The 562,013-nt window shown below is 39.1% G+C and overlaps 6 protein-coding genes and 2 long non-coding RNA genes across 18 annotated transcripts; 2 read left to right on the top strand and 6 right to left on the bottom strand.

The window, feature by feature from the left end:
• Positions 1-11,218: 11,218 nt before the first annotated feature.
• Positions 11,219-33,367, bottom strand: MSANTD3 (Myb/SANT DNA binding domain containing 3). 3 transcript variants are annotated; one of them, XM_058523662.1, is made up of 3 exons: positions 33,349-33,367; positions 20,983-21,433; positions 11,219-13,875 (listed from the first exon to the last, which is right to left on the bottom strand). In XM_058523662.1, exons 2-3 carry the CDS (start codon positions 21,398-21,400, stop codon positions 13,466-13,468), a joined length of 828 nt encoding a protein of 275 aa, XP_058379645.1. In that variant the 5' UTR covers positions 21,401-21,433; positions 33,349-33,367; the 3' UTR covers positions 11,219-13,465. The 3 variants fall into 3 exon arrangements, with proteins under 3 accessions (XP_058379645.1, XP_058379643.1, XP_058379644.1); XM_058523660.1 differs by lacking the exon at positions 33,349-33,367 and adding an exon at positions 32,959-33,074; XM_058523661.1 differs by lacking the exon at positions 33,349-33,367 and adding an exon at positions 32,792-32,864.
• Positions 33,368-35,505: 2,138 nt separating this feature from the next.
• LOC131393659 (uncharacterized) lies at positions 35,506-43,758 on the bottom strand. Its single transcript, XR_009215951.1, has 3 exons — positions 43,496-43,758; positions 43,132-43,323; positions 35,506-35,806 (listed from the first exon to the last, which is right to left on the bottom strand). It is a non-coding gene; the product is annotated as an uncharacterized LOC131393659 (long non-coding RNA).
• A 63,492-nt stretch (positions 43,759-107,250) lies between these two features.
• TEX10 (testis expressed 10) lies at positions 107,251-173,276 on the top strand. Of its 2 annotated transcripts, XM_058523654.1 has the most exons (15): positions 107,251-107,392; positions 111,114-111,302; positions 113,019-113,731; positions 114,123-114,366; positions 118,630-118,742; positions 127,694-127,932; positions 128,698-128,833; positions 130,241-130,416; positions 131,745-131,922; positions 136,288-136,376; positions 138,214-138,347; positions 163,091-163,171; positions 164,823-165,004; positions 170,178-170,388; positions 171,611-173,276. In XM_058523654.1, exons 2-15 carry the CDS (start codon positions 111,123-111,125, stop codon positions 171,722-171,724), a joined length of 2,790 nt encoding a protein of 929 aa, XP_058379637.1. In that variant the 5' UTR covers positions 107,251-107,392; positions 111,114-111,122; the 3' UTR covers positions 171,725-173,276. The 2 variants fall into 2 exon arrangements, with proteins under 2 accessions (XP_058379637.1, XP_058379636.1); XM_058523653.1 differs by lacking the exon at positions 163,091-163,171 and having other exon boundaries at positions 107,311-107,392.
• Positions 173,277-173,395: 119 nt separating this feature from the next.
• INVS (inversin) lies at positions 173,396-314,621 on the bottom strand. 3 transcript variants are annotated; one of them, XM_058523652.1, is made up of 19 exons: positions 314,297-314,621; positions 310,798-310,927; positions 296,407-296,573; positions 244,905-245,078; positions 241,008-241,175; positions 237,066-237,246; positions 234,377-234,486; positions 231,281-231,452; positions 226,214-226,369; positions 225,560-225,789; positions 221,585-221,691; positions 213,003-213,215; positions 201,900-202,186; positions 190,585-190,878; positions 190,161-190,257; positions 177,792-178,021; positions 176,981-177,055; positions 175,143-175,309; positions 173,534-173,609 (listed from the first exon to the last, which is right to left on the bottom strand). In XM_058523652.1, the coding sequence occupies exons 2-19, from the start codon at positions 310,901-310,903 to the stop codon at positions 173,607-173,609; spliced, it is 2,937 nt and encodes a 978-aa protein (XP_058379635.1). In that variant the 5' UTR covers positions 310,904-310,927; positions 314,297-314,621; the 3' UTR covers positions 173,534-173,606. The 3 variants fall into 3 exon arrangements, with proteins under 3 accessions (XP_058379634.1, XP_058379635.1, XP_058379632.1); XM_058523649.1 differs by having other exon boundaries at positions 190,161-190,878; XM_058523651.1 differs by lacking the exon at positions 175,143-175,309 and having other exon boundaries at positions 173,396-173,609; positions 190,161-190,878.
• Positions 314,622-314,762: 141 nt separating this feature from the next.
• ERP44 (endoplasmic reticulum protein 44) lies at positions 314,763-400,068 on the top strand. Its single transcript, XM_058523655.1, has 12 exons — positions 314,763-314,925; positions 343,730-343,802; positions 345,516-345,555; positions 349,673-349,788; positions 373,375-373,559; positions 374,830-374,945; positions 377,615-377,672; positions 379,211-379,327; positions 383,058-383,169; positions 384,134-384,275; positions 397,743-397,845; positions 399,844-400,068. The coding sequence occupies exons 1-12, from the start codon at positions 314,869-314,871 to the stop codon at positions 399,943-399,945; spliced, it is 1,221 nt and encodes a 406-aa protein (XP_058379638.1). The 5' UTR covers positions 314,763-314,868; the 3' UTR covers positions 399,946-400,068.
• A 4-nt stretch (positions 400,069-400,072) lies between these two features.
• LOC131393160 (uncharacterized) lies at positions 400,073-410,930 on the bottom strand. The gene is made up of 2 exons (XR_009215879.1): positions 406,749-410,930; positions 400,073-406,650 (listed from the first exon to the last, which is right to left on the bottom strand). It is a non-coding gene; the product is annotated as an uncharacterized LOC131393160 (long non-coding RNA).
• Positions 410,931-413,075: 2,145 nt separating this feature from the next.
• On the bottom strand, positions 413,076-466,917 carry STX17 (syntaxin 17). 4 transcript variants are annotated; one of them, XM_058523647.1, is made up of 8 exons: positions 466,899-466,917; positions 459,253-459,437; positions 448,702-448,767; positions 429,660-429,885; positions 422,315-422,430; positions 422,186-422,236; positions 415,004-415,090; positions 413,076-414,261 (listed from the first exon to the last, which is right to left on the bottom strand). In XM_058523647.1, exons 2-8 carry the CDS (start codon positions 459,373-459,375, stop codon positions 414,022-414,024), a joined length of 909 nt encoding a protein of 302 aa, XP_058379630.1. In that variant the 5' UTR covers positions 459,376-459,437; positions 466,899-466,917; the 3' UTR covers positions 413,076-414,021. The 4 variants fall into 4 exon arrangements, with proteins under 4 accessions (XP_058379630.1, XP_058379629.1, XP_058379628.1 ...); XM_058523646.1 differs by lacking the exon at positions 466,899-466,917 and adding an exon at positions 466,788-466,835; XM_058523645.1 differs by lacking the exon at positions 466,899-466,917 and adding an exon at positions 466,525-466,833.
• Positions 466,918-500,497: 33,580 nt separating this feature from the next.
• NR4A3 (nuclear receptor subfamily 4 group A member 3) lies at positions 500,498-539,752 on the bottom strand. Of its 3 annotated transcripts, XM_058523642.1 has the most exons (8): positions 539,283-539,752; positions 535,946-536,119; positions 532,738-533,699; positions 528,985-529,114; positions 528,349-528,521; positions 518,631-518,830; positions 515,978-516,156; positions 500,498-503,775 (listed from the first exon to the last, which is right to left on the bottom strand). In XM_058523642.1, the coding sequence occupies exons 3-8, from the start codon at positions 533,695-533,697 to the stop codon at positions 503,528-503,530; spliced, it is 1,890 nt and encodes a 629-aa protein (XP_058379625.1). In that variant the 5' UTR covers positions 533,698-533,699; positions 535,946-536,119; positions 539,283-539,752; the 3' UTR covers positions 500,498-503,527. The 3 variants fall into 3 exon arrangements, with proteins under 3 accessions (XP_058379625.1, XP_058379626.1, XP_058379627.1); XM_058523643.1 differs by lacking the exons at positions 535,946-536,119; positions 539,283-539,752 and having other exon boundaries at positions 532,738-534,179; XM_058523644.1 differs by lacking the exons at positions 500,498-503,775; positions 515,978-516,156; positions 518,631-518,830 and having other exon boundaries at positions 528,322-528,521.
• Positions 539,753-562,013: the final 22,261 nt, after the last annotated feature.

Raw genomic sequence — 562,013 nt, 5'->3', positions numbered from 1 at the left:
GAGACCTGCAGGAGCAGCCAAGCTACTGGGAGGAAAAGTTGTGATAATTAGCCAGATGGGTCAAAGGGAAGGACACAAGGTTACAGCCAAGAGCCTGGGAACTTGAGAATGGCATACGTTAAGCTAAGAATCATGAAAGAGAGATAAAGCAAGGAGTTGACGACATGGAAGAATTAGAGTGAGTCAAATGGAGCTAAATAATTCTACTTTAGCACTGTGTGTGATTAAGTATGTCAGCTTGCTTCTGTATGCATACATATGTACTGAGCATATGTCATTTGCCTGTGTGTGTGCATATGTGAAGAGTGTATCAGCTTGCCTCTGCACATATGCGTAAGTGCCAAGCATATGTCACTTTACTCTCTGTGTACATATGTAGGGAATGAGTATATATCAAGTTGCCTCTGTGAGTGTGTATGTATGCATATTTGAGTGTGACAGCTGGGCCCTCTGTTTGGTACATGCACATTTATATGTGTGTATCCATGCACACATTACTGTATATAGCAATTCATCTGCACATGTACATGTGAGCTTGAATTGACTCAGCAGTTTTCTAATTCTTCTCCCTTGGCTCCGAGTTGAAAATTATTCCCTATAGTCTGATGGTCTCGGAGTCAGCAGCAGGGTCAATACTGTTAGACTTGGCACTTAGTCTGGGTTCCTGATTAAGAAGTTGTAAAGGTGAAACGGAAAAAACATGTTCTGAAGCTGTTTCTCTCAACGCGGAACAGTAGTGGTAAGACTTAGGGCAGCTCTGGTAGTGGTGGCTTCAACAACAATGGGAGCAGGGGTCAGGGCAGGGCATGCGAGAGGTGACGGCAGCGCCATCATCCCACATTCATCCAACAGTATTTAGAGACTGCCTGTTATGTGCCAGGCAGCCATGACAGGCAGCGAGGATACAGAAGTGAACAAGATATACACAGTCCCTGTCCTATAGACTAACAGGGAGTCAGGCTTTAAACAGTTACAATTATGAAGGGTTTTGCAAAGGATATATGAAAGCATCAGACAGAGACTCCTAACACAGCAGGGGCTAGGGGTATCAATGAAAGCTTCCCCAAAGAATTGATATTTAAGCTAAGGCTGGAAGGCTGATGAAGAGTTAGAAGGGGGTGGACAGGGAACAGTAGTCTGTGAAGAAAGTTCAACACGTAAAAATGAAATAAAGAATATGGCAAGTTTAAGAAACAGAGAACAGGCAGCTGTGGCTGAAGCCTGAAGAGTGAGGAGGTGAATAACACAAAGAATGAAGTTGGAGACTTCAGGAAGCAAGGGCGAGATCATACAGGGCCTTTTAAGCCAGACTAAGGATTCAGACTTGATCCTAAGATTATAAACAGGGAATAATTTTTGTGTTTGTGTTTTTAAAAGATCACTTGGTTAAATATGTGAACTGTAAGGTATACTAATTATATCTCAATGAAACTGTTAAAAAAAATCACTTGGGCTGGGGTTCAGAATGGATTGAAAAGGCAAAATGTACCCAAGAAAACCAGCGAGAGATATTGCAGTGGTCTAGGTGAGTGATGATGGTGGCTTGGACTAGGGAAGACGAGGATAAGTAAATGAATTCAATTAAGGAGGTAAGATCAACAGAATTTGGTGACTGACTAGATGTGGGAGGTGAGGGAGAGAAAGTGTCAAGCAAAAGTTATCCCCAGGTTCAGTGGCATTTACTAAAATACCATCTCTGGAGAAAAAGCAGGTCTGGAAAGAGGATGATGAGTTCGGTTGTAGGAACGTGGAGTTTGAGGCGCCAGTAGGATCTGTACCGAGCTATCTGGTAGCAGTTGGATTTATAAGTCTGGTGCTCATAAGAGATTTATGCTGGACGTATAAGTGAGGGAGTCATCAGAGGACAAATTAATTGAAGTCATGGAAGTGGGTGTGATGATTTAATGAGATACTATAAAATTAGAAAAGGGCCTAGGCTGAAGCCCTGACAACCTACAATGGAGGGAACTGTGAAAGAACTGCCAGAAAATAGGAGCAAAGCCAGGAAAGAACAGAGTCACAGTGACCAAAGAACGAAAGTGTTTCAACTGGTCAAATGCTGCTGAGAGGCCAAGCAAGATGAGTACTGAATAGTGTCCAATGGATATAGTCACTTGGAGTCATCAGTGATCTTAGCAAGGGCCATTTAGTAAAGTGGTAGGGGCAGAATCCAGGTTAGAGCTTAGTGAGACATGAGTAGGAAGTAGCAAGTGGAGACAGAATGTTTAGACAGCTTGGCTGTGAAGAGAAGAAGAGAAACAAAGCTAGAGGTGACTGTGTGTGGAGGAGGGACTTTTTAAGATGAGACTGTAAAATATTTAAACAATGATGATAAAGATCCAGTGGGGTGGGGAGAGTTGAATACACAACACAGGAAAAAGGATAATGAGTAGTATAAGATTCTTGAGAAGACAGGAAGGGGTGGAATTCAAGCACAGATTGACTTTTGAGAGAAGACACTTTCTTCTTTGTAACAAGAGGGAAGGGAGAGAGAATGGAGGCTGATGCAGGTAGTTTGTAGATATGGTATTGAGATACTGAGGAAACTCCCAGAGCCTGGCTTCTGTGTTCTCTGAAGAGAGAGAGAGGTGGGGTGGAGTGGGGACAATAGATAGGGGGAGTGGCTGCATCAACAGGTACCTTAACGCAGCTTTGGCCCCACTATAATCTCCATCAGCTCCCTCTTAGCCTTTCCACCCAGTCTTCAGCACATCTTCCTCTATGATGTGGGCAATTGCATTCTCTCAGTCTTATATAAAAAGTTACTTTTTTTTGGACTGATCTATAACACGCAATGTATGTAACAGATACCACTTCAAATCAAGTACCCTGGCCCCTCCCTGTCAACCAGATTACTGCCCCAGGTGCCTACTATGCAGAAATTTGGGGTCAGATTTGAGACTGGTGGAAAAAATTTGGTCATTGATGATAAGGGGAGAGAAAGCATGTGATTTTCCCCAGCAGAGCTTAGGAGAGATGGATAGCACTAGGGGCAGACACCAGAGAGGACAGCTGGAGCAGGAGTGCTTAAGAGAAGGAAGTTAGAAGCCTTTTCTCCCAGGTGGGCATTCATTAGCATTGGGGAAAAAAAAACTAACCTTCCTGCTACTCACCTCCTGCAAAGGAGTCCTAAGAGAGATGGCCGCTTAAGAAAGTTGGGGAAAGTGGAGCCTTTGCTTTCTGAGTAGTCAGTGTGACTTGCAGTGACCTTCTTTCCATATGAATGCTGGCAAATGGTTAAGACTGATTTAATCACCATTTTGCAATCCCCATGAAATAACTGATTCAAGTAATGATCATCAATGAATGCTAAAACCACTGGGTGAAAGGTTGGTGGGGACAGGATATTCAGAGTCTTAGTGTCACCCCACAGATAACATTAACTATGAGTGAAATAAAATAACTTTATGATGGAGAGATCTAACAGATACTGCCTTCACCAGGTGATCAAATTTAGCCTCACCATTGGTAGGGCAGCTTTTGACCACGTGGCTCCTGAAAGGATGTAATGAGTGGTACTCGATGTTATCTATATGATAGTCTTGCCAAAGAAGTTTGACCTGAATCTAATCACGAGGAAGTAATCAAATCCAGAATGTGGGGCACATTGACGAGGCCTGGACTTGACAAGAAATTTAATGTCATGAAAAACAAAAAAGGAGAGAGGTTTGATCTAGATTACATTAGACTAAAGAGACAAAACAACCAAATGCAATAAACCTTGATTGGATCCAAGAAAATAAAAAGCAATAAAAGACATTCTTAAGACAACTGGAGAAATTTGAATGTAGACTACATATAGATGATATTATTGAGTTAATATTAATTTTCTTAGGTGTGATAATGGGATTGTGGTAATGTAGGAGAATGTTCTTATTCTCAGTACTTGCGTGCTGAAGAATTTAGGGATGAAGTGTTATAATGTCTGCAATTTTCTTTTAAGTGGTTGAAAGAGAGAGAAAAGCAAGCCGTTAACAATTGGTAAATCTAGGTGAAGGGTGAAAAAAAAGATTTAAGAAAACCTCAGTGCAGTCTATTTCTTCATTACTTCACCAAACTTTTTTTTGCCATGACCCTGGATAGCTTTATACTTATAAGCATAAACTGTGCTTCTTAATGTGCTAAACTAGATTGAAATCTTTAAAAGCATCATAGCAAGAAAATTGCTCTGCAAAGCTTTTTAGACATAAAAGAACTTCTAATTTGTGTAGGAGTATAGGTGAAGATAATGGTCAAGTGAGAGAGAGAGCCACGAAATTGTAAAAAGAACACTTGCCTGGGAGTCAGAAGACCTTTGGGCCCAGCACCTAACCACAGGAGATGTCAGTTTCCTCCAGTCAAGTGGGGCTAATGGTATCGCCTTCATCATCCTACTATACAGGTACAGGAGAAACAGGATGTGAAAAGTCTTTACAAACTGGAAACAGACATGCAAGTGAAGGGATGCCATAACGATGTCCTATGAGCAGTAAGTTCTTGAACTTTATTTTACCTAACAAGCAACCGGGAAGCTTGTTAAAAGTGTAGATTCCCAGTCCTGCCCTCAGAGATTCTGATTCAGTGGGTCTGGGTTGGGGCCCAGAATTTGCTTTGTGAAAGCAACCCAGATTCTCTGGTGCAAGGGATTGCAAAACTACACTTAGAGAACTGCCTTTGGAGGTACTGTGATCTAAAATCCTTGCTACTCAATGTTTGGTCGCTGGACCAGCAACATCACTAGTACCCGGGAAGTTGTTAGGAATGCAAAATCTGGTCCCACTCCAGACTTACTAAATTAGAATCTGCATTTGTAACAAGATGCCCAGGTGATTCCTCTGCACATTAATGTTTGAGAAACACTAATCTAAATGGCAAGACTGAGTGGTGACCTCTCTTTTTTGCCCTGGTCACTGATTCTCAGCTTGCTATGGGACAGAATTGGGGTGCCACCTTTGTGTTGTTGACACCTTTAACCTCACTTAGCTCTTCTCTCTGCTTCTCTTTGTTTCTGGCTCCTCAGTCCTAGCAGATCTTGATAAACACAACCAGCCAATCAAAGTGCTTCTTTTCTCCCATGCCGTAAACAGACTAACCAAAGCATACTGACTTGGGATCCAAATCTAGTTAATCTAGGTATGTGATTTTTTTTTCTTTTTATTATGGTGAAATAACATAAAATTTACCATTTTAACCATTTTAAAGTGGATGGTTCAGTGACGTTAAGTACATTCATATGGTTGTAAACCATCTCCAGAACTTTTGGTATGTGCATTTTGAATGTCACTTAATGTCTCCAAGCTTCATTTCAGTATCTTTAAAATATGGATAATATTCCCTACTCTTGCAGAGTATTTTAAGAATTAAATGGAATAATATATGAAATGTGCCTAGGACCCATAGAAGATATTCAATAAATGCTAATTCCTTCCTTCCTTCCATTTGAAGTAGGTTTTTAGACAGCCCTGAATGTCTACAACAGATATCATCTACTGAAATCAACTGATAATTTAAAAAGCATATACAAAAAATCTACATATTCTGGGCACATTATTGCCTTAGAACAGGGCAACAGAAGTATTCTGTAATCTATAGAATTGGACAATTTGAAACAGCTAAAGTAAACAGCAGCCAATTACATTTTGTTGGGAAAATTACATATTGGGAAGCAACAACCCTTTTGTGCCCATTATATAGAAAGTCTTGTATTGACTATATTTAGATTGTTTCATAAGCAGCTTAAGTACAATCGTTATGCTAATATCAATAACTTTAACAAATGCTGCTTTCAACCTTGGGGCTGATCCACTTGATGCAGCACTTGAATTCCATTTATGTACACACCATCTTTAGGAGAATGCTAAATTGAAAACTTGGGTTATATGCAGTGAATTGAAAAGATTAGTTTAACTTCAGAATTAGACTAATTAGAACAGGGAAAAGGAATTTAGAGATCCTCTCCTCCAGCACCCTTACTTTATAAAAAAAGGAAATTAAATTAATATCCAGAGAGACCTAGTAACCTACACTCAATCATATGATGAGTTACTAACGAAGCTGGGACCAGAGCCCAGGTTCCAGGAGCGCATCCTGGTGTCACTTCACCTTGAAGAATGTGTGACACTTCAGCAGTGTAGGTGACGGGAAGGGGCTGTAGACAAGCCTCCAGGTAGAGGGATCAATGGAAGTAATTTCACAGAGCCTAGCTCTGAAACCGAGAGACTGATACGTGTCTTCAGGGAGTGTTCTGGAGTGGAGAAGCTGGAAGGAGAGATTAAGATGAAGTTTTGTGATGGGAGAAGAGAGTCCAAGACATAATATCGAAAGAAAGGCTTAAGGATTTTTGGGGGTTTTGATTTTATAGTCTATATGGCTCTTCCATATTTGTATTCTCATGTAGTCATTATAGCAAACTCAGGAAGCAGGTATTTTACAGACGATAGTCTAATAGTCAGGAGGTCATGTTCTTTGCAAAGCAAAGATTTGAACTCAGGCTCTGAATAAAAAGGCTGTGTATTCTGATTCTTAAAAGCATGAGCTCTGGAGCCAGGCCCCTTGGGTTCAAATCTGTCTGGCCCCATTTAGAAGCCATATAAGGGAAAAAAATAATGGCTGAAACTTACAGGGTTTATGTGCCAGGCTCTGTTCTAAATACGTTGAACTAAATATATATTACTCATTTAATCCAATATCCATTGATTTTTTTTTTTCTGGTGAGGAAGATCAGCTCTGAGCCAACATCTGTTGCGAATCCTCCTCTTTTTGCTGACGAAGATTGGCTGTGAGCTAACATCTGTGCCCATCTTCCTCTATTTTATGTGGGACGCCTGCCACAGCATGGCTTGATGAGCAGTGTGTAGGTCCATGCTCAGGATCCAAACCTGCAAACCCTGGGCCACCGAAGCAGAGCTCGGAACTTAACCACTATGCCACCTGGCCAGCCCCCATATATTGACATTTATTCTATTATTATCACTATTTTGAAGCCTCCCTCCCCCCCTCAAAAAAAGAGAGAGAGAAAGGAAAGAAGAAAGGGGTGCCTCAGTTGAAGATGAGGAACAGGGATGCATTTCCCCAGATTCCCTGTTCCTTGATTTATAATATAATCTCAACTCCTTGGTAGCACACTATTAGTTCTCTTTCCACTTGTGATACCCTGGTAGATTAGATTATTGTGCAAAAATATTCACCTCCTCCCCTCACCTTCTTAGTAGGCATCTACTTTCTTACCCTTGACTTTGGGCTCAGCCATGTGACTTGCCTTGGTCAAGAAGATATTAGCAGATATAACCTTGAAACTTGAAATGTGCTTCTTCAGTTTGGCTTGCCCTCTTGTACATCTGCCATCACAGTGAGAAGAGCTTCCCCTGGGTAGGTCCTGCCCCTTCAGCCTGGGGATCAGAGTGACCACATAAGAGCAGATAGGCCCCAGCTACCCCCGAGATTTCCCAATGGCTGAGTGACTGCCCTCTAGTCCTGCAGAAAGGTGAATATCAGCCCATCCAAAGGCACTCTTCGAGACTCAAGGATAAGGATCTAGATCCAATGCACCTCACCAGCAGAGCACCAGCCTCTGAGTTTCCTTTTTGGTTACTCTGGAAGCTGAACCAGATGATGGGGCAGAAAAGGAACTGGTATCTTACCTTCTATTGCTACTTAAGTATTTCCACTATAACAAGTATCTTTTTGATTAAAAATAACCAATTTCTTATAAACAATGTTTGGAATTTTTTCCCCAACACACCCATGAAAGAGAAATCTCAGATCAGACTTAATTAAATCTCTTGGAAGTTTGCAGGAGTTAAGAAAGGGAGCCCATATTGATGATAGAGACCCCTCCACTCTGAGCCCTTTAATGAACATACATGGTTAGTCTTTTCCCCCCACACTGGCAGTGCTGTAAGGACATTTTCCAAGTGGAACTAGAGCTTCTGATCCTCTCAGAAGTAGCGGGTCACCATTTTGTCCATTCCAATCTGTGGCAACAGTGAGAGAACCTTCACGCCCAATCTGGGCATCTGGATAATGTAGAAACAGTTTTCCACCTAATGATGATAAATGCACTGTTAGGTTAATACTTGGCTTGCAAATCCAACAATTATATTGGGTAATAGAGGTTCAATAGATGTGTTCTTTAAAAATCTTATGTAAATCATCCTTCTATAAATTGAATCTCATTCTAAATGCACCAAAGGGCTGTTTAAGGAAATGCCAAGTTGAAATTTTTCACAAGGAAAATAATCACACTCTTGTATTTGTTATGGAATTTTTCTATACTGGGTGTTCCTAAACCATGATATACCTGGGGTACTTTCCCTACAGGGTAACATCTCTGCAGAAGGACATCCATATCATAATGACAACAGTCATGTTAAAATGCTTTACATCACTCTTTATTTCAAAAGTGCTTTACTAACAGAGACTAATCTTCACAACATTCAAGGGAGGTAGATAAGTATTACACCACTTTCACAGATGGAGAAACTGAGGAAGAGATTAGTAAATTGTGTTGAAGGGCATAATATATGGCACAATTAGGAAAAGAATTTGTTGCAGTCATGGATCACTGGCGACCTTTCCTGTGACTTCTGAGTCCCACCAACACAAGTCACAGGTGCAGCATGGAAGCAAGTCTAAGGCTACACTTCACCTGTTGAGACCAGATGTTGAATATGCCGCCCTTTGGCAAGTATTTCCCTCACACACATTCTCACATGACTCCACCTCTAAAGCAGAGGAGAGTGGGAGCTGTTGTGGGTGCAGAAGGAAAGGCTGGAGAAACAGGGCTGGGAAGGAGGAAGACAGAAGAGAAAATACCAACTGATATCAAAGCAAGGGCGAGGGAGAAGAGGAGGACGAGCTGGGAAGCAGCCCAACAGAAAGGAAAACCACAGCAGAAAAGAAGTGTCATTCCATTTGAAAAGCTCAGACATCCAGAAATGTTATTAGAAAGGTAATTCTTAGCAATGACATTACAGAGCCACTCTTCATGGCTTTGCCAAATATAATTATCAGGTCCTTCCGACATTCCCAGGAGGCAGAACCATTCCTTTCCCCTGGTCCAGACCAAGTGCTGATATAATTGACCTGACACTGCAGAGGCTGTTGACAACTCAAATGTACTCTTCCACCATGCCATCTCTCTTTCTCTGTTCTCTTTCTTCTTTAAAAGAAAAAAAAAAAAAGCCAATGCATTTTCAGATTCTCCCTGAAAAATTCCTAAAATATTTCCTACATATTTGATGCATAATAACATAGGATTCCATGTTTGCGTTTTGTAAAGAGGCTGTAATAGGCATACATGGGGATTAACAGCCCCTGTCAGCCAATGCTCCTTTATATAACGAGACATTTAAAAAAAAACTGAAATTTGTGGATGCCAACTGTCTAGAAAAGGATTGAAGCTCGAGGTAAATAAATAATCTTTTCTGATCTTTCTAGTGTGAAGTCATTATAAGAGATGACGACTGACGCACCACCAGCTGCGATGGAGATACGTATGGCAGAGGCAGCACCAAATGAGTGGGTGACAAGGACCCAGCAGGGAGGGGTTAAAGTGTCAGATGAAAAGGTGGAGGAGGCAGCACAGGCAGCTGACGAGGCAGAAGTCAGAGCAAAGAGGTGACAGCCAAAGAGATGGGGGAGATGCTGGAGTTTGAGGCTGAGTGGGAGGCAATGGCACTAGTTTGTGTGTAGGCCTCTCCGAGGACAGGTCAGAGACAGAAATGCATCCTTCATTTCATTCGGCAGCATCATTCTTTCAGGCAAATTTACAAATTTACCCCTCCTCTCCAACAAAAGCAATCAGCTGCCATGCCTCCCTGATTCCACTTCTGCAATGCCCTTCACATTGGTCTCCCCCGTTTTCACTACAGCCTCCTCTAGGTCCTCCTCTCATCTCATCCTAACCAGGGCCAACCCTTCTACCTCATCTCCTGGATTCCAGTCTTCTCTAAACTCAGTTCCATCTTCCAATCTTCCTCCTGGAGCACAGTTTTGATCACATTACTGTCCAATTTGGAAATTCCTGTGTTCTCACTACCTCCCAATTATGTGTCTCAGCATCTGGAATCTTCAACAGGACTTTGCACCTAGCGAAGTTCCTCTCCTTTCCAAATCTCCACCTGCCAAAATGCCAACTCTAAAGACTCAGTTCAAATGCCACCTCCTCAGGGAGGCCTTCCTTCAAGCTTCTTAGTTCTCTGTTCTGAGCTATAAATGCACTTGAAGACATGCACTGAGCAAGTACGTGACAGCTGTGTACAAGCCTTACCTCCCCTACTGGGCTGTGTCCATGATTTGGCAGGGTGGGGGATGGTGAACTGTGTCTTAATATTTATCTGTCAATTCTCTACAGCACCTACCAAGAAACAGTTATTGCATTTCCACCTCAGGTAAGGAACTGCTCAAAAGTGAAATGAATTGGGATGTACCTGTTCATGAATGGACACACTACAAGTCCCTGTAGATGTGAGCTGGCTCTCAGGGTAAAACAAACCCATGATATAGCTTTGAGGGATGGGGCAGGGCAGGCAGGTGGGGCTATCCATTTTTGAGTCAAGAAACCTGAGACTCAGCCATAAAAAAAGACAAAATCGTCCCATTTGCAACAACATGGATGGGCCTGGAGCGTATTATGTTAAGTGAAATAAGCCAGAAAGAGAAAGACAAACACTGTATGATCTCACTCATATGTGGAATATAAACCAACACATGGACAGAGAAAACTGGACTGTGGTTACCAGGGCAGTGGGGGTGGGGGGTGGGCACAAGGGGTGAAGGGAGTCATATATGGGGTGGTGGACAAACAAAAATGTACAACCCAAAATTTCACAATGTTAGAAACCATTAAAACATCAATAAAAAAAAAAAAAAAAAAGAAACCTGAGACTGAGGTTCTGCTTTGCCATTCACTAGCTATGGGCCTGGTGCCACGTGGTTCTTCTCTGAGCATCATTTCCTCACTTCTGCATGACCTCACAGGATTCAAGATCAAATGAGACACATTTGTGAACTCTACACCAGTGGTTCTCAACCTTAGTTATGTATCAATCCCCTATAAAGCTTCGTAAAATGTAGAGGACCAGGCCTCAACCTAGGTCAACTGAATCAGAATCCTCTGGGAATGGGACCCAGTGGGACTACTTATTTATAAAGCAGTCTTTCTAATGCATAGCCATGATTGAAAACTACTGTTATAAACTCATAAATACCATTAACAATAGAACAAGATGCTTTAGGCTGCTGGTTTAATTATCCTTTATTTGTTCAGTTAGGAATTAGTTTGATGCTTTTATAGTTCCATTATGTGTATGAGCATTTTTTGTGTTGTTCTACATTGTTGTTTGTGTGCTTAAGTGGTAAATTCTGAGAGAGAGAATAATATCCGGCTCACTGCCGTACACAAAAATGTACCTAACCCAATTTTCTCTTTTTTTTTTTTTTTTTTTTGAGAATAAGTAAAAACTTCAGAGGGTCCTCTAAAGCCTTGCTACACAGAAGCATGGTGACCAAACAGCACTGGCAAAACCTGGGAACTTGTAAGAAATGCAAAATCTCAGGCCGCACTCCAGAATCTGCATATTAACAAGATTTGCAGATGGATCAATAGGGGAAGCAAAGACTAACTTTTCTCAGTTCACATCGGTGTTGAGGGCCTGCTGGTCCCCAGACTAATCCCTAGCGTGTTGGAGGGCATGGAGAGTCAAGTTTTGTCTCCCAGAAACCATTTAAGCTTGGGACTTTATCCAGAAGCTGCTTCTCTAAAGGGTCCATTTGGTAAAAACTAAGTTAAGAATACAAATCCTTACAAAAGGATCCTTCCTTTCAAAGAAGACTAGTCTTCACAGGGTTCCTTTAAATAACCAGTTCCTCTAAGACATTTAAAATATCAGTGTATAAAATAAATTGAGATCCATTTAAGTTTTATGCAGTGCACAAATAATGAGTATACATGTACTTCACTGAACTTACAGTCCCCAGGACCCAAATTCCAAAATTATGAAGGAGAGAAGCTTAGCCAATGCAGTAAACAATTGCTCCCTGTTGACCCATGCCCTGTGGGCAATTATGATGTTAGCAGTACCCATCCAAGACTCTGCAGACCACACCATAGTCAAGGACTTGTAGCAGATTCTGAACATTATCTAGACCATCTCCCTTGTTTTATGGACAGGAAACACCACGGCCAAGGACTAAAAGGAATTACCCAAAGTCACACAGCACTTGAGGCAGAACCAAGCTCAGTATTCAGGCCCTGACTCCTAGTCCTACACTCCGTATGTTGCCTCTGCCACACGCACTCCTCCTTCCCCCAATGCGGCCTTGAAATCTCATTCTCAGAATTGCTGGCCTGCTTTGGCACTGAAATGTCACTTTGCTGCTTCTAGCTACTGCTGGGCCCAACTCCCAGGGCTGTTTCTAACACCAAGCTACAGGAGAAGCCATCTCACAGCTCAATCAGAATACCCACTTAAAGTCAACGCATGTTTCCAAATATATTGGTAATGGATTCTTAAAAAGATCAATGCTAACTGTGTAATGCAAACTACACAGCATTACTCTGAGCCAGCACCACGAGCATGGTGAGGGAAGGACCTTCGGTGGCTAAAGATGAAAAACAAGGGCAAATGATGAACTCAGTAGTACGAAGTTGGGAGGAAACTACAGAGGGAAAAGGCAAAAACCGGAACGCAGTGGGGGAGGCAGCACCTTTGAAAAACATACACAGTGTGACTATAAAATTGCAAGTCTTTTCTTTTAATAAAACAAGCACAACAGGACAGGACACAGAAATCTAAATGAACATTTCTCCCTCAAAGTAGTTACATCCTTAGTTCCAACAAAGCCACCACTGTTGGAGACATTATTTGGAACTCCTCTTTGGGGAAAGGAAGGCCTTACAACGCAGTTTTGAGCCGCATTAGAAAATATCCTTCCATACACTGGGCTGTTTAAAAACAGAAAATCCACACTCAAAGGACACTGAAAAAATGAAAAAGGTGCTGCAGCTCTCATGGAGGTTCCCTAAAGACCTCTAGCAAGTTCTGAGCAACAGCATCCCCACCGGAGACATGGGTGGCCTCCCAGGACGGCCACTTTCAATGGGAGGGCATTCACTTGGATAGAAAAGTTCTAATGTCTATTAAAAAAAAAAAATCAGCCACACTCCTTTATAGTCACACTTGCATTTGGTTAAAAAAATACAACAACAACACTCACACATGGTTCTTGTAGGAATTCTAAGTAAGAGACATTACATTCAGAATTATAGCACGCGTCGTGATCATTTTCAGAAGACTCTAACAGCTTGTTTGCCACTTAAGGGGTACATAGGGTGCAGCTGTTTACCTGAATGTTTTCTTAAATAAGTGACTACTACCACTCTAATTTTCCTAGTTGTAGCTGTTACAGGTTACTGACGGCAAGTTCGTGTTCCAGACTTTCTTTGCCAACACAGATTAATTACAAGGGAGCTGCCCCCACAGTCTTAGGGTGAATTGGGAAAGGGCCGGTTAAATGAGGAAACAGGCCACTCCTTGGTAAAAGTTTGTAGTTTTCTTTCCCAATACATCTTCTTTTTATTCAGAACTTCCATTTTTATCCTGTGTTCCTCCTCTGCCATCTCACACTCTCGCTCTATCTGCTGGATTTTGGCCACATGCACCTCATTCATTTGTATCAGCTGCAGCTGTAAGATGGACATTTGTTGATGGTGTTCTTCCTCATGCATCTTTTTTAAAGCACCTTCCTGAGAGGTTTTGCTCCTGTAGTTTTTATTGGCTGTTATTCTGACAGCTGAACACGAGGGTTCAGGTTGAGAGGTCCCCTCACATACTGGAAAATGTATGAACTCTTTCTCATCATCGCACAGTTCTCTATTTGAAACAGCAAATGATTCTGAAAAACAGTAGCAGAAAACATATGTTCAAAGATTTTACAGGCAGAGAGTAAATCAATCCTATTTCAAACGACAGGGTCCCCCGTTACAGGATGTATCTGAAATAGCATCTGCTCTGGTCTGCATGCCTACAGGTACCCTTGCCACACCTGACTTTTTAAAAACCCATAAATCAAAGCAATTTTCCCTTAAGAAGTCATGGTAAAGGGTTTCGTCATGTATTCTCTAGAACTGTGAACTACGGGAAGAGTAGTCAGAGACTGCGCTTATCAAGAATCGGAAACCTTGTTATGTTGATGTAAGTTCCAAAATGAAGTGTGCACAACTCCAAATGAGCAGACCACAGTACGAGGCCAACAGTAGGTTTTCACATTAAGTTCTCCCTTGGTCTCATCACCCTTTCTCAGTTTCTCACTCAGCCATGAACACTTGTTCAATCTCCACAAGAGCGCCATTGTTGTTTCCTGCTCCAGGTCTTAGCCCTAACCCTGGAAAGCCATCTTACAAATGTCCTCCCTTGAAAGACGAGTCTCCCTGGCTTAACTTCCTCGGCACACCATTTCTCTTCAGTCTCCTACATCTGGCTGTTATCTCCAGCACTGCCATCTGGGGGTCAACATTCAGATCTCAAAGACACTTTTCAATGTCCCTCTTATGTAACCTCTCCCTTGTTAATAAACAACAATTTATTAACAATGTCCCTCTCCTTATGTAACTTGACAATCCTTCTTGAAATTTCTTTCCTCTATTAGCTTCTGAACCATCGCTCTCTCCTAAGTTTTCCACAGCCTCCTCTCTGACTGCTCCTTCTCAAGTCTCCTTAAAGGACTCAGACTCATGCTCCACCCACCTCTCACCTTTTAATATTCCCCTCGGGTTCCTGTCTTTGGCTCTGTTTTCAGTCCACCCTAAGTAACCCTCATAATCTGGTTCCAAACTTCCTTTATCTTTCTTCCCTTACTCTTCAAAATACTCTGTGTGCCCATCGATCCTACCACAAACTACTCACATTCTTAAAGGCCATGCTTTTCTTCATAATTCTTCAGCCTGAAGTTGGGCTCACTAATCGTCCTCCTCCCACTCACCCAAACACACACTCCTCCTCCCATCTCCCTTTTTCAACCTCTCCCCTTCATTCAGCACCAATGCCACTTGCTCTGCGAAACCTCAGCTCTCTCCTTTCTCTATACTGACTCTTCTGTTACAGCACTTAACACACACTAGTATTATTTTGGGACCACGTCTTATTCATTTCTTTTATCTGTGAGACCATTACTTTGCTTGGTACACAGTGGATACCTACTAAATATTTATTGGCTGAAGCTTTGAACACAAGGGGAAAAGAGCTTATGGATACAAAAGGATGCCACTTTTGGTAGTGCCACGTTTGCACTCGTTATTTTTCTAGGGCAATAACATTAGTATCAATTCAAGATTTTCAACAAGGAAACCACTAACTTCACTAACCTACCGAGTCTTCTAGCTGTGACTCCAAGGCTTTCTTGGGAAGCTTTACATTTCCAATAATGAGAATCGTCTCCTTGGAGAAAAATAATATCAATTTATTAACAGAGTTGATTACATTATTAGGTTCACTCCGTTATTCCAGAAGATGGGATGCTGGGAATGTTAATGGCTACTGGGGGAAACTTAGCTCGTAATACTGTTAATAAAAGGAAAAGGGCTACTGTTTAGCTTATTTCACTCCAAGGGGTTAGGTAACAACCATAACTAGTCCCTAATTAAGATTAAAGAAAGGTAAAAATCTTACTTTTGAAAGAGAAGGTTAAAAGTACTTCTGTGTCATCCAGAGATAATGAAAATGTCTCCCTAGGAAACTTCCCCAACTCCAACGGCTCTGGCCTTGATTAAATGTCCTTCCTTCATGCTCCCACTGCCTCCTGAGCCCACTCTGGCAGAGCACTTGATAAAACTGGTGGTTTAACTACCTCCCCTGCAAGTGTCTGAATACTTTGCAGACAGAGACTGCCTCTTGTTCATCCTCATGGAGAACCCAGCAGAGGGCCTGGTAGACTGCCGGGCAGGTGAGAAACGTGTGTGGGATGAACTGGCTGCAGTGGGTCACATCCCTCCCAACAGAGCACAACTATGTGGAAAGAACAGTGTTCTGAGCGGAGAGCCGAGGCACAGGACAAAGAAATGGGACAGGCTTAACATTGAGAATAGAGTCCCTCAGATGTGACCAACTGCAAAGAGGATTACCTCATCTGTTTCCTTTCTAGTCTTAGATCTGAAAGTGTCTTCTTTGAAGACTGAACACAGCAGACATTTTTTGGTACTTTTAGCCTCTTTTCTCTTTGATTTCATTTCAAAAGATAGTTCTGTACTCCTCTGAGTCTTTAAAGTTCATGCCCTCACAATGCCACTTATGTCTCCCAATTTCTAAATGCTCATTTTTATCTCAACAATTCTAGGCTTTAGGGGTCCAATGATGATAACGATGATGATGATGATGATGATGATGATGATGGTGGTGGTGATGATGATAGTGGTGATGACAGCAGCTACCATTTTCTGAGTAGCTAACCAGGCACTAGGCTGGTGCTTTACTACATTACCTCATTTAATTCTCACAATAACCCTCTGAGGGAGGTATTATTCTAGAAAACCAAATAATATCCAAAGTCATTTGGCTAGCTTAAAGAATCAGGACTCTAGTCCAGGTCTGCATGACTCCCAACTCCAAGCTCAATGACTACAACACCCAGCCTCTCACTACTTCACTTGCTCAGCTGATCACTTATGTATCTTAAAATGCAGCCTCCAAGTTGTATCCACTACAAAACCATCTATTATTAAGAATATGGGTGTATATTCCAAATTTTGATCTCCAAATTTCTCTCTAGAGCTATGAACATGAAGACAGTATGTTCATGCCCGGGAGCGGAGAAATTACTCTACTTTAAAACTATTTTTTTTAGTTTAAACATATGCCAACACATACATTTTAAAGAAAGCAAGCCAGGCCTCTTAAGAAGACTCTGGTAGAAGCTGGGGCTTAAAACTAGAGAAGCCCAACGGAGTAGCTAATTAACTTTCATACAAATATTAGCTCTGATGAATGGAAGCCAGTGTTCAGATGGGGAGAGTCTTCTCTAATTGGAAAAAGACTATCCTGGGAACGTAACCTGCTGCACACAAACGCTACATAATCTCTCCCCCAGGTAAAACAAAGCCACCCGAAGTAGAAAACAACTCAATCTTGTGCAAAATGGATAGGAAGGCCCAAGGGCCTTCCTGGGAATGGAGAACACAGTCAAGGGGGTATTTTTCCACTTGGACAATTTGAGTAAGTTTAATATCAGCAGGAAAAACCTACCATGGCAATAAAAGATGGGAAAGAAACTGTGTACAAGCCAAACCCCAGCTCTTCTCAACAGAAGAAATAGGGGTGACTGGGAAAATGGTTAAATAAGATGTGGTGCATGCATACTACGGAATATTATTCATCAAGTAAAAGAAACAAATTAGATTTGGGAATAGATCTTAAAAACATTCTAAGTGAAAAAAGGCCAAAAGGAAAAAAAAAGGAATGGTATGTATAGCACAATTTTTAATTTATGTAAATTTAAAATACATGCACATAAAACACCAATGCATGCTTTCAGGAACATTGAGAGACTACACAGCACATTGGAATTATTAGGGTGCAGGAGAAAAGAATGAAAGTGGTGAATGGGGATAAACAGGGAATAAATATGTAAGTTAACACAAAAGGGGGCTTTTCACGACCAATGGTGCTAGTGTGCCACGACTGGAAATATAACTCAGTCCCCTGTACTGGAGTCCCCACCCCAAAACAACAGGATGGAATTAAATAGTGATAATAATGGAATTTATTAAGAAATGTTTGTGTTAGTTAATTACAGCTTTGTGTATCCGGGTTTACATTATTCAAGTATAGCTTTATAGTAAATAATAGCATATGAAATTAAATATAAGTTCTCTTAAGATTTTGGAGTACTACTTGAAAGCTTAGTTTTCGTAAATATATTTGACATTAAGTCATCCTACACTTCCGACCACTCCTAGAAAATTTTGTTGGTTCCCCTAGTTTGTTCTGCAAATCTGTTCCCCAAAGATAATGGAAGATAAGTATCAAAGGCAAATTATCATGTATCATAAGTCTGCAGGGTATAAATTGTTTTAATATATTTAAGGGGAAAATACTGGTTTTTTGCAAATACTTTCCTAACTGTTAAACACAAATTTTAAGACTACTGTGCTCAAATACAGATTTACATTTCAAGAAAGTCATTGACAAAGCTAACAATATCTAGGGGACAATAATCAAGATGACGAAGTTGAAATCATCTCTCACAAAAAATAGTTGGAGGGAGGCCTCTAGTGGAATGCTCCTAGGCTCCATCCTGGTTAACAAATTCCAACAAATCTCTGAGCACCTAATTCTGTAACAGGCACTCTGTAAGGTGTTTAGAACAGTGCTGTCCAATAGAAATATAATACAAGCTACATATATAATTTTAAATTTTCTCATAGCCACATCAAAGAAGTAAAGAGAAGTGAAATTAATTTTAGTAATATATTTTTTAATCCAATATATCTAAAGTTGTGTCATTTCAATGTGTAATCAATATAAAAATTATTAGTAAGATATTTTACATTCTTTTTTGGTACTAAGTCTTCAAGATATGGTGTGTGTACTTATAGCACATCTCAATTCGGTCTACACACATTTCAAGTGCTTACTAGCCTCACGTGGCTTGTGGCTACTGTATTGGACAGCACAGAGTTAGAGATGCTAACTGAAGCAAAACACACACACACAGTCCCTGTGTCAAAATACACACAATGGAATAAGAGCCATAACCCTACAGCAAGTTTTCAACCTTTTTCCCACCAAGACCCAGAAGGGATGACTGACACTTTCACCTGTCGTCTTCTTTCTTGAAGGTAAACTGAAATACACAACGAGGGCAGTAACCTCAAAGCTGTCTTAATGTGTAGAAAGAGTTCCAGTACCTTAACTACTAGTGTTAACAGATTATTTTGGACACACCTCCCAACTGATAAAGCAGCAAGGTTCTCCACGACCCTCCAGATTTGACCTGGAAACAGGAACAGGCAGCATCTGGCTGTGCTTACTAATCACCAGCAAAAAGAGGAGTCTCATGTGTCGTATACGTACAAACATTCAATTTAGAATAAAACTCTTTTACAAGTGGGTCTCTAGCAAATGTCACTACAGGAAGGACACTGAGAATCCATATGTATTCCCTTCTTGCTGGAAATTTATAAATTGTGTTTATGCATAAATGAAGTACATCATTTCCTCGAAAAAAAAAGAGAAAAAAATTTGTGGAATGAACTTTCCAGATCCTACCCTAGAATTCCAAAATGGGGAAATAAGACTGTCTCCTTAGAATAACCCTACGAAATCAATACACAATAACCCAGATCAAAGATTTGCAAAGCTAACTGGAAGCAGTCTACACCAGCATCTTCCTTGGCAACATCTCCCAGGGAGCATAAGCAATTTGAAAAGCATCCCTGCTGATTCACCTCCCTCCCGCCCCCGGCACCACTCCCTTTGCTGCCTCACAGAGTATGAATGACTCCAAGGCCAGCAAGATGGAGAGGAACCGGCTGACGCTGTAAACATCTCCAAAGCAAGGACACTGTCAATTAGCAATGGGCCCCATCCGCCACAGAAGCAGCAACGGGGAGGAGGGGTAAGAGAGTTGGCAGTGTCCATAGAAACACTGGGTCTGCTGGGAAGTACCCTGGCTTGGGAACTCAAGAAACAAAATTCAGACACAGAGTTCCTACACTGGAAAATGGTGCGCGAGGTTCATGACATTAATGACTATGGTTGCCCCACTGGTTCCCTGGACTTAACCTTAGTCAAAAGATCAGCAGGCAAACAAAGTTCTGATCATAATTTAGGTTCCCAGGATGATCTGCCCTAGGGAAAAAAAAACGTGCTAATCAAAAACGTGTATTCAGTTCACTTGGTTCTTATCTTTTTCACTCTACATGGGTAACATTCTTGGTTTTAGACAGTTTCTTGAGACTTTTAATTAACCAGTCCCTCAGAGCTCAATCTACTCTGGGGACACTAATGAGTGAATTTCTCATCCTGCAAGCTAAGAATCAGATTTTCCTAGGCAAGTGCTTGCTGGGTCCTTGGAGCACCTTATGAGCAGCCCGCTGGCCTCCCCAGGAATCTTGTTCCTCTGCTTTAAGGCGTGTCTTCTGCAAACTGCAACGCATCTATATCAACTGGCCATTCCCATCTTAAAAGAGGCAGGAATTATTGGCAATTTATCTATATGCATTCCCACCCTCGTCTTGCCTGGAGGCATTTCAATAGCCCCTTCATTCCAACCTTTTAAAGCTATGATACACTGTCAATACATCCTTGATTACATGACAGTCTTTCCTTCCCTAAAAATTATGTATGGCATATTTTTCTTTTCTCAGTGGAAGTATATAAAAACTAAAATGAATTTTTTCCCAGAATGTCTCGAGTTCGCCAGAGTGCCACAAACCAAAAGTGTGGATCACAATATTACAACGGGTGGAAATGCTAGTTTTTAATCTCAGTGAATGCTGAATAGGTGTTTGCTATATTAGTCTCTGTACTAAATTCTTAAGTTTGAAATAATTCGCTATTTTAATGGGGCCTTTTGAGTGACTTAAGCAGTGTTTTGCACATAATAGGTCCTCAAAAATATCTTTTTGAAAAACTAAGATTGAGTGAATGAATATAACTCCTTAAACAATTCTCTAATTTAATATATTTGAGATAAGTTGAGATAAGCAACTGATGAACTTCATTAATAACAACTGTATTAATGTAGCGCCTTATTTTTCCTTATTCTTAATAAGAGATAAGAGAGATCTCTTTAAGAGAGATAACACGAGGATATAAGCAAGAACTTTTGTTTTTATGGACCATGTGACTTGAATGTCCTGTATAATCTGGAGATTTTGAACTGGGAAAGTCAAGTTTGATATCAAAGTTTCTTCTTTATAAAGTCCCTCAAAATTAAGGATTTTAAAATTAGAAGATCAAACAGGTACCCAGTGAGAACAGGCAAGCTGGCCTCAGGGACCGATACCTTGGGCGGCGGCATCAGCGGGGTATTCAGGCTCCTCGTCCGGGGGGCTCTGCAGGAAGTAGAGCTGCTCCGGCAGCATGGTGGCGATCTTCTCCTTCCCCAGGACGTGGGTGCTCAGCAGAGGACTGACACTGCGTTTCACTTTCTCTCTCCTCTCGTGGGCCATAATTTTTTTGGTCCGAGCCTTGATGTTCTCCCAGCACTTCTTCAGCTGTTTGAAGTCCCGCAGAGACACGCTGGGCTGCGAGTTGTACTCGTGGGCCAGCGCCTGCCAGGTACGCTGCTTGAGGGCGATCGTCCGGGCATCACTTTTCTTACATTCCAGGACATACTTGTACTTTTCTACTAAAGCAAGCAGGATGCTCTTTTCCAATTCCGAGAAGTATTTCGCAGGTTTTATAATTTCGTTGTTTTGCATTTTCCACTATATTTCTCCTGGCCGTTAGCTATCCTGGAAAAGGAAGTTTGAAACAATAATCACTAACTCCAGCAATAAAAATGTCAGCAAATTACTTAAGCTTAATCCCTGCCTTGATTCCCTTTGTCTGAAATACAGCACTTTCTTCTCCATTAATGTTGAATTATGATATTCTCAGGAAAACATTCAGAAGTGTACTAGGAATGGGGTTTTACTTCAAAGTAGATTTTCAAGTAGGTCCTTTGTTGGAGGTCTTGGCCATTCCGTGAATACCCGGTATGTAACAGCAAAAAAACAAAAGTGGAACATCCACGTGGAACTCTAATTTGTTAATTTATTTCTGCTTAATGTTAGGGAACTGATTATTCTCCAAATTCATAACGTAAGGCAGCTCTTAAACTAAACAGCTTTCTCAAAGTTCTGTCACAGCTGAACACAGAGAAGTACTGTGTAACCAAATATAACAGATAATGTAAACACTATCAAGATTTCAGAATCATCAAGAAATCACCCCAAAAGATCTGACATTTCCATCACTATGTCTGTGACCTTGTATAGGTCCATGTTCCTAGAGGAACCTCAGTTTCTTCATCTTTAAAATGAAGGCTTGGAGTCTGTGATCGCTAAGGTACAAGGACCACTTTTAAAAGTGTACAGTCCTATGTAAATAATTTATACAATTTCTGGTAAAAAGGCCTGGGTGCTTAAAGATGGAGTCCAATGCCCCTCTTTTCAACTGAGGGAACTAAGGGCCAGTAAGATGAAGTGGACTGCCCAAGATCACAAAGGTGGTGACTTAGAAAGTCAAGAACCTAGACTGTCCTAATAGTCTGGTATTCTTTTTTTTTTAACACATCAAATAATAGCCATTTTTATTATGCATATTCCTTTCAAGTCTTTGTTCACATTTTATGTTATCAATTTTATATTATTTACAATTTTTGAAATAACCTTTTCTCCATTTGTATCATTATTTTAGTCTATATAATACCTTTTTATATTTTTAAATAAAAATTATATTTAATATACATAAATTTGATTTCATACACATATACATGGTGAAATCATTACTACATTCAAGCTAATTAACGTATCATGTCTTCACGTAGTTACTCTTTTTTATGATGAAAGCACTTGAAATCTCCTCTCAGCCTAATTCCAGTGTTCAGACAGTAGTATGAACTACGGTCACTGTGCGTGTCCATTAGCTCTCTAGACTTATTCATCTCTAGACTTATTCATCACATAACTGCAACTTTGTACCTTTGACCAACATCTCCTCATCTCCCCCACCCCTACGCCCAGTCCCTGGTAACCACTGTTACACTCTCTGCTTCTATGAGTTCGAACAGTCTGGTATTCTTAGCATCATTTCACAACCATCTCTTGGGCTCTCACCTTGGGTGACTCCAAATTACTCAACCATGACTCCCTTAGGTCATCTTGCCATCCTCCCCACTGCTGAGCCAGCATCTTTCACACAATAGGTGTTAGTAAATGTCTCATTCCATTGAACTTACGGGCGTTTTGTGACCCTATACTTTTCCCACATCTTTCAATCACAGGAAGCTATCAACAAAATTAGTCTCTCAAATATGTTGTGGCAAGAATATCACTAAGCAACACTGAATTCAGCAATAAAGTGAGCATTGCACGGTTCCCTTTGTGGAAGGGACCAACACGCCCCAGTACTTCTTATGTTCTCCAAGCCTCTGATTTTTCAGAATAACAGGCAAGCATCAAGATACTGATGACGTAGTCCGTTTAAACTGACCAACCCGTATCAAAAGAATTAGAAACTAACTTGAAAGGAGTCCCACTGGCCCAAAACGGGACATATGAACATAGACAAGGGTGAGAGGTACACAGATTCATTAAATTATTCTCTCGATCTTCATGCATGTTTGAAATGTTCCATAATAAAAAGTTAGGGAAAAAAGGCTATGGCTTTTCAATTTACAGTATACTGATATAAAATCACACTATTACAAGCCAGCTATTCGTATATTATGCCTGGGGAGGCGTTACTGTAGTTATGAATAGCTGACATTTGTTACACCTGAGGCTGGAGGGGACTGAGCCAGATCAGAGAGCCTTAAAATTGAGGCCAAGGAGTGTGGGCTTTACAGAACCTGATCAGGGTCTCCCACTATGCACCACCTCCTCCCAAAAGTTAAAGTTAATGAAACACTAGTGTGATCAGTGTCTCCACACACCAGGTACCTTGTCTCATACTCATCGTGGGCACAGAGTATCAGAGATGGAGAGATTTAGACACAGGTCAAAGGTGGTTTGATTCTCAGATCTTGGGCAAAGCTAAATGAGGGGAAATTTATGTTTGGGGATATGTTCCTGCATCCCTAAATTCCCAGGCCTGTACTTCAATCATGTTGCTCTAATGTCCCTACAAGGACACCCAATCCAGGCCCTTTCTTCCCCAAAGATCTAAAATTAATTTTTCCCCTTCAACACTCTCCTATTCCCTACAAAATCGATGTTCCCCAAACTGAAATTTATTAACACACGCTCCTACCATATCTATATCTGCCAAGATGTCTGTGTCCAACTTTACTTTCTGTAGTTTTTATTATAAAATCAATAGGTGTACTGAATGTTCTTAAACTACACAGCTCCCAGAGCAGATTCTGATCCAATATTCCACCCCAACCCCCCTGCCCCAGGAGATGTCAATACGCCTACCTTCCCTCAGGCCCCCACTATACTTAAGAATCACTGCTATAACGATTGAGAAATCTGATTCACAAATGAAAAAGGGATTGTTCCTTATTTTATTCTATTATAGGTAATGCTGTTTTATTTAAATATATACATAAATTAATATATATTATATATTTTTTCTTTCTAAATAAATCTTTTTTATCTTTATTTCTTTCACGGTAATTGCCGCCACAAAAGATAAAAACACTTAAGACTTTTGTGACATCGCCATCTGTCCTCCAGAAATGGTGTACCAATTTACATTCCTACTAACAGCACAAGAGAATGACTGTTTCCCCACGCATTTACTCTTGCTGCTAACTTTTTTTTAAATCTATGCCAACTATGGAGGTGAAAAAGGTCATTTCATTGTTTAATTATATATGAACTCCAGCTCTCAAGCAAATAAGCCACACTCTGACTGAACAAAGTCCCTGTGATACTTGGAATTAAAATTACATGGAATTAATTCCAATCAATTTAATAATTCTTTGTCACAACGTGTGCAGTACCGCTAGCTGCCATCAGGTGGCGGTGGGCTCGTGGGGAGTCTCCATTCACAAAGGATATTGCCCTAAGTATGGCCAGTTGAGTCTAATAATAGCAGTAATAACAATAGCAGATAACTTTTATTGAGCCTTTACTGTGGGTTAGATGCTATACTAAGTGCTTAATATGCACTATATCATTTAACCCTCCAAAAAAAACAGCCCCTGAGAACATCATTTGTTACACTACAATATTTTCTGTTTAAAAAAAAAAAGCTTTATTAAAGCACCAGAAAAAATTACACAACTGCTCTCAAAAGCAAATACTCAGAATTACCAACACCTGGGGACCATTAATAGCCTATTAACTCAACTGTTATTTAATCACTCCCTAAGTAAATCCAGAGCTACCAATTTACTTTGCTTAATTTTGTAGAACAGCAGGCCTCCCTGGGCCATGTGGTTGCCTCCTGCAGGGAGTCTGGTATGAGACAGTGTACCCCAAAGGTGCCCTGCGGATTCCCAACAGCCTCATGAAGTAGGCTGTTATCCCCACTAACCAATTATTATTCCTGTTTCCCAGATAGGAAGAGTGAGGCTCAGTAACTTGCCTGTGGCCACACAAATGGTAAATGGCAGAACCAGGATTCAAACCCAGGCCTGACACCAATGCCCATGCTGCTCTCTCCTCTGCTCAGCGCTCTTCTTTCATACCTGGTGACAGCCTTTAGCATCCCTGCTCATATTACATGTCAATTAGCCATCTAACTGTCAGCAGGGCAAGGTCCTAGGGCAGAGCAGCTTCCGGGGAGCTGTGCCTGCTCTGTCCTCTCCATTTGGCGGCTCTTGTCCTGCCCTCCCCTCCCCGCCTCGATCACCCCTGCCCTCTATGTCTCAAACCTATGGCCCAGGACTCCCACTTCCCCCATCCCCTCCCAGGTGTACCTCTCTCAGTCTAACCAGAGCTCTGAAATAATTTCCGCTGTTGACCTGATAAGAATGTATGTTTGAAAAGTAACTGTAGCGATAACATGGAGCTTTAAAATGGCCCACGCTCAGGGGAACCTGACATTCTGCTTGAGCACCTGACTGACAGTCCTAAGTAAACAAATACCTCCCAAGGTAAGAGAGCTCCCGGTGAAGCTCATTAATAGAAACTTCGAGGCTAGAAAGCACATTCTAGCTTAAAACTACTCAGCAATGTCCGTAATCGGTTAGAGATGACAACATAACAAGCCTTCCATGCTGCATTAGCTGTTAGACTTAGGCTGGTCTTCCCTGCCCCCAACTCTGCTCATCCATAGATCATCTTTTTTGTCTGCCGTTCTGCTAGACACAGTGCCAACTGTTCTTATGCATCGTGGTGGTGCAAGAAGCAGCCCAGTGACCCTCACATAGCGGACCCTTGGCAAACATTTATGAATGAATACATTTTGCTATAGGCGTAAAACTGCCTACCACGTACAGAATGAGTATCATGCATGATAAAACAGTACACTAAAAGCTGCATACAAGTAAAAACAGTCAAATAAAATAGCAAAATCCAAATGCAATGGAAGTTATCCTTGGGCTAGGCAAAGACTCACAGACAGCACTACATAAAAGATCGCAATTCCAACACCATAAAAGAACAAAGAAGAAACAATCAGCACAATTCCCAAAACCCTACGATTGACTACATCACCAGAAGATTGTAGTAAGTATACTTACTATCCACCTTAAAAGAAAAATCCATCTGTTATGAACTGAATGTTTATATCCCCCCAAATTCATATGTTGAAGCCCTAAATCCCAGGGTGGCTGTATTTGGAGATGGGGCCTCTAGGGAAGTAAGTAAGGTGAAATGAGGCCATAAGAGTGGGGCCCTGGTTCAATCTCTCTCATTCTCTGTCTCTCTCCCTCTCCCTAAGGCCTCACCAAGAGGCCATGTGAGGCCACAGAGTTGGCCACCTACAAGCCAAAAGAAGAGGCCTCAGAATGAAACCTACCTTGCTGGCACCTTGATCTTGCACTTCTAGCCTCCAGAACTGTGAGAAACAATTTCTGTTGTTTAAGCCACCCAGTCTGTCGTATTATGTTATGACAGCCCAAGCCAACTAACACTAATTTAATACCATTTAATAATATTGTAAGTCCACCAAGGGTCAAACTAAGTCCTAAAATTTGAGCAAAGACTAGAGAATCTTGGCCAGATTTTACTTCTACTGCCCTTTGTGGAAAAGAGAGTTCTTTGAAGCCAAAATTCAGAATAGGAACCATGACTGAAAATCTGTGGCACTGAGAGCTCAGTCAGATGTCCGGATATTAATGAACTACTGCTCTTAAAGTGAAGTGAAATAAACCAAGACACGGAATGCAGAAAACCTGGGCTCAAATCCTGACTTCAGCACTCACGTAGCCGCGTGACTCTGGGCAAGGCAATTAACCTCCAATGCTTCATCTGGAAAATGAGGTTTATACCTGCTACTCTGCCTTACTCCTGTCCTGCAGTGGGAGTAAAGCAGCAGCACAGACTAGAGCTTCAATAAATCTGAGTTCTTTCCACCCCTCCCACCATATTAAACTGCTTCCAAACACAGAACAGTGGTCTGTATACAATAGATACTCAAATACTTATTTGCTCTTTAATTTCATAGACACACAATTCAACAAATATGTAATGAACCCCTGCCAGAGGCTCAGTACTGTCCCAGAATATGTGGGAGATACAAAGAGAAGCTGAACCCTAGAGCCTGAAAGGAGCACTGGCGTGCAGACACAGATAACTAAAACAAGAAGCACACCGACACGGACGCTGTAATAGAGGACAAAGGGCCGTGGGCGTTCAGAGCAGGGAAGAGGTTAATTTGCACTCTTCATGAACACGAGGACATCTGAGCTAGATCTTTAAGAATGTAGAGGATATGAACAGAGAGAGCTGAAGGAGATCATTCAGATAAATAATTGATGAGAAAGGGCCTGGGCTCTGAGTGGTGATGATGTTAACAGAAAGGAGGATGTGCACACCAGAGAGTGTTTCAAAGCGAGAAATGACCAGGACATGTGTGTGTCCACACTAGGGCGGGGGATGAAGGGAAGGCAGAGGCCAGGAGGGGACACGAGGATTAACCGAGCAGCCACTCTGTGCAGGCACCAGAGAGAGGGGGACTCCTTAAGATTGGGGAAATCATAGTCCAATGAAGACATAACACAACATAGCATATTATGGGACGGGCTGGTGACGAGCCATTGTGATAAGCACCGAGACAGAGATGTGCCCAGGGACACTACTCCAGGATTGGAGGGATCTAGAATAAGAACGTAATTCCTACTAGCATTGATTGGAATTAGAATTAGGATTAGAACAATACAGGGCCATGACTGGGGAAAAAACTGAAGGAAGGAACGTGTACAGAAAGGCTGGGTGAGCTGAAGGAAATGTAGCACCCATCCCTGAAGGAGGCCTGGCAACAAGTCATGGGTGAGGAGTGCTCTAGAGAGATGAACGGCTATTTCCTATCCTGGCCCGCTGACTCCCTCTCCTGACTCAGCATCCCCAAACAACCTTTTTTGGAAGCAACATAGATCCTAACATGTTAAAACTAAAAGGGGACCTCAGGCTAATCCTCTCACTTGACAGATGAGGCAACTGAGGCCCAGCACAAAACAGGGGGCTTCCTGGGGCCCTAGTAAGAGAGGGGGGACTAAAGCAAAGTGTCATCCTTCGTTTTCAACCCCTCCTCCCACATCTCCTCTTGGGACCCTCTCACCATCAAGATGCATTTTGCTAATACCTTAAGCCTTCCCCTGATATCCCATCTGAAAACTTGTTTTGTAACATTAGGCAAGTCCCCTTTCCTCCCCGACTGTCGATTTTTCATCTCTAAATCATAAGCTAAAGCGGGTTTTCTCTTAAGTCCCACCCAGTGCTGGCAGCCTATGTTAGCATCGCCACTACAACGGTTTTCCTGCAACCTAATTTCCACAGTTCTCTGCCAGATATGCCTAGATGGTATTTTCTGATTATTTATGAGGCTAGCAGAGCTACCAGCCAATGAAAGAGAACATGGCAACAGAATAGAGACCTCAGCACTTGAGATGATTTAAAGCCCATACCTAGGTTTAACTCTGTAGGTTAAGCAGTTCCAGCTGAAATATCTAAAGCAGGTGAGCCATCTGTTCGCTACTGTAGCCCCCGCTCCCTGAAAAGTGCCTGGTACACAGTAGGCACTCGACAAATATTAGTGGAATATATGTTGAAACTAACCTGCTCGCCATTTGCGTTTTTTACTAATTATATCTATATGTTCTACTATGTAAAATTTTTCCTCTTTTAAAGGATTTATCATAACAAAAATCATTTCCTGGCTTCTTCTTGTAAATACTATTGTATTGTGTGCCAAATTTTTAAAAGCCTCACTATGACTATGATGTCTTCATGATTTCGTTTTATCCAGAGGCAAGAGTCATCGGATATTCTTCTTCCCGTGCCCACCTTCTCGCATGCTCAGATCTGTCTACCCAGGATAGCCACTCACCTGTGCCCTCTCCGTCTTCTTTCCTTCCTTCAGAGGGCTTTCCAGTCTTAAACCTAGCACTGAACTTGCTTCCTCTAATGCTCTCCCTCCTCCTCCCCTTCACTACCCACTCCAGGCAGCCACGAAACTTGAAAGTGTTTATTTTCACCATCTGTGCCTGAGTGTGACTGCGAGCAGAACCAGTCTTGTGTTTAAGGCAAGAGCTCCCACCTCCTGTCCTTCCACCCCTCACAGTCCCCTCTATAAACCACATGAAGGTTCCTAAGAGTCCCACCCTTCCTTCCCCTCCCCCACGGCTCCACCGTAAACCATGTTCCCACCCTAGTCTTCCTGAAATTCCCTTGGAACCATTATTAAAGTATCCTCCACAGAAAGTGCTTTCACAATACACCAAGTCCCCTGCTGCAGGTGTTCCCACTCAGCCTGCTTCTCGCCTGTGAGCACTCTCCTCGACTCCCACCACTTCAGCAACCATCGCTCTCAAGTCTTGGGGCCAAGGGTCCCAGTGTTTACCTCTTACTGCAGCACTCAGAATTACTTTGCAATCTATGCACATCCTCAGGGGTCTCCCCTATCCGAGGGTGAGCTCCTGGGGCTTGGAACTACCTTTTGTTCGTATCTTTAGCACACAGTAGATTCTCTGTGCTTGTTCAAAAGAAAGTAGGGGTGTCAGGGGAACCCTTCTCTCCAGCTCTATCCTCTCTTCTCAGCACCACACAGAGTTACAGTGTCTACCAGCTGCCTCTATCTAGCTGTCCATTATGGGCATCTCAGAAATCTCCAATTCTACATAGCCAAAAGCAAACTAATTATTCCCCTACCCCTAAACTCCTGATTTCTAATGATTTCCAGCACATTAACTTGGCCCAAAGCAGAAACCACAGCATGGTCTTCCATCACAGGTAATCAAGACCTACTGTATGCCTTACCACATTATCTACTCTCTCCTCTCCCATCCTCATCGTCTATGTCTGAGGTCAGGCCCTAGTCTCCCAAACAACCTCCCAGACTTCCAGCCCCTCTCTCACACAGCAACCAGAGGGATCTTCCTAAAACACAGTGATCATGTCACAGTGTAAACCTCTGACATCTCCCCCACCACCTAACTGATCAAGTCCAAGCTCCTCACGTGGCATTCAAGGCCTGTCCAGATCTTGCCCCCATTACAGTGCCCCTCCCCACTCCACCCCACACTCTCCATGTATTCTTCAACCCAGCCAGACCAAACTCACCTTCATGCTCTTGAACCTGCTGTGTTCTCCTGCCTCTGTACAGGCGGCTTCCTCTGGCTGGAATCCTTTACCCCAAGGTCCACTAAGGGCTCATTTCCATCCCTCAAGGTCCAACTCCGGTGACATTTTTGTGACGCTTTCCTCAACTAACCCCCAGGCTATGTCTATTTTATTGTAACAGCTTCCTTCAAAAATGAGTTTGAGGCAGCTTACAAACTATGCACACACTGCAATTAGATTTTTTTTTAAGAAAGAGACTATCAGGGCAAAGACAAGACAAGGGTAAACAGAGAAGCTAGGAGGTGAGGTAGCATTCAACATCTCTCTCATACGGTCTCATCCTCATCTCACTGGAGGTAGACTGGCCCTGAGTGAGAATGCCTGAGATAGTCATTCTCCATCCAGAATGAGTTAGTTACTCCTCTGTGAGCTCACGGCCAGTTGTACATGACTGTACTGTAGCACTTCCCATATTTTGTGTAATTTGCTCTTCGTGTCCGTCTCCCCCACTGGACTGGGAAATTCCCAAGGGAAGACATAATTTCTGACTCATCTCTATCCCCGAATGAAGCATGACTCAGCACACAATTGGTGCTCAGCAGACAGTTGCTGAGTGAATGTCACCATGGACAGGGAAAAGGGCACTGGTGCTGCTCGAGCTCCCTAGCAGGCATTTGAAAAAACATTCTTTTATCGTCACAAAAAATTATATGGCTGAGAAATGGCAGAGCTAGGATTTGAACTCCAAACTATCTATGTCCCCAAAGCAACTAGTCTTTCCACGATGCACACTGCTCCCAACCTTCACCATCTCTATGTGCCCAAATACCCCCTCCTTCAAGGCCTGGTTTTAAAATAACCCTTCTCCAGGAAGCCTTTCCTGCTCACTCAAGAGAAAAGTAAGCCTGAGTCCAGCCCTGACCTTCCACAACATTCAAGGAAGAAATGGTCACAAGTGGGGAGAGGAGAGGGTGCCTCCGGGGCAGCTGAGAACTGAGCCGTCTGTTCACGTGCACTGCAGACTGTGGTGTGCCCCGTCCTCAGCTCCTGCTCCCACTCCCTTTCCCCATGGTGCAGTCCCCAGGCCTTCCAGCCTTTCTCTTCCTTCCTCAGGGTCCAAAGCCTTCCAGTTTTCCCCATTCCAAACTGAACCCCAAAATAATCTCCTCATGCCTACCACTTCTCTAACCAGGCGAACTGTGCTCAAAACACACTCCTTCATGACATCAGTCAGGCCTTTGTATTTTAAGTGCCTTATCAACCTTCAGGGTTGGTGAGTATCCCAGTCTTCTCAAACACATTAAAAGAATTTCAGGAATCACAAGAAAGGACAATGACATTTTAGGAGGCCCAATCACCAGGTTCTCAACCCATCTGAATACTTTTGGGCTGGCGTGGGAGTAAGAAGAGACAACCTGTGATCTCCTCCCAGCATCCCTCCCCCTCCCCCAGACAGGATGCCTGGTCTCTAAGGGCAGGATGGAATCCTGGTCCAGAATGCTGCTGAGGTGGTGGACCCTGGTCCCTTCCTCAACCATCTTCTTCCAGAACTCCAAAATCCTTGCCTCTCCCCTCAATCCACCCTTGTCTCCCTCTGGCCCCAAACTCCCATAGCAATCTTCAGTCCTAACTCAGGAACTGTGTTTTAGAATTAATGTTCAACACTTTCCTTGATAACACAACCGTCTTACTTGGCAGTGCTGAAATGGAAGCCCCTGGCCCCGATATTATCCGTATATCCCGGCATCCTATATCCACTCTCCTGATACGGCAGGAACATCTGTAATCTTAAATGTTACCACACCTAGAAACGCCCAATCTTCTGAATCGGAACAGGGAGACTAAATTCTTCACTGTTTCCTACTCCTAAATAAAGATTATTCGTGCAATTTACAGTAGCTTCCTCATAGCGCCAGTGTGACGATTTAATTAGATAACTCATGCCAACTGTTTAGTACCTCGGGCCTGGTACATAGAAAGTGCTCAAAATTTAGCTATGATCATTTATGTACGCTGGCTCTCACAACTGTTCCTGGGGGTAGCGATTACACCACGCACTCTCGCACCCCACCCCCCACCTCAACCCATTTACACAAGCAGCAGCCCAGGCTCCCGGAAAGGAGCCTTCCCAAGGTCAGGCGGGCACGGACGTGATGCTCTGCCCTCGGCTTCCCCGCGTGAGGGACCCCTCCCATTACCCCCTGGAACCGGGCACAAGGGGTCTTAAAGGAGCCAAGCATGGAAAAGCGCCGAGCACAGTGCCCGGCATCCAGTGGGGACCCTGGGATGGGGACCGCGCCACTGCGGGTCACCTGGCTTCCTCTCAAGCGGCTCCCGCGGCCCGGGGTCCAGAGTCCCCAGACCCCGGGGGCGCCGCTGAGTCTCCCCCAGGTCCGCGCCCCGCGGCTTTGTACGCCGCAGGCCGGCCCCACTCACCGAGTCCCTCTGCGGCGCGCGGGGGCGGCAGCCCGGCCTGCAGGGCAGGGGGCGCGGAGGCTCGGCCGGGAAGCCCGCCATGCCGGCCCGCGGCTCCCGCACGCCCGGCCCGCGCCCCCCACCGCGCCCCCGCCCCGCTGCGGCCCGCCCGCCCGGGAGCCTCCTACCTGCAGCGGCGGCGCGGCAGCCGCGGCGACCGGGGGAGGGGCCGGCGAGGCGCGAGCGCGGGCGGCCTCGGCTCCTCTCGCAGGCTGGGCGGCCGGCAGGGCCGCGGGCTCCGGAGCGCCGGGCGGCGGCGGCGCGCGCCCGGCCGGCCAGGCCCCGCCGCGCGCGCCGCGGCCACAAAGCCCGGGAGCCGCCGCCCCCCCGCGGGCCGCCCGCCGCCTGCGGGGCCGTCGGCGCCGAGGAGGGCGGGAGCGCGGCCCCGCGCAGTCCCCACCTCTCGAGCGTGGCGGCCGGCCTCCCGGGGGCTCGGGGCGGGGCGCGGGGTGCCCTCACCCACCCAACCCGCTGCCTCCAGGCTGACATCCTTGTGCTGCCTGAGGTCCTTTTCCCACCTTTGCGGAGGAGCTCCTGAAGGGCCCGAAAAACTGTTTCCCGTCCATGAACAACAACAAAAGGACGCATCCGTCGCACGGGATTTGGCGGCCAGGGACACGAGTTAGCTCGGTCCAAACCCCCTGTCTGAAAGAGGGGACTCTCTGCCACTTGGACCAGCCAGCTCCCCTATGCTGGGTTCATCACAGAGTTTTGTTCTGCTTTTTAATTGCGGGATGTGTCTCCCCCTAGGCTGTGCGCTCCCAGGGCAGGGGCTGTGCCCTCTGGACCCCAGGATCTGGCTCGGACGCTGTGTGCTGAGTAAATGGGAATTAAGGCTCGGATGAGTGAATGCACAACAGATCAAACTGCAGGACAAGGCACCTTTTAGTGCGCCTCTTGCCCTGTATCCAGTGCGAAGAGGCCAAGCTCAGAGGGCGGAGAGGGCTGTTGAGCTTTTTGTTTTAATTAAGGTGAAATTCACACAACGTAAAATTAACCACTTTAAAGTGAACAATCCAGTGGCATTTATTACATTTACAATGTTGAGCAACTACCATCTCTCTCTCTATCTGTTAGCCCACACCCGTTAAGCAGTCATTCCCCATTCCCTCGTCCTCCCAACTCCTGGCAAACGCTAGTCTATTTTCTGTCTCTCTGGATTTGAGTCTTCTGGACATTTCATATAAACGGAATCATACAATATGTGGCCTTTATGTCTGGCTTCTTTCACTTAGCATGATGTTTTCAAGTTTCATCCATGATGTAGCCTGTGTCAGTACTTGACTCCTTTTTATGGCTGAATAATATTCCATTGTAGGAATACCACAATTTGTTTATACATTCATCCACTGTTGGACATGTCCATCATGCGTTGCTGCATTATTTCCACTCTTCTGCTATTGTGAATAGTGCTGCTCTGAACATGCCTGTACGTGTATTTGTCTGAGGAACTGTTTTCAATTCTTTGGAGTACATACCTAGGAGAGGGATCGCTGGGTCATATGGTGATTGTTTAACTTTGTGAGAAACTACCAAAAAGTCTTTCCATGGTGGCTAAATGAATGATTTTACATTCCCACCAGCAACGTATGAGGGTCCCATATTCTCCACAACCTCACCAACACTCGCGCTTTTTCATTTGTTTGATTCCCTGTATATACTTGAGGCTATTGCCGCCCTCCCAGCTCCCATCACCCACAGCCCTAGAACAGACTGGGCTGGGTCTTCTGACCACAAAGAAACAACCAAACACTCTCGGGAGTCAGAAGCACCAATAAAAATGAAGACCCTTACTATAACTAAGTTATACTGCTCCTTGTTTGTTATTTTAACAATAATTAGTCTAGTGTCCAGGTGGTTTTGAAATTGTCCGGAGAACCTGGAAACTAAGACCATCCGGAAGGAGTTGCTATTGGCAAACAAACTTTATGACCCTCAACTCACTAGAACCCAAGGCAGTACACCATTTCCACTTACAGTTTTCCTCCCTAGTGCCACATTAGACGTCCATGAAGGTTTCCTTCTTAAATGAGGATACAGTCAAGGGAAAACTACTGGGGTGTGAAAATAGAAAGTCAATTCAGATTGGAAATTTGATTGACAGGTGGTACAGTGTGGGAAAAGCACTGGATTTAACATACAGACCTGGGTCTGAACCTTGACTCTACTGCTTATATCTTCGTGAACTAAGTTAACCTCCTCGAATCTCAGTTTTCTCATTTCTAAGGTGGGAATAATGATACCTACCTCACAGGGTAGATGAAAGCTTCTAGTCTTGACTTTCATAAATGATCAGTATCATTATTATTGTTGTGATTATTTAAAATAATGATTAACAGGAGCCGCATGCAGAAATGCTAAGTAAACATAGAAAACATATTTAATCGTGTATGTTCTCCTCAAATCAAGAGCTAGCTCCAAAACTAACGTGACCAGGATATCTACCTAGACGTGTGATGTGGTTGCTGCCCTCCCAGCTCTCTCCTTGTTCCCTAACTTAGCTCTCTCCTTGTCCCTCGTCCTTGGACAAGCTTCTTAACCTGTCTGAGTCGTATCTGTAAAGTGGAATAACAATACCTGCAGAATAAGGTTGTTTGAGGATTCAGTAAGATATTGTATTTGTAAAGGGCTTAGCACAGCGCAAGTTACATAGAAAATACTCAATAAACGTTAGCTATTATTTTATTATTAATAATAAAGGTATTGTAACTTCTCTGTAGCAAGGGTTTAGAGAAAGGCGGAGTCTACACAGAGTCTAGTAAAAGGAAGCCACAGAGAAAGAACCCATCCATGTGACTTGTCCCTTCCCCCGGAGCATGAGGGTCTCCCCAGGAGGTCCATCCCCACGGTAGAGATGAGTGATGAATTGCACTCCAACAGCTTGTCGAGAATAACTCTGAAAATGGTCTCTCCTTTGCTCGCATCCAGTCTCACCAAGCAGTCTTGACATAGGACTTGGTTTCTACAGAAGTTTTCCTAAGGGAGGGGAAATGCACTGATCATCCAACCTGAATACTCCAGAATTCTGAGAAAGTACAGTTCTCTTTGTAAGTTAATACATTGGTGTTTAGTTTACCCATCTGTCTGTTATGATTTTGACTGGTCAGATCCAGTCTCCCTAAAATCTAATGAACTATGGACATTAGAGATTACTTTCATCAGGCTCTTTTGGTGGCAAGGAACAGAGACCCATTCAAACCTGCTAAGGGAAAAGATGGTTATTGAATTTTAGGTGAATTGAAAGAACCCAAGTTGAGCAGGGCCTTGCAGGAACCTAAAAGCCACTAGGAACCAATCTTTATCTCTCTCAGTTGAGGTCAGTGTGTCTTTCTATGTCTCTGCTCTCTCACTTTGTTTCTCAGGCTCCTTGTCTGGTTACACGGTTCTCTCTCTCTGTATACGTGCTCCTCTCCCCGACCTCCCAGCCTGCTCCCTCCGCTTACTCACCTGCACTTGGACATCATGGACACCCCGGCCTATGGTACAAACCTCCTCCTTGTCACTTGTTTCATACTCACCCACACAAAAAATGTGATTGGCCCAACTCATCATTTTAACCCAGACACAAGCTGGCAGCCTATGAATTGACTGCTTTTAACCAGAAGTCCTCTTCTGACTCAATCAGCTGTTATGGGATGGAAGGGAGGTATCATCTGGTACAAAAATAATCCCCAGCACAGCAGGGACTGGGAGTGAAAGTATTCACCAGAAGCGGGCACGGTGGGGAGATGCATGGAAATCATCTTTATCATTAAAATCACTATTTATATATATAAATCACTTTAGTAGTTCCTCTGTAAGTATTAACTATTATTATCACATAGTGGAAGACTGGATAGTCCTTGATCTGTGGTGACCCCACTAGGATACAGCTGTCCTATTAGGCAATCTCTGACTGCTGATCAATCTGTCTCTTTGCACATTTCTCTTTAAGTGCAATATCAAACACCAGACAAGCAGGAGGATGGTTTTTAAGAAGCTTCAGGGAATGGCGGTGATGCCTCCCAGGATCTTACCACTGAGTGCAGAGTTGATTTTCTATCTGAACATCTCCTTCTCAGAGCTGGAGAAGGGTGGGCTATTCTTCAGATGGCCAGATATATTCAAATATCTTTTCTAAGACATGGGCATTGAGAAACACTAAAATGCCTCAACCTACAGGATCCAGCTGTCCAGGGACAGAATGAGGGGCAAGAAGGTTGGAGTGCTGAACCAGAGGCTCCTTTCCCTGAGACCCACCTCATATATTTCAAGGTGGCTGGATTTGCAAGCTACTGGCCACTGGAATTGCTGGTGCCACAGCAATGTGACACTGAGGTGGTTTTGATGAACATATTATTGATACCTAGCTGTATTAGTTACTCATTGCTGTGTGATAAATTCCTCCAAAATTTAGAGGCTTAAACCCACAAACATTTATTATCTCACAGTTGCTGTGGGTCAGAAAGCAGCTTACCTAAACAGTTCTGCCTTGGGGTCTCTTATAAGGTTGCAGTCACGGTGTCAGCTGGGGCAAGAGGCAGGTTCCAGTTTGTCCTCCTGGGTTCCAGTGTTCTTTGTGGGCCCAAGTCTGTCCTCACAGGTTCTAGCTTGTCCTGGATTTCATCCACATCCAGCTTTCCTTCTCAACTGCCAACCTGGCTGACCTACAGCGACTTCAGGCTCAGCAGCCTGCACAGGCTGTTCCACCAGCTGCCGCAACTGCATGAGATCTAACCTCTTTAAAATGTCTACAGACACTGCTGCAAGCCTGGGTTACTTTTCATAAAACTGCTTGAACCTGTTCTGTATTTCTAGACCTGCTCTGCCACCAATAGGCTGTGACACCTTGGGGAAAAGGTTTGGTGTCTGAAAAATGAAGAGTTTGGTTTAGATCCCTAATGGCTATTTCAATGTTAGTTGCTACTACTCTCTTCCTTTCACTATCAAATTTCTAACTCAGTAATCCCACTTGTAGGTGTCTCTCCCAGAAAACTATTTGCTTGTGATTACAAACAGACATGTTCATTGCAGCTTTGATAATGGAAAGTAAAGGCAGGCAGGAGGGAGGGAGGGAAGGAGAAGAAGAGGAAGAAGATGGAGAAGGAGGAGGAGGGGGATGAGGAGGAGAGGAGGAAGAAGAGGAAGAAGGAAGAGAAGAAGGAGGAAGAGGAAAAAGATGGAAGGAGAGGAACACTGGAAACAACCTAAAGGTCCCTCAGTAGGGGAATCATTCCATAAACTACTGTTTTTCATAGGGCTGACAAAGCATTCTATCGACATAGTTTTTTGTTTGCTTATTGTTGGTTTAGTTTTGTTTTGCCCGGCCATTTTGACTCTGTAACAACTCCACAATTTTAAACCAGGTGAACATTTTAGTCTTGGGCATGTTCTCCCCACCCCTCTACCCCCGAACATTTTGATCCATTTTGATCCAACTAAGAGTTAGCTTGCTCTTAACTCTACAGCAAATATGAGTAGTTAGTACTATAGGCAAAGCTAAAAAAGCAACAGACCAACAGAAGATGACAAGGAAATGTTATTCCTCTGGAGCATCTGGAAGGATTTGCTTACAATGGTCTCATAAATTAACTAAGAATTAAGTATAAATTATCAGTATTTCATCCTGATATTCATAATAAATATTTCTGGTAGAAATAATTAATACAAAATAAAACTGCAGGGCTGGCCTGGTGGCATGGTGGTTGGGTTCACACACTCCGCTTTGGCGGCTTGGAGTTCACGGGCTCAGATCCCGGGCGTGGACCTGCGCACCACTTATCAAGCCGTGCTGTGGCGGTGTCCCATATAAAGTAGAGGAAGATGGGCATGGATGTTAGCCCAGGGCCAATCTTGCTCAGCAAAAAGAGGAGGATTGGCAACGGATGTTAGCTTGGGGCTAATCTTCCTCACAAAAATAAAATAAAATAAAATAAAAAACTGACAGTGGCTAAAACTGCACATGGCAAATGTCAGATCTGCTAACTTTAACTTGGGAAAACAGGACTTGTTAGAAATACCAATCACAGACTAGAACTCAAAATGCTAGAAAAGCTATCAATTAAATTTAAAATAGAAAAGCATTGATCTTATTAATTCTATTAATTATAATTTCAGTAAAACAAAAATGTAAAAATTTGGAAATTGATTAACTGTGTTAACTGCCCAAGGAATTAAATGAGTGTAAAAGAGTGGACTCCGGAAAATATACTCTCACCAAAAATTCGTGAATGATGGTGTAATCCTGATTGATATTCTTATGTTTGTAAACCTAGATTCTACATGTCATTGAGTCAAAAGAATAGGGTAAAAATAGCAGGGTCGAAATCCTAGTGTTAAAAATTCTTAGAGTTAATTCTTACAGCCAGTGGTTTGAGAACCACTTCTGTAGAGAGATAAGAAAGGAGGGTCCAGTGTATACCAATGAAAATCCCCAAAGTATTTGTCATGGAATTTGACATGTTGATTCTAAAATTCATCTGCAAGAGAAAACGTTCAAGAATAGTGAAGAAATTTTTGCAAAAGATCAGAGATAGGACTTGCCCTATCAGATAACAAAATATTCTATAAACTTACAGAAATTAAATCTGCATGTTTCTATACAGGAATAGACAAATCCAAGCAATAAAATAGAGCCCAAACAGACATGCGAGAATATCATATGTTTAAACCATAAGGAAAGGACTGATTAGTGCACAAATGGGGTTGAGATAATTAGCTCTCCATTTAAAAAGAAATAACATTTCTACTCTACATCCTATGAAAAAATTCCAGATGGATTTTAAAACTACATGTACAAGAAAATTATACAAGTATTAAAATATTATACAGAACATGTTTATATTATCAGAAAAGGAAATACTTTCTCCTGTGAGATACAAAAAGCAAAGTGATACAGGACAAGATGGATAAATTTAACTATGTAAAAACTGACTTCTACAGATATAGTCCCAAATCTTGGATTCTAATACCCTTTTCCAATAAAAGGAACTAGGGTTCCTTGGAAAAATGGTTGGTTCGAGAATTGGGGTAGGAAATATACCAGATAAGCCTGGAGCATTCTGTAGTGCCAGAAAGTAAGGAAGAGCTAAATACACACATACACACACACACAATTATGGGGATGTGTCAAAGGGACATAGGAGCCAATTGAAGAGCTCCCAATGGCTAAAGCTGGAACAATTTGAGCAATAAAATAAAGTAGTATTGAATTATAACCCAAAGTATAAAATAAATAACCATGAGTAGATACTGATATAAAGAAATGATTGAACAAATAAATAAGTGGGGGAGAACAGACAAATTTGCCATGCAGAACAATTCCAAATAATTTATGAAGATACTCCACCCTCAAGGAGGTGGAGCTTAACTCTCCACTCCTTAAGGGTGGGCTCTGCATAGCGACTTCCTTCCAAAGAGAACATTATGGAAAGGGGGGAAAGGAAGAGTAACTTCATAGTGAAAAAACTGGACAAACATGACCTCAGCCAAGTGATCAAGGTTAACATCAAAGGTTAGGTAGGTCATGTTGATGGCCTGTACCCTCGAAGTGATGTGATGACAACGACACTTTACCTATGTGGTTTTCCTCCCCAAAACCCAAAACTCCAGTCTAATCACAAGAAAAACATCAGACAAATCCCAACCGAGGGACAAAATACCTAACTAGTATTCCTCAAAACAACAAGGTCATCAAAAACAAGGAAGTCTGAGAAACTTTCACAGCCAAGAGGAGCATAAAGGGACATGATGACTAAATATAATGTGCTATTGTGGGTAGGACCCTGGAACAGAAAAAGGACATTAGGCAAAAACTAAGGAAATCTGAATACACTATGAGCTTTATTTAATAGTTATGTATCAGTGTTCCTCTTCCCAACCCCACGCTGGACATAAAAAAAAAAAAAAGAAAGATATGCTGACTACAGGATGGAGAACAGATTGAGTAAAACAATAATATTACTGTGTCAATATTGGTTCATTAATTGTGACAGGGGTTCCATACTAATATAAGAGGTTAAAAATAGGAGAAACTGGGTGTGGGGGTATAGGCCAACACTGTACTATCTTTAGTTCAGTGTGACCTTGACAGTTTTGAGAAGTATTAGGTATTTTATAGGATGTCCCTCAACTTTTCTCAATATTGGACTGGGGTTATGGATTTTGGGGAGGGCAGTAATTATTAGAATTTTTAAATGTGCAATTCTAGGTATTGAATTCTAGAGAAATACTACTTACACATACGGAAAAAAAGGCATGAACAAGAGTTTATGAAGCATTATTTGAAAAAAAAAAGTAAAAATTTAACATCTATCTATTGGGAAATGATTAAATAAACTATAGAATAGCCAGAGTGTAGACACCATATTCCATTGACTTCAGGATGTCATCTATTCTAGATATCATTATTTTATGTATCGTTAAGAAAGAAAAATGCTCCTAATTAAGCTATAACACAGAGCCTTCTTATCACTTATAATTTTTGTTTTATACTATTCAAAAAACCAGTTGAGACAAGACATGGATTTTTAATTCCATATTATCCTTGTACATACATTAAAATGAAATTCATGAAATAAATTGGTTCAGGCATATCTAAATCTTATGAGAGTCTGAAGCTTCTGAATCGTGTTTAGACTCAGAATCATCAATATTTCAGGCTGTTCACATCCACTCTGCAAGTTTTGAAGCATATCCAGCAGGCAGTGACAACTACATCACGACTGCTGCCTAGCTGACAGCAACTGTAAGATGCATACCAATTTTAGAGATCATAAAATGTAAATGAAAAAATGTGCCTTAGAACAATGAAACAAGGGTATCATGCAGCAGCTAAAGGAACCAAGGAAGTTTCATACATGCCACCATCGAAAATTCTAACTCATATTGCTAAGGAAAAATAGCAAGTTGCAAAAAATGTATACAGTATGAGTTCATTTATGGAATAAAACTAACCTCTATATTTCTGTGGCAGACACTGAAAATCTGGTTACCCAAAAGATATTCACAACTCGCTTTTGCTATGCCATTCCACACTTCAGACACTTGAAAGGTAAATTACTTTCCCAGACTCCCTTGTTGATAGAGGGGTCATGTGATACTGTTCTGGCCAATGAGTTGTAGGCAGATGTAGCGGCAGGCTTCCTTCCCTGAATAAAAATATAAAACTTCACAAGAAGATGACTTTTGTCCTTTCCTGTCTAGTATGTGGACACATTCTTAGAGGAGCAGCAATCAACTTGTGACCGTGAGGACAAAAGCCAAATGCTGTGGATGGTGAAACCGAAAGACAGAAAGAGCCTGGTCTCCTGATGACCTCACAGAGGCCCGCACTGCTGGCTACACACTGCTGCCCCTGCGCTGCCTTTGGACTGAGACTAAGAAACTGCTTTCTTTTTTTTTTTTTTTAAAGATTTTATTTATTTTTTCCCCACAAAGCCCCAGTAGACAGTTGTATGTCACAGCTGCACATCCTTCTAGTTGCTGTATGTGGGACTTGGCCTCAGGATGGACGGAGAAGTGGTGCCTCGGTGCACGCCCGGGATCCGAACCCCGGCCACCAGCATCGGAGCGCACGCACTTAACCACCAAGCCACGGGGCCGGCCCAAAACTGCTTTCTTTTCTTGGGTATCCAGTTGCCTGAATAAAGTCCTAACTGCCACAAGTCATACATGTGTAGAGATAGATTAAAAAATATCTGAAGGGGCCGGCCCCGTGGCGTAGCATTAAGTGCACACTCTCCACTGCTGGCGGCCGGGGTTTGGATCCCTGACACGAACCGATGCCCGACTTGTCAGGCCACACTGTGGCAGTGTCCCATATAAAGTAGAGGAAGATGGGCACAGGTCTTAGCCCAGGGCCAGTCTTCCCCAGCAAAAAGAGAAGGATTGGCATGGATGTTAGCTCAGTGCTGATCTTCCTCACACACACAAAAAAATCTGAACAAAATGCACACTAACCTGATGAGAGAGGATAACTGGAGGCGAGAGGAGGAGAGGATGTTGGGGGACTTCAGCTTTATTTTTACTTTTTGAATTCTTTACAACATAAATGTATTCACATATTACCTATGTAACTAAAAACATAACTGTTTTTATAAGATTGATGTCAGAAATGGAAACAGACTTGCTGATAAGAACAGAGCTGACAATGGAGCAGCATCTCAGGCTAAGATATTTCTTCAAATGACTTAAGTCCAGAAAAGACAAAATTTTTCCACTTTCCATTCAGAAAGGTTAATCTGGCTTGATTTACTTGTCTTGGAGAGTGCAGACTGCCTCATAGTGGACACCAGTTCCTTTTCTAAAAGCTCACAAATGACCTTTGGTATGATCCATCCTGGGTTTGGCTTGGTGCTCAGTAAAAGTCCAGATTATCAGACTGCATTTTTCAACATCTACTTTTTTCTCCTTTTTAAAATCAGAACATGTTCCAGTCTTGAATTTCCTGTTACTTCTCACGTACTTTGATATTTTCCAAGTATTACCAGCACAACAGTTGCATACAAAAGATCCTGGCACAAAAAAACACATTATGACGATGATTATGCTATTAATAATGACAATGACAATAATAGCACCTACCACTTATCGGGCATTTTCTGTGGCCAGGCACTGTGCTAAGCCGTTTACACACACTGTCTCATTTAAACTTCACAAAAGCCCAGTGAGGTCCATAACTATTACCAGCTCCATTTTGTAGAGTTAGACACTGAAGCTTGAGCAGGTAGCTTGCTCAGGGCCACAGAGAGTCACAGTCATAACAGGTTGGAACCTGCAAAGCCCAGCTCTTGATCTCTAAGCTTAACTGAAAAAAAAAGCAAAATCAATAGACTTGTCACGTAAGCAGTAAAAGGCTCATCGTGTGTCAACTCAGGTCAGTCCCCAACAGGTTGTCTTTGGGTACCTTCCATACACCCACTAAGCGGCCCCACCCGCGCTAAGCCGGCAGAGCCAGAGCCGACTCCCTTTCTGATCCTTTGCGTATTTTCCTTATCACCGTGGTCCACGTTTCGCAGGCTCCTCCCCTACTGTAGCCGCAAGCGCCTCCTGCGCAAGCGCACTGCGGCCCGATCCTGACCCAGGTTCCGCGAAGCCCCGAGCGCAGGGGCGCCGGTGCCGAGGGAGCGCGCCAAGCGGGGCCGCGCCGGAGGTGGGCGGGGCCTCGGTGTTGGAGGCGGAGCGGCCCGGGCTTTGGGCTTTCGGAATGAATGGCGCGGATTAACCGTCTCGCGGGGGAGGAGCCGCAAGAAGTTTCCATTGCCCAAGTGTTTCGTCACTCATCCATTTATTCCAGAAATATGTATTGGTGACTACTGTGTCCGGGCACCCACCTGGCATGGAGACTGCCCTCCCTGGGCTCCCGCGCTTGATAGATACAACAGATAATGTGAGAGCCACGGACCGGGAGATGTGAGAGGTGTTTCTTGAAACCCGTGTATCTCCCAACATCCCATACAGGAGAAGACGTAATACGGTAGGCGGGAAAACGGCCTAAGTCAGGGTTCGTGTCTGTTCCCACTAGGGAAATGGCACCCAGATTGTCTCTAGGCTTGCCCTTCCTTTCTCTTCTGTTCTCCAGGGCACTTGTGCTGACCCCACCCGCACTTGTGTCAGGGTCGTGTCCATCCTGCTTTCTAGAAGCTTACACTCTAGTGGGGTTAGAACACTCCCACCATAATGTAAGATGAGGAAAGGGGGCACTTAGAGGGGCAGATGGCTAGGGACGGGTCTGTGGAAGGCAGACAGTCTTCACGCTGGTCTCCTGGATTATCACTGTGGTTCAAAGTAAGTAGGTAGTGACAGACCCAACATATGCAGAGTACTTGACAAAGTGAAGGTCCCCGCTCAGGAAGCTCACAATCAAAAAATAAATAAATAAATAAAATTAAATTAAAGAGTGGAAACAGTAGGCTGTGCTGTTAACTAGGGGAAAGCAAAATAAATGAAGAATAAATAGAAAAGTAATAATTTTGTTTTGCTTGCTTATTTGTATTTTTGTGACAAACTATTTTTATTGCAATTCTGTTTTCTCCAAAGTCGAATCGTTTCTCGAATCTGCAGCAACCTGGTCCATTTTGGCATAAATTCCTCTTCCCGCAATGTCTACTTAATGTCCCCCTCCACTCTCCCTCACAGTTCTTCCTCCCCATACCTACCACCTTCCCCTAATAATTGTTGAACAAATCCTAAATTGTAGAAATGGTTTGTGCTCCCGTTCTGCCCATCTTCCTTTATTTCTGGAATAGTCTTTAACTCATTGAAAAACAGCCAAACCTTCTTTTTTTACTTTATTGACTGTTTTATAATTTCCCAGTTCCAAAAAGCTTTCCATTCATCCAGTCTTACAAGTAGTCTAGTAGATTCCTTGACACTGTCCCCACCCCCACACCACCATATCCAACATATTACTAAGTCTTGTCAATTTTATGTCCCCAAAATTTCTCAAACCTTTCTTTTTCTCCTCATCCCCATCCACCAACTTAGTCCAAGCTCTCACCTGGATTACTGCTATACCTACTTCCATTTCATTTTTGCCTCCCTGCCAATCCATTCTCCCCAGGGTAGAGTGATTTCCTTAATACACAAATCTAATCCGTCATTGGATGCCTAATACGTATCAATGGTTTGCTTTTGTCTTAAGGATAAAAACCAAAATCCTTAATAGGATTAGGATAGGATTACAATGTGGCCCTGCCAAAATCTTCACTCTCTGACTCTGTTCTCCCTTTTTGTCATTCTGGTTCACCCACTGTCCTTTCAGTTCCTTGAACATGGCTTCCCACCTCAGGGACTTTGCACATGCTATTCCTTCTGCTTAGTGTGTTCTTTTCCTTGTTCATTACATTCTTTTTAAAATTTTTCCAACTTTATTGTGGAATAACTGACAAATACAGTTGTATCTATTTAAATGTATGACGTGATGATTTGATATACACATACATTGTGGAATGATTACTAAGATCAAGATAATCAACACATCCATCACCTCCCATAGTTAACTCTTTTTTTGTGTGTGGTAAGAATGCTTCAGACTACTCTCAGCAACTTTCAGGTATAAAATACCGTGTTATTAACTATAGTCACCATGCTGTACATTAGATCCTCAGAACTTATTCTTCTTATCGCTGCAAATTTGTACCCTTTGACCTACATTTCCCCATTTCACCCTCCCCCAAGCCATTGGCAACCACCATTCTATTCTCTGAGTCTATGAAATTGGCTTTTTATTTTTTAGATTCCACATATGAGTGATACCATACAGCATTTGTTCTTCTTTGTCTAGCTTATTTTACTTAGCATAATGCCCTCCAGATTCATCCACGTTGTTGCAAATGAAAGGATTTCCTTCTTTTTTACGGCTGAATACTATTTCATTGTATACCACGTTTTGTTTATCCATTCATCCATCAACAGACATTTAGGTTGTTTCTGTTTCTTGGCTACAGTGGATAATGCTGCAATGAACATGGATATGCATATATCTCTTTGAGATACAGATTTTATTTCCTTCGGATGCATATCCAGAAGGGGGATCATGGGGTAGTTCTATTTTTAAGTTTTTGAGGAACCTCCATACTGTTTTCCGTAATGGCTGTACCAATTTACATTCCCACCAACAGTGTACCCAGGTTCCCGTTCTCCACATCCTGGCCAACATTTGTTATCGCTTGTCTTTTTGATAATAGCCATGCTAACAGGTGTGAGGTGATATCTCATCGTGGTTTTGCTTTGCATTTCCCTGATGATTAGTGATGTTGAGCATCTTTTCATGTGCCTATTGGACATCTGTATGTCTTCTTTGGACTCATCACATTCTTAACACCTACACGTCCTTTAGATCTCAGATTCGACATCACTTCTTTAACAGAGACTTCTCTGACTCGAAGACCAGGTCAGTACAAAGATAAATTCTGGCCAATAAGCATGATTAAAGCCAGAAAGTGCCTGTGGTTGGAATCCGATTTGCTCCTCCGGGTACATTCTTCACTTTTCTCTACCATGCTTTGTGCTCAAGGAGGCCAACCTGTGTGAACTACACCAAAGCCTCCCTAGCCCTCTGGCTTCCGATTAGGGAGAACAACCTGAGTGGGGAGCATAGCAAGAATTCAGAGCCAGGTGGGATGTCTTGGCGTTTATCCCCCTGCTCCCTCCTGCGATGTTGCTGCAGGCTGGCTGCTCCCACAACCAAGTGCTTACTACAGCTTCTATCAGTTAGGGGTCTCCACGGAGCTTTGTTTGTTTCCAGGTTCCAGTAACTGCCCTCCCTGCCCTCCTCGTGCCCCTTTTGGCTAAGGGGTGCCATCAACAGTCGAGTCACATACTGCTTTATCACTTGTGGTTTCCTAATTCCTGCCCACTCCTTTTTGAAAAGATCTTGTGTTAAACACTCCTCAAATTACCCTCTTGAAGTGTGCCATCTGTTTCCCCCAGGGACCTTGATTGAGACAGTGCCCCAGAGAATCTTTCATGTAACTAAAATTTACATTACTGGTGTCAAAACTTTTCTTTATGGCCGACAATACTGGATTTTCTAATCCTTTTCATTTACAAAATTGAATGCTACCTGGTAATTGAAAGATCATATTTTTAAAAAATAGAGACAGGATACAAAAAATATGTTGAATTTGATCTCAATTTTATAAAACAAAACAAATTAAAACAGGGGCCGGCCAGGTGGCGCGGCGGGTAAGTTCGCGTGCTCCACATCGGCGGCCCAGGGTTCGCAGGTTCAGATCCTGGGCACGGACAGATGCACCACTTATCAAGACATGCTGTGGCAGGTGTCCCACATATAAAGTAGAGGAAGATGGGCACAGATGTTAGCCCAGGGCCAATCTTCCTCAGCAGAAAGAGGAGGATTAGCAACAGATGTTAGCTCAGGGCTAATCTTCCTCACCAAACCAAACAAAACAAAACAACAAAACAAATGTGTGTATAAAAGATTCAACAGATAATGTTTGAGATGGTAATAGTCAATTTCAGAGTGACAGCATTATTTTTTTTGTTATGATTTTCTATGTTTTCCTAGTTTTCTGCAATAATGCTACATTATTATAATGAAAATGTATATATATCTGTGTTATTTTAAAATATTTTTGATGTTGGTCCAATTATACAAATTATAAAAATCATTAATTAATTAAAGTATAAGTTAAATAAGACAATGGAAGTATATTGCCTAGGACATTACTTGGCACAGAGTAGGCATTGAATATGTAAATAATAATTTATTGTTACAAATCAATGTTTTACATACTTCTCTACCTTACAAAACAAAATACAGAGAAAAGAAATAAGCCCTTTCTGGATGATGTGGGAATATTTGTTATTATATTGTATTTTAATAGCTTGATAGCTCATGAGCTCAGTTAGTTCAAGCCTACCATTTAACATACAAGAAAATCTGTAAAATGAATCATCCCCAGAGAGATTAAGTGACTTCCCTGAGGTCATAAGCAGCTAATTAGTGCTCTCAGCTCACCTTTTCTCTCTAAAGACTTCTTCCGAGATATACTTCTTTCCCACTGGAGAAATACATCTTTTCCTGTATTTGTTACTACCTACAACGTAGTTAATTCTATTACAGGCTTTGTCATTAAGTAATTAAGTCTATGTCTATTTTTATCATAGTACATCGTGTACAACTTTTCTTCTCTCTCCTTGTCGCAGTTCTATTTTGATTCTGAAAATGGAACTTTTCAGGTAAAATGAGTGTTGCTGATAGACGCAGTGAAAGGAAATCAAAAAGTTTCAATTAAAATTAAATTTAACAAAGAATAAATGTTAACTTTTAAAGCCCACTAACATGTCTTGTGCTCCCCTTCAGAAATCACACAGATGTCCATTGTCACCTTTCTCCAACTCTTTATCCTAACAGTACTTTAGTGAGGTATAATTTATGTAGTTAAATATGAGCAAGTTTAAGTGTAAAGCTTAATGAATTTTGGCAAACATACACGCTTGTGCAACCATCATGTAGATCAAGATAAAGAAATGTCCTTCACCTCAGCAAATCCCCTCATGTCTCCTTCCTGTCACCCCGTGCCCTGTACTCCCAACCGCCTGCCCATGGCACAACACAACCACTTTCTGATTTCATAGCTTGGTTTTGTCTGTTCCTAAACTTCTTGTAAATGGAATCATACAGTGTGTACTATTATTGTGTATATCGATTGTTCGTTCCTTTATACTGCTGTATAGTATTCCACTGTATGAATACACCACAATTTCCTTTTCTGTTCTTCTGTTCTTCACCACCATGCTATCCTGCACTGGAGCCCTATCTGTTCTTCTGTTGACAGACAATTGGGTTGTTTCCAGTTTGGACTATTATGAATAAAGCTGCTATGAACATTCCAGTACAAGTCTTTTTTTGGACTTCTTTGGACACTCACTTCTTTTGAGTATACGTGTGGGAGTGGAATTCCTCTATCATGGGAATTTCTCTATCACAGTGCACATTTCACTTTATAAGAAACTACCAAACAGTTGTCCAAAGTTGTTCTATATTATACTCTCTCCCATTATCCCACACCCTCACCAACACTTAGATTTACCAGTCTTTTAAATTTTAGCCATTTTGGTAAGTATGTGGTGGTATCTCATTATGATTTTAATTTGTTGAGCACCTTTTCATAAGTTTAGTAGTCATTCAGATATCTTCTTTTGTGAAGCCTCTATTCAAATATTTTGCCTATTTAAAAGATTAGGTTGTCTCAGGGGGAGGAAGTCAAGATGGCGGCGCAGGCAGACTCTGAACTCACCTCCTCCCACCGACACAGCCAATTTACAACTACTCGTGGAAAAATTACCCCTGAGACAGAACTGAAAACTGGATAAGAGGAACTCCTGCAACAACGGACAATCCTAACTGAGGTGGAAGAGGTAGAGACTCCCTTCTGGAGAGGAAAAATGCCGCCTTCACAAGCCGCCAGCTTCACGGCTGCAGGGAGCAGCCCACAGGTACGCAGCCTCCCTGGAGACGCGGGGCCCTGAGCCGGGGAGCGCCCCCGCTGGGGGCATTTTGTGGACCCAGCACAATCGAGGCGAGTGGCAGAATATCTGACTTTGCCTGCTACTAAAACATTGGGGAGCACCCCCAGAAAAGCTGGTTCACAAAGACATTAAAACCGGCTCTTAAAGGGCCCACGCGCAAACTCACCCGTTTCAGAAAGCAACCTAAAATCACCAGAAAGAAAGGTGCACAGTGCTTTGGTGAAGAGACTCACCTAATAGGCCCTGTGTGCATCTCGGTGAGAGTTGAGACCTCTCCAGGGACTGGGACATTGGCGGCGGCCATTGTTGTGGCCTGGTGTGGGCGTGCTGACGCAGACGCCATTGGAGTTCTCCCTGGGGCCTGCTAGTGCAGGGTCTGCCCCACCCGCTAGAGCACCGATTTAATCCAGCTCAGCCAGGGCAGGCAGCCCACCCTAGAGTCTGGCCCCACCCAACAACAAGCCCTCAGGCAACTTGTGGGCCTGCATAGATTGGTGACTGGATTCTCTGCAGCCTGGCAACTGAGCCGACTTCAGTGGGGCAGGGCGTGCACAAGGAATGGGTGGAGAGTGTGGGGTGGTGGTGGAGTGTGTGAGGCTCCCGCCATGGAGAGACTGGGTCCGCTTTGGGAGGTCGGGGCACGCACAGGGGGCAGGACTGTGTTGACTGTGTGTGTGGACCTGTGGGCGGCAGGGCTTGTCAGCTGCAGAAGACTTGTGCTTCTTAAAGACCCACACAGGGGGTTTGCCCCACCTTCCAAAGCCTGAAACAATCGGGTGTTCCCATGCCTGAGGCCAGCCCCACCCAGCTGCAATCCTCAGAGAGCTGACAAGAGACCTAAAGGCTGGAGGCTCATAGCAATTGTAAGGCCCTGAGCCTAACAACCTGCCACGCTGGGGGCCTACTCACTTAAAAGAAATATTGCAACACAAATGTGGTATTAGAACTTGCAGCCAACTGTGCTGGGGCTCCCCACACCTGATAAAGAGACTGAAGGGCCTACAACAACTACAAGCAGCTGAGCATTACAACAGCTGGCTAGGAGCATAACTCGGCCTCCCTGGGCGCCTACAGGGAGAGCAAACAGGCCACAACAGAAGGACACACGTAGCCCACATAGGGGTCACCCCTGGAACATTGAGAACTGAGGGAAGCACACAGCAGGCCTCCTAAGCCATCACTTACATAAGGTCACCTATCCAAGAGCAGGAGACGTAGCTGACCTACCTAATACGTAGTCACAAGCACAGGCAAAGAGGCAAAATGAGGAGGCAAAAGAATACATTCCAAGTAAGGGAACAGGGCAAAACCCCAGAAAAGGAACTAAGTGAAACAGAAATGAGCAACCTACCCGACAGAGAGTTCAAACTAAGGGGGTTAAGGATGCTCACTGATGTGAGGAGAAGAATAGATGAACTCAGCGAGAATGTCAACAAAGAAATGGAAGATATAAAAAAGAACCAATCAGAAAAGAAGAATACAATACTGGAAATGAAAAATTCACTAGAGGAACTCAAAAGCAGAGTAGAGGATACAGAAGAACAGATCTGTGAGCTGGACGAAAGACTAGAAGAAATTACCCAAGCTGAACAGGTAAAAGAGAAAACAATTAAAAAGAGTGAGGACAATCTAAAGGACCTCTGGGACAACATCAAGCGCACTAACATCCTTGTTATAGGTGTCCTGGAAGGAGAAGAGTGAGACAAAGGGGCAGAGAATATATTTCAAGAAATAATAGATGAAAACTTCCCTAACCTAAGGAAGGAAACAGTCATCCAGGTGCAGGAAGCACAGAGAGCCCCAAACAAGATAAAACCCAAAGAGGCCCACACCAAGACACATCGTAATCAAAATGTCCAGAATTAAAGAGAGAATCCTAAAAGCCACAAGAGAAAGTGAAGTTACATACAAAGGAAACCCCATAAGGCTATCAGCTGACTTCTCAGCAGAAACCTTACAGGCTAGAAGAGAATGGCATGATATATTTAAAGTGCTAAAAGGAAAAAACTTACAGCCAAGAATACTCTACCCAGCAAGGTTATCATTCAAAATGGAAGGCGAGATCAAAAATTTCCCAGACAAGCAAAAATTAAAGGAGTTTGTCACCAAGAAACCAGTGCTACAAGAAATGTTAAAGGGACTGATTTAAGGGGAAAAGAGAAGACCACAAATAGGAAAAATTATCTATTTCCATGATAAGAGGGTAATGGATACAAATGCACAAAAAAGACGTTAGATATGATATCAAAAACATAAAAGGGAGGAGGGGTGTTAAAGAGTAGAGCTTTCAGACAGAGGTCAAACTAAAGAGAACATCAATTCTATATAGAAGAAGGAAGGAACAGAGAAGGACTACTAAAACACCGAGGAAAAAAACGTTAAAAAATGGCAGTAAGTACATACTTATCAATAGCTACTTTAAACGTCAATGGACTAAATGCTCCAATTAAAAGGCATAGGGTGGCTGATTGGATAAAAAAACAAGACCCATATATATGCTGCATACAAGAGACACTTCAGACCTAAAGACGCTCACAAACTGAAAGTGAAGGGATGGAAAAAGATACTCCACGCAAATGGCAATGAAAAGAAAGCTGGGGTAGCAGTACTCATATCAGACAAAATAGACTTTAAAACAAAAACTGTAAAAAGAGACAAAGAAGGGCATTACATAATGATGAAGGGAACAATCCAACAAGAGGATATAACACTTGTAAATGTCTACGCACCCAATGTAGGTGCACCTAAATATATAAAGCAATTATTAACAGACATAAAAAGAGAAATAGACAGTAACACAATAATAGTAGGGAACTTTAACACTCCACTTACACCAACGGATAGATCATCCAAACAGAAGATCAATAAGGAAACATTGGCCTTAAATGATGCACTAGTAACAGATGGACCTAGTAGATATATACAGAACATTCCATCCAAAAACCGAAGAAGACACGTTCTTTTCAAATGCACATGGAACATTCTCCAGGATTGATCACATATTAGGCCACAAAACAAGTCTCCATAAATTTAAGAAGATTGAAATAATACCAAGCATCTTTTCTGACCACAACGGTATGAAACTAGAAATCAACTATAGGAAGAAAATCAGAAAAGCCATAAATACGTGGAGATTAAACAAAATGCTACTGAACAACGACTGGATCAATAAAGAAATCAAAGAAAAAGTAAAAAAATACCTGGAGACAAATGAAAATGAAAATATGATATGCTGGAATTTATGGGATACAGCAAAAGCAGTTCTAAGAGGGAAGTTTATAGCAATACAGGCCTATCTCAACAAACAAGAAAAATCTCAAATAAACAATCTAACAATGCACCTAGAGGAACTGGAAAAAGAAAAACAAACAAAGCCCAAAATCAGTAGAGGAAGGGAAATAATAAAAATCAGAGCAGAAATAAATAAAATAGAGACCCAAAAAAAAAGAAAAAATTAATAAAACCAAGAGCTGGTACTTTGAAAAGATCAACAAAATTGACAAACCTTTAGCTAGACTCACCAAGAAAAAAAGAGAGAAGGCACTACTAAGTAAAATCAGAATTGAAAGAGGAGAAATTACAACAGACACCTCAGAAATACAAAAGATTATAAGAGAATACTATGAAAAGCTATATGCCAACCAATTCGACAATCTGGAAGAAATGGATAAATTCTTAGAATCATACAACCTTCCAAAACTGGATCAAGAAGAAGTAGGGAACTTGAATAGACCAATCACCAGTAAGGAGATCGAAACAGTAATCACAAACCTCCCCCAAAATAAAAGTCCAGGACCAGACGGCTTCCCTGGGGAATTCTACCAAACATTCAAAGAAGACTTAATACCTATCCTTCTCAAACTCTTCCAAAAAATTGAGGAGGGGGGAAGCTCCCTAACTCATTCTATGAATCCGACATTACCCTGATACCAAAACCAGACAAGGACAACACAAAAAAAGAAAACTAGAAGCCAATATCACTGATGAACATCGATGCAAAAATCCTCAACAAAATACTAGCAAATCGCATACAACAATACGTTAAAAAGATTATACACCATGATCAAGTGGGATTTATTCCAGGTATGCAGGAATGGTTTAACGTTTGCAAATCAATCAACGTGATACACCACATTAATAAAATGAAGAATAAAAATCACATGATCATCTCAATAGATGCAGAGAAAGCATTTGACAAGATACAGCATCGATTTATGATAAAAACTCTGAATAAAATGGGTATAGAAGGAAAGTACCTCAACATAATAAAGACCATATATGAGAAACCCATAGCTAATATGATCCTCAATGGTGAAAAACTGAAAGCTATCCCTCTAAGAACAGGAACCAGACAAGGATGCCCACTGTCACCACTCCTATTTAATATAGTACTGGAAGTCCTAGCCAGAGCAATCAAGAAAGAGAAAGAAATAAAAGGGATCCAAATTTTAAAGGAAGAAGTGAAACTGTCACTATTTGCAGATGACAGATTATATATATAAGAAACCCTAAAGAATCCACCAGAAAATTTTTAGAAGTAATAAACGAATATGGTAAAGTTGCAGGATACAAAATCAACATACAAAAATCAGTTGCATTTCTATACACGAACAACGAAGTAGCAGAAAGAGAAATTAAGAATACCATCCCATTTACAATTGCAACAAAAAGAATAAAATACCTAGGAATAAACTTAACCAAAGAGGTGAAAGAGCTGTACACGGAAAACTATAAAACATTGCTGAAAGAAACTGAAGAATACACAAAGAAATGGAAAGATATTCCATGCTCGTGGATTGGAAGAATTAACATAGTTAAGATGTCCCTACTTCCTAAAGCCATCTATAGATTTAATGCAATCTGTATCAAAGTTCCAACAACACTTTTCAAAGAAATAGAACAAAGAATCCTAAAATTTATTTGGAACAACAAAAGACCCCAAATAGCTAAAGGAATCCTGAGAAAAAAGAACAAAGCTGGAGGTATCACACTCCCTGATTTCAAAATATACTGCAAAGCTATAGTAACCAAAACATCATGGTACTGGCACAAAAACAGACACACAGATCAATGGAATAGAATCGAAAGCCCAGAAATAAACCCACACATCTATGGACAGCTAATCTTTGACAAAGGAGCCAAGAACATACAATGGAGAAAAGAAAGTCTCTTCACCAAATGGTGTTGGGAAAACTGGACAGCCACATGCAAAAAAATGAAAGTAGACCCTTACCTTACACCATACACAAAAATTAACTCCAAATGGATTAAAGACTTGAATGTAAGACCTGAAACTATGAAACTTCTAGAAGAAAACATAGGCAGTATGCTCTTCGACATCAGTCTTAGCAACATATTTTCAAGCACGATGTCTGACCGGGCAAGAGAAACAATAGAAAAAATAAACAAATGGGACTACATCAAACTAAAAAGCTTCTGCACAGCAAAGGAAACCATCAACAAAACGAAAAGACAACCTAACAATTGGGAGAAGATATTTGCAAACCATACATCTGACAATGGCTTAATCTCCAAAATATACAAAGAACTGATGCATCTCAACAATAAAAAAACTAACAACCTAATTAAAAAATGGGCAAAAGACCTGAACAGACATTTCTCCAAAGAAGATATACAGATGGCCAACAGACACATGAAAAGATGTTCAAAATCATTAACTATCAGGGAAATGCAAATGAAAACTACAATGAGATATCACCTCACGCCCGTCAGAATGGCTATAATTAACAAGACAGGAAACAACATGTGTTGGAGAGGATGTGGAGAGAAGGGAACTCTCATACACTGCTGGCGGGAGTGCAAACTGGTGCAGCCACTATGGAAAACAGTGGGGAGATTCCTCAAAAAATCAAGGATAGAACTACCATATGATCCAGCTATTCCACTGCTGGGTATTTATCCAAAGAACTTGAAAACACCACTGCGTAAAGATACATGCACCCCTGTGTTCATTGCAGCGTTATTCACAATAGCCAAGACTTGGAAGCAACCTAAGTGCCCATCAAGGGACGAATGGATAAAGAAGATGTGGTGTATATACACAATGGAATACTACTCAGCCACAAGAAACGATGAAATCCAGCCATTTGTGACAACGTGGATGGACATTGAGGGCATTATGCAAAGTGAAATAAGTCAGAGGGAGAAGGTCAAATACCGTATGATTTCCTTCATTAAGTAGTAGATAATAACAACAATAAACAAACACATAGAGACAGAGATTGGATTGGTGGTTACCAGAGGGGAAGGGGGGATGGAGGAGGTCGAAAGGGATAATTTGGCGCATGTGTGTGGTGATGGGTTGTAATTAGTATTTGGGTGGTGAACATGATGTAATCTATGCAGAAATAGAAGTATAATGATGTACACCTGAAATTTATACAATGTTATAAACCAATGTTACTGCAATGAACAAAAAATTTAAAATAAATAAATAAATAAATAAAAAATAAAAAATTAAGTTGTCTCAAGGAACTAAGAACATACAATGGAGAAAGGAAAGTCTCTTCAATAAATGGTGCTGGGAAAACTGGACAGCCACTTGCAAACGATTGAATGTAGACCGTCTTCTTTCACCATACAAAAAATTAACTCAAAATGGATCAAAGACCTGAAGGTGAGACCTGAAACTATAAAACTCCTGGAGGTTGGGGCCAGCCCAATGGCGCAGTGGTTAAGTGCGTGCGCTCTGCTTCCCCGGCCAGGGGTTCGCAAGTTCGCATCCTGGGCGTGGTGGGACTCACCGCTTGTCAAGCCATGCTGTGGCAGCGTCCCGTATTAAGTAGAGGAAGATGGGCACGGATGTTAGCCCGAGGCCAATCTTCCTCAGCAAAAAGAGGAGCATTGGCAACAGATGTTAGCTTAGGGATAATCTTCCTCACACACACACACACACACACAAAACAAACTCCTGGACGAAAATATAGGCAGTACACTATTCGTCATCGGCCAAAAAGGGATCTTTTTGAATTTCATGTCTACTCAGACAAGGGAAACAAAAGAAAAAATAAACAAGTGGGACTTCAGATTAAAAAGCTTCTACAAGGCAAAGGAAACCAGGATCAAAATGAATAGGCAACCCACCAGCTGGGATAAAATGTTTGCAAACCATATATCCAACAAGGGATTAATCTTCATAATATATAAAGAACTCATGCAACTGAACAACAAAAAAACAAACAAGCTGATCAAAAAATGGGCAGAGGAAATGAACAGACACTTCTCCAAAGAAGATATACAGATGGCCAAGAGGCACATGAAAAGATGCTCAACATCACTAATCATCAGGGAAATGCAAATCAAAACAACACTAAGGTATCATCTTTCACCTGTTAGAATGGCTATAATCACCAAGACAAAAAACAACAAATGCTGGAGACACTGTGGAGAAATGGGAACCCTAATCCACTGCTGGTGGGAACACAAACTGGTGCAGCCTCTATGGAAAACAGTGTGGAGATTCCTCAAAAAATTGAAAATAGAAATACCTTATGATCCAGCTACCCCACTTCTGGGTATCTACCCAATGAACTTGAAATCAATAATCTAAAGAGGCTTATGCACCCCTATGTTCATTGCAGCATTATTCACTATAGCCAAAACATGGAAGCAACCCAAGTGTCCCTCGACTGATGATTGGATAAAGAAGATGTGGTATATATATACAATGGAATACGACTCAGCCATAAAAAAAGTCAACATCGTCCCATTTACAACAACATGGATGGACCTGCAGGGTATTATGTTAAGTGAAATAAGCCAGAAAGAGACAGACAAACACTGCATGATTTCACTCATATGTGGATGATAAACCAAAACACAGACAGACAGAACTGTCTGTTGGTTACCAGGGGAAAGGGTGGTAGAAGGTGGGCACAAGGGGTGAAGGGATGCATTTATATGGTGGCTGACAACCAATAATGTACAACAAAAACTTCACAATAAAAAGTAGCTGTTGAGGGCCAGACCTGTGGCTTAGCAGTTAAGTGTGCGCGCTCCGCTACTGGCGGCCCGGGTTCGGATCCCGGGCGCGCACCCACGCACTGCTTCTCCGGCCATGCTGAGGCCTCGTCCCACATACAGCAACTAGAAGGATGTGCAACTATGACACACAGCTATCTACTGGGGCTTTGGGGGGAAAAAAAAAGGAGGATTGGCAATAGATGTTAGCTCAGGGCCAGTCTTCCTCAGCAAAATAAAAGAGGAGGATTAGCATGGATGTTAGCTCAGGGCCAGTCTTCCTCAGCAAAATAAAAGAGGAGGATTAGCATGGATGTTAGCTCAGGGCTGATCTTCCTCACACACACACACACACAAAAGTAGCTATTGAAATGAAAAAAAACCATTAGGTTGTCTTTTTGTTATTGATTTATAGGAGTTCTTTGGATGTTCTACTTACCTGTCCTTTGTCAGGTTTATTTATTGCGAACATTTTCTCCCAGTCTGTAGCTTGCTGTTTCACTTCTTTAAAGCATTATTTATTTGTTTATTTATTTATTTTTTATTATTTACTTGTTTTTTCCCCCAAAGCCCCAGTAGATAGTTGTATGTCATAGTTGCACATCCTTCTAGTTGCTGTATGTGGGACGAGGCCTCAGCATGGCCGGAGAAGTGGTGCGTAGGTGCTCGCCCGGGATCTGAACCCGGGCTGCCAGCAGCGGAGCGCGAGCACTTAACCGCTAAGCCACGGGGCCGGCCCATAAAGCATTATTTAACAAGCAGATGTTTTTAATCTTTATGAAGTCCAATTCATCAATTGTTTTTTGTCCAGTTAGTGCATTGGGTTATAAGAAATATTTGCCTACACCGAGGTCATGAGGAAGCATTCTCCTGTTTCTTCTAGAAACTTTATAAGTTTACCTTTCACATTTATGCCCCTACTAAACTTTTTCCCTAGAATTCTGGTACACATAATAATAATCTTCAGATAGTATTTAAAGCCATGGGAAAGGATGAGATCACCCAGAGAGTGTAGAGAGATAGGAGAGGAGGGACCAATATGTGCCAGTCAAATTTCCAATAGCATTTTCCATAGAATTTGACTAGCTGATTCTAATATTTGTCTGAAAGAATTGCTCGAGTCGTCCAGAGACTTTTGCAAAGAATCAATTTATGGGGTTTGCTATGTCAGATATTAAAACATTCTTCAAAGATATGCAGTGTAAAATGTACATTACTATGGAGAAATAGACAATTTTAACAAAATAGAGTTCAAGTATAAATAGAAATATTAGGCACAGGAGAAAGGATATACAAGTCCATAAACGGTATTGAAACAGCTATCTATCCATATGGAAAGGAAATAAAATCCTTACCATACACTAAGACAAAAAAAATTTCCAGATGGATTATGGAGCTTAACAATAAAGAATTTTACAAGTATTAAAAGCAAATATAAGAAATTTGTTTGTAATATTAATACCTTAGGCAAATACAAAAGAATGACAATTAACTATGTAAAAATTGTCTTCTGCATGAGCTCATAAGCAAAATTAAAAGACAAGCTAACTAAAACAATGAGATACCATTTTTTAGGATCAAATTAGCAAAAATGTATTAATAAAAAAACACCCATTGTGTGACAAAATGGATACCCTGATACATTGTTATTGCACATTTAAATAACTTTTTTGGAGGACAGTATCTATCGGTTAGAATTTTAAATGTGCAACCCTTTAAATCTAGAAATTTCACTCCTGTGTATCTATTCTAGAGAAATATTTACACATATGCACAAAACGGCAAGTATGAGGGGGTTCACTAGAGCATTAATATTGACAAATGGTGTTTAAAAAGCTATAAAGTAACCATACTGTGTAATAATGTATTACACTGAGTCTAAAATGACATCAATTGTAAGACTCATCATTATTTTGCATATCAAAAGAAAAACAAATGATGCTGCCAATCAAACCATGACACAATGCTTTCCTACTCTTATAAATAAGTATAATTTGTATCTTATATTTGGCGAAAGATCTCTTTTACTTCTATTTGATTCTTGATTTGTAAATCATATATCACTTTTTTGCACTCATAAAAAGGAAAATATAAAGGAAATAAATAGATTAAGGAATTCTTAAAACAACTGCACATCGAGAGTCTGACTCTTCTGCATCACTTTTGATTCAGAGCCACCAGTGATGAGCTTTTCATCATCAAGTTGTCCTGGGTGCCGTCCAAAACATGAGTGATACAGTATTTCTTTAAAAAGTTTCTCTATTATAGTTCCTAGGATTTTCTACCAAGCGACTGACACCCATCCTCAGGTTTTGATGCACACGTAAAGTCAGTTGTAAGAGGTGTTCACTTTAAAGTGTGAAAAAATGTATGTTTCAAATTGATGAAATATGTGTTATGCAGCAAGATTTTCTCTAGTACATATTAAATGAAAATGGCAATTTGCAAAAATATGTAAAATATCATTCCATTTATGGAAAAAAATGTGTTTCTGTGGCAGACACTATAGATTGGCTCCCAGAGCTATTCATAATCCTCTCCTCTTTTTAAATTCTAACAGCTTAATTGAGATGTAATTTACATACCATGCAATCCATCCATTGTAAGTGTAGAGTGCGATGAATTTTGGTAACTTTATACTGCTGTGCAACCATCACCACAATCTAGTTTAAAAACACTAGTGTCCATGCCCACTGGTGTTCAAGGGAGCACCCTGGGAGGCATGGGGGGACCATGGATGGTGGGGAGCAGTTTCTGTGTTGAAGGAACGGCATAAAGCTTCAGTTCCAAACATTTCCTTTCCTTTCATCATTCAGGAAACGTGCATCAGCATCTATGAGATGCAGGCTCCCACCAGGCAAGAAGGCTGCATTCCTTGTGCCTCCCCATTTGTAGGTGTAGAAGACACAAGCATCATAGCGCAGTTCAAGGAGTATAACAACAGAGCAAAAACTTGGGTGGGGTCAGGGTGAGGGTGGGAGGTGGGGAAGGGGCTTTACAGAGTACGCTGGTGTAGATCCAAACATGCACATGCTGGGGAAATGGCACTCAGGGCAGCCTCTAAGTAATGTCCTTTGAGTCCACAAATCTTTCTTTTTTTTCAGAGATCTTTATGATTCTTCTTTTCTTCTAAGATATTTTCTCTTTTATTGATTGCTTTAATCAATTTTCTTTGTCCCAATATATGTGATAAAAATTGTTTGACTGATTCCTGTGTGGTGACATTACTTTCTTTTTGCTTTTTATTATGTTTTTCTGCTTCGATATTCAATTATTCATGTACTATAAAAGGATATAACTCAGGAACAGCCAGATGGAAGAGATGCATAGGGCAAGGTACTAGGAAAGGGCATGGAGTTTCCATGCTTTCTGGGCAAGCCACTCTCCCCAAATTGCCACGTGTTCACCAACCTGGAAGATCCCACAAATCTTTATTGGATCCCCTCCACTGTGTTCTGTACTAAACCCATCAGCTCTTATAACGTTTTGTAACTACCAGTTTGGTTGTCAGTAATCTCCATTAGGCTGCAGCAGTTTGAGGACAGAAATTGGTCTTGCCGATAATTAAATCCCAGCTCTAACACAATTCCTGGCAAAGAGTGAGGCCCACCTCCTTAAAAATAGGATGAATGGTCATATCCTCTGAGCAAAGGGTTGTGTAATGTGTAGTGTATAAAGATGAATGAGACTTCAGTCCTATCTTCTTGGAGTTTACATTTTAGTGAGAGTGGAACACAGACTTCCCACAATAATATAAGTTGAGGAAAGGAGCACTAAATGAGGGGCAAACAACCAGGGATATGTCTGTAAAAGATAAGACCATTAAGGGGCTGCCCAGTAGTGTAGTGGTTAAGTTTGGCATGCTCAGCTTTGGTGGCCCGGGTTCCTGGGTTCAGATCCTAGGCACGGACTTACACCACTCCTCAGCCATGCTGTGGAAGTGACTCACATACAAAGTGGAGGAAAATTGGCACAGATGTTAGCTCAGGGCTAATCTTCCTCAAGCAAAAAAATAGGAAGATTGGCAACAGATGTTAGCTCAGGGCCAGTCTTCCTCACCAAAAAAAATAAAATAAAATAAAAAACAAAAATAAATTAAAAAAAAAAAAGACCATTAGTTCTCCTATTAGTCCTGAGGATTATCACTGTGATCCCGAACTATCTTGGGCCTAATGGCCCAAGATATACAGGACATGTAAAAAAGTGGAGGGCTCTGCCTAGGAAGCCCATCATCTAAAAAAAACCAAGACTGTGCTACAGAAGGCTGTGCTATGTTGTTATAGCCTAATTAACTAAAGACTATGCAGATTATTGATCTTTGCAGCAAAGCAGGGCAAGGCTGGGGGGTGGGGGGAAGGCGGAGGGCAGACACACCCTAGAGGAACCTGAAGGCATTCAACAAGAAGGAGGAGGGCAACGTTTTTGTAAGGTTGTAGTTCCCACTGAAGGTTCCAAGGACAGTCAAAGGGAAGTGGGGATCAGTTCTGAACTGGCTGCTATTTCTGAAGCAGGATCCGAAGTGGAATAAACTAAGGACGGGGTGCCGTCTGTTGACAGGGTATCCTGGTCAGTTGTGGAGAGGACACTGCAAATGACCAACCATGGAGGGGTGAGACCAAACAATGGAAAACAGCAACAAGAAACACCCCACAAGATGAGCCTGCACACTAAAGTTCAAAGTACAAAGGGAAGATGCACTCCTGAGAAAACGGAAGATAGGGTAAAAAATGTTTAAGATTCTAGATTAGATCTACAGGTGTTCCAGAACAGTAGAGAAGGAAGGCTGGTGAAGCGTTCCTGCGAAGACAGCAGCTGATCATTTCCTAGTGTTGAGTAAAGTCTTAAGTTCTCAGAGAGGAAGCCCCAGATACCCTCTAGTGAGTCTGTAAAACCATAAAGAATAAGAAAAACTTAAAAACTACAATACAGAAGTATAAAGTGTATGCAGTCAAAGTCCTCCTTCATCCATCCCCTCAATATTATTTCCCTCTCCACAAATCATCCCTATTAACAGATTGGTGCATGGGTGTACATCTATACCTATATCTATCTATTTATTTATACAATATAAATGTAATTGATTTATACAATAATTTAATAAAATTGATTAATTAAAATACTAAGTTAATATAATTTATAAAATATGAATAATTAATGCAATTTATTGATAATAAAATAACTTGATATAATTATACAATATAAATATATTGTTTATATTATGTAGTTCAGTGTGTGTGCATTTTTGTTTTGTTTTTAATTAATAAAGGGGTCTTACAATACATTTGCTGTACAACTTTCTCTTTTCATGTAACAGTGAATCATAGGGATCTTTACATGTAACTGTCAGATTCAGTTTTGTTTTTTATTATAAAGTTCTCTTTCTTTTAAAAGTTATTTTAAAACAACATTATTGTTAATTTTTTTCAAGTTCAGAGAAAAATAAAGAGGATCCCAGAATCCCACTGCCCATCTATTGATATTTTTTAAATAATAAAAGTAATAAACATTCATGGCTAGAAAACAAAAACAGTTCAGAAAAGAACAAAATCAAGTGTGATAGCATGTGATTCTTCAAGAAAAAAATTATATTTGTTAACATATATTATCTATATCGATTTTTCTTTTGTTTTAAAAGTTAACACAGAACAAATCATTATAGCATTGTTCCACACATTGATTTTTCATTTAATAATATACCTTGCAGATCTTTCCATATTAGTATAGATAAAGCCATAGTGTTCTTTGCTTTTTAATGGATTCATAAAATTCCATAAAATGTAATATATTGTACATAAGTACAACCATTTACTATATATGGAGTACATTGTAGATAACCACAATCATTTACATCCTCTAATATTCCTTTAACATTCTTCTAATGACAATCATTTAGGTAGGTTTTTCAAATGTTTGCTTCCACAAGCATTGCCCACACTAAACATCCTTGTTCAGCTATAAACATGTAAATATCCTATACAGCTGTGCATATATGTGAGTATATTTGTTGGACAGATTTCTACATTTGGAATTCTGAGTTAAGGCATATGGGCACTTAAAATTTTGATGACCACTGTCCAATTTCCCTCCCAAAAACTGTACCAGTTTACACTTCCTTTAACAAAACATCTGAGTGCTTTTTTCTCCACTTCTCATCAATACTGAGTGTTATTAATTTTAAAAATGTTTGTCTGGGTGCCAGCCTGGTGGCGTAGTAATTAAGTGTGCACACTCCACTTTGGCGGCCCAGGGTTAGCAGGTTCGGATTCCGGGCGCACACTGATGCACCGCTTGGCAAGCCATGCTGTGGCGGCGTCCCATATAAAGTAGAGGAAGATGGGCACGGATGTTAGCCCAGGGCCAATCTTCCTCAGCAAAAAGAGGAAGATTGGCAATGGATGTTAGCTTAGGGCTAATCTTCCTCACACATACACAAAAACTGTTTGCACTGATAACTAAAAATGATATCTCATTATTTTAAATTGCATTTTCCTAATTACTAGTAAAAGGACAACATTTCACAGGCTTTGTGATCATTTGCATTTTTTTTCACGCCCATTTTTTGGTTAGTTTTAGGGGCTGTGTGTATGTCTGTGTCTGTGTGTGTTTAAATAATCTAGCGCTTGTCTTTTATCTATGTATCTTTTTGCCATATCAAAGCTTGAAATATTTATAAAATCTAATGTTCAATCTTTTCCTTATGGATTTCAGGGTTAGCGATTCGCTTATAAAAGCCTTCTACATGTCCAAGAAAATATTGTTTTATATTTTCTTTTTAAGCTGTTTCTTTTTTTTTAACATTTAGATGTTAGATTGGGATATAAATAAAATTTTGATTTCCAAATTCATAGCCAATCATCTCAACATCATTTATTGAATCATCTTTTCCTTCAGTGCCTTGAAATGTCACATTCATCATGTACTCAATTCTGATGTGTGTGTGTGTGTGTGTTTGCACGCATGCCATATGCAGAGATCTCAGATCCCTACTGCAGTGCAGGAGAGTAATTACCAGAGGCTCCAGCTCTTACACTCTGCAATCCATCATCATTTTTGCTCTGAGGCCTTGCTTCTCATGGGTGGCTTCCAGTTAGTGACTGAGTGCAGCAAGAATGCTAAAGCAGGTCCGCTTCTGGGGAGACAAGGGATTCCTCTCATAAGTGACTTTGACTCGAAGGCTCCCTGTCGGCCTTGTCGAAACTTTCTTTTTTTTCCCAGGCTTCTTGTGATTTAATTGGAAAATGAAATTGTAATATATTTAAAGTGTACAACGTGATGGTTTGATATACGTACGCATTGTGAAAGGATTCCCACCATTGAGTTAATTAATGCATCCATCACCTCACATCTTTACCTTTTCTTATTTTTTGGGTGAGAACACTTAAGTTCTACTCTCTTAGCAAAATTCAGTGATACAGTATAGTATTATTAACTATAGATACCACGTTATATATTAGATCCTCAGACCTTACTCATCTTATAACTGAAAGTTTGTATCCTTTGACCAACATGTCTCTATTTTCGCCACCCCCAGCCCTTGTCAATCATCATTTTACTCTCCGAAAAGTTCTTAGAACTGCACTGCAGCCTGAGACCTTCCTGCTTTCCTTCTCTCATTCCCAGGGAGACCTGCCTTGGTGTCTGACTGAATTCCCAACCCCCTCCACTGGTTCCCCATTTTTCCTCACAGATATTTCCCTCAACAGATGAGAGGCATCTTGTTCCATCTTAGTTCTCAGAGGATCCGGACTAACACAATACACATGTGTCTCTTTTGTTTCATTGATCTATTTGTCTATTCTAGGTCTGATACCACCAAGTTTTAATTACTATAGCTTTATGGTATGTTTTGAAATTTAAAGTCCCCCACATTGTCTTTGTCAACTTAAAAAGCAAATTAGCTTTTTTTTTTATCATTATTTGTTATTTTATCCTCAAAATGAGTTTATTCAGGAATTGCCAAAAGAATTGCAATTCAGGCTGTACATGCTATGGCGAATCATAGGAAAATCTGGCAAACAAAGGAGGGGAGCTTGGTTTTACAGAGAAAAAGGGGAAGTAGGGAGGGGCTGTTCCAAATGAAAGTCCATTGCTGGAAAGTAACAGTTCAGGGGGCAACGGCTGCTTCACGTTGGGTGAGGTGCTGCATTCATTGGCTGGACTGTTGCCAGGTGGAGAGAAGCCTTCCTTCAGTGGTAAAGTGGTTCACTTCCTGTGGAAGATGCAAGCATACTTCTTTTCCTGTTTGGTGTAAATGACGATGTGTGATAGAGCATGAGCACTCCCCCTACAGGCCTTCCCGACTCCACGTTAGCTAAGGTTTCTTTTATTAATTTCCACATCCTCATTGTCAGAATATTTTTGGCTATTCTTGTGCATATACTTCCAGCTGAACTTTTTTCATAAAAAGTTTTTTTTTAATTAATGCATGCACATGATGACAAAAGGATACGTGAAAAATAAGTTTCCCTCCCACCTCTGACCCTCAGTTCCAGTGGTTCCCTTCTCAGGGGAAACCATCTTTACTAGATTCTTATGTATCATTCCAGAAACATTCTAGATATATACAAGGGTGTGTGTGTGTGTGTGTGTGTGTATGTGTGTGTATGTGTGTGTGTGTGTGTGTATGTGTGTGTATCTACACCTATTTATAGAGATACACATATCCCTTCCTTCTTGGCCCAGATTGCAGCATGTTGTGCACCCTGTTCTGTACTTTGCTTTTTTCACTTAACAATAGATCTTGGAGAGCTTTCAATGTCAATATTTATAGTTCCGCCTCATTCTTTTTAATAGCTACCTAGCGTTGTATTGTTCCCTCCCAATGCACATTTAAGTGGTTCCCAGTTCTTTGCTATAACAAACAATGCTATACTGAATCAAAGGAAGTTTAGAATCATCTTGTCAAGTTGCATTTTTTTAAAATCCCATTGAGATTTTAGATGAAGTTCCCTTGAAATTTATAGATTTAATTTAGGCAAAAGAAACATCACTATATTTGAATCTTCCCAACCAGGCCACACAGAATGTCTTTCTTTCCATTTAGTTAGAAGGACAAACATTTACATCCTTTGGCCAAGTTTTATACTTTTTTAAATCACAGGTTTTGCACTTTGTTTAGATTTATTCCTAAGAGATATTTTGTTCTTGGTTTTGTTTGTTTGTTTTGCTTTTTGTTGATATTATAAATGGGAACCTTTTTTTATATTACTATTCTTATCAGTTTTTACTGATTTTCATGAAACTCTTGATTTTCATATGCAATTCCTGTATCCAGTCTCCTTACTAATCTCGCTTAGTTCTCTTAGTTTTTCAGTTGATCATCTTAGGTTAATAGCATTCTAGATAGAGAGAACAGCATATGTGAGGACCAGGAGGAGAAAGAGAGCATCATTTGATTGCAAAATTGAAAAAAGTTCAGGAAGACTGAACTAGGAAGACTGGGACCAGCAGGAGCAAAGCAGTGATGGAACACGGTGGTATGATAATGACATTTTGTTGACGTTGGTGCTAGAGGCAGGAGCAAGTAAGACGTTGGTAGTGGTTTTGCTTTTTGGGTGATGGGAGGAGGTGGTGAGCCAGAAAAGAAGAGAAAATTATTGAAGATAGGGAAGTTATATGGGATGGAGAGTGAAAAAGGTTATAATGGAAGAGCAGATTGCTGCCCTAGGTCTTTAAAGAGGAAATGAAGAACAGTGGAAGCAGACTGGAAGCCAAGAGACCTGGTTCTAGCTCATGTTTTGTCACCAACCTGTCCTGTAACTCTAGGCATGACATTTGCCCTTTCTGACAATCTGTAGGATGATGGTAGTAGACTAGAAGTTTCCTCAGTTCCTTTTGAATTCTGACAACGTAGAATTCCATAGCTCTATATTCAATTGGGTTCAGTAGCCTCCAGGATAAATGAGTACTCTTGTATCCACGGTCTATCTGGACCTTAGAATGTAGACAATCTCTCCAGGTTCTACCTAGGGATAGTCCTCTAGCTTTTACTTAAATGAGCTGCAACTCTCTGGCTCCCCAGTGGAGGGCGCTTAGCCTGGAAGATTAGAGTAAATGAGGCTAAAAAGTTTGGGATAGGAGAGGACAGGGATTTTGGCAAGAGGCTGGCCTGGTCACCTGGCATGGTGGCTCTTGAGAATGCTGCTGCTCGAGACTGTACCAGATGTAGGTCCTACCTTTTGGTCTGATTTTCGCCTTGCTTCTCAGATGTTGAGGCATTCACCCAAAATGTTTTATCAGCCCTTGTCTGCATAAGAAGTTTACATCTGGGTGGGAGTCATTGGGGTAGGGCCTAGGAAGGTCTCCTTCTCTATCCCTCTACTTTCAGTGCCTTCCCCTGAGACGGATTGGGCATGGAGGAAACACTTGGCAAATAGTTGTTATAGGAAGAATTATGTTATCGCAATGCCTAAAGAAAGGGGATGAATAGGATGAAAGAATGTATAAAACTGTGAAGATCCTGAATGTTATATTCTCAACTGCTTAGTGCTTTGTAAAAGAAATAAAAATAATTGCCCTCTTTAGACAAGAATCTCTCAGGTTCAAGAATAAAGCTTGTGAACACACCTTTAGGCTGAAGCCATCTTCTACTTGTTTATTTGTATTTTTGTTTATTTGTTTAACTTTTTATTTGGATATAATTGTAGATCCACATGCAATTATAAGAAATAGTACAGAGATTCCGTATACCCTTCATCCAGTTTCCCACAATGGTTAACATCTGATGGAACCATAGTTCAATATCACAACCAGGAAATTGACATTGATAATCCACCTATCTCATTCACATTTCACCAATTTAATATGCACTCATGTGTATATATTTAGTTCTATGTAATTTTATTACGTGTCAATTTGTGTGACTACTATAACAGTCAAGATACGAAGAATTCTATCACAAGGATCTCTCTTGCTACACTCTGTAGCCGCAGTCCCCTCCCTTCTATCCCCCTCCTTGCAAACACTAATCTGTTGTGCATCTTTATAATTTTGTAAATATTGAGAATGTTGTATGAATGGATCATATAATATCTATCCTTTGAGGTTTTTTTTTTTTGCTCCTCATAATTCCCTTGAGGTCCGTTCAAGTTGTTGCGTGTAGCAATAGTCCATTTCTTTTTATTGTTAAGTAGTATTCCATGGTATGGATGTACCACACTTTGTTTGACCATTTACCCATTGAAAGACATTTGCGTTTCTAATTTGGGGCTATTTCAAATAAAGCTGCTATGAACATCCTTATATGGGTTTTTGTCTGAACTTAAATTTTAATTTCTCTGGGAACTTTTACTTGTTTTGAACTATTTGATAACCAGAGCCAGAGTAACAGGAGGGCCAGGACAGTTGCCTAGGGCAGAAATCTATAAAGGGTGTGAGTTTTGAGGGAAAAACAATTGTATTTATCAAAACTCCTCTGGAGAAGAATACTATAGTATAGATGGTTGGAACAGATATTTAATAAGGTCTTGAGCTCCTTTCTGAGGAGAATGCTCTAGTTTACTGAAGGCATTTTGTTTTGCTGAGTAGAATCTTTTATGATAAAATGAGAGCAAAGGATACAAGGCCTAGAAAAACAATAGTCACTCAGGAAGATAGACAAAATCAGAGATTACTGGACAGGGTAATCGGGAGATTTGAAGGAGTTAGAAGAAGGGGGTGGAGGGACATTCCAGGAAAACAGTTTTGAAAGGTCACAGAAAACTGAGAAAATATTTTGCTTTGAGAAACTGCAGGTCGCTTTGCATGGTGAGGAGAGATGGGGAGAGCTGGCAGGATAGGAAACTAGGAAATATGTAGAGCCTTGTTTATGAAGGGCTAACTCAAGAGGGTGACAAGCTTTTTTAAGAAAAGGCCAGAAAGTAGATATTTTAGATTTTGTGGGCAGTAGAGTCACTGTCACAACTACTCAACTCTGCCATTGTAGGGTGAAAGCAACCATAAACAATATAACAAATGAGTGTGGCTGTGTTCCAATAAAACTTTATTTACCAAAACAGGCAGAAGTGGGCTGGATTTGGCACAGCCATAGTTTGTGGACCCCAGGCTAAGACATACTAAGTTACAGCTATGACACTCTATCCTGAAAGCCATGGGAAATTCATTGTAAGGGATTGACTTTACATTTGCATGCAAAACACTTACTCTGGCAGCTCTATTAAGGAGGGTTGAAGGCAGATCAGAACAGAGGCAGGATGCGAATTCAGTGAGCCAGGCAAGAAGTATAGAAGGCCCGAACTAAAGAAATGGTAGCAATAATGGAAAGTGGTGGAATAGACATGAGAGAGATTAAGAATCTACTTGTAGTTCCTGACTGGATGTGAAGAAGGAGTGAAAGTTAGAAATCACTTTGGATTTCTGGCCTGGGTCACAGGTGAGGGGTAGTGCCACTTGACACTATTGGAGGAGATTCAGCTTTGTTCATGACAAAGAAAATGCAGGAAAAAATCATGAGATGTGTTGGAGAAGTGGCAACGGAAAGTGCTAGAAAGGTAGGCTGGAGCAAGGCCTTGATGCTATGCTATGTAGGTTGGACCTTATTCTCTGGTTAGCGGAGAGCCATTAAAGAACAGAGTGAGCTTCGCTTCCACTGTCACCATGCGTCACAGACATCTATGGACAAATCTTCACGATCATAACCACTAGCAAACACTTATTAGGCATCTGTTATGTGCATAAGATTCAGATCCAAGTTTCAGAATATTTGCATTCTTTTTTGGGGTGACAGGACAAGTTAGAGGTAAATATGATGTAAAGGGAAAATTAGAAGAAAATAAATGCTACAAAGTTCAAAGGAGAAAGAGAACACTATGAGCTGAGGTAGCTGAGGGAGGTGTTCTTGAAGAATAAAAGTTTGAACCCAATCTTGAAGGATGGGTAGGTCTTGAGTGAGGAACAGAGGGTGAGAGGCATTCTAGGCAAGGGAGTTAGCAAAGTGGGAAATCACATTATGACACCAAAGAAAGAATTAGTAAGAGATAAGTTAGTTGAATAGGTGGATTGAAACCAATTTATATTATTTTGTAGACAGCTGAGAGCAATTAAAGATTAAAAAACATTTTTTAAGAAAACACTGGCTTCTACAAAGTGGTGCTTAATATGAACTTAATTCAGTGTTGCTTTGAGAGGCTGCAAATTGTACATCACAGGTAATGGCTGGAAAGATTGCAAAATCAGAAAGAAATCTCACCCTTTTATATATACATGTTAATTGTCCTTATCCAAGAAGAAAATGAACCTTCTCATTTTTTCAACAAGCGGGAAGTCATGTCTTGGAGCCAAGGGCTGAGGCTAGAACAGGTAGACAGGAAGTTTTGCTCCTTGAGGTTCACATTTCAAAAAGGTGGCTCTAAGAAGGAGGTTCCTGAGATGCCAGACTGGCAAGAGGCTCCTTTAGCTTTAAAGAAGATTCACGTACATCTGCAGGAGAAAGAGAAAGCATTTACAGTGTCAAGTTTTCTAAAGGAAATGCTAAAGAGAAGGGAGATGGGAAAAATTCTTTTTCCCTTTTGGCATCAGGGAAATTTTTAAATAAAAAAATTCTTTTTCCCTCAGATTTGTATTTACCCTTACATGAGCAGAAGTGATGTGCATCTCCTCCGGGCCCAGCCTGTAAAAATGTCCCATGAGTGATTCTCTATATGTTTTCTCCTTCTAACATCTTGATACAGAGGAGCTCAGATGCCATATTTTGTATGGCTTTTCCAGTTATTTGTTGCTAGTGTATAGAATACTTGCTGTTTCAAATAGATTATATATGCACGTGGACAAAATTTCAAAGAATGCTAAGAGACATTGTAGTCAATACTGTTGGTGCCGTTGGGGAAGAGGGAGAATCCCCCTCCACCCTTTCCCTTAAGATTCTTATGGCTGGCCAAATAATTAAAAGACAGGTTAGCAGGAGAAAATAGTACCAAGTTTAATAACATTTATACATGGGAGAAACCAGGGAAACCGAGCTTCTCAACAAAATGGCAGAGATTCTCATCTTAAATACCATCTTCAGCTAAAGACAAAGGAGGATGTTGGGGGTGGGAGAGAGAGAGAAGGGAGACAGAAATTACAGTAATCAAGGCTATGCAGATTTAAGTCCTCTTCTTCCACGTTGACAAGTTTCTAGAGATGAGGTCATCCCCCCTATTCCCAGCATAGAGAGGCAGATACCTTTACAAATGGAGATTTCCCTTATAAATGTAAATATTTGTCTGGCAACTCTTTTCAGGGCCACTTAGAGAATGTGGCTGGGGAGAGAGAGAATTTTTGATAAGATGGGCTTGTTGGTGCCTTTCCTATTGTAACATCTATTTTACATTATATTACAGCAATAATATGACAGTGAGTCCTTCCTGAAACAGGCCTTCTATGTTAAATTATTTAGGCAGTTAGTGGGAGGTCAAATGTCCATCAGAGAAAATAATCAAGGTAAAGACATATATTTCAGGGTGGCCAATTTTGATCTCCCACAGTGCCCACCCAGGTCCTCTCTGCTGGGCCAGCACACCCGTTCCCAGCTGCTGAGAGTTGGCTGCTAAGTCTCACAGCTGGACCCTGTTCCAGAGGATTGCTTCTGGCCAAATGGGAGCTGCTTCACCTGGGGGATTAGCTCCCACCCCAAGGGGCAACCTGCAGCCAATGATTGACACAATGCAGGGGTAAAAAAAAGCCAGCTCCTTTGTCTCAAGGTGAAATCAATTCTTTGTAGCAACTTGTGTTCCTGCTTAGGTAGAGACAACATCCTTGCTTGGCTACTTCTGCTTTATCCTGCTTTCCTCACTTCCTTTCTCCTGCAAGCACTCCTTCAATAAGCCACAGGCACGCCATTTCCTGTTTCAGGTTCTGCTTCCAGAAAATTTGACCCCAAACAGTCATCCAATGAAATGGGGTTGTCAGAAATGGAAGCAGTGACCTCTCAACTTGCTTTGGCCTAGTAAATTTTCTCTTACAAAGACACATTGTGAAAAGAAATGAAAAAAGACTGCACATATGCTATATGAAACTGCGTAAATTAGTGTATTGCTAGACATGGTGTACAGGTTTCCTCCTGTATGCCAACTGTCAAGTGTGTTGTGTTGAGAAGGATTCTGAGGCCTAAGCTGGGCTTAGTGTGAAAGAGGGCTGATTGATATGTGATTTTGCTTTAGGCAAGAGATAGAGGTGTACAGAGGGAGATGGTGAAGGATAATTATGGTGTAGTTTTGCTGTTAAAACAAATTCTTCTCTTTTCTTAACATTATTACATTTTCAGTCATATTTTTGGTGCAAAACACAATGTGGTAAATTCCTCAGTAATTCAATTTCAAAACAAGAGTGTATGTGATCGTTGAAATGTGCATACTGTAGTGGTTAAGAACACAGGCTCAAAGACAAATGGCCTGGGATGGAATTCTGTCTTCCTCACTTATAAACTACATAACTTTGAACAAGTTATTTAAACCTCTGTTTCTGAGTCTGTGAAACTACAATAATAGTAGCTTTCTCATAGAATTTTTATGAGAATTAAATAAATTCAGGTAAAGTTCTTAGAACCGTGCCTGGTATGTTAAGTACTTGACAACTGTAAGCTTTTATTATTTTCATTTAATGACTTCAGTGCAGTAAAGTTGTCATTAGTGAGTGATTAGTCTTTACTTAAAATCTGTTTTTTTTTAAATTGCATTGCTGGTTATTCATGCTAATTTAAGAAAAAATCTTTTGTACTCTAGAATTATAATTTCTAGGCAATGAAATACAACTACTTAAACTTTTAAATGAATAAACTGTTGAATAAGGCAGGTGATTGACATTATTACCTATGATTGGTCAGGTTAAGGTTGGGGAAGTTGACTCTTTCTGCCAGTGACAAATGCTAATTGCCTTAGGGAAGGCAGTGAAGGAGCAAGTCAAACCGAAACAGATTTAATCTTCAGAACCTGAAGCTCTTAGGAATATTGATTAGAAGAAAGAACTTGTTAAAGAAGATTCTTTTTCCACCTTTGGAATTATTTCAAATGTTGATTTATTTAATTCACTATTTTTGGCTGCCATTTGAGCAATATCTATTCATCAAAAAATATTTTCTAAATGCCTTAGTATCAGGTATTGATAAATATACTCAGATATGATTGCTTTGTGAAGATCAAAAGCATATGGTTTAAGATAGATTTACTCTGTTCGTTTTGTGAACATGTTTGTACAATGTGCACGGGACTTGAAATAATGGTGATGGTGTAAAAATACTATAATATAGTTGGGTTAATGGGATTTCTAAGTGAAAAATGAAACTGTGTAATTCCCAAGAGAAACCAGAAAGAATTCCCGGATGCTGCTGGCTATTATCAGTCTGAGGAGGGAGATACTGGAAAATTTTTGCGTGAATAGTTTACGTTTAACAGTGTTTTTTTTTTTTTTCAAGCTACATTTTAAATTCCATTATGGTGAATATTTAATTGTAACAAAAAATAGGCTACATTTGCCTTAGCTTACCCCAAATAACACCTCATTGGCACATAAATTTCGTTGAAAGGCAATACTCCTACTTCATTAATACACCTGCTACAAGAATTCTGTCATGAAATGAACAAGTTTCAGATAAGAGTTAATAGTTAAGTTTATTGTGCTGGGGAGGATTGTGGGTTCAGGAAACAGTCATTAAAAAGTCTAAGTCTGTAATGTTTTTAAAAAATATTTCTGTTATAACCACCATTTATTTTTATGTGTACCTTAACTGATCCAAAAAGGAATATAAGTGCCTTTTTCTTAACTGGAGATAGTCTAAATAGTCTTTTATTTTGATTGAGTTAATTATAACAAGATCTGTAAAGTCATAGTAGTTAGTTAAATATTTCAAGATTGATGAGTGAAGTTAAGTTTAATTTCTCTTAATACATATACAATGAATAGACAAAATTTCCTACACCAAACAAAGAAACAAGCATTTTAGTTTTAATGTGAAGAGTTACATGACAAATAACTTGATATTAAAGTAGACTCTCATATGGAGTTTGACACAAAGTACACTCCCGGCAAATGTCAATTTCCTTCCTTCCTTCTCCTCTCCTCTATATTATACTGATTTTTTCTGATTAAATATGGTGTATTTTTGGTTTACCTAAAGGAGTAAAATTTTAGCAAGCACTGACACACATATGATTATACCAAGTCTTCCAACCCTCCTGGAGGACCTGGGCTGAAGGGAACACAGTTTAATGCCTGGGAAAGGAGGGAAAGTGAACTATAGAGTAAGAGGTGCAGGCAGTTTCCATCAAACCTCCGGCAAATGGCAGGCAAAAGACAAGAAATTTAAACCATTTCTCCAGCTCTATTTTAATGTAATTTTATTATTCACATTCGTTAATTGTTCAAGGAAGAGAGAGCTAAGATTTCCTTTTTTTATTTCACTTTATCATTTTTTTTTTTGAGGAAAAGTGGCCCTGAGCTAAGGTCTGTTGCCAATCTTCCTTCTTTTTACCTTTTTTTCTCCCCAAAGCCCCAGTTGATAGTTATATGTCATAGTTATACATCCTTCTAGTTGCTCTATGGGGGATGCTGCCTCAGCATGGCTTGTCAAGCGGTGCATAGGTTCACTCCCAGGATCCAAACCAGCAACCCTGGGCCACTGAAGCAGAGCGTGCGAACTTAACCACTATGCCAGCAGGCTGGCCCAGAAGATTTTCTTTTTGAATTATATCTTTTGTGTTGTTTACTGTGATCCTGAATAACAACTGAGCAAACTTTAAAAGAATGCCTTAAAAATGAAACCAGGATCAAAATGAATAGAGAACCCACCAGCTGGGAAAAAATATTTGCAAACCGTATATCTGACAAGGGATTAATCTCCATAATATATAAAGAACTCACACAACTGAATAACAAAAAAACAAACAACCCAATCAAAAAATCGGTAGAGGAAATGAACAGACACTTCTCCAAAGAAGATATACAGATGGCCAAGAGGCACATGAAAAGATGCTCAACATCACTAGTCATCAGGGAAATGCAAATCAAAACCACACTAAGATATCGCCTTACACCCATTAGAATGGCTATAATCACCAAGACAAAAAGCAACAAATGCTGGAGAGGCTGTGGAGAAATGGGAACCCTAATCCACTGCTGGTGGGAATGCAAACTGGTGCAGCCTCTATGGAAAACAGTATGGAGATTCCTCAAAAAAGTGAAAATAGAAATACCTTATGATCCAGCTATCCCACTACTGAGTATCTACCCAATGAACCTGAAATCAACAATCCAAAGAGGCTTATGCACCCCTACGTTCATCGCAGCATTATTCATTCATTATTCTTGGCTATAGGCCAAGACATGAAGCAACCCAAGTATCCCTCCACTGATGAATGGATAAAGAAGATGTGGCATATATATACCACGGACTACTAGTCAGTCATAAAGAAGGACAAAATCGTCCCATTTGCAACAACATGGATGGACCTGGAGGGTATTATGTTAAGTGAAATAAACCAGAAAGAGAAAGACAAACAGGGAATGATTTCACTCATATGTGGAAGATAAACCAACACACGGACAGATAGAACAGTTTGGTGGTTACTAGGGGCTAGGGGGGTGGGGGGTAGGCATAAAGGGTGGAGGGTTGCACTTATATGGTGACTGATAAACAATAATGTACAACAAAAATTTCACAATAAAAAGATAAAATTAAAAAAAAAAAAAGAATACCTTAGACTGGAGAATGTAAAAATCCAGAACTTGCAGTTGGTGTACCCATTGGTTTTTCTTTTTAATCATTTTTATTAGTAATTCACAATGAAAGCTTTGAGTTTCCACAATTTGCTTAGTTCCAAAGTGTAATTAAACAGTTACTATTTACAGAGAAGAAACTAGAAAAGAATTCCTAGTCAGAAGGGGTTTATATCTAAATTCATGCAAAAAAACATGAAAAAATCTATTATTTATCCAAAAGATCGAAGTGATTAAATATAAAATAAATAAGGCACATGATATAGTGATCACAGCAGAGCTGGCTTGGTTAGTGAAGGTTTCCTGAAATGGTAATTGTGAACCATTTTCTCGTACACTCACTCTCCTTTATTTATTTATTTATTTTTTTTGTGAGGAAGATCAGCCCTGAGCTAACATCCATGCTAATCCTCCTCTTTTTGCTGAGGAAGACCAGCTCTGAGCTAACATCTATTGCCAATCCTCCTCCTTTTTTTTTTTTCTCCCCCAAAGCCCCAGTAGATAGTTGTATGTCATAGTTGCACATCCTTCTAGTTGCTGTATGTGGGACACGGCCTCAGCATGGCCGGAGAAGCAGTGCGTCAGTGCACACCCGGGATCCAAACCTGGGCCACCAGTGGCGGAGTGCGTGCACTTAATTGCTAAGCCACAGGGCCGGCCCTCATTCTCCTTTAAAGAACTCCTCCATGTGTGTTTCTTTTCAGTTAAGTTTTTTTAATTTAGTAAAATATACAAAACATAAATTTTTCCATCTTAACCATTTTTAAGTGTACAGTTCATTAGTGTTAAGTACATTCACATTGTTATACAACCATCTCCAGAATGATTTTCATCTTGGAAAAGTGAAACTCTATACCCATTAAACAACTCCTCATTCCCCCTACCCCCCACCTCTGGCAACCACCATTCCACTTTTGTCTCTATGAATTTGACTACCGTAGGTACCTCATATAAGTGGAATTGTTACTGCACAAAGTTGGGGTTCTCTGCCCCATGCACATAAATAAGACAATTAATTATGGCATTGCCTTTGGGGGAGGAATCAGCTTTTATTCTGTGAGATTGATCTCCAGGGAAACAGTGGATGTGTGTCCTCAGATCTGTCTCCCCAATTCAAGATTTGGGGTGAAATTTAGGGAGTTAGGGAGAACAGGCTGGGATGCAGAAACACTGGCTGGACAGGTTTTGACTGGTGGGATTTAAGCACTTATGGTAAGGTTTTAAACATTTATGACAGCATTCTAAACATTTATGATGAGGTTCTAAACATTTTTGATGAGGTGGGGAAGGAATTTTAACACCAGATCTTCCTGAGTGAGGGACCACTCACTTCTAAGAGTTCAGCTTTCAAGTGCTAGTCGGATTCCGGTCCTTCGGTTCCATGCGGAGGAGGATCTTTGGTTCCGAGGTCATTTCAGGTCACGATTTCTACTTTTGAGTATGCCCTGGCTATGTGACTTTGCAGATTTTCTGAAAGGCAATTCTTAATCACTCTGTTGACAAGGACAGGGTCAGTTGAACTGGTTCTGGAGGGTCCGTGGTTGTAGAATCATACAATATTTGTCTTATTGTGACTGTCTTATTTCAATTAACAATGTCCCCAAGATTTATCCATGTTGCAGCATGTGTCAGAATTTCCTTCCTTTCTAAGGGTGAATAAAATTTAATTCTATGTATATACCTCATTTTGTTTATTCATTCGTCCATGGATGAAGGCTTGGGTTGCTTCTACCTTTTGGCTATCGTGAATAGTGCTGTTATGGACACGGGTGTGCAAATACCTCTTCGAGACCCTGCTTTCAGTTCTTTTGGGTATAGACCTAAAAATGGAATTGCTGGATCATATGGTAGTTCTGTATTTAGTTTTTTGAGGAACTGCCATACTGTTTTTTCATACTGGCTGCACAATTTTACATTCCCATGTACAGTGCACAAGGGTTCCAATTTCTCCAGAACCTCACCAACACTTGTTATTGTCTGTGTTTTTTTTTTAATAGTAGCCATTCTAGTGGGTATGAGGTGGTGTCTCATTGTGGTTTTGATTTGCATTTCCCTAATGATTAGTGATATTGAGTATCTTTTTATTTTCAATTTTAACTAATCTATTAATATCTATTAATTTAGAAAAAATAAAAAATTTTTATCTAAATAAAAATGGAGAAAAGAAAACCACCTTTAATTACACAAGCATAGATAACTACCTCTAACATTTCGGTGAGGTTTCATCAAGACTATTTCCTACATACTCATAAAAATGCAAATGAATGGGAACATACTATACTTACTGTGTTTTAACCTTTTTTTTTTTAATAAATATCAATCTTAACATTTTCATTTTAGTAAGTATTTATGCACAGTACAATTTGAAATGACTGCAGAGTACTTTTTATATGAATTTACTGTACTCCATTTAACCAAATCCCTATTGCTGAGCATTTAGGTTGTTTTAAAATTGGGGGCATTATTAATAGCCCATAATTCTTTTCTATTTCGGGGGGGCAGGAAATAATCTTTAAAAATATTAACAAATGTCCACTGTCTCCCCCTCAAAAAAATTAAGAGCCTTCCACACCTTTCTCCATTTTAAATCATTACATAGGATTTGTGTTATTTTGTCTTTTATTATTGTTGTTTCAACAATTGGGTCTATTCCTTGTAGCTAATATCTATGGTTTGTTTTAGTCTCATATTTCCCAGATGCCTCTAGATTTGGATTCCTTCTCTTTTTTTCCTCACCTAGAAGTTGAATGTGTGTGGTTAGGTCTCTAATAATTTTTGAAAGAAAAGTTTTAGTCGACTGGTGGGAATGAAAGTCTCCTTGCAGGAAGACCAGCAGTAGACTAAAGAAGCGTTAGCATTTTATGAAATTTGAAGGTGATGCAATCATGTTGGGTGTACTTTATAAATATCTCCATATCTTTTCTTCACCTACCCCACAATCCCATCACAGGGATTCATCATTTTTTACATGGGTTATTAAAATAGCCCTGCTTCTAGTGCCACTCTCTAACTCCCACCCTGCCTTAATAAGATTGGCTATGTTGATAGAAAAGAAAAACAGACCTTCAAAGTTCAGTGACTTAAAGAAAAATAAGTTCATTTCTCATCTCATTCCAGAGTAGGTTTGTTACCGAACCAAAGTGGGTTTTCTTCCTGGCGAGTTAAAATCAGACTCTCCCCCAGACGTAGTTGCCACACAAAGTAGAGCTTATTTGCAGCAAATAGGAGACCATGCGGAATCATTTCCAAGTGGTGGCTGTCCTCTACAGCAGGGGACAGCAGGAGCCTTTTATTTCAGATGGGGAATGGATATTCAAAAGGGAGAGATGGGTATTCGCTAGCGCAGGCTCAGTTGTCTCATCTGTGCAGGCGCTGCTCTTGTGGAGCTCAGTCTGGTTCAGGGTGGTTGTCGATTGCATCTCTTAACATAACAAAAAAAAGAAAAAGGGGCCGGCCCGGTGGCGCAAGCGGTTAAGTGCGCGCGCTCCGCTGCGGCGGCCCGGGGTTCGCTGGTTCGGATCCCGGGCGTGCACTGACGCACTGCTTGGTAAGCCATGCTGTGGCGGCGTCCCATATAAAGTGGAGGAAGATGGGCACCTATGTTAGCCCAGGGCCGTCTTCCTCAGCAAAAAAAAAAAAAAAAAAAAAGAGAGGAGGATTGGTGGATGTTAGCTCAGGGCTGATCTCCTCACAAAAAAAAAAAAAAAAAGAAAAAAAAAAAGAAAAAAACAATTTAGAGAAACAGTTAAATGCTCTGAAACCTCCTCGGGACAATTAGTCCGTGACAAGTTTCCAAGCCAGCAGGTGACTCTCCTCCATATACCGATTCAGGGATCCAAACTCCTTACATCTTGTGTCTCTGCCATCTGCTAGGACATTTTTCCTCATTTGTGCAATTGAGGCAGGGTCACCATGTCCATATTTCAGCTGATGAAAAGAGAAAGTAGAAAAAGGTTCAGCCTGGTCTGAAGGTGCTGGTGTGGGAGCGGCGCACATCACGTCCATCTCACATTCCTTTGGAGAGAACATACTGACACGGCCACACCTAACTTCATAGAGGCTGGAAATGTAGTCTAGCTGTAAGCTCAGAGAGAAAAAGAGACTGGATCTTGACAGATAGCTCTCAGTCTCTGCCACACCCTCTCAGCCGTGCTGGTGTCCACACTGCTGTCATTGCTAGCTATCTGAACCCCAATTCTGATCAAGTCATTCCCCTGCTAAAAAAATATGCAGTGGTTTTCTATTATTGAACAACAAATATCTTTATTGAGTGCCTACTATGTGCTGAATACTGTTGATACGATGATAAGGAAAATAAAGATTCTGTATTTGTCCTCCGGGAGCCTATAGAGGAGCTAAAATCCTAGGAATCATATATAGTTCTTCCTTCTTTCTCCCTCCTACACCCAATCCATCATGAAGACCTGTGAATTCCACTTGCATCCAAAGTACTGTTCTGCCCTCCTCCTCCCCTGCTTCCCACTAGTGTCGTTGCTCTAGATGTTTTTAAAAATCCTAAATTACATAGCTCCCGGGTTTATAGAGGGCTTTATCAAATGAGCCATGAGTGTGCAGTGTGGAAGGAAATGAAGCTAATTCATTTCCTAACTAATTTGTTGACATTATCTATTTTTATGTTTATGCTCACTCTACTCTTGCTTGAAAGTGTGAGGGGAAGCCTTTTCCAGTAATGCTATCGGATCCCTTCTCCTTTGTGGAATGACTAGGTTCATTATCTGTGCTGGTGGTCCATGAGATTTCCTCGCATGTTCTTACAATAAACTTCCTTTAATTTGAGTTGCTTGAATGGCTTTCTGCTCCCAGCTACCAAAAGATTCTCCAGTTAAAATTTTCTTATTTTTGAAAAGCATATTTAACATTTAATGTGGATATTGCAGGGTACTAGGTGTTTGGGGTTTACCATATCATCTTGCATGGAAAGTGCTTTGGCAGAGGCTGCTGCCCAGTCTGAAGAAGAGCAAGACATCCGTATTATTTTTCTATTGCTGCTGTGACAAATTACCACCAACGTAGTGGCTTAAAACAATACCCATTTATATCTCACAGTGCTGTAGGTCAGAAGTCTGAAATTGTCAAAATCTTTAAAAATAATTTTTAAAAGTACATGTAACCGTGAATTACAATTAACATGATTTGTTCTAGTTGTGCAACTGAATCATAAACTCAGTGTGAAGTAAGGAAGATAGGATGACACGTAAGTAGGTAAGCTTACAGAAAAAGTAAGTGATAAGACCTCTGACCCCAGCAATATCTCTTACTAGTTGTGTGAGCTTGGTTAAGTTGCTTAACCTCTCCTAGCAATATGTAATATATTTCCATATAATAATAGTAATACCTAGGTCATAGACTCTTTATGAGATTACATGAGAGTGCTTGTAACAAAGTGTATGGAAAACTGCTTCACATAAAGTAAATGATCAATAAATGTTAAATAAATAAATAAATATATTTTTTAAATAAAAGAGATGAAGTAGCTGCTTGTTCCATAAAGATATAACTCTTTTTAACTTTTAAAACAGTGAAATGTACAGGTCTTAAGAATACGGTTTGATGAACTTTGACAAATATATGTCCCTGTGTAACTCACATCCCAATCAAGTTATAGACCTTTTCTGTCACCCTAGAAGTGAAACCAGTGGACAGTTAGCCATTAATGTTTAGGTAGCTAGTAACTACAGTTTTTTTAGGCAGTTATCCTAGGCAGTTATAGCTTTTAGTTGTTCACCCACCCATTGTTAGCTGTGCTGCTTAGGCAATATATTATCTGACTCCCACTAGCTTCCTCATAGATAACATCCCTGACACTTGGGTCACCATGGTAACAGATGCTTGTGTTGTCTTTCAGGAATTGAAAGTTGACCCCTCTTGTGTTCAGACCAGTTGAGACCACCAATCCACCCACTGGGCCTGTGCAGCTGTCCGATAGGTGAACTCCTGACACCAGGGAGCCAAAAACTCCACCCTCAGATCATGTTAATGCCACCCTTTAGTGAACATGTGTCCCATGAAGAGCCATGAAGCTTGACTACACTTGCACAGATCATCAATTACCTCGCTTCTCTGAACCGCCAGTCATCTATCCCCACATTTCAGACTACCCTGACCCTCTGCCCCATAAATATCCCTAGTCTGCATTTTTGTAGAGGTGGATTTGAAATTTGTTTTCCCATCTCCTCGCTTGGATACCTTGTGAATAAACTCTTTCTCTGCTGCAAACTCATCCTCTCGGCGATTGGCTTTTTGTGTGATGTGCAAAATGAGCCTGGTTTGGTAACAGAAGTTTCTTTGTGCCCCTTTCAAATCGCCCCTTCCTTCCTACCCTACAAGAGGAAGTCACTGTTCAGTCTCTAGAAAGTAGTTTTGCCTATTCTTGAAATTCATATATGTGGAACCATACAGTATGTATCTTTAGTATCTGGCTTCTTTTGATCAAAATAATGTTTGTGAGATTCACCTGTGTTTTTCTGTGTTTCAGTTGTTCATTTGTTTATCTTGCCAAGTAGTACGAACATGTCACAATATGTTTATTCATTCTCCTGTAGATGGACATCTGGGTTATTTCCAGTTATGACTAAGCTGCTATGAGCATTCTTGAACAAAGTTGTCATGAATATAAGTTTTCATTTCTCCTGTGTAAATACCTAGGGGTGGAATTTCTGGGTCACATGGTAAATATATGTTAAACTTGATAAGAAACTGAAGAACAGTTTTCAAAAGTGGGCATACCGTTTTATAGCCCTACCAGCAAAATATAAGAATTCCTGTTACATCATTTCTTTGCCACTATTTAATGCTGTCATAATATACAACAGTGAAGGAAACCAGAATATGTCACTCTAAATATGCCACTCTGGCATATTGATTATTTTGAATTAAAGGCACTTAAGAAACAGCAAGTGCAAGAAGGACAGTCTGACCCTCCTTTTTCTTCCTGAAAACAGGAGATAAAACTCCACGTGAAAGCTACCCTTCCTGTACCAGGATGAAAGAAGACATTCTTATCAGCTCAGAGAGGGCACCCAAGGAATCTGCAAACAAACCTTACTCCTTTGGTTTCCTTCCACATAGTTCCCTTCCCACAGCTTGCTGACCTCGGAAGCCTGAAACTGCTTTACTTTGTCCTTTCGTTTCTTTACAAATTTGTTGCTCTTTGTTGAAGATACTATACAAGCTGGAATGCTAAGCCGCCATTTTTAGTTACTTTTTGTTTAGGTTTCTCTCCTGTGATGGGCACCCCACATGTTAATAAACTGGTTTTCTCTTGTTCATCTGTCTTTTGGTTGTAGAGTCCCAGCTGAAACCCCAACGTGGGTAGAGGTAAAGTTTTGCCTCCTTTACAACAGAGACTGTGTCCAGTTCTCAACTCTCTCTCTCTCTCCATTTTATCCTCACAATGACCCAATAAAATAGGTACTAATACCACCCAAATTTTATAGACCAGGAAGCTAAAGTACAGAAATATAAACTAATTTGCCCAAGGTCACACAATTTTCAAATCGTGGTGCAGGGAATTTGGTCTGGTAGCCTGCCTCCAGCATTGCTCTCACTCATCATTTACTGCCTTTCCAGGTATAGCTGATATATAGAGAGGGCTATAATATATATTGTTATGATATTTTATATATAATATATTTTACACAATCCAGTTACTTCATTCTTATGTACAAATGAAAAGAGTTGGCCTAAATAGATGATTTTATGAATTTGGCACTTGTGCCCTTTGTTCCTCCTAAACTTCCTGGTTATTTTTCAAAGCCTTGAACACTTAGGTGTATTTTTCCATCCTGGGTCATGGAGCTGATCCCAAAGGAGGAAGGAGGACTGAAGAACAGCTGTTGCATTACGGCAAGGTGACAATACTCTTAGGTCCTCTCTCAACTCCAAACATCTGACTTACTGCTTTACAAAGAAAGTAGCTTCTGTATAAATAGGAAGTATCTGTGAACCATTTGCTACAGACAAGTTAGCTTTCTTATTTTGTAATTAGTCCCTGCAATCATATTTCATACAAAAAGAATAAGTGGTGTGGAAGAGGAAAAACATGAATTTGAAATTTTTCTAGTTTAGGTTGCAACTGATATAAATGTGCATATATTTGTGAGTATATGAATGTGTGTGTATGTATTTCTTTACTTAAATATATTTTGTTCAAAGATTTTCTCTATCCTTTCCTATACTCTGTGAAGACAAATGAGCGCATTTGTGTTTTCTATTATCTGAGGTCCACACTGAAAACAAAATCAAAATTTGAAATTTATATTTAGTGACAGTAACATTAAAAAATCCATTAAGATTCATAAATTATAAAGACAATATTCTTACAAGGCCTCAGCAGTTCTGAGAAAATTTTGTATTTCACAATAAAGTCAATTTGTTGGGCCAGCCCCGTGGCTTAGCGGTTAAGTGCACGCGCTCCGCTACTGGCGGCCCGGGTTCGGATCCCGGGGTGCACCGACGCACCGCTTCTCCGGCCATGCTGAGGCCTCGTCCCACATACAACAACTAGAAGGATGTGCAACTGTGACATACAACTATCTACTGGGGCTTTGGGGGAAAAAAAGGAGTAGGATTGGCAATAGATGTTAGCTCAGAGCCGGTCTTCCTCAGCAAAAAAGAGAGGAGGATTAGCATGGATGTTAGCTCAGGGCTGATCTTCCTCACAAAAATAAACAAACAAATAAATAAAGTCAATTTGTTTTGCCTGGGTATTCAAAAGGAAACTTTTTAATTCCTGATTCTGGTTTTGTACAATGCTGTAATTAATAGTGATGATCATATTACAGGGTTAAATTTTTGTGTTTGTAGGAGGTAGTGGTCATGGGGAGGCCTGAATAGAAACTACAAAAAAGAGAAATGAAATTCCATTTTTTAGAGTTTAAGTACAAAAACAACATATACTGATTTCAAGTAGGGATATGTCATTCAAAAAGAAAGACGGGCTTCTAGGATTGCAAGACTGAAACTAACCTGAATTTATTTTTATAGCTAAAGAAAGAATGTATTGAACAGAAGAGGAATTGATTGGCCTTTTCAACAAAGGAAAAGGGAAATCCCTGAAGAAAATCTTGGCTGTGCTCATTCAACACTGCTCAGGGGAAGAAACTTCCTTGGAAAACTTCAGAAATCACTTTCCCAGTGGCAAATCTAACCCAGTTTTGAAAGTGGGTGCATCAGGTCTGTCACCAGTAATCATTCAGGTTGTTTAACTTATTCTCTTTGCTCCATTTCCATGTCCACTCTTCAACTTTGGGGTCATAATTTTTCTTTCTTCCCATGGAGGTGTGCCCATAGGGAGAGAATGTGCTAGGCTTATTAACTTGAGTATTCTGGTCTTTGTAGCAGGTGTATTTTTATCATAAATCCAAACACTGACACTCAGCCTTTATGCACTGGCCTTTATGCATTTGAACTTGTTACTGTGAGCTTACAGAGAGCCTGCCCAAGCTAACCTTTAAGCCTTCAGGGGGTACGAGTCAGACCCTGCAGGCACTTTGGTAAAGTTATCAAGCTAGTAATGGCACAAATTACTAGGATTTTTCCCCAAAAGACCTCTGCATCATTGAGCAGTTTTCTTTCAAAACGTCAACAACACAGTTGCTACTTATTTCAAGAATCCATTGAGGTAATGTGAAATAATATTTATAGAGAGCTTGTCTCTCCTAGAAAAGAAAAAAGATTGACATTTGTTAATTTACAGAATCAAATGAATAGGAATACAAATAATTTTGTTCTTGTATCTTTCTACCTTGCAGGTGGAATGACCTCTCGTGATGAAAAGGAAAATCATATCTCTAAAATGGTTTTAAAAATTAGATAAAGATAAAATTGATGAAACATTCAAACTCCTAAACTACTTTTTTAAAAAACCACAATGAGGGGCTTGCCTGGTGGCATAGCGGTTAAGTGTGCCGAGCTCTGCTGCGGCAGCCTGGGGTTTGGATGCCCGGCGTGCACCGACGCACCACTTGTCAAGCCATGCTGTGGTGGCGTCCCATATAAAGCAGAGCAAGATGGGCAGGATGTTAGCCCAGTGCCAGTCTTTCTCAGCAAAAAGAGGGGGATTGGCATGGGATGTTAGCTCAGGGCTGATCTTCCTCACACACACACACAAAAAACTATAATGAAATCAATTATTTGGGAGGCAAGTTTTTGAAAACCATTTAAATGTTTTGAAATGAACAGACGAGGAATATCAAAATCAAACTATTTTGCAATTTCTATGTATAAATTTTATTTAAAAATATAGATTATAAATATTCCTAAGGATAATATAAAAAACTGAGTCTTGTATAATAAATCATACTCTGAGTGAGAACCTACAATACGTTTGTTCATTGGAGAAAAACTGAATTTGTCAGAAGCTACTTGAAGTGCAATGGTAATTTTAGGTAAAATAGAAGAAGTGATGATAATGTTAACTAACATTTAAAATTTAATGCTCCCCTCGTGTCTCAAAAATTTGATCTTTCCAATAGCCCTTCTTTGTAGATGAGAAGCCTAGGGCCTAGAGAAGTTAAGTAAGGTTCCCAGAGTCACAATGCCAAAAAGTAGCGAAACAGGATTCCCACCCAGACAGCGTAACTCCAGAGCTTCCTCTCTCAGTCGCTACTGTATGTCCCTGAAGAATTGATGTTTACTTTAAAATGCAGCCATTTGAACCTGTTTCATTAGTATTATATAAGAGGAGAATCCTAGGTAAGGAATTGTTGACTGAGCTGTCAAATGCAGCTAAAATTTCAACAGAACTTGAATATTCTCTGACAAATGTTGATGACTGTTGGTAAATCACTTCCATTCTTTACTTTGAATAGTACAAATATTTCTAAAGTAAGTCTGAAGTCAGAAATCCCAAACACATTTGCCTACCTGTCCTTATTTTCCCCTTCACAGCTTCACCAGGGCGTTGGGAAATTCTATTCTAAATATGTGTTCCACAAGATATTAATTCCATGGAGTGCTAAAATCTTTAATCAAATAAGTTTTGGAAATGTTGGGCCAAATGATAATAAAATGTATTTCTTTATTCAAAATTTCTCAGAGCCTTTAAATTGGTAATACACCCTTTCCAAGAGAAGAATGAACTATGCAGCATTTCCTAAGTTTATTTAACCATATAACTGTACATGCTTCAAATGAGCATCTTGGGGTTTAGTGTTCCCCCAAACACCGTGTTGAGAGCTACCCTAAGCCAATTTTTCAGGCACAGCTATAAGGTTCTTTTTGGTAGATTAGTGTAGCCTCTAGTAGTTAGACTGGCTGAGAACTAATTCTTTCTCCTCAACCTTGCTACTGGGTTATAAGGAAAGCAAGTATGGGACACAATTATGAGACATTTGCTAAACAGAAATTTATTTATTTATTTTTGTATTGAGGTAACATTGGTTTATAACATTATATAAATTTCAGGTGTACATCATTATATCTTGATTTCTGTGTAGACTACATCATGTTCACCACCCAAAGACTGATTACCACCCATCACCATACACATGTGCCCTATTACATTATCCCTTCTCCCTCCTCCCTCCCCCCTTCCCCTCTGGTAACCACAGATCTATTCTCCATATCTATGTGGTTGTTGTTGTTGTTTTTATCTTCTACTTATGAGTGAAATTATACAGTATTTGAGTTTCTCTGTCTGATTTATTTTACTTAGCACAATACCCTCAAGGTCCATCCATGTTGTCGCAAATGGCAAGATTTCATCTTTTTTACGGCTGAGTAGTATTCCATTGTGTATGTATACCACATCTGCTTTATCCATTCATCCATTCATGGGCACTTAGATTGTTTCCAAGTCTTGGCTATTGTGAATAATGCTGCAATGAATGTAGGGGTGCAAATATCTTTACACATTTGTGTTTTTGTGTTCTTTGAATAAATACCCAGATGTGGAATAGTTGGATCATATGGTATTTCTATTCTTTTTTTTTTAATTTTTTGTTTATTGCAGTAACCTTGGTTTATAACATTGTATAAATTTCAGGTGTACATCATTATATTTCTATTTCTGCATAGATTACATCATGTTCACCACCCAAATGCTAATTACAACCCATCACCACACACATGTGCCCAATTATCCCTTTCGCCCTCCTCCCTCCCCCCTTTCCCTCTGGTAATCACCAATCCAATCTGTGTCTCTATGTGTTTGTTTATTGTTGTTATTATCTACTACTTAATGAAGGAAATCACACAGTATTTGACCTTCTCCCTCTGACTTATTTCACTTAGCATAATACCCTCGATGTCCATCCACGTTGTCACAAATGGCTGGATTTAATCATTTCTTATGGCTGAGTAGTATTCCATCATGTATATATACCACATCTTCTTTATCCATTCGTCCCTTGATGGGCACTTAGGTTGCTTCCAAGTCTTGGTTATTGTGAATAACGCCGCAATGAACACAGGGGTGCATGTATCTTTACACGTTGGTGTTTTCAAGTTCTTTGGATAAATACCCAGCAGTGGAATAGCTGGATCATATGGTATTTCTATTCTTAATTTTTTGAGGGCTATCCATACTGTTTTACATAGTGTCTGCATCAGTTTACACTCCCACCAGCAGCACACGAGGGTTCCCTTTTCTCCGCATCCTCTCCAACACTTGTTATTTCCTGTCTTGTTAATTATAGCCATTCTGATGGGCATGAAGCGAGATTTCATTGTAGTTTTGATTTGCATTTACCTAATAATTAGTGATGTTGAACATCTTTTCGTGTGCTTGAGAAATTTATTATTAATAAAGTATAAAACAATTAATACGATCTCAATAAAATCCAGATCTCTGCCCTTTTAAGTGCTTTGGTCACAGCCTGGAAGAAAGATTCACTCAAGACAGAACTAACAATCCAGGTAGATTTAGTTAAACTTGTGGTCAGCATCAGGCAATCAGAGATTGCCTGGTCTCAAGATCTTTTAGAGACCAAGTCTCAAGTACCATCATTGAGCTTACTGGCTACAGGGCTTGCTAGATATTTATTCCTTGTTTAAAGAATAGTAGGGATTGTCTTAAAATATTTCCTCCAAACCAAAAAGCTTGAATAATACTAATTTCACCAATGAGAGTAAAATCAACTAGCATGCATTTATATCAACTTGTCTATACTGAATTATCTTAAAGACATTTTAGCCATCATTATACACACATTGGGAAATGTTGGAGGAACAGATAACATTAGTTACCCTAATTTGTGTCTTAGAGCAATGTGGTAAGTGGTGTGAAATTATGGAAGGGGGAGGGGAAATATCTACATCATAAAATAATGTTGCCAAAATGTGGTCCATGAACCATTCATCAGAATCACCTGAAGTTCTTGTTCAACATGAAGATTCTTGGGCCTTACCTCAGACGTGTTGAATTGGAGTTTGCTTTTTTTTTTTTTTTTTGTGAGGAAGATTAGTCCAGAGCTAACATCCATGCCAATCCTCCTCTTTTTGCTGAGGAAGATTGGCCCTGGGCTAACATCCATGCCCATCTTCCTCTACTTTATATGGGACGCCACCACAGCATGGCTTGACAAGCAGTACATCAGTCTGCACCCGGGGTCGAACCTTCAAACCCTGGGCCACCGAATTGGAGCATGGGAACTTAACCTCTGCTTAACCTTAACCTCCAGGGCCAGCCGCTGGAGTTTGCATTTTTAACAGTACTTCAAATGATTTTCATGCACACTGAAATCTGAGAGTCATTGGCATTGAGAACACAGTATAAATACTCTGGAAATGGCTTCAGAATTTTTTTTTCCTGCTTTGCTTTTGAAAGTGTTTTGTCTCTGAAAATCTCCCTGTGCTAAAACAATGAGAATATAATTAAAGTGAAGATCTTAAAAAATTTTAAAGGATACCTATTGGTAGCTAAACTAGTGTGATTGAAGAAGGCACCACAGTTGTCCCTTCCTCATCGCTGGCGCCAGAGGTGATATCCACAAGATTTAATAACTGATACGCCAATGGGCACCAGCGAACCAGAACTGATACCTCCAGCTTGCAGCACCAGTGAACTGGCACTTTCTTGGGCCTGTACACATCAGCCCACAAATGACAATCTCCGTGGCTGGTATACAGATTTTTGCATAATAAACAGACGTAGGATGTGGTGTTTTTTCCTCTTCTTTTTACTTTCATGCTCTGTTGTCTTTATTAGACTTGCAGTGTACTGACGGTTGGTTGGTTGGATAGCGACAATTGCGTGCTTGAGCCAGCTCTTATTGGCTCTGGAAAGCTTGTTGTTAGCATCTCTTCCTAACTCTACATTCGGTGATATTACATTGTTGCTTGAAATCAATCATTGTGGGAATGTTTATATGATGGTAAATACTACAAATTAGGCTCCTTCCCAGAGCTGGTTGTTAAACATTTAACAGCACACTATTGGAGAGAGATTATGATTTTTTTCACCACCACCACATAATATATATATACTTATACATAGATTTAAATATATATTTTGTGGGGATGGTGAAAAAAATACATATATATAACTAGATATAACATAAGATTTATCATTTTAACCATTTTTAAGTGTACTGTTTAGCGGCATTAAGAACATTCACATTGTTGTACAACCATCATCCCTTTTCATCTCCAGAACTTTTTCATCATCCCAAACTGAAACTCTGTACTCTTTAAACAATAATTCCCCAGCCCGTGGTAACCACTATTCTACTTTCTGTCTCTATGAATTCGCCTATTCTAGGTACCTCTACAAGTGGAATCATACAATATTTGTGCTCTTGTGTCTGACTTCTTTCACTTAGCATAACGTTTTCAAGGTTCATCCATGTTGTAGCACGTTTCAGGGCCAAATAATATTCCATTTATATATATACCACATTTTGTTTATCTGTTCATACATTGATGGGCATTTGGGTTGTTTCTACTTGTACAACTTTATTAAGACACAATTTACATTCAACAAAATTATCCATTTTTAGGTGTACAGTTTGATACTCTTTGAAAAATGTATATACCTGTGCAACCACCACCACAACCAAGATATGGAATAGCCCCATCACTCTGGAAAATTTCCTCCTTCACCTTTACAGTCAACATGCCTCAAATCCCCCGTCTCAGTCAACTACTGATCTGATGTCTATCAATACAGCTTAGTTTCGCCTAATCTAGAACTTCATATAAATAGAATCATACTGTACTGTATTTGTTTTTGGCCTGGCTTTTTAATTCAGAATATTGTTTTTGAGATTGCTCTAGGTTGTTGTTTGCATCAGTGAGTCATTCCTTTTTATTGCTGAGCAGCATTCCATTGTTAAGAACTGTGAAAAATCCGAGATTTTATCCTACATGCAAGCTAACAAGTTAGCCTGCTGTAGGTTCATGCAGAGGACAGAGACTTCTGGGTCAGAAACAGGTCTTTATTGCCCATGGCACAGCAGGCAGCATGGTCTTTATGCCTCGCCAGGTCCCCAATGCCCCCAAGTCCCACGGAGGTGATTCAGATAGGTCTAGATGGATGCTACACACACAGTAAATTTGAGCCAGAGCTGAGGAACCCCAAGCTTAGGAAACCCCAATCTTTCATAAGAGGCTGCGAAGAACTCTGCCCAACCTTTGTCCGGGAGGGAGACATTACCTTTATGATACTGGACAGAAAACAAACTTGCCCTCTGCTCCAGATGGAGAAACTCTCTCTATCTTCCAAGGGTCTCTGCTAAACAAGCATTCTTGAAAGGATTGTCTGGAGCAAAGCTGTCAGTGCCTCTGTTTACAAGACATGCAGAAATGCAAGGGACCCATGGAGAATCATTTTCTAATATCTGTTGTACAAAGACATTTGTTTACCTCTCCTATTGACGGACATGTGGGCTTTTTGCACTTTTAGCTATTACAAATAAAGCAGATATGAATATTCATGTACAAATCTTTTTATATGCTTTCACTTCTCTTGAGCAAATACCTAGGGGTGTAATTGCTAGGTCATATGGTAAGTATATTTTTAACATTATTAAAAAATTGCCTACTTTCAGGGCCAGCCCGGTGGCGCAGTGGTTAAGTGTGCGTGCTCAGCTTCGGCAGCCCAGGGTTCCCAGGTTCAGATCCTGGGTGCGCACCGACGCCATGCGGTGCGTTGTCCCATATAAAGTAGAGGAAGATGGGCACAGATGTTAGCCCAGGGCCAATCTTCCTCAGCAAAAAAAGAGGAGGATTGGCATCGGATGTTAGCTCTGGGCTGATCTTCCTCACACATACACAAAATTGCCTATTTTCAAAAATAGTCATAACATTTTTATTCCTACCACTAATGGGTGTGAGTTCCAAGTGCTCCTCCTCCTTCCAGCAAATGTTAACATTTTACCATGCTTTACTATTATTATCATTATGATTTATTTCTCTTTCTGTTTCTTTCTATATCCACCCCAAACTCTTATAGTAAGTTGCAGACATGAGACCCCTTTACCCCTAAATATTTCAGTGTGTGTTTCTTTTTTCTTTTTCTTCTTCTTTTTTTTTTTGTGAGGAAGATTGGCCCTGAGCTAACATCCGTGCCCATCTTCCTCTACTTTATATGGGACACCACCACAGCGTGGCTAAACAAGTGGTGTGTCAGTGTGTGTCCGGAATCTGAACCCGTGAACCCCAGGCCGCCACAGTGGAGCACGCACTTAACCACTTGCGCCACCGGGCTGGCCCCAGTGTGTGTTTCTTAAAAACAGACTTTTCTCAAATATAACCACAGTGCAATTTTTTATTTATTTAATTTTGTGTGTGTGTGTGTGTGTGAGGAAGATCGGCTCTGAGCTAACATCTGCCAATCCTCCTCTTTTTGCTGAGGAAGACTGGCCCTGGGCTAACATCCATGCCCATCTTCCTCCACTTTATATGGGACGTCGCCACAGCTTGGCTTGACAAGTGGTGCCTCGGTGCGCGCCCGGGATCCAAACTGATGAACCCCGGGCCGCTGCAGCGGAGCGCGTGCACTTAACCGCTTGCGCCACCAGGCCGGCCTCCACAGTGCAATTTTTTAAATCGAAATTAACGTCGATACAATACTATTATCTAACCTATGGCTCTCATTCAGAATTCACCAACTTTGCCCATAACATCCCTTATAGCAAAAGAAAATCTGGGATCATGTTACAGTCAGTTATAACGGCCCTTTAGATTCTTAACACAGCGATTTGCCTTAGTTTTTATTTTGTATTAGAGGCAAAAGGCCTTGTGATGCTAATCTCTTCACCCCTTTTTAGACATTATGATCCCCATTTTAGTCTTTATTTTTAATAAATTAACTAATTAATTATACAAGGTAACACATTCATGTGGTTCAAAATGTAAAAGGCCCAAAGCATTCATAGGGAAAAATTTTCTTTCCACCCACCTCCCAGCCTCCCATTCCCCTGCTCTGAAAGCAATATTTCTAGCTTCGTGTGTATCTCTCCAGAGATATTTTATGCACATAGAAGCAAAAGTATAAAACATTATCTTCCCTACCCCCGCACACCCCTAATACAAATGGTTAAACTTCCTTATGAAACATAGTAAGATCTTCATAACAAGAAAAAGTGTTCCACAGTGCTCTTGACTTCTGGGTATTTTCTGAATCTATTGACACCTAGGCCAATAGTAAGAAAATCTAATCTCCATTATTCGAGTTAATTTTATGCCTCAAAAATCTTCCTTCTAAACTTAGTTGGTTTCAGGATTGACATCCACTTCCAGGCTAACTGCTCCTCACCGCCAGCTCCCATTCTGTCTACTATTCACTGTAGGGATTTTTCTACTGAAAAAAAAATCTGGTCACTCCCAAAGTAGGAATTTATAAGGATTTCCCTAACTGGCTGTGAATGTATACTTTTTTTCACAAATCTGCTCACTATTGTTTGCTGAACACTTGAGGAGGAAGAGTTAATTGTCTTTTAAAGCAATTAGGCAATCTGGCAATGCCTGGAAAAGGGATTACTGTAAACCAGTTTTCTCTTTCAAATTTAATTGACCTGATCCAGATTAAGAAGTTATTCACTACTTCCCTCTACTTTTCTACCTCCCCCAGCAGATAATTAGTGGGCAGGAACTGTGTCACCAAGACCTAACACAGACACCTGTCACATATTAGGGGCTTTGTAAATGTGCACTGAACAAAAGAATAAACAAGTGTATCTACCCAGGCAATTCTAAACTAATCCAGAAAGTCTCTGCATTTTTCCTCTTGGATTTATGTTACTTGGGAGAAAGACTCTAGAGGGCTGAACTAAATGAGGATCGTTATCTAATTTCTGGAGGAAGACCTTGTTTAAGAGTCTGTACTAGGAGCATCCGGGGTCAGTGCTAGTGATTTAGGGAAGATTTGTCCCATATTCCGAGAATGGCAAAGGTTCACAGGCCTTGGCAAGGAGGACCCAGATGAGTCTCTTCACTTGTCCGTGGGCATGATTGCTACATTTTCCAAATCCAGATTTAGGATGTATAATCTGAAAAGAGAGGTTATTCATATTAAAATTGACCATGGCCTGATAACTATATAGAGCTATTTATAGGTTTATTCCTTATAAGGTATAAAAAATATGGTCCAGGAAATCTCCTTACTCTCTTGTGAGTCTACTAACTTTTTTTTAACTAGTGAATCTACTAGGTTTTTTTTTTTAGACTATTATATTTTAGAAAACTTCACATATTTCAGTATACGTCTCTAAAAGATAGGAACTCTTTTTAAAAATAATTACAATTCCTTTATCATTATCCACGGCTCCTTAATTTATCAAATATTTAGTGTTCATATTTCCCTAATTACCATATATATATAATTTACAGATTCTTTGTTTGAATCAGGATCCTTGGAAAGTCCATACATTAGAATTGGTTGGTACATGGTTTAAGATTCTCTTTATCTATAACTTCCTACTCAGTCTCTTTTTACTTCTTCAAAACAATTTTTTTTAAAGAAATCAAGTTGTCTTGTTGAGTTTCCTAATCTGGATTGTACTGATTGCACTGCCACGGTGTAGTTAATATGCTCCTCTGCCCTTAATTTCCATAAATCGGTAGTTAGATCTAGGCTTGATCAGATTCAGTTTTGAATTTTTTGGCAAGACTTTTTATTTTTATTATTGCTTTTTTTGTGTGAGGAAGATCAGCCCTGAGCTAACATCCATGCCAATCCTCCTCTTCTTGCTGAGGAAGACTGGCCCTGAGCTAACATCCGTGCTGATCTTCCTCCACTTTATGTGGGAAGCCGCCACAGCATGGCCTGACAAACCGTGCCTCAGTGCGCACCTGGGATCCAAACCTGGGCCGCCAGCCGCAGAGCCCGTGCACTTAACCACTACGCCATGGGGCCAGCCCCTGGCAAGACTTTTTAAAGAGTAGTGTTGTGTACTTTAATAATAAGGTACGTAATTTCTGTTTCACTCTCTGTTTGTGATTTAAGCAGCTGTCGATGATCATTGCCTAGATCCATTTGTTTACTAAGGGTTGCAAAATGGTGTTCTCTTCATTCTATCATTCCTTCTTCATTATTAGCTGGAATATGCCTACAAAAAGAAAATTTTTCTGATCAACTTTTTGGTCCAATTTTTCCCCTGAGGATTTCCCCATATTCTTAAATATTCTTAAAAAATACTGTTTTTAAAGGTTTTGGTGTATTTTTTCTTAAGGAGTTGCCATACTTGATATACCCATTCCCTAACTGTTGGACATTTAGACTGTGTCTGATTTTTCGCTCTGTAAATATTGATGGGATCGACATTCTTGTACATTTTTTTTACATAAATCTTTATTTACATATTTGGTTACTCCTTTAGAATAGATTTCTAGCAGTGGAAGTCCAAGGCATAAATAGCTTCTTACTGCATATTGAAATGTGTCTTCCTGAAAAGCACTAGTTTATTCTCTCCACCAATGAGACTGCCTGTTTCCCTATATATTCTTACCATTCACACATATTTAACGTGTTTGTATTCCATGTTTTATATTAAATGTAAATAGTAACAACTGAATTAGGAATGCATCTACTATAAATACAGTAAGAAATTTCAAGCCTTGTTATTTTATTTTATAGGATGTATAGAAGTAAGAAAAAGCAATTTCTCATAGAACATAAAAAATTAATCTTAGAATTTCAAAACTGTGGAGAACTATTGAACTACTTGGTGGGCCTCATGTTTATTCACCTATTGTTTTCAGGAGCTAATGATAATTATGGAGTAGCTTTGTGTGTGTGTGGTAATTTATTGTTCTAAGTTTTTTTTTTAAAAGCAGTTTATTTATTTATTTATTTTTTGGTGAGGAAGATCAGCCCTGACCTAACATCCATGCCAATCCTTCTCCTTTTGCTGAGGAAGACTGGCTCTGAGTTAACATCTGTGCCCATCTTCCTCTACTTTATATGGGATGCCACCACAGCATGGCCTGACAAGTGGTGTGCATCGGTGCGCGCCGGGGATCCAAACCCAGGCCGCCAGCAGCAGAGCGTGTGCACTTAACCGCTTTGCCATGGGGCCGGCCCCTCTAAATTTTTTGAAGTAATATTTTAAAAAGTAAATTTCTGGTTATAAATGTTATACGCTAATTGCAAAATGCTGCTCTAAGGGATAGTGTTTTAGAAATAATCCCCCAGGCTCTGCAACTGCCGTTTTGTAATTCTAAAGTTTTCTTTAGTTGACTATAATAAGGAAGGTTCTCTTTTTGCTTTCCCTATAAATTCAGGGGATTTGAGATCTGGATTCAGAGTTCAACTTTGCAGTTTACTAGATATGGACATCCTTGTGCCTTAGTTTCTTCAAGGCTGATATTCAACTGGGAGGCGCTAGGATGGCTATTTTGGTAGTTTAAAGCTGGCCTCTGTGCTAATAGTTTGGTGCTGAGCTGTATCGTTTGTTAAACCTTTTGAGCATCATCCTTGGGGATACGAATATCAACTTGCTAGTTGCACCTTCTGACTTTCACTGTGGGTTCAAGGATGCCTATCTGCATCCCAACAGAGCCCTTTATTCACTCTCTAGCTGTGGAACTTGTCAAGCTTTTCCGGCTTAGCAGAATTGGTGAGAGAGGCAAAGTGACACCCAGGTGTGGGAAAATATTTGCAGAGACTATGAATATGTGTAGGATCTGCAAGGTAGCGATTTAACCTGTGCAATGATAATGTGACTTCCACAAAAAAATTTGTCCAGGGATGTACTTCCTTATGTAAGTGGTCTGTTTGCTTTTTCAGCTTCTTAGGAAAAAAATTGGCAAGTTTACTGCTTAAGACAAGTCTTCTTCAGAACTTTGTAATGGAACTTCTAAGTGTGCTAGTACAGGGTGTGTTAATGTCTCAAGTTTTGGGAAACGGTCAAGTATGCATTTAAAAATCAATGCTTGGACAAATAACGCATGATTCCACTTATTTGAAGTATCTGAAATAGTCAAACTTATAGAAGCAGAAAACATAATGGTGGTTGCTAGGGGATTCTAGAATAGGGATATGGGGAGTTGATGTTCAACGGATATAAAATTATAGTTACACAAGATGAGTGAGTTCTAGAGATCTGCTGTACAACATAGTAGTGCCTATCGTTAGAATGTGGTGTTGTGCACTTAAAAACTTGTTAAGAGGGTAGATCTTATGTTAAGTGTTCTTACCACAAAAGAAAAAAAATTTTAAAAAGCAAAGGGACACAAGGAAACTTTGGGAGGTGATGGATATGTTTATTACTTTTATTGTGTGTAAAAGTAATATTGTATTACTTTTATTGTGGTGCTGGCATCGTGGGTGCATGCATATGTTCAAACTCATCAAGTTGTATGCATTAAATATGTGAAGTTTTTTGTATATCAACTATACCTTAATAAAGGTGTAAAAAAAAAATCAATGCTTGTGAAAACTGGTGAAATCCAAATACGATCTGTGCTTGAGTTAATAGTATTGTACCAACTTCAATTTCCTGGTTTTGACAATGTACTGTGTTAAAATAAAAAACCAATGCTTAACATTACGGTGTTAAATATTATTTTATTTTACTTTTTGATAACCATTCTTTCAATCATCTCTTTATGCTATTTACACATCCCTCTTTCCTTCTGGTCCTCCCAGGTAACTAATAACTTTCCAACATGTTATTTTTCACACCTTTCTCCATGTTTACATGACCACATACAAATATACACATATATCGATGTTTACATTTTTGGTTTATTTCTTAACAATGTGATTTGATTATATATACTTCCATGCACGTTGTTTTTCTTACTTGAAAATACAATAGGACAAATCTTTTTAAACTAACTGGTATAGTTGGAGCTCAGTCCTATTAATGGTTCCATAATAGTCAATATATCACAATTTAGTCCACTGTTCCCCTACTAATTGATATCCATTTTCTTCCCAATGTTTTGCTACTCAAATATTGTTGTGATAAATATCTTGTAAATATATACTTTGGACTGATGCTTTTATATCCATGGGATAAATTCTCAGGGGATGGGATTACTAGATTGAAAGAATATAAATTTAAAAAAATTTTTTATGTATATCCAGACTTCTTTCCAAAATGGCTGCGATACTTTATATTTCAACCTCAAAGTATGAGAATACACTTTTCCCTGCATCCCTACCAGCAATAGGCGTTATATTGTTTTATAACTGTTGTGAATTTTGTAAGTGAGAAGTTACATCCCACTGTTATGTTAATTTACGTTTCCCTGACAATCAGTGAGATTGAACAGACTTGCCAAGTTTATTGATCATTTGGATTTTTTTGTGAATTGCTATTCATAGCTTTTGCCTTTTTTTCTGTTGGATTGTTTTCGTCCTTTTCTTGACAATTTGTCACAGTTCCTTGAATATTGCAGATATTAATCATTTATCTTTCATTTGTGTTGCAAATCTTTCCCTTAAGCTATTTTTTGCCTTTTGTCTGTTTATGGTATCATTTGCCGTTACACATTTAATTTTTTTCTTTGTTTTTTGTGAGGAAGATCAGCCCTGAGCTAACATCCATGCCGATCCTCCTCTTTTTTTTGCTGAAGAAGACTGGCCCTGGGCTAACATCTGTGCCCATCTTCCTCCACTTTATATGGGATGCCGCCACAGCGTGGCCTGACAAGCAGTGCATCGGTGCGCTCCCGGGATCCGAACCCCGGCCGCCAGCAGCAGAGCAGGCACGCTTAACCTCTGCACCACAGGGCCGGCCCCAACACATTTAATTTTTTAAATGTGAAATATGTCTGTGTTTTTATTCGATGGCTTCTAGGTTTCCTATCTTTTCTTTTTTTTAAATGCTTGTTGGTTTTTTTTTTTAATTGATGTTTTAATGGTTTTTAACATTGTGAAATTTTGGGTTGTGCATTTTTGTTTGTCCATCACCATATATAGGACTCCCTTCGCCCCTTGTGCCCACCCCCCACCCCCACTGCCCCTGGTAACCACAGTACAGTTTTCTCTGTCCACGTGTTGGTTTAGATTCCACATATGAGTGAGATCATACAGTGTTTGTCTTTCTCTTTCTGGCTTATTTCACTTAACATAATACGCTCCAGGCCCATCCATGTTGTTGCAAATGGGACGATTTTGTCTTTTTTTATGGCTGAGTAGTATTCCATTGTATATATATACCACATTTTCTTAATCCAATCGTCAGTCGAGGGACACTTAGGTTGCTTCCACTTCTTGGCTATGGTGAATAATGCTGCAATGAACATAGGGGTGCATAAGCCTCTTTGGATTGTTGATTTCAGGTTTGTTGGGTAGATTCCCAGTAGTGGGATGGCTGGGTCATAGGGCATCTCTATTTTTAATTCTTTGAGGAATCTCCATACCGTTTTCCATAGAGGCTGCACCAGTTTGCATTCCCACCAGCTGTGTATGAGGGTTCCTGTTTCTCCACATCCTCTCCAACACTTGTTGTTTTTTGTCTTGGTGATTATAGCCATTCTAACGGGCGTGAGGTGGTATCTTAGTGTTGTTTTGATTTGCATTTCCCTGATGATTAGTGATGTTGAACATCTTTTCATGTGCCTATTGGCCATCTGTATATCTTCTTTGGGAAAGTGTCTGTTCATTTCCTCTGCCCATTTTTTGATCGGGTTGTTTGTTTTTTTGTTGTTCAGTTGTGTGAGTTCTTTATATATTATGGAGATCAACCCCTTGTCAGATGTATGTTTTGCAAATATTCTCTCCCAGCTGGTTGGTTGTCTGTTCATCTTGATTCTGGTTTCATTTGTCTTATAGAAGCTCTTTAATCTGATAAAGTCCCACTTGTTTATTTTTTCTTTAGTTTCCCTAGTCTGGGTAGGCATGTCATCCGAAAAGATTCCTTTAAAACCAATGTCAAATAGTGTGTTGCCTATATTTTCTTCTATGAGTTTTATAGTTTCAGGTCTCACCTTCAGGTCTTTGATCCATTTTGAGTTAATTTTTGTGAATGGCGATAGCAGATGGTCCACTTTCATTCTTTTGCATGTGGCTGTCCAGTTTTTTTGTTTGTTTATTTTTTTTTCCTGAGGACAATCATCCCTGAGCTAACATCCATGCTAATCCTCCTCTTTTTGCTGAGGAAGACCGGCTCTGAGCTAACATCTATTGCCAATCCTCCTCCTTTTTTTCTCCAAAGCCCCAGTAGATAGTTGTATGTCATGGTTGCACATCCTTCTAGTTGCTGTATGTGGGATGTGGCCTCAACATGGCCAGAGAAGCGGTGTGTTGGTGTGCGCCCGAGATCTGAACCTGGGCCGCCAGTAGCGGAGCGCCTGCACTCAACCGCTAAGCCACGAGGCCGTCCCCTCCAACCTTCTAAATTTTAACAATCCCCACTCCTTCCCTTTGTTCTCCAAGCCCTTGGGGTGGTAGCTGCTTCCAGCAGTTATTCCACTGTGAGATCTCAGATCTTCTTTCTGCCTTTTTATTTCTTGAGCACTTGGTTAGCAATTCTTTACATTATATTCTCTCTGCTAAAATAGCTGACATGGTTTCTGTTTCCTGACTGGACCCTGAATGTTACTGCTGAATTTTTCAATTACTTCTTTTAGATCGTTTGCATGTTATGACATGGTTTTTTTATATATATATATAATTTTATTTATTTATTTTTTTCCCCCAAAGCCCCAGTAGATACTTGTATGTCATAGCTGCACATCCTTCTAGTTGGTGTATGTGGGATGCGGCCTCAGCATGGCCGGAGAAGCGGTGTGTCAGTGCGCGCCTGGGATCCGAACCCGGGCCGCCAGTAGCAGAGCATGCACACTTAACTGCTAAGCCACAGGGCCGGCCCAATGACATGGTTTTGATGTTAGGAATTTCACAGAGGCCAGTTTTCTCTCTTTAAATGGCTCATCAATTGTCCTAACAGCATTTATTATCGAATCCATCTTTCCCTACTGATTTTGTTTAAAATACTTTTTGATGTGTAGAACTTTAAAATTTTTATATAGTCAAACTCATCAATAATTTTTTTCCTCATGATTTTTTCCTTTGCTCTTATACTTTGAGAAGCCCTTTCCACCTGGAAGTCCGAGAACAATTGTGTATATTTTCCTTCTTTGTTCTTGTACTACACTATATTGCCTCACTTAGGACAGTTTTCAAACTTATAAAAAATTGAGATCCACTGTAAGAATGTATTTTCCTTTGTCAATGAGTATACATATACACGTTTATATAAAATCCAAACAAAATTCACAAAGCCAGATTTGTGGCAGAGATTTCTGCTACTTACAGAAAATTCCTTGCATTTCTCAGCTCCATATAGTTAGATACAATCTGAGTTCGGGCCAGAGGAATGTAAACAGAAGTGTTGTTTGCAACTTCCAAGAAGTGTCCTCAAATGGAGGGACCATGTCCTTCTCTTTCCCTTCCTTTTACTTGCTGAGTGAAATGTGGGCCTGATGGCTGGAGCTAGAGCAGCCATCTTGAACCATGAGGTGACCCTGGACCAGAGCAACAATAGAGAAAAACCAGCCCATGTTTGCTGACTTCTTGGGGCACAGCCACCTGATGCCTCGACTGCCTACATCTTGACTTTAATGGGAGGAATTAACATCTTGACATTAACGTGAGAAAGTAAATTGTTATTTTGTGTTTTACTGTTACTCCCAGCCAAACTTAATTCTTACAAATCCATCTTCTGTAGAGCTTATGCCAATTTATAGTTCCACCAACAGAGTAGGAGAGCGCTGCTTCTCTACAGTGTTACCAACAGGTATGTTGTCAACCTTTTGGACTTTGATAATCTTAAAAGTGGGAAAAATGATCTTACTTTTATGTAAGGGTGATTTATACTTCTTTTTCCGTAAACTATCTGGAAATAAATATTTTTCTATCAAGTATTGGGATCTTTTTTTGTTTATTTCTAGGAGTTCTTTGTATCTTAGGAAAGTTAATCCTTTACCTGTGATATAAGTTGCAAATACTTTTTCAAAATTTATCTTGGGCCAGCCCTGGTGGCCTAGTGGTTAAGTTCAGCGAGCTCCACTTTGGCGCACCGGGCTCAGTTCCTGGGCGTGGACCTACACCACTCGTCTGTCAGTGGCCATGCTGTGGTGGTGGCTCACATACAAAAAGAGGAAGATTGGCGGCAGATGTTAGCTCAGGGCGAATCTTTGTCAGCAAAAAAATAAAAATAAAAAAAACACAAGAATTTGTCTTGTCTTTTGACTTTTTTTTTCTCTTTTTTTTTTTTAGTCATGCAGAAGATTTCTAAAAGTTTTGGGAAAAGCTTGTAATCAAATTTTCAAAACTTTTTTTCAGGCATTTAAATTTTAAGTCCTACTAGAAGTCCAAAGTCATGAAATAATTCACCCATTTTGTTTTTGGGGACTTTTATGGATTTGTTTTTTAAATGTATATCTTTGAATGTAATATATGAAGTATGAAACCAATTTTATCTTTTTCCAAACAGCTATTTGTGCAAACCACTTATCTTTATACCGTTGATATGAGATGTTTTCTCTATAATGTACTAAATTCTTACATTTATTTGGTTCTATTTCTAGACTTTGTATTTTGTTCCATCGGTTTGTCTATTCATATGCCAAAAGCATATTTTGAATTATTGAGGTTTTATAATATGTTTCCATATCTAATAGGGCTGGTTTCCCTCATTGCTTTTCTTTTTCAAAATTTTCTTGGCTATTCTTGCTTGCTTAATTTTTCATATACAAATTTCAATCAGCTTGTGTAGGTCTAGAAAAAAACCCTGTTGACATATTTATTGGCATCTCATTCAGTTTACCAATTAATTTAGGGAGAATTGACATCTTTAGGGTGTTGAGTATTCTAACCCAATTTCTTATTCAGTCCTAGGAATTTGATCTGTTTTGACTGCTACTGTAAATGGGACCTCCTTTTCCATCCTGTCATCGGACTATTATTTGTGTATGTGAAGTCTATTGATTTCTGGATGTTAGTTTTATATTGCCTCCCCCTTTCTGAAGTCTCTTATTGTTTGTAGTAGCTTTTCAGTTGGTATGTTTTCAGGTATGCAATCATATCTGCAAATGGTGATCATTTTACTTCCTCAACTCCAATTCTTATGTCTTGGACTGATTTTTGGTGTAATGCTGGTTGTGCTCCTGGCTCCTGGCTGGTTTCCCTTCTTCTTGTCTTTTTTCCAAGACTGGATCAGCAGCTTTCCTGGTCATCCTGTGTTACTCAATATTCTCCCAATAAATTCCTTTTAATTTAAAGTCAGTACTGGTTTCCTTTACTTTATTTAAGAAACAAGACTAAGAGTTTCATTTTGCACAAATAGGGCTCAATAATATACCATCAATAGTGATATCTGTCGCCACTTATTGAGGGCTTACAGTGTGCCAGGCAGTGTGCCAAGTAATTTGCATATATCCTATCAATCAATTCCTAGAGAACGAGCTTTGAATTTTTGTCCTTGGCTATAGTACCAAATTTGAACTCATGCTTTTCAGCTTTTTCCAGAGAGTCTCTGCTTTTTGTGTTTGTAGTAGCAGCTCTAAAATGTAAGAGCCAGTTTAATATGTTAATACTTTTATTATTTGCCTTGACATTGTAAAATCCAGTTTATTAGATTAATAGGATTTCAAGTTTTTGTAGCAGTGGTACCCCATTTCCAAAGCAAACGTTAACTGGAAGTGCAGTATAAAAAACAGAGAAGCTGCAAAAGTTAGATAGACAGTGAGGTAGTAAGTTACTTAAGAATTTTGTGATGCTTGTGAGCATAAAGCAAAAAAGAGAAGATGTTCAGGTGGTGAAATATAGACATTTCTGGACAGATCTTGGTGGCTGTTATGGGTTGAATTGTGTCCCTCTGAAAAGTTATGTTGAAGTCCTAACCTCTAGTACCTCAGAAGGTGATTTTACTTGGAAACAAGGTCTTTACAGAGGTAATCAAGTTAGAATGAGGTAACGAGGGTAGGCTCTAACATGACTGGTGGCCTTATACAAAGAGGACGTTTGGACACAGGTCCAGGCACACACAGCAGGAAGACCACGTGAAGACACAGGGAGAATGCCATCTACAAGCCAAGTAATGTCCAAGGCTACCAGAAGTCAGGAGAGGGGCATGGAGCAAAATCTTCCTCAGAGCTCTCAGGAGGAAACAGCCCCGCCAACACCTTGATTTCAGACTTCAGTCTCCAGAACTGAGAGCCAATAAGTTTCTGTTGTTGAAGCCACCTAGTTTGTGGCACGTTGTTACAGCAGCCCCAGGAAACTAATACAGTGGTTTCTGTGGCCAATTGAACAGAGTTTTGGAGGTGGAATATCCTATAGATTCTAGAACGCACGTTCACTGTACATGTTTTTCTGGCATGGGTCAAGGACCTTGATTAACTATATGCTTGTTATTTATCAAAAGTCTATTCTGGCTCAGCTAAGCAGACAGGCCTTGTAATTATGGAGTCCATCACTTTAAGTTGGAAAAAGCCTATCTTTATGTACATACTTTTCATCTCTCAAACCAGAGGTTGTAAACCGGCAATCTGCTTGTAAGTTTTTTTTTTTTTGTGGCTCACACAGTGTTTTAACATAGGAAAAAAATGTACTTGCTAACCAATATTTAAAGATCAGTTATCTTATAAACATTTCTGGATTCCTGTTTTTCTCTTGAAAATGAGATTTGCATTCCCTTGTGGCAACAGTTGGCTGTTGCTAAAGACCCCGCTGCTTCCTTTAGCCAGGCCTCCAGCACTCCTGTCAGCTACACCACCACCAGGCCCCCTCTGCCACAGGCAAAGACGCCAGCGTGGCTGGAGCAAGAGTGGAGAAGGAGAAAGTGCTGGGAAAAGTGTCCAGACGTTAAGCGATGTGTCAGAATATGGCAGACCTTGAGGCCGTCATAAGGACTCTGGCTTTTACTCCAAATGAAATGGGGAGCTCTTGAGAGGTTTTGAGCAAAAGAGTGACTTGATTTGACTTAGATTTTGAAAGAATCACACAGCTGCTCTGCTGGTTATTAGACTGTAAGGGGAAGACACTACACTGCAGTGGTGGAAGCAGGAAGACCCGTTCAGAGGCTTTTTACAGTGATCCTGAGATGGCCTGGACCATGATGGTAGCAAAAGAGGTGGTGTTAAGTGGTGAAAGCCAGGATGTGTTTGAGGGTCGAGTCAGCAGAATCTCCTGATGGAGTAGATGTGAGATGTGAAAGAAAGAAGCCAGGCCAAAATCCCAAAGGTTTCGACTTGAGTGAATGGAAGGATGGAATTGCTATTTGAGATGAAGAGGCTGTGGGAACAGTAGGTTTCAGGGGGAAATCAGGAGTTCCATTTTGGACATGCTGACCTTGAGACATAGAACGGATGTCCAAAGGAAATGGTGAATACGCTGTTAGATACGAGTCTAAAGTTCAGGAGATATGTCTGGCTGGCAATAAATCTTTCCTTTTCTGATCCAGTGTCCTAAGTTTTAAGACCATATAACCCTGTCCCAAATGTTTACGTTTATGGCGGATTGAAGGCAGATTGTGGCAGCACGGCTGTGTTGCCAGGGAAGGGAGAGGCGGGTATTTGGGTCTGTCTCTGTATTTCTGATCATAGACTAGGCATGGTCTTAGTCTCAGCGCTTGGTTCTCCCCTGACCTCAGACGTCATTTCTCTGAATCCCTACCCTGTAACCTGAGGCTCACACTGTTGTCAGCTTTAGTCTTACATCTGGTAAGCCGTAGAGACAAATCTGAATCAAGGTCTAAAATCCATTTCTGGGGCTCTTTTCTCCACGCCCCCTGCCAGTCTTTGGCAAGTCTATCTTTCAAAGACCCATTCTCCTCGCCTTCTCATCCCCTCTCCAGGCATTTTAATTTCTCCCTTAATTTCCCCGGGGCCCACTTAATTTCAGTAGCAGTGCTGAGAAACTGAAATATTAGGGAAAATCTTCGACTACGACTTTCAAGCTCCGGCTACTAGGTGTATTTTGCCCTCTGTCAAGTAACTCAACTGCTCCATCCAGGTAAACGTCCCCAGGAATTCTACGGTCCTTGCAGTCCCAAACTTTTCTCTTTCTCAACTCAGTTCAACTCATACTCTTCTTCGAATGCGGCTCCAGGTCTGAAGAACCGCGGTGTAGCGTGGGGAGAGAAAGCATGCTCCCAGCTAGCTGTAACCAGGGCGACACCCCCAGAACTGCAGACCCGAGAAGCTGGGGGCTGGACGTCGGGCCGAGCTTTGTCCTTGGCTCCTGCGCTCTCCTCCCTCCGCCTCCCGGAGCGCGGGGGGCTTCCGGCCGGCCCCCTCCTCCCGGGGGCGGGGCCCACCGCTCCCGCCTCCCCGGCTGCGCGCGGCTGCGGGCCGCGGTCACGTGAGCGCGGCGCGGCGGGGGAGGGGCCCTGATTTCCGGGCGGCGGAAGGAGACGCGGCCGCGTGAGGACCAGGCGATTTGAAAACACGCTCCGGGAGCGGGAGGCTGAGGCCGCAGGCGCACGCTGTCGCCCCGTGGGCTTCTGCTCGGACGCTCTTCCCCTCCGCCCCGCGCCCCGGCCTCGGCCGGGCCCTCAGGTGAGCGGCCGCCGCCCGTTGGGCCCGGCCCTCTCGGGGCGCGGGACGGCGCGCGGGGCCGTCGCCCCCTGTGCGCGGCCCAGGCGGGCAGGGCCGGCTGGGGCGGGTCGGCGCCCCTCGGAGCGGGCCCGGGTGCGGAGCGGGGCGGGGCGCCCGCGGGCGTCCGAGCGCCTCAAGTGACTGGGCGCGTTCGCGCGGTTTCGGGGCTGAGGGGTCCAGGCCAGTGTGCGTTGAGCGGGCCCACGTCCCGGCTGTGGTCCTGACCGCCGTCCGCGGGAGCAGAGAAGCGATGGTTTCGTAAAACGCACGGGGTCGGGCAGGACCGAGGCCCGGGGGTGGGGGCAGCCGCATCCTAGTCGGCCCTCTCGCCGTCCAGGTGTGAGGGCTCAGCGCTCTGTCCGGGGCGGAACGGGCCCGTCCGCTCCCGCGAGTCGCCCCTGCCCGCGGCATTTGCTTTCTGGGGAGGCTGGTGTCTCCGACTGGCCCCTTCAGGACTGTGTTTGGAGGAACTCAGCCTAAGGGACTGGAGAGGAAATTACCAAAGGCTGAGTGCAGTGTGCTCTCTCCTTGACTTTTCTGGGGCAAAGAACTTGGAAATTAGGATAATGAGGTGGCAAACTATCTTGAATTCGGTTCACTCGAAATCCTGATAGGCTAGGATCTCCCTTTGGTTGAAATTAGAAGACCTGCAGTTGGAATGTATGAAATTCAGTTTTAAAACTTTTGGGGCTCGCCTGTGTAGGAAGTCCAGGGCTGTGAGCGTTCAGCCCCGTAGGCTGGAGTTCCTACCTCCTCTTCAGTTCTGGCTACTGTAAAAGTGGCTTAGTCGGACTGTTTGATTTGCTGCGCTGTGAAAACCTTTATTTTAGATTTTTAGGAATTGCTAATAGAACGTGGAGTTCCTAGTATAAAAATGTTCTCTGTGTATCATTAAATAATTTTACCAGCTTTAAAAGTCAAAGAAGGGCCATCAGCCCTCTTAATTTTCCCAACGGAAGGAAAACGTTACAAAGTGATGGATAGTATGGCGTAAGCTTGTCGGTGGACTGTATGCTGGACAAGTTAGTGGCTACAGGTAGCACAGAGGATTGGGAGTGGAGGGTTAATTCATTCGATTTTTCTGAACGTCTTGTACTATTTAGTTTCATCTCTGGTACCAGCTAGTAGTAAAATTATAGGAAAAGCTCACAAAGTGTGCTTGCTTAAGTGATGAAAACAATTTTTGTATTAAAAGAGGCCAGGTGAGTTCTTTTTAGGTTTTAACCATTTTTTTAGACTAGAATAACTAGAGGTGTGGGATGAAAATTTGGAATTGGAATAATAAAGCAAGCTGTTTTGCGACTCAGTTTTCCAGTCCTCACCTTAATTCCAGCATGCAGAGCTCAGTCTTGTGTATGAATTGCTCTTCAACTCCTTGATAAAGGACTGACAAACCTGTCTGAGCCACATCTTTTTTAACAATTTATTTATTTATTTATTATTTATTTTTTTTGTGAGGAAGATTAGCCCTGAGCTAACATCCGTGCTGATCCTCCTCTTTTTGCTAAGAAAGACCGGCGCTGAGCTAACATCTATTGCCCATCCTTCTCCTCTTTTTTTTTCCCCAAAGCCCCAGTAGATAGTTGTATGTCATAGTTGCACATCCTTCTAGGTGCTGTATGTGGGACGTGGCCTCAGCATGGCCGGACAAGCGGTGTGTCAGTGCGTGCCCGGGATCCGAACCCAGGCTGCCAGTAGCGGAGCGCATGCGCTTAACCGCTAAGCCACGGGGCGGGCCCACGAGCCACATCTTTAAAATGGGTTTAGTACCACCTTCCTCACGTGGTTTTGTGAGAATTGAATGCTAATGGACATAATGCATTTAATATTGTGCTTGGTCTGTACTGGTTCTGACACTTTAGGAAGATGTACTTGTTTGTGCTTATAGCATGTATGTTTAACTGTGCTAGGCAAGTTGTGAGTGTTTTACGAATATGAACTCATTTGCTCCTCATTTATCTTACTTCATAACAACTGTATGGAGTATTATTATCCTGTTTTATAGATAAAAACTGAGGCACAGTGGTTAACTACAGCTAGAAAGTGGCCAAGTCTGGATAAGAACCTAATCAGTCTGGATCTAGAATCTGTTCTTAACCTGTGTAGCGAAATCTTAGCTGATGGGGCTCTAAAGTAGTAATATCTTGCAGTGGTGAATTTGGATATAATGTCTTAGGTGATTGTCTTCTGGATTCTTGGAACTTGAGCTGTCTGGTCTTACAGCATCCATTTTATTAATCTCACAATAAAGCAAACCTTCATTTTACTCAAATTTTTGAACTCCTATATGTAGGCATTGTGAATTTTTTTTTAAATAGCTGGGCATAGGATAATTATGATAGACCAGGAGAAGTTTTATTTATTCTGGAGGTACTTATCTACTCCAGTGGGTGTACAGTGGAAGGCAGAATTCATTATTTTTGCAGCATGTGGAAAAGGCTTCAAGAAGAGCTGAGCTGGTTCCAGGTATAGGAGGCTAGTTTTTAGATAGAAGTTAGCCTGTGGGAAGATAAAGCTGGAGAGGAAGTTAGGAAGGACCTGATATGTCAACCTAAGGAGATTTTACTGTAAGGGAGGAAAGGGGCAGCTGAAAGCTCCTGAGCCTTGTTCAGACCTGTGTTTAGAAAGAGCTCTTTGCTGACTCTCTAGCAAATGGGCTGTGGAGTAGACAGTAGAGACAAGGCAAGAATACCAGTGCGGAAACAATTGAACAGCCTAGGGTAGAAATAAAGGACTTAAGAAGTGGCCTGGGAATGGGTAGGAGGAACAGATCAAAGATTTTGTGTGTAAGTGGGAAGATTTGGATGTAAGTTGCAAGAATGTGAAGAGGGGGAAATGCAAGATGACATGATTATGCCTGAGTTATTTATTATAACAGTGGCCTGGCTAGTTTTTGTGCCTTATCCCTCTGTCACACTATATTTCCTTTTATATTCCTTTTTATCCTGTTTTTTGGATACTATTTCCTGTTTATGTCTAGTCTGAACTTTTACTGGTGTTCAAGATGCTGGTATCTTCGTTTTTGCCTATTCCAGGCTTATTGCCTGCTCCTGATCTCTACTGTTTTCCTTGCTCATGAAATGCTCATTAACTCTCCTTGCTGCATATCTAGATCTTACCTAACTTTCAAGCACCCAGCTTAGGTTCATGAAACCTTTCCTAACTATTACAGGCTGCATTAAATAATAACATTGGTTTTCAGACTTGGCTTTGTTATGCTAGAGGTTTCTCAGAGCTTCTAGTGGCCAGGACCTTCCCAGCAGATACAAAGTATATCTCTAGCAACTGTGCTGCCTTCCTTCTCACCGCCCCCACCCCCGGCCCCCCAGACAGACAGAGAGACAGACACACACACACAGGAAAAGAATTTCAAGAGGTTTCCATTTAGCACATTGCTTGACAAGGTTCCATGGCTTAAAAACCTTGACAGACCAATGGTAAGACTTATTGTTAACAACTCTGCTTTACAGTATCTCTTGACTAAACTGATTTTTTTTTTGTACTTCGTAAAGGTATTTTCCTTTTAATATTTTGATCCTTTGGCATAGTCGCTGTTGGCCTTGATTCTTGATTATCTTTGAAATAAATGTTAGAGTAATGTAAATGTTGGAAAATACCTTCTTTATTCTTTTATAATTTATCTTTATCTTTATCTGTCGTTTTTAAATTGTTTTCATTATAGCACTCAAGAATGACCAAAAAGAGAAAACGCCAAGATGATTTTCAAAAAGTAAAACTAAAAGTTGGTAAAAAGAAGCCCAAGTTAGAAAATGCTACTGTTACAAACTTTAAAACGAAGACTATACATCTGCCTGAGCAGCTCAAAGAGGATGGAACACTTCCAACAAACAATAGAAAACTTAACATAAAGGTAAATAATAAGTATTGTTTTGATAAAATAAGATTTTTTTGAAATCATCTAGGATTTTATGTTTTTGTGAAAAGTTGTTTTAACTCTTAGGGTTAATTAATGGCTGAAGTGTAGAGTTCATCTGTTATCCGTGTCTGATGTTGCCACTGCAGCTTTCCCGCCTCCTCCAGAAAGATTTGCTCTACTAAACCCACAGTGATTTCTCCCCTCTGTACTTATTTGATGATTTAATATATTATCTGGAAATAATTCTTGTGTTTAACTTTTTGATGTCAGAGTTTTTTTTTTTGTTTTTTTTTGTGAGGAAGATCAGCCCTGAGCTAACATCCATGCCAATACTCCTCTTTTTGCTAAGAAAGACTGGCTCTGAGCTAACATCCGTACCGATCTTCTTCCACTTTATGTGGGACGCCGCCACAGCATGGCCTGACAAGCGGTGCGTCAGTGCTCACCCGGGATCCGAACCCAGGCTGCCAGTAGCGGAGCTTGTGCACTTAACCGTTACGCTATGGGGCAGTTCCCTGATATGTCACGTTTTTGATGTGATAGTTTTCCAGCTGTTTTTATAGCTCATTAAGATAAGCTCTTGTTTTGCTCATTTTTGAACCCTTATAGCACATAGCTTATTACAGGTTCATAGTAAATGTGTGAAGTTAATTGAAGTTTGAGCAATAGTTTTGTTTAGAAATTTAACAGCTTTATTGAAATGTAGTTTACACATAATAAAATTCACCCATTTAAAGTGTACAATTCAGTGGGTTTTAATATATTTACAGTTATGCTGCTATCATCATAATCTAATTTTAGAACATTTTTATCACTTCAGAAGGAAACCCTATAACTATGAGAAATGACTCACCATTTCTTCCTCCCAGCCCTAGGCAGCCACTAATCTACTTTCTATCTGTATAGATTTGTGTATTCTGGACATTTCATATAAATGGAATCATACGATATGTGGTCTTTTGTTACTGGTCTCGCGCTTAGCATGTTTTTGAGGTTCATCCATGTCATAGCATGTGTCAGAACAGTACTTCATTCCTTGGTACTGTCGAATAGTATTCCAGTACATGCTTATGTCATATTTTATCACTCGTCAGTTGGTGGACATCGGGTTGTTCCCACTTTTTGACTTCTATGAATAGTGCTGTTATGAACATTTGTGGACAAGTCTCTGTGAGAATATGTGTTTTCTAGTTTTGCTTTTTAAGCTCCAAAGGTTAAATAATATCAAAAAAGTATTTGAAGTTATGGTTTTTTCACAGATTATGTAAATTATTCCATAAATATAATTGTCAGATGTTATACTGTGAATAAAATATACACACACACCCTGAAAGACCATTTAAAATAGGCTGAAAGGACCTGTTAAATTAAAAGTATGTAAATGTACCTACCATATGTTTGGTACATAGCAGGTCTTTAAATAGTGGTGGTGATTGCTGTCACTTTAAATGATAGCATGCCTAAGCTTGCATGCAGGTTAATTTCAAAAAGAAAAAATTCTAACTGAAAATTATGTAATGTTTTTATTAAGCTAAAACTATGTTTCTGATCTTAATAAAACCTAAGTAACATTTAGAATATACTTGTTGAAGCAGTTTCCCCAAGAAGTGTCCATTTATTAACATAGTTTTAGTTAGCATGTTGATTGGAGAATATCATGTGTATATATAGGTATATACCTAAAACCTGTATCTTTATTTTTATCTCTAGGATTTGCTGTCACAGATGCATCACTACAATGCTGGGGTTAAACAAAGTGCTCTTCTTGGACTTAAAGACCTTTTGTCTCAATACCCATTTATAATTGATGCACACCTTTCAAACATATTAAGTGAAGTGACTGCTGTGTTTACAGATAAAGATGCTAATGTACGATTAGCAGCAGTTCAACTTCTTCAATTCCTGGCCCCCAAAATACGAGCTGAACAAATTTCTCCATTTTTTCCTTTGGTAAGTGCCCATCTCTCTAGTGCCATGACTCACATTACTGAAGGAATTCAGGAGGACTCCTTAAAAGTTTTGGACATTCTGCTGGAACACTACCCAGCTCTAATTACTGGCCGTAGCAGTATATTGCTTAAGAATTTTGTAGAACTTATTTCTCATCAGCAGCTGTCCAAAGGACTGGTAAATAGAGACAGATCCCAGTCCTGGATACTTTCTGTAAATCCTAATCGGAGACTCACTTCTCAGCAGTGGAGGCTGAAAGTCTTAGTGAGACTCAGTAAATTCCTTCAGGCCTTGGCAGATGGATCCAGTAGGTTGAGAGAAAGTGAAGGACTTCAGGAACAAAAAGAAAATCCCCATGCCACTAGCAACTCCATTTTTATCAACTGGAAGGAACATGCCAACGACCAGCAACACATCCAGGTTTATGAAAATGGGGGTTCACAGCCAAATGTCAGTTCACAGTTCAGGCTACGGTAAGAAGGATTTCAGTTATGTCCACACTCAGTTTTCCTGTATTGAATTATAACTGCTGACCATTGATGGCTAATGATGGGAAGACATGCTGTTGTCTTTCATAGTTTTCGTATAGTTATTCATGATTTGATTTTGTTTACTGATGGGAGGAGTCTTTTGAAAGTATATTAATTTATTCATTTCTAGCAAAGCCTAATGAGAAGTAAAACTTTAAATAGTCTCTTGGCTTTGTCATCTTAGAATTTTATTTTACTTACCTGTCTTGATCAGTGTAATTATCAATTCACGGTGCTTCATTTTATTGGTACTTTATATTTAAAATTTAAATTAAGCAAGGAATAATATTTTTTAATTATTAAATATTTTTTCCTTCTTACCCTTCCTTATTAGGTACCTGGTTGGAGGACTAGGCAGTGTGGATGAAGGCCTGTCATCTACTGAAAACTTGAAAGGATTTATTGAGATAATAATTCCGTTGCTAATTGAGTGCTGGATTGAAGCTATGCCTCCACAACTAGCTTCTTCTGTTGGAAATGGTATAGAACGAGAACCTCTGCAGGTTATGCAGCAAGTTCTTAATATTATTTCCCTTCTGTGGAAACTCTCTAAACAACATGATGAAACCCATAAATTGGTGAGAACTAATGGGTTTTTTTATTTTCTCAGTAAGTGGGCAGATTAGAAATCAGCATATTACTACTAATTGGTTATGTATTTTCAAAAAATTCCTGGGGTTTAACTGTAAACTTGTTTCTTACTTTTGCCCAAAACAAATTAAATAGTTTTGTGAGATTATTATCTGAATATTTTTTATTTTTTAAGTGAAAAGCATAGCTTAAGGTGCTTGATTTCATTTGTTTTGCTTAGATGTAATTCATAGTAGTGTTACAATGCATTGTTTATGGCAGATTTATTATGTAGGAACATTCTAGTTTCTGGAGGCCTCTTATAGGATTAAAAAAGTTGCTTATTAAGTATTCCCTTCCAGTTTGTGCCACGTCACCAAGTTTAGCAGAAATGGACCAAACAGAAGATCTCATAACCAGCCCCGAGTTGTTTTGAAACTACTGTGTTTTAGAGAGGAAGCTATACACAAACTTGCTTAATGTACACTTCTTGTTTTGATAAGGGATATAAGGTCAGAAAACATTGCTAAAAGTTACCTTTACTGTAGGTAAGCTGTAATTGTAGGTACAGTGTGAGTGAAGTTAACTTAAATGAATTCCAAGTAATATAGCAGTTTCTTGGTAGAAAGCTGATAGTAAAGGCATGTTTCTTGAATAAATTTACCTACTATTTGGGGAGAATGGCGTTTTGGCAGCTTTTTTTTTTTTTAAGTGTTAGAGAGAATATGATATATAGCGCATGGTGCAAGTAGGGAAGAACAAGCTCTAGGATTAATTGGTGCTAAGTTAATGTGGTAGCACACTTAAAAAGGGCTGCAGGAACAGTACTTGAAAGCTTGAAGCATCTGGTTTATAGAAAAATTCTTGCAAGGACTTTTGACTAGGGAGGTATGAATCCTTGAAGTTGCTTAAGTAAGTACAAAACTGACAAGGCAGTGTTTTGGTGTTATTTAATTCTTTTTATTTCAAGCTGAAGTTTAGAATGAGTTAGTATGCCAGATAAATAAGACTAGGGATAAATTAAAAATAGTATTTGATAATCTTGAAAAGCATTATGGAATTATACTGAGGTGTGTGTTTCTTTTAAGAGCTTGCTCTTTCACTATTAACCCATTACCCATTATGTCTGAGGGATGGTTTATGAATCGCTTTTTCAAATAAGATAGCATTTTATTGATTACAATTTTGAGCATGTCTTGTGATTCATTGCATACATTGGCAAGAAATTGATCATGGTTAGGGGTATAGTGTATGATTTTAGACTAGTGACAGTAATAATGCATACAGCTTAGATAAGTATATATTATTTGCAGTCTTGAATGGATCTGTTTTCATCTGAAGGGCTAAGACCGAAAGTCAAAGTAATAATATTCAACATGGACCTTGAGTACTAGTCTTTCCTTCATTTTTAGAAAGCTGAGAAATAAAAATTCCAAGCATTTTGGTGTTAGGTTACGTATGGGCGCTGATTAATTTTTGTTGTTGTTTTAGTAATGGTATTTGTAATTAGATAGAATGGTAGGGTCAAATGCAAATGTATTAATTATGCTAGTTTTGGATTATCTACTGTCACTCAGATAACACTGACAAAGAATCTAAGTACTACCTTAATTTTATGAATAAGGTGGTATACTTTAGAACTATTCTGTGCTGTTATAACATGACTATATTTATTAGCAGTTCATTTACATAGGATATTAAGTTCAGAAGACTGTATTTTGCATAGACTGTTAATGGTTATATGGAATGCTAAATTGGGATACTGTATAAAATTGAAATAAACTGAGAATTGGGATACTGTATAAAATTGAAATAAACTGAGAAGGGTTTAATTCAAATAGGAATAGTATTTAAAAGCACCCTCTGGTAGAATTCTCTAATTTACTTTGGCAGATTTGTTGTGTTGAACTGTAATAACTGGATAATGTAAGATCCATTATCTCAGAGACAGAGTATAAATGTGTATGTTACCTGTACAAGGTGACATTAAAATGCATTTTAGTTTATTTTTTGTTACCATTCCCACTATTAGTTCCCCTCATTCACCTTCATTTATAGCTTAGTAGTTAAGGTATTGAGTAACCTGCAACAGCTGAAACTTTTGGAGGAATGAAATGGCATTCCTTGGCCTTAAACTCATATCACGCACCACAGGCTGAAGTGTAGCTCTTTTCTCTCATAAAATGTGAAGGTTTTCTGTTGATAAATTGGCATCCAGGTTAGGCACAATCTTAGGATCACTGCTTACTTTTAGGTTTTGCTAAATGCACTTAGTTTGTTAGTATTTTGCTGCACAGTTGAGAAATTTCATTTTTATCCAAGTAGTATTTTTTTAAAAACTTTTTAGAAATTTGAAATCTTTGATCTTTGCTTTGAAAAGAAATCTTAAGGTACGTTGAATCTTACTTGCAGTGATTGAGTAATCAGATCCTTACTGAGGTTGCTTATTTCTGATAATACTGTGTATATCCTTAATAGATAGCTAGTTTTAAAAATTAAATACAATTTGGGGCCGGCCCAGTGGCGCAAGCAGTTAAGTGTACTTACACAAACCTAGATGGTAGAGCCTATTACACACCTAGGCTATGTGGTACTAATCTTATGGGACCACTGTCATGTATGTATATATGCGGTCCATTGTTGACTGATACGTCGTTTTGTGGCACATGATTGTACTAGGAGGAAAGATGAAAGTAAAGCAGGGTAAAAAGAGACCGTGTGCTGGAACAGAGTGAGGAGGAGCTATAATAGGTGGTTGGGAAATGCTTTCATGACATTTGAACGTCACCGAATGAAGTGAAGGAGCCAGTCTTGTGAAGACCTGTGGAAAGAACCTTCTAGGCATAGCGTAAAAGTGCACAGGCCCTCAAGTGAGAACAAGTTTGACATATTTGAGGAATGGCAGGCAGGCCTGTGCAGGTGAGGTACTGGAGGGAAGGTAGGAGATGAGGGAGAAAAAGTGACAGTGACCAGAAGATGTGGGATCCTGTGGTCCGTGGTAAGGAGTTTGGATTTTAACCTGAGTATGGTGAAAAGACATCGGAGGATTTTGAGCAGAGGAGTGGTGTGATCTAAATTATGTTTATTTAACTTTAATATATCAAATTTACAAATAGAACACTAATGAACTCCCTTGTGCTCTCCATCCAGCTCTAGCAAAACTGTGGAGCCCAAGCTCAGACCATCCATCCCATGGATGACCAGTCTTGCCCTACATACACACCTATTCCCTTTCTCTCTTCTTGTATTGTTTTAAAGTGTGATTTATGTTTTAAAAGATCATCTTGGCTGCTCTGTAGAGAATTGACTTTTAAGGGGGCAAGAGGAAAAGCAGGGAGACCCGTTAGGAGGCTATTGCAGTAATCTAGGTGAGAGATAATGGTGGCTTGGAGTAGAATGGTAGCTGGTGTCGAAGTGATGAGAAGCAGCTGGATTCTGGTAAAGCTAGCAGGACTGCTGGTGTGCATAGTGAAGGAAGGAGGAGCAAGGATGATACCTGTGTTAGGCTCCAAATGACAGTGTGACTGCTGGTGGGGAGAGTTCGGTCTGTTCATGTTAAATTGAAGTTGGCTGCTAGAAGTCCAAGAGGAGATGTCGAGTATACATTTATAGGTCAGGAAGAAGAGAAGAATCCAGTAAAGGATACTAAGGAGCTGTAGGGTGACCAGCTATTTTAGCACCTCGAGCCCCACATGCCAAGAAATCCCTCAGTCCCTGGCAAAATGGAATCGTTGGTCTTTTGGATAGGAGGAAATGAGTGTTGTAATTTGGAATTAGATAGTGTTTCAAGTGAGAGAGAATGATAGATTCACGAATACTGCTGAAGACATTTAGGGAAGTGCACTGCTTTGTGAAAATGTTAAATACTTTTAATGGGAACTAATGGAATTGCTGGGGAATAGAGTTATGGTGTAAGTAGAACACTAGGTAGAAGACTTTCTTGTATATTTTATAAATATTGCGTTAGTGGTTCAAATTCAGAATTTTCTTAAATCTTACTCTCTCCCTTTTTCTCCTCTTAAACAGTAGATAAAAAGGCAAGTAAAAGTAATTATTAAGCACCAAAAAGATCTCTTGGTAAAAATTGGATGATATAACAGTTTATTCTGATTTTAAAATTTATTTACATATTATATCATGAGCAGAAGGTATATTATAATGGTAAATTTATAGTTGAATATTGGCAAGTTAACAAATTTCTCTTAAAGTTTTATTAGCTATTTTAAATTATTGATTATTATAGATTTTCTGATCTTTGCTTATTTTAATAGGAGTCGTGGCTTCGAAAGAATTATCTTATTGATTTCAAACACCATTTTATGAGTCATTTTCCATATGCCTTAAAAGAAATAACCAAGAACAGAAAGAAAGAGACAAATAAAAGGTATTGTGATTCTTTTCCACTGTATAGTCTTGAAAAGCTGTTTTACCTGAAATTATCAGAAAATAATGAGCCTTAAACTAGAACTTTTTACACTGTGAGGTATTTATATCTAGGTATTGTGAAATAAAAATAAAAGTAGCAGTAGTATGGCTGATCTTGAACAAGTCACTTTAAGTCCTGGGACTTCCAGTTTTTTGAAATTTTTTTTAAATCCGTAAAGTGAGTGTTTTGTGCTAAATGAGTGTGAAATGTAAAATTACATAAATATGAATTTAATAAAATTTGCTGAAGTGGGAGACGCACTATGTAATTGTTGAATCTCTAAGTGAGAGTATCTTAAAGGTCATCTAGTTCTCTCATTTATACATGTGGAGATGGTAATGAAACTAATATCAGTATCCTGAAGGAAGAGGGATAATTGGAGAAAAATAGTTTTCTAAAATAAACAGAAAGGGTTATGGATTAGGAGATGGAGTTTTAAAAAAATGTAAACGTTGAAACTATTTAAAATGTTCACCTCAGGTGAGAGCAGATAATTGCAAAAATAAATTCTCTAATAAAATTTGACAAGCAGGTACAAGCTAGAACACTAAAAGTGCAGTTCCCCCAAATGAGCAAACCCTTGAAAGGATCTTAAAGTCTATCAGAAGGTACTTAAATTTATCAAAGGGAAGAAACTGCCTGGAGGATCTTTGAACAGGGTTCAAAGGATATGCTCAGCAGTGCTAAGGCAATTGAGGCAGATGAGCTTTTCATTCATTCACTAAATATTTATCTTGGTTGCTTATTATAAACAAAGTATCATGATAGAGATAACCAGGTGTCTTAAGGTATACTCCTTGTTCTCCTAAGTGATATCATAAAATTGCTAAAATCGGTAAAAAATGAAAAAATTGGTAAAAGTGTGTGTCAGGGTCCGACTTCAGGAGACAGAACTAAAAGACAAAAGGGAATAGTAAGGTATTATGGAGGTAGCAGGTGCAGGAAGTGGCCACTGTCTCTAGGACTGGGAGGACAAAGAGAAGAGGGGAAGAAGCTTGGAGGAAAGGTTATGTGGAGCCAAAACTCAGACCTCTGGGAAGGGGTTGGTGCTCAGTTGATGGCGAATGTCTTTGAGATCAGAAGAGGGGCCCTATGGAGTTGGGGCCCAGAACTCTGCAAAGGGGGTTCTGGCTGGCTGGTGCCAATGTTTCTTAGGGGTATAATGATGCTGGTTCTGTGTCAGAAAAACTGCGAACTGGAATCAACTGTGGTTACTGGACTGAATTGCTGCTGGCCTGAAGAAGAGTTGTTGGGTTGCACTGGCAGCAAAAGGAAGCCAAAACAGGAGTAGGAAGCAAACAGAAAGGAGAGTGTCTCATCTTCCTTTTACAGCTTTGCAGTCTCTTTCTAGTACCCCTTGATTGGCAGAGCCTAACAGGAAGCCAGCTGCAAAAGAAAAAATGTGGCTCACAGAGTCCCAGCCCCAGGATCACAAAGCAGAGTGTAGAAGGGTGGGTTTGAAGCTGAGAAACAATCACTCAATAACTGGCAGGAGGAAAAGTGAATTTACATATGTAACACAAGGCAGTATAAAAGTGTCATTTGAACTGTACAATTAAGAAGTGCTATAGGAATTCATAGGAAGAGAAAGATCATTGTTAGGCTAAACAGACAAAGCTATATTGAAGAGTGATATTTAAGCATGGATATGACTTTTGCAGGCAGAAATGAAGCAAGGGATGAGAGGTTATACTAACTGGAGGAGATAGCATACAGGAAAGCTATAGGATTAGGTAATGGAGAGATGGAGAGCATGAGGCAGATCTGAGTCCAGTCTGGTTTCTGCTATTCACTAGCCTTGATGCTGAAAATCGTTTCTTGTCTCTAGAGTTCATTTATCTTTCAGTTTTGATCTTTTTGGCATTGAAGTCTTTTGGTTGGATCAAAACTATGTTTTAGAATATTAATTTAAGGAGTTTCTGGAGTTGGAGGGAACAGAGAGTCAAATAGGGAGATAGTTTCTTGAGTAAGCTTAGGTACCCCCCTATACAGTTTTCTTACTAGAGCAAAAGTTTTTAATTAGGTCCATGGGTAAGGTTTAGAAAGTCCTTGAACTCTTGAATAGAATTGTGTGTGTGTGTATTTTTTCTGGTAAGAGGTTCCGTATATAATTTCATCATAATGAAATTAAATAATGGTTAGGATTTTGGAATTCAGCAGACCGTTAAATGTAAGTACAGTATCCAAGAGTGTATGGGTGTACCGTCGTTAGTTGACAGATTTATCGGACACTTAATAACATGCAAGGCACTTAGTATACTAGGTGCTGAGCCTTTAGTGGTAAAGTAGATAGCGGGTACCGGTTCTTGTGGAGTGCAGTCTAATGAGGGAGACATATTTATATTTAGTTCTGTGATTCTTTAATCAGTGACCAAGTGTGATAAAGTTAATGAAGGAAGAGTTTAGGGTAATACAAAAGTATTACAGGTAGCCTGTAGAGGGCAACAAAATTAAACTTAGGGAGCCAACAATAGTCTAGGCCAGTGGTCTTTACACTTTTACTTATTCATGTAACCCCAGTTAATTTTTGACCTGTTGTCTAAATTTTTTCATCTTAGGTTGAAATACAGTTGCAAAGGATATTATTTATTTTTATTCTGGTAAAATATACATAATATAAAATTTACCATTTTACCATACAGTTCAGTGACATTAAGTACAGTCACATTGTTAGATAGGGACCGTCTCTACCATCCATCTGCAGAACTTTTTGATCTTCCCAAACTGAAACTCTGTACACATTAAACAGTAATTCCCCATGCTTTCTTTCCCCCAGCTAGCTCCTGGGAACCACTGTTCTACTTTCTGTCTCTATTAATTTGACTGTTCTAGGTACTTCATATAAGTAGGATCATACAGTATTTGTTCTTTTGTGTCTGGCTTAATTTCACTTAGCATAATGTCTTCAAGGTTCATCCACGTTATAGCATGTACCAGCATTTTATTCTTTTTTTTTTTTTTAATAGACTACCTTTTAGAGCAGTTTTAGGTTCATAGTAAAATTGGGCAGAAAGTACGGAGTTCCCATAAACTGCCCCCATAGCCTCCCTCACTCTCAGCATCCCACGCCAGACTTAGACATTTGTTACAACCTATTGTTGTAGGTTGTAGGTTGTAGGAACCTCCACTGACACATTATTATCACACAAAGTCCATAGTTTACATTAGGGTTCACTCTTGGTGTTATGTGCTCTATGAGTTTTGACAAATGTATAATGACATCCACCTTTATAGTATCGTACAGGATAGTTTCACTGTCCTAAAAATTCTCTGTGCTTTGCCTATTCATCCTTCCCTCCCTGATGTTTTTTTCATGGCATGATAGCTCGTTTCTTTTTAGTATTAAATAATATTCCATTGTATGGGTATGTCACAGTTTATTTATCTTTTCACCTACTGAACCAGCTCTTGGTTGCTTCCACATTTCCATTTCTTTTTAAGGCTAAATAATATTCCATTGTATGTAAATACTGTATTTTGTTTATCCATTCATCTGTCAATGGACATTTGGGTGGTTTCCACCCTTTGGCTATTGTGAATAATGCTGTAATGAACATTGGTCTCCAAATAGCTGTTCAAGTCCCCACTTTTCAATTCTTTGGTGTCTATCAAAGGATATAATTTTGGCTTTATTGAAAATATTCACATTTTAAAGATTCAGTGTAGTTGTTTCTAAGAAAACTTGCTTTTTGCACTCGTAATTTACTAGTTTGTGATTATTCTAACGAAGTAATTCTAGTATGTAGTAGGAACAGATACAGTTAAGTCTTGCCTTTGGTCTGCAAATCAACTTGTGAGAGCAGAAGTTCACTGCTGGCTAGAGTAGTCTACTAGTTCAAAAGATTTTCCAGTATACTGGGAAAATTAGTTTATTTTTTCAGAGGGAATGGAGAACTTTGATTTAGCAAGTTGAGATTGATTAAGCGGTGGTTGGGAATTTATTGCAAAGTATATTAGGAAGGGCTGGTTTTCCATTTATGGTAGTGATAGAAAGTTTCTTTTAGAAATACTTGTTTTTTGAAAGTGAGCTATATTAAAGAAACAGTGGGTAAATAATAGTTCAGACAGCATGTGAATGATTACATTTTAGAAAAATGTACTAACAAATAGATTTCTTTGTGGGAACCTGAGGATGGAATAAACCCCAGAGACAGTGCAATAGGAATTGAATATTTAAGGAAGCAGAAAGAAATTGACTTGCAGCTTCACCTATAGGAGAAATCTGGGCTTCCTATAGTTAAATTGAACAGAAATGTTTGTTAAGGCTAAAAGAAAATATCACCTGGAACAGTACAAAAGGTTACTTGGTAAAAAGAGATTTGTTGAATGTATATAGAAAGTTTTCCTAACTAGTTTAAAAAACTCCATTGAAGATCCAGAATCTGAAATTCTTAAGGACAGGTATTAACTTTGGGAGAACTGTATGATAAAGGAACAGAACAAATTAGGTTAGGGGTGGGAGGAAAGCTTATGGGGATTTCCTGTAAGCGGTAGATCATTTTTGCTATTGTAAGACAGTTGATTACAGTTAACTAGCTTACTCTTACGCCATTTATCTAAGACTGTTTCTCAAAGTGTGAGCTGTGACCCCTGGGATCCACAAGGTCACAACTATTTTCACAATTATATTAAGACATTATTTACCTTTTTCATTGTTCTGACATTTGCACTGGTGGTACAAAAGCAATAGTGGGTAAAGCTGTTGGTATCTTAGCATGGATTAAGGCAGTGGCACTAAACTGTACTTGTAGACATTGTATTCTTCACCATCATGTGTTCACAGTTTAAAAGAACAAGCCAGTTTCACTTAAAAATGTCCTTAATGAAGCAGTAAAAATTACTAATTTTATTAAGTCACAATCCTTGGGAAGACAGATTTCTAATTTTCTGTCTGATGAAATGGGAAGTTTGCATAAAGTATTTTAGCTGCATACCACAGAATGATGGTTATCTCAAGGAAATACACTTCTATGATTATCCTGCTTGTGAGTATTTTCCTCTGATGGATACGATTTTACCTTGAAAGAATGATTAACAGACAAACCATCCAGGCTTAGGTATTTGGCAGATATTTTCTCAAAAATGAACAAAGTGAGCCTATCAATTCCAGGAAAACAATTGATAATATTTGTGCCACTGATAAAATTTGAGCTTTCAAGCAAAAATTAATATTTTAGAGAACTTGTATCCATCTAAGTTCTATCCATGTATTTCCTGCTTTTTCTCTCTTCATTTTTTTCATATATTTCTGTCCATCCATCTGGGACCATTAGAATCTACTGGAGGTTTTTTTCTGTATAAAAATACTGTTTGTCCTTCATTTCTAAAGAATGTTTTAGCAGAGCATAGTGCTCTAGGTTGACAGTTTTCTTCTTTGAGCACACTGACAGCAACACTGGACTCTCTCCCGGTTTCCATTGCCGTGTTAAGAACAGCTATGAGTTTAGCTGTTGCTACTTTGAAAGTTACCTGTTTTTTTTCCCCCTGAGATTTTTCTCCTTGTCTTTTGTTTTCACAGTTTCACAATGATGTATCCGGGTGTGGTTTTCTTTTTTATTTATTCTCCTTGGGATTCAGTGGACTTCTTAAATCTGAGATCTTCAGTCTTGAGTGAAGTGTCTTTAAATAGATCTGAAAAATTCTCCTCTTTTAAAAAATTGCTGCAGTCCATTTCTCTCCTTTCCTTTAAAGACTAATTAAATGTATGTTTGACCTACTCACTGAATCTTCTACCCATTTCTCTTGTCTTTTCTTTATCTCATATCTTCCAGGTTTTAATTCTTTAGTTTTGTTCAATCGTGGTCAAACACAAATCCTCTGAATATTTTTTCTATTTTTGTTTTTTGGTGCTAGAATTTCTGTCCAATTATTCCAGCACCATTTGTGGAAAAGACCGTCCTTTCTCCACTGAATTGCTTCTGCTCCTTTGTCAAAGATCATCAGTTGACTGTATTTTTGGTGGTCTATTTTGGAGCTCTTTGTTCCATTAACTTATGTGTGTGTATTCTTTCACCAATACCATGCTGTCTTGATTACTATAGTTGAACAGTAAGTCTTGAAATCAAATAGTATGAGTCCTCCAACTTTCTTCCACTTCAGTCTTGTGTTGGGTATTCTAGGTCTTTCCCCTTTCCGTGTAAACTTGAGAATCAGTTTGTCGATAACCAGAAAATAGCTTGTTGGGATTTTGATCGGAATTGTGTTGAATCTATAGATCTAGCTGGGAAGAATTGTTATTTAAACTGCTGGGAAGATGCAAAACTGGGATTAAGCTTTATCTAAGAGCTGTTTTTACTTCTAGTTCACCTTTATCCTGGAAGAGAAACCTTTAAGGGTCCAGCTTTGAAGTAGGGTAATATGAAGTCCCCACGTTTGCCAGGCCCTGGGCTTTGACTTTTCCAACTGTGAGGCCACTAAAAGGTTACTTCAGTTTTGCAGCTTTTTCTTTGAAATTGGCATTTGTCCTCAGGACTAAGACTTGAGTGCTGAGATCTTGCTTTTTCCTAGATTTTGGGCCCCAATAAATGTTTAAATTGGAGTTTCCCCCGCAGTGTGTCTCCCTCATAGACTCGATGGTTGGTATATTTAGTCTTTAAAATTTTGTATAAATTATTAGAGGAGCAGAATGAATTCTCTGAGGTTTGCAGTGTCCATTGAGATCTTCCAGACAGTAATAGATTATGCTGCTTGAGATAAACTTAGAGTAGATCTTGGAAAGCTCTACCTGTGGTAAAGAAATGTTGCAATTAAGTTTTTTTGTGGTCTAGTTAGTGTAAAATGTGCCTTGGTTTTGGGCACTGAGCAGTTTGGCAAAGAACCTTGTAGTAATTTTGGGCTTGTGGTATAGACTGTTAGTCATCTGTCGCAGTTTTCATTCTTTCCTTCCTTCCTTCTTTTTGTTTTTTTTTTTTTTTTGTGAGGAAGATTAGCCCTGAGTTAACATCCGATGCCAATCCTCCTCCTTGTGCTGAGGAAGATTGGCCCTGGACTAACATCCGTGCCCATCTTCCTCTACTTTATATGGGATGCTGCCACAGCATGGCCTGACACGCGGTACGTCGGTGCACGCCCAGGATCCAAACCTGCGAACCCTGGGCCACCGAAGCAGAGGGCACGAACTTAACTGCTACGCCATGGGGCCAGCCCCCATTCTTTCCTTTCTTAATGATAGAATTCCCAGTTTTTAGCTGGGTGTAGGACTGCATGAAATAAAAACTAGATTTCCCAGCTTCTTTTGCAGCTAGGAGTTGTCATGAGGGTAATTTCTATTAAATAGCTCAGACTTCCTCTCTCCAGTGTCACACTTGCACATTGAGCTGTCTATTGGCCATGTCTTCTTGGATTTATACCAGACACTTCAAGATCAACATATCTAAAGTGGAATATATTTTCTGGATCTCTGCTCCTCTTGTGTCTGCTACATCATCTCCATTTACCCAGTCACCAGTGCTAGAACACTTGATTCCTTCAGTCTCTGCCATCCCAAAACTCACGTACATGTGGACAAGTAAGCAAACTTCAAATCTAGCTAATTTTTATTCTTCCTAGGAAAATGTCCCTTCTTCTCCCAGTCCGTACCAACACTGATCCTGGTTCTTGTGCTTGTCATCTTTTGCCTAGATTGCTGTCATAGCCATACAACTGCTTTTTTGTTTATAGTTTTGTAACTCTCATTTTTCTTTTTCCATCCACAGAATCATCCATCTGAAAAACATTTTCAACCATGTTACTCCTTTTCCTCCAACTGTTTGTAATTGGGTCCCATTTTACCTTTCTAGGTTCATTTGTCATTCCTAGCACTACATTTGATGCTCTGATGGCACCAAATTTCTTTTATTTCCTTTCCCATGTATTTGTGGTTCCTCACTACTATGTCCTTACTATGTCCTTGCTCATGGCCTAATCCAGGATTAACCTTTTCCTTTAAAATTGGTTAGTTAGAGATATTTTTTATTTTAATCAACTTTACATTTTCCTAAGCATGAAATAAGTAAGCTCTGCTGTTGACTATACATACCATAGTCTGAAATGAGTATTTATATTCTAAGTTGCAAGTTTTGTTTTTATTAAGGTATTGTATTTGAGGTTTATTGAAATTTCTTTCAAGCTTTGAAAGAAATGTGTTTTATTTGGCTGGAAAACAACTGATTTTAATATGTGAGTCATAAAATTAAGTCATTTCAGAACAGTGCTTATCTAGACCAGTCTCTTTATTTCACTTGGAAGGGAAATTGTGGCCAGGAGAAATTAGTGAGCCTCTTAAGTTGTGATTAGTTAGAAGAAGAGTCAAGATATACTGTGACCTCCATCCGAGTATAAGTATCTGCTTTAAAAAAAACTTCAAGGGCCGGCCCCGTGGCTTAGTGGTTAAGTGCACGCGCTCCTCTGCTGGCGGCCCGGGTTCGGATCCCGGGTGCGCACCGACGCACCGCTGCTCTGGCCATGCTGAGGCCGCGTCCCACATACAGCAACTAGAAGGATGTGCAGCTATGACCTACAACTATCCACTGGGGCTTTGGGGGAAAAGTAAATAAATAAATAAAATTATTAAAAAAATAATAAAATAAAATCTTCAAGTGTGTTGAGGTTTTTACTTCTTAGATTACTTCTAGGTAGTTACTTAAATTACTTCTAAGATTACCAAGCAGTGCTACAAGGGCCTTTACTTTTTGTGTGAATAGCAACTGGGGTAGTGAATTGAGCAGTATATACTCTTAATTCATGTCTTAACAACCTTGATTCCATAATGAATGTTTTATTTACAAAACAATGGCCTACGTACCTTTCTTCTTTGGCACTTTATTCCAGAAGGAAATATTTTTTGACCCATTGATTATTTTAAGTATTCTGAGTGAAGCAGGCATGGTAGATATAACACTTTATTGACGTCTGTTTTTATTTGTTTTTAGCAACAAGCATTGCATGATTCTCTCCAATAATGTAGATCATCTCTTACTGAATTTAACACTGTCTGATATCATGGTCTCCTTGGCAAATGCCTCAACTTTGCAAAAGGATTCCAATTGGATAGAAATGATAAGGAAATTTGTGACAGAGACCCTTGAAGATGGCTCTAGGCTAAATAGTAAGCAGCTGAACAGATTGCTTGGGGTATCGTGGAGGTTAATGCAGATACAACCACACAGAGGTAGGTGATGCTGCTTTGTCCTTATTTAAGAGAGGAGCTCTTATGCATGCCATTTAGGGTCTACCTTTGAATTGATGACTTTCAAACATTCCATGTAGTCAGGTTAGTTACATTCAAGCCATAAAAGCTAGCATAATTATGAAGGACTATCTTTCTTGAACACTGAAATCGTTTATGGCTCAGAGCATCCATTTCTCAGTGGGTAGGTCCACTCTGAAGCAAAAATTGATCAAATTAATAGCAGATTACAGAATTGGAGTAAAAGGAGGTAGGTATTATTAAGAAGAAATGCTATCAAGCCTACTGATGAAGAAATACCTTCTTCTGATCTAGTTTGACTAGAAATTGAGAGCTTTTTCCTTTGATCCATATAGAATGAATCCTGCCTATTTTCTTTGCGTTTCTTCTAGCTTGAAGTTATGTCACATTAAGTCAGATTTTAGCGTTCTTACTAATTCTTTTCATTCACAAACAAAGCTTTCCTGTTTGGTTCCCATCTTATTCGCCTTTCTGCTATCCTAGTTTTTGTCATCCCTACTTAGGTTTGTTGGCCCTTAGGAAAATCTATACTGTAATCTCTGGTTGGTTTGACTTTTATTTTAGTCAGGCCATTGCTATAGGACTTTGATGGTCGTCATCAGTTTGTGGCTAAGATGTAATTTGTCATAGGAACAAAGTAAAATACTTCTGTGCTTTTAGAGGAATTTGGGGGCTGGTGAAGAAACATTTTTGATTCATATGCAGTTGTTTTCTCTCTCTTTTTAGAAGCTACTGAGTCTCTCATAAAGGCAGTTTATACATTGTATCAGCAAAGGGGCCTTCTCCTTCCAGTTCGGACTTTGTTACTGAAGTTTTTCAGTAAAATCTATCAAAAAGAAGAACTGCGATCTTACAGAGTCAGGTAAAGTTTCATTTATTATTTTGCCTTTTTCTTGCCAAGTTTTTTTGTAGTCTGTTTATTAGGGTGAGGTGATTAAATCTTGGGAGAAGTTTACTCTTTTTATCCAGTTTGGTTGCATTTAAGAAAAGATATAAAATTTTATGAAGAAGCATACAGAATAGTGCCAGTAATCTTTATACAGTCACATGCCGCATAACAACATTTCAGTCAGCGTTTCAGTCATATGTATGCGATAGTGGTCCCATAAGATTAGTACCGTATAGCCTAGGTGTGTAGTAGGCTATCCCACCTAGGTTTGGATAAGTACACTCTATAATGTTTGCACCATGACGAAATCACCTAATGATGCATTTCTCATAATATCCCCATCGTTAAGCAATGTGTGACTATACGCATAACTGAAGAGATTAAAGTCTCTTTGCGCATGTATTTCCACTTGGCCTCTTACAGCTAAAGGACAGTTGGAACAACCTATAGCAGCCTCAGTCTTTTCTTTTGCTTCCTATAAAAATTATGGAGGTTGAACCCCTGTGCCCTTAGTTACACACTGAGGCATATGGTCTAAGAAGGAGGGCAATAGAAGATGAGAAAGCTTCTGGTTCGGTGCTATCGGGTGAGATGGACAACAAAAAGAATAACTTTTTGATATGATGAGTTGGAGGTTTATTTGAGTCAGGAAGAGATGTTTGAGCGGAAGATAGAGATTTGGGATACCTCAGCATACATAGGTAGTTGCAACATTTTTGAGTCTTCAGTGTAAGCCAGGTGCTTTTCATAATTTGTCTCAATTCTCATACTACTACTAGGAGGTACTATTACTTCCATTTTACAGAAGAAAACTAAAGTTTAGGTTAAATAAGTTGGTGAGTGTCATGCAATTAATGGATAATGGAGTTGAGACTTCAGTTCTGTCTAACAACAAAGGTCATGCCTAAATCACTAAGCTCTGAGGGGACAGCAAAAATGATTGCTGTTACCTGAGTAAGGAGACTAAAGCAAGTATACTAAGGAGCTAAAATAACACAAGTTTGAAGCCATTTAGTGTGGCGGCACCTTACAGTAAATGCATCAATGCATTAATATAGTATAATAATTAACACTAATTAAGATAAGTAGTACACAAAGAGTTAAGTAGTGTCTGTGTCCTTTAAGATAAAAATACAGTTTAGGTAGTGCCCCAGATTACATGAACTTTTTAATTTAGTAGGTAAAAACTTGGAAAATGCTATAGCTGAATAAGTGATGCTGGCAATCTTGTAGGCTCTCAAATGTTTAAATGAGTAAATGTGGTGTTATTGTTAGATGATTTGTCACTTTTTGGTGTACTTAAGTTAAAAAAATTGTTTTGTTTATTTCTCTTGTCTTTGAAAATTATACTTTATTTTATTCTTCCTTGGCCATTCTTAGATACCGTAGTAAAGTGATATCCCGTTGGCTGGCTGGTTTACCATTGCAACTCGCTCATCTGGGCTCCCGAAACCCTGAGCTCTCAACACAGCTTATTGATATCATCCATACTGCTGCAGCACGAGCAAATAAAGAATTACTAAAAAGTTTACAAGTGACTGCTCTCCGAATCTATGGTAAGAGTTTGTTTAACTGTGTACATATACATTGGTCTACCTCAATTTAGGAAAGAAGTTTCTAAGGGAAGCTCTAGGTTTGCCTTTCCTTTCAATTATTATAAATTAGTTATACCACAGTTAAAATTCCAAAACAAAATAAAACATCAAACAGTAAATTTACTTTCAATAATAGGTATTATTTATTTGAATAGTTGCAGAAAGTTAATAGATGCTTTTTGCATTCTTAAATTTTCTTTTAAACTACCTGGTATCCCCAAATTCAAAACTGATCAGGTATTTTTTAAAAATTCCTTTGAAGCTTTGTCGGCAAATTACTTATTTAATCATAATGGATATTTAGTAGACTTCCATATATTAATACTTCTTCATCCCTTGAACTATTTCATATTTTAAGCAAAAATATCAATAAAAGCATACTGGGATATATACATATATATAATTTATATTTATTATTAAGATATAATTCACATACCATAAAATTTGCCATTTTACAGTGTACAATTCAGTGATTTTTAACATATTCCCAAGGTTTTGCAGTTGTCACCACTAATACCAGAATATTTTTATCACCCCAAAAAGAAACTACCCATTTTTAGTCCTTCCCGACTCCTTCCTTCCCCAGCTTCTGGCAACCACTAATCTACTTGTCTGTCTCTATATATGTGCCTTCTGGACATTTCTTATAAATGGGATTATTATAATACAGGGCCTTTTGAGTCTGGCTTCTGTCACTTAGCATACTACTTTTAGGATTCATCCGTTTTGTAGCATATATCAGTACTTTACTTTTTATTGCTGAGTAGTATTCCATTATATGGACATACCATTTATATTTATCCATTCATTGGGTGATGGACATATGATTTGTTTCTACCTTTTGTGGGTTATATTTTTAAATCTGTATTTTTCTGTATTGCTTATATGTAGGGATGTGTGTGTGTATGTGTACAGACAGGTCTTTTGCTTTAAATTAGGTTGATATTGTAATTGTCACTGTTTAGCAAAAGTGCTTGTTTTTTAATGTTTTGCTTTGTGTCCAATCCCTTTACCCCCATCCAAGTTCTTATTTCAAACAAGACACTTGGATATTATGAAATTATTACAGTGTTAAATAAATATATCTTTAAATAATGATTATGGTCACTGATTTACTTTAGAAAATAACTTAAGCCACACATATGCTTTATGATGAAAATTTTTTCATGTAATTGATATATTGGAATTCACAACACAGTGAAAATAATCACTCAGTCTGCTTTATTGATTTAATCTCTGGTTTGTATATCTTTTATAGTTGAATTTACTATGTCTGCCCACCCCACTAGATCCACAAGAAGGCACTGTGGTGGTTCTCCCAGCAGAGTCTCAGCAGCGTTTGGTCCAGCTTGTATATTTTCTACCCAGTCTGCCTGCTGAATTGCTTTCTCGGTTAAGTCGTTGCTGTATTATGGGAAGACTCAGTTCAAGTTTGGCTGCCACGCTTATCGGGATACTGCACATGAGGTAGCATGCTCAAGTGAGCTGTATTTTAAGTGTATAATCTTTCCCCCACCTGTCTTACTAGCAGTTTGTCAAGTACAGAAGGCTTTCAAGTCGTGTACTGCTGCTGCCTTCATTTGCTCTTAGTGCAACAATGAAAACTGATGATGCTATTGCTAGATAGCGTAAGCTCACTAGAGTAAGACTGTTTCACGTTACTTGTTTAGTGATTTGTATAGATTGGAATAAGGGTTGAAATTATCAAAAGCATATAGTAAGGGTTCAGTGGTAGGTGAAAATAGAAACAGCAAAGGTTAACTGGCTGTAGCTATTAACCTTTTTAACACAAAGGTTTGTGCTTAAAACCTTTAATGTTACGGAGTTGCGATTCAGATTTTCAGGGAGCTCAGAATTTACTGTAGCTGGTGAAATAAATAAGTTTGTGGACTCAGACAAGGAATCACTTGAAATCTTTTTTGTGTGTGTGGTAAAATATGCATACGTAACATAAAACTTACCATTTCACCCAGTTTTAAGTGTACTGTTAAAACTGCACAGTGGCGTTAAGTACATTCACATTGTTGTGCAACCAGTACCACTATCTCCAGAACTGTTCATCATCCCAAACTGAAACTCTGTAATCATTAAACAATAACTCGTCATTCCCCTTCCCCCAGTCCCTGCTAACCATTATTCTATCTTCATGATTTTGACTATTCTAGGTACCTCATATAAGTGGAATCATGTATTTGTCCTTTTGTGTCTTGCTTATTTCACTCAGCATAACTCTTCAAGGATGTTCAAGGTTCATCCATGTTGTAGCATGTGTCAGAATTTCCTTCCTTTTTAAGGTGGAATAATATTCCATTGTATGTATATACTGCATTTTGTTTATCTATTCATCTGTTGATGGACACTTGGTTGTTCCCACCTCTTGGCTATTGTGAATAATGCTGCTATGAACATTGACGTGGTGTACAAATATCTGTTTGAGTCCTTGCTTTTAATTCTTTTGGCTGTATGCCCAGAAGTGGAATTGCTGGATCATAGGTAATTATCTGTTTAATTTTTTGAGGAACTGCCCTACAGTGGCTACACCATTTTACTCTGAAAGGTTTTATAACTAATAGTGTTTCAGTATTGCGAGTGTTCAGAGTATCCTTAAACATCTTATGTCTGTTATCATCAGGCATAGTATTTTAGTATTCAGCAATATTTATTACTGATTGTGGCTCATGGACAGGGTCTGATGGTTTTAGGCAGAAATGGAAATCTGGACTGTAGCTGAAAATTTAAACACTAGCTTCTTTGTGGCTTCTTGTACAGATCCCCTATCCCAGTTAAATAGGAGTAGTTCACTCTATTAGTAGACTTTCTTTAGCTTTGTTTGCCAGTCTCTTCATACCAGTATAGGATGTATGTTTGAGTTTAGTCACCTAAAGTATGCTTCGTAACTGATGATAACCTTTCCTTTCAGCAGAAGAGAGCTATGTCAGCGTGTTGTTTATATGTGAAAATTCAAAGTTTATTTCTTCTGTGTGCATGTACGTTAGAGAGAGACTTGGTCTTATTAAGTATTTTAAACATTTATTAGTTTCCCGTGTTTTTCTTTCTTAGAAATTAAAAAAAAAACCTTCTCTTTGTCTAGTGTAATCAATTATTTAATGCTAGGCCTTTAATAAAATTAAATGTTATTTCTTTTTCTATAACTTAAGTGGTTTTGTGTTTATTAACTTCCAGTAGAGGGCACTCTGTTCCTTTGATACAATTCTAGTAGAGGATCTGTTTTAACATTCAGTTAAAATCACCTTTTGAACACCTGAAATTGATTCTCTTTGGAAGCTATATTTAATATCTTTATCAACATCAGTTATAATTCGCTTATGCTTAGTAACTTTGTCAAGGATGTTTTCAAAAGTCTGCGTTTTTTCTTTTTGTGGAGATTTGTGGTGAGCATTGAGAAAGTATATTAATTTACAAATAATGATAATAGGGGTTCCTAATAATTAAAGTAAAAGCAGGTTTTCGTTGTGGTTAAAAGTTCACCAAGTTAAATTTTGCCTTTTAGTATTTGCAGAGTCTATTAGTAGACTTCTCTGGAGACGTATTGTTCCCATTCAAACTAATCTCTCTTAAAAAATACAAAATTAGGACTTCTCAACTTTCTCAGGCCAATGGCATCATTGTACCACTTTTCCTAGATTCAGAATTTAAGGATCACATTTGATTCCTTCAGACGTATGCTGAATTATTTCATATCTTTTGTTTTCTCTTCAAAATATCCTTCTCTCCTTGACATGAATATAAACTAGCCAATTTTTTCTTTATCTCCCACCTGTACTATTATAGTAGTCTTGCTTCTTAGTCTCATCTGTCTTGTGCACTGTTGCACAAGATTAATTTTCCTGAAATATTCATTTAATCATCTCTGATTTTTGTCTGTTACACTAATTGGTCTCTGATATCAAGTTCAGTTCAGATTTTTTGGTTTTGATGCCCTGCTGTCTCTATCGGAGAGAGTTTATATCTAAGAGCAGGATACTACCAAAAGATATCAGTTTGTTCTGTGTGTGAAAAACCCATCAGCTAAAAACTGTTGGTATTCATTTTATCCTTTAAAAAGTGTACTTAATGGGGCTGGCCCGGTGATGCAAGGAGTTAAGTGCGCGCGCTCCGCTGCGGTGGCCCAGGGTTTGCCAGTTCGGATCCCGGGTGTGCACCGACACACTGCTTGTTAAGCCATGCTGTGGCAGCATCCCATATAAAGTAGAGGAAGATGGTCACGGATGTTGGCCCAGGGCCAGTCTTCTTCAGCAAAAAAGAGGAGGATTGGCATCGGATGTTAGCTCAGGGCTGGTCTTCCTCACAAAAATTTTAAAAAAAAGTGTACTTAGAATTGCTGCCCCTACCTTTTTTACCACTCACTGAGAGGTTTTTAGAGTTGGACTTTTTCCCTATACCATTCTACTTATGTTGTTCCACTGGCCTTTGCTCAGACCTTATCCTCTCTGCCCCTATTTACAGCTGGTTTGGGGAACATAGGATATAAATGTGGAAAGGTAATCTGTTAGATAAAAATCTCTGAGAAGGGAAAAATTCTTGAACTAAGGAATTTGCTGTGGGTTTTCAGTAGGATGAATTATGACCTGGTCTGTCAGGGACAGTTCCAGTTTACTTTTGTCCCAGCATTATTAGTAATAGCATCCCCTTTTCCTCTCAGAAGTGTTCTGGCTTGGACAGCATATATGGTCATCATAGTTTTAAGGACAGTGTGATATATTGCTTGTCATTTGTCCAAAATAGATTTGCTACCCCTTGTAGCCACTGGATGGCATAGTTGATTCCTGTTTTCACTGGGTTCAGGAGGATATTCATTTGTTTTCTAACCACCATTTTATACTCCTTTCCATTGAGCTCCTCTAGCTTTTTATAACCTCTTAGCTTGTGATATTCCTTTGATAGCCCTTTGCTTATTGTGGGAATGATACTCAGAAGGTTGTTTCCATTATTTTAACTCCTCAAATTTTAAGAATATTAATGAATAGAAATACAATTATTTTAATGGTAAAAAAGTATATTTAAGTGCTTCTAGTTGAATTAGAAACTCCTAATTTTGTCTGACATTTATTCAGATCTCTGTGATAAGATTGCAGTCTCAGCTTGTTGGATCTGATGATTCTCAGCCTTTTTTTGCTGTATCCATGGTTGATATTTGCTCTCTTCTTAGCTGTACCTTGAAGACAGTTTTTAAAGGACTCACTGGAAGCTGATCTCATGGCAGGAACCAGATAATCCTCATTTAATGAGAAGCTGCTTTACATTTAGCTATTCCCTTGAGTCCTCTACGAGTACTTTAGCTGCACTATTGTGAAGTAGACCTAGTTACAGCTTTGCAAAGTACAGAAACACATAGTTATCTTAGAGTGGCTTTAAATGGAAGTATTCTTTGCCTAATTAAGATACTTTTGCTTAGTTAGGAAGCTGGAGCTTATTTAAACTTAACTCATTTAAGTAAGCAAGGTAAGACTTTATAAAAATCAAGCAGTAAATACATAGCAGCTGAACCTACTACTGAAAAGCAAAACTTCATCCTGGCTCCTTGGAGACTGATTTTCAAATGGCATGGAAATTTTCTAAGTCATACCATATATGTGGACCAATTACACTTTTTAATGAAACTTTACATAAATAAAAATATGTTAGAAGTTCAATTTTCCATATTATGGTACTTGGGCCCTTATATATAAAGTTAGTACATACTATGGGTTTTGTTTAAGCTATTAAATCAGACTTGTTTTCAATAAAGAAAAATGGTTATATTCTGTGCTGTTATTCTTGAGTCTTCAAGTTGGTCACTTCTGGTAATAGTTCTCCCGTTGTTTATTATAGATCATCATTTTCTGGATGGAAGTATTCAGTTAAAGACTGGTTGATGAGTGATGTGGACTATTTCAGCTTCTTATTTTCAACACTTACAGGTAACCACATTCACCTGCCAAGTTGAAGAAAGTTTCCTTTCTTCAAACCTAGTATGAAGAGTCTCCTAAGATTTACTGTCTTGTCTGCTTGGCTCCAATTTTGAAGATGATAAATAATCTGTCTACCTTGGAATGATTTTTATTTGAGTAATAAGTGGAAATCTTTGAAGGAATATTTGTACCCTACATTGTCAGGGTCTTGAGGCAGGGAGATGCAAGATTCATCTTTAAATCTCTCATGGTACAAGTATCAGAAACTTGGGGATTATTTGAATGTCACATGATTATTTTCATTCCTTTCTTACTGTTATTTCTCAGCTTTATTCTTATCTTTGTTTGCAGTGAACTGGACATACTTGACTCTTTTTCAAATAGAGAAATATTTTAAAAAACTGCATACTTAAAAAAACTGATGAGGGGCCGGCCTGGTGGCGCAACCGGTTAAGTGCGCATGCTCCCCTGTGGCGGCCCGGGGTTCACCGGTTCCGATCCTGGGTGCGCACCAACCCACCGTTTGGCAAGCCATGCTGTGGCGGTGTCCCATATAAAGTGGAGGAAGATGGGCACGGATGTTAGCCCAAGGCCAGTCTTCCTCAGCAAAAAGAGGAAGATTGGCAGATGTTAGCTCAGGGCTGATCTTCCTCACGAAAAACAAACAAAACTGACGAACGGAATATTCATTTTAAACATTCAAAATGTTTAACTTGATAAGAAGAACATCAGATTTTGATTAGCCATTTTCTACATTCCATTTGCCCTCAAAGCACAGTTAATAAAATGAGTCTAAAAGTGCTGAAAGTTAGATGTATAAGTATTGTTACTATTGTTTTAAATGTTTGTACTATTTCAACATTTCTGTTTTATACCTGGATGATGAAGATGAGATTCTTAGAAATTTTCTGAAGACCTGAAATTAGGAGACTTAGTTAAGTTAGAATCCAAAAAGAACTTGACGGGTTCTCATAATGAGCTGAATATAGCAAGATAAATATTATATAAAAGATAAATGTAGACTTCTACATGTGTACTTGATAGTTTTGGGTGTACACATTTGAGATGAAGGCAGGAGCTTCGTGTTTGAATAGTAGTACCTGTCAGAAGGTTTAGTGGTTTTAGAAAGCTCATTAGGAGTCAGTGTGTTGTGGTCAAACTAGACCATGACTCTTCAGGCTGTGTTCATGGAAATACAGTGATCTGAACATCAAAGCCGTTAGCTCAAGTCTGACCACATTGCTGGTATTCTGATCATTTTGAGAGCTATCTTTTAGGAGGGAATTTGGCAAGTTGTCTATGTAATTCATGTCCTCTGTAATCAGGGTGGTAAGAGAATCAGAAATTTTACTGTATAAGGTGTAGTGGAAAGAACTACACATGTATTATCAAAAAAAAAAGACTTACGAGAGATAGAGTAGTTTTAAAATATTTGAAGGGCTATTATGTAAGAGAATAAAGAGTTTGGTATATGTATGAAGGAGTATATTTGTTCATTTGCTTTTTTAAATCTACCATTAATTGGAAAGATATGTCTTTCATATTTTTTTGAGTAAAAATGGTAGTGCCCCCAATATAAGGGGTAAAACATATTTATTGCTGTATTATAGATGGGATCACATCACATCCTTTGTGTACATAATTATATGAATTTTACTGCCTCCATTGCTAGCAATTCATTTTTTTTTAACACTACGTGAAATGCAGACATTCAGAGAAAACAAAGTAGCTTAAAGAAGAATTAAACTTGAAGGTATATGTCATTTCTTTTAAAAAAATTATGAAGAATGTCACTTACTTTGTGATTTATTTGTTTTTAAATTGGCTTTCTTTGTACCCAAATTAGGGTTTTCAAAAGAGGAGTTGACTTGGCTTCAGAGCCTTCGAGGAGTTCCTCACGTCATCCAGACACAGCTTTCCCCTGTGCTTCTTTATCTTACGGACTTGGATCAATTTTTACACCATTGGGATGTAACAGAGGTAATAGTGCATTTAAAAAGAAACTCACGATTATTAAAATTCAGCTCATCAACCACCAATAGTTACTATATATTGGGATTGCCTTGTATGAGATATTCTTAGTGATACCAAGTAGTATAAGACAGGATCCATGTTCTGAAAGTACTTAGGGTCTTGGATTGGAGATGTTTTTTTTCTTAAAGAGGAGTGTTTTTCATTCTAAGTTATGCTACTATATAGAATAAATTAGCAATTTGAATGGTAGAAACAAATTTCTTTTATCTAGCATAGGATAGATAATTATGGGGTAGATTTATCTGTGGAAAAGAGGAAAGGCTTTGTGGAAAAGGAAGAATTTGACTTGGTTGTTGAAAGATGAATAAGACTTAAGTAGGATTTGGTATCCTTGAAGGTGGCTTTTTCCTTTTAAACAGAAAAGATTATTTATCAGTTCTTTGATTTTAAGGATTAATACATACTTTATTAAAGTTAAACTTAAAACCCAAATTCTTCCTTAAGTTTTAAAGTTCAATTTAAAATCTTATTTTTTAGATAAATATAGTAAATTTAAGCAGTTATTTTAAAAGGGGACTTTGTATTTTATTCCTTTTACACCTTAATTAAAATTTTAAACTGTTTATAGCTTTTAATATATTCACTATTTGTCAGGTAGTTCCCTTTTCTGACAAACCTTTATAAATGTTAAAGTAAATCTTAAATATCTAATAAATTAAACTTATAATTATGATAAATCTTAATATCTGAAGCTTTGGTACTGTTTATACTGAAAGTCTAAAATCACAAGTCTAAATTAATTACTGACAAGTTTTAAATTGGAATTATAAGGCTTATCTTTTGCCCTAAATTGGAATTATAAGGTGATCTGTTGCCCTAATAGGAAAAATTGTCTTATATGTTACAAATATGTAAACTAAATAAGCAAAAACATCATACACATTAATACTAAGGATTTGACTCTCTAAAACATTTCTATATTAATTTCTTTATTTTTTATTTTTTTTTGAGGTAACATTGGTTTATAACATTTCAAGTGTACATCATTATAGTTCGATTTATAGTAGACAGAAATCATGTTCACCACCCAGAGACTAATTATCATCCATTTCCATACACATGTGCCCTTTTATGCCTTTTGCCCTCACCCCTTCCCCTCTAGTAACCACCAATCTAATCTATATATGTGTGTATGTTTGTTTGTTGTTGTAGTTTTTATCTTCCTCATATGAGTGAAATCATATGGTATTTGGCTTTCTCTGTCTGGCTTATTTCATGTAGCATAATACCTTCAACGTCCATCCATGTTGTCGCACATGGCAAGATTTCATCTTTTTTTTTTATGGTTGAGTAGTATTCCACTGTATATATATGTACCACATCTTCTTTATTCATTCATCCATTAATGGACACTTAGATTGATTACAAGTCTTGGCTATTGTGAATAATGCTGCAGTGAACATTGGGGTGCAACTATCTTTACCCATTCATGTTTTCGTGTTCTTTGGATAAATACCCAGCAGTGGAATAGCTGGATCATAAGGTAGTTCTAATCTTAATTTTGTGAGGAATCTCCATCCTGTTTTCTATGGTGGCTGTACCAGTTTGTACTCCCACCAGCAGGGTATGAGAGTTCCCTTCTCTCCACATCCTCTCCAACACTTGTTATTTCTTGTCTTGTTAATTATAGCCATTCTGATTGGCGTGAGGTGATACCTCATCGTAGTTTTGATTTGCATTTCCCTAATAATTAGTGATGTTGAACATCTTTTCATGTGCCTATTGGACATCTGTATATCTTCTTTGGAAAAATGTCTGTTCAGATCCTTTGCCCATTGTGTGTGTGTGTGTGTGTGTGTGTGTGTGTGTGTAAGATCAGCCCTGAGCTAACATCTGCCAATCCTCCTCTTTTTTTGCTGAGGAAGACTGGCCCTGGACTAACATCCACGCCTGTCTTCCTCTACTTTATATGGGATGCCGTCACAGCATTGCTTGACAAGCAGTGCGCTGGTGTGCGCCCGGGACCCGAACCCGGGCCACCAGCAGCGGAGCGCATGCACTTAACTGCTACGCCACCGGGCTGGCCCCTCCTTTGCCCATTTTTTAATTAAGGTTGTCTGATTTTTTGTTGTTGAGATGTATGAGGTCTTTATATATTTTGTATATTAACCCCTTATCAGATATATGGTTTCCAGATATCTTCTCCCAATTGTTAGGTTGTCTTTTCATTTTGTTGATGGTTTCCTTTGCCATTGAGAAGCTTTTTAATTTCATGTAGTCCCATTTATTTTTTCTTTTGTTTCCCTTGCCTGGGGAGCCATGGTTTCAAAAAGATACTGCTAAGATCGATGTTGAAGAGTGTACTGCCTATGTTTTCTTGTAAGAGTTTTATGGTTTCAGGTCTTACATTTAAGTCTTTAATTCAGTCTGAGTTATTTTTTGTGTATGGCGAAAGATAATGGTCTACTCTCATTCTTTTGCATGTGACTGTCCAGTTTTCCCAGCACCATTTATTGAAGAGACTTTCCTTTCTCCGTTGTACGTTCTTGCCTCATTTGTCAAAAATTAGCTGACCAAAGATGTGTGGGTTTATTTCTGGGGTCTCAGTTCTGTTTCATTGATCTGTGTGTCTGTTTTTGTGCCAGTACCACGCTGTTTTGATTACTGTAGCTTTGTAGTATATTTTGAGATCAGAGAGTGTGATACCTCCAGCTTTGTTTTTTTTTCTTAGGATTCCTTTGGCTGTTTGGGGTGTTTTGTTGTTCCATATAAATTTTAGGATTCTTTGTTCTATTTCTGTGAAAGATGTTGTTGGGACTTTGATAGGGATTGCATTGAATCTGTAGATTGCTTCAGGAAGTGTGGACATTTTAACTATGTTTATTCTTCCAAACTATGAGCATGGAATATCTTTCCATTTCTTTGTATCTTCTTTGATTTCTTTCAACAATATTTTATAGTCTTCAATGTACAGATCTTTCACCTCTTTGATTACATTTATTCCTAGGTATTTTATTCTTTTTGTTGCGATGGTAAATAGGATTCTATTCTTAGTTTCTCTTTTTGCTATTTTGTTATTAGTATCTAGAAACACAACTGATATTTGTTTGTTGATTTTGTACCCTAAACTTTACTCTGTTTATTATTTCAGTTAGTTTTTTGGTGGATTCTTTATGGTTTTCTATGTATAAAATCATGTCATTTGCAAATAGTGACAGTTTTACTTCCTCCTTTCAATTTGGATCCCTTTTCTTTTTTATTTTTGAGGAAGATTGGCTGTGAGCTAATATCTGTTGCCATTCTTCCTCCTCTTTTTTTTTTTTTTTCCTTTTTCCTACCCAGAGCCCCAGTAGATAGTTGTTGTATGTCATAGTTTTACATCCTTCTCGTTGCTCTATGTGGTACACCGCCTCAGCATGGCTTGATGAGCGGTGCATAGGTCCGTGCCCAGGATCCGAACCAGCGAACCCCAGGCTGCCAAAGCAGAGCCTGTGAACTTAACTGCTACCCCACCAGGCCGGCCTTCAATTTGGATCCCTTTTATTTCTTTTTCTTGCCTGATTGCTTTGGCTAGGACTTGCAATACTATGTTAAGTAAGAGTGGCAAAAGTAGGCATCCTTGTCTTGTTCCTCTTCTTAGAGGAATAGCTTTCAGTTTTTCACCATTGAGTATGATGTTAGCTATGGGCTTATCATACATGGCCTTTATTATGTTGAAGTACTTTTCCTTCCATACTCATTTTATTCAGAGTTTTTAACATAAAAGGATGCTGTATCTTGTCAAATGCTTTCTCTACATCTATTGAGATGATCCTGTCATTTTTTTGTGTGTGAGGAAGATCAGCCCTGAGCTAACATCCATGCTAATCCTCCTCTTTTTTTTTGCTGAGGAAGACCGGCTCTGAGCTAACATCTATTGCAAATCATCCTCCTTTTTTTTTTTTCCCCCAAAGCCCCAGTAGATAGTTGTATGTCACAGTTGCACATCCTTCTAGTTGCTGTATGTGGGACATGGCCTCAGCATGGCTGGAGAAGCGGTGCGTCGGTGCACACCCGGGATCTGAACCCGGGCCGCCAGTAGCGCAGTGCGCACACTTAACCGCTAAGCCATGGGGCCAGCCCCGATCATGTCATTTTTATTCTTCATTTTGTTAATGTAGAGTATCACATTGATTTGCGGATGTTGAACCATCCCTGGAATAAATCCCACTTAATCATGGTGTATGATCTTTTTAATGTATTGTTGTATTTGATTTGCTAGTATTTTGTTGAGGAGTTTTGCATCTACATTTATCAGTGATAATGGCCTGAAATTTTCTTTTTTTGTGTTGTCCTTGTCTCATTTTGTTATCAGGATAATGTTGGCCTTGTAGAGTGAGTTAGGAACCTTCCCCTCCTCTTCAATTTTTTTGGAAGAGTTTGAGGATAGGTATTAAGTCTTCTTTGAATGTTTGGTAGAATTCACTGGGGAGGCTGTCTGGTCCTGGTCTTTTGTTTTTTGGGAGGTTTTTGATTACTGTTTTGACCTGTCTAGTGATCAGTCTGTTCAGATTCTCTGTTTCTTTTTGATTGAGTTCTGGAAGGTTGTATGATTCTAAGAATTTATCCATTTCTTCTAGATTATCCAGTTTTTTGGCATATAGCTTTTCATAGTTTCTCTTATAATCCTTTGTATTTCTGTGATGTCTGTTGTAATTTCTCCTCTTTTGTTTCTGATTTTATTTGAACTTTCTCTCTTTTTTCTTGGTGAGTCTAGCTAAAAGTTTGTCAATTTTGTTATCTTTTCAAAGAACCAGGTTTTGATTTCTTTGTGTGTTTTTTTTCTGTTTTTTTTTTTGTCTCTTTCATTTATTTCTGCTCTGATTTTTATTATTTCCTTCCTTCTGCTGATTTTGAGCTGTTTGTTCTTCTTTTCCTAGTTCCTTTATGTATATTGTTGGATTGTTTGAGATTTTTGTTGTTTTTTGAGGTAGGCCTGTATTGGTATAAACTTTCCTCTTAGTACCACTTTTGCTGCATCCCGTAAATTTTGGTATGTCATATTTTCATTTATCTCCAGGTATTTTTTGATTTCTCCTTTGACCCAGTAGTTGTTCAGTAGCATTTTGTTTAATCTCCACATATTTGTGGCTTTTCCATTTTTCTTCTTGTAGTTGATTTCTAGTTTCATACTGTTGTGGTCAGAAAAGATGCTTGGTATTATTTCAGTTTTCTTAAATTTATTGAGACTTGTTTTGTGGCCCAATATGTGATCTGTCCTGGACAATGTTCCATGTGCATTCGAAAAGAGTGTGTATTCTGCGGTTTTGGGTGGAATGTTCTGTATATATCTACTAAGTCCATCTAGTCTAATGTGTCATTTAAGGCCAGTGTTTCTTGTTGATTTCTGTTTGGATGATGTATCCATCAATGTAAGTGGAGTGTTCGAGTCCCCTGCTGCTATTGTGTTACCGTCAGTTTCTCCTTTTATGTCTGTTAATAATTGCTTTATATATTTAGGTGCTCCTATGTTGAGTGCATAGTTATTTACAAGTGTTATATTTTCTTGTTGAATTGTTCTCTTTATCATTATGTAACACCCTTCTTTGTCTCTTGGTACAGTTTTTGTTTTAAAGTCTTTTTTGTCTGATATAAATATTGCTACCCCAGCTTTCTTTTTGTTTCCATTTGCGTAGAGTGCTTTTTCCATCCCTTCACTTGCAGTTTATGAGTGTCTTTAGGTCTGAAGTGTGTCTCCTGTATGCAGCATATATATGGGTCTTGTTTTTTTATCCATTCAGTTACCCTGTGTTTTTGATTGGAGCATTTAGTCCATTGACATTTCAAGTAGCTGGTGATAAATACGTGCTTTTCACCATTTTGTTAGTTTTTTTTCTGGATGTTTTTGTAGTTCTCCTTGGTTCCTTTCTCTTCTCTTGCTTTCTTCCCTTGTGATTTGATGGCTTTCTTTAGTGTTATGTTTGGGTTCCTTTTTCTTTATTTTTTGAGTATTTGTTATAGGTTTTTGGTTTGTGATTACCATGAGGTTCATATATAATAACCTATGTAAATAGCAGTCTGTATTAAGTTGATGGTTTCTTAAATTTGACCTCTTACTAAAAGCCCCACCCTTTTACTTCCCCAACCACATTTTATGTTTTTGATATCATATTTTACCTCTTTTATTTTTGTGTATCCCTTAACCTCTTGTCATGGAACTAGATAATTTTAGTACTTTTGTTTTTTGACCTTCATACTAGCTAGCTTTATAGGCAGTTGATCCACTACCTTTACTGTACATCTGCCTTTACCAGTGATATTTTTACTTTGATAACATTATTATTCCTATTTGTGGTCTTTTCCACTTAAAGAACTCTGTTTAACATTTCTTTTAAGGCTAGTTTAGTGGTGATGAACTTCTTTAGTTTTTGCTTGTCTGGAAAACTCTATCTCTCCTTCCATTCTGAATGATAGCCTTGCTGGGTAGAGTATTCTTGGCTGTAGGTTTTTTTCCTTTCAGCACTTTTGAATATATGTGCCACTCCCTTCCAGCCTGTAAGGTTTCTGCTGAGAAGTCAGCTGATAGCCTTATGGGGTTCCTTTATATGTAACTTGTTGATTTTCTCTTGAAGCTTTTAGCATTCTTTCCTGACATTTTAATTTAATGTGTCTTGGTGTGGGCCTCTTTGGATTCATCTTGTTTGGTTCTCTCTGTGCTTCCTGTACCTGGATGTCTCTTTCCTTTCCTAGGTTAGGGAAGCTTTCAGCTATTATGTCTTCAAATAAGTTCTCTGCCCCTTTCTCTCTCTCTTCTCCTTCTGGGACATGTATAACGTAGATGTTAGTGCACTTGCTATTGTCCCAGAGGTTCTTAGGCTGTCCTCGTTCTTTGTAATTCTTTTTTTCTGTCCAGCTTGAGTGATATCTTCCACTCTTTCATCCAGATTGCTGATCTGTTCTGTGTCATGTATTCTACTGTTGATTCCATCTTTAATTTTTAATTTCTATTATTGTATTCTTCAGTTCTGATTGGTTTTTTTATATTTTCCACTTCTTTGTTGAAGTTCTCACTGTGTTCATCTGTTCTCCCAGGATCATTGAGCATCCTTATGAGTAGTAGTTTTTACTGTTTATCATTTAGCTCTTTTTCTGAGGATTTTTCCTGTTCCTTTATTTGGAAGATGCTCCTTCGTCTCCTCACTTGCCTCCTTCTCTGTGCCTATATCTATGTATTAGGTAGATCAGCTACATCTCCTGATCTTGGAAATGTGGCCTTATGTAAGAGACTCCTTATAAGGCCCAGCAGCGTGCTCCCCTCTCATCAGCCATGTCGAATGCTCCAGAAATGTCCCATGGGGGCTGCATGTGCCTTTCTGTTGTGATGTAGTTGCTGTTGCTGCAGGCAGATGGCTAGGTTGGCCCCTGGACCTGCTGGTTGTAAGGCGCAGCTGCTGCTGTGGTCACTTTAGTTACTTTATTGGGCAGGGCAAGCCCTGGCCCGGCTGGCTGCAAGGTCTGGATTGCACACAACTGCTGCTGTTTTGCTCTTAAGTGAGTCAGGTCTGCAGTGTGGCTAGTTGCCATGCTCAGAGGCACACAGTTGCTGCGCCATGCAGCTGTTGTAGCTTTCTTTTGGGCAGAGCAGGCCTCTGGCCAGGTCTGGCTGTGCTGCCCTGTGGTATACAGCTGCTTCAGGAGCGCAGATGGGTGGAGCTGGCCCCAGGTAGCAGGGCACAATTGTTTCAGGCATTAGAAGGTGGAGCAGATCCCCTGTGTGGGTGTTTGCGATGGCCAGTGGCACAAGTCTGCTATGGGCCCACATGCCCTGCCACCCTTGGGCCCACACACCTGGCCTGTGTAGACCCACTTGCCTTGCTGTGGAGGTCCCATGTGCCCCCTGCCTACAGAGGCTGACACGTTGGCTTGCTGGTGGGCGGGGCCAGTCCTTGGGGTAGGTTGCCTGCCCTGACTATCCTTGCTAGATTGCCTCAGGCGCTCTAGTGGGCAGGGGAGACCCCTGTGCTAACAGGCTAGAGGAATGAATCCAATGGTGGGATGGCTGCCAGTGTCTGTGTCACCACCACTTAACTAGGTCACAATAATGGCTTCCGCCAGTGTCTCAGTCCCTGGGGTAGTGGGCCCAGCTGCCTCCTGCCCCTCTAAGATGTGCTCCGAGCTTAGTAAGTGAGTCTTTTTTACCAACGGACAATGCCCTTCTCTGTCTGGTGTTTTTGTGCTGGTTTCTGAATCAGGTGAATCTGTGCATGGGCCCTGTAAGAGCAGGTTTTCTTTCTCTGAAGTTATGTAGCTTTCCTGGGCATATTCCCCGTTGGTTTGCAATGCCTGGTTTTATGGAGTCTCACCTCGGTTATGCTGAATCCAAGGGCTGAGATGCCCGCTGTGGAGCTCAGATCTCCTGTTCTTATGGGAAAAGCTCCTTTCCTTTGAGATCACCCTGGCCGTGAAGCGCTGTTGCTAGGGTGTTTTTTCCCTCAGCGGAGCTGTATTTCTGCCTCTTCCACGCCTGTCAATGTTGTTCCTTGTTGTGGCGGTTCTTTTTATCCGGTTTCCAGATCTCTGTCAGAGGAAATTGTTCCATAAGTAGTTGTAGATTTGTTGTGTTCTTGGGAGGAGGTGAGTTCAGAGTCTTCTTACGCCACCACCTTTCAAGCTCTGTCCCTCAGGAATGAGAATTAAGTTTCCATGTGCTGGGGGGGTTGGTGGCAAACAGCACTCATCCATCAAGCTCCTTCCCAGGGGCAGCCCTCATCCAAGAACTGGTTGATTTGGCTATAAAGGTTTGGCCCCTGTACCACAATTCAGGAGAATGCTGATGAGGTAACTCAGCTCTTGTGAATGTATCACAGCCTAACTTACTCTGCCCAGTTCTGCTGTATATTAACTTATTTCTTCAGTTTCTTTCCTTGCATTGAAAGGTACTTGCCCAGTAAGAATGCATTTGTGTCATCCTAAATAATTTTACTTTGAACCTTTCTTGCAAATTCTGAGGTTATATTCTCTGCTGGCTGATTTTCTTTTAATGATTCAGAAGGCCTCTGGCCAGGACACTGACTGTATTCTTTAATCATAACTCCTATTTTCAAGGCCAAAGTCTCTTTTTTGTTTTTTTAATCTCTTTGTCAGTGTTCTCAACAGGGTAGTTTCTAGACTCGTTACAACTTCTGTTTTGTTGCCATATCAATTAATTTTATCCAATTGATCTATCTACTTCTTTCCTTCTATTCTGAATACTCTTCATGTTCTTCATATCTCTTAAGGGGACTGTGCCCTTTGTAGATATTCAACACATTTCTCTCATGGCTTTGAGAGAAACACTCTGATCCCAATACTTAGGTCATACCAATGACATTTATCTTTTCTTTATTACCTTTGTGCCTGGTACTGTGTTTATATGTAGGTTCTCCAGAAATATTGGATTTTAAAAAGTGAAAAGAAATAATGGGTTGGGTAACCAACCTAATTATTTAATATCTAAAATTTTATCTTATTCCATAGTAAATGAAGAGAGTTAAGAAAGGTAGACTGAGGTTAAGGCCTTGAGTACTAGACTGAGAGGTTTGGGTTTGCCAGCAGTAGTAAGAGTAGCTGTTTTAAAAGACAGACTGTTTCTAATGTATTTAAACTATCATGATATATTGGAGAAAGCATTGTATGGGGATTAGTGGGCCCTGGCTTCCAGGCATAGATTTGGCAGTGTTTAGTTTGGTAATTTGGACAACTCATATAACCTTTATCTGATAATTTGAATTTTTCATAAGCACATCATTTGTGTAAAGCCAAAATACAATTGTCATGAAAATGTGATCAGCTATATTTCTGAAGTGAATATTTGGCAAGGACATGTGTTAAACTTCAAGGCTGCTGTCTTTGAAATGTTGACATAAATTAGGAAAAATCTGAAAATCTATTTTTAAAAAGTTTTTGAAGTTCTTAAGCAAAGATTTCAGTTTTCTTTTGGATAAACTCTGCTATATTTAAGTTGGCCTTTTCACGTGAAAGTATTTGAAATATACATAGTTTTTGACATCTTTAAGTGTAAAAATTTATTTTTCTTATTTCCTTTGAACAAATTATTAGTAGAGTAGGATTGTTTAGTTGTTTTGTTATGGTTTTATCTTCCTAGGCTGAGTGATTTTTTTAAAAATCAGACTTGTTGTTGAGTAGAAATTATTCACAAAGTACAATTCAGAAGAACAGAATAATAGTAAAAAGTCTTTTTCCAGTCCCTGTCTCTCAGCCATGTATTTTCCCTCCCCAGTTTCTAAATGTATTCTTTCAGATATCTTCTGTGGCTTCACAAACAACTACACATATTCTTTTGTTTTGCTCCTTTTGTGGAAATAACATACTCTATACACTGATCTGGACCTTGCCGTTTTCCCTTATTATCTCTGTGATCATTCCTTCTGGGCACTGAAGGAAGAATTGTATGACCAATGGCAACAGTAGTTAACAGGGAAAGATCACAAAGGGAAAAGGAATCTCTGGACACATACCTTTCCCAAGTGGAGATTTCTGTGCCAGAGCCAATGAAAAGTCTTAAGGTTAATGTTAATTGTCATTTAAAATTTGAACGGTTGTAAAAGAATATTTTTTAATATGGATAAGCTCTGAAGAATAATAATAAAACATCCAGTTTACGAAAGAGACCATTTTTCATTAGTTTTGAAACCTCTATGTGTCTTTCCTCTCTCCCTTTAGAGTAACACTTATCTTAAATTTTATCGTATTCTTGCTTCTTTATAGTTTTACCATATTGGCATGTAACCCCAAAGTATATTGTGTAGTTTTACATGTTATTGAGCTTTTTAAAAATAAACTAATATTTTTCAATAATTTGCTTTTTATTCATTCAGTGTACTCTAAGACATCTACATTAATGTGCAAGATGTAAGATGTTCTTTTTCATAGCTTTGTACTATTCCGTTGTAGTAAGATACCATGATTGATTCATTTTTTTAATAGTTTGTGTATTTTTAGCTTTCCATTTTATCCCCACTCTTGGCATACTAGCTTTGCCTCTTTATTTTATGTTTTTAAGGGTTTGCTCTTTAACATAGCCTGCCCTCAAATTATACTGTACCACTTCATACCATAATGTAATGTGTAATGATAATGTGAGGTTATTCTTTTTTTTTTTAATAATTTTATTTTTTTTCCCCCAAAGCTCCAGTAGATAGTTGTATGTCATAGTTGCACATTCTTCTAGTTGCTGTATGTGGGACGCAGTCTCAGCATGGCCGGAGAAGCGGTGCGTCATGCGCACCCGGGATCCGAACTCGGGCCGCCAGCAGCGGAGCTCGAGCACTTAACCGCTAAGCCACGGGGCCGGCCCTGTGAGGTTATTCTTATTTTTGTTTTTCTGTATGTGCTTTTTTTTTTTCCTCTACATGCTTTTTTTCTACATGTTTTTAAGATTTTCCTTTTATCACTTTTTTTCAGCAGTTTATGTGTATGGCTTGGTGTTATTTTCTCTGCGTTTTTCTTAGCTTGATATTTGCTAAGTGTTTTATTAGGTTTATAGTTTATTGTGTTGGGAAAAATGTCAGCCATTATTCCTTCAAAAAATATTTTGGTCCTGTTCTTTGAGACTCCAATCACATGTGTGTTAAACCACTTCATATTGTCCCACAGGCCTGTGAGGCTGTTTTTTTTTTTTTTTTTTTACCTTTTTTTTCCTGCTTCAGAAAGTTTGCTGTATCTTCAAGTTCACTGATCTTTTCTGCAGTGTACTATATAATCCCTCCCTCCACACATGCATAGCCTGCTCCATTATCAACATCCCCCACCAGAGTGGTACATTTGTTATAATTAATGAATCTACATTGATATAATTACCCAAAGTCCATAGTTTACATTGTGGTTCACTCTTGGTGTTGTGCATTTTATGGGGTTTGAACAAATGTATAATGACATGTATCCAGAGTATCCAGAGTATTTTCACTGCCCTAAAATCCTCTGTGCTTTGCCTATTCACCCCTCCCCTCCGCCCCCCCTCTGCCCCTCAATAAAACCTCTGGCAACCAGTGATCTTAGTCTACTGTCTCTATAGTTTTGCTTTTTCCAATGTATCTTATATTTGGAACTGTACAGTATATAGCCTTTTCAGATTAGCTTCTTTCACTTAGTAATTATTTAAGATTCCTCTATATATATGCATGGCTTTGTAGGTCATTTCTTCTTAGCACTGAATAATATTCCATTGTCTGGATGTACCAGTTTATTTATCCGTTCACCTACTGAAAGACATCTTTGTTGCTTCCACGTTTTGGCAATTATGAATAAAGCTACCATAAACATCCATGTGTAGGTTTTTGTGTGGAACTAAGTTTTCAACTCCTTTGGGTAATACCAGGGAGAGTGATTGCTGGATCGTATGGTAAGAGTGTGTTTAATTTTGTAAGAAACCAAACTGTCTTCAAAGTGGCTGTACCATTTCGCATTCCCACCAGCAGTGAATGAGAGTTTCTGTTGCTCCACATCCTTGCCAGCATTTGGTGTTGTCAGTGTTCTAGATTTTGGCCATTCTAGTAGGTGTGTAGTGGTATCTCATTATTGTTTTATTTTGCATTTCCCTGGTAACATATGATGTGGAGCATCTTTTTATATGCTTATTTGCTATATGTCTTCTTTGATAAGGTGTCTTTTACGGTCTTTGGCTCATTTTTTTAGTTGGGTTGTTTTCTTATTGTTTAGTTTTAACAGTCCTTTATCAAATATGCCTTTTGCAAAGGTTTTCTCCCAGTCTGTGGCTTGTCTTCTCATACTCTTGCCATTATCTTTTGCAGAGCAGAAATTTTTAATTTTAATGAACTCTGTCTTATCAATTATTTCCTTCATGCATTATGTCATCATCATACTCAGGGTCATCTAGGTTTTTCCTCCTATATTATCTTCTAATAGTTTTATAGTTTTACATTTAGGTCTGTTGTGATCCATTTTGAGTTAATTTTTGTAAAGGATGTAATTTTTGTGTCTAGATTTCATTTTTTTTGCACATGAATGTCCAGTTGTTAAAGCACCATTTGTTGAAAAGGTGATCTTTGCTCCATTGTCTAAGTTGTTATTTCTGGGCTGTCTGTTCTGTCCCATTGATCTGTTTGTCTCTTCTTTCACCAATACCACATTGTCTTGATTACTGTAGCTTTATAGTAAGTCTTGAAGTCAGGTAGTGTCATTCCTCCAACTTTGTTCTTCTTCAATATTGTGTTAGTTATTCTGAGTCTTTTCCGTTTCTATATTAGAATCAATTTGTCGATATCCACAAAATGACTTGCTTGGATTTTGATTGGTTTCGCATTGAATCTATAGATCAAGTTGGGAAGAACTGACATCTTGACAACATTGTCTTCCTATCCATAAACATGGAATATCCTCCATTTATTTAGTTCTTTGATTTCATTCATCAGTTTTGTAGTTTTCATCATACAGATCTTGTACATATTTTATTATATTTGTACCCACGTATTTCTTTTTTGAGGGTGCTAGTGTAAATGGTATCTCAAATTTCATTTGTTCATTGCTGGTATATAGGAAAGTGATTGACTTTTGTATATTAACATTGTATCCTGCAACCTTGCTATAAATGCTTAGTAGTTCCAGGTGGGTTTTTTGTCAATTGTTTCAGATTTTTTACATAGGTGATCATGTCATCTGTGAACAAAGACCAACCAATGAATTTTAAATTTTAGATAATGTATTTTTTATCTCAGGAACTTTTTTTTTGTATATCTTCTATGTCTCTGCTTGTATTCACTTGTCTTTAACTACTTGAACATATTTATAGCAGTTGTTTTAGAGTTCTTGTCTGCCAATTCTGTCTTCTCTGTAAGATATGTTGATTGATTTTTCTCCTGGTCATGTGGCACATTTTCATGCTTCTTGCCATGTCGAGTAGTTTTTGAGTGGATATTAGACAATGGAAATTTTAGGTGGTAGATTTTGTCGTCTTCCTTTAAAGAGTGTTTTGCTTTGTTCTGGCAGGCAGTCAGGTTCTTCAGTCAAGTTACTTGAGTATCAGCTTTATCCTTTTGAGTCTTGTTTTTAAGTTTTGTTGGGGTGGGTTATTAGAGCAAGTAGCGTTTGCTAAGTCAAGGGTCAGCAAATGACAGCCTGTAGGCCAAATCCAGGTTGGCCCTGTTTTTGTACCACTCTTGAGCTAAGAGTAGTGTTTACATTTTTTTTTAACAGTTGTTAAACCAAAACAAAACAAACAAGAATATGTAACAGAATCTGCATGTGGCCTGCAAAGTCCAAAATATTTACTGTTTGGTCCTTCGCAGAAAAAGTTAGCCGACTCCTGCCCCAGTGCTAATTTATCCTTGCTATTAATATGTACTCTTTCTGAGTATCATCTGGATGACCTGGGTGTTCTGTGAAGACTCTCCATTCTAGCTGGTTAGAACTCGGACATCTCTCTGCCCTGTTTGAGCTTTGGAAATTGTTTTGCTCACAGCTCCTGCTTGTTCTTTGGCCTCATGGACTTTCACCTTGTGCATGCACAGCCTTGTATTCAGCAACATACCAACATACCTGAGGAGACTGGAGCTGTCTCTCAGGCAAGAGGTTAAGCATTTGTCAAATGGCTTCTATCAGAGCACAGAGAATCCTGCCAACCTTTTGACTATCTTATAGGGCTGAACTGAGAAAATTGGAGACTCAAGGGCCTCAGAAAGATTTGATTCCCCTCCCCACCCAGCATTTTCCAGATTCTTAAGCTGCAGAGCAGAGAGGCTTAAAAGCTAAGCCAATAACTTCTGTGACTCATGGTGCTAAAGAAACAATATTAGGTAAAATTCCTGACCTGGAAGTGGGTTGGGGCTTCAGTGGACACACAGCTCTCATTGCAGATCTTTGAGGGCTATATATGAGAGTAATAGGGACACACACACGCAAACCATGAATATAAATTAAAGGAGAATTTCACCAGAGAATTGTTGAGGACCTCTGAAGACACTGAAAACTATGAAACATTACTGAGAGATATTAAAGATGACCTAAATACATGCAGAGATATATAATATTCATGGATTGGGAGACTCCAATATTGCAAAAATGATAGCTCTCCTTCAGTTAAACTATAGCATAGATTCAGTGTAATCAAAATCAGAGTAGATGTTTTTGTGGAAACTGAAAAGGTGATTCTAAAATTTATATTGAAATGTAGAGGACCAAGAGTAACAAGACAGTGTTGACTAAAAATGAAGCTAGAAGATTTACACTACCAGGTATCTATTATAAAGCTGTGGTAATCATGCAGTTGGGATGATAGGAAGAAGCAAGTGGGGCACAAAAGGACCCTGAAGAAACGTGCTTTCTAGGACTAGGGGACCCTTGGGTGGATTGTGAAGGCAGCTTTGGTCAAGTGGATTTGTGTCACGTCACCACCCTGCCCCGCAATGTACTCAAAGGACTAGTAGGGTAAGGAAAGAGTCCTAAAAGAGAAGCAGGCTGTCTGTCTGTGTCTTTCTTACCTTTTTTATTATTGCTTGATAATAGTTGAGAGAGTGCCAACAGGGGAAGGGTAAAATGTAATCTGCCAAAGGTACATTTGCTGACATTTTCTTAGAACATTTAGCTCTGTTTTGTAGTGTGAGTATATGGAAATTTTCATTCTGTAAATACATTGTTTGATGTAATTTTATTGGTAAATGAAAGCATCTCTAAATCTGAATTTTAGTGTTTTTTTATTTTTATTTTTTTTTTATTTTTTTTTATTTTTTTTTTATTTTTATTGATATTTTAATGGTTTCTAACATTGTGAGATTTTGGGTTGTACATTTTTGTTTGTCCTTCACCCCATATATGACTCCCTTCACCCCTTGTGCCCACCCCCCACCCCCACTTCCCGGGTAACCACAGTCCAGTTTTCTCTGTCCATGTGTTGGTTTATATTCCACATATGAGTGAGATCATACAGTGTTTGTCTTTCTCTTTCTGGCTTATTTCACTTAACATAATACGCTCCAGGCCCATCCATGTTGTTGCAAATGGGACGATTTTGTCTTTTTTTATGGCTGAGTAGTAGTCCATTGTATATATATACCACATTTTCTTAATCCAATCGTCAGTCGAGGGACACTTAGGTTGCTTCCACTTCTTGGCTATGGTCAATAATGCTGCAATGAACATAGGGGTGCATAAGCCTCTTTGGATTGTTGATTTCAGGTGCGTTGGATAGATTCCCAGTAGTGGGATGGCTGGATCATAGGGCATCTCTATTTTTAATTCTTTGAGGAATCTCCATACCGTTTTCCATAGAGGCTGCACCAATTTGCATTCCCATCAGCTGTGTATGAGGGTTCCTGTTTCTCCACATCCTCTCCAACATTTGTTGTTTTTTGTCTTGGTGATTATAGCCATTCTAACGGGCGTGAGGTGGTATCTTAGTGTTGTTTTGATTTGCATTTCCCTGATGATTAGTGATGTTGAGCATCTTTTCATGTGCCTATTGGCCATCTGTATATCTTCCTTGGAGAAGTGTCTGTTCATTTCCTCTGCCCATTTTTTGATCGGGTTGTTTGTTTTTTTGTTGTTCAATTGTGTGAGTTCTTTATATATTATGGAGATCAACCCCTTGTCAGATGTATGTTTTGCAAATATTCTCTCCCAGCTGGTTGGTTGTTTGTTCATCTTGATTCTGATTTCATTTGTCTTATAAAAGCTCTTTAGTCTGAAAAAGTCCCACTTGTTTATTTTTTCTTTAGTTTCCCTAGTCTGGGTAGGCATGTCATCCGAAAAGATTCCTTTAAACCCAATGTCAAATAGTGTGTTGCCTATGTTTTCTTCTATGAGTTTTATAGTTTCAGGTCTCACCTTCAGGTCTTTGATCCATTTTGAGTTAATTTTTGTGTATGGCGATAGCACATGGTCCACTTTCATTCTTTTGCATGTGGATGTCCAGTTTTCCCAACACCATTTATTGAAGAGACTTTCCTTTCTCCATTGCATGTCCTTAGCACCTTTGTCGAAAATTAGCTGTCCGTATATGTGTGGTTTTATTTCCGGGCTTTCAATTCTGTTCCATTGATCTGTGTGTCTGTTTTTGTACCAGTACCATGCTGTTTTGATTACTATTGCTTTGTAGTATGTTTTGAAGTCAGGAATTGTGATGCCTCCTGCTTTGTTCTTTTTCTTTAGGATTTCTTTAGCTATTCGGGGTCTTTTGTTGCCCCATATAAATTTTAGTATTCTTTTTTCTATTTCTGTGAAGAATGTCATTGGGATTCTGATTGGGATTGCATTGAATCTGTAGATTGCTTTAGGTAATATAGACATTTTAACTATGTTTATTCTTCCAATCCACGTGCATGGGATATCTTTCCATTTCTTTATGTCATCGTAGATTTCCCTCAATAATGTCTTGTAGTTCTCATTGTATAGGTCCTTCACCTCCTTGGTAAGATTTATTCCTAGGTATTTTATTCTTTTTGATGCAATTGTAAATGGTATTATCTTTTTGAGCTCTCTTTCTGTTAGTTCATTATTAGCATATAGAAATGCAACTGATTTTTGTAGATTGATTTTGTACCCTGCAACTTTGCTGTAGTTGTTGATTGTTTCTAACAGTTTTCCAACAGATTCTTTAGGGTTTTCTATATATACAATCATGTCATCTGCAAATAGTGAGAGTTTCACTTCTTCGTTACCTATTTGGATTCCTTTTATTCCTTTTTCTTGCCTAATTGCTCTGGCCAAAACCTCCAGTACTATGTTGAACAGGAGTGGTGAGAGTGGGCAGCCCTGCCTCGTTCCTGTTCTCAGAGGAATGGCTTTCAGTCTTTCCCCGTTGAGTATGATGTTAGCTGTGGGTTTGTCATATATGGCCTTTATTATGTTGAGGTACTTTCCTTCTATTCCCAATTTATTGAGAGTTTTTATCATAAATGGATGTTGTATCTTGTCAAATGCCTTCTCTGCGTCTATTGAGATGATCATGTGGTTTTTATTCTTTGTTTTGTTGATGTGATGTATCACGTTGATTGATTTGCGGATGTTGAACCATCCCTGCGTCTCTGGTATAAATCCCACTTGATCGTGGTGTATGATCTTTTTAATATATTGTTGTATTCGGTTTGCCAATATTTTGTTGAGGATTTTTGCATCAATGTTCATCAGCGATATTGGCCTGTAATTTTCTTTCTTTGTATTGTCTTTGTCTGGTTTCGGTATCAGGGTGATGTTGGCCTCGTAGAATGATTCAGGAAGTGTTCCATCTTCCTCTATTTTTTGGAATAGTTTGAGGAGGATGGGTATTAAATCTTCTTTGAATGTTTGGTAAAATTCACTGGAGAAGCCATCTGGTCCTGGACTTTTATTTTTTGGGAGGTTTTTGATTACTATTTCAATCTCTTTACTTGTGATTGGTCTATTCAGATTCTCCATTTCTTCTTGGTTCAATTTTGGGAGGTTGTATAAGTCTAAGAATTTATCCATTTCTTCTAGATTGTCCAATTTGTTGGCATATAATTTCTCATAGTATTCTCTTATAATCCTCTGTATTTCCATGGTATCCGTTGTAATTTCTCCTCTTTCATTTCTAATTTTATTTACTTGAGCCTTTTCTCTTTTTTTCTTAGTTAGCCTGGCTAAGGGTTTGTCTATTTTGTTTATCTTCTCGAAGAACCAACTCTTTGTTTCATTAATCCTTTCTACTGTTTTTTTGGTCTCAATATCATTTATTTCTGCTCTGATTTTTATTATTTCTCTCCTTCTGCTGGCTTTGGGCTTTGTTTGTTCTTCTTTTTCTAGTTCTGTTAGGTGTAATTTAAGGTTGCCTATTAGGGCTTTTTCTTGTTTGTTAAGGTGGGCTTGTATCGCTATGAGTTTCCCTCTCAGGACCGCTTTTGCTGCGTCCCATATGGTTTGATATGGCATGTTATCATTTTCGTTTGTTTCCAGATAGTTTTTGATTTCTCCTTTAATTTCATCAATGATCCATTGGTTGTTCAGTAGCATGTTGTTTAATCTCCACATTTTTGTCACTTTCCCAGTTTTTTTTTCCTGGTTCATTTCCAGTTTCATAGCCTTATGGTCTGAAAAGATGCTTGTTATGATTTCAATCCTCTTAAATTTATTGAGGCTTGCTTTGTTTCCCAACATATGGTCTATCCTAGAGAATGTTCCATGCGCGCTTGAGAAGAATGTGTAGTCAGCTGTTTTTGGGTGGAGTGCTCTGTATATGTCTACTAGGTCCATCTCGTCCAGTTTTTCATTTAAGTCTAATATTTCTTTATTAACTTTTTGTCTGGATGATCTATCCATTGCTGTAAGTGGGGTGTTAAGATCCCCTACTATTATTGTGTTGTTGTTGATTTCTCCTTTTAGGTTTGTTAATAGTTGTTTTATGTACATTGGTGCTCCTATGTTGGGTGCATATATATTTATAAGTGAAATGTCTTCTTGATGGAGTGTCCCTTTTATCATTATATATTTCCCTTCTTTGTCTTTCTTAACCTGTTTTATCTTGAAGTCTACTTTGTCTGATATGAGTATGGCAACACCTGCTTTCTTTTGTTTGCCATTAGCTTGGAGTATTGTCTTCCATCCTTTCACTCTGAGCCTGTGCTTGTCTTTAGTGCTAAGATGTGTTTCCTGAAGGCAGCATATTGTTGGGTCTTGCTTTTTAATCCATCCTGCCACTCTGTATCTTTTGATTGGAGAGTTCAATCCATTTACATTTAGGGTAATTATTGAAATATGAGGGTTGAATGTTGCTGTTTTGTCACTTATTTTCTGGTTCTTTTGCATTTCCTTTGTTTCTTGTCCCATTTGTTTTGGACTGCCAATTCAGTTTGGTTGTTCTGTCTTATGATTCTTCTAGTTTTCTCTTTGTTTATCATATGTGGTTTTAATTTGATTATTTGTTTAGTGGTTACCTTGAGGTTTGGGCGAAAAATCTTCTGTATGAGATAGTCCATTATCTGATAGCCTCCTGTTTCCTTATACTAAGTCAATTCAGTCACTTTCCTCTTCCCCTTCTAAGTTGCTCTTGTTATACCTTATTCTATCTTGTGTTGTGGCTGTGTGTTTACAGTGATGAGGTTAAATTTATTTTTGGTGAATTTCTTCCTTTGATCTTTGAGTTTAGTATTTAAGTGGTTGCTAACCTATTCCGGTAAAGATCTACTATTTCTCTGGTTTTGTCTACCTACTTTTCTCCTTACTCCAAGCTTTGTGTTCCCTTTCTCTTCTTGTTTTCAGGCCTGAGGGCCTTCTTGAGTATTTCTTGTAGTGGGGGTCTCGTGGCCATGAACTCCCTTAGCTTTTGTTTATCTGGGAGAGTTACTATTTCTCCATCATATTTGAAGGATATTTTTGCTGGATAGAGTATTCTTGGCTGAAAGTTTTTGTCTTTTAGTATTTTGAATATATCATTCCAGTCTCTTCTAGCCTGAAAAGTTTCTGTTGAGAAATCCGCTGAGAGCCTGATGGGAGTTCCTTTGTACGTTATTTTTTGTTTTTGTCTAGCTGCCCTTAATATTGTTTCTTTGTCGTTGACCCTGGCTAGCCTTACCACTAGGTGTCGTGGTGAAGGCCTTTGTCTGTTAATATATATAGGCGTCCTGTTGGCTTCGCTTACTGGTATTTCCTGCTCCTTCCCCAGATTTGGGAAATTTTCAGCTATTATTTCCTTGAATAGGCTCTCTGTTCCTCTTTCCCTCTCCTCTCCCTCAGGAATACCTATAATTCTTATGTTACATTTTCTAATAGAGTCCGATATTTCTCGGAGTCTTTCTTCATTTCTTTTTAGTCTTAGTTCTCTCTCTTCTTCCATCTGGAGTATATCTGTATTCCTATCCTCTAAAGTACTAATTCTTTCCTCCATATTGTCAGCTCTGTTCTTTAAAGATTCCAGATTCTCCTTTATCTCCTCCATTGTGTTCTTCATCTCTATCAGCCCTGATAGGTTTTTCTTTATGATTTCAATCTCTTTTGTGAAGAAACTCCTAATCTCATTTAATTGTTTGTCTGTGTTGTCTCGTATTTCGTTGAGTGTTTTTATGATAGCTATTTTGAAATCTCTGTCATTTAGTTTATGGATTTCTGTGTCTTCGGGGTTGATTTCTGGTTGCTTGTCATTTTGTTTCTGGTCTGGTGATTTCATATATTTTTGCATTGTGGTTCCTGTGTTGGTTTTGATTTTCCTCATCCTGGAAGTCTCTGGTTGCACTTTCCACCTGCCGCCACTGTGTGGTGGTGAAGGGCTGTGTAGTCTAAGCCCCCTGCGCTCTGCCCCAGTTTTTCTGCTGCGATCCGCAGTTTTGTTTTGTTTTGTTTTGTTTCTTTTCCCCACTGCGATCCACGGGTCCAGTCCAGTTTATTCAGGTCTGCCTCGGACCGCTAGATCTGGTCGAGCTGCAGACTCCGGGTTGTGGGGAGGGGGGAGCTCTCTCTTTTGCCCTCTGGGTCCCTGACGTGGGAGGCTTCTCGTTTGCCCCTCTTTATCCGCTCTCTGGGTTGCTCAGATGTTGATGGTAGCCCTGTGGCTCCTCTGAGCCCTCTGTGCGGGAGTTTCCCACTGGCTGAGAGAGCCCGAAGAGCTACAGTTTCCCGCCGAGGGCCGCCCCTCCCCCCTCTCTGGGAGCCGCGCGGACCAGATCGCTGATCTGATGGGGAGGGAGCGGAGTTCTCCTTACCTCTCCCCACTTCCTCCGGGGGCCCAGCACGTTCCGCTCTCAGATGTGCGGCAGTGTGGATCCCTCCGCTCCAGCTTTTGACTGTCTGGGATTCCGTTGTTTGTCTGTGGCTGTTACTTTTGTTGTATTTTGTGGGGGAAGAATTCACGGGAAAGCTCACTCCGCCATGATGCTGACGTCACTCTCCTGAATTTTAGTGTTTTAATAATAAAAAAATTTCTTTCTTTTACCTGTTCTTTTTAACCTTTCAATACAGCAATAAAATGACTATAAAAAGTGTTAGGTGCATGACATTTCTGTATATATTCTGATAAAATTAAATAGAAAATACTTCAACCTAGAAATTAAATGTACAAAACCTTCTTAAGAAAAATAAAGAAGTCGTTGTTTATTTAAAAAAAAAACCTTGGGGCCGGCCGGGTGGCGCAAGCGGTTAAGTGCGTGCACTCTGCTGCGGCGGCCCAGGGTTCGCCAGTTTGGATCCCGGGCGCGCACCGATGCACCGCTTGGCAAGCCATGCTGTGGCGGTGTCCCATATAAAATAGAGGAAGATGGGCACTGAGGTTGGCACAGGGCTGATGTTCTTCACAAAAAAAAACACCTTAATTTCCACATTGGACCAAATTAGCATGCCTGTTCTGGAACTGTGCAGTGCGAGGCCAGGGTTCTGATATGTGCAAGTTTCTGTTAACGTAGTAATGTGCAAAAGTGAGGACGCCTGGTATATATGTGTATGTTTGTGTGTTACATATACGTGTATTTATATTAATATTTGTTTACTTTTATCTTGAAACAATGTCAAACTTAGAGAAAAATTACAGCTACAGTACAAAGAATGTTTGTTTTCTTAGACTATTTGACATAATGCCCATAGCCCATACTTTAGTGTATATATATTACAAACAAGATCATTCTATTACATAAACACAATATAGTCATCAAAATCAGGGAATTATTATTAGTATATTACTGTCATCTAATAGTTGTCCCAGTAATGTCCTTTATAGCAAAAAGATCCAACTGAAATCATTCATTGCATTTACTTCTAATGTCTGTTTAGTCTCCTTCAGTTTGGAATCATTCCTCAGTCTTTCCTTGTCTTTCGTTGATCTTGACACTTTTGAAGAACACAGGACAGTTATTTTGTTAGATTTTCCTTAATTTGAGTTTGATTTATGTTTCTTCATGGTTAGATTCACGTTACACAAATTTTGCAGGAATATGTCACAAGTGATGCTGTGGTTTCTGATTGCATCCTGTCAGGTGCATGGTTCTGATTTGTCCCATTAGATGTTTACTTTGATCACTTAAGTGGTGTCTGCCCACCTTCTCCACTGTTTACTTTTTCCCCTTTGTAATTAATAATATTTTATGAGGAGATACTTGGAAACAATGTAAATATCCCATTCCTTTTTTAGTCTTCCAATTTTTTCTTTTATTTATTTGTGTTAGTATGGTTTCATGTTTTATTCAGTGAGTTAAAATACCATTAATTTTGATGCTCTCATATTTGTCATTGACATTCCCTTGAAGCAGGCTTCTTTGTTCTTTTAACATGTCCTCATTTTTCTCTGAGTACTTCTTTACTTTGTTGTAGCACAGATTGTTCCAGATTCATATTTTCTTTTCCCTGTCCCAGCTCTGCAATCAGGTATTTCTTTAAGAAGCCCAGTTTTTGTTTAAGTGGAGAATGGTATTTAGAAACCAACTTCTGGACCCTGGGTGTGGTCATTGCTATTCAAGTTGCTGCTCCCAGACTCTCTCTGTGGACAGAAATCAAGAATTCAACACCACAGGGTTCATTCTAGTTGTCTCCTTTTCTCTTGTTCTTGCTTTTTGTGATGGTGAGAAATTTTGCTTCCATTATACTTAATATATTTACTCTGTCTATAATCAATCTCCTTCTGGTGCCGTCCCTTGCCTATGCAGGCATCTTCCTCACTCCATTTGAACTCCAACTCTTGGGGACAGTCTGCCTCTGTTTACTCATGGATAGCCTGCTCTTGGCCACTGCAGCTCTCCACTCCAGTCCTGATGTTTACCTAGCTTGGCCCCACCCATTGGCTTTACAACTGAATTGTCCAGGAAAGGAAGGGGAGAGAAAAAGGAAGGGATTAAGTGGTCATTTATTATTGAATAGGCGTTTTCAGATGTGATTTACCTTTCATTAATGAAAATACGCACTGCTCATTTTGAAGTAGGAAGATGGCATTGGAAATATGTTGTTTACATTGTTTCTTACAGGTATAAAAGAAAAATTGCCATGTGAAAACTCTGGGTGGTATCAGTCTGCAAGAGGTTTTATAGAGAAAGTATGCATAGAGCTGTTGATTTTTGAGGGTTGATTGACAGTTCTCTTGAATTTAGCTTGCCTGTCCTCTTCCTAGAGTGATACTCTTCTTTCCACCAGTCTCATCTTTGTCTCTCCATGTGATTTTTCTGCATATTTCATTATTGGCACCATACTCCATCAGCTTCTGGAATTATGTTATGATGTCTCTGAAGGACTTGATGCTGTCCTTCCCTCTTCTTGTTTTCTTGAGAACTTAGAAAATTAAAAATATTAGGGATTTGATTCCCACCTCCCTCATATTTTTCTTCTTTTCCCATAAACTGTACTCTTCCTTTTACCTTTGGGGAATAGGAGCCAGTGTTACAATCAATTCGAACAGGGAGGGATTAGTATTTTCTGGATCATAAGTATTTTTCTATGTTTCTCCACCAAATGGAAAAAGGCTTTTGTCAGCCCTTTGTTCACATCATTCAGATCTTTCTGTTGTAGCACTCACTTAATAGAAATACAGTCTCTGCCTTGGTAGATTCTAAGCTACTTGAGGGCTGTGAGAAGGAAGAGTTTCTCATTATTTCATTCCTGGGCATGGCACCTAATAGGACTAGCTCAGTGCTCAGGAAATGTTTTATAAATGAATTATTTGGAAAATTAGCCCACAGATGAGGCTTGATTGTTTTGACCTTTGACATTTGCACCTTTAGTCATTTTTTGTTAAGTTTCCTGTTAGTATGTAGCGCAAGTAGGTTAAAAAAAATACTGAACTTGTTTCTGACCTAAAATGTCCCAATTTGGTTACTGGTTTTCTCCTTTTCTGACAGACAGTTTGTCACAGCTTATTGGTTATCCCTGCCCGAAGCCAGAGCTTTGACATCCTGCAAAGTGCCATCAGTAAGCATTTGGTAAATAAACTTAAAATTTTTTTTCTGTTACACAAAAAAGCATAGAGATTCATTGGTTAAGATTCGGTTTGCCATAGCCAAGGAGAGAGTGAGTGTCCAGAATTCTAAGCTTAATAAATTCCATGCTTCTCACAGCTTGATGCTGTGGCAAGAACCGAGAAATCTTAGTGTTTTTCCTGGCCATTACTATTTAATTCTGTGACCTTGGGAAGATCCCCTCTTTCCCCAGGACCATACTTTCTACATTTGTGCAATAAGGACCTTACAATTATACCTCAGGTCCTTCTGTTTTGTAATGCTTTAATTAACATGTGTCTGGTGTCAGAGTATTAGGAATCCAGCATCCCGACTGGGGTCTCATTTCCACCTAGAGATTTGGGGTCTAAAGTTGGGATGTCACCAGCAGACTCAAGGCCTGATCACTGGAAGCGGTGAGCTCAGCCGTGAGTCTGACTTGTCTTCTAGCCAGTCTCTCGTTCCCTTGGTATTAAATTCACATTAGGTATGCCTGGGGTTTTGCTTTTAACTTCTTCCAACATTTACACTTTGACCTTTGGCTTTTTATTATAATAATTTATTATAGTGCAAGGAAGGGATCCCAAACTTTATCTTCCAGGGACTCTCATCTGTTTGGATAATTTTATAGGCATATCTATACCCCCTTTTCTTTTTCAAAATGTTATTTCCCTTAAGTTGGAAGAGTACTGCTTTGAATTCCCAGTGCTTTTTTCTCCCTGCTCTCAAACTTCCAATCCTTATGACTTGTGCCTCCAAAGATCCCCACTTTTTTTTTTGTAACCTCCACTCCAGAAATTTATGCCCTCCTTTGACTATATTCATTATTCTAATAGAAGACCAATAGGCCAGTCAGTCTTGGCCACTATTTTCAGACAGCCTGATGGAAAGGTTAAGACCTCAGCACCTGCAGGCTTTTTTAGGATTATTCTACAGTAGTTTCCGAGAGATTCAAACCATGCATTTGTACAGTTACAGGTTAGAGTCCACCTTAATGACAGTTTATATAGGATAGTCCAGATGAAATAGCATGCCATGATATCCCTTAGCTGGGTTTTGGGACAGTGAAGCAGTCAAGTGTTAAGTATAGTACTATCTTACTGACTCCAGTACAGGTATTTTCCTTAGTCATGTCTGAATGACTAGCTAAGTCAAAGGGCAGGGGAAGGCTAATTGTAAAATGAACTCTGGTTTGTACATTTAATTACCTGGGATGGGGAGGTGTGCCAGGTATTGGAGTTTTCTAGTCTGAATAATCTAAAGATCATATAAGTGTGGATGTTGGTATCAAGATTTTCTTTGGCTGCATGAAATAATCTTTTAAAATAATGGTGTTTCTAACCCTCAGTAGAAATTGTAACGTCTAGAAAATTTTAGAAGACTTTGTCATGAAGGGGAGGCAGTGGATTGGGTTATTAGTATTACTTGAGTTTGCATGTTTTCAGTCATTTAACGTAGAGATTAAATTCTCAAAGGAAAACAGGACCTTAAGGTGTGGCAGGCGGCATGTATTATGTATCAACTAGTTTTCAGTAGGAGTGATGTAAGGTTAGCTCTCCAGGTAGTGGTGTTTGGTTTTATTGTGGGGAGAGCAACTGCTGTGAAGAGGTCATCAGTCTTGTTTTTCTCTGCCTAGGTTGGGCTGACTGTGATTCCTGACAGCACGGCTGGCTGTGTTCTGGGTGTTATCTGTAAGCTCCTGGATCATACATGTGTACTGAGTGAGACTCTACTGCCGTTTCTGGCTTCGTGTTGCTACAGTCTTCTTTATTTTTTGCTCACTTTAGAGAAAGGAGAAGCAGAACATCTAAGAAAGAGGTAATAATATTTGTATTCTTCAACTTCAATTTTTTTCCCACCTGTACCACTCCCCCCTCCCCCAATCAATGAATCAATCAATTAGAAAAAATGAGAGTGAAAGAGAATTAGATTTTGGAAATATCTTAAATTCTCTTTCAGAGTTTGTGTAAACCTAGCTAGCTTTTTCTTTGTTCTTTCATGAATCCCCTTTGTATTGTGAGAATTCTTAGTTCTTGTGTTTTCCTTTAAGCTACAAATTTGAAAAGTTAGATGGCATTATAAAGTTTCTTGAGAGCTTTCCTTATTAATAATGCTCTAGGTCTAGCAAGAAAAAAATTCTGCCTTTAGAAGGATGGGCTTATTAGTACAAGCCTTTGTATTTTGTTTTGGGCTTCATTAGAACTAGCCCGAGTGGGATTTTATACTCTTGGATTTAAGGAAATTGTTCTAAGATGCTAGTGTTTTTAAATTAGTCATTACTTTTGCTCCTATGTAATATACAGACTAAAGCTTCTAGATAGTTTGGGAGATTTCACTTTAATTTTAAAAAAAAGTGTTCTTATGCTTATGTTCTGATTGGTACGCGTGTTAAAATTCATTGCAGAAGGTTTTTAAAAATTTAACAGATGAGCAAATAGAAAATAAAAATCATTCTATTACCTGTTGTGAACATTTTGATGTTTGCCTTTCTAGTCTTTTCTGAACTTGTTTAAATGTCATAAAAATTTATCATACATATGATTGTATAAAACATTTATATAGTTTAAAGAGTAAGTATAAACTGAACATCCATTTAATCCACCTCCAGGTTCAGAAATAAATAGAACATCGTCAGCACACATGCTCCATGTACCATCCACAGTTACATGTGTCTTCTGTACCCGCCCCCGGAGATCACTTTTGTGTTAATCACTTCCTTGCCTTTTTATTAAAAAATTTTATGTGCATTTGTAAACAGTATCATTTTTGCTTTGCATATTTTAAGAATTTTATATAAAAGGAATCATACTGTGTGCATTTTTTGTGATTTGATTCTTGTCATTGTGAGAGTAATTCATGTTGATTCAAAAATATATTACATTCATTTTTGTTTCTCTATACCAGGGGTCAGCAAACTGCCTTGTGTTAAGAGTCAGATAGTAAATATTTGAGGTTTTTAGGGCCATAAAATCTCTTGTCAGAACTACTCAACATTGCCTTGGTGTGAAAGCAGCAACAGATAACACATAAATGGGTGTGGCTGTGTTCCAGTAAAACTTTACAAATACAGGCTGTGAGCTGGATTGGCTGTGGTATAGTACCCTTGCTCTGTAGTGTTCTGTTATATGAACGTACCATAATATATCCATTTTACTGTCAACAGACATTTGGATTTTTTCTGCTAAGTGTGTTTGTGTGTGTGTATATTTAAAACTTTGTAGATTTCACTGTAAAAATGCTATAAAATTTACGCATAAACAGATTTGATGGTATTTTTCTTGTACATCATCAAACTTTAGGTCTGATAGATCAAGAAAAGGCTTTATAAAATAGCAACAAACTTCTCAGGGTTCTAAAAATTTTATAATAAGCAATTCCCATTTATGAAATGTGTATATTGCTTTTTGTCATTTCCTGTCACTTGAAATATAGCCCTTTTATTAAATGCTTTGATGAGAAGTTTCGAAGAACTTTGAGTTTCTTAGGAACATCTTGCTTTATGTGGGTGGACTGAACAAAATTCGGTGTATGTAATACTTTTTGCCTGTTTAAACTGGGTATTGGAAACGTTGATATTACCAAGACCCTATGCATCTCTTAGGGTGACATTACTTAGTCACAAGGAAGTGTTGGAAGCCAGAGTCTTAGGTACTTAAATTTCCCTTTTGGGTACTCCTACCCCTCTAGAGAAGGTGTTTGTGAGATTACAGATAATAAGAGTGCCAGTCAAATTGCTGGGAGCCTCTGATTTCACAAGTGCTGGCCAAAAAAGTCAGGCTTGACCAATTTGAGTCGTTCAAAACTGTGGCCTCTGTACTTTGAAGAAACAAACTTCTGTTGTCTTTCGGACTCATTGTTAGTGATGAAAAATCTACCGTTTGACCCCTCTTGGTTTGTAGGGAGTAATCTATTCTTTTCTATGGTTTTACTGTTTTCTCTTTATTTTTGTTGTGTTGCAAATCAGATGTGTCCTAGTGTAGGTTTGTTGTTCTTTATCCTGCTTGAGACTTAGTGTGCTCCTTTAATCTGAAGACTCACTTTTTTCTTCAGGCCTGGGAAGTACTGTTATTATTTCTATTATCTCCACCATTGTTTCTATTCTTTCCTTATTTTAAAAACTCTTTTTAAACATAGGGAGCTTCTCATTCTGTCCTCTCTCTCTCAACGTCTTCCACTTTGCTAATTCTTTTATTTAACCCTCCTATTGAGTTTTTATTTTATCAGTTATTGTTTTGTTTCTTTTGATCTATTTTGGGGTTTTATTTGGCTCTTTGTCATTCTTGCTTGTGCTCGATTTATTGGTGTTACTTTAAAGTTCCTGTCAGTTTGTTCTGTATGTTTGTTTTTTCTCTGGTGGGAATTCTCTCTTATTTTGGGGGAGCAGGTGGGCTCTGGAGATCGTCTTTCATGGAGTGGAATAAACTCGTGTTTTGGGCTGTGTATCTGTACTCTGGGTTCCTCTTATCTTTTATTTATAAGAGTTCTGTGGAGGTTGTGGAGACCTCATTATGGGACAGTTTCACATTTGCATTTTCCTGGCTTCCAGCTGTAGGTAGGGAGCTGAGTTCTAGCTTCCTGCCTCCCACACCTGGGGCCTGAAGCCTCAGCTTCCAACACTGTTAGCTGTTGAAAACCCAGCCCTAAAATCCCACAACCAGTTCTCTACCCCTGTTGGGAATCTTTATATGAGTTCTGTCATAATTTCTGGCACCTAGAGATTTCAGCCATTCTTCTGGCTTTTGAGCTTAGCTGTGTATTTTTTAATTAATTAATTATTTTTGGTGAGGAGGACTGGCCCTGAGCTACCATCTGTTGCCAATCTTCCTCTTTTTGCTTGAGGAAGATTGTCGCTGAGCTAACATCTGTGCCCATCTTCCTGTTTTGTATGGGGGACACTGCCACAGCATGGCTTGATGAGCAGTGTGTAGGTCCACGCCCAGGATCTGAACCCATGAACCCACTGAAGCAGAGCCTGCAAACTTAACCACTACACCACCAGGCTGGCCCCGTGTATTATTTTAAAAAGTATTTTATCTGTATTCCTCTGTTTGGAGTAAAAGAGGAGGTTGCTATTATCTGACCAGAACATATCAGAAGTTTACAGAGTTAGCTGAACTGCAAGTTTTATGCAAGATGTTGAACTTTCTTCAGTTTTTGTAGAGTGGTTTAGAACCATTGCTTTATCTTGAGCTGAAACCTAAGCTTCATTGCTCCCAGTTCTGTCCTTTGAACACTTTATAGAATAAGTAAAATTATTCTTGTACATGACAACTCTTAGAAAACCCTAAGAATGGCTGTTCATATGGTATTTCTCCCATCACTTGTGGTACCCCAGGTCTCTTGTATTTTTCTTTGGCTTGACAGTCTTCTTTAATTGTGTGTGAACGTGGAATCCTAAACTTTACTCATCTATTCACTATACTTATATTTGGCGTGATATAGAATCCCTAAGTCCTTTGAGCACAGTTTCGATCAGCGATTATTTGAAATCCAGTCAAGTTAAAGTAGAAAATGAATATATTGGACCATTACAGGAGTAACATAAAACCCAAGGAATAGGAATGGTGGAAGTAGGAGTTTGAAAGCCAGCTGGAACCAAAGTAGCTTTCTCTATTTTTTTCTTTTTCTTCTGGATTGTGTAGTCTTTATCTCTGTGCCTTTGCCTCATTAGCTATGTCTATAGTCTTGGCTTTCTCTTTTCTCCTTGCCCATGGCTGTCCTAGCCTGACTGTGTGTGAGTCAGGCTGAATAAAGTCTCTTCAAACAAGAGAATCTAGTTGGCTTAGAATGAATTCAGTGTCCACCTTTGATGCACTTGCTGTATGTGAAGTTGAGGAGGCTCATCAGCTGGTGAAGGGGCTGCTCTTTCTACAGCTGGAGGTAGTCAGGTTTTCTTAGGAAGATTTGGGGATTGGGAGGATTATGCACTCCTGGTACATGAACTGTAACAGACTAAGATCAGAGCTGTTAGCAGCCAGTGCACTCTTCCTCCAAAATGATATTGCCCCATTTCATTGACACTCTTCTGGAATGTGGTTATGGTATCTGCCACTCCACTTATCTCTATCATAAAACATTTTTGTTCCTGCTCTATAAAGATACCAAGAGAATGATGTTTACTGAAATTTGGATTTATCATCTCTGGCCTTCTATGACCTAGTAGTGCAGCAGTAGTCCCCTTACTGGCTACTTTCTGAAATCCTTTTTAGTTCCTTTACAGTACTACTTCTCTGCAAATCTGCCGTGTTCTAAAACATTGAAGAGGCTTAGAATCCAGGTCATAGGTGAAACTACTTTAGAGTTTTGTGAAGTTCTTTCCTTCCCTTTTTATTAGTGGGATATTCTATTTCTTTTGATATTTGGTGTTATATAATAGACAGTTGAGTAAGGTTCAGTGGTAGGTAACAGTATGCATGTGTAGGTCATTCTGTTCTCTGGCTAATTCTGTTATGTATGATCACTAGGGCTTCAAGAATGTCTTGAATGGGGGCCGGCCCGGTGGTGCAAGCAGTTAAGTGCACGCGCTCTGCTGCGGCAGCCTGGGGTTCGCTGGTTCGGATCCCGGGTGTGCACCGACGCACTGCTTGGCAGCCATGCTGTGGTGGCATCCCATGTAAAGTGGAGGAAGATGGGCACGGATGTTAGCCCAGGGCCAGTCTTCCTCAGCAAAAAAAGAGGAGGATTGGCAGATGTTAGCACAGGGCTGATCTTCCTCACACAAAAAAAAAAGAATGTCTTGAATGTTAAGCTGGGGAAAATGCTGGTTGCTGGGCTTCCTGGAACCCATTAAGTAGGGAAGAGCAGCTAATTCTTCATTGGATTTGCTTATTTAGCTCTGATGAAACCCAGTTCTTATTAGTTTTGGGTTATGGGGTTTTATCAGGAAATACCATGTTTATTAAAAGGACATTTTCAGTTTTGGGAAATACGGAAAGGGCACTTTTCCTGTATGTGTTGGCCCACTGACTCATTTCTGTCTCCGTTATTATAGGGACAAGCTGTGGGGGGTCTGTGTCTCCGTCCTGGCTCTCCTGCCTCGAGTCCTCAGGCTGCTGCTGCACAGCCTGCGCGTGAACAGAGCTGGGCCTGAGGAGCTGCCTGTTGTGGGCCAGCTCCTTCGCCTGCTGCTTCAGCACGCACCCCTCAGGACTCATATGCTGACCAATGCCATCTTGGTGCAGCAGATCATCAAGAATATCATGGTAAGGAGCATGGAACAAGGGTTTTGTACTATTAGTACTAGAAAGGATTCATGGGCAGGGCATGCAGGGTGCTCTTGGGAGGCCAGGGTTTCTGTGCATTGACTGACTCCTGGAATTAACCTCAGTGTGGTGATTTCCCAGGGCTTCCCCTACAGTCTAGTACCTGACTGTCAGTTAACCAGGGTGATGTCTTTGATCCCAGAATCAGTAATAAAAGCCTTAAAATACTCAAACTAAATTAAGGTGGCAGACAGCTTAGTTGGAAAAGGTACAGGCACCAGAGTCACTACTACCTGATTCCGGTACAGACTTGATTAACTGTGATAGTTTGGCAAGGTTTGTTTAAAACCTACCTCAGCTTCTTTTTTTTAGCTGTAGAAATGGGAATAATAGCAACTTCCTTGGGTTTTGGTGACCGTTAAATGAGATAAACCAAGTAAAGTTTTTAGTATAGCTGACATTTATTAAGTGCTCAACAAATGCTAGCTGTCATTAAGGAAATTATTTGGCAGGAATAAATTTCAGGCCAATTTCTAGTCACTTAATTCACTGGAGAATAAGAGGAAGTTGGAAGGAGGAAGTCGCAGGCTTCAGCTTTGTCTAGAGTTTGGTTCTCTGTGTTCAGCTATGTCTGTTTTGTGGGGGGTAGCTCTGTTGGACTCCTTTTAGTGTTTTTGGTTTGGGAAAGTTAGGTTTTATTGTATAGGTATTTGATTGGGGAGTTTATTAATTGGTATATGTAATAATAATTCAGAAACAGTAGAAAGGAAGAAAAGTCAAGAATTTGGGTTATTCTGAGGTTAGAGAAGCAGTTCACCTCCATCAGGAAGAGAATGACAGAAATGGTCAGTGCGCCCTGTAGAATTATTCTCAGTTGATGTGAGTGCTGAGTAGATCGAGCTTGAGACCAGAATGCCAAGGGGAGGAAGTCTGGAGTGTAGGATGGTTGATGGTGGACTCTGTTTAGTCTCGAGCATATGTGGGAGGGAACAGACCAAACAAGAAACCAGCAGCACTTGTACTTGAGGTTGTAACCGGGAATTTTCACTGCCTGTGGTAATGCCCAATTAATAGGTCCCCTTTTCCAGTAAGATTTCCTGTGGTGATTACAGATGAGGATACTGTTGCAGTGGCTCTGAGATCTTGTTTGGGTATGAATAATACTGTCAGATAGCACAGCAGTTGTGGTACAAATTCAAATTACTTTTGTTTTTCTCTGCAGACGTTGAAGAGTGGAGGCATTCAGGAGCAGTGGCTCACAGACTTACATTATTGCTTCAACGTGTACATCACTGGGCACCCCCAGGGGCCCAGCACGTTGAATGCGGTGTATTGAAGTAGCACCATAGCACCTCCCGTTTGAAACTGTTTATTCACATCTATCTAATTTTGAAGAGAGACTGATGTAATAAATGTTTGTCATTAAAGCTGAACTTTTAAAGAAGTTGTTTGTGAACCTTCCTTTGCACTAAGGTAATAATGCAGGCCGGCTTCCTGGACTCGAATGTGGGACGTGGTTATAGGTGGTAGTGTATTTTGCATTTCACAGGAACTAAATATTTACAAAATACAGATTGATAATATGGTATGTTCTATTATTTACTAAGAAATTAACTGAATCTTTGTGATCCCATCTAGGCAAACCTCATTCTTTGTTCTCAGCTTCAGTTCATTCAGACAGCAACAGAACTAGTTTTTCCTTTTGTTTTGTTTGGAGTCGTTGCCCTTCTCCATCATGACATTCAGCGGCTCCCTGTGGATGGCACTCTGTTGTTTACAGAGGTTTCCCAGCCTCCGGGCAGCGGCAGGATCTTAGTGCTGCGGTTGTTGTGGACTTTCCTTGACCTAACAGTGCTTGTCTGCTGTAGGTAACTCTGCTTTCAAATGATTTTCTGCCAATGATCTGTTATAGTTCTTGAAAAATTGCCAACTATATGTAGTGATTTATATGATATTTTCATAATTATGAAATAATTTAATTAGCAAACTGAAAATCAAAGTAATTAAGTTAACACTTTATTGCTGTTTCTTTCCTATTTCTGTCAGGATGGGGGTGGCAGTAATCTTAAGAAAATGGAAGCAGTCCTAGAAATATTTCTGAGCAAATATATCACTGTTTATGCCTCCTGTCTACATTCCTTCCTACAGTAGCTTTGCCCTTAAAAATGTGAAAAAGCCGGCAACCACTGGATTTTATTTAAACCAGGTCTTCTTAGAGAGCTAGAATGTGTACAGTTAGCACAGTTTCTGCTGCCAATAGGGGAATGGCATTTTGACAAGATTGCTCACCTCTGCAGGTGAGGCAGAAAATACAAGTGGAATGTTAAGGCCTGAACTGGTATCTTGTGCATGAATGGTCTGGTCTGTAAACCTGCTCGACTGACTCCTTTGTGCCCGATGCTGCTGGTGGTGCTCAGCAATGAGAGCGCCGTTCACAGAGAGCACGTGGCAGCAGCCTGTGGCCTTCACAGGCTAACACGGGAACTGTAAACGTAAGGAATCAACAGTATGCCTGTTATGGTCTTCCAGTTTCTAAAAGCAAATGCTGGATCATGATTCTGGTCTAAAATTTAAAACTAATAATGTTGGAATAACAGGATTTGGTATCTGTAATGAAGTTTGTTGCCCTAGATTCCGGAAAAGTGGTGAAAGAAGGCAGCTACTATAGGACAGGCTCCTCCCCTTCTCGTTCCGCTTCTTCACTGGAACCAAAAAACCAGGCCTGCACCAGCTGGCTGGCAGAAATCCCAACCCAGCAGCCCCTTCAGCACTCAGTTCTTCATGTTACTTAGACTTGACTGTTAAATTATAAGTTCTTTCCAGCCACAGTTACTGAAGTGAAGGCAGACAACTGGGCAGTTCTGCACAGGCATAGTCGCCCCTGGTCCTTCAGCGCAGGCTAAGGTAATTTATAAAACAGTGCCGTGTAAGAGCAGAAAGAAAACATTCTGACATTTTCTTTCAGTTGTTACCACATTTTCAGGCTAATAAGGCTGCAGGCGTGGATATTAAAGTTTTCCCAAGATGTAAAAGATAGAAAAATAGTCAGCAGAGGATTAGAACTCTGCACTAGCTGTTCCAGCTCCCCCGGACACAGGCTTCCTCTGTAGGCAGGCGAAGCTTTGTTTTGTTTTTTGACTGAGTAGCTGATTGCAGGTTATAAGAAAAATTCTTTGATCTTCCACTGTTCTCAAACAGGTGTATACACTGCAAGTTGCTCACTGTTAAAAACAAATACCAGATAGATATTCAGGTTATTAATTTTAAACTGAAGGGATGAGTTCATTGGTGGTGAGGAAAAAGGGTTTAGGTTTGGACTATGCATGGGGCTAAATAAAGTGATGGCCAGTTTATTGTAGCGACGGGATGACTCATCAGCCTTGGATATTCCATCTTCTCAAAGATACATGACATCTCATCAAGGAAGAACCTTAACTGGGAGGGGGCAGGTGCTTGAGGAGCTGGAATTGGGACCTAGGCCTTCAGTCTGCCTAGAATAACTAGTATGGTATCTTTCTCTCTGTGCATCTCTCTGATATAATACAACACAAACTTACATATACACATACATAACTTTTAATTTTCCATGTGCCACACACATGGCTATATAGTCCATTCTAGAAAATAGATTCCTTTGAAGACTATTCAGATGATAGACTGATAGGTATATCAAACTTAAAATGGATTTTTTTAGGCCTTTTTATGACTTTGAAATTACAAACTTATAGGATGCCACAGTTGGAAAACATTCGTGGTATACCCAACCCTCTCACTTCACAAATGAGGACACTGAGGCCCTGAATGGTTGGGAGACCTTGCTGAGGCCATATTGCTATATGTTGTTCCTAATTGTGTAGCAAAGACGCAAACATGAAAGGTGAGTAGTTTTAAAAAGTTGCAAACGTATGTCTTACTTTTTCTCTCCTGGTTTTATTACTATTACTTCAATAAAGTTATTTTAAAGTGAACTATTGTTTGGAACTCTGGCATGTTTTTTGGCTGCCTTTACTGTATCAAGTCCTGAGTTGTCATCTGCATATCCTGTAGGTGGGCAGGAATATTCTGCACTCATACAAGGGGGTACCATTGCTAGTAATCACTTAAGCTATGGTTATTCCATTCGTTGGAATGGATTTTTTGTTTTTTACTTTTTTTTTTTTTTTTTTGTGAGGCGATCAGCCCTGAGCTAACATCCGCCAATCCTCCTCTTTTTTTTTTTTTGCTGAGGAAGACGGCCCCGGGCTAACATCGGTGCCCATCTTCCTCCACTTTATATGGGACGCCGCCACAGCATGGCTTACCAAGCAGTGCGTCGGTGCGCGCCCGGGATCCGAACCAGCGAACCCCGGGCCGCCGCAGCGGAGCGCGCGCACTTAACCGCTTGCGCCACCGGGCCGGCCCCTGTTTTTTACTTTTTGCAGGGAAAGATTCACCCTGAGCTAACATCTGTGGCCAATCTTGTTCCCCCCCCCCCCAAAGCCCCAGTGCATGGTTGTATATTCTAGTTGGAAGTCTTTCTAGTGCTTCTGTGTGAGCCACAGCCACAGTATGGCTACCAACAGGCGGGTGTGGTTCTGTGACTGGGAAACCAACCCAGGCTGCCAAAGCAGTGAGAGCAGAGGGCTGAACTCGAACCACTAGGCCATCAGAGATGGCTTGGAATGGACTTTTTTAAGGGAGTTGTTTTTAAAGAGATAGGCTCCCAAATTTATATATGTCTAGCATATATATATATTTCCAGCATATATACATACACGCTCTCTGATCGTTCCTGTGCTGCTCATCTTTGTGGGTGGTTTACAGGGGTGGGCTGTAGAGGACTGGAGAGAGCAGGGATAGTTGAACTTTCTCCAGGATGCGTGTAGAGAAACAGTCCAAGGAGGCTGTTCCTTTGCTACATCCAGCTGGCTCCCTGCTCCTCCTGTTAAGAGGTAAAGGCACTGCTAAAGCCTCTCCCCGAGGTGGAGGTTGGCAGCAACAATCTTCACTCATCGAATATTTGAGCACCTCCATTGTGCCAAACAATTTCCTAAAGCTAAATAGAACAGCGAGCAAAATGAGATGATCCTTAACCCCATGGAATTCTCAAAGCAAAAAATGAACTAACATATCTATTCAAGGTAAAGACCAAAATTAATGATTTCTCCTTTTTGGTTAAATTTGGCACCTGTGATTCCACATTGCAGAAAATTCTATGTATGTCCAAGTTGTGCCCATTTCATAGAAATGTATAGTTTTCTGTATAAAACACATACAGGCTAACCATTTAGCAGCCCTGTCTGACCATCAGCCTTATTCACTTAATAATGGTTAATGTGGGTGGGTGGGCCTAATAAAACACTGTGTTCCCCCAAAGTTGAGGCTTAGGAAAAGATTCTCTTCGGTCCTTGCCCATTTTCAAACCAGTCAGAATTATACATGTAGGACAAAAATGCTGTTCATATGAAGTCCTGAGAAACCATTAAGTATTTCTTTGAATTTGTTTATTCTGTTCTTTAACTGGGTTCTTGAACTCAAAACATTTTATGCTGCTAAACACCTTCATTTTTAAAGATTTCTGATCGCACAAGAGAAAAATCCAGGACTAAGTGAAAAATGCTCTGATTATCTATTTGATTATCTAAATACTACTTCTCTTGTAGTTATAGCTGACAGTTCTGTTTTTGAAACTATTCTTCAATTCACTCAGGTATAATGAGAATTTTTTTTTTTTTTTTTTACATAGAACTATGGGCCCTGATTCCGTTGAAAGGTTCCAACTACCGCACCCACCACTCCCTGATCAGCCTGCCTGTATTACGTGAAGTACCCCACTCTTATCAAACATTTGGCAGTAATTACTGTGTCTCGCCACCTCCAGGTTTCCCCCCCATCAAAAACGAAATGAATGTTAAAGTTCATGCTGACAGTCATTGTTCACCTTCCCAGCTGTACTCTGTTCCTGCAGGATGACTGTGGATCAGGGAGGGTGGGGGAGCACATTGCCATAGCCACTCAGGAGAAACACTGGACCTGGCATTAACTGCTGACAGCACTGAACTTATCACCCAAATTTAATGTTGGCGTGTATGAAGGGGCCATGAATAAAAAACTTGTCTTGTGGCTGAAAACAAAGTTCCCTGAGCTGCTTTGGTATGAGTGAAAGTGTGCACAGCTGAGCCTGAGCTGAACATGCTATTAAATATACATCTTTATGGAGTGGGCCCTAAAAGGCAAAAGCCAGAATTTGTGGCTAAGGGACTTGCCATCTTTAGGAAGGAATTGGAGGATCTTAATGTGAAATCAAAATGGAACAGGAACTCCCAAGGTATAACTTTGAAGATGACAGTATTTCCATTTCCCCCTTCCTTTATGTGAACAGGTATGTAAAAGTGAACAATAATAGGTACCATTTATTGTTTCTACTGGAGGTAATGTTAATGATAGCTTTTGGTTGTGAAAATAACTTGCCTCTTATGGAGACAGACATTGACTGCGGTAATAACTCCATGAAAGGGAGATGAAACACATGGCCACCTGAAATCAAATGACCAGAGGAAACCCCTGGCCATCTCTGTTCTAATGTTTTTTGCCAGCGCCGTGGCTGCCTTACCTGAGTTGAGATGCAGCACAGAATGGGCTTTTGAAGATCTTGTGGGATGATGTACTTTCCCTTCTTGAGAACAACCTGAAATCAACCAACAGTGATCATGTATCTCTGACCATGACAGCTGTGGCCTGACCAAGTTCTGAATTCTGTATTGAGGTGAAGGCTTGAGCCTGCAGGTGTTTGCCAAGATGAATTAGGTATGGTGTGGAAATACTACGTAGACCCAGGGTCAAGTCCTGAGATTTTCCTGCCTGGATCACAGATCTGTTTCTAAAGGTGCCTTGGCTCAACTTTTTTCTGTTGGGGAGCCAGCCAGGCTTGTTCCTTGCTCAGTTTATTTGGATGGGCTCTTTCCAGAGCTGAAAATGTTTGAATCTGCTAAACATGTATTTACGTGGTGCTGGGGTCTGGGGCATTCCCACTGATAGGCAGCCCTGTACTGTGTTAGCATAGGAAAGGTCAAAGTGAGGCAGGCAGGGTCAGTCTGTGCCTGGATTACTCCAAATGGATCATGGAAGGGGAAGACCCAAGCAGCGGCCTGGAGAGATTACAATGGTGAGGCTTTCGGTCGTGAAGCCCAGCAGAGAAGCTGCTTCTGATGCCAGAATGCCTTACGAAACCAATTCTGACCCAGAATTGTGGGGAGGGAGGCACTAAATGCGGTGCTGAGAATTCTCTTGGTGCCTGGAGGTATAATAAAGCTCCTACCTGAGTGGAGGTTTGCCCAATGTAATTAAATCCCATTTCAGATTATGATATGACACTCTCTGGGGGTGCTTGTTGTAAACTACAAAGTGCCCAGAAGGACAGTTACCATAGATCTGCTTGAGCACTGAGTGCCTGGTGGACTTTGTGCCCAAGACGCCCTTGGATGGATTCTTGGTGGTCCTGCTTACTGCGATGGTCTTTGGGGGTTTTAGCTTCAGTTCCTTCCTCCAAACCTGGAGGAGCAATGCCATGCACTCTTGGTTCCATCTGTCCATATTTCTGGCTCCAAGCTGCTTCATATGCAGAAGGTGGGACAGGTGCTTCCTGAGCTGGTAACTGGTGGGGTCAGAGGAGGGGAGAGGCTTTAAGATCATAGTACTAAGAAAACCAAATTTCCTTAAGGTTCTTAGAAGCTATAGGAACAGTATTTGCTGAACTCTTGAGAGATCCATTCAAGCTCCCATTCCTAATTTCAGTGGCAGTATGTTGAATTCTTTTTCCATAAAACACTTCCTGAGTCAATCAGATGAGTCCTTGCCCTCAAGGTGGGACACGCCAATATGTAAACAAATAAACGCAGTGTGAGAAGTACTATGTGAGAGCAAGGAGCTAGACAGCATGAGACAGATGTGGGACTGATAATTTGTGGTGGTTTGGAAAGGCTTTTACAAGGCTGTTACTTGTGCTGGGTTTTAAAGGATGAGTAGGAGCTTACCAGGCAGAGAAAGGCATTCTAGGCAGAATTGGCATGAGCAGAGGGGTGGGCATTTGTGCAGGAAAATCAATAACAAGGTGCGTATGAAGCACTGTATATTTGGTGAGGGAAGGAGGATGGAAGCCTGAGCTACACTGGAAGGAGCCAACATTTATTTAGGGCCTGTTGTACACTAGGCACTTTCCCTGTGATTAAGCCTGAAAATAAATCTGTGAGGCAAATGTTATGATAAAGATAACTGAGAAAAAGGCTGAGTAGAGGTGATGTCACCAAGATGGCAACATAGGTCATTTCTGACTTCATTCCTCCTCACAAGAACAACTAACAACTAATAATGCACAAGACACCACTGAGAAAATCCTAGAACATGGGGGTGAGGCTGAAGCACCGCTCCTGCACCACAGAGACCAAGACAGCCCTCATTAGAAGGGAAAGAGGAGCAGCTGCGTGCTGACAGCATTGCCCCTCCCCCAGGCCAGTGCAGCACCACAGCAAGAGGTCTACCCTGAACATACAGCTTCTCCAGTGGGAAAAGGGCCCAGAGTAGACATCCAGCTCCCCCAACATCGTAGGTTGCTTCTTGGGAACCCCAACTGCAGTCTCGCCCCTCAGGGATTTCAGGGAAATCTGTGGGAATTAACCATTAGGAAACTGTGATGGAGAAGGTGGGAGGGGCTTGCAACAACCAGCAAGCAGATCTTGGCAGACCGAGTTCCTACCTGCAGCGTCCAAGTAGTAGTCCCAACCAGTGGCTCTGCTCACCTGCAGACAGAGCCAAGACAGTGGTACAGTCTGACCAGGGAACTCAGCAGCATGCAGGTCTGTCTAATTTGGGTCCTTAAATGAAGAGCCTTGCCAGCCCTGGAGCCTAGTCTTACCCCACCCAGCAGGTGAGCTGAGTCATAGTCCAGCCCACTGCTGAGTGTAGCTCCTCACCCCTGCCTGACCAAAAAGGCTGGCCAGGCCACCTGGAAACTGCATAACCCAACAACACTTGAGCAGAAAGTACGGCAGGCCGAGCTGATTATTCACAATGCCAACCCAGTAGCACCATTCAGCCAGGGAACTTGGGGAGTAGGTAGTCTTGAATCAAGATCACAAACAAACAGCCTTGCTGCCCTTGGAGCCAATTCTCCTACTCTGCCTGGGCAGGGAAAGTAATTGGAGCCCTGGCCATTGCTGAATACAGCCTTCAGCCCATCTGACCAGGGAACCTTACCAGAGCATACAGGAAGCTGCGTAGCCCATCCAATAGTCCTTTTTACAGTGGTGCTTGAACAGAGAGCACAGCCCATGGCTTTCCTCGTCTGCAGAGCAAAACCCGTGGCTACATCTGGCCAGGGAATTGAGTGCACAGTCTTGCCTGATTTGGGTCCCCAAAGAATGAGCTATTCTCAGCCAATAGCAAACCCCCCTACCCTGACCTCAGAACTTGGGCAGTGGCCTTGCCCAAAAATAGAAAGTAGGCCCCATCTGCCCAAGAACATTACCAGTAGACATGTCCAGAAACCCAAAGTGAGCTAACTGGTGAAGAACTGTCTCTGCCAAAGTGAACCTGGAAGAGGAGACTGCTTACTCAAATGCACAGATACCAGTGTAAGGAATCAAGGATCACAAAGAATCAGGTAAACATGATACCACCAAAGGAAACTGAAAAAGCTCTGATAACTGATCCTCAAGAAATGGAGATCTATGAACTGTCCAAGAGTTCAGAATAATCCTCTTAAAGAAGTTTAGTGAACTACAAGAACACACAGGAAGACAACTAAATGAAATTAGGAAAACAATGCATGAACAAAATGAGAAGTTCAACAAAGAAATAGAAACCATTAAAACAAACAAACAAACAAATCCTAGAGCTGAAAAATGTAATTACTGAAGAATTCAATAGAGAGCTTCAAAAACAGACTTAACCATGCAGAAGATTCAGTGACCTAGAAGACAGGACATTTGAAATTATCTAGCCAGAGAAGCAAAAAGAAAAAGAATTAAAAAGAGTGAAAAAAGCCTACAGGATTTATGGGACACAATCAAAAGAAACAATATTTGCATTATGGGAATTCCAGAAGAAGAGAAAGAGAAAGGGATAGAAAGTATATTTAAAGCAATAATGGCTGCAAACTTCCCAAACCTGGGAAAAGAAATGGATATTCAGATCCATAAGGCCCAAAGGACCCCAAATAGGTTGAACTCAAATATGGCTACACGGAGACACATTATAATTAAATTGTCAAAAGTCAAAGACAAAAAAAGAATTTTGAAAGCAGCAAGAGAAAAAAGACAAGTAACATACACGGGAACTCCCTTAAGACTATCAGTAGATTTCTCAATAGAAACTTTTCAGGACAGGAGAAAATGGGATGATATGTTCAAAATACTGTAAGAAAAAACTGTCAACCAAGAATTCTATACCCAGCAAAGGCTGTCCTTCAGAAATTAAGAAGAGATAAAGACTTTCCCAAGTGAACAAGAGCTGAGGGAGTTCATCACCACTAGACCTGCCTTGCAAGAAATGCTAAAGCGAGTTCTTTGAGTGGAAGTAAAAGGACGCTGTTTAACATCATAAAAACATAAGAAGGTAGCATAAAACTTACTGGTAATGGTAAACATATATTTAAAATTAGATTCTGTAATATGGTAATGGTGGTGTGTAATTCACTTACAATTCTAGTTTAAGAGCTAAAAAACAAATGTAAAAATAACCGTAACTACAATAATCTGTTATTGAATACACAATATAAAAATATATAAACTGTAACATTAATAACCTAAAATGCGAGAGAGAGACAAGTAAAAGTGTAAAGTTTAGGAATGCTATCAAAGTTAAATTGTTATCTGTTTAACATTGGGTGTTATAATTTTAAGATATTTTATGTAAGCCTCATGGTAACCAAAAGGGAAAAACCTGTACTAATTACACAAAAAAAACCATGATGAAGAAGTCAAAACATCAAACCAGAAGTCATCAAAACACAAGGAAAGACAGCAGGATAAGAAACAAGAAACAATGGATCTACAAAACAACCACGAAACAATTAATAAAATGGCAATAGTAAGTTTTTACCTATCAACAATTACTTTAAACATAAATGGATTAAATTCTCCAATCAAAAGACACAGAATCGCCAAATGGATTAAAAAAAACAAGACCCAACAATATGCTTCCTACAAGAGACTCACGTTAGCCTTAAAGACACACATAGACTGAGAGTGGAGGGATGGAAAAAGATATTTCAAGCAAATGGTACCCCACCCCTCCAAAAAAGCAGGGGTTGCTGTACTTATATCAGATAAAACAGACTTTAAAAATGGTAAAAGACAAACAAAACCAGAATCAAGATGAACAGACAACCCACCAGCTGGGAGAGAATATTTGCAAAACATACATCTGACAAGGGGTTGATTTCCATAATATATAAAGAACTCACACAACTGAACAACAAAAAAACAAACAACCTGATCAAAAAATGGGCAGAGGAAATGAACAGACATTTTTCCAAAGAAGATATACAGATGGCCAATAGACACATGAAAAGATGTTCAACATCATTAATCATCAGGGAAATGCAAATCAAAACAACACTAAGATATCACCTCACGCCCATTACAATGGCTATAATCACCAAGACAAAAAACAACAAATGTTGGAGAGGATGTGGAGAAACAGGAACCCTCATACACAGCTGGTGGGAATGCAAACTGGTGCAGCCTCTATGGAAAACGGTATGGAGATTCCTCAGAGAATTAAAAATAGAGATGCCCTATGATCCAGCTATCCCACTACTGGGAATCTATCCAACGAACCTGAAATCAACAATCCAAAGAGGCTTACGCACCTCTATGTTCATTGCAGCATTATTCACTATAGCCAAGAAGTGGAAGCAAACTAAGTGTCCCTCAACTGATGATTGGATCAAGAAAATGTGGTAAATATATACAATGGAATACTATTCAGCCATAAAAAAAGACAAAATCGTCCCATTTGCAACAACATGGATGGGCCTGGAGGGTATTATGTTAAGTGAAGTAAGCCAGAAAGAGAAAGACAAACACTGTATGATCTCACTCATATGTGGAATATAAACCAACACATGGACAGAGAAAACTGTATTGTGGTTACCAGGGGCAATGGGGGTGGGGGTGGACACAAGGGGTGAAGGGAGACATATATATGGTGATGGACAAACAAAAATGTACAACCCAAAATTTCACAATGTTAAAAACTACTAAAACATCAATAAAAAAACAAATTAAAAAAAAAAAGAAACTGAAAAAATAAAATAAAATAAAATACCAAAAAAAAAAAAAATGGCAAAAGATACAAAGGTCATTATATAATGAAAAAAGGTCAATCCATCAAGAAGATATAGCAATTGTAAATATTCATGTACCCAAAATCAGAGCACCTAAATATATAAAGCAAAAACAGAGCTAACAGAAGAAATAAACAGCAACACAAAAATAGCTGGAGACTTTAATACCCTAAACTCAACAATGGATAGATCATCCAGACAGAGAATAAATGAAGAAACAGTGGATTTGAACAACACTATAGACCAAATGGACCTAACAGACACATACAGAACATTCTATCAGACAACAGCAAAAGATACATTCTTCTCAAGGGCACATGGAACATTTTCTAGGATAGAGCATATGTTAGGCCACAAAACAAGTCTTAGCAAATTCAAGAAGACTTAAATAATACCAAGTATCTTCTCTGAAAATAGTGGTACGAAACTAGAAATCAATAACAGAAGGAAAACTGTACAACTCATGAATATATGGAAATTAAACAACACCCTCCTGAATAACCAATGGATCAAAGAAGAAATTAAAGAGGAAATAAAAAAATTTTTTGAGACAAATGAAAATGGGAACACATAATACCAAAACTTATGGGATGCAGCAAAAGCAATTCTAAGAGGGATGTTCATACCAATAAATGCTTACATTAACAAACAAGAAAGATCTCAAATAAACAACCTAACTGTATGCCTTAAGGAACCAGGAAAAGAAGAACAAACTGAGCCCAAAGTTAGCAGAAGGAAGGAAATAGTAAAGATTAGAGCAGAAATAAATGAAATTGAGAACAGGAAAACAATAGAAAAGATGAACAAAACTAAGAGTTGGTTCTTTAAAAAGATAAACAAAATTGGCAAACCATTAGCTAGACTAACCAAGGAAAAAAGAGAGAAGATCCAAATCAACAAAATTATAAATGAAAAAGGAGACATTACAACTGATACCACAGAAATACAAAGGATCATAAGAGGCTACTATGAACACCCATATGCCAACAAACTGGACAACCTATAAGAAATGGAAAAATTCTTAGAAACATACAACCTACCAAGACTGAATCAGGAAGAAATAGAAAATCTGAAAAGACAAAAAATGAGTAAGGAAATTGAATCAGTAATCAAAAATCTTTCAATGAAGAAAAGCCTAGGTCCAGATGGCTTCACTGATAAATTTTACCAAACATTTAAAAAAGAATTAATGCCAATTGTTCTCAAACTCTTCCAAAAACTTGAAGAGGAGGTAACACTCCCAAACTCAGTTCACAAGGCCAGCATTATCCTGACATCAAAGCCAGAAAAGGACACTACAAGAAAACTACAGGCCAATATCCCTGATGAATATAGATGCAAAAATTCTCAATAAGATACTAGAAAACCAAATTTAGCAGCACATTTTTAAAAGGATCATTCCCAATGATCAAGTGGGATTTATCCCTGGGATGCAAGGATGGTTCAACATATCCAAATCAATCAATGTGATATATCACATTAATAGAATGAAAGAAAAAAATCATATATGATCATCTCAAAAGACACAGATAAACCATTTGACAAAATTAAACATCCATTCATGATTAAAAACTCTTAACAAATTAGGTATGGAAGGAATGTATCTCAACATAATAAAGACCATATATGATAAGCCCACAGCTAACATCATACTCAATTGTGAAAGGTTGAAAACTTTTCCTCTAAGATCAGGAACAAGACAAGATTGCTTCCTCTCACAACTCCTACTCAACATAGTACTGGAAGTCCTAGCCAGAGCAGTCAGGCAAGAAAAAGAAATATAAGGCATCAGAATTGGAAAGGAAGAAGTAAAATTGTCTCCATTTGCAGATGACATGATTTTATATAAAGAAAATCCTAAAGACTCCACAAACAATCTGTTAGATCTAATCAACAAATTCAATAAAGTTGCAGGATACAAAATTAACTTACAGAAATCAGTAGTGTTCCTATACACTAACAAATTATCTGAAAAAAAATAAAGAAAATGATCCCATTTACAATAGCATCAAAAACAATAAAATAGTTAGAAATAAATTTAACCATGAAGGTAAAAAATCTCTACACTGAAAACTATAAGACAGTGATGAAAGAAATTGAAGGAAAAAAAAAAAAAGGAAAGGTATCGCATGCTTATGGACTGGAAGAATCAATATTGTTAAGATGTCTATACTACCCAAAGCCATCTATAGATTCAATGCAATCCCTGTCAAGATTCCAATGGCATTTTTCTTTTTTTTACAGAAGTAGTACAAATAATACGAAAATTATATGGAACCACAAAAGACCCCAAATAGCCAAAGCAATCCTGAGAAAGAACAAAGTGGGAGGCATCACACTTCTTGGTTTCAAGATATATCATAAAGCTACAGTAATCAAACAGTATGGTACTGGCATATAAACAGACACATAGACCAATGGAACAGAATTGAGAGCCCAGAAATAAACTCATGCATTATACGGTCAACTAATATTTGACAAAGGAGCCAAGAATAGAAAAGACAGTCTCTTCAATAAACTCAATAAAAGTGCTGGAAAAATTGGATAGTCACATGTAAAGGAATGAAACTAAAACCCCTATATTACACCACTCACAAAAATTAACTCAAAATGGATTAAAGACTTAAATGTAAGACCAGAAATTATAAAACTCCTAGAAGAAAACATAGGAACAAATCTCCTTGACATGAGTCTGGGCAACGATTTTTTTGGATATGACACCCAAAGCACAAGCAACAAAATAAAAAACAAGTGAGACTACATCAGACTAAAAAACTTCTGCAAAGCAAAAAATATAATCAACAAAATAAAAAGACAATCTACGGAATGGGAAAAAATATTTTCAAATCATATATCTGATAAGGGGTTAATATCTAAAAATATATAAAGAACTCATACAACTTGATAGCAAAAAAACAAATAATCTAATAAAAAAACGGCAAAGGACCTAAACAGACATTTTTCCAAAGAAGATATATGAATGGCCAATGAGTACATGAAAAGATGCTCTAAATCACTAATCATCAGGGAAATGCACATCAAAACCACAATGAAATATCACCTCACACCTGTCAGAATGGCTGTCATCAAAAAGACAAGAAATAACAAATGATGGTGTGGATGTGGAGAAAAGGGAACACTTGTGCACTGTTGGTGGGAATGTAAATTGGTGCAGCCTCTATGGAAACAGTATAGAGGTTCCTCAGAGAATTAAAAATAGAACTACCATATGATCCAGCATTTCTACTTCTGGGTATTTACTGAAGGAAATGAAAACAGTATCTCAGAGACATCTGCATCCCCATGTTCATAACAGCATTATTTACAATAGCTGGGACATGGAAATAACCTAAGTGTCCACTGATGGATGAATGGATGAAGAAGTTGTAGGATATATACACACACAATGGAATATTATTGAGCCACGAGAAAGAAGGAAATCCTGCCATTTGCGACAACATGGATGGAACTTGAGGGCACTATGCTAAGTAAAAAAAAATCAGACAGAGAAAGACAAATACTGTATTATCTCACTTATATGTGAAATTTTCAAAAACAGAAAAACAAACTCATAGAAAAAGAGATCAGATGTGTGGTTACCAGAGGCAGGGGGTGGGGGAGGGGAAGTGGGTGAAGGTGGTCAAAAGATACAAACTTCCAGTGAGAAGATGCATAAGTGCTGAGGATGTAATGTACAACACAACGACTATGGCTAACACTGCTGTATGGTACATGTGAACGTCGTTAGAGTAAATCCTAAGAGTTCTGATCGCAAGGAAAAAAAAACTTTTTTTCCTTATTTCTTTTTTCTAATCTACGTGAGATGATGGCTAACCTAACTTATTGTGGTAATCATTTCACAACATATGTAAGTCAAATCATTATGCTGTACACCTTAAACTTATACAGTGCTGTATGTCAAGTATATCTCAATAAAACTTGGGGGAAAAAATGGCTGAGTAACTTGCAGAAGGTCACACAGCTAGAGCCAGGAGAGACCAACACTCAAACTCAGAGCTGTCTGGTCCCACAGCCAAACACTGCTAAGGACTTGGGTCTGTACTCTGTTCTTGGTGCGGACCCACAGAGGTTTTTAAGAATGATGGCAGAGATAAGAGCTGTATTTTACTGAGATCATTCTGCCGGAGGGTGGAGCCTGGGGTGGGAGAGGCGAGGGGCACGTGGACGTTGGCTCTATTACATCTAGCTTTGACATGATGGTGTCCATCCCCTGTGCACTCCCAAACTTCTGATTAAACACACTGTTTGGGAGTCTCCCAAGGAAAGCTGCATCCAGGATTCATTACCTTGACTGATTAACCACTCCTGGTGAGCCTAGAGGGCGCTGCAGCGAGCAGCAGGCCCATCCACGCCTGATTTACCATACACCAAATGGGAAATAGCCTTCGTCCGCAGTCTCCTAAAAGCTCTTGCAGTTTTGGGGGCAGCCCCCCACCCCCTGCCCTGAAGGCTGATTTCAGTCAAACTACACAAGTCTTCCTTTCTTTTCCTGGAGATTGACGAACCAAGGCATCCCTCTACTAGAATATGTACCACCTTCCCAAAAAGCCAACTGTGCAGAACAGCTGGAGTTATGGGGCAATACTGCTGCATGGTTCAGTTTCTTCTGTTTGAGACGCCAAGTGTCTTCCACACCCTCTGCTCTGCAGGCAGAAGACTTGCTGGGAAGCCCAGGTGTGGGCTGAAGCTGTAATAACTCCGGCTCTGAGTGGGCACGACTTCCACCAAATCGACTCTGGCACGGAGACCATGAGTCTGTGTCTGATGGCCCTGGTAGTCAGAGGAGCAGCCTCTAGTCTCCCATTCTCAGGAGGACTTGCATTCCTGGTTTGTTGAGAGACCGCACCTGTCCAATCGTCCCTCTCAGCCCTGGGCTCAGGGCTCTCTGTGGCGCAGCCTGTCCTTGCCTATTCATCTCAGGACACGCTGGAGAAGAGCCGACAGGGAGGTGGCTTACACGTGCTGAGGTAAAAAGGAAGTGTTTCCCACAGCAACTGCTTGTAGCCACAGCAACTTTCCAGCCCAGCTTAGCTCGGCCAGTATCTGGTTTTGGTCTTTAAAAGAGTCAAGTCTGGACTGGTAATAAAACTCACACTTTATGACTAAGCTTCATTTTCTCTGGGCCCAAGGTTCAACCTGCTCACCCCATCCCTGCGCACTTTCCAGTCTGCCTTTCTCCCCCCTTGACATGTCTCCTGGAATGATAGCCTGCATTTACGGGGCACTTATGTGCCAAGCCCTGTCCCCCACCCCACCCGTCAGTGCTCCTTAGGTTCGGTGTCAGACACCACACACCGTCCCAGGACTTTGGGCTCCTGCACTTAAAATGGAAGATGTATAAGGCTATAACAGAATCAAATAAATGTGGTTTTACTGTCACCAGACATGCAACTTTCCACAATGTGTGGCTTCCCAGAAGCCCTTTGGGAGTTGATGTCCCAGGTCTCAGAACCACACAATGGTGCAGCCAGAGGGGGCTGTGTAATTGCTCCCCAGATGGGCACACAGACTATGAGCCCACTGTTTCTGGGGAATGACTGAAGGCTCATTTGCTGCTATGGACAGTTACTGACAGGACCTGTCAGCTTCTGACTCTTCAAAGGAGTCAAAGCACAGTCTGACAGGAAGGCATTGCAGCTAGGGAGCAGCTGTGGAGCCTGACGTGGTAAACCTCGCTGGCTTGTTTAGATCCCAGGTTTCAGCTGAAATACCTAACAGTTCCTCTGGGATGGTAGCCAATGCACATCCTGGCAGAAGTCCCCAAAGAGGGGGAGCAGGGACCATTCCCACCTGTGGCTTCAGACGGTCTCAGCTCAAAGCCAGCGCTGCCACTTACTAGCTCTGTAACCTTGGTAATTGATCAACCTCTCTGTGCTTCAGTTTCGTCGTCTGTGGAATGGGGATAAGAACAGTATCTACTTTACAGGGTTACTGTGAGGATTACATGAGTTAATACATGTAACACTACTTAGAACAGTGTCTGGCACAAGAGCCCAATACATGCCAACTACTAGCGTTGACAATCATAACAATGTCACCTCGATGAGTGTGAGCACCCTCCGGGCGGCCTTTCTTCTCCACCTGTTCTGAGGTGAAGAGTGAGAGGTCTGCCCCGCCTCCCTTACCTTGACCACAGCAACCACCACCGGGAACGTATGGGAAAGGCCCTTGGGCTTGAGTCAGAGCTTCAAGTGCTGGATCTGCACCCCTAGGACAAGTCATTTGTCCTCTCTGAGACCATCTCCTTGTCTGAAACATGGGGACACTAATCCCCGTCATGACAGCTTCCTGGTGTGGTTGGGACAGCCAAGGGCAGCAGGCACGAGATGACTTGTAAACAACCAAGAGCTTGAACAGACACGAGGACGCACTACAGCAAAGGCTGCGCGAGCAGGAAGCAGAGCGCTGGGCTCCGGGTGAGGCGGTCTTCGGCACGACAGGCCCTGAGGGCTCCCCCTGGACCTCAGGGGGACCTCTTTCGCTCTCTTCTCCTCTGCCAGCATTAGGGTCCCTCCAGCCCTTTTATCTCCTGACGGGGGTGTTGATGTGTGGCACACCTGTGCTCCCAGAGATTTGCTTGCTTTGTTCCCCATCAACCTTCCTCTCTCCGGAGACGGAGGCCACATGACGCCCAACTGTCAGCGACGGGTCCAGCCCTCCCCTGGGCACTGGTCATCAGTGTAAGGCCTAATCTAGATTCAGGCCCTGGTGGGGCCTGCAGTGTGAAGGAGGTTATGAGAGAAGTGAAAACCTGCAGGAAAGGACTCCTCCAGTCCTCCCATAATTACTCCCTGGAGGTACTTGTCTCAGTATTTCAGGAAGCCTCCACGCCTCCTCCCAGCACCTACCCGACATTCGGAGCTTGGCAGATGCTCAGACAGGTTTTTGTAATAAATTTCAGTCACTCAATCCACTATATCTACGCCCTGGTTTAGGTATTTGGTGTATGACTAATTCCTGGGTAGTAGAGACATAAACACAACTTACAGGTGGAGTGCTTCAGAATTTACCAAGCACACCTTATCTCATTCTAACAACCTGTCATACAAACAGGACAGGTGCAGCAATTGTTAAATCCCCTTTCACAGATGAGGAAACTGAGGGTCAGGGAGGCCAAGTGATCTGCCCAAGGTTAGATAACCTGTTAGAGTTCACCCGACACTCAGCATTCCTGGTTACAAACTGAGGGCTTTTTCCTTACACCAGGCGACCCTGGGTGTTTTCCTGTCTTTCTTGGCAAAAACACCTTCCAAATAGCTAATCCAATGTAAATTGCTAGGGTCTGTACATGTGTGAATTTCATGGGTAGGCTCAATAAAATTGGCCTTGTCACGGCAGCACATGGAATTCACTAGAAAATATCATAGAGCACAGGGTATTGGGACAACCACGGGACCAGAGATGCTGTGGCACCCCGTCTTCCTACCTTCTCCAGGCCCGCTGGATGACTGCTGCTGCCTTGTTCTTTCTGCGAAACAGCTCTTTCCTGCTTCTTTCTCTCTGGATTATCTGCAGCCGCAGCTCTAGGGGGAGAAGGTCAATATTCACGCTCTGCGCAGAGAGGGGACCAGGTGCTGGATCAGTCTCCTTAGATATCTGAGCATCCTCAGACAGGGTGGATGTCCCCAGCTTCCTGACTCCTGACCTCAACACCTCTGTGCTCTGTAGCGAATCTGAGTAGATCCCTCCTGTGAGCTTGTCCTGTGTCACTTTGTTTCTTGGTGTCCGATGGTGGAGAGGATTCTGCCCGGCATGGACCACCTCCCCCTTGGCACTGCCAGGCCGGCTAGAACCAGCCGGGGAGCACCTTCCTCCTCTGAGCTCTTGCATGCGCCTTTTCTGGGAGGTACCTTTGGCCTTGGGTGCCGTGTTGTGCCGCTGACCAGGCTTCCTGTGGCCATCCTGCTGTAGAAGGCTTGCAGCTGCCCCACTGAGGTCCTCTCCTTTCTCCTCAGGCCCAGCCCCCCTGATGCAGGAGGGCTGCTTCCAGAAGCCTTTCCCTTTGTCACACCGCTGCTCGCCAACTGTCTCACCTCTGGATTTCTCAACAGAGGACACTCCTGGATGCCTGTTTCCATTGTTGCCTTCATTGGGGCTGAAGTGGACACTGGCTGATCGGCCTTTAGAATGTTCTCTGGATGTTTCTTGGGGAGACAAGGAAAAGGGAGAAGAATATTTATTGTCCAAAACTTGCACAGTAGGGCATTTCTGCTCATTTTTTCACATAAAATATTCAGACTTGTCCTACAGCATCACCATGATAGTGGTAATTCTCATTAGAAAAAAACTGTTTAATGTCTACTTCTAGCAATGGTAGGTTAGATAACCTGAAAGACTTCCCACTACAAGTCCCTAGAAATGCTGACTAAATATAATAGACATCCTTTTAAAAGCACCACAGTGCCTTCGAGAAAAATAAAGGAAATCCCTGGGGGCCAAAAACAAAGAGAAAACTGAAAATCAGGAGCAGTAAGTGTGTGAGCTGATCTACCGACTGCCCAGGCAGGTGGCAGTGGCGGAGCGGGCGTGGTTGGTCTTATTAAATATCTGGTTGTGCTTTAATGTCCAGATAAGAAAAGAAAATGAGGCCTTGCAGGCAGGAAGTTAACTAGAACCAAGACCCTGCATGAAGCCAGGACTTGGAGGTGGTATACAGTTGGGAAATGATGGCCCAGATAAAAAATCTGCTTGACAAGGAAGTTTGTTTCAGCCTAGGTTCTGGAAGGCAGAAAGAGTCTCCCATGAGAATTTGAGGCCAAAATTCTGTACCTTACATGGGTTTGGTATTCATTTATTCTCAACTCATAGGAAAAATTAATATAAAAACCGGTCTCAGGATGGTGGTATCGCAGGATGCCCCATAGGACAAACACAATCTTGCTTTAGTGTGGCAGGCCCTCAACTCAGGGTGCACAGAGGCATCCTCTTGAAAATGACTTCACAATCCAAAATTATAAAATGCACGAAGAAACAATCTACTGTGAGTGACAGTTAACAGACACAATAGTAAGATCGGATCAGCAAGAACTTCAGCTAATAGAACAGTGTGTGCGCACACACAGACACACACAAACTGATTAAACACAAAGGAAATTTAAAATATGAGCAAAGGGGGCTGGTCCCATGGCCTGGTGGTTAAGTTCTGCACGCTGTGCTTTAGCAGCCGTGCTATGGTGGTGACCCACATACAAAACAGAGGAAGATTGGCAGATGTTAGCTCAGGGTGAATCTTCCTCAGCAAAAAATTATATATATATGAGAAAAGAAGAGATATATTTGAAAAAGAACTAAATACAACATTTAAAATGAAAAATTTAGTCTCAATGTAAAAAGCAGTGAAAGAACTTCTGCTTCTGTAATGGCAGAATTGAGGCATACTCACCACTCAGGACAACAGAAAAGTCGAACACAATATTACAAACCACCTGATTGAAGACATCGAAGAGCTAACAAGTCAGAAAAAAATATGGGGCCAAGATCCAGGAGAATCAAGTAACCAACAGAGATGAGCAAGCCATTTGGGGCTACATATCCCTAGGGGAATTGGCCCCCTGAGGTTTCAAGAACAAAACTTGGAGACGAGATCCTGCCACGAAGCATTCTTTTGGACTGGGGCCCTGGAAGGCTATGTTTTAGGAGAAAAAGTGAACTGGTAGTAGAATGACTCTTGCAGGGAGTGAAGCCCAGCTTTGCATCATCTCAGTTCTGGAAACTGGATTAAAGTGATCTTGGATTGCTCATGTTCCTAAATGCCTGACAGAAGCCAATGTAAATCCCCTCTGGAGGAACATCATCCTGGGCCTCAAGTTATTTCTATAATTTTTTATATTCAATGTCCAGCACTCAATCAAAAATATACAGGGAGATTAGGAGACAAAATTTAGAGAGAAAGAGAGAGAACAGACAAAACACACAGGTTATCCAGATAATGTGTTCTCAGAAACAGACTTCAAAATAACTGTTATTAAGTGCAAAAGAGTATCTAAACTACGGTACTCTGTATGTAAGAAAGAAGGGGATATAAGAAAACATATGTGTATCTGCTCATTTGTACAAAAGAAACATAGAAAGGATAAACCAGAAACTGAAGAGATTGGGTACCTAAGGGGATGGGATGGGAAAGGGACAGAATGAAGAGGGAAATGGGAAGCGGGTAGTCGGATGAGGAGGGAGCAACACCTCTCTGAGCACACATTTTCGTATAGTGACTCTTAGAACCATTATAATGTTTCACACAAAACAAAAAGAAAAACCCCACACAATTAATTAAAACAATAATGAGATACCACTACACACCTATTAGAATGGCAAAAATCAAAAACACTGACAACACCAAATGCTGATGAGGATGTGGAGCAACAGGAACTCCATTCCCTGCTGGTGGAATGCAAAAACAGTATGGCCACTGTGGAAGACAGTTTGGCGGTTTCTCACAAAACTAAACATTCTCACTATATGATCCAGTAATTGTGCTCTCTGGTATTTCCCCAAATGAATTAAAAACTTATGTCCAGCCCAAAACCTGCACATGAATGTTTATAGTAGCTTTATTCATAATTGCAAAAATATGGAAGCAACTAAGATATCCTTCAGTAGGTGAATAGATAAATAAATTGTGTACATCAAGACAATGGAATATTATTCAGCACCAAAAAGAAATGAACTAAAAATGAAATGAGTGCTAAAAAGAAATGAGCTATCACACCATGGAGGATAGTCCTCAGTGAAATATGACTTCACTTGTATATTACTAATGCATATTACTAAGTGAAAGAAGTCAATCTGAAAAGTCTACGTACTGCATGATTCCAACTATATGACATTCTGGAAAAAGGCAAAACTATAGAGACAGTAAATGGATCAGTGGTTGCCAAGGGTGTGGGGAGGGAGAGATGCATAGGCAGAGCACAGAGGATTTTTAGGGCCGTGTGATGGTTAATTTTATGTGTCAACTTGACTGGGATAAGGGATGCCCAGATGCTGGTAAAACTATCTCTGGGTGTGTCTGTGAGGGTATCTCCAGAAGAGATTAACATTTAAATTGGTAGACAGAGTAGAGCAGATTGCCCTCACCAATGCAGGTGGGCATCATCCAGTCCGTTGAAGGCCTAAATAGAACAAAAAGGTGGAGGAACAGCGAATTTGCTGTCTCTGCTTGAGCTGGGACATCCATCTTCTCCTGTCCTCAGACACAGGTGCTCTTGCTTCTCAGGCTTTCAGACCTGGACCAGGACTTATACCATCAGCCTCCTGATTCTCAGGACTTTGGACTCAGACTCACACCATCTGCTCTGCTGGTTCTCAGCCTTTGGACTCACTGAACCACACCACCAGCTTCCCTGGTTCTCCAGCTTGCAGATGCAGATCATGGGACTAAGCCTCCATAATCAAGTGAGCCAATTTCTATAAAAAATCTCCTCTGCTATATATATATAGCCTGTTGGTTCTGTTTTTCTGGAGAACGCTGACTAATTCTATATGCTACTAAAATGATGGATACAAGCCATTATACATTTGTCAAACCCATAGAATGTACAACACCAGGCATGAACCCTCATGTAAACTATGGACTTTGGGTGATGATGTTGTATCAGTGTAGGTTCATCAGGTGCAACAAATGTACCACTCCGGTGCAGGATGTTAATAGTGGGGGAGTATGTGTGTATGGGGGCAGGGGTATATGGGAACTCTCTGGACTTTCTGCTCAATTTTGCTGTGAACCTAAAACTGCTCTAAGAAGTAAATTCTATTAAAAGGAAAAAAAGAGAACAATAATAAAGAGACTGCTAGATATTATTAGATACTATTAACTAGTAGTGATAAAAATAATGTGATTGGGTATTAATATAGATAGATCAGTGAGAAAGAATAGAAAGCTAACAATATACCCCATATATAAAAATACATAATAAAGAGATAATTTTGAACGGGGAGGAGACGAGTTGCTCGGAGCCCCTGGGCAGGAACCCAGTGGGGGATGCTGTGCTCCTCCAGAAGTCGTTGTTCACAGAGCCTGCTGCCAGTGTTGCAGCTCTGGATTATTCCACGTATATGGCTAGAACAACTGCTTATTCTCTAAATAGAAATCACTAGATTCCAACGTCTCTATATAAAATTAAATATGAGATAGTAAAAACTGGAAAATACATGTGTTTATTAGATCCTAAATTGGGAAAAACCTTTTCTTAGCATAAAACCACAAGGAGAAAAATCTCAAGAGAAAAAATTAAACAGAATTAAAAGGTAAACTAAAATAAAACATTCATTATATATAATAGACAAAGGTTACTATCCTTATTATATAAAGAGCTTTCAGAAACATTAAGAAAATGAAAAGCCAATATAAAAATTGACAGAGGTCATCAGTGAACAATCCAGAAAATAAATACACAAAGCTAATAAAACTATGGCAAAATTCCATCCTGCTAACTAGGATACAGTAAAACCATTATTTGTCTAAATGTTTGGAGAGAGTTTTTTGTTTTTTGCTTTTGGAAAGGTGAGACAACCTTCTGCAACCTTCCTGGAATAAAATTTGGCAGCATGTTTAAAGAGCCATAAAAATTAGAAATGTACGCAAAAATTTATATGAAAGACTATTTAGTTTATATGTCCCACAACACAGACATGATTAAGCAAATCAGGTTGTATTCATAATCTGATATAATACTAAGCATTTAACACAATACTAACATTTTTGTTGAAAACAAAGAGATAATGTAAGGAGATCTCAAAACAGTATGCCCACAATCTTCTGAACTACAGAAAAAAAAGTTCTACTAGAAGGATTTGCACCAAAGTGAAAAAAGTTGTTTATCTTAAGATTAAGGAGAATTTTTACTTTCTTCGTTGTTCTTTTCTCTTTTTTTAAAATTTTTTGTAATGTACATTAATTTTATCATTAAGAAAAAATGTCATTTTCTGTTTAAATAAAAAGTACCCAACCACAAGAAAAAAAGCACAACAATTAAAATCAACTAGGATGTGGGAGAGAACCCAAAATGGAATATAAACAATAACAAATAAACCTAACTGTGTTACAAATACATAAGGTAACCACACTAAAAAGTGAGGAAGGAAAGAACTGATCTAAGTAACCTGGTAAAACTATATTTCAGCTGAATATGATTAAGGACAAAAAGAAATGTATATAAATACTGTACTCTAGTTAGTAAGTTTGTTTCTCACAAGAGTATGGGTTAGCAATTCTGAAACTACTTCATGTGTATACTAGGATTGAACAAATAAGCATATATATACCATAGATAACGGGAGCCAGATCTTTCACTGTTGGAGAAAACATTTCAAATAAAGAAAGAGAGAAGCTAGAATAAACCCTGTGGTGTTGAATGGAATTGGAGGTATCAGTATAAACTCATGGTGTGTGTGTGTGGCTGTGTGTGTGTGTGTGTAATACACATATACACAGACAGATGCAGAAATAGATATAAGTATTTCTTAGCTCTGTCTGTTGATACGGCTTAGGAGCAATGACACTCCAATAGTAATATACCCACTTAGCACTCAGATCTTGTTTTCTAATATCATTCATCAACAAAAGGAATCTGGGTTCTTTGGAGAAGTGGCTGATTCCAGGGCCCTGAATGGGGAGTGATAATGGAGATTTCATTTTGAAAAGACCAATCTGTTCACAGAGAGGAACATGGATTAGGGGAGTCAGAGTAGATAAGTAAGAACAGTTAGGAAGCTACTGTAATAGCCTGAGTCAGAGATAAAGGCAAGAAGATGTTAGGAAGACTACATGGTGGTGATGGTGGATGAGATAGAGAGAATGGATATGAAAGATATTTAGGAGGTAAAGGTGACAAGACCTGGTGATAGATTGGATATGATGGTAAAGAAAAAGAAGATAATAATTAGATTTTACTCCAGAATTGAGCATACAGATGGATGAGTATGTCATTAACAAATACAGGGAGAAAGTTTCCATGAAATCATAGTCTGTCCTGTCTTGGATAGGTTGAGTTGGAGACGCCTTTGGGCCATCCAAGTGAGGACATAAGTAAATAACTGAATATACACAATTGAAGCAAGGACAAGAGGGCAGGCAGTCTTTGGCATACAGGTGGTAACTGAATTTGTTGCCTTAGCCACTGTACATGCACCAAACGTAAGGGCCCACTTATACTCCCACCCGTCACCCCCACTCGCTCTGGCAGCCCATATGCTGAGAATAAGAAAACACCAGGACGGCCCTTAAAACAGTGAGTTTCTCCTCCACCAGACTCTCCTGAAAACCACACCGACTCAAAGACAACTTTATCTCACCACCTCCCACAAGCAATCTGCTACCAAGTCATCTCGATTCTACCCCCCCAGTCCATCCCCTACTCATCACTCTGCTGCTACCATGTCTAGTATAGGCCCTATCTGGTCCTCCAAATCCATCCTCCACTCAGCCACAGGGATCTTTCTAAACATTATGTTTCCTTCCTCCCCCTCTTTTGAAATAATAATGAGGTTAATTATAATAACAGCTCATATTTACAGAGTGCTTGAGGCACTACGTTTAAATCTTTACATGGGTTATCTCATTAATGTTCACAATTTTCTAAGACAGGCATTATTGTCTCTTTTTTACAAATAAAGAAATGGAGGCTTGGAGAGGGTAAGTGACTTGCTCAAGATTACACAGCCAGTAAGTTGTAGGGTCCCACTGTGAACCCAGGTTATTTGATTCTAAAGCTTATGCACTTAGACATCATGCTCTGCACTCATCATAAACCACAAGAAGAAAAGAATTACTATGAGAGAGAAGAAAGAAATCACTGCTGAGAGACCCTGGGCAAAATCCTCTTTCAGGGCCTCAGTTTCCTGACTTGCGTTGAGGCTGTACTAGATGCTCTCTAATGATCCTCCAGCTCTAACATTCTCTACATTCTCTACTCCTATGAGAAAGGATAAAGGAGAAAAAGAACGGGTCAATATTTCCCATCTCTGTGTTCCTGCTGGGATGTCGTCCCCACCCCCACCCCCCGCCGGCCCAAAAGTCTACACTGCCTGAGCACTGATTAGTTGAAGCAGCCATGACCCTTCTTTATGTGGCCAAACATAAAGTGGCTTGGGGTGTCTTTTGCCCAGTTATGCTGGGGTTTCCCAGGAATGCTATGCTAGAGAAGTTCTAGTCAATGGCTGGTCTTGATTCCTGGAAACATCTCCCTATTTTCCTTTGTACTCTGGCCTCTTAGGCAGGTCAATGAGGGCAAAGGCTGCCCATGAAACTAGAGCTCCCTCTCCTTACATATGAATCAGGCTCATTGGCCTCCCTTCCTTCAACTCTCCCCAAAGTCTGGATGCCAGGCCTTCCTGGGGCCCCGTTTGCATATTTGAATCTGGCTCTTCCCAAAGGTCCCTTATTCAGGGCACTACTTCCCTCATTCCTCATCTCAAATGAATGAGGAGCTCCCCTGCTTCAGAATTGTTCTGGAACAGTAACTTTCAAATTTTTTTGACAATAACTCATACCAATGAATAAATCTTACATTTGTGGTCTCATACACACGTACGTGTACACACACATACACACAAACACACATATCTATGTACATAAACATACAACTGAAACAGAACTTATACCTTCATAATGTGCGATATACTTTGATATTTTCTATTGTAGTCTATTTCATGAACATTATCCTGGTCCAATCTACTAAATTCATTTCATGAACCCTACGGGGCTTGAGAATCATTATAAAACCATGTACTAGATCACCTTTCAACCAAAAGTGAGGAGAGGAAGCCTAACTAGTATCAATGTAATTAAAAGACAAAAGGATTGGTTATTAAAAACTGAAACTTCATGGATTTTTCAGGATGTGAGGTGACTCTCTCTGAATGTGATCAGGTCTACAGTAGATCTGATTGGTCCTGAGGCATAACTGTCTCAAGTGTCTTATAATAAGGCAAACACAAACCACAATTACCCTGTGTAGTTGCAAGAAGTCTGAAATAACTGTGCTCCCCCTTCTCTCTGCTCTGAAGAGCACTGGATTAGGGGAAAAGACATTGTCCATTTGAAGTTGCAAGGATTAAGTATAATTCCTGGGGTACAGAGTAAACCCCAAGCCAATCAAACTTCTTCTAAGAGAAGTCACGTCAAGAAGTATTTACCTATGTAACCAATATTGTGCTCACTGCTAGAAGAAAGATGCTGATGGTATGGTCCTTAGCATTAATTACAATTCAGTATGGCTGGCACATAGTGTGGGCTCAAAAACATATCTGAATGAAATGTGTGCATAAGTGATTTAGTGAACTGAGAAGAAGCAAAGTTTTGCCATAAAAATGGGCCTCTGTTACAGAAAACATGAGTATATCCAAGAATACTCTTTCATGTCATGGTTAACAATCTGTCTTTCATCTCTGAATCTCAAGCACCTAGCTAGTACCACACAGCTATACATTCAACAAATATTTATTATATCTCTTATGTGCCAGATACCCTGCTAGGTGCTAGGGATACAGAAGTAAGAGACATATTGCACCTTATGATGGATTGTTTAATGGCCAGATTCTTTTCATCCAAGTATGCACTCACCTTTGAAATGTGATTTTGCAACATCTTCCATCCAGAGGTAGAATCTATGCCTCCATGCCCTTGAATCTGGGCTGGCCTTGTGACTTGCTCTGATCAACAGAATGTGGTAGAAGTGATGTGACAGTTCTGAAGCCTAGGCTCAAAAGGGTTTGTAGCTTCTGGCTTCTCTACCTCAGAGCGCTGCCCTGAGAACGATACGCAAGGAAGATGGTCTAACCTACCGGAGGATGAAAGGTCACGTAGAAGAGAACTGAGACACCTTAGCCAACAGCCAGCACCAATTGCCAGACATGTGAAGGGAGCCGTCTTGGACTTTCCAGCCCAGCCAACCTTCTAGCAGCCACATGAGTAAGGCCAGGTGATCCAGCAGAGGAACTGCCCAGCCAACCCAGAGAATTGTGAGAAATCACTGATTGTTGTTGTTTTAAGCCACATAGTTTTGGGGGTGGTTTTTTATGCCACAAGAGCTAACCAACGCAGAAACTGATACCTAAAAAAGAGAGGTGCTGGCCTAACAAAAACCTAAACCCCATGGAATTGACTTTGGGACTGGCTGGTGAACACAAGCTAGAAAGGCAATGAAGAGACTGTTAGTGCAGGCTGGAAGAGCAGAGAAGAGATTGCTTCTGGAGTCTGGAGAAAGGTGAACCGTGTTATTTGGTGGCACAATGATTGGCACTTTTTATCCATATGGATAGAGGGAATGTTATATGCAAAGGCCCCAAGCTAAGAAAGAACTTGAGGAAATTCAACATGGCTGTCATATCATGGGAGTCTAGTTAATGCTGGTTGAATGAATAAATGAATATATAACAAAGCATCACACCATCCTTAAGGTATACCCTGCTGATGCACTGTCACTGTAAAGTGGGTTATGGAATTATAGTCTGGAAATGTTTGTGGTCACTCATGTATACTTTTATGTAGTTGTTCTTAACAAGATCAGCAGTGTGGTTTAAAAATAGTAGTTATTGAAGACCTACTATGGGTCATGGGCTATAACAAGTATTCTATATTAATTATTTTATTTCTATTCATAACTGCCTTGCAGGGTAGAGAGTGTAATTTATAGCTAAGGAAATTGAGGTTCAGAGATAGATTGAATTGTCTAAGCCCTGAATTAGGTGACCATCAGATTCTAGAGACCCTTTCTGGGGTCCACAAGGTCAAAACTATTTTCATAATAACACTAAGACATTATTTGCCTTTTGCACTGTGTTGGCATTTCTGGAGGGTTCTTACCATTCCCTAACCGATAAGAATGGCTCAATGTACCCAACTTGCTTTATGCAAATAATACAGCTTATGCTGAATACCTGCTTTGCTTGTGGGAGTCTGGAATTTTGGTCCATGCTAGGCAGAGGGTACCTACGTGATTGACCCTAATAAAAATCCTGGAGTCCTAGGTCTAGGTTGCTTCCTGGTACACAAAACGTTGTCTAACTGGTTGTTACAATTTATTGCTGGAGGAATTAAGCACATCCTGTGTGACTCCACTAGAAGAGGCTCTTAGAAGCTCACATCTGGTTTCCTCCAGACTTCGCTCCACGTGCCTTTTCCCTTTGCTGATTTTGCTTGGTCTCCTTTTGTTATAATAAATCATAGCTATGAGTACAACTATATGCTGAGTCTTGTGAGAACTCCCAGCCAGTTACTGAACATAGGGGTGGTCTTGGGCATCTTCAACACACTAAGCAATATCCAAACAAGATAAACTCCAAAAATCCACGCCCAGACACATCATATTAAACTACTGAAACACTAAAGGTAAAGAAAAAGTCTTGAAAGCAGCCAGAGAGAAATGACATGTTGCCCAGGAACATTACCAAGCAACAGCAATCTGAATGACAGTGGATTTCTCATCTGACACCACGGAGGGCAGAAGGAAGTGGCACAGTCTTTTTCAAGGGCTAAAAGAAAAGAACTGCCAACCGTGAATTCTAGATCTGATTTAACAATTCTTCAGGAATGAAATAAAAACATTCTTAGACAAAGGAAAACAAAGAAGTTGTTGCTAGCAGAGCTACCCTTAAACATTGGCTAAAGACAGTTCTTCAAACAGAAAGGAAATGATAAAAGAAGGAATCCAGAGGACCAGGAAGATGAAACAACAGAAAAACAGAAATAAGGGTACGCAAAATAGACTATCCTTTTCCTCTTGAGTTTTATAAATTATATTTGATGATTGAAACAAAAATTATAACACTATCTGATAAGCAAGCAATGATAGTTAAAAGTGGGGAAAGTATAGGTACCTAAATGGAAGCAAAGTTTCCACATTTCACTCAAAGCAGCAAAATGTTGATACTAGTAGACTGCCATTGTTATACTCAGAGCAACCACCACGAAAACTATAGAAAGAGATATTCTCAAAAACACTATAAATCCATCAAGATGGAATGCTAAAAGATGTTCAAGTAACCACAGGAAGGGAGGAAAAGAGAAACAGGAATGAGAACAAGAAAGAGAAATACATAGAAAATAAATAATAAAATGGCAGGCTTAGGTGCTGACATAATTGCCTTAAATGTAAATGGTCTGAATACACCAGTCAAAAGAGCCCACAGTCCATAGGTTGGCATCAGATAACAAAGGCAATTCACCTACCATTTGGCTTTCTGGGGTCTGTTCCCTGCACGTCTGGGGAAAGATGCTGCTCCTTTTGGGGAGCTCTGCTTGGAGACCCTCTGCCTGGAGACTCTCTGCAGGCTCTCTGCTCAGGGCCCTGGGCCACGTCGCTGGTGGGAGGCTGTTTGCTGGGGGCCCCGCTCTGCTCGCGGGGCTCAGCCTGGGTGCTGGGCAGACAGGGAGGGGCTTGGGGTCTGCAGCAATCTGGGCTCAGCCTTCCCTTCTGCTGTTCTGCCTCTCTTCGCTTGTTTTCCTCCTCCCGCTTCCTGGAAGCAAAGCCAAGGAGGAAGAGGAGAAAATTAAAAGAGGGTCACTCACTCAAGTGTTCCTGAGTGAGACTTAAATTTTAAGAGGAGGTAACACATCACCGGAAGGATTTGGAAATTCACATTTTCTGGAAGCAGTCTTTTCTCCAGGCCTCATAGCTCAAAAGATGATGGAGCTGAAAAGAATCTTATAGCTCAACCTTTGCAGTGTTGAGACACACATGACAGATAACCAGAGAACTTTTTTGTGAGACATAACACAATCCCAAGGTGTCTGTGCCCCAAGCCTCTTCTTCTATTTCAGAAAGTCCATCAGAATGCAAGTGAGCATGACAGTCACAGGGATAACCTTTATTTTTCTCTATTTATTAAAAAAGACCAATGGCAAACCGTAATGATTATATGAAAAAATTACTCATAAAGTACCTCGCAACTGATTTTAATACACCTGTGACTTGTAATACTACCATCGGGAGCTCCAGCTAAGGGGTCAAAACCACTTATTGTACAGACGTGGTCCAGAAGGTAGGATGGGTTTCAAAAAGTCACACGCAAGTAGCTGGTGGCTAAGCTGGAACTTTTGGGTACAACAGAATAGAAGGGCTGGCGAGGAGAGGCCAGGTCTAGAAATGAGTGGCAGTGTGAGGCAGGTCCAGAAGCGGGTGAGAGGCTTGAGGACAAAGGGTTGAGTTAAGGACAGGATTTGTTTGACTGATGCCATTAATTTGTAGGGATTTCCAAAGGAAAGAAAGGAGGAAGAAAGGAGGACATTTTCGGAGCCTCTCCTGTGCTGGGCACTGAGGACCACAGAGGTTAGCTCTCCCTTGAGGAAGCTTCTGCCCAGAGGGGGCCAGCTTAGGAAAACAAAGACCTAACATATAATGGAAGAAATGTTATAATAGTGTGCTTGCACAGAGGAAGTAGTGATTTTGTCTGTAGGAATCCAGAAGAAGGTCCCAGCTGTTGATTCTCAAAGATGTGAAGGAGTGTGCCAGGCAGATAGGTGGGAATGAGGATTTCAGTCTGAGGGAGCAGTCTGGGCAAAGGCAAATAGTATGGAAAAATAGCCTCTGATCTTTGAACGGTGCATGCTTTACACTGCAGCACCCAATCCACATTTGCTGCCCCAGTGATTCACGGCTACTGCTCAGGAAGAGAACTGGGGAGCCACTGAGAGGTTCAGTTTAAAGTAGAATGATCAGGGGTGCAGTGGAGAGAACGCTGTACTGGAAGTACAGGGACTTTTCTGGTCCTGCCTGTGCCAATAACCACAAAATGACCTCAAGTGAGTCACTCTTCTCTCAGAGACTCAGTTTCCCCAGGCCTACCACTTACATGATGGCTTATAATACAGAATTGATTTAGGGGTCTGTTTGGAAACCAGATGTCTTTATAAAATCTGGGATATCTTTTGTAATGAGAGGGAGAGATGTCTTTTATCGCAGCAGCTGGTATCAGAGTGCCTCTTGAGGGAGACCTTGTTAGACAAAGACTCTAATAAGCTTGGGGACAGGACTGAGGGCTGGCAGAAGGTGAGACCTTCAGGGCCTAGGTGGTGACGGGCTCTGAGGCTCCAGAGAAGAGGGCTGCTCTGTCATGACACAAAGAATTTGTTTGTAGCTCCTGACAGGGAGGGAGGAGATGAAAGAACGAGAGAGAGCAGGGAGGGCGAAGACAGGGAAGATGAAAGACGGGTACTGTGCAGACAAGGGCCAGGGCAGAGAGGATCCTCCCCCTGAGAGGCGAGAGAAAAGGACTTCAGATCTGTGCTCCTCACACTTAAATGAACTGAATCTCCTGAGATCTTGCTAAAATCGAGATTCTGATCTAGCAACCCCGGGGTGGGGCTCAGCATTCTGCATTTCTAACAAGAACCCAGGTTATACAGGTGCTGCTGGTCCTCGGACCACACCTTGAGTAGCAAGACTTAAGAGAAGACGTAAAGTCTCATATGGACTGTTAACTATACCATTACGGGATATGAAATGTGATTCTCCTCAAGAACACCAACTTTTTGTAGGATGCCATGCTCAGACATGCTCTTTTATAGGCAACCTGACAAGTCACAGAGCTAAGATACCAGACATGGAAGCAAGAGCTGAGGCAGAAACCTAAGCCCCCAAAAAGTCATAGAATTCAGATTTCCACAGCCTGTGGAATTTAAAGCAAAGGTTATTTAGATCTGAAGGGACAGGGAAGACCCAGATGATAGATATAAAACCTTGTCAACTTAACTCCCCCTTCTGAAGGTCTTTCTTCTTGTGTGAAGCCCCTGCTCTGGGTCCAAGCTTGCTTATCTAGCAGTTTCCCACTGAGCCCCACCCCAGAGCAAGTGGCCAGACGGGTGGTGCTGACTCCTGCACAGCTCGCATGTTTTTATTTGACTCTGGTTTTGTTACATCTTTGCCAACAGCCGACACTCAAGCATGCTGCATGGCAATCGACAGGCCAGCTGGACCACACATGAGGTTTATATGGATGCTAGCAGGGGCCACTTCAGTGTGACCTGTCTGGGAGAAGGCTGCTTTTCAGAAGAAGGTGGAAGCATCTGGGTGGGTGAAGTGCTGCTAATTGATGTAATAGCCTTGCTCCTGGCAGGCAGAGGGAGTGCTGCTCTTTTTACTAGCACTGCTTTAAGAGAATATTGGTCCTTTAGACAGACACACACGTGGTTGTCTGGCTTGGCATCTACATGGATCTCATTGCCCTTAAGAGGGGTTTTGAGGTGATAAATTAGACTTCGTTATTTGAGTAGTCATTTCTCTTTCTTTCAGGAAACCAAACAGCTTTCCTTTTCAATTCCAAGAAGCCACTGTACGATCAGCCCCTGGGTGAACCCTGTCACTGCAGACCTTTCCTGGCCTCCAACCAAGGCAGCCACAGGACAAACAGGGGCTCCAGCATTTCAGAGTAATCAGGATGTCCAGAAAGCAGGGAGGCTCTGCCTTCTGGAGACTTCTTTGGATGGGGAGTTTTGCAGGGCGGTGTTTTGTCATTTTGGTAGAGCTAAGTATGCAGATTCAGGAGAAAGAATGTAATCATCAGAATACATAATTAGACCCTCAGCTTATGAATAGAAGTAAATTAATGTTTTTAAAAAAATGATGCAGTTTGCACTTAAAATAAATCTTCCAGGTGGCACGCAGCCCACAATTGTGAAGTTCTCCAGAGCTGTGGTTCTTGACATACAAGCAGTGATCCCTGGGGAGAAGGGTGGGATTATGATTAGGAGTTATGCATAACCTGCATCCTATTTTATCTATATTGCTGCCTTAAAACAACACCACCACACACACAGAGGATATATCCCCTGAGAGTAGAACATGATGCCACGTGCATGTGTCTCCCCGGGGAAAAAGGTACAGAACCACAACTCATAGTCTAAGAGCTTGAAGGAACCTCAGTTTACTGAGGGTGACACTCTTGTTTGGTAGCTGAAGAAACTGAGGCAGAGAGATAAGTGACTTACCCAAGGCTGCTGAGGTAGAACTCAGCTGCTTTACCACTCCCTGTAAAATTCATATCGATGACAGAGTCGTTTTTTAAAATTTCACTTAATCTTCTTCCATCATTTAAAAACTGAATTGGGTCATATGAAGAAAATGGTAATGTCACATCAAAGTAACCATTAACAGCACTTCAAACTAGCTTCTAGTGTAGCTTTCAGTCCTAAATTCTCAGACTCAATAATTGTCCTGAAATTTATGGGTTTTTTTTTCCTCCAACTAATTCATACAGGATGTCAAAGACCTTTAATCTTCATGGTAGGCTATGTTATAACTTGACCTATTTTTGTAAAGCTTAAGAAATAAATACCAGAAAAAGAACCAATGTTATTCTAGTTTATATGAAAAATTAAAGAGAAAAAAAAATCCCATTCATGACACAGCAAGTAACATTTTAGCACGACATTTATTAACACAGCAGAACCGTAATGTATAAAATAGTCCCACATTTTCCTCTACTTTTTTTTATTATCTTAAGGGAAATTGGCCCAGCAACAGCTTTTGATGGGCTGCCAATTAGTCTGGTTTGCACTGTCTTTTCTAGAGCAATTTTTGCGGTTCCCCAGAGGCTCACAGTATAAGAGGGTGAGAAAGTCAACTGAGGATCAGATCCTTGACAACATCTGCTTCCGGTCCTGTGCTCCACAGGGTGAAGGGGGTCTCCAGGTGATGGGCTGAAGGAACTGAGGCTGTTTCACCCATGGAAGAAAAGATTTAAGGGACATGTTGTTGCTGCAAATCTGTTTCAAAACCAGATCTAAGACCCAAGGATGGGAGATTTCTACAAATTACTAGCCTAGATGACTTTGCAAAAAAGGGCCACTGAGAAACTAAGGGATCAAAAGATTGCTTGATGTGCAGAGAACCAGATCAAGGGCAATAACTTAAATGACTTGAACGTCCAATGGCTTCAGCATCTCAGGACTGGATATGTCCATTTGCACAATATGGCACAGATCCACCTCTGGGCCTGGAAAGTTTGAGTTGTGGAAGTTGATTTTTTTCCTACCCCACTATGTGGTTTCCACAAAGAGTTGTATTTGCCCAGTTTTAACAAGAAGAAATTAATTCTATCAGACACTGCAGAAACAAGTGGGCTCTTTCTCATCCCACGAGTATTCAAGTTTCCATTGCCTGAATACAGGACCTAAGAGAGACTTGAGAGATTTGATTTAAATGGTTTCCACAGAAGAGGGAGGCCTAGTTAGCTTGCACTGATTTAACTGGGCTTTGCCCTAATGCCATTCTTATTCATAGGCCTGGTGCAGGCTGGGGGCCAACTCATTTTCTTAACTTTCTCTGGTACTTAGGAGGATATTGGTATGCTCTGCTCTGTTAGCTTTGAGAGTAAGGGGAAGATTGTATTGAACTCTGTTGTAGAATTGATGATGGTGGCTTGGCACCACTCTTAACAATCACTGGAAGCAACACTGGCACAATTGAATAAGCAGTGGGTTAGGAGAAAAGCTGACTTGGGGCCTGGTTCTGCCACCAACAGTTACACTTATATGTATAAATCAGAAAATAGATAGCCATGCTGGCCTCTCAGATGGGGCTAGTGTCTGCAGACAGCCGCTAGCATAGGTGTGGCTGGTGGAATGACTCCCCTGAACCCAGCAATGGTAGGAACCCCGGCTTAGGGTAGGACTGAGATTCCTGTGCCAACTTTCTCCCTTCCCGGCTGTGTGATTTCAGCCAAGTTAACCTCTGTGTATTATTCTCCCTATCTATGAAATGAGATTAAGGATAGTTGCCCTGTCTACTTTATTGGGTTATTGTACGGATTAAAAGCATTATGTATAAGAACTTGGTAAGGTGGAAAGTACTATATAAGTAGAAGTAATCATTACTTTTATATAGAGGTAAAACTGTTCAGATAAAGCTGTGGAAGCCAATTACATCTCTCAAACCTCTCTTAGGTCCTATATTCGTGGCAATGGAAACTTGAATACTCATGGAATGGGAAAGAGCCTGCTTATTTCTGTAGTGTCTGATAGAATCAATTTATCCCTGTCAAAACTGGGCAAATCCAACTCTCTGTGGAAGCACACAGTGGGGTCTCATGTTCAAGCATATGCAGTGGTGAACCACTTTGCTCTAACATTTCTTTTTAAAATCATAAACCTGTCAAATGGTAATTTGCTCATGATAAATATGGAGGGAGTTGGAAAACCTAATGCACAAATATATAAGCGCCAGTGTGCGTTGTTAGGATAAATGGTGTGTAAATGTGTTTGCTGCCTGCGTGAGGCAAACAAGTTAAAGTGGAACACTTATAGAGACTCACAGGATTGGAACTGAAGGAGACCTAACAGAGTATCTGGTCCTGCACTTCATTTGACAGAGGAGAAGGCTAAGGCCTAGAATGATGAACTTCTCTAAGGCCTTAGATCCATGGCAGGGGCAATTATTGAACATTTATTACTAAACGCTTACTATATATCAAGCACTCTAAGGCACTGGAGATACGGAGATATATCACACAAGCCCTGCTCTCAAGGAACTGACAGTCTAGTGGGGAATCAGACCCATGCATTTCTGCAACAGTGAGTTCTAGATGCGATGAGTGCTAATACAGAGGTATCTACACAGAGCTATGGGAGGACATGGGAGGCAGTCACTAAATAAACTGGAAGAGGAAAAAGGCTACAAGAAAGAATGTCAAAATGAGAAAGGAGGGAGAGAAGGTTATTTCAGGCTGAGGGAACAGCATGAGCAAAAACTTGCCACCTAGCTCTCACAGACTCTAACTCAGAAGAGATTTTAGAGACTAGCTTTTTATATGATTTTTAAAATTACTTATATATTATCTTAGAGAGATGATAATTCAATTTCTGCTGGAACATTTCCAGTGAGAAGAAAGTGATTACCTCACAAGACAGAAAAGGCTTAGCTGTAACCTTTTCAGTTGGTATCGCATTGTATGTAGCGGGTCTGTCAGATTCTATCTCTTTATTGTCGCTGAGTAACAGGCCTAGGAATATTTGGTCTTTGACTTCCTCTCAAGGGAATCAAGGGAATAAGCAAATGTCATGTGTTTTAGGACCTTTGACTTAGAGAATGTTAGAGCTGGAAAGGACCTCAGATATCATTTAGTTTAACAGTTTTTTTATCCCTTTGTGACTCATGGACCTTCTTTGAGAATGTGATAAAAATCTATCCTCTCTCCCAAAATAGATCCTCTCCCCTAAAATGCACAAATGCTCATGACACATGAAACGGTGCATACAGTTTCAGGGCATTCATGGAGCCCCAAAGCCCATCCTGGGTTAAGAAATCTTTTCATTTTACTGAGGGGACACTGAGGCTCAGAGAAGTGGAACAGCATGAAGTAGAATCATGGAAACAATTCTCCACAGGCCAGACCTCAGTACGAACAGAAGAGTCAGCCCTATGGGTCAATCCTGGAGAGAGGTGTTGATAGACTGAAGATGTTCAGGGGAGCAAGTGGCAACAGGGTCAATTATAAAGTGAAAGGAGACCTGGGGTAGGAGTGGGAGCGTCTTCAGCAATTTAATTATCTGGAAGTCTGTTTATGGAAAAGGATTTAGATTTTTCTCCTTCACTTCAAGGGGTAGCTGTAAGACCAAAAGGTAGAAAAGAACTGCTAGACAGAACTGTCCACTAATGCAACGTGCTGCCTTGAGGGGTACAGAATTCCCTGTCACTTGACTTTTTGAGAACACAGAACAACATCCTGTAGAAAGGACTTAAGCATCACAAGAGTTTGAACTGGGTGACACAAACTGGACTTGATTAGATAATTCTAAGAGACATATTCAATCTCATAGCTAGCCAGAATGAAGCTCAAGTCTTCCAGAAAGCACGGTAAGTAAGGAAGTGAAGAAAGTTCAGGATGGCTGAGACCTCAAGTGCGAGGGTGTGGGAGGGAGGTAGCAGTGGAGAGAAACGAGACTTGGAGATATAAGCGGAGGGAAAATGTTGACGGCCTTACATAGCACCATGCTGGTATTCAAGAATAATGGCCACTACAGAGGGGTGGGACAGAAGGATGAGAGCAAAAGGACATAAAAGGACATTTCAAGAGAGGAATGAACAGAATCAGTGGTGGCAGTACTAGCAGAGAAATACGGAGGTGAGAAGAGATGGGTTGTGGCGATGAGCTGTAGGTTTCCCACAGTGAGTCTGCAGTGGCAGTGACAACAGGACATGCAAATGGAAATGTCCAATGACCTGAGTGTTGGCAATGACAAAAGGACCGCAAAATGGAAATGCCCAGCAGGCAACGATGCTACGGGATTAGAGTTCCAGGAGGTCAGCCTGTGAGACAGAGGAAGGGGCTATCTACAGAGACGAAGTACTCAAGTTTTAAGAGTGGATACATTTCAGTGGAAAAAAGGACAGCGTGAGGAGCAGTCTAAGGAGCTAGCCCGCAGGGCTGACCTCCATGTGGAGATGGTGTAATTGAAAAGATGTGAGAAGGAGGAGTCAGAGAGTTAGATGAGACCTGAGATTAGAGAGAGAAATAAAAACCTGGCAGAAAGGAAGCTTCAAGGAAGAAGGGTGATCAACATAAATACAGTCTTATTTTGGTGTGCATTCACGTGTGCTTTGGCAGGTAAATTACAGTAATGTTCATTTTGGCAACAACATAGGTGGTGCAGAATGAGTTATAAAGTGCTTTTAGATGGATTATAGGTATTTCTTGAATAGAATTTTCTAAAAACATGCCTTAGAAAATATGACTAAAACTTCTCTCTCTCAATTTCTCTATCAGTAAATTTGAAATCACTTTAAGTTTAATAACTACCTTCCACATCGTCGCTTTAAGGCAGGTGATTTCTGCCATCCTAACGTGATAACTGGGAAGGGTGCGCTGAGGTCAAATGATGTGCCTGCGTCACCTTAGTCAATGAGGCAGCAGCAGCAAGGACTGAATTTAACATTCTGATTTCTGCTCCTTAAAGCAAAAACCAAACACAATTAAACACTGACTCAGATTTTAGGAAATAACTTTTGAGATATAAAATTAAAACAAATTAAATCAGTTCCTCCTCCATTTAAATGTTTCTCTTGGAGATCTATGCTACAATGGCGATAGGAGGTGATGGTTAAACTGTAAGAAACTGTTGACTTCCGATAATGACACCAATAAAGGAAAGACTGTGATTGAGAAAAAGTAAAGGAGATGATAATTTTTCACTTTGGGCAATTTCAAATATAATCACTGCAAGCACAGCTCCCATTTAAAAGCATTTTTAAAACTTAACTTCAGAAACTAATAACCAAGAACAAAGAGGATCTATCTTCCTCGACAGTGAAATTAATTAGGATAACAACGAAAAGGGGGGTTGAGCTAGATGTTCCCTAAATCCCCTTGTCCTTTCAAACCCTCTGGCCTGGGAGTTACAAAAGGCCATGTCAGGTGAAAAAATGTAAACCACTACTTGATTTAAGCATGTTATTATTTGAAACCCCCTTCCTCCATATAGGAGATCTTCTGATAAATAGATTCTTAGTTCCCAGCTCTACACCGACTCAACAGCGGGCCAGTCCAAAACTCTTGCCCCAGGCACATGGCCTCTGGGCAGGACCACAGGCAGAGGAGAGGAGGAAGAGGCTGAGATCACTTACAGTGAAGAAGGGGGTTTCTGCAGAACTGGAGAGCGCCTAGAATCAATTGGTCTAATTTGTCATGTTTTACAGATGGAGAAACTGAGGTCCAGAGAGAGATATGCTGTGTTCAATTCATCATAAGTAAACATCAGAGGCTGGATTTGAACCCAGGTCTTCTTTCCACTCAACCACAATGCTCCTATTCCACTGGGAAGGGAGTTTGGGGGCCAGGAGGACTCCTGGGTCCCCTCTCTCAATAACAAAGTGGAATGTGTTTGGATTAATACACTCCTTTTGGGGGACATACAAAGTCAGTCATGTTGCCTCTGCAGAGTGCCCCCTCATATTCAGGTAGTTATGACTTCAAATTCTGAAAATAGAGTCTCATACATTAAACTAGACTTTATAGAAACATCAGTAGAAGGAAATACAATATTCCATCCCTTGCAGAGAATATTTACTTGCAACTCAGGATAGTTTGTCACAAGTATTACCTACTTACAGTTGTCACTCACATGCAGAGAACTTTTATAAGAAGGCTAGAAAAAGAGACATGCAGAGGATTTAGGTTAATACTGGATTCCTTGGCAAAAGTGAAGAGAAGAGAGCATCACTAAGAAAACAGTGCAAGATAATATTTCCTAGGATGCCACCTGTTTTGGCAGCTTTAGAGTTACAGAAAATGACGTGTTTCTGTCAGTCTTGTCTACCAAAGGCTGACATTATGGTTGGCATTCCAATTCATAGTGGTAGTTAACTTCTCACTAAAATTGTTTATCCTGGCTTTTACTATTATTTTTAATAGTTATTTATTACACTTATGCTTCCCCCTTGTGGGCAAGATATGCAAGGATTCAAGAGTCAGAACAATTTTAAGATTTTCAAACATTCAAGATACAGCCAGGAAGTTATCCCTCAAGAATCTGCCTGCCATCTGCATCTTTATCATCAGAGGTTTTGATATCTATACCTGCTAATGCAATACTTTCCTGCTATTTAAAATACCCAACACAGGTATCAAAGAAAAGGGAAACCAAAGCATAATCTAAAATCAATCATTTATGGTAAAATAATCAATGTATAATTAATAATAGGCACAAATGACTATTTTGCACGTTTTGTATCATTATCCAAAAAAGTGTGAGGTCCTTGAAGCAAGGACTTTGCTTTGAGTCACCATTTTCTCCATAGGTTCTAGCACAGGGTTTTGTATGTATAGCAAGAATTCAATCAATATTTCTTGAATAAATTATTTTATTCAGCACAGATTTGTTAAGGAATAGGTGGGGGAGAGCAAGTTATTTATAAGTTGGTTGCTTTAATCAAATTGAAACTAGACATAGATTAGTCTAGTGGAAGTAGGCTAGATATTGGCGTGTTTCCTTTGGAAAGGCAGGAAAGGTGAGGAGACTAGCTATCTCTTTGTAGCTCACTGTAGGCAGCACTCCACCCCCAACTCCTAGCTGTAGGTGGGTGGGGAGTGGTTTGTCCCTGAGCTGGAACCCCAGGGACCAACCTAGAAGAGCCACCAAGTAGAGATTAGGTCTTCATCCTTCATGGCGGCCCCAGTCCTCCGAAGGAGTGGTGAGCAGAAGCAGGAAGGTGATGTGGGTACAGGGATCAAAATGATTTCAGATTCTCTCCTGGTTCCCTCTCCCGGCCACTCCCACCACCCCGCCCCCTCCACCCTGATTCTGAGTTGTGAGAACACAGTCTCTATAGATCAAACTTACTTGGCAGCAGCATCTTTTCTCAACTGTTCATGCTTCATGAGGAGATTCTTCCGGTCTCGGAAAGCTTTTCTGACCTTGTACCCTTTGTAGACGGCCTGGATCTTGAAGGCAGCAATGTCTTGTATAGCGGCGATGGACAGGGCACCGTGCTCCAGCATGAACTGGATCACTTCATGGCGCTCACCAAGCAAAGCGTAGTCCAGGGGAGTGTACCTGAAGCAGGAAGATTTTTTTTTTAAGTGTTGGAATGTAATTCAAGGCACAGTTAAACTGACAATAATATGCAGCAGGAGGAAACTTCATTCTAAGATGTGGAATATTCCTCATGTGAAGCTATCTTCTCTACTCCAGGGCTGTTCCTTTTTTCTCTGAAGGGCACAAAACAAGGGTGAAGCTGGGATCAGAAGCTTTGCGTTGCTGACCGTGCCAATTCCTGAGTTTTGTTCGCTGGCTCACAAACTGGGGGCTATAAGGATACATGATCACTTTTCTTCTTTCCCATGTGCCAAAAAATTCCCTGCTCCTATCTGAAAAAGTATTACAAATAATATTCTGTGAAATTCGTAAGTTTGAGCCCATGATTAGTGATAGTTAATGCTTGTGAAATAACAAATATACCTCCAAATGGAGAGATTTAGTATATGATAACGATGGCCCTTTAAGTCACTGCAGAAAGGATGAATTATTAAATAGTGTTGGGACAACTTGGTTGCCGTCTGGGAAAAAAAGATTCTTACATCACATTTTACACCAAAATGAATTCTGGATGAAGCAAAGATCTAAGTATAAAACAAGAAACTATGAAAGTACTAGAAGAAACCCTGGAAGATTAAAAAAATATTAGAGTGGGAAGTCTTTTCTGAGAAAAATGATACAAAACTCAGAAACCATAAGACTGATAAATCCAACTACATGAAAATAACAAAATTTTGCAGGGCAAAAAACAAAGATAGTTCCCAAAACAGGAAATACTAATGATACCAGCTTCAGACAAGCTTGACATAAGGGAAGCCATGTTGTAGAAAAGAAACCCTACTGTAACTTTGAATGACCTCTGACAAACTAACCCAGCTGGATATGCACCCCCCAGGAGATCTAACTACTCTGTAGATTTTACAACCCCTGCTTGTGCATGTACCTCCCAGCTGCGATAAGATGATAACTTTGTTCTTTTGAGTTCCTCAGAAACGTGATGACCCCCAAACAGAGAGTCTACGCTGATAGCATCATCAATGAAAACTGAGAGATCTGGTGTGGCACTCCCAGTCTGTAACACCAAAAGGTCAACATCTCTAACCCCCTCCCCTATAACCCATCGGCCTATATAACTACTGTAAGATTTTGTACCCCTTAAGATGGTTCTTTTAGACATAAGTCGGCCATCTTCCCCCTTGCTAGCAAGCTGTAATAAAAAGTCCTTTCTTTCCTACCACCTTGCCTCTTGACTATTGGCATGTCTTGTGGCGGGCAGACAAACCCCTTTTTGGGCGGTAACACTAATGGCTCCTAAACATATAAAAATATGTTCAACCTCACTCACTTAAGAGAAATACAAATCAGGATTAACATGAGAGCACTTCAATCTAATGATCAGATTAGCAAAAATCAGAAAGTTTAATAACACACTGTGCTGGCAAGGATGGAGGAAGACAGGCTCTCTCATACACTACTTTAATCTTTAGGGAGAACAATTTACCAATATCTATCAAAATTATTCATGCATCTTTCCACTGACATAGCCATTTCACGAATAGGCATTTATCCTACAGATCTGCTCTCACGTGTGAAATGCTTTATGTACAAGACTAGTTTGAAGTAGTAAAAGAATGGAAACAACCTCAATATCCATCAACAGAAGCCTGGTTAAATAAAGCACAGGCCATCCATGCAACGAAGTCATCTGTATAATGCAGCCATTGCTACAGTGTATGAATAAATAAGGAACAATCTCCAGGATGTCTTGTTAAATGAGGAAAAGAAAAAATCAAGAAACAGAACAGTATTATGGAGTGCTCCATTTGTATGAAAAAGAATATATCCCTGTATGCTTGACTATGTAAAATATATCTCCAGAAATTTCCCAAGAAACTGGTAACCGTGATGGCTCTGGGGAGGAAACTGGTTGTCACAGAGGCAGGGGTAGGAGGGACATTCTGTTTCAGTGAATGCCCTTTCCTGCCCTTTATGTACTGTGTACATACAGCACCTTTTTGACAAATATATTATTTCGAAAGGATGGGTATTATAGTCATATAGCTATATATTTGAATCTCAACTGGCTACTTCCTAGATGTGTGATATTAGGCAAATTCCAAATCAATAAATACACAAAAGAAAGTAACAGTCATCTATACTCCCACCCTCAGAATTAACCACTGTTAATATCTTAGCAGATATGCTTTCCTTTTTTAAAGAAAAACAATTACTTTGTAAAAATGACATATATTTTAAGAATTCAAACAATGCAAAAGGTACAAAAATTGAAGCAAAAAACCCCCAAATTCTCCCATCCAACAATGATAATGATGACTATAACTTCTTAAACACCTTACTCGATGTTTCTAAGCTGCAGCTTTCCTCATTACAGCCTTGACAAGAGGAGAAAATGAAACAATAAATGTAAAAAAGAGAGCACTGTGCCTGGCACATAGGGAGCAGTTAGTAAACATCAGCCGTTGCGGTTGTTATGACAGGACATGCATGGCAGCACGGTTGGGATACCACAGCGGGTTATCATAAATATGACTTCCAAGGACCCAAACCAGTATTTATGAGTACCCGATGACCTCCTCTGATCCACTTCCTCTCAGGGTGACTGTTACAATCCATTGCAAGCAGAGGTGTTAGCAGAAATAATCAGCTGATCTATGAGGTGCAAAAAATGATGATTATATGGATGCATGATTAGACACAGAAAATCATCCAATGATTATAGAAAAGAAATTATGTCTCTTCAAAACTTACCTAACAATCACAATAATATATAGAAGGAAGAGATTTTCAGTATAAGCAAAGGGTGGTTTGGTCACTTCAGTGAGGAAACTCTGAGTTCAGAAGGAAGCCCAAAAATGCTAAAATTAAGAAACCCCCATTAAGACAGCTTGATTTGCCACTACTGTTCAGGGACCAGAAGGCCATAAAGTAGAGGTGCCTATATACACTTTAAAACATTATTTAGGGCCAGCCCTGGTTGCCTAGTGGTTAAGTTCAGCACACTCTGCTGCAGCGGCCCAGGTTCAGTTCCCAGGCGCAGACCTACACCGCTCTGTTAGCAGCCATGCTGTGCTGGCGGCCCACATACTAAAAAATAGAGGAAGATTTGCATGGATGTTAGCTCGGGGCAAATCTTCCTCAGCAACAACAACAAAAAAAACGAAAAGACTCCACATTATTTATAAGCAGATAGCATTTTGTAAATTCAGAAGAACTTTAAAAAATTTCACTACATATCCTAAAATGCCTTTCATGACTGTACTTTCCCCCATGGAAAAAATTATCAGTCATAGAACCCCATAATAGTAGAACTAAATTGAACTTGAGAGGTCATTTAGTTCAACACCTTCATTTTATAAGTGAATAAAAAGACCCAGAAAGATTAAGCAACTTGCTGAAGGTTATGTAACTAGTTACCTGCAGAATCTAGACTAGAACTAAGACTGCATGACTCCCTGTTCAGTAATCCTTCCACAACACATCTATCGATTATTGAATGTAAGTCTCTTAAGAATGAAACTGCTTCTAAAATCAACATGCAAATAACCTATGTATTTCGTAAGCTTGATCACTTTTTCTGTAATTATTAATATGTAGTGTCTTTCATATAGTATACAAGCAGGATTATCAAAATCTGGCTTATGAAAGTGAAGCCCTAACTATGCCTTTACTTACAAATATGACAAAATAAAATAACACGTAGTATAATGTACCCTAAAGAATGTTGAACTGGGGTCAGCAGGTCTGTGTGACCCTGGGCGATCTTTTCACTTCTCTGAGCTTCTCTTTCCTCGTCTGTAAAAGGTGAAAGGAAGGAGGGAAAAACTAGATTTCTCAGGCCCTTGTCGATGGAAAATTGCATTCAAATATTTTAACTATTTTTATTACGAAAAAATTGTATTTTTATTATGACAAACGTCAAGTATAAACAAAAGTAAAGAGAATAGCATAATAATCCTTAATACACTCATTACTCAAATTTAATATTTAGCAAGATTTTTGCCACATTTGCTTCATCCAACCCCTTCCTTTTTATTTTTGCTAAAGAATTTTAAAGCAAATCCCAGAATTCCTATCATTTGATCTCTCTGCATTTCAGTATTCATCTATAAATAATATAGACATAACCACAATGTTATTATTGTACTAACAATAACAAACAGGAATTTATTAGTAAGATCTAGCACCTACTGTAAACACAAATTTCCCCAGTTTTCTCAAAAATGTACTTTTTACAATTGGTTTATTCAAATTAGGATTCTCAGTCAATTTTTGACTCAGGGAGATACAATCCAAATAGATAGCAAGGTTTTAAGACTGAAGTCTATATCTAGCGGTTAAGCCACTGACCATATTGTGATTATTACTACGGAATCTTTCTTCACCCCAAATTCAATTTAGAAACATTCAAGTGCTGTGCATATTCCCATCAATGTCCGAGTGTGGCTGTCAGATAGTTATTGACTGAAAGCCAGCAGTAGTTGGCAAAAATTATGTCTCTACAGTGCACATCAAGTGTTAGCGTCAGTGCACGAGAAGTAAAAATTAGTGCTACATTGATGGTAACCAGTCGAGAAACAATGTAGATAAAGCCAAGAGATAAGCTACAATTGGACTTGCCACGCGGGGAACGGTCTGACGGGATGAGGAGAAGGCCTGACCTGGCATGTCAATAAACATAAACAGCAGTGCCAGGTTCTGACACTCGTACATCAAGGTGCATTGCTGATGAAACATTAAAGGAGCCTGGGATATCGTCGCTGTCTCTTTTCATCTATAGACTGGCAGGTCCAGTTAGGAGCATTTTTCCTTTGGTCTTTTGGTCTGTAATTAACATATGTTTACTCCAGGAGGCAGTAAGCACCTTAATTCATGTGGTTACTTACATCTGAAATTCAAGGCTTAGCATATAAATGGGAATTGAATACCAAAAAAAATTTTTTTTAGTATTTTCTTAAAAAATAGCAGTCAGGCAGCAAATACTGTTATAGAATAAATTCTTTATACAAATAAATCATCAATAATTCTTAGAATTCTTAATCCTTTCCCTTTTGTCTTTTTAGGGCTTCAAAGGGAGAAATCTTCAGCTCTCTCACATATCTGCTTTAATGTCAAAACCTCAGCCTTGAGGATTCCCCTTGGCTTTTCAGCTTCCTTAAATGTCCAAACTCTTAAATCTTCAAGTCTTTTCTGTTTTGCAGTTGTCATTTGACTATAATAGAGAGAGTGAGTTCTTTATAATAATCACTTTCAAAGTAAGACACTAGTCTGCGTGGTCTAATTCTGCATGTGCTCTAAGAATTCCAGAGTTTCTAACGCAGGTATAAGCAGGGCAATGCTACTGGGAGCCTGAAAACACTGACTCAACAATGCAACAATCATTTACTGAGCATCTACTTCATGAAAAGCACTGTGAGTCATACAGAGATGACCATAATCTTCAGGATTACGAACAGAAAAGAACAGAAAAGACAGATTACATAACATTATAAGAGACCGTGAAATGTGCTAAGTGCTATAAAAATTCACAGTACAAGGGAGATAGTTTGGGATACGTGACTGTGGGATCAGAACAATCCTCTTATATGAGATTGCATTTGAATGGAAGAACGATATGAACTATGAAACTTCTAGAAGAAAACATAGGCAGTACGCTCTTTGACATCGGTCTTAGCAACATCTTTTCAAACACCACATCTGACCGGGGAAGAGAAACAATAGAAAAAATAAACAAATGGGACTACATCAAACTAAAAAGCTTCTGCACAGCAAAGGAAACCATCAACAAAACGAAAAGACAACCTAACAATTGGGAGAAGATATTTGCAAACCATACATCTGATAAGGGCTTAATCTCCAAAATATATGAAGAACTCATGCATCTCAACAACAACAAAACTAACAACCCAATTAAAAAATGGGCAAAAGACCTGAACAGACATTTCTCCAAAGAAGATATACAGATGGCCAACAGACACATGAAAAGACGTTCAAAATCACTAACTATCAGGGAAATGCAAATCAAAACTACAATGAGATATCACCTCACGCCCGTCAGAATGGCTATAATTAACAAGACAGGAAACAACATGTGTTGGAGAGGATGTGGAGAGAAGGGAACTCTCATACACTGCTCGTGGGAGTGCAAACTGGTGCAGCCACTATGGAAAACAGTATGGAGATTCCTCAAAAAAGCAAGGATAGAACTACCATATGATCCAGCTATTCCACTGTTGGGTATTTATCCAAAGAACTTGAAAACACCAATTTGCAAAGGTACATGCACCCCTGTGTTCATTGCAGCGTTATTCACAATAGCCAAGACTTGGAAGCAACCTAAGTGCCCATCAAGGGATGAATGGATAAAGACGCTGTGGTATATATACACAATGGAATACTACTCAGCCATAAGAAACGATGAAATCCAGCCATTTGTGACAACGTGGATGGACATTGAGGGTATGATGCAAAGTGAAATAAGTCAGAGGGAGAAGGTCAAATACCGTATGATTTCCTTCATTAAGTAGTAGATAATAACAACAATAAACAAACACATAGGGACAGAGATTGGATTGGTGGTTACCAGAGGGGAAGGGGGGAGGGAGGAGGGTGAAAGGGATAATTCGGTACATGTGTGTGGTGATGGGTTGTAATTAGTATTTTGGTGGTGAACATGATGTAATCTATGCAGAAATAGAAGTACAATGATGTACACCTGAAATTTTTACAATGTTATAAACCAATGTTACTGCAATAAACAAAAAATTAAAAAAAAAAAAACAATTATATTACAAATATGATTTAGTAAGGCTACTTTGGAAGCAGATGAATTGAATGAAGGAAGATCAAAGGAAGGAAAACAGTGAGGAAGCATTGTGATAGTCCCAGAAAGAGTCACAGAGGGCCAGATTTAGACAATGGTGCTGGTAATGAGGAGGAGACGACATTGTGAACCAAGGAGAGATACTGAGTCTAAAATACAGATTTGGAACTCACTGACTGCTGAAGTCCCAGTGGAGGTCAGATGGACAAAAGGGATAGGCTGAGGGAAGAGATCCAGTCCTTGAAGAATGTTTATACTTAAAAAATAAAAAAAAAATGGAAGAAGAGACAAAAGAAATGGCGAAGGAGCAGACACAGCTGGAAGAGAACCAGGAAAATATGCTGTCACAGAAGCTTAGAGAAGAGTCTGAATAAGGTAAAGAAGAGGAGTCAACAGAACCAGTTGATGCAGAAAGGCCAATGAGAGTGGACACAGAGGACAACATATGATTTATCAGTTAGGAACTTGTCAGTGACCATTCAGACACAGATTTCAGTGTAACATGAGAATGGTAGCCAGACTGCAAAGGCTTGCATGGTGAGCATGAGGAAATGGAGGCAGTGAAGACAGTCTGAGAGAAGGAAGACTTTACAGGCAGAGAAGACAAACTTCAGAAAAAAGAGAATTGGCAAATAATAGATGGAGGATATAACTAATGGGGAAAGGTTCTGAAAGAAGTGGGAGAGATGAAGGGTTTGGCCGCAGAAAGGAGGAGCACGTTTCCTCTGAAACAGTTGGCCTAGAGAAAGTCCCTCCTTCTCTACAAAGTTTCCCATCTCCTGACAGAAAGAAAGACCTGGTAGTGGCTAAGAGGGTGGGGATGGTGTCACAGCAGGGGAAATTTTAGTTAGAACATCCATGAACAATGAAAACCTGAGCGTAGACCTGGGCTGGAGGGAGCTCAGGAGTGGAAGTCTGATCACAAACTTAAAGTTACCTACAAATTACTAGAATCTTCCTAGATCCAAGACCACCAAGAATCTCTCCTCCTTAGAGTTCACACTGTGTGAACTCCTTTTTAGTGGGCCTGGGTCCTTGGGCAATAACCCCAGCCTAACTGTAAGGATCTCCTATTATTCAAGAAATCTGTATTTAGACTAAAATCGCAAACTTTCATCTTAGCTTCTCCTTATTTTTTCATGCTACATGGTGGCACCTCTATCCAGTAACTGATAATATCCTCCTCATCAAGAGAAACTTCTTGAATATATAACACATCTACTGACCTAACTGAATTCCTAGTTCTGGTCAATCAAGACTCTCCTGACCTTATGCTAGCCACAAGCCAGAAGAAGGCCTAAATTTTCTCATCTATAAAATGTGAGCTTGCCCCAGGTGACATCACAAGTTCTGAATAGCTTTAACATCCCATGATCCTAAATCAACATTGCATGGAACTTTTGCTCTTTTCTTCTGGTTCAGGATTTCTTAGTGTAGTATTTCCTTATATTTATTATTTCTGAACCAGTAAACAAACTTGAGGTTTTTAATACAGCAGAAAGGATGTGAGATGAATAATAATACACTCTTTTCATCAATAGCTTACCTCTCTTCATTATTTTCCATCTGATTTGGGAAAGCAGCAAAGTCTAGTAGTAATTTAATGGCATCAAGATATCCATTGTTACAGGACCAGTGCAAAGCTGTTCTTCCCTACAAGCATGAACAAAAATTAATGGAGTAGGTATTTTGGGACACATAGTTATTTATGCTAACTCAAAAATATAAACAATTCTCCCAAATTACTTAATTACAAAAAGGGAAAATATTAAGTATACGGTAGAGAAAGTGGATGGTAACTTAACCAAATGATCAAAATTAATACTATGTTAAGGGGCATCATATATCTCCAGAGGTGACACCCTGAGAAGGATTAAATATCACTTGTATAATAGTCCAACCAAAAATGTAAAACTTGAATCTTATTATGGGGAATGATAAGACAAATCCAAATTGAGTGAAATTCTATAAAATAAATGGTCTGTATTCTTAAAAAATTTCAATGTCATGAAAGATAAGGAAGGCATGAAGCATTGCTAGAGATAAAGAGGGATATTTCATAGTGTCGAAGGAGTCAAAGAGGAAGATATCACAATCTTAAATCTGTATGCACCTGATAACACAGTTTCTAAATATAACGGGCAAAAATTGACAAGATTAAAAAGGGAGATAGTCAAATCCATAATCACAGTGGAAGATTTTTAACTTATCTTTTACCATAGTTGATAGAACAAACAGATGAGAGAGCAGTAAAGATATAGAAGACACGAACAATACAATGTAAAAATTTGACCTAAGTGATATTTATAAAACATTGCATCCAACAATGACAAAATTAGCACTCTTTTCAAGTGTACATAGAATATTTATCAAAATCAACCATATTCTGGGCCATCAAGAAAGCCTCAAAAGATTTTGAAAGATTAAAATAATTCAGAGTATGTTTTCTGAACACAGTAAAATTTAAGCTACAAATCAGTGTGGTAAACATAATAAGGCACTCCCTGCAAAGATGTCTATATCCTAATCTCTGGAATCTGTAACTGGGTTATCTTGTATGGAAAGGGGGAATTAAGGTTGTAGATGGAATTAAGGTTGCTAATCAGCTGACCTTGAGATGGGGAGATTATCCTGGATTATCTGAGTAGGCCCAAAGTAATCACCAGTGTCCTTGTAAGCAAAAAAGGGAGGCAGGAGGGTGAGTGTCAGAGTGATGGAGTGTGAGAAAGACTCAATCAGTCATTGCTAGCTTTGAAGATGGAGGAATGCGGCAGCATCTGGAAGCCAGAAAAGTCAAGGAAACAGATTCTCCTCTAGAGCCTCTAAAAGGAAGGCAGTCCTGCTAACACCTTGATTTTTAGTCCAGTGAGGCCCATTTTAGACTTCTGACATCCAGAACACTAAGATAATAAATCTGTGTTGGTCTAAGCCACTAAGTTTGTGGTAATTTGTTACAGCAGCCATGGGAAATGAATACAATCAATAACAAAAAGATAATAAGAAAATGCCCAACTGCCTGGAAATTAAACAACACATTTCTAAATAATCTATGGGTCAAATAATAAATCAAAATAGAAATTAGAAAATGTTTGAGCTGAAGGATAGTGATGGTACGATTTATCCAAATTTGTAGGATACAGCTAAAGCAGTGATTAGAAGAAGAAGCATGCTTAAATACATATATTGATAAAGAATATTTAAAAAATAAATGATTTAAACTTTCATCAAAAGAATCTTTTAAAAAAGTGTAAATCAAACCTGATGAAAGTGGATGGCTGGAAATAATAAGGATAACAGTAAACATCAATGAAATAGTAAAAAATAAACCTTAAAATATAGAAAATCAACAAAGACAGAAGTAAGTCCTTTGAAAAGATGAATAAGCAAGATGGAAAATTTTTAAAAAAGAAAAGGGACAACGCACATGACCAATATATGGAATAAATAGGAGGAAATCACTACAGGTCCTACAGACATAAAAAAGATGAGAATATATGACCAACTTTATGCAAATACATTTGACATTTTTAATAAAATGGATAAATTTCTCAAAAAATGCAACTTACCAAAGCTGAAAGGCAAATAATTAGAAAACCTGAAAAGTTTTGTAATTATTAATGGAACTGAATTAGTTATAAAACAACTTGGGCACAAACAAAGCCCCTAGACCAGATGACTTCACCAGGGAATTCTTCCAAACATTTAAGGAAGAAGTAATACCAATCTTACACAAATTCTTTAGGAGAATAAGAAAGGAGGGATTACTCCCTAACTCCTTTTATAAGGAGAGTGTAACCTTGCTACCAAAACCTGACAAGTACAATGCAAGAAAGGAAAATTATAGGTCAATCTCTCTCATGAACATAGATGCAAAAATCTCAAAATCAAATAAAATCCATCTCTATATATATCATAAGTGGGGCTTACTTCAGGAATAAAAGGCTGGTTTAACATCTGAAAAAACAATGTCATCAATCACTGGAATTCGCCATATTAACGGAAAAGAGGAGAATAATAATATGGTCTTGTTGATAGGTGCAGAAATAGTATGTGACAAAAATTAAACAGCTACTTGTGATTTTAAAAAACTTTTAGTAACTAGAAATATACAGGAACCTAGAGCAAACATATTCAACGCTGAAATATTTAAAGCTTTCCCCTTGAGAAGCCAGAATGAGTTAAGGATGTCAACTATTACCAATTCTATTCAGCATTGTATTGGAGGTCCTAGCCAGTTCAGTCAGGCAAGACAAAAAATTAAAAGGCATAAGGATTGGAAAAGAAAAAAATAAAAATGTTATTATTCACAGATAGTATGATTGTTTATGGGGATAATCCAAAAACAATACACATAAAAACTAATAGAGCTAGAAAGTAGCTTAATATAATACTTATGTAAGAGACTGGCAACTTGTAAAAAAAATGTAAAAGGTACTACAAATTATAAAAGATGCATTTCTGATAGTTACATAATAATATAATAATATAGTTACGAAGACCACATTTTACATATTTTTCATTATGTTACTTTTACATATAGTAAAAACCTTGATAAATGTTTATTGAATGAATTAACAGGGAATATATTTTCTGACTTGTAAAACACAATTAATATGCTAGTATTTTTAAAGAGATAAAGTAACTAAACCAGCAAAAAAAGTTAATACTGGCTAAATGGAGAGAAATCAATACATTACCACATAGCCGAGGGAAGCACAGATTAACCCACATGTTTTAGAAATCAGTTCGACAGTATATATCAGAGCCTAACCACATTCACATACTATTCATTACTTTGATTTAGCAATCTCACTTAGGGAAAATTATTTTAAAGGAATAACCCAAAAGAAAATAAAAGTCAAATGCACAAAGATGATTAGTGCAACATGATCTATAATAATGAAAAAGTGTCCAGCAATAGGAAGTTACTTATTTAATTCTAAAATTTGGGTTACAGGCATAGTTTGGACTCTAACTCCCCCCCCACCCCTGCCTCTGTTGTCACCTTAGAGTAATTATTTAAGCTCCATGAGTTTCAATTTCCTCTTCTGTAAAGTGGAAACAATAATAGTAACTACTTTATAGAGTTGAAGTGAGGACTGAATGAGTTATTAGGCATAGAGCTCTTAGAACTTTGGAATATTAAGCATCCATGATTATGAAAAAGATTATATACCAAATGAGAAAATATTGGTAATAATTTTAAGTGAACAAAACTAAATGTGGTTTGTGAAATCATATCATATATATACACATATATTCATATACATACATATATATGACGTATATATATTTTATAAAAGTTATAAAATTATTCCCATTTTATTATGACTTAAATTATATATGGATATAAAGACAAGGACTAGAAGAGAACATAGACAAATAAAAATCATTTTAATTAACAGATTTGTGAGTGAACTCTTCTTTTGGTAAATTGTTGTTTTACTTAATTTTAGCTACAAAGAAGAAATACTCTAAGCACTTTGGAGCAAACAACACAGAAAAGACCCAGGATTTCTACCTCCTTGTCTTGGATGTTCGGGTCTGCATTGTTTTCCATGAGCACTGCCATGCAGTTGATATAGCCCCCATACGCAGCACACTGCAAAGGTGTCCTTCCTGCATAATCTTGCACATTTGGATTGATCTTATTTTCTATCAATATCTGGCAAACATCAGCATTTCCTCCCAGTGCTGCCCAATGTAGAAGAGAATGTCCATCTTGGTCAACTAGATCTACCCTTGCTCCACCTGAAAAAGCAAAAATATAATGAAAATGTCTAATACTGTATAGTGAGCATTCATCAAAGAATAGAAGTTTAAAAAATATAACACCAGTCCCTTATATGCTTTACTCTTAGCAAAAGGCTTCCACATACATTATCTACTTCAGATTTTTACAACAAGCCTGTAGGTTGATCAGGATAGGAATCATTTCCCTTTTACATAAAATGAAACTGAGGATCAGACAAGTGAAGTGACTTTTCCAAAATCAAACAACTACCAACAGGTAGATCTTGAGTGGCCCTCAAGTCTCCTGATGTCAAGTGGGGCGCTCTTCCCACCATCCTTCCACCCGGGTGGCTCTCTGAGACATAAAGCTGTATTTCAACGGTGAATGCAAGAATTCCTACCTTTTGAGAGTGACTTATTAGGAGCACTCTTGGTAACTAACCTTTAATAAGTGTCTGAATCACATCTTTGTGTCCCATCTCACAGGCTCGGAAAAGTGGAGTATGTTTCATGACATCAGTAGCATCCACTTGAGCATTATTTTCCAACAATAACTTCACGGTGCTGACATGGCCAGAAAGGGCAGCAGCATGTAAAGCTAAAAAGGCAGTGAAAGAAAGTGAAGAACTCTTTAATAGCAACTTTATCTTATTATTATTCTAACTATGTATCTTTTCCTCTTTTGATTTCCCCATCATTTTGGCTAAATGCAATTTAATCTTAAGGATTCTCTATTTTATTTTTCACTTTTATAGATTTCTATCTTCCTTTCTATTTATATGTATTATTCACACTTTTTCCCTTTCTTTCTACCTTTCTCATCTCATTGTTTTCTTCCTTTCCATCCTGTTGGTCTGAAATGGCCTCCTCTTCTCACTTACCAGCTAATTTTCCTCTTTCTCAGAGAGCAAGAGAATAAATAATAACAAAGAGAAATGATTTAAATGATGCAGGCAATTCTGCCCACCAACCCACTCAACAAGCATAAGCCCCTGAGGGGTCGTATGCTGTGATCCGTCAATCTACTGTTCCTTCAGTGGGTTACACGTGCTATTCCTGTGGTTGGTCTGTGTACCCACGTGGTACCGAGAGTACACATATCTTATTGCACTGAGTGCATTTTTCATACAACATGGCTCCCAATGTAAGCCAGCTGTTTCCTCAGGGCCCAATTTAAGAAACAGCAATTCGTTTGAACATTGGAGAAAAACCTGAGATGGAATGTGGTCTCCTCTGTGGTGCTGTCCTCAGGGGTTTGAAAGAGTAATTCTGACTATATGTGTGTTTCATGTTATGCTGACCCTGCCTATGTTACTCCATTCTAGTGCTTGACTTATGTCATCATTCTTAGGTTTGACTTTGCCAGGATAACAGCCGAGGCCTGGGCCAGTTCTTTCTAAGTATTACGGATCTATAATGCCTAGAACAGTGTTTCATCAAGTGTGCTCCATGGACCAAGCCTGGGATGCCTAGAAAAATGCAGATTACTGGGGATTTGTTGAGAACCTAGCACGGGCTAGGTTCTAATGTAATACTGAGAATTCAGCAGGAAACAAAATAGATACGGTTATATTCTAGTAGGGGAAACAAACAAACAGAACAACTGAATCAATAAATAAGAAAGTATTAGGCAGTGGTGGACAGTATAATTAAAGCAATAAAAGGTATTTTGACATGTAAAGTGACTGGGGGACTCCTTTTGATTGGAGGTTAGGGAAAGCTTTGCTAAGAAGCTGACATTTGAATTGAGACCTGAATCATAAAAAAGAGACAGCAACGTAGAGATCTGGAGAGACAGTCGTTTGGGCAAAGGGAACAGTTCATACAAGGACAGGCATGAATCTGCGTGTTTAAGGAAGGCAAGGAAGCTGCAGCACATGAGTGAGAGAGAGGTAAGTCACAAAGGCAGAAAAGGCCAGATCATGTAGGGTCATCCAGGTCAGAGTGATGGCAGACACTGAAGGGCTTTAAGTAGGTGAGTGATAGGATCTGATTTATGCTATAAACAGATCTCGCTAGCTGTTCCGAGGAGAATGCACTATAGTAGATGGGAATGCAAGCAGCGAGACGAGTTAACATCCTTGCAGTAGACTGGGTGAAAAATGATGGTGGTTGAACTAAGGTGGCAGGATTGGAGATGGAGAAGCAGAAAGGTTTAGAATATGTTCTGGAGGTGGAGTCAACAGGACTTGCTGACAGGATTTGAAATAGAATCTCTGCCTGTATAGTCTGGGAACCTGCATTTAAACAAACACCCCTAGTAATTCTTATGTATACGTGAGTGTGAGAGCCCTGACCTAAATGGCTAAATGTTAGTCTGGCCTAGACAAGATTCAGACAGGTGTGAGAGACTTCAAATATCAGAAGGGCTGCCATGTGGAAGAAAGCATAGAGCGGAATATTCAGCTTGACAGATTTTGGCTCAATACAAGGAAGAACATTCCAACAGTTAGGTGAAGATGGAAGCAGCGCATTCCCTGTACTGGAGCTGTTCAACCAGAGGCTGAAGGACCACTGGCGAGAATGTTATAAGGCAGATTAAAGCACATATATCTGTGATAGTTCAGGGATTTTCACATTTTAAAAGCATAAGAATGCTTTTTTCCTCCCAAATGAAATTTTATAAAACACCCAACACATAACAGGTAAGAGCTGAGTGGTTCTGACTAAAGCAGGGGTGGAGCGTTTCCCACTGAAGTATCCACCCCCTCAGCAATACCTGAGGTATCTGCAGGTCGAGAACCTGTTGTTCTGAAGGACGTGGTTTAAAAAACCTTGGACTAGATTTAATTTCAAGGTACTTTCTTTTCTTTTTTTTTTTATTTTTAAATTTTTAAATTTTTTTTTCCCCCCAAGCCCCAGTAGGTAGTTGTATGTCATAGCTGCACATCCTTCTAGTTGCTGTATGTGGGACGCGGCCTCAGCACGGCCGGAGAGGCGGTGCATCGGTGCGCGCCGGGATCCAAACCCGGGCCGCCAGCAGCGAAGCGCGTGCACTTAACCGCTAAGCCACGGGGCGGCCCTCAAGGTACTTTCTAATTCTGAAATTTTACAGTTCTGTGATGTGGCATCAGCAGGCAATACATACTCTTCAGATAAATATCAATGTCAAACAAAAAAAAAACAGGCAAAATTTCACTGAAGCAAAAGGTAGAATTAATGATCTTATTAAAGGAAATTCCATTTGTGACTATTTGCATTTACTATAAAATAACCTTAAACTCAACTATTGTTGCTCCCTCTTTGAAAAAAGTGCCACAAGTTTACATAGGAGCTCTAAAAAAGAATGTTTTTCAATTTAATTTTGTTACAGAAAATTTCAAACATAGTCAAAAGTAAAGACAATAGTCCAGTGAACTCAATATAGCCATCACCCAGCTTCCATAATTATCAATACATGGCTAATCTTGTTTCATCTAACCACCATCCAGTCCCCCCACTTCTGATTGTTTTGAAGAAAATTCTAGAGTCATATTCTTTCGTCTGTAAATATTTTAGTAAGAATGTCTGCAAGACAAGGATTCTTTTTTAAAATACAAGCACTGTATCTGTGAGTCAGGGTCCAGTCAGGAGACAGAAACCAGCCAGATACTTTAACAGAGCGAATTCAATGTAAGGAATTATCAGCTATGTATTGAAGAACTGAAAAACAAAAAGGGAACACTAAGAATCACAGAGGTAGTAAATGCCAGGACTGAAGTAACAAAAAGAAGAGGATGGCATTATTAAAAGTTAAAGCTTAGAAGAGGAGCCCTGTGGGGCTGCAACCTCTGAGCAGGGACTCTCTTGGCTGGTGCTCTCTCTGAGGAGGGTGCTCTGAGGCTGGTTCTGTGAGTGCCGGAACAACTGCAAAGTGAAGTTAACTGTTGCCACTGATTCTAACATGGCACCTGTTGGCAAAGGGAGGTGTGGTCTGCAGAGCCCCAGCTCCAGCACTGTGAAGGAAGGGTAGTTCCATTATCATACCTAAAAAATATTAACAAAAATTCTATAATATCAAGTATCCAGATAGTATTCATATTTTCATGATGGCTTTATAATTTTCTTATAGTTGATTTATTTGAATCAAGATCCAAATAATGTCCACATATTGCTGTTCATAAGAACTCTTTTTTAAAGGGAAGAAAAAAACTACCCTGTAGAGAGATGACGGACAGGAACTCACTGTCATAGAAGACAATGTCAGGAAGGCATCTCTAATATATAATAAAATCCTCTTAGGGGAAAGAGCCCAGAGAATTAATGAATCTGAAGAGAATTTATGTCTGAACTCCAACCATTGTGCACATTAGAAAGACACTTTTGGTCAAAAGGATGTAAATATTTTCATGCACACTTTATTAAAATACACGAAAAAGTTAAACTAAAAGCAAGGCTAGCGATAAAGTGAAAGACTGCATACTAATGGAGATCTGGCAAAAAATTAAATGTTCAGACCATTTAAAAACTAAGTGTCCTGTGTGTCTACACTCTACCCCTTAAGAAACTGAAGTTCTACTGTGAGGCTTTGACAAAGCAATACTTTTGAGAGTTAAAGCTTTTACCAAAATTGGTATTATCTAAAAACTCTTTCAAAAAAGTAATTTAGAAGGCGTGGGGGTCCAGGTATGGGGGAGAATTATTAGGTGTAGCAGCTCCCCTCCCCCTCTCCCCCACCCAGTGCTGCATCAATAGTTTTGGTGGCCCAGAAAGATCTTATCCGGGACAACAGGTAGGTGCAAATGGTTCTGGTATGTTTCCACAAATAAGAAAACATAACGTTGAGAAGCCCATAGCTGAGTTTTTATTGTTCAGTGTACTGTGCTGTTGCGTGATTTTCTTTCTCTTTCTGACTTGCAGTAAGGATACAGTACACAAGGAAGAGCCCTCCAAGTTGACAGTGAGTGCTAAAGACCTTGTACCTCTCTTGTTAACCAACACATAGACAAAGGGCTGTCTTATATGAGAAAGAGATGAAAAGAAGCATCTAGGAAGAGCTTTTGATGCAAAGCTGACTGGAAGCTTTGAAGTTTCTGAAGTCATGGGAGGTTATCTCTAAAATGGGCAATTCAGGATGAGGTAAAGCTATTCAAATCTGAGAAAAGAATATATTAAATGAGACTGGTGAGAACATACTTAGATGTGTGCATTCCTTAAAATATAATTCTAAATTTTTGAAAATATAATTAACTACTACTAAATAGGCATAGTTTTAAGATACAGGTTTATGTTTTTCTATATAAACGATCAGAAGAGCTCCCATAATCATGTCTAAGGAGCAACCAGGGTTTTAAACCAAAAGCTACCATTCACCTGGTAGAAACATATGCTAATTTTAGCCATAATACCTGGAGGAAATAAAGCCTTTGGAGTGATAGCCTGACAACCTAAATTTAAAAAGTAAAGATGAAAGTCAAACGATATTAGATTAGGAACAATGATTTCAAGGTACTATTTTACAAGTTTTTTAGGACCATCTACACCTTGGAGCCTGAATGAAAGCAAACGGAAGATGTCTACCAGTTCTCACCTGTGCCTCCATATTTGTCTGCCATGTTAATATCAATGTCAGATTTTAAACTCAGCATAGTCCTAAGGACATCATCACTGCCTTTCCCAGAAGCCCACATAAAGGATGTTCTTCCTTCCAGGTCTGAATCATCTTTCACTGAAGGATGTTTTAAAAACACCTTAACTGTTTCCTGCAAGAAAGTTCATTTAAAAATTTGAGACAAGAGTAGCATTTTTTTTTATAACAAAGCCACTGTTATATGTGACTTCCTACGAAGCAAAGTATTTTTTCTCTGCCTTTGAATCAAGTGAAATTATCTTTTTATGAATAAGAAAACTACAATTTCCATCGAAAGTAACAATCCTCTGTCCTTATATGTTAGTTTTGGTTTCCATAGCATGTCAGGAAAATAACCCAACTCTCTCATTTGACATCCTCATAATTGAGAACAATCATCTTCAATCAAGTTTGAAAACTTTATAGGTCACTGTTAGGGAGATAAAGTGATAGTTAAAAGACTCAGAAGTATTCAGTGCTATGACCAATATTAAAATACAGGTTTTCTTGGACATTTTACATGGAGAGACCCATATATTCAGGCATGCCTACAGAGAAGATTAATGGATTCTCTCACTGTGTGTTTTGTTACTATAATTTTAAAAAATAGTTAATGTATTTATTGAACAATGATGGGCCGTTACTGAGAAATGCAGTGTTCAATTCATTTAAACAAATATTTATTCAGCAATTCCTATATTCAAGGTTCTTCCTCTATGGAATTATACAAAAATTAGGACCTTTCATAATTATAACAGTGCTTGACAATTTTAATGGGCGTTAACATTCACAGCATTTAAAATTGCCTCTTTCCTCAAAATGCACATGCTTACAAACTTTTAGGAAGATCACAGAAACTTTTGCTTGAATGAAAGTAAATAGTTTGAGGAAAAAAATTTCTGGAGGCTGTGAGTTGGCCAAAAATGTATAAAATGTTGATGCTCAATATTTTAGAGCAAGAGGAAATTCAAGGGCTCATCTAATCCAGCCCTTATTTTACAGATGAAGAAATTTAGGTTCAAGGTCGTACAAACATTGGTGGCAGACAAAAGAACAGAACCCAGGGCTGGATCCCAGCCATCTTTCCACCGCACCATACACTGCTTCCCAGTCGTGAACTAGCTGAGCTGCTGAAGTGTTATAGCTTAACACTCGGACCTAGTGTGTATGTTTATTAAGTAGATTTGAATAAAGAAATGAATAAAAAAATAAATGTTGGTGGTTATTTGGTTTGCTTTCTTTTACTAATTTGCAAACATTTCTTTATTGAGTATGTTTTCTTAATGATGAATGTTTGCAGGCATTTCATGAGGGTTTTTTTGTTGTTGATGTTTTTAAAAGAGAAAATGGCAACCTTTTGTGAGTTAACAGAGTCCAAGGAGATCAAGGGACTTGAAATTGAGCTTAGAAATTTTACATAATTATTTTAAAAATCACCTCTGGAATTGGCCAATTATCCAAAGCAAGTATTTTTTTGAATAAACATCCATAATGTTCTACCATTCTTTCTTACTCCCGTTAGCACAGTTACTTAATTACTGGTATCTGTGCATATGTTAAATTTGGAGTCTAAGACTTGGGTTCAAGATTTTGGGCAAGTCATTTAATCTCTTGGAACCTTGGTTTCTTCGTCTGTAAATAGGATAGCATGTCCTCTCATAGGCTTGCATTGAACTATGGATTGAGTTCTGATTTCCATAGACTGACTAGACCAGGCCAACTGAATTTCTTATCTATTTGTAATAAGAAAGAGCTCCTCCTCAAAATACTACTTTGTATTTTTCTGAGATCTTGGGAGATCATAGAAGATAATGATTTGCCAAAACTTTAGGTGATAAATAGAATAAATTTTTAGCAATGTCAGGAAGGAAGGACTATAGTTATAGTTGGTCTGGGTACCAGAGAGAAAGAAGAGTGAGAAAATAAGGTATTTTAGCCATCTGAGTATTCAGTGTATTCAATGGTGCACTTGGGGAGGTAAGGAAGATGGAATTATACTATGCTGATGATAGCATTCTTACAATTTAATGAAACCAAGGGGTTCACTATGCACACCCATGGAGAAGGCAGCAAAACCAACTGGCTGCTTTCATGAGGGCCTCTTTGGATGAGTCTCTGGTTTTTGGTGGCCACTCATAACTCAGGAAGCTGACACAGCCTAGACACTGTCATGTTGCTGGCTGGATTGAATGACATAATGGATGAGAAAACTATATAGGGCAGTAAACTATAAAGGGCAGTAAGGGAAGAACTATTAATAATATTCAATATCTTTAGAAATATCAATAATTCATAATTTTTCTTTCTCAGATGCATAATATACATAATTATTAGCACTAGCAATAATAAGGATGCATTCTATTTCTTGAGTACCTGGCTCTATGCCAAGGACTACGCTAGGCACTTGTCATAAATTTTCTCTAATCCTCACAACAATCCTGAAAGAAAAGGTATAATTATCTTCATTTTGCATATGAAGAAACTAAGACTCAGAGAAGTTGAGAAACTTGTGCAAGGTCACATAGCTGGCAAATAACATAGTCAGGATTCCAGCCAAGGTTTGTTTAGTCGGAAAGCCTCACCACAGTGCCTTCAGGACAATTAAAGACTGCTGAACACTAAGTTGTCCTTAGTGCTATAAAAGTAACAAAAATATGAAGTACACTTATAGTAAAGCAAAATGTTACACTGAACAGTTAAAATAAAAACTGCATAAAACCTCACATATGACTAACAACTTTACAGAAACTCAGACTACTACTTGCATCACAAAGCTAACAGTATGAACAATTGTTAAAAGATAATTGCTGCACAAACACCCACAAATGAGTACACGTAAAAGTGATGAAATTGGAGTAAGACCAGTGGATTGTATCAATGTCAATTTCCTGTTTATGATATTGTGTTACACTTTTGCAAGATGTTACCATTGGGGTAAATTGGGTGAAGCATACATGGGATCTTGCTGTTTTACTTCTTACAACTGCATATGAATTTACAATTATATCAAAATAAGAATTTAATTAACAAAAAAGATAATCATCATGTTTTACTTACAGCAAAGTTACTCTGAGCTGCATAGTGCAAGGGTGTTGCTCCTTGGCTGTCAGATGGGATGGTTCCAGACTTATTTCTTTCTAAAAGGAGATGGACAATCTGCGCATGGCCTGAAAGCAGACAAGGTAGTTATCACATACAAAGGATGTTAATTAAATTATAATCTACTTAAAGGAAAGGAGTAAGAAACATCACTAGCACATAATACAGCGTTGAGAATGGTTTCTGAGTAGCAGCCCCCAGTGCAGCCTTTTCTAACTTCTCACTAAAACACAATGATAATGTAGAACAAAGGCAAAAACTTACAACACTGGGAACTTAAAGCTTCAATCAGGAAGGAAATGGCATTAACTATAATTGCCAGATTGAGAAAAAACTATATTGGTATCAGCTCATTGCATTCCCTGGCTTCACTTTATAAAACTGCCTGTAAAAATGGAGGGAAGGCACGTTAGAAGCCAGCCCCTCTCAGACATCAGTGTCCCTAGTCTCCAGGTTCCACCAATCAGAACTGCACAGCTGTTCTCTTCTGCTATTCACGAGGACAAACTATAATATAATCTCTTGTAATCTCTGGAGCCTCCTATCCATTCCTCTAACCTCCCTCCCCTATTTTTAACATCTAGGCAGTGATTTCAAGTCCCAGAAAATAAACAGGCAGAAATGATGAGGAGGTGGTGGAGAAAATACTCTGTGGTGCATTCTGGAGGATGTGGTCTCCATAAGTGAGGAACTGTAGAAAGAATCAAAGAATGAACAAACCTGGTAATAGTATATTTAGGAAACCTGGATTTCATACATTCTATTGCATCAGCATATTGCAGAACCAGGCAATGCAGAGGCCACATGAGCAGAGCAAGGATACACTACATGAAAGTCAGGCAGAAAAAAGGAATTTGAGTGGGACTTGTGCTCTTCTACCTGCTCTCCAATTGTGGTTGAGATGGATTCTCCATAACGCAAAGGGACAAAAGTAGGATCAAAGGCAATCTATGCCATATCGTCAGTCCAGACACATTTCATCTTGTTTGAAGGATAAAGAGAAAAATTCAGTAACGGCTGTATGAAACACACTATAGGAGGGGGGAAAAGGAACACCATCAGAGAGATGAAGAGCATACCTTGGAAAATGATCTAGAGAAGGATCCAGAGGAAAATTTCAGGAAACTGTTTGGCATCCTCAACTTAGTACAAAGAGATGGCCTCTATGAGACAGAAAGAACATCCTCAGAAGAGGACAGACTGAAATGAAAAGGGAATGGAAGGCGGTGACAAGGAAATAAGCTGAGATAAAAAGAAATACGGATAAGAGAGGGAAATCAACATGCAAACTAAAATACAGTCTGTAACAGGCAGACAGAAAGCAGAACTTATGGAACAAAAGTCAGTTTAGTGATGTGGAGACAAATTTGCAAAGTCCTCCCAGAATGCAGAGGACAAAAAAAAAAAAAGGATGAAACTGTACAGTGAAATGATAACTTTAAATCTAACAATAGAACTGAATGCAAATATAAAAGTCATTTTCAAAAGAGACAATATGTAATTTAAAAACTAAGACCACAATAATAAGTGGGGAAAAACCTCAGATTACATTAACAAATACTAAAAGAGTGCTAAATAAAAGTGTGCTAAATGCCTCATTTTAAATACATGAGAATCAACAGATGCAGTTTTGCTCTTGACTCTGACTCAGGCTTAAAAGAAGCTTTTGATCAATTTAAAAGTAACCATTAATAGAACCTAACACTCCCCTAAAATATTAGGCAATTCAAAACCAATAACAACAAATCTAGTCCATACACTAAAAGGTAGAAAATAAAGGAAACAGGAAAAAAAAAAACAAAGAAAAAACCCCAAACACTAATAATATTCAAAGAGCAGAAGAAAGACCGAATTATATACCATGACCATTAATGAGTAAAACTCCTTCACTACAAGAGACTCTCAGATTGCTCCCCTCAAAATCAGACACATACACATACATACCCTCTCTCATCTAAAAAGGTGATCCCCAAAAAGGCTAAGTAAAAAGCATATCAGGAAAATATGAGGGAAAAATATCAAATCTCATGGTACTGGCACAAACATAAAGTTAAAGTCCTCCTCCCCAAAAATAAAGGCATTGAATATGAAAAGAAGATTATTTTACATTTACATTTGTCAATGAATGTGCATTACTTTTATAATAAAAATTAAAAGTTAAGACATGATGTTAAAATTAAAACTAATACATAACAGGGGCCAGCCCAGTAGCACAGTGGTTAAGTTCACATGCTCCGCTTCTGGCGGCCCGGGGTTCGCAGGTTCGGATCCCTGGTGCGGACCTACGCACCGCTCATCAAGCCACGTTGTGGCTGGCGTCCCAGATAAAATAGAGGAAGATGGGCACGGATGTTAGCTCAGGGCCAATCTTCCTCAGCAAAAAGAGGAGGACTGGCAACAGATTTTAGCTCAGGGCTAATCTTCCTCACAAAAAACAAAACAAAAAAACCTAATATATAACAAAGAGTACATTTATATGACTAAAATTTACACATACAATAGAGAGATTTAGGTATAAAGGGCCACATATCAATTAAGAATTAAAATAATTAAATCAGAGGTAGGAGTTGACAGGAGGAGAAGGAGAAAGTTTCCTACATTCATGCAGTTCCTCTACTGTTGATCTTCTGAGTCACATTCCACTCACCTAGTAGAGCTGCCCAGTGAAGTGGGGTTCGAAACAAGTTATCGTAAGACGTTATGTTGCAGCTCTCGTATGAGGTCAAGACATCAACCACGGTCACATTCCCATCAGCGACTGCAAAGTGAAGAGGTGTCCGACCCTCGTAGTCTTGCCAGTTCAGTAGAGACTCCGTTGGAGCAGCATCCTATTTTTAAGGAACCGTAGACTTCAGACATGAATTTCAGACATACACAGAATCCTCAATAAATCACATTTGACATAAGTATTAACTGAGCAACTTTCCAAACCTCTATATTCTCTCTTAGCACAGTTAAAGTGATAAAATTGAGAAAAACGTATATAGTCTAAATATTTAAAAATTTATTTTCATATTTAACTATAAAAGGTACAGAAAAGATATAATAAATACCACGTGCTATTTAGGTTAAATAGGTATCAGATTTTGCCTAATGTACTTTTATATCTGTTATGGATTTAGCTAAAGTTGTATGTTTTGTTCTTTTGCTACATATGTATGCATCCATAAGCAATACATAAATTTTGTATGTGTGTTTTCAATATTTACACTTATGCATTATACTATGTATATTCTTTGGCAGTTTTTTTCTTTCAGCGCTATACTTTTGGGTATTTATGTTGATACTAGTTCATTTGTTAAACCGCAGTTTAGTTATCCATTCTCCTAATGAGGGATATTTAGGTTATTTACATTTTTTTCTCACTATTAACAACAATGCTGCAATGAACATGCTTCCTTTACATGTCCTCTTGTAGCACACGTGTGAGATTTTTCTCCAGCCTAGACACCTAGAAGGGGAATTGCTGGGTTGAAGGATATCTGTATCTTCAACTAGGTATTTTCAAGCTGTTCTCCAAATGGTTGTACCAATTAACACATCCACGACAATGTGTAAAAGTTTTTATTTCCCCAAATGGTGGCACAAATTAACCACTTGGTATTGTCAAGCTTACTACATTTTTTCCATTATAGGTATGAAAGGCATTTCATTGATATTTTAATTTGTATTTCTTTTATAAATGAGGTTGAGTTTTGTTTTTTTTTCTTTTTTGCTGAGGAACATTCACCTTGAGCTAACATCGGTTGCCAATCTTCCTCTATTTTGTACATGAGCTGCTGTCACAGCAGGGCCACTGACAGACATGTGATGTAGGTCTGCGCCCAGGAACTGAACCTGGGCCATGGAAACGGAGCACGCTGAACTTAACTACTAGGCCACTGGCGTTGGCCTGAGGTTGAGACTTTTTTATCATGTGTTTATCGGCTATTCGGTTTTATTTCTCTATAAATTGACAGTTCACAATTACTGGATCTTTGTAGCAGATATTATGATGCACTGCTTAGGTCCCCCCTTCAAGACTAAAGAACTTATTTCCCCAACTGCTGGGACTGCTGCCAGCAGATGACCCCGCTTGTTGGCCGTCTTCTGGAATTGCTTCAGTGAAAGAGAGTTACCTCACCCAAGGTCATGTCCCTTCTTAGATTAGGTCATATCCAAAGCCAAGCCCTCCTGCCCCAATTTGAGAACTCTCTGAAGGGCCATCCCAGATTTAGAGCTGCCTGTACCGCCAGCCTATTTTACAAAAAAGAGCATGAAAGTTATTATAAACACTTCAAAAAAGAAGTAGAATATTACCACAATGGTATTTTAGGCCCTTGAGTCTCCCAAGGACCAAGTTGTGTTTACAAGGGAAAAAAAGCAAAATTTGTGAGGAAATAAGATATTACGAGTGAGAATTACCCTCCAGGACTTTGATATTCAAATTAACACATAAAGAATATAAAATAGCTATCTATGAAACATGTAAAAAAATAAAAAGTAAGGAAGGAACAAAAACTAATCAAAATGACCAGGCAGATCTGAAAAACAAACAAATAGAACTTTCAGAAGTGAAAATAGAGTCACTAAGGTTAAAGGTTCAGGGCCGGCGCCATGGCTTAGCGGTTAAGAGCACGTGCTCTGCTGCTGGCGGCCCGGGTTCGGATCCCGGGTGCGCACTGAGGCACCGCTTCTCCGGCCATGCTGAGGCAGCGTCCCACATACAGCAACTAGAAGGCTGTGCAACTATGACATACGACTATCTAATGGGGCTTTGGGGGAAAAAATAATTAAAAAAAAAAAAAAAAAGGTTCAGTGAAGAGGGTAAACAAGAGATTGGACCCAGCTGAAGAAACACTGTAAACTGGAAGACAGATTTGATGTAATCACCCAGAATGTGGCAGAGAGAGATAAGATGGTGGAAACATAAAATGGAAGTGAAGAGACATGGAAAATGGAGTGAAAAGGTCTAAAATACGTGTAATTGCAGACCCTAAAGGCAAGAGTAGAAAGAATGAAAGAGAGGCAATACTTAAAGAGATAATGGCTATACATTCTCCAGAACTGAGATGCAATAATCAGAATGTACACCAAATAGGAAAAAAAAAGCCACAGCTAGACACACTGGAGTAAAAGTGCAGAATGCCACTCAGAGAAGAATTTAAAAGCAGCCAGAGAGAAAACATAAATCATCTATAAAGGAATGACAATTAGACCAATAAAGGAATCCTCAAGAGGAACAAAGGCAGAAAGCAGCAAAATAATAGTCTGAAAGAGCTGAGAAAAGTAACTACCCAGAGTTGTGTACACAGGAAAACTATATATTCAAGAGTAAGGCAGAAATGCAGACATTCTTAATTAAAAACAGAAAGAGTTTACCATCAATAGATGTACACTATAGGAAGTTCTAAGAATTATATTTCAGGAAGTAAGATAACTCTAGAAGGAAAATTTGAGATTCAAGAAGCACAGAGCAAAGAAATTAGTTAACATGCAAATGGAAAAAATCATTGTATATACAAAATAATATCTTTTGAAGTCTAATTTGTGTGCTACAAGCAAATAGGACTAAATATTAGACCACCATAGCATGTAAGTTGGAATTTGGAAAGGAATGATTAGAAAGCCTCAAAGAATCTACTGATAAATACTCAAAATTAATAAGAAAGGATAGTAAGTTGGTTAGATATATAATCAATGAACAAAAATATCAATTGCATTTCTATATACCTGCAAAAACTAGTTAAATATATACCTTAGATATGGTAAAAAAAAATTCAAAGCAGCACTATTTGTAAATAGCAAAAAACTAGAAGCAGTTCCAAATGTCTGTCAATAACAGAATGAACAATGTCTGGTTTATTAATAAAATGGAATACTATATAGCAGTAAAAATTAATATATTTACGGCTACACACAGCAATATAGATGAAATTACCAGCATAATGTGGAGCAAGAAAAGCATGTTGCAAAAGAATACATACAACATGATTCCAGGTATATAAAATTTAAAAACATTAAAAACTAAACAATATATTGTATAGGGATATGAATATATATGGCAAAACTATAATGAAAATCAATGGAATGATAAACCCCAAATTGAGGACAGTGGTTGCCTCTGAAAAAGGGGAGAATACAATGGTAGTGGGAGGTACCCAGAGGACTTCAAAGGTAATGGTACAGTACTTTTTCTTAAACTCAGTGATGAGCACGTATTTGTCGTTTCCTTATTCTTTGTATCGTACATGTAATTTACAAATATCCACTTATATCTATTCAATATTTAATAAAAACAAGTATGAAACAAAGTCAAGGAATGATAAATATAAATTCAGGAAAGTAGTTGATGGAGAACAGAGTGAGCACGGCAGGGGGAGAGAATGCATTTGGAAATTGGCACATTGGAAACTTCTATGTGGTCTTAAATAGCAGTATTAAAATGTTCTATTTCTTGGAGATGGGTTCAGGGTTCACATGTCTGTTGTATTCTTTTGCTTCATAATTTGCTTGTGTTTCATATATATGCTTTCAAAAATACTGAATATTTCATAAGGAACATTTTTTTTGGAAAGGCCATCCAGGTCCAGCAGCACATTGTACTCACCAGAATGCATCGCACTGTATGAACGGCGCTCGGATCTTTGTGGTTGGCTGCCCAGTGAAGTGGGATCTTGCCTTCGACATCAGGAATCCCGATGTTGGAATCATGCTTGATAAGCAGCTTCACGTGCTCGGGGTTATTGTAGTAGGCACTCCAATGCAGAGCTGTTTGCTGCAAGATTGAGAGATTCTCAAAACAACAACAACAATAACAACAGTAACAGTAACAACACAACAGCATACTTTTCCCAAGCTTTTAGGGTGTGACAGGCACTGTTGTAAGAGTTTTATATATTTTATCTCATGTAGTTGTCATGACAACTCTGAGAGATATGTTCTCTTGAATTTGCACGTGATTGATGAGGAAACTGAGTACAAGGAGGATACGTAATCTGCTCAATGACACATAGGTAGTAAGTGGCCAAATTGAGATTTTAACCCAGGCAGCATGACTCCAGAACCTGACCTCTTTTTCTTTTTTTTTTTTTTAATTTTTTGTTTATTGCAGTAACATTGGTTTATAACATTGTAAAAATTTCAGGTGTACATCATTGTACTTCTATTTCTGCATAGATTACATCATGTTCACCACCAAAATACTAATTACAACCCATCACTACACACATGTACTGAATTATCCCTTTCACCCTCCTCCCTCCCCCCTTCCCCTCTGGTAACCACTAATCCAATCTCTGTCCCTATGTGTTTGTTTATTGTTGTTATTATCTACTACTTAATGAAGGAAATCATGCGGTATTTGACTTTCTCCCTCTGACTTATTTCGCTTTGCATTACACCCTCAATGTCCATCCATGATGTCACAAATGGCTGGATTTCATCATTTCTTATGGCTGAGTAGTATTCCATTGTGTACATATACCACAGCTTCTTTATCCATTCATCCCTTGATGGGCACTTAGGTTGCTTCCAAGTCTTGGCTATTGTGAATAACGCTGCAATGAACACATGGGTGCATGTACCTTTACAAATTGGTGTTTTCAAGCAGAACCTGACCTCTTAACCATGGCAGGCATTTAGGTCATCAAGTACTAATAAATGATAATGCTGAGAAAGAGAAAAGCAGCCCAATAATTTATGAATAATTATCAGCAAGTAAGTGATGATCTTGATATTGCAACAAGTACTTTACGAATTTGATAGAATGTTTTGAATTTTAATATCTATCAAAAAGAAGCTCCATGCATAGGAAATCATGGATCTGAATGCATTTCTTACATCAAAGGATAAATTTAAATTTAACTATAATTTTACAGGATAAATTGTTAGACTTAGTTACTGATGTTAAGCTACATTTTGAAAATATAGCAACACTTGCTTTATTCTAGATAAAAGTTAAAAATGAACATTCTGAAGTTATTGATGTTGCTTTAAAATCTTTCTCTGCTATTCTTATCAATCAGTAAGACTGATTTCCCTATTAGGAGAGTTATTAGGGAAACACATAGAAACTGTTTAGATATACATTATCCCTTGCAAGTAGCACTGTCAGCAATACAATCTAGAATTAGATCATCTAACAGCAGGAACCAAGCTCATTTGTCACATTAAAAATTTTAAACATTGACATACATGTTTAAAATACCACATTGACATGTGGTATTCATTCAAAGTGTACCTACGGGCATTTAATACGAAGAGTCACTATTTAACTCATTACTTTTTGTTTAGTAATAACTGCAGAACAACCTCAAAAAAGTTACAAATATAATAGCAATTAATTGCCTATAACTACATTTTCAATAAACAACATGTACAGTTTCTATAATTCTTTTTTTCCCATATGTTTTGTTTGTTCTGAATATATTTACTGAAATGTAATGTCATGTCTGTTGAATCTAACAGTAACAAGTTTAGGGTTGTATTTTCTACATCTTTGTTTTTCACTTTTCTAGTAATTCTTTTTTTTTTTATACTGTGGTAAAATGTACATATAAAATTTACCATTTTAACTGTTTTTAAGTGTACAGTTTAGCAGCATTAAGTACATTCACATTATTGTGCAACCATCACTATCATTCATCCCCAGAACTTTTTCTTCTTCTCAAACTGAAACTCCAGACCCATTTAATAACTCCCAATTCCCATCTCCTCCCAGCCCCTTGGCAACCACCATTCTGCTTTCTGTCTCTATGAATCTGATTACTCTGTTCCTCATAAGTGGAATCACACAATATTTGTCCTTTTCTGTCTGACGTATTTCACTTAGCATAATTTCTTCAGAGTTTATCCTTGTTGTAGCATGTGTCAGCATTTCATTCCTTTTTAAGGCTGAATAATATTCCATTGTATGTATACACTGCATTCTGTTTATCCAGCTGTCCATTAATGGACATCTGGGTTGTTTCCATCTTTTGGCTACTGTGAATAATGATGCTATGAACATGGATGTACAAATATCTCTTCATGTTCCTGATTTCAATTCTTCTGGGTGTATAACCAGAAGTAGAATTACTGGATCATATAGCAGTTCTATGTTTAATTTTTTGAGGAATCACCATACTGTTTTCCACACTGGCTGCACAATTTTACACTACCATCAGCTGTGTGCAAGGGTTCGAATTTCTCCACATCCTCACCAACACTTGTTATTTTTTGTTTTTGTGATAAAAGCCATCCTAATGGGTGTGAAGTGCTATCTCATTGTGGTTTTGGATCTATATAGAAGAATATATAGATCCTGGAAGACAGCAGGAAGTTCATAGAATGTACTGGGGAAGACATTATAAAGCCCAAAGACATTTGTAGCTTCTTAAATTGTTAATAGGTCTTTGTGGATTGATCAAAGTACTTTTTTCAGTGAAATATTAGCACTATAAATGCTGTGAGTTAGGAATAATATTAGTTCACAATAGTTGTAAAATAAAGTTAAAGGTGATTTCAGAACTCTGGGTTATGTGAGTGACTATTAAACAAAATCTGAAAACTACATGAAGAACACTAGGAGAGTGAAAGGATTACGGGATATAAACCCAGTGGATTTAATCATAAGAGTTTTAATTATGTGGGAGCGTTGGAGTTAGCAATACTCTATGATTAAGTGCCTGGCGGAAAGGAAGAGGATTATTGCACTTGTCTAACTAAACACTATATTTTTTTCCTGTAAAGAATGATCAGAGCGTCCATCAAAACAATGACGAGTGTGTATATAATATGCTAAAATCAAGAGCAGGGAAGATCACAGATCCTAGCAACAAATGCCAGACGAAATGTTAGAGCCCAAATGAAACTACTACTAACAATTTGAGAGCTAAGATTGATTGAGAGCATCCTATGCGCTGGGCATTGTGCTAAACACTATTTATATGCTTTATCTCATTTTATCTTCAACAGCCCTATTATCCCCTTTTCATATAAGAGAAAATTGAGGCATAGAGGAGTTAAGAAATTTGCCCAAGGACACAGAACAAGTAAGTGTTGACTTCTAGATTAAAACTGAAGAATTCTGATGCTAAACCCCAAGCCATTAAACCACTATGTGCTTCGTACATTACCCCGGGCATCTGGCCACCACAAGTCTAACCACCTATAGCAACTTACAGTAACCACCTGTATCAGGACCAGCGGTCAAATACTGGGTTTTGGAGTTAGGTCTGCATTGAATTCTAGTCCTGCCACTTGGATCTTGGGCAGAATTTTAATCTTCCTGAGCTTCAGTTTCCCCATCTGTAAAAAGGAGATGATACTACCTACCACACCTGGTTGCTAGGAGGATAAAATGGTGGAATCTAAGTGAAAGACTCTACTAGGGTGTATGGAGAGTTGAAATTGTTCTACCATGCATATGAGTGGCAATTTAGGTCTTCTTCTTTGAGGTTTCACATCCTAAAAGGAAGCATTTTCTTTCTGCTCTTATTTGCCTTCAATTTTGACAGTCCGTTACCTTGTTTTTATCCTGTGTGTCCACTTCTCCTGGTGCCATAAACTTCAGCAGAAGCGCCAAACACTTCGGGCTCTTGTGCCGGGTGGTCAAGTGCAGAGGAGTCATCTCTTCCAGATCCTTCTGCATCCAGTTTGCTCTGCGTGTCAGTAAGAGTTTCATGAAACGATAATTTCCCTAAATAAAAAACAAGAGACAGTAGGAAGAAATTTAGTATGGGGCAAAAGAATTTTTTTAATTTTAAAATGTTTTAAGTATTTTAATTATTCTGCCAGAGTAATAACATGCAGCTAAATTAATAAAAGGAAAAATACTTATAATTCCACTACTCTATCAATTGTTGTATTTTTTCATGTTTCCTTCCAATCCCTTTCTATATGCATATAGTTTACACAGTGATTGGTCAGTATTTCGCTGTGTTAAAGCAATGTATTTCATTTAACAATTTTATTATTGTTTCCAATATTTTCTTTTATAGAAAATGCTACAGTGTACATCATTTTTCTTTTTTCTTTTTTTTTGTTTGCCGAGGAAGACCGGCCCTGAGCTAACATCTATTGCCAATCCTCCTCCTTTTTTTTTTCCCTTTTTCTCCCCAAAGCCCCAGTAGATAGTTGTATGTCATAGTTGCACATCCTTCTAGCTGCTGTATGTGGGACGCCGCCTCAGCATGGCCTGACAAGCGGTGCGTTGGTGCACGCCCAGGATCCAAACCCGGGCCGTCAGTAGTGGAGCGCGTGTACTTAACCGCTAAGCCACGGGGCCGGCCCCACATCATTTTTCACATAGTTTTTTTTTCTTAATTTTTTCATAAGAATAAATTATCAGGAACCAATTTACTGGGTCAAAGGAGTTTGTACATTTTAAGGTTTTTGGTGTATTTTCCAAATTGCTATCTAGTAGCAGCAATGAGTATATTAGTTTCAGTACATTCTGACCAATACAGCACATATTATTTATATTCAAAATATAATAACTCTGTGAAATAAACAGAGATTTTTGACCCCAATTTACAGGTGAGAGAAGTGAGATTCAAAGGGGTTAAACCTTTTGTTCATAGTCATCTGGTTCACGAGGAGGAGGTGCTTAGTCTTCTTGAAGAGAGCTATTTACAGACACAACTAAGATTGTTCAAAGTTTGAGTCCTAGACTCATATGGTCACCTAAACACCAACCCAGAAGTCACTGTAGGCCATCCAGTGGCAGGCAATGCTCTCCACATCAGTTAAACCCTCCCATCTGGTAGAATCAACCCATCTGGAGAAAGAAGTTTAGCAACAGGGGCTAGAGCAATACAGGCCAACGCTATAGTACAGTTGTGTAACATGGGAGCTTTGAAACCAAACAAAACTCTCGAAAAATAGGTCTTTGGAGCTCTTTCTTGAGATCTAGTTCCATATTTCCAATTCTAGTTGGAGCCTTCAAGATGCTTGGTATCACAGATATTTCAAAGTCAATACGACCAAACTGCATGATCAAGTTCTCTGCCTACTTCATGCTTATTTACTGTCTCTATTCAAAGCTTAGAGACAGAGTTATCTAGCCTTTTCATCTTCTGAGATCGTCTACATCCTTAACCTTGCTGGAAATGTGGTCTTTTAGCATCATAATGCATTGCTGTTCTAACATGAGGGGCTAACGCTATTAGTAAGGAAGACATTTGTTAACTCAAGCAGGCCCCTCACTGTGAAGAATGTGAGGTTCTAAGGCAAAGGGGACTAGCTAGATCAATAAAGAGGTGCAGAGGGATGAATAAGACTTGCCTGCTTGCCCGCAGGGGCACGGACAGGATTCAACTCAGCTCAAGGGTTGGGGCAGAGATAAGAAAGAAGAGGCTAGGAAAACGGTCCATATGGCTGTCTATATTAGATGGGCCCACTTGGAATGGACTAAAAAACTAACTGATGCAGCTCAACTAGTTCCTCTCAGAGAGGCTTTCCTTGACCACCCTAAGTAGAACTTACTTGGTTATTCTTTATTCTAGCGCCCTTTCATTTCCTTCATAGCACTTTTCTCAGTTTGCAGTCACATATATATTCGCTTATTTCCCTTCACTGTGATCTCCCTCGCAAGCTGTAAGCATCGTGAAGGCAGAGACTATGTTTTATTGACCATTGTGCTCAGCATAGTTTCTGGCACAAAATAGGTGCTTAATAAATATTACTTGAAGGACTGAGTGAATAAGAGGAAATGAAATATCTTCTAGAGGTTTTGTTCTTATTTTAAAATTCTTATTTACAGGTGCTATATTAGATCACAACAGTTAAGACTCTTAATTCTCAAATATGTGTTATTTTGTTACTCTTATTTTTAATGTTTCAATTCTCTGAGCTTCATTCATAGTATACATCATATATCCAGACTTATTTCACCCAATGCCAGCTTTTGAGAAGGAAGGTGCTAAAATTTCCTCAAGAGGGCACCCTGCTCTAAATCTCTTGCCATTTTTTCTTTGAAAAAAAACAAAAAATGCCTAGGAAAAACAAATCTATGTGATACTTCATATCAAAAAATAAAATTTTACCTTTCTGAGCATAACATTTCAAATATTACAGAATAATTCATCATGACCTTTTAAAGATATTCAATCAGATGATGATTTTGATTGTGAAATTTAGAGGAAAAGGGAAGGAGAAGAAGGAAACTAGACTATCTTGGAGGGGACGGTGACTACTGACTTACCGACACAGTGCTTGGCATACTTACATTTTACATTATTCTGGGGATTCTACCTACACAAAACGTGGTACATCTCAGTAATGATATTCATTCATTCATTCCACAAGCATTCATTTAGCCTTGTTACGAAGCAGGCAGTAGTAAAATGTGTGCACTAAGCTTTACTTATTACAAAGCTCTCTGATGTAGATTTCAAGATCTCATCTTTGCTCCTCACAGAAGTATCATGGAAAATTTTTACAGATTAAATAAAGTATCTGCCTGTGCCTCTATTTCCTCATCTGTAAATAGGGATAATGGTAGTCCCTGAGATTATTGTCCATATGAAATGATGAAGATAATCTTTGTAAGGTACTTAGAGCACAAAGCAAACTCTCAGTAAATGTTTGCTAATCTTATTATGAGCAGTTTTCCAGTGTGGAGGAGGCAACAAAACATAGATGGTGGGGTGGAACCAAGAACGGCCCACGATAGAAGGCAAGTAGATAGAAAGATTTGACTGTACGTACTGTACATAGTTCAGATAGTGATTAAGAAGAGAACCAAGGTTAGGGACAGATAAAAGTAAAAATAGTTGAAATGTTAAAAATAATGGTTTTTCTGATTTTTTTTTTAGATTTAGAAAGACATCTATACTCTACCTACAGATAATGATGATATAAGACCAACAAGAGCATATCCAATAGGAATTTACCCCGGGGAAAGGTCAGCTATATCATCAGGCCAGCTTCTCCTATTCCAAAGGACAGAGATACATCAGATATTATGCACAACTGCTGGGACTAGAAGCAATACAATCCATTTGGACCAAGGTCAACTTCCTTAGTCTCATGAACAAGCATTTATTAAATGCCCAGTGTATGTAAACTCAATTCTGGGAATGAGCAGAGGGAATAGAGAACTCTAAGAGCTAAAATCAGGAGAATATTTAGAGTGTCTGTGGAAAAGGGGCAGACACTAGTTTGAGGCAGCAAGCTAATTTTAACCCTCTGAAGGTTGTATGACCCTGGGGACCCAGGTTAAAGGTTACTTTGCTTCCCGTAAAGTCCCCTCAATAAAAAAACAAAGTGTCCAAACATTTCCTCAATATTGTTTGAAATTAGGACTTACGTGTTCAGGTTCATTCTTATAACGCAAATACTTTTGGGAGGATTTGGAAGTTAATCATTTAGTACCATATCATAGGGCCCCACAAAACTTGATCCTGAGGTGAAGACTGTTTTGGGAGCTGCTTTTATAATTTCTGACTGGGTAGGAAATAGTATAAGAGAGAAGGAAATAATAGATCAATAGAGCATATATTCTTAAGAAAACTCTGACGGTAGGTGAGCTGAAGTTACAGAAAGGTGCTGATTTAGTCACTAAAAGGACATTACTCTGACAAGATAAGGTCTATTGTACCACTGAAATGTGAACACATTTCCTAATGTCTCAAAACATTGAATAAGGTGCTGTTTTGTTTTCTTTTTTCTGCTAGGTAGTCATAATCCTTATCTTAATCTTCTTGTAATTAGTAACACCAAGAGCTTCTTTTGTCTATAACATAAATGGTTATGATTTCGATTTTCCCCAAATGCATGAAAATAAATATAATATCTAAAAGGATAAAAGAGATTGGAAAAGTTCTCTGATCCGGAGAATAGCACTTGCAATGAATCTGGGAAACAAAATCAGCCCCAAATGTCACTTTAACCTTATATTTTTGTCTGTCCAGTTCTCTAAGATGAACTTCTTTTTAGAAAAAGGATATAGTCATTTAATCTTAATAATAATGATACAGAAATTCTGAGTGAAATACCTTGATATTTTGCTTTAGATTTTCTACTTTTAAGAAACAAAACATAACAGATATGGTTAATGCTCCCTTGTGCCCTTGCCCAAATCCACTACCTTCTCTCCCGCTTTAGAGACCACTATCCTGAATTTGGCGTTCATCATTCCAATGAATGTTTTAATACTTTTATTTTTTACAAATAAATGTATCCATAAGCTACATAGTAAAGCAATATTTTTGAGATTTATCCAAGTTGCTTTGGCTCATACATTTTCACTGGAGTATTTTGTGATACAAAAATAATATATTGTATTTATTTTATTCTTCTCTAGAGGAATATTTAGCATGTTTCTCATTTTTCACTATTATAAACAATATTGTAATGAATTGTCTTGTACATATCTCCTAGTAAATCTGTAAGAATTTCTAAAACTGCTGGGTTGAAATTGCTCTCTCAAGTAGCTACTCCAATTTATATTCCCACCAGTAATATATGGGAATTCTTGTTTCCCCACAACCTTGCCACACTTGGTTCTGTCAGACTTGCGAATATAATGGATATACCATTGTGTTTCACCATAGATTTAATTTTTATTTTCCTGAATGAGGGAGAATGTTTTTATATGTTTATTGGTTATTTGTTTCTTCTTCAGTGAATAGCCTTTTTGTGTTGTTTACTCATTTCCCAATTTAGCTATTTGTCTTTTTCTTACTAATCTGTAGGAGTTATTTACATATTCTAGATACTAATTCTTGGCTGGTTTTGCACATATCTTCTCTCTTTGTGTGGCTTGTCTTTTTGCTTTGTTTATGCTCTTCTGCTAAGAATGAATTCATGATCTGAATGATGATATTGTTAGCTTTCTTAGCATTAGGTTTCTTCATATATTTTGGAATTTTTGTTTGCAGGCTCATTTTAAAAAGAAGACTGTTTGCTGTTGTTTTTCATTTGTTTTGTTTTTCTTTTTTTCTCTTTGCTCTCCCTTATAGCTCCTAACACCCAGCTCCTAGTTCATTATAAGAATCTGTTCTTACAATGATCTTTTGGAGCCCTATCTCCAGTGATATTAGAGATATCAAAGTTATTGTCACTGAGCTAGTGGGCAGCTTCCTGGTCCTGAGACTTGATCTTTGTCCTGCTCCCATCACTTCTCTAGGCAAACAGCTTCCTCTAAAGCTATAGCCTCATATTAAGGCAAAGAATAGCCCCAAATTCTAAGCATTTTCTTGGCTTTAGTGTGAATATGACCACTTTTCACTCACTTAGCAAGAAAAAAGGGAGCATCTTCCTGAACCAGAAGTATCTGAAATCATATTCTATAAGACTGCTGTCTGTCACCGGTAAGTGCCTTAATCATTAAATTCTAGACAACTGGCAACTAATCTAATCTGCAAAATATCTTGGATCCCTGCCTCTGCGTTTCTTCCCAAATGGCTACCATATTTTCTATATCTGGCTTCTGGAAGCCTTTGCTATTTGCCTCCTCCTCAGTTGAAACAATTACTTTAACAGACTCCAGTGCTCAAGACTTGGCTAACATTGCCTGTAGCAGCCCTTTTCCCCACCGCAACACCGAAGAGCCCAGATATTTTCCCAAAACCAATACCTTGGAACTAACATGTTTCCCGATTAACCTCTTTGCATTCTTGTTCTCAGCACTCTATTTACTCTCATTGTATTTGGAGAGAAAACAATTTTTCACTTTATATACAAATGTTCACTACATTTTTTGTTCATTTATAGGTTTGTGTATAATTTTGTCCTGGAAATGTTACAACTATATATATAATAGCACAAACAAATGTAAGGCAGGCATTCTGCCATATTTCATTCTAAATCCTAATCATATTATATACCAAAAGATACATTATTTCAAATTGAAATGGAAATAATAGAAAAATGATTTGTTATTAATTCTAATGATATATATATAACTATATATTTATAAACTCTCAAGACATTTGCTATATTAATTTTTTAAAAAGAAATCACTATCCCTAGGAAGTATATAGGTCACAAATATCAGTAATCTCACACTTTTCTGTAATGGTTGCAGACACAAATGAGTCTTGGAAATGCCACAATAGTGTTGGGAGAGGCACTCTGCATTGGCCCTGAGTGTCCCTGCATGTACTTACTGAGTATGCCAACAATGCAAAGCCTTGACTCCTCTTTAACGGGACCACTTCTCAGAGTTGGGTTTGCAGCGAGCAATCTTGAGGGACATTAATGTCCTCCAGGATATCAGACAAAGAGTAGGCTTGCTTACTGCATACTAAAGTCTGGCGATTCCCCAAATTCAGCATTCCTCAGATGTCATGTAAACCCACTGAGTGTTCAGTGTCCATCTGGGTCCTCTGCACTGCCCCCACGGGTCTTGGGGGCAAGGGAAACTGATACAAACATGCAAGTGCTCATGCTATCTGTTATGCCATTAGTAATAAAGCTTTTTTTGTCTCTGATGATAGTCTTATGTCTTCTGCCAGTACCCATGGTCGATTTAAGTTAGAACATAAAAAAGAAAAAAGAAGGGTAAAACTAAATCCAAGATCTGACAGTAGAGGCAATGTGGAGGGATGCTGCCAGAGACATAGTTGTCTTGAAGAGTAAGGACAAGGGCCCTTCAGGTCAGGTTCAGTGATGAGAAGATTTCCTGAGATCACCTCCAAGTGGCGGGCAAGGTAGGGGAGGTAACGGACCCCACTGTCCTACCTGTAGCGAGTCTGAATAGTGAGGAGGAGGATTAAAACAAGCTGCCCAAATGGTGTCTTGGTCTTTGCTTCCTTCCTCTGGGCAGGCAGAGGAAAGAATGTTAGCATGACAATGGGGCAGCAAGCTGAAAGGTAGTGTGTTGTGGCTGCTGACGCAAGGAATCTCCCAAGTGGAAATAAATTGTGAGAGCAATGAGGACCTTGATATTTGACACAGAACTTTGGGTGGACTGAAAACATTAGAAGTTTAGTTGGTTGATGAGTGAGCAGCTGCTTAAAAGTGAAAGTGAATTTAAAGCCTTGCCTAATAGCACAGAGCCAACTGTGCTATATGCCTGATCCTGGCTGTAGCCTGGTTTGTCTGGCAATGAGGACAAAGCATTGCGTATAGAGATGGCCACTGTCTGAAGCAAAGCTGCTGGCTTAATAGTGCACTTGATGCACCGAGGTTCCCCTGAATGCCTCGGCCTGGTTTACTGATGATATGGCTAAGTTAAAACCTGATGGTGTCTGCTGGGAGGTGGTCCAACCACATTGAGGAGGCAGTCCAACCTCAATGACAACTCTGGGAGACTGACTATGGAAAGGGCAAGTCAGCCCAGCTGAAATGAAAGCCATCATCCTTACCTTAGACAATACTCCTAAGGATGCAGCATGTTTTTACTAACTCTTAGGCTGTTGCCAATGCTCTAGTCATCCAGTCTGCCACTTGGAAGACTATAAATGGAAGATTAAAACCACCCCTCTTTGGGGCTACAAACCATGGAAACAATTTGTGGTTGCCAATTGAACAGTCTGGGTCACTCATGTAGATGCCCACAGTTGTGGCCTGTTCTCTTATAAGACCGACTGGAGTCAGGTTGCTGAATAAGCCTGCACTGCCCAGCTCATTGGCCATTTGCCACCTGGATCCATCACTTCACTAAACATGGCAATGAATCCATCATCATAGACTGGGCACAAAACAAAAGGTGTTTGATGTAGAAGCTACCACTGCATACCAGACTTGTGTATTATTCTAAGTTGGCTTGTTTTTCTTGTGACATAGGAGCCACATTAACAGGGCATTGCCCCTGCTCATCCCTGGCAGGGACTCCTGACCACCCTTTCTCAGGACCACCTCATGCCTCCCCACTGCAGACATTTTCCAGGTTACAGTGCTGCTGTTACAGTTTGATTAGCCTATACCAGCCACAGCACTGAGGCCCTTGAAAGTAAACTGTTTCATACTTTGGGGTTTCCAGGCCATCTAACTGTCATAGTCTGACTATGATGTGCCTTTTGTCACAAAGACCATCCAACAATGGGCCAATAGTTAAGGTATTCTATGGACATTCTATGCTCCCTATCATCCTCAGGAATTTGAAATTGTCGAGAGCTGGCCTGGCCTCCTCAAAAATAAGCTCAAAAAGATTTCTGATCTCAGTTACCTCTTCCTGTCTACACATCTAAAAGAGGCAGTTTGGTTGCCAAACGTGGCTACCCCCAGAAAAAATTCGTCTCCTCTTGGAAGCCTCCTGGGAAACAATGAGGAAAAAAGGAGTAGAGGATTATATATCACTATTTTGAAAATTTGGGATTCTGTCCTGCCCATTCCTGGTTATGATGCTTCTTTCTTTCCCCTAAGAACAACCCCAGGCTGGCCTGGTTGGTACACCCTCTGGCTGGCAGCCCAGCCAAAAGAGGGCTTAGAGATTCAAATTCCATTCTGGTTCAGCCACCTGGACTTGTTTGCTTGATTGACATAGTCCTAGATTATAAATTCCCAGAATCACCACCTGATTGAGTATACTGCTCACCAAGTCCTCCTACAGCGGCCCATGTGGGCCAAGGTGGGGGATATAATGGGTGTCTACAAATTTGTCCCATAGGCACCTACTTTCTAGATAAGAGGAATGGGTGCAAGTAGGGGCTGATTGGAGAAAAGGTGAAGAGTTATAGTTATTGGGATGTGACATGCTGATTTTGTGGCCGAGGAGGGAAAGCATCGACTTCAGCACCTGGGAACGGAACACCTGAGACCTTAGGAAGCACAGGATGGGAGAGGAAATTAATACTCTCTTTGTCCTCTGGATCCAGTACTGCATCCTGGAAAAACAAAGATATTGTTTGCTGCCTGAACCAAACAGCAGCTGAGGCTAGCAGTCTGATCTGCTTCTGGGTTTGGAGCACATCCTCATCCATGTGCTACGAAGCAGAAAAATTCATGTGGACATGGATGGTCCTGAACTCCTGCTGGGCTTGATGCCACCAAGGGCAGCTCCTGAATGGGGATCTCCTCATACACGTAGAAACATAGGGACTGGCACAACCTTATTTTAACCAAATGGATACAAATTCAGATGCTTCTCCTGATGCATGAGAAGCCTTGGGTTATGCCATGTGTGACGATCGAAGCTGTAACTACTTGATGATACTGCCCATGTGGCTTAGCCAAATCAGTGTACTGGTGATCCAAGTTTAACAACAAATCTGAGCTAAAGTGACTCATACCTTTTCAGGTTATATGTTTGTATGTGGAGGAGAGTGGGACATGAAATATTCCTCCATTGGGTGTGGGGGTTGCTTTTTAGCCCATCTAGTGCCTCCTTAATTATTGACAATGACTTCAAAGACCAGCAGGTCAGTCAAACTCCCTTGCATGAGTCAATACTGCAGGTTGTTCTCATCCTGCTGCTGGGAGTCCTATTAATTACATGTTGTACGACACACATTAAACAGATTTGTTCCCAGCCTCTGTTGATCAGATTCATCAAAGCTGCTGATAGAATGGCATGCTCATGTCAAGAACAGGTAGGGCTAAGTGATGGATTGTTGGGAGAGGCAATTTACCATGGGCCCTAAACATCCCTGCATGTTCTTATGCCAAAAATGCAGTCTTGACCACTCTTGACTTGGAGAACTTCTCAGGGTTATGTTTGCAGCAATCAACTTGAGGGATGAGGTCATGTCTTCCTCAGGGCTTACTTACTGCTTACTATAACAACGACGGATTCCTGAAGTTCAATGTTCCTCAGCTGTGATGGAAACCTACTGTGTGTACAGCATCCATCTGGGCCTTCTGCAGCTCCCCCATGGCTCTTGGAGGCGAGGGAAACCAATGTAAACATATAGGTACTGATGCTTTTGCTATGCAGTGAATAAGAAACTTCTTTGTCTCAGACCCTGGAGTCTTGTGTCTGTTGTCGGCACCCATGAAACAGTAACAGACTAACTTCTTAGCTGGTATGTAGGGTAAAATAAAATCTCAGGCCCTGAAAATAATTCTACAGTATTATGATATGAAATGAAGTGTAAGAAGTGAAACATATGAGTAGAGAGGTGGGCAGGGACTAGAAAATGAAAAGTCTAATATAGCATGATAAAAAATCTAAAATTTATCATATAGGCAATGGGGAGTCAACAGAGACTTGAGGAAGCAAATAACATGAGCGGATTTGTGTTTCTAGAAAATACCCTGGAGGCTGTGTGAAGCATTGATTTGAGGGGAACAAATCTTTGGCAGTGAGACCAGTTAAGGGGTTACCATAGCAATCCAGAATAGAAATATTGAGAGCTATACGGAAATAAGAGGACACATTAGTGAAACATATAAGAGGACTCCTGAATGAGTACTAGATGGACAGTGGTGTCAACAACTGAAAAGATGGAAGGAAAAATAGGGTTAGGGATGAAGGTTGTGAGTTTTGTTTTTTTAACATGTGAAGTTTGGGGCATCTGAGGGTAATCTATATAGAGACGTCTAGCCAAAAAAAAAAAAGGAATATATATGGATCTGAAGATTGGAGGAGATGGCTGGATTCAAGATATACGTTTATGAATCATCTATATTAACAGCTGCTTCAACTGTTTTGTCCACAGACAGCAATTTCTGGCATAAATTAAAGTACATAAAACTGGAAAAATGAAACTCTACATCCTAACTGAAACATAAACACAATTTCAATATCCACATAAATAGCTCAGTACGATGCAATCTAGTATTGTTCTTTTACCCAGACCATGAGCTACTACAACCATATCAAATATAGATGATAGGTGGACCGGAAGGAGAGGGGCCTTTCCCCACTATCCTTGTCTGCTTAGATCATTTTCTTGTCTCAATTGATTGAGGCACTCATTGTACTTTGGTTTCTTGGTCTTTTATTTAACGTGAATCTTTATAGGAAAGCAAACAGTTACAAAAACTAAGTTTTGAATGACATGAATTTGCTGAGCTATGGAAATGAAATTAAATCTGCACTGCTTTCCACAGACATTCTCCCTCTTTCCTTAAATTTCAGATTGTCAAGCCTAAATACTGAGTTTTATAGCTAAAATTTCTAATTACTCAACAACTATGATGGTAACCACATCACTAACCTGCCATCTTAAGCAAATCTTCAAAAACCTTTTTTCTAAAGCTATTTGACTTGCAAAGGCTAAGAATGGCACTTCAAAGACAGAATAGGAGCTCTATTTGTTGTTTTTCAAGTTTAAGATGTTCATCCATCTGGCAGAGCAGCTAGACAATACATCAGCCAAGAACATCTCTCTGGCTTGCAACAGATTCTGGCTCTCAGAGAGGATTTGACTGAAGGCAAGGCAACATCTTTACTTGCTCTGTGGCTGAACTCTTTTAATATTTCTCCCCAATGCCTGCTCCAAGCCTTGGCTCCATCCACTAACTTAGTTTCCATAGGAATAGACACAGCTATCAAGTGGCACATAGTCAAACAGCACAACAGAACGAGAAAATGTTACTGTAAAAAAAAAAAAAAAAAGTAGACAGGCTTTTCTCTAAGAGAAGAAATTATGGCAACATATCCTTGATCTGAGGCTTCCTTACCCAATGTTGGATTTTTCATGTACTTTTCCTGCCTAGATTAGCAGGAAAAATCTAATCTATTTTGTAAGATTATTATGAAAATTAGTTCCTTCAGTGGAGAGCATTTCATACAAAAATAAATACTAAAAAAGTTACAAAATGCTGTAATACTTAGTTCCACAAGTACAATTCCGTTGTGCTCGTGACGTACTCTTATTTATTTAGAGTGGTGCTTTAAATTGGCACAACCTTTTGGGATGATTATAAAATGAATTTTGTTTCTCATAGTTGGTATTTTATTTATAGGAAAACATTTCTTTCATCTTAGATCAGTAGTTCTCAAACTCTAGCATGCATCAGGATCATCTGGAGAGCTTGAAAACCCAGACTGCTGAGGCCTTCCCTCAGAGTTTTTCATTCCTTAGCTTTGGGGTGGAGTCCAAGAATTCACATTTCAAACAAGTTGCTGGGAGATGCTGGTGCTGCTGGGTCCAGGAGTCCTTACTTTGAGAATCATTGTTTAAACAAAGAACCTAATAACAGAGTTCTCAACCCTGAGAAGCTTAAAACTACAACAAAAAACAGGGAAAAGGGAATGTCTGTTCCCTCCCAGGTCAATGAAATCAGAATTTCTGAGATTTCAGAATTAGTATTTCCTAAATGTTCTACAGGTGATTTTAAAATAATATCAAGACTGAGAAGTACTGACCTAATTCAATCATTCATTCAATATTCAATAGTTATTTACTATGTAATTATTCTGTATCAGACACTATAGTAAGGGTTTTGGAAGCTTTAAAAAAATCAGAATACAGACGTACACTCATGTACAATACAATATTGTACAAGCAAGGAGGGGTAGGTGCATAAGAAGTAAAAAACAGCCCAGAGAGACAGGCAGGGTAGAGAATGTACTTTCAGCCTTTTGTGGGCAGAGGAAAGAACCCATGAAGGAGACAGAAGTTGAGCTAGATCCTGACTTGGGATCACCGATATTTTAGCAACCCTTCGTGTCTCCATCTTGATCCCCTTCCCCGTTTCTTTGATATGGACAAAGATATTTTCTGAATTTTATGTAAAGTGCTATACAAAGACAGCTTTGGGTCTTATTCCTACCCCTTCCAATCAATTTGTCCCCATAAGCTCCACCTATACAGAAATTCTGAAGCCAACATTAGTTAAGTCGTGTCTATCAGGGCTCTTGTATCCACTTATTACATGGTGCAATAATTCCCACACTATCCCTCACTTTGGCCATAAGAGATAGTGAAGCCATTTGCAAATGTTATTTACTACTGAAATACAGTGAATGAGATCAGCTCTACGTAAGGACAGACAATGGTAAGACTCTGAAGAGGGGCACCTAACCCAGCCTTGAGGGGCCAGTAAAGGCTTCTTGGAGAAAACAGTTGCATCTTAAAGCTATATACAATTAAGTCAGCTTGAGTGGGAAGGAAGTTGAATGCGCAAGGGCATTGTGTGCAGAGAATGAGGGTGAGTGAACAGGTGACCAGAATGAAAGCTTTCAACGGTATGCCTGAGGATAGAGTAGAAAGGCGGACACACGAAGCAGAAGCCAAAAGGGCAAACAAGGCCTAGATGATGAAAAGTGCAGACGCAGGGGTCTGGACTTCCTCCTTTGGGCTTCTGAAGCAGTACTGAGGGATTTAAGCAAGGCAGTGACACAAGACAGGTCTCAGCCAGATCACTGTTACATCTGAAGGCAAATCACTGCAGTTCTCCTAGCCTCAGTTTCCTCCCACATGAAAAATGAGGAGGTTGGATTAAGGTCTAAAGCCTCATCCAGGTTAATGTTCTTTGACTCTACGATTCTAAGAAGCCAAAGACCCACTCTTTATAGCTACTTCAAAACTGAAGGTTTTTTTATTCTAGCTGCCCTAACAATAACTTAATTTCTAATAATTTTTATTTTTCTTAACCACAGGGTAATAGTTTTTGAATTTATTTCCTTTTTCTTGATACAAAAATTCATTTTCCTAGCATATTGAAGTTCAAGCTTTAGGGCATCCAGAAATGCTACCCTGTGGGGAGGCAGCATGGCTTAATTGAGTGAGAATGTATTTTGGAAGCAGTCAGATTTGAGTACTTCACCGACTGTATTATCTGTGAACACGTTACTTCTCAAAGCCTGAGATTTCCCACTGGTAAAAAAGAAAAAAAAAATAGTGACCACTTCACAGAAAGTGCTCAATAAATATTGGTTTCTTTCTCAGACACCATTATGGGTTTCCTCTCATCATAAAAGTAGTCTTTGTAAACAAAACGTCTTTTATTTGACCATGTTTGTTTCAGATAGAGAAAAATAAGCACATATTTGCTCCTGTGTCCTCATTGTTTGATGTCCCTTATAATCCTCATGGACCCCAACCAGCCTTCTGAGTTACACTGCAAGCAGCTATTTAAAAAATTGTGTTTTAATATTAAATTCAAAAGCTAAATGCAACAAATCTTGTTTATCTCCTGGTCCCTGTGAAGTACCCCAAGTCTTGTGGTAGTCTCCATCTTTAGTTTTCCAACAATGTACCTTAGTTTTATTGATCCTAACATGCAGTTTAAAAAAAATCAATTCATCTACTCAGCTAAGATATGTGTCTTTGGGGGAACTGTTTCAAACAACTGATTGAATCCATCTGTTGCCTTCTCTCCTTCAGTTCTACACTATGAATAAGATTTCTTAAAACAATGGAAAAGACAAATGTACAGATAAATGTATAAATAAATACAATTAAACTCAGAAATCTTGAATGAACCTCATTCAAGCTATGCATTAATGGTTTTAATTAAATGCTGAGCACTAACTAGTAGTCTGATTTGGTAACTATTAGCAATTTTCAAAATGGTAGCCAAGGTCCTCACAGTGGTGATGCTTGAATTCAAACCTGTATCTTCTAGTTTCAAATCTAGCCATCTTTTAAAACTTGTATCACAACCTATCGTCAACCTATAAATCAACCTCTGAACTTTGGACTGCTCCTCACCATTCTGCTACCATTCTAGACCTTTTGTCTTTGAAATTAAGAGAGAGGCAACTGAGTTGGTAAAGAGTAATGCCACAGTTTAGTGGTTGGAGTGGGGAAGAAAGATTTGCAGATCAAAGGCCATTTTAGATGTACTATTTTATAACTTATCCCAGGGTAGATGTCCTGTTTGCCAGAGCTAGGTTTTAATTCTAATCTAACAGTTCTTCTACGTTCAAGCACATCACAATTCTTAAATCAACATTTTAGTATCTGCCTCAAGCTCTTTGTAATGGGAAATAAACATACATTTTAGAGAGCCATTCAAATATTATGAATTATATATTTTATATGTATTGAAAAATTTATAAAAGTATTGAAAATTGGGAAAATAAAGTAAGAAAAAAGATCACTTATAATTCTATTACCCTAAGCCTTATATAAGCTCTGTTAGCATTTTGGTGCAATCTCTTCCATTCCTTTTTAGCTTTTATGTTTAACATGAGAGGCGATTTTTACAGTTTCCATTAAAAAATCATCTAATTTTATATCTGGAATAAGCAGTGATTTTAAAAATAACTTTTACCACTCAGAAACCATCATAATAATAATTGACTCAGGTGGGAGTGGTCAAAGGACGCTAACACTAGCAGGTGAAAGGTTGGGGAGGAATAGGATATTTACATAGTTTCAATTAGCTCTCTACAAAATACTTATTAACTACAAAGGAAAGAAAAAGTAACGTTACAGTGGAGCAACCTAGCAGATGCCACTTCATCCAAGTGATCAGAATGAACATCACCAGTAATGGAGCAAATCAACATCATGTGGTTTCTGATATGACGCACTGAGAACAACATCACTACTGTGGTATTCTTACCAAGAGTTCATAACCTGCATCAAACTATGAGGAAACATCAGATAAATCCAAAATGAGAGACAATATAACTGGCCTGTACTCTTAGAAAATGTCAATGTCATGCAGTACACGTGTGCACATACTAAAACACACACACACACGTCTGAGGAACTGCTGCAGATTAATGAAGACTAAAAAGACATAACAGTTGAATGCAATGCCTGATCCTGGATTTTCTTTTATATGGACAATATTATTGAGACAACTGGTGAAATCTAAACAAGGCTCATGGATTAGATAATAGTATTTATGTTAATTGCCTGATTTTGATAATTGAATTGTGGTTATGTAAGAGAATGTCCTTGTTTTTAGTATATATGCACTAAAGATTTAGGGGCAAAGGAGTATCACGTCTGCAACTTTCTCCAGATGGTTCAGAAGACAACATCTACACACTCACATATACTTGAGAGAGAGGGACAGAGCACATGTGCTTAAATGTGCACATTTGGGGAATTTGGGTGAAGGGTATATGAGAATTCTTTGCACTATTCTTGCAACTTTTCTGTAAACCTGAAATTATGCCAAAATATAAAGTTAGAAGAAAAAAGAAAAAAAGCCTTAATTTTTATTATAAAAGTAACAACATATTCATTAAAGAAATTTCAAAAATAAACAAAAATATAAAGAAGAAAACAATGACCAGCCTGCATCTCATAAACCTGAGGTAAGCATGGTTTACAATTTGATATACTCTCTTCCTGTCTCTTAACTACAAGGAAACTTCTTCTTTTTTTTTTTTTTTTTTAAAGATTTCATTTATTTATTTTTTCCCCCCAAAGCCCCAGTAGATAGTTGTATGTCATAGCTGCACATCCTTCTAGTTGCTGTATGTGGGACGCGGCCTCAGCATGGTCGGAGAAGCGGTGCGTCGGTGCACGCCCGGGATCCGAACCCGGGCTGCCAGCAGCGGAGCGCGCGCACTTAACTGCTAAGCCACGGGGCCGGCCCTACAAGGAACCTTCTCATCCTCTGATCGCACTTAAATTTTGAAATGCTCCATAATCATGCCTTAGTTACTATTCACAATACCCCTGTTGTGAAAGCCAGAAATACAAATTCAAACAGATTAAACTCTGGGTTTACTTTAAAAAGGTTATCAGTTTATATCACAGGAAAAAAATGCCACTAAATAGCTGGTTGACCATGATTCACAAACTGTCTGCAATTTAGTTTCCTGTAAAATGACAAGTTTGGGGATGACTTCTGGGATTCCTTCTAACACTAAAATGCTACAATTCTCTTCTATTATTGACATTTTTTTTTTTGTATACAGAATCTGTAGTGCCTAGCCCAGTGCCTTATAAATAGTAGGCACTAGTTAAATATTTTTTGAATGAATAACAAATGCATTACAAATTATAAAATGGCTAGTTATGTTATAGAAGTTATGAAGATTAAATAATATACATAAAAGTGGTTTGTAGAGTATGACAATTATAATTATTATTAGTGATGATTTGGAATCAATATAAAACTAATTGCTCATTCTAAAATACAGATTAAAGTTAAGATATGCCACCTCTTTTAAAAAAGAGATGTCACATTTTTGTAGGAATCAAAGAAATTTACTATGAAGTTTATTTCTATATTACTCTTGTTTCAAGTATAATTCACCTTATTCTCATCAATAACCAATTTAACTGACTGTTTACAGACAGATGGAGAGACAAATAACAAATTAGTACTCCCCAGGTTTGTGGCATGGACATAAAAAGTGAATTTATTTTTCAAATACCTTTTATAGCCATAGCCTTGCAAGTAGAAGACATCTTATCTGGTTTACTATTGATCCAAATGACAGGGCTGAGCATCAGATTAAGGATATGTCAGAAACCTGAAAGAAGGCTACCAACGGATGCAGCAGGATGGTAGCTTGTTTCAAAATGATCTATTAAGGCTACAGTGTTTACAAAGGCAGTTGAGAAAACACAGCATACTATACCGGGCTGTGTCAAGTAACCAGCAGAGTGCCCATAAAAACTTCTGATACTAATGTGAACCCCCATACACAAATCACGATACAGATTTATTTCTAGCAATAAAAACTATGCACAGATTTTTGCGGACAAAACAAAAGATGCAGCGCTTTTTCTTCACCCCACATCCCTTTCCTATTGTCAGTTTCTTTCTCGACAAATGGTACCATTCCTAAGACATGGTATCTGTTTTAAGATGATGGGCGATACTATCTAATTTAAACTGACTGCCAGACAGAAAGGTCAAGTGCAATTCAAGAATTTAATTCTAAGATATCTTCTTTGGTGATAGTGAAAGATCCCTAAGTAGGGCAATGATCAAAAAATATCATGCCAAAATGGAGTCCTGAAAAATAAAAATTCCAAGAGTGTTTTTTTATATATAGTACAATATTTTGTGAAAAAAGAAACGTCTTGGGGATAAAACACCAAGCATGCTAAAAAAAAAAAAAAGAAAAAAAAGTAGCAAAACAAAAAAGAAACCTGATCAGAGGTGGGAAAATCTGTCTTTTGTGATCACCTTGGGATTAGCACTTCTTTAAAGGAGATCCATTACTTTCTAGACCAGAATGAATTGAAGAATTTTGTGAGAATCATGGGAATAGAAAAAGCTTCAGAAAATTCCCCTTTCAGATGGCTTTAGACAGACTTGAACTGGTTTTTCAAAACCCAGAGTGCTCTAACCAATTTCAAGAGACCAACATTTGACATTGTTATAGACTAAAGAGATAGAGAGTTGTGGTCTAAAACTCAACTTTTTAGTTTGCTTTTTTAGCTAGCATGTAACACTTTTTATAGCAATAATAAAATCTGTTTTTATTTATCACCAGCTTACATAGTAGTGAATATAAGTTTAACTGCATTCTCATTAAAAATGCTATAGATATAACTATAAGTCAGGATGTCTGAGTTTCGGTCCTGGCTCTAATCAGTTATCTAAACATGAGCATATCATTCAATCTAACAAATAATTATTGAAAACCTACTTTGTGTTATGTAAGGCATTGTTTTTAGATGTGATGAGTAAGACAACTTTCTGAGCCTCAGTTTCCTTAACTGTGAAATAAAGGAATTCAATTAAGTTATGAACTGGTATTTACCAAAGCATTTCACAGATCACCAGTTCCTTAAGACGCTATTAGATTATGCTTAAAAAAAAAGTACTGAGATTAAATGATTATGAGAAATCCTGGATAAAAAAAAAACAAGTTTCTTTATCGTATGACTTCTCAGAGCCTGTAAGATGCTAATATGCATTGTGAATTTCCAAGAAGGAGCATGCAGTATTTGACCAAACTTAATTGACCATGGGACCTAATTTTTACACACCATGTCATGAGAATATTGTTCTAAGGAAGAAGCTTTGGGAAATACTGTACAAAATCATTTTCAAGGTCCCATTTTAAGCTTTTATAATTTTGATAAGAAACATAGAGCTGTTCAATACCTCATTTTTCTTGAATAGAATAAACCTGGGAACGTATGCTTGAAAGAAAACTCTCACAAAGCCAAGGAGAAAGTTACTTGAGACAACAGTTATCAACAACTCAAACTACTTGGTAATAGGCAACATAAAACTGAGAATAAATGCCAGAAAATGTGGAAGGAAAACAAAATTACAGGTTATACCTGATTCTTTCCAATAAAGCCTCCTTTCAAACCTACTTTATCAAAAGTAACTGGTATGTACTTTGCAATGGCTCATCAAATGCTATAGATGCTAAATATCAAATGTATGTTGGACTTTATATTTTGTACCTTGGGAGATATAATTTGCCTATAGCTACGGTGAAATATCTATCTTATTACCTCCAACATGCCTTGCATTCACCCTCTTCGAGCCCATCACATTACTTTCATGCTCCAACTCCCAATCACATCCTTACCCCTCCTCTGCCAATGGACAAGAGATATTGCTCTGGTTAGAACCAGGTGGCAGTAAACAGGGCTGTAAAGCTGAGAGCTTCCAGGCGCAGTCATGCACATCTCAGGAGGATTTCTAGTAGCCCACAATAAATCCAGTTAGTCCAAGGAGACTAAATTTATGAATGAGTCTGCTCAGTGATAGAGTCAAGTTCGAGAGCAACTCTGTGGACCTAATAGTGGAATATTCAATGGAAAGGACAAAACTTTGGAGATGTAGCAAAGTCTTTAATTCCGAAGGCCACCAAAATATGTAAACAATGTCTACGGATGCTACTGGGAGGTTTAAGCTATAGACAAGTGATATGGGGAAAGAAAGGACGAGGGAGAAAGAGAGAAAGAAAGTGAAATAGGAAAAGAGAAATGAAAAGAATTAGGATTAGATAGGAAAAAAAGAAATGTGTATGAAGGAAACTCTAATCCATCTCTCATTCTCTTTGTAATCAATTTCCTCAATGTTTCTAAAAAATGCCACGGCCATTTCTGCCTTTCAATTTTTCTCATTCTATTCCCTCCACCTGGAATTCTATCCCTGATTCCCATTCCTTGCTTAAGTTTGGCCATTTCATTAACGCCCACCTGAAATTTCAATTCTTCCATGTGTTAGGCTAGTTCAGTATAGGAAACAGTAGCAATTTTAGGTATTTTAGCCAGGAAGAATTTTAATACAGGGAAATATGTGCTTATAAAATAACTGGAAGGACCCTAGCTAGGCTTGGATGAATGACTCCCTGAACAATGCAAAGCCACCATTGTGACTACAGAATTAAGTTCAACACACGTCTGTAGCTGCATCAGGAAGTCAGAATAAGAAAGCTGCTGTAATGACTGCTTCTCCACACCTGGGAGGGAGAATGATAGAAACTGGAATGCTCCATAAAAGCTTTCCTTGATGATTGCTCCCAGCTGAGAAGTGCTTACGGCCAGACTTTCTCATAAGGGACACAGCATACTAATACTGTCTTCTAAGATTAATACCCTCTTCAAGTTTAGGCCCGTTCTCCTTATCTTGGGTATAAGGCCCATGCAGCTAGAATCATGGTGTATATATAACTCTAGCATTTCCTCCTCTGATCAAACCTAATTCAATTTCTTTGGAAAGTTGTTCAAAGTATTAATAAATTGCTAATTACAAACAGATAATGCCTTTGCAGACCACACCTTTCCAGTTTAGTATAAAGGAGTGTAAGTCCAGGACTTCTAAGGTAATTCTGATTTTCAGCCTATATCTTCTTATGGGATGAAAGATTTAAAATCTTTTGTGGAAATTTAAGCCTATAATTAGCACGTTCTTGAGATTTCCTTTTTCCTTTGCAGACAAAATGGAAAAAGATAAAAGGACTTTGGGGAATAGATGGACTTCTTTCTGTTATCTGTGAAATCACTCTCAAAGCCTGACCTAAGGTAAGTTTGCTTTGTCCTTGTACTTCTTTGGAGGTGATTCTCCATAGTGTTTTTACATGTCTAGTAATTTGGACTATCTTTTCAAGGATGTCTGCACAATGAATGGCCTTGGAAGCTAGAGATAGTAACTTCCTCCAGGTTAGAGGATAGATTTGTTTGCCGACCAGGATAAAAAAGGGCAAATGTCTTGCTTGGGGGCAAAAGTTGGGCTGGTTGGCTTGCAGTCTTGATTTTAGATTGAGGGTTTTCTAAGCTCGAGTTTCCTCAAGCGTGACACACATCCACTGCCTTGCAGCATCTACCTGGACCTGTCTTTACATCACCCTTACACGACCTGGGGGCAAGGAGAACCAATGCAAACAAGAAGCTCATGCTGCCTGCTGTACCGCGAGTAATAAACTATCTAAATAAATTTGATCCTGTGGTCTCTTCACCAGCTGAATCCATGTGGCAAGCCAACTTAACAGCTGCAACAGCTTGACTGCTTGACAGTATTGTCTTTTGGCCAAGTGCTCATCAACTATTTGACAAATGAGTAAACGAGTGAATGCAATCTGGCTGCAGCATGGAGAATGGCTTGAAGAGGAAGACTTGAATCAGGAAGACTGATAGGCTATTTCAGTTGTTTAGATAATAGATTATGGTGAACTGAGTTAGAATGATGGCATAACAGATAGAAAAAAGAGCCAAAGAGGGGGAGACCTCAAATATGCATACAGAGTTATCTAAAATCCTTGGCTGACCCCTGAATTGCAAATGCATGGTGAGACTTCAAGAAGTCTGCAGAAACAAACAAATGGAAGGTTGAAAAAGCTGATCAGAGATTTCAGCTACTATCCAACACAGAGGAGATATAATTTGGAATTCCACCTAGTTAGAGGGCTTGGTACACATCTCAGGCTTTTCACTGAAATCTCAGAAGAGCCATGCCTTAAAAGTATAGACTATGGACCAGGTCTAAGAGATTTAACTAAAGACTATGGGAAAAACTGAAACACTCAACTCCCTGATAAAACAAAAAATCAACACTTTTTAGAGGAAGATAACAGAATGAAGAGTCCCTACAATGTATCATGCAAAATTCTGAGTATACAATAAGTTACTATACATGAAAAGAAACAGAAAAATAGGACTCAGTGTTAAGAGAAAAAACAATATAAACAGACCTCAAGAAGACCCAGATGTTAGAATTGGCACACAAAGACTTTAGAGCAGCTATTATAACAGTTTAACAGAAAAGATGGTCATAATGACCAAACAGATGAGGGAATCTCAGTAGAGAAAATGAAACTATAAAAAGAACAACCTGAAATTCTAGAACTGGAAAGTACAATATCTGAAATGTAAAAATCACTGTGTGGACTTAATAGTAGACTACCTAGCCAAAGAAAGGGACAGTTAATTTCAACATAGATCAATAGAAATTGTCTAATTTGAAGAACAAAAGCAAAAGATTTTAAAAAATCAACAGAGCTTTAATGACCTATAGGACAATGTAGAAAAATCTAACATATGTGTAACTGTAGTCCCAGAAGGAGAAGAGAGAATGGGACAGATAAAGTATTTGAGAAATAATGATTAGAATTTGGTAAAAACTATCAACTTTTAGATCCAAGAAATGCAGTGAACCCCAAGCATGGTTAATATAAATAAAACTACCTCTAGGCACATAATAGGCAAACTGCTGAAAACCTAAGCTAAAAAAAAAATATTGAAAGAAACCAGAAAAACAACAACAACAACAACCATTACACACATGGGAACAATAGGAATAATGGTGGATCAGAAACAATGGAGGCCAGAAGACAATGGAATGACATATTTAACCGATGTTTTATGAGAAGTAGTATAATATTCCAATGTATAAAGGACGTATATCATAAACCCTAGAGCAACCTCTTAAAAATAATACACAGATATAGCTAAAAATCCAACAGAGCAACTAAAATATTAAAAAATATTTGATTAATCCAAAAAAGAGCAAGAAAGTAGGTTGAGAGAAACAAAAATAGACATCTTAAACAGAAAATAAAAATAATAAAACAGAAGGCCAAAGCTCAACCATATCAATAATTCATTAAATGTAAATGGACTAATATTCCAACTAAAACGCAGATATTGTCAGACTAGATTAAAAAAGAAGACTCAATTTATGCTGTCTACAAGAGAGGCATTTTAAACCTAAAGACACAGATAAGTTGAAAGTAATAGGATGGAAAAACATGTGCCTGAAACAATAATCCTAAGAAAGTTGGAGTGGCTACATTAATATCAGATAGTAGACAATAAGATATTTACATAGCTTCAAAGTACCTCCCCATAAAATATTTATTAATCATAAAGAAGAAAGAGAACCTTTACAGTGGAGAAAAGTAAACACTACCTTAATTGAGCAAGTGAATATTATGAGGAATGGAAAAAAATCAAAATGTTGTGACATCTGATAGGATTCAACGTGAAGAACACAGCATCACTTCTATGATATCTTTGGCAATATGAATAACATAAATCTAATTACGAGAAAATATCTAACAAACAAATTGAGGGACATTACATAAAAGTCTAGCCTGGAATTTTCAAATATGTCAACACTGTTAAAGTTGAGGAAAGATTAGGAATTTTTCCAGATTGAAGGAGACTAAAGAGACTTAACGGGCCGGCCCCATGGCTTAGCGGTTAAGTGTGCGCGCTCCGCTGCTGGCGGCCCAGGTTCGGATCCCGGGCGCGCACCGACACACCGCTTCTCCGGCCATGTTGAGGCTGCGTACCACATGCAGCAGCTGGAAGGATGTGCACCTATGACATACAACTATCTACTGGGGCTTTGGGGGGAAAAATAAAATAAAAATAAATAAAAAAAAAAAAGAGACTTAACAACTAAATATAGTGTGAGATTCTGAACTTAATTCTTAAGGATATAATTGGAATAATAATGGAGTCTGAGAATTAGATGGTAGAGTTGTATCAATGTTAATTATCTGATTTTGCTGTTTGTATTATGGTAATGTTGAGGAATGTCCTTGTTTCTAGAAAATACCCCCCCAAAATTTGGAAGTGGTGAGGCATCAGGTCAGCAATTCACTCTTAAACGGTTCAGGAAAAAAAGTTTGTTGTACTCTACTTGCAATTTTTCTATAAGTGTGAGATGTTTAAAAAAAAAAAACTTATTAAAGTCAATTTGTACATAAAAGGTTTGAACACCACTATCAACCACATCTGCCTAACTGATATTCTATAGAACACTACATTTTATAGAACACTACAGAGTACAATTGCACATAAAATGTTCACAGAATAAAACATATCGTGGGCTGAAAAATAAGTCTCAACAAATTTAAAAAGATTGAAATTTTACAACATATTCAACACAACAGACTAAAATTAGATATTAATAGTAATACAATATCTATAGAAAAGCCCCAGATATTTGGAAATTAAATAATACTTTTAAAAATAATCCACGGTTCAGAGAAGAAGTCATTGGGGAAATTAGAAACTATTTCAAACTTAAAGATAACAAAAATAAAACATATGAAAACCGTGAGCTGCAGCTAAAGCAGTGCTCAGGGAAATTTCAAAGCCTTAAATAATTATGTTTATATTTAACTAAATTATATAAATATTTAATTAAATAATTATATAAAACACATTATATAATAAATAATATTTATCTAATATTATGTATACATCTATAATAATATTTTATGATAATTTAATAATAATTATTATTATATACAATCATTGACCTAAGATTCCAGGATAAAAAGTTAGTAAGTAAAAGAAAAAGGGAATAAAAATAAGAAGAGAATTCAATGAAATAGGAAACTGACAAATAATAGAGAAAATGAACAAAGCCAAAGTTGGTTCTTTGGAAAGATTAATAAAATTAATTAATGTCTAGCAAGACTGGTCAAGAAAAAGGAGAAAAACCCACAAATGACTAATATCAGGTGTATTAGTTTTCTATTGCTGCTGTAACAAATTATAACAAACTTAGGGACTTAAAATGACACAAATTTATTATATTATACTTGTGTAGGTCAGAAGTCTAACAAGGATCTCACTGGACTAAAATTAAAATGTAGGCAGGGCTGCGCTCCTTCTGGGGCTCTGGGGGAGAGACTGTTTTCCTGCCTTTTGCGGCTTCTAGAGGCTGCCCATATTCCTTGGCATGTGGTCCTCTTCTAGCCAGCAATCTCATCATTCCAACCTCAGTTTCTATCATCACATCCTCTTTGCTGCTCTCCTGCCTTCCTCTTTCCCTTATACGGACCCTTTGGATTATTCTGGCCCCACCTAAATAACCCAGGATAATCTCTCAATAACAAGAATCTTAACTTATTACATCCGCCAAGTCCCTTCTGTCACATAAGGTAACATATTCACAGGTTCTGAGGATTAGGAAATGGATATCTTTGGGGAGCCAATATTCTGCTTATCATATTGGGGATGAAAGAGGGGATATCACTACAGGTCCTACAAATATTAAAAGGACAAAATATTAAAAGGGAAAAATGGAGAACTGCATTCCAATAAATTTATCTGACCATTAAGATGAAATGGACAAATCATTGAAAAAAACAACACACCAAAATGGATACAAGAAGAAATATAAAATCTGAATAGCCTAAATCTATTAAAGAAATTATATTTGTTATCAAAAAATGAAGGAAAAAAGAAGGAAAAAAAACCCCTTCAGGTCTAAGTGGCTTCACTGGTGAATTCTATCAAAAATTTAAGAAAGAAATAATACCAATCTTACTCAAGTCTTTCAATAATAAAGGAGGATGAAACAGCTTCCAACCTATTTTATGAAGTCTGTATAATCCTGATATTAAAACCTGACAAAGACATTACAAAAAAAGAAAACTAAACTATAGATCAATATTCCTTATTAACACTGTTGCAAAAATCCTCAAAATATTAGCAAATTAAATTAATCAAAATAAATAGCATAATACTCCATGACCAAGTAGGACTTAACCCCAGGAATGCAAGGTTGGTTTCACACTTAAATATAAATTGATATAATAAGCAAAATTAATTAAATAAAAGAATCATGTGATCATTCCAATAGATGAATAAAAGGCATTTGACAATATTCAACACTCACTCATGGTACACATTCTCAGCAAACTAGAATAAAAAAATATTTGACTCAATCAATGTACCAGTTATCAATTATTTGCCTTTCAGCTCTTCTTTACCCTGTTTTGTGTTACTGGAGCTAGACTTTATAACCATTTCTCCTTTGCCAGCTGTCACAAAATTTGCCTTTATCAGTAGAAGGTTCAGCAAGAACACTGCAAGTTTCCATCTGGTATCATTTCCTTTCAACCTTAAGAATGTCCTTTAGCATTTCTTATAATGTAGATTTGTTGGACATAAATTCTATTAGTCTTGTTTGTCCTTATTATTATTTTTTTTTGGTGAGGAAGATTAGCCCTGAGCTAACATCTGTTGCCAATCCTCCTCTTTTTGCTGAGAAAGATTGGCCCTGGGCTAACATCCGTGCCCATCTTCTTCTACTTTATACCTGGGATGCCTGCCACAGCAAGGCTTGATAAGTCACGCATAGGTCTGTACTCGGGATCCGAACCCACAAACCCCAGGCTGCCGAAGCGGAGCATGCGTACTTAACCACTATGCCACCAGGCCAGCTCCTTGTTTGTCCTTATTTTAACTTTATTATGGAAAAGTAGTTTTATGACATATAGAATTCTAGGTTGATAGTTTTTTTCTTCTTTCAGCAATTTAAAGCTATCATTCTATGTCTCTCGTGTTGATTGCTTCTGAGGAGAAGTATGCTGTCATTTATATTCATGGTTTATCATATTAGATTGTGTCTTTTGCTCTGGCTGTTTTCAAGATTTTTCTCTTTATCTTTGGTTTTCAGTAGTTTGCCTATAGTATTTTTAGCTGGGAGTTTCTGTGTATTTTTCTTTTCAGGGTTCACCAAGCCTCTCGAATCTTTAAATTTATGTCTTTCACCAAGTTTGGGCAATTTGGGGTCATCCTTTTCTCAATTATTTTTCTGCCCCACTCCCTCTCTCCTTTCTTTCTGGGAATCTCATTACAAGTATGTTAGATCTTTCAATAGTGTCCCACAAGTCAGTGAGATAGTTCTTTTTTTTTTTCTTAATACATTTCTCTTTTTTTTTTAGGTTGGATAATTTCTAATGATATTCAAGTTCACTGATGCTTTTGTCATCTCCAATCTTTTTATAAGCCCTTCCAGTGAAATTTTTACTTATATATTGTATTTTTTAGTCCCAGAATTTCCACTTTTTTTTTTTTTTTTTTGGTGAGGGAGATTGGCCATGAGCTAACATCCCGTGCCAGTCTTCCTCTTTTTGCTGAGCTAACATCTGTGCTAACACCCTGAGCTAACATCTGTGCCCATCTTCCTCTATTTTGTATATGGGACAATGCCACAGCATGACTTGATGAGTGGTGTGTAGGTCTGCGACCGGGATCCGAACCGACGAACCCTGGGCCGCCAAAGCAGAGTGCACAAACTTAACCATTTCGCCACTGGGTTGGCCCCATAGTTCTTTTTTTTTGTAGTTTCTATTTTTCTGTGAGACTTTCTATTTATTCATTATGAGCATATTTTTATTTGCATCCTTGAGCAGAGTTAAAATAGCTGCTTCAAAATCCTTGTCTGCTCATTACAACATCTGGATCATCTTGGGGTTGTTCTCCAAGATTTCCTTTTCTCTTGAGTATGGAGCACAGTTCCCTGTTGGTCCACACGTCTAGTAACTTGGGAAATATTTCAAACGTAAATAAGACTTTGGATTCTGTATGTTACGTTGAAGAGTACTGATTTTTTTTTATTTTAGCAGGCAGTTAACTTGGCTGAACTAAACTCCAAACTCTGTTTTTCCTACATAGGCAGGCAGCAGCTAAAATCTCGGTTGAGCTATTTTAGCCTTAGCTTGGCTGCCTGAAGTTTTCCCCATGTATATTCTGGTAAGGTATCTGCCAGAAATTTTGGTAGTTTATATGTAGAATTTGGGACATCCCTTCTGTGAGTCCCTCTGTAATATCTTCCCTGACTTTGAGACATTGCCCCAAATGCCGTCCTCTGATTCCTTAACAAGTGAGAGTGTATATTTCTATTCAATTTTCCTCCTCCTTGAAGAATTGACAAGGTCTTGCCATAAATGTGGAAACTCATCCAATGCCATTCTCTTCTCTTCTTCCAAGAGTTGAGTCCTCCCCAATTTCTGCCTACTTCTAGTCATCCTTCAGTTCCTCCAGATAGTTGTTTTTATATTTTGTCCAGAATTTTAAAATGTTATCTGCTGGAGGGTTGATCCAAAATGAGCTACTCCACCATTAGAAGGCATTGTTATTTTTAAAAAGCTCTCTGGATGGTTAAGAACCACTGTACCAATCCTGATGATGGAAGAAGTATTTAGGCAGCCTCAGCCGTCCTCATAAGCACCACTTGACTATCTAGCTACTTTATTTTGGGTCTCAGGCTCACAATAGCTGTCCTTGATTAGAGATCAACTATAATCTTTACGTAATTCAACATCTCCTCCTGCTGAACCCCTATAACAAGCTGGGTAACACACTTTCAGAGTTTTCCTTGTCTAAGCAGGTGGGACCAGTATCAAGCTTCTGTTCTTTCTCACTGTGAGTCAGATCCTATACTTCATTAATAAATCCCACAGTTAGGATAATAAAAGGTTTTATAGAATGAGTGGTATTTTTTAACATCTCTGCAAAACTGGAAACAAGAGAACAAACTGATTCAAGGATGTTGGATATAAAACTGAATCCAGAACTAATTCTGACAACATTAGCACAAGAATTCATTGTTTCATTCCTCCAAACACACAAATATTTATTTAGCATCTTTTTGTGTGTGTGTGTGTGTGTGTGTGTGTGTGTGTGTGTGAGGAAGATCAACCCTGAGCTAACATCTGTTGCCAATCCGCTTCTTTTTGCTGAAGAAGACTGGCCCTGGGCTAACATCCGTGCCCATCTTCCTCTACTTTATATGGGACACGTCATAGCATGGCTTGACAAGTGATGTGTCGTGCACGCCCGGGATCCGAACCCCAAGCCGCCACAGCCGAGTGCACGCACTTAACCGCTACGCCACCGGGCCGGCCCCTATTTAGCATCTATTTTTGCAATGAATTGCAAGGGGATACAAAGATAAATTTGATGGGACTCTGTACTCTAGGACCTCACAGAACACTAGGAGTGGATTTGTTCATGAATAGTCATAATGTTGGATAAAAAGTGCTAAGATCCATAACAGAGGGTCTAATGGTATTTTCAGAACCGTTACCTGATTTCTTGGTCATCGCTTCTTAATTTTAGCTTCAAAATGACTCATATAATCTGCCTGAATACTCTTTTTTTCCTTACTCAAAGGGCTTATCATTTTGGGATCCAAGTCAGGGCTTTTTAGACTATGTGTCCCTTAACAGAATCAAAGGTTCTTTTCAAATAGAGTCCTTTCAAATCCATGAATGTATTTAACCTCCATAAGAACATTTTGAGATAAGTATTGTCACAAATTTCAATAGGAAACAGAAACCCAGGGCATTTATGCTTAAAACTGCCCCAAATCACTCAGTTAGAAAGAAGCAGAACCTAAGTCATGAATCCAGATCTTCTGGCTTCCAAGTCTAGTCCAATGCTTTTGCCACTGTTACAGGTAGTATACATCAGGGAAAAGAAAGAGATTCATGGAGAAAGTTATAAAGAAGGTCAAATGTACCAATGCAATCAGAATGAGGACTTAGAAAAGGTATTTGAATTTGGTGATCAGAAAGGCATTGGTGACTTAGCTGCAAATCCCTTTCCTTCAGTCCAATATAATCGTTTTCGAGTTTTAAATTTAATCCTTCAATAAAATTTCAAATCCATTCACTGTTCTCCATGTAGGACCCTTTACAGTTGGACCCTATTTTACTTGTCCAATATCATCTCTCCATATTTTGTACCTCATATTCAATGCCAATACATATTAAATTACATATTCTTTCCGTCCTTAGACTACTACAAGAATATTCCAAGATATTCTTGGAGTGGGCTTCCCTCCTCTTTCCCCTTCTCCATTTAGCATAGATGCTATCTGTTTAAGGAAGCCATTCCAGACCACAACACCCCCAGGCGAGTTTAGGTGCCCCTTCTACATTTTCCCATGATATCCCTAGGCTTATTCTTTTTCTAGGATTTAACACAAGAATACTATTACCATTTACCTTGTATGTTTTCCCCATTAAACTATGAACTCCTTGAGGGCAAGATGATGCCCTGTTCATGGTTGTACAGTCATCTGTCACTTAACAATGGGGATATATTCTGAGAAACACATCATTAGACGATTTCATCATTTTTTGAACATCATAGAGTATACTAAAAAAAAACAAAATTTGCCACCCCAAAATGTATCTCTTTAACATGAGAATTATTTTAGGCTGATTATTTTTAAGAAACAAAAGAATCAGAAAGTTTTTCTTGTTACCTCCCCCTTAACTGCCTAAAAGAATTCAGATAAAAAAAACCCATCTCAATAAGTGAGCTGTCACCTTAGCATAACATGAACTAGGAGGCAGACAGGGAGGAACCTAGAAAAGCCTGTCTGCTGGGCTCCCTTCTGTGTTCTTCTGTTTCCGTGTGGCCAAACACTTGTTTTCCAAATGTTTGCTCCTTTCTTCCTACCTGTGAATTCCCTTCCTCCCCTGTTAAGCCCCTCACTCTCCTCATCCCCAATATCTTCTTTCATCTTTAGCTGAGGATGGTATTTAAAGTGAGGGCTTTGGCCATTTTGGCGAGTCACTCCATTTTTCTGGGTTTCTCCCATGTATACATGTTATTAAACTTTTGTTTGTTTTTCTCCTGTTAATCTGTCTCACGTCAATTTAATTCTTAGACCAGCCAGAAGAACCTAGAAGGGTAGAAGAAAATTTCTTCCTCCCTTACAGTACTTACACAAACCTAGATGGTATAGCCTACTACACACCTAGGCTACATGGTACTAATCTTATGGGACCACCATCAGTCATATATGCAGTCCATTGTTGACAGAAACGTTGGTTATGAGGCACATGACTGTATTTCCAAAACTTATCACAGTGGCTTTGGCACAGATATTTGTTAAATGAATAAATGATGAAGATTATGAGGCATTACAAAGCAGCAAAATATTCTAATCTGACCTCAAGAGCAAAGACTTTGCTTATAGGTCACAGATAGCATGTCTTGATCAAAAACCCTGATGTGAATCTAGCTATTTAAACTTTGAACTTCTTTTGCCAGAATATCAAGTTTGCCTCTTCTCTTTCCCAAGAGCAATTTTGCTTAAGAAAATGTGGTCACAATCATACTTCTGCAGATATAGCTCTAGAAGAATTGCAGGAAATCTGAGAGAAGATTTCTACAAGCTTGGATATTTGTTTTGAAACTTTAAATTTTTCTACCTTAGACCAAGCAAAACACGTATTTTAGATCACCACATTTCTAAATGCTTAGTTAGCAGGATTGAGAATTGTGCTAATCTTCATTGTGGACTACAAAGTGAGTAAAATAACGGAATCTTCAAGCGAGCACTGACACAGGAAGAACTTAATAAAATATTTGTAACGGTAATGAATCTCAGAGTTTGAAGGGCCCAATGAGGTCACTGGGTTCATTCATCCAGCACTTAGTTTGTATATTCATTCTGTTCTTTCGGAGTACTTTTTCGAGTCATTTCAAATTGGTTGGCAGGGCTTTGAATTACTACAGAAAAGAGATCATGGAGTTATAGAGATGGGCTGAATGCATAATCCATAACCTAGGAATTCCTATTCACACAACTCTTGGCATTACTGTCATTTCACCTTTATTCAAAGCTTTCATGAAGATGTACTGTATAGGTCATGCTTACAAATGCTCTCAGTACCTAGTATATTATAAAAACATTAAAAAAAATTATATATGCTTTTGAATGGCAGCAACATTCCCCATATAGGGAATGTACATACAAGGAAAATTATAAATTTTGTTTATAACACTGTGTTTAACATTTATCATTATTAAATTTGTTCCACAGAATTTAGTGGAATTTAAAGTCATTCACTTGGCCTTGAAGAGGTGGTATTAAGAGAATAAGTCAACTCCTTTTTTCCAAATAGTTTCTCTATTCATACTTCAAATGATAGCATTATGGCATAAATATCTAGCAGTACAGGAGAATAGTATAAGAAGGTAGGGGTATAGGAGAAGAAATTCTGAGATTGAATTGGATATGACAGCATTGGTATCATTTAAACCCAATCCTGTCACTTCTTCTAATTTGCTAAAGAAGAAAGAATTAGGCATTCCTTCAAAGAAACAATTTAGCCAATGCATAATTTCTGGGTTAGTTCATGTAGGAATAAATGAAAGATTTTATTTTATAATGAACCACATTTCTAGAGGAGTATGGGAGAAAAATACTTTCAAACATCCACACTTTATCATGAACTCATCTATCCTTTTAATTTAGTCTCACTTTCTTCTTCTTTTTTTTTTTTATAATTTTATTTATTTATTTATTTTTCCCCCAAAGCCCCAGTAGATAGTTGTATGTCATAGCTGCACATCCTTCTCGTTGCTGTATGTGGGACGCGGCCTCAGCATGGCCGGAAAAGCGGTGCATCGGTGCGCGCCCGGGATCTGAACCCGGGCCGCCAGCAGTGGAGCGCGCGCACTTAACCTCTAAGCCACGGGACCGGCCCTAGTCTCACTTTCTTCTAATAATAGTGTTAAAAATGCTTATCACTCATTAATTCTGACAATGAGATGACAATTTAGCAATCTCTCCCCTAAAGTTTCATTTTTAATCTCCATTTAAGTGGTTTACCTTCTAGCATGACCAAAGACAAAAAGAACCAATAGTAGTGTGTGCGTGTGTGTGTGTGTGTTTTGCACATCTAGGCTTTGCATATCATTTAAAGTTACATAGATTTATTATCCAAAGGGATATCTAATTAAATAAAAAAGGGAGCATATGTTAGCTGAGTTGACTTCAGAATCTGTTCCTTTGTATAAAGGGCTTTCACATGCCTTCCTCCTCAATTCTGAAAGCACATGGTTCCTTACTCCCTTCACCATGAATAAGGCTGACATTTGACAGCTTCACAAGGCTGACAGGGTTACCCAACAGCCCACCCTCCCTATTCTCAATCCAATTAGACCTCTAATCCTCCAGATGAAAGGCCCAACTGCTCACGTTCCTCATGACAACGACAGCTATTGATTATTTGTCACTGCAGCTAACACCTTCCCTGTCGAGGCTGCTCTGACAGAAGCAAACCTACCAAATTAGACAGCACTTTATCTGCCCTGGAGGCCAAATGGCACAACAAGTAAAGGCTAATAAATGGTATAAAAATGAACAAATCATAACATTATGACAGGCTGATCGTTGCCAGCAGCCTCCCAGCTCAAGTTTGATGTTCTGTTAGACTTGCTCCTTCTCTTTCCCCTCTGCTCCAGCTCCAACTTTGACTGAATTAAAGGCCAGAACAATTAAAGCATTTGACCAGCAAAGATAAGCCAATTGAAGTATCACCAAGGGACATAAATGTCAATAGCTGACTGCCATTTGTCAATACAAACATTCTGGAGATGCAAATGCTCAGGCCTCTGCTCTCCACTAGGCTGCAGTGACTCGCCTTCCAACAAGAGTCAGCTCAAAAGGACAGTCTGTGGCTATTTAACCAGAAGAAAAAAAAAAAGAAAGAAAAGAAAAAGAAATATATGGTCCCAAGAGAGGAAGTAGTCTGTGAAGAACAAGCAGGAGTCATTGGGGTGGGGGTAGAGGGTTGTATGAGAAAGAGATAGCAAAGCAGATCTTTCTTCCTTAAAAAATATTCTAATATTAGACAACTGGAATGTCATTATACGTTTTTAGTAGGGAACACATTATGTACGTGTTCCCTACTAAACACAGCATTTCTTAATGCTGGACCACCTGGGAGAATTAATAAAGCTATAACTTTAGAAGCAGACTCTTTCATTCAACAAATAATTTTTGAGCACCAACCATGTACCAGGCACTGTTCTAGGCAATGGGAGAAGTAGCAAAAAAAAAAGGACAAAAAAATCCCTGACTTTATGGAGTTTACATTCTAGTGGGGTAAAAGACAATAAGCAAGATAAATAAGTAAAACATATAGTATTTTCGATAGTGTTAAGTGCTAAGGAAAAAAATAAAGCAGAGTAGGGGAATGAAATGTGTGAAGTGAGGGGGTATTAGATAGGAAAGCCAGGGAAGGCTTCACTGAAACAGTGACTTTTGAGGAAAGAACTGATGAAGCGAGAGAGTTAAACACGAAGACAGCTATTGGAACAGCATTCCTAGCAGAGGGAAGAGCAAATGCAAAAACCTTGAGGCAAGAGCATTCTTTGCCTCCTAGAGGAACAGCACTGAGGCCAGAGCGGCTTATGCAGAGAAACCGAGGGGAAGATTACAAATGAGGTCGTAGAGGTAACAGGAGATTCAAAACATATTGGGCTTTATAAGTTATAGGAAGTGCTTGGGCTTTTACTCTGAGATGGAAAACCCCTGGAGGGTCTGGAGCAGAGGAGTGACATGATTTGACTTGGGTTTAAAGGATTCTGGCTGATGTGCTGGGCACAGACTGCAGGGGCAAGAGCAGAAGTCAGGAGGCCAGTTAGAAGGCCACTACAATAATCCAAGCAAGGCTACTACGTTAATTCAATCCAAGACGCTGGTGGTTACGACGAGGGTAGTGGCAAAGGCAGTGTTGAGATGTGGTTGAGTTCTGGATAAATTTTGGAATGCAGAGCTGACAAGATTTGCTGATGGACATCAGTCTTTCACAAGAGAACAGGACTTTGCATAAAAATGGGTGCTCGATACACATTAGTTGAATTGAATTCTCTACCTGGCAGTTCTATTAAAAATGCTATGCTTTGAAGCAAGGGAACTATGTCAAGCCAAAATTTTTAAAGACGAATATAAGCAAAGACTTTGGAGTCAGACTTTGTCTGACTATGTTTGCATCTTGGCTCTGCCACTTAATGAAAAATTACTCCAGCTCTTGGAATCTCAGTTTCTTTGTCTATACAATGCGATATACTATCATTCTCAGCTGGGTGAGAAATGGAGTAGCAATGTAAGATAGAAGAGGTTAAGTTAAAAAACAAAAACACCAAACCGAAAAAAAAAAACAAAAAAACCCTTAGTCTTGAATTAGAAAAGTGATGAAATCACATTTTTATTAAAAAATACATTTTCAAGCAGTGTCCACTGAAAAGGCTTAGAAACAATCATCAACCCAGTAACAACTAGCACCCCTAGACTCTAGATTGTGGTCTCCAAATACTTTTTCCTGCTATGAGAAACGGCTGATTCCAGGGCTGGAGCAAAAATTACAGAAATGAACCTGGAGTATTTGGTTACAGCACATAGCAAGGAAGCTCTCCAATAATAGGATCACGTCAAAAGGATCCAGGAACCGGTTCTAGGTATTCTTGCTGCAAGCATCTTTGTCACAAGCAGTTTAGCCACAAATATTTTCCCCGCACAACTAATTGGCCATAAGGCAATTTTGCCATAAAAGATAAGTTTGGTTTCATTTGGTTACACATGTTTTTTTAAATGAAACATGAACAATGAATAACAAAATTTAAAAATCTTGACTACAAAAAGTGAAAAATATTTGAATATGTGTAGATTCATGGCAATACTGTGCAAAGAACTGATTTCATTTTGTGGATTGTTACCTAAGCACTTTGTCTTCCAAGTCTTCCATTCATAGTTTATACGCTTTTGTTTTTTTTTTGCTTGTTGATTTACTCCTCATTTGGTATCACACTTTTTTTGCTAAAATGCCTTCCTTCATTAAGAGAGGTATCAGTTTCATCCAAATACTAGGATGCAATTTGTAACCCAGATGAAAACCATAAGGAAACCAAAATTGTCAATCAACCAGTTATTATATTTTTTATGGCAAAATTGCCTTTATGGCCAGTTAGTTGTGTGGTGAAAATGCCTGCAGCCAAGAGGCTTATGGTGAACATACTGGACATGCAAGGAACCAACTTGAAAGACCTCTGACAAGCAAAGATGGAGTAATTTGAATATTAATTAAGGACAATAACATTAACGGATTGATACAGCAAATATGCGAAAATGATACTAAAAAATCCTATGCCCTGTTCGTAACGATACTAAAAAGAAAAAAGAAAAAAATTAATTGGTCATCATGGGAGGACACTAGAAACCAACTCAGTTTCAAAACTGGTAAACAAAGAGAAAGAATCAAGGATTTATTCTTCCTTTTCTATCAACTGTGTCATTGAGTAATCTAATAGTAGATAAGGGGAAGTTTCTCTTTAATGAATTATTCCAGCCAAAAATTGTAGAAGGGATGGTAGAATTAGAATATCATCTTTTGCAACTCCTAATAAACAACTGGCTTTAGGCACCAAACATCAATAACTACTAACATCACAAAACCAGAGACAACAATGAAACATTATATGTCTCCTGAGGAGAAATCTATCATAACATTGAAGCAGTTTAGCCAAAAAATTGAAACTGAATCAGATCAAGCCTATAGATCTAATAACTAATTTACAGGGAATACAGAAGACAAAGGAACAAGATATCTACAACCAGAGAAAGAATCAACATAATCTAGACTGAGACAATCAGTCTAGACTGAGACATCAAGTTAGGGTAGGAGTTAAGCCACAATTACAAAGAACTGTAAGAAAAAAAAGAGAGAGATGGAGGAAGAATCTATAGATTAAAAAAGACTTAAAAGGCATAAATCAATCACAATATATAAACCCCCTATTTGGATCCTGATTCAAACAAATGTAAATAAAACCTTTTATGAGACAATTTATAGTTTGAACACTGATGGACTATTTTATGATACTACGATATTAAATAACTCGTGTTACATTTTTAATAAATATTACAATGATTTTATTTAAAAAGAGTCATTTTCTTTTAGAAATAAATATTGATATAATGATATAACATCTAGGAATTGCTTCAACATGAGAAGGGGAGAAGTTCTCCCTAATAAAATGTTTAAAAATATATGAGGCTTAAAAAAACATTAATGTCAAATTCATTGACTCCTACTCTCATATCTATAATCCACGAATAAATTCAAAATATATTTAAAATTGGACCACTTCTTACCACCTTCACCACTATCACTCTGGTCCAAGCCAACATCATCTCCCAGCTTCCTAATTAGTCCTCCTTTTTCTGCCCTCATCCTTTTGACAGTCTACCCTCAGCACAGCAGTTAGAATGAGCCTTTCAAAATATAAGCTAGATCATATTTTCTGTGCTCAAACCCTTCAATAACCTTCCTCACTTATGCAGAGTAAAAGCAGAATCCTTAAATATCCTCCAGGCCCTACATGATCTCTGACCTCATTCTACTCCACCAGAGCCACAGTGGCCTTCTTGCTGATTGTTCCTTGTAAACACCAAAGTAAACACCATGCTCCCATCTCAGGGTCTTTGCCCTTGGCATTCTCCTCTCTGCAAGGTTTGTTCTCTCATCGCCTTTAGGTCACTTAAATCTTGAATATTATGAATCTTAATGTTATTTATTTATTTATTTAGTGAGGAAGAGTGGCCCTGAGCTAACATCTGTTGCCAATCTTCCTCTTTTTGCTTGAGGAAGATTAGCCCTGAACTAACATCTGTGCCAATCTTCCTCTATTTTGTATGTGTGACGCTGCCACAGCACGGCTTAATGAGCAGTGTGTAGGTCTGCGCCCAGGATCCGAACCTACAAATCCCAGGCCACTGACGTGGAGCATGTGAACTTAACCACTATGCCACTGGGCCAGCCCCTAGTGTTACTTTTTTAAGTGAGGTTTATCCTGATCACTCTATTTATATTTGCAACCCCTAGGCTCCCTATCTCCTTCACCCACCTTATTTTTTTCCATAGCATGTATCCCCACCTGACATAATACTGTGCATATTTTGTAACACATATTCACTTGCTTGTTTGTTTTCCACCAACTAAATGTAAACTCCTTGAAGGCAGGGATTTTCTTTTGTTTTGTTCACTACTATATCCCAAACATACAGAACAGAACCTTATGATTAGTTAGGTGCTAAATAAATAAATATCTGTTGACTAAATGAATCCTTTGATTCTCAGCCCAGTGCTCTTAACACCTATACTCTCAATTAAGCTCATGGGGTACAGGGTAGGGTAACACACTAGGTGGTGCCCATATTGGTTACTGACAAAGCTCAGTGATTTGACTATTCCCTTATTTGGGAGCATTCAGGAGGAGATACTCATAGTTGCTAAAAAGTAGGAAGGACACCAAGGTAGGGTGAGTGTTAAGCCACTCCCATTGTAAGTAGAATCAGTGCAGCTGGCTTTTGTGTGGCCGAGAGCCGAAGGGCAGTGCCACAGGAGGGAACTCCACAGAAGGCCTATGGTCTTTGCTTTAGATAGTTGTGAGTCTACAAAGCTCTGTAAGTGTCCAAAGGACACTGTGGCTGGCACTATAGAGTGCCCGTCTATGCCCATCTTCATCCAGGCCAACAGAACCCTGATTTTTGTTGATCCTCCTTTAAGTGGCTATGTCCTTCATAGCCACTTGGTGAGGGGGCTGGGCCCTCACCAAATCCAGACAGTGGCTTTGATTCATACAGACAATCATGGTGGTTCATTCTCCTTGCCAAGAGAGTGGATTAGGTCTGGGAGTCAAAGAGATGAAAGGAAAGTCTGCCACAGGGCTTCTGGGAAGGTTTTTCTTGCTGTTCAAAGGTGAACAAGATAAGGATATTCAATTTTTCTGCTTCTCCTTAGTGTGGTCTGCATGCTACCCTTCCCACAGCTTTGGGATTCACTTTGACCCTAATTAAGGAAAGATTTAAGTCTAGCTCATTAGTGAGATCAGTGAGAGTTAAGTCAGCCTGGGTGCCTTAATGTTGTGACCCAGATAGTGTAACTCAGTTTTCCATCTTTCTCCTGTAATCTGGTTCTAATCTTGTACCTCAGGATCTAGCAAACTGATGCCTATCTATCCATCCATCCACTCAACAGTATTATTGTCTTAGGCATTGGGGCTCCAACTTTGTTCTTTATACACAAACTTAAAAACATGCCTGGTATCCAAATTTCTTTAAGCCTTATCCTTTGTGAGTTCTCCCAGGGAAGGGTGTCCTGTCATGCTTCACCCACTCTTTCAACTTTGTGGCTGAGGGCTTGTTGACAGATCACCTACTTTCCTCATCTCCACATCTCAGCATGTTTTGTATTATAGGTTGACTTTAGCTCCACTGCCCATCCCAGTGATGTCCTCAGTCCCAGACCCTCCAAGTCTAGCTCGTCCACTGTCAACTGAATTATAAATTCCACCTCTGATGGACCATACATAATATTCCACACTTGTTTTTCTTTCACTGCAGGAGATCATTTAAAAATATTATATAAAAATATTTCTCATTACTTTTTACAGCTACACAGCATTCCATCACGTGGACATACTCTCGTTTATTCAGTCAGTCCTCTAACAGGACATTTCCCTTCATGCTTTTTCTATTACAAATAGTGGTGCAATTAAATAGCCCTGTGCACACATCATTTCTTATTTTTACGAGTGCATGTTTGGGATAGATTCCCGGGAGTGGAAATGTTGGGTCAAAGGTAAATGCATATTCTAGTTAATTTTGCTGGATATTGTTAAGTTTCCCTCCATACGGGTTGTACTATTTTTCATTCTTTCTGGCAACAGTTTTGCTGTCCATCTTTTTTGACTTTTGTCAACCTGACACATGAAAAACATTTTATCTTGTTGTAATTTTAATTTGCATTTCTCTTATGATGAACAATGTTGAGCATATATTCATATATTTAAGGGCCACTTGCATTTCCTTTTCTATGAACTATCTATTCATATCTCTTGCTCATTTTTTATAGTCATAGGTCTTTTTCTTCTCCATTATATATATTAGGGATATTAACCCTTTGTTAAAGACATAACTTGCAAATATTGTTTCCCAGTTTGTCTTTCTTCTTTCTCTTTGCTTATGATGTTTTCTGGGAGGGAAAAGTCTTTCTTATTTCTATGTAGCCATATGTATTTGTCTTTTTCCATAGCTTCTGTATTTTGATTCACAGATAGAAGGTTTTCCCTACTCCCAGATTATGCGCTGAAAACCTTCATGGTATATTTAACATTTTATATTATGTATACACATTACCATTCGATTAAATAACAATTTAAGGCATGAACCTGTGTACACATGCTATACACACACACACAAACACACACAGATTGTACTAGTTTACAATCTGCACAACACTGAAATGACCAGTTACATACATGGTTAGAAGTTTATAGTCACTACTTCAAAGTATAGTCTGATATTTTAGCTCAAATTCCTAACAAATGGTTTACAAAGAGTCAGTCTGATGAATGATAAAGAGATAGAATAAACTTAAATAAAAAATTTAAAAGGATACAAACCATGTCTTCTGAAATATAAAATTGTTTGATTGTACTAAGTATACTCAATAAATTTATTGAAAATAAGTAGTTTTATTGGTGAAATTGAGGATTTAGAATCTGAAAGACTAAATATTTAGACATAGGTCGAATTTAAATACTTCAAGATATATACTACAATGCCTGATATTTACTAATACTAAAAATTTATTTGTTGAACAAATGAATGAATGAATTACATACTCATCAGAATTGGAATGGTGAATAAGCAGACTGTAACAGATTACATAAAATTTTTCAAAAGGCCTAGTTACCACTGATGACACAGTTTAGACAAGTATAAGGGAAGAATAAAACAATCTTTTAAATTGGTGAAGTTAATTTTAGCAGTAGTGTTTCAATGATTATGCTTTTCTGCAAGCAGGATATATTTTGATATCAAAGATTAGGATGAGAATTCTGGTGACTCATATGTGGGAGAGATGACAACTATACTGAATGACAGACTCAGAAGCAAGAGGACCTTGACAGGCTGCGTGATGAACCCAATTCAATTCACCAAGCATGAATCGAGTGTTTGTTAAGTACTAGGCACTGGAAACAAAAAAGATGACTATGACACTCTTCCTGATATTAAGATGCTCACTGTCTGTACGGAAATCAAATGTGTAAACAAATAAATATCTTTCAGTGTGACAGGGGACATAACAGTGGTTGAGTACACAAGGTACTGGAGGAACAAAGAAGGAAATGGTAAACTCTACCTAAGTCAGTCTGGGAAGTTCAAAGAAATGATTAAATATGAATGCAATTAGACGCTGCACTTGGGTCCAAAACCAAAATGACACGAATACAGGATTAGTTTAAGCAGTAGGAAGTATAAAGCAGACTTAGAGATTTTATTTGAAAAACGTTCAACATGAATCAACCGTATTTGGTAGCCAAGATGTCAATGGTGAAAGTCATGCTATACTCTGCTCATCAGACTGGCATTGTATTCTATTCTAGGTGTTTTATTTTTAGGAGGATTTAGGCAACTGTGTGCGTATATGGTGAAAGGGATCAGGTTGGGAAGGAGACTTGAAAATGTATTATATGAAGAAGGAATGAAGGAACAGATAATTAAAAAACTGGAGAAAAATTTCTTCACTTGACCAGAATGATTATTTTATTAAGACGTATGTCAGATCATGCCACTCTTTTCCTCAAAACCCTCCAATGCCTCCTTGTCTCATTAACAGTAAAAACATATTTTTACTGACAATGGTCAAAAGGCCCTACGGGCTCTGGTCACCATTTCTTCCATGTCTTCATCACCTACTGCCCTCCCCTTGCTCACTCATTATAACCACACTAGCCTCCTTGTTATTCCTCAAATATTCCAGGCATGCTCCCATTTTAAGGCCTTTGTTCTGACTGTTTCTTCTGCCTGGAATGAAAGAAAGTACTTCCCTCAGTCATTCACATGGCTAACTTCCCGACTCCCTTCAAGTCTTGCTTCAAATGTCACCATCTCAATGAAGACTATTTTGATTGCCTTATTTAAATTGATGACCTGCTCTCTCCACTTGCTTCATCCCTGGCTTTCCTGATTCCCCCTTACTCTGGTATTTTGGTTACCTTTCTGTTATCATATTAGTAAATGATTATTTGGACTTTGTAAAAGCTTAAGAGTCAAAGGAGGTATAAAGAGCCTTACGATTGGTCACAGGGAAAATGTTGTGCCCAGGGGCTGACAATATTCGTACTACAGGAATAATAGGCTCCCTGATTCCCTCTCACTCACTTTTGAACAGTAAAATATGGGTAGGAAAGAAACAAGAAGAGGAAATTATATGAACAAATATGGTCCTATGACATAAAAAGGTAATTAGCAAATTAATGCTCAAATTTTCTTTGGAATTGACGTTATACACAAAATTAATTTTTAAAAGTTTAAATGAAAGTAAATGGATCTGAAGTTCTTTTTTATCACCTGCAAAAATATTCGCTGGCCCTGTGCCCAGAGTTTAAAAGAAATCAGCATGAGTTTAATGAAAAACAAGCTGTAGGTCTCAGGGAAATTCAATATATACTCTTTCTTTTCCTTTCAGTTTTTGATTGGTTTCCATGGGAATCTAGGCTTGTGGAGATCTCTAATCTATTCATGGAAAGCAGATGCTTGTATTTTCATGACTTAGTAAAAGTGGGGGTCAGTGAAGAGATACAGATGATTAGAAAATGACTATGGTTGTAGGAAACATGATCATGTTCAAAACAAAATTCTGCAAGCCACGTAGATTCTAAAATACAATCTGCCAAACTGCTCTGCTGTGTTTGAGAGGTATTATAACATAATGGAAGAACACTAGTCTTAAAGGTAGAAACTCTGGGTTCAAATTCTGAATCTGGCCTATGAGAAAGTAACCCCTAGGTACCTCTTGGGATGCTTGACTGAGAAACTGGATTTGGGAATTACTCCAGAATAGAAGAACCAGAAGTCTGAGGAAGTAAGCTTTAGCCAAGTATGTAAGTTTTCTTTCAGTGGAGCACTAGCAGGAACATTAAGCTGGGAATCAGAAAAACATGATATTTCCTGAATCTACAAGTATAAAAGTGACCTTGAAGAACTCAACCAAATCAATTTTGAAAGAGAACAAAATTCTTAGAAAACTTGATTTCAAGATTTTGATTTTTTTACTATAAAGCTACAGTAATTAATAGTGTGGTTGGCATAAGGATAGACAGATATATCAAAAGAACAGAAACTATACCTCAGTTTGCTTATATAGAAAATAGGTAAGGGGCTGGCCAGGTGGCGCAAGCAGTTAAGTGTGCGCGCTCCGCTGTGGCGGCCCAGGGTTCCCCGGTTCGAATCCCGGGCGCGCACCGACGCACTGCTTGTGAGGCCATGTTGTGGCGGTGTCCCATATAAAGTAGAGGAAGATGGGCACGGATGTTAGCTCAGGGCCAGTCTTCCTCAGAAAAAAAGAGGAGGATTGGCATCAGATGTTAGCTCAGGGTTGATCTTCCTCACAAAAAAAAAAAAAAGAGTAAAAAAAAAATAGGTGATATTCAACTATTCTAACTGCTATGAAGCTACTATGAAACTAAATGAAAATTTTTTTCTTACTAGAACTATGTTAGAAAAATTCAAAGCAGTGATTTCAATCAAGATTTGTTAACATGTTTTCCTTGTGACTACGAATTTCATCCATGCAAGTAGAAGGACACTAACTATAACCAAAGTGTTAAAGGACAGGAGGGTTTTGATTTCAATTCTCAGATTTGTTTAAAAGCAGACCAATTCTGGTTCTGGTCGGAACACTCTTTTGAATGTAAGATCCTAAAGATTTGAAACCAGTTTCTAAATTAGAAAATCAGAGGGCAGGTTTAGAGATAGTTTCTAAATACTCAGTAGAGGACAAACTTGAAGTGAGTTTGGAAACCTCAGAAGTTGGAATGTAATGAAGCAAAGATTCTTTAGACTAGGACTTGTTGCCTGCCTGGAAAAGGCAGCCTAGCTAGGGTTGAAGTCAAATGCGGTAAACGGCAAGGGTTGTCTAACATGGCCACGTCTAACATCTCAGTCCAGGGATTTCCTGGGAGATCATGAAGATTCCAAAACATAAGGGTTTCATATGCCTAGACTTCCCTACATTTCTAAGTAATGTGGGCATCACAAATGTCTTTTGGTGTCTTCTTTTAGAAGCATACCAACAGTCAAAACCTCATTTGCTGACTCTTCAGATAGCCACTGGCTACACAGTTTGTGGAAGAGTGGGCACTTATCACATTATTTTTAAATGGACTAATGAGTGAATACAGCCACAGAGAAGCCTAGAAGTACCCACGAAACACCTCCAGGTGATTCTGATGCATGCTCACATTTGAGAACCACTCGAGTAGAACGTAGATGCAGGGCTTTCACATAGCTCCTGAGGCTAAGGCTGAGGAAATGTGACCTGAGTGCTTAACAGCCTATGCCAGGAACCATTCTTGATTCCATTCTCCCTTATCCTACCTACAAATAATGGTCATCATCTTCTGGACATTTTATCATTTTTTATGATAATTTTTTATTGAGGTATAACATATACACAATAAAGTATATAAATATTAAGTATACAGATTGATAAATTTTTATGTAATCAAGACACAGATCAAGATATAGAACATTTCTAGCATCCCTGAAAGCTTCCTCATGCCCCTTTTTAGTCACTCTCTTGAGTAACCACAAATCTGATTTGAATCACCATATAATTTTCCCTGTTCTTGAAATTCATATAAATAGCATATGTATCTGACTTCTTTCACTCAACATGATGTCTATGAAATTCATTCATGTGGTTGGGTGTATCAGTAGTTCATTCTTTTTTATTGTGTAGTATTCCATCTTAGGAATACACCACAATTTATCGACCCATTCGCCTGCTGACAGGCATTTGGGTTGTTTGTGCTATTCATGTTTGCTATTATAAATAAAGCTATCATGTACATTCTCACACATGCCTTTTGGTGGAATGCGGCACTTATTTCCCTTAGGTATTACCAGGGTTGGAGTGTGAACTGTGGTGATATAGTGTGTGTGTGTGTGTGTGTGTGTGTGTGTGTTTATCTTTCGTAGAGTCAAACAGTTGTCCAGAGTAGATATATCAATTTACTTTCTCACCAAAAATGTTTGAGAGTTTCAGTTGTTCCATATCCTCACCATCAATTGATGTTATCAGACTTTTCCATTTTAGACAATCAAATGGTTGTGTAGTATCTCACTGTAGCTTTAATTTGCATTTCCCTAATTAGTAATGATGTTGAGCACTGTTTCTTGTGTCTTTTGGGCATCTGTATGTAATCTTTTGTGAACTAGGGCTACACGTTTCAACATGAATAAATATCAAAAACATAATATTAAGTTAAAAAAGCAAGTTGGGGAACTACAACAAAGTATAATATCATTTATATAAAGATTTTAAACTCTGAAAATAATATTGTTTATCGAGGTATACACATAAGGTAAAGCTGGAAAACTATGCATGGGAAATGAAACCACCAAAATTAAGATAGACTGAGGAGGCAAAAAAAAAAAGGGAATGGGATTTTGGAAGATAGATAGAAAACTTCAAAGTACATCTATAGTGTTTCATTTCATTAAAAAAAACCTGAAGCAAAAATAAAAAATATTCAGTTTTGTCTCTTCTGGGTGTTAGGTATTTGAGTTTTTTAATATTATTCGCTATTCTTAATCTATAAGTTTAAATAATTAATTTAAAAAGACAAAAAACATTCAGGTTTATGCAAAGGCAAAGAAAATGATGAATAATTTATTAAGAGAAGAGACTTGAAAGGAGAATTGACTCAATTTCCTCATCCAATGACGAACTGAAATAGAAGATCCTGAAGGGCCTTTCTATCTCTGACATCTACTGATTCCTAAAGAGTAATTTGATGTTTACACCTGTATTGCAGTATGACTAACAGCAATAACATTGACAACTTACACTGTTAGAGAGTATATTTCTCCACCAAGCAAAATGCTTTATATCTAAGCACTCATCATTCCTGTACAGCAGATAGGGGGAAGTATTATCCCACTTTATAGATGAAGAAATTGAGGCGTTCAAGAGTGATATTTGTTGAGAAATTAAGTTTATAGAGTCCTGTAAAATCCTACTTAACAAAATTATAAGGGGGTGAGGTGGATAATGAAAAGAAATAAATATGAGCATTAATTTAAACTTTAACAGTTTTGAAGACCATGTCATTCAAAATAAACTTATGTGATGCTCACATTTATTGATTGATTTTTTTCCTTCATTCATGTATTCATTAAACATTAATTGAGTGTTTATTAAATGGCAGGAGCTGTGCTAAGACTGGAACTAAAAAATCAAATAAGACATGGCCTCTGGGGCTGGCCCCGTGGCTTAGCAGTTAAGTGCGCGCGCTCCGCTGCTGGCGGCCCGGGTTCGGATCCCTGGCGTGCACTGACGCACCGCTTCTCAGGCCATGCTGAGGCCGCGTCCCACATACAGCAACTAGAAGGCTGTGCAGCTATGACGTACAACTATCTACTGGGGCTTTGGGGGAAAAAAATAAATTACAAAAAAAAAAAAAAAAATTAAAAAATTAAGACATGGCCTCTGCCTTCAAATAGCATTAGTTGGGTGAAATATAGAAAAGTGAAATCTACGATTAACGGTGGTAGGTAGGTAGTTATGGTAGAGGTAGTACATATGTATGAGGGGGAATACGGGAATACAGAGTTGAAGGGAACTGGGGAGTGGATTGTTTGGTTTGTTTGTGTGTGTAAAATAAGGAAACCTACTACTGTTACCTGGTATTAAGTTTTCCTGAAAAGTTTCAGAGGTATTCTACTCTTGTTTAATTTTGGTAAATCATTAATATGGAAATCGCATATTTTGAAAATGGAAAATTAATATTCAATTTTTGTAGATGAATTGAGAATTCTGTTATGAATTAAAAAAAAAGACACAACACAACCACAACCTGCAGCTTTTTTAGTTTTTGTTTTTAACATGATATAATTTTTCAAACGGGGTAGTCTTAATCTTCTTGAAGCCAAATTAATAACCTTCTGGAAGATTAAAAATGCATAACTATTAACACATAGTAAGATTGCTAAAGCGTTTTTATCCTTATTAACAAATAAATGTATCAGTGGAAGTCAGAGAAATAGTAGCTTCCCTGGAGCAAAACATTTCTAACAATTAGGTATCTTTTGTGAGAAACCCAGAAAAGGTATGACTGATTGCTTTCTTGGATTAAACTGAAGATACTAAATGAAAAACAAACTAGGTACAAATGTTCACTATATTGAGATTAATGTTATTCTCATGGGTATCATTTCCTTAGCTGCTTGGACAAAGAACAATTTGTTTCCAGAGAAGTGAATATGTGTCAAAATAACTAAGCCAATCAGCACAGTTCAATAAGTTTTTCCCATATATGTATTTTGAAACTGGATAAATGTCTCTAATAAACAAAATGTCTAGCATTTATATTAATAATGACTTTCTATATAAGCAATATAAAATGTATTCATTCATTCAACCCAGACATGTCACTGTGCTAGATTCTAGGGGGTTCAAAAATAAATAAAACAAGGTTCTGGCCTGGAGCTCCACTCCAGTGGGAAAGAGACAAGTAAGCAATAATTACAATACAAGACAATGGGTCTCTAATAGAGACATGAACAAAATGCTATGGGAACATGAATTTTTCCTACTAATCAATCAGTCTAAGGAAAGATACCATAGCATAGTTCGCTGTCACAAAAAAAATCAAAATCATAACAAATAACATATGAGAATGGTTGATTTTCAGGTCAATAATAACGACAATTTACATGTCATGGCTGTTGATATTTTACAAAACACTTAGGTATTGTAAGGTAGATAGGCCAACTTTATTTAACTATCACTTAATATCTTTATCCATGATCTTTGTAAGCAACGTAAGAACAGGAATCATGTCTTTCATCTTTGTACTCCATCTTTCATCTAGCACAGTACCTGTTACACACTAACAGTTTTAACATACATAGAATGAATGCACACGTGCACATATAAATGAATATTGATGATTACATAAATAGCACACTTCTGAGTACACAGATAACAGAATTAAGTCAGACTATACTTGAAAAGAATATTTGATATCCGATATATCAGAGAGGTTCACTAACAAAGGGAAATGAAGTTTAATGGGGATCAGTACTGAGAGTACTTATTTATTCCAGACATAAGCAACTCATTTTTTTTATATTCTCTTTAGGTATATAATCACAACTACATAGTAGACATTTCGCAACTACTTATTGAATGAACAGTTCTACTTCCACAATGTATTTCTTGGATCCAACTCCTCTATATTGGACTGAACTATAGCAGCTTTCTGTGTACCTCCACTCGCTTCCTCTTCCAAAGTAAGTTTAGTAGCCATATTAGTCCCCCTAAAGTAATTTGATCGTGTAACTTTCATTTTCAAATTTTCTAAGTAGCTCTTTAGTATTCAAGATGCTTCATTTAAAAAAATAATTAAAAAAAAAAAGCATACTAAGTGCATAATACAAAAGCCTGGTGCTGGCACACAGCAGACACTAAATGGCTAAAAATTAATGAGCTAGGTTGTCCTGGGAAAATTACTCATATGTTTTAAAATGAAAATGGATCCCTACACAAAAACCAATTTGTTACGTATTAAAAGACATAAATTGGAAAGAAAATATAGGATAATTTTAAAACAATCTCTGCTTAGCTCTTTAGTCTCCCAGACGTTGTTTACTGCTGAGTTTCTTAGAGCCTCGCCCTATACAAGCACAGTTCAGGAGTCTGCTAACAATTTGCAAGGAATTTGCACCCAGATTTTTGGGTTCCTTCTCCACAGTTCCTTTCTCTCCAGGACTTTGTCCTTCAAGTTCCAGGCACTGCTAACTCCAAACTCTACCTGGGTTTCTCAGCCTGCTGAGACTACAGCTTCCTGCTAGGGTTGTATTCTTTCCCATTCCACTTTGGAAAATGCCTAACGGAAATAGCCGGGATGAATGTGGAGCTCATTTCATGTGCTTCTCTTCTCGGAAGTGATCGCAGTGTCTTAGAGCCTGCCTATACTGATTGTTCTCACTGCCTATCTATTTCGTTCAGTTTTTATAGATGCTTTTGGCAGGTGGGTTATTCTAAAATAAATGGTTATGGCCAGAACTTATGCCTAGTCATGAAAGTCTCTTGTTCGTTGCTCATTTTCTGATTTCTTTTTTTATATCTTTAAACATTCTATCAATAGTTATTTTAAATCGTGTTTCTAACGAAGCCAAGATCTGATGTTTTTGATGGAATAAATCTGTTTATCATTCCTGCTGACTCTCATTCATGGTGGATGCTTCCTTACATGTTTGGTGATCTTTCATTGTGAGATCACGTTTGGTCTATTTTAACATGGGAGAATCCTGGAAGTTTAAGGCGAAGATGTTTTTTCTAAAGACAATTTGTGTTTGTGTCTGTGCAGAGGCAGGGTGTGCTAGAGATGTGGGACATATCTCCAACTCTTCCTCATTTTATTCTTGCCTGATCTATATTATCTCTGATTTCTTAATATGATGTTTTGTATGAAGCACAAACCAAACGCAATATCCAGGTTTGATTTCGACAGAGCAGCCTACTAAAGAATTATTGCCACCCTTGCTCTGGAAATTCTATGAGTGCTAGCACAGCCTAAAGATATATTACTGCCTTTGGCAAACATGCAAAAGCAAACTGCAATATAAAGATGGAGAAAATGCATAATTATCATAGATGAAAGAACATGAAATTTGATAACTATGTTATCGGCTATGTAAATTACGACATGTAAATCATAGTTCTATTTAATTCTATTTATTCTTTGACACTGTAAAAAAGAGCACAATTAAAAAAATAAAGGAGATACAAAAAGCAAAAGAACAATGCTCTGCATCTGGTGAAGAGACTTACAGCTAACACGTCTGGTTGTGCACACCCCTTCTCTCACCCTTTTCATATGATACCTCGACAAAAATGTCATACTGTTGGATCATCAACTTACAGCCTCATTTTTTTTCCACATGATCCACTTAATGTTAAGTTAGGTCCCTCCAACCTACATTTTTGAAGTTGAGTTTTAAACCTAAATGAATCACAATGAAAAATCTAAAGTGGATCAAATTCTTAATATTGAGCCTATTCCCAATCTGAAATGTTTACTTTTTTACGACGACAAGTTAAATGGAGTTAGCCTTCCTGAGTGAATAATTTTAACAGCTGACAAGCCTAGGTGAAAGGCTATAAATACCTGAGCAGTAGTTAAAACTGAGATTGAAAATGAGGGAGATTTTTAAAAAATTTCTCTAATAAAAAGCAAATTCAAGAGCAATAACTTTGGAAATAACCTGACAGACCTAACTGATAAGAGCACAGAACCAGCATATTCAGTAGTATATCTTAATGTCAGTCTCTTTTCACTCATTCAACTAATGAAAAGGTATTTTTCTAACCCCTCAATTAATCAGCTATATCTGGTTCACATTCTTCACGGGAAATAACTCTAATAGTTTCTGCTGGATCTCACTAATTTTCATTGCTGTTTATTCCAAAAATACACGTCTAAAACAACAAAAAGAAAAATACCAGGCACTGGAAATATATTTTATAGACCAAAATAATATGGTGGGAAAAATCATTTTCAGGTAAATAAGTCTTTAAATAAAGAAGCTTCCCAATTTATTTTTTGTGATATGTTTAATCTTAAAAATCTGAGCTCTTGACAATGCCTTTAAAAACCTGAAACCATTGATACTGGCAATATAGTTTCAGATTTTTTAAAAGTTGAAAATACATGCAGAAAATAAAAGTTCTTTTATGCCCCCTAACGCCATACATTTTAAGAGAGACTACAACTTTTATTGCAAAAGTAATAGTCATTAAGGAAAAAATTTTAAGCAGTGAAAGTACAAAAATTTATATATATTCCCAATATTTAAACCCAACCACTATTATTAACATCTTAGCGTTTTTCTTTTTGATCTTTGCTTTTTCCCTATGCATAAACTTATTTGTAATATAGTTTAATCATATTGCACATACAATTTTGATTCCTTTTCCTTGACTTAACCTTAGATCATAAAATAAATTCCACTGTTCGAGGAACTTGGATAAGTTAATGTAGCCACTGATAGTTATCTGTGCTTTACGCTCTACAGTTTAAAGACTGTTTTTAAAGAAAACATATGAAACTAAGAGTCATATACTTGTGATTTCTTTATCATTTGTCCATTGCACAGTTCCGTTAATCAACTAACAAATACCACACAAAAGGTTTACTCTTCAAAGTAATTTTACTTCTCACCTTTTGAGCTGCAAGATGGAGGGCTGTTCTCTGGCTATGGTCAGTTTTATTAACATCTGCTCCTGCCTTCAAGAGTGCATCTGCACAATCCAGTCTGTCAGCCAACACACAATACATAAGTGGTGTTCTTCCAAATTGATCTTCTTTGTCTTTAACGGAAGAGTTTCCTATGTGTATAAGAAACAGATAGCAACATTTGACAATTATTGTTGTTATTACTAATATAACTAGGAGCTATGTTTACTTAGTGTTTATTACCAAGTACAGTGCTAAATGCATTAAATATATTATCTCATTTTTACTTACACAATGAGGTAGATATTTACCACCCCCATACTATATGAAACTGAGATTCAGAGAAGTTAAGTAACCAGTTTACATTCACACTGAAAGTAGATGGTGGAGCTAGAATTCAAACTGATTGTTGACTCTAAAGGCCATATTCTTAACTATACATTATGCTGAATTAACATTTTGAGATATGGAGCTGCTGATTTTCCTCCCTCCTTTCTTTTGTCAACAAATACTTAATTAGTACAGACCATACACTAGGCATTGGGGTATGTTTTTATGAGAGATACAAAAATGAATCATGGTTGGCTTCCTATTTTAGACAATATGCATACTACCCTGATCCTCCTGCTAATTACAACTAAAAATCCAGGCAAAATACATGAAAAGTGGAGAAAAGAAGGCAGACTGGATAAGGGCTATGCAACTCAGGGAACAACCTGATGGTAAGTTTTCTGAAAAAAAAAAAAATTTTTTTTGCCTTGTATATAGAGCTAGCCTGGATGCTAAAGTAGCCTGCAACCAGAGACACCAATGGGCACAGACACAAAATTCCCCAAAGAGGCCTGCTCTCTCCAGTCAAAAGACTGGGAAGAGGGTAGCCCTGCAGGAGTTAACCCTTTTGACTACACCTGCTCTACTCCAAGCACACACAACAAAAGAAACTGCACTTCTCTTCCTCACCATTGGGCACTGCAGAGACTGTGGGGGTGGAGCCCTATGAACCATCATGCCCTGAATTAAGCAAAGGATTGCAACGTCTTACCCATTCCTAACTAGAGAGTGGGGGAGGATTATGGAGAGGAGGAAGCTAGAGAAAGCAATTCTTTAAATTGGTGCATGAAATCATGGACAACTCTGGGCAGTCCATGTTTGAAATTGACCAGAATCAAAACAGCAAAAGGTTTGAGAATTGAACTACGGGTAGAATACTACCCAGGTTCTAAATTGGCCTGGGTAGCACAGAAATGGGGCAGACCAGAGGAGCCCTGCACGAGCTCTGAAAACTAACTTGGCATTTGAACCATTGTCCACAAAACTGGAAAAAATGTTCATTCTAAACTTAGATTGTCAGTCTACTAAAATAAGAGATTTAAATAGAATCCAGAGTCTTATAACATAATATACAAAATGTCCAAGAGATAATGCAAAATTACCAGACAAACCAAGAGTCAGGAAAGTATTAAACAAGAAAAGACCATCAACAGGCACAAACACTGTGATAATACAGACATCAGAATTATCTGACAAGGATTTTAAATCAATTATTATAAAAATGCTCTGACAAGTAATTATGAACACTCTTAAAACAAATGGAAAAATACAAAGTCTTAAGTAAAGAAAGAGAAAATATAAAGATGAACCAAATGAAAATTTTAGAATAATAAACACTTAATAAATAAGTAAACAACTGAATAAAATAACCAAAATAAAAACCTCACTGAATAAGCTCAAAAGCAGAATGGAGATGACAAAGGAAAGAATCATGGAACTTGATGACAGACCAATAGAAATTATTCATTCTGAACTGAGAGAAAAGAGAGAAACAAGAAGAATCAACACAGTCTCATGGCTCTGTGGGACAATAACAAAGGATCTACCACTCACATCATCAGAGTCCCAGAAAGAGAGGAAAAAGAATGAAGGGCTGAAAACACATTTGAAGGAATAATGGCTGGAAATGGCCCAAATTTGGTGAAAAACACAAACCTACAGATTTAAGAAGCTGAGCAAAGCTCAAGCAGAATAAACCCAAAGAAATCCATGCTGAGTCAATCATAATCAAATTTCTGAAAACTAAAAAAAAGAAAAAAATCATGAAAGCTGCCAGAGAGAAACAACACATTATCTATTTTATATATATATATATAAAACAATTCAAATGACAGTGTATTTCACATAAGAAACTATGGATGGCAGAAGGCAATGACACATTTTTCAAGTGTTGGGGTTGGGAGGAGGAGAACTGTCAACCTAAAATTCTATATCCAATGCTTGCCTAGGGCTGGGGAGTGTTTGAGGGGACATAGCTAAAAGGAATAGGGTTTCTTTGTGGGGTAATGAAATTATTCTAAAATCAACTGTGGTGATGTTTACACAACTCTCGTGAATACACAAAAACCATTGAATTGTACACTTTAAATTGGTGAATTATATGGTATACATATGGTGAATCTTAACAAAACTGTTACCAAAAGTCCCACTACATATAAATTAAAATGAAACACTAAAAACATTCAGGAAATGCAGAGAAAGATAGGAAAGGGAAAAAAGAGGAATGAAAAACAGAGGGAACAAAGAGTAAACACATAATAAATTGGAAATCTTAAATCCTAACATCAATAGTTACATTAAAGGTAAATGTTATAAACACACCAATAAAAAGACAAAGATGGATTAAAAAAAGAGGACCCAACTATATGCTGTTTATTAAAAACTCACGTGGAATATAATGATATAAGTAGATTAAAAGTAAAAGAATGAGCACAAATATACCATATACTTTTGATTGGTAAACGCTAATCAAAAGAAAGCTAGAGTGACTATATTAATATCTGATAAACTAGACTTCAGAGCAAAGACAATTACTGGGGACAAATAGAAACATTACATAATGATAAACAGGTCAGTTCACCAAGAATACATGACAATCCTAAATGTGTATGTACCAAACCACAGAACTTAAAAATACATGTAGCAAAAACTGATAGAATTAAAAGAAACACTTGAAAATTTCACAATTATAGCTGGTAACTTAAACACCCCTCTCTCAATAATTGCTTGAACCACTAGAATAAAAATCAGCAAGGATAGAGAAGAACTGAATACAACCATAAAGCAGCAGGATATAAATGACATTTATTGAATATGTCACCCAATGACAGTCAGATACATAGTCTTTTAAAACAGCCATGGGATATTCACCAAAATAGACCATACATTGAGTCATAATACAAACGTTAATGGATTTACAGAAGTGAAGTCATACACAGTATGTTCTCTGACAATATGTAATTAAATTGGAAATCAGTAACAGAAAGATATTGGGAAATCACTAAATATTTGGGAATTGAACAATACATAAATAATCCATGGTTTAAAGAGAAAATCTCAAGGGAAATTAAAAATCATAATTAAATGAATGAAAATAAAAATACTGTTCTAAGGTTCCTACCCTACACATGAGGGGGACTTAGAAGAAAATATACAGCATTGAATACGTGTATTAGAATAGAAGAATAGTTTCAAATCAATGATCTATACTCCAACCTTAGGACACTAAAAAAAGAAGAGCAAATTTAACCCAAAACAAGCAGAGGAAGTACATAACAAAGATAAGAGCAGAGATCAATGAAATTAAAATCAGAAAAACACTAGAGAAAAATCAATAAAGCTAAAAGTTGGTTCTTGGAAAATATCAATAAAATTGATAAGTCTCTGATCAGATTGATCATTAAAAACAGAGCAGATAGAAATTTTCAGTATCAGGAATGCAAGTGGGGACATCACTACAGAGCCTGCAGACATTAAAAGAAAAATAAAGGGGCCGGCCCCGTGGCTTAGCACTTAAGTGCGCCCGCTCTGCTGCTGGCGGCCTGGGTTCGGATCCCAGGCGCGCACCGACGCACCGCTTCTCCAGCCATGCTGAGCCCGTGTCCCACATACAGCAACTAGAAGGCTGTGCAGCTATGAAATACAATTATCTATGGGGGCTTTGGGGGAAAAATAAATAAATAAATAAAATTATTAAAAAAAAAGAAGAAAAAGAAGGGAATATTATAAATAATTTTATGCCCATAAACTCACAATTTAAGTTAAATGGCAAAAAATAGACACATAGATCAACAGAACAGAATCGAGAGTACAGAAATAGACACATATATATGATCAGTTGATTTTTGACACAAGTGCAAAGGCAAACCAATAGATAATCTCTTAACAAATGGTGCTGGAAAAATTGGACATCTATATGCAAAACCAAAAACCAAATAAACCAAAAATTTACAACCGATACTTTTCACCATACACAAAAGTCAATCAAAAACTTAAATGTGAAAACCTCTATAACTATATAAAGCTTTTAAAGCAAACAAACATGAAAATCTCTGTAACATTGCTTTAGGCAAAAATATGATACCAGAGAACAATCCATAAAAAAATTGATAAATTGGATTTCATCCAAATTAAAAACTCTATTTGAAAGACACTAAGAAAATAAAAAGACAAGCCACAAAATGAGAGAAAATATTTGCAAAATACATATCTTTTTTTAATTTTATATATATATATATTTTATTATATATATTTTTTATTGCGGTAACACTGGTTTATAACATTGTATAAATTTCAGGTGTACATCATTGTACTTCTATTTCTGCATAGATTACATCATGTTCTCATGTTCACCACCCAAATACTAATTACAATCTATCACCACACGCATGTGCCTTATCATCCCTTTCGCCCTCCTCCCTCCCCTCGTCCCCTCTGGTAACCACCAACCCAATCTCTGTCTCTATGTGTTTGTTTGTTGTTGTTTTTATCTACTACTTATGAGTGAGATCATACGGTATTTGACCTTCTCTCTCTGACTTATTTCGCTTTGCATAATACCCTCAAGGTCCATCCACGTTGTCACAGATGGCTGGATTTCATCGTTTCTTATGGCTGAGTAGTATTCCATCGTGTATATACACCACATCTTCTTTATCCATTCGTCCCTTGATGGGCACTTAGGTTGCCTCCAAGTCTTGGCTATTGTGAATAATGCTGCAATGAACACAGGGGTGCATGTATCTTTATGCATTGGTATTTTCATGTTCTTTGGATAAATATCAAGTAGTGGAATAGCTGGATCGTATGGTAGTTTTAATTTGCAAAACACATATCTGAGAAAGCCTTCTATCCAGAAAAAGGAATTCTTACAAGTAAATAGTTAAAAGATAATGAAATTAAAAGGTTTGAATAGACATTTCATCAAATAAGCATATGAAAAGATGCTCAACATCATTAACACACAGGGAAGTGCAAATTCAAACCACAATGTGACGCCATTACACATCTATTAGGATGGCTAAAACAAAACCAAAACCACACCTGACAATAGTAAACGCTGGTGAGGATGCAGAACAACTAGCACTCTCAGACATCACTGTATAGCCGCTATAGAAAACTGTCGGTTTCTTATAAAGCTAAATATACACTTACTACATGTCCCAATAATCTCTCTCCTAGGTGTGCACTCAGGAGAAATAAAAGCATGAAAGCTTATGTTCACATTAAAACCTGTATTTGGACGTTTATGGAAGCTTCATTCATAATTGCTGAAAACCGGAAACATCTCACTGTCCTTCAACTGGAGAATGATAAAGAAACTGTAGTACATCCATATGGAATACTACTCAGCAACAAAAAAGAATGAACTACTGATTCACTCAACAACATGGAAAAATTTCAAATGCATTATGCTAAGTAAAGAACTCAGTTACAAGGGGTACAAACTGTCTGATTCATTTACATAGCATTCCAGAACAGGGAAAACTATACAGAAAAAAGAAAACAGAGGGTGGTTACCAGGGGCTGGGATGTGGGGAGGGACTGACTATAAAGGGACACAGGGGAATTTTGGGATGTGATAGAATTGTTCTATATCTTGATTGTGGTGGTGATTACATGACTATATATTTGTCATAATTAAATAACTGCATACTAAAAGAGGTGAAACTTACTGATTTACTAATATTATACCTCAATAAACTTTACCTGAAAAAAACAACAAAAGATACCATGGCACCTGCCATGCACTTTAAGTGAAAAAATTTTGCTCCTTTCATCACAGTGACTAGGTATTAATAAACTAGCTGAGGGTAATCATATACGAGTTGAGCATGAGGGAAGCCAGTTACTTTTAAGGTGTTTTGGCATGAACTCCCCTAATGGAAAAGAAAGCTGACCAAATGAAATATTTTCTTTGCGGAAATATAAATGCTAGCTGAAGAAAGAGAAGGTGTCACATTTTTGTCTGAGTTGTTTCGTGCCTGAAACTAAGCTACTGTTTTAGGTCTAAATATTTCAAAATATACTTAAATATATTTAAATTGGGACCCAGAAGTACTTTAGAGCTTCTCAAATAAGGCACTTCGCTAATCCACGTTTCCATGTATTCTGGTAATAGAGCAAGAAAGGTCTCTGCTCTTGAAATTTGAAAGATCCTTACAAATATATTCAGATTGTGTATAACTCCTAGAGGAGACAGGTGTTCTTTTTCAGATTCTTGGTTTTGAAGATGGAGGCAAGTTTTGCATTTGATTCAACATATCTGACACTAGAAGCCCCTGTGCACAAGTCTTCTCAGTGGTAAAACAGTGCTAGGTATTACTCTCTCAACAAGGGCCTCCAATATATAATCCAGAAGATTCCAGAGATTCTATTACTGCATTTATAGATAAGGACTCATTTAAACTCAAACTCATCAACAGAACTAAAACATATTACAGGTAGCCTGTTCCTTTTATCGCTTGAGCCCTTCGAGAGTCAAAGTGATACTTACAGAGAACATGCTGTAACAGGGCTAGTCTCAAGGTGTCTTTCATGATTAAAGGGCATTCTCTACCAGCATCTTATTTGTTAGTGTTAAGCAAAGATAGTAGTACCTAGCAAGATAATGGTAATTCCTATTATAGTTTCCCCCTAGAGTGGGATTCCTCCTTGGAAGCTTTAGTAAGGGACAGGATTTAGGAACTGTGGTCATAAGAACTAACATTGAGAAATGGAGGCAGGCATCACATATTGGGATAATCCTAACTGATTAGGCTTCTCAGAGCCAAATAAAGTCAGCACCACGGGGTTAACAGGTACCTCTACCTCCTAGAACACAGAACATTAGACCAATTGCTATGCTCTTCCCAAGCGTGCTGTAAGATATGGGGAAACTTCAAGCCTTCTCTTTAATCCCTGACATACTTGTGTTTTTGTGTGACTAGTATTTATACTTCCCGACAGAGAAGATTTAATTGGGTTATGTCACCCCCACCCAATATGTTGTGCCTATAAGCCAACATTTGTGTATGTGAGGACATTGAAAGCATGCATCTCCTATTCCGGATTCGAAAAAGCTGCCTTCAGCCTTACTCGGGTCCTCTTTTGAGTAGCTTTAGGAGGATGGTGGCTTTATGGCTGTTGCTAAGCAGTGAGGGTCTCATCAGGTTCTGGGCTTCCTGGCTTTAAGAGAGCAACTGAGAGAGGTCTGTGTCTTTATCTACCCACCTACTTACTCCCCTCTTTAGTTTCCTCAGTTATAACATTGAGCCAACACCTGTCCATCTACACAACAGCTTATTTTGATGATCAAGTGAAATGACTTATTGTCTGGACGTGTAACTGCAACATGTTGTACAAATGTAGGGCTTATGATGTAAACTAACATTCACTGGATGGCAATGCACTTAAATTTGCATTGCTATCAGGAACAGCTAATATAGGATGCAGCTGGCTGGTGTGCTGTGTTGTTTTAATTATTCCGGCAACTGTGAAGATAGCCTCTAATCCATGACAAATTCGTGCTTGCTTCACTGGGACTGGCATTCTGCGTGTGCTCAGTCTGAACCTAGCTCAGAAAGCTGAGCTGGAACCACGACTGGAAAGCCACTGCTCTACTTCATTCAGTTATTTTAAAGCTAGTTGAAGCAGAAGAGTTTGTACGGTTAATGGACAGTATGTGCAGAAACCAGAGCTCCAACTCTAGCAGGTAGAGAAAATGACTGTCACTTGCAGTGACAGTTGCGCCAGTCTATACAGTAGCTATAGTGCCATACTGTCCAACACAAGTAAATCCAGCATTCTCTACTGCTATCTTATTTGCTTGTTCTAAAACGTTACCTTTGTGTTACATCAAAGATGTATTCATTTGCTTTCACCCACTTCTTACTTCACACCTTTCGTATTGTCACAATCTTGGGAAGGCATGGTGGTCATTTAAAAAAATATTTGCTTATTGTTCTAGAGGCAACATGGGAACAATGGAAAGAATATAGGATTCATAATCAAATGACCTGGTTTGAGTCTCAACTTTGCATTTATTAGCTATGCAACTAAACTGCTTACTTAACTTCCGAGTCTCAGTGTCCTAACATATAAGGTGAGAATAATAATAATAACATGGAACATATTATATTTTGAGGACACTTGAGATTTTACAAAATATTTTTACATATTATCTCATTATAATTGTTGAGGTATTCTAAAATATCATTTACACTCATTGCTATTTTGAAATTATCATAGGTGTTAGATCTGCCACTGGATCTTGCTATTTGTTAATAAAAAATGATTGCAGGTATATTGCTATATCATAATTTTAAAATACTTTGATAACTATATTTCAATATAGCTGATTTACTTTGGATTCCTATATATTACATTTAAGCTCTTAACAATATATTTCTGAGGAGTCCATAAATGTCACCAGATTGCCAAAAGGGCCTAGAGCACAAAAAAAGTTAAGAAAAATCCAAGCCAGATAACCATTAAGTTCATCAGTCAAGGTTTAGACCTAATCAGTTCTTTCTTTCTTGTCTTGCTCATTCTCTCGGTATTCATACATATGAATGTGCACGTGTATGCAGAAATATCTTCCCATACATGGAGGCCCCAGAGTTTAGTAGTTAAAAGCATGGGCTTTGAAATCAGACTTCCAAGCTTCAATCTCAGTTCTGCTATGCATTAGACAAGTTATTTAATCTCACTGTGCATCAGTTTCCTCACCTATGAATTGAGGGTAATAAGAGTACCTAAAACTCTTTGCAGTGTTCTGATATTAAATGAGTTCATGAGTTGCAAAACACTTAATACAGTGCGTGGCACATATAACATAGCTTTATGAATGTTGGCTGATTTTATTACTGTTATTAGTATGGATGCATATACATGTAAGTATATTTATAAACACATATGTAAATAAGAAAGCATTTATAAAACATTTATTGACCCTAACATTTAAGGTCAGAGTTGAGGCAAAGGGAGAAGTAACCTGAAATAAGCCACTACTCTCAACTTATGAGGCTCCTTGCCACACCTAACTACTGTGTTAGGAGACATTATAAACAGAGAGAGAAAATGATTCAGAGAGATTTATACTGGCTCAGAACATGAACAGGGCAACAAAAGTGTAATAGGATCAGAATGGTCACTTTACCACTGCAAACAACCCCAAACACTGTTAGCAGAAATGACAACATCAATCGCTACACACTGTGAATATTTACAAATTATTTTGTTTGGTTTTCACAAAGAAAACAGTATCCTTCTTTGTAGCATTTAGTGCTTTTTCATTTTGAGACATTTCTGAAACTATGTGAGACTGGATTACCTTACTGTAAGTCCAACCTGATATAACAATAACAGTAATAAGGTTCTATTTATTGTCTACTATGTGTCAAGTGCGATGTTATGTGTTTTACAGCCATTGTCTCATTTAACTCTCACACAAGCTGAGTATTATAATCTATAGTTTACAGATGAGGAAACCGAGGCTCAAAAAGATTAAGCGGCTTGGCCAAGGTAATACAGCCAATAAATGACAAAGCCAGAACTCAAAATTCAGGTTTATCTGATTCTAAAATCCACATCCTTTGTACTACACTACATTGTACAGTATTAAAATGAATCTACTAAACTCTATCAACTATGCCTCTGGTATTCAATCAAATAATTTGACTTGGATGTTAACAGAAAAAGCTACATATCTATAAATGGTAACCATAGCATATAATGATTTTACTATATATGTTTACGTTTTTAGGGCCCAGGACTGAGCCCTAATACATCCGAATCTAGGATGTAATGAGTTATGTTAAAACATTAATCCATTGTATTAGGTTAAACACTAAGAATTGCTGCTAAGATGATGTCTCATTCAGGGAAAGCCTCTTCACTCCTCCTCTAGGACAATGGGTAGCACAGAAAGTGTTCGATTTAATTAGCTGTGTATGTAGAAAGAGATGCTCTTCTGTTTCCATGGAGTCAAACACATCACTGACATACTTCTCCATGGAAACAGAGAAAGGAAAACAGAAAATGCTAAAATGAATGAATTCACTGAGCAGTTGGTGGGCAAAGATTGAAGAAAAAAAATAATTCATCTGTAGTACTATGTTACTAGTTTAGAAAAGAGAAGTAGCGTATATTTAGAGATCATCACACATATGCTATACAAAAGAATGTACAAGATACATTGAAATTTAAGATGAAACAGTATTATTTTAGTAGGAATATACAAATGTTGGAAAATACTACAGAACAAAGGTATTATTGTCTTTGTGCAGAAGACAAAAATGGCAGAATTCTTAAAAGATGAGCAGTGTTACAGCTCAGTCAGTAATGAGTAAGGGGTTCCTTAAACAAGATGATAGAAAACATAAGGAACCAATTTATAAATAAATTGATCAGCTCTATACTGGTTTCACATCATGGTTGCTTTTTTGCTTTTAAGGATTTTTTTCTTTGGGGATATAAAATTATAGGAATATTTCAAGTTTTATTATGTAACACATTAGTTAATTTGTATGACTGAGCCTGTATAAGCGTTTTTAATTTACAATATACTGCATGTTTTGTTTCCTTTGAAGGTTACATTTTTCAGTAAAATAATAAAGAATTCATTTATAAGGTACGTTTTCTTGAGGTATTCTGACTTTAAAAAGAATTTTTCCAATGGAATTTAGTCCTAACTTGCCTCCCAATTCAATTAAACTCAATTCACATTTAATCCCGGCCCTGAAAATGATTATGGACTTCTTGGGAGGAAAGATATTTAAAAGAATGATTATAATGTTTACTCATTCCTTCAACAAATATTGCTCATGTGCCTACCATGTGCCAGTACTATGCTGGATTTTGTGGATATAGTGATGAATTAAACAGACCTAGTCTACACTCATAGAGGCTACTAGCTTATAGAGGAGAGAGACATTAAAAGTCATACGTATAAACATACAGTTACAATCCGAGACAAGTTCTACAAAGGAAAACTGCAGAATTCCCAGAGAGAACACAAAGAATAAATTTCACTGAGATTGGATGGTTAGAGCAGGCCTCTTTGAAGAAGCGACCTTAATGCTGAGATCTGAAGGATGATTAAGAGTCAGTCAGACAGAGAATGGGGAGAGTAGTATTTCAGACAGAAGCCCTGAGATGCAAAAGGGCTTGGCAGGTTTGAGAACCTGAAAGAAAGCAAGTTTTTCTAGTAAGAGAGTGATGAAAGGTGAGGTTGGAGAGGGAAAGAGGTACAGGTACACTTTTATATTTTATTCCAAGCACAATGGGAAGCAATTACAGAGTTTTGAGCAGGAAAATGACATAACTGAATACACAATTTTCAGTAGAAGTAAACATGGAACATTTAGCTGAAAAAGTCCAAAAAAGGCAAAACTAATCTATAGTGTTTAAGATATACATCTAGGTGGTAAAAATACTATATAAGTATTACCATAAAAGTCAAGACAGCAAATTACTCCAAGGGGGAGGGAAGGATGCATTAGGGGCTCCTGCGGGAACAATGTTCTGTTCCTTGACCTAGCGATGGTTACATGGATGTTTGCTTTAGATTTACTTGTTAAACTGCACATACAAGTTGTATGTACTTCTCTATACGTACATTTCAAAATAAGATAGTATGTTTTGTTTTCTTTTAATAAAACATAGATTGAGGTAAAGAAGTGGGGAAATGGGTGCAGATGGCTCCAGAAGCTTGGTTTTGGTGACAGAGAGCGATAACTGCCCCCATATCCACTCTTCATTCTTCTCTTTAGGAACCGAGCAGCCTGAGTTTTAGCTGGTCATGACACCATCCAAGGAGAGACCTTTTTTTTAGCCTCTTTTGTCCTAGGTATGGCTCTGTGACTAGGTCCAGCTCACCTCCTGAATGACGAATTGCTTTCCTGCACTCTCTCTTTCTCCCTTCCTGCTGGCTGGGCTATGACTGCAATGAAAGTACCTGCCTTTGACGCAGAGATGGAGGCCACATGCTGAGAAGGGCAAAGCCAAGCCCTCGCTGCATCCCTGGAGGATTTTGTGAAGCAGAGATGTCTATCCACCCTAGACTGCCCGCTTCCCTTTGTACTATTGTGAGAATGAAATACACTTCTATCTTACTGAAGTCACTGTTACAGCAGTTTAGCCTGTGCACTGACACAGTTATGAAGGAAAGTTAAGAGACAGGGCAATACCTAGATGGGGATGAAGGAAAAGGGAAGGGATTTTTAAATAATGGAGATAATAGAGCATGTTTAACTGTTAATGGGAAGAATACAGAATAGAAGAAAAGACTGAAGATGTAGTAATCAGAGGTAAAAAAAAATGGAGCAAGGTCCCTAAGAATTTAAAAAGGGACAGACACAGAGCATGTGTGGAAGAACTGACCTCTGACAGAAAGGGATATTTGCTCTGGTTTAGCAGGAAGAGAGAAGAAGGTGGGTGCAGATGTTGGGTGATCTGTAGATGTCATGCTGAAAAATGAGCTAGTTCCTGTTTAACGTCTTCATTTTCTGTAGGAAGCTAAAGCGTTAGCTGAGAAAGGAGGGAGGGAGAATGGGCAGTCAGAGGTTTCGGTAGAGTGAGACGGTATGAAACACTCATATGGAGAAATGTGGTATGATGAGCAGAAAGTGCTGAGTGCCTATTTGAAGTGGGTAATCATGAATTAGGGTGTTACCAATCTTCCAGCCAGGTGAAATTGTTCAGGGCTTGGCAGAGGTAGATGGATCAGGTTCATCCAGAGTTGGATTGCGACAGCCAGGTACAATAGGTGAGGAGAAAAGGGGATTTTTCCAAGAGAAAGATTTTAATAATAGACCATGGAATCAGAACTGAATAGGGAGGAAAGTAAAGACAGAAGGAGACTGATGGTCAAAACTGGAGAAGAGAATGGGTTGGAGGTCTCAGTGAGGTTGAAAAACTACTGTTCTCATTAGTAGGTGAGCTGCAAGTAAAAGAGTTTTAGTTGAATGGTGGAATATTCGAATGAGTGCTTCAGAGGTGCTGGAAGATGTCAATCAGAGGTGCTGGAAGATGTCAAGTTCCAGGGAGTAACTGAATGCAGGTAGCTGAGGTGAAGCTGAGGTGTTAAGTAATAATGTCTCTGCTAGACAAGGGAAATCTTCAAAGAGTGTGTGGCAAAAGAATTTTGTCTTTGGACACGAGTAGGAGTTTGTTTAGTAGAGAAGGGGTAAGCAGTAGAAGATAGAAAAGAGGAGAGGGAAGAGATATATAGAGAAAAGTAAGACAAAATTCTTGGCATATAGGGGAATAGAAAGCCTAGCCAGAAGTTAGGGTGCATGGGCAGAAGTTCCCAGAGAAACTGGAAATGTAGGGTGAAAATAAATTCTGAAAGAACAATTATTGAAGTTCAAGTAGGGTGGACTTTATTTTGCAGCCCAAGTCATCAATCATGATGTCACTAGATACTAGTATATATAAATATTATAAATAATGTGAATTTTTATTTTATTTATTCTCTTAAGGATTAATGACTTGCAAATATGTGGCTTTGTGGTTTTTACAATTCTGGAAAATTCTTACCCATTTTGTCCTTGAATACTGCCTCTCCTCTATTCACTTTATTCTCTCCTTCTAGAACTTCTATATCAGACCTCTTTCTCCATATATAAGTGATAGGGAGAACATTAAATCACTTTCAAACAATTGAATCAATGATAGGGAGAACACTGCATTAATTTAATTTAAATTATTTGTAAACTTTAGTAATTTGGGTATATATTAAATGTTAAAGATCATTATCTACTATCTCATTCTAGATCTCTGTTATTACAAAGATGAAGTAATTCTCTTAGCACTTTAGAGTATACAACCAGATTCAATGCCAAATACACAGACATTTCTCAGATACTTTTCACCTGATCCTAATCCATATTTTTAAGTTTCAGGACTTAATTTCTTTTTTGTGCAAGTCTTGGAACAAAACGTAAATAAGAATATATTTCCATTAAAATGTCTAAGTATATTGCAAATTAAAACTAAGATTAACAAACTTCCTTAGGACAAAGAGTTATCTTTAAAGTTTCTGTAATGAAGGGGACTGCTTACCTATGATGAGCCTGTGAAGAGCACCCTTATCTCCATTAATAGCGGCAGCGTGAACTTGGGACGCTAACGAGGAACCAGTAACGAGCAAGTTCTCTGACCTGTTCATAGTCTTCTCAACAACTGGAGCAACCTGAAACAGTGATTTAAACCGTGAGCAGATGCAGGAAACATTTCTTCTTTTTTGTGAGGAAGATCAGCCCTGAGCTAACATCTGTGCTAATCCTCCTCTTTTTGCTGAGGAAGACCCGCTCTGAACTAACATCTATTGCCAATCCTCCTCCCCACCCCCCCCCGAAAGCCCCAGTAGATAGTTGTATGTCATAGTTGCACATCCTTCTAGTTGCTGTATGTGGGATGCGGCCTCAGCATGGCTGGAGAAGTGGCATGTAGGTGCATGCCCAGGATCCGAACCTGGGCCACCAGTAGCGGAGCGCGCGCACCCAATCGCTAAGCCACGGGGCCGGCCCAGGAAACATTTCTAAAACCTGCCTCATCAGCTCTACGTGGGTATATTATAAATATGGTCTACTAGAAATATTTGACTAGGATTAAAAAAATCTACAGTCCTAGTTCTAGAATTGCCATAATATGGCAAACTTGGTGACCCCTTGTATAAGCAGCTTATCTGTAAAATAAGAGGGTTAGGTGCTTCTAAGACCCTTCTCAGGGGCTATCTGAGGAAAAAAGAGAGCTCAGTATTTAATATTTGGCACAGGGCTCAAAAGCCACAGTGAGGGCTGGCCTGGTGGCGCAAGCGGTTAGGTGCACACACTCCGCTGCGGCGGCCCGGGGTTCGCCGGTTCGGATCCCAGGCGTGCACCAACGCACTGCTTGGCAAGCCATGCTGTGGCCGCGTCCCATGAAGTGGAGGAAGATGGGCATGGATGTTAGCCCAGGGCCAGTCTTCCTCAGCAAAAAAAAGAGGAGGATTGGCAGATGTTAGCACAGGGCTGATCTCCTCACAAAAAAAAAAAAAAAAAAAAGCCACAGTGATTTCTGATACAGGTAATTTGATCCTACATAATACTAAACATTAGAACTAGGAATAAAAGTAATGACCAAGTCACAAAATGAGTATGATTTGAACTTAATTGTCAGGTCATAATTAACTAGATTTAAGCACTAAATTAAAAGATACCTACTTCTTCCTCTCATGCCCACAAAAGGAGGAGTTTTTATTTGTTTTCTCCTTACAGTCACCAGGAAAATACACCTAGCTTGAGCTCTTGACCTTAGGATCTTACTGAGAAAACCCACATCAGTAGGATGAGCCATATTTCATTAAGAAAAATTTTGTTCTGACTGGTACTCTGATATGGTTTGCTAGAACCTTCTAGAAATGCATTACCTGCATAGGGAAATAGTGAGTTCCCTATTATAAGAGTGTTTAAGCAGAGGCTGGATTATGTCAGAAGTGTAGCAGGAAGAATTCAACCATCTGATGGGAAGGAAAGAGGGGTAGTTGTATGAATGACCTCAAATTTCCTTCCTAAACCTAACATGCTGCATCCAAGTTCCAAAATTGAATGCCTATCAGGACCAGGGAGGTAACAAGTGTAACAAACACAGGGAGTCACGGGAATCACTGCAAATTGCAGCATACATACCTATCTGGAGGGAGCAGCTGTTAATCAGCTACAGTTAAGAGCTGCCAAATGGTTAGGCAAGCCCTCTTCCAATTTCACCAAAAAGTGTCACTCTGATCTCGATGACTCCCAAGGATCTGGGAGTTTTGTAAGATAAATTTATCACTACTGATGAGCTAATACTTTTGTTGTCATTGACAAGGATTATTGGTTCAAGTTCTGCCTTAGAGTGAAAGTATTTTCTTAATTTTGGTAAAGGTCAACTCTTCATGTCTTTATTTTGCTGACAATTTGAGTTAACATGCTGGCAGAAAATATGGGCATTGTGAGGCACTTCTGTCATGTCTGAGCATGTCTGTCACGTCAGAAAAACCACCGTCATATGCAGGATTATATTAAAGTGACAAAAGAAGCTACAAAACTGGGGTGGAAGTGGAAACACAGTAGAGGAATAATTGCACTTGGGCTCTAGGCCAGGTTCTGTTAATAATAAGCAGCATGTCCTTAGGCTACCTCAGCTCTCTGATTTTCTGTAAAATGTGAAAAATGAAAAAGGTCAACTATGTTGATTCATTCAACAAGCTGAGTACCAATTATGTGCTAGGCATTGTTCTGAACTCTAATACTTGTCATTTTAGATTCTGTGATCAGAGTTTTAGGCACATCAGAATCACAAAAAAACTCTTCATACCCTTTGAAAAACACTCTCAAAATTATATCTCAGTTACATATATTTATATATACTTCATCTCATAATTTTTAGCATTCTTAGCATAATTCTTAGTAACAGGTACATAGTTGGTGTTCAGTAAATGTTTGTTGAATGAAAAGTCATAGACTGAGTGCCAAGTCCAGATGGTGAGCAGAATCAAAGTTTAATTTCTTGGAGTAACTAGTTCACACTCTTGAGTCTCTGCTCTTTTTTAATTCTCCGTTTCTGTCTCTTTTGTCAGCGAGGTAGATGGGTGGTATAGAGATACGGACATTGGAGTAGGAGACAGGAGACCTAACTAAAAGTCTTGGCTCTGCCACTATCTGATTTTGTCACCCAGGGAAAGTGATTCTCTAGGGCCTTTTTTTAGCTCAAATGTAATTTTTTTTAGCGCTAATATTATTTGTAAATAATTTTTATAGACAAAAATCAAAACCACTTTGTTAATTATAAAGTGCGATAAAACGCACAGGTATCATCAACATTAATTATAAAACAAGCCAGTGTAATAAATGCTCTAATAATTATAACTGTACAAACTAGTGGTGCTATAGTTACAAGCAAAGGAAGAGTAATTCCGATTAGGATAAAAGGGTTAGTTGTTTGGTAAGTTCTCAGAGATGGTGACGTTTGAGATGACATTCCAGATAGAGAGGAGTTAAGGCCATTCCAGGCAGCAGGAAAGCTGGAGCAAAGGCAAGGAGTAGGGAGAACCACAAAAAAGCGGAATGCCTCCCGCGTACTTAGCAGTGATTGTGTGGCTACCATTTGGGGCACGTGGATTTGGCTGAGTGTTTGTAGATGAGGCTGGAGAGTTAACTCGGGCCAGGTTAAGATCTTCAACTCTTGGCTAACGAATTTCGGAATTATCCTATAGGAGCCATCCATGCATCAGTACAACCACTCTCGCACTGAGCTTTTCAGTTTACAACGTGCTTTCCCATCGTCTCCCACATCTACTCCTTACAACGAGCCCACAGAGACAATTAGGGATAAGTCATTGACTCATTCGACTGAGGCCCTGAGAGGCGGCTCCAACTTTATAATGCAGAAACTAGCGCAGAAAGAAGAGGCAGCAGGCGAGAAGGCCACTGATGGAGGTCAGGCCACAGCCCAGGCCAGGAGGGCCGTGAGTCTGAGGCTGGCGCCAAGGCAGTGCAGATAGATCAGAGCCACCCCAGCCAGGCCCCCTCCTACTCACCCTCGCCTCCTCCAGGACTCACGTCCCGGGGGCGGCTCCAGGAGGCACGACCCCCACTGGGCCGCCCCTCCCGGCAGGCCAGGACACTACATCCGGCTGGGACAAACCCAACAGAGCCGAAACCAGTGGAGCCCCTCCAAAGGCCGCCCGCGGCTCTCTACCGCACAGCCTTCTGGGAATTGTAGTTCCCCTCCTCTGAAACACTGAGGTACAGCCGCCCTCCGCCCTTTCGATCCCGCAGGGCCCCGCGCGCAGAGGACTCGGTGGACCTAGGCCGAGAGCCTGATGGGAAAGGAGTTCTGGATGCCCGATGATGTGCTCGGCGAAAGTGGTGCAGGACTACATTTCCCGCTGTGCTCCGAGGTGGGCAGGACCCGGAAGTGAGGGTTGCGAGGCCTCTCTGGAAGTTGTCCTGGGTGTTCGCCGCTGGAGCTCCGGGTCGAGAGGACGAGGTGCTGCTGCTGGGAGGATCCTCCGCTGCCGCCGGCTCCCGGAGCCCAGCCCTTTCCTAACCCAACCCAGCCCAGCCCCAGCCGCCAACGCCTGTCCCTGCCGCGGACCCCAGCGTTACCATGCATCCTGCCGTCTTCCTATCCTTACCCGACCTCAGATGTTCCCTGCTGCTCCTGGTAAGTGAGTGAAGGAATGACAGACCCTTCGACACACGCACGGACGGCCTCCCGCCCTCGCCGAGGTGGAACACAGCTGATCCTACCCCTGCTTTCTTATCTTTTCCTCCAGTGGCGAGGAGTGCACCCTCTCCCGCTGCCTTCACTCCCGGCCTCCGTCTGTGCGCTTCCCAGGCCCGAGGCCCCACGGTCGGAGGTTGGGACCTGCAAACGGGAGAACTAGCCCTGGGGGAAGGCTGCGTGGGAGGGTCTCGGCGAGGAGCTTCCCCTTCCCCCGGAGTACGGAGGTGGCTTCAGTCTCGAGGGCTCATGGACCTGGGGGTGGCCTGAATCGAAAAAGACGGGGCATAGACTTGTTACCTCCCGCCTCCTCCTTTTGAGAAGCGTGTGAGGCCGACAGGTGCTGGGGTCGTGTGAAGCACTCCAGAGCCCTGAAACGGTGCCCGGGCTGCCAGAGCCCTGTGTTGTGGCTTGATGCGATTGGTTGGGAACCCGGAACTGGAGACTGGTTTGGTGTCCACTGGGGGAATAAAGGTTTGAAGGGTGGAGGCGGTGATTACCTGAAAGCCTCAGCTCAAGGCCTCCTTCAAATGTTATTATGACCCCCTGACCCTCGAAATTTAGGCAGAATTGTTTTTCAGTGCTCCTAATTTGAGAATAAGCAGGTTTTCTGCATACATATGCGCCCATTCCTTAACTCCTCACCTGCTCGGCTCTGTCCTATCTTGTAAAGGAATCTTTCCTCAGTCCCTCTTCCTCCCAAGTACATCTTGAGTTTGCAACCTAAGCAATCCAGGCTGCAGATCAAATTGAGACAAAAGTGAAGGACTAACTCCGTATGGCAAAATGACCAACCTTTAATTGAGCTGTTATTGTAATACAATATTTGAAAATACTTTAATTGTAATAGATTTTTTAAAAGCCAATTTAAGATGAACATTAACTCAAAATCACTTTCTTTACAACTTAAACTTAAGTAACTCACAGGAAGTCATACAGCTGGTTACTGGCAGACCTGGGACTTGAGGCAGGTCTCTTGACTTGCAGTGTTTATTCCACCGTGTCACGTTAAATTTTTAATATTTGTGTTTGAAATAGTTTTTCTTTCTTCCTCTCCCTTTTCCCTTCTCTCCTCTCTCTTTGTGATTTGCAAGTCATATTCAAAAACCATATACAGTACTTGGACTTTTTCAGAGGAAAAGCACCAGAAAAAACTAAAGGGGATGTCGAAGTACTTTTGAGAACTAAAAGTTGTATATAAACATGGTAATATTAAATGTTAAACTGTCTTATTGCCACCTCTACAGCAATCAGTGACTTCTGTGTAGAGGAAAATATTTTGTATAGAGCTGTTTCTTGGTGATTTCATTACATGCTGTAGTTCTCTTTCCTTTCTAAGAAGTACTGGAATAATGCTCTTTGTTGTTAAAGACCACTCTCTTTAAGGATGATACTAGATACTCATCTTTTCCTTACCCATAAAATAGCCTAAGTTGTGAGTTGTCCGCCAGAAATTACTTTTAGGTTACCAAAAAATACAAAGGCCAAAAGTCTTAAGACATTGGAAAGAAAAGTTGAAATACTAAATAGGAAGACTGCATCAGATGCACTTTCCTGGAATGGTATGTTTGGTTGTAGACCTAAGTTTCAGAAGGAGAAAGAATTTCTTTTGAAATAACGCATGCTTTTTTTTTATAGAAAGCCTACAAATCTTGTTAAGAATAAAAAAAGGAATTTTTTTCTAATAATTCTAAAATTTAATGTTTTGTATATTTATCTCTCTCAGTAAATATAGAGGAGTAGAAACATAGCAGACCTTTTAGAGAATACCTGTAAAGATTAATGGGCTGGAAAATAAAGCCCAAGAAAAGGTTTAATAAACCAGAATTACAAGTCAAGCTAGTTTCAATTTGAACACAGTGTTTATCAAAGTAGTTTTAATAATCATATACTAGTTAGCAAATATTTATAAAACGTCTGTCTAATCACAATTTGAGTTACTTATCTAACTGATAATTCTGTCTTAGTGATGGAACCTGCTTACTTAGTATCCTACCTGTCTAAAAATACATCCTTTATCTTCCCCGATGTACTTTCTTCCTCCTGCCTTCAGCTTCCCCTCTCAGACTTCAAGTTATTCTCTCCCACCTACAGCATTGAATAGCCAAGTTCCCACCTAGCTGAGGTCATCATTTTTTTCCTTAAACAGCCTGCTCTAAAAAGCCATATATTCTCTTACTACAGTAATTTTTTTCAGGCAAACTATACCTCAGCCCTATAGAGCTAGATCTGTTCAGACTTAGTGGTGTTCGTTAGGATAATAGCTGAAACATATAATCCTAAACTTCTGTTGGTAGGTAGTTTTCTTTTCTCTGATCTCAAAAGCATTTTGGAACATGTCCCGTTATGCCTAAAAAGCCTTTCTGGGATGGGTAAACACAAAAGCTGAATGTGATAACTTTTTTCCTGGGTTTTCATATGTATTTATTTAAAGTGAAGGTCTTAGAGACGAATTCTTTTATTTCAGGCTTGCTTTAAGAAACACTCCCATTGCCTTTAGATTATTTTTAAACCGCTGAATTTGCAACTTGTCTTGGACAAAGTAAGGTAGTCTAGATGCACTGATTTTGGATAAATCAGAAGAGAAATTTGCGTCACCTGGCAAATGCAATGAGGCCTTAATCCTCGTGATACCTTTCATATCCCTCGCTATATATATTGTTTCTCTTATGGTTTGGGTTGATCCATTAGATGTGTGATTATGGCTTTAGTTTTGAACTTTATATAATCTGTGCCCCCATAACTGTTTATCATATTTTGTGGATGATTTGAATGTTGGAGACAGCAATGTTTTTCTGGTAAAGCCCCATGTATATAATATCTGGCTTGGGAAATTGCTTCCCAGTTGTGTGTGTTTTTAAGGACAGTCACTTGAATCAGAGAAAATCACCTGGCCAGATGTATCCTGGCATCATCTCTTTATTTCGCCATGTGACAGTCATTACCTGGCAGCTCATGGGATAAGTTCATTTATCACTCTAATCAAAGAATCAGTTGCTCATTAATTAGCCTTTTTCTGCTTATCTTTCTGAGATAGGTTTATTCAGGATTGAAAGTGATCATTTTCCCCTTAAATTAATTATTTCTTAGCAGTTGTTCTTCCTGCACTGGTTGTATACAAGGGCTTTGAAAGGGTGAGATAGGAGAAATAAGACTAAATTGGAATGAAATTGTCTGATATAATCCTAAGTAACTTTTTCTGTGGTTCAGAGATTTGTAACATTCTATTCCAGCTGCTTTACTGAAGATGTTTCTTGTGAATCTCTTGGTGATTATGTTTATAGGTCATAAGTTGTTACTGGCCCTAATTGCCTTGTGCCTGGACATTAAGGCTTTGCCATTGTTGCTCCTGGTTCGTTCAATTTGTATAGGAAGCCAAGAAAAGTTTGCTTAGGTTAGGAAGCTTAAGTAAATCAGAGAGCTAAGTAAACATTTATTTAATTACAATCTTTATAAGCACCTTAAAAATAAGTACAGTAGAATTCAGAGATGTCAGTTTTAGCCATTAATGCCAATAGTAAATACAGATTGCACTCTTCAAGAATAATACTTTTGAAGATGTAGTTCCATTCATAACTAGGTGAGTTATTATCCTATTGATAGGACTTGCTCCAGATCAGTGGTTTATAAAACCTGGTTGCTCATTAGAATCAACTGGGGCAGTTTTAGTAAAATGATGTCTGGGCATACCACACTAGTTATATCTGTGGGATCTGAACATTGGTTTAAAAAAATTCCCAGGTGATTTGTTTTTTCTTTAGTATGTCTCTCTAAGAGATAAAAATTAAAGAACAAAATAAAAATCAGAATACCATTATCACATCTAGAAAAATTAACAGAAATTCCTTTATATCATCAAATAATCTAGTCGATGTTCAGATTTTCCTGTTTGAAAAAAAGTTTTCTTTAAACAAATTGAATGTTCAAAGCAGGAGCTGTATAAGGTCCATACATCCCAATCGGTTCATATGTCTCATATAAAACTTTAAATCTGTAGGTTCTCTCTCTATCTCTTCATTCTTTTTTTTGTAATTTATTGTTGAGGAAACTGGGTCTTCTGTCTTGTAGAATTTCCCACGTTCTGGATATCGCTGATTGTATCCTGGTGGTGTGGTTTTGAGTTTCTCTGTTCCTGTGTTTCCTGTAAATTTGTAATTAAATTTATGTGGTCTTAACCACCAGCTCCATATATAGTTAGGATCATTTGTTTCATTTAGCTTTCAATTTTTAGTTTTTAAATTCATCTTCTAGTTTATAGTTATGCAAAATTTACTACTTCCAAAGCCAATCTATGAAGCAGACTATATTTGGATAAGTCCAGCTTCTATCCCTGTCTCTTCTACTCTCTTATCTTCCTCCAAATGTAAGAAACTTTTTTTAATATTTTCAATTTTTAATCGTTTATTAAAAGAAAATGTGAGCAATTACTTGTATTTATGTATGTGTATATTTGTTTCTCCTTCCTCTTTGATAAACTGTAGCTTATTATTTATACTTTTCTCTACCTTTTTTTTTTTTTTAACTTAAAAGTATATCCTAAAGATCAGGATAGAAATATTCCTTATTTCTTTTAAACTGCTTATTGCTCCACTGGGCAGATGTACCCATCCACTATTGTTTGTGTTCTTTTGCTGTAACAAATAGTTCTGCAAAATTAGCTTATGCATACATATTTTTGCTAGTGTATCTTTGAGATACATTCCTGTAATTGAAGTTGCAAAGGCAAAGGGTAGATGTATTTGTAACTTTGTTGATTTTGCTAGATAGTGCGAAATTCCTCTCCACAGGAGTTGGCCATTTTGAGTTCTCACCGACAGTGTAACCGACAGTGTAGCTGAGTTTCCCTGTATGCTTGCTAACAAGATACGATGTCAGATGGTTGGGTATTTGTCAATCTGATAAGTGAAAAATGGTATCTCAGTGCATTTTCATTTGATACTCTTTTAATATGAGTGTGATTGAGCTTTTTTATGTGTAGAGGCCATTTGCATTCTTCTTTTTGTTTTTGTGAGGAAGATGGGCCCTGAGCTAACATCTGCCAGTCCTCCTCTTTTTGCTGAGGAAGACTGGCCCTGGGCTAACATCCGTGCCCATCTTCCTCCACTTTACATGGGATGCCGCCACAGCATGGCTTGCCAAGTGGTGTATCAGTCTGCGCCCGCCTGGGATCTGAAGCCGCAGCCGCACTCGCGCTTAACCGCTTGCCCACCAGGCTCGCCCCTGTTTGCATTCTTTTATACAGAGTTCTTAACCCTTTATCTCCTTAGTTGATTCTACCATGCAGCCAGATTGAGAGGCACTGGAATATACTACCCTGTCTGAATTCAGTAATATCTCTGATGGGTTAAAATTTGTAAACGCCTTGGAGAAGATGTCTAATTGCCACAGTTGTTGAAAACCTTTTGTATACTGTAGATCATGATTTTTAATAGCTTTATAGTAGCTCAGCCATTAGATGCACTATAATTTACTTCATCTTCTGTTAAGACATTTAGGTTATTGGTTATTTCCAGGTTTTCACAATTATTAAAAACATGTACAAAAGATACACATACAATGATGTTCACTGCAAATCTCCAAATGTATCCTCCAGTTACTTTTCTAGAATTATATTTCTTGGATCATATGGTATGTCCATTATTTAGGATCTCTGATACGTTATACCAAATCGCCCTAGTGAAAAGTTGTACCAATGTGTGTTCCTACCAACAGTGTATGAGTATGCCCACTTCCTCACACTCTGGTCAACAATGGATGTTTTTGTGATCTGTGCCAATTTAGTAGACCAAAAATAGTATCTGATTTAAATTTACATGTCTGATTACAACCAAATTTGAATATTTTTTCATATTTTTTGGCCATTTATATTTCTTTGTGTGTATATCTATGTATGTGTTAATGTTATTTGTCCCCTTTTCAAAAAATTGTTTACTCTTGCTTCCTCCAGTAATTCAGAATAGATGTACTCAGAAGATACAGTTTAAGAACACTGGAAAGTGTTATTCTTTTGTCTGTTTATTTAGTATCCATCCAAGAGGTAGCATAGTGCAAAGAATGCTAGACCAGATGTCAGGACATCCATGTACTGGTTCCATTTCTTCCATATACTTAACACTGTAACCTTGGATAAATCACCTAACTAAATTTTTTAGGCTATAAGGAAAGCTCATTAGAGTCGACGATTCAGTGATTCTTTGTGTAAATATATCTTGTTTTTCAAAAAGAGTATTCCTCTAACTCCCCTAATTAATAAGCTTATTATTTGATTGGGTATTTCCTCAGAAAATCTGCTAGCTTTTCAACAAGTTGCAGGTCTGTGCCCCCTTACCCTGTTATCCAGTGTAAGGAACAGCATGCTTTGGTCACTGCTTTTCTGATATTGACTGTTGCTGTGCTCTGTTTCATCTAACCAAGTAAATGATGAAAAACAGTTTGACTTGGGACCAGCCTGGTGGCATAGTGGTTAAGTTCATGCATTCCACTTGGGTGGCCCGGGGTTTGTGGGTTCAGGTCCCTGGCACGGACCTACACACTGCTCATCAAGCCATGCCGTGGAGGTGTCCCACATACAGATAAGAGAGGAAGATCGGCACAGATGTTAGCTCAGGGCCAATCTTCCTCACCAAAAAAAAAAGAAAGAAAGAAAGAAAGAAAAAAGAACAGTTTGACTTTTCACAGCATTTATCGATCTTTAGTCCACTTTTGAGTCCATAGAGAGGCACTACCTATGGCTTAGGCTGCAGGAACTTTATTTCATTGGTATTATTTTTTCCTTTCCTCCTGTCTTTTGAATGCCTGTTTGCTATCTGCTATGGAAGAGGAAAAAAAGATAATTGAGATGTATATCACGCTTCCAAGAAATTTATAATTCAGCTGGGGGGAGAGAAGATGTGTATGTAAATAATGAGAATCTCAAAACGAAAGTGACAGGTGCCCTTATGTTCTTTGTAAAAGTGCATTATAGATCTTGCTACACAGAAGTGTGCTTGTGAGCCTAGGCATCTGCATCACCTGGGAGCTGCTTCCAGCGTCCTCACCCCAGGCCTACTGAATCGGAATCTGCACTTGAACAGTGTCCCCAGATGATTCATATGTGCCCGTTAAAGCATGAGGAGTACAGCTGTAGATGTTTGGAAGAAACAAATTCTCAGCGAGAGACTCAGAGAAGTCTTCTCGAAGAAAGATGAGAGTAGGGCCTTGAAGATTTAAATTAATAGGTTGATTTTCAGTCCTGAATGGAATGAGCAAAAAGGGTTGTGCCTTTCAATAACTTAATAAATCTTTTACGTGAGTCACATACCTGTTTCGGTTTTGTTTTTAAGAAGTCTTGCTCTCCGGCCTGTTGACTTGGCCAGATGTCAGAATTGGCCCTGACGAAGCTGGCAAACCCTTTGGCCAGTTTCCATTAGAACAGCTCATTATTACCTTAGCCAAAATAAAAGTCATGGTCTGTAGTGGATTCTTACCAGTATTCCAATGACTCCATTCAGGAGGGTAGGGAAGCAGTTCCACTTTGGAGAAGTCCCTTCTATAACGCCAGGGATTTCAGGTCTTGCTTCTGTCCTTGTAAAGATTGAAATCGAATTCTAACTGCTTTGATTCTCTTGGTGATATTGTGGTACAGATCTCTATGATTCTTCCAGCCCTGTGATTTTCTCAGTATGTGGAACCTTGAGCATTATATATATATATATATATATATATATATTTGTGTGTGTGTGTGTGTGTGTGTGTGTGTGTGTGTGTGTGAGGAAGAGCGGCCCTGAGCTAACATCCATGCCAGTCCTCCTCTTTTTGGTAAGGAAGACTGGCCCTGAGCTAACATCCGTGCCCATCTTCCTCCACTTTATGTGGGACGCTGCCACAGCATGGCCTGACAAGCGGTGTGTCGGTGCATGCCCGGGATCCGAACCCGGGCAGCCAGCAGCGGAGCGTGCACACTTAACCGCTACACCACAGGGCCAGCCCGAGCATTCTATTTTAATGTATCTAATTTTTAGTCATCTGAGTTTGTATACATGAACATTACTAATATAATAGAGAAAAGCAATGAGAAAGAAAGAAGAAATCATCTCAGAAAACCACTCTAGTAGTGTTTGAGCTACAGAAAACTGTTGGGTGAATAGTAGAGTGCCAGTGCTTTTTTCATTTCTTTCTCAAGATTGTCACAGTCTAGTAGTGGGACCTTTGGTAATCGGATTTAAGAGATTTTAGAAAAAGGTCTTCAGTAATCAGAAGAATTTTTGACCTTGGGAAAAAGGAATTAGAGCTCTTTTTATTTCTATGGGATTCTACCATTAGTGTTTTGCTCAGTTCAGTAGGTGGGAATGGATATAAGAACCATGAGGGGATCACATGTAGTTATAATGACTAAAGTTATAGTTGTCTAGAGTTCTGCTGTAAATTTAAATTCATTAAAATTAAATAAAATATAAAATTCCATTCCTCAGTCACAGTAGCCACATTTCAAGAGCTCAGAAGTCACATGTGGCCAGTGGCTACTGTGTTGAACGCAGATTATGGAACATTTCTGTTGTTGCAGCAAGTGCCATTGGATAGTGCTGGTCTAGAGCTTCACCCTTGCTGTCTGTCTCAGAAACCAGGACAGAGGCGAGGTAAAGAATGAGTAAAATGCCTCAAATAGTGTTTCAAAGCTTGTGAGGAACATATATCTTGCCCGTCCAAAGGACCGCAGTAACCTGGAAAATGTCAGTAATCTTATCAGTGAGCGCAGATTTGGCTTTTGGTTGCCTTATAGCGAATTAGTTAAAATTAGAAAATAAGAGTTTGTGTGTTAGTATTGATTCTTCCATTAGTTCACAAGGTCACTTAGGGCAAGTCACTTTCCTTCCTGAGGCCTTAGTTTTTCAACTGAAAGTTGGGTAGGATTGAATAGACTGTTTGGGGAGTCTAATGGACATTCTAATGGAATGTGCCTGTGGCTTTGGGATTTGAGGGCCTACAATTTGTCTCTGTGGTAAAATCCCTTTTGAGGGCTACATCTTTAGAAATGATACTTTAGGGCCGGCCCCGTGGCTTAGCGGTTAAGTGCGCGCGCTCCGCTGCTGGCGGCTCCGGTTCGGATCCCGGGCGCGCAGCGACGCACGGCCTCTCCGGCCATGCTGAGGCGGCGTCCCACATACAGCAACTAGAAGGATGTGCAGCTATGACATACAACTATCTACTGGGGCTTTGGGGAGAAAAAATAAATAAAATTAAAAACAAAAAAGAAATTATAAAACAATTATATCTAAAAAAAAAATGATACTTTAGAAGAAATTTTATTGAATAAGAACATACCTACATTTTAGTTAGTAAAATTACCTGTAAAAAGATGGCCTGTTCGTATGTTTTGTTTGCCTCAGGTATCAGAAGGATACCCTTGCCAGTAACTTAATCTTCTAATTTGATAAACCCATAAATTAACGTGCATCTCTTTCTGCCTACTTTAAAATGGCTAGAAGTTATATGAGCTCATGCAGACTGATATTTAATATTTAAAGCAGTTTTCTAAGAAATCGAGCCAACTCTAAAATATGTAGAAAATATGACTTAGTGATGGAGCAGAGATCATGAATAAGTTTATAAAAAAAAATGTTAAACAGAGTTAATATTTCTTGGCCTTTGTACAAGATACTCTCATGTTTACATGCTTGCTGTTTAGCTGTTTTGTTGTATTTGAAGTTTTGGAAAATGTAGGGGGAAATGCCAACTTTTAAAAAATTACTGACAGCATTGAAGTCTCTCTTTGAGTAAAGAACAGTTTCAAGGGTGTGATTTAGAGTTATCCTGAGAGAAGAAATTTGGACATTCCTTTGACTTTTATTACTATGGTTCTGGGCCAATTGCAGTAAAATCTCAGCTAGCTGGTGATAAGCTCACGCTTCTGTAATGACTTCACATTCTGAAAGAGCTAAGAATAAAGAGCTTCATTTTTTTTCTTTTGTAGTCAAAATGATTTCTTAGAAAACAGCTACTCAAATTGACTCATTCCTCAGGCTTTCTAGATAGCATCAGTTTTGACTATAAGAATGGATACTAATTCTCATAGGAAGTTTTGTAATCTGCTTACAATTAACAAAAGTACCACAGTGTTGCAGAATACTTGGTTCTTTGTTTAATCTTTGAATGAACAGTTTCAGACACCCTAATTTTGCTTTAGAACTATAAAAACTGTGCTACATTATAAAGCATGTTCTACTTTATTTGTTTCAGAAGTTGTCCAGTTTGTTTATTATTTAATTGTGTCTGTACTCTGGTCTTCAAGTATCTTCCAGAAGTAATGTGAATTATTTTTCCCTTACTGATAACTTGAAACTATATCGACTAAAGAGAAAACTTTTAGAAGAATATTTAGTTTAGAAGTCAGAGATTTGGGCTCAAATCTTGTATCTGCTGCTTTTCACCTTTGTTATCTTGCCTGTCAACTTCTGAGGAATAATACAGGTATTATGTCTGACTCATTGGAGGTGTTATTTGCATGCTTCTACTATGATTTTGTGGAACAAAAAGTGGTAAAAAGGTATCACATTATCTTATTCTTAGATCTTAGTTTCTGGTACAACACCTTATACAGGTTAAGTGCTCAATAATAATTTTGTTGTGTATGGAAAAAAGAAAAAGAGCTAGGGGAGGGAGGATCAGGAATGCATAGGGGACTTGTAGTTTGTAAGTGTCACTGAGAAGGTGAGCCTTGAAGTGGATGAGGGAGTTAGTCAGTTGAGTTTCTTGGGGGAAGAGCCTTCCACACAGGAGCGTTAGCCAGTGCCAAGTCCCTAATGTGGGACTGTCCCAGGCATATTCAAGGAGCAGCAAGGAGGGCAGTGTGGTTGTTACACTGTGAATAAGGTGCACCGTATTAGCAGATTGTTGTGTAGCTAAAACACATTTTGCAAAACTGTCCTTACTATGTACTTCACTTGCTATTTTCTGTTCTGTGCTTTATTTTATTTAAAAAAATTGCTGATCTGACCCAATAAGATAGAACTTCCTAACAGGGTTGCTGGTAATATTAATCTCCTCAGCCCGGGCCCAGTTGCCTCTGCTGAGAGTAGCTAGCCTTGACTGTTTACCCCAGTGTCCCCCAGTACGCTAAATTAAAAATATTCTCCACTCCATGTGTGACAGAGTGGGTCACAACTTGCAGTTGTAATGACTAAAAATGTTAAAAGATTTCCTGACACATTTTTTGATTTCTGAAACCAATATACTTTCATGGTACAGAAAAGCATAATGAAGAAAAGGTGCATACCCCAACCACTGATAACATTTTCATGTATCTCCTTCCAGTTTTTTGCTGTGCATGTTTGAAAGGACTTGTAACAGTGACATGTATATTTTGAACAAGGTGGGGTTGGGCTCTTGTTTTTGTTTGGTCTTGGTGCAGAGTGGTAGACAGAAGGAAAAGAAGCCCACATGTGTACATGTACTTGTACTCACATAACTTAGATATGACACATAGCTTGACCACTTAACTTTAAAAAGTTATATTAACCTTTCTGAGCTTTCATTTTCTCACCTGTCAAATGGGGATAAAGACCTCTTCTGCAGACTGCTGGGAAGACAAAATGAGACTGTTCGTGTGTCCGTGGTACACTGTAGGCACTTAAACTTTTCTGGTTTCTGCCACGTTGTAGGTGCTCACCAAATGTTGTTTAGATGAGAGAATCAGTGAATGAATGAACAATTGAATACATTTCCTTTTTTTTGTAACTTGCAAATTGTTCATCCAGTGGTATTAAAATTGTATGCACTAAAGTAATGAGCTGGCATGACTAGCTTCCAGCCCACTGGTCTTCTGATGCTGATAATCGCACTGTCATTATTATACTAATAAAAACAGCTTAAAAATGTGACTAAGTGAATAAATTATCTGCCTAGCTCTGTTTTATAACTCTACTTAGTTTTGTACTTAAATTCAGTATATAACGATGAAATTAGTTTATGGAAACTGCTGTATTTTGTTGTGCAGGCCATTGGTTTTAGAATTAAAACAGACCTGGGTTGAACCCTGTTCTGCCACTAGTTTGGACAAGTCACTTAGCCTATTTGAGTCTTAATCATTTAACAAATATTTACGTTTACTATATGTCAGATACTGCAAAGTTTCATTTTCCTCATTTATAAAATAGGGATATTTCCTACTTCAGCTTTAGAGTTACTGTGATGATGTAAAAGAGAGAATATATGTGTTTGTAAACAGTAAAGGTAAGTTGTTACATTGGAATATTTTTGTGTGCTTCAAACATATGTTTGTTACTTGGGTTCATTCGCCAGAAGCCTGGGTATGCAGTGTACGTCCCTTTCAGGAAGAGTGGATGCATTATGGAAATAGTTCTGGGGTCTGGACTTCCAGGATAACTGACAATATTAGAAGGTAGCGTGACTTGGAAGCGGAAGAGTCCTAGTTCGTTCCCAGCTCTACCTCTTTGTACCTGTGTGATACTAAACAAATTTCCTTATCCTTATGACCCTCAAATTTTCTATTTTAAAAGTGGGGATAATTATTTCATAAAGTTGTAAGATTAAGATATAATATGTATAAAGTACTTTGCATCATGTCTGGCATATAGGAGATATTTTCGTTCTGTAGGGTGATGAATAGAGAAGGAAAGCGTGTCAGATGGATGGACTCATCATATGAAATGGAGCAAGTACCCTGGAGGAGGATGGTGCTTGTGCTGACCATCTTTCTCTGCTTGTACTACCTTTGTGACCCTCTGAAATGAGTAAATGGACGGGGCTTTTTCTTTTAAAAGTCTGATTCTAAATATTAGTGGTTTCTTAAACTGCTTATCAACTTGTCTCTTTTCCTTGGTAAGTTACGACATAGTCTTATCAGTATAGTGACAAATGTACTATGATTGATAGAAATAAAAATCAATCTTGATATGCATTTCTACTTTTAATACAAAAGCAAATAACTTCCTATAAGTGGTATAAATGAAAGTGGGGAAACATGCTTTATGAAAGGTATCATTTGGTCCACATAGAAAAGCATCATTTCTATTACTTTGTACACTCAAAATCATTCAAAAAATACATCTCTGCCAGTTGTAATTGACTAGATATTTGGAAAATGATGATGATTCTTTAGAAATATATAATCTTTCTCTAGTTGAATTTAGTAAGGGAAGAGAAGATTATTACAGCAGATTTTTGGTCACAGAAAAGATTCAAAAATAAAAATCCTATTTGTGCAAGTGTGGAAGATTTCAAATTGCTAGTTATAGTTTCATTTGTGCCTATATGCCTAACTTACATATACCATAGATATCCATCCCTTAAGTATTGCTTCCAGTAGGGTGTAAAGTTATTTACACATAAGCATGTATAGTATCTCCTACATTTAGTAAGTTTTGGCCATTAAGCTAAATATGTTTATAGATTTGATGAAAACTGAGGATATAACAGATCTTTTTGAATTTAGATACTATGATGAAGGTATTGGGTGAGAACCTATTGGCATTAAGATACTTTATTATGGTATTTCAGCTTGGATCAAGAAAAGCTCACCACATGGTCTTGCTTTTCTCATCTCATTTATACATCTGCAAATCCCTCCTATTGGGAAGATGGATACGTGGTGAGGATAAGGGGGTAAATTGCGTTTTCCGGTCCGCAACACTTAAGTTATAAAGACCTGCTTGATATACGCTGATTATTATCTTGACCAAAAGAGTGGTTAAAGGTATATAATAAGATGAGCCTTCAGGAAATAGCTTTTAATTCTCAGAAGTATCCAATATTCTGTAGGAAAAGAATTCGATTTTTAGTCTTCTTTCTCCTTTGACCCATGAGGCAAGAGAAACCACCTGGCTAGACATGACTGAAGAAGTTAATTGTACATAGGGCTCTTGTGTTTGAGGCCTTAATGAAAGTCTTTCAGAGCGTCCTTGATTTGGGGAATACTGGTTTGTACAGTAATGCTAACTTCTCCAGCATCTTTAGCTGTTACTTCTAATGCAAGATGGATTGTGATATTTGAGGCAATTAGCAGAGAGCTTGTCTGTATTTCCACATGAGGTGATTTTCCAAGAGTCTATCACTTATTTGGAATATTGCTTTCAAGTACTAAGTTAATAAATATTCCTGAATATTGTAAAGATGGGATAGAAGATTTTTTCCTAATGGCTTAAAATATACTTTTATTTAGGTTGTTTAAATGGTTTTTAGTTTAAGGAAGGAGCAAAGGTGTCTTCAGGACACATTTTCTTCTAAGAGAAATACAGGACACTTGTATTATTATCAAAGTTTATTAACCCATTGTCATGACTGAAGTAATTCATATCAGTAAGTTTTTTAGATAATTAAAGCCAATATTGTTCACAAGCAAAATGTGTGTGTGAGTTTAACCTTTTTTTTTTTGCTGGAAATCATTAAAAAATATAAAGAAGCATGTCTCTTTATGTTTAGGTTCTGAACTGATGTTTGTTAATGCCCTAGTTCGTAGTTCGTAAGTCGAGAGTGACACATCATACAAGGGATGGCTAATTTCATCTCTTGGTGGTGGGCAAAGTCTATGTGGTTTTGATTGATTTGCATCCATGAAAACTTTTAAGTTTGTTGATTGAGAGTTTGTAAATAGAGGAGCTGGTGTCAGCCTTACTGATAGCTACCAAACGTGATTTAACTTTTTAAAAATGATGACTGGGCTGTGTTCCCTAGGTCCCAGTAGCCTCTTCATTGTGAATTATACTAGCCTTTGGGAAGTCTTCGGCTCATAATCCTTATGGCATTTCGTGCTGTTAACGACCCCATTTCTTCTTGAAATAACTGTTCTTCCTGCTTCTTTTATGCTTCACTGGTTTGTTCTCTCTGTTTCTCTTTCTGTTCCTCTCTCTGTCCCCCCCCCCCCCCACTGATTGGGGTAGGGGAAAAGGCCTACATTTAAGTGACAGAAGAGAATAAGGAGGTAAACGTGAATATTTTCTGATGAGCTATCTAAGAGCTGCTTTTCTGCTTTCCCGTCGCATCTGCTCATCCAGTCATTTGAACTCACAGCTTTAACTATTGCCCCTCTAAAGGTGGGAGTAGCTTGGGAGTCTGTTAGTGCTTTGGTTAGTGCCTTGGGCTCAGTTACTTTCTTGGTGCTTTAGTCCTGGGTATGAAAAGTAGTCAAATACAATTTCCAAAGTCTTCCTGCTAGTTGGTAGAAGGCACCTCCTCTTCTGTCAGCTGTTTTCTCATTGACTGGGCGGGGCATATAGCTCGTGAAACTGAAATAGAGCGATGACTGCACAGAAAGTCTTTCTCTAAAATACTCTTACTCCCCTTTCAGTTCCACCAGTCACCTTTCAGCCCTTTAGTTTGTCATCATGACCTATTTGTCTTTCTTTTGCAAGTTTCCCACCCAGTCCAGGACCTTGTTTTTCTTCCCTTATTACTGTTTCACTCTGATAGCTGTATAGTCTTACCTCTCCCCAGTCCCTATCATAACGTATGGACCACTCATCTTCTGGAAGTCTTGAAAACATTGTGTTCCTCCCCCACTGAGAAGTCGCCCTGGCTGCTGCTTTTCTGCAACAGCAAATATCAGTCCCTCTGTTTGGCTTTCAGGGGTATTATACTCACTCTCCTAACACCTTGTTTTTTTTCTTAACAATCTGGCCCCAACCTAACCTTGCAACTTTATTTTCCAGTACTGCACTACATGAACTTGCATAGCCAGGCTTTGCTACTCACTCACTTCATCTGTAGAAACTATTCTGCTCATTTAACCCAAACAGTGCTCTCTGCCTCTTTTCTGCCCTCTCTCTCAATTTTCCTAGTATACTTTCTGTAAGCCTTACAGCACTTGCATCGTGTATCTTGTGTGCTAACTTTTCATGCATGGTCATGAAGCTCTTAGAGGACGGAATGTGCTTGTTAATTCCCTGCAGGCCTTACCTGGTTCAGTGCCTCTGTCCTCATAGGTTCTCATCCGAGGACTGCCAGGAGTTTGTAGAAGAGTAGCTGGATATGTTCTTGGTGAGCTGTACGTGATAGAATTGTGATGAACGTGTAGAAGGGAGAGGTGAGCAGATGTTCAGCCTGGTGATGTGAAACTTTCTGGTGGTGCTCGTTCACAGTGCATTATTTGTCCTGTAAGCTCTTTATCATAGCAAGTGTTCAATTGGAGGGAAACTGGCCATTCTGCCAGGGATGCTGTCAAGGAGAGTCCTGTATGAGGTGGGAGGGGAGGGTGTTATACGGTTAGATAAACTAGGGCCCTCTTTAACTCTGTAATTCTAAATAACTACTATTTTGACTTAATAAAGTAGAGACCAGAGAGGCTGATGGGAATTGAGGGATTGACTAGGGTAATGATAAGAAGTAAAATAGTAATACTGATAATTTGTAGCTGAGTAATCTTTTATGGTCCAATTTTTCAATGCTCTCTTTACATCTCATGATGTTGAAAACAAAATTTGAAATTATAAAACATATTTTTGTGGCCTTCACATTTGATCATTTATTTGACTACTGAGAAAGTTCCGTTTAGAAGAGTGTCCAGCCTACACAGACTTTTTGTCTGAAAACTTTGTTTTGAATTACTAAAAACAAAATGTTCATTGGAACTACACCATTCATTTCACTTACTGATAAATAAAAAAATTATGCTCATCCCCACAACAATAGAGGGCGTAAACTTCAGCTGATTGAGACTTGCTTTCTTCCTTTTTAAATCAAATCCCATAGTGAGTACAGTGTGTTTTGTATTCATTCGTTTAATTTGATTATGAATTGATTTTTCAGTCTTTTACTTGCTAGTTTGTCCTAAGGCAGGCTAAGTGTTTTTCTTAAGTCTTTTTGGAATTGTAAGATCTCTAGAATTCCTTTTTTTTTCCCTAAGGAAGATTAGCCCTGAGCTAACATCTGTTGCCAATCTTCCTCGGTTTTTTTTTTTTTTTTTTTTTTGCTTGAAGAAGATTAGCCCTGAGCTAACATCTGTGCCAGTCTTCCTGTACTTTATATGTGGGTTGCTGCCACAGCGTGGCTGACGAGCAGTGTGGGTCCGTGCCCGGGAAGCAAACCAATGAACCCCGGGCCACCAAAGCAGAACGTGCCGAACTTAATCACTACACCATGGGGCTGACCCCTAGAATTCTTGCTGTATGATGAATTATATGGTTTTTGTATTTAAAAGTGATTCTTTCACTGTCATAATTTGAGTTCTAGACCCCAAGCAAAGATTTCAGAAAATGCCTTCTATTCTAACTGCAAAATAAATCTCATTCATGGCCTCTCCCACCTTTAAGTAGATGGACTTCTTTTGTGGTCTCACAGAATTGTAGAATGTCTAAAAATGGCAGAACTTTGAAGTTATTTAGTTCAATCCATTTGTTTATTTAGCAAACGTTGTGGAGTCTCTACTATATGTCAAGTGCCATACTAGGTATTAAGGAAACAAATGAATAAAACAGTATAAAATCTACATCTCCTTGGCAAAAGTAAAATAAATTAAAGCAAGGAGAAAGGCGTTCCCACAGGGAAATAACTTTTTCATTATTTTATAACAGTCTTGGTTTTTCAGATGCAAGGTCCTTATCACACAAAAGGGCTATAATAATCAGGACTTCTTGCCAGTGGTATATTTGCTTTGCCAAATACACATACAAATGGTCATGACTTTTCAGGTGTATGCATGTAGTTCTTAAATGTGAACTAATGTGATTTTGCCTCTGTGTTAGTTTCCTAGGGTTGCCACAACAAATTAACACAAACTTGATGGCTTAAAACAAATTCATTCGCTCACAGTTCTGGAAACCAGAAGTTTGAAATCAAGGTGCTGGCAGGGCCACTGTCCCTCTGAAGGCTCTAGGGGAGAATCCTTCTTTGCCTCTTCCAGTGTCTAGTGGCTCCTGGTGTTCCTTGGCTTATAGATGCATCACTCCAATCTCTACCTCCATCTTTATGTCATCTTCTCCTCTGTGTGTCTCTGTGTCTTCTCTTCTTGTAAGGACACCAGTTGTTGGATTTAGGGCCCACTGTAAATCCAGGATGATCTCCTCTTGAGATCATTAACTGATTACATCTGCAAGAACCCTATTTCCAAATAAGTTCACACTCTGAAGTTCTGCATGAATTTTGGGGAGACTCTGTTCAATCCACTACAGCCTCTATTGTCCTTTTTGACTCCAAATCTATATTTACATAGATCTGTAGGCAGAAAGACATAAGCTATTTGTGTGCGTATGTGTATATCTCAAAGTTATTCCTTAGACTAGAAAATAATAAAAGTAGTGAATTAAATACTTTTGTTGCATTAAAGGTATTTAGGAAAATAACTTTATTTTATTTTATTTGCACTGGTAGTGGAATAAGGAATAATTACTTTTTTAAAATAGACTTTGCGGGCTGGCCCGGTGGTGTAACGGTTAAGTGCGCACGCTCCGCTTCGGCGGCACAAAGGTTCGCAGGTTCGGATACTGCGTGCACACTGACGTACCACTTTTCAGGCCATGCTGTGGTGGTGTCCCGTATAAAGTAGAGGAAGATGGGCACAGATGTTAGCCCAGGGCCAATCTTCCTTGGCAAAAAGAGGAAGATTGGCATTGGATGTTAGCTCAGGGCTGATCTTCCTCACCAAAAAAAAAAAAAAAAAAGACTTTGTTTTTTAGAGCAATTTTAGTTTCATAGCAGTATTGAGCAGAAGTTACATTTGCTCCCTGAGCCCCACCACTTGCATAGGTAGCCTTCCCCCGTTATCAACATCCCCCACCTGAGTGGTGTATTTGTTACAGTTGATGAACCTGCAGTGACACATCATTAAGACACAGAGTCCATAGTTTACATCAGGAATCACTCTTGGTGTTGTACATTCTATGGGTTTGGACAAATGTATAATGATATGTATCTACCATTGTAGAGGCATACAAAGTAGTTTCACTGCCCTAAAAATCCTCTGTGCTCTACTGATTCATCCATCTCTCTCCTCTAACCTCTGGCCGCTGATTTTTTTTTACTGTCTCCATAGTTTTAACTTTTCTGACCTTATTCCTCGTATAATATCATATAGTTGGAAACATACAGTATGTAGCCTTTTTGGATTGGTTTCTTTCACTTAGTAATATTTAGGTTTCCTCTATATCTTTTCATGGCTTAATAGCTATTTATCTTTAGCGCTGAATAATATTCCATTGTCAGGATATACCACAGATTATCTCTTCACCTCCTGAAGGACATCTTGCTTACTTCCAAGTTTTGGCAAATGTGAATAAAGCTGCTATAAACATCTATGTGCAGGTTTTTGTGTGGGCATAAAGTCTCGGTTTCTTTGAGTAGATATTTAGGAGTATGATTGCTGGATTGGATGGTAAGAGTATGTTTAGTTTTGTAAGAAACAGTGTCTTCCAAAGTGGCTGTACTATTTTGCATTCTCACCAGCAATGAATGAGAGTTGCTGTTGCTTCACATCCTTGGTGTTGTCAGTGTTCTAGATTTTGGCCATTCTAATAGCTGTGTAGTGGTATCCTGCATTTCCGTGATGACATATGATGTAGAATGTCTTTTCACATGCTTATTTGCTATCTGTATGTCTTTGGTGAGATGTCTATTAAGGTCTTTGGCTCATTTTTTAATTAGGTTCTCTTATTGTTGCATTTTAAGAGTTGTTTGTATGTTTTGGATAACAGTCCTTTATGAGATAAGTCTTTTGTAAATATTTTCTCCCAGTCTATGACTTGTCATCTCATTCTCTTGATGGTGTCTTCTGCAGAGCAGAAATTTTTAATTTTAATGAAGTCCAGCTTATCAATTCATTCTTTCATGGATCACGCCTTTGGTGTTGTATCTAAAAAGTTATCACTAAATCCAGGGTCATCTAGTTTTTCTCCTACGTTATCTTCTAGGAGTTCTATAGTTTTGGTTTTACATTTAGGTCTGTGATTCTTTTTGAGTTAATTTTTGTGAAGGGTGTAAGGTCTGTGTTATAGATTCATTTTTTTTTTTTTGCATGTGGATGTCTAATTGTTAAAGCACCATTATTGAAAAGGCTGTCTTTTCTCCAGTTTATTGCCTTTGCTCCAGTGTGTGGTATATGGGGTAGCATTAAAGATTCTTTCTTCTAGTGATCATTTAGTAGGATAGGTATCTTAGCAAGTATATGGCCTTTCAAGGACTACTTCTGATTGACATTTAGATTTGGTGTGGTTAGAAGTAACAGTACAATTATGAAGATACAGATTTTTAAAGTAAGCAGTGGATTAACACATTAGGCCTATACACTAATGGAATCATTCTTGGATTTGGTAATCAAAATATTTTTACCTTGGAACATAGTACTCAAGAATAAGAAACTAGAAAGCCTAAGAGTCATTCTAGGACTAAGTGAATGTGAAAGGTTTCACTGAAGAACAGTTTTTCATTGAAGGCTGTTGACTCATCAAAAAAAAAAAACAGTCCGAGTCACATGTTTAATGGTCAAATAAAGGCATTCTTTGGCATATGTAGGAGATATTTTCTTAACATTCTGCAGTGTAGAAATGCATATGCCACCAGCAGAAGCTGGTAAATAAGAGGGTTAAAGAATTTAAATTATATAATTTAGCAAGTGTCACAGTCTATTTGGTATAAACCTTAAAAATTTTTTTAAAAAGCTAAGTGAAAACATTGATATTTAGTTCACTGTATTATATTGTATATTCGCTGTCTTCTCCATCCTACTTCCCACTTCTCTATGGGTACTTCCTTTTTCTTCCAAATAAACTACTTGTACTTGACTGCTTGTCTCAGGATCCACTAATAGGGGGAGTCCAAATGAAGATAGGCTGGCATTTTTCCTATAAAATTTCCTATATTTTGACATGGCTGCTTGCATCCTCATGTCATTTTACGTGTTCCTCTATATCCAGTGTTTCCTGTACACTAGTTCTTGGGTTTGATTAGATTGAGGTCAGGTTCTGGTTTTGGGGGGTTAAGAATACTTCACAAGTTGTGCTTTCTATTTCCTATTGCATCCTATCAAGAAACATTAATATCTGATTGTTCCACTTATAGTGATGTTAAGATTGTTCACTAACAGTGTCAGTGCAGTTGTTCCACGTGAAGATTAGCTCAAAGCTTCTTGAAAGCCTAGGCAAAAAGGGATTATGACATACCATGTAATTCTCATAGTTCAGTGCCCAGCAGTTATCTTCTTGTGAGAATAGATAATGACTTTGCAGGAATTATGGATGACTCTTAAATGAAAATACTTGAGAGAGAGAATCTTCTCTCTCTCTCTCTTAATATGAAAATGAAATTGATGATCTTGCTAGATGTAATATAAACGTCTATATAACGTTATTCTTACCCCTTTCCCCAGTACCCAGTATAGTGCCTAGCATGTTATAGATGACTCAGTGAAAAATTTGTGGAATGAATGAGTGACCTAACAAAAGAATGTATGTACCAGCTTGTATGTAGACTCTCTCAAGGAAACTTGCTTTCATCAGGCATCGTGAGCAAGAATTACAGTGTAGCACAAGGAGAGCAGTCATAATTTTCTCTTGGTGTATATTTGCAAGTATTTGTTCTGGACTATTACTTGCAAGATCCAGTGCTAGGTACTAATTGGGAGACAGTGATGAATGGGACACTGTCTCACATATCCCCCCACACCCACTCCCTCTGGGTTCCAGAGTGTGTACAGAAAAAGAAGAAAACGATTCTCATCTTGAATTTTCTCCCAATTCCCATGCTTTGTTAGTACTGCCATTGCTGGAAGTTTGGGTTTTAGGGGAGTAAATATAGTGATTTTAAGAGAAAAATTCTTTCTATGCATTGAGAAGCTCATTTCCAGTTCTGAAAAGCATTTTATAACAAGAGCATTCTTCTCTGAAGGTCAGAGAATTACATTGTCTATTCTAGGTAAATTAGTTCATCCCATTTTTAGAATACAGTGAAGAACAAAACACAGATGACATCAATTTTTAATGGAAATCCGTGCATGATCAAATAACTAATATGCAAGAAAAAGTATGAATTGCAACCATTTTTTTCTTTTTATTTTCTATGTTTGTTTTTACTGGCAGAATTTGAGTTTAGGGATTATATTATCTATATGTGAATTTTTTTTTTTGCGTAGAATTTGTTTTTCCCAAACATGTCTGCCCCATCATATTTTGAGTTATTTAATGAAGAATGTTGTAATTGTTCTAATGTTTCTTTATAAAAGCAGATTGGTTCTGACTTGTCCAAAATGGGTTGCATTGATATTATAGGAATGTTGTATCACTGAGCAATTTAAGGGTTAAATAGCTTCCCAGTGTTATTCTATACTTGGTCCTATTTTTCCCCTCTCTTTGAACTTCTAGTTCATTATAATGCTTCTGGGAATACTAACAGTGAGATGTACCTTGATTGATACTCAGCTTCAAGGCTTGGCTTGTACAGTGCCTGTCAGCCTCAGCTTCTTTTCTCCTGGGACCTTTCATATCTCTTAGCTCCTTGCAGCCAACTGCAAACGTACTGTTGCTTGCCAGCTTAATGCAAAACTGCAAGTGAGAGAAGTGGCCCCAGGGAGGAGAAGCGGCCTGGGGCCCCTGGTGTTGGGACTGCAGGTGGGAGGCTGATTTGTCAATCTGGATTAGAAGTGGAAGGGAACTGTTGCTTGGTACATTGCTTATTTCTTGCTGTAGGAGAGACATCGTTTGTAAAGGGCTTTGAGAATCTCCCAACAGAAAGGCAGGTAAATGAACGATTTAGCAAAAATACCCTAAGCTGTTACTGCAGAATGCCTAGCAGGTATAATGCCAATTGAGAAAGTAATGCCACGGAAGGAAACATCCTCTGTTGAAGCTTCTATTTTATGCTAATAATTTTCAGGCAGAATTTTCTATTCGGGCAGAAGGCATTGTACTTTTAAGAATTAACATCTATGTAAATTTCTAATAAGATTACAGATTCCACATTTTTCTAAAATTGCAGTAATTTGCATGTCAAAACAGAATTCTCACAAATGAGTCTTACTTGTTCTTGTGTTCATATCTTAGGACCAAAAACATCATATAAACTTTAAAATGAATTTACATGCTTGTTTGTAGAGTCAAAAGCTTTCTTCTCTAAATCAGTGCTTCTTAAACTTGAATGTGCGTAGGAATCCCTTGGGGATCTTACCAAAATGGAGATTCTGGTTCAGTAGGTCTGGGGAGGGGCCTGATATTCTGCATTTCTCACAAGCTCCCAGGGAATGCCAATGCTGCTGGTTCAGGGACCACTGTTTGAATAGCAGGGTTTTAAGGAATTGAGCTTTAAAACAAACAAACAAACTCATTGGAAATAGTTTGTTTTCTAAACTCATTTACTGAGATATTCTAATGAAACACTTAAAGCAAAGCCCAGCAAATGCTTTTGTGACTCTAAATCTTGCTAATAGAAATCATATTTAATAACTGCTTCTGCCTGATACTTTATTAACTTCTGGTCCTGAAAGTCTCAAATTATTTTCATGACTAATTTAACAACCTTAAAATAGGACAATACAAGAAGTATTGGATTTTTATCCACTAATGTAACACAGCTATCCTTAAATGAGGGTGTTATGTATGCTGAAGCGTCTGGAAGTCATGTCAGAGAACAGCTTGGGGAACCAGAAGAAGGTGTAACTAGGGGCTCATGATAGCTCTTAGGCGGTGAGGTAGAGGGGTTTCTGCAGTGGGTGCGAAGATCACTTCTGAGATTCCCTCTAAATCTGAGTCAGGAATCATCATCTAGTGGTGTGCTTTTCACCGTTACATAATTAAAAACAAATATTAATATAGACTTCATTCCTATTTGATAACCTTATTTTCCTCAAACATGTTAAAAATGTTTGTTAGCTGTTCCCATTTCTGAACCTCTTTCCCCCATTTCTCCTCTCCAACACTCTCCCTCTAAATTGTTAGTGTATTAACATAATCTGTCCATTCATTTACTTAGTACATAGTTGAGTGCTTATTGTAAACAAATAGGGTACTGTAGTAAGTGATGGTACAGTCTCTCCTTTCAAGGTACTCAGAGTCTCCTACAGGAAGTAAGATAGCACAAATAACCTAAAAGTAATGTGTTAACACCCTACAAAAGTGCTCTGGGAGTTCAGAGGAGAGAGAAATGAATCACTGTTGTCTGGGACCATCTGGAAAGGCTTCATAGAAAGGATAGCTTTTGAATCAGGTTCTGAAAACTAGGTAGGCTTTCCTAGCTGCTCCAAGCAGAGGAAACTGAGTGAGCAAAGTATGGAGGCGAGAGAATAAAGAGACACATTTTAGGAATTACAACTACTGTAGACCTTTTGCATTCTTGGATTTGTAGCTTACAGGATTTGGACCGTTTGTGAATGACCCTTGAAGGGTCATGTAGTAATTCTTCTGAGTTACTGATTCTGTTCCCTTGCTAAGAGCCTAGTGTTTCAAGTCAATGAGTGAGGCTAGTGATTGGTTTAGCAGTCATATCTGAGTCCATCTTTGTTCGTATAGATTCACTCTCATTCCATTTTTCATTTTGCTGTATATGATATAGAAAGACATTATGTGCTTATTAATAATTTAGGATTTATGAAGAGCTTGTTACAGTTCCTCTCAGTTGCCAAGAGTCTACTGCAAATAGGTTGACCATATAATTTATTGCCCAAACCTGGACTCTTTTGAAAGGAGATGGTGCTATTAATATTCCAGAGCAACAGGCATAAACTGGGTTTGTCTCAAGCGAGCTAGAGTATATGGCCAATTCGAATCCGTGGTTACTCTAACTATAGTTCACGTTAGTTGGAGTATAGGATAGGGATGGGGAGCAGTAGGATGTGATTTGGGAAAGCAAGTGTGGACTAGTTTGTGAATGATCCTAAATACCAGGCCATGGAGTTAGGCTTTTATACTGTAGACGATGAAAAATCTTTGGAGGTTTTTTTGGGCAAGGGAATTGATATATGCAAAGCAGCATTTGAAAAGATCAGTCTGGCCTCTGTGGGCAGGTTGGATTGAAGGGAGGTACTTAGTTCAGGGAGTGTCCTAGTGGCTCCCATTAAGGGTATATTCGAATGGTCTTAATGTTCTAGGAAAATTTGTTTATTTATTTAAAAAATTATGAACAGAGAAGCTTTAATAATTCACTTCCAGTGTGTGTTGTTATTGCTGTGAGTTCATAACTTCTGAAAAAGATCCTGTTAGGTTATTGTCTTGTTCACTTAGTGTTTTTCCGAAAGAGGAATAGCACTGGGCCTTTGCAGCAAGTGCCAAAGCATTGCATGTGTGCTAGTATTAGAGCTTGCATATATGTTAATATTGTAACAAAGTTTGCCCTAACATTAGAGTGATTATTAAAAAATCTTTCCAAAGTTTATTTCTAAAATACTTTCTTTTATCATGTAATCAACTTTTCATTGTATCTTGTTACAACTTGTTGTCTAATCTAGAGAGAATTTTAATTTCGCAGTAACTCCCATTTCCCTAGCCTACATTTTCCCTTTTTTGATCCCCATGGAGTAGGTCAGGCTTTTGAGAAAGGATAGTCATTTTCTACCAGGAGAACCAGATAAAGCTCCGTAGAGGAGGGAATCAGTCCTTGAAGGATTGATTATGCAGTAGTGGAGAGGAGAACACTCCAGGTAGAGAAAACCACATAGACAAAGAGATGGAAGCGGAGAAATTGTGGGGCATATTTTGGGGAAAGTGACTGGTTGCTGGGTGGCTTCCAAAGTGCTGTGGAAGTACAGCCAGTACACTGGCGTCGCTAGCCAGTTAGGTGGTCATGGAGGATACAGGGAAATTTAAGGAGAGAAAGGCTTTTTAGTTCCAAAGATATCTCAATTTTAAAAAACCGTCTAATGGAAGAAAATATTCTTTACTTGCTGAAGAAGCTCCTATTTAAAGCTAGCCTGTCACTTATTTTTTTTTAAATGAATTTGGGTGCATTGTTTACCATTTCACTGATGTGCCTTTTATATAAGATCATTTCACTAGACGTATCTCAGACTGAAACGTTTAATATTTGGTGCAATATATGCATGTGGAGGGAATTATCTAATGAATTATAGAAGATGATTGGAGATGCCTCTCAGTTTTCTTGGCAAGAAAATGAGCTAATGAACTGAAGAGAATGACCAATTTGTAAAATATTTCATAAGTTTATGTCTCTATATTTACATATGTTGTCTAAATATCCCATCATTAGAGGCTATATTCTCCATGACTATTAAGATCTTCTATTCAAAATTTCTGTGTAGGTTTTTGTTGTTTCTTTTAAAAATATAAGTTTACTTCAAGTCTAAATTTAAAAAAATGAACAATTATCCTTCTCCTGTCCTGGTTTAGAGCTACTTGTCTTTATTTTACTTAAGCACTGTAGCATTTGACACATAAAGATGTTTCCCCAGGAGAAGCTTGTTTCCGCCCAGGGCTGACATGAAAAGAAACAATTTGTCAGACTAGTGGAGCTTGCTAACAATTCGAATAAACAACCTGTCTTTCCCTTCATACTGCATATTAATAGAAATGTTAATGGTAAACCACCTCCTTTATACCCTCCAGGGAGGAGAGATTATTGGTCAGTGAGAGTTTTCTTTGCGCCCTCTTAAACACAACTGTTAGGTGAATCGTCTTATCAGTTGCATGCTTATTATCACAATGTTTCTTAAGTAATAATTATCTATTAATGCAGCCAACTTGATTGATGCCTCATTTTTGTCATTACCTAGCATGTGAATATTTTTGCCATGTAAATGTTTCAAAGTACAAAGCAATTAAATTTAGAATATACTTCTCTGTAAATGTATATTTTGATAGGCGATAACTAGTTCTTCAGAAATGGGCTTTCTTGGATTATAAATCTGAAGACCATTATCCTATCTGTATTTATCATTTTTCTCCCCTCTTTACCACCACCACTCGTGTGAGAGCTCCTTGAGGCAGAGCATACCATGGTTTATGCATTTGTGCCCTCAGTACCTAGTAGACACTCTGTTAAGTGACTGTCAAGTTATTTAATGACTTTGATAATGATCAACTTTGTTGCTTTATGATAATATTTTTGCGTCATTGCCTTGAATTTTTCTTCACACAATCCACTCTAAAATCTTGCTGTACCAATATAATTCGATTTGTTAAAAACAAGACAGTAGGCCCAAAATGGAGTCGCTTATGCTAAGCCCCACATCACCAACCGAGACCTCACTTAATTACAGTTTCGGTTCTCCCAGAAATGGAATCTTAAACCAGTCAATCAGGAATTGCCTAATCAGCACTAGTTAGGTAACCTGCCTGATGGACCCCTGCCATCCCTTACAGGAATGTAATTTTGCAGTAACCAGCCCATTTTTTTACTTAGTATTACTTCTTTGTTCCCACTCCCTTCTTTCTGCCTGTGAAAGTTTTTCATTTTGTACAGCTCCTTGGAGCTCCTTTCTGTCTACTAGATTGGATGCTGCCTGATTCAAATTGAGTTTTGCTCAGATAAACACTTAAAAATTTTAATATGCCTCAGTTTATCTTTTAACAGGTTACACAGTTATCTAGAACTGATCATACTCTGATGAGGGAAAAATCTGTTAATTGAGACATGGACAGTAAGTAATGATTAGTGAGGGAAGTCTGATCTTTCAAGTTAAGTTTTGAGGTGTTGAAAATAGTGAAATTAGTTATGTAAGTCAAATATTCAGGAATTTTAAATTATCTAGCTTACTTTCAAAAGAGTATAATTTATTGGTTGCTAGCAGAAATAGCAGTCAGCTATTCGCTACACTGTTGTGGTAACTTGAAAGTAAAACGTGTTATTCTTAGGCTTTTCTAAGAAAAGAATAAATTTATAGAAATGTCTTCAATAATTAGCAGGGTTTATTTACATACCAGCATCAACACGTCTCTTTATACCATTAGAAATTGAATTGTTGGTGAATTATAAAATTTTTGAGTTGTAACTGTAGTGAGCACTAAAGTGTCCATGAAGTGGGTGGGCGAAGGAGTAGTCTTCAGTACCTTGATTAGGGCCTGCCATTAGTTGTCACTCTATAAAGAGCAATGGTTCACTGAATTTCCATACAAAAACTCTGGTTTGAACAAAAAACTGTCCAGGCATCAAAACACATAGCCTATTAAAGATGGAGCCTAGAAATAAAATATACTCATTTAAAGTAAGTAAACAGTTGACAGTTTAAAATTGTATCTTTGTTTTGCAAATGGCAAGCTGAGATTTTCTTGGATAAACTTGAAATTTGTGGTTCAGACACATTAAAGTGGAAGCAAAACATTCTTCTTCTCTTTGTAAAATAAGCCTTTCACTTAGCACGTTGTTACACCAGTAAGTGAAGGTGAGGCAAGAAGGGCTTTGGGTTCACAACTTGGAAAGTCTGTCTTGAACTCTTCTCTTCATTGTTGTGTACTGTCTTAGAAACAAGATGGGATAGAATCAGCAAACTGAGCTTTGGTTTTATATTCTTTCAAAACTAATAATAATCTGGCAAATTTTGTGTTGTGGCACTATAAAGATAAAATTGTTGAAAGTATTAGTTTAAAAGAGTGAGTAAATTCTCAATTTTCTCAATTGTTTAGAATTAATCTCTTTTATATGTTTGGAAGTATAGAAAGTCTTATTTGACTAGTTTGCAGGCTTGAGAAAAGTTGTACTTCTCCTATTTCACTGATCTAGTGAAGGATTAGAATAGATAATAAAGATTAAAACCAGTTGATGGATGATTTTGTAAATAACAAGTGGAACCAACTTTATTCGTAAATTTTCTTGTTCTTTTTTGACTTTGTGCATTATTTGCCTTTTGTGGGAACATTTATTAATTTTACATTTTTTAAATTTCCAGGTAACTTGGGTTTTTACTCCTGTAACAACTGAAATAACAAGTCTTGATACAGAGAATATAGATGACATTTTAAGTAAGTACCTGGACATTTTTAAAGTACACTTCCTTCTCTATAGTTAGTTTATATACAGAAACAAAATAAAATCTCAACTATCTAGAACAATTGAGGAGCTGGCCTTGTGACTAATTCCGTGGTGTACTGAATTAACAAAGCACTTTTGGTTTTAATTTTTTAGTATAAATGTAAGCCTACTTTCTTGTGTTACAAGTGAAGTAAACTTTTAGTCTTATTTTATTTCTTTGCCTTGTCATAAATGCCACTCTTAACAATTCATAAAGTATTTTGCTAAAGCCAACTTAAAGGCCAGCAGTTTCCACTGTGCAGTACTAAATGTTAATGATCTTAGGACACAGCCTAGAAATTTGTCTTTTTAAATTTTTACCTAAATCACCTGATCTCTTTTATTGTCATTGGTCCAATTAAGTTCAATAAGTGTTTCACTGAATGCTGTTTGCTAACAATTTGTAGATACAGTTAACTTGGGGGAAAAACATTTCTTGTTTTTGAAAGTACTGGAAAGAAGTATTGAAGACGTGGTTGATAGAAAATTAGATTTAAGAAAATGTACAAAGTGCATAAATGATTTCTTTTTTTTTGAAGCACTCCGTTTCACCAACTGGTTTGAGCATTACAAAACCAAAAATAATAGAGGAAGGAGTCATTCACTGAGCATCATATATTGTTTTGTGTTTTTGGAACTGGTTTTAAGTGCTAGAAAGTGTATTCCTATGTTATAAGATCTCTTTAGAGCAATGGTTCTATAAACTTTATCGTGTATCAGAATCACCTGGAGTATTTATTAAAATCTGTACTGCTAGCCTTGGCCCCAGTTTCTGGCAGAAACTGCTAGACTGCACCTAAGAATTTGCATTTCTACAAGTTGCCATGTGATGCTGGTGCTTCTGGTCCAGGGACCACAGTTTGTGAACCACTGCTTTAGAGTGGATAAGCAAGTGGATAAAAAGTGCTTTGAAGAGAAAAAAGGAAGAAGAAAGTTGAAACTCACATATCATTCTCACTCTTTTTGTCTTCCAAATTCTAGACTATCTTTTTGTTTTGTTTTTGTGAGTACTTAGGAGTTTATCTGTTTCTCTGTATTAGGTTTAGGCGAAAGGAACAAATGTATCTTTCTCACTTCTTCACATTTGGATATGCAAATGATACTAAGTTATTTTTGCAACAGAGAATGACTGTTAAATGGTTAGGAACCAGAAAAAGTACATCTTGTGCTTCGCCCTTGGTTGTAGATTACTTGTTGCCACTAGGTGGGACATCTGAGATTTAGAACTAGCTTGGTTATACAGGTCTCTTCTGTGAAATAGGATTTTACTTGCAGAGCTAATTCTCAGGTACTCATGAATATGGAAGGTCAAAAAATTGATTATTAAAATCCAGATCGTTCCACTTTGCTTTTTGTGAGACTGGGCTATTTAGTAGCTTACTTGCCTGATCTGGGTTTGATTCCCCTTCTGTCTTATATTCATTTGATGAAGGAATAAAGATGGAGGACATAGAGAAAAGGAACACGGACTCCCACAAATTATGTAAGCCGTCCATGACTCTGTGTATGGGTTTGTGAGCGAGAGGTGACTTGATTGTTACTCTGTATTTTTAGTGGTGGGCCTTTTCCAATGGAAAGAAGACCGTGATGAAAACCAAATCTTTATGTCAAAAGTATGTAGATGCAAATAACTTAGGTTGTTTGGTTTTCTTTTTCAATTTCAGATAATGCTGATGTTGCTTTAGTAAATTTTTATGCTGACTGGTAAGTAATAATCTTATTTTTTGTATTTTTTAGGGGAGGGTTACATTGTTTAGTTGTTGTTTTTCATTTTTTTTTTTAACTTGCTAAAGGTGAATTTTTCTTTGCTAGAAAGGGATGAGTGGGGAAGCCTTTTTCTTTGGTGAAACCATGTTCCATACACAAAATCCATTAAGATTCATTCACAAATAAAGCAGCTTAATTTGGTGAGCATTTGTGTTTTAAGAGAGAAATACACCTGATTGCATTATCCCACATCTTAAAATAAAAGCAGGTAACATAAAAACTCAAAATATCTCACACATACACACGCACACAAAAGAGTACATATTGCAATTCTGTATTTTTCCTGACTGAGGAAGTAGGGCAGTATTTGAAGGTGAGGATGTGTGTCTGGCAAGTTTAGAAGGAAAAATAATGTTGACATTTTTTAACATATACCATCTACTGCTGCTTCCAGGAAGCCTTTATTCCTTCCCCTTCCAAATCAGAATTTGTCCTCTGTGTTCATATAGTACCCTATGTACCACTTTCTTTTTCTTACTGCATTGTTTTGTCTTTTATCATTGTTTGTGCCCTACCAAACAAACTTTGAGGGCAGAAATACTGTCTTACTCAGTATTCCTAGCATCTAGAACGAGGGCATAATATGTAGTAGATGTTAATGAATGTGGCCTGGGGATAGGAAGAAGGGCACTTCAGCTGGAGAGAGGTTTGAAACACACAATCCTTATTCCTAGGCAATCCGTATCTTATTTGACCCTTTTAGGCTTACTGCCTACTAGTTGCCACTACGCTACTTCAGGCCAGGGTCCCATAGTTCACCTAGGTTCCTGCATCAGTCTCCTAATTTATTTTCTGTGCTTCTAGTCTTATATGTCTCCATTCTGTTCTCTACAAAGTAAGCCAAAGTGGTTTTTCCTAAAGTGCAAGCTGGATTAGTTTATACCTCATCTTAAAACTCTTAAATGGTTTTCTGTTATCTTTAGGTAAGTCCCTTACCTTGGCCTAAGAAGGCCCCTGATGACCTCGTCCCTTCCTCCCTCTACAGCTATATATCTTACCTCCCTCCACTCCCACATTCTTTTCTAGTTATGCTGAACGTCTTTCAGTTTCTGTAATATTCTCTTCTCTTTCATCACTGGACCTTTAGTTGTAGTATTTTCTCTGCCCAAATGGATCACTCTTCTCTCACCCACTTATTTACCTAGTTAAGTCTTAATCATCTTTGAAGTCTTAGATTAGGTGCAGCTTTCTCCAGGTCACCTTCCTAGATCAGTATTCCCTCCCTTACTTTCAAGTCAGCTTAGGAACCTTTCTGTATCTTCCCATAACATCCCATATTCACCCAGTCGTAACACTTGTATGCTATAGTTTAGATGATGGCTCTCCACTACATCGTTAGCTTTGTGAAAAGTTACCATATCTATCTTTTTTCAATATTAATCCCCAAGCACTTTGCATAATACTTGGCAGATAAGTACATAATAAATACTTATTGAATGAATGATAGGTATTTAAAGAACTTTAGTAAAATGTTGAAGATACACAGAGAAAATACCATTTATAAAATGTATAACAAAGGTAGCATTTTCCAGGGTAAATTAGCATTGTTCAGATGTGGCTGTGTCCAGTCACAAAATTTGGCAGAAGATTATCGAGTCCAATCCGCTTTAAAAATAAAACTGAGATCCAGAAGAGTAAAGTGTTTTCCCAAGGTTACATGAGTAGATTGTGGCAGAGTTAAAACTAGAACACAGTTCTCTTGACTGAGGGATTTTGTTGTAAGAAAAATAGAACCTGCCGTCGACGTTTTTGCAAAAACTGGATTGGAACTGTGGACTAATTACAGTTATTTGGGAAAACATATTACCCAAAGAATACCTTGAAGTTGTTCATGAATTAGTACTCTTTTGTTCAACTGAAAAAACTCAGGTAATTGGCCACAGGACATAGACCTACCCTGTGTGGCCTGAAAGGCTAGATTCTGAGTTCCCATAACTCCCTAGATTCTGAGTTATGGATGTGGCATGGTTTAAAGGAAGAATTCTCTGGTAGAACTGCCTAAAAATACTGATATGCCTCAGAGGGTAATAAACCATAGTAGGTACTTAATAATGCTGTTATGTGTCAGGCTCTTCACATACATTGTTTTTAACGCTCAGAACTACCCCACAGGTAGGTATTATAATTTCCATTTTAGGTTGAGGAAGTTGAGGCTCAGAAAGGTGATACGGCTAGTAAGTGGTGGAACTGAGATTTAAATTCAGGTATGTCTGACTCCAAAGCTTATTTTTCCGCCCACTAGGTCATACTAGTAAGTGCCCTCAAATTGTTCCTGCAAAGCCTTTTACCCATTTTTTGATTTGTAAAGGGTTCAAGCACTAGATTGGAGATTGGATTCAGATGACTCTTAAGGCCTTTTAATAGCTCTATTGCTTTTGTTATGTTACTTTTATAAATGTAAGTTTCCATATGTATGGATACATGTGTATGAAGTTACAGTAATATTGCAATTGAACTTTTATTTGATCTTCTCCTTTCACCTTTTGGTATTAAAACTGATCCTATTTTAAACGTGAAATGTGCTTACTGGGTAGCAAACTGGACAATCCAGAAAGAAGGAGCCCTTACTGTATGTCTTTACCTTGCCCTTAAACCAGGAGCCTATACACTGGTTCTTTACTAGGCCATATCCTGATTCTTCAAGAAACCATTGACCGGTCCCTACCCCTTTTCTCCCCTGTCCTCCAGCACCCTATTTTCAGCAACTCTAAGAACCTCCACACCTGTGCTCCTAGCCTCTCCAGTTCCTCCAGTTTATCAGTTTATTCATTTAACAGACATCTATTGAAATGCTTATTAGAATATGTAGTCAAATAAGACACAGTCCCTGATGTCCACAGACCCCACCCACCTATCCCAGATGGGAGAGAGTTAAGAATGCTAAAAGAGGAAAGAGCCACTTGAAAGCAAGAGATTGAAGATACAGATTGTGTCTCCTTGATATGTTCTAGGACATCTCCTTAGGAAGTCAGGTGAGTGGGCGAGAAGAGACAGATACAAAAAGAAATAGGGAGGAGGTGTGGAGTTTGCGTCCCTTCACAGGCTTTGCAATATGTGTGTTCAATTACAGTTAACATGCATGGCCAAATTGTACGTGGATTAGAGAGTGCACAGGCTTCATTTAAGCAAATTTCTTAGCAGAAAAGGGCTCTGGAAGCAATAGTAGCAATTATGGTTTGTTTTTGTTAATAGATACTCAGTACCTTTTCCATACGAGAATGACTGTTCTAACCCCGCTGGTTGCGTGCGGATTCTGATTCTTCTTCTCCTTCTTGTTAGGGCCCTTTCATGACTCACAACATCATATATTTGTGAAGTGGTTGGCCTGATTAAGGGACAGTCAGAATTAGAAGTTTCAAGTTTCTGGAATATTGTGGGGTTTGTGCCTCCTTTTAAAAGTAAAAACAAAACAAACAAAAACGTCAGAGGAAACATGGACAGAAAGTCTTGTTTAAGAATTTAAAGTTTTGCTCCTGGATTTGGTATATTTAATATGTTTCTAGGTGCAAAAGTCCATTTTAACCTGGGGTAGATTTTGAGGAGAAGCAGTTCATGATATACTATAGTAGACTAACTTGCCCCTGAGATTTGATTGAGCTAGTCAGGTGAATCGGTCTAATGTTTGCAATAAACTTTCCACTTTAAAGATTTTGTACAATAATCTAAAAATTAGTTCATTATTTAGAGAAAGCTAATTTCTTTCATAAATGCCCAAGTCTCAGTAGTTACAAGTCCAAGTAGATACATCTTAGAGGGCTTATTTCAGACTTGTTTCATGGCCCCTGTGAGAAATCCTTAGCTGTGTGCTCCGTAATACTGGCCTTTTTCTTAGGGGGAAAAAACCAAAATGTTTTAATTATTTGTATAATCTTTGAAGTCAAAATGGTCTTCATCTCCAATGAATGACATTAAGATCCATGACTAACTAGTACGTGATTGTCTCAAAATCTGTTTATTGTACGTATTCTAAATATCAATGAATAATAATAACTGAAATAAGATTTTATTGCTTTTCTGCTTTTCAGTTTTAATTGATATCCTTCTCTGTGCATAGGTGTCGTTTCAGCCAGATGTTGCATCCAATTTTTGAGGAAGCTTCCAATGTCATTAAGGAAGAATATCCAAATGAAAATCAAGTAGTGTTTGCCAGAGTTGATTGTGATCAGCACTGTAAGTACTTTAGTAGGAAGAAACTGTCCCATCCCCATCTCTCCTACATACACACACACAAACAAAAACACGTGCACACATATTTTTCTTTTCTTTTTTTAAGTGCTCTGCTTTAAGTGGAGAACAAACCAAAAAGAGTCTAGTGACCTTCGATCTTTATGTACTTGTAATACTACTTTCCATTTTGCCTGTGCAAAGGCTTTAAAAAAAATTTTTTTTTCATTAAAATATAGTAGGGCAAGCTTATAGGCAGTAAATCTTAACTAGCAATGTTTTCTACCAAAGCAAATACCAAAATCAATAAATAAAATTGAAATATAGTTTTAGGGGAAAAAATGGATTTCTCTTAGTTTTAGAATCATGCAGAAATACCATTTGTAGTCATTTCAAATAAAACAGTCTCAGATTTTTGTGTGTTTCTGTTATATAAAAGATTCTACCAAGATTGGCTAGGACTATCTTTGAGGTGTAATTACTGATTAATTATTGAGAGTGTTGAGAAACTTAGGTTAGACTCATTTAAAATCCAACCTCTTGGATTTCACCTGTCCCAGTGGAGCATTCTCTATAAAATCGCCCCAGTTTTCTGTATACATGACAGATTTCTCTAACTTGAGCTAGTGAGCTTGCAGCGGTGTTTCCTCCTGGGTGCTCCCATCATTATTCTTGAACTTTCCTCTCTCATAGTACCAAACGCATTTTCTGGTTCTGGTTCATTGTGTGTTAGTTGTCTCACCAGTTGTGATGTCAGTTCTTCAAAGGCAGGAACTTTTTTTTTTTCTTTGTTTTTAATGCTCCCTTTTAAGTGGAGACCAAACTACTCATTAATCTCTGAATCTCAGGCATCTGACAGTTTCTGGGAGACAGAGCTTGCTCATTAAAAGCTTGTTGCATTGAGTTATTGGTAAGTTGGAATGAATACAGAACTCTCCCATTGTGCAAATTTCTTTTCCTTTACACTCAACCTGACAATTACAATTAGTGTGTGTACACTGACTTTTCATTTTACTTATGAGGAAATGGAAATCAAGTGGCTTAACCAATGTCATACAGCTTAATGCTAGTCAAGCCAGATTTAGAATCCAGATCTCCTGACCAAATTCCTTCATAGATCTATTTGCTTCTTTTCTGTTCAATAAACATTTTAGGGATTTACTGGTAAAACTCTGTGCTAGGGAGAAAAGGCTAACAGCAAAGCATTTCAAATCTTACAAGCCATACCCTACCCTTCTGTCTGCTGAGGTTCATAGCTAGATTGGATGAAGGGACCAATAAAAGGTCAGTGCAAGCATGGACTGCGTTTCCACACTGTTTCTGGATCTTTCCTCCCACCTTGACTAATGGGGAAACATGATGGTTTTCATGTGGGCTCTCATTTCAAATCTTTCTATTCTTTATGTATTTAATTAGACATTACAGTGCAGACAACAGTCCCTACTTTCACTGAATTTGGACCATAAAATCTGAAATCATGCTCTCAAGCTTACAGTCATTGGGGAGATAAATTAACTATCGTTGAAACCTAAATATCATTTATTCTATCTTTTAAACAGATTAACTTACCTTTGAGGTAATCTGACATCATTGCTAGTAATCAAGTTCTCTTTTTTTTTTTTAAAGATTTTATTTATTTATTTTTTCCCCCCGCAAAGCCCCAGTAGATAGTTGTATGTCATAGCTGCACATCCTTCTAGTTGCTGTATGTGGGACTCGGCTTCAGCACGGCCGGAGAAGCGGTGCCTCGGTGCACGCCCGGGATCTGAACCCAGGCCGCCAGCAGCGGAGCACGCACACTTAACTGCTAAGCCATGGGGCCGGCCCTCAAGTTCTCTTTTTATGGGAGTAAATAGCCATAGTTCAGATGCTTTTTGATCCACCAGAGAGATCTACAAAATTAGTTTTTTTACTAATAAAAGTTATATCTGAGACATTGTGCATTCTCTTTAAATGTTTTCCCTGCTGTGTAATTCTTCAATTTTTAAAAGTGACATTATGAAATCCTTATTGATGGTTTATTCACATTTTCCACTCTCTCTTTAAAGATTATAAGACAGACTATATTTTGGGTAACCCCTTATGTGCCAAATGGATTGTAGAGGTTTTGAACTGGAAGGACCTTAAGAATCCTGAGGTCTGCAGAGAAGTGCCTGTTAGGCAGATTGTTCTTTGGTGGGATTTGATTTTTAAAAAAGAGATTTATTGAGGTATAATCAACTGCACAAGTTTAAATTATACAATTAAATGTTTTGACATATGTATATACCCATGAAACCATCACCACAATCAAGATATCAACATATCTGTCATCCCCAAAATTTTCCTTGTGCTTTTTTGTGGTCCCTCTCTCCCCTCATCAATCCTCAGGTGACCATGGAACTGCTTTCTGTTGCTATAGATTAGTTTGCATTTTCTAGGATGTTATGTAAGTGGAATCGTAGATTGTGTGTTTGTGTGCATGTTGTTGTTTTTGACTCAACGTGGTTCTTTGAGATTGTTATGTGTATCATTCAGTTTTCTTATTGAGTGGCATTCCATTCTATGGCTTATACTACAATGTGTGTAACTGTTCACCTATTGACAGACAAGACATTTGGTTTGTTTCCAGTTTCGGGCTATTACAAATAAAGCTGCTGTGGACATTCAGGTACAACTCTTTGTACATATGCTTACATTTTCCCTGGTCATATACCTAGGTGTGAAAGACCTGAGTCATATGGTAGGTGTACATTTAACTTTTTGAGAAACTGACAGACTGTTTTCCAAAGTATTTGTACTATTTTACATGTCTACTAGCAGTGTATGAGGGTTCCAGTTGTTCCATGTTCTTGCCAACACTTGGTATGGTCATTGTATTTAATTTAACATATTTGTTAAATTATTGACAGGTATAATAATTTCTTTTTTATAATAATTTCTTGGGGCCAGCCCAGTGGCACTGTGGTTGGGTTCACGTTCCACTTCGACAGCCCGAGGTTCTTTGGTTCAGATCCTGGGTGTGGACCTGCTCCCTGCTCATCAAGCCATGCTGAGGCAGCATCTCATATAGAAGAGCTACAACTCTACAACTATAATATAGAACTATGTACTGGGGCTTTGGGAGGAAAAAAGAAGAGGAAGATTGGCAACAGATGTTAGCTCAGGGCCAATCTTCCTCAAAAAAAAAATTTCTTACTGGGTTTTGAGATCTCTTTATATATTATGAATACAAGTTCTTTTTCATTTGTGTAATTCGCAAATATTTTCTCCCATTCCACTCTTTTTTTTTTTTAAAGATTTTATTTATTTATTTTTTCACCCCCAAAGCCCCAGTAGATAGTTGCGTGTCATAGCTGCACATCCTTCTAGTTGCTGCATGTGGGACATGGCCTCAGCATGGCCGGAGGAGTGGTGTGTGGGTGCGCGCCCGGGATCCGAACCCGGGCCGCCAGCAGCGGAGTGCGTGCACTTAACCGCTAAGCCATGGGGCCGGCCCTCATTCCACTCTCTTAAGGGTGTCTTTAATTGTGGTAAAATGCACAGAACATAAAATATACCATCTTTACCATTTTTCATTGTACAGTACAATAGCATTAAGTATATTGACATTGTTGTACAACCTGTCTCCAGAACTTTATCTTGCAAAACTGAAACGCTATACTCTTTAAACAACAACTCCCTATTTCTCCTCCCCCCGGCCCCTGGCAACCACCATTCTGCTTTCTGTTTCTATGAATTTGACTGCTCTAGATACCTCTTATAAGTGGAATCAGATAGTGTTTGTCTTTTTGTGACGGGCTTATTTCGCTTAGCATGGTGTCCTCAAGGTTCCTCTGTGTTGTAGTGTGTGTCAGAATTTCCTTCCATTTTAAGGCTAAATAATATTCCATTGTATGTATAGACCACATTTTGTTTATACATTCATTTGTTGATGGACACTTGGGTTACTTCCACCTCTTGGCTATTGTGAATAATGCTGCTGTGAACATGGTCATACAAATTATCTCTTCGAGACCTGGCTTTCAATTTTTTTTTGGATATATACCGAGAAGTAGAATTGCTGGGTCACATGATAATTCTATTTTTTAATTTTTGAGGAACTGTCATACTGTTGTCCATAGCAGCTGCATCAGTTTTACATTCCTGCCAGCAGTGCACAAGGGTTTCAATTTTTTCACATCCTTGCCAACCCTTGTTACTTTCTGCTTTTGTGATAATAACTGTCATAAAGGGTGTGAAGTGCTACCTCTTCATGGTTTTCATTTGCGTTTCCCTAATGATTAGTAATGTTGAGCATCTTTTCATGTGTTTGTTGGCCGTTTGTATATCTTCTTTGAAGAAATACCTGTGCAAGTCGTTTGCCCATTTTTAAATCAGGTTATTTTTTTTTATTGTTGAGTCATAGGAGTTCTTTATATATCCTGGATATTAACCCCTTATCAGATATATGATTTGCAGATATTTTCTCCCATTCTGTAGGTTGCCTTTTCACTCTGTTGATTGTGTTTTCACAGAAGTTTTAAATTTTGATGTCCAATTTATCTGTTTTTACATTTGTTAGTTGTTCTTTTTTGTCATATCCAAGTAATCATTGCTAATCCGATGTCATGAGACTTTACTCCTATGTTTTCTTCTTAGAGTATTATAATTTAGATCATACGTTTTGGTCTTTATCATTTTTTCTTTTTGTTTGAGGAAGATTGGCCTGGCGCTAACATCTGTTGCCAGTCTTCCTCTTTTTATTTTCTTTCCCCAAAGCCCCAATACATAGTTGTGTATCATAGTTGTTGAGTTGCAGTTCTGCTATGTGGGACGCTGCCTCAGCATGCCTGATGAGCCGTGAGTTGGTCCGTGCCCAGGATCCAAACTGGTGAACCCCAGGCCGCCGAAGCAGAATGCACAAACTTAACCGCTACGCCACCGGGCCGGCCCCTCAGTCTTTATCCATTTTGAGTTAATTTTTTTATATTGTGCAGGGTAAGGATCCAATTTCATTCTTTTGCATGTGGGCATCCAGCTTTCCAACACTATTTGTTGGTGAGACTATCTTTTCTCTATTGAATGGTCTTAGCACCCTTGTCAAAAATCATTTGACCATATATGAGGATTTATTTCTGAGCTCTCTGTTCCATTCCATTGGTCTATATACCTGTCTTTTTGCCAGTACCACACTGTTTTGATTACTGTAGGTTTGTAACAAGTTTTGAAATCGGGAAGTGTGAGTCCTCTAATTTTGTTTGAGAGCGTCTTTTGAAGGGTGTATATTCTTAATTTTGATGAAATCCAATTTATCCTTTTTAAATGAATTATGCTTTTGATGCTGTGTCTGAGAAATCTTTGCCTCATCCAAGATCACAAAGATTTTCTACTATGTTTTCTTTCATAAATTTTATAGTATGAAGTTTTGCATTTAGGTCTGTGATCCATTTGGAGTTAGTTTTTACATGTGGCACAGTGTGTGAATTGGAGTTCATTTTTTACATATAGTTATCAAGCTGTTCTGACATTATTTGTTGAAAAGACTATCCTTTCTTTACTAACGGACTTTGCATCTTTGTCAAAATCAACTAACCACACGTGTGAATCTATTTCTAGTCTCTCTATTCTGTACTGTTGATCTATTTGTCTGTGATTTGTCTATTTGTTTATGTTTACACCAATACCACACTTTCTAGATTACTGTAGCTTTATAATAAGTCTTGGCGTTAGTAGTGTAAATCTTCCAACTTTGTATTTTTTTTTTTCAGAGTGGTTTGGCTATTGTAGTTACTTTGGATTTCTGTATGATGTTTAGAATCAGCTTGTTAATTTATAGTCAAAGTGGGGATAAAAACACTGCTGGGATTTTAATTGGGATTACTTTGAATTCTTGGACCAATTTATGGAGAATTGTCATTTTAGCAATTTGAATCTTCCAATCCATGAACATTGTATATCTCCCTATTTATTTAGATCTTTTCAATTTTTCTCAGGAGTGTTTTACAGTTTTCAGCAATGTTTCAGTCTATAAGTCTTTCACATCTTTGTCAGATTTATCCCTAAGTATTTTTTTTGAAGCTATTGCAAATGATATTTTTCAAATAAACTTTTTATTTTTGGAACAATTGTAGAGATATAGAAAAGTTGCAAAAATAATACAGAGCATTCCCTTATACTCCTTACCCAGTTTACTGTAATGTTGACATCTTACATTACCATGGTACTTTTGTCAAAACTAAGAGACTAACACTGGTACATCACTATTAGCTATAGTATAGAGTTTATTCAGATTTATCAGTTGTTCCACTCATGTCCTTTTTCTGTTTCAAGATCCAAGACATTGCATTTAGTCATCAGGTCTTCTTATAAGGTTACCTCTCATCTGTCCATTTCTCATGCTTTCCCTTTTTTCCCACAACCTTGACAGGTTTGAGGAGTCAGTTGGTCAGGTATTTTGTAGAATGTCCCTCATTTTGGATTTGTCTGCTGTTTTTTCTTAGGTCTCACACGTCTTTTGTGAGATGTACTATTCCTAAGTATTTCTTATTTTTTGATGCTAATTGATTTTTTAATTTTAATTTCTGATTGTTCATTGCTAGTATATAAAAAAACTTGATTTTTATATGTTGATCTTTTATATTGGTACTTATTAGTTCTAATAAGTTTTATGTAGATCCCATAGAATTTTCTACTTAGGCAATTATGTTGTATGCAAATAGAAACAGTTTTACTTCTTGTGGTCTGTATTTCCTTACAGTATTCTTTCCAACCAAGTGTACCTCCTTGCTGCTCCAAGATTAGTTTCTGTCAGGCAGAAGATCTATATGAAGCTTCCTAGGAAAGGCAGAAGGTGACCCCAGAATCAGGATATCATCCTGCCCACATATGTCTCATTCTTATTAATCACCTGTCTGGCATTGTGGCACCCTGTCTGTCTTGCCCTCTTATACTTTAGTCTGTCTGCCTTGCTTCTGACTCACTGTGTCACCCGGACCTTCCATTCAAAGTAATAGTGTTGTTTCTTGGAAAAGTTCCTGTAAAAAGTGTCTAGTCAGATTGCTGGGAAAAACTACTGTGCATTTAGGCATGATTTTACGTGTGTTATTTCAGTTATCTTCACCACAACCCCTTGAGTTAGATAGTATTATTCATTCAACATTTTTTTTATATGCCTACCCTTTGTAATGCAGTGTGGTAGGTTCTAGAGATACAGCAATGAACCAAACACACCCACAAAGGCAAGAGCAATGAATACACAATTGCTCATCATGATGATTGTTCTGAAGGGAGGGTTTTGGGTGCTACGAGATAATATGAGTGTAACTTAGTCTGGGGGGATAGAGAAGTCCTCTCTGAGACGATGATACAAGACCTGAAGGAAGAGTAGGGATTTTTAAGGGAAATAGAGGAAGAAGAGTATTTCAGACAGAAGGAGGAGTAGGTGTGAAGTTTCTGAGGTGGGAACGAACATTGGACTTTCAGACAGCTGGAGTATATCATTGCATTACAGATGAAGACACTGAAAGACTTAGAGAGGCTGAATGATTTACCAAGGTTACATAGTAAATAGAGGGAGCCAGACTGTAACCCAGGAGCATGCAGCTTTTACTGGGTAACTATGCTATTTTGAAGGTCAAAATAAAGTAATTTAAATTGGATTTCTCATAAAAACTGAGAATTCATCCAATTTCTATGTAAAAATGACTAAAAATGTCTATGCGAATTATATAATAATCTGTTTAAATGATCTCTGATGGGTCAGTGTATAGACAAAAATGCAATTCTTTGTAAGTGGTGTTATAATTATTTAAAATTTTTTGTTTATTGCAGTAACATTGGTTTATAACATTGTATAAATTTCAGGTGTACATCATTATACTTCTTTTTTTTTTTTTTTTTTTTGTGAGGAGATCAGCCCTGAGCTAACATCCGCCAATCCTCCTCTTTTTTTGCTGAGGAAGACTGGCCCTGGGCTAACATCGGTGGCCATCTTCCTCCACTTTATATGGGACGCCGCCACAGCATGGCTTACCAAGCAGTACTTCGGTGCGCGCCCGGGATCCGAACCAGCGAACCCCGGGCCGCCGCAGCGGAGCGCACGCACTTAACCACTTGCGCCACCGGGCCGGCCCCCATTATACTTCTTTTTCTGCATAGATTACATCATGTTCACCACCCAAATACTAATTACAATCCATCACCACACACGGGCCAAATTATCCCTTTCGCTCTCCTCCCTCCCTCCTTCCCCTCTGGTAATCACCAATCCAGTCTCTGTCTCTCTGTGTTTGTTTGTTGTCGTTTTTATCTTCTATTTATGAGTGAGATCATATGTTATTTGACCTTCTCCCTCTGACTTATTTCACTTTACATAATACCCTCAATGTCCATCCATGTTGTCACAAATGGCTGGATTTCATCGTTTCTTATGGCTGAGTAGTATTCCATTGTGTATATATACCACATCTTCCTTATCCATTCGTCCCTTGGGCACCTAGGTTGCTTCCAAGTCTTGGCTATTGTGAATAATGCTGCAATGAACATAGGAGTGCGTGTATCTTTATGCATTCGTGTTTTCATGGTTTTTGGGTAAATACTCAGTAGTGGAATAGCTGGATTGTATGGTAGTTACATTCTTAATTTTTGGAAGAGTCTCCATACTGTTTTCCATAGTTGCTGCACCAGTTTGCACTCCCACTAGCAGTGATCCCTTTTCTTCACACACTCTCCAACACTTTTTATTTCTTACCTTGTTAATTACAGCCATTCTGACAGGTATAAGGAGATATCTCATTGTAGTTTTGATTTACATTTCCCTAATAATCAGTGATGTTGAACATCTTTTCATGTGCCTGTTGGCCATCTGTATATCTTCTTTGGAAAAATGTCTCTTCAGGTCTTTTGCCCTTTTTTAAATTGGGTTGTTAGTTTTTTCGTTGTTGAGATGTATGAGTTCTGTATATATTTTGGATATTAACCCCTTATTAGATATATGGTTTGAAGATATCTTCTCCTAATTGTTAAGTTGTCTTTTCATTTTGTTAATGGTTTCCTTTGCTGTGCAGAAGCTTTTTAGTTTGATGTAGTCCCATTTGTTTATTTCTTCTGTTGTTTCCCTTGCCTGGTCAGACGTGGTACTTGAAAATATGCTGCAAAGACCAGTGTCGAAGAGCGTACTGCCTATGTCTTCTTCTAGAAGTTTCATGGTTTCAGGTCTTACATTTAAGTCTTTAATCCATTTTGAGTTAATTTTTGTGTCTCGTGTAAGATAATGGTCTACTTTCATTCTTTTGCATGTGGCTGTCCAGTTTTCCCAGCACCATTTGTTGAAGAGACTTTCCTTTCTCGATTGTATGTTCTTGGCTCCCTTGTCAAATCGGTTGTCCATAGATGTGTGGGTTTATTTCTGGGCTCTCGATTCTGTTCCATTGATCTGTGTGTCTCTTTTTGTGCCAGTACCATGCTGTTTTGATTACTGTAGCTTTGTAGCATATTTTGAAGTCAGAGAGTATGATACCTCCAGCTTCGTTCTTTTTTCTCAGGATTCCTTTGGCTATTCAGGGACTTTTGTTGTTCCATATAAATTTTAGGATTCTTTGTTCTATTTCTGTGAAAAATGTTGTTGGAACTTTGATAGGGATTGCATTGAATCTGTAGATTGCTTTAACATTTTAACTATGTTAATTCTTCCAATCCATGAGCATGGAATATTTTTCCATCTTTTTCAGTTTCTTTCAACAGTGTTTTATAGTTTTCAGTGTACGTGTCTTTCACCTCTTTGGTTAAATTTATTCCTAGGTATTCTATTTTTTTGTTGCAATTGTAAATGGGATTGTATTCTTAATTTCTCTTTCTGCTACTTTGTTGTTAGTGTATAGAAATGCAACTGATTTTTGTATGTTGATTTTGTATCCTGCAACTTTACCATATTCATTTATTATTTCTAAAAGTGTTTTGGGTTTTCTATATGTAAAATCATATCATCTGCAAGTAGTGACAGTTTCACTTCTTCCTTTGCAATTTGGATCTCTTCTCTTTCTTTTTCTTGCCTGATTGCTCTGGCTGGAACTTCCACTACTATGTTAAATAAGAGTGGCTAAAGTGCGCATCCTTGTCTGCTTTATGTTCTTAGAGGGATAGCTTTCAGTTTTTCTCCGTTGAGTATGATATTAGCTATGAGTTTGTCATATTGGCCTTTATTATGTTGAGGTTCTTTCCTTCTCTACCCATTTTATTCAGAGATTTTATCATAAATGGATGCTGTATCTTGTCAAATGCTTTCTCTGCATCTATTGAGATGATCATGTGATTTTTATTCTTCATTTTGCTAATGTGATGTATCACGTTGATTGATTTGTGGATGCTGAACCATCCCTGCATCCCTGGAATAAATCCCACTTGATCATGGTGTATGATCTTTTTAATGTAATGTTGTATTCTATTTGCTAATATTTTGTTGAGGTTTTTTGCTTCCATGTTCATCAGTGGTATTGGCCTGTAATTTTGTTTTTTTGTGTTGTCCTTCTCTGGTTTTGGTATCAAGGTAATGTTGGCTTCATAGAATGAGTTAGGAAGCTTCCCTTCCTCTTCTGTATATGGTATCGTTTCTGTTATTACTGTTTCTATACTCTACGTCCCAGCCCTCTACTAAAGTAGAATGCTTTGTTCTAGTACCAGAAGCCCCCTACTCACTCAGTCATATACAGCCGGGCAAGTTACTTAAAAAAGAAAATCACTGAGCTTGATTGAGCACTCACCAGCAAAAGTGTGTATGTGTATAGCGAGAAAGGGAAATGTGGTAACCAAATGTGGTGAAATATTAAATCTAGTGTACAGGTGCTCATTATATTACTTTTCCATCTTTTCTGTAAGTTTGAAAATTTCCAAAATAGAAAGTTGGCATAAAAAGTCACTGAACCTGCAATTTGTCTTTGGTTAAGAAAAGAGCAGGGAGCAGGGCCTATTGCTTTAGGGTTTTTGAGAAAAAGTGTGTGGGAGAAGCTTAATCTGCACTGTACAGGTTTACTGTGATATTGTTAATTGTAATTTCTGTTTATTTTCACTGTGACAAATGACCTCCAACCACAGTTATTGAATTTAAAAAGAATTTCCTCGAATAGACTTTTACTGGCATTTTGAGGAATACTTAGAGCCACTTGATGGCTTTTGAAAACTGGCCCACACGTCTCTCTGTGGCTGACTCAGTTTTTCAGTGAAAACCTCCCATGAGCAGATATGGCAGTTGAGGCCATTTTCTTGGTCATGAAACTACCTTCTTTGATAAGTTGCCGTCTCCTGGACATGAGCATCTCTGTGTTACCACCAGGTGTTATGGAAGATAGATGTGCCTTTTGTAAATATTCTCCCATTACCAAGGAGAATTTATGCCAGTAGTATAAAGATGGCTTAATATTAGGAAATAGAACAAATCCCGTCAGTAGCTAAAATGAGGAAAATCAGCTTATCCTATCAGTAAATGCTGAAAGACTTGATAAAACCCAACACAGGTTCTTGGAAGAAGTTAATGTGGCAAAATGTATGAATCAACCTTTGCTTGCATTGAATTTTTAAAATCTTTAATGACTATTTATTGCTTCATAACGTGTTGCAAGCTCAAATTGAGGTGTGACACGTCTTAATTTAGTTGTGAATGTGTGTATCTTGGCCACAAATCTTGTATATTGTCTTGCATTTGGGAATTTCTGCCAATGCTGTGTTACAGTTTTTTCCTTTGTCATCCCTGTTTAAGAATTGAGGATGAGGTGAGACCATAAAGTCAAGAAACAAACAACACAATTATATAACAATATGAAAATGTAATGGCACTAATTTTCATAAAACATTCCAAGTGAGTATTTTCAACATAGTCCCTGTGGGAGGCAATGCATGTACTTATTCCTTAGAATGTTCTGGGAATTCTTTTGGAGTTGTGCTCTATGCCAGTTTACTCGTTGATCAGGAAAACTCATCTCAATACGTACTTACAGGAGGCCGTTCTTTGGTTTGCTGCCTGCACTCCTTCCATCTCCCTCTCTCCCACGGAGCAGCATCCTGTGGAGTGCTTTCTGCTCCATCTCGACCTCACTTCTGGATAGCCCTTCCTAGGACTTTCTTTCCTGAAAAGTTCAGGTAAATAGGCTGAGAACTTGGAACTGGAGAAGGAAAGAAGGCAAGAGTGAATATAACAGGCTGATTTCACCTAGTCAGCCCTTTTGTTCTCCCTGCCTCATCCTCCCCCTCCCCCCACCCCCCAAAAAAGTTTGGAACTGTAGAAAGAGAATTTTGAACTCAAACTGACGCTGGAGTGTCATCAGGAAGCTTCCAACTATTTAGACTTAGGAATATTTTTTGAAATCCCAGTGTAAAGCTTGTAGCTTGAATAATCCTCATCTAGTGGCAAAATTTAGTTCACCTCCTAAGCCCGTAAATTCTCCATTTGTTATATTTAACGTAGGGAACAAAGTAGAAGGAGAGTAGAAGGAAGGAAAAAAGGAAAAGAAGTCAGCGCAATTAAAAAGACAGAATGTTGGGGCTGGCCTGGTGGCGCAAGTGGTTAGGTGCGCGTGCTCCGCTGTGGTGGCATGGGGTTTGCCGGTTCGGATTCCGGCAGCACACCGACACACCGCTTGTCGAGGCATGCTGTGGCAGCATCCCATATAAAGTGGAGGAAGATGGGCACGGATGTTAGCCCAGGGCCAGTCTGCCTCGGCCAAAAAAAAAAAAAAAAAGACAATGTTGAGGAACAGCCTCTTCCCCCTGCCCAGAGGGCGTTTATGGCCCGTGATGAGAGCAGGGCAGGTATCCTCACTCATCCTGCAGGGACTGGGGATGCCCGGGTTCATATTCCTCACAGATCTGACAGTTGCCCATTTGGCTTCTCCCATCTGGAGGGCCCAAAAGGAATCTCTACGTCTCTGGTGAAGATATATTTATTGTTGGCTTATTATAGAGGGTTTCTCTTATACTGTGCTTAGGAAATCCATCTTTTTGGTATATGTATTATATTTTTAAGCGCTTAAGATTTTCATTTAAGATTCTAGCCTGTGGAAACAGAAGTCGTAGCAGCAGATGTAGTAATATTAATGTTAATAATAATGATAAAATGTAAGCTCTGTAAGGGCAAAGACCTTGTCTTTTTACCCCTCTGTCCCTAGCACTGGAATGGTGCCCAGCACATAGTGAGTGTTTGGTTATAGCTGTTGAAGAGGTGGATGGATAAGTGAGTAATAAATAGTGAATAGTGACCAGCATTTATGAAATGTTAATTTTGTAGGTACTATGTTAAGTACTTTAAATAGGTTATTTCATTATCTCCCAACAATACAATGAAGTATTTTCTGCACTATTTTGTCAAATCTAACTTGTCATTGATTATAAGGCACATTGCTATCTATAATTGAAAAAAACTGAGAAAAATTGAACAACACAGTGTTTTCTTATCACTTAGAATTTTTATATGTCATAGGAACTATTTTAGACTTAGATATAGTTTTTTTGTCATATCATTAATGTGTGTACCTAAAAAGGAAAATAAATTTGTTCAAGTAATCCTAAAACAATTTCACATTCTGACTCTGACTCTTGTGCATCACTTTCCAATTTTGAGTCATTGATTTTTGTGTTTTTCCACACAATATGGACTTCTGTGCTATTAGGAGTGTTGGTAATGCTCTTGATTAAAGTGTGTTACTCTACTCTTTCTAGGATCTTCTTCCATGCTGCTGATACCCATTCTTCATGTCTTGATGCTGGTGCTTTGCTATATGACTAACCTCAGAGTTTTATTTTTTCTTGATTGAAACATGTCACTGCTAGTTAGGCAACTTTTACTCAAAGTCAGCCAAATATAAGCAAATGTTAATAATGGTTTTCTCCAGTGGTGGTTGGATTACAGGTGGTTCTTTGTAATTGTCTCTGTTTTCCAAAATTTTTGCACACACACACAATTAAAACTTGCCCTTGCTTCAACCGTGGATCATGATCTCCCTTTATCTTGTCTACTGCAGCCTCCTCCTTTGGGGAGGTTGGAAGTAGAATTTATCACTCTCCCTGGGGGTCATGCTGCCTTGGATGTAGAAAGTCCCACCAATCTGCCCCTGGTGGGACCAGGTTCTCTGCTGACCTCCAGTGGCTGTAGGCTGTATGGCACTCAGCAGGAGACATTCATACATTATTTGCTGGTCAGTGCACACATTCAGACTCCGCTAGTATTTTTAGGAAAGTAATTTATAATTGTCCTGGAATTAGGTAGCACATTGTCCCAAATACCAGAGTTACCCTTACCTGTCTGCCTTTCAGTGCAACTTGAACCTTCCACATTGGAAATTGAGAAGCTTTTATAAGAGCTATACATAAATGAGGCATTAAGAAAATAATTATAGACAACAATATTTTATTAAAAACATCAAACTTGCTAAGAGACTAGCTTTTAATTATTCTCACCACAAAAAGGAATGATAATTATTTGAAGTGATAGAGGTGCTAGCTAACGCTACAATGAGAGTCATTGCAATATATAAATGTATCATATCACCATGTTATACGTCTTAAACTTACACAATGTTATGTCAAATATATTTCAATAAAAAAAGTTTAAAAAGAAAAGAAAATATACAGTGAAGAATTCATATGCATGAAACAGAACTTGGATGAGCAGTTTTAGCCTGAGTCCTCTTTAGGGTTTTATTTTGTTGTGTTTTTGTTTTATTTTGGGTTCTTTTGCCTTATTGGGGAGAGGGCATGGTTCGGGAATGGAAAAAGGTACATAGGCAGTAGTGGTCCTTATTCCGAAACCAGAAAAAGAGTAAGACCATCCTGTTGAAATCATTTGCCCCTTTGTACTGACTGCCATGGATAATCATAGCGGGGAGGGACGTTGTGAGACAGGAGCATGAGGCACTTGCCCCGTTTGGAGCCCTGCTGGGCATTAGTGAGGCAGGTAGGCAGAACTCGTCAAGGAAAAGTAAGTGACCATTGAAGCAAAAGTACATGCTAATTTTCCAATCAGGAAGCTGTTAACCTTCTGAAATTTATAATTCCTGTGACATCCATTTTAACATTTGATCCATCCAGTTAATAAAAAAAAAACCCATTTATTATACCCCTAAATTAATTCTTTGTTATATTGTCAAAATGTCACATTGTAATTATCTTAAAATCACTTTTGACCAAAGCTTGTAAAAAGTCACCTTTATGTCTGATATTATTGATTGATGTAATTTAAGGTTTTTGTCTCTTAGTAATTAAAAGCCACCTCATTATGCAGCATACCTGCTGCCATGATGTTGTTTGAGAATTAAGCAAGTCTCTCTTACCCTAAAAGTCTTCAAGTATTATTTAATCTTTGTCTATCCATAGCTAGAATTTTAAGGCAACCTAAAGGCTGTGATGTTTAAGTTTGTAAACAGACTCTTGTTATTTCTACCAGGCCTATTGCAGTAGCTTCCTCGCTAGTCTCCCTGGTTCTCCACCACGGCCGGGTGAATATTTCTAAAGCCCAGCTCTACTGCTCGGTGGTTGCTTATCACATAGTATAGGATAAAATTCAAACTCTTTTAACTTAGCGTTTAAGACTCTGTGGAGTCTATCTCTAGCCTGATTTATTTTACTTCTAGTTTATGCATATTTGCTATCAGCACACTGTTTTCCCATTATGCCCACTAATTCACCAAGTTAAGAAAGTTAAAAGCTAAATTATATTGTCTCTAGCAGTGCCTCTTGCTGTCTGTTTTCATGCCGATCCTTAGGCCACAAATTGAAAATAGATTTTTCCTATTAGACTAGTTCCTTTCTTTTTGGGTCCATCTCATATCCTTTCTGCCAATCCTTTGAGGATTGAAAAAAGTTCCTTGGCTTCCAGCTGGCAAATTAGGCACCAGCTAGGCTAGTGTAGCCTTATTAACATTGAATGTGTGCCTCCATTGGACCTAGTAGGAATATTTTCCCTTCACAGGGCTTGATATTATTGAATTAAAAAATTATTTTAATTATTATTTTGCTGAATAGGATGGGCAAAATGTTTTCTGGTAGTTTTAATTTGTAACTTCTTGATTACAACACAGCATGTTTTCACATGTTTATTGGCCATCTGTGTTTCTTTCATAAATTGACTGATATCTTTAGCCCATTTATCTTTTTGGTGGTCGTTTGGTTATTGTTCTTTATTTATTCTGAATATTAATAATTTGTCTCTAATATATGTCACAAATATCTTTCTTTCAGTTTGTCTTAAAAATTCTTGGTGTTTTCAACATCTAGATGCTTCCTTGCCTATGCAGCTTCAAAATCTGGCAAATGGGGGCCGGCCCCGTGGCTTAGTGGTTAAGTGAGCGCGCTCCACTGCTGGCGACCCGGGTTCGGATCCCGGGTTCGCACCGACGCGCTGCTTCTCCGGCCATGCTGAGGCCGCGTCCCACATACAGCAGCTAGAGGGATGTGCAGCTATGACACACAACTATCTACTGGGGCTTTGGGGGGAAAAAATAAATAAATAAAATCTTTAAAAAAAAAAAAAAAATCTGGCAAATGTCTTGGTTGTGTGTTTCATGCTGGTGCAGGCCCTTTCCACAAATAGGCGTTGTCACCTAAGCACCACAAGGGCAGAGGAGATTTCACTCTGTCTTTCTGGCCCAGCCCACAGCTTCCTTTGCCACCCCTGTACTCAGTAGGTGTCCTCTGGGGAAAACTTGCTGTGTGTTTCAGGGTCCTTTCAGTCCACTGTTCCAGCCCAGGTGACTATGAAAAGCTTCACTGAGTTCTCTTTCTTTCTGCCTGTGCAGGTGTAATCCTTAGCCCTAAATCTGCACGAATTGCAGATTTAATTTCTAAGAGGAATTACATAGGAAACTTGTAGGAAAGAAAATGGCCAGTGAGTGATCTTTGCTGACTTAAGAATGATCCTTTCCTTTCTGGAATTTCAATTCATTTAGTCTTCATTGGTTTCATGGTCTCTGGTATCTTTAAAAATGTGATTTTTTAAAAAAATCCAGTTTTTCCTAGTTGTCACAGCAGGAGCAATAGATTTCTGCTACCTACTACATCCTACTTGGAAGTGGGAATCCTTTTGTAGATTCCCTTTGGGTTTTCTGTGAACTCAATAAGATCATCTGCAAATAATGACATTTTTATTTCTTCTTTTCCAGTGTTTATATACTCTATTTCTTTTTCTTATCTTTTTTTTTTTGAGGAAGATCAGCTCTGAGCTAACGTCCATGCTAATCCTCCTCTTTTTTTTGCTGAGGAAGACCAGCTCTGAGCTAACATCTGTTGCCAATCCTCCTCCTTTTTTTTTCCCCAAAGCCCCAGTAGATAGTTGTATGTCATAGTTGCACATCCTTCTAGTTGCTGTATGTGGGACACGGCCTCAGCATGGCCGGAGAAGCGGTGCGTCGGTGCGAGCCTGGGATCTGAACCCTGGCTGCCAGTAGCGGAGCGCGTGCACTTAACCGCTAAGCCACGAGGTCAGCCCTCTTTTTCTTATCTTATTACACTAAGAACTCCATCCAGTACAGTGTTAACAGAAGTAATCATAGGCGTCTTTCCTTCTTTCTTTCTTGATCTCAGCAGGACAGCTTTTCCTATTTTACTATCAAGTTGTTTGGTATTTGTTTATTTAGATATCCTTTATCAGATTAAGGAAGTTCTCTTCTTTCCTAGTTTGCCAAAAATATTTAAGTGTGAGTGAGTGTTGAATTTTATCATATGTTTTTCTGCTTCTTCTGAGAGGTAGTAGAATTTATTTCTCTTATTCTGTTAATATCATGAATTACATTGATTTTCAGACATTAAACTGAAGTGCTAGACTGAATCCAGCTTCATTGTGATGTATCATCCTTTCTACGTAGTGCTAAATTCTGGTTAACATTTTCTTTTCAAGTTTTGCATCTATGTTCTTGAGTGAGGCTAACATATACTTTTCTTTTCTCATCATTTCCTTGTCAGATTTGGCAGAAAGATTATGTTGACCTCATAAAATTAGTTGGGAAATGTTACCTCTTTTTGTATTCTCTGGAATGGTTGTGTAAGCAGCATTACTCACTCTTTAAATGTTTTGTAGAACTTGCTGGGGAAGCTTTCTAGGAATGGAGTTTTCTTTGTGGGAGGGCTTTGGATTACAGATTCAATTTCCTTAATAATTTTAGGACCGCTTATATTTTCTATTCCAGCGTCAGTTTGGTAAGTTGTGCTTTTCATGGGAATTTTTCCATTTTATCTAAATCTCCAAATTTATTATCATTAAGCTCTTGATGATATTCTCTTTTTATCTGAGTTAAAGACTCATGCTAGGTTTCTGAAATTAATTGTGTTTTCTCTCTCTGTTTTTTTCTTGAATTAGTTTCTCCAAGGGTATTAGCGTTTGCAAAGAGCCAGATTTTGGCTTTTTTGATCTTCTCTATTATATATTTGTTTTCCACTTCATTGATTTCTGCTTTTATCTTTCTCGTTCACTTCTTTCTTCTTTGTTTTTAATTTGTTCTTTTTGTAATTTTATAGGATTAGTGCTGAGCTCTTTGTTTTTCAGCTTCCCCTGCCCCCCAACATATCCATTTTAATGTAAATTTCATTCTAAGTATCACTTTGCCTGCAAGCTATAAGTTTTGATATGTATTTTCATTATCATTCAGTTCAAAATATTTTCCAGTTTCCCTTGTGATTTCATCTTTGATCTATGGGTATAGAGAAGTTTCTTTATTTTCTCTGAGTTGAGTCATTTGCAAGTTGTTGAGACTTTTTTTGTGATTCATCATAAGTTTGTTTTTTATATGGTATATATACCTTCAAAGAATGTGTATACTGCAGCTTTGGGGTAGTATATCCTTTATGTGTCAATTCAGTCAAGTTTCTTAGTTGTTGTTCAAGTTTTCTATATTTTATTGATTTTGTGTTATCAGTTACCAGAAGTGTGTTAATAATCTCCCACCGTAATTGTAGATTTGTCTTTGTAGTTCTGTCGTTTTTTACTTTATATATTTTTAGGCTCTTATTTCATGCATACAAATTTAGAATTGTTATATCTGCCTGGGGAATTGAACTTTTTATTATTATGATCTCTAGTAATGCTTTTTGCCTTAATGTCTACTTATTTCTATTAATATAGCTATACAAGATTTCTTTTTATTAGTTTTTGCATGGCGTATTTTTCCCCATCTTTTTACTTTCAAGCTTTCTGCATCCTTGTGTGTAGCTGTGTGCTTTATAAGTGGTATATAGTGAGATTTTACTTTTGTACCTTTGTCAAAGATCACTCCTCCGTGTATATGTGGGTCTATTTCTAGACTCTGTTCTCTTCCATTGATCTGTTTGTCTATCTATATGCCAGTGTCACACTGTCTAGATTCCTGTAGGTTTACAGTAAGTGTTGAAGTCCACTAGTGTAAGTTCTCTAATTTTGTTTATTGGGTGTATTCGTCTGTAATTTTCTTTTCTTATAATGTCTTTGTCTGGTTTTGGTGTGAGGGTAATGCTGGCCTCATAAAATGAGCTGGGAAGTAATCCCTTCTCTTCAATTTTCGGGAAAAGTTTGTGTGCAAATGGTATTATTTCTTCCTTAAATATTTATTTGGTAGAACTGGCCAATAAAACTCTCCATGGAAAGCACTTAGAAAGATACATTTTTGAAAAAGAAAAACACATCATGAGTTTTTGCTGGTAGTTCCAATTCAAATTAAATATTACAGGGTTTTTACTTAATTTTCTCAATTTTATATTTGTATCTTTTTTTCTCTTATGCTGGAAATCTTGACTCTTAATGGTATTAGCATAACTACTCAGGTGCTTTATCTGTAAGATGGGTGTGTATTTATTTCAAAGTAGCAACGCCATTGTTAAAATTTTTTAAATCTAATTTTGTTTTACTGTTAAACATTTCCATGGTTCTAAAGTCAAAACTATAAAACCAAGTTTAAATTTCATCTGTGACCTCTCCTTGCATTTTCTCCCATTGGTGGTGTTTTTTAGAGGGAGGAGGGGGCAAAGATATATATGCTTGCTTACACACACACACACACACACACACACACAATATATGTATGTAGGTATATATACATATATATTCATACTTCTTTCCCAAGTTTCTTCTCCATATTTTTTACACAAAATATCATACCTATACGTCCTCTTCTGCACCTGACTTTTTCACTTACAGTGTATCTTGGAGATTGCTCCTTAGCAGCATAGAAAGATCTTTTTGTTTTTTTTTTTTTCTGAGGAAGATCAGCCCTGAGCTAACATCCATGCTAATCCTCCTCTTTTTGCTGAGGAAGACCGGCTCTGAGCTAACATCTATTGCCAATCCTCCTCCTTTTTTTTCCCCCCAAAGCCCCAGTAGATAGTTGTATGTCATAGTTGCACATCCTTCTAGTTGCTGTATGTGGGATGTGGCCTCAGCATGGCCGGAGAAGCGGTGGTCGGTGCACGCCCAGGATCTGAACCCGGGCCCCCAGCAGCGGAGCGTGCGCAGTCAACCGTTAAGCCACCTGGCCGGCCCAGAAAGATCTTTTTAATTCCTTTATATAACAGCGTAGTACTTCATTGTATGGGTGTACCATATTATTTAACCATGTATGGGTGTACCATATTATTTAACCAGTCTAATGATGGATATTTGGGAGAAATAGTAACTTTTTCAAAAGATATTTTCCATATTCCAGACCACAACATTGTAGCATTGGCCAGTAGAACTATTTAACCTAATTTTAATCATTTTTATTGAAAACTTTTTCATTTATACATTACTGCAAAAATTCATTTTATAATATGCTAGGTTTCAGTGTGTAGTGTGCTAGAGACTGAATGTATTTTTGAATTAGGAAGGTAAAGTTCCTTACTTTTTATTATTTCTCTGAGCTGATCATCTTCTAAGCCTTTGTGGCTTTTGCCTTTTAATAAGTGCCTCTGTTTATCTTTTTTGTGTGAGTGAGAAAGATCAGCCCTGAGCTAACATCCATGCCAATCCTCCTCTTTTCGCTGAGGAAGACTGGCCCTGGGCTAACATCCGTACCCATCTTCCTCCACTTTATGCGGGACACCCCCTCAGCATGGCCTGACAAGCGGTGCGTGGGTGCGCGCCCAGGATCCAAACCGGGCCGCCAACAGCGGAACCCGCGCACGTAACCGCTACGCCATGGGGCCGGCCCCTCTGTTTATCTTAAAAGACTTCTACTTGCTTGTGAAACCTCTCAGACCCCTCAATTTGTAGTACCAATTTAATCTCATTAATTCCTTGCTCATGTAATAGAACCCACCATTTTTATAACACCTCAAAAACTTGTTCTCTCATTATAATCTATCAGGCTGCAAAAGGGCTTATGGCTAATATGTCTCCTAGTCTTCTGCTTCAAGAAGTACTAACTCCTAAACCAAACAGATTAGTGTCTATATTAAATATGTGTATATTAAGATATCTTAATATTATTTCAGATTTTTGTGATTTGGTAAATAAAATATTCTCCTTGATCTCATATATGACCAGTAGTTCCTTTTGTTTACTCATATTGGTCTTCTGTTTAAAGAATTTTAGTACTTAAGAGTGATATCCCCCTTTATAAATCCTCCTTGGAGTTTACCAAAGTGTTATGTGATCTTAATTACATAGCCTTTTCTCCAAACCCCGCTCTGAGAACCCCTATTCCATCCTTAACTTCTACTACACCATTTTAGTATTCTTTGATTGCCTATCCAAGAGAGAACAGGATGCAACCTTGACTTATCAAAATATTATAAGTACTTTTACCTCTTTCTGGGCAGTGTTAAGACCTTAGAACACTTGGAATCATTAGCCTCCTGCTTACTTCTTCTCCCCTGCTGTTGTTGTCATCATGTATTTTAATTTGTGTTAGACCCTGCAAGGCATAACTATTGTTGTTGCTTTGTATAGTCAACGTTCATTTAGATTTTTTTGTGTGTGTGAGGAAGATCAGCCCTGAGCTAACATCCATGCCGATCTTCCTCCACTTTATGTGGGACGTTGCCATAACATGGCCTGACAAGCGGTGCCTTGGTGCGCGCCCGGGATCCGAACCCAGGCCACCAGCAGTGGAGCGTAAGCACTTAACCGCTACGCCACAGGGCCAGCCCTCATTTAGATTTTTTTAAACAGCTTTACTGAGGTATAACTGACATAAAACAAACTGTACATGTTTAAAATGTACAAATTGATAAGTTTTGACCTATGAATACACCCATGCAACTGTCAGCACACATAGATGTAAATACCCTCCAGTACAGTTGTTTCTACCATCGAATTTCCTAGAAAATTTAGGTGGTCAACAGAGCCTATTGTAGTTCTGTTTTGTTTTGTAACTGCTAGAAATGGAGGCAGGGTAGGAGAATTTTCAGAGTTTTTTGTGCCATCCTTTTAGAATTCTGCCCTCATTTTATTTATTTATTTTTTTTCCCCCTAAAGCCCTAGTAGATAGTTGTATGTCATAGCTGCACATCCTTCTAGTTGCTGTATGTGGGACACGGCCTCAGCATGGCCGGAGAAGCGGTGAGTCGGTGCGCGCCCAGGATCCGAACCTGGGCCACCAGTAGCGGAGCGCGCGCACTTAACTGCTAAGCCACGGGGTCGGCCCACTGCCCTCATTTTAGAACTCAGTTAAGAAAAAAAATTTTCACCTGTTTTAGGCCACTTCAATGCTCTCTCAGGTCCCTTTCATTCTGAAATTTCAGTGCATCTTTTATCAATCTCATACACCTGACTAGCATGACATTTGAGCTTTTCCAGTGTCTAGAAAACATTGATTTCTCCTATGTGCCACCTCTTAGAAATAACAGCAGAAAAATTTAAAGGCTCTTCCGTTCTAATTGAGTCTATGTCTTAGTAATGGTGATTCCTAAAAATGAGATCAGCATACATTTTGATTTAGGTTCTTATTTTGAGACTATAAACACTAATTTTAATGATTTGTGTGTGTGTGTGTGTGTGTGTGTGTGTGTGTATGTGTCTCCACTGCCTGAGAATATACCCATAGGTCATAATAAAGGGGTTTTTTTAGTGTATACTGCTGAGTTTTGGGTTTTATTGTATTAGCTTACACAAAATTTGCATATTTGGGATTATATATTATTCTTCTAGCAAAGAACCTAATATTAGTTTTTAGCCTTTGAGAGTAGTTTTAATTTAAATTTAATTTTCTTTTATTAAATGCTGTAAGACAACCTTACAGTATAAAGTGACTTGAATGACTGTTTTCAAAATTGGAATTTTGTGCATTCTAATTCTATTCTGGAATATATCTATAATAATATTTACTAACACTTATTGAGAGTTTACTGTGTCCTGCCATTTGTATTATCTCATTTAGTCCTTAAAACAACCCTATGTGGTAGAAATTATTATCCTTGCATAACAGATGAGAAACTAAGGCATAGAGAGTTGATGGAACTTACAAATTCACACCACCAGTAAATAACAAATTTGGGATTTAAATCAGGCAATATATTTAAGAGGCAGAGTCTGGCCTCTTAACCAATATAAACTTGTCACGATTAATTTTTTTTCTCTAACACTGAAAAAGAATTATATGAACCAGATGTTCACACTAAATAATTGTAAGATTTTTGACTGTTGGGCTAATGGGCTCACCCAGACCAAGTACGAGGGTGAAGTTAATTTCTTTTTCATTCTTTTAGCTGATATAGCCCAGAGATATAGGATAAGCAAATACCCGACCCTCAAACTGTTCCGTAATGGGATGATGATGAAGAGAGAGTACAGGGGTCAGCGATCAGTGAAGGCCCTCGCAGATTACATCAGGCAACAGAAAAGTGACCCCGTTCAGGAGCTTCATGACTTAGCAGAAGTCACCACTCTTGATGTAAGTTGTTAACTTTTGCTAGATCAAATGAACATTGCCTGTTTAATTAATGTAAATAAATTCTTATGCAATCAAAGAATCTGGACATTTTCTTATAGTTCATTGCAATGGATTTGACATATGCATGCTTAGCCAGTTGAATTTTTCTTGAATTCTCAAAGGAAATGCTAATGTTTTACTGAACCTTTGGATAAAATACATAGCATACAGTAAAGTTGTACTAATTTGGCTTAATTGAGGGCAAAGGGTAGCCTAAATTATGAAGAAATAGAAGTTAACATCAGGCATTCACAACTAAAGTTGCCATATTTTCCTTGGTGGAGACCCTCAGGTATTTGCTCTAATTACTCCTATGTGAGCTCTTTGTATAGGTTTTAGTGTCCTCTAAAATAGTCCCCCTTAATAATAAGCTTAGCAAATGCTTTTCTTTGTACACGAAGTAGTGTTTAAAAAAACAAAACAATTGAGTTTGGGCTTTAGATTGTCATTGTCAGGTTTGAGATTTGATATTTACTTACAAGCTAGTAAGTTAGCCAGTTACTGTTTCATGGATGCTGTCAGAAGGCACAAAGCTCCTGGGTCAGAGACAAAGGACTTTTATTGCTCATGTCACAGCAAACAGCATGAGCATGTTTGCATTTGTTTCCTTGCCCTCCAAGTCCTATAGAGGTGAACAGAGGGCCCAGATGGATGCCTGCACATACACTCAGTTGTGTTACAGGAGAAGAACTCCAGGCTTGGGGAACTCTGGTTCCAGAGCCAGCAGTAAGCCTGCTGTTTGTCCTGGAGGGAGGCATTACCCCAGTCCTCCGTATTGCTTGCTGTAAGCACAACCCTGAGAAATGGCCTGGGTAAGGAGCCGGCAGGGTCTTGCATTCGAGTATACCTAGGTGTGTAGGAGTGTGAGGGAGCCATGGAGGAGTCTCTACCTACAGTCACACGTGATGAATTGATGTACTATTTTAACACCTTTTAGATTTAGTCACCTTAGTTAGGAAAAGACTGTCACTGATTAAATAGTTATCTATTTCTGGAAATTTTAAAATAAAATGCTAGAAGGAAATGTTCAGAATTACATTAGATTGTAGTTGAGATTGTTTTCAACCCAATGTAATCTTTAATAGTTTTGGACTAGATGTTAAAAGCCAAATATGCATTTATAGATAGTCATACTTCATTTGGAGATAACTGAACAACAGCTGGGTAAATGAAATAACATGTTTATAGAACTCGATGTGTTTGTAAAACAATTACATACCTTATCTTGCAGCGCAGCAAAAGAAATATCATTGGATATTTTGAGCAAAAGGATTCAGAAAACTATAGAGTTTTTGAAAGAGTAGCAAATATTTTGCATGATGATTGTGCCTTCCTTTCTGCATTTGGGTAAGTATCTTAATTGCGAGTGTGTAAGTGGGACAGCTTGGCTGCCATGTTCAATTCTTGTTGTGTCATTTTCTGAGGATGGCCTTTCCAGAAATTGTCTCAGTCCTTTTTATGTGCTGAGGAAGAGTCACCCCAAGCTAACATCTGTTGCCAATCTTCCTCTTCTTTGCTGAGGAAGATTCACCCTGAGCTAACATCTGTGGCCAGTCTTCCTCAATTTTGTATGTAGGCGGCTGCCACAGTGTGGCCACTGACGAGTGGTGTAGGTCCGCTCGCGGCATCTGCACCCGGGCCACTGAAGCAGAGGGTGCTGAACTTAACTACTAGGCCCCTACCTACTAGGCTGGCCCTTGTCTCAGTCTTCTTAGAGTCACCAACTAGATATCTCTGAACTTGCAAGAGATAAAAAGTCTGCTTATTTTTCTTTCTATATTCTATTTCAGAATATGGTTAAGAGGAAAAGAATGAATAAGCTAACAACTAACTCGCATGCTTTTCTTCAGCTCATTTACTGACACTATCCTGTGTCGTGCAGAATGCTGACCTGTGGGGTTTCCACACTGAAACAACACATCGTCTTGCTCGTTAAGAAGCGTGAGCTTCCTCATCTTTGTTCCTCTCAGGCTCTCCACCCCCTTTTCTTCTCTCTCCCCTGTCTCAGAGGAGCAACGCTCCTTTCCAAGGCTAAGCTCTTGACTTGTGTCCTTGTGACTGTCCCTTCAGAATCCTCCGGGGCTTCGAGCATCAGTTGTCCTTGTTTTCTTTCTCCTGCTTTCAGCCTGATCCTTTTCATGAACTATTTTCCTTTTACAAACACATGATTCTCTTTCCTGACCTTTCTCTTCTATCTCTTGAGCTAAATCTCATCTCTTTCTTTTCATTCCAAAATGTTTTTCAAAGACTAGTTTATGCTTGGCTACGTTGAATTTCTCAACTTTAACCAGTAAAAAAAAAAAACCTTAACCTCTCTGAAGCTGGCTTTCACCTCTGTTAGTCTAATGAAACTGCTCTCTGCACAGTCACAGAATGACTTCTTAATCACCAAATCCACTGGGCTTTTTGCAGTCTTAATCCTCTTTAGTTTCCCTGAAGGATGTGACCCTCAGCTACCCTGTCGTTTTTCTGCAGTGTCTATGCTTGCTGTATGTCAGATCCCCTTGGTTTGCTCCTTTCCTTTCTGACTTCTCTGACGTTATCTCCTACTTTTTTCTTTCTCTCTCAAAATGGAATCATTCTTATGGTTCTGTTCTTGACCCTTGCTTCTTATGGGAGGTTGTCTCCACCATCCTTTGACTTTATGCAATATCATTTCTCTCTTCTCCTTGGCCCATAACTGTTGGACTCAGCTGTAGTACCTATCTGGAATAGAGCCCCGATCTCTGGTGCAGTACGTCCTCTCCATTTTGTGACCTTTGTCCTTGTTTTAATGCTTCCGTAGATGTTGTGTGTGTGTTTTATTGTAAACATTATCAGTGTTATTTGAAGATCAACATACAGAGTCAATAATGAAGGGACTTCTCTCCCAGGCTTTTCGCATTACTGCCTTCTCACCACACAGGCTACTTTGCTGGTCCTCACACTGCAGGCCACTTCTGCAGGACGGTCCTTGCCCTCACTGTTCTCTGTATCTGAAGTGCTTCTCCCAGATATCATCTCATCAGAAAGATCTTTCTTGATAACTTTGTATAAATAGCAATATTATCATTCAACTTGTCATTCTTTATCCAGTTATTTTTCTTTACAGCACCTCTCAAGATAAATGTATCTAATTGTTTGTCTGTCTTTCCCCACCAAAATGGAAGCTCCATGAGAGCACAGGCATTGCTTGTTTTGTTCACTGCTGTATACCCAGTGCCAGGACCATACCTGGTATAAAGGAAGCACATGGTAAATAGTGAATGAATGGATGAATGAATGAATGAAGCATGTTCTTCCTTTCTGTTCCACTGTCGTCAGTCTAGGTTAGCATCCCTTGCTCCATCTCCTGTACTACTCTAGTCAGAAACTGGAGATAAATCAGTGTTCAATTAATCCAAATATAATTTAGAAAGAGAAAAAGTAACCCATTTGACTTAGAATTTGTTCTAGAATTCACTCACCAGATATTTACTGAACACCTGCTATGTGACAGCTACTGTACTAGCACAGAAAACAACAGTGAACAATAAAAAAAACCATGGCTTATTTATGAACTGTATTCTAATGATGTAGGTCATTTCAATTTGTCTATTTTTTAGAAGTTTTAGTTTTAAAAAGTAAAAAGTAGAGAATTTACGGTTGAGTCTGACTTAAAAGCAAATAATGTGTTTTTGTGATTGGTCATTGACCACATCAATGACCTTGATCCCCAGTTACTGGAAACAGTTTGGGGTCAAAACCAGCTTTTTAGTGCTAAAACTGCCAATCCAAACTTATAAAATACCGAGTCACAAAAACAGCTAACTAAAATTTTCCTTTAAAAAAATCTGCCTCGGATTAAATTTTTCCTTTGAATATATCCTCTTGTTGGTATTGCATAATTTTATAAGTAGGAAAGATGATGGACAAGTATATATTTCAAGTTGTTATAATTCATACATTGCAAAACAACTAACCGATTCTGCTTCATTCAGGTATATTACTATTATTTTTCTTAAAAAGTATTATTCATACTTCTCTCTTCCTATTAGGGCTGTTTCAAAACCAGAAAGATATAGCGGAGACAACATAATCTACAAACCACCAGGGGTAAGTTGTTATTTCTTAGTGTGTATAAATATAATTTAAATACATGTATAGTATAATCTATAGTTTTATACATGTTAGTATTCACAGAGTCATAGAATTTTCATATAGAAAGGAACCTCAAGGCATCGTCTTGGGCTAATGGCAAACCTTTCAAAGTAAAGATGGGGACACAGAGCCCTGAAGTCACAGAAGCATTTAGTGGCAGGATCCTCTGGTCCCCAGGCCTTATCCACCTCTCTGTTTTGTGTTCAGCCTGGGACCCAAATTCAGAAAAATGCTCCAGGGGTCTGTGATCATCACTCCTACCTGAATCAGACTAGCCAAGCTCCCAAATCTTCTGGGGTATAAATTAACCTACTACTTGTCAGATAGTAAGGAGTGCTAGGTTGATTTTAACCCTTGGCCGAGAAGTTGTGTGTGTCTAAACTTAGTAGCTGCTTAGGCCCAGACAATGGTAGCCACAGCTAAGAGGCACAAAAACACAGTATTTGTTATCCTGAATTGACCTAATGGTCTGTCATTACAGTTGTTCACACACACACAAATAGAAATCTATAGATAATTTTTCAATTCATAGTTTTCATTTTAATGTTGTTTGCAGTATTTTGACACACTGAAGTTTTTAATTTTTATGTAGTTATGTGAATGAATTTTTTGCTTAGAAAGCTCATTTCCTATTCTGAATTCAGATAGGTATTTGCCTGTATTTTCTGCAAGGGCATTTCTTTAATAGTAGCTAACATAGTGGGACGGTCTCTCGATTATCAGAATCCACTACAGTGTCTCGTGACGTAGTTTGGTTGTTAAAAGCATAGGCTCTGGAATGAGACTGAGTTTTAATGTCCAGTCTGCCACCTTCCTAGGTATCTAACTCTGGGAAAGTGTATTAGCTTCTCTGTGCATCAGTTTGTTCATTAGTAAAAACAGCCATGATAATAACAGCACCTGCTTTATGGAGATGTTCTGAGGGTTAAGTGAGTCAGCACACCTAAGTGCTTACAACAGTGCTTGGACACAGTTTACTCAGTTCCTGTTAGCTAGTATTTTTATCATCATTTTAGGCACTTCATAAATATTGATTTTGAGTGAATATGGAAACAGATACTGGAGGTAATTAATATTAGAGAGAGCCATGCCTTAGATTTATATAGTATCTTGTATTTTTCAAGACTTTTTCACTGGAAGTCCCTAAATTTTCTTCAAACATTTTCAGCTTTAAGGGATAGCTAAATTAGTTCACTTGGATAATTCTTTTTTTCACAATGCCTGCCTGTCATTTAAGATACTGATAATTAGTTAGTTGACACAAATCGAAGGAAAAGCAGAAGGCTTAGACATCACAGGTTGGATAATAAGGTCCCTGATAATCATGAAATTATTAGCTTGTTACCATCTACAACCCTCTTTCTTAGCACTTCCCTGGTTTTTGCTTCTTTTGTATCCTCTGTAGATTTTCTGGGCTCATAGATGGTTTTAAGAATGCATTTTTGCTAGCACAGGTTGGATTTGTTTTATTTTTTTTTCTGTTTTTGTAACAGCATTCTGCTCCAGATATGGTATACTTGGGATCTATGACCAATTTTGACGGGACTTACAATTGGATTCAAGATAAATGCGTTCCTCTTGTCCGGGAAATAACATTTGAAAATGGAGAGGTATGGGCACATTTCTAATGTGTGGTGTTATTTTTAATTCAGATTTCTGAGAGAGCAAGCTTCCTCCACCCATCTTACTACAGACTTATCACAGACTTGTTGTAAAAATCACAGTGAACATAACTACATCATAGCTATTTCCGTAATACGGGCCAGTGCTTCTCCACCTTTGCTGTCCCAGAACCTCTCTGTTGCATTTCCTGCAATTGCAATGGTTCACTACAGCCTTGAAAATGAGTTTGAAAACGCCTCTCTGGTGATTCTGATACCCACAAAGATTCCTGTGTAAGTGGATGTCCTTTAGAAGCAACACTCTGCAGATTTTAGTTACAATTAATTGTATACAGTGGATAATCCTATGCCATAGAGAGGTTTTTCTGATTCCTTTCTATCCTGAAAAAATGAAATTGTGTTCTCTTTTTCCATCGTAAATAAGAAAACAGTTACTAGTTATCATGTAACTGACTTCAGTGATCCCATGTGCTTAAAATACAGTGCAGACTTACAACTCCCACAAAAACTTAAGAGGTTGGAAAAGTACAAAGGGCTATGTCTGTGAGGTACCTCTTCTGTTCTTTACTATATTCAAAACGTATCTTTCATTACATTTCACTCCTTCATCTTTAAAACCCACAGTCTAAGAATGCAATTTAAAAAAAACATTTTAAGTACAATTAAACTTTTTATATGCATATACACTGCAAAGAATTATATGTGCGTAGCTCAGATTTTAAATATACAACTCAGGAAATTATCACAGAGTAAACACACCCATATAATCACTACCTAGTCAGAGGCTGGCAATTCTGTAAAGGGTCAGATAGTAAATATTCTAGGGTTTGCAGTTCATACCGTCTCTGCCGCAGCTACACAACTGTGCAGCGGTGGCACAAAAGCAGCCTTAGACAATACATACCTGAGTGTGGTTGCGTTCCGGGAAAGCTGGCTTGCTTTGCTTAGTTTTTCAAATGAACATTCCCGCTACTTTCCTCAGTTGTCTAGGCTTCAGGTATGTTCAGCTGAATTACTTACATTTTTATTGCATTAGCTCATTTAGTCCTCAGAGGCTCAAAGAGATTTTGTAACTTGTGGCGATTAATCACCTGCTGTGGCAGTTCTTGCAGGAATAGTTTCAAAGACAGAGTTTAAAGCTATAGACCTGGAAAATCTTAAACAATTAAACAGGGGTCCCCCCCATAGTAGTTGGCACGTTTAATTATTCTTTAGATTTATTATATTATAACCAGCTACCCATAAATCATTTAAACTATGGAGAGAGATTTGTTAACCTCTAAATCTGATTGTCTTGCTGTCCCTCCCTGAATCTTTTAATACCTGCTTAGTAAAGAATCTGTTGGGGGGCCGGCCAGGTGGCGTAGCAGTTAAGTTTGTGCGCTCCGCTTTGGCAGCCCAGGGTTCGCAGGTTCGTATCCCGGGAGCGCACCAACGCACTGCTTGTCAAGCCATGCTTGTGGCGGCGTCCCATATAAAGTAGAGGAAGGTGGGCACGGATGTTTAGCCCAGGGCCAATCTTCCTCAGCAAAAAAGAGAGGAGGGTTTGCATCTGATGTTAGCTCAGGGCTGATCTTCCTCACAAAAAAAAAAAAAAAGAATCTGTTGGTATGGGCACAGGTAAGCTAGGAAGCCCAACCAGCATAAACTGCCAGCTGCTGCGTTAATGTATGTAAATTAGCTTAGCAAGCTAATCCACATAGATATTTTCAAACTACTCTAATCTGTTTATTACTTCTCTCCCAGTTCATCCATATTTTTGCTTAGTCTAATAAAGTAATATGTTATATTGTTTTTACTTTTATCTTCCTGGCTCTTAAGTTTTCTAAAAGGTGACTGCTGAATCTTCTTTCCCAATTAGTATTCAGCAATACTTGTGTCTTCATTTTTTCAGTCATAGGTTGATTACACATTATTGTGTACAGACATCTGCGAGCAAAGGACAAGTGAAATAAGCCTCTGTCTTCAAGGGGTTTGCAGTTCAGCAGTTCACGTGTACAGATAACGAATATACAGGTGTGCCACGTGAGGGCACTGAGAGTGTTCTGGGAGCTCACGGGAGAGAATTCATTTCCACCTTTGGCAGAAATGGGGTAGAATCAGGAATGGCTTTCTAGGAGAGGCGTTTCAGTCCTGAAACAGAAGGGCTACAAGAGAAAGAAGTACTAATGGAAACAGAGGAGTTAAGAGGAGGGGCCGTGCATTAATGTGGAGTGTTGAAGACTCAACATTAGACTTGGAAATGGAGATATTAAGCAGGAAGTGGAAATCTAGACCTGGATGCTGGACTGGAGCTGGGCTTGGAGATGCAGATAACAGCTCAGTTAGAGGTGGTGGTGAGATTGTTGAGCTAGTGGAAGTTGCCAGGCTAGAGCAGAGAAGTCCACAGACAGAGCCGTGGGGAGTAGTAGCAGTTATTGTGTGGGGGAGAGAAAAAATGTGAGCCCAAGGGGTAAAAAGTGAGGAAGAAGAAACTTTAGATCAGGTAGCTAAAAGGTCAGTGTGATGCCAGGGGCTGGGGCAGTAGAGATGGGGAGTGACTGCTAATGAGTATGGGGTTTCTTTCTGGAGTAATGAAAATGTTCTGGAATTAGATAATATTGATGTTTGCAAACCTTGTGAATATAATAAAGCCCACTAAATTGCACACTTAAAAATGGTGAATTTTATGGTATGTGAATTATATCTTAATTAAAAAAAAGGTAAATGTGATGAAAAGCTTAATAATTTATCCTGTATATGAGTGTAACAGGCTTAAACATGGAGATAGGAATTGGAAGAAAATTCCTATCCTATAAGATAGGTTTGTTTCAGTTATTTTTGGAAAAAGGACATTTGTGCTTTCTGCTGAGGCAGTTCCTAAATTACAGAGATACATGCAAAAGGATAGTTGATGGAAATAATTTTATTATCAGGCCCTTTCTGGACTTTTTTTATAAGTCAGAACTTAGCATTTGTCAGAGAGAATAAATGATTAAAATCTGCTGTCTACTTATCACATTTCTCCTGTATTATTCTCTAATAACAATAATACAAATTTTTAATGCACTTTATAATTCTTGAGGTGCTTTTGTGTATGTATTTATTACAAGGTATGTAAACATGCACATATATAGTGGCAGGTATTTGTAATAATGTTGATAAATTGTGTATTGGTTGAAAACTGGCTATGTTACGGGGTTTTTGTCTTTTGCTCTGAATCAGACACTTTTCAGCTTTGGGTAGGCCTCATGTAAGTGGAGTGGTTTTTGCAATAAACCTTAGAAAAACGTAAGTTTGCAAATCAGATTTATTTGCTGCTGGTACACTCAGTTTTTCAGTGTTTATCTGTGAAGACTGAAAATACTAATCATGTTTACCCCACCCTAAATCAACATCTTGATAAAGAACCAGCATAGTTCCTCCTTTGGTTAACTCATTTTTTAAATATTGTAGCTTCATCCAGTACTAGCTACCAGCCCAGCCCAGTGGTAACTTTAAGGCAGATCAGTTTGTGCAGTAGAGCGGGAGGACATGTGGGTCCTCGAGTGCTGGGGGAGGGAATGAGTTCCCTCTTCCACTCAAGCTAATGTCTGTTTACCCCACTGAACCGTTTTTTCCTGGAATGTTCCAACTGTTGCATGTTATGTGGGTGGGGTTCAAAATTTTTCCTACCCAGAAAATAGCTAGAACTGAATGGAGAGGCCTGATAATTCTCATTGAATACTTCTCTATACAGGAATTGACAGAAGAAGGACTGCCTTTTCTCATACTCTTCCACATGAAAGAAGATACAGAAAGTTTAGAGATATTCCAGAATGAAGTAGCTCGACAATTAATAAGTGAAAAAGGTAGATGGATTAAGGTGTTTATTTTCATCCTTTCTTTCTGTTTCTTTCTTTCTCCCCCCGCCCCCATTACATTCATACTGACATAAACATATTTGGGTTAAAAATTTATTGAGTTCTTTTAACTCTACTCAGCCCTGGAAATTACAAGTAAACATGGGGGTGGGAGGCATTAGTAGAGAGAGAATATGAAGCAGTGGCTTCTTTTTTTTAAACCATGACTGTTTTAGCTCCCTAAAATCAAATAGTCCCTAAAATCAAGCAGCGTGAAAAGTGGGGTCATGGATGGACGATGTTAACTTTAGGCACTTTGTTCCAGCACCTTGATACTTTTCTTGTCCCTTTGTAATAGATAGTCTCAGAGATATTGTTGAGAGAATTTACACAGTCTGATTAACATTTATTTCTAAATGAACGAAAGTTGAGTAGTTCTCTGTGGACTTCTCCAAAGTATTAAAAAAGAATTTGAGGTATCACCAGCTTTCCTTCTGTAATTAGAGTAGAAAATCAAACAAACTGAAGGCATTGTATAGTGCCATGCCCATGTTAGTCCCTTAGTAAATATTTTTGGGGTTGAATTAGATTAAAAATCAACCAGTAGGGACTGGAAGGGAATCCTTGATGAAGTGAAGATGGTCCCGTGAGAACAGCTCATATGTTAGTTTCAGGAACTTGCTCCTCCCACTGCAGAGCAGATGATAGCCCATTTAAGGAAAATACAAAATTCACTACAGCATTTGAATTCAGGTTGAGTTCATATAATTTCTAAGAAATTATACTCTCTGCCCTAAGAGCTAAAATCCTACCTCTTTGTGTGTTGTAATATTTAGGTTTCAGTTTTTGTGACCTATATCACTCTAAAACATGTTGGTTGTTTTAGTATGTCACTTTTTATGAACTTGCAATCTTATGAGAATGCAATCAAGAAAATTCTAATCTACCTCTACAAATTCTATTTCTTTTAAAGGTACAATAAACTTCTTACATGCTGACTGTGACAAATTTAGACATCCTCTTCTGCACATACAGAAAACTCCAGCAGATTGCCCTGTAATAGCTATTGACAGCTTCAGACATATGTATGTGTTTGGAGACTTCAGGGATGTATTGTAAGTATTCATTTTGGTTTATTTAATTATTGACATGTGTCTCAAAAATGAACTTAAAACAATCACTTGAATATTTAAATAATTCTGTGTTGGAACAGTAATACTTCGTTATTTGGATGGAAGAGGGTTTTTTCCCCCACTCTAGAGTATGGTGTAATTGACTATGAGAATTATGATATATCCCTATAGAAATTCCAGCATTGGATGACCCTAATCCTCGGGAACGAATCTCTGAAAGAAAATTTTTGACCTATGAGAAATTAGTTCTTAATTGAGTTTGGTCTTTGTCAGCACATCAAGGAAAGTAGATTACAATGCTAGGTCAGGTTAAAGGAAATTGGTAATATTGCTGCTCATTCGTGACTGTGTCTAGCAAGAGCGTTAGTGGTACATTATCTAAGATCCAGAAGATGGCTGTGACCAGGCATTTCTAAGGGCCTACAGCTATGAACCTTTCCAAGAACAGATAAGCTTTCTGATTCTATTCTCAGCTATTCATAGTATTAATAAACATATAAACTCTATAAGTACCACAGATAATTAAATTTTTATCAGCTGAGATGTTAAATACAATGGTTAAAAATGGAGAGGTTTCTTCATATATGAAAAATTTAAGCAGTACAGCTATTAATTCGTGTTAGACCTTTTCTTTTTAAAATTTGTTTAAATACCCTTTTTTATGTCCAAAGATTAAACTGCTAGTTATAGGATGATTTGAAGTCTTATTACAGAATGAATTACCTCACTCACTTTTAAATATTTCAGTAGAGATGTGGTTGTTTAAGAGCAGATTCTCAGTCCTAACATGTAGGCCTAGATTTGAGTCCTGCCTTGGGCAGGTCACTTAACTTCTCTGTTCTTGTTTCTTTACATTTAAAATATGGTTGATGGTACAACCTACCTAATGAGATTGTAAGAAAATTAATGAGAGATGGTAGTGGTGTTATAAACCATAAAGTACTAATGAATATTAGTTGTTTTTACTTTACCTACACTCAAAAGAATACCATTTAGCCTATTAACTCGTTAAATATTTATCCAGATCTTCTATATGACAGTCATTGTATAATATAAACCAAGTCATATAAACCAACGGTTTAAAGTTTACTAAGAACTCACAACCAAGGAGTTTATTTGGAAAAAAGTTTACTAAGTTTACTTAAAAAAAGTTTATTAAGAACTCACAACAGAGTAGAGACAGGAGACAAGAAGGTAGCAGGCATTGTGTTTCCTGATGTGATAAGTGCCCTGACAGAGTTCAACAGACAGGTGCCTGATCCAAGGTTTCTGGAGATGTTGATGCTTAAGGCAGGTCCTAAAGTTGTGTACAGGTTTCTTGTGGAGGTGAGAAGGAGACCGGGCTTGGAGAAAGGGGACGTTGGCAGAAACAAGTATAAGACTGTCGGCTGAATACAAGTGGACGGGAGGGGAATCCTGAGGGAGGAGGTCAAGAGAAGTAAGCAAGGGCTAGCTCATGCAAGCCCTTATATGCTGTGTTAGGGAAGTGTGGCATTATCCTAAAAACTGTGAAGAGCCAATGAAGAGTTTTAATCAGGGGATTGTTTTTTAAAGATCATTCTGGCTGCAAACTGGAGACCAGATTAGAGGGGGTCCAAATAGAATCTAGGAGACTCAGTAATCTAGGCAAGAGCTGATGATAGATAACCAATAGATGATTCTTGAATGAATGAATTGGTTAAATAAATTCTGGCAGTAGCACTAAAGCTAGAGAGAAGCAGGATACTTGAGACGTTTTGCAGGTGGAACAGAAGGCATCCTAGCACATAGGGGAGGGAGAGGCCAGCAGTGATGGCGAGGGGTCTGAGCTGGACAGCTGACTGGGTTGTGAGGGCATTAACTGAGCTGGGGACTCAGTGGAGGAGCAGCCTTGAGGTCAAGATGATGAATTCCCTGTCTTGGCATATTGAACTGGAGGTGCCTGTGGGCCGCAAGGGAGGAGCGTCCAGGAGGGCGTTTCCGTGGCTCTGGGATTCAACAGTGAGATAAGGGCTGGGTCTCGAACACATGAGGATGTAGCTGCAGTTCTTCAAACAGATGAGGTGACCTAGAACAGCGTTGAGAATGGAACTCTGCTGAATACCAGCATTTAAGGGGAGGACAGAAGGAACATGTGCAACAGACGGAGGAGGAGGAGGAATCCAAGAAGTGAGAGAGAAGCCAGAAGACAGTAATGTGGTAGCTGAGGGAGGAGCACGTCCAGCAGGAAAGAACGCTCAACCGGAAGATAAGGATGAAGCATGTTAGATTTGACGGAGAAGAGGCTGTATTGCAATGAATTGAAGATGACTGGTGAGGAAATGAAGATTTGACATAAAAATTCTTGCAAGAAGCTAGCCTCTAAAGGGAAAGAAAAATAGAAGAGTAGCTCCAGAGAGGCACAGGATGAAGTAAAGTTTTAGCTCCCCCCCCCTTAGGGTACAAGAAACTAAGCATGATTAAATGCTTGTGGGACAGAATCACATGGAGTGAGTTGTTGTTGAGGAGATAGGAAAGCAGGGCTGATTGATAAAACAAAGCCGTAAGGAGCACGAGGGAAAGAGAAGCAAAGGAGAGGAAATGCCTTCTTCCGCTGTAGTGAGAGAGAGAGGAAAGTGCAGCGTTTCCGTGGGGATGTTTGTGGATTGCGGTGTTAGGGACAGCAGCAGACTGCTGAGGTTCCTGTCTGGTTCTTGTGTTCAACTATGGCTAAGGAAGCAAGATCATGTCCTAAGAGTGAGGAGGTGGGGGATAACTGAGGGGGCATGGCCATGCTGGATTTAAAAAGGAAGCCTAGGAGCCGGCCTGGTGGTGTAGTGGTTAAGTCTGTGCACTCTGCTTCAGCACCCCACAGTTCGCAAGTTTGGAACCCCGGGCGCAGACCTATGCACCGCTTGTCAAGCCACGCTGTGGTGGCATCCCACATAGAAAATAGAGGAAGACGGCCACAGATGTTAGCTCAGGGCTAATCTTCCTCAGCAAAAAGAGGAGGCTTGGCAATGGGTGTTAGCTCAGAGGCAGTCTTCCTCAAAAAAAAAGGAAGAGTAGTTGTACCCAGAAATCTACCTTAAAGATCCAGGTCTCCCTCACATCCCGGCATTTATTTAAAAATTGGAACTCATGTAGTCCCCTTAGCAAGTGTGTGAGCGCTGACTGTGGGCTAGACAGAAAGGTCGTGCTGGTCACGTGTCCTCTTCCTACTTCTTCACAGGCTTGCTTCTGGATGCCGCAAGCTCACGCTAAAAGAACAAGGTTTTTTGTTGGTTTTTTTTTACAAATTTTGGGAAGCCGCTGAGCTTTTTTTTTTTTTGTTATTTTATTTATTTATTTCCCCCCAAAGCCCCAGTAGATAGTTGTATGTCATAGCTGCACATCCTTCTAGTTGCTGTATGTGGGACACGGCCTCAGCATGGCCGGAGAAGTGGTGCGTCAGTGCGAGCCCGGGATCGAACCCGGGCTGCCAGCAGCGGAGCGCGCACTTAACTGCTAAGCCACGGGGCCGGCCCAAGAACAAGGTTTTTAGGAGAGAGGGAAGTTGTTCTCGTGGCTGGGCTCGCTGCAGGAGCTTCCAGGCAGTGACTGTGCTTGGCGTTAAACTGCTACTTTACTCATGGGTCGTTTATATGAAGTTTTATCAGCACATTTCCCTACCTCTAGTAGTGGATAAATCTTGGGTTGTTCATTTACCTCTTCCCTTTCACTAGAAACTTACAGCCCTAATTATAAAGTCTCGAATTAGTAGAAGTCACCAGGATGCTGACTCAGGTTAGGTTTACCAATCAGCCACCAAACTATACCCAACTTTGGCTTTTATTCCTAGGAATGTGGTGTCGCACATCAAAGGAAACCTGTGAGGAATTCCATCTTGGCTGTCTTTAAGTCTTCTCCTCTCCTTCTGAAGTCAGATTTAAAACACTCCAGCACTTCTGATCCCATCTTGGTGTCTATTTGTCAGAGAACCCAAACTGACACAAGTGGTCATATTATCACATGACCGCGTCCCCCTACTCTTAGTTCACTGGACCAAGAGATGGGTACTTGACCAAGAAAAGTTAATCTATCAGCTGGCAGCATTCTCCTTATGCCCTGGTGCAAAAAGAAAACAGCCAGTGCAATTCTCCAGAGAAATCTGGAAGTGGGAAATGGTCCTCTCCCACCCTGGGTGTGTTTAACTTAGTCCTGTGAGTAGGGAGGGAGATAAGAAAAGTGACTATTTGAAGCTCTCTGAAACAAATTACTTTTTTAATTTCTCCCTTAGGTGCCTGATTGCCCCTCCTAGGCACTGTTCTTTCTAATATTTTTTTAATTGTAAGGAGGCACATGCTGTGTGAGCTACAAACTGAGCCTATGTGAATAGATGTTAGTGTTAAAAATCAAATAAAACGTGCAGCAAAGTGAATCTGACACATTTAATGGCTTGCCTAATTGTTATTGTGCTGCATGGTAATTAAGGCTTAAATGATAAGCAGTTTCCATAAATTACTGAAATTATTATTACTTTTACTTAGTAACTCAGCATTTCTGGGGTCAACTAGAGGAAGCATGGTTGTGGTAAGGAGAGAGAAAGCAGATTTATGGTGCACAGTCTCCTCCAGTGCCAGAGGCGGGCATGGTGAGGGGAGGTGTTCTATTTGCCTCTTCCTTATTTCAGAGAAACTGTGACTTAGGGAGCTAACATAACCAGCAAGGCCATACAACTAATTAGTGGCAGGGCGAGGATTCATGCAGAGTGTACTGAACCCCAAGCTCATAACCTTGATACCAAAGCAGGTACTTTCAGAGCATAGAACAAGCAGTGGAAGTGTGAATGTGAGAGATATGTGAAGAGACTAGTTACTAGTACCTGAAACTGAATCACAGAGCTATGAATCCTTAGATTTTTTCTGTAGTTTGACCAGACTGGTTTCTTGCCATACATAAAGGAATAAATTTTACAGAGAGATAGGAAAAGAATGTGGGGTAATTTCAGAACCTAAGAGCATCTAAGGGCAGGTCTAGGAAATGTCCAATAGCCCCGAGAGAAGAGAATAAATGATGGGGTTATGGTATAAGACTGCTGAAGGACCTTCACGAGAAACTTACCTTCTAAAAAATTGTGGCCAGTGAACACCCTACCCTCTGTACCTAAAGAGTTCTCAGACAGCTGCCACCCTAGCGACAGGGAAGCAGCAGCAGGACAGGCCTCAGTCACTGCTGGGAAAATGGACCGGGCTACTCCAATGTTAGTGAGTGCCCCAACTCTGGGCTCTAGGTCATTTATCCCAGATCACTAAGTCACTGAAAATTATGATCATAATTCCTTAAACGACTCAGGCTGCAGCTGCCTGGCTGCATTGGTGGCAGGGTGAGAGTAGGGGTGGTTGTGGTAAGGAGGTGAGAGAGGCAGGGCAAAACTAAAGCGAGGGGGGGCGGTATCACACTAATTTAGCAATTTGGTCATCTGCTACGACAATTAGCCTGCCTCCTTGAGCTTGGAGGGAGCAAACCCAGAATTGGATGGAATGATAAAGAACTTGGAGGGATAGGTAGAAGAAAATTTTTAAATCAGGTCACCATTAAGGTCCCTTTTAACTCTGAGAATCTGTTTTTTTCCATCATTAACTAGGGAGTCCTTTTTTTACCCAAAGGAGGCTTTTCTTAAGTGGAAAAAAATATTGGTACTAAGAAATCTTCTTAAAAGGCAAATTTATTTAGTTTTTATTATTAACTCTTGCTATACCAACTGCTTTGTGACAAGCATTAATAGATGTTCAGTAAATGTTTTGATTAATTTGCTTTTAATCTGTTTAAGAGTTTGACTACTTTGAATGTATATATCTGCACGTCTGGAATATATCCTAATATTTATCAACTACCCTGTTGTTCCCCACCTCTCCTATTCATCTCTGTAGTTTTGATTCTCTGAATGTGTCTCTTCTGTCAGCCACTGGACAATATATGCAACGGTCCAGGTCCCTAAATGCCATTTTTATTCTCATGTCATGTACTTATCATACAATTGACATCAATTACCTACTTATAAGTACTTTATATTTTATAAATCATTCCAGTATATTTTACCTTATTTGGTGCTGCCAACAAAATAGACATCAAGTGCTAACAGAGCTGGGCACTGTACCAGCCCTACTTTATACTTTATATGTGTTCAGTTAATCTATAACAAGCTTATAAGTATTATTTCCACTTTTACAATAAAGAAGTTAAGCTCCGAGACTAAAGTCAAGTCACTAAAGAGTCAGTATAGTGTAGTGGTTAGATGCTCAGACTCTAGATCCAGACTGCTTAGGTTCAAATCCCATTCTGTTACCTACTAGTTGTATCACCCTAGGCAGTCTGTTACCACCTTTGTACTTCAGTTTCCTCATCTGTAAAATGGGAATAATAATAGGGTCTACTTCATAGGGTTGTTGTAAGCATTAAATGAATGTGTATATCTATAGCTCTTAGAACAGTGTCTGATACCTGGTAAGTGCTATTGTAAGGCACTTATGATTATTGTAGGCAATAATATACTCAGATTCAAATCCAAGTCCGTTAGACTATAAATACCATTAAGTTAAATAAAGCAATTGTTCTTATGCTACATATCAGAAAGCTGAAGCTCAAAGAGGTTGTTTTTTCACACTGTAATACATTGAGTTTGTACTACATTGTTGTACAAGTTGAGTTAAAAAGTACTAAACAGTATTAGGAAATTGAATCCAGCAATATATAAAAAAAGAATAATATATCACAACCAAGTCGGCAAGGCTGGTTCAGCATTCAAAAATCAATGAAATTCAGCATATTAATGAATAAACGAGAAAAACTACCAGTCACTTTAATACATGCAAAGCATTTGACAAAATTCAACATTGATTCATGATAAAAATGCTTAAACTTGGAATACATGGAAACTTCCTCAATCTGAGAAAGGACATTTATAAAGAACCTACAGCCAATATCATATTTAATGGTGAAAGACTGAATACTTTCTCCTTAAGTTCAGGAACCAGGCAAAGATGTCTACTCCTTGTGTGTGTGTGTGTGTGTGTGTGTGTGTGTGTATTAAGCATATCATTTGTTCCTTTATTTCTGATTATAAAACATTTGTTCTTGGGGCTGACCCTGTGGCCTAGTGGTTAAGTTCGGCACGTTCCGCTTTGGCAGCCCAGGTTCGGATCCTGGGCACAGACTTACACCACTTGTCAGCCATGCTGTGGCGGTGACCCACATACAAAATAGAGGAAGACTGGCACAGATGTTAGCTCAGGGCAGATCTTCCTCAAGCAAAAAGAGGAAGATGGGCAACAGGTGTTACCTCAGGGTGAATCTTCCTCAGGAAAAAGAAATTCTTGAATAATTCTGAAAGTTAATAAAATGCCAAAGAATAAATTAAAAATCATCCACAAATCCCAGAGATCTAGACATATGTGTGTGTTATAAAATTGGGGCCATGCTAGTTTATGAATTTTCTTTTTAACTTATCCACACATTATAAACATCTTCCCTTGTCATTAATATTTTTTCCATTATTTTTAATGGCTAGTTTGCCTTTGAATGTATTGTTTCATGATTTAACTAACCCGTTGTTTGAATCCAGGTTTTTCCCATGAAAAAAATCAGTAACACTGCTACTAATGGGACTTTACCAGAGTCCTCCTCCTCAACATTCTTGTAGGTTTTGGTGCTGTAGAACACTCTCTACTTGAGTTCCATCACGGTTTCCCTTTGTTTTTGGCTCTTTCATTGTCTTTTACTGATTGTGCTTCTCGTCTTTAACCCCTATAGTAACAGTCATAGTGCTGTGCTGTCCAGTATGATAGCTGGTAGCCATATATGGTTACATATGTTTAAATTCATTAAAATGATGTAAAATTTAAAAATCAGTTTCTCAGGCACTCTAACCCCATTTCAAGCTGGGCTACACCACTGGGAAGTGTTAGGGCAGCTACTCTCTTTTTCCCTTCCTCTGGGGCCCAACAGATCTTCTCTTGACTTCTCACTTCACATCTGCTCCATCATCCTCTCTGGATACCAGCCTCTTCCTCTGCCTGCCATAACTTCTCTACAGATGTGGTTCTGATTTACCATGACAGGACATAACCTGAACTCTGTATGACTTTGCAACTCTAATCAAGTCATCAGATTATGTTCTTTATATCTCTTAGTTCAGATTCCCCAGACATCTGATTGGCTTAACCCATATAGATTGGTTCCCTCTCCACCCTAAGTTATATGTCCTCCTCCCCTTTTTTCCAGCTTTATTGAGGTAAAATTGACAAAAATTGCATATATTTAAGGTGTACAACATCACATTTTGATATATGTATACATTGTGAAATGACCACAATCAAGCTAGTTAACATGTTCATTACCTCACATACTTTTTTGGGGGGGAAGAACAATTAACATCCGCACTCTTAGCAAATTTCAAGTATACAATATAGTATTAATAACTATACTCACCTTGTTGTACATTAGATCTCCAGAATTTATTCATTGTTTGACCAACATTTTCCCCCTGCTCCCTCTAGTCCTTGCTAACTGATGGTTACCATAGGTACCACGTGACCCAACAATCCCACTTTTGGGTATATACCCAAAGGAAATGAAATCAGTATCTTGAAGAGATATCTGCACTCTCAGGTTCATTGCAGCATTATTCACAATAGCAAGATAGAGAAACGACCCAAGTGTCCATCAATAGATGAGTGGATAAGGAAAACGTGGTACACACACACACAGGAATAGTACTCAGCCTTAACAAAGAAGGAAATCCTTTCATTTGTGACAACATGGATGAACCTGGAGGACATTATGCTAAGTGAAATAAGCCAAAAACGGAAAGACAAATACCGCATGGTCTCACTTATATATGGAATCTAAAAAAGCAGAACTCTTAGAAGCATATATCTTTCCATTTATTTGTGTCTTCTTCCATCAATGTTTTATAGTTTTCAGTGTACAGATCTTTCACCTCTTAGGCTAAATTTATTCCTAAGTATTTTACTGTTTTTCATAATAATGTCCACTCTCATCAGTTCTATTTAGTATCATACTGGAAGTCCTTGCAAGTTCTAAGACAAGAAAATAAATAAAAGGTGTTCAGACTGGGAAGAAACTATCTTTCTTTATAGATACCATGACTGTGTATGTAGAAATTCCCAATGAATTTACAAAAAAAACCCCTAGAACTAATAAGTGTTTTTAGTAGGATACAAGATAAACGTTTTAAAAATCACTTTTATTTCTATACACTAATAATGAATGATTAAAAGCCAAAAAACTTTTGAAGTGCCATTTATGATAGCTCCAAAGGAAACAAAAAAAAGAACTAACAAAATATGTGCAGGATCTGTATGCTGAAAACTGTAAAACGCTGATGAAAGAAATGAATGAAAAATAAATGAAGAAATATACTGTGTTCATGGATTGGCAGCCTCAATAGTGTTAAGATGTCACTTCTCCCCAAATTGATCTATAGATTTAATGCAATCTCAATCAAAATCTTAGCTAGATTTACTGTAGATATAGACAAGTTGATTCTAAAGTTGATGTGGAAAGGTAAAACTGGAATAACCAAAGCAACATTAAGAAAGAAACAAAGTTGAAGGACTCATATTACCCAATTTTAAGACATACTATTAAGACAGTGTAGTATTGGTGGAAAAACAGGTACATAGAGTTGTGGAACAGAATAGAGAGTCTAGAAATAGACACACAAATATAGTAATTGATTGTTTTTAAGGTGCAAAGACAATTCAGTGGAGAAGGGTAATCTTTTCAGTAAATGGTGCTGGACCACCTGAAGATCCTCATATCAAAAAAGGAATGCCTCCTATAAAAAATTAACTCAGAATTGATCATAGACCTGAATGTGAAAAGTAAAACTAGAAAACTCTTAGAAGTAAATGTAGGAGAAACTCTTCATGACCTGGGGTTAGACAAAGAGTTCTTAGATAGAACACCAAAAGCACCATCCATAAAAGAAAAAATTGATAAATTGGCCTTCATCAAATTAAAAACTTTTGTTCTGCAAAAGATAGTGTTAGAATGTAAAGAAGATATACGAATGGCAAATAAGCACGTGAAAAGCTGCTCCACATCATTAGTCATTAGAGAAATGCAAATTAAACCATGAGATCCTATTTTGCATCTTTTAGAATGGCTGAATTAAAATACTGATAATACAGGTGTTCGTGAGGATGTGCAGCAACTGGAACTCGCATGCATTGCTGGTGGGATTGCAAAATGATACAGCCACTCTGGAAAACAATTTGGCAGTTTCTTAAAAAGTTAAACATACATCTCCCATATAATCCAGTATTTTTCCTAGAGAAATAAACTTATGTTCACACAAAAATCTGTGCACAAATGTTGGTATTAGCATTGTTCAAAATCACCGAAATCTTGAAAGAACCCAAATGTCCTTGAGTGGGTGAATGGGTAAACTAATTGTGGTATATCCACTCAATGAAATACTATTCAGCAATAAGTAAAGAAACATTGTTATACATGCAACAAAATGGACGCATCTCAAATGCAGTTATGCTAAGTAAAAGAAGCCAGTCTCATGATTACATATTGTATGATTCCATACATATGGCATTCTGGAAAAGGCAAATTAAAGGAACAGAGAACAGATCAGTGGGTTGGCAGGAGTTAGAGGGGAGGAGGAGGGTCAGACTCAAAAAAGGATGTTGGAATTGTTCTGTATCCTCTTCGGAGGTGGTAACAAGATGCTATATGCATTTGTTAAAACTCCTAAAAAAGGAGAACTGTCAGGCTAAAAAAGTGAATTCTACTGTATCTAAATTTTTAAAAATAATAATACTTCTCACCTTGTATGCATTTGTCAGAGCTCGTTTAATGATACATTTAACATTTGTGCATTTCACTGTGTCAAAATTTTGCATCACCTAAAAATAGAGATTGTAAACCAACAAAAAAGTGTTTGGAGGATGGGAGAGAAACACCTAGGTGTTCTAATTAGAAAAACTGTACCCTGAAGTGTGAAAATATAATTGAATTTATTATGGCAAGGGTCCATTTATTTTCCTTTTTAGCAGATAACCATGTGGTCTGTTTTCTTGACAATATAGTGTTGATTCACTGATTGTTACTTAATAATGATGGATAGTTTCTGGCCACAAGCTAGGTAAGAACCCTTTGGTGGTCTGTGTTTCTACCACATTAATTCAGACTCATCCTGTCTCCCTTGTCTTTGCCTTTTGCTCACAGTTCTTTCTCTCTGCTCGTCTGTTGACGGGGGAAAAAAATCAAGTTAGGGAAAAATCTGTTTTGAGTGTTCTCTCTGAATTTGTTACATTTAAGATTTAATTATAAATTATTTTTTTTCTTATTTTTTTTTTTTAAAGATTTATTTATTTATTTTCCCCCCAAAGCCCCAGTAGCTAGTTGTATGTCATAGTTGCACAGCCTTCTAGTTGCCGTATGTGGGACACGGCCTCAGCGTGGCTGGAGAAGCGGTTCGTCGGTGTGCGCCCGGGATCCGAACCCGGGCCGCCAGCATCAGAGAGCACGCACTTAACCGCTAAGCCACAGGGCCGGCCCATAAATTATTTCTTGACTAGCAGAAGCACTTCACAATGTATTGGTTGTGATCATCTTTGGACTTTATAATTTATAACATAATCAACTAACGGGCTTTATCTTAAACATTATAGACCATTTGTGATTCTTTGAATTGAATGGATATATTTTAGCACTTTGCTGTGGGTGACCGCAGATGATGTCAGGTTAAATTTAAATTGATCTCCTCTCAATGTTTATCTCTGGTGCATGTGCAATTTCTTCAGCACCAGAGAACCTTTCAGAGGCATTCTGTCAATACGGCTACCTAACAGTCATTTGTATTTGTAAACTGTGCATTTGGCACCTGCTGGTCTCTGCTGCATCGGAGCTGGTGGGGAGCCAGAATGGGTGTACAATGAAGTTACTGGTTGGTGCAGCTCAGTGGGAGTTATTGAAGGGAAGAAACAGCACTTGTAGGACCTCAGGAGAGGAGAAAAAGAAAAAGAAAATGGTAATATTAACACAAGCCAGCTATTCTTTGCTACAAAAAATAATGATTTAAAAAGTCAGTCAATTCTACTGAAGGAATTAAAGTGTTGGTGGACCTGCATTTTAATTCTTGTAACAGATATGAAAAACAAAGCGTTTGTATTTAAAATAATGAATTAAAAAAAATACCAACATCTCAGTAGAAGACAGGCAATTCATATGAGCAGAAATATAAATTAAAATAAACAATAGAAAAAATCCTTAATTTTTGAAGAAATGGAAATTAAAATGCAGGTGTCTTTTACTCATCAAATTAGCAAAACAAATTTTAATAAAGACAAATGTGCTGGCAAGACTTCAAACAACAAATAGGTAGACAAGTAGCAGCAAAAACTACTGATGTTTTCGTAGGTATAATTTGCCCACACTTTGTATTCTTTAACCCAGTACTCCTTGATTGGATATAACTCAAGGAAATAATTACAAAGAAAGGCTGATGTATAAATCTGCTTAGCTTTATAATGTGCATGTCTCTGTACTGCAGATTTGCTCATACCATGCCTGGTAACTAGGGGAATGATGTCAATATAAAGTGAGTTGTGTCGGTTCATGTTATTTTCCTCAGAATGTTTTGCTGCCATCAAAGAAAGCTTTTTCACCATGAAAGAGATGCCTTAGTGGTGTATGAAGACCTACAAAATAAAAAGGGGCCAGTTTCATGGCCTTGAGAAGTGCTTTGCTTTTCACAATGTTAAGCTGTCCAGTGAAGCTGCCTGTGTGGTTGAGGAAGTTGTGAAGAAATTTCCCTCTGTGTCTAAGAAAAAAACATGAAAAAACTACACCCTGGTTTAGATGATTTTGATAAAACTGGTTCTCCTGGCACTGAATCCCTCAAGGACTTGCATCTCAAAGAGGACTTATAAGATCCTGGTTAAGGCTACAGAGGATCACCTGGCTGACACAGGGCTCAAATGTTGGTGGAGGCTGAATGGTGCTAATATATTTGTTCTAGTAGTACTCTGGTTACAAAGCTACATAGTTTTAAGTGGTTAGCCCCTAACCCTGTCTTTCCCTTGAGCCCTGTTATTTTTAGTGTGATTTTGCAGAACATAAGGTTTTTTAGTTACATGTATTAAGGAAAATAAATAAATGCCCAATAAGGATGGTTAAGTTTTTAGGACAGCATCTTGACAGACTCTAATGCATCTGTTGAAATGATAAGCATAGAAAAATTTCTCTGAAACAAGTGTAAGAATTAGAACACAAAACTGAGTATCTAGATACCATGATTACGTAAAAATGTTCAACATATACTGTACGTGGCTTGTAATAGTTATGGTAGGATGGTGGGATTATAGGTAAAATTAAAAAAAAAATTTTTTTTCTTAGTGTTATGAAGTTGGTAAAATAGAGGTAAGTGCATTTAACAGTTTAAGCTAAATTCTTATTTGACTTTGGTTTTAGAATTCCTGGAAAACTCAAGCAGTTTGTATTTGACTTACATTCTGGAAAACTGCACAGAGAATTCCATCATGGTCCTGACCCAACTGATACAGCCCCAGGACAGGTAGGACTCGTGTTTTTCAGTGGGAACTGTTTTCTTCTTTTTCAGTTTGTCTTGAAGAGGATCTAAAGCTCTTGCATAGGCTTGAGTTTCTGCTCCTGAATGTCTTTGTAAAGAAATTCTGAACAGACTCTAGATAACATACAAATTATGTTCCTTTTAAAATTAATTTTTAAAGTGTTAGACCCTCAGAAAAGTTGCAAGAATGTTACAATATTCTTGATCATATAAACTAAGGTGGTATATGTTCTCTGTAAAATATGGCTATAAAAGGGTTAAATACAGTTGGCTTCAAATAGAAGTAGTAGGTAGGAATTGGAAGCAGGTAGATCAGTGAAGAAATCAGTGGATTCCATTAATTGTTCGAGCCTTCCTCAATGGCTGGGAGACTGAGCAGACTAAAGAAAATAATGGTTTGGTATTCTTGCTAAACCATCCTACGAGCCCTCACCAATACAGTATTCATGATGCTCTCAAAACTTATGGTTTAATGCAGCTTGTCCATTTGAGATTTAGAATGCTTGACAACTATTTATCAAAATTTTGTATTTGCTTTATATATTTTTTAACCTGGGAATTTTACTATTTCTACCTTGTAACTTCTGTTACAAGTAATTTCTATTGTTCCTGCTTTGTTAAACACCCCTAAATTTGCATTTTGATGTATTATCGATTTGTATCATGTCTTTTCCCACTATACTAAGAAGGAAGATGACATATACCAAAACTCTCTTATTTCATATGCCGAGAACTTTAATCTACTATTTTTCCCAAAGAACCTCCGCATAAAAAAAAAAAGTGAATTTTTCTTTGAGTCAAATTATGTTCAGAGTCAAGAGTTCCCTTGAGGAGTCTGATGACATGCTTTTTCCTTGAAATCTGAGGTCAGATTTTTCTTTGATAATTAAGCAACTATAGAAGCAGGGAAATTGTTTGTTGGCAATAACCCAGGGTGATTATTTTCCTCAGAGAAGTAGCTCTGCTTAGTATTTTATCAGATTAGGAAAAGATGTAGCTTACTTTTATTGTATTATGCTAACTTGTTCAATGAACTCTTTGTATTTTATTTATTCATCTTTGCATACTATTACATAGTAGGCACCAAATACATATTTGTTTTATAGTAATATAATTTCAGCTTAATTAAACCAAACATATATCAGCAAAAAATAAATTTAAAAAATATATTGGGGAAGAACAACATGACAAAGTAAAATGGGAAGTTTGTAGACACATTCCTCCCCTTTGTAATGGGAATGTGCCATGATATATAGCATGTAATATATGCCCTGTGTGCCCATGTTAATTACAGGGGATATTAAAACAGTGACAATCATGTTTGCTCTTGAGGATTTCACAGGGTGGGGATGAAGGATAGACTACACTGCCTCTTCTTTAAAATTCTTGGAAGTCACTCTTACATTTCCACTGTGTTATTTCTGTCTACTGTTGGTGCACAAGTAAAATACTACAGAAGTTAATTTCATGTAGTATTGAAGTGTTTGGTTTCCTCCTTATCTCAACTAGGTTTTGATAATTTCTGGTGTCAAGGTAATTGCTAAATAAGAGCTCCATCTACAGAGTAGGTGCCTTTAATTCTCTTAGTTAGTCATTTGTAAAAGGGAAGGGTTTGGGCCAACTTAGGGTGGTGCTGCCTCTACAGAATAGTCTAGGAAAGCACCCAGGTGTCAGGTATTTTGTTTCCTTCCACCACACCTCAGGAACATAGCTAATGGCTATGGGTCAACAGGTCCATAGCTAATGGCTCTGTGGCAGCCCTGCCCTGGGTAAGATCATTTGGGTGAGATCTGGGTAAGAGCATTTGAAATGGGGAAAGCAAGATTTCAAACTTAACTCTTTTCTTTGGCACACAGTAGCTATCTTGTATTGATTATTAAGCAAATAATTACAGGGCAACTACCATTCATCTAATACTCTTATTGAATATTATAACTCCATAAAATATATTGATATAAAAATGTGTTATTCTTTCTCTTGTAGCAAGTGCAAGATGTAGCAAGCAGTCCACCTGAGAGCTCCTTCCAGAAACTAGCACCCAGCGAATATAGGTATACTTTATTGAGGGATCGAGATGAGCTTTAAAAACTTGAAAAACAATTTGCAAGCCTTTCAAACAGCAGCATCAACTTAACGTGGAGGAAATAGTAAACCTATATTTTCATAATTCTGTGTGTATTTTTATTTTGAATAAACTGAAACAAGTTTTGGGTTTTTAATTTTTTTTCCCCCTGACTCAAAATGCATTGTCATTTAATATAGCCTCTTTTTAAAAATCTGCTAGGGTTAAAAACAAATAAAAATCAGAGGCCTATCTTTGCTTTAAATCTGTCCTGTAAAATTTTTATAAATCAAGTGAAAGGTGACATTGCCAGAAACATAACATTAACTTGCACTACTAGGTTAGGGAGGACTTAGGGACGTTTCCTGTGTAGTATGTGCTTTTCTTTCTTTTCTTTACATATGATCAATTCTGTTGGTATTTTCATTATCACATTTCTCAAAACTAAGGGGGTATATATTCTGGATACTTGGGAGGGGAATAAATTAAAATTTTCACACTGTGTACTGTGTTTTACTGACTGGTCGGATATTGCTTATGAAAATTCCATAGTGGTATTTTTTGGATTCTTAATGTGTAACTTAAACATACTATGAAGAGGAGGAGAGCCATAAGCCAGAACATTTGGCAGGAATTGTCCTTATGATTTAGGAAAAAGAGAATGAAAAGTGTTATTAAATTTCTCTGTGTTTGTCTAACAAAGTGGCATATGGATGGCATTTAAAACTTTGAATTATACCTAAATCTGGGAAAGGGAGATACTAGTGGAGCAGGTTACCAGTATTGAACTGACTTTTAAGGCTCTTCCTATCATGACACTTCGATTTCCAAAGAGAAAAACCAGCAGAGCAATTGTATTTCAATAATTCTAACCTTCTTCTATCTTGTCGAGTCTTGTTATAGTTGTACAGATCAAAAACTAAGACAATAAGGCACATACATACATTTTTAGTTTTTTTCCATTGTAAAATTGTTAGAGGCCCCTTCCCCCTCTAGATTCCCTGATATCCCAGGCCTGCAGTGTACAGTCAAATGGGTCCCTGTGTCAGGCCTCAGTACTGCCAGGGAACAAAACCGGAGGGTGAAGACCCTCAGTATCATATCAGGAAGCCCAATGCCAGAGGACAGACAGGTTCAAAATTGGCCTTCCTCTGGGCCTGGGTTGGTGCTATAGGCCAAGAGTCATTTTATACTTGGAGTCGAGTCTAAGTCAGCCCCAGTTTGGGGAAAGATTATTTTTAATCTTAAAAGGCTGACATGTGCCATTATATGTAGTATGTAATATATGTAACATCTTCCAATTCTTTTAAAATAAAGTGAATATTTATAATAGATATTTAATGATTGTTATTTTTAAAAAGCAGCCTAGATTTCTTAGTTATGCATGACTTATCCACCATTACATTCACAGTAATAAATGTTGTTAATAGTAAGGTGATAAGGGGCATGTTTAGTATATTTTACCAGATTAACTAGAAAAGCACAGAGCTTCCTAAAGGTTGGGCCTTAGTTCTGTTCTCGTCATTGCTTTTAATCAACAACTTTGAAATCAGAGTTGTAGTCTTCAGATCAGAGGATGGACCAAACCTGAGGTGGTCAGAATGAAAATTCACAAACATTCAACAAGCTAGCACACCAAATCAAAAGCAGCACATACAATTAACTGGAATAAACTTGTAATCTTGTAATTGGCTTTAAAAAATAATAACACTCAAGTATTGGGTTGCAGAGGGCTGGCTTGAGAGTAGCTATTATGAAAAAGGCCTCAAGGAGCACATGATCAATGTGATCTAACATAACTGAGTGGCTGTTAAAAAAGGGAGTGGATTTGAGGCTGCATTATTTAGCATTCATGCACGTGGGGATTTAGGCTCTAGCCCTGCCACTGTCGCTGTCTTCTCTAGACTGTGAAGCCATTGAGGGCAAGAATACTGAATTTTATGTCTGTATCTCCAGTGTCTAGCATTTCTGGACACTTAGAAGTCATCATCAAATGTTTATTGAATGAATGAGAGATGCAAAGTGACCTTAGGTAATTTCTGTAATCCGAAGGGCTCAGCACTCATTCAGAACTTGGTGCCCAATTTCATAAAAAGTCATTAACAAGCTCAAGTGCAAAACAGCAACATGCATTAGAGAGAACAAGTTCTTGCCATAGGGCTAGTGCATGGGGGGGTGGGGTGGGGACGGCCTGTGGCTAGGAAAAAAGGAAGTTGGAGAAAGAAATGAGAGCTGATTGTGCAGGGCTTTGTATGCCAAGCTAAGGGATATGTACTGTATCTTACAGGCAGCGAAGATCCATCAACAGATTTTAAGCAGGGAAGTACGTTCATATTTAAATTTGAGAAAGAATACTGTGGCCGCAGGTCTAAGTATGATAAAATGAGTCCAGCAGAGGAGAGAGAATGGCCAGAACTAAGACAGTGACAGCAGAGATGGAGAACAGACACAAGAGATGGCCAAGATGTAGATTCCATGGGGATTTGCGACCAGCTGGATGTACAGAGAGAACTTCCAGGAATCTAGAACTCACAATTGAGACTTCTTCCTGTCTGAACCATGAATCAGAGACTATTACAGGTGGAGGTCTTCTCATTTTATCCAATCTACTCTGGGCCTCAGGCTCGTCAGCTGTGGAGAGAGGGGATGCAAGATAGAGTGAAGAGCACGGTTGAGTGACAAAACCAAAACCAGAAGCAGGCCCTTCTGCTTGTCAGCCCGCTACCTTTTCTAGTTTTTCAAAAATTGTTCCAGTACTGAGGGGACCATAAGAGGAGGAAAACTTTCTTTAGATGAAATTCTGAACATTTTTTAAAAGTTAAATGAACCTAGAGAGGAAGATAGAGAAATAGGCATTTAGAGCATCTCAGAGAGAGCTCTGATGAAGTCAAGTTGTCACAGATCATGTACAAAAGAAGGAAAAACGTGCATGAAAAGGCCAAAAAGAGGAGAGAAATATAAAAGTGTTTGAGATGTTGAAGCTCAAAATGAGCTTAAATTTGCATAAAATGCTAAAGTTGCCAAAAAGGCTTTAAAAGAAACCCCGAGGGCAAAAAGAATGGGTAAAGCAGTGTAATGGGTTAACAGGAAAAGCAGAATAACTCCATTTTTTCTCTGACAAGGAGACATAGTCTGGACGGACAAGAATAAAATGACATAAAACCACAAAAATGAGAAGTAAAAAAACTCTGGCCACCTTAAATAATTTCAGGGCTCTTAGGCCCAAACTTCGGTATCCCAGAGAGCTGCTGGAAGTTGCAAATACTTTGTTAGCAACTACTGGGAATTTTTGAGAAACCATGGAGAATGTAGGGTGACAGAAGACTGGAAATGGACAAAAGGTATTCCAGTTTTCAAAATAATTATAGTTATATGGCTTTAGCTATTTTTCTAAATAAAACATCTCATGAACCAAACTGAAACATTAGTGGTCTGTATTTGGGGGGAAGAATTTAAATAGGTATAAAGAATAAAACAATAACCAATTTTTAAGCCCGATATTTAAAGACCCTGAAGACTTTCCAACCCCCAAATATGTTGTTTCAGGATTTAAATTGTTTTATGCTGATTATAACTTTTATGTGTTCCTTAAAACAGGTTGGATAGGACTTCTGCTTGGCAATTGTTTTTTAGCTGTGTTTACATTTTTGTATGTATTTGCAAGTAATAAAACTATATTTATAAAATATTTCTATTTGAGACTTGTTACTAATTCAATTTGTCATAATATCATATTTGTGAAAATTTTACTCAGAATCCAGATGACCAGAGTCACAAGTTTTTCAAGTTTTAAAGTTATTTTTTAGATTAATTGTACTTGAATCAGAATGGGGAGCTATATGAATCCATGTGCTGATAACTCAAACCTAGCCTTCAGTTGAAGGGTCACAGCTCCCTCCTGCAGAGCACACTGGAGAAGGGCTGGCTTGCCCTTACACAATAGGTTTTGGAGTCCCTTGAAGAGGAAAAGTGTCGCTTACAAATTGCTTCTCTGAGATGCCGCTCTCCTCCCTCTCCCCTGCCTTGGCTAGTAAATTCCTGCCATCCAGTCTTCAATGCCCAGGACAGTTATCATCCCCTGTGGCCCCACAGCCCTTTATTTATGTGTTTAGAGTACCCAGTCTAATACAAAGTTGGAAGTACATTTGTCCCTTTTCCTTATCACCACGTGAATGCCCTGGAAGCATATTCCCAGCAACCTAGAGCACTGCAGGTGATCAATAAATCTCTGATTTAAAAAAAGCCCCATTACATACTAAATAAATGAACAAATGAATAAAGAACAAGAAAGCATCACCACAACTGGAATGGACTGCTGGCTCATCCGTGAATCCCAATTATCTGATGTCTAGTCACCTTTATTCCTATATCCTAAATTGGCTTTGGGGTCCTAAGAGTTTTAGTCTAGAATAGATCTTACACCGACCCAGAGATACCTAACTATCAAAATGACACTTAAGTGCCCCCTTGGGCCATGCAGAGTCCTACAGAGGTGCTGGTAACTTGCTCATGAACGATGCACCTTTTTTGTGAGGTAGATCTGACCCCTAGCTTAGTCACCCAGCCTTTTGGAAGGAGAGACTCTAGTGAGTTGACAGAATACCATATGTGGTTTACAAAACATCATACAATTACCAGTCAGCAAGCATTTATTATCTGCTGTTGCCAGGCTATGGATACAACCGTGAACAAGACTGCCCCTATCATCATGGAGCTGAAAGTTGAGTGAAGGAGCAAAACAGATGAGTAAACAGATGATTATAACAGAAGGTTGTACGTGCTATGCTGTGAGTTAACCACAGGGCCGTGAAGGTGTGTGTACAGCTTTGGGGGTCAGGGCAGTCTTCCTCCAGGAAGTGGTTTCTTGGCTAGGAACAGAAAGAGCTATACTTTCCTAAACACATCAGGCTCCTTCTCCCTCCCAAGGGAATTATGTTAATAGAGGCTGTCATTATTCTCTATTAGTATTTACTGTAATAGCAAAGTATTGCTAGGTATTGCGGCCCTCTTGTTTCTCTCCCAACTTGGCCACTGAGGTGAAAGATCACGTACGTGCCTGTCTGTGCTGTGTCTCGTGTTTTACATATTGGTATGGGTGCCTGTATGCCTGCTCTCCTGATGACATGTGTAAACTTGCCTAGGTAGAATCAGATCAATCTTGAAAGCTTAATACTATGATTGTTTTCCTGCCCTAAGCATTGTCCAAGAGGGGCAATGAGCAGGGCATCCCTGGCTATGCACACAGTGAGGGAGATAGAACAGGGCATCTATTCTGACTTATTAATTCTTCTAAATTCATCATTCTTCATGTCTTCATAATGAGCATGGCTTTCTGACTTAAAACATTGTTTAACAGTCCATTTCAGAAATTTTTTAGAATTACAAGGTAAAGTCCCTGGTCTGTGGCTTCCGGAATCCAAATATACTCCCTTAAATTTTAGAGTTTTTCCCAGGCTCACTGTTCTGACACCTTTTCTGTTTTCTGGTCCCTCAAAAATTACTGGTAGTACTTTACAATCACATCTATAAGTTCCCACTAACTTTTGGATGCTTTTTCATCGGAGCCTAGAAATGATAAATTCTTTTCAAACACAGTTTTTTTTTTTTTTGTAACTCCACACTTATTTTCATTGCCCTTATAACTAGGATGACCATATAATTTTTTTTCACCCAAACCAAGACAATTGAAAGGGAGCATTAGTAATATTTCATCAAGACGAGATATAAATCAAGACTGTCGCAGACAGACTGGGATGTGTGATCACGCTACTCCTAACCAGATCTTACGCATTTTCATGTTTCGATATCATTCTTAACAGAGATGAAAAAGATTTACTAGGCATCTGTCATCATTATACCACCTTCTTAATAACTAAGCCTCTTTAAAAAGTCATTTTAAGAATTCTTGGTACTTTTATCAAGTCTCTACTCATTTTAGGTGTCTTCCTAACACTATTCTTGTAGGTACATGATACTTTCCCATTAATGTGCCTTTCCTTTAAACTTTGGGAAAAAATAATAATAGTAACAATTACAATAATAATAGTAGCAACTAACATTTATACAGCTACTGAGCCAGGCTAGGCACTTAACATGTCTTAGTTCTTTTAATCTTCATGACCACCCTGTAAGATAGGCAAGGTATCAACAGGGAGGGGGAGGGCTGAGGAAGTCTTACCCAGATAAGAGGCAGCAATCTGTTATGAACAATAAAACTTACAGAAGAAAGAAAGGGAACCAAGGTCCATAGAGAATTAGTAAGTGCCAAGCACTTTATTCCTTTTCATTCCTATCAACTCACTGAGAGGCTGTCTGGTGGAATCAGTATATGAACTGTATTAGAGTATTAGAGACCTTGGTTCAAATCGTACCAGATGCTCACCTCCTCACTTCAGCGCTGCCCTTGGCTCATTCCAATCTCTGCTTGCCTGACGGAGCAATTAAACTCCTGCTGCTACTCTGTTTCAATACTAGGTCAATGGATAATAAATCCCTCTTGCGTCCCTACTATTCCAACCCCACCAATCCTATGGTAAGACAGAAGATAAACAATTTTCCGCACCAGCCGGTGGCACAAGTGGGTAAGTGTGCGCGCTCCGCTTCCGTGGCCCAGGGTTCGCAGGTTTGGATCCTGGGTGCGCACTGATGCACCGCTTCTCGAGCCATGCTCTGGTGGCGTCCCATATGAAGTAGAGGAAGATGGGCATGGATGTTAGCCCAGGGCCAGTCTTCCTCAAGAAAAAAAGGGGAGGATTGGCATCGGATGTCAGCTCAGGGCTAGTCCTCTCACAAAAACTAAATTAAAAAAAAAAATTTTTTCCCATACCATTTCTTCAGTGATTCAGGTCCTATATCCTCTCTCTTCCAAGTCATGACTTTGCACTAGAAAAACAGGTAGAAATATCTTTACCTCCAAATTCTGAAATTCTCAATTCATGACTTCCAAGTCCTAGAGATGTTTTCCAGATTTCTTCTGTTGCTTCATTCATTCCTATGTTAATATAGAAACATGAGTACCGAGCAAAAGTTTGGTATGTCTTAGAAAGCTTTTTCACATTTCAATACATATCCCTGAAGGACGGCAGGACGCACATACCATGACCCCATCACTCATCATCTGGGAGTCACTAACGGGGTCTCGTTTCTCTCCCTCTTCTCATCACCATATCATGCCATGAAATACTCCAAGAAGCAGATGATATGGTCCCTGCCCTGAAAGAAGCTTACAATCTAGTTGAGGAGATCACACCACCATGAATCAAAGAATTTTATACCTATGAAGTTGTAAAACATTGCAGAATTAGCCACAAGTGAAAATGGGAGCCACTGAATTGCAGTGGCCAGGAAATATTCATGTAGAGATGGAAAACAGGTCCATGAAGGTCTTGTACACTAAAAGGTAAATTTCATGACTATTTTCTCAGTAGGTTTCAATAAATATTTATGGAATGAATAGCAGGACAGGAAGAAAGCAGGCATTCAATTTTAAGCAGGGCATCTCACAGCAGAGAGGCAAGAAAGCACAAATCATTTCTTACATGTGGGAAAGGAAAGCAAATATGCCAAATATACCAAGAGCCCAGGCAAATGTGAGGTTTATTACTAACTTTCCCGGCAATGAAGGCAAAATGAAGAACTCAGAGAGTTATAACAGTCTTATCTGATACCAAGCAATACATTAATTCCTTCAAACAAAGAATCATTAAATTAAAAAAATATATAACCACTTTAGTCTGTATTTCCATCTAATCAGCTTTGTCACTCACAGCATTTAATTCGTTTGCTTTCTCTAAGCACACTCTGCTCTTTCCTGTTTTGAACTCTTTGTACATGCAATTCCTCTGCTACTTGAAAGCCCACAACTGTCTTCAGTCAGGCATATTCTTCTTTAGGGTACTGCTCACATACCACACGTTCCACAAAGCCTTCCTCTTCTTCTCCAGGCAAGCTAGTCACTCCAGTCTCTGCCCTCGTATTACTTTGTTCCTTCCTCTTGTAGGGTACTTACCGTATTTTACTGTGATTTACTTGCTTTAGATATCTGAATCCATTAGCCTGAATAGTTTACAAGGGCAGATTCTATAGGTCTAACATTTTTCTACGTATGGCCCTGGCGCTCAACACAACAGGCATTTGTTCAGTTAAATGTTTGTTGAATGAGTGAATTTATTGCATGTTTCTTTATACAAGCACCACTCAGCAACATAAAAAACAAATTCAGTAAGCTTTACAGAATTTGTAGCAATTCTCACTGTTGGGCCTTTTCTTGTGCTGACCCTTACCAACACCAAGGGTTTAACAATAGAAGGGAAAACACTTTTAGGGGATTAAATTAATGGAACCAGGTAAACATCTTCTTAGTGATTAACCTTAATGTAAGAAAATCTCAAGTACTTGAGAAATATATGGATAACATGTACTCTTGAGGGTTCTCTGAAATATTTTAGTCAAGTTTCTCACAGGAGCTGGACAATGGTTCATTCAAGGCTGGAGTGTCTGCTGCTGAAGAAAAATCCTCATGCTTTGGCTACAGGATGCACAGGTGACAAGACTGACATTGTTTTGGAGGTTAAGAAACTGCATGTAATTTCTTCTGGGGGGCACAAAAGATTTCTTTTCCTTAGGAAACAACTTTTAGGCTTATTCAAGAGCTTAAACAAATCTCAGTTGACTAGTTTTGTAAAATGTAGTATCACAGAAATTTTAGACTGGAAAAATGTAAACATAGTTTACTACCAATTTGTATTTCACCATAGAAAAACCTTAAAATCATTCTTGTGGAATGATTTCAGTGGCACCGTCAGATGGTGAGCAGTGAGCTTGAAGAAATAAAGCTGGGGCCAGAATATGGAAGGCTGTGAATGCCAACCTAAGGGATGTGCACTTTATCAGGTATTCAATGGGAGCCACCGAAAACATTTCAGCAGAAAAATGCAAGATGGACCTGGTTCTCATTCTTGTGGCAGTGATGTGAGGAATGGCTTAAACTTGGGGAAGATGAGGTAGGGAGTGTGAGGTAATAGTCTTTTACTAGAGTGATGACCATAATATATTTAGAAATGGATACAACCAACATTTAAAGAACTGACAGGACCCTGTGAGAGGCTAGATTAAAGAATGAAGAGTGTCCAGTTGGTGACCACTAAGGTTTATGGTGGGGGAATCCCTGGCTGGAATGGAAGAAGGCAGCCACCCCTGAGAAAAAGCTTACTACAGGAGACAAAGCCAGAACTAGAACTCTGATATCTTGGTTCCCCATCCAATTCTTTCCACTATGGCTATTGCCTGATTTGGAATGTTTAGCTGATCTGAAAGACCACAGCCTCCGCAGGCAACCTGATATGGCATAACAAAAATTCAGTTAAATTACTTTGAGGATTTTTTTCTTAAACTATGGTTATACTTCTAGCTTTTGTGCTAAGTAGCTTTGATCTTGGGCAAATCATTTGCCTTTGACATCTTTTACTTTTTATTTCAATTTATTTCTTTTGTTAATATTGCACAGATGGAGTTCTTGTCTCCCACAACAAACAATTTCTTTGAGGGCAGTGATGTGGATAATATGTGGATCTAATTTTACCATTGATTGTTTATAATACCCAAAAAGTTTCTCTGTAAAACAGTGTAAAATTAATGAATATAAATAGTGAGTTACCACTTGTTAGAAACAAAATGAAGTGTTACTAAAAACACAACATAACCTGAACTGTTGACATTAATTTAGGCTAATGGGGAAGCTTCCCGACCTTTTATTAGGCCTCTGACTACTTAAGAACATTGTCTAACATAAGCACCTGAGAGCCACAGCCACAGTATACTTTATCACAAGAGAAGAAAATGTCCCATTTCACAGGAGAACCTTTTTCTCAGGCTTTTTCTTCATCCTTCCTCCCAAAGATTTCATGTGGCAGCAAAGAAGGGCAAAGGGGACCCTGAGAAAGACCTTTCAGTTTTCAAGTTAACACAAAGCATGGTTTGGTTTGGTTTCTGTACGTTTACTGGAGAAAAATGCTGTACACTGAATATTTATATTTCAGGTTTCCTCAGCTTCTCATGATTGATATTACTGGTATTCAGTCCTTACTCCTGTGCAAACTACTTACGGCACTTACAGGCAGACAGCCCACAGAGGAAGGTTTTGGATTCAGAGGATTCTCCCTTTACAGCACTCAGCTTCAGTATAACCTAACGTTCTTGCTCCAGGCACTCTGGCCAGCACCCCCCTTTCTGGGAATCCTTAGGTTACAGGCTCCAGCATAGACGGGTAGGAGAGCTAAGCCAGCAGAACAAAAGCAAAACTGAGGAAGGAAGAGAGGAGAGGTCATGAGGACGAGGGAGTCTAGTCTGTGACTATTAAACACTGAGATGGCTTATTTATGTGGTTTGTAAAATGTCTTTGGAGGTAATTCCAAAAGAAAAGTTTCAAAAAAGTTCTAAGTAATACTAGCGTCACTGCAGTAAGTGCATGGCTTCCCAAGGGGACCATTTTAAAGGATAATAATCATTTAATTCTATGAGTTATGACAGATTTGTTTTAAAAAATATTAGAGTTTATTTTTAAATTAAATATAAAAAACACTGTTTAAGTGATGGCTATAACCCACAAATATAAGGAAATTTGTAGGATGTGTGAGTGGGATGGAAACACTTTTTAATTTTACAGTCTAAGGGCCAAATTCAGCACTACATACTTCTGCATCAGCCATCATTAAAAACTTTGAGGCAGCTGGACACTTGGTGAGAAAAGAGTAGATAAAAAAGAAAAGTACAAATGAATGGCACATGTAATTTCAAAGTAAGCCTGCCTTACAGAATATATGGGTGTTTGGGTGAAGCAGAATGAATGGCCCACTTCAATTTTATATACAGAAGCAGCATGAGAGTAATAGAAGTTTTTATGGTTCAACAGACCTAGTTAACATCCTGGCCTCATCCTTGTATAGCTGAATAACCCTCTACAAATTATTTAACTTCTCTAAGACTCAGTTTCTTTACCTGTAAAGTGCCTGGCAAACAGAAGATATTCAGTAAGTATCAGTTCCTCTATAAGGGTGTTTTTTTTCAAACTAAGGTATGCACCCCACTGGCAGATTATGAAGTCAACTTAGTAGGTTGCAACCAGCTTATTTTATAAACTGAAACAATAAAAAACAGCAGAGTGCACTGCACATAATGGTAAGTATTGTTCCTTTATGCATATGCTGAGTTTTAATATAAATACATTTTTTACCGTGGGTTACAACCAAAAAGTTCCAAAGTCTCTGCTCTATAGAGAAATTCTCAGATTACTGTATCAAAAAGTCTTTAGGAGTGCTGCCTTTATCAAAATGAGCCTCTATAAATTTTAAGAACTTAAAGTGTTCCTTACGTTCTAACTTGTTGCAGTAAAAGACATCAATCATAGAGAAGATGAATTTAATCTGATACTGTAGGGCATTAAATTCAATTTTAAGATTGGTTTCTGTCTCATATTGAATAATTTATACTTCTAAAAACTTTACAGTTTATAGGTATATCATTTATAGTTGATCAAACACCTCTAGAAATTTCTACAAAAAGTTGGCTATTAGGTTCTATTACGGGGAAATTAGATACAGTTTCTAAATAATTTTAAATTATAAAATTACTGTAACTTGCCTAAGCATGAAGACTACTAAAGTAATATACCATTCCTGATGCGTAAAAATCAAAGGCTTACAAGAGCACACACAGTGGTGCCCCACACTGGCTCAGTAAAAATGAGAGATCCCAAAACAAATGTGAGCTTCAATTACAGGCCTCCTCTCTCCTGCAGGTTCTGATGTAGAACCAGCCTGACAGTGTCAGTCCCGAGTGCTGTTAAGACGCTGGGCTAAAAAGCACAGCCACTTTTGGGTTGGCAGAGTGGGAATAATATGCAGTGATGAAGACTGGGCCATGGTGAAGGACAGAATACTAGAAATTATAGAATCCAATGATACAGCTGAATCTTGATGTAACTATATTGTAAATTTACAATTTTAGCTGACCAGGCCAGAATGGCCATCATTAGAATCTCCCATGGGACTGAAGTTTAGGAATCTTGTTTTAAATAAGCACCCCGGGTGATTCAGATCCCCATTCTGGTTTGAACACCCTGTGTTAAAGAGACACAAGGATCAGAAAATAGAAAAAAGGTGGAGTTCAAAAGTAATTATTCCAACCTTATAAGTATCCAATCTCAAACACTGAATCAGAATCTGACACTTATCCAAAGTACTTCCTTCCTGGTATTATATTAAAGATACAAGTCAGCAGGTAGCAATACTCGATATTTTCCAGTTATTTAATGACAATAAGAAATGGTGCTTTCTTTCTTTGGAATTCATTGGCAAGAGTCAAAAAGTATGAAAGAGAAAGGTCTCTTTAGATTAGATACAGAAGTAAAAGGTAGCAATCAATAAAAGTTATTAAGAGTAAACTCAGCAAGAGAGAAGTGGTGAACCATTCCACTGCCTGATGAATCTGTTTGGCTCCTGAGCAGAGACAGCTCACACCTTTTGTGGTGTGGGTGTCCATTCCTCTGTCCTCAGAAAAGAGTAAAGAGTAAGGCAAAAGGTGGTTCCTTCCTATTTCAAACGACTTGGGGTTACTGGATGAGGCTGCCTGTACTCTTAAATTCTTTTTTTTTTTTCTAAATTTAAAAACCATTTTGCTATTTGAGATAGACATTGGGTTGCACTGGGTCATGCTTGCTGTCAATGTCAAGTGTTGGGATTAGCACCACAAATCCTTCACCAGGACCGACTCTTGGCACCAGGCTTTGTCCATCATCGTTTTGAATGTGAGAAAATGCAAGCATGAATGCCATTCGTGGAAAGAAATAACAGCTGTGAAAAGTGAAGGAACGCACAGGAGATGGCAAAGCCTGGAGAAAAGGATGGTAGTAACAGAAGTGAGGTAGAAAGCTAGTGCTCAGCTCCCTCAAGGGCCAGTGGAAAGGACTTAGGGTCGAGACTCCCTGTGTGGCAGGTACATCAAGATGCCCCAAGAAATGATCTGGTGTTTTCCGCCCCTGCTTATTTTTTTAGCTCAGACTTTAACAATGTTGGAAATATGTGGATATTTCTTTCTTTCTTTTCTTTTCTTTCCTTCCTTCCTTCCTTCCTCCCTCCCTCCCTCCCTCCCTCCCTCCCTTCCTTTCTTTCTTTTTTTTTTACCTAGAGGTCACAGGAAAGGATGAACAGAGATGGGAGACAATACAAAAAAGCAAATTATGAGACAAGTCCTCATTACACATGTGTAAAATTCACCCTACAAGTCAAAGAACTTTTCAAAATTACAAGGGAGGGAAGACAGGGGGCACTAGATCTTTGAGGCATTAAGAGATAGGCTGACAGAGCAAGCTTACTGACTGGGTTAATAAGTCTCCTACCACTTGAGATTCTGTGTTATTTAAATGACAGGCAGAAGGAAGAGTTCAGAGAAGCAGCTAGTGTCACAAATTAAGATATTTGAAAGAGAAGTTGGGCCTCTCTTTCCATTTTCTTACATTATTAGTTTCCTTCACCAGAAACTATAGTTGCACCAAACTGCGATAGGGTTCACCAAATGGACTCTGTTGTGTAGTTCACCTGTGCCTCTCGCCAGATCCTGATCTCCCCATTTGACAACAAAGGCTCCTGAACACCCATTCTTTTCTTTGCTAACAGGCCTAAATAATCTCTTGTATTTAGGAGATAAATAAGCATATTTGTAATATGCTTACCCTTAGGATCTCCAAGTCAGGGTTACGGAAGAAACTATTGTTCTGTAACCCAACATGTCCACACATCTCAAGTCCCTATCAAAGCTATGGGTTCAGTTTTTATATTTCCGGGTAGAAAATCTGCTCCCTGGCAGTCTTTAAACTTGACCTGACAAACATTATGCACCCTCAGCCCAGGCTCCTCAATCTCTAACATCTCCATTAACACCCAGCAAACAAGGAAATATATCCACTTATCACCGTTCAGTCCCACTTGAGCATCTGCAGCCACTATTTTGATATAATCATATTGAAAAGCTGACTGAGTGTCCAACAGCAGCAAAGGTCCTCATTAGGATAGATGTGTGGTACCAATAATACTGAAGTTTTGTTTTTAACTGCATTTTTTGTCAGTTTGGCTGGGAAGATCTGGACAGCTGGAAGCGAGCTTCTCCATCATTTTCTGTTTCTTTCTTTGTATCAGTTTCCCTCCTGTGAAGCCCAACACCCCACCACCAAGTGCAGCTGCAATTCCTGCCACTTTGAAGCCTGCAAGGAGGCCAATCGGACCCCCCACCACTCCTCCGATGAGTGCACCTGCCACAGGCAGAGCTGCCAGCTTGTATTTTGCAGCCTGCAAAAAAAAGAAAAAAAATTCAATTTAGAAATTGAGTTGAGAATATCTGCCTGTGGTGATGTGCATTTTCCTCTCATTACTCCTGGCAATGCCTCTTTAACTCTTAGTACATAATTAAACTTAGAGATTGTACTGAGGTTGGGCGGGGCGATGGGTTTTCCACAGGTACTATAGTCCCTCCAGATCTCAGAACTTAGAGAAATGAGCTACAGAGAGTGGCCTGCTACAAATTGATTTTACTCACAAAACAATCAATCCACTAACTATCTAGCTGGCTTATTTATACAGTTTCAGCAGCCACAGATACCCTCAAAGCTTTTATGTTGCCAGAGATTATTCTGTGCTATGTACCTGGGGTTAAAAGCAACATTCTATGGAAAATAGATGGTCCCACTCCATGCATGCTGTCATGTCCTTATACTTCTGCTCCTACTGGATTCTGGCAACCCTCTTTAGTCCTCTCCCTGAACCTCTGCAAACACTGCCCTGTAACACCAAATGCCTTATAGTGGGGCTTTGGTTTATTCTCTCTCTGAAAATATTTCTCTCCTGACAGAATGAATCTTAGAGTAGAATATTACAACAGCCATTGACTTCTTGCGCTACCTATGTGTCATTTCTCCTTATTTCCTTAATTGCTGGTTCCCTCAACATTAAAGAGAGCAGATCAATTGGGTGAATACTAGCAATTCCTGGGAGCCAGAGTACCATTGATTTGTCAGCGGGAGCAGAATCTTACCTTCCCCAAGTTTTTGGTTCCCACTTCAACATTCACAGCAGCAGTGTTGACATGGTCTTCAATGCTGTCAATCTTCTCCTGCTGAGACTAGATGCAAAGGAATTATGAGTGAGCGCTCCTGCTGGGGAGCAGCAGTCAGCCAATACACACTATTTTAATTCCTGTAATCAGGGCCCCGTGTACTGCAGCCTTGTAGTCTTAATAGTGGTTCAATAATAGCATCTGATAAACCATGTCAAAAGTACAAATTCACTTGTACACAAAAAAGGTGACTTAATTATTAGGTAATACAAGGGTGGCACCTTTATAGGAAAAAGCATCTCACACTAAAATTCATTCAAACATAACATATTGTTCTCCAAATGACTCTGCTTTCCAGGAGAAAAGAAATGCAAAATAAGTATTTACATGTCATGTTGGGTTTGATGGAAAAAAACAAAAACAGATTCAAACAAAAAAACCTCCGTAACATCTTCTTTGAAGATTCAGTTTAAAACAGGCAAATTTGCCTTAGGAGTAAAACACCCTTGATCCAATAAATACAAATTATTTTGTTTTAGGAATAGGAATACAATACGGTTTGATCTGCCATGAAATCTTTCCACTTGTGATATGTAGTAGGGAGCAGTGAATGAATTTACTGTCCTGTGTTTTACACCTGTATACTTTAATACATTTTAAAATCATGACAAGTTAAAATGTTTCAGATCAAATATATTACTAAAGCATTCTACATAAAATGGCAACACCTGCACTGACACGCAGCAGTTGTGACTCATGGACTCGCTGGGTAGAAGGAACGTTTAGGTCACTGAGTGTGATTTCCCCTCAGATGTGTGAGGCCCCACCACAACATTCTGACAAGCGGTTACTGAGCCTCTGCTCAAACACCTCCAGTGTCAGGAACTCACTACTTGCCACAGGAACACATTCCCATTTTTAAATCAACTTTATTTAGACAGAATTTACACACAATAATATGCACCTATTTTAAGGGTATAGTATGATGATTTCTGACAAATGCATAAACCCATGTAACCACCATCACATCAATATACAGACTAGTTTTTTTAATTCACAGAAAAAAAGATCCCAGCTAAATGCCAACTTCACAAAAATGATTGTGAAAAAATTTAATCCTGAAGTATCTGATTGTCCTTATATAACTGATGTCTTCACTTATACTGAAGCAGATATAACTAACACTCTTCTAATTCCAATCATCATTTCACTTGAGAACATGAAACCCAAACACAGCTCATTTTTTCCTCACAGTTGCTTCCTATCAGCATTACTGACATTCCTTCCCTCTCATACACCAAGCATATACCGTTTCACTGTTAGACCTTTGATGGTATCCCTTTATTCCTATATTCTCCACCACTATCTTGACATCTCCAACACAATCTCTAAAAAAAGTCCTTTATAAGTCTTCCTTCTAAGATCTCTGTCAGAGACAAATACAACAGTGGATCTCACACTTGAGTGTGCACCAGAATCAACTGGAAGACTTCGCAAAACACAGATTGCTGGGTCCCAACCCCAGAGTTTGATTCAGTAGGCTTGGGGTGGGGCCTGAGAATCTGCATTTCTAACGAGTTCCCAGGTGGTGCCAATGCTGCAAGTCCATGATTCTCACACTTTAAAAACCACCAGTATATATTCACAATAGGATTAAGGGCACAACTTTTGGTCAGATGTCCTGTGTTCAAATCCCAGCCCTAGCACTGTGGGCCCTTGGGTAAATTACTCAAGCTCTCTACGTGTCAGTATTCTCATCTGTTAAGTGAGGATAATGACACTTCTACCTCACAGAGCTGACGTGAGGACAAAATGAGATAGTATCTGTAGAGTATGAGGGGAAAAATAGAAAAAGTCATACTGATCTTCCCAAGAGAGCTTAACTCCCATCATTCTTTTCTATCAAAAAATATATTCAACTTTTTCCTATAATGCTTGAAAATTCTAGGGCACTAAAATATTAGACCTTGCCTAGCATTCATTCACTCAAATTTTATTTTCCTCAGACAATAAAACTTCTTTAATGTTAGCTTTCTTTTTCCAAGACATAGAAGCATAACCGTCAGCACTAATAATATCCGACTTTTCTGGATTTCTGACACCCTATCATTGTTTCTATTTGGGATATCCCCAACACTTTCCATTCTTGCCTGAAAGTCTATGCTGGCACATAAATCACAGAGGTAAAACTCTATCATCAACCTCCATATCTTGATGAGTTGAGGGGTAGAGGGAAAATAGCCGACTGTCTCCTTTCTCTCAGCCCCAAAATCATTCCATCAAGATGGCAGAGCCTGCCAGGATTATTGCCATTTCTATACTCCACACGTGATCTCACGGCCTCAGTGAAGTATTTTTTAATGCTCCTTCCAAAAAAGGTTGGATCTTGCAGCTCTATGACTTTTTTAAAAAATAAAGTTAAATTTAAAAATTTTAATATTTTTTCATAAAAATCCTTCACAAAAAATGGAGAAAGGACCACAAGGCCAAATGAAGCCTGAGATCACTGATTACTTGAACTGCAATGCTCCCCATCACTGCAATCACCAGTACTTGATGAGGCCTGTTTCACCCTGGGGAGTAGCCCACACCCGTAAGTACTTATTCACTGACAACAGGAAGCTTAGTTAATATGGGCAGGAAGAAAACGCAGACGGCAGACCAGCCACTATCCTGGGATCAACAGTCACCCCTCACTGTACAGATCTGCCTCCTCCTTCTCTATTTTGCTTGGTTTGAATCCCAAACTTTGCCCATATCTTCAAATTCTGCTTCCTGAGTGAGGACTCAGTGGCACAGCAATTACGGTTATGCACCAAACTGGTGTCAGAGTTGTCAATCACCGTCCAAGGAATGCCAAACTAGACTCCATTCAGAGCTGGATCTGGTCACCACTTGTCCACTATGTCCTCGGCTCTTTACGCTGGGCCAAACCACACACACACAAACTTACCCCAGTACAGGAAACCAAGCTCCTGACAATGACGGTGGCTCAGGAACCTCCTCACCTCTATCTACCAACCTCCACGTTTTGCTTCTGATTTGCTTATGTTTGCTTTCATCTGCCTGGGCCTCCCACGTTTGACAATCTTCAAACTCCCATCCTGACATTTTATACTTTGGCACCTCATATATGTTTTTAGCATCCCTTTAACAATGAGCTAAACCATTTATGAGAGACACTGTAGTGTTTCTCAAACTAGAGTAACATATAGACTTTTCCCTTTTTAAAGGAAAAGAATTCTCAAAAGACTCTAAGAATATGTCTAAGAATTTTATTTTAAGAAACATTGAATTAGGTCCTCTTACCTTCCTGAAAAAGTAAGTGAATCTTAATGAGCAGTTATAGGAGCACCTAAGATTTTGAAGAAAATGTGATTTATTAAGTTAATATTTGTCAAGTAGAGTGCAATTTGGGCATTTGAAGTCAAAACTAATGAAGAATTGTTTTTCCCTTGAATGCTTGTTGTGGACACTTGTAGGCCCAGCATTCTCTGTATCAAGCAATAATAATGCATTCAACAAATCCATCCCGAAATCCTTTTACATCCATAAAAATGTTCTCTCTTGGAGAGTTTTGCTAGAACTTGTGTAGTTTTATTAATGTGCTTGGAAAGCTACAGGTTTCTTTAAGAAGCTAACGCCAGAACTCTAGGTATTTTCCTTTATTTCTGACTCTCAATTCCAGCCTGCTTTCAATGTCAGCTCTAGTCTTAGAGCTTGACCAATCCAGATAACATTGAGCTATCCTGGTTCTGAACTCCAAAGGTATGTAATCTATACTCCTTGATTCTATGCAGTTATATACACAGAAAAGCCCAGAAACAAGCATACAGACACTATGATATATAGGCAGAGTAAGGATTATATTGGTCTAGAGCAGGCGGTAAACAGAGTAGGTAAGCAAAATGTTGACATCAAGGGATTCAGCAATAGGAAAGAGACTTAGGAATGACAGTACTAAAATGTCTAAAGGTAATGGTGGTGGCGAGAGTAGAATTCTAAGCAAAGAGCCAAAGAGGGAATAAAATAAGGGAGGAACAAAAGCAGGAATGCAGTTGGAGTCAGTGGAAGAGGATGGGAAGTAACAGACATTATCTCATTTAGTCTTCCGATTAATTTTACAAAGCTCATTGTTGTAAAATAACATCCCAAAGGTCACATAGGCAATAAGTGGAGGAATCTGATCTAATTCATTACAACCCAGGTTTTATGCATCCAGAGTAAAACTGGATTAAAAAAGCCATAGGGAATAAGGCAAAAGGTAGACAAAACTGGACCAGCAGCAAGAGCGACTAGCCCACAGTTCTTTCAATTCCCCTTGACTAGAAATAGGGCTGGTTTCACAGTTACAGGAAGAGAAGAGGGCACTTGAGAAATAAAGGTAGAAGAAGATCAAGCAGGGTGCTTAGCAGATATTAACTTATTAACATCTCCTGGACCACACTTGGATCTCTCAATGGCTTTGAAGGTTCTTTTTTATTGTGGTAAAAATATATACAACATAAAATTTACAATTTTAACCATTTTTAAGTGTACAGTTCAGTGACATTAAGTACATTCACCATGTACTTGCACACAACTATCACGACTATACTATAGGCTCTTTTTTATACTATCCTCTATTCTTCATTGAGCTCAGCACAGTACTATGCACATAGAAAGTGCTCCATAAACACACGGTTAATTTGTTTAGATACTACGTCCATGTGATGATAATGAGAGGATGTGGTCACTCTGGTTATGTTCCCAAGTCATTTGGTGCCTAAATGGAGCTTCTGTGAGTCCTTGACCATGAGGTCATGAGAACTCCAGTCACCCTGGGAACAGAAATCAGAGGTTCTCCTTTGAGCTTTTGCCTAATAGCATTCTGTCTCATGTCCTTACACAGATTATTATAAATAGGACATTTGTACAGCGCTATGGCTATAGCCAAAGTCTTCCTGCACGAATCTTCCTTAGATTAGGGGTTAGGAGCTGCTTACGTAACCTAATTGGATATGGCCACAAACCCTTAGTTTTCCTTTCAAGTGTATCCCATCAGAAGGGAAATGTACTTGTCCTGAATGAGAAGAACTTTGTACATGTTTAGTTTGTTTTTTAAATCAACTTTATTGAGGTATAATTTACATACATTATAACTCATACATTTTAATATGTGTACATATTGATGACTTGACAAATGTATATATTTGTGTAATCATACATTATAAATTTTACAAACTACATTAGATCAGAGATTATGAGTTACAATAATTGAATAAATCTTGATTCTAAAAACAAAAATATTTTGGGGTTCTTGTATCATTCCCTTTTATATGCAAATATATTAATATATTGTATAGATACCTACTCTAGAAACTACAATCATTTTGCTTTTTCTGACTTAGAGGCATCAAAAAAGAAAAAAGCTTTAAACAATTTACTGCATTCAATTTTAGCATTACATTTCAAGAAAAATCCACAAACTAGAAAACAAGCAGAGTAAGGGGCTGGTTCTGAAAAGCCTAGAAATCATATTCTAGAAGGAACACACTGGAGAGTCAAGGGTCCTTAAGAGAAGAAAATACAGTGAGGTGGGGTAGGTGAGGAAAGATAATGTTGGGTGTCAAAAAGTTGAGAAATTTATATGGAAAAAAGACAAAACTTGTTCAGTATATGGCTCCAGACGGCAAAAGTACCAGAGGGAAGTTATTACAGGGCAGAGCCCACTTTACATAAGGAATGACTTGTAAGAGTTAGAGCCTCCAAATGGAATGGCTGAAGTAGCAAGTGTCCCTGCACTGCAACTGTTCACAGATGGGCAAAAACCATCTATCTGAGAAGCTGGGCAAGAGTAGGAGGATTAGCCTAGTCCTCTTAAGTCCTTTCCAATTCCAATTCTGAGATTGTGAGATCTAGGAACTTGTTACACTTTAAAGCCAGATGTCAGGGAAACCATAACTCAAAGATGTGCAACCCTCAAATCATGGTCTGATCAAGAACAAAGAACTAAACCCAGAAAGAAGCATAAGCAGAAACAGGCTTGAGCCTGTTATGTACGTACATATACACACACACACCCATATATCCAACCTTCCCATAATTCCTGGGAAGGAAAAATAATTTTAAAAAATAATGACAGAAAATCTATCTTTCCCATCAAATCTACTTTATGTTCCCTAATCAATGTTAACAGTATCACTGGCTACCCGATTACGCAGAATAAAGCCTTAATGTTTCTCATCTTTGACTCTTTCATCTTCCTCCAATTTCTACTAAGTGTATCCCAGAAACACCTCTCAGCTCTCCTTTATCTTTTTACTTGCACTGCCATTGCTCTCAGTGAAACTCTTGCAACTGATTCCTAACTAGTTGTCCCGCCTACAATCTCCACCTCTCTAAGGCTATTATTCACTCCGCTAACAGTGGTCTTTCTGAAACACAGACTGGATCACATCACTCTAACCTGCTCAAAAATCTATATTGGCTCCTACAAAGTAAAGTCCAAATTCTTTGGTATGGCCTTCAATGCTATCTCAACCTGGCCCTCACCGTCTCTGCTTTGCTTGCCCACGGTCCCTTGTGCTTTGGTTACACCGCAGTACCTGTCATTCCCAGGAGGCCACACACTTCTCTACTCCACAGCTTCGTTCAGCTGTCTTCAAATGCACTCCCACCTGTGGACATTTTACTCAATTTTCAAGACTTAAGCCAATGCTACCTATCTGGTGAAGCTATCCTTAACGCTTCCACCTCACAACCCCTGCCTCTCTCCCTTGGAATTAAATGCTTCTCCTTGGAGCTGATAATGCTTCTTTTCAATACCTTGTTTTTGCATTTAACAATCGTGCTTGAAATTTCAGTTTTAGGGGTCCAAGCTTATCTTCACCCACTGTAAACTCCTGAAGGCAGAGAACAGGCTTCATTTATTTCTTTATCCAATCTTGTCAGATCGCCAATGCCAAGGATCTAACATAGTGCCTTTTATATAACAAGTGCTTAATACATGTTTATTGAATTGATCTGGAATTTGGGGACAGTTAGACTTCTATCCATAGCTCAATACTAATTTTAAAAATTGTGACTCCTATTAAATTTCTAATCAAAAGCCTAGTGATTGATAAAAGCCTCTTATCTATTAATGTAACATCTCTGAGCCAATAACAGTTATATACTTACATTTACTAGGAGAGAGAAATCAGTGACCAGTTGGCTAAGTTCAATTAAGTCCTTAAAAAGAGAGAGAAAGAGGAAGTTACTTACTTTTATGCCTCACAGCTACCAAAAGGAAAATAATTTTTAACATACCGCTTCTAAAGTTTCCCATGATTCCGCAGCATTTTGATCTCGAGGAATTTCAGGCAACGCATATATGTGAGTCATACTCTGGGGATCAGTTTCAGCTTCAGTAGTGTGAAATGCTCCTGGATGAACACAGCCTCATGTTTAGAGTTTATTTGCTTTGTTAGAAGGCAACAGCATTTCCATAAAACAATTGCCGTGTAAAATGCTTACTAATTGAATTCAGACTAAAAAGTAAATTGATTATTCTATAAAAAATAGCTTTATCTATGAGCAGATTTTTCCCAGGTTAGTTAACAAATATTTTTTTAATTATTCTACAAAGTCATCTTAAAAAATGGCTACAAATACTATCTACCCAATCTGAATAACTAAGGCTAGAAGTGGAAGAAGCACCAAAGGAGAACTATTCTATTTGGCCAGTGTTCCATGAAGAGATACCCAGTAGAAATAGGTTTAACACTTTTCATTGCTAAATCATTAACCTCTTCTTTGGCTATTTTAGTAATAAATATCAGATTCACAAGGTGTTAAAAGTAGAGAAGTGATATGTTTTTAGCAATGAAAATCAGTCATTTTTGGTAACGATAAATTTGTCATCAAACTGACACCTCTTACCATATGTATCTTTTTGTACATCTGTCACCCTTCTTCTCCGCAGGGTCATTTTCTGGCCTATGCCTCCATTGTTTCTACATCTTTTCTGAATTTTAAAAAGTCATCAACCCAGTAAGTCTTTCCTCATTAAACACTGCTATGATGATGAATTCATTTATGCTCCACCCTACACCCTCAGGTCTTCCTTATTTCCTTGTTTTGGTTTTACCAATCATTTATTCATTAAACTGATATTTATAAAATGCCTACTATATGCCAATCAGTGTGCTAAAGTGCTGGGGACACTACGGTAAACCATAAACTCAGTTTCAAGGAGTGAACATAGTACAGTGGTTAGGAGTATGGGCCTAGACAGAAAGACTGGGGTTAGAATCCTGGTTTGCCTATTTACTAGCTCTTTGACTTGGGAAAGTATTTCATTTCTTTGACTTATTTTCCTCATTTGTAAAATAAGGTGATATTTACCTTGTACTATGCCTGGCTTATATATCAAGTACAAGTGGTTAATAAATAGTTACTACTACTACTGCAATTGCTACTGCTGCTATTATTACTGGAGCCTACTATACAATGTGTGACACAGACATGTTAACAGGCAAGTTCAGCACAGTCTGATAAGAACTATGACATGGGTAAGTATGGAATGCCATGTGAGCACAGAAGAGAGGTATTTAACCCAGACTTGTGGAGGAACGAGTGGTCTGAGCAGGTTCTGAAGCTGAAGCCTGAGGATGAACAGAAACTATCTGGGTGAACTGGGGCAAGGATGGAGGGAGAAGCAGAGAGTATTCAGGTCAGGGAGAATAATATGTGCATAGGTTTGGCAACTAAAAGGAGTTCAGTGTAGCTGAAGCATAGACTATGACAAGAGAAAAGCAAAGGTTGAGGCTGGAAATCTAAGGTGACATTATTCATGGCATTGTAAACTATGTTAAAAAGTTTTTTGTCTTTCTCATAGGATCAATATGGAACTATTAAAAGGATTTGGAGACTATTGGGAAGCTGGAGGGTGCCATAATCAGATTTCAGATTTAGAAAGGGAACCACAGTTACAGGGGGAAGAACAGATTAAGGATGGAGTTGAAAAGTGAAAAAATTAGAGAGTGAAAAATGAGTTGGAAGGCTCCAGGACAGTGGCAGTGGAAAAGGAACGAAGAGATCTGAAGGTCTACTTTCCTTTTGTCCCCCCTTACTTCAAGCTCAAAACACCTAGCACTTTAATATTTTCTGAGCACGCATTATGTATTGTGTTGGGATGAAAAAGTGAGTAATATAAAGTAGCTGCTCTCATGGAACTTACATTCTAGAAGAGCTAGACATACAAAGAGATGAGCTTAAAATAGTAAGAGAGTGCACTGTTATCTAGATAAATAGATATACACACATATAGTTATTTTGTGGCAGTTCCAAGCTAGGGGTGGCATCTGACCCAGCTGGTGTGGTGTGCAGTTTATAAAACAGCTTCCTAAAAAACATGATCTTACTAGGCAAAGATAGAAATATAAATTCTAGGTAGAGAGACCAGTATGAAAAAGGCCCTTAAAGAAGAAACAATATAGCTTAACATAAAATCAGCAGTTTGGTCTTGTCAAAGCATAAAGTAAAAGACATAGAGTTACTAGTATTAAGATATTACAGATGGTTAGCAGGGGCCTTGCAGGGCAGTTAAAGACTTTGGACTTTATCTAGCAGACAGTGGAGAGCTACTAAAGGGTTATAAGCAGGGAAATGACATAGTGACATGTGACACCTGATCTATTCCTAAAAGTAAGTCATTACAACTCCAAGTTCATCTCTTTATTTCTTTTTTCATCCTAGCCTATAACTGAAATATATTTTATAAAACTGCATTACTATTTTACTTTCAAAATTTATTACTGTTTTACCTCTCAAGGGAAAAAACCTGTTTGAGTTGTTTAGGAAGGGCATAGTCACTTGACTAAAAAGTAATCTGTAGCCTTATCAGAATTGATAGTGTTCTTTTAATTTTAAATCTTAAGTTATCTGAAGGCACTTCCTTATCTTAAAGGAAGAGTAAAAGTATCAGATACAGAGTAAGTTTTACATTACAACATTATGGCAAGTATCCAATATTTTAAAAGCTCTCTATGATTTTTACAAATGCTTAAAAGAGTTATTTACCGTATGTCCTAAGTTATCACGTAAAGACACTTTCATTTTCATTTCAATCAAGATAAGTGAATTACTCTAAGACCTTTCTTCCACTTAATATTCCTATTGTAATAAGAATTCCAACTTCTTTGAAAGGATAAGAATTCCAACTTCTTTGAAAGGATGATGAGTAATGACAACTTCATTATAATTAGACCCAACGTAAAGCAGAACTTTATAAGTAAAACACCCACTCTAAAGATTTTCTTAAGCCATAACCTTTGTACTATTAGAGAAGATTCAAATGAAGTATGCCAGGGTGTATAACAAAATGAAGAGAGATTATCATACATAAATTCTTGATCTAAAAAATGAAGGGATGGGAAATACTTGACATTTTAAGCAAACATAAAAGATTTCCCTCAGTAAAAAATAAGAAATGTTTAAGTCATTTATGTCTCACTTGAAACCAAAGTGCGTATGCGTCTTAGTTCAAATGGAGTCTTAGAACAAAGAAATCCGTTCTCTTCCATGGAAAATTCTGCTGTAAACTTACAACTCTGAACATCACTAATCAATTCGAGGCATGACTAATAATTAAGAAAGGAAACTCTTTAATTTCTACAACTTCCGTAATTTGTTTATACCAGTTTGTTTTAAAAATCACTACCTCAGTGATCATCCATTGATTTTAACTTTTACAAATTGCTACAGACATGATGAGGTAAAACACTGAGACAGATTAAAGCTGCAGGAAAGAAGGCTGAGGAATTCTTATCCTGTCCACAGAAGTCAAAATTGCTATTGTTTTATATGACATAATAATTTCAGATAGTTTCAGCCACATGCAAACAACTGCAGGTGTAAAGGGTTCATAGAAGATATATATATATATCACTTACCACTGTTGTTCAAACTCCAGTGTTAAAATCTTATTATTGACTATAAACTCAAATAACCATTAAGATATTTTTAGTTGAAGTGAGAAATAATAACAGGGACATAAGATTTTTCCCTTCTCTCTATACGTCCAAACATACATACATACACTCATACATTCATTCATTCGTTCTCTCTCTCTCCATATTTCATGATGGGCAATGATTCTACTAAGAATTACAACACAATATATATAAACTTTATAACATTAGGAAAAGTTTCATTATAAATCTAAATTAATTCAAAAGCATTTCCTGAATTTTTTCATGTTCTGACAGCTTAAAAATAAGTTAAATTAATTTACTGATCATCTACATAAAATCTACCTATCAAAATAAAATGAATTGTAAGTCAGGGCTTAACTTAGCTGCAAAGGAGGATTTTTAAGAAAATTAAAACCAATAGAAAACACATCTTCTGAATAACACACAAAACCATCTACATGTTTCACAAAACTGTTCAGTACACGTATACACCTGTGATAAAATCTACTATTTCATCAAATTCAACATGCTGGTCTGAAGTTTCCAGCAGTTTTATGATTGGATTCTTTTCTTTTGTGAATATTTCTTTAAAATGTAATAAGATTCTGTTCCTACTGCGCTAGTGAAGTGTGTGTGTTGGATGGTGAGTAAGAAAAGACAAAGATGGAGAGAAGCACTGATTCACTCTGTATCACATGATGCATCTTTCTAAATACAAATCAAATTTGTGGGCTCATCACTTCTCTCGGTGGGAAGCAATATGCTAAAAATGAAACTAGACCACAAGCGAAACCGAAGGAGTTTCTCAGATCAAGCAAGAATGGCAGAGAAGATGTGCTTTAGGAACTCTCAGAATTTGGACAAAAGAAATGGCAAAATCATCACAGCTTCCTCCTAAACTTAATAAGCTTCTTTCATTCTCCAAAGAACATAAACCTCCCTATTATACTTGTTATTTCTATCTGTAAATGAAAAACTATTTTTGTATTTTGATCTCACTCATGGAAATGTGGCAACATTGCTCCTGAATCTCTGGTGATGTTTCCAACCTATTTATTTAGAATCACATTGAATTTTTAAAGGAAAAAGTATTTTAAGGCACTTAACTTCTATGCAAATCAAACACATTTTTCTGTATAGGCTGTCACTACTATAATGAGTATCTAAAGCAAAAATAAGGACAAACCAGAGAGTACAAGATAAAAACATGTAGAATGACAGAAGAGTCTATAGCTAGAAAAAGACCACACATGGAGCAAACCCAATTCCTACCCCACTATTAAAGTCTTATGTAAATTAGTTGTTTTCTTTTCATTATTCTTCTTTTTTCCCATCCTCTCAGTTACTTGTTAATAATATTTCTGGATTTAAGGCAACCCAGTAGAAACTCTCACATTCCGTGAAATGGTCAGGTACCTGGTGCAACAGTTCCTTTTAACTGCTTGATGTTGGCAATGGATTCAAAGTCAAAGCACAGTCTGACCAGCAGATCATTCAGAATTTGAAATTCTGCATACTGTTTTAGGTATAACTTAGATATTTGATTTTATAAATGGAATGATTGTCTCAATCAAATCAGCACTACTTACAGAGATTTAATTTTGTAGATTCTCCTGGTAGCAAGTGATTAAATCTTTAACCAATCTGGTGTTCCATGAATTGAGAAGTTTGAAAATCAACAGAGTTAGAAAATGACTTTCACCCACTATTTCTTGTCCCTCATCCTCTGGCTCTGTCCCAATCTTTTTCATTTCCTCTGTACACATGCTTCCTCAAATTTTGCCAGTATTTTTTTTTTTTTTTTTTTTTTACACCAGTCAGCTTCCTACAACGAAGTTAACTGCCACCAAACTGGGTAAATTGCCTTCTTCTAATAATCATCCAATTCCTCTGATGATATATAAACCCAACTTTGTTGAGCCCAAACAGTCCTACTGGTAGAAACACAAATAATGCAATAATAAAATGCAAATTAAAGCAAGTATTAGAATGGTATCATAGTGTAAGAAAACTCTCAGATAGAACTCAAAATTTTTGTTTGCTAGGGAATTGCTGGTGATGGGCAATTCAAAGCTAAATAGCAAAAGAGATTGATGCCAGCGACTCTTTCCAGAAAATTCAGCATATCCTCACTGTTATTACTGCCATCACTACTGTCACAATGTCTGGGTGGATAAGATGGCCCCTTAACCACGTGGAGCTATAAAGCCCAGTTTCCCTAAACATGCACATAAAGTATCAATTTGCACTAAATGATAAGAACAGCTTTCAGCCTCATCAAAACTGTGGTGATAATTATATATGACCAGAATAATGTAAATAGTAACTACAAACTATCAAAAAGCATTCTTCCCAAATACTCTTCAACCAAAGCTTGAGTGCTAACATTTCCTTCTTCCCAAAACAACACTTGAGGTACCAGTTATCCACAGAGTGAAGGGACTATAGGACATCTTAAATTACAAAATTGTCTCTAGAAAGATATTTATTCATTCATATTTATAAAACATTTATTAATGGCCCACTATGTGCCAAGCAGCATGTACTATGTGCTAGGTACTAAAGATAAAATAAAAGCAAGATTACCCAGAAAGTCTGGATGATGGCCTAAATGTTTCTTCTAATTTTTTTTTTCCTGTAAATTACTGGATAATTAGCACTGAAAATCTAACGTTAAAAATAATCTGGTTTTGGAGACAGGGAGAGGTACAGGAGCCTCCTATGTAAACGAAAAGAGGAAAACTGGACAGGTATAGCCATCTCTCAGATTCTATTCCAATTTGTAATTTATTTATACCCTACCTTTTCCATAAAGATTCAACGCAGTTTAGAATATACATAAAATGTAACAAGATGGCATAAATTAAAAATAAAAGAGTTTAACAAGATGGCATAAATTAAAAATAAAAGAGAAACTCTAAAACAAAGACAAAAAAACAAGGTCAGCAATTATAAAATGACGCCAGGATAGTTTAAAAATTTGGCGTTTGGTGGTTAAAAAATTCAGATTTAAGCTTTCTAGTATACAACTCAAGTAAAGAAATCTTATCAGTTCTGCCATTCAATACCCACAAGATTAAAAAAAGACCAACTGCTTTGAAGTACTACTATGAATTAAACCAAGAATTTTTCTTCAGGGTTCCTTACAAAGACATCAGTATAGTATAATCAACAATTATCAATTATATCCTTAGAAGACAAGTTATCCTCATAATGACAAGTTTCATGGGCTGTTTCTTAGAGTATCACTTCATAAAAGTTGATGGTATGACACCCAATGCAGACTTTTTTTCATATTCTCACTTAAATTCAGAAAACTGGGCTGAGAGACAGATCTAACACTACTGTGAAAATCATAATGCCCTAGAAATAAACATGCCTGACTAGGCCACTCCTGCACCTAGAGATGAGAGAGGAATACTCTGCAGACAACGATGACATTCTCTTTAGAAAATATTTTAAAATTTATTTTCAATATGCAGACAAATAGTACTTGAAACTCTGAAGTTCCACTCTACACAGCATAGCCTCAAAAGATTTATCCTGAAAAACTTCTAGGGTATGCATTTCCAGGCACACTCAGGGTCCAAGAATGTAGCATATTGGAATAGAAGGTGATCCCCGGAGACTTAAATATTATCTGCAATATCTATACAAGGAGGTGAACTTATGATCAAGAATAAGACTTAGTACATTACCGCCAACAGTCATGGATCTGGTCAGAGAAGGCTGTAATAAAGTTTCTTCATCATTAAATTGTTTCTTAAGTTCTTCTACAGATTCCAGATGGAGTTGGAGAAATTCTGCTGTTGCTGCTGAGGCTTCTTCTTTAACAGGATCTATCATTCTCTTCAGAAGTCCTAGATCATCCTTTTGGACTTTCAAACAAAGCTTCTCCATTTCTCGAATATTGGAGCGGAGTTGCTACAAAAGAAAAAAGAATCATTAAAGCCACCACCTCTTACCATAAAATATCTTTATTTTCAGAGGTAATTTGTGATAATGGTTGTGAATGAAAATGATTACAAGTATTCTCTACGATAGAAGGTACACATAATACTTTTCTACATTTCACATTTCTGGCCAAATCCAGCTTCTTTTAGAACTCACATCCTCACACTTTGAATTTATTTAGCATTTTTTTCCTTCACTAAATGTGATTATTACAAAAGTAACAAATGTTCTTCATAATAAATCAAACACTACAGAAACACATCAAGAAAAACTCAATGATTTCCCCACTTCACCAATCCCACCACTTCTCTTAACCCAGTCCTTCCACACATTTTTAAAGAGATTTTAAAAAAGAATGAATATTCTATCATTTAAAAATAGTGTCCCATGGGGCTGGCCCGGTGGTGCAAGCAGTTAAGTGCACGTGCTCCGCTGCAGTGGCCCGGGGTCCATCGGTTTGGATTCCAGGCGTGCACCCACACACTGCTTGGCAAGCCATGCTGTGGCGGCATGCCATATAAAGTGGAGGAAGATGGGCATGGATGTTAGCCCAGGGCCAGTCTTCCTCAGCAAAAAAAAGAGGAGTATTGGCAGATGTTAGCACAGGGCTGATCTTCCTCACAAAAAAAAAAAAAAATCATTAAAAATAAAAAAAAATAAAAAAACAAAACAAAATAAAAATAGTGTCCCAAAGAAACAAATAAATAAATGAGCTTAGCTGCACATTAGACCCAACTCAAGAAAGAAAGTAAACTAGAAACCAGATATGAAGAAACTAAGTAAAAAAACAAACAAAAAAAGTAAAAAATAAAATACAGAAGAGAAGGTAAGCAACCTAGAGGATACAGCTGGAGAAAGGTACAACAATATACATATATTTAGAATCCTAGAAGAAAAGGACAGAAAATAAATTTCAATAGTAATAACAGAATTTTCCAAAAACTGAAGAAAGACATCAATCCACAGATTCAAAAAGGTCAATGAATTCTGAGAAGAGTAAATAAAAAGAAAAGCACATTTAGCCAAGAAAGAAAAAAAGAAAAGGTGTGGGAGAAAGATGTGTCAAAAGGAGCTCAAAAGGAACTAGAGACAATACAATTTCTTGCAAAATAGTTCCACCACCTCGGAGGCAGCACTGCCAATGTTGCACATGCCGCACATGCCTTTCAGACCAGATGTGTGTTCACCGTGTGTTATATAACTTCTGGTTCCTTCACCTAATAGGCCTAGTCCAATTTTTTTTTCCTCCAGTCAATCACATCCTGGGATCCAATGTATAAATCCAATACTGCATGTTTTATGCATGACTATTCTAAAGGATCTTATTTTGTGTACTACATGTATTACAATAGTGTATAATGTTATATAACGTAAAAAGAAAAATCTATGTAGAAATAATGCAACCAACTACCCAAGTGTCATACCAATAAAAACACCAAATAAACCTTGAACAGCGAAGACAAAAAAAAAAGGCAGTGCTGCCCCCAGAAGACCAGAATAAAGACCAGACAAAGAAACAATAAGGTTATAATAAGACTTCTCAAAGCAACAATGAAAGCTAGGAGACAGCAGAATGATATATTCAAAATATGGAAAGAAAATTACTATCAATCTAAAACTCAATACCCAGCAAAAATATCCTTCAAGACCAAAGGTAAAATAAAGACATTTTAGACAAAGAAAGAAAGAAATGCAGAGCATTAAAAGATAGTAAAAGTGTAGGTAAATCGAGGTGACCAGTAACTAGACTAAAACAATAATAATAATGTCTTGGGGATTTTAAATATATATATAAAGTTAAAATACATAAAAATCACATTTAATTTGGGGGCACATATAGAACTAAAATATCCCCAGGTACCTGTATAATCTGTATTGTTTATGGGCGTTTGCTGGAATTCTAGTAAAAGAGTATATAATTCTAAAACTAACAGATGAACAATTGGGTCAATAAAAAAATACAAGATCAGTCCAAAAGAAAGTAAAAATGAACATGAAAAGGAACAAAAAATAGGTGGAAGAAGAAGAAAGCAGACAATAGAGTGGAAGATTTAAACCCAAATATATCAACAATTACACTAAATATAAACGGAATAAGTGTTCCAGTTAAAAGATAAAGATTTTCAGACTGGAAAAAACATAAAACTCAAGAATATATCTAAAACATAAAGAAACATGGTTCAAAGTAAAAGGATGAAAAAGATAAATCATGTAAATCTAACACTCCACCCCCAAAGAAAACCTGCTGTAGGGGCCAGCCCTGTGGCTTAGCAGTTAAGTGCGCGTGCTCTACTACTGGCAGCCTGGGTTCAGATCCTGGGCGCACACCAACTCACCGCTTGTCTGGCCATGCTGATGCGGTGTCCCACATACAGCAACTAGAAGGATGTGCAACTGTGACATACAACTATCTACTGGGGCTTTGGGGAGAAAAAGGGAAAAAAAAAGGAGGAGGATTGGCAATAGATGTTAGCTCAGAGCCGGTCTTCCTCAGCAAAAAGAGGAGGATTAGCATGGATGTTAGCTCAGGGCTGATTCTCCTCACAAAAAAAAAAACCTGCTGTAGCAATATTAATATCATAAAAAATAGACCTTAAAGCCACAACATTACTAGAAATAAAGAAAATCACTTGATAGTATCTTCATCAGGAATATATAATTCTTTTTTTTTTTTCCCCCCAAAGCCCCAGTAGATAGCTGTATGTCATAGCTGCACATCCTTCTAGTTGCTGTATGTGGGACGCGGCCTCAGCATGGCCGGAGAAGCGGTGTGTTAGTGTGCGCCTGGGATCCGAACCCAGGCCATCAGCAGCGGAGCACACGCATTTAACCGCTAAGCCATGGGGCCAGCCCTGGAATATATAATTCTAAAGTTAGGAGTACCTAATAACATAGCCACAATATACATAATGCAAAAATTGACATAACTATAAAGAGAAATAAACAAATCCACAATCATAATAGAGGGCTTCAATACCTCTTTCAGTATTTGATAGAACAAATGGACAAAAGTACAGTATAGAGAATTTGAACAATAATGGTAACACAAACTTGAATTAGGAATTGAATAAAACATTATACCCAACAATTTGACAATATACCTCTTAAAAAACCCCACAGAGAACATTTACAAAAATTGGGGAGCCAGCCCTGATGGCCTAGTGGTTAAAGTTTAGTGCACTCTACTTCAGCAGCCCAGGTTCGGCTCCCGGGCACAGAACCACACCACTCATCTGTCAGGGGTCATGCTGTGGTGGTGGCTCACACAGAAGTAGAAGGACCTACAACTAGAATATACAACTAGGTACTGGGGCTTTGGGGAGGGGATGAAAAATAAGATTGGCAACAGATGTTAGCTTAGGGCCAATCTCAAAAAAACAAAAAAAGAGAGAAAGATTGGCAACAGATGTTAGCTCCGGGTCAATCTTGAAAAAAAAAAAATGGTTATATACAGTCTTAAAGTAAATTTCAACCAATTTCAAAAATATTGACATTGGGGCCAGCCACATGGTGTAGTGGTTGAGTTCGGTGCGCTCTACTTCGGCAGCCCAGGTTTGCTGGTTCAGATCCTGGGCATGGACCTACACCACTCATCAGCCATGCTGTGGCGGTGACCCACATACAAAATAGAGTAAGGGTGGCACAGATGTTAGCTTAGGTTGAATCTTCCTCAAGCAAAAAAAAAGGAGGAAGATTGGCAACAGGTGTTAGCTCAGGGCGAATCTTCCTCAGGCGAAAAAAAAGTTCATATCATACAGACCATGTACTCTGATCATAATAAAATTAAACTTGAAATCACTAACAAAAATATACCTAGAAACACTATATGTCTGGAAACGAAGAAAGACACTTATAAATAATCCACAAGGCAAAGAAGAAATCACAATGAAAATTAAAAATGCTTTGAACTGAATTAGAAAAATAATGCATACTAATACTTAAAGACAGTTGAAACAGTAGAAATTTACACCTCTAAATGTATATATATTAGAAAAGAAGAAAGGCTGAAAATAATAAATGAAACATCCATCTCAACAACCTAGAAAACAAACAGCAAAAATAAATGCAGAGAAAGGAGAAAGTAACAAAGATGTGAACACAAATTCCACGAAATAGAAAAAACAAGCCTACAACAGGTTAAAAAAGCCAAAATTTGATTTTAGAAGACTAATAAAATTGGTAAATCTCACTGAGAAGTAGTTAAAAAAATACAGAAGGTACAAGTAACCAAAATCAGAAATGAAAAAAAGGGGACATCACTACTGATCTTTCAGATATTAAAAAGATAATGAGAGGATATTATGAACACATTTATGTCAATAAACTAGAAAAGTCAGATGAAATGGATAAATTCCTAGAAAACTATAACTTACCAAAAGTGACAAGAAATAGAAATTTGAATAGTCATATAACTATTAAAGAAACGAAATGTATGTTTTGAAACTCCCCTGCCTGCCCACAGACATATGGAAAACCAAAACTAAACAAACAAACCAAAAACTCCAGCACAGATGGCTTCACTGGCCACTTCTTCCAAAGGTTTAAAGGTAATTATACTAATTCTTCAAGAGAACAGAAAAAGAACATTTTCTAACTCATTTCATGATAGTAAACCTTGATACCAAAACTCAACAAGCAGAACAAGAAAAAGGAAGAATTCAGAGCAGTCTCACTCATGAATAAGATGCAAAATTCCTAAAGAAAATGTCAGCAATTTAAATCCAGCATCATATAAAAAATATAACAATAATAATAAACCAATAGATAAAACGTGTTCATATGTTCATGGATCAGAGAACTCAGTATTGCAAAGATGTCACTTTGATAGACATCTATAGATCAATAGAGTCAATAAATCTACTTAATCCATAAATTCAATATCTATTAATTCAATAAAATTGAATAAAATTTAAATAGGTTCAATAATACATAGATTCAATAAATTAGAATAAATTTGAAAAAGGTTCTTTGTTTTGTTTTGGTGGAACTCGAAAAGCTGATTCTAAAATGTATTTGGAAATGCATATACAGGGCTGAGACTAGCTTTGAAGAAGTAGGAGAACGTCCTCTATTAAATATCGACTGATTATAAAGCCACAGTAATTAAGACAGTGTGGAACTGGTGAAAGAATAGACAAATACACCAATGAAACAGCCCAGAAACAACCCAAATATATATGCACTGGATTTATGACAAAGGTGGCACTGCAGGGCAGTGCTGGGAAAGATGATCTTTCCAAAACATGGTGCCTGGTCATTCGAGTGTCCATATGGGAAAAAATAAAACTGGATACACCACCTCACACCATACACAATAATCAACCAGATGGACTGTAGACCTAAATGTGATAGGCAAGACAACAGAAGAATATCTTCACCATGTTGGGGTAGGAAAGACCTCTTAAATGTGGCACAAAAAGCACCAACCATAAAAGATTGACAACCTTGACTATATTAAATTAAATGAATTTCCAGTCATCAAGGGACACAACTAAGACAGTGAAAAGGTTAACCACTGAGTGGAAGAAGATAATTGCAACACATACACAGGCAGAAAAAAGAACTCTTACAGATCAGTAAGAAAAAGACAAACAACCCAAAGAAATGTGGCCAAGAAACCCTAAATGGGCACTTCTCATAAACAAATAAGACTTAACCTTACTAATAATCAGGTAAATGTAAATTAAACTGTAATTAGTTACCCATCAGAACAACTAAAATTAAAGTCTGACTTTGCTAAATATTAGTGAGGATGTGGCGCCCAAAGGAACTTGCATTCACTGCTGCAAGGAGTGTAAAATTAGTACAACTATTTCTTGGAAAATAGTTTGGCGTTATCTACTAAAGTTGAAAATAAGGATGCATGATGAACCAGCAATTCCTGTTCTAGGAATATACTCAACAGAAATGTATGCACATGTGTACCAGTAAAAATATACAAGAATGTCAATAGCATTTGTAATAGAAACTGAAAACAACCCAAACATCCATCAATAGAATGGATACACAATGGTAAACTCATACAATGGAATAAACATACAGCAATGAAAATGAACGAACTACTGCTATAGGCAACATAGGTAAATCTCAAGCCAGAAACAAAAGATATATTCTGTTTAATCCAATTTATATAATGTTCAAAGACAAACTAAATTAAACTATAGTCTTAATGATACATTTTGGTGGTAAAACTATACAGAAAAGCTAAACAGCAGTTACCACATAAATCAAGATAGTGATTACTTTTGGGGGGAGAAAGGTGGTTATAACTGGGAAGAGGCTATGAAAGGCTTCTAGGATGCTGGTAACAGTCTATTTCTTGATTTGAGCATAGCAATTTGTTTAGGTGTATATTTATGTTTTATGCATTTTATAGCATGTATGCTATATTTCACAGTAAAAAACTGTAATAATATTTTTAGACAAGAATATTATATTAACCTGTATGGTCAATTAACCTAAGGATTGAAAGCATTTGGGTAGGGGTAAAACTGAGTGGCAATCTCATTGTGGAAGTATGTTAGGTACCACCTTGCTGGATAAAAGATATTAATTCATTCATTTTCAGGAACAGAGACCATGCCTCTTTTCTTCAACATTGTATCCTCAAGGCCATGTTTGATCCCTGATATACAGTTTGATTCAATAAACATGGTGAATGAATGCTTTCTTAATATCTCTTACAAAGTGGCAAAGCAGTGGTCCAAGAAAAACAGGGATCTCCAACTATCAAGAAACCAGCTAGAGGGGCCAGCCCCGTGGCCTAGTGGTTAAGTTTGGCATGCTCCACTTCGGTGGCCCAGGTTCGGTTCCTGGGCACAGAACTACACCACCTGTTGGTGGCCATGCTGTGATGGCAACCCACATACAAAATAGAGGAAGACTGGCACAGATATTAGCTCAGGGTGAATCTTCCTCAAGCAAAAAGCAAGATTGGCAACAGATGTTAGCTCAGGGCAAATCCTCCTCAGCAAAGAAAAAAAAGAAACCAGCTAGAATTTTTCCCTAGATAATAAAAGTTACTGCATATGAAACATTTCATCTTTCATTAGTTGGAAGAAACAATGAAAGGAACTACTTTTTTGGAATTAATTCTGACATACAAGCATAAAATAGTGAAGCGGAAATGAAACCCATGGGAGAAAGCAACCATGCCATCTTGGAGTTCATATTAGTTACAAAAAGGAATACTGGAAACTGATACTTTAAGGAAGTGAATTAACTTCAGAGAAAATAGTGTATGATGCCATAGCAGAAATTATATCGTGAGAAGAAGATCTTTTTTAAAAGAGAGAGTTTCTAAAAAGTAAAATTCTGACAACATAAAAAAAAAGTTAATCTGAAAATAAAGAAAAGAAAATGGCATCTTAAGAATCCAATATGGTTGTGTAAGGTGTGCTATGATAAGTTCAGAATTTTAAGAGACTTATTTAAGAAAAAAAAAAAAGAAATGAAAAGAAAGGCATGTGAACAAGGATGAATACAAAAGAGTGGTGTGAAACAAGGGGAATCATGTAAGAAAGAGCCCAGAATGAGCGGAGGCTGGTGAAAAATGTTAAGAACAATAAAAAGGATTTAAAAAATACATGTAGAGCAAGAAGAAAAGCAGGAAGGTTTAGGCCTACTGCTTGGGGCAGATGGTATAATGCTAACAGATGATGCAGAAAAAGCAGAACTACTTAACTCCTGTTTTGCTTTTGATTCTCTATTAAGGAGAAATATTCAAAATTGAAAGAAGCATAAGAAACACGCTCAAAGGAAACTTGAAACATTTTACTTTAAGGATCTAGACAGGCTTCATGAAGGAGGTGAGATTTGAGCTGTCCCTGAAGAGTAATACTGGGAAAATAGAACATACTAAACAGAATAGATTGGGAAAAGACAGAGGTGGAGTAGAAGAGTAGAAGCTGTCTAAACACTATAGTTCACCAATTTTAGGACAAAATATCTTTCCCACATTTTAACATCTCTGAAATGGGAATGTATCTTAAAATGAATGGTAAAAAAGCAACATGCCACATTTAACTGGCAGTACTTTTTCTTTCTTAGAGGTACACAAAATAATGGTGTCTCTTTCAATTGATGGTGCCTTAGATTTAATTTTCTCCTGAGGTTCTACAGTACCTCTGACAGTCAGAGTAGAGGTCAAGCATCCTAAATCCTAATTAATCAGCTCAGGAATATTTCAAAGCAAAGTTTAAGTTTAAATTCCTCTGAAGCACATAATAACCTAAAACAATTTACCTGCTAATAACATTCATTTTGGAATTTACTATTCTATCTTCTGTTCCATTCTCTACCTGGCCTTGCTTCTCTCTAATCTTTCCTTCTTTTCTCCTAACTTTTGTCTACTATCCTCACTTCTCCCTCTCTCCTCCTCATTCCCTCTCTTTTCTATTGCTTCTCTCTTGTAAATTCTCTAAAATTTTTTTGTGTATGTGAGGAAGACTGGCCCCAAGCTAACATCTGTTGCCAGTCTTCCTCTTTTTGCTTGAGGAAGATTGTCCCTGAGCTAACGTCTGTGCCAATCCTCCTCTATTTTGTATATAGGACACTGCCACGGCATGGTGTGATGAGCAGTGTGTAGGTCCACGCCCAGGATCCAAACCCATGAACCCCAGGCTGCCAAAGCGGAGTGCCCAAACTTAACCACTATGCAACTGGACCAGCCCCTAAAAAATTTTTTTGAAGTATATAGCTCAAGTGTTCTATATTTCTCCTAGTAAAATCATGAGTCATATTTTACCTCTACAAGTTCCATGATTGAATTTTTTTTTTCTATTTATGCTACCTATGGAACTAGGATATACTCTCTGCAGAGCAGTATCTTTCCAAATATGGTCTGAAATCTACTGAATCAGAATCTCTAAGGTGAGTCCCAGAAATCTCTGTTCTGAAAAAGTTCTGCATCACCTGTGCTATGGAGACTAGGCTGATCAAGTTTCTACAAAAGTCAAGGTAATGTTCTTCAGTCAATTATTACTGTAGTAACAATTTCCAACTTGTTCACTCAGTTTCAAAATTTGGTCACAAAGTCTTTCTTAATGCTAATGTTTTCTTATCCCAAAGAAAAAAACTGTTAAACCTATTCTATTTGCAGTTTCAAAACATAATAATGGGTTTCTGCTTCTGCAAAGTTTGCAGAACAGAGTACTGGAGAGGAGAGGGCTGCACAGAAAGAGAACCCTGGAGATATGCAGAGAGTAATCCCCAAGTAATCAATAGAGAACTGATCAGAACATGTATATGAGGACACGATCCAAGGTTAGGAGAAAAAATCATACAAAAAAATTAGAGGGAACAGCGCCTAGCACTCATTCAAAGCTGGAAACAGTGTCTGTTCCCACCAGCTAAACTGGAAAAATTCTTAATTCACAGGGCAGAACACTCAGAAAGGTTTTACTTCAGTAGCGGGGAAATAATTAGCCCTAGACCAAGCACTGCTCCAGTAAAGCCTAATAAATCACAAAAATAAGACCCAAAAGGACCAAAATGTTTCCAAGTAACTTAACTATATTCCAGAACAAAGCTCAAAAAGATATATAGGAACATAAAAATATCTAGCACCCAGTTAGGCAAAGGCCACCCAGTCAAAAACTACCAGACATACAAAGAAATAGGAAAATATGATCCACAATGAAAAGAATGATCAAATGATTGAAACTGACTCAGAATTGACATAGATATTAGCATTAGCAAAGAAGGATATAAAAACAGTTATTATAATTATATTCCATATGTTCAAAAAGTTAACTAGAGACATAGAAGATATTAAAAAAAGACCCAAATCAAAATTCTAGAGTTTAAAACTACAATATGTGAGAAGAAAAATACACTGAATGGATTAACAGATTAGACACTACTACTGCTAGGATTAGCGAACATGAAGGCATAGAAATAGAAGCTATCCAAAATGAAACACACAGAGAAAAAAGAATTCAAAAAATTTAAAAGAGCCTCAGTAAGCTGTGAGATAACTTCAATTAGTCTAACATATGTGTAATTGGAGGCCCTAGAAAAGAGAGACGGGAGGGGACAGAAAAATATTTGAAGAAATAATGGCCAAAACATTTCCAAATTAGATGCAAATTATAAACCTAGAGATCCAAGAAGCTCAACAAATTCAGAACAAGAAACATGAAGAAAACTCCACCAAGGATCATCATAATCAAAGTGCTCAAAACCAGTGATAAAGGGAAAAATCAGAAAAGCAGCCAAAGAAGAGAGACATATTACATACAGAATAACAAAGATAAGTATAAAACAGATTTCCCATTGGAAACAAAACAAGTGAAAAGAAAATCAAACATCTTTAAAGTATTGAATGAAAAAAGATTAGAATATAGAATTCTACATACAGCAAAATTCCTTTAAAAACCAAAAGCCAAATAAAGGCTTTCAGATATATAAAAGATGAAAGAATTCATCACCAGCAGAACTGCACTCCAAGAAATGTTAAAGGAAGTCTTTCAGGCAAAAGGAAAATGATACCAGATGGAAATATGGGTTTACACAAAGGCATTAAACACACCAGAAATGGAAATAACAAAGGTAAATATTAAGATTTTTTCCCCTTAATATCTAAATCACTTAAAAAACATGACTGACTATTTAAACATTATGAAGTATATAACATATGTATAAGTAAAACATATGACAACAATAATATAAAGACTGGGAGGGGAGAAATAGAAGTATATTGTAAGTTTCTTAAACATATGTGAAATAGTATAATATCACTTGAAGATAAACTCTAATAGGATGTATACTATAAACCCTAAAGCAACCACTAAAATAACAGAGTTATAGCTTGCAAGACAAGAAAGGAGATAAAATGGAATGGAAAATACTCGATTAATTCAAGATAAAACAGAAACATCGTTAATCAAATGAAAATTAAAATCACAATGAGATGCCACTACAGACCTATTAAAATGGCTAAAATTAAAAAGATTAACCAAATGTTGGCAAGGATATGGAGGAACTGGTGGGAAGATAAAATGGTACAACCATTTTGGAAAACAGTTTAGCAGTTTCTTAAAAAGTTAAAGAACAACTACTATATGATCCAGCCATTCCACTCATAAGTACTTATCCAAGAGAAATAAAATCCCTTGTCCATACAAAGTCTTGTTCTCAAATATTCATAGCAGCTTTATTTGTAATAGCCAAAAACTGGAAACAACCCAAATGTCCATCAACAGATGAATGGATAAACAAACTGTCATATAACCATTCAATAGAATACCTACTCAATAATAAAAAGGAATGAAATACTGATACACATCACAATAGGATGAACCTCAAAATATTTATGCAGAGTGAAAGAAGCCAGACAAAAGAGGAGTGCATATTGTATGATTCTATTTATATAAAATTCTAGGAAACCCAAACTGATGTATAGTGACAGAAAGCAGGTCAGTGGTTGCTTGGATACTGGGAGTGGGAATGGAAGGTTGGGGGATGTGTGTGCGTATGTAGAGAGGGGGAAGGGTTGCAGAGGGATGTGGGAGGAAGAAGCTAGAAGGATGGTTACAAAGGGGTATGAGGAAACTTTTTGGGGCAATGGATATATTATCTTAAATGGTTTCATATTATCTTGATTGTGGTGATGGTCTCATGGTGTATACATATGTCAAAACTTATCAAATTGTGTACTTTAGTGTATGTCAATTACACCTCAAGAAAGTTGTCTGGAAAAAAGCAGAAACAAAAATGCAAAACAATATTATATATTATTTATACATAATTACATGCACAGAAATGATAAATATTTAAATCAGTGGAAAAGATTTCCTTCAGATGAAGGTAGAACAGGTGATCGAAATCAAGTAAGGTCACACAAGGGACTTCAGCGGTATTTCTAAAGTTTTCTCCCGCCTCCCCCACAAAAAAAAGGGGAAGAAATTGTGGCAAAATGTTAAGATTTGACAAAGTTGGGTGATGAGCACATAAGGGTTATATTATTTTTATTTTTTACATTTTTGTGTGTTTGAAGTATATGTAATTTTTCAAAAAGGTACTTCAACATTAAGATTGATGTCAGGGTAGTTCCTTTTTCCTCTGTCAAGCTTGTGAATTCAGAATCATTTACCAGGGCTACAAAGAGAGTAGGTGAAAATGTAACATATTAGGCCCCTGACATTCTACACAAAATTGTCTGCACATTTGTATATCTGCATTTTTCTAAAAAGCAGACCTATTGTATTCTGATTATTATATTTGCCACCTAACTGGTATTCTTGCTTCCATCTTTGCCCCCTTAGAATCTATACTTTTCATAAAAGTCAAGGTGATGGATCTTTTAAAGTCATATCTGGTCATCATCTGCTCAAAATTTTCCAAAGGTTTTCTACTCAACTTCAAGTTACCACATCCTGGAAAGCCTTCCGTATCAGAGCCAGCTGATCTCTCTGACCTCATCTCCTGTACTCTCCTTGCTCACACTAGCCACACTGACCTCCTTACTACTCCTTGAATATGCCACACATCCTCTCACCTCAGAGTCGTGGGAGTTGATTTCCCCTCTGCCTGGAAAAGTCTATTCTCCATGGTTTATACCTTTACTTCCTTCGGGTCTCTGCTCATATGTCATCAGAAACCATCTACAACCACCCTATATAAAAGAACACTCATCACCTTCTGTGACTCTTTGTTCCCTTTAACCTGCTTTACTTTTACTTTATGGTACTTATAACTATCTAAATATTATATATTTATTTACTTAAAAAAATTATCTGTCTCTGCTTTCTCCACTCACCACCCTCAGAATATAAGTTTGGTGAGAACAATAATTTTCTTCAGTTTTGCTCACAGCTATAGTCCCAGTGTCTAGAATAGTATCTAGAACATAGTAAGTGTTCAAATGTTTCTGCTAATAATCAGATCAGAAAGGCAAATATTATGCTAAGTTCTGAAAATTTGCAGCAGTATTCACAAGTTAGATAAATGGGGCTATAATCAATGAAGCAAGGTTAAAAAAAAGAAAGTATACCAACTCAGTAATTAACAAGCTTTGCAGTATGCAAGTAGTAAACTGCAAACTATGGCCAAACTTTCAGTAAAATAAAGGTGACATATCTTTCTCTTTAGTTTTGTAACTAAATTTAATAACTAGTTATGGCTTTTTTCCCTTTTTTCAGAAATAGCCTGAAATTCCTGTCTAAAGATTAAAAGATATGTTTAAATATATACTTATCTATACTGATAATTGTAAAAAGTAATTATTCTGAGTTAACTGAAATTCTGAAAAATGACTAATTATGTATTTAATGATTAAAAGAAGAATGGCTATGCATATATTTGCCTTTGTTAGATATTGATTTAAGGATTCCTAATGTGTTTTTAAAACATGTAATTCTGAGAGCAAATTGTGTACAGCAGAAAACATTTGGTATCATAATAATTAATCTGATTTCTTTACAAACAGCACAAGTCCACTGGTAAACATTTAAACAATGTAAAATAAACACATTCTAGCCATCATATAATTTATTATATAAGGACTCCAGACTATTTAATTAAAATAAAGCCAGACTATTCTTTACTTGTATTACCCAACTGCTACACTAAGGTATTGAGAGTGTGTAAGGACTTCACATCAAAAGGCACCAAAAAGAATATACATAGCTTAAAAAATATTAACTGAACCATCAAAAGGAGTAAAAATCAAAGGAGAAAAAAGCCTCCATTCATTTATTCAACATCTAATAAGGACCTACTATATAGGTATTAAGTGCAGTACTCCACTTTCTATCCACCTGAGCTAATATTAAAAATAATTCTACATTGGATTCCTGCACTCCAACTTATTAGCTTTAGACAAACACTAAGTTTCTCTGTTCTTCAGCCTTCTTTTATCCAAAAAATGAGGATAATACCTCCCTTCCCCAGCATCCAAACATCTGTCAGTATATCACTGACTGATCTTTATATTTGACCATTAATCATACACTGACTTACATCTTTTCCTAAAGCTTTAAACTATTATTTAAATGTTTTATTTAACTTTTTGTGTATTCCCATCTAGTTAAGTTCCTTCAAAGCAGAAATTGTGATATATTTTTTAGAATCCTCTATTATCAGCTAGTATTAGATAGTAACAGATTAATGAAATAAGTCTATCTAATTAATAGTCTAATATCTAATTAATAGGTAGTAATAGATAGATAGTAATAGATTAATGAAATAGACTGAAATAGAGAAACAAAATAAGCATAAGTCCTGTATTCCAGTCATCTGTTGCTGTGTAACAAATTCCTCCAAAACTTAAGGGCCTGAAACCACCATTTGATTTTACTAATGATTTTGTAGAAGAGAAATTTAGGAAGTCATCAGCTGAGCAGTTCTCACTTGGGGTCTCCCCTGTGGTTAAGTAAGACGTCAGCTGAGACTGCAGTCATGTGAACGCTCAACTGCACTGGAAGTCTAAGTTGGCTCACTCGTGGCTGGCACTTGAGGCTGGAAGTTCCTAAGAGCTCAGCTGTTGCTGTGGCTATCTCCTACATGGGGGTCTCAGGATATCGGGACATTTCAAGCATCCGAGAACCTCTGGAAGCTATCTGGCCTTTTCTGATGTAGTCTCAGAAGCCAAGTGGCGTTACTTCTGCTTCAGCTAAGATTCAAGGGGAGGGGAATAGATTCCACTTGTTGGTGGGGGAGTAGCAAGGTCATACTGTAGAAGACCATGTAGGATGGAAGATATTTTGCAGGTATCTTTAAAAAGTACAATCTACCATAATCTGTACGCAGAAAACTATAAAGATACACAAACATTAAAGACATAAACAAGTGCAAGGATATTCCATATTCATAGGCAGGAAAACTAGACATTATAAATGTCAATTTTCTTTAAATAAATGGATAAATCCAATGCAATTCCCAAATTCCAAAAAAGATTGTATATGAACTTTGAAAAGCAGATTCCAAATTTTATACAGAAGACTAAAGGGCCAAGTATAGCCAAAACACCGTTGAAAAGGAAGAGTAAGGTAGAAGTATTGTCCTACCAGATATCAAACCTTATCGTAAGACTGTCTTAATTAAGATACTATGGAACTTGGTGGAGAAATAGACAAATTGACCAGTGGAATGGAAAAGAAAGACCAGAGACAGACCCATACATATATGAAATTGTGATATGTAAATAGCACTGGAGGAATCAGTTAATAGTGAGAGAGAACTGATTTTCCAAATGGAATAAAGTGAAATTTTACTTATATCTACCTTATACCATCAATTCCAGATGGATTAGACTTAAATGTTAAAAGTAAAACATTTAAAACATTCAATAGAAAATATAGGAAAATATCTTCTTCATCTTAGGATAGGGAGCATTCCTTGAACACGATACCAAAGGCATGAACCATAAGAGAAAAGATTGATAAAGTAGATTACATTTAAATTAAGAACTCCTTTTCAACAGACACTATAATGAAAGTGAAGATAGTTCTTACTATATAAATCAAATAATGCTAACTCTAGAAAATCTATGATAACTGTTCATGAAATTGTTTTGTCCAAAAATAATTTTTACACAAACTAGCAAATAACAAGCCTATCCACAAAATTCAGGGCAGCTATGAATAAAACTAAGCAAATACCTACATCTAACAACAGTTTCGATCTCACTATTTTAATGGCACATACAAATCTTTTGTGCCAGATGGAGGTCAATAATGTAAATATGTATATTTTTAAAATCAGTAAAACAAACACTTTGACCATAAATCTCAAGAAAATCATAAGTAACTTTTAATAACATACTAAACAGTGAAGATGGTGAGAAATCCAAGTCATAATAATCTCATTGACATTAACATGCTTACTACCATTCAGTAAACACTGAATCTTGCTGAGCACCAGGTACTGTAGGATACACAAATAGCAGAGACATAGTCCCTGATCTTTAGGCATATAAATCTAGCCAGCAAGCAATAAAAAACATAGAGAGATAAGTCAAATTTCTACCTAGATCTCAAATCAATCTGTTTTTCTCCATCTCCACCATCTCTGTAACCCTTCCTAAACGATCTCTTGCATTCGTTTCATTTTATCAATCTGTTCGCTTTACCGCAGTTATAGCAATCTTTCTGAAATGCAAGAGGACCAGAGATGCATTCTTCGTAGAAACAGACTCCACGTTCAGAAACGCCAGGCACAGAGCTAAAAGAAGGGATTTATGTAAAAGCCTGTACTGAACAGTGAAAGCCCAGCAGCCTTCACCTAACCTGCTTTTCTAACTGAAAACAAGTGCCGACTTGCCATAGCAGGAGAATGAGGACTCTTCTTTAGCAAACTAAACCAGAACAAGCTCCAGATGCTGATATTTGGAGGTTCCTCCAAGGAAATGCCAGCTTTCCAAAGCACCTTTAAGTGAAATCCACCAGGAGACAAGCAATCAGCTTTTTAGTATCTCACAAAAGCAGAAGTTATATCCAAAGACTAAATGCCATGAGAAAAGGAAAAGAGGACAAGAAAAAGCTCTTGGAAATTAAATATCATAATATCAGAAATAAAGAATTCAGTAGAAAGAATGGAAGATAAAGCTAAGGAAATTTCCCAGAAAATAGGAGAGAAAATTAGAAAAGCAACCCAAGAGACCTAACATCCAATAGAACAGGGATGGGCAAACTTTTTCTGCAAAGGGCCAGATAGTAAATAGCTTAGGCTTTGCAGGCCATATGGTCTCTGCTGCAACCACTCAACTCTGCTGTTGTAGTGTCAAAACAGCCAAAGACAATATGTAAACAAATGGGGTGAACAGCAGGCCAGATTTGCCTTGTGAGCCATAGTTTGCTGACCCTTGCAATAAAATTTTGAAAAAAAAGAGCAAAGAGAAAACAAAGAGGAATAGATTACCAAATAAATAATTTAAGAAAATTTCCCAGAACTAAAGAGCATGAGTTTTTAGATCAAAAAGGTCCAACACAGAGCACATTAGCATCAAATTTCAGAATACCAGGGATAAACAGATCACAAAAGCTCCCAAAGAGAAAAAAAATAGGTCTTATACAAAGATTGGAAAATCAGATGATATCAACTTTTTTAAGAGTAAAACTAAACTAGAAATCCTAAAAATGCCTTCAAAGTTGAAAAAGAATCCAACTAGAATTCTATACCTACCAAAATTAGCAGTCACATGTAAGGGGGAAATAAAGATATTTTTCAGACACATAATACCTTGAAAATTTACCTCCAACGTACCCTTATTTAAGAGAGCTACTGGAAGATGTGCTCCAACAAAGCAATGAAGTAAACCAAAAATGAGGAAGGCATGATATCCAGGAAAACAGGGACCCAACAGAGTTGAACAGAACTGTGCAACAAGCCTACAAAATGAGTCCAGATTGGAACTAGGGGAAGAAGGGCTTTAGGGGGTAGTCTTCAAAATAAAGAATGGAAGTGATGCATTTGAGCATATGGAAAATATCACTGATAGCATGTGGCAGAGATGTGGAGCATTTAGAGAAAAATTAACTAAAAATACACAGAAAGCCAGGCAATAAAAAAAATTAGGCAATTATTAACTTCAAAAAAAGCAAAATGCTGTATTATATTTCACTATTTGGCTTAGCAAGAAACAATATCTTTATAATCAAAATAATGAGATAAAATAATGAGATTACTGATAATTTAACCAAAAATTATAATATATATAATTACATAGGAGAAAGGAAAGTAGGACAGCAGAGTGAAAAGCTAGATCTCTACCTACAATGGCAAGAAGTGAAGAAATAAACCTGATTAAGAAATACCAGTCTACACATGGTATTTAGGAATAAAGAGCTAAATACCAGGGAAAATGGCCAAAAGGATTACAAGTAGTTTCTTTCAAATAGGACTTAAAGATGGAGAAGGGTATTCACTCATAAGTAGAAGATAAAAACAACAACAAACCCATAGAGACAGATTGGATTGGTGGCTACCAGAGGGGAAGGAGGGCGAAAGGGATGATCAGGCACATGTGTGTGGTGATGGACTGTATTCGGGTGGTGAACATGATGTAATGCAGAAATAGAAGTATAATGATGTACACCTGAAATTTATACAATGTTGTAAACCAATGTTACTACAATAAATAAATAAATAAACAAAACCTTAAAAAAAAAAAAAAGATGGAGAAGGGCAGGGTACTATAAGCCTTTTTATTTTATTTGGCTTTTAACCATTCAAAAATATGATTTTTAAAAATTAATTTAAAATAATTAAAATTTATTTATTAAAAAGCCAATAACTAAAAAGAATATTTGCAACACTATATTATTGCAACAATATTATAGACAGAAGATCAATATCTTCAAGTTATAAGCAGCTCTTACAAAGGAAAACAATATACTATATGCAAGGGGCAAGGGACATGAATAGGCAATTTACAAAAGAAATATTACTAACCAAGGTTCATATCAAAAAAACCTTCACCCTTCAAAGCAATAAAAGAAAAAATTCAGATTAAAACAACAAAGCAGTATTATTTTAACCTACTAACTAGCAAAAATTTGGGAAATGGGTAGTAACAGTGCTAGTAATGTTTTTGGAAAATGCATCGATTGTGAGTATATAAGTTGGTATATCATTTCTGGAGGAAATTTTGGTAATATGAATCAAAATCTTAAAAATAGATAAGACATTTGATTCAGTAATTCCTGCTAAAAATGCATCCTTAAGGAAATAAAATCCTTAAGGAAATAAAAGGATTCAGCTACAAGGATATTTTTTATTTTAGCAAAATTTTCTTAAGACTGTCTTTTTCATGGTGATTTACTAGAAACAATGTAATAGCCTTACCTGAACTGTACGTCCTGCATTGATATGCTCTTCGTGCAACTTGTCCCAGATTCTGCACCTCTGATACTATACAAAAGAGAGGGGAAAGATACTTGAATTTTTTTTTTTATCACTAAAGTGATTATTTCTAGTTATCACAAAATCCCCACTCACCTACCCAAACTTAAACATACTAGCTAAAAGTTATTAACTTAGTAGTGGCAGTTAACTCCAAAGACCATACAAGTAAGAAGTTTTCAAAAACATTACATACAAATTTCTGGCAAATGGTAAAGCAAACAAAAATCACTAGATACTATTTATTTTACTAAAAAAGAGTATGTACTTTGTCTACATTGCAAACTCTGGAGATTAAAAAAATAAAGAATGAGAATGTAAAAGAATGCAAAAAATAAAACGATTAACAGCATTCATCAGATATTCTTACTATAGATGAAGACTTTTTATTTATTTATTTTTTTAATTTCTTGTTTTTTTTTTTTTTATTTTCCCCCAAAGCCCCAGTAGATAGTTGTACGTCATAGCTGCACATCCTTCTAGTTGCTATATGTGGGACATGGCCTCAGCATGGCCGGAGAAGCAGTGCGTTGGTGTGCGCCTGGGTTCCGAACCCGGGCCACCAGTAGCAGAGCGTGCGCACTTAACCGCTAAGCCACCAGGCTGGCCTGATGAAGACTTTTAAATGTTTGTCAATGATAGCGTCAAGCATTAAAAACTGAAATCTGATTTTGAGAAAAAGTAACATTGATACGGCAGACTAGAAAATATATAAAAATGAGAATGAACATTTAATATACACGTTTCAGTTTTTTGTGTGTGTGTGTGAGGAAGATTAGCCCTAAGCTAACATCTGAAGCCAATTCTCCTCTTTTTCCTGAGGAAGACCCGCCCTGGGCTAACATCCGTGCCCATCTTCCTCTACTTTATATGGGACGCTGCCACAGCATGGCCTGACAAGCGGTGCGTTGGTGCGCACCCGGGAGCCAAACCTGCGAACCCTGGGCTGCTGAAGTGGAACGCGCACTTAACTGCTACGCCACCAGGCGGAGTGCAGACACTTAACCGCTACACCACCAGGCCAGCCCCTACATGTTTCAGTTTTTACCAAGGCAATGTTTAGCTTTCAGAGTTTCATCCAAGAAACTTTATGAGCATGATAATGGAAAATTTTTCATTTAACAGAAACCATAGCAAAATGTGATAACATTATAGCAGAATACTTACATAGAATATAAACATCAACACCAAACATCATATACTACTTTTGGTTGAAATTAAAAAAAATGTAAATAATTAAGATGTTAGCAGATGTGAATAATGACATTAAACACATTTTTGGTATACTATGCACCAAAAGAAAATCAACCTAGAAATACTCGGAAAGAACAGAAACATGAAAATGCCTCAAATATGCATGGAAGGCATAATAGATTACAAAGGTAGGGCACTAAAAAAGTTTCTAGGGCATTTATATATTCCTTATTCTGGATATTCTTTAAATTTGGTAGTGAATAATGGAACAAAAAACTCTTTTGAGGGCTGGGCCCTGTGGTTGAGTGGTTAAAGTTCCACACTCTCCGCTTCAGCAGCCTGGGGTTTGCAGGTTCAGATCCTGGGCACAGTCCTACTCCACTCACCAGCCACGCTGTGGCAGTGTCCCACATATAAAATAGAGGAAAACTGGCACAGACGTTAGCTCAGGGCTAATCTTCATCAAACAAAAAAAGAGGAAGATTGGCAATGGATGTTAGCTCAAGGCTAACCCTCTTAAGCAAAAAAAAACAAAAACTCTTTTGATACTCCTCAATTTTTTTTACATCATCTAAGAACTAAATAATAACTATTAAGCTTAAAAATAATTGGACTATATTGAAAATATATTTACCAAACATAAATTTAAAACAACTATCAAACTACTTTCATTTATAAGAAAAATTGAATTGATGCCATCAGCTCCAGTATAAGTGCTCTTTTAGGCAGTGTTATGATATTAATAAAAAGAGAATGGAAGCCAAATATACATGTTTGAAAATAAACTACTTTTATATGACTCAATACTAATCTGTCATATTTTAAGAAAAATTAATGTTAAAGGAAACAAAGTTGAGAATTCAGGGAGGACAGGGCTGCTAGAATTCAAGGAGCAGAACATCAGAGAGGAGAGAGCTGCATGTGAGGAGAGGACTATCCTGAGAGAGAGCTCCAGAGATCTTCAGTTTTCCTTTTGAGTCTTCAGCAGAGTACACATCAGCACATGCACATGAGGAAACTACCTGAGATCAGAAAAAGAACCACTGAAAAGGAGCAGGTGGACTAATCCCCAAAGATCACAAGGGACCAGAAACAGTTCATGTGACCACAAGTCAGAGTGGAAAAACCTTGAAATACACTGGATATCAGGTAGAATACTCCAAAGTATTGCCCTTTATGGGGGAAAAATAGCCCTGGAATAAAGCCCGTTTTGATCCTACACAAGAAAGCCTCAAAAGGATCAAACTGTTCCCAAATAACTTAAATGTGTCTCAGAATAAAGCTCAAAAATACTTAAAGGAATTTAAAAATATTCAGTATCCAACAAGGTAAAGCTGAAAATGTCTGGCATCCAATAAACAATTACTATGCATGCAAAAAAGCAGGAAAATATGAACTGTAATTAGAAAAACCAATCAACAGAAGCAGACTCAGACATGATAAAGATAATGGCATTAACAGACAAGGAAATTAAAGTTATGAGGTATTCAAGAAAGTAAAAGAAAACATGAATATAACTGAGACATAAAAGATATTTTAAAAAATTGAATTCTAGAGTTAAAAAAGGCATCTGAAATGAAAAATGCACTAGATGGGATTAATAGCAGATAAGACAATGCAAAGAAAAGATGAGTAAATTTAAAGACATAGCAAAAGAAACAATCCAAAACAAAACACAGAGAGGAAAAAGATGGACAATAAATGAACAGAGCATCAATGAGTGATGGCCTAACTGAAAGCAACATAATATACATGTATGTAATTGGACTCCCTGAAGAAGAGAAGAGGGCAAAAAAAAATATTTGAAAAATGCCCAAAGCTTTTCCAAATTTGATAAAAACTATAAACCGACAAATCCAAGAAACTCAAGGAGGATGATAAACAAGAAAAATGTAACTATACTAATGTGCATAATAAAATTAAAGTAAGTGATAGAGAGAAAAGTCTTAAAAGTAGCCAAAGGAAAAAAAGACACATGAGATACAGAGGAACAAAGAACGACAGACGACTTCTCATGAGACACAATGCAACCCACAAGGCAGTGGAACAACATCCTGAAAGTAATGAAAAACAATCTAAAACAACCTAGAATTCTATACTCAGAGAAAATTTTTTTTTAAAGTGAAAGCAAAATAAAGAGTTTTTCAAACATAATAAGGCTGACAGAGTTCATCAACAGCAGACCTGTACTACAAAAAATGTTAAGGAAGTCCTTCAGGCTGATGGAAAAATGATACCAGACAGAAACCTGGTTCTACACAAAGGAATAAAGAGCACTAAAAATGGTAAATATATAGATAAATATAAAATATGTTTTCTTATTTTTAAAATCTCTTTGAAATAGAACACTGTTTAAAACAAAAATAACAACAATGTATTGTGGGGTTAATAACAAACATAGAAGTAAAATATATGACAATAATACTATAAAGACCCTGAGAGAGAAAATGGAAATATATTGTTATAAGGTTCTTATAATATACATGAAATGATATACATATAACATTACTTGAAGATAGATTATGATAAGTTCAAGATAATACTCTGAACTGTAAAGCAACCACTAAAAAATAAAAATAAAAAACAGAGGTATAACTAACAAGCCAACAAAAGAGAAAAAAACGGAATCATAAAAAATATGCAATTAATCCAAAAGAAGGGAATAAAAGAAGAAAAACAGGACAAAGAACAGACGGGACAAATAGACAAAAACAGCAAGATGGTAGATTTAAAGACAACTATTTGACAAACATCTACTCATTATAAAAACTCTTAGAAAACTAAAAATAAAAGTTAACATCCTCAACCTGGCAGAGGCATGTACGAAAACCCTACAGTTAACATTATGCTTAGTGGTGAAAGACCATTCCTTAATATTGGGAACAAGGTAAGGATGTCCAATCTCATCGTTCCTATTCAACATCACACTGGAGGCACTAGCTAGTGAAAGCAAGGGAAAGAGGAAAGGGAAAAGGAAGGGAAAGGAAAGAAAAGAAAAGGTAAGAAAGGAAAGAATGAAGGAAAAGTAAGGTAGGGAGGAAGAAGGGAGAAGGGAGGGAGGAGGAAGGAGGGAAGAGGAGTGAGGGAGGGAGGAAAGAAGGAAGGGAGGAAACGTAAAGACTATAAAAGAAGAAATAAAATTGCTAGTCTTCACAAATGACATGATTGTCTACATAGAAAATATCAGACTCTAACAGAAAAGCTACATAAAAGATAAAGAGAGAATCTTAAAAGCTGCAAGAGAAAAGCAACAAGTTATGTACTAGGCAACTCCCATAAGAATACTGGCTGACTTTTCAACAGAAACTTTACAGGCTAGAAGGAGTGGCACAATATATTCAAAGTCCTGAAAGGAAAAAACCTACAACCAAGAATACCCTACCTGGAAATGTTATCATTCAGAATAGAGGGAGAGATAGAGAGTTTTCCAGACAAGCAAACTAAAGTTTATCATCACTGAACTAGCCTTACAAGAAGTGTTAAAAGCACTTTAACTGGAAAAGAAAAGGCCACAAATAGAAATAAGAAAATTACCAAAGAAAAAATCTCACTGGTAAAGGAAAATTTATAGTAAAGGTAGTGGATCAACCACTTATAAAGCTAGTATGAAGGTCAAAAGACAAAAGTACTAAAATCATCTATATCTACATAAGAGGTTAAGAGATACACAAAATTAAAAGATATAAATATGTCAAAAACATAAAATGTGGTGGGGGAGTAAAAATGTAGGGCTTTTAGAATGTATTCAAACTTAAGAAACCATCAACTTAATATAGACTACTATATACATAGGTTGTTATATATGAACTTCATGGTAACCACAAACCAAAATCCTGTAATAAATACACAGAAAAAAATAAAGAGAAGGGAATCCAAACATAACACTAAAGAAAGTCATCAAATCACAAGGAAGAGAGAAACAGAAGAAGAAAGAAACAGAGAACTACAAAAACATCCAGAAAGCAAGTAACAAAATGGCAATAAGTACACAGCTATAAATAATTACTTAAGTGTAAATGAACTTGTTCCAATCAAAATACATAGGGTGGCTGAATGCATAAAAAAACAAGACTCATATATATGCTGCCTACAAGAGACACACTTCAAATCTAAAGACACTCGCAGACTGAAAGTGAAGGGATGGAAAAAGATATTCCATGCAAATGGAAAGGAAGAGAAAGCTGGGGTTGCAATATTTATATCAAAGAAATGATGCAATCTTAGGTTCTACACATGCATACATATATTCATTCATCCCATACACTTTTATTAGGAGCACACTATGTTTCAAGCACAACATTAGAAGTCTAACACATTTACCAACACAGTGATTTCAAGAAAGTAATTTAACCACTCTAAGTCTGTTTCCCCACCTAAAAAAGGAAGACAGTAATAAGGCTAACCTATAAAGATGCTGTGAGGATTAAATGATATGATGTATACACAACCTCTAACATAGCACTCAACAAATAAAAACAACAGCCATCACCTTTGCTATTATTATTATTATTTCATTCACTTGTCAAGTAAGCTGTAGAAGAGATTAGTATCTTGGGTGGAAGTTGAACTAGATGACCTTATCTCTTATAATAACAAAATTCTAAGAAAAATAAGGAATAAAATAGCACAGATTTCCTACTGCTTGCTACACAATGTTATACCTAAATTAGGTTACATTATTAAGATTATTATTACAAATTTTTGGAGAGGAGAAAAACTTGATATGCATGAAAAAAAATTACAAGAAGTAACTCCATAAAAATTTGTTAAGTGGGGATCACTGACAAGCATTTATAGATGCACTGTTTTTACAAAATGTCATTTTTGTACTGTCTATCTCACAGTGGCACTAGAGAGACAGGTTAAAGCAGTGGTATAGCTTGAAGCAACTAGGATGCTTTTGGTTGCAAATAACAGAAAACTCAAAAATAAAAAATGTCTTTAATAATAAGGACATTTATTATTTTACAGAAGTAGCAGCCTAGAAGTAGGATGATAATTCCAGGGTAATTTAGTTCAGAAGCTTACAAGGTTGTCAAGCGCCCAAGTTCTATCTTTCTGCTTTACCGCTTTCAACAGAGAGTTTCTGTCCTCAGATTTGTCCCCTACTGGCTATAGATCCAGATACAACAGGGAGACATAAAACCACTAGAAGCAGGAGGACTGTTTCCTCCCATATGTATTTCTACAATAGTAGGAAAATCTTTTCCAGAAGTTTCCATATTCTAAACAGGCTTTCCCTCAAGTCTCATTAGCCAGAACTATAGGATATGTCTATTGTTCATTGCTAACCAAGCACTGACAAGAATGGAATTACCACCATTAGACTCATCATTCACCATCTGTGCTGAGGCTTTTCTATTCTGAAACACAGAGGGCAAACTGAATCAGGGTTCCGTCAGAAAAGAAGAGGTGGGGAAATGTGATTAAAAGATTGAAATAAACATTCTCAGAATAAAAAGAGAAATGGAAAAGGTTTTTGTTGTAATCACAAGGTAAAAAACAAATCAATAAAAACAAATCAATAAATAACAAATCAGTAAGGCTGATTATGTCTGATTTTGTACCATACAGTTCAGACTTCATACTGCCCAAATAGTCTATGCCACTCATTTTCACACCTAATTACATGCTGCCTCCTATTCTCTGAATATTTCCTATCTTATTTCCTTAACTGGACTGTAAACTTCTTGAGGATTAGAAACCAAATTTTTTACATAATTTTCAGTGCTAACGATACAAGAAACAGCAAACACCAACACTTATGAAAAGCTAACATATATTTATTTCCTATAATAAATAATTCCCCTTCTCAAGAAACCAGGCAGATTGAACATAAACATTCATCGCTGCTCTTTTCCAAAACCCAACTAAAATGACAGTAAAGAACTTTAAAAGGCATAAATTCACAAGAATAATGAGAATACAACAGAAGATCTCAGTTGACAAGAAATTTTAACAAAATTTTAGAAGGGGGCAAGAGTATGGACATGTTGCAACTGACAGCAGACCAGAGAAAGCTGAAATCTAAGGCTGCAGAAGCGGTGGATGGTTGGGGAGAGGGGCAATGAGAAGCAAGCCAACAGGCAGAGCACTACTCCAGAAAGACCCAGTAACCAGAGGTACCAGCTACCAGGTAACCAGGCGGATGTGCACAGTGGGGCTAAAAGCAGAAGCACTGGCTGAAAGTAGTCCACCAGATGCCCTCTCCACATGCCCAAGCAACTGCAATGCCCCATCACCACAGAAGACAACACTCCAGAAGAGTATGTGGTGGTTCCCCATTAAAATAGATCCTTACCTGTTCACCCTTCCAGGTAACAAGGCCCCTACTACTACCCTGCTACCCATACACACATACATAGGCACACACACACAAACACCTTCCAGTTCGCACTCTTAAATATCAACAGCCAGCCAAAGAAAGCCTATTATACTATAGGCTGACACAAAAAAAGAAAGGAAGGGAGAAAGAAAGGAAAGGCGGAGGGAGGGAGAGAGAGAAATAAACAAAGAGAAAAGAAAATGAAGAAAGAAAGAAAAAAGGTATTCAGGGAAAACAGATAAGAAAGCAGAAGAAAACTTTAAAAAAAAATAATACCAACACAAAGAAATGATGACACTGCATTCATGAAACAAGAACAGGAAGATTCTCTTTAAAAGAAAAAAAGAGAGAGAGAGAAGGAATTGAGAGAAAAAAAGAACACAGAAAAAATATGATCCTGGTTATTTCATCTTAGCTGGAATGTGGATGTGATAGCTGGAGCTGGAGCTGCCATTTTACAAGCTGAGGATCAGAAAGCAAGATTAAAAAAAAAGCCTGTGTCTTTCATGACTATTGAACTGCCACTGCAGGGCTAGATCCACTCCATAACTATGAGGGATTAAAAGTAAAAACAAAAAACCTCTATCTTATTTAATGCACTAGTTATATTTAGTGCACTTGTACTTTAACCATATTCTAATACGGTACATGCTACACAATAAGTTTTCCTCCAAACTCCTACAATATGAAAAAAAAAAAAAAACTATGTTCCAAGCATACTATCTTGTTGTTCCTATTAGCTAGGCTTAAATCTATCTTACATTAGTCAAGAAAGCTGACTGCTAACATTTTAAATTTCAGGATCACATTCTAATCACATCTGTCACGTGTAATAAAATGTGACGCTGAAGGACCTATGGAATATAGTCCCAGGTGTCCACGGCACACTACTCTCATTGTTTTTGGATGTTGCAGAATCACTCCACTAAGGCTTACCTTCAATTTCCCTTCAGTCTGACTTTCTTCTTTTAAATTCATACTGGATGACTGATGGCTAACATAATAAATATCTCATCTTTCTACACCCTTCCCCCAGGAAAAGTATGCCTTTTTGAAAGGGAGGCACTGTCAAACACCTGGAGTCCAAACTCAGTTCTTAACTCTTTTGTCCACAGTGAACACTGCAGCTTTTAAATGTTTTTACATGGCCATAAACTATCTATTAAAATATGCTATTCAATCTTACATAGACAAAAAGTCACTTTCATAATTAAACTAGAAATCCTAGAGACAGCAGAATGATCAAGAATATGGAATAAAACATAGATCAAGATGAGTTTAACTGCTTAGCTTCAGACATCACTTATAAATTAAAATTATTCTGATATTGTCTAAAAATTTCAAAATAAGTAAAAATTTCACAAAATGTTAAAAGGAAAATGTTCTGGCAGAGAAAGTTCAATATAACTCTGGAATAATTTTCTTATGAAGTCTGGCACAACTAATCAAATCAGTAATAGACCTATTCCTATCCTCACCCACCTTTCTCCCAGGGTTCTGGCTTTTCCACTGACGACTGATTGGATGGTACATGTGGCTAGGATCTGCGGGTAATGATGGGAGGCACTTTTGTACACAACAAATACAAGAAAGGGGAAATCGAAGACATGCCAAACCTCAAAGGTAAAATAAGACAATAAAGGAAAGAAATAGTCTTAATAGACCATACTCCACCTATTTCTCCTTTTAGAACCAATTCATCTGCCTAATTCTTGTCATCTTTGTAACTGAGCACTTCAATATGAGCTCAGGACTTTGAAACGCGCCTTATCAAAACCTCCCACCTGGATGTGATCAATCGAAAATACAACTCTATTTCTATACTGTTATAGTGGTAAAAGAACAAGTCCTCCTCATTAATCAAAGCATGGAACCCTTTAATCTGTTTTTGCTCCTGACAAGAATAACCAGTTTACCAGACAACTCCTCCCTTCTTAAAAGGTACAGTCCTATTGCTTACGAATAAAGAAGAAATTAAAGGATGATGAAATATTCATCTTGAATTCTACATACCATCTTATCTACATTGAAATTTTCACTTCATATTCTTGGTACCTATTTTCTATACTTTTTAAAAAGACTTAAGTACTAGGAAGACAGATGGTATCTATGGGAGAAAAAGCTGACATTTCTTACTTGCATAAGGTACTCAGTGGAGGGTAATAAATATTGTTTATATTTACCACTTCCAGACCCCTGGCCCCCCAAAATCAATGGAGGGCCACATGAATTAAAATTTATACTAAGGGAGGTCCTTTTGAAGGAGCAGATACCACTGGCCTGTCCCACAGCAAATAAGACGATATAACCTGCCAAATCAATGCTCAGTACTCAGTAAACCCAATGCTCCCATAAACGCCACGACGACTCCACCAGACCCTGGCCAGTCCAGGCTCTATGCAACCTCCACCATGGTCCATGAGACTAGCTCTTCCCTCTACTTATTTCCTAAACTGACCTTGAGGCACTATTTCTCAATTTTGGGCTTTCCTCAAAGGGAAGCAGTGAAGTTGGGAAATTCCCTCACATCACACAGTGATTTACCTCTTTAATCTATGTGCACCTGAGGAGGATAGGTGTTACTGATAGACACACACTCAAAGTTCAAAAAACTTGCCATGGGGTGAATGAAACTAAGGCAGGCCCCTCAGCCAACGCTCGTTGCCTTCACGTTATGGTGCACTATCAAACTCTGTATTTTAATTATTAACTGCCTAATACGTTAAGTACAACTAAAAAGGTGTAGGTTCTATTCTTACATCCCTTCCTAAAAAAAGGAATGATATGAGGCATATTTATAAAACAGAAAAACCAGATTAAAAAAATGAATAATGTTGCTAAGTCAACAGGAGTTATGTTTCAGCAAAGCCCTTTATCTAATATTCTAAATTTAGCTGAAATGCACAACAAATACATATCAAATATATACATATATATGTAACTGTTTGTCTTGTGGTAGAAAATGAAAAATTCACCTTCTCAATATTTATCTGGTGCTTTCTTAACCTCTCCAGGTCTGTTGGAATCACTATCTTAATGAATTTCTGGATAGCTGGTTCAAGACGGCGTAATTTCACTTTTTCTTCATCTTCAGACATCCTAAAAAATGTTGTGTCACTTCTACTTGCAACAACTGTCTTCTCCACTCATACAGAAAAACCTAAAAGGGAAATATTTATTTAAGAATGTTTTTAAATCAGTTTCCATTACTTTTAACAGCCAACAATTAGGTAATTTTACAATTTATTCTAAATATGTATTCCACTTAATGCTGAATTTGAGTGACTTGTTTTTCTTTAAGAAACTTTTTATTTTAAAACTTTTTTCTCTCTACAAAAGTAATGTATATTCACTTTAGAATGTTTAGAAAATATGAAAAAGAGAAGAAAATAAAATCAACAATCATCTCCTCTCCCATCATTTACTACTCTTTCCATTTTTTTTCCCTCCCATCCTCTACTGTTTCCATTTTGAGGTATGTCTCTCCACTGCTTAAACAAGATCTTTTTCTATATAAAGAAGTATATACATATGTATGTATTTAAATACTTTTTTTAAAAAACTAGGAGTATACTGTCCAAGTTTTCATTTCCCAATGTATCTTGGACATTAAATAACCTTTTTTAAAAAGATGTAAAATGGCAAAATTGGAAGAAAAATTTTTCTTAACATTTCTACTTGTATCAAACGCCACTTCTAATGTCATCATAATTTAACTATGTAATTATACACTTCAAATATATTATAACATAATATGTAACTCTTCTCACTGAGGTCCTTTAAACTGCCTCTTTCCTGTCTTACAAAGTGATTAGTATTGTCTACAACCAATACAAATAACCAGTGACGAAGCCACAATAAGAACTCAGGATTCCTGAGAGTACAATCAAATGCTCTTTCTAATCCACCAGTAATTTTCTACCAGTGTTCCAGAAAGTTCAAGGGTATGTCTTTGGGGCTAGGGTAGGAGAGGCAGGGGTTGACAAGTGATCTGAATAAGCTCCAGGACCCCATGCCTGCTTCAATTAGAGAAAATTTACTTACATCTATTTCATAAATGTGAGCTTACTAGATTTTATATAAATAAGGGCTCCACTGCTTAACCAAGTTTGAAAACCACTACTATATACCATGCTTTCATGCCATCTCATTAGCTACCTCTCCCAAAATTAAAAAAAAAAAAGAAAAATTGGGCCAGCCTCGTGGCACAGTCTGGCGTGCTCCACTTTGGTGGCCTGTGTTTGCAGGTTCGGATCCCGGGCGCAGACCTACACCACTCGTCAAGCCATGTTGTGACAGCGACCCACATACAAAATAGAGGAAGACTGGCACAGATGTTAGCTCAGGGCTCATCTCCCTCAAGTAAAAAAAGAGGAAGATTGGCAACAGATGTTAGCTCAGAGTGAGTCTTCCTCACCAAAAAAAAAAAATTAAGTTGACTATATTAATCCCATTGGGTTATGGTGTCTTAGACTAGGATGCATACAGATCAGAGTTCACAAATAGACTCTGTGGAGTCCCTGAATCTTTATGAAAAATTGTGAATGTATTTTTGAGTTATTTCAGAGGACAGAGTCCACTGCTTTCATGAGATCATCAAAGAGCTCTATCACTCCAGAAGCATTATGTTCTAAATAATGTTCTGTTTCTCTCCTTTCTTTCACAGTTGAAAATCTTGAAGTGTTGGTTATACAGACTATCTCATCTACTGGTAACTTGGTTTTTATGTTTAAGCTAAGCTCAAAAGCAAAAAAGGAAACTCTCCAGACCCCAAAAATAGAGTCCAACAGCTACAGTAGTGAGCGGGAATTGGAGATACACAGAGAAGTTCATTGCCAAAAGAGCCCACAAACCCAACAAAACAGGAAAAGTCATAGCTAAGAGACTAGAGATAATAAAGTAATCTAAAAAGAAAACTAAAATAGCTATATTTTAAAATATTCAAAGATATAAACAAGAGAACCTTTTTAAAAATTAGATAATATTATGATATTGGCAACAGGCCAATGTGAAAATAAACTAAGTAAAAATTCTAGAAATAAAAACCTCAAAAAGATGGGTTAAACAGCAAACAATGTAGCTGAAGAGAGAATTATTGACTGGAAGATATCAGTCAGAACTCAGGGCAATAAAGAGATGGAAAATATAAAAAGAAGATAACGGACATAAAGGATAAAATGAGAAGCTCAATAGCAAATAGGAGTCCCAGAAGGAAAGAATAAAGAAAGTGATGAAAAGGCATTATTCAAAGAGAATATGGTGAGAATTAAGATGTAAGACCTCAGGGCCGGCCCTGTGGCTTAGCAGTTAAGTGCGCGTGCTCCGATACTGGCGGCCCGGGTTCAGATCCCGGGCGCGCACCGACGCACTGCTTCTCTGGCCATGCTGAGGCCGCGTCCCACATACAGCAACTAGAAGGATGTGCAACTATGACATACAACTATCTACTAGGGCTTTGGGGGGGAAATAAATAAATAAATAAATAAATAAAAGATGTAAGACCTCAAACTGAAAAGGCACATTAGCCCCAAGCAGCATAAATAAAAAACAAATTTATCTAAACACATGGAAGGGAAATTGCAGAACATCAAGGTCAAAAAAAAATCTTAAAAAGCAAATCAGAGATAAAACACAGATAAACTAAAACAACAAAAGCAGCAAACTTTTCATCAAAGCAAGATATCAAAAGATAGGAATATCTTCAAAGTGCTGAAGAAGTTGGTATACAGGCAGGGAAATTATTATTCAGAAATGAAGGCAAAATAATCATTTCAGACATACAAAGACTGAGTTTATTACCAAGCCCCTCATTAAAAGAACTAATAAAAGCAACAATACTTTAACAATAAAAAAATAAATCCAAAGGAGTAGAATGACCAGGAGCAACAAATATAATAAAGCATATTGTTACTGGGTGAATACATGAATGAATGAATGACAGAACCAAGAAAAGAAAGGATTTATTTTGAATAACCTGATTAAATATAATAAAAATGTTTCCATGTAAATTATTCTTTTTCTATAATGCCTCTTTTTATAGCAGCATAGTATTACATTACATAGAAATTCCATAATTTAATCATCTATTGTCTATTTAGGTTGTTTCCAATTTTCCACTATTATAAACTACACCACAGTGTAACTACCCTCCTTACACTTAAATCCATACTCCCATCTATGATTATTTGTTTACAAGAGATACCTGGAAATAGAATTAATAGGTACACACATTTTTAAGGCTTTCATACCAAATGTCCCAAAAAAAGGTTATGCGTATTTACATTCCCACTAGCAACATATCAAAATGTCCATTTATCCATACTCTAACCAATACTTGGTATTATAATTCTTCTTAGACATTTGACTGGTAACAAAACTGGTGTCTCATTATTGTCTTATTTTGCATTCCTTAAATTACTAATGGGATTGATTTATTAGCCATTTGCATTTCCTCTCTCATGAATTGCCTGCTTGTCCCATGCATCTGATTTACTACCTAGGATGTCTTTTTCTTATTATATTCAATATATAATAGACTCTTATAAATTATCAAATATTTGTCTCACATTAATGTTTCCCAGTTTATCACACTGCCTCTCGTGTTTTCTTCTACTATGCAGATTATATACTGTAGGAGGATATATTTATATCTATCTCCATTCCAATCAAAATGTATTTGAACATACCTGTTACTCAACAGATGCTGATGGAACTAAAATATTTCTTTACATGGCTCTTCTTCACCGTCTTACCACTCTAGTCAAACATCACAAGATGCATACATAGCACATTACAACAGTGTCTTAATTGGCCTGCATTAGATTCTTTCCTCTCTCCAATTTTTCCCCACAGATTACCACCAGTTAACACATCTAAAACACCAATTGCAACGTGCTCTTCCTTTGAACAAAAACTTTCAAGAAAATACAATGTTCATAAGTAGATCCACCCAATCTATCAACACCCAATCTCCACTTTTGGCTTTGCAACGATGCTCCCTCTGTCTAGAGGCTCTTTTATACCCCAACTGCCTCTAAGCTTTACATATCTGTCGAGATACAACTCAAATGATCCTGCCTTCTTTTCCACTAATCAGTTTATAGTATACTGAATAAACCTCAATTATTGAATATTTGGCTTCTTTTCACTGTTCCGCTACACTATGATAATATCAAAATATCAAGAGTGATACTTCCGGTTCAGAGTTATGCATGACTGCCCGTCAGCTTTCCGTGCCCAAGGAAAATCTCCTGCCCCATCTCGCAGGGAACACATTCTGACCAAAGAAACTCCCAAGACACTTTTCCAACTCTTGGTCTCCTTCTGGCCAGTATTTTTCTCTTCTCTCTACCATTTCCATTTTTATAAAATGCCTATATAAAAGTAAGAGAATGTAATATTCAAATAATTGCATAAATCATGATGTTATTGAAACAGAAAGTTGTCCAGCAGTGGCTCTGATCATAAAATAGCTCAAATAATGTTTGTAAGCTGTTAAGAGAAGGTCTTAATTCAATACACAAAATATGGTTTTAAAGTATGATTGAATAATGAGTGAAAGTGTATTTCAGCTTTCTTGATTTTTTCAGTCAGAAAATTGGAACATATTTCTGATATAATTAAAACACAGGATAAAAAATACATTTATATTAACATCACAACTGTGTAAAACAAGCCTATGAAAAAAACAAAACATGCAAAAGTGCCTAATTTCTCACGATTCTGTAGAATTACTTTTAACAGTTTTTTTAAAGCCTAATGGAAGATTCGGGCTCACAGAATTGTTCTGTATCATTACAGTGGTGGTAGATACACAATTATACATATTTGTCAAAACTCAAAGAACTGTACACTACAAAGAGTGAATTTTTGTAAGTTAGAAGAACAAAAACAACGACAAGATGTGGGGGAAGCCAAAATAGCATACAAACCATAAAAAATAAAATTAACTGTATTACAAATGAATAGCATAACCACACTGAAAGCAGTGGGAGAAGAAAATAACTAATCTAGGTAACTTTGGAAAACAGTACTGTAACTAGATACTACAGGGCTAAAGACACAAAGAACTACACACAACTATACTGTACTCTAGTTAGTAACTGGTTTCTCATAGAAGCATGGGTTAGAACTCCTGAAATCACTTTATGTGTAAACTAGGATTGAACAAATAAGAAAATATTTTGTAGAACATGAAAGCCAGATTTCTCACTGTCAAGGAAAGATAAGGGGCAAGACTAGAGTGAACCCTGTGGTGTTAATTACAATTGGAGGTATCAGAATGAACTTTTGTTTTTTAAAAATATATATACTGACATATATATACAGACATATGTTGTATATATATGGCTGTGTATATATACATAAAAATAAGTACAAAAATAAATAGAAATCTTTGTGTATGTATGGATACATATATATGTGTGTGTATATATATCTCCATGGAATATGTGGATGTGGAGAGAGATATATATATTTTCCTAGCAGTCTTCTGCCAGGCACTAGAAGCAATGATACCCCAGTAGCAGTGAGCATACCTAGCACCCAGATCTTGGTGTTTAAATACCACTCTTCATAAAAAAGAAACCAGGTGTCCTGGGGGAAGTGGTTGATTCCAGGGCTGGGGCAGGGAAAACACAAGATAACCCTGGAGCATCTTATGGTGCCAGAAAGTAAGGAAGTTCTCAAAAAAGGATAGGGTCCTATCAAAAGGGCACAAGAAGCAACCAGAAAAAAATCCCAGTGGCTAAAGCTGGAACACTTTGAGACATAAACTAAATAACAAAAGTGTAGAATAATAACCAATGGAAAAATAAATGAGTCCATACTGATACAAATAAATATATGAATAAAATAAATAAATGGGAAAAGAGGCAGTTCTTCCTTTTAATTCTCCAATTAATAAATGAAGAAGAAATGAGAGAAACAGAAAATCACCATTAGAACATCACAGTAATGACTACTGAAGGCAAGACCCATCAATGGACGATAAAATCAGCAAGCGCAAGTGTGAGGAGAAACAGGATACTTGCATAGTTTAAAAGTTCTGCCCCAAGATATGGATTAATTACAAAAGGAGAAATAGCAACTTTAGAGAAGCCCAGCAGACACTACCCTAACCAAGTGATCAAGAGTAACACCAAATGTGTCATATCATGCACCCGCTCATATGATGAGCTGAGAAGGGCACCTACTCTTCTGTAGTGTCAACGAAAGTGCATAACCTTAATCTAATCATGCTAAAACATCAGACAAAACCCAACTGAGGGACATTCTACAAAACCACTGACCAGGACTCTACTCTTGAAAAGTTAAAGGTCATGAAAGGCAGGAAAAGACTGAGGAGCTGTCACAGATTGGAGGAGACTAAGGAGCCATGCCAACTAAGGGCAACGTGGGATCTTAGATTGGATCCTGGAACAGGAAAAGGACACTAGTCTAAAAAATGATGAAATCTTTATAAAGTTGGTAGTTTAGTTAACAGTATTGTACTGATGTTAATTTCTCCCTTTTGGTAATCGTACTATAGTTATATAAGGTGTTAACATTAAAGAAAGTTGCAGAGAACTCTGTACTACTTTCCTAACTTTTCCATAATCGTAAAATTATTTTAAAACAAAAAGCCTTTTTTAAAAAATATATATGAACTGATGTTTCACATAACACGGGTCAAACATCTACAAGTCCAAGAACTACAATCATATCCGCTGCACTAACACTTTTGGGGGGTGGGGGGGAGTGCCAGGTGCTTTACAAACTTGATCACTCAGTGCTAACAACTATTATCAGCTCTGTACCATAATACTCATGTTTCCAACGAGGAAAAAGTACTGGGAGGTTAACTACATTACTTGAGAGTATTTATAAGTGAAAAGCCCCATTTCTCAGAAAAAGTCCAAAATCGCTGGCAACCCCCCTCCTCCCCCGCAAAGTGATGCACACCTTCCATCAGCTTAGAGCTCCCACATTGGTGGCACGGGATTTCCTCAGGCACGTCGCCCCGTGTTTCTGACTGGGGGGCGGGGCACTGAATTTGGAAAGGAAAGTCAAGGCCCTTGGTCCTACCCTGTGGTCTCTCTGAGCCTCTGGTTCCGAATTCATAAAAGGAGGAAGTGAAGGTGGACCCGGTACCTTCTGCGGACCACCTCCCGGTCTGACTGACAGCAGCTCCGACCCCCCCGCTCCCTGTCCTCCCCTCTCCACCCCCGAGCCTCGCATCATCCCCCGCAGAGTCACCCACGGCGCACCTGGGCCACCCGCACCGAACGCCCCCACCCGAGAGCGGATGTGCGGGCGGGTCTCGAGACCGAGACGCCGGCGACCCTGACGACCTCGGCCCCCCGTGCGTCACGGGCAGGGCAGGCGCAGGAACTTTTGCGCCCCGCGACCCCGGGAGGCCACACGCTCGCCCCGTTGGCCGCCTCCCTATACCCGCTTCAAACAGCGCTTCCAAAACGAAACCGCCACTTCTGGGAAACGAGAGGAGCTCCACGGCGCTCGCACTTCCGACCTGATGCCCCGCTTCCCGCGGGACGCCTCTCCTGCGCGCCAAGGCAGCGCCTCGCCCGCCGCGCCCGTCAGGGCCTGACGCCCCCGAGACGACCTCCCGCGAGCCCCTTACCTCCGGCCGGGGCGCTGGAGGCCGGTCGGTGCGCACGGCGCAGGCGCGGCGCGGCGGGGCGGGGCGGCGCGGCGGGCCGGCCGGGCTGGGCCCCGCCCCCTTTCGCCCATTCCAGGCTTCGCGGGGTGTGGCTGGCGCGCGGATTAGTGGGACTGACGCAGTCGCCGCCCGGGACCTCAAGAATCCTTTTAAAAAGTGGTCTAGATTTTCGTTGTGGGGTTGTAACACTGAAGCCAGGAGGAAAGAGGCGCACAAACGCTTTTTAGGTCTGTTGGTTGTGTTTTAAGTATGAGACAATTCATGTTTATGTACCCTTCTACTTTTGCAATGTTCTTGTCCATTTTCCTCTCTTCTTCCAGGAATTTTCTTGGCGGGCTGGCCGTGTGTTCTTAGCTCTTTACACATGTAGAAACTGAAGCTCAGAAAGGTTGTGCCTTCTCCCTCGAGCCCCCAAAAACCCTGTGAGGTGGACAGGGCACAAGTCTTAACTGTAACAGGCACAGAAATTGAAGCTCAGACAAGTCGTGATTTCTGACCCCAAAGCTGACGGAGCCCTTAATGCCAAGGTCCTCGTCCCGATTTTATAGATACTGACACCAGGGCTCAACAGAGAGTTTTAAGTGACTCACTCCAGTTCAACCAGTTAGTGAACGAGTTGGAACTCCAGCTGGGTTTGCTAAGTTCCTTCCCAAGTTCTTCCCCTTACCAGCTGCTACCAAGGAAGAAGCAGCTGGCTAGCTTTGAAGGCCTGGCCGGGTCACAGGTGCTTTCTGGATGACCTGACTTCCAGACCCAGCCTTTTTTATATGTGTTGGTGAATATTCAGATGACTTGTTTAGAATGTATCCACTGATGGTATTGTCCTCAGAAGTCATAAGGATGTTCAAGCTGTAGCTAAGGAAACTCAGTTCTTAAGAATCTTCCTGTGGAGTGGATGTAGAGGTGAGAATTGTGGACCAAGGAAGACTAGGGGCCTGTAAGAAAGCCTTGAAAGGCAATTGCTAAAATAAGGCACAAAATCTAAGCAGTTTGGATTTTCTTTGTGAGTATAGTGGATGTTGATATATGTTTTACTCTAGGAATGAGGTGCTTATAAAATTTTAATTCTAAGGAGAAAAATTAAAGTATTAGGCAATACCATGGGAAAATATTTTTTATGCAAGGGTCGGTTAAACAAGATCTTTTGAAGTAAAGGTCATTCAAGTTAAGTTCTGAAAAAGCTACCTCAAGTACAATAGGGAGGTATGGCACTCAGGATTCTAAATTTGAACCTAGCCTTCTAGGTTATTATATGTATGTTTGCCAAAGTTAGGTGTGTCAAGGGAGCAGGCTAGAACTTTTTAATCTAACAGTTTGTTAACTTGATTTATAATCTTTAAATATTTAGACATATGGTGTGTGGGTCTCTTTTTGTGCTCTTGGCCTGGGCCCTGAAGTTGTTAGGAGCAGGCCTGCTGCTACTATCCAACATTTCCCTGAGGTCCTAACTGAACCAGGAAGTCCAGACAAAACAATAAGAGTGTGTGTGTGTGTGTGTGTGTGTGTGTATTTATGTTTTTATATATATATCTATACATATATATACACATATAAATATATCTACATATATAATTCTTTTCAGGTATTATGATTGCTAACTTGGAAAATCCAAAGGAATGAATTGAAACAAGTTCATTAAAGTGGCTAGAGAAATAGCTTTCCTAAACTACAATTGCCAATTTAAGAATGTAGGAGGAGAAAAGATCACATTCAAAAATAGCAGAATCGTGTTTGTGTTTGTAAGGAATTATAGGACATATCTGGAGAGTTAAGAATAATAGCTAAATGGGGTGGGGGTGGAGGGAAGGATTACAAAGGGGCAAAAGGAAACTTTGGGGGTGATGGATATGTTCATTATCTTGATTGTGGTACTAGTTGCATGGGTGTGTACATATATCAAAACTTGCCAAATTGTACACTTCAAATATGTGTATATGTGTTTATTGTATGTGACTTATACCTGAATAAAGCTGTTTCTTAAGGAAAGGTATATATTATTATTTACTGGGGTACTGGAAATGTTCTATATATTGATCTGGTGTGATTACATATGTGAAAATTCATCAAGCTATACACCTAAGATTTGTGTACTGTATGTAAGTTATACCGCAATAAAAAGAGGAAGTAAAGAACTAGCAATTCTTGATTTAAAACAAACAAAACCTCTTAGTAAACAAGAATAGCTACTTCCTTGATATTATTTCTCTCTATTACCTCTCTCTATGAAATAGTGCTGAAATAGCAGCAGTAATCCCTACCCTTGTTAAAGCCTTTCACCCCTTTGAAAATAAAATAAAAAGCTGTGAAAGAGATAAAAAGAGAGGGGAGAGAGGTAAGAATGATTAGATCCACAAAAAAGCAAGAGTTTTGGAGGACATTCAAATTCCTGGTCCACTTCATTCCTGAGGCTTAGCCGAATCCTAACACTTAGGTCTGGTTACACCCCAAAGCCTTCTAAACACCCAGTCCCCACTCCTGCTTTTTCTTTAATTGCTTGAACCAGCTCAGGTGAACTTCTACTACTTTCAGTTAAGAGAGTGCAAACTGTTATAGATACAAAATCATTTGTTTCTTTTGTTTTAAACTTATAGGTAGTGTTCACTGACTTTAGTACCTCAACCTCTTCACTTTCTGCTTTACCATCCCTTGCCGCCACACACACACACCATCACCAAACAATCAGTGCATGTACATTGCATTTATAGAGACCTTATATCAAACCAAAAGGAGTTAACTCTGAAGGTAGTGACACTAGAATTCTCCATTCATCAACCATTCACCGCTTAGGAATTTGGTAATCGTTTTATGTAGAATAGCTTAAATGCTCAGACATCTGCCTATAGACTCCTCCCCCACTTTTTGTTCTTATAATTACCTTAATCTCAAAACCTAGTGTGCCTAAGAATTATTGCATAGGGTAGTATTTATAAAACCATGCTTAATGGACCTTATGGGCAATTGAAACAATTTTCAAGGGTGATTTTGACGCTGTGATTTTTGATTTATTCGCTGACGTTAATTCCTCATACTCACACCCTTCACCATCCAACTCACCCTCAAAGGACGCAGCTTTACTTTACACTATGCTTGCAATTAAAACACAGTAAACATACTCAGCATTGCAATCATATTAAATGTTATTTAAACTTTGGCAATTTACAAGGCATCTTGAATTTTGTAGTGCCTTAGTTATTATTATCATGAATGTCAATTAATATCACATGATAGATATATAGACATGCAAATTGATAGATATTCCACATGGGCCCAACGTTGCTTTTTAACTTTTATCACCCGTTACTCCCCTCACGCATCCTCCGCTCTAACCAAACTGAACTCGATATTGTTTTTGTTGTTGTTGTTTATTGCAGTAACATTGGTTTATAACATTGTATAAATTTCAGGTGAACATCATTATACTTCTATTTCTGCATAGATTACATCATGTTCACCACCCAAGTACTAATTACAACCCATCACCACACACATGTGCCGAATTATCCCTTTCACCCTCCTCCCTCCCCGCTTCCCCTCTAGTAACCACCAATCCAATCTCTGTCTCTATGTGTTTGTTTGTTGTTGTTATTATCTACTACTTAATGAGGGAAATCATACGGTATTTGACCTTCTCCCTCTGACTTATTTCACTTTGCATAATACCCTCAATGTCCATCCATGAACTCGATATTCTTCATCCCAGTCCTTTCCCCAGTCCTGCCCTGTGCCTTCCACCTGGAATATTCTCCACCAATTGTCCCTCCCTCTCTGCACATCCAAATCCTACTCATCTTTCCATGTTCACCCCAAATGTGACCTCTCCTAATATTTTCAGAATTTCTAGATTTAATGCCTCCCTCCTCCAAAACCTACCTTATAATCTGATCTTTTTTTGACACATCACTGTCTACATTTTATTCCAGTAATTTGGTATGTGTCTTGTTGCCACCTCCAGTACTTTTCAACTTTTTCCCTGTGATGGCACAAATAGAAAATCATGTGTATAAAGAAAAACTAAGAGAGAACGCTACTCTCAGGTTCTGCCACTGGCGCACTGGGAGCTGGGACCGTTAACGCCTCCACACACCTCTGACACGTTCAAGCACAGGGGTTGAGAAGATGTCTTGTACCATCCCATTAGAATATAAACTCCTTGAGGGCAGGATCTGTGTTTGCTTATCTCCACATCCACCCATAGAGTCTAGCTCAATATCTTGCGTTTATGATAAGTGAATAATTGAATAGATGACAAAATGCTTTTCAAGTTTGCTTTTACAGAGTTTTGAAGGCTTCCAGTTTCAGCTTTGACATGTAAAGAAAGTCATCGCTCCCATCCTTACAACAAGAAGAAAGCTAAACAAACTTTAAATCAGTTACTTTTCTTGGACTCATCAGAGATTTGAGGTTGCAGGGCAAACTGCCCCCCAAATGCTGGAGAGACAGGCAAACACAGAGAATCACAGCCAAGATCAGCTTACCTGAAACAGAAGCCCCTGGAGCCTTAAGCTGGTAAGCACATTTAAATGATAACTTTGACAAATTGTTGGAAGGGGAGCGTGGGCTAGTATGAGACTGAGGAACTCCTGGGGGCTGCAGTCTTAGGGAGCACCCCACACTTTCACGGGTTTTACCTCCAGGAACCTCACCAGGTTCTCATGGTGAAGAGCCAAGAAGAAATCCTCATGTTTCTGACAGAGGAGGGGAAAATAAAGCATTTTGAAATATACCCAGAGCCTTCTCCATAACAAAAGCCTACTCAGCAGGGGAAAAGACTTAGCTAGAGACTTATGGGTGGGGGGGGAGCATTACCCAGCTCCAGCCCCTCCTATCCTTCCTGTCTCTCCTAAGGTGGGGAAAGGGCTGAGGGACACTTGTGAAGGTCATAGCCCAAGGACACAGGCCCACCAAAAGACTGAAACTTAATCATAGGATTATAGAATGCAGCCCCTCCCCCTATACCTTACCACCACATCCACAGGGCTCCATTATAATAACAGTGGATTACAGCTAAAAGAGCTGCAAGGTGCAGTCTCTATATAAGAAGGAGTCTTTAGGAAAATACAAAAACAACAAGGATGCTGGAAGAAATTGAAGCCTCCGACACCTACTGATACAGCAGACATTAAACACAGCCCAGCTCCTAGCCAGATTAACATAAAACCTCACACAAAAAGCCTGTTCACCTCACTTCCCACTACATGATACATCATGTCTGGCTTTCAGCAAAAAAAATTACAAGGCCCATTTTTTTTTCTTTTGTGAGGAAGATCAGCCCTGAGCTAACATCCATGCCAATCCTCCTCTTTTTGCTGAGGAAGACTGGCCCTGAGCTAACAACCATGCCAATCTTCCTCCACTTTATGTGGGACGCCACCACAGCATGGCCTGATAAGTGGTGCATCGGTGCGCACCCAGGATCAGAACCCGGGCCGCCAGCAGCAGAGCGCATGCACTGAACAAGGCCTATTAACAGGCAAGAAAAGACATGGTCTAAAGAGACAAAGTAAGGATCAGAACCAGACTCAGATATGACAGATTTTGTACTTATCAGACAGGGAATTTAAAATACCTATGATTAATATGGTAAGGGGTCTAATGGAAAAAGTTGACAACATGCAAGAACAGAGGGGTAATGTAAGCAGAGAGGTGGAAACTCTAAGAAAGAATCAAAACAAAATGCCAGGAGTGAAAAACACTGTAATGAAGATGAAGAATGACTTTGATTGGCTTGTCAGTAGATTGGACATTGTCTCAAGGAAAGAATCAGTGACTTTGAAGATGTATCAATAGAAACTTCCCAAACTGAAATGCAAAAGAAAAAAAAGAATAAAAAAAAACAAAGAACAGAATATCTAAGAATATAGGACAATTTCAGAAGATGTAACATATACATAATTGGAATACCAGAAGGAGAGGAGAAAGAGAATGGAGAGGAAGAAATTTTTAAGTAATAACAGCTGAGAATTTTCTAAAATTAATGACAGACACCAAACCACAGATGTAGGAAGCTAATAGAAAACCAAGCAAGATAAATGCCAAAATATATACACCTAGGTATGTTATATTCAAACTCAAAAAACCAAAGACAATAAGAAAATCTTGAAAGTAGCCAGAGGGAAAAAACACCTTATCTATAGAGGAACAAGGATAAGAATTACAACAGAATTCTTGTCAGAAATCATGCAAGCAAGAGGAGAATGGAGTGAAATATTTAAAGTGTTGGGGAAAAAAACCAACAAAACACCAGAATTTGATATCCAGCAAAATTATCCTTTACAAGTAAAAGAAAAATAAAGACTTTCTCAGATTTAAAAAAAAAAAAAGAGGGAATTCATTTTCATCAGACCTTATCTGCAAGAAATGTTAAAAGAAGTTCTTCAGGGAGAAGGAAAATGATATAGATCATGAATTTGGGTCTATGTAAAGAAAGGAAGAGCCCAAGAGAAGGAATAAATGAAGTTAAAGTAAAATCTACTATTTTTCTTATTCTTTTTTTTTTTTTGTAAGGAAGATCAGCCCTGAGCTAACATCCACACCAATCCTCTTCTCTTTTTGCTGAGGAAGACTGGCCCTGAGCTAACATCCATGCCGATCCTCCTCTTTTTCGCTGAGGAAGACTGGCCCTGAGCTAACATCTGTACCCATCTTCCTCCACTTTATATGGGACGCCTCCATAGCATGGCCTGACAAGCGGTGCCTTGGTGCGTGCCCAGGATCTGAACGCAGGCTGCCAGCAGTGGAGCACGCACACTGAACCACTACGCCACAGGGCCAGCCCCCTTTCTTATTCTTTTTATTTTTGGTGAGGAAGACTGGCCTTGAGCTAATACCTGTTGCCAATCTTCCTCTTTTTGCTGAGGAACATTATCCCTGAGCTAACATCTGTGCCCATCTTCCTCTATTTTATGTGGGACGCCTGCCACAGCATGGCTTGATAAGCGGTGGGTAGGTCCGTGTCCGGGAAACTGCGAACCCTGGGCCACTGAAGCAGAGCGCATGAATTTAACCACCGTGTCACCAGGCTGGCCCCTATTTTTCTTATTCTTAATTGATCTAATAGATAACTGTTCAAAGTAATAATGGTAACAATGTATTGGGTAAAATAAATGGTAGCAATGTTTTAAGGGTTAAAAGGGAGGAATTGGGAATGCTCTGTTATAAGATACCTGCACTACCCCTAAAGTGGTATAGTGTTATTTTGAAGTGGACTTAGAGTAGTTGTAAATATATATTATAAGCAATCACTAAAAAACATTTTAAAAGAAGTATATTTGAGAAGGCAGAGTATAATCCCAGAGAAGGCAGAAAGGAGGCAAAGGAGAAATAAAGATCAAGTGCGACAAATAGAAAACAGTTACAAACATGGTAAATATTAAACCAACTATATTGGTAACCACTTTAAATACGAATGGTCCGAATACACCAATTTTTTCTCATTGTTATCATCAGAGTGAACAAAATCATAACCCAGCTATAAGTTTTCTGCAAGAAACCCACTTTAAATATAAAGACACAGAAAGATTCAAAGTAAAGCGATGAAGAAAGACATACCATGCTAACACTAATCAAAAGAAAGTGGGAGTAGCTATATTAATTTCAGACAAAGCCAACTTCAGAACAAGGAAAATTATTAGGGATAAAGAGGGACGTGTTACATAATGATAAAGGGATTAATTCGCCAAGGAGACATAACAATCCTTAATGTGTATGCACCTAACAACAGAGCATCAAAATACGTGAGGCAAAAACTGGCAGAACCTCCAGGAGAAACAGACAAAGTGCCTTACAAATAGAATATGAGAGCAACAGTGCAAAAATTAAGTTCATGAAAGCTACAATTTCTTCCAGGGGCATCAGGATTGTCATAGAAGAACTAAGAGAGCATAACAATAGGGCAAAATGATTTCCACGATACAAAATATCTCTAGATTCCTGTTGGAGAAGCTGCCAGAGCTCTCTTTTATAGGATTATAGAATCTATCCACAATCCTTTGACAACTGACACTCTCCCCAGTGAACCTTTTAATCCCCAACTAGTGAAATGCATTTAAGGAACTGGAAATCAACAAAATTCACAAAGAGACCCACTCTACCTCTTCTCAGCCCAGCAAGCCCCTAAATCCCATTGTGACACCCCTTAGGGGATTTTTTTTTTCCCTTCTGAAGGCCTCAATGGACTGCAAGGATATTTTGAGTGATGTTTATATTTCCTCTAGCCAAAGACACATTAAGTTGAATACTTGTTTGGCAGATTATTACTAAAGAAAGAAATATTGCTTGCTCCATGGAAATAAATCGATAGGTTCAGCAACTGTCACTTTGCTTATATAAACGAATACTTTAGAAGAGAAATGTTTCAAGCCTGAGCGAATGGTCTTAAATATGGAAAAAAATTGCTGAATCCTTGTACTTAAACATTACAGGATATAATTTGTAAGTTTGAGTTTTCCCAGCATCTGGTAAGTGCTTTCCCATTCATTCATTCAGTCAGTCTACAGGGCCAACATGCCAGCCACTGTTCTGAGTCCTGGTGATTGAAAGTTTAAAAAGATCCCATTCCTGTCCTCTAGGGGCTCATAGACTGGAGGGAAAGGCAGACGTGTCAATAAATACAGTACAATTAACAAGAGCTATTAGCTATCCCCACAAGAGTGCTATAGAAAGAAGCACAGAGAAGGTGACTTCAGAGTTTGGTCAATATATAGGAGTTATCAAAGAAGGGAGGAAAGAACATTCTGAATAGAGAGAACATATGTAAAAGGCACAAAGAATGCAACTGAGGTGTGTTCAGGGCCCCAGAGTATTGGGACAGATAAGCAGAGAGAAGGTTGCCAGAGGGCAGGATGAGTAACTACCTCAGATATATTTATCAAAGTTCATGTTGACCATGTTCCTAGTTGTTTCACATCTGGTCATGGCACTATTTAGTTTTAAACATTTGTTGTGGCCCGTTCATCTAAGACACACATCATACAGACTCACACAACACCTAGCAATTCCTTGCGGGGCCTTCTGAGGCCCCCAAGTTTTAATTTAAATTTCCAGCCTCAAGGACCACCATTTTCTGAAGCTCTACCAGGTTCCTATAATTCCCTAATATCCCATCCACTTTCTTGCTTCTGTGCCCTTGCTCAAGCTATTCCTGTCTGGAATGCTTTCTGCCTCTTTCCATTGATCAAAATTTTACTCCTTCCTGAAGACCCACCTCAAATTCCCTCTCTCCCCCAAAACCTTCCCTTATTCCCCCAGCCTGTGCTCCCATAGTACCTCAGTTTAATTTTGCTCTGCAGTATAGTCGTTCACATATCTGTCTTTCCAACTAGAGCAGAAACTTACTGATGGCAGACACCTTGTGTTATTCATTGTATGTTCCCAGCACATGGCTTGGAATCCAGTGGTGCTTGATAAATATTTGTTTTAAATGGCATATTTGTCTCATTGCCTTTGTGATCTCATTGGTCTCTTCTCCAGTTTCACCACTGAGTTCCTCCAGCTGGGCAAGCCTTCTCAAGCTCAGTTTATCACTGAGGGTGAGATCAGAGAAGAATAAGAAAACCACCTGAGGCATAGATTCTCAACCCTGATGGCACAAAAAGACACTTGGGGACCTTTTAAAAAAATATAATTGCCTGGGCCCCACCTTCAGAGATCCTGACTTAATTGGCCTGAAGTGGAATTGATATATTTTTTAAAGTTCTCTAGATTATTCTTAAGTGCAGTTAGTTTTGAGAACCACAGACCTAAAAAGCAGGTAGGAAATAGTCACCAGACCTCATATATGAATAATAATTTCTAATTCACTTTCTTCTAAAGGTGATGCTTTTCTTAGAAAGACATAACTAAAGGAATAGAGGCTACATGGTCTGGGTAAAATTGACCTTTTTCCAGAGAAATCTTTGCCACAAGGAGCCTGAGTTTCTGTGGGAGGACTCACACATTGAGCATGATCCTCACCTTCAAGTTCCCACTCAGCGTGTCTAGAGAATCCCATTGCGCCCCCTCACAGACATGTTTAGTATGAAGTTACAGGAAGCCATAAGATGAACAGAAATCAAAATGCCAAGCACCAAATCATCAAATGAGTTATGAAAGCTTGAGAGTTCCTACTTCTTTTGAGGGGCTCCAACATGGATATCCCCTATGGCACTCAGTCAGTAGAGTGGGGGAACAGAGCCAGACACCGTGGGGAGGACCTGATGATGCACAACTCCAAGGGTGCCATGCGCTTTGTATTCCATGTGAAGAGTGCCCCCTGGAATTGTGTAATGCCGCATCTTCCTGTCATTGGACCCAGGAGATTTCTGGTGGTGGCCTCCCTCTTGGTTCTGTTCCCCAGCCTTTTTCTGGCTTGGAACTGTCACTCTGAGCCAAGGTGAGGAATCAAGAGCCTCCTTTTAGCAGACCAAAATATGTCTGCTAGACTCTTTTCCTACCCGATGATGTCCTCATCAGAAATTCCCCGACAGGCAGCTCTTGTCAACACATCCTTGATCCACCCAATATGTTACCCCATCCTGCTGAACTCCAGCCAGAATTGGTCCCTAAATCAGTCACTGCAGCTGAGTTTCAGAAAGGGTGTCAGTTCATTCTCAGCATCACCACCCTTTTTCTTTTTCCTCCTTAGTCAAAGTATCCACAGACAAGGAAAGTACATATTTCATTTCTAGATTTTGCCTGGTTTTATTGGGAGGTGGGAAATCAAATTTAGCAATCTAAGGGCAAAAAAGAGGTGAATTGAAGCAATGTTATCTGTAAAAAATTATCCCAGCACCTGGTAAAATGTAGGGACCTAAAAAAATGTTAGTTTCTGTTATTCTTGGAGGATAATAAAATGAGTGTGGTGGTGATGATAGGTGGTATAATCTACGAGTAGCTTTCACTTTTTCTATTTCTAGAGAGTGTGGAGAGAGCAGCAGGGTCCTCAAGATAAGGAGACGATTATTTTTTCTTTAAATGAAGTTGTTGTGAGAAGGAAAAAGAAAGAGGAATTTAGCATGAGAAAGTGTTTTATAAACTGTAGTGCACTATATAAAATGTACGGAGTTATTATTAAGTGTCATACAGATATACAAACCAAATGCCGCGAGAGTTTGAAGGAGAGGAAGAGAGCACATCCCATTGTGGAAATCAGGAGGAAATGACAGCTACCACTTAATAAGATGTACGTTCCACAAAACTTGGTTTCTGCATTGTAGAGGAGGGACCATGATCCCTAGTGGAAGCACAAAGCAAGCTTGTTGTGAGAATACTTTAAAATTCTTGTGTCTGCACTTTGTTAACTATAGAGCACTATATAAATGCAAAGCGATGTTATTGTAGCTATTATGGGTGATGGAGATATTACCATTATTATTGACTTTGAAGGTACTGGTCAGCATTCAACATGTGGAGCTGGCAGGGGAAGGCTTTACAAGTAGGGAGAAGAGGGCTGGAGAGGCTTCTTTCAACTTTCTTGGCTGATTGAGGGTTCCTCTATATGACATCTTTGAGCATCTATTGACACCTATCTTGTCACCATACTGGTAACATAATATTAAATAAGAAGTGCTGTCTGCCTTCAGGGAGTTCACCTTGATTTGGTTTTGAGGGTGGCTTCAAATATCAGAGCAAGAAGTTTATAGTTAATTTATAGGCAGTGGAGAGCTCCTGAACTTTTTAGAGCAGGGGAGTGAAATGGTCTCAGCTGCATTTCAGGTACTTCTGACAAATTACATAATTCTGCTTTCAACCAGCTCAATTTACCACCAGGAAATATTTTAGGTTAGCAGATGATTAAGCCCCTCCACTCTCTGAACATAGAACGTGGCCCCCCTTGAAACAGACTTTATTTTTTTTAACTCTATGAATCATAGAAGTGATTGTTTCCTTCTTCGCAATGGCTGTTAGCAAGCCTACGACAAATTTAACAAGTATATGAGACTTCAAATCATGAATGTGAACACTCACTTCAGCCCTGGCTTACTTTTCCCACATTCATTTTCTTTTTAATCCTTCCCTTGCTTTTAAAAAAACCTTGTTGAATTTTATGTAGTTTCACAAATCATCTTTAATCCTTTCTGGAATAAGGGTAAGTTATAAATAGATAAAGATCATTTCTTATTTTTTTATTTCTTACTCTGGTGAAGATTATTTGAAATGTCCTCTGGGGAAATTTTCATGGACGAGGCATATTGGAAAAGTAACATTACAGGTGTTACTTTCTGGTACTGCTGCTGATCTCTTAACTTTTAAAATTTGGTTCAAGTCATGAAAAACATAACACTGGAATATAATGTGAATCCATTGGTAACTGAATATTTTTGCATTTAGAGTTAAAGTTTGAATTTTGTTTTAAACAGAGTGAAAGATACAAACTTAAACCTAAAGATACAAACATAACCTAAATCTTTGTTCCTGTGTGTTTTAAAAATTCTATTTAAATTTAATTAAAAGAGGTAAGATGTATAGCCTATCAGAACATTAGCAGATAAAATCTGTTATTCTGATTTAAAAAAATCATACATATAAAAATGCGTTTGAAATGAAATGAGGGCCGGCCCGTGGCTTAGCGGTTAAGTGCGCGTGCTCCACTGCTGGTGCCCCGGGTTCGGATCCCGGGCGCGCACCGACGCACCGCTTGTCCGGCCATGCTGAGGCCGCGTCCCACATACAGCAACTAGAAGGATGTGCAGCTATGACATACAACTATCTACCGGGACTTTGGGGGAAAAAAAAATAATAATAAAGTGAAATGAAATGAAACCCGTTCTATTACTAAAAGATATTTGTAATGCTCAGATTACATTGCTAGACCAGAAGAAAGGAAGATATAAAAAAGTCTGTATGTCTTCCTATATTCAATCTCCCTTATCATTTTAACTTGCATTTTTAAACGTTTGAAAGTAAGATAATCTTTGAGAATTCGAAAGTATTAAGGACATTTTCCTCCATTAAAAAATCCTTGTTCAGAGATTGCTTTCAGGGCCAATTTCCAGATCCCAAGTAAATCAGTTTCCCTAGTTTATGTGTATACCTTGAATCTTTGGCTTCCTCACTTCTCCACCCCCTCATTCAATTGAATAGATGATCAAAGTTCATCTTTTTTTGTTTCTAAAAGACTTGACTATTTATGAAAGAGTTAAAAATCCATTCTCCAAAGGGCAATGACTTTCTACCTGTGAAGATAGAAAGTAAACTTCAGAAGGGAATTCAGAAAGAGGAATTTAGAGATGTTCCAAGTAAAGGCAATATTATTAGAACTAAAACGTTGCCTTCAGGGTGAGTGGAGGAAGTAGAGTGTGCACATGGTCAGGATGGACTTATTGCAGAGTGTCACCCAGACTTTTGATGAACGAATAATTGCTGCTTCATTAACTGATTTGGAGCAAAGAAAGAAAATTAAATACCATCCAGTTGATTTAATTATTTATTTGAATTTGATCTTAAATCTAATAAACCTATAGATAAAAATGTCTGCTAATAACCCAGCCTAGAATGTAAATGATGAACTGGTTGAATTGCTGATGCATTTGTAGTGAACTCATGTTGCTGCCTGTGGATCACTGCATTCTTTTCTATACTCAATAATCTGCCTAAATTTTTCCAGAGGTTTACGTTAGATTTACTTTTCCTGTCTTTTCAGGCTCAAATCATTTCTCTATTTTTAAAATCAGAACATATGCTTGTTTCTAGTATTCAAGCACCTCTATGATGTCTCAAAATGTCTCAGAGGATGATAAACAGTGTCTGTGTTTCTTGTACATTATGGGCTAGAATTCTTCTGGGTCTAGAGATTTGAAGTCGGGCAGGGTGGTTAAGGGCACTCTTTCTTCCTCCTCATATAACTTGAACTATAGTTCTCTGGTGTTGCGGTTTGTCTGACCCTTTTGCTTCTGTTTGCACCAGAAGAAAAAGGAAATCAAGTTGAGAATGAATATAACATATCAGAACTAGAAAAGCTATTAGATCAAGTCCACATAAAGAAACAAGTGAGGAATTTAAACTGTCTTGTTCCTTATAGAGACAAGTGCATTGGGCTATATCAGAGCTAGCGCTTGAATCATGTGCTAATTCCTCTTGTTCTGTGTCTATGCTTATATGCAGCAGACTTTTGATAATATTTTGGCTTCCTGTGTAATCTGTCTATAGATGAAGAAGATACTTACCAGAGGATCCAAGTCCCTAGTTATAAGTTAATAAATGAGCTTCCTGGTTTGTACATCAGAGTTTGTTAGTGAGTGTCCATCTGAGAGAGACAGAGAGAGAGAGAGAGGGAAAGCCACTCTCACCATGCTGCTACATCAGGTTCCTGAGGTGTAGCCTCTGGAACATGGAGATCATACCAGGGTACTGCCCCTTTGGGTGCCTAGGGGTGATATCCTTTCTTGAGGTCGGCTTGGAGGGTGTGCCTAGGACCGTCCCAGAAGAGGCCTGCCCTGTGACGATGAGTTACAACTGCCTGTGTGCTTCTGGCAGCTTTGCTCAATCAGGGGCCTCAGTGCCTGGAGCCAGAGCCCAAACCCATGGAGCTGCCTGGTGCAAAGAGCTCTCATCTGAGGCACCTAGCAGCTCTTCACCATGGGGTACTTTGATTCCGTCTTGTTGCTAGTTGTTCACAAACACCTGCTCTGTGAAGACAGTCCACCTCTTGGTTTGCAAGGCCAGAGATAAACACAGCTCCTTGTCAAGAGGCAGTTACTGACCACAAGAGGTCTTTGGTTCCTAAGAGCAAAAGCTGGAATCCTTCCACCTGTGAACACCTGTGAATCTTCTGAAATGCTGCATGGAACAAAGATTGTTGTTTCTTCTTTAAACATATGACATGAAAATCCATTTTTACAGCCATCCAGTGAAATATACAGTTGTGCAGAAAGCTTCAGAAGTAAAGATGACAATAGGTTCCCTTCCAAACCTTTTAGAGATTCTTCAAATGATGATATCTAATTTGAGAGTTTGATACATGTTCCAAAGACTGAATTGTGGGCCTTTAAAACAAGTAGGAAAAAGGATTAAAAATGCCTAAAAGCTCTAACACCTGTATTTAAAAAACGTTTACAAAATATAATTATTGAAAAATACTATTTGGAAGTATAACGTGATTAAAGAAGCATCTGAAAATAAAGTTGCTTAACAATTTTTTTTTAAATTTTATTTATTTATTTATTTTCCCCCCAAAGCCCCAGTAGATAGTTGTATGTCATAGTTGCACATCCTTCTAGTTGCTGTATGTGGGACGCAGCCTCAGCATGGCCGGACAAGTGGTGCGTTCGTGCGCGCCCGGGATCCGAACCCGGGCCGCCAGCAGCAGAGCGCTCGCACCCAACCACTAAGCCACGGGGCCGGCCCTGCTTAACAATTTTGAGTTACCCTCCAACTAGAAAATCTGTTTAATGGACTTTAAAATGATTTTGTATTTGTATTTAAAGAGTATGCATCTCTATCCGTTTTGACAGCTTAGGTACCAGGCCCTAGCCAGATAAAACCTGAGGTGACTAAGGCAGTGCTTCTTAAATGAGAGCAATTTGGAGCTGCCATCCCAAATCACTACCATCTCTTGTGGCAGGACTAGATTAGCACTAACTCTCGTCTGAGGAGGGAGTCACCTCAAGCTTGGAAACAGCCAGTTTGGATCACCCAGCAAGCACAGGGTAAAACCAGAGAAGGATCCCAGAACTCTGTTCTTTGGCCAGCCTGTAGAGAATGGAGAATCTTGTAGAGATGATGTAGTCAACGCTTAGATACACTTAAGAAGAGAGCATGACTCTAGTTTCGTCTTTGTCTCTTTAGACCTGCTCAAAATAACCAAGCACCTGCCCTCACTGCCATCTAAAGGGGAGTTGCTGTTATGTTTCTTACTGGTCTTGCTTTACATCTCCTCTTTGTCTCATTCAGCTACCTGACTTTGGTTCTGCTTCTGGCTCTTTGGAACTGGTGTTTGAACTTAGTCTCTGATCCTGTAGACCCTGGATTTTCTTAACAGATTCCAATTTGGTTCATTCTTCAGGCTCTCTCTGCTCTGGGCTATCCTGATTCTTGCCCTTCTGAAGCTAACTTCCAGCACAGGTCTGGAAGTTCCAGCTGGCTGTTCTCTGTGTCTGCAAGAGTATGTGTGAGTGTATAGGGCCAGGGGGAAGGTGTATGCACAATTTGGATAATCACTCACTAAAATGAGAGAGAGAGAGATCTAAATAGAAACAAGGGGAGTGGGGAAGCAATGCATTTGCTACTCCTCATTAACCATCCTGAGGTTTGAGGTAAATTCTTAATTAGGTGTTTACTTTCCTGCCAAGAATTTTATCTCAGCTCTCAGATTTTGCTGCCACCTGGTGCTAAAATGTTCCAGGTAGTGATGACTAAATAGTCTGACAAACTCCAGAAAGTATACCCTACATTCAGAGATAACACAAATTAGGGTGCTGGATACTTAACATAATAAATAGAAGATACAACATTTTTAAAAATAAACAAAACTAACTTAATATAATAAGAAATGAATGTGGTATACCTGTTATAACAAATGTATAAGAAGTAATAATAGTAGATTACTATGTAGTTCTGAGATATCACCGTTTCTTAGAAGTATAGTCCCCATTTGAGCTGTCATTCCTGAATATGACAGAATACTTAGTGTTAATGCACATTAACAACAAATAATTTTTCTTAGTTGATGGCCCCCCTAATTGAAAACAGTTTGCTGTCTACTCCTTAGAGGTTAAGATTGGCTAATTTTGCCCAAGGTTTATTTATATTTCTCAGTAACAATTCTTTCTTTTTATGGCCTTCATTGGTCTGCCATTTCTCCCTGTTCTTCATCCTGCCCCATTGTTCTCCGCTGCTTCTCCAGGCAGGATCTGCTTCCATGCTTCTGACCTTTCCAAAATTATGTTTTGTCCCTATTCTTCCACTCTCTGTGTCGGAAGAGATTTTTCCTTCCAGGAGACAACACATCATGCCGCCACCTTTCCCTAATCTAACTTTTAAAGGAATGCTGTCCTGTTGGACTCCCAAATAAAGCAATACTTTGCTCATTTAGCTTTCGAGTCCCAGATGTGGAGGTATATAAAAAGAATCCCCCCAAACCCAGGCAAGAGAGCAGTTCAGTAGTGCCATGCATCTGTGGCAGATTATATTTTCCAAAGATACCAAAAGAATAACTCCCATCCCACCTGCTTTTATTTACAATGTGACTTTGATACTCCTTCCATAGAGAAGTGGAATCTATGCCGCCTTCTCTAGAAACTGGGTGGGTTTGTGACTTTGAAAGAAGTGACATGTGACTTCCAAGGTTAGATTATGAAAAGTGATCAAGTCTCTGCCTGGCTCTCTTGGGATGCTCACTTTTAGAAACCTGCCACCAAGCTGTGAGGAAGTCCAAACTAGCTCTTGCAGAGACGCCACATGGGGAGGTCACTTGTACTTTTTCCAGCCATCAGTCCAAATGAGGTCCCCACCACAGCCAGCATCAACTTCAAGGACACTTCCAGATGATTCCAAACTGCAGCCATCAAGTTACCCCTAGATTTCAAGTGTGGAGGATCAGATTTGGCCCCTCCAAATGTGTCTCTTTGGCTTGATTATTTTTAAGAACAAAATACTCTAAAAGAAACTTTGACCTTCCCCCTAACTGCCTAAAATAATTCAAGACAAAAGGCCTGTCCCGGGACAGGCCATCACCATAGGTAACTCTGGGTATTGGTAGACTGTGTGGGTCCTTGCTAAGCCCATTCTTATCAAAGTTCTGTCTACCAAACATTTGCTTTTCCATTTTCATGTGAATTGTCTTCCTCGCCTTTGAAGTCCCAAACCACTGCCCCAACATCCTCCTTTGTCTTTAGCTGAAGATGATATTTAAGGTGATGACCTTGCCCATTCTGGTGAGGTACTCAGTTTTCCTGGGTTTCTCCCATGTATACATGTTATAAAGCTTTGTTTGATTTTCTCCTGTTATTCTATCTCATGTCAATTAAATTCTTAGACTAACCAGAAGGACCTAGAAGGTAGAGGAATTGTCTTCCTTCCCTACCCAAGCCTTCCTAGCTGAGGCCCCAGACATCAGAGAACAGAAACAAGCCATCCCTGTTGAGGTCTGTCCAAACTTTTGACCCACAGAAACCAGGAGTATAATAAAATTGTTGTTTTATGCTACTAAGTTTTGGGGTGATTTGTTACACAGCAATACTAATGGAAACAGTATTCTATTCAGTGTTTTCCTCACAAATCGTGAGCAAGTACCTTAAGATAGGTGCAGATCCCAACCCTCCTCCAACTCATACATAAGTTTCTTGTCATCTTGAAGCATCTTTCTTAACCGAGTTTGAGCAGCCTCCATCTCTTCTGTTTTTGGGGGTCTTATTTCTAAAATCCCAGAAGACTTACCATTAATTTCAGACTGTTTCTTCATTTCTACCAGGAGATCCAGGACTTTGTTGTAAGTATTTCTGTCTCACTCATTTCTGGCCCATTTCTCATGTTATCTATCCTTATTCATTCTCATTCCATCACCTGCTCCTGGGATCCACATCTTCTTGGGATGAGTTGCAGTGGGAATTTTACTTCTTCTGAAGAGACTCCAACCTACCCAAAGGAGTATGGCCTTACCTGCTGGTTCCTACAAGACAATTACATCATTGATGGGCCAATATCAGTATTTTCTTGATTATTCTAAAATTTATTGAGATATTACTATATGCCAAGCATTGTGCTAAACTCTCTACATACCCTTTTTAATCCTCTCAACAATCTTCCAGAGTAACAACTATCATCCCTCCCATTTTAAAATAAGGAAAATGAAGAACAGAGAAGTTAGGTAATTTGCTCAAGGCAACACAGTGTGTAAATGGTAGAGGGGGATTCAGATGAAGCTGGTCTCACTCCAGAGCCCATGCTCTTAACCACATGTCCCGTGTACACGACATTAAACAGCTGGCATGCATCAAACTAAGCCCAGCTTTTTAAAAACTATTCCAGAGTGAGGTGAAGATCTTGCCTACACATCCTTCCTGTCCTCTTCCTCACAGCTTCCTATTTCTGTACTTCAGAACATATACATCTCCACAGGAATAAGCCACTGCTTCTAGGTGAAGAACATCCAGTTTAATTCTATATAGAGAAAATAAACATTTTTCCCAAAGAAGCCACAAAGTCTGTAGATGCATAATTTTGGCTGCTAAAACCTAGCCATGACAATTTATACGATATCACAGTCACTTAGCTTTTTAGGCTAAAATATCTGCATTCAGGTTACATCACAGATCTTTCCAAGAACAACAGGTGGAAGATTGTTTTACAATCTTGTAACTAAAGGGCCAGTTCAGGGCTTTATCCCCCTGAGACAAAGGACAGTCTACCTCAAAGTGTCTTCTTGCAGGGCAGAAACTGCTCACAGCAATTTAATAACAGTGTTTTGCATTGTTTTTTTGCCAATATAACAGGGGTGTAGCGGGCTTCCTGGCAGCAGCCCTCCCTCCTGCTCCAGGCCTGCTGTTGAGACTGCACTCAGCATTCTGACGTATTCCTGGTAGAGGCCCACCTCCTCCACGCGTGGAAGAGAAAGGCACATTTTACTGAAACTTCCGTGTGACTGGGGGAACAGGTTTTATATTGCAAAATCACATTTTAAACCTTTAAAAAAATCCTCTTTTAATATCTCTCTTCATTCCTCAATTTTCCAGTGTGGACAGAGCTTTGTTTTTTCTTCGAAAATCTCCCTCCCTCCAGAATTGTTCTCTAAACTCACACTCCTCTTCAGCTTCTCATCCCAAATCGTCACCTCACCCCCATCTCAGAGTTCCCTCTTCAATTTGCATCCTCAGACCTGTTGCAGCACTCAGAAAAGGAAGCTCTGCTTTAGAAGAGGGGAGTGTATGGTATACAAAAAATATAATTTTTCCCAGTCACAAATAAATTTTTTACAAATATCTCTGTTACAGGAGTTTCTATACATCAATTTTTAAATTGGTTTTAAAATCTTTTTACATTATGAACTAAATCATACATGCAAAAGAATAAACATAATATACATACATGTTAAAAAATAAAAAATGATAAAAAATAACAATAATAACAAAACCCAGTGTTACTGGATTGTGCTGGGTCCACTTGGTTAAGCTGGGAACTGTGTTTCCCAGTATTTGCTTTACTCTGTGACTCAGGTTAGAGTTGGCCAAAAAACAAACTTGCACAAATATGGATGGTGGAAGTGCAGCTGCAGCTATTATTCTCTGAAGGTCATTGTAGTCAGAGGTGGTGATGGACAGATGCACAGTTCCGGCAAGTTCCAGTTTGTCCTTGCTGTCCTCCACTCTGCCAATAGCTCTTCCTTCTAACTGCTTACCCTGCTGCAGTTCCAGATGTGGTTTCATTGCTGAAACAAAACAACATATCCTCTGGAAGCTGTTGATATGGCAAATGCTTTTTTCTCAATGCCCATTAATAAAGGCCACCGGGAGTACTTGTCTGACTCAGAAGATCCAGTGGTTCTTGGAGTGTCTTGATGAATAGAGATGCATTATAGAGCATTTGGCAAGCCTTTGTGGGTGAATAATAACACAGACCTTTAGAGATTTTGAAGTAAAATTATATCATCCTCTCCCAATTACTATCCTTCTTTTGAGGAACAGCTTCTGGCTTATTCCTGAGCCCTAGTGTAGACTAAACACTTGACTATGGGCCACGAAGTTACCGTGCAACCTGAGCTTCCCATCACAAAGTGAGTGATGTCTGACCCAATAAGCTATAACGTTGAGTGTGCATAACATCACTTTATCATCAAGTAGGAGTGATATGTAAGAGATCAGGCTCAAGCAGGTCCTGAAGACACAAGAAATTGCATCAGTAAGTGGCATGATTCCATGAAACCCACTTTTGCTACATTGCCTCTCCTCTCTCAATCTGCACCTATGGCCTCAGGGAGGGTTCTTTATGACAGTTTATTGAGGAAGGAAAAAATGGGTCGGGTTTATAGATATTTCTACCAGAAATGCTAGCAGAAGTTGAAACTGGATGCCTGCAGCACTACAATCCCACTCAAGTGTGGCCATGAAGGGCAGTGTTGAAGAGAAATCTTCCCAGTGGGCAAAACTCCAAGCAGTGCACCTGGTTGGTTAATTTGCCTGGGAAAGGAGAGATAACCAAAGATAAAGATCTACATTAATTCATGAGCAATGACTAACAGTTTGGTTGGTTGGTTATGGACTTGGAAGGAAGATGATTAAAGAATCAGAGGCAGTGAGTTCTGGAGAAGAAGTATGAGGACAGACATCTTTGAATGAGCACAGAATATGATATTTATGGGGCCGGCCCCGTGGCATAGTGGTTAAGTGCCCACGCCCCACTGCTGGCGTCCCAGGTTCGGATCCCGGGCACACACCGACGTGCCTCTTGTCAGGCCATGCCATGGTGGTGTCCCATATACAAGTGGAGGAAGATGGGCATGGGTGTTAGCTCAGGGCCAGTCTTCCTCAGCAAAAAAAAGGGGTGGATTGGCATGGCTGATCTTCCTCACAAAAAAAAAGAATATGATATTTGTGTCCCAGGTGAGTGCTCACCAAAGAACACCCTACCAGAGGAGGATCTTAATAATCAAGTGAACAAGATGACCTGTTTTGTGGATTTCAGTCAGCTTCTTTCCCCAGTCCCTCTGTCCTTGCCCAGTGCGCTCATAAATAAAGTGGCCATGGCTGAAGGGATAGAGATTATCCGGCAACATGGACTTCCTCTCACCAAAGCCAGTCTGGCTACCTCCACTGCTGAGTCCCCAACTGCCAACAGCAAAGACCAACACCAACTGGAGATATGGCACTATTTCTCAGGCCACCTGGCATCAGCTGATTACATTGGACCATTTCCACCATAGACGGAGAAGTGTATTGTTCTTATTAGAATAGATACTTATTTTGGATATGGATTTGCCTTCCTCTCCTGCTGTGTTTCTTCCAAAGCCACCCATCGATGGGCTCACAGAATGCTTTATTCGCCATCATGGTATTGCATGCAGCCTTGTTTCTGACCATGGAACTCATTTTGCAGAGAATGAGTTCAGCACTAGTCTTCCCAACACCTGGAAGCAACTGACCTGATTATAATAGCCTTTTAAACACTCAGTTTAGTGCTAGATGGGTGGCAAAACTGCTCTTCAGGACAGATGAAGAGGACTTTTTGTGTCCTTTTATTTGGAGAAGGTTAGCATATTTTCAGTTGTATGAGGATAGTTTAATTATGTGATACAAAAGCATGGTCTTGTTGATGTTTTTATTTGGAAATTAAATATAGTTAAAGAAGTATGTGTGGATAGCAAGTTGACAGGGGATGGACTGTGTGGATTGTGATATTTCAATTCAGCTTATCCAACTGAGAACTACATTTCCTAGAATTTCATTTTTGTATGAATCTGAGTTAACATTGGCCAAGAAAGGAACCTGTGCTAGGTTTGAAAGACCATTCCTCTCTGAGGGTTATTGTGGTCAGATGTGGTGATGGACAGATACGAGGTGCCTAGCAGTTCCATCTCGTCCTTTGCCATAGCATTTAAACATGTCTTTCCCATCTTTAAAAATCTCTCCCTTGACCTCATGTCCCCTCCCATACTATATTGGCTGTGTCTATTTTCACCTTTCTCCTCGATCCTCTGCTACTGGCCTCTATCACATCCTTCGCCCTAAAACTGCTCTCAATGTTCTTCTCCCCATACTCATTCTTTCTGGATTTCTGTTACTATTATATGTTGATGGCATTCAAGAGTATATGTATCCAGTGTCTCCTCTGGTTCATAACTGCGTATCCAATGGTTTACTCATCACTGCCACGTGGATGGTTGACAGGAACCTACAACTGAGCATGTCCCTGACTAAACACGTCAAGCTTCCCCTCGAAACTATACCTCCTTCGTGGCTCAGCAAACAGCACCATCATCCATTCAGGTGTCCAAGCCAGAACTTGGTTTGAAACTTCCCAATTTTCTCCCTCCCACTTCCACTCTCATTGTTTAGGTTTCATTTTTCTTTTGCCTGGATTACTGAAACTGTCATTCTTCCTGAAGTTGTGAAGATCCAATTAAATAATACAACTAGAAGGTAACATACAAACTCTATGGTTTATCTTCAGTATAGATCCATACTAACCCTGAGAATGTTGGGCAATAAATCCATTTTATGGGAGAAGTTACAGCCAATAATGGGTGAAGGTGACCAAAAGAAAAACACGACAGTGGACGTTTTCAGTATGTTTGACCTGGTGACAATGCTATTCGTTCCACAGATATTCATTTATTTCCTGCCATGAGCTAGAATCTGTGCCTGCAGGAGAGGCTTCCACGGCATCGATTCACTGTGTACTTTTTCTGGGTCCTGCACTATGTGACATGCAGGGGATACAAAGATGAAAGTCATGGTACCTGTTCTTAAGGGGTTCTCAACTTTCTTCAGTCAATACCCATGTCAAATGATATCTCAGATGGCCCCATCTAATGCTGAGCTCTTCACACAGTCAGTGTTGCAGTCAAGTTCCTTCCAGGGGCTATTATTTTCAGAGAATAAATTAAGGCCAGAGGAAAAGAAAAAGTCAATCTAGAGACATATGTAGGCTGTTGTCTAGATGCAAGGATTCTGGAAAACCACCACCAATTGAAAAAGCTAGATGCAAGGATTCTTTTCCGGTTACACGTAGGGACCACCTCCTCGGGACCTGAATTAAATTGCAAGCAATCTCAGTAATGAATTCAGCCTTGTGCTCAGCGCATTCCCAGAACCTCTGGCTTAATTATGAGAAGAAACCTATTTATTCTGGGACATCACCACTTTGGGATAAACTCCTGGAAGACATCAGAAAAGCAAAAGGAAGATCATTCTCAGAGTCTCTTCTCTGGGTTTCTGAGAAAGAAGTGTTTCCTGTTTGGCCTGTCAAGTTGCTTTTAATTTCAGTCCATGGATTTGCCCCTTATTTAATTCTCTTTGAACTTGGTTCTCCTTGTCCATCCAGAGGCCTAGGTCTCCTGTGGGAGAGCAGGTCATGTCAACCTTTCTCGTGTCTTCCTCAGCTATCATCTTTCCCTGAACACCTTCTTCATATTATTAGTTATAAAGTAATAAAAAAAAATACTTATATAGTACTTTCCTTTTTTTTTTTTTTTTTTGTGAGGAAGATCAGCCCTGAGCTAACATCCATGCCAATCCTCCTCTTTTGCTTTGTTGAGGTAGACAGGTCCCGGGGCTAACATCCGTGCCCATCTTCCATCTACTTTATATAGGACGCTGCCACAGCACGGCCTGACAAGCAGCGCTTCAGTGCCCGCCCGGGATCCAAACCCAGGCCACCGGCAGCGGAGCTCGTGCACTTAACCGCTACGCCACGGGGCTGGCCCCTATAGTACTTTCCATTTTACAAAACTTTTCATGTATTTTAGTTCATGTAATCCTAACAGTAACCCAGGGAGACAGGAAGCTGAGGCTCAGAGAAAGGAAACTTGTCCAAGATCACACAGCTATTAGGTGGCAGAGCTCACAAAGAACCCAGATATTCTAACTCATCTTCTCTCTACTGTTTCTCTCTGTATCCATCCAGTGGCCAAAGTCATTTCTAGCCCTGATCCATTTCAAAATTATTCTGAAATCTGAATAGTGTTGATGTTGGGAGCCAAGGAACACTGATCTCTCTCCTGGGGACTAGCTTTGTTGTGGGGACCCATGGGGGCCTCCTGTAAGCCAGGGCCCTTATGGCCTACCAAGAGCAAGGAAGTGCAAGAGACGGTCTCCTGAGGCAGCTGTTCTCCACCTTGACTACACATTTAAAACATGTGAGGAGCTTTAAACACTAATAAAGCCTTGGGTCTAGTCTCTGAGATTTTTATTTAATTGGTCTTGGGGGCAGTCTGGCCATTAGAATTAAAAAAACTCCCCAGGTGACACTATACGCAGCCAAGATTGAGAAACTCTGCCTGAGGTCTTCCATAGGTTTACTTATTCCTTGTAGGACCTGTGGACTTATTCTTTCTCTTTTCTAAATGCTTTTTACACTAATCATGTGTCATCATTGAGTAAAATCTAGAAATTACGGATTAATCTTTGGAGATTAGTCATAACTATTCCACAGAGAAATAAATACTGTTAACGGTTTGGTATATATATTTCCAGACCTTTTTGCTATTTATATACACATAAATAAAAACAATACTCTTTTTTTTTTAATTTTTTATTTTTGAGGAAGATCAGCCCTGAGCTAACGTCTATGCCAATTCGCCTTTTTGCTGAGGAAGACCGGCCCTGAGCTAACACCTGTGCCGATCTTCTTCAGCTTTATGTGGGACGCCGCCACAGCATGGTCTGACAAGTGATGCATTGGTGTGCGCCGGGATCCGAACCCCCAGCCGCCAGCAGCAGAGCACGCGCACTTAACCGCTACGCCACAGGGCTTACCCCTATTTTTTAAAAATCAAAATGATTTACATACTGCTATCCTTGCCATTTTTTTCCATATAATAAATTCAAATCAGTTCCGTTTTCAAAAGCTATATAGGATTCCGCTATATCTCACTTAGTCTTTAGCAATAAATAAGTCTTTAATAACAGGTCTTTAATGACAAATAGGATTTTTTATCTCCATATCCACCTCTATTCAGACAGTGCAACATGTGAAATCCTAGAATCTAGTAAGAATGATCAGATTTTATGGTTTCTTTTGGCTTCAATTATTATATAGTGGCATTATTATCCCCATTTTACAGGTGAACATCTAAGTCTCAATGGAGTGCCTGGGTTCACTTGTTAAAACATGGATAGTGTCATGGTTTCACTCACATTGTATCTAAGAGCCAAGCTCAGTACCTTGCACTATGCCTAGCGGAGAGTATGCACTCAATACATAATTGATGGATGAAGGAATAATTAAATCACATGCTGGTTCATTAATTCATACTGCTTCTGGCTGATGCAGAGATGCTCTCCTCAAAGGAGATTTACTTCCTGAGCCGTCAATCTCTGGCAATGATTACTCACATGGTAGTGATTTGGTGGTTCATGGAAATATGCCTATGTTCTTTTCATTCATTAGGAGTGGTTCTCAAAATGCGGCCACTGGTCCAACAGCATTGGTGTCACCTGTGAATTGTTAGAAATGCAAATTCATGGATTCCATTCCAGACTGCTGAATCAGAATATCTGGGCCTGAGTCTTGGGAAACTGTTTTAATTAGCTTTCCAGATGATTTCAATGCACGTTAAAGATTAATGTTAAATTTTGAGAAGGATGGGAATAAACAAGTGTCTTCCTGTCCTGAGACTCACAATCGTAGTTTAACTTGGATGATTGGACAGACGGAGGAGCCATTTACAGGGATTGGGAAGACAGGATGGGCAAGTTTGGATGGAGATCATGGATTTGGATTTGGTGTGTTAAAGTTGAAGTACCTGTGGGATATCCAGCTGAAGATATCTGGAGGTGTTTGAAGCCTCCAGGTCTGGAGCTCAGGGGTAAGGACTGAGAGAGAGAGATTTGGGAGTGGTAGTTGAAGCCATGAATAAGACTGCCCAGGATAGTGGGAAGCATTGGAGAAGAGGAGGACCGTTGACGTATCTTAAGTAAGAGGTGCTCAGAGAAAGAATCTGACAGTCACTCTTCCTTCCGAGTGACTTGCATTGGAATGTTTGTCTCATCTTCCCCTCTGGATTACAAGCTCTTTAAAGACAGGGACTGTGTAAACTTGAATAGGTCCCTCAAACAAAAGTACGTTGCTGCACAGCCTGTGAATAATCAGTGAATTCCTACCAGGATTCTGCTTTGTAGAAATCCAATGTGATCAGAGTCCCCATCAAGATGTTTCCCAAAAAACACTTATAGAATTTCCCAATGGACAGTGTGGCAGATTAAAAATAAGTGAATAAATAAAGGGCATCCTGTGTAATCCACTGATATTCATGCTAATCACATTAATCAGAGTGAATTAATTATACCTAAAAACAGATGCAAAGTTAAATTCCTTAGAAAATCAATTCATTAAACTCGTATTGGGATGCACAGTCAACAACCCCCATGTTTAGAAACTATCAGCTGGATTTGTGGCAACTTCTGATTTACTAACGAAACTGCTTAAAACATTTTTAAAGGCAATTACAATTACTGTCTGGGATTTGATGGAAAGAAATCTCGTCAGCATTGTCCCTCGTGTGTCAACTGTCACAATTTTCTAAAAATTTTGAGGCGAAAAATAGGCAGGCTCTACTATTTGCTTGCCTCGATTAGGGTTAATTCAATGTGTGTCTGCAAATAATAGTGTTTAATGTAATCTCTCTAATTACAGATAAAACGCGTTTTCAGTCGTGCTCATCACTGACAGTATTTTGGGATAAGTTAAACTGACAGCTGCTTTCTAAAGGAAAGGAAAAAACAAACCTTCCTTGGGGTTGTGTTGATTTTCTCTCTCTCTCTCTTTTTTGTGCATTAAAGTTCAGAAAATATGAAACTAGACACTTTGGCTCTAGATGCCAACTTTGGAAATTATGACATAGTCTATCTCTTGGGAATTTGATATGTTTTCCATCTCCCACCCCTGTCAATGAATATCTAACTTGAATTCAGTCAACAAGCATTTTCTACGGGTTTCCAGGGAATGAGGCATTGTGCTAGGCACTAGGGAGATCAAGAAGGAATGATTCTACCAAAACCGCCCTCCACAATCAGCCCCATGAGCCAAGTCAAGCTTCCTACTATACTAGACATGATAGTCACAGTACCACAATATTCACAGCTCCTCCAGAGTGAAACTATTCAAGTCACAATATTGTCTGAAGGGTCAATGCATGTTCTTTCTCAAGCACAGCTGATTGGACCAGAGATGACCCAAGGGCACCCAATCCACAGATTGTTCAGGGACCTACAACTGGCCTGGCATGAAAAGTTGAGCTAAACCTTTTAGATTTTCTCTCTCAGGAATAAGAATTGGAAAACACTGAATAGAGTGGTTAGTGGCAAAAGTGAAATTATAGGGTGATAAGAGAGAAACCACAAGATAGAAAGAATTAAGACCATGAGGGGGCAGGCAGCATCAGGTCTATGAGGTTATGAGGAAGCAGAAACACAGGACCTAATTCAAAGTTGAATGAATCAAGGAATTAATAAAAGAACAAACAATTGTGACCCAAGGTGCCTTTGGTTTTTTTGGTAGCCTCAAAATATGAGTGATTCACACGGAGTCACTATCCTTAATACTCCCCACTCTTTTTTTACCTATGCTGCAGATGGGCTATGTTTCTTGCATCTTGTGTGTCTTAGTTGGGATATAGTTCCACTTTGAGTTCTGGAAAAACTCAAAATAACAGTGGTTTAAACAAGACGTTTATTTCTCTCTCGTGGAAAGTCTAGATGTAAGCAACTGAGAGCTGATAGGGTAGCTCTTCTCCACAAAATCCTCAGAGACTCGAGTTCCTTCCAACTTACTTTTTTACAGTCCCTAGGAGGTACCCTTATCTCCATAGTCTAAGGTAGCATCCATGTTCCAGATAGAAGGTGGAGAGGGGGATGAAAAAGAAGGGGCAAAAGACACCAGCTATTGCTTAAGACAGGTTTCTAGAACCTGGCAAAGTCTTATACATGATTTTGGGATGGAAATTAAGGAAAAGGTCTGAGTTCTACTTCTGGAACAACACCAGAAATAAAGATGACACCAGAAGTACAGCAAGACAGTCCATTAACAGAGCTAAGCAAACAGAAGTGGGACCCTGAAGCCAGAGCTAATGTAAAATTGGCAGAATTTGCAGATATCTTGAGGAGGTCTTTGGACTTCCCTATGTGTGGAATAGGGAGTTCAAAACAATCCCTTCTGGATCCTAAGGAGAAGAGACCCCAGCTAACATGTGAGTTACAATACAAATCGGACATATTTCAAAACCATTCTATGTATAAGCCATCCTAAAATGTCACCTATCATGATATTACTCTTGATTCTTCTCCGAGTTGAAATTTCCTCCCATAAAGCCACTTTCTGGGGCCAGACAGTAATAATGTTGTCTCTAGAAGGCCACTGTCAGATGCCATCTGGAAGGAGAGAGTGGCATGTAGGACACAGTACCCAGAAGACAATTTCACTTATGTCCCATTGACCAGAATATAGTGCCAAGACCACTCCTGGCTGCAAGGAAGTCTGAGAAATGTGTTTATCCTGAGCAGCCATGTGCCTGGCTAAATATTCTATTTCTATATAGAAAGGTTTGGCAGCTTCTTATAAAGTTAAACCTACCCAGCAATTCCACTCCTAGGTATTTACTCTAGAGAAATGAAACATGTTTGCACAAAGACCTGTAGGTAAATGTTTATGGCAGCTCTATTCGTAAGTGTATAAAGCACAACAAGATGCCATTATATAACCACTGGATTAGTAAAAATAAAAAATTCTAGTGAATCCAAGTGTTGGACAAGTAGAACAGTAGAGCTCTCATATATTGCTGTTGGAAGTGTAAGTCAGCACAGCCACTTTTGAAGAAAATTGGTATATCTAGAAAAGGAGAAGACGTGCATACCCCATAACCTAGCAATTCTACTTCTTGGTAAGCCTAGAGCAGTGATTCTCCAACTTGAGCATGCGTCATAATCACCTAATGGGCTTGTTAAAACACAGATGGCAAGGCCCTACCCCCAGAGTTTCTGACTCAGTAGGTCTGGGGTGAAACCTGAGAATTTGCATTTCAGCAAGTTTCCAGGTGATGCTGATGCTGCCGGTCCTGGGACCACACTTTGAAAACCACTAGCCTAGAAAAATTCTTGCCTAGGTTTATCAGAAGACTGTACAAAAATGTTCATAATAGTATCTCTTGTAACAACAAGAACATGGGAACCACTTAAATATGCATTGACAGGAAAATGAATACATAAATTATAATGTATTGAAAGAAGTACTATAGAGCAGTGAAAGTTAATAAATTAGAGGTATATGACATCATAGATAAATCTCAAATATAAGTTTGAGTAAAGAAAGAAACAAATTGCAGAAGAATATATACCTTATGATACCACTAACATAAAATTTTAAAAATGTAACTCAAAACAATAAATTGTTTAGGAACACATACATATGCAATGACAAACCAAAATTGAGGCTGGTGGGAAAAGGGGAATACGACTGGGGAAACATAGGGGCTCCAACAGTTCTTGAGTTGGGCAGTAAGTTCATAGATGTTTGTCATATTATTATTTTGTATGTGTAAATCATTTTACAATTATTTTTTGCTTTTCAGTTTCATATTTTGTATATCTGAAATATTTTACTCTTTTCTTTTTAATCAGTTTTATTTTTCCAATTTTATATTATGTTAATTTCCCATAGAATCTTGGAAATGTAAAAAGCAAAAATATAAATATAATGCTCTACTCTTCATTTTTTTAAATAAGAAAAATATCCTAAGTATGTATTTAAGGACAACGAAACATACGAAAGCAGATATGCTAGGATAGTATACTCACGTGTGTGTATGTGTGTGTCTTTCCATATATTCTTAAAACACATTTGTTTGATTCTGAACAATTAGTTAGAAACTGGCAGGAAAAAATGAGCAAGGATGAGCTGGTCGGGGGAAGAAATTAGGATATTAGGAATAAAAGGTGGAAAGTGTGTTAGGAGACACGTAGATTCAACGGGCAAATGAAGGCCAGGCTGCTGGGAAGAGAATAACTCTGAGATGGTCAAGGGCCACCTGGTTCCCTGCATTGCTCCAGCATCTTTCTGCAGGGATGAAGGAAGCAGAGCTTGGGGGTGATGGGGCTGGTCTTTGTGGGTCTAGTGAATGTGGCCAGAGGGGACGGAGAGGTGGTTGTAGAGTTTGAAGGAAGACAACTTTGAAGCTGTTGACTATAGAGCCTGAGTGGAAGTTGTAAATCGTCTGGAAATTGAGAGGTTGGCTGGAGGCAGAAAGGGTTGTGAGGGGTTGAATGATTGAAGTCCACCCTGAGGGTCAAGCATGGTTGTATGTAGAAGGGGAAGCGCCAGAAAGGGATTCCAAAAGTGGAGCAGGTCTTCGTTATCATAAAGCTCTGTGGGTCTAAGGCTCGTGAGGGACCAAGAACCTGGAGACATAACGGTGGGGCCTGGAGTCAAGGAGTCTGAGGAGTTAGTAGGACAGGTGATAAGTTAGACAGGAAGGGAAAATGAGGCTGAGTCAGTGTGTAAGTAGGCAGCTCTTGTGCTCGGGTGGAGATCCTTACCACCTGCTGGTGAGCAAGGAACTGAGGGTGAATGATCTTTGTACTCCAGAGAGGAGCAAGGGTCTAAAGACAAAGCTGGAGGAAGGCAGCCAGGGGTGGAGTAGCCATATTCACATGTGTTCAAATCTCATTTACTACCTGTGATATCTTAGGTAAGGTACTTTTAACCTCTCTCAGCCTCTTTCCTCATTTTCAGACGGGAGATAACAACACCTTCCTAGAAGTAGCAAGCATTAAATGAGATCATGTATGAAGTATTTACCAAAGTGTCTGGCACTCACTAGATGCTTAATAAATGCTAGGTCTCTCTTCTCTTCTCCTCAAATCAAGTACCCTTAGAGGCCCAGCAGGAGGGATGGCCAGCGTCACAGTAGGTAATCGGAGAAGAGACTGACAATCCCTGGGCTCACTGATGGAGCCACGAAGCAGGCAGACAAAGAAAAAGTAAAACAGGAATGACAGTGTGCTTGCAACATAAGCCAAACAGAATATGCAAACAAAAAGTATTGTCTATGTCTGTCACAGGGCAACTCAGAGATAACTCCGAGGAAGAATTTTCTGAAGCATTTCTTGAAGAATTTTGTTCATGGTGAGGGGTGTCAGATAATAGAAGGTGCAAAAACTCTCTTTGAAACTTGATGGGATTTTCAACCTGTTGGGCAAAGTAGGGGCCTTTTCAAAGAAAAGTGTTTGGACAAGATGATGGATCATTTAAGGCTCTTAGATTTTAGGTCTTTCTGTTTTTAGCCTAGCCCTAGAGCAGAGGTTTATGAACAGCCTTGCTCTTGAAGCAACCACAGGTGCCTCCTGAGAGAAAGAAATGGGGAGGGTCTGAAATCAGTGCCTAAAGCAAAAAATCACATATAATCAAGATTATCCTTGAAAAGCACTTACATCATACTTAAACTCAAAGTCAACATTTAGCCAAAAGAGTTAAAAGCAGGATCTTGAAAAAATATTTGTACACCCATGTTCATAGCCACATTATTCACCATAGCCAAAAGGAGGAAGCAAGCCAACTGTCTGTTGACACATGAATGGATAAACAAAATGTAGTATATACATAGAATAGAATATTATTCAGCCTTAAAAAGGAAGGAAATTCTGACACATGGTACAACGTGGATGAATCTTGAGAACGTTATGCTAAGTGAAATAAGCCAGACACAAAAGGACAGATACTGTATGATTCCACTTATATGAGGCTCCTAAAGTAGTCAGATTCACAGAGACAGAAAGAAGAATGATGGTTGCCAGGGCTGCAGGAGGGGAGAATGGGAAGTTATTGTTTAACAGGCATAGAGTTTCAGTTTTGCAAGATGAAAAGAGCTCTGGAGATTGGTTAAACAACGATGTGAATGTACTTATCACTGAACTGTACACTTAAAAATGGTTAAGTTTATGTGTATTTTACCACATTTTTTAAAAAAGTCAACAATTAGCTTCTTGTGTTATCTTGGGGCATTTAACTTATGGAAATTCAGCTGCAGGCATATGCCCTTTATTTAGCCCTGAACTTCCTGCCTCCCTCCCCATTCAAACCAGACTTCTGCCCCTACAGTCCCCAGAGAAGGAGCTTAACATTTTTTTCATTTTGGCCTAGCACCTATATTTGAATTCATATGCAAGATAGTGCTCCACTATATGTCTCATTCCTTTCTTACTAATCATATTTTATAGTTGAGGAAATGAGGTACCGCTGAGAAGCAGGAAGAAGGGTTTGGCTCCTAGACCACACACAGCACTTAGATGTCACAGAAAATACTTTATGCATGAACTGTTGAAGTAAATCATGAGAGCTCCACACTTCTTTTTTGAGCCATCAACGCCCACAAAAACCATATTTGCACTAACACAGAATATATGATGTTTGGGGTAGAGTTGAATAAAAGTTGCATTTGCATTGCCCACAGAGGGGTTTCTAAGCAATGCAGTAGTAATGGCTTCAGCAGAAAGGCAGGGAGTCTCGATCAATCTTTGAGAATTCTAACCCTGATTCTTGTAAATTCTGATTCACAAACAATTGATACCCCGTCACCTTGATATAGAAATAAATTCTTCATATCCCTAAAGAATACTTCTAGGCAAGAAATTGTTAGCTCCATTTAAGTTATATACAGTTGAAAGAAAAACAGTTTCATACACTGTGAGTTTCTATCTCCTCAAAGCACCAAACAGTGCTCTGCCCACAGGAAGTAGTCAATAAATGGTTATTGAATTCAGAATGTCCCTCTTGCCAATTGAGGTTTAATATATTTCCAATTCAGAATGCCTATTAATTTTTCAGCATCACTAAGCCTTTTAAAAAATCCATTTGGGGATGTGTTTAAGAGTCCACAGCACATACTATTATATAAATGATTCAGAGAATACTGTTAAATGAAGCATGCTTATTCAACACACCAGTAGCCATTGATAAAATGTAATTTAATTTAATCATTTAAATTTACATTGTTAATGTACAAGAGCATTTCCTTCAAACCACAGGTTAACACACACTAAAGAGCAATGCTGTTAGAGGAGCAGAGAAACTTTGGAAAACTCTGCTGTCTGAAATAAAAGCAAGGCACTCTCCATTGACAGCTGGTGGATTCCTGATTTCCGCCCGCAGAAGGCATGTTCCTACTGAGAGAGCTCTCCCACAAGGGAAGAATCACCTGCTTTAATTCTTGCTGTCCTCCTCTGAGCTAGTTGGTCATCCACTCTGCATAAACTTGTATGTCAACATTAAGACAAAAAAAGAGAGTTGATTTGATAGATGACTTGGGAGGCTCTCATAGTTGTAATAACTATGGAAGACAGAAGGGCATTGGCTGTAATCTTTATTTTCAGCACTAGTGTCTGGACCTATAACTAAAAACCTTCATTCCTTCCAACCAATCGATATCACGGCTAAAAAATCTTTTCCTTAAATCTGATGGGTGTAAAAATAAAAAGTAACAGCATTTCCCTAGGGCTCTGTTTTTTTGCTTTGTTTTGTTTTTCCTTACAGACATGACAAAAAAAACAAGGATTAACTTTCTAATACTAATGGTGCACAAAAGGGTTATGTATGCACAGTATTTCTAATTTATTCAAATTCAATTTGAATTTGGTCTGAAGCTACCTTGTATGAAATGTTAGCTTTTCTGATATTTAACAATGTTTATTATGTTTGCATATAAGCTCAAAAAATTAATGCAAAAGTACCACTTTACTCATGGTTGTCGTCAGGTAAAATGTAAATGTTAATGGTTGTTTTTAAAAGCCTGTTTTCCTATACATGCAGTAAGTTGAATAAAAAAGACTATGGAAAGGAGAATTAGGTCCTAGTTTTGATTCTATTACTAGCTGTTTGATCTTGGGTAACTCTTTACCCATTGCTAGGCCCCAGTTTTCTCCTCTATGAATTTCATAGGGTAGACTAGTTGACTAGTCAGGCCCCTTTTAAGTCTAACATTCCAAAATCCTAACTTTCCAGATCCTATCATCTTGATATAAAAATAATCATCTTTCATAAAAGCTCATCACACAAACATAGTACATGATCAAATATCAGAATGACTCTTGGAAAAAAAAAATATATGATTTGTTATCTGGGTTATCCTTTGCAGCAATCAGGCAATTCATTTGGCATTTGTTTGATTGTATAATTTAATGACAATATAAACAGCATAGTTTTGTTATTTTTCCTTTAAAAAGACTAAAGCAAAAATGATTTAAAGCTAACAAAAACTACTGTGACATCAGTTTGACATTCAAAGTTTGTTTCTTAGCAAAATGGCCAAAGATATTTTGATTTGATACAGAGTATATAATATAAAGACTTTTAGACCTAAAAATCTTCAAATATTATTTGAATTTAGCAAAACATAAGCAAAATTTTAATATCAAAGTGCTAAACAGTACTGCCTTAAAAGTCACTGCAAATGAACCATAAAATAACCGCATGGGAAGTAACGTTCATTGTACAAATGGTTAATAAAAAGACACATTATAAATATATATATGTAACCTGTTATATTTATATATATATTTGCTTATTTAATTTCTAATTGGTGTATCCAAGTCACTGTGAACACCCCATTTAAGTACTCTGTAACGCAGCTTCCAGGAGCTGGTGGTCTTGCAATAAATACAGGCAAAGCTATTACAATATAACGTGCATACAACTGTTTATACAAATAAGGACACTATGCAACAAATTATCTCATAATAATATGGCATTAACAGGATAAACATACAAAAGGAGAACGGACACGGAATGTTGAAACGCAGCCCACTAATCCTTTCTAGTACTCACATTCATATTATTTTTTTAATAAGACTTGCTTGCTCTCCAAAATTGTCTCTTTAACCAATAACAAAAATTAAATTATATATATTTTAAAAACCTTATTATCCCTTGTGCTTACCCTGTATGATCCAGTTCCTACTTATTTGCACGTTCTCATCTAGGGTCCAACACTTGAGACTCACTGAACGCTCCTGGGGCTTCTGAATGAATGTGTCAGGCAGTTGCTATAGCTGAAGTAAGTTTAGGGAACTCTGGCTGGATTGATAGAACACAACCAAAACAGCTGTATGCAATCTGTTTTATAAGTTGAGCCCCTTTCAGGACAGCTGGACAGTCAAAGCAGGGATCTGGATCCATCAAGAATGGCCTAAAGTCTTGGATGGACCATACCTCAGAAGAGTTCTACAGGGCAGGTGGACAAAGCCTCTGCCAGGAAATTAGCATGTGTCATTTGCTAACATGACTGCCTCCTTTTTATTTCTATATAAAATAAAGGAGAGTTAATAAACAAGATTTAGTAAGACAGCACTTTAAAAATTGCACTTGTATATGGAAGCAAACAGCCATTATCATTTTGCTATGTCTGATTTATAGGTAATCCTCCATCTTTCACCATTTGTTAAAATAAAATAAAGGAAGAAAGAAATTAAGAAAAGGGAATTTCTGCCTTGTTTGCACCACATATGTACCCTCGATACAGGAAGTGTATTCTAAAGGGATCCATCTCCAGACACATCCTCCCCGGCGAACAACCCTTGGCTGTTCTTGTTTTTAAATACAAAGCCACTATAATTGTATTCCCCAGAAAGAGTTCTGAAACAGTTATGTTATCCTTTTTTTTTTCCTGCTGGGATAGCATCGTCCAAAAGTGCTTTGTTAGCAGTTTCTTAGAAAACCCTCATGAACTATACCCCCCTCCCACCCGAACTCCAAAGCCTAAATATAAAACACAACCCCAACACAATACTCTGCAAGTTTTCTGGCTTTAGGTTGTAAGGAAAAGTGCCAGAAAAAAAAAAAAAAAAAGTCTTTCTTTTCTACAGGAGCTGCTTTTTCTCTTAAGGAAGGACAGAAAATGGTAGATGTCCAGACCCATCCCTCTGCTGCTTAGCAAGCAGGTGCTAGCAGATGAGGCGGCTCCCTGCTCAGGCTGCTCCTGCTCAGAAAGGCAGGGTGTCCAGGAAGAGCTTGTCGATGATGGAAGGTGGAGACACCAAGTCTTCCAGCTTCAGGTAGAAGATGCGCTGGAGGCCCAGGGTGCAGATCTTCCGCAGTTCAACCAGGGCACCCAGGACCTTGGGCTCTGTGGGCTCCAAAGCCTGTCCCTTACTCTGGTGGTCTTTTAAGCTGCTTGTGATCTTGTTGCATAGCTCTTCCACTCTCTTTGGTTCTTTTAACCCATGTCGTTCTGCACAGGGATAGAAAAGGGCAGGTTTAGGAGGCAGTTATATCTTAAAAAACTCTGAATCCCTAATGGAGGCCTGTGTCCTGTTCTGCCAGTTGTAATGGCATTTTATAATCCAAGTGTCCTCCCTCTTAGGGGTAATTGATGGCCTTTGGTATCAAATAGCACCAGGGTTTGAATCCCAGTCCTGTCACTTACTCACTGTGGGCCCTTGAGTAAGTCTCTTAACTTCTGAGCCCCAATTTCCTTATAAAATGAAAATAATTATCATATCCAATTCAGGGTTTCTGGGAAGACCAACTGAGGTGAATAACGAGATGAAGCACACAGTTCCCGGCACATGGCACATTGAATGAATGACAGGGGGCTTATTATTTTGCCCACATTATCCTACTGAGGTCTTACAAAAGCCCTGTCAGGAAGCACTCTTTTCCAGAGTGACACGGAAACACATCCAGGCAAACGAATTAATGTTCCCATCTTGATGGACTCACTTTTTGGGGGCTGGGGGGTCGTAAGTTCCATTTGCTGACCCAAGGGCTGCCCCGCGAGACCCAACACAAAGTGCATTCTTTTTTTTTTTTTAAGGTTGTAAATTTCTTTTTATTTTTCTTTATTTTTCAAATTGTTTTTATCATGGTAACTTTGGTTAATAACATTATTTAAATTTCAGGTGTACATCATTATATTTCAATTTCTATATAGATTACATCATGTTCACCCAAAGTACATTCCTGTGTTTTTTTGCTAACCAGCATTGTGAAGAATCCAGCTTTTCTTTCCCTTGTTTTTCCCCCCTTGAAACTCCTATTGACCTACACCTGCCACTCTGTACAAAATACACATGTCCTCCTGCTGTGGAGATGGAAAAGTCAAAGAGAAGGGAGGAGGCCCAGAAGGAGGCGGTGCAGGGATTTTATAATGTAGCAAGACATGAACTCCAGTATCTTATATTTTATAAAACAATATATAAAATGATCCCCATGTTAAATATTATGATCTCTTATTTTATGTATAAGGTTAAGTAATTTTCCCAAAGTCACACAGCTGTTAAAAGCTGCAATTTGAACCCAGGCTTCTGAGGCTCATTCTGTCCTCTTGCTCCAGAGCAATGTCACATCTTCCTGTAATGAGAAAGGAGCCTGACATCCAATACCAATCACTTTGCTCTCTCTTAGCATGTAGATATCAGAGCTTCTTTCCTGAGGGAAGACCGTGGCCCTAGTTATCTCAAAGTTTTCACCTCTCAGAATATTTACATGTAAAAGAGTAATTCTTGAGAGATGGAAGACATCCATCCAATGGGAAATCCAGTATTAGTTTCTAATTTTTCCTACATTAATTTTTTTTATAAAATAACAAAATATTTTTTGTTAGAAAAGTTATTTCCTTAAAGTAAAAGTCATCAGAAAAATGAGGCAACTATCCAGACATTTTTTTCTTCTCTTGCCCTAAATAAAAGGAGGCCCAGGGACCAGGAGATCTGCATTCTGCCTTGGCTAGTTGTGTATGACTTGGATGAGTTCCTCCCTCTCTAGGGCCCATCTTAAAAGGAGGAGGTTGGGTTTAATGACCTCTAAGGTCCCTTCCAGCTCTGATGTGTTATAATTATATTAAAGTACAACCATGAAAATTGCCAGCAGCATCTCAGTGGATTGTAACTTGCAGGCGTCTCATCTCAATGCAACATCATATAGAGAAGAGGGCACTGGACTTGGAGTCAGAGAGGCCCGGGTTCCAGTTTTGGTTCTGTCACTTACTAGCCATGTGACTTATCTCTCTAAGGCTCAATGTCCTCCCAGGATAATGGGGATTAGATACACAAGTCTTTGTTGAATTCGTCTTCATTCCTTTCTGTGTATCTTAAATATTACAGAATAAATTAAAAGAAAAAGTGCGATTATAATAAAACCCACCTCCATGGGTTATTGTGAGGCTCAGTTAAGATGATGCTACATGAAAGTGTTCTGCCAACTGTAGCATGCTACACGCATGGTACAGTCAGCAGCTAAGACGCTGCCTGACACATGGCAAATGGCTGGCAACTGCAGGGTCCAATGAAAGGCAAGAAAGCCCCTAACTCCCCAGCTTTGCAGTGCATGACTTTGCTTTCCCCAGGAAACTATCAGCTAATCAGCCGAGGTGCAAACCTGTCCTCTATGGTTTCTCTTTACTAAATACATAGCCCCCTTGTGTCAGTCTCAGAAGGAGCACCCAAGAGTGAACGTTAAGAGAAATTTTGTCTGCAATAGTTTTCTGCCTAAAGCTTTATTTTCCCCCCAAAAGCAAAAAAGCAGACTGCAAATTTGGCGGTAAATTTCAAGAGCTATAAAATGTTCATAGCCTCTGACCAAGTAATCCCACTCGTGGGAATTTATCTGAAGGAAAAATTCAACAGAAGAGTAAAACTGTATGCATGAAGACATATGGGGTAGCATTATCTATTTAGGGAAAAACTGAAAAAGATAAAGGGGATAAGAATAGGGAACTGTTAAGTAAAAAGTGGTGCATACATACAATGGAGGATTCTGTAGACATCAAAAAGGACAAATGTGAATGCTATGAAGCAACACAGAAAAATATGTAATATCACATTTAATAAAAAATAGAATATAAAATGGTATCTAAGCTGTGATTACATCTATGCAAAAATTATTTCCGCATATAGAGAAGAATGAAAGGAAACAGAAAAGTGAAAATATTTATGAAATTGTCAGATAACTCTTTTCCTATCTTTTAAAATTTCCGGGTTAATGCTATTTGTATAATAAACAATGTTAAAATAGAACAAACTGAGATTTGGTCCTTTGTGAAGCCCTCCAGTAGCTGTCACATGATCAAACAGTTGTCTTGTGGATAGTAAATTCTATTAACACTGAGATATATCAAATTAGGTTCATAACCCAGGGAGAGATGCTTTTCTCAGAATAAAATGCCAATCCACTGATTGAAGCTTTCCCTTCCTTTCAGCGTCTCATGTCTTGCATTGTGTTCAAGATCCCATATTCATTATCAGGATAAAGAAATGGAGCAATGTGTTGGCTGGATTTCGGGAGGGGGTTGATTATAGAACCTTGTAACCAGACTTTCTCATGGCCAAACTCACAGAAGGTGTCTCCGAGTTCTCCCTGCTCTCCAACCAGTTGTGACTGCTCAATAACTATGGCAACCATTATTTATTCAGTGAATTCAAGTGGAGATCGATACCTCCTGCCAGCTGGATCAACCCTAGGCCTGGAATTCCTTGAGGAATTCAGAGACACTCCTGTTAGAAGCCAAAGGCACCTTCTTTGTTGTTTTGAACAGCTACTGGATTTGTGGCTTCTTTACTATTTCAAAAGGTCTGAGATAAAATTCAGTCTCCATGCAAACTACTGCCAGCAGCCAGCAAGATTTTCAAATCACTAGGGAGTCACTAAGAGTCTGGGACCTCCCTAGTAATTTGAAATACCTTAAAATCCCAATCACTGACATTTTAGTTTAAAGGAGCCCCTTTCTTCTTGTAGCTTGGTAAACATGGCTGCTGAGCCGATATACAGAGAGTTCGTAAATTCTGGGGGAAATCAGACATGGAGATTTTCCCTCTTCCTAGAGAATTATACACAGATTTTAGTTTAAGATCTTTGTCCACCATGAAACAAAACAAGCTTCTCGGTATTTCTTGCATTTTGATCTACATCATTTTTATCCTTCAGTATTTTAACTCGGCTTTATGTATTCAACACTTTAAAATACAACTTATAGAAATAGTTAAGTAATGAATTTATGTGTCATAACCATAATATACATGAACTGGAAAGAATTTGAGCCATTTAGTTCAAACTCCTGCCTAAGACAAGAATCTCCACTACAAGGTACCACAGACAGAATGCTCAGCACCAGCTGGACTGGGAGTTCACTAATTCACCCTGATAATAAAAATATATTTAATAGCACATTATATTACACTCCTTTACTTAGATTATTTTATCATACCCTTATAATAACCCTGTGAATTAGGCAGGACAAAGACTTTATTTAATAGATAAGAAGGCTAAGGCTCAGAGAGTTAAGTGACTTACCCACGATCCAAATTAACAAGTGGCGAATTTCTTTCACTCCCAGAGATATTTCTATTACACCAGGCTGCCCTGAACATTATGTTAGAACGTTCCTCCTCATCCTGAGAGGAACTCAGCCTCCCTGTAACTCCCTCCTGCTTTCTGTGTACCTAATCCGCTAATTGATTAATTAGTTCTTTCGGCAAATATATATATATATATATATTTTTTTTTTTTTTGTGAGGAAGATCAGCCCTGAGCTAACATCCATGCTAATCCTCCTCTTTTTGCTGAGGAAGACTGGCTCTGAGCTAACATCTATTGCCAATCCTCCTCCTTTTTTTTTCCCCCAAAGCCCCAGTAGATAGTTATATGTCATAGCTGCACATCCTTCTAGTTGCTGTATGTGGGACGTGGCCTCAGCATGGCTGAAGAAGCAGTGCGTCAGTGCGTGCCCGGGATCCGAACCCCGGCCGCCAGTAGCGGAGTGCACGCACTTAACTGCTAAGCCACGGGGCCGGCCTTCTGCAAATATTTATTGAGTACCTGTTCCATGCCAAGCAATGTTACAGCCACTGGGGCTGACCAGTGAACAAAACAGACAACAGTTGCACTCCTAACCTGTGTGGTGTGAGTACCTAAAGACACTGTCAGAGGCCTGTGCATTTTAGCTACCCACGCCATAGACATCTCTGCTGAGAGAGAGAGGAAGGGAGGCAGGAAGAGGAGGAGAGAGAGGAGGGAGTGGGATGGGGAGGTAGAAGGAGAGAGAGAGGAAGAGACTGACTGAGTGAAATAATAGAGCTATCTAGGTCTGTCCTCATGTTATTCCCTCTTCACCTAGTTAAGATCTATTCATCCTTTAGATCACAGATCAAATATTTCTTCAAGGAAGCTTCCCTTTTAACTTCCAGTCTAGAATATGTTCTCCTGTGGCACTCTATTTTCTCCGTTTGAAGGATTTAACAGGTTGAAATCAGATATTCATGTGACTATTGCCTGACTCCCCCATTAAATGTAAGCTCCATGGGGGCATGGACTGTAGTTGCTCACCATTGTATCTCCAGCATCAAGCCTACTACACAGGAGACACCCAATAAATATCTGTTAAATGAATATGTAAATGGAGGATCAAGTTCCTGTAAAATATGATTAAATGAATACTAAATGTGTAGGTTGCTCAGAATACACAAGTTGAGAGTTAGCAAAAAGCTAACAACAGTAAAGAACTTTACAAACTCTAAAATCTACCACATTAGAAGTTTGGAGCCAGATTTCCTGGATGTAAAGCCTCGCTCTCCCACTTATTAGCTGGGTGACTTTGAGTCTGTTTCCATACTTGTAAAATAGGGCTAATAATGGTACTGCCTCATGGGTTGTTGTAAGAATCAAATGAATTAATACATGTGAAGTATTTGGAACAATGCCTAGCATATAGAAAGTACTTAATAAATATTAGCAAGTATCCTCTATGTCTAAAACTTAACTCATTAACTTCCCCTTCAAATCAGCCACTTCTCTGAATTGGCCTATTAATGATTCCACAATCCTCCCCAATACTCTCATAATCATCTCTAACAATGCCTTCCCCTTGGCCCATCATATTTAATCCACTGCAAGAACTTTGGTTATTATCTCTGTGACGTTCCTTATGTACATCTGTCTCCTCTTCTCAATCTCACTGGCTCTGGACCACATCTTCAATATCTGTTACCTAGACTGTTTTAATAGCTTTTGACTGGTCTCTCTGCTTCCCATATCTGCTGTAATCCATTCCAGGTACTTCCAAATCTATTTACTAAACAAGATTGAACAAAATAACACATGTAGAGCACAGTGCCTGGCACCGAGAATTTAAAAATGGTAGCTATTATTAATTTCATGGGATCCTAATTACCAGTTGGTTCCCTTGTCCCTTGCTACTCAAGTTGGTCTCTAGACCAACACCATCAACATCACCTCGGAGCTTGTCAGAAATGCAGAATCTCAGGCCCTGCCCCAGACCTACCTAACCAGAATCTGCAATTTAACAAGACGCCCAATGATTTGCATGCACATAAAAGCTGGAGAAGTTCCGCTCTAGTCAATCCTAGATCCCATAAGATGCTTGACCCAGTCCACCCCTAGTGTTCATCTAGTCTCTGTTTGTAAACCTCACTCTCCAATGCAGGAATTCACTCCCCACAGCTGCTTTTTCCAAATAGTTCTGTCTATTAGAAAGTTTTTCTTATATTGAGCTAAAATTTTGCCTTTCTACAGTTCCCAATTCTGCCTCTTAGGCCCATACAAGAAACCCCAAAATCTCTTCCTCATGGCAAAGAGCAGGGGATGAGGAAAGAGGTGATGGTAGCCATCAGGAGCCCCAATGAGGAAAAGCGACTCCTTTTCTTTTTGAGCAGGTCTCAGGGCACAGGCCAACACAGTGACAAAAATATTACAGGTCCAGCCAAAGGGGAAGGAGAAGAGGGCTCCTGGGGATAGATGTGTGTGTAATGCACACACCAACAAACAGGACTTCCTGCTCTGAGCTCCACTTCTTTCTCTGAGAAGTTATCTCACTGCTACTTGTCATGTCATACATGACATCCTTCACTGACGGGCAGTCCCAGAGCCACTGAGCCCATGGCAATCAGGAAGCCACAAGCTGGTCAGCGGCCTGTGTGGAGGCTGTAATTGTGCTTTTCAGTCTGTCTATCTGTGATTTATTAGAGCAGGTGTCTGTCTCCCCAGTGACACCACAATCTCTTTGAGGGTAAGGGATTGTATGCCTGGCACATAGCAGATGCTCAATAAATATTAGTGAATTAATCTGAATTGAAATAAGGTATTTCTGAGGAATCCGTACTATTTTCTAATAACAAAGTGGTGGGCTAAAAATAATTAATTCAGATTTTCCTAATTTGGGAGACTTTCTGATATTCACAATTAACTCATTCATTCAACCAATATTTGCCATGTGCCAGACACTTTTAAACGCTAAAGTAATTATAAGATGAATAAGGCTCTCTCCACCCTTAAGAAACCCACAGTCTAGTTGGAAAATAAAGACATAAAAAAATTACTTAATATGATGTGTATATGTAATTGTAGGGATGCATGAACATTTTTATGGATTCTTAGAGAGGAGAACAGCTAGCTCTTCCTGGAAGTAAGACATTTAACATTTAGGATAATAATAATGACAGTTTGTCTAATATCTTTTTCTCTGCAAAGTACACATTAGTGCATTCAATCTTTACAAGAAACCTACAAGTAGACATCATCATCCTTGTGAAAAATGACAAAACTTGAGATTCAGAGAGGGTAAGGAACTTGCTGAACATTGCACAGCTACGAAGAGGCAGGGTAAAGACTTGAACTCAGATCTCCAATCTCCAAATCCCATGACAACCTCCCTCCTTTTTTTTTTTTTTTTGTGAGGAAGATCAGCCCTGAGCTAACATCCATGCCAATCCTCCTCTTTTTGCTGAGGAAGACTGGCTCTGAGCTAACATCTATTGCCAATCCACCTCCTTTTTTTCCCCAAAGCCCCAGTAGATAGTTGTATGTCATAGCTGCACATCCTTCTAGTTGCTGTATGTGGGACATCGCCTCAGCATGGCTGGAGAAGCAGTGGGTCAGTCCGTGCCTGGGATCCAAACCCGGGCCGCCAGTAGCGGAGCATGCGCACTTAACCGCTAAGCCACGGGGCCGGCCCCCCTCCCTCCTTTTTTTAAACTATACTGTGGGCCAGGCCTGTGGCATAGTGGTTTGGTTCAGCGCACTCTGCTTCAGTGGCCTGGGTTCACGGGTTTAGATCCCAAGCATGGCCATACTCGTCAGCCACGCTGAGGTGGTGACCCACATACAAAATAGAGGAAGACTGGCACAGATGTTAGCTCAGGGCGAATCTTCCTCACAAAAAAAAACACTAACAATTACTTCCCTGCCAAGTTTTACACTTATTTTTCCTTGCAATGTAGCTGATGGCTATGTATGATAGAAAACAGGGTAACTAGGTAACCAATTAGAGTGAGCAGGGGAGCTTTGGGAAGACAGGTGGTGCAGGGCGTGGCAGATCAGCCACCTGCCAGGTCCTCTCATGTCATTGTTTCATTGCTTTCTGCCTCTGGTTCTGCCTTCCTTCCTCCTCCTCAATCTTAGAATTCATGTTCCAATAAGAACAGGAAAAAGACTACAGGCAGAAGAGAAAGGAATCATTTTCTCACCTTACAGAAAACCTGAGTAGGGAAAAGAAAGCCATGGGGAACATTCTTTTAATGCAGTGACTTGCAAAATTTCATTTGGGCACTCAAGATTCCCTCCACCACCTGGTCCAAAGCTGCCTTTCCTATCTTATTTCTCTTTTACTACGTGGGAAATGCATTTTTCTCTGAGGTTAGGTCATAACACCAGGCCATAACATAAATATCACATAGAATAAATTTTTTCCCTGAAAAGCCTTCAAATTTCCCCAAAGTGCAGCTCTCAGCTTTCACCACCAGAAGCAGAAAGACCGTGACCCACAGTGGATTCCTGTCTTCTCTCTCATGCTCACTCTGGAACAAACAGTCATCGAGTGTAATAGCCTGCACACTTTTAATTTTTCTCTTCTTTCTATTGAGATTATATGTGTGATTTAACACATGTATAATGCAACTCCACTGTACTTGCTTTTCTCCAAAATCTGCTGAAGTGTTCCACCACTATGCCCTTGCTACGCTGTTTCCTTGATCTGGAATGTCCTTCCTCTCTATCTTCTCACGTCTAGATGCCACCTCCTTGGGAAACCACTCATGACCAGCACTTCCACTTTTCTTTACCCCCAAATGCTAGCAGCAATCTGGACTTCCCCTGCACTGAATCTATCCCTTTTAAGGACCTGAGCACTAACCCCATGCATTGAGTTCATTACATCATAATCATAATCCCAGTAGACTATACACTTTCTGACAGCAGAATTCATGCGTGGCTCATCTTTGCATCCCTAGGGACCGTCACCGTGCCTGACATACGGTGGGCCCTCAATATTTATCAAATGAATGGATACTTACAAAACGGTAATTTCACACTAACTTTCTATTTTGGGGGTTTCTTATTTATTAAAAATAATAACTGCAACTAGATATTACTTCATTTTTATCCTATCAGAAATAAAGCATTTTCATTACTCCCGTGTAAAGGATGTGCACGGACAAAGGAGAATAGTTAGGGTAGATGAACTGGGGACTTAACATTTGACAAACACAACTGTGGGGAAGTCCCTTTGACTGTAGGAAAGGAGAGTGATCTGAAAGAAACCATTTCCTGCCCCACCTCTCCACCTAGTTTTTCAAGAGGGCACATAGGAGAGGTAGAGAAAGAAGAAGAAAAAAAAAGAATTAGGAAAAAAAAGCCATGTTTGTGCAAACTACCAATATTGTCCTGATTCTTACTAATTTTCCTGGAAGCAAGACTGGTTAACCTTCTAAGACCTCATTTCCTTTTCGTGAGTTCTCTGTGGTTTAGGAGCATACAACTTGGGGATGAATTTTTTGCTGCCAATAGCCCAACTGATATTCCACAATCACTTTGTGTGATCAGTGGAGCTTATTCAGAAGTCAAGATTTCATGGGAGCCCATATTCACATGAAAATTAACATCCACAACAACGCACACTGCTGTTTCCCAGGCATCGCCTTTTCTGCCGTTTCCTGATGCTTTCATACATTTCAAATCCCCTCCCAACCAGCAAATCACAAACAGAGTACTGCAAGGTCCACAATGAGAGAAGAGGGGCTTATTTTTCTTGTGCGTTATAACCACAACACCTATAACAACCCGCTCTGCACATTCTGGCAGGACTGAGGGCAGGAACTGGAACTACCTCATAAAAGACCTGGCCCATTGTAAGCGCAGCTTAACTCCTTTAATCAGTGTCCTTCTTTGAGCCTCTCTCTCAAGCATCCAAGGAGACGTTCACCAAACATACTGCCTTCTAAAGCCACCACCTGTTTCCTCATGCCACTGAGTTTGATTTGGGACTACCTAAGGTTTCCAAGGGGAAAGGGCAGGCGTGTGCCTAATTTGAGGAAGTTCCTGTCACCATCCCTCCAGGATGGAATGTAGGTGGATGCAGTGCCAACTCTGAATCCAGTTTGGCTCCATCATAAATCTAATTTTCTGCAATCCTCTCTACCACCTCATGGAATAGATGTTATTATCCCCATTTTACAGATGGAGAAACTGAAGTTCAAAGAAATGAAATGCGTTACTCAAGAGCACATACTTATTAAATACGGGACCTCAGATTAAAACCTGGGGGTGTTAGATTCCAAAGTCCATGCTACTTCTGCCACGCCAACTGCCTCCTCCCTGTGCGAGCCTCCACATAAATGGGCAGCGGGCTGAGGAGCTATAACTGCAGGACACACAGCAAATTGGAGGCAGAGACTGGACTGGCACCACCTTCTCCTAATTCCTACTCCATATACTTGGCACTGAACTACCAATCTCTCTAGGTGGGGACTGCCTGGCGCCCACATTTTGTAGTGTCATAGTTGTCTATTAACTTCTACTTATAGAGTAAAACAAAAAAGGATGTCAGCCTCGGGGCCCTCCTCCTAAACCGCAGCTCTCACATCTGGACTGGCCTTTTTCCTCTTAGTCTCTTTCCTGCTAAAATTTTTGCTCAAAACCAGCTCAGGATAAATATTTCTAAAATGCAAGCCTGGCCAGGATGCTCCCTGGTCAAAACTTTCTGTAGACCCCCACTGCTCTCAAGATAAACTCCTACTTCTTCACCTAGGTGTGAAAGGTTCTCATGCCCTGCCCCACCCTTACCCACCATATTAGTCTCATTTCCCACCACTCTATTTTTTGTCATTTCCTTCCTGAAACTTACGACAGCCATATTTTTAATGGCTTTAGCAAATTTTGATTTATGCCTAGAATTCTTACTCCTTCCATTTTAGCCTGGAGACATCCTATGCTTTTATCGAGGACCAGCTCATGTTACCTCTTTTGAGAAGACCACCCCACCTTCAGTCTCTCAGCACTCTGCGCTGACTCCCACATCCCCACCACGGCACTCAACACCTTGCATCCCGTTCTTAGTTTGCATGTTCTATTTCCTCCAGAGATGTGCATTATCATCTCTGAAAACCCACCGACATGCAGCAGAGTGCCTAGATCACAGAACACTTGCTGATTACCTAGACTCAATGCCCATTTCCATGGAGATGTGGCAATGTACTGGTTTTATTTACTGAAAGCCAAAGCTGGCTCTAGTTTTTGTTTCTGTTTTTTTAAATTAACTAAACTCCATACTTTCTAGTTTTGAATGTTTAACTGTCAAAGGAAGAGCTGAGTAGTTTTGAAATTAAACTAAAGATCTTTAGTTGAAAGCCTTTGAACCAATTTCATTACAGTCCTGCTAGAGTAATATGCTTGTGCCCTAAATGTGCGTATTCTCTTCAGGCGCTCCCATAAGCCATTAGAAAGCCCTCTAAATGGAATCCTACTCTTGGAGACTGCCTTTGTTCTTGTTTTGTTAATGGCTCCCTTGGAAGTTTCTGGCAGCCTCCATCAAAAAAAGGGAGTTTTTCATCCAGGACGGAAGACCAGGAGGAGTCAGGTTCCACTTGGAATACTGAGGGAACATGCTGGTGTCTGACTCCTACCACAGCATTTATGTTTCTTTGCATTATAAACTGTTCAACAAGGAACCAGCCTAGCCTTTTAAGATACTCAGACACATCTCACTTTAGCTAACAGGAGATGTCCCAAGAAAGTGTATGTAAACAATTCACATTTCTGATGCATCGGAAAAAAGGGTCCATCTGCACAAAAGGATGCTTTTGGTCCCCTGCGAAACTCATCACCTGCCTGAAAAACACGTTTTCTACAGCCAAGAGTGTCTCAAATCTGAACCTTAATTCTTAGTCCGACAGCCTAGCCTGTGCTTGGGTCTGATGACAAGGATGGGAGGCGAGCCCCAGGTCTGCTTAGCCTCTTCTGGAGCCTCTACCTGCTGTCACTGTCTCACCAGGCCTCACTCTGACCGAGAAGGATGAGACTGAACAGGAAACTCTGAAAGTGTGAAGAGGCCAAGGGAGCTGGGGCCTAGGGTCCTGAAGGTCCACCTTCATCCAGGAAAGGAGAGAAAGGGGTACATGGTCACTTCGGTGACAGCAGGGGGTGCTTACCTGTGATCATGCTCAGTGCTGACAGGCATGCTAAGGCTTGGACATCAAGGTTCAGGCTCTGCAAACTTAAGGAAAAGTCTTTAATGGAGTCGAGCCACTCCCCAAATCCACGAAGGCACTGAAGTCGATGCAGGACAAGTCCATTGCAGAACACAAACTTATCTTCAGCAGTGTTCGACCTACAAGACCAAGTCGTGGGGGTTGGAGAATAGAGACACATTAAACAGGTCTGTTCAGTCTGTCCAGCGGGACAACATCAAAAAACACAGGCACCCAAACAGCCACGGGGCAGCGTTCAGAATCAGCGTGGTGACTGAGGTACACAAGAGGAGCTTGACGAGTGAAACCTGCCCAGACACCCTCGATGAACAAGACTGTGCTCCTGGGACACACAACCACCACCACTTGTCTGTGCTGACTTTCTTGGTGAGCATCAGCCCCCAGGGAAGCTGGGGGTGGGGCACCTGCTCTCTTGTTACTAGAATCATTTGCTGGCTCAGCAGACACAGAGGAGCAGGAATTCACAGACTATGGAAGGGAAGCCCAGTGCACGGCCTCTGCTGTGAACACGAGACTGTTCCCTTCAGGGCTCCTTCACCAGGACTTCCCCCTCGTTTTCTTAAATGTCAGAAACTGATAAGGCCTGAGGCTAGACACTACAGTTCCATTGTGCAGACTCGAAAAACCCTGAGTCACTGCAACTGCCAGAAGTCAATCATGAACTGAAAAGGGGCTTCAAGTGAAAAGAGTCCTTATTTTGTATTGCCTTCTCTGCTTTTAACAGTGGGGCTGCAGAGTGCGGTTTCTGAGTCTGCCCTGAGAGTATATTACGTCCATAATCATCCCCTTCTCTCTCATGAAAGGCGCCCTGAGACTTCTAGTGAGACATCACCACCTAGCCATGGGGTCTTGGGCACTCTTCCAATCTCTCTGGGCTTCCTTTTCCTTATCTACGAAACAGGAATTCTAATTGCTACCTCCTAAGATTGTTGTGGGAATTAAATATAGTCATGTGCTGCATAACAACGCTCAGTCAACGACGGACCGCATATGCTACGGTGGTCCCATAACGTTAGTACCATCTAGCCCAGGTGTGTAGTAGGTTGTACCACCTAGGTTTGTGAAAGTACAGTCTATGATGTTCGCAAAACGATGAAATCACCTAACGATACATTTCTCAGAACGTATCCCCGTTGTTAAGCAACGCGTGACTGTAAAATAAAAGATTTGAAAGCCCATGCTCAGTGCCTGGTACACAAGAGGAGCTTGACGAGTATTAGGTGTAAGTAATTCTGAATTCTATGTGGTCCCTACTTTAATCTTAGTTTTCCTATCATTTTCAAATCTCTCGCCACATATTTATCTCTTTCAGCCTATTGCATTAACAAGTTAATATCTCTTTAACTGTGCTTCTTGGATGTATAGGTTTATTCATTCATTCACTCAACAAGTATTTCCTGACCACTAATTATGTGCCATTCCTGGAGCCAAGCATTGGAGGAAGCTTGGTGACTAGGGCATAGATGGTGTCTGCCTGCATGGAGCTTATTGCTTTTACTTAATCCTTTGCTGCCTGCCTAATGGATGACAGTCACATTGCTGGCCTGGCTCCTGCACACACCTACCTGATTGGCTGTAATTATGCTAATTACTGGCACTCTACTTGTAACTCCACCTCTGTCTCTCCCACAGATCCCACCACAGAGGTGCACACAGGACAGAATGATTCAGTCTCAGAGTTTAAAACCTGGACCTCAGACCACTGGCATCAGAATCGCCACAGCACGAATTAAAAATGCAGATTTCTGGACTTCCTCCAAGGTATTCCAAACCAAAATAGCTGGGAATGAGGCGTGGGAATCTGTCCTTTAAACGAGAGATTCTGGTAACACAGTATGCAGTTGGGGAGGGGGTGGTAGGGAAGACAAAGAGGAGAAAGGTGATGATTTTTCCTATAATATTTGGTGAAATGTTGGTACCATTTCCTAAAAATATATAACTGCAAGGAAGCAAAGAAGATGGAATTTAAAATGCTACATGTGGTCTTTATGAGAGGAGCTTAGATCCCAGGTTCTAGCTTTTTGAAAAATCGCTGCCTCTTGGTGTTTGGTGTCACTGAGAGTGATAGGCTGAACCAAATCTTTTGATCCAGAAGCTATTCTCTTGGAGTAAACACTGGGGGTTGAGAGGCTACGGAAAGTCTTTAGGGCCCCATCTGGTGTACTAGAACAGTGACTTGTAATTAGAAACCGGGAGGTGAATGCAATGTTCAAAACAAATACTTGCTCCTGGGAAATACGTTATGCACCATGAGAATCTTCCTAGATTCATAGAATGTTGGCGCTGCAAGGGGCTTCGGAGATGACCAAATCCAACCTCCTCTTTTTACAAAGGAGAAGACTGAATTTCCCGTGAAGCAAGTGCGCTGCTCAGGGTCTTACAGCAAGTCCATATTAGAACTGAGGGTAGAACCCAGGAGTCCTGGCTACCAGTCCAGTGCTCTACCCACTGCTCAGTTTTTTTAATGCCTGGTCATATTTCATATTTCCTTCTTAAGCAAATCTTTCACTGATGACTCAGTTACAAACAGAGCATATTTCCAACTTCTTCAAAGGAAGGAGTGGACTGATGAAGATAAAATAGTTGTAATTACCTGATGGAAAGTCTGAGAACAAACAGCTCCAAAAAGGCTGATTCTATAAGTAATGTCTGATCTTCTTTGGGGAGATCAGTAAATCCGGGAATCTTTTCTGCCCAGCTTCTGGATACATCAATGGAGGCTGTCAGAAGGTTGTAGAACTGTTGCACATGCTCAGCATCTGTGCCGGCAGCGGCCTGTTCAGTGGGACAGTACTAGAATGCAAACCGCAGAGAGCAGCGTTATCTCAACTCATCAGGGATGACAGCATCATTTGCAAATTGGCTCCTCCAAGATTGTCAATGCCTAAATCCCTACTTTTAGGTCCCACAGTTTTATAAAACCTTTTTGCATTCACAATCTCATCTGATTCTCACAATGGCTCTGTGATATAAATAGAGTGAATTTTGTTACCACTTAATAGACAAAGAAATTTGCTTAAGTCCCATTAGTGCAGTGGTTTTCAGTCTTGACTGCAATCATCTGGGGAGCTTTAAGACACACTCATGTCTGGGTCACACCCACAGAGAGTCTGATTTAACTGGTCTGGGATGTGGACTGGTCATCAGGAATTTTTAAAGCTCCCCAGGTGATTCCAAAGGGCAGCCAGTGTTGAGAACCGTCACCCCAGGAGTTTGTCTCCGGGTGGGCCTCCAGGATCTACTGACGCCACTAAGGCACAACTGTCTCCAAACAAGACGCTTAATTAGCCCATGGGTCTCAAATGTGGTCCCCAGACCAGCAGCACCAGCAGCCCTGGGAATGTGCCAGAGATGAAAATCTCAGGCCCCATGCCAGACATACAGAATCAGAAACTCTGAGGGGAGGCCCAAGAAACTGTTTTATCAAGATCTCCAGGTGATTCTCATGCACACAGAAGTTTGGAATCACAGAATTAACCAATAGAAGAGAATGATTTTTGCTTGCTGCAGGTGGATTTCTGTGAGATAAAACAAACCAGGAAGTGGTGGTGGGGTGGGTGGGGAGGGTGTCTCCTTGGCAGGGCCCAGGCAGCTATGTGCCATCAGACTCAGGACTTGTGACTCCTTAAATGAAAATTAAATAAAATTAAAAATTCAGTTCCTCAGTCACATTAGCCATATTTCAGGTGCTCAACAGCCACATGCAGTGTAGAACATTTCCATCACTGCAGAACATTTCCATTGGACTGCATTGATCTAGAGGGTCCCAGGAGAAGAAACGTATAAGTGGGAATAAAGCTTCTACCCAGCTTTTGGATGTTCTGGGAGAGTCAGGGTTTTGCTTGAATCACCAGAGGAAAATCTTTCCTGCTTCAGGCAGGAAGACTGATATAGCAAGATAATAATCAAGGACAACCAATAACACAGACTTAAGAGATCTGCAGAAACACTCATGTGAATATGCCCATCATTTTCTTGACACCAACAGAGCTGAGTGTTACATCCCTGCTCTCAGTTGATCCTCCTGGGAAATGGATTTTAATCCTTATTTTACAGATGAGGAAACCAAGGCTCAGAGAAGCTCAGAGAGGCTAAGAGACTTTCCCAAATTACATAACCAACAGTGGTACAGCCAAGATTTAAACACGGCCTGTGATTTCCAGTCCTACACCTCCTGGCTGCGAGTATGTCTGATGTTACTAGCTGGCAGCCTGTGGCATAGTTTTAAAAAGCATTTTGCTTTGATCTAATTGGAGGCCTCCAGGGATGTGTTCATTGGGTCCCATTTTTTGTCAGCAACAGAGTGACTGGCACATAATTGACCCTCAATAAATAGCTGTTAAATATTGTCCATTGAAATAGTCAGAGGAGTGCCTGGGTTTGCTACAATGTCCTAACCTGGCAGGAGGAGGAACAGCCAAGAAGCAGCCGCGTGCTTAATGTAGAACTACTTCGGTATGAGGAAATGAGCCACTTGTCTTAATTGGGTCTTTTTTTTTCCTTTGTGCTTTCAAGAGGCATCATGAAATAACAAAAGAAACATCAGAGAAGTGGCCAGCTACTTTAATCCTAGATTCGCCCAGGCCCCTAATTTGTGAAATAACATAGCTCTACTGCTTACTTTGGTTATCTGGGGTAAATTACTTCACTTCAGTTTTCTCCTCCGTAAAATGGGGACAATGCCTGCCTCAACACTTTGTTGTGATGTGTAAATAAGATAATATACGTGAAGGGCTTGACACATAGAACATGTTTAACAAATGATGACAGTGATGATACAGATCACGGTTATGATACCTGGAACTATCACTGTCCCTCGGCTTCTGTCTTTATAAAATGGGGGAAGGGGTTGAACCGGAAGCTTTCTAAGTTTCAGCCCTGACTTTCTACAATCCCATAACATCAGGTCTAGGTCAGAGCCCTGGCTCCTCTGTTCCCAATAATCCCAGCCAGGGCCTGGATTCTATGAAGCCCTGGCTGTTCTGTGATGTAATGGACCATGGGAGCAAAGTCCAGGAGAAGGAAACAGTCCTTCCCACGGATGTTCAAGGGTGGCAGCAGGATCCTGGTGTTACAGACTTCGCACCACCTCCTTTCGGCACACACACTATTAACTGGAGGAGAGTGAAAAAAAGAGATTTTATTTTATTTTTTTACTTTCTCTTCTTATACGAATCTAATTCCATGTGCTCTCCAAGGGCACGATGAAATTCAGAGCAGAACCACCTATAGACAGCTGCCAGCATTACATATGAGACTCCCAAGTGAGTGGTAATAAGGAATAGAGGGAAGAATGTTGGCTCAGGCAGCAGGTCATGGGGTCCTTCTCCAGGCTCTGGCACTGACTTGCTGTGCAGTCCTAGCCAAGTCACTTAACTTCTCTTGGTCTGTTTCTGCCTCTGAAGTAGGAAGTGACTAGACTAGCTGATCCCTAAGATTCCTTCTGGCTCTTGCATTCAGCTATCTTTCTGTTATCGGTTTCTAGTTTAATTCCATTGTGGTTTGAGAGCAGACATTGTATGATTTCTATTCTTTTAAGTTTGTGAAGGTGTGTTTTATGGCCCAGACTATCGTCTGTCCTGGCGAATGTCCCATGTGGTGGCTCTAGCACTGGATGATTCTAAATGTTGCTATTCATTCCAGGTATGATGTTTTTGCCTAGAATTTCACACTCATTCAGCATTACTTTGTTTTAAAATAGTTTGTTATATGTGGAGAAAAAGACTAAAGGATGTAAACTTTTCCCTGGGAGTAGGACCTAACAGCTCCTTCCTGTCTGGCTTCCCTGAAGCCAGGGCTCACAACTCAACAACCTCCCCTCTTCCAGTATTTGCTCAGAATCCTCCAGAGTGCTTAGCTTTCACCCAGGGTCCTCTGCAGGCCTCGGTGCCTGCTGAGCTCACATTTCATGCATCCTGCACACAGGGAAATGCAGTCCCTGTCTGCCCTGCACGTGGGGTCGAGCAAGGAAGAGAGCCAGCAGGCCCAGTGTGCCAGACTCCAGCCAGACCCTCTGGGCTTCACCTGCAGTGATTCTGGTCTATGTTCCAGAATTCTGGAGCCAAACTGGATTCAGCCTGAGCCACCAATAACTAGAGGGTGACTGGAGGGTCAGCATCCAATGCTGGGAGAAAAGACAGACTAAGCATCCCCTCTACCGAGCATAAGATTTAAAGAAACAGAACAAAACATTTTAGATTCTTCCTCTGCCTGGCCTAGCAGTTTATAAAAACCTCTCCAAGGAATACTGCACCTGGAGTTGGAATAATCAGACTCCCATCTCTGCTTCTCTGCTCCCCTACATCACTCTGTCTCTGATCTAGGCAGGTTTGCGGTTCACCAAAGAAAATCTAGAAATACTTGTTTATTGATCATTCCAATCGAATATAGGCCAAATAGAGAAAGACTTTAAAAATGAATCTTTTTCTCTTTTTATTCCAGCCTAAATGGATAATTGATCCATCAAAAATCTGGCTTTACCACTAGTCAAAGACACAGTATTACATTTACTGACAGTTAATGCCTAATGGAGATTTCTGTGGAGCCCCTGGAATGAGAATCTAGAGCTGCAAACATCAATGGATATTATTTAAATTAAAATGAGTTTACACATTTTATATGTCGAGAACACAGCTGTACAAGTCAGACTTCAGCAAGAGCCCACGCCAGAAATAAGTTATTTGAATGCAAATTAAGTGACACCCTTGGTGAACACCAGCCCTAAAAATATTAGCAATGTGATGCTTTCATAGCAGAGTGGAATCTGATATTTGCTCTATCTCACTTTCAAGTTCAGGCTAAATATGTAAAATATCCTAAGAACATTTTATCTCCCCCTAGAATGTCACTTTTCCTTGGGTCTTTATATTTCTTTATATATTTTAGACGTGATCATTCTATGAGCCAAACTATGTATTCCTATTATTAGGTTCTTACACTTTAAAAAGTGACACTTTAAAAATTGGCAGTGAATATATTTCCCAGTAGCCATTGAACAAATATTTGTTAAATGAATTAATTACTTTCTCAGAAATTTTTACTCTATTGTTCATTCCTTCTCAACCCCAAGAAAGGCTGGGAAATAGGAGATTCGAGGTAAAACTGTTCTTACTAAACTGTATCGGTGGTTCTCAAACCTTAGTGTGCCAATGAATCATCAGAGGCACTTGTTAAAATATAGATTCCTGCCTGCCTTCCCCTCCCCCCAGTTCTGACTCAGTAGGTCTGGGTGTGGCCCAGGAATCTGCATTTTAAAGCAAACACTCTGGCTCTTTCTGATAAAGGCAATCTGGGCACCACACTCTGGGAAATGCAGTGGAATTACCGCAGGTATAATGGTCAAAGGGTCAGGGAACGTGAAGGCTGGAAAGGATCATGCAAATGCATTTAGTCCAATCTCCTCACCATTCAGATGAGGAAACTGAGGCCCACAGAGGGGCAGGAACTGGCCTGAAATCATCTAGTGAATTGGTGGCAATTTGAGAGGGTCTCCTGAGTAGCTTCATGAAACCACTCTCTTTGCAGAGTCCTCACGCTGCCTACTTTGTAGGTCTAACGTGTTAGCCATGTTGCTTCTAGTCTATCTTGTTAACATATTTAAATGCCATTTGCTGGTGCCTGGTTTTATCTGAGCAATATCTCTTGTATTTGGAGTCTGTTACTACACTAAGTGACACCAGTTACCAGAAAACATCCTAGTTTGCTGAAAAATACTTGAAATGACCAACTAATGAGGACGTGAAGTGTATTTTCCCATTAGTAATTATGCAGGTTCTGAAGCCAAGCCCAGTATCTATATATACACACACGTATCGCTAAATTAAAAGCAACTGTGGGGCAGAGACGAGCAACAGTTCGAGGAGAAACAAATCAAACGTGACATGTTTTGACTGCACTGATATACGACGATCTGAGCTCACTTTTGAAGGAGAGAAGTTTGGCCCAAAGGAGAAGTGAAGGTCCTCGAGCCAGGAATGCTTCACAGAGTGAGGAGCTCACTTTCTGGCCTCTGAAACATTCGCTCCCTCTGTGACTTGGAACACAACTCCACCTCCCTTTTCCACCAACAAGGAAAACCACTCACTTACTACCTTAAAGGCACATATGCTGGTACAAGAAGATTAAAACATACTTGTCTGGCAAATATTTTCTCATTTCTCTATTTACCTGATTTGCTGGGGGTAGCTAGCATCTTTAATAAATTGTTTTGGTCAAATCAACAGTCTTACTCAAACCTGACAGGGCAAATTCTTAGTTAAAATGTAATAAATTATGGGTACACACTAAAATGTTAACATCGGTTACTGCTAAAGAGTAGGATTAGGCAAGAAAAAATGAAGAGGAGACTCATTTCTCACTGCATCCACTTTTAAATGGTTTGCCTTTTTAAAAACCACCGGGTATATAGTACTATTATTGTAATTTTTAAATATCTAATAAACTTCAATTTTAAAAAAAAATCTGGTAAATTGCCATTACATAGAAGAACCAGCATGGTGAAATAGAAACATATCACCTTGAGTAATGAGATTTGGATCTAGCCCTGGCTCTGCCATGCAACCCTTTTAAGCCTTTATTTACTCCTTTGAAAATATGGGGGTTGGATAAGGTGATCTCAAGGTCACCTCCAGTGCTATGAATTTGTAAATATAAAACTTTAAGGAGAGGGTATTATGAAAATTGAGTTTCAATGAATGACATTCTTAAAAAAAATACTGAAACCATAAATTATACCACATAAAGCTGAGACTTAAATGAAATTACGTAAGAATATACGTGATGGTGCCTAGCTCAAAGTAAGCCCTCAATAAATTCATTATGCTTCATTCATTTTATGTTAATGTTTTTTTAGAGAACAAAGCAAATTTAATCTTGGTAACTAACAAGTTCCCTAACAACACATATTCTTATTTGTATATGTATATATAATCACTTGCATTTAGGGACAATAAGATGATAAAACTGTAGAGTTGGAAGGAACTTAATATCATCCAATATAACCTCTCTGCTTGTGAGAAATCCTGTTATTTGTTCTCCTTAGTTACTTCTTGTGTTGATGAACTCACACTTCCACAGCAGCTCTTACAGCTAAGAAAGCTCATCCTTGTCTTCCAAGTGAGCTGGAAGGGGCCCCTCCTTCTCTCTCTCGATCTGCCTGGGGAGCAACAGTTCTTTTTGCCACATGACAAAAGAATGACCTAAACCTGCCAAACTTTCTCCCTTCCTATCTACATATTTCCATTTCCTCCAACCATACCTTACACTTTCCCAGAAACCATGTGTTCACATCCCTCTTAAACCCCAGCTTGGAATTAGACTTAATGATGATCTGACAGGACAGAGGCCATAGGACCACCACCAACTTGGTTCTGGTCCCATACTTCTACCACTGCAGCCTAAGGTAATTAGGCATCTCTCCCTTCCACCACACATATACTTTGTTGGTTCATATTGAGTGTGTATGGAATAAACTCCTGAGATCTTAACATGAACCATTGACAGGCCAAGGCTCTCCCATGTTTTAAAATTCTAAATGCTGAGCTTCATATTTATTTTTGTTAACTTTCCTCATGATGGTTTCAGCCCATCCTGTTCCAACCTGTCGAAATCACTCTGAATGTTGATACTGACATCCATCATATTAGCAATCCCTCCCAGCTTTCTGTCATCTGCAAATGTGATCAGCATGCTTCTATGCCTTCATCCAAGTTTTTAATGAAAACTCACTGTATTTTTTAAAAAGTCTTTTAATTTAATTGATTTGGGTCCAATTTTTGATAATTTTGTAAAGCTATCTAAAGGCAGGAGAATCCAAGCTATGAGGTTCAATCTGATTCCAAAACAAGGCAATTAAAATAAATACACTTTGCAAAATGGAGCCAGGCCCCAAAGGTAGTACCAATGTGACCCAGACGCTGGCATGGTCAATCTGCTGTTTTGGACAAAGCTAACAATTAAATTGGATAAATGTTTGTTGATGAGGATGATGACTCTAGTCTAACACACTGAATGGTGCAGAGGCAAGCAAACAGGCTGGATTGATTTTTCAGTGCGGAGACAGTTCCCACCTGGGACAACTCAAAGTGCTGGGGAGGGTTTGCCACTGAATAACTAATTAGGCCATGTAGACCAGTAATTGGATAATTTGGGGCCAAAAAATCACTTTTGGGGCACAAATTCTCTGGACTGACCATCAATAGTGATTTCAGATGCCCTGGAACCATGTCAGATCGTGTGCTGTAACCTCAGCGTAGGCAGTGCTGAGAAGCCTCATTAATTCAGACAAATTGCGTGAAGGAGGCCAGAGTGGCTTCAGGGAGGAGAAATCTTTATTCCTGAACGCTTTTCTAGCACCCACTCTCACTGAAACCAGAGACGCAGGGAAGCTTGGTACTGAGGAGCACAGACTTTGGGGTCCAATACACTTAGCTTCTAATTCTATTTCTGATACTTAAACATTAGCTATGTGACCTTGGGCAAGTCAGTCCTTTAGCCCTTCTCAGTTTTAATCTCCTCATCTGTGAAATAGAGATCATAATACTTACCTTAATGGTATCGCTACATGGCACCTGACAGGTATAGTGTTCTACTTACGAGAACAGTCAACAAATGGTAAAATGGGAAGGTTTGGTCAAGGAGATAGCATACAGGGCACTGTGCTAAAGCTTTGACAAGTATCAGCTTATTTATTCTTCACAAACAACCCCAGGAAGCAGATATTATTATTACTCCATAACACAGATGAGGGAACTGAGGCATTAAAAGGTTTAATCAGTTGCTCAAGGTCACCAAGCTAGCAAATGACGGTGTTGGGATTTTAATCTAGGCCTGCACGGTTCTGAAGCCTAAGCCATAAACCCCTGCATTATTCTGTTAGACTATTATTTGAGACTTGACTCTAGTCAAGAGACGCTACTTGTAATCAGAATAAGAGTCCTCAACCTTTAGTGCTAAGGATCTACCGTGCTTCTCATATGAAGTCTTGTGATCAGGTGCAGAGAGGAGGCTTCACAGCCTACAATGAGGGTGGGGATGCAGGAAGGAGGTTCACAGCGGGTATACTAACCACCCCTTCATTTCCATCAACATTGCAACCTAAAAGGAGGGCACAGAGCAGACACACTCACACTCTATGCCAGCTGTTCTACCAGAAGTTTGAAAAACTGATTAGACCTGGGGAGGACAATCTGGTAGTAGCTGCCAAGCCAGCTGAACCAATGGGGATCCCTGGACTAGTGTTGCTCTCATTTGGTGCAAACTGTGGTTCTAAGTTTTCTCATCTTAGAGTGGAGGTGACTGTTCTTACAGTTCTGTATGGTCCTATGGTTCTTTAAATAGTTAAATCAGACAATGTACCACAATGTCGAGCATGTAGAAATTGCTCAATAACTCTGATCTTTTTCCTTTCTTTCCTTCTTTGAAGAAACCCTGTTTTACTAGAAGTTTGCTTTTCTAAGTCTTTTAAAAAAATGCCTTCCAGTAATGTTTACACATTTGCTCAGAAAATCCTTTTTCATGGTTCTTCTCTGTGTTATCCAAATTTCTGGAAATTTGCAGAATTCAAACTGAGGATATTTTACTATATCCCACATGAAATAAAAATGTTGATATGTTTTGGTTGACTTAAATAACAACACCGGTAATCATTTATGGTTTTCAAATGTTTTCTCAACCACCATTCCTGTGTGACTGATGTTCAAAACATCCCTCTGGGGTTAAATATTGTAATCATCTCCACTGTAGGGTTGAGAAAGCCAAGAGCAGGAGCCAGGTGACACAGACAGGAAGCAGCAGAGGCGGCGTTCCATCCCAGTCCTCCTGACACCTCCCGATGTCAAGGCCAGAGCTTGCTCCTCTCCCTCAACGGTCTAATCCCTCTGAGCAACCAGCAGGTCAATCAATGCCAATGCAACTGGGTAAACTGCTTAAAGACAACCTGAGGCTCACCCAGATGGTTTGACCACAATATGAAAAAACCAGTAGTCACTCTGTCTAGATTGTGAAAGAAATCTACAAATTGTAATTCACCTGTGCAGACTATCATTGGCAACTACCAGGAATCCTGCAACAATGGGTATGACAGGTACAGCACTGTCAGGGTCATTTGTTAAGGCATTTAGAGATCCAATAAGGCAAAAATTATTTGGTGCAATGGATGCACCAGAATTGCTAAATGAAGTGAGAAATATAGAAAAGGTATGAGAACTGTTTAGCACAGTGCCAGGCACAAAGTCATTCAATCAACTCTTATTACTGAATATCGTGAATAGAGACCCTGATCATTCTCAAAAGGAGGACATCAAAAAACTTACTCTGGAATAATCGAGATCTCTGGGCGTTGAGTCTGTTAAAGCTCGGACAAGGGCATTCATCATACAGATCGGAGGAGAAGGTGGAGAGGGCTGAGAAGGTTCCTGCTGTAACGGGCTCTTTGGTTTGGAAGGCAGCCGACCTCTCCTCCCTTTCAGACTATCTGTACGGACAACTGATGCCGAGAGAAAGAAAGAAAAAATGTCTTCAAAGATATTCACGAATAGCCATAAATCACAAAAAGGAATCAAAACACTTTACAGTTGAGCCATCATTAATGAGACCAACCATTTAAAAGAGGCAATAAGTTTAGAATAATATTCACACAATGATTTAATGAGAGTTGAAACAAGCAGCATAAAAGCAACCCCATACTTACATTGGGTAATGAATTAGTCCTAAAAGTCTCCTTCTTAAACAGAACAAAGATGTATGTACACAAGCTCTCTATTGATTTTGAGAAATTAGAATAAGCAGTCTTCAGCTATTTTTAAACGTAAATATACACCGTAAAAGTAAAATGTTGGAAGGAAAGGGAAACAAGGGAAATTCACCATCCCAAAGTAAATATTAACATTTTTTCAGTGATATCTGAGAATACATATAAGCAAGATGGATAAAAATCATTACACCCGTACCTTCTTTAACCATCCCGACACTGAGACACTTCTGAAATCGACAGTACTGACATCGGTTTCGACGTCTCTTGTCTACGGGGCAGTTTTTATTTGCCAGGCAAACATATTTTGCATTTTTCTGCACCGTTCTCTGAGAAAATACAATACAGAGATAGTCAACTAATAGTTTCTGGAAAGAGGTAGGACCTGACAAGATGTATTTTAATTACAATGTGAAAAGCGACAGCGCAATTCGTATAATTAGATAAATTTAATTTCCTAACACGCTAGCCTGCAGGAAAAACAATTTTATTAGTGTTAGCTGCTGACAGTGAAAATCATCTCAGATTGTTCTGACGCGAGTCTCAGGAGACGTTCAAGTCTGAGTGATAAAATCATATCTGAAATTACCAGGTCAACATATCATACCTTGGAGGATTAGATTATCTCCACTTTTAATATCCCTTTGGGAACAATTTCCTACTTGTTCCACTCCCCTGATTATTGCTGACCTTATTAAAATAAAATCAAAATTATCTGGGATGTACTTTGCTGGCTATCACTTATTCTAAGTCAAATATCACAGTAACTGGCTTTGTTCCCCAATAGAGATGAAATCATAAAAAGCCAAATCAGGACTTGTCTAGTTAAAACATACAGGAAATAATGTTTTAATCCCCCCAAAATCACTTAATCAGCCTGTGTCCTTTATTTTATCTTGAAAAGAATATATATGGTAAACCAGCCATTTCTGATTTTTGAAAGCAAAATCTTAAAATTGGATACTAAAAACCACTATCACATCCAAGAAAGAAAGAAAAAAAAAAGGATGAGAGAAAGAAAGAAATATGAGAGCCATGTATTCTCAATAAAAATTCCCATTAGTAGGTTATTTCATAAATGACTATTGACATAGACATCAAAATAGCCATATTGTAAAAGACACATCATCAAATTTGGACTTGGATATAAAATAATGTTGTATTCTTCAGAATCACATATAATTTTAAAATGACACATGGAGAAATAATTAAGCATATTTTGTGCTCCAGATTTAAAAGAATGCTTGATTTTTAAAAAATTAAAAACATTTGTGCAAATGGAGGTGTATTTACCACCTTAGGTGAAATCATTCAGAAATTACCTGACTCTACACAACTCCAAATAGAGCAGAAAGTTGGAATTTATTTGGTAAGCCTTGGCTGCATTAAAAAAAAAAAAAAAAGAAATCCAGGTAATTTGGGATTGGTGATCTATTTTGTGTCCAAAATTCTAGATTTATTTTCAGTCTTGGGCTTTCAGCAATCCTCAACGCCCTTTCATTTCATTTTAGGAGATAGTTTCTAAACGGCTTATATAAAACTTTAAAAATCTAACAAAGCCAGATACATTTAGTTTAAAATGCAAAATTCCAAATCACAAGCATACTTCTGAGTTTCCACATTTAAATTCTCAGCCGTCTGTAAGGGTAGGAAACTTGTGTTTCCTGAATGAAGCTCTCTTTCACTGAACATGCAGTAATTTCTAAAACTCTATTTCTTCCCATCGTCCTCAAGGCTATATGCCAATTTGAGTGCTGGTGGCATTTTGCTTCAGGTGTACATTTTCCCAATAACCTGAAACCTTCCCCACATCTGTGTGTGCCTGCACAGTTTAAGGACAGGGAAAGATCGTTACAGTTCAATCACTGAATTCCCATCATTAACTGCACTTCATGTCACATTTTTAAAGAATTCAATTTAATGGTAGAAAGCCACTGGGTAAAACCTGCTCTCGTTCCCTTAATTAACAGATCTGTGGGGTAGTTCTCCCCCATCCTACCCCCACCCTTTCAAGTATAGATTTGTTTTCAAGGGATTGCTGCAGAAAAGGGACACTGTTGGGGAACACTTAATTGACAATTCTAGACTAGGAATGTGTTACCACTCCTGTATTTTGGTCAACTGTCAATTATTCAGGGGTGTTATATTTGTGGATTACTACTACTTCTCTTAACTGTTTTTCTTTCTTTCCTCCTTTTCAGCTGCCTGTTTCACTGCCCTTCAGCTTTTCCAGTCAAATGCTGTAAAAATCATATCTGCCAAAGGAACGCAGTTACTTGAAAGTAACCCTGGTGAAGTTTGAGTAGTTAAGACAGAAAAAAAGTGGCTAAACTGAGAGTTCTACATTTAAAACATCATAATCCTGCATACCTCCTATATGGCACTTAAGGTATTGCAAAGTCTTTCCATAAGCATTTTCTCATTTATCTGCAAAATTTAATTAATCACATGATTCCTATCCCCAGATCAAAAATAACTGTTGCTGGTTGGTATGTATACCAATTGACAAACATATGCATTTTTAGAAATACTTTGTAGTTTTCATTTAATAATGAACTGTTGTTTTATGGCCCTTTAAAGATTACAAAGTGCTTTCATAAATGTTTTATCTCATTTAATACTCATAGCCCTTCTCTGAATTTTATTCACCTGATAGAGAAACTGAGGCCTAGAAAGACGAGTCAACGGCATACAAATGGTGGGTGATAGATCAAGGATTCCTATTTCAGTGTTGTGACTCCAATTTCAGCAAGCTCCCAGACACATTCTATTGGCCTCCCAAGTCCTAGTTACCCAATTAGCATCTGGCTTCCCCTTTCCCTCCACCCTGCCCAGCACTGGAGGCTAGGGAGTGATTTTTGTGGGAGAACACTTATGGGTTTGCAAATGCCTGAGATAACAGCCAGGGAAGGGGGTAGGGCGGCACAGAATTAAGTGTCTGAAGTCTGGGACTCAACAGGAACAGTAGAGCAGCAGAAGAGCAAAGCCTCTTCCCCCTGAGTGATGGAAAGAGCACTGAACTCAAGAGTCAGGGGAAACCAGCTGGAACTGTCCCCTGGGCTTCTAAATCACTGTTTACAGGCTGCACAAGGCTTCACCTCTCCAGGTTTCAGCTTCCTCATGGGTAAAATATGGGGGGGCTGAAGACCCTCCCACTGTAAGTTCTCCTCTGGGTCTATGAGATAACGAACAGTGTCCACACCTGGCAGAGTGTGTGTGGCACCAGAGGTGGAGTGGATTGGTGAGACCCCAGCTTCTATCTTCTATGGAGGGAGCTGCTCCAAACTGTACCAGCCAGTTGCCCCTGTCTATTCTGCTGCTGCAGAGCTGTGAAGAAGGCGTGCACTTGGGCATCATGCAAACATGAGTTGGCATCCTGCCTCCATCTCGCTCTCTGAGTGTGTGTCCTGGGGCAGTTGAATAACCTCTCTGAGCCTCCATTTCCTCATCTATGAAACAAGGATAATTAATGTCTACCTTCAAGACACTGTTAATAAAAATAGCTAGTGGGTGGCCAGAACTCAATCTCAGGTCTGATTCTAGAGTCCTAGCTCTTACTATGAGGATTAACTGAGATACAAATGTCCAAGGCCGGGCACACAGAGCCTATCCTTTAGACACCCTGGATGGACAGAGAGGGAATGCAATGGGGTTTTTGCATTTTGGAGATCACAGATCATTTTGAGAGTCTGCTGAAGGCTCTCCAGAAAAATGCTCAGAAGGTAAAGCAAAGCCGGGAGGTTCCCACCTCCCTCAAGTCCACCCGGGGCGGCCTCCTGTAATGGACCTCAAGTTAAAAACCCTTGAGAAAGTGGACGTGAAGGTGCTAGGAAAGGCCACAGGAAGGCACAGAATAACAATTAGAACTCCCAAACCGGGAAGGGCCCACTTCATGCTCACTGGAGCGGGTGGCTGCGGAGGGGAGGGGCGCCCGGAGCAGGCGTGCACTCACCTTGAAGAAGCCCTTGCAGCCCTCGCAGGTGCGCACGCCGTAGTGCTGGCAGGCGGCGTTGTCCCCGCACACGGCGCACGTGCCCTCGCCCGACGACGAGCTCCTGTTGGGCGGCGACGGCAGGCTGGGGCTCTCGCCCAGCAGGCTGGAGGCGGTGGGAGAGGCGGTGAGGCCGAGCGGCGGGAAGGCCAGCGCGGCCGCCCTCTTGGCCAGCGGCAGCCCGTACGGGTGGCCCTCGAGCGCGGCGGCCTGGCTGCCCGCGGCGGCGGCGGCTCCTAGCGGCAGGCTGAGCGCGGCGGCGGCCGTCGGGTCGTAGCCCAGGTGGTGGCCGCCGGCCGGGCTGGGCGCGGGCGGGTGCGGCGGCGAGGGCTTGAAGTGGAAGAGCGGGAAGCGCGCGCCGGCCACCGTGGGCACCGCCTTCATCGGCGGGTCGAGCAGCGGGCCCGGCGCGATGCAGCCCTGCGCCGAGGGCAGCGCTTCGTCCCAGAGCGCCCCCGCCTGCGGGGGGAAGCCCGGCGTGGTGGGGGTGGACGGCGGCGACTGCTTGAAGTACATGGAGGTGCTGGGCAGCACCTCGTCCTCCTGGCCAGAGGGGGGCGGAATGGAAGGCTGCTGCTGCTGCTGCTGCTGGTGATGGTGGTGGTGGTGGTGGTGGTGGTGATGGTGGTAGCCGTGCGCGCGGCCCTCCTCCATCTTGATCAAGGGCCGCGGCCCCGACGGCTGCATTTGGTACAAGCAGGAGGGCTTGAGTTCGTAGTTGCTCGAGTAGCCCTCCATGAAGGTACTGAAGCTGGGCAGGGATGTGGTGGCCGTGGCCGTGATCTCGGTGCTGCCGAGGTCCATGGTCAGCTTGGCGTAGTCGGGGTTCATGATCTCCGTGGTGTATTCCGAGCCGTAGGTCTGGGCTGCATAACTGGAACCTGGAGGCGAAGGGCTATACTGGGCTTGCACGCAGGGCATATCTGCAAGAACAGGGAAGAGGGTCTCTCAGAAGCAAGTCAGCACTCTTTCCTAGCTAATACGTAGCACTGCATTCATTGCTCTCTAATCTGGGAAACAGAGAGAAAGTGATATCCTTTCCTCCTTCTGGTAGCATAGATTTAAAGCCCCATCCTTTCTTCCTTCCTGTCTTCCCTGGGAAGAAAGCTGAATCCCTGGCAGACTGTCAAAGGGGCCACAAGATGCCAAAACTTGGCCTCCTCGGGGCCTCTGTGCCCACCTTCCCTCCCTTGCCCTATCCTCCACCAGATCTAGGGAATTTGATTTCTTCCCTCATAAACCCAGGGATGTTTTACACAGTGGTTTTGAGCTCTAGAAACTAATTGGAGTGGCCTCAGCCACAAGTTGGGAGGACAACAAGAAAGCCAGTGAAAGCCCTGTTGGTTTATTTTTGAGGAAAGAGGCCAGTGGTCCCCCAAGTCACACGCATTGATTTACAAACGTATAAATTAGTCCAAAAAAGGTGTCCTACGTGGGACTTACTGGCCAAGGGAGAGAGTGGCATTCTAACATTTTACAAGTGCCAACTGAGGCTACCCACACACACATTGTGGTTGCTTTCTCCCACCCTCTCCCCACTCCTCCAAACAGGGCTAACAGCCTGCGCGAACTGGACCCCTGTTGATGACTTCAGCCAGCTAGGTGGCGAGGTGGGAATGTAGGCCCAGGAAATGGACTCGGGGGAGTTTGCGCCATCTGCAAGGAAAAAGATCAGCAGCTGCAACAAAACACCCACCAAACCTGCTCTCTGCCATAGACTGTATATATATATATATATATTTTTTTTTTCCAATTCTGACTAATAAATATATCAGTGGCTGTTTTATGACAACAGTTTACAGCTATCATAATAGGTGAGTTAGTCTACATATTTTCTTACAACAGAAGAATTAGTACCCCAGTTTCTTAAGAGGTTTAGTTTCTCTGCAAGTTTGACTATGTTGAGCCCCCAAAGCCAGTGGTATCCAGGGTGCTTACTATTATTCAGAGAGGTTGAGCTGGATGAGAAGGCCCTGAGAATTACTGGGTCTGGTGGGTGATTTATTTATCTAATTATTTCCCTTTCTTTATGGCTAAAGAGAAATGGTAAAACAGGCAGTTTCTGGTGGTTGGTTTTTCTGAACCAAAGGAAAACCAGGTGCTTAACGTCTCTTTGGAGTCTCTGGTGTAGAAGCTGTGACTAATAGAAAAGTGAGTACTTCTCATTTCCTTTGACATCTTTCTCTTACCCACATTTCCAAATCTGATTGAGTCATGCGTGTATGGGATGAAATCTTGACTTGAAAAAAGGTGATGAGGGCCTGTTGGAAGAAGCAGTGATGAGGAGAGGCCAGTTCAAGCCTTTATTTTCCAAGCAGGGCCTTAAAAACAGACTTACAGTTTGCAGTTAAAGGATCACTTATACTGCTGTCCAGTTGTTGAGGTGACATGGAAGGCTAATCATTTAAAAGAAAGAACACTTCCTGATGTTTCATCTATTCTCTTTCTCCCTTCAGCCCCTCTGGGATTTCTCCAGGAGTCTTTTCTGTCATTCTTCCTTGCCAATCCCTGCCTATTGCTCTCCCTTGTGTCTTTCTGAGGTTTCCAGCTAGAAGATCAGCTTGCTGAGACTGAGTTCTATTTATCTGCCTGTCTTTGGTGCCTACACAGCCCAGGCACTTGGTATTCCTTTCACAAATGCATAAAAAGGTGCTACAAGCCAAACTTGCAATTCTTTCTTTTGCCCAACTCAAATTGACTCCTCGATTTTCAGCTCAAATGCTTTTTCTCTTTCCCTCTGAGCTTCAGTAATCCAAACTTCTGCACCCAAATGATTTGGGTTTTATACAAACAAAAATGCTCTGTATAACTCAAAGTGATCCCATAACTCTTAAATGCATAAACTGGATATAAAAGGAGAGCAAACATGACATTAAAATGTATTAAAAGATCCTAATCTATTGGTGTATTTGCATTTTTCTTAGGAAAAATATTTTTGAGAAACGCAACGCTTAATTTAATTTGGCTCCTCCACTCGGTAGCAACAGGGTGTGGTATCCAGAGGAGCTTCGTGCAAAGAAGCCACCTGTGCTGTGAAATGCGCAGCCAGCAGTCACTGTCCTGGCGCTAGGCAAGTCGACCAGCCTGCCCCAGCCAGAGGCCCAGGGCCCACCCCCTCCCCCACCTCTTCCAGCCTGGGAGGAATAAGGGGTCGTGCCTTCAGACCTACCTGGAGGATATCTTGCGCGCTGAATGGTGGGGCTGGGGGTCTCTCCAGCGGAGGCTGAGAGTGTAGGAGGCGGGGATGTGCGGCGAGGCGAAGCGGCTGCGGTGCTGCCCGGCTCCGCTGAGCGTCCAGTCTCAGGGCTGGGGCTTGCCGGGCTGCGCTCTTCCGCAGTGGGCTCTGCGGGCAGCGGGAGAGAGGACAGAGGTCACAGGGGGACCAGGCTGGGTTACCGCGGCCTGGGCTGCGCGTATTGGGGTGTTGGTGGGGTCCTCTAGGAATGCTAAGTTAATTACAAAGAATTATAAGGGTAAGAAAGCAGTACTTAATGTGAACGGAGTCCCTGGGCAAGAAGCACTACATCGCCTTGGGGGAGCCGAAGAAGGGTTGTCAGCACCCGTCGCGCTCACTGCCGTTTTGTGGCACCCGAACCGAGGCTAAAAAACGCGCAGCCTGTCGTCACCCAGAAATTGATCTCTCTCCCCCACAACTGGTTCCGAGCTCGCGAAGTCAGGAAAACCAAAGGAAGGAGAACACTTGAGGAAGAATTCCGCCCAAAATCGGGATCAGTGAGTGTGCACGAGAGGAACATAGCCATTTTCCAACTCCCTCCCCCCCCATACAAATTTACACGTTGCATAGGAAATGCACAAGGTCCGGAACGAATGCATGAATGCCCCGAGGAATTAAGAAAGCCTGCGCTTTTCATTCTAAATGCTAATGGAGCTTCGCTTCTATTAGCCGCGAGTTTCGGGGGCCAGGGGTCAAGCAAACAAAAGGGCACAGTGGAAATAGGCCCGCACTGGAAACAAGGCGGTTTGCGTTCGAGGCCGGTGGGGCGGGCGGAGGGAGGCCCTCCACACCCAGCGGGCGGTATCCCCGAGGGTGGGCGACTTCGAGGCTCAGGGCCATCCGGCGGCCCGGAGGGGGCACATTCCGGAGGGCGCCGAGCGCGGCTCCGGGGCGAGCGTCTCTGCGCACAGCCTCAGCGAAACTTTGTAGCTGTAAGCGCAGCTCCGCGGGCCTCGGGAAGGATCCCACTGGCCCAAACTCTGGCCTATAGCGCCCCCTTTGCCTGGACCCATTCACAGCTCGAGGGGTGGGAACGTGGACCGAAAAAACCCAAAACCAAAAAACCTCGTGAATGCGCGGGCCGAGAAGGTCGTGTAAGTTTCGTTCCCCGGCACCCCTGCGCCCGGGGCTTGCCTGAAGGGGGGGTTCGGAGCCCCCAGATCCAGGAAGCCCTCTAAGGCCAGGAAATGGGGGATTCCTTTGCTACCCTAAGCCCCAGCTGATCCTACGGAAAGCTTGCGCTGGCTCTAGCGCAAGCACGGGCAGATCTTCCCATGGCTGTAGCATGCGCTTCCCGTCCCCCCTCGCATCTTCTGTGGGGGTCTTCAGCAACCTCCCACCACCTCTCCAGTAGGTGCCCGCATTCCCGCCCTTCCCCGGGGCCTTTCCAGCCAAGTCTTTCTCCGAGGATCGGCCTCTGACTCCGGTGGGCGAGGGTCGCGTCTCCTCAAGGAAGGGGCTCCCCTCGAGAGCCCGGCGTTCGCGGGAGAGTGCCACACCACGTTTCCTACAGCCCAGCCGAGCGCCCCACGGCTCTCTCCGCCCCCCCAAATGGCCGGTTACCTAGGCAAAGCCTCCGCGCCTGGAAACACGTTCTGCCGCTCCGGCTCGCGGCCGCCGGGGCCGGGAGCACGGAGCCTCGGGGTTGTAAATTAGGAAGAAATAACTACCTCTGTCAAAGCCCCTTTCTTTCTCGTGGGCAGGCGAAAGGAACACCCCCGTGTTCCCCTCCCCGTAGTGAAGTGTATGGAGGAAACCGTGAAACGCACCATTGTGACCGGGGCTCCTCCGCGGAGTTTCCAACCCTGGGGAGCGGGGGCGGAGGTTGGGCGGGGGCAGGAGGAGAGGAGAGACCGACAGCAAGGGAAAGACAGAGATTCTCAGAAAGACCGAGGGAGAGGAGACGAACCGCGGGGGAGAATTTCTGCGAGCGCACGGTCCCGGGGAAGGGGGTGGGTGGGTGCGGGGGGAGTGAGCGGGTGTGGAGGCTGCTCGGTCTAAGCAGTCTTTGATATTCACATTACGAGCATCTTGTTAAGATAACTCCAATAAACTCTAACTTCACTCATTGTGCCCAGTAGCCGCGTTGGGCAGCTTTTTCTTTCCCCAACTCAGTTCTATAAAATATTTCTCCGTCGTGGGAAAAGAAGATTCAGGATTGGCTTCGCGATGAAATGACTGAACGGCACCCTATACCTCTCTCCTGGCACCCTAAAGCTCTGGGAAAACAGCCCGAGATTTCTGATTACCAAACGCGTTGCAGCTTTTCCCTCTGGAGAATCCGGAGGCATAAATAAAAAGCAATCTCCAAGAACGTCCTTTGGAATCAAGGGACAAAACGCTTTCTCTTTCATGACTGCCCCAAGCTTCCAACAGGTTCGAGAGGTGCCTTTGGAAGTCAGTCTCCGTAGGCTGCGCTCGCATGACCGCTCTCCCCTCACCGCTGAGAACTTTCATTTCTATTAAAACACTCGGAGCAACTTCTCCAAAAGCGCGAGTTCTGTCAGTTAAAACATTTCTTTCCCACACTGAGCCAAGGATCGGAGGAGAGAGACACCGTCCCCACGCGTGTCGGGGCGCGGGAGCCGGCAATTACACCCGATTACCTCCGAAGGGAAAAGTGTAAACCGGCAAGTCGGCGACGCCAGGCAGACGTGCCTAGTGGAGCCCCAGGCTCATTTCAATACAATAAGCCACATTCCTACAATTACGCTTTCTTTCCTGAGATCCTCGGAACGCCTTTGCAAACTCCGGCCGCTGCTGCCCAGGCCCCTTCCCTCCCAAGCTTCCCCCCAGTCAACCAGCTCGGAGTCACCTTTAGGTATATTAACTTAGACCCACCGGAGCCCTTATTTTCAATCCTAGTTAAAAGCCAGGGAAATTACTGCCGTTCATCACCGGAGCTGCAACTCCCCGCCGTTGCCGCCGCCGCCGCCGCCGAGAGCATCATTACCATGACAACTAGAGCCGAAATACCCTGAATTACATCGGTGGAGCTGCTAGTGCACAAATCCCGGTCCTCCTCTTTGTTAGAGGCTTTTCGCCTCTTCGGGTGGGGGGACAAATCCCCCGAGCTCCAGAGATCCCCGCGGGCCCGCTACAGGGGAAAAGTTTCAGATCAGAACCCACTGGCCGCTCGGAGAGCAAAGCCGGAGAGAGGAGGCAAGGGGGAAAACCCCACACTTAAAGTTGTCAATTTCAGGAGCGACGCTTCCCAGCGCGCCAACTTTTTAGCAAGTCCCCCAATTAACTGGTCGAATCTCATACGTACTTGAGTGCTGTGGCGGTTCCGTCTTTAGAGCGAGTTTCTAGAGAGCTGTCCCGAAATCTGCACTGAGGGGAGTGACAGCTGCTGTCCCGGAAGGGCTGCCGTGTACAAGCCCAGTGGCTCCCAGAGGCGGTGAGTGGCTGGCAAGAGATGCTGCGATCCCGACTCATGGGAGAGCGCCGCCGAGGGGTTCCGCGGGCGTCCTAGCTCGGGCCGCGACCAGGGGGGAGGATGCCGCCGCTGTTCCCACCTCCACGGCCACCGCCGGCGCTGTCAGCGTTGCAAGGTGAGCCCAGGAGGGGCGTCCGGCTGCTGCGCGGCTCTGCACCCGCGAGGGCGCAGGGCGAGAGGGGTGTGAGCGCGCGGGAGAGAGTGGAGTGTGTGTGCGCGCGTGTGTCTGTGTGTGCGAGTGAGGGAGCGGGTGTGAGCTTGTCTGTGTGTAGGGAGCGGAGGAGGAGCAGGAGCTGGAGGGGTGGGGGGCGGGAGGCAGGAGACTCCGCTCTCCCGGCTGCGCGTTCGCTCGCTCTCTCGGCACGTCATTTATGCCACAGGAGCCCTAGCGGCCTCTCCATAGAGTGCCTGGAATGCGAGACGTCAATGTGACGCCATGGGACGCTACGTCACCCTCCTCCTCCCTCCCCTGGCCCAGCCGGTTCCGCGTGTGCGAGGGAGGGTGTGTGTGTGTGTGTGTGTGTGTGTGTGTGTGTGTGTGCATGTACGCGCGCGCGCGCGTTCCCCGGCCATTCCCAGGGCAGCACAATGGAAACTGCTTCGCGTGGCCAGCCCCAGCCCGGAGGCCTTTGGGACCCGCGCTGCCAACCGCTCTGCAGCGGCGCTGCTCGCCCGGGCGCGAGTCGGCCAGAGGGTGCAGCGGCCCGCCCGCGGGTCAGGCGGGACCGCCCAGCTGTCAGGCTCGGGTGGAGCAGAGTTGGAGGAGTCCTGCTGGCGCGCCTCCGAGGCTGCCCCGAGGCAGGGAGCCAAGTCGAGGGGGTAAGGGAGAGGACAGCTCTTCCGAAAGGGAAGACTCCGCCAGCCAGCTTCTCCGAGTGACCTGGCAGCCGGTGCAGGAGTCAGGCATCAGTCCGAAGACTCCCTGAGGTGCAGCTGCGCTTCCCCCAAGCAACAGTTCTAAAGCTGTTTACGTCTCTTTGGCCCTCTGCGCCTAGGCGAATGCCCCTCTTCTCGTCATTTGCTGGGCGCGTATTTCGCACAGGGCTGCAGATGGCTCCGGGAAGATAAGGTTTTATTTCTTTATATTTAAGGTGTGGGTTTCCTAACTGGACCCATTATAACCCAACTAAGTGCACGTCCATCATTCATGCGCGCGCTGCAGCAGAAACTACTTAATGTGTATAAAACAAACCCACACGTGTTGAACAGCTGAGCCGGTCTGACTGTTGCAAATCACCCCCCTCCCCCCGTCAGAAATGGAACTCTCAGCTCGCACTTTCACTTTTTGATGGTTGTAGACTGGCCTCCCCTCCCATCTCCCAACTTAAACATTTCGAAATCAATCAACAGGATTTATTAGTCAGTCCCTCGCTAGGGGATTTGCTCTGGTCTCCTTGGGACACATTTGTCGTGAAATGGTGTGCCGAAAGCCTGGGCGACTGTGTGAGGGAGAGCAATTTCTTCCTGGAAATGATGAATTTAAGTGTGATTTTCTTGCTGAAAACAAAAACAAGAGTTAAAGTCTCTTAGTACCAAAGGTTGCATCTGAGTGATAGCAACCTCTTTTAGAAACGAATTTTTGAGGAGAAAATATTTGAGTGAAGCAATGCAGACAGACATGGTCCCCATGTAGCCCGCTTGATTCAGATGTGACATTTTATTTCTTTGACCTGTCACAATCTTTGCGTGTGAGAGGGGGGCGGAGCGGGGGGAAGGATCCCATTGTCCACAGCACACGTTTCAGAATCGAAGAAGGTTCTAACTAGCACCAGAAACTTGAAAACAAAACTAATATACATATGACATGGGTCTATTTTTTCGCCTCCACTTCCACTTCAGACAGGGCGGTGTGGAGAAGACCGTGGGAGGATGCTCCGAAAGTTGACCCGGCGGAGGGGAACCGAGCTTCTGCACTGCCACGGCTTCCAAACCAGTCTCGGACGGAAGGAGGGCGCTGCTGCATTGTATCCATTCAAAGCTGGGGGCTGGGGGGAGCAGGACCTGGAGCCGCGCGGCGCTGACGCACGCGAGGCGCGTGATTGACGCAGGCAATGTTACTAAATTCGGCGGTTGGCCGGCCCCGCCGCCGGCGCGCGCCGCAGATAGCGGAGTAGGTTCCCCTCGGTCACCCCCGCCCCTTCTCCATTCAGCGCTGCGCGGGGCGGGGCGGGGCGGGGCGGGGCGCGCGGGGCGGAGCGGGGCGGGGTGCGCGCGCCCGCGCCGGGATCCGGCCGCACCAAATATAGCCGGGCCTGGCTATTTTTAGCCGGGCCTCGGGCGCGAGCGCGCCGCGTGAGAGGGCGCTCTGACCCCGCCGGGCGTGCGGAGGGGGCGGGGGCGGAGTCGCCATCTTGGACTCCGCTCGACCCCGTCTGGTGACCGGGGGCTCTGGGCCGGTCTCTGCGCAGGGGGTCGGGGTGAGTGGATGTGAGTCGTGGGAGAGAAGGGGGCGCGGGCGGTGACCGGAGAGGAGGGCGAGGCGCGGGCGCGGGGTCCGCCACCAGGGGGGGCGCGGGCGAGGGAGCCGGGCGCGCGGCCCGCGGGGCGTGCGCGCGAGTCGGACGGTGATCCCCGCCCGCCAGCGGGCCAGGCAGTCCTGCCACCCGGCGGCCCGGCCAGCCCCGAGCCGCGTGGGGGGCGGAGCCGCCCGCGGCCACCACTTCCTGAGAGCCGGGGATACCCCTCCCGAACGTCACGGAGGAGCCGAGGCGGCGGTGGCGGCCCGGGGCTCATCCTGCACTTGCATCACGGGTGCAGCAGCAGCTGCTCTGCTCCTTTGTGGCTTTTTCCCCTGTTGAGTAACTGCTTTGTTAACTGAAAATACCATGACGGGCCAGTGTGATCACCAGCTCCAGACCTCAAAGAAAGTGAAGCTGTCAGGCAAGAAGAGGGAGACTCCCCTAGCAGGCTGCGATGGTATCTGGTGGGTGGGTGTGTAGAGGAGCACTTGACAGTTTCCACGTATTACTTCTTGCCTAATGCTTCACCCCCAAGAAGGTTTAAAAATACTTTTATTTCCATGCTGTAAAAAATTCGTGTTCTGCACCCCACCCATTCCCCGTTCAGCTTGAAATCCCATACAGAGTTGGAATCAGTGTAAAACAGGAACCCTAAAATTAGGTACCGTTTTTAGGAAACAGGACACCTTTCAATGAATTTATTGAATAAGCGACGTTTTCTAAATGTTAATATATAAAAGGTCCTTGCCCACTCAAGGTACTTATAAAGCTACTAACCAAGTTTGTTCATATGAACTGGGATCCCTCAGTGACAGTTTTAAATCCATATGTTTGTTTACCTTAAAAAAAAAAATTCCATTCCTGGCTGAATATCTCCAGGTTTAGCTTTTCTTTCTTTTGAGTGGGTGTGTCTTTCTGGACATTTATGTTGGTTAATTCTGCGCTGCCCCCTCCCCCCACCTGCCGCGTTTAGATCTTTTCCTTCCTGAGTATTGGTCACCAATCTTTGTTCCTGGACTGCTGTTAGGCTGAGGGCTGTTGTCTGATTGCATTCAGCCAATCAGCTGGCTTAGTGCTCCTCTGGGTAGGAAGCTGGACTGGCTGTTGGAGAGGTTCCAGTGGTCACTGATAAGTGGTAACATTTTGCACTCAAATGGAAAGTCACGGAGGCAGAGACAAGGCTCTCTTACAAACTGGGACACCCTCCTCTGCTTAATCCTAGGTCCCTAAACATATGCACTTCTTTAGGTGACCTCAAACCGAATGAATCATTCTCTTCTCTTTTTCAAATTAATATGTATTATTGTTCTATACTACCTTTTCAAAAGTCTGATTTACTAGAAATCAGGCATAATACTGTTCTGTCAGGCGTATGTAATATGACTATTTCAGTAATCTACCTTTTTGATGACTGTTTTTTATTAAATGAAACTTAATACTTGATAATAAAATCTCTTCTTTTGGGAAATAAAATAGAATAAGACTACCTTAATCTGTGAAATGTTGAAAACCTACCTGGTTTGGTCCGTTTTCTAGCAGAGGGACATTCATGTGTGGCCTAGTTTACACACACAAAGCAAAGAAAGCAGTTACTTTCTGCCTTCATGGCAAGCCACTCTGTTAAAAACTCTTTCTATGAAGTAACTATTACAGATTCACTGGATAATTACCTTTCATTTTGTTTTGGTTTTGAAGGTGTAGTCTGTCTGCAAGAAAGTGCTCTTTCTCTTGGAAAATAAAATATGAAATTTGGGGGAAATTTATTGTGTGATATAAAGCAATTGCTTTAACAAAGTGGGATTTAAAAAATTGCTTTAAATGCTCTTCTGAGTAAGTAATGACATATAATCTTGTTGGTTTTGCTAATATGTAAAGAATGGTGATGAGTCTTATTAATGCAAAGATTGGGTGAGGAAAGGTGAAATAAAAATTCGGAGCCAGAAGTTGTTACCTAAGGTGAAAATAGGAAGGAAAAGTAGAAAAATTGTGTGTAAGTCCAAGTATCCAGAATCAGTGTAGAAGTTCTATACTATACTTAGGATGTGTATATACGATTTAGCAACTTCAGCTGACCTTGACTTAGACGCTTAAGTGTGCTGGGCTCAGGAACATGGGACTGTTTTAGTAGCTTTCTATCTGACCTACCTGCATACCATCCCTTCTTTATCAATTCTGTCATTGCCAAGGTAATCTTCCTAAAATACGGCTTTTGTTACATCGCTCTTGGGCTCAAAACTCTTCAGCAGCTGGATAATGTCTCTACAATAAAACTCAAAAGCCTCCACTTCCTGGCCTCTATTTCCACAGAATTTCTCTTAGTCCAACTGGTGTCCTCACTGTTCTTCAAACATCCTTTCATCTTCCTGCATTTGTTCCTAGTTTTCCTTTTTATGGCATTCCCTTCTTCTCTGCTTATTGATATCTTACCCTTCCTCTAATGCTAGCTCAAGAAATGAACTCGGATTGTTCTTTACTCTTTCAGAAAGTTCTTATTTTACTGCCTTCTTTTTGTGCTCTTATGTCCAGAGCTTATTCTCCTGTCAAACGATAAGCTTCAGAAGCCTGCCTAAGTTTAACATAGAGAGTAAATATCTGTAAAATATTCCCCCATCTACATTTGAATATGAATAGAGAGCAGCCGTAATGTAAGTAACAAATTGTATAAATTAGGATATTCTTGGCATGAACAGACATATATGAGATCACACATTGTTTTCTTTACCTCAACGCTTGATACTCCTGATGGAATACACTGTGTCAAAGTGCCTGCCACAAGCCCAGACAGCTGCGCGGTGATACAAGGAAATTGCAGCTTGGCTTGTACTGTTATATCTGCGTAGGAAGATTTGCTATGATTTTTTTTTTTCCTGATAGACTTTTGGTTTGACTCTTATTCTACCTTCTTTCTCTCTCTATTTTCACTTTCTCTTATGCTGCTTTCTCTCAGTGATGAACTGGATACTGTAGGCTAGGAAATGTTAATATCAACATTTTTTGAAAAATTTCTTAAGGTTGAGAAAATTGAGAACCATGACATCTATGTTTAACCATTTAAATATAAAAATTCTTTAATCTCATACTTTTTCCAAAATATATTTAAATAGATTTGTATGACACTATATATATGCAGAGGTAAACTAGGCAAAGAGAGAGAGTTTGGAATTATGATTTGTTAGAAATTTTAGAGAGGCCCTTGTCACTTAAAATATTAAAATTTACTTTAACAAAGGAAAAGTTGTATAATAGATCAGGAAAGACTTTCTGTGTTATAGAAAATTTTGGAAAAGAGTAAAAACTCAAGATGGAAAGATTACTTGATAGTGTAAGTGCTGATAATATTTTAAAATCTTATTGATTAATATTTTTCTATCCATTAGTAAATAACAGGACAGGCTTGCATTCTGGTTGAAAAGATAGTTTATTTCTTAGTCATGTTTTCCCTAGTTGCTGGTAAACTCTGGAAGACCACAGTGATTTGAGGGAGAAAACATTACTCGTGTGATAAGTCAGTTCAGGATATTATATATGCCTGTGAGATAAGATCTGCATTTTATCCAGAGTTGATGGATGAAGTAAATATCTCTTTCCACGTATAGCCCTCTCCCATCACCTAACTCTGAAACAAATGAAAAAAGATTGCCTCTGGACAAGTTCGGTTCCTTCAGCATCTTCTCCAAGAGTGGGATGCTGTATTTCACAGAGAGCACTAGATTGTTTCTCAGAGGCCTGGATCTGGCTTTGCTGCCATGAAGCTGCCCAACCTTGGGTTAGTTAATTGATCTTTTGGGGCCTTAATATCATCTGTAAAATGATAGGGTTGTGCTCACTATATGATCTTTAAGGATCTTGCAGATTCTAAAGTTGAATGCATTTTTAGGCTGGTTAAATATTGTGAATCATGAGTCAGCTCTGGCCTGGTCTCCTGTCACTACTTGACTGCTGTAGTCAGGAGACTCGTTAACTCGTCTGTATGTAACGCGTGTGGTTATAGTAGTAATAGTCTATTAAACTGCTTTGGCCTGCATGATAATTAACTGTAATCATTGAGTGAGATCTTGGTGGCCTGAGAGAGTTAATGTGCTGCCAGCATCACAGCGTTCTCCTGTGCATAAAGTGGCAACTTTATGGCAGGATGGTCCAAAAGTTGTTTTATATTTAGCTTTGGAATTTGTTTTTGTACATTTATTCGAATATGGATGAGTCACAAATTGACTTCATACAAATTAATAAACTTCCATTGGAGTGGATTCTGTTGTTTACTCCTTTTCAGTTCCTTTCTGATCCTCACTGCAGGTTAGGCATAGCCATTTCTTCTTGAATGTAGCAGCTGAGGAAGAACTGTCCTTTCTGCTTTTTCCTAGAGAAGGACTGGTAATCGTGGGGTGGCAAGTCTTTATATTTGCTTTTAGAGTGTGAGTAGATAGAGAAAGTGAACTATTAAGAAGGCAAGTCAAAAGGAAAGTACCAAGTAGGTATTAAGTTGAAAAAATGTTAGCAAATCAAGCGGAAGGAATACAATGAATTTTGTTTGCAGGTTTGCTGTTGGGTACATCCTTATGGATAAGTAAGAGCGGACTTTATAGGCATTGGGATTATACCTGAATTTTAACACATTGCAGGTCGATGTATTACCTAGGTTTGGATAGTAAAAACATGGCTTGTCTATTAATTTAGGGCTATTTTTTAAATGCCCATTCTACATATTTAGGTATCTGGTTTCCTGCTTAGCTCATGTAATTAGTAGCTGATTCTGATTTTTTACCGTAATACATTTTCCAGTATTTATTCCACATGTTTATAGTTCACTACTGGAAAAATTCCTCCCTGACATCTGTTCTGAATCAGTTCCCTTTTCCAGTTATGTTTTCCTGTTGTATCAATTGTAGTGATGAGAACAGAAAGCTATATTTTAGAGATTTATGCTTAATAAAATTGAAATAAACTACCTCATTATTTCTCATTTCTGAAAGTGATGGTCTTATTTTAAATTCACATGTTAAATCTCTGGTTTCACTTTTTTAAAACAATAGAATTAACTGGATAAAATTTGAAGTCTTCTTACCATAGTTTCATAGCATTTTATAATTGTCAATTGGCATTTTAGTGACTTTTTCATATTTCAAAAACTTTTTTTTTTTTTTTTTTGTGAGGAGATCAGCCCTGAGCTAACATCCGCCAATCCTCCTCTTTTTTTTGCTGAGGAAGATGGCCCTGGGCTAACATCTGTGCCTATCTTCCTCCACTTTATATGGGACGCCGCCACAGCATGGCTTACCAAGCAGTGCGTCGGTGCGCGCCCGGGATCCGAACCAGCGAACCCCGGGCCGCCGCAGCGGAGCGCGCGCACTTAACCGCTTGCGCCACCGGGCCGGCCCCTCAAAAACTTTTTGAGAGAAGCTTCTATCTCAGAATCTTTTAAAAAATGACTTTTTGTTTAAATTATTTTGGCCTTATTTATTTGGGGGATGAATTTATTGAGCACTGAGAGCAGTTCTTGGCACAGGGTAGGAGCTCTGTAGACATGTGATGAGTGAATGAGAGCCATTTTCAAGAAGCTTTATTCCAAATATTCTATTTTCTTTATCCTAACCAGGCTTGTGGCCTGGTTAACTCTTTTGGGAGAGTTTTACTCAGGGGTTAGACATAAGAGAGGAGTAGAGAAGGCCTGCTGTACATCATTGTGCTGTTGTTACTACACTACCGTGTCCCACCATTGCAACTAGTCCTCGGAGACTTCTAGCTGCCCATATTGAGGGCAGTACCCCTGAGTTACACTACTGTGTGACATCTGAGTGTGGACTAAGAAGCAATTCAGGTATCCTAAGGAATGGTACCACCTTTTGACCCCAGATACCCCCAAGAATTAAGCTCTGGCTTATCTCTTGATTTTGCTTTGCCACTTTTGCTACGATACTTTCACAAGATTGTGTTCTTCCCTCTTTTTCTCATGTCTGTGCCCTGGGCATATACAACCTGTTCATCAGTGAGTTCTTCACTTCTAGTCATCGGATTTCCAACTGTAACCCTCACTTTGCTTTCCAGTTCTGGATGCTACCATTCAAAGCCTCCAAGTGCACAGTCGCTATTCTACCATCTGTCACTCATAGACCAAGGGGCCCAAATGTAGAATATTATCTAGGAACTTGAATTATAGTCACTAAACATTTATTCTGTTAAACATTTTAAGATTTAACTTTTGAAAAGGTAATGCATTCACATGATTCAAACAACAAAATGTTTAGAATGAAAAGTTTCCCCTCCACCCTGTCCTCCATCTACTCAATTCCCATCATTCCAGAGTTTTTAAATGCATATCCACGTCAATATAGATATAAATTCTGTTTTCCTTTCCTTTTTTTGTCCAAATGGAAGCTTATACGTATTATTCTGCCTTTTTCACTTAACCATATGTCTTGGAGTTTTTTCCATAACAGTGGAAAAATATCCAAGATATATTTCACTTTAACAATATATCTTGGAGATCTGTTCTATGTCATTGTGTGGATGTAGCATCATTTGTTTAACCAATCCCATATTGATGGACATTTGGGAAATTTTTGATCTTTTGCTATTACAAATAATGCTGCAATAAATACTTTTGTTACCTAAATTATTTCACACATGTGCAAATATATTTGTAGGGTAAATTCCTAAAAGTGGAACTGCTGACCAAAGAGTGTATCTCATAGTAGTTCTGTAGATACTACCAAATTGCCCTCTGTAGAGGTTGTATAATTTATACCCCCACCAGAAATGTACGAGAGTGCCTGATTATCCCTATTCTTGCCAACAAAATTTGTTATTGAACTTCTGAATTTTTTCCAATCTGATAGGTGAGAAATGTTATCTTAGTGTGGTTTTAATTTCTATTTCTCTTATAAATGAGTTTGAATATCTTTTCATATGTTTAAAAGGCATTTGTATTTCCTTTTTTGTGAAGTGTCTCTCATCCTTTGCTTATTTTGGGGAAGGTTATTTAAAAATCACCTTGTAGCCAATTTATAATTTGGAGATCTGCCCTTTGAAATATGAGTTGCAACATTTCTCCCCCCCGTTTGTCACTTGTCTTTCATCTTTGCTTATGGTTTTTTTGCTATGTAGATTTTTCTAAAATGTGAATTTGTCAGTCTTTTCTTTTATGACTTCTGGATTTTGTGTCATAGTTAGGAAAGGCTGCCCCAGTACCAGGTTATGAAAGAATTCTCTCATATTGTCTTCTACTACTTTTATGGTTTCCATTTTACACTTGAACTTTTGACCCATTTTTCTTGGTGTATGGTATGAGGGATAGGTCCAACTTTATTTTTTTCCAATGGCTACTCAGTTGCCCCAACACTATTTGTGATTAGTCCATCTCTACATTGTTTTGCTTCTTACCAAAAACAAGAGTGATTCATCTACCTTTTTTTTTTTTTTTACATCTGCTTTGCTGTGACCGAATATAAATACAATTCTGTTTTCCTTCCTATAGGACACCTTCTTTAATGGCAAGATGTCTTTCACCACGTTACCTCTGCTTTCCTCAGCAACACCAACAGCCTGGCAGCCAGTTAATATTTGAATGAATACAGGCTGCTCAGAAAGCTCTCCAGGATTTTCCATTGAGCAGTAACTGGCTATAAAGAAATCTTAGTTTTTAGCCAGGTTCCTTAGAAGACTGTTCATTAGAAGGTTCCTTAGAAGACTGTTCATTAGAAGGTTCTTTAGAAGACTGTTCAAGCCAGAGATGTCTTCTAGCTCTCTCTAGCCATACTAACCAGCTATTGCAGAACCTGAAGTCCACTCCAGAGCAGTCCAGTTCAGATTGCTTCCCTCTCTGCAAATTCATATCATCTGCCACCTCTGCTTTGTCTGACAATATGGGCTATTACCTTCTCTAATTTGGGATGGAAACCATAAAATGACAAAAAAGTGGTTTGGATGCCCCATAATTCAGTGGCCAGTTCCAGAACCTCATTTACTGGGAAAGTGATTGTGGATGAATGATTTGGGGAACATGTGTCCTCAATTTGAACCCCAAGCAGATTAAGTTTTTTCATCTAGAGAACCTAGGAAAATCCCAGCATTGTTCTTTGTTCTCCTTAGGGGAGGGTGTCCAAGCAGGCAGATGAAACTGAATTTACTTGATACCCTTACTAGCGCTTTTTAAGCTACTTGGACTAGTTTTACAGCTCCTTGATAAAAGACTTCCTTCCACTCTGAACCATTGCCCAGGTGATCTTTCTCTTTCAAACTTGTCCAGGCAAGAACTTGCCTGTTCTTTATTACTGAACCTTTTTTGGGGATCCTACTTCTTATCTCTGCCCTGAAGCTGATAGTGTATTTGTCCAATACCAATTTGACTTAAAGTTGTTTTGGCCCAAACCAATTTGGCTAAATACAATTCAGTTGAAAGCACACTGGTCAAGTGGAAAATTTGGTTAAAACAATGATTTAGTAAAAAATGAATATCCTGTTACTAGTTTTTCAGTAGTGGTAATTTTAGTGTATTATGGGGTGATTAAATACTTTTGGTTCATTTTCTAGGGTTTTTCTAATTTTTCTTCTTTTATATTTCACCTTAATTTTTAGCTACAAGAGCACTTTGTTGCTTGTGATATCAAAAAGTTAAAACCATCTAGCTGCCCAACAATTGGAGAATATTTGGACAAGCTTGATCTTAACTGCAAGGCAATAAGAGGTTAATTGGAACAACCAAAACATTGAGCGATAAGATAAAAACATTTTCCTTTATTGTTTTTTTTCCCCTCATTAAAAAGGCAGTGCATGTGCAGTACAGGACACTCAGAAAAATGTAGATAAGGAGTAGAAGGACAAAAGAAAACAAAAGCCATAAATTAATTCACTAAGCAATAACCACTCTTATCCTTCCCTGTCCTTTCAAATACATTTTATACACATAAACTCTGCATTCACATTTTATACACATAAACTCTGCATTGAGTTTGTCATTATTTAAGCATTCTCCAATTATTGATTAGTCACTTTTGTCCAGGATTAGGTTTTGGTTCTTTCTGCCTTTTATCTTGTCACTATGGGCCAGTCCACCTTAATTGGGAGTAGATTGCTGTTCTCTTTTTCCTTCTGTCCCTCAATCCTGCCTAGGCCCACCTCCAGCCTAGGCCCCCAAAACCCCACATGCTTCCTTTAAGTGAGGTAGTTTGTAAGTGAAGCCATTCTGCCAAGCCTTTCTATGGACTTACAAAAGGGGCCTGGTTCCAGAATTCCTGTGGAACTCTCCGCTTATATAGAAAATAATTTTTGGAGTTCATGCTTTATAAATATTATGTGTATATGTAAGTAAATTAGATGGGGAGAGTGAAGTGAGGGTATGGATTAGGTAGAGTCCCCACTAAAATAAAAATAAGGAAGCATTGTAGCAGAGTAATCCGTTATCATTGGAGGGAAATTATTGAAAGAGATTTTCTCTAAATCAGGGTTGGCAAATATATGTTGTGTGTTGTGCCCAAACCCAAGTCCATGGTAGACGTCACTAATCAGTCGTGGCACTATTTCTTACTGGATCCAAACTCAGCTTTGGATCTTTCTTGAAACGGGGTTCTAGGCAGCTGTAGCTACTGGAGTTGCTGTGGCAGACAAGCCTATTTACCATTCTTGCTCTAAAATGTTGCATTAAAGTGTTTTTTTTTTTTTAATGGTAGATTGAACAAGAAAGTTGTAATAAAATGTTTTGTATCTGATAAATACATTTATGATGATAAATATGGGATGTGAGCAAAGAGTAATTATCTGAATCTCGGGCAAAGCACATGCCTCATAGTTAAGATCATGGAAACAGCATAATTGAATTATAGGTTTGTTATAGAGTAAAAACAATATCACAGTAATACTCATCATTATAAATTGCCCATGGTCATGGTGATTGACTCCCCAGCATTCATTCCACCCCAGGTGATTAATCTAAGAAGTCATGGTTAAATCCCATTTCCTGTGCCAATGAAGGGTTAGGAATGGCCTGTAACCCATTCTGGCCAATGAGATGTGAAGGGAAGTCTAGAGGAGGGTTGGAGTGCTTCTGAGAAAGGGTTTCTTGTCCCTAAAAAGATAGAAAGAGATGGTGCCTCTTCTTCCTCTGATGATGTTACGTCTGAATATGATGGCTAGAACTGTCCAAGCTGTCTTAAGACAATGAGAGAAACTAGCTTTGGATGAAGCTGATACAGAAGGTGGCAGAACAGAGAGAAGAAACCTGAGCCCTTGATGACCTTTCTGAACTGCTGATTGTATTGTACTCGGTCTGCCTTACCTCTGAACTTCCAGTTCTGCGAGATAATACAGTTCCTCGTTGTGTAAGCCAGTGTGATCTGGGATTTTGTCACTTGCAGCCAAAAGTATTGTGACTGGTATACCCATTTGTCCCAAGCGGATTCATGTCAGATGGATTTCCTTTTTTCAGGATTCTTCCCTCTCCTGTCTTCTGGCTTCACAAAGTGGGTGCAGATTCTAACTGGCCAGTTCTTGTCTCAGTTTTCTCCAGGGGGCTCTGCCTTAGACCAAGGAACCAGCCAGCACCCACCACCTCTTCTGGAGCCTTTCGGATTGTTCAAATATCTGGTGGTGTGACTGCTCTTGTTTGTTGTTCTTCCTTCTTCTACTGATTCTGATTCTGATTTCTCGCTTTGGTCTTGGTCCCTGCTGTTGCGTATGTTGCGTCTTATGCCTGGCCTCAAGATTGTTTAATAGATTTGTTTCCCTCGATTCTTTCTCCTCTCCCCCCCTTCCCCTTCTCTCTCTCTCATTCACTCTTTCCTTACTTTCTGCCTTTACTTTGTGGCCAGTGGGGGCAAGTCTAAGCAGATGTATATAATCTTTGTCAGAAATAATAGTTCAGTTAAATAAGTAATCATACAGCTATTTGCTGTAAACTGGTATGGTAAAAAGGAAGAGTAGGTCAGCACTTGATCCCTTTTCTCATCTAGTGCCTTGTACTCAGGGCATAGAATAAGTAGCACCAGAAATGGTCAAGGGGTCAGAGCACTTGAGTCTTCATTATGGCTTCACTATTTGCTATGTGAAATCTTGGGCAAGTCACTTCCAGACATTGAGTTTCTTCTTTGAAGTTTGTTACTAATTCTGGTCTAATTTTTTTGCGTAGTATTATTGTGATTCAAATGAAATAATATGAACATGGCAAATGAAAAAACTAAAAAAAAAAAAGAATACTCAAGCTTGCTTGGATTTTCTGATTATTTTCTGGTGAACTAATGTCAAAGTCTCTACAGTCAGCTCTGTGTAGCTTGTCAGTCTGTTTGTAAAAAGGCAATAGAGTGTGATGTGGGATATATTAATAAAAGTAATTAGGGATGAAGCTAATATTTTTGTGGCAACTTACAGCTTGAAATAAAAAGAAAGGGCCACACGACATGAAGGAGAAATAAAGGTCAGGATGTTGATCTTGAGGCTTAATTCTAGTTCAACCAGAAATTCTGGTGAGCCAAGTTAGGGGAAAGAGAAAGCAACAGAAGAAACACCCCCTCTAGTGGCGAGGGGCCAGATTCTACACTTGATTGCTAAGGTGGGTGACTGGGAAGGGGATGACTTCTTAGGATGTTTTTTGTTTCTTAAGAAGAATCCTGAAGATCTAGAGTTAGAATCTTAGGGAAGATCTTTAGCTCCAGCTTTCTTTGTCTAGAGAGTTAACACATTTCACAGAATAAGTAGTACCTAGGCACTCTTACGTGGAGTCAATTGTCTGGAAAATGTAGTGGCTACCGTGAACGGTTTACTTTCGTGTAGGCCATTTAGAGATCATGAAAATTAGGAGGCCACTGTTGCTAAACGTTTCACTGATCGGAGATGATACAGTAGGTACCTTTATAAACCCATTTGTAGGGAGATAAAGCTTATATTTAAAGTTATGGATAATGCCATAGAGTAGTATTTGTCTATATTCATATAAAATAATGGCTGTGGATTTCCTAAGTATGATTTTTGATTTGAAAATTTTAGTGGCGATCCTGAGAACCAAATGTTTAATTTGCATCTCAAAAGTGGTTTAATTGCTACCTATGGGAAGGTAGTGAAGTTAAGTATATTAAAATAACATATTACCCACAGTTCAGTGGCTTGGTAGGAACACCTAATGCATTCTTGAGGGACATCTTGTCTTAAGGATGTATATTGTTGATGATAATAATTGTAAGTGGTTACTACATTTACAATTCTCAAAGTCTATTAAAGTTTTTACTGTTTCAACTTCTGTTTGGGAAGAATTCTTTTAAGTTTACTTAAAGATCTTTGAAGAGGCAAAATTTCAGAGAATAAGATTTTTATGGTACTCTGTGTTAGAACCGAGAAAGATTTGCATGCCATTCAACTCCACTATAGAAGAGAATGATTAAGGCATAAGAAAATAAATTTTGCTACAAGACTGCATTATCAAAGTGCCATTTCTTTATATTTAGTGTCAAACTTCCTTGTCTTGAAGGAAAGAAATTTGAAGCTTGCAGTAGAACCAGCCTCTCAATAATTTGGAATTTGTTTGGTGATGTTTCTTGTGAAATAAGACTGGAAAAATTCTCTAGAAAATATAAACTTGTACATGGATAAAGTGAGATTATAGAGTTATGAAATTAACTTTTGTGCATAACTTATAGAACTAATATCCTTAGTTTATGGTTATACTTCATAAATACACTTGATTTCAGGAAAGAACTAGGTCTGGCAGTAGATCAGGATCTACCTATTGGGAAAACCAGAAATAGGAGGAAGGGTTATTAATGGTTCATTCTTAGCTGAGAAGAATTCAGTATGGAATAATTAAGATAAGTTAGAGAAAGAATTACGATTATGTTAAGCAAGTTCAAAGATATTGTTGAAGGCAAATCAGTTAGAACTGATGTGTTAATATATATGGGGGCAATAAACCAATTAGATGGTCTCTACTAAATTAGTGTGACAGGAGTAGAAGATATCTGAGGGAGGTGAAATAGATGATGAGGCTAGTCGTAATTAGACATTCTTCATTAAATCCTCGCACTAAAGAGATACTATGTATGTTAGTGATAGCTTAATTCTATAAATAAAATTTGGTATTAAGAATTGACATAATGTTGGGATTGCTAAAATTAGGCAGGTACTGATTTGTGTAAGAGTTGCGACAAGTGGGCTTGAATAAAGAACCCAGGCTCCAAACCTCTTTTGAAATTACAGATAAAGTATAAGAATAATAACTCGTATTTGTATAGAACTTTACAGTATTCTGACTGTTTTCACACACATGGTATCATTTGATTCTTATCAGAACCCTGGGGGATAGTAGCACAGATTTGATTACCCCAGTTTTACAGATAAGGCAGTGGAGGCTCAGGCCAACAGACTTACTAAAGAGCAAATAGGGACTAAATGACGGAGTGGGACTTGAACCCAGGACTCTATCACAATGCCTTTGATCACTGTATTGGTTTCCCATGGTTGCTGTAACAAATGACCACAAACCAGGTAGCTCAAAACAACAGAAATTTATTCGCTTACAGTTCTGGAGGTCAGAAGTCCGAGATCAAGGTGTCGGCAGGGCTGCGCCCCACTGGAGGCTCTAGGAGAGAATCAGTTCTTTGCCTCTTCCAGCTCCTGGGGACTCTTGGCATTCCTTGACTTGTCACCTCTCTCCAGCCTCTGCCTCCATGTTCATGTAGCCTCCTCCTTTTTCCTGTGTCTTTTCCTCTTCTGTCCGTCTCTAGTCTCTTTTTGCCTTTCTCTTATAAGGACTGGCTTTATGACTTCACTTGTCGTTGGATTTAGGGCACACCTCGATAAGCCAGGATGATTTCTTCATCTCAGGATCCTTAATTACATCTGCCAAGACCCTTTATTCAAATAAGGTAATATTCACAGGTTCCAGGCATTAGGACACGGACGTATCTTTTCTGGGGCCACCATTCAACCTACTACATTTATTATATGCCATTTAATTCTATATCTTTCTTTTGGATTGAAGAAATAATCATCTGTCATGACTGGCAGTGGACTAGGGAATTTTTAGCTAGTATGTAGAGGGGAACATTCAAAGTATTTCTAGTTGGTGCTAAGTGCTTAGTAACTAGAATTGAACTATAGTCAGTCACACACTGTGTAGTGATGTTTCAGTTGATGACGGGCCGCATATGCTGCTATGGTGGTCCCTAAGCTTAGTACCACGTAGCCTAGCTGTGTAGTAGGCTGTACCATGTAGGTTTGTGTGAGTACACTCTATGATGTTTGCACAACAATGAAATTGCCTAATGATGCATTTCTTAGAACGTGTCCCCATCGTTAAGTGTCACATGACTGTAATTAATGCAAGAGTTCCACCAAATTGTTATGCTAGCTTTTGCATTCACAGAACGATAAAAAATGAGACTAAATTAAGTTAAAGTAACATCTGACTATTCATGATTAACAATATTCAAAGTTGACTTTTCTTGTTTCTTATGTAATTGGGCTAAAAGGGGTGTGTGTGTGTCTTGTGTGTGATGCATGTTGTTAATGACTTTAGGCGCTATGAACAATTTCTTACATCACATGGACATTCTAATTTGGGTCATATAAATCAAGATCCGTGTATGTAAACTCTTTGAGGGAAGGGTCTTGGTGTGTCTTGTTCACAGTTAGATCCCCAGTGTAGTTCCTGACACATAAATGTGCCCAAACAATGTGCTGAATGCATGAAATAACTTTTTATGACACTCAAATCAGGCAGCCACAAGTGCCATACTATTTCACTTTTTGGAGGGTCCTAAATGGCAATAACAATAGGATCTGTTCACTGTGGAAGAGTCCTCACTGGCTTTACGAGATTCCACTGTAAGTCCGTTTACTCTTGACAGAGCCTACAACTTTTTCATCTCTGATAATTTTGAGCTGCAGCCCAAAAAACTGTCGTTCTTGCCTTGTTCACATGAATACAAATTAATCAATAAGATTCCTTCTGCCCATCAATTCTCACTAGCATGAACTCAGTTGCCTAATGTTAGAGGCATTAGGGCGGGCTCGTTGCACAGCTCTTCAGGTCATCAGTGCTGTATGTTACGCGCTGGGGAGGGCTTGGGCTTTGGTCCTCTCAGAAGTCTGCAAAGTTTGACTCTGATATAGTGAACAGAAGTCCAGTGATTCTAACCAACTATGTGCCAGATTCTTCCACATATTATATCAAAGGCTCTTCCAGACAACCTTCGAAGCTAAGTACTGTCATTGTCCCTATTTTATAGAAGCACAAAGAAATTAGGTAACCTGCCCAGGTTCACACCAAGATTTAAACCCAGGTAGTCTTACTTCGGAGCCTGTGTTCGTATCTCTGTCCAGTGCCAGCTTCAGGCTCATTTGTTTGTAAGTAACCTGTTTTTTCTTTTTGAAAGCTTATATTTTTTCCTGTATTAAACTTGAGAAATTTCACCAGGATATATCTACGTGTTTGCCTTTTTCATCTGTCCTGCCTGGCCCTCAGTGAGGCTTTTGATCTGACAACTCCAGTCTCTTCCACAGGGAAGTTCTCCTGTGCTGTGTGTTGGTTGTTGCTTTCTCCAGTGTGGTTCCTCTTGAACTTCTTGTATTGCAATTAGGCCTCCTAGACTTGCCCTCTAGTTCTCTTTTCTTTTCATTCAAGAATTCCATTTCTTTTTATTTTTGCTCTGGATGGTGTGATAACTATTTTCCCAGATAACAAATTTGTTCTTCAGAGGGGGCTGTTCTACTTTTTACTTCCTCAGTTGAAATTTAAAATTTGGAAATCATGTTTCAAGAATTTCCCAATCTGTTATTTTGTTCTGGCTATTCCTTTGCATTCAACAGCATATAAAAGTACCAGGACAAGTAAACATGGTTTATTTTAGAAATGCGAGACTATTTCAACATTAGAAAATATTAATGTAATATGTCAACTTAAGGCTCAAAGGAAAAAAGTCTTAGGATCATTTCCACAGATGCTGATACGGTATTTATTTGATAAATCAATACCCATTCTCAATTAAAAAAAAAGAAACAAAAAACAGCTCTTGGTAATCCAGGAAATGAAGGATACTTTCCTAACAGCCATTGTCATACTTAACGTTGAAATACTTAAGCAACATTTTCTACTTAAGCAACAGTCCTCTGAACTGTAGATCTAGGATTTTATATGGAAAAGGTATCTTGGTGTATTAGTTAGGGTAAAGCAAGATGTTATAACAAACACCAACTTTTCAGCAGCTTAATGCAATAGAAATTTATTTGTCATTCATATAATCGTCCACTGCGGATGTTTCTGGTTATTAGACAGTTTTTCTCTGTATGGTGATTCAGGGGCTCAGGTTCCTTGCATCGTGTGGCTCTACCATTTCCTAGGGCCTTGAAATCTTCTGTTTCCAGCTGGTGGGAAGGCAAAGACAGGGTGGAGAATGCACCCTCTCTTCTGAGTTACTGTGGCCTGGACGTGACACACATCATTTCTGTTCACATTCCCACGTTCCAATGGCCAGACAAGTGACCTCACCTGTCTATAAGGTGTGTATGTTTGGGGGAGGGGAATGGGAAATAATATCTGGCTGGGCAGCCACAGGTAGAGAAATAGAGAGGCATTCCCATTGGTGGTTGGCAAGAGGACCACCTGAGTGGAAGAAACTGTGGACATATCTTTCAAATTTTAAAATATACATATTCGTTGACCTTAAAACTCCACTTCTATCAATTTTTCCTATGGATGTATTACAAATGTGGGCATATTTACATTTTAAGGATATACCTAGCAATACTGTAATAGCAAAAGATTGGAAATATTCTGAATGTCCATCGAAGGGGACTGGGTGAACAAGTTATTGTGTATCCGTACAATGGAACACTTCGGCCACTGAGGGACAGTGATATGTAATATGCGTATTACCTGGGGGGAGAAAAGTGAGGTACAAAACTGTGTGTGCATGGCTACCATTTATTTAAAAAGAAATATATATACATATTCTCATCTATTCATAGAGTATCTATGGGAGGGTCACAAGAAACTGGTAACAGTGGTTGCAACTATAGGTTGTGGGGGATGGGATGGGAGCGAGACACTTTTACTGTATATCCTTCTATACCTTTTGATATGCACTATTTAAATAAATACAAAGGCAGGTGTAGAAGTATAGTAAATAACAGGGAAAGATGGTTGTAAATATTGTTGCCTGAAAAAAGCTGCTTACTGAAAAGAATGTACAGTATGGTCTCATTTTTATAAATAAATTTTTTAAATGGCATATACAAAATTATAATGGTTTATTTTTTGCTTATCTGTATTTTTTGATTTTTTTTTTTGGTAATGAACATACCTTTGTAATTTTAAAAAAAGTATAAAAACAGAAAAAAAAAAACCACAATGAAAACTTTTCCTGGGAGTCCCAGTTAACCCAGCCATGAAAGCTTCCCCCGTTTCTCCTGTTAAGATAATTGAATGCCTCTTTTTTGCTTTCCATGCTATATTTTTCATACATTCATCACACTCTGAATTGCATTATCATGTACACATTTGGCTCACCTACTTTGTGCATTCTTTAAGGGCCTGGATCGTACCAAATTCATCCAGGTATCCCAGTCTGTGCCAAGAATAGTGTCTTTCCCATAACAGGTGTGCAGTAAATATTGAGTTAGTGCTTAAAGCAGGGAGTACAATGAGTAAAGTGGTTGTGCATTTTGTTCTTGTGTGATGCAACCTGTTTTCAATACTGTACCAGATTCACTAGCTCTTTAGTAATGACAGTGGCTTATTAGATGCAGTGCAAAGCATGTGGCCAGAAGGTTTCCTTTCTAAAATGATATTGATTGTCTCCAGGGATCTCTGTCTCTGCATCATAAATTAGTTAGTGTGGGTCTGTTATAGGAATATGTGTAGTAAGAAATGACATAAAGTTGAATAAGAGTAAGAAGAATCAAGCTGCTGATGATGCGGTCCCTGCTCTGATGCAAGTGAGACACTCCTGTCTGCTTGGTATTTTAATTTAGAGCAGTTTCCTCCTAATTTTCTCTCCATACTATTTTTCTTTCCCCATTTTTATCCTTTTGTACACTTAGCTTGTACACTTAGCTGTATTTTTGATGTGGTCATCAGGGGTCAGTTACGAATGAATGAGAAGAAATACAAATAGAAGAATTGGGAGCTGATAACACTACTTGCAGCAGTAAGATTTTTTTAAATTGAAAATTGATTGAGAATGGATTTGATGGTCTGGGTTGTCTGCAGTTCCCAGTTTTATTACCATTATGACATTATCCTTCGTGTTTCTTCCCTATGTTCTAGTCCCAGAGGTTTACTTATACCCCGAAAGTTCCTTCCCAGGCCTTTCCTCAAACTTTTTCTTATTGGGAGGTCCTGAGCATATATCCATTGATTCAAGTCTTGTCTTCCCATAAAGAGCCAATTCAGATGCCACCTCCTCAAAGAAGTCCTCATAGACCCTCCCAGTCAGTTTCACTCTTTACTCCTTCTTCCATTCAGTTGTTGTACCTCCATTAGAGCACTAATTACAGGCTGTTGATTAATTTGTTCATTCACTCCATACATACTCATTGAATGTCTACACTGAGCATGTTCTGGGAGCTGGGATAAGAGACTGTTAAGACAGTCTGTCCTCAAGAATCTTACAGAAGAGTGGAGGAAGCAAAAAGCAGAACAGCTTCAGTGCAATGTGATAAGTGCAATGGGTGTATGCAGGATTCTGTGAGAGCACAAAGAAGGGAGCATGAGATGAAGGGAGCATCTCATCCGGCAGGGGATGGGGAATTCCAGAAAGAGTTGAGTTGAATATTGAATTTGGAGAAACGGAGGTAGGGAAGGATATTTCCCAGACTGATGGAACAGCATGTTGTAGGTCATGGAGATGTGAAATGTCTTGCCTGTCTGAAGAATGATAAGTAGCTCAGGCTGGAGTGTGGATGGGGGAAGTGGCAAGAGATGAGGCCAGAGAGGCAAGAAAGGGTGGAATCGTGATGGGCCTTTTGTGCCAAGCTAGGGATGTGAGCTTTCTGAAAGCAATGCAGAGCGCTTACAGGATTTTATGTAGGGAGCAATGTAAGTAAGCCTTAAATTCTGTGAGTTTCTTGAGGGCAGGAATCAAGTTTTATACATTACTACATCATCTTAGCGCCTCATACAGAGCTTAATACTTAATAGAGGCTCAGTAAAATTGAATTGGATTTGCTGGGTACTGCTCAGTTTTTTTTGAGAATTGATTTATCTGACATAATAACAGTAATGATGTTGAACACTTTTTGCACTCCATCAAGTCTGCAAGTGTTATCTTACCTAATCCCTACAACTACTCTCTGAGATAGTAGAGATAGTAGGTGGCTTAGAGGGTTTTAAGTGAGGGGACTGTAGTGTAGTAGTTAAGTCTGTTTAGGTTGAATTTCAGCTCCACCTCTTACCAGTTTTGGACCTGAAAGTTACATATGTGCCTCAGTTCCCTCCTCTGTAAAATGATAATGATGATAATAATACCTACCTCATACCTCATGGGGTGTTGTGAGGATTAATGTTAAATGCAAATACATGTAAAATCCTTGGCCCTATAGTTGCTAAGTGATTACATGCTCAGTAAATGTAATTCTTAGCTATTATTAAGAAACATACCCTGGGGCCAGCCCGGTGGCGTAGTGGTTAAGTTCCCTGCGCTCCGCTGCGGTGGCCCAGGGTTCTCAGGTTCAGATCCTGGGCGTGCACTGATGAATCTCTTGTCAAGCCACGCTGTGGCGGCGTCCCATATAAACTAGAGGAAGATGGGCACAGATGTTGGCCCAGGGCCAATCTTCCTTAAGCAAAAAGAGGATTGGCAATGGCTGTTAGCTCAGGGCTAATCTTCCTCACACATACAAAAAGAAACATACCCCAAAATCACATGAGTAATTAGTGGTGAAGCCCAGGGTGAACAAGGCAATCTGATTTCAGAATCTTTTATTACTGTGCTGTGTTATAACTGCCTCTGTGGTTATAGGGAGATGATTAAAGATGGGTTCTAAGCAGTGAAACAAAATGAAGAATTTCAGTCAACATGGGAAAAATACTATTTGGGGTAGGGAATTCTTCTTAGGGGCTTTTCAAATTACCCCCATGTAAAGAACTCTTCCTTTGCTACCTGCATGCACATAGGGACTTATGCGA

Source organism: Diceros bicornis, chromosome 28, assembly GCF_020826845.1.
Source record: "Diceros bicornis minor isolate mBicDic1 chromosome 28, mDicBic1.mat.cur, whole genome shotgun sequence".
In the NCBI taxonomy this organism is placed as follows: domain Eukaryota; kingdom Metazoa; phylum Chordata; class Mammalia; order Perissodactyla; family Rhinocerotidae; genus Diceros; species Diceros bicornis.
The sequence above is the reverse complement of the archived record's forward strand: the minus strand, read 5'-3'. Positions and strand labels throughout refer to the sequence as shown.

Coding starts and splice junctions, on each gene's coding strand:
- MSANTD3 (XM_058523662.1), bottom strand. CDS start 21,400: ATGCAAAACAACGAAATTATAAAACCTGCGAAATACTTCTCGGAATTG. Junction 13,876..20,982: donor CGCTGATGCCGCCGCCCAAG/GTATCGGTCCCT, acceptor ACTGTTTTTCAG/AATCATTTGCTGTTTCAAAT.
- TEX10 (XM_058523654.1), top strand. CDS start 111,123: ATGACCAAAAAGAGAAAACGCCAAGATGATTTTCAAAAAGTAAAACTA. Junction 127,933..128,697: donor GCAGATACAACCACACAGAG/GTAGGTGATGCT, acceptor CTCTCTTTTTAG/AAGCTACTGAGTCTCTCATA. Junction 138,348..163,090: donor ACCATTGGGATGTAACAGAG/GTAATAGTGCAT, acceptor CTTTTCTGACAG/ACAGTTTGTCACAGCTTATT.
- INVS (XM_058523649.1), bottom strand. CDS start 310,903: ATGAACAGGTCAGAGAACTTGCTCGTTACTGGTTCCTCGTTAGCGTCC. Junction 245,079..296,406: donor TCCATCTTGCAGCTCAAAAG/GTGAGAAGTAAA, acceptor TTTTTTATTTAG/GGAAATTATCGTTTCATGAA. Junction 234,487..237,065: donor TCACTGGGCAGCTCTACTAG/GTGAGTGGAATG, acceptor GTCTGCTTTCAG/GCCATGCGCAGATTGTCCAT.
- ERP44 (XM_058523655.1), top strand. CDS start 314,869: ATGCATCCTGCCGTCTTCCTATCCTTACCCGACCTCAGATGTTCCCTG. Junction 349,789..373,374: donor AGTTGATTGTGATCAGCACT/GTAAGTACTTTA, acceptor TCATTCTTTTAG/CTGATATAGCCCAGAGATAT. Junction 377,673..379,210: donor TAATCTACAAACCACCAGGG/GTAAGTTGTTAT, acceptor TTTTTGTAACAG/CATTCTGCTCCAGATATGGT.
- STX17 (XM_058523647.1), bottom strand. CDS start 459,375: ATGTCTGAAGATGAAGAAAAAGTGAAATTACGCCGTCTTGAACCAGCT. Junction 429,886..448,701: donor ATGCAGGACGTACAGTTCAG/GTAAGGCTATTA, acceptor TTTCTTTTGTAG/CAACTCCGCTCCAATATTCG. Junction 422,237..422,314: donor CATGGGAAACTTTAGAAGCG/GTATGTTAAAAA, acceptor TCTCTTTTTAAG/GACTTAATTGAACTTAGCCA.
- NR4A3 (XM_058523642.1), bottom strand. CDS start 533,697: ATGCCCTGCGTGCAAGCCCAGTATAGCCCTTCGCCTCCAGGTTCCAGT. Junction 529,115..532,737: donor GCTGCAAGGGCTTCTTCAAG/GTGAGTGCACGC, acceptor GTATTTTCTCAG/AGAACGGTGCAGAAAAATGC. Junction 516,157..518,630: donor GTTCTCAGACTTTCCATCAG/GTAATTACAACT, acceptor TTGGTCTTGTAG/GTCGAACACTGCTGAAGATA.